Genomic DNA, 512,733 nt, shown 5'->3' with positions numbered 1-512,733 from the left:
CCTTTGAATCCCAGCCTTGTCTCTTCCCCTCCCTGGCTCTTCATTCCCCTACACTCTCTCTCTTTCTCTCCCCTGACTGGGGCTTTCCTGACCCTGCAAACTCTATGTCCTTTCAACCCCAGCTTCTTTCTCCTCCTTCCAATATCTTCTCCTGTCTCTCTCTGCTTGGGGCTTCCAATCCTCTCTAACCCAGATGTGGCCTTGTCTCCATTACGGGGATGATGTCCATAGTTTCCCTCACTCAGTTGAAAAGCATCTTGCATCTCTGCCCAAAGGTGCTTCTGTTGACAGTTGAGAGTGGCAGCAATTGTCCCAATATCCCCCACCACTGAATAGAGTAAGGACAGGGCTAACCTGAACCAATTCAGGTTCAGTAGATGGTGCACTAGAGTGGATGCAGCGCAGTGACATAGCTGGTGCACTGTCACCCTGGACAGTGGTCAGACCTGACAGCTTCCTTGGCTCAGAACATTCTTAGTTCACTAACTGGAAGTCCCTTCTCACTTACTCCCCCACCATGCCACCCCTACACCCCAGCTCTGGTCCCCACCCTCAACATCTTCATCCAGGAGTGCACAGGCCTTGCATTTCTCCTCTGCACAAGGGCAACTTTTGCCTTTAGCTGTTTGTGCCTCTGTGACGGGTTGGACCCCCTCCACCCGGGATGCCACCAGATGTGCTGGGGTCCCACTGGTTCTTCCCATTCCACCAGCCTGGGTTTCCTCACCCTGTTATGCTGTGCCAGGCCCTCAAGCTTTCTCCAGCACACACATACACACACAAGTAGAGAGACACCCAACTGCAAATGGACACAGAGACACAGAGATCAGCTCTGTGTGGGAGGAATCAGCTCAGGGATTCACCCAGCACTCACATGCACACCCCCTTTGGGGAGTAAACCCAAAATAATATTGTGCTTTATAGAAAAATCTGCACAGCGCAAACTCATAGAAATTTGCCCTGTCCCTCAATGTGGGGAGAAATATGCACAGCTTTTTGCCCCCCCCCCCTATGAATTGCATAAACTGGGTTTGAAATAAACAAGAAATAAGTTTATTAACTACAAAAGGCAAATTTTCAGTGATTATAAGGGATAACAAACAGAACAAAGCAGATTACTGAGCAAATAAAACAAAACACGCAAACTAAGCTCAATGCACTCAAGAAACAGATTACAAAATGTAATTTCTCACCCTCAATGTTGTTTTATGCAAGTTGCAGAGTTTCTGTAGCTTACAGTTCCAGTTATTTCTCTTTACAGACTGGACCCCTGTCTCAGCCTGGACTCAACCCTGCCTTTCCCTTCAGGTGTTTTTAGCAGTCTTTCTTCCTTGGCAGGCAATGGAGGAAAGTCCTGACTGCCTTCCTTCCCAGCCTTAAATAGAATGTACATAAGGCGGGAAGCCTTTGTTTCCAGTGGAAAAGTACCAGCAGTGTCCAAGGTGGCATTTTGTACCAGGTGACATTATCACATGACCTTGCAGTGTCAGGGCAGCTAGGAAACAAGGTTTATTTGCAAGATCCACAGGAAGGAACTCCTGGAAAGATGGGGGATCCACATCTCCAAAGACTCGTTGTCTTTTCCTATTGGCCCATTAAGGCTGATTGCTTACTGTCTGGTGGGCATTTCCCAAGCATGTACCCACACAGTTGTAATTGTTACATAAACAATATTCCTAACTTCAGATACAGAAATGATACATGCATACAAACTGGATAAATACATTCAGTAAATCATAACCTTTTCAATGATACCTCACATGACCCATCTTGCATAAAACATATCCCAGTTATGTCATATTCATAACATAATATTTCTATGAAGAATATGGAGTGTAACATCACAGCCTCTTCTTCACGCCCTTATTGTTCAAATATCTTTAGCTTTCTTGAAGAGGACGGACTGAAGAAGGGTCTTGAGCCATCATTAATTTCATCCCCTTCCCTTTATGAAAGGACCTAAATTTCTTTTTAGTACATCAGCCTTGTGATTTTATTGCAAATCTCACAATATCTGATTTCTTACGTGAAATCCCAGCACCTGGAGTCATGTGATGATCTAAGAATCTCAGCTTTTATTTAAAATAGTGGCTATGGGAAAAAGCTTGACACTGTGACATCAGTGTGACTGAAAGGCTCAGAAAGCAGAAGGAAAAGAAAAAGAAACCAACATTTATTATTATTTGTTAAGCCTCATGGTTTTAAGCCAGACTCATGATATGTGGGACCTGACTCAAAATTTTTGAAGATTTGATGTTGCCAGTACTAGCCCATTTCTCTCCCTCCCTCCCTCCCCTTCTGATATATATGCCCTTGTTATTCTCTGTAGCCCCTTTCGCTAGCAGCACATCATTTTGCTTTAGTGTTGCCTGTGCTTGTATTTTCCTGTGAGCCTTACCTGAGTTTTGGGGCCCCCACTACAGAAAGGATGTGGACAAATTGGAGAGAGTCCAGCGGAGGGCAATGAAAATGATTAGGGGGCTGGGGCACATGACTTACGAGTAGAGGCTGAGGGAACTGAAGGAGACCAAAGCCCTGAGGTAAGTGGGGAAATGGGATCCTGGGAGGAAGCACGAGCAGGAGAGCACAAGAGGGGAGGACTCCTGTCTCAGACTGAGAAAGTGGGACAATCAGCGAGTTATCTTAAGTGCCTATACACAAATGCAAGAAGCCTGAGAAACAAGCAGGGAGAACTGGAAGTCCTGGCACAGTCAGGGAACTATGATGCGATTGGAATAACAGAGACTTGGTGGGATAACTCACATGACTGGAGTACTGTCATGGATGGATATAAACTGTTCAGGAAGGACAGGCAGGGCAGAAAAGGTGGGGGAGTTGCGTTGTATGTAAGAGAGGAGTATGACTGCTCAGAGCTCCGGTATGAAACTGCAGAAAAACCTGAGTGTCTCTGGATAAAGTTGAGAAGTGTGAGCAACAAGGGTGATGTCGTGGTCGGAGTCTGCTATAGACCACCAGACCAGGGGGATGAGGTGGACGAGCTTTCTTCTGGCAACTAGCAGAAGTTGCTAGATCACAGGCCCTGGTTCTCATGGGAGACTTTAATCATCCTGATATCTGCTGGGAGAGCAATACAGCGGTGCACAGACAATCCAGGAAGTTTTTGGAAAGTGTAGGGGACAATTTCCTGGTGCAAGTGCTGGAGGAACCAACTAGGGACAGAGCTTTTCTTGACCTGCTGCTCACAAACAGGGAAGAATTAGTAGGGGAAGCAAAAGTGGATGGGAACCTGGGAGGCAGTGACCATGAGATGGTCGAGTTCAGGATCCTGACACAAGGAAGAAAGGAGAGCTGCAGAATATGGACCCTGGACTTCAGAAAAGCAGACTTTGACTCCCTCAGGAAACTGATGGGCAGGATCGCCTGGGAGAATAACATGAGGGGGAAAGGAGTCCAGGAGAGCTGGCTGTATTTTAAAGAATCCTTATTGCGGTTGCAGGAACAAACCATCCCGATATGTAGAAAGAACAGTAAATATGGCAGGCGACCAGCTTGGCTAAACAGTGAAATCCTTGCTGATCTTAAACGCAAAGAAGAAGCTTACAAGAAGTGGAAGATTGGACAAATGACCAGGGAGGAGTATAAAAATATTGCTCAGGCATGCAGGAGTGAAATCAGGAAGGCCAAATCACACTTGGAGTTGCAGCTAGCAAGAGATGTTAAGAGTAACAAGAAGGGTTTCTTCAGGTATGTTAGCAACAAGAAGAAAGTCAAGGAAAGTGTGGGCCCCTTACTGAATGAGGGAGGCAACCTTGTGACCAAGGATGTGGAAAAAGCTAATGTACTCAATGATTTTTTTGCCTCTGTCTTCACGAACAAGGTCAGCTCCCAGACTGCTGCACTGGGCAGCACAGTATGGGGAGAAGGTGACCAGCCCTCTGTGGAGAAAGAAGTGGTTCGGGACTATTTAGAAAAATTGGACGAGCACAAGTCCATGGGGCCGGATGCGCTGCATCCGAGGGTGCTAAAGGAGTTGGCGGATGAGATTGCAGAGCCATTAGCCATTATCTTTGAAAACTCATGGCGATCGGGGGAGGTCCCGGATGATTGGGAAAAGGCTAATGTAGTGCCCATCTTTAAAAAAGGGAAGAAGGAGGATCCGGGGAACTACAGGCCAGTCAGCCTCACCTCAGTCCCTGGAAAAATCATGGAGCAGGTCCTCAAGGAATCAATTATGAAACACTTAGAGGAGAGGAAAGTGATCAGGAACAATCAGCATGGATTCACCAAGGGGAAGTCGTGCCTGACTAACCTAATTGCCTTCTATGATGAGATAACTGGCTCTGTGGATGAGGGGAAAGCAGTGGATGTGTTATTCCTTGACTTTAGCAAAGCTTTTGATACTGTCTCCCACAGTATTCTTGCCAGCAAGTTAAAGAAGTATGGGCTGGATGAATGGACTGTAAGGTGGATAGAAAGCTGGCTAGATCGTCGGGCTCAACGGGTAGTGATCAATGGCTCCATGTCTAGTTGGCAGCCGGTTTCAAGCGGAGTGCCCCAAGGGTCGGTCCTGGGCCCGGTTTTGTTTAATATTTTTTTTAATGATCTGGAGGATGATGTGGACTGCACTCTCAGCAAGTTTGCAGATGACACTAAACTGGGAGGCGTGGTAGATACACTAGAGGGTAGGGATTGGATACAGAGGGACCTAGACAAATTAGAGGATTGGGCCAAAAGAAACCTGATGAGGTTCAACAAGGACAAGTGCAGAGTCCTGCACTTAGGACGGAAGAATCCCATGCACTGCTACAGACTAGGGACCGAATGGCTAGGTAGCAGTTCTGCAGAAAAGGACCTAGGGGTCACAGTGGACGAGAAGCTGGATATGAGTCAACAGTGTGCTCTTGTTGCCAAGAAGGCTAACGGCATTTTGGGCTGTATAAGTAGGGGCATTGCCAGCAGATCGAGGAACGTGATCGTTCCCCTCTATTCGACATTGGTGAGGCCTCATCTGGAGTACTGTGTCCAGTTTTGGGCCCCACACTACAAGAAGGATGTGGAAAAAATTGGAAAGAGTCCAGCGGAGGCCAACAAAAATGATTAGGGGTCTGGAGCACATGACTTATGAGGAGAGGCTGAGAGAACTGGGATTGTTTAGTCTCCAGAAGAGAAGAATGAGGGGGGATTTGATAGCTGCTTTCAACTACCTGAGGTGGGGTTCCAAAGAGGATAGAGTTCGGCTGTTCTCAGTGGTGGCAGATGACAGAACAAGGAGCAATGGTCTCAAGTTGCAGTGGGAGAGGTCTAGGTTGGATATTAGGAAACACTATTTCACTAGGAGGGTGGTGAAGCACTGGAATGCGTTACCTAGGGAGGTGGTGGAGTCTCCTTCCTTGGAGGTTTTTAAGGCCCAGCTTGACAAAGCCCTGGCTGGGATGATTTAGTTGAGAATTGGTCCTGCTTTGAGCAGGGGGTTGGACTAGATGACCTCCTGAGGTCCCTTCCAACCCTGATATTCTATGATTCTATGATTCTATGAACTGGGCTTGTTTAGTCTGCAGAAGAGAAGAGTGAGGGGGGATTTAATAGCAGCCTTCAACTACCTGAAGTGGGGTTCCAAAGAGGATGGATCTAGATTGTTCTCAGTGGTAGCAGATGACAGAACAAGGAGCAATGGTTTCAAGTTGCAGTGGGGAAGGTCTAGGTTGGATATTAGGAAAAACTTTTTCACTAGGAGGGTGGTGAAGCACTGGAATGCATTACCTAGGGAGGTGGTGGAGTCTCCTTCCTTGGAGGTTTTTAAGGCCCAGCTTGACAAAGCCCTGGCTGGGATAATTTAGTTGAGAATTGGTCCTGCTTTGAGCAGGGGGTTGGACTAGATGACCTCCTGAGGTCCCTTCCAACCCTGATATTCTATGATTCTATGAACTGGGCTTGTTTAGTCTGCAGAAGAGAAGAGTGAGGGGGGATTTAATAGCAGCCTTCAACTACCTGAAGTGGGGTTCCAAAGAGGATGGATCTAGATTGTTCTCAGTGGTAGCAGATGACAGAACAAGGAGCAATGGTTTCAAGTTGCAGTGGGGAAGGTCTAGGTTGGATATTAGGAAAAACTTTTTCACTAGGAGGGTGGTGAAGCACTGGAATGCATTACCTAGGGAGGTGGTGGAGTCTCCTTCCTTGGAGGTTTTTAAGGCCCAGCTTGACAAAGCCCTGGCTGGGATGATTTAGTTGGGGTTGGTCCTGCTTTGATCGGGGGGTTGGACTAGATACCTCCTGAGGTCTCTTCCAACCGTAATCGTCTATGATTCTATGAAATGGGGAGGGGGCCATGGAGAGAAGGATAGAGAGTCCCTCCCTGCAGGTAACATGGGGTGTGGAGAGCATTGTGGCCTTGAGCTGGGTGTGGGGGGGTCACTGGGCAGGGGAGATGTGGGATGGTCATGTGTCCTCCCCTTTAGATTGTGCCCCCCCTCCCAGTATGGGGAGGTACCAGTTGTCTAGCCCAGGACTGTTGAGCTGAGGATCCCTGGCCTGGAACCTGGAGTAGAGGGTGGACCTGTGTTCCCCTCCTGGCCACTGAGGGAGTAGCACTGGGGCAGTGAATGGGCAGACTGCCTAGGACTGTTGGCAGAGGGAACACTGACTGTCCTAGCTGGAAGGCAAAGTCACAAAGAGGACGCTGCAGTCCTGGAGTGAACGGGGCTGCAGACTAGAGTCAGAGCACCAGCGTGTGCACTGCAGGCAGGGGTGTTGGCCTCAAGAGCTACTCCCCAGAGTGACCAGGAGGAGGCACCAGCACAGTGGTGAGTCGTGCGCCCTGAGGCAGAGTATTTTTGTTTGATTGCCAAAATTCTGTTCTCTTCAGTCCTTACTCAGGCAGCCTTTCCCCTGAAGTGTGTGTGTGTGTGTGTGTGTGTGTGTAAAGACATCAGCATTTGGTCCCAAAAGAGTATAACTGTGGGCCCAGGAAAAGAATGTTAAAGTCTGGATATCTTCTTGTTTTTATTTTAAAAAAGTAATTATGCCAAGCCATCTGTGACTAATGTAAAAAAAGATGTAAATAGATGATGCATAGTGTACAGTATGTCACATGAGCCCTCCATCTGCCATGGGGAATGTCAACATTCTTTAGCAACAGTGCTGGAGTCTGAGGAGTAATCTATGGTCTAGAGCAGCATGCCCAAGACTCTTGGTAATGTAACCAGTCGTGCCTCCCTTTGGTGCCCCCTCTACCCTCCCTCCCCCACCCTGTGCTGTTAAGGAGCTGCCCCAAATGAGTGGCCACGCAGAATCAGTGGTGTCGATTTCCACATGATGATGCTTCCTCTCTTTTCTGACCTGCTTTGAAGAGCAGGGAAATAGTTAACAGTGTTGATACTTAGCCCCCATTGAGACGCACAGGGGCAATTCGATTCTCAGCTCTTGTTTCAGGCTCTCTTCAAAGTCAGGCAGACATGGCTGAAGTGGTTACACTCAAGTCATGTTTTCAAGCTTTTCTTTGCAAACCTATCAGCTACAAGTTTCCTTTTTTTAATTTGCTGAAAGCTGAGACTCTGGGGAACAATTGAGAGGCCTGTCTGCTTTATCCTCCTTCGTCCTCCATATACCCTGTTTAGAGACACTGGTATAGACTGAAGGACGCACCTGAGTGTGGTATTATAGAGACACCCAAGTGTCCCTCTGGACCCGTCGGAAGCCCATGTCCCAAATCATAAAATACGATGTTCTGCTCCATTTAGGAAATGGCTGGTGGGGAGCCCCAACTCCACATGCCCCTGGAGGTAGCCCTACCCCTGCAAGACCTGATTCATTAGGGTTGGGACAGAAAGGGGAGCGGTCCCCAGAAGCCAGGGAGGATATCCCACCCTGGCTACCCGCTGCCAGCCTGCCTTCCATTGGAGGAAGGGACTGTCACTCCAGAGGACACCAGTTGTTGCTGCTGCTGTGAGAAGCAGATCGAAATGCAGCCCAGACTTGGGGCTCAGGAAGGCCAGGGAGCAGGCTGGGGCATGGGCAGGTTACACCAGGCCCTGGAGATGCAGCAGAGTGGGATTCACCACTCCAAGCTCGCACCCCACCCAGCCACCACTGCTCAATGGAAAGGGGGAGCTTTGGGACTCAGGGCTAGGGGGCTGTATGGGCTCTTGGTCAGGTCACTCTGTACACGTGAGTGGTGGGGACTCGGACAGTTGTACTGTTGCTGGGGATCCAGCCATGACTCTCCATAGGGGCCCCAGAATCATCCCTGACACTATCTGAAGTTTTGTGTCTGTTCATGTGAAATCACTGGTGCTATACCAGAATGTGTTGATTTCTGGGGTTAAGTCTGGCCTCCCCACACGTTGTGGAAGGGAACCAAGGGGTTTGGGCCAGGTGGGAGGCAAGCGGGGCTCTCCACTGCCTGGGCATGAGAATTACAATTTGGGGACTACACCACCAGCTGTGGAGAAGGCAACATAATGTTGGGATGGGTCATGACCGTGCTACTTTAACAAGCCACGGTAGGGTGCCAATCGTAGGCTACTAATGCGCCTCTTCTCTGCGGTGACAGTTGCCCCATAAAGGCCTCAGGAGCCTGTGTTGTCGGCCTGGCCTGGCTCGGTGCCTGCCATTGCCCGGCCTGGCCTGGCGTCTAAATATGGACTTTCACAGTAGAAGGATGAGATGCTACATTGTGGTGAGGTCTATGGCAATCAGCCGGGGTAAGGGGTGACTTACAATGGAGTAAAACCTCAAGCAGACTTTATAAAAGCGAGTGAGAATTGAAAGAAGCCAGCAGGCCACAAACTGCAGCAAATTCATGGGAGACCTCCAAACTGCTGCTCCTCCTCCTTCTCTAGCTGCCTTTTATCCTCTATCTTCCCCTCCCCACCTCCAAGCTACCTCTTTTGATGGCAGCCAGGGTCCTTAAAAGTAATTATCTTAGGAAAGGCTCACAACCAACTGCCAACTCTGCCCAGTTCAGTTAGGATGACTAAATATTGTTCAGGTGCACTGAAGGGGCCTTTTCCTTTGATGCGCTGCCTGGAGTACTGTTCATGTCAGTGCTTGCAAAAGGAAATTGGCGCTTGTCCTTGTAGTCTGGCCTTGGTGCTAAAGACAACCTGGCGGGTTGGAGAGGGAATAAAGCTGAGGTTTCTGTCTTGTGTTGCTCCTTCATTTTGTGTATAAAGAAGGACTGAGAAGGTTAAAGCAGAAAAGTGCGTAGGTTCTGCTTTTTCTTTACATTTGAAATTCGGGATCTGTCAAAATCCTCTCTAGCCTGATTCACACCATAAAAAACCTACCCATTGCTGGCAAAGGGGGGACACAGTTCCTCTGCAAGGGGAGACAAGGACAAACCGTGTTCAGTGCTGTTTAAGGAACCTTAGTTAAAACCTGTTCCAGTTTTAAACCCAGTTTCTGAAACTGCGCCAAACATGATTCATCCTTGCCTACACTATTTGCAGCTAACATGTGTTCAGCTACACCCCATGCTGGCACCTGTTGTCAGCAGTGGGTCATTTTTGTCGTGCAGACAAGTCCTTAAGTGTCTGGAGAACTAGTGAAATGGGGACCTCACAAGAGACTGGAAAAAAACCTGAATAAGTGTGAGGAGAAGGGATATTGAGGAATGATGCTTAAATCTCTGGTTTTTTTGCTAATATTGATTTAACTCCAAGGCTTAACTAACACATTGGATAAGTGAAGCTTTTGTTAAAGCCTTTCCATTAAGATTTCAGAGCTCAATATGTATCTCTGGCCCCTCCCAGAGCTCCTCCAGCAAAACAAAGTGAGACCCGATTTAACATTCCTAATACAGTATTTCTAAGAGCTTGTCTGTATTTGAAAATTAATTTGGATGAAGTGTGTGTGAATTTAAAGCACAGTAGCTATTTCTGAGTAACCCCATATGTAGACAAGCCCTAAAGTAAAAGTTAAGCAGGAAAAAAATGGTTAAAATCATTTCAGGCTTTCGTTACGAAACATAAATCAGAAAAAAGGGACACGTGCCATTCCTTGAATACCTTTGAAAGTCGCCTCACAGAATAGCTGAGAAGGAGCTGGACTGAATTTACCTGAAATATATGGACTAGGGAGCTGGCTTGGTCCTCAGCTCCCAATTCAGCCTCTCGTAACAAATGTGAGTAGTTTAAAGGATCACAACTGGCGGACTAAGGCAGTGGTTCTCAACCAGGGGTATGCAGAGGTCTTCCAGGGATACATCAACTCATCTAGATGTTTGCTTAGTTTTACAACAGGCTATGTAAAAAGCACTAGCGAAGTCAGTACATTACAGTGACTTGTTTATACTGCTCTGTGGACTGTATCAGTGTTTCTCAACCTGAGGGTTGTGATTTATTTTATAAGTATATGGTAAAAATGAGAAAGTCAGCCATTTGTCAGTAACAGTGCGCTGTGACACTTGTATTTTTATGTCTGATTTTGTAAGTAAGTTGTTTTGAAGTGAGGTGAAACTTGGGGGTACCCAAGACAAATCAGACTCCCTCAAGGGGTACCGTAGTCTGGAAAGGTTGAGAGCCACTGAACTGAGGGACTGGGGGGAGCAGGGAGGGTTATGTCTTTGGGGGTGTGTGGAAAGAGGCCACTTCAGTTCAAAGCAACTGGCCAAACTGTGGCTTACCTGGGCTAGTGCTAGGGTTGTCCTGGAGTCTCCAGGTATTAGAGATCTCTCTTTAATTAAAAATTGCCATGTAATGAAACCTCCAGGAATATGTCCAACCATAAGAACATAAGAACATAAGAAAGGCCGTACTGGGTCAGACCAAAGGTCCATCTAGCCCAGTATCTGTCTACCGACAGTGGCCAATGCCAGGTGCCCCAGAGGGAGTGAACCTAACAGGCAATGATCAAGTGATCTCTCTCCTGCCATCCATCTCCATCCTCTGACGAACAGAGGCTAGGGACACCATTCTTACCCATCCTGGCTAATAGCCATTTATGGACTTAGCCACCATGAATTTATCCAGTCCCCTTTTAAACATTGTTATAGTCCTAGCCTTCACAACCTCCTCAGGTAAGGAGTTCCACAAGTTGACTGTGCGCTGCGTGAAGAAGAACTTCCTTTTATTTGTTTTAAACCTGCTGCCTATTAATTTCTTTTGGTGACCCCTAGTTCTTGTATTAACCAAAACTGGCAGCCCTAGCTAGTGCAGGGGACAGGCGGGTGCAAGACACTTCCCGCCTGATATCGGGTAAAGTTTCTGTCCCTAAACTCTCATGGGCACAGAGCTTGTTCCCCCCTAGCACTCCTGGGGATAGACCCCATGCTACGGGGGGAAGCAGAAGAGGGGCCACTTCCTCCCGCTCCAGCGGCCAGCAGAACAGAGAAGGAAGCCCATTGCCGCGTCTCGTGAAATGCAGCCTGTGCACACTGCCTGCTGCAGCGGCATGGGAGCTCCTGGGGCCCAGTCCCTTCGGGAGCTCCCCACTGCCTTGCACAACACTGCACTGAGCTCTGACCCTGCACCAGCTCCTCCAATGCACGCTGGGTGAAGCTTTGTATGGATTTCTGTCCAGCTGTTGTGTCCATGTGTCAGCACAACATAATTCGGGCCTCTGTTTGGGGGGGCTTATTTTAATTTGTGTGGGTTTATGTCTAGGAATTTTTGAGTTGTCCAAAAAGCTGGGGGGTTGGGGGGCTTTCTCGCTGTATATACTGCAGTGAGTAATCTCTAACGTGCCTCAGTGTGGTTTTCCGACATTAGGGGCAGTCAAGGATGGCAGTGTCTCTAAGTATTAAACCTCCAATCCTGCCACTAGTGGCACATGGGCAGACTGCTCCCCCTATTCAGAGTGCTATCGATGTCAGCAGGCCTCGGCTTCGGAACAGCCCTCGGTTGGTCTGCGCACCAGCATGTGCAGGGTTGGCGTCTAAGCACAGTGCTGGCGCTCGATAACCAGCGCGAGTGGTCCAAATTCCACACTGTCCCACCGGCATAACGTTCGAGTCATTCTTTGCTTTTTAAAGGAGACGATCTGGATTTACACGGGTGTGACTGAGAGCAAAACCTGGCCTTGTAGGAGTGTCCTGACCAGAGTGTCTAAAGCAGTCTTGGCGTGGGGGTTAGTGGGGATCCTGGCATGGCAGACAGCTTTGCAATGTCTAATTTGTAAGCTACTTTATCAGAAAGGCCATGTTGTGTGTGAAGCTGCTAGAAGGACCCAAGTACGTTATTTGCAGTTAAATCTCTGTCGGAGGTGGTAATTATTCTATAACAATGAAGTGTCCAGTATAGAGACCATGCTGGAAGCACGCCTCATTCCAAACGGTGGGTTCAGATAGGTGGGCGTCTTCCTTGTGCCCGAGCCATACTATAACGGAGGGCTACCTCACTTGGGCACTAATTCAGGAAAGCATTTAAGCACATGCTTAAGGCCATCCATGTTCAGGACAACATTTAAGCACATGCTTAAGTCCCATTGATTTCCATAGGACTTAGCCATGTGATTAACTATAAGCAGGTGCTTACATGCGATCCTGGACAGGAACCATTGCTGGCTGTATCCTGCATCCACGCTGGCTTATCATTCATACTGAAGAAATCACACCTGTTTCTGAGCACACCAGCCTAGCGATACAGTTTTAGATGCAGTAACCAGACCTATGGAATCCCTCCTAGGCAGAGACTCCAAATCCTTTTACCTGTAAAGGGTTAAGAAGCTCGGGTAACCTGGCTGACACCTGACCCCAAGGACCAATAAGGGGACAAGATACTTTCAAATCTTGGGGGGGAAAAGGTTTTTGTGTGTGTCCTTTGTTTAAGGGGTTGTTCGCTCTTGGGACTGAGAGGGACCAGACATCAATCCAGGTTCTCCCCATCTTTCTAAACAAGTCTCTCTTATTTCAAAATTGTAAGTAAAAGCCAGGCAAGGCGTCTTAGATTTACTTTGTTTTCTCAACTTGTAAATGTACCTTTTACTAGAGTGCTTATCTTTGTTTGCTGTACTTTGAACCTAAGACAGAGGGGGGTCCTCTGAGCTCTTTAAGTTTGATTACCCTGTAAAGTTATTTTCCATACTGATTTTACAGAGATGATTTTTACCTTTTTCTTTAATTAAAAGCCTTCTTTTTAAGAACCTGATTGATCTCTCCTTGTTTTAAGATCCAAAAGGGGTTTGGATCTGTATTCACCAGGAGTTGGTGAAAGGAAGGAGGGGGGAAGGGTCAATTTCTCCTTATTTAAGATCCAAGGAGTTTGGATCTGTATTCACCAGGGAATTGGTGAAGGTCTCTCAAGGCTACCCAGGAAAGGGAATTAGCTTTGGGATGGTGGCAGCGGACCAGAACTAAGCTGGTAGTTAAGCTTAGAAGTCTTCATGCAGGCCCCTACATTTGTACCCTAAAGTTCAAAGTAGGGATACAGCCTTGACAGAGGAATATTGTTCTACTAGTGCCAACCAAGGCCCACCCTTCCATGCCTTTGTTTTAACCTGTGTCCTTTGTTATGGAGGTGACTCCATAGGTAGGCTGAGTCTTGCACTTGAAGCAGGGATTCAACCTTTCAGTGCATTAGGTCTTCCGACATAGAAGAACTCTGTTGAGATGCAGTCAGGGTTTATAGTGCACGTCAGACACGTCAGGATAAAAACATCACAGGGATGCTGTCGTCGTCTCTCAAAACAAGCCAGGCAAGCGCATCTCGGAAGCGAGAGGCTTGGCCCAGGAGAAGATACTGAAAGGGTCCTAGAAGGATAAATATTGTGTTCTTGCACATGGCCCTTGGCTGTTGTGTGTCCCAGTTTTCACTCTGGAAATATGATCGTCCCGCAGATGGGTGTATCTGTGCCAAACTATGTGCTCCATTCTCTAACATGGTTTCCTTCCCTTTGATTTTCACCTTAGCTATGAAATTGCTCCGTTTGTAGAGCTGGTTTTATAGGGCGGGGGGCAGGGGAAAGAGATAATTACAACACCCCTGGAACAGGTGTGATCCTTGCCTTACTGGTATGTGCTCTCAACCTTCTCTCTATGTTAAGAGATTTCTGGGGGAGGGAATAGATACATATAATATCATAAGGAGCTAATGGCTTGTCCATTATTTGGTCATTGACATATAAGCCCCCAGGATGGAACTCTACTAATGACAGCCAGAGTCTGAAGGGTCTGGTGGGGGAGCACTCTTCCTTGGTCTGGCCTCTAGCCTTTTCCAAGCTGCCTCTTGAGTGGAACAAAAGGGGCGAGGGGTGTGACCAGGATTATCTAGCCAGGCCATGTGGCCTCAGCCTTGGGTTAGGGTTTTCCCAGCTGAAAAGTGCAGGGGCTGAGGGAGGAAAAGAGGCAGAGTTTAAGCAATGAGATTTGCATGAAGCCCTGAAGAGAGACAGAGGCACAAGGCAGTTGCTTCTGCAGACAGGGCAGCAGTGCCCAAGCTGAGGTTTCTGTAAGAAGGAGATACGTACATGCTCTTCGTCACCACCCCTGTTCTAGGACACAGCATGTGTGCACCTTTCATAAACGGACAAATTACACTAAGAAAATACCGGAATCCACATCCCAGATTTCTACTGCAAATGGGAACCTGACATACAGGGCCCCAAATTCTGCTACCACTCGGCAAAGGGACAAGAATAGTAAGTTGCCGTCTCACTTTGTCTGTACCCCCCTAAAGTGACGCCATGTCTGACTTGTTCCATCTAATAAAGGGGTTCTCGACTTGCAGGCTGCAACCTGCCTGCCCTTCCCATTCCACTAAATGAGAGAGGTTCCCAGCTAGACAGGATGGGAAAATATGGAGACCTACTGGTCTAACACGGTCACCTTACGCACATGAATCCACGGACATGCTTCATTTCAGCCAATAGGATTGCACTGTGCAAATAGCTGATTTGGGGGATGAGGAGAGAAGGGGGAGTATCTGATGTCACAATCCCCTCACTCGGCAACGTGCTGTTTGTGTAGCAACAGGAGGGGGATAAGGAGAAGCAAGGAAGCTTCCTCTGCTGCCACAATCTCACAATATTCCGAGTCTTCCAAAGTATGTTGATCACAGGCAGATGGCATAAGCACACCTGCTGTGAGAGGGTCACCTGTATTCTTAGGGTGACTTACACACAAGTAGGACATCACGCCTGCAGCTGGGGCTCGGATTATCTAAGTGGGATGGTTCTGAAGGAACTCTGTCTAGCAAAGGACTCTTGCAGTACTGGGTTAATTCTCTCCACTGGGATGAGCAAACAGACTGCGCCTTGTCTCTGGTGGACTCCTTCTCCACCCTCTTTTGGCTGCCTCTCGGTTATCTGCCAGAGTGCGTGGCAGACAAATATCTGTCCTGTGGTCTCAGACGCTACCTCATGCCTGTTTGAACAGGCTCTTAATTTAGTACTTTGAATATTGTGCTTATCCCATTCTCACCCTGAGGTGGAAATAAAGCTACAGACCTCGCCGTCTATATATTTGGTTCATGTTCTTACCTCTAGCAGTGTTTGCAAAGATGGGGGAGTGAGGGGCGGGAAGGGGCAGGCGATGGCTGAGCCATTTGCCCTGGCTAGGTTCTGAGGTACTTCTGTCTAACAGAGTTTTCATATTTTTTTTTTCTAATAAGTGCAGCCTTGTCTGAAAAATGCCAACAACTAAACAGCAGGAAACACAGCACTACGCTGCTTCTGCTGAAGATGGAGACACAGGAACCTGCTTATAGTGAGTCTCTGTGTAGCTACATCACTGAATGGAAACCTTATCTTGCTTCAGTCCAACTTTCCGGGGCTTCATGCTGCTGGTAGCCAATGAAAACTAAGTTTTTCCCTTTTCTCTGGAGAAGGGTCCCCGTTCTCTGTGTGAATTTTCAGAGAATGGCACTTGCCTGCAGAGAAGACCAGAGTCACCAAAAAGCTACGCTCCAGCTACATTGACGCGGCTTTCAGTGAAAAGACTTCACTAGGAACGGGGTTTGCTGCACAATCCCCCCTTTGGGGGAAACCAGCACTGGGGCTGAAAAGAACTCTGGGCCGGGCATCAGCACACAGCGGTAAACATTAGGCAAAAGCCCCTGGGCAGGAGTTTGACATCAGCCTCCATGAAGGCGCAGCTCCAGCTATATTAACAAGGGCTGTGTTTGTGAAGGCGGGCCCTGCATCTCGCAGGGTTGCTGGCAAGGCATGTGGGTGGAGTGCTGCAAGTGGGGGATTAAGCTACATGGTTTAATAAAGCCAGCATGTGTTTAAGTGAAGTGTGTTACTACAACACATCAATCGTCTCTCTTTCTAGCTCATCTCCTTTGGGGCAGTGCAGCGACGAAGGGCTTGGATACACTTGCAGATGTAGAGCGCTGGGAGTGAAACCAGCCTTCGGAGACCGCAGCAGGGAGAGCGCTGCCGCGTGTTCACACTGTCAGCTGCAAGCGCAGTGGCGTGGCCACAGCAGCAGCTCTTGCAACGCCACAGAGAGCAGTGCATTGTGATAGCTATCCCAGTGTGCAAGTGGCTGCAGCGTGCTTTTCAAATGGGAGTGTGACAGGGAGTGTGTTGTGTCTTTGTGGGGGGAGAGACAGTGTGTTTTGGGGGGCAGAGAGTGTCAGCATGCTGTCTTGTAAGTTCAGACAGCTGCAGACCCCCCGCCTCTCTCTCTCTCACACACTCACAGCAGCAGCATTCCACAGTAATGGTTTGCTTTGTCCCGAAGCAGATAAGCAGCTGGCTGTCCGCAACAGAGCTTTGAAAGGGGATATCCACATGCCTGCGGCCGAGTTCAAAACAATGCCAAGAGTGGCCACTTGACTTCAGGGGATTATGGGACATTTCCGGAGACCGATCAGAGCGCAGTAATGCAACACCTCGTCCACACTGACACCCGGGCATTTCAGCCGGGGCGCAGCAAGCGTTATGCTTCTCGTGGAGGTGGATTACCAGGAGCGCTCCAGCTGCAGAGTCCAGGCGCTCTACGTGCCTTGCCAGTGTGGACACCTCAGGAGTTAGGGTGCCCAGGGCTGATATAATGCGCTCTAACTTGCAAGTGTAGCCAAGCCCTAAGACAATCAGAAGGGGTTTCAGCTGTAGAGGGGTATTTATGACAGTGAATTTTAAAAGTAGAGGATAAAGAGCTGTGCAGGGTTTCAGCCAAAGAAAGCTGCATATTTACCCCTTCAGTGCTGCTTAGGGCAGACCCTCACTGGGCTGCATCCTGTAACGAAAACACAAAGGTCAGCAATACATGTCCAGGCAAATTCCTCCATTGCCTTTATTAGTGAGCTACCAGCCAATTCCAAGATTCTTGCAGTACCCAAACCTCATACACATGTCATAAACCAGTACAGACCTAGTTCGAATCCACCCCAGCTATTTCCTCCTTGAGGTCACACCAGTAGGGTACACATGGGGAGGTTTCGTGCACACCTTGTGCTCTTCTGCCACCCCAAAATCTTTGGGTTTGACAGTGGGAGCAGGTCCCGCCACTTACCTTCTCGTTTCTGGAAATGAAAGTGAGTCACATTTGCCTTGTTTACACACTGAATCCTTTCAGCGCCTTTAAGCGTTCGGGAGAAGCTTGGCGTGAGTCACTTGGAGAAGGGACACAAACAAGACATAAGAACCGTTTAAGAAGCAGGTTTATTGTCCATCAGCATCTGCGGAGTTAGATCCCTCTCCTGCAGCGCTACTTGCTGGAGTTGACCTTGCCCTGTTCCCAGCGGGCGCTCTGTCAGACTGGCAAACCTGAGTTCTCCTCTGCAGTACAGCAATAATCTTGGGTGTGTTTGGCAAGGCAAAGATTTCAAAGTAAGGGCTGCCACATACTAGGGACAACCCGCTCCAAAACCTGAGGGCTTGAGAGGATTCCAGGTCTCATGAGAGGAGCCCAGCCAGGCAGTGGCTGGACTTAGAGTCTCCATCTTGTTCCCTGGACTAATGCAATGAAGATAAATGAAGACCTCTCATTTATCGTTTAAAAAAAATAGTTTACTCAAGGACCACAAACACCAAAATGTCTTAATATGGTTATTGTCTGGCACTTCCATAAGGCAGAGTGAAGGTAGTTTAAGTGCCCGAACTGTGAATTTCCATATCTTACACCTGCTTTGCATGACTGGAGTAGTGTAGCTAGCAGAGACTTACTGGTGAACCTGACCAATCTGTAATTGACTTACTGGTTCAGGTATCTAGGGTTCATGGTAATTTTTAAATTACAATTTAAGAAAAGGGGCATAGGCTATGAGGCTGGAAAGCCCCCCCCTCTTCTGCCCCCCATGATTTGGGAGCCTGGACTCAGCAAAGGGGAGAGCAGAGGGATGTGGACAATGGGAGCTAGAGCTGGAGAGTAAAGAAGGGGACCCCCATGCCCGGTAAGGAAGACACACCAGTTGGGGAGGGAACCAGTTGCAGTGGGAGGGAGCAGATGGGGGAGCCATGTTAGGGTCAGGAGAATGGTGAGTTGCAGATCGCAGCAGGAGGGAATGAAAGAAAGAAAAAACAGAAAAAAGGGGGGGGGAGAGAAGGGTGGAGAAACAACCCAAGGGAGACGGCAAGTTAATATTTAAAATTGTGTTACAGTGAAATACACATTGTTGGGTTTGTATCTCTTTATCATGTGTGGCTTAAGTGTAGGGCAAGGTGCTACTAGAGGCCTGGGGGGGAGGCAGAACTGGTGTGTGGAACTAGCTCCTTCCCCCCTCCCCAGCTTTTGGGGTACAATTATACGACTGCTCTCAGCCATCCTCACCCAGCCCAATGGGGTTGCAACAGCCAGTGCTTTGTAGGTTGCAAGTAGCAGGGTTTCATTCTACTGTCAGTTGTATTTGTAACCCTGCTATTTGCTTACGTTTGCGTAAGATACAGTTATGCAGGATGTAAAGTCTTCTACAGATCAAACCAGTGGTCCGTGTAGCCCAATATGCGGTCTCTGCCAGCAGCCAGCTGTGAGGTAATCTACTCTCCACCATGGTTTCATCCTGCTCTCTGATCATTAGAATGGCTGAGCCCTGAAGCTTTTATATCCCTTCCAGAACTGTTGTTAACTGTTATAACTGGATAGTCCCGTTTTCTGTAAATGTTCAGTCCCTCTGATTTTTGACCAGGGGGTGGCATGCTCAGCAGGGTAGGTCTCAAGCACTGAAATGTGATCCTTGTGAACTGGAGTCTGGTACTAATCAGGACTGGCCAGATTTGATATGGGGTAATCCCCACACTTCGTGCTGACACTTCCCTGAATTTAGAGTGGCAATCCATTAACAGAAAAAAGTCTCGTCTTTGCCATGGTCCCTCTGGGACTGAAATTTAAGGTTTGCTAACTTTGAGAAAAAAAATAGGAATTTCAGCAGTTTGTCTCAGGTGGCTCTGATCTCTTGATGAGACTTTTGTGTACTTCCCCACCTGGTGTGTGTGTGGCATGGAGAACACCATTACAGCTTCAGCATTGTATACTGGACACCACCTTGTGGTACAGAGCAGCTTTTTTTTTTTTTTTAAATAAACATTGACATGGCTTGCAGTTTAGTTTCAAGGTATCTTTTCTCTCCCACATAGATACCATTGGGAAGGTAACTAACCCAAGCCAGAACACAGGTACATGCTCCTCAGAACAGGCTTTATACACATCCTCAAGTTGGGAACGAATCTGTTCAGTTTATCTCCTGCTAACTGACCTATTGCCAGACCCGGAGCACCATTCCACAATGGCCATCTCCTCCCCAGCTAACCTGCGAGAAGGCTGTTACCCAACACTCCTGAGCAGAAAACAGATCAGTTCACATACTGGGAATAGTATCAAGCTTCTGTGGGGGGCGGAGGGGCTGGAGAATTCCTTTCACCATCCTCTCTTCCCTACCCACAGTGAAAGCAATAGGTCTATGAAATGTACCTAAGCAAGCTAAGCACTAGCCTCATGTTGCAAGTTAGTGAAATGCTACTCTCAGACAAGAGCTGTCCACCCTGTTTTACAAATGGGTGCTAGCACCCACTACTATTTCTCAAAGTTGTGGCCCAGAACTTGGGAATTAACCAGGAGGGCAGGTAAGGGAGAAGGCTCAGCTTGATATATGTGATTGACTCACGGGGAGGGGAAGAAAGGCATTTTTAAAGAGGCTACAGCTGGGGAAATGTCTGTTCTTTAGGAAAATCTCCAGTTCAGGGCGGGAATGAGAGGTGGACCACCCACCATGATGTGAACTGGTAGGGATTAGGCCAAGAAGAACATGTGGGCTATCACCAGGAAGATATCTGATGCAGAACCTGTGTGACCACTGACATGAGCCTTGGGGGTTGGAAGAGATTCTGAAGGAGCGCAACAAGACCCATTTGACATCTGTTGGGACAGGTAGTCAACCCTCAAAAGTAAACATAAGGCTATTGTTCGTGGGAGTTGGCAGAGAGAATCTGACAGACCTAAAGAGGCATATGTAGATGATAAACCTTTGTTTGCCCAGAAGATGATTACCCTTCTCAACTAAATGCCTTCGAATGACCTTTAATGGTAAGTGTACAGTACACCTATATGTATACTCACCCATTATAGGTGGAACTGGTAGCAACACCTATAGGTAAGGTTGCCCAACATTTTGAATTAGACGCTGCTTTCAGTTGCTTATAACTTTGCAAAACTTCAACCATCTGGGCAGAAATTTCCCATGGCAGGTGCCTCCTTCAGGCTGAATTTCTGGATAAAGTTGTAGCTAAAATGGTTGAGCTGCTTTTAGAAACGAGATTAGGGAAATATTTTGTCCGTTAATTCTTATAACCGCTTAGTTGAGTAGCTCTTGGGCCCCCGTGCTTTAGAGCAGGAACTTCTGGTGTTAGGGATGTGCTTTTTGGCATCCATGTGAAAACTTGCCCAAATTTGATTAAGTTATAAGCTTCCAAAAAAGCCCCTCAATCCGCCCATGTTCAATAGACTTGTTCTGAAGCTAAATTCTCTGGAGACTCCATTGATGCTGGGCGTGCTCCATCACTGGGCTGAGAAAGGCTTTCAATGCAATTATTGCTCCTGGCCACCCAGGGGGTGCTATGGTGCTGGGCACCAAACCTGAGAGCAAGGAGACTGTCTGCTGGTGCCACACGGGAATGCAAAGCAGGGAAGGGTGCGTGTTTGGGAGAAGGAAGGGAAAGAGGGGGACTGCAGCTACCAGAGGGTGAGGGGCAGCAGAAGGGGAAGGGAACAGGAGCTGATGTCAAGGGGGGTACAAACAGGCTAGGGGCAGGGGACTAACCACTTCCCTCCAGAGCCTGGAATTGAAGCTGGGAGTACTGTCTCTACATTCCTCTGCTGCCAACTAATATACTTTGCCAGTGGGTTTTAAAGCTCTCCCACCCCCCCCGCCCACACTCCTGTGGCAGGTTCAAAGAGAAGATAACTGTGTAATTGACAGCAATCTTAAGTGGTAAACGTGCATGCTGACAAAGCCCTGGCTGGGATGATTTTGTTGGGATTGGCCCTGCTTTGAGCAGGGGGTTGGACTGGATGACCTCCTGAGGTCCCTTCCAACCCTGATATGCTATGATTCTCTCTAAAGGTCTGAACCCTGCTCACCACCCACCTTAGAGGATCAACATGGTTCTCTATGATGGAATGTTTGTTCCTTCATTTTGTTTTACACCACCTCTTTCAAATGAACTGAAGGTTGCAAAGTCAAGCACTCAATTTAGGAAATCCCACAATAAAGCTTGCCCAATGGCAATGCAGAGGGTCCTGTAGGGGGGAAAATGTTTGATCATGTAATTAAAGACTATCATATAATACAGATGCACAAGAGGGCTGAATTAAGGCTACACTAAACCTTAATTGTGGCATTTTCTACCTTTAGAGTGCTCGACTTTGCAACTTTGACAGTGAATAGTTCTTAAAGTTCATATATACACATGAGAAATCAGTGTGTGGAGAGTATTTACACTTTCTCTGACAGACCTACTGAAGATCCATGTTCAGTTACATGCATGTGTGAATGTTTGTTGGGAATCCTCCAGGGACCTGAGAGCCTAAAGACCCAATACTTGAAGCATCTATATTTGCCTTAAAGGCATGTTATTTGCTTTCTTAACGGCTTTGAGATTTTATTATTCTCCTACCATCTTAATTCCAGGGGGAGCCTGGCAGTAGGGTGGGGTTGGTTACGAAAAAAGTTCTCCAAGTGGGACTTATGTCTGTCTTCATTGAACAGCTTTCTTCTAGAGAGCATGCACTGGGTTCTCTCCGAGTGCTTACAACTAGTACGCAAACAACTGAAGCAATGGCTGAGTGACGCCGGTCAGTTGTGCCATACTACTATAGCCGGTCACTACCGGGCAGAGCTGGCTGGGAATTTTTCAAAACTGTTTTATCAGAAAATGCAGATTAGCTGAAACGAAACAAACTTTTCATAGGAAGTTTTCTAGTCCAAGGTGGAATTTCTGGTCAAAACCAGAGAGAGAAAAATCCCCCTGAATTAGTCAAGCCTCGTGGGTAGAGCCCATTCTGGGAATGGGAAACTTCCGCTTCGAGGCCCTCTTTCAAATAAGGCAGAGCAGGGACTTGAACAAAGATTCCTACGTCCCAGGCGAGAGCTCTAACCCCCGGGTTATTAGCAAGCCCAGGGTGAGTTGGTTTGTATCTTTCACCTCAATGCACAATGGGAATTTTTCTGAGATTTTTGGAGGGTGGGAAAACGGTTGTGCCCAGCTTGGCAAATGTACTATGCAGTAGGACACTTCTAAATTATTACATACCACCCAGTATTAAAATGTAGTTAATGGTCAGAGTGACTATGGAGGAAAAAAAAACATGCTTTATTCAACAGATCTGCTCCATGGTCATCTTCAGGTCAGACTAGTCTGTGACAAAACACGTTTTTACTAGTTAGCTCTGAGACAATACGAACCTAAATAGTGAGCTAGATTCTAGTCAGCTATTGTCAGCCCTAGTCGGAGACTGATTCACAATACTTGTTCAGATTCCAAGCTAGCGGTAAGAGACAGAACAATCAAGTTAAATAAGGGCTGGAGCTTTTTCAGAAGACTTACATTTTGAGTTGTGAACTGAGTGGTCAGTGGGAAGTTATTCAGAGAGATGGAATTCCACAACGTTTTTACAAGTGACTTTTCCCAATCATCACTAACTTGGAATGCTAAGAGACGAAGAACAAAGGAAGTGGCTAGCACTGGAAGAAGGAACAACTAGCAAGTACCAAGCAGGAGTACAACCTATTTAATCCAAGAGATCAAGCTAGGCTTTTGTGTTAGGAATACAGACTATCTAGGCAATGTCAAATGTGTTTAGCTAAACAATTTAACTTGCTTAAGTTTCTGAATTTTCAAAGTAACATAACACAAAGATGAATATAAAGAAATTTTATTTTTTCAGATATTTATATCAAAGCAATAATACTCATGGCCAAGTCCAGTAGAGACCGTATCTTCCTTATAAACTCTTCTTTTAGTTTAAAATGCATGTACAAAATTGCACATTACAAAAATCAAACACGTAATCTCTTTGCATGTAAACAATTCCAGCACAGGGATGAATGTTATACATTCCAAAATGTCTAACCCTCCATGGAAAAAGACCCAAACAAACTGCAATCTCCATAGAGGTGCTAGTATTGCAAATTGATCAGTGGATTGCTAAATTATATACGACACACAGAGACACAAACCAGAGCACAAGGCAAGTCGCCTTTCTCTCTTAAGCATGTAAAACAAAGACTTAGAATCCAATCTTGCTCCTGTTGAGTCCCTAACAAGGCCCCCAGTGCCATCAGTGGCCGCAGGAGTGAGATCACTATTCCAAGATGGCGGATTGCAGTATGTTTTAACCTCCAGGTTTTGTTAAATTGGCTACCATTAATTGGTAGGAACCAGGAGTATACTTGTAAACATGGATTTTCCACTCAAGTCAATTAAAAAAGATACAGTATCTCCTACACACCACTAAATTAAGATCAACTGTTTTACATTTAATCAAGTGCAAGTTATCAACCAATATTTTCCACTTTGACTAATAATTTTGATTCTAATATTAGTCTGCAATAGCAACGTAAAAAAAATCCAATAGACATAATCCACAGCTGCATTTTTATTAAGCCCTGTAGTCTCCAGTTTAAGTATAGAATGTTACCATGTTTGAAAGCCAATCTGTTGAAAATTATCTTGGAAAGGCTGTTCTGACAAAAATAGAGAATTTGGAGTCAGGATGCAACAGAATTAATCAATCAGTTAGCTCTGTCCGAGTATGATGCACTAGCCAGAACAGAAATTTACACATACGCACACAGAATTCCAAAACTCCACTAGAAACAGAAACCCTGAAGTAATACTGAACCCAAGCAAATTCGTTTTTACAATGTGAGCGGGCTCTGTTTGTAGGAATAAATCCCAAATTTCTCATTCAACCAACTCCAAAAAGTACCTGCTCAAATTTCAAAATCCCTCCTGCCGGGGAGGTTCAGGAAGGGTTGCCTCTTCTCAACCAGTTAACGAGGCAAGTAGGGAGGGACAAAAACACAATTTAGAATAATTGGGAAAAATCTATCACCATTGTTGCAGCAGCAAAGTGGAATCTGGGATGAGTTGCTTAGGTTTACTAGCTACTCTTCTTTACGTTAGGTCTTGAATGCCTGGTCATTCTAGTTACCTGTCTGAAACCCCTGGAGGAATATAATGTGGGATTCTAGTTTCTAAATGACTGATTTTTGTACACAGTTCTGCTTTTGAGCAACATTGCGGTGGTGGGGCTGCTGGTGGCTATATGGGCGGGGGGGGGGGGGGAGGGCGGAGAATGACAGCAGTTACCTCTCCCTTCTGAGAGAGCCCATTTGATCCCCTTTGCTTGCAGGTAAAGCGATACTGCTCCTTGGAATGGAGAATCGGACCCATAGAACTCAAGTGGTGGCTAACAGAGCTCCAAGTTGAAAAGTTTGAGGGTAAGAATAGATTTTTTTCCATACTATAAAGAAAGGTAATAAACTTAATGAGAACTAAGAATGACGACAACTATAGGTGAGAACTTTCAGGGCTCTATCCAGCCTCCCATCACTTCTGTAGCAGCTGGGCCAGTCTACTAGGCGTAGGCAGCCACACACACACAACCCAAAGTACTTCCCCTCCCCCTGAAGAAACTGGCATTATACATCAGTGTTGTTGGTATGTGCCTGCCCAAACCTGTTCCCTTCTGTATAGAGTCACACAGACTCCACCCAGCTCAGCCGCCGTAGGCATGACTCTTGGGATGACAGCAGGACACCACATTCTAACACAGGAAGCTTTGTCAGCCCAGGAAGAAATTTCAGAGAGAGCACAACCACCAACCTTGGATGGACACTTCCAAAAACAGAGCTTGTCCAGGAGAAGCGGCCGGTTCCTTCCTCCCCCTGCTCCCCATCACAGCCCAAAAAACCTGCAGAGCTGGGAGAGTTCCCACTCCAACAAGCTTTCTCACTCCCCTGATGACCCTGTGTGGGGAGTTACTGCAAGCTCCCAGTTGCCGTAATTCAGAAAACTGGAGCAGTGGAAACGCTCAGACCCAACAGAGAGAGTTCCCATGCAGCTATAATTGGGCAAGATGCTCAATCACATAAGCTCTGCATCCCCACACAGCCCTACACCTGCCTGGTATGGATTTCTCCCCTCCCTTTTTGGCTTCAAAGCTGGTGGGCCTGTTTCTCAATTGAGTCATCTGTGCATTCAGAATACAGGGTGTGATGGGAGGCAGAATTCCAGCTGAATAGTCCCTTAAATTTCATCTCTCATGTCACACTATGCAAACTAGCTCACTTTTAAACAGCACATGAAAGTCAATAACTGCACTAACCCTATACTGCACCTTTAAAAAAAAACAAAAAACAAAAAAAAAACTAAGTTATTCTTCCCCCCACCAACGTAGTTCAAAAATGTGAGAGTGGTAAAGCTATTCCAGTGTAAATACAGTACTTAGTACATTGAAACTGGTTGTTCGTATGCCAGAACTACCCTAAACGTGTCTTCATAATACACAGTATTTGCAACTAAGGAGCACTGTTCCCCAGAGCTGATTTTTCAACGGGGGGTATTAATAAGCCAAATACCTCTAATCTTTTAAATACAAGGGAACACCCAAGGGACCAGCAAAAACTTGTTTCCTTCTAGAGCCAATCTTCAACTAGAGCAGGGGTTCTCAACCTTTTTCTTTCTGAGGCCCCCCCAGCATGCTATAAAAACTCCACGGCTCACCTGTGCCACAACTAGTTTTCTGCATATAAAAGCCAGCGCCAGCACTGGGGGGTAGCAAGCAGGGCAACTGTCTCGGGCCCCACGCCACAGGGCCCCCCATGAAGCTACATTGCTCAAGCTTCAGCTTCAGCCCTGGGTGGTGGGGCTCAGGGACCTGGGCTTCAGCTTTCTGCCCTGGGCTCCAGCAAGTCTAATCCTGGCCCTGCTTGGAGACCCCCCGAAACCTGCTCGAGGCCCCCTAGTGGGCCCCGGACCCCTGGTTAAGAACCACTGAACTAGAGATTTGCCTTATTTTTTTTTTAAGTTAGGAAAGTAGCTGCCTTTTGGAGTTTGTCCTTACTGCAGATTTCACTTAACTACAGATCAAAGCTCTGCATCGTCTGGGTCACATTCAAAACTCAGGAACCTTACTTGAGCACATGTGTGTGATGGTTACCATGGCTACAGATAAAAAGATTGTGAAGTTACCAGTCACAAGGCTGGGAGGGGCAGAATTTCCAGAATACAAGTTTGGGAAACATTTAAATGAGTAACACAATCTAGTCTTGACTAAATATTTGTAGAAAGTTTGTATTCAGTATCGAAAACTTTTAATAAATGTATCTGTGGAAAGACTACAAAACTGGTCAAAAAGATTTCAAGGCTATTGTTTTAGACTTTCTTCCCCAAAGTGATTTAAAAAATTGGTTGCATTATATTTTCCCAACCTGCGAGGACAAATGGCACCATATTGCTTACCACAGGCATACAGGCTTCTGTTGCCACCTCAGAAACTGGGCCAGGTCAAGTTTTGGGAGCCCAGAAGTACTCTTGGGTGCTGTAGTAGTAATAATGATTCAGGAACTAGCACAAAATGATCCAAGTTAGTAACAATCTAATGCCCCAGGAGTGTTTGAGGGCACTGTTCAGCTGCAATCTTGCAGAGTGTATGTAAGACAGAGGTCCTGTCTGCTTGTGGTCATGAGATCTCATGACATTGGCTCTAGAACGGTGGGTAGGTAATGACTCTGGTCGTGTTAAACAACCCTACCAGAGTCATTACCTACCCACCATTTTAGAGAGTCTTCCTCTTGTGATGGATATTAAATAGGAAAAGTGGCACAGTGAGAATCTGGAACCTCATTTCTGAGTCTCCTCTGTTTCAGTTCTTTTTGCACAGATTGCCCTATGTGATCAGCACGATTCTGAACTATTACTCCTGTGAATTAAGTAGGCTATCCCAAGTAAGTGCCAGTAAGTATTTACTACATACCACACCATCATATGTTCTATATAGTCTCTGCTACCGAAAAATGGAAGGTTTTTTTAAACCAGGACTTTTATATCCTTTTACCTGTGAAGCCAGGCTCCTTAGACTAACTCTACAGGGCTTAGTAACAGCCATGAAATCTACTTTGTACCTAAAAGTCCCAAGCTTACGCTTCAATATCTCTGGCTTTCACAGGTCAGACAGGAGTGCTGTGTTCCCCATTAGGGAATCGCCTCTTTCCACAGGTAAGCTTCTATTTCTAGCTCTACAGGGCTGCAAGATAAATGGACTTTACAGTCATACCATTTTGATGTATACAAAAATTATCCCTGGTTCCAGACTGGATATTATTGCCCATGCTGGGCCTCAAGGCTAAAAGTGATTGGAGGCGGGGGGCGGGGGGGGCAGGGCAGGAATTCCACATAGTTCTGCAAAGTCTCAACTGCTGGTTGCTGAATATCTGAAAAATTGGGCCACTCCATTTTGGTGCCGACATGAGCTCTATCGAAAAAAATCTGGCTTTTAGCATCTTCCAGCTTTCATTTGAGAGCCAGAACACTTACCACTGCCTACCTCACAGTTGCACTGAGAAGCTTTTATCTATATAAATAAAATCTTCATTAACTTAAATACACTCAAATTAGGGAAGGATGAGCAAGATAATCAAGAACTAGTCTAAAGAGACAAAATCTTAAAATACTACAGTTATGGTTTGCTCAGCTTTAGAGATCTGACAAACAGCCATTCAGCCAGGTATCAGCCAGTGCAAACACTTGGCAATCCACTGTGCACAGGTAGGCTGGCTGTGTACATTTCTCAAGCTTTTACAGACTGTTTTTTTATGAGAGCCACACAGTGAACCACGCCAAAGCATATCTATAGCAACCATTATGATTTCTCCAGAAGTGTATGTACTAATTAGGTTATTTTATTAGCTACTTTAGAGGTGTAACATGCAGTATTAGTACCTGACAGAAATAGCTGTTCAACTGAATTCACAACTATGCATGCTGGGAATATGGATTTTTTTCCATTGTATTTAAAAAAGCAAACACTGGGAGGCAATAATTTCAATGCTAATTCAGAGCAGCTATTACTTACGGTGACCTTCCATTCAGTTTGCAGCCATGACCTGTAATGCTTAAAATGTATCAGTGCTAAATGGTATTATAAAATAACCATGTTCTCTGAATCATCAGTTCTGAACGGCCTCTTGGTAGAAATGCTGTTTGGCAGAACTTCTAAAAGTGACCTTGCAATCACAACAAGATTTAGCATAATTATGCAGGGCTTCCACCCTACTATTAGATTGCTGGAATATGGAATGTACAGTTCTGTTACATACTTCACTGTCACGTTCATTACAGTTGAAGAAACTGCAGTTCCTTTAATTTTGTATCCCTGGATGGGTAGATTAGATAAAAGGGAAGTATTTAGTTCTTGCTTTGAATTCATAGATATTTGCATGCTTTAATCAGATTTGTTCAGCAAAGCTTTGATTTGTTGGCTACTCTGGCATTGATAGAGGATATCTGAGCTGAAGGGATAATACTTAAACGCACATATCTGGCACAAGAAGCGGCCTGACTTTAGAATTAGTTACGGCTGGAACCACAAAGAGACAAAATTCAGTATTTCTGCATTCGTAGTATTTATGCTTTTGTCAACAACTTAGTGCAGTGGTTCTCAACTTTCCCGACTACTGTACCCCTTTCAAGAGTCTGATTTGTCTTGTGTGTCCCCCAAGTTTCACCTCACTTAACTACTTGGTTACAAAATCAGACCTAAAATTACAAAAGTGTCACAGCCACACTGCAACTGAAAAATTGCTTTCTCATTTTTATCATATAATAAAATTGATTGGAATATACATATTGTATTTACATTATAGTGTGATACTTGAACCAGTTTTTCACTTGCAAGCCTTATCTGAAGTCCAAGCCTTGCTGCCTGGGGGTTAAGCATGTATCTTAGCTTCACAGGGCCCCCTGGGGCGTGGGCAATTGCCCTGCTTGCTACCCCCAATGCAGGCCCTGCACTTGCGACCATTCTAACCCCCAGGTTGAGAGACTGATCTAGGTGAGTTATGTACACCCTGAAAGACCTCTATGTACACCGGTTGAGAATCACTGACTTAAGCATACGTACATTTTCAAAGGACATAGCTAGTACCAAAACATAGATGCCAGCTTGGGTTGCTTCCAGTGTACCAATTCTCATTAGCAATATCCCACTGTAAAGCCATTGGGGATGTGGATTTTGATTCCTTGACATGCACGCCCTGTTTGTATGAGTTGTTTCAACATATAAGTGGAGTTCCATCTTAGGCCTCTTTTCTGTCTGCAACGAACTTCAGAAGCAGTTTAGAAAGAGCGTCTAGCCAGTAGCCATAAAGTCAAACAGGGACCAGTGGCTAAACAAGGTCAATCCAAAGTTGTTTTGGAAGACAGTCCAAACTGTAAAATTTCAGTTAAAGCTATTTGGATGTTTGTCCCATTAGTACACACTACACAGGATCTTTTTCATGCTCTTTTTTCCCTCCTGTTTTCTGAAAACTGTATTACCAGCACTTGCCATCGAAGATCCCACAGTGCAAAAGTAAATTATGTTCCTGCTCTGAGCCAACATTGCTCTCTTCTTTATGTCTGATAAGTCTAACAGCATGAACAGGTTGCAAGTCACTTCACAAAAGGGATGCATAGCATGATAGAAAACACTTGAGTGGCACACGATTGCTTAGCAGTTTAACACACTTTGCACTCCACAATAGAATATGGTTTCCATATTAAATGCAACATTTCTCACCCAGAGCATTGAGACTCTCCATAAACTCTGATTTTGTTGACAACCTTCTTCGAAGAGGTAATTGGAACAAAGTTTGCTGAAATACTCTAGTTTCGAGAAGATTTAATTCAACTCGAGAAGTTTCTTCAGTGAATCACAGGAGTAGTTGTCATGTAATTAGTGCCACAGAATTAGGACTTATTGTACCCAAGGTTGCATTGCAGCAAGAGATTGGGGCTTTGCAATCAGCATTTGCAGGTTTATCTTCACACACTGAAAGCTGCCCAGTCAAGACTTCACTTTCCCTTGCTCATCTTCCTTCATGTTTTTATAAGGGAGGCTGCCTGCCAGATTCTGTATATCTGAATAGCCTATAAAGTCACTGTGCTCAACGTTGACGACAAACAAAATCTGATCACCAAGGAGGAGAGTAATAGCCAGGTGATTTTGTTCTTGGTCACATCACTATTTAACCAAATAAAAATACTTGGGAAAACGGCAATGTTAGTGCACAAATCGAGTATTTGTCAAATGTGTACTTCACATCAATGAAAAAGGGATAAGAGGAAGGAAATCAGAAAACCCTGTGAAGGAAACAGTGAAATTGCTAGAGACAGTAGTTGGAGGTGTAAACAGAGATGATGAAAAAAGTATTACAAAAAATAATTATGTAATACTTTTTTCATCATCTTTGTTTACACCTCCAACTACTGTCTCTAGCAATTTCACTGTAATTATTTTATGTAATTATTTTTTGATACTCCCCCCCCCCGCATCCATATATATATATATATATATATATAAGTCTGGAGGCCCTTACAAAATGCACTGAAGAAACGGCAAAGGAAGTTTCAGGAACTCTGAAAATAACCTTCAAGAAAAAGTTAATTTGTCACTTAACTTTAAGAATATGAAGGAAAAACCAAGAAACCATTGGCTTATTAGGCAGGCATCCATACAATACATTCAGGCAGGAATCAATATATAAAATTTAGTTACGTCATGGCAATCCAACTACCATCTGCAGTGTGACTAATGATTAGGACATAAAGGAGATGTAATGTATATTTGAATATCAATGGCCAGAATAATCTTATAGGATAAATGAATAAATACCATTAGTTAAAAATCCCATACCATAGATTAGAAATTGGTTGCCAAATAAGAGAAGTAGCCGTTCATAGCAAGATTGCTATGTTGACAATCACATCATATAGGATAATTCAGGGTTTAATATTGGGACCTAGTCAAACAGCATTTTACGATGAGACAGGATCATTTAATCCAAGATATAAAAGTGATATTTAGAGACTACTCCATCCAAACACTCAAATGCAGCCACCACAGAGGTGAAATGAGAGTTGCTGTAGCATTGCTCTTCTCTAGTCAATGTTGGTATAGGACAGGATAGTCTGTATCATTGAAAATGGAGTAGGAATTTTAGGTATGCAGAATGTAATTGCTCAAGCTGTAATTCGCCACCTGTGCCTTGACAAGACACCCCATACTCTGGGGAAAGTGCCATGAGATCTTCACTGACATAGGCCATAGCTACACAAAAGGGACTACAGTGCAGCATAGCTATGCTGGCATAACCCATAGTGTAGATGGAGCCTACAGCACTGAAAGGGGTTTTTCCTGATGCTCTAGGTCCGAACTCTACCTACCTGAGTGACAGAAGCTAGGCTGACAGAAGGATTCTTCCATTAGCCTAGTTGCGTCTACACCAGAGGTTTAGTTGGCCTAACTAGGAGCACCATATCTATGCCACCTAAATTATAAGTTCCACTCAGGACATTGTCTTTATGCCTCTTCTGGCAGATAGGACCTCCAACAGAACAGCGCATCCCAACAATGCACTGTGACATTAGTTCAGTACTGAACTAAGAGAGAAGAGTGCCATCTACTTATTTACCAACATCACAATTCAGTTAGTCTTTTCACTCTTTTCCTTTTTAACTAAAGAACAGGGGAAACAGAACTAGAACAAAACACATTTATTAGAATACCAATGTTGTTTGGATTCCACATCTGAGCTTGATGCAGTTTATATCCAGAAGCGGAGGGGAAAAACCCTTTACGGGAATCCTGTAACAACCATGCTGATGGGTCAGGCCAGCTGATGAAATTGGGCTAGGTCACTACACATTCTGAGTGAGGAGTGAATTAAACAGCTCTTCTAGGAATGGAACCACAAATTACTAGCAGCGGAACGTTTTCCATACTCCAAGTCAGCATGGGCAGTAGATCAGTTGCCCATAGCTCCCACCCCAGTGCCCGAGGAGAGGAGGATTGAATAGGAATTCCTAACCACAAGTACTCCTCCCACCATCCATGGGATGTTGGGTTTAACACTAAATCAGAAGAATAAATGTCATCTAGTGAACCACCACCACCTTCCTGTAGCACCTAGACACAAAGACATTCCAAACATAAGTACCAATTAAATACCATGGACCAATGCTTTTTAGCGCAGAGTAATATTTTTATATTTTAGATCTAAAGGAAGGTTTCAATTCAACTGCAATCAACTTTGCTGATGAGAAACACAAAATAGTAACACACAGGTAGAGTGACCACAAGAGATTGGACCTGTCTGGAAAACAGTGCAAGACTGACTGGTAGTGATGATAAATTGCAGATATGAGAATCTTTTGCTTGAACAGTCAGCATCAGGAATGAGTGTGAAGAAATCAGATATAAGTCTAGGAGGATGGGTAAAATTTTCAAAGTCCTAAAGTCTCATTAAAAGTCAACTTTTAATGAGAGTTAGGCTTCTAAGTGCCTGTCACTTTTGAAAACAGGATGTAAGCATCCAAGTCACTTAAGTGGTTTTGAAAATTTTACCAGATATCAGGGTCTAAAATGGCCTAATGAGACCATACTTGGTGCATTTGTTGTGTACTTTATTGGTTCTGAAAATTCAGGAACAATGAAGAAAAACTAGGAGAAATACAAAACGCAACAAAAATGATACAAGGATCAGATGACATAAAAGACTGAGGGAAATAAACAGGGTATTATAATATTTTAAAAGATGGTCCGACAAGCAACAATGGACTGAAGTAAAGAAAGCTTAGTCTTAATATTACAAGCTAAAAAAAAATGGTAGAAGAACAGACTTAAGGAGGTAGTCATAAAAACAACACTGCAGACATTCAAGATGAGGTCGGATAAGACTTTGGTGAGAATAACGTGCCATGTAGCTCCACAAATTGTGGAGGTATCACTGGAGAAACCAAGTGATGTTTTGTAGCCCTAATAGTGCTATGCTCCTCACTGGCCCCATATTATAATTCTGCCACCATTTTGGAAGCAAGGTTGTGGTGATTTCTCTTCATGGAGCTCATCCCCTTCTCTAGATATTGGTGAACTATCCCTATCGGAAATGATAGACAGTGCCTTTATTTAAAGCTATATCTTTAAATACTTCTGATGAGCAAAGAGCACCTACAAAATGGACTAGATTGCAGCAAGTGTCAGGTGTTTTTCAACCTTTTCCTCGGGTACTACTAGAAGGTCTTCACCCACCTCCCCCACTTTCATTTGAAATTACAGGAGTTGACCACTGTGCTGTATCATCAAAATACTTAGTATATTTTCTATGAAGTAGGAACATTGCCAGTGCAGAGCACTCAATGCAAATTTGTTTATTAAGTAGGGTTACCTCCTTCCCTCATTATGTAAAGCTTGTGTTTAAGTGTGAAAAATTAATCAATTCTCTACTTCCGCACCATCACCTTTGCAAATACAGTTTTTCCATGTACTAAGCACCGGTTCATTTTTAAACACATTTGCCAGATATGGCACATTATTACTGGTTGAATTCTATTAGTGTGGTGAAACTGACTGAATGCTTAGCAAAAGATCTTTACGTTGTATTTACTTTGTAAGAATTAAGCGGCATTGCATTTGTTCGCTAGTATTTCTAATACACAATTCTTAGGACAGAAGAAGGGAGTTTCAGACTATCACTGAAATCATTCATTTTGGCTCTGGCTATGCTATAACTTTACTCAGTTTTTAAATGATTAACGTGGTTTGCATCTCCACTACTCATTGAAGTCATTTGTGCTAAGTGTGTGTCCCAGGCCTGACATGGGGAAGCCTCACACAGTTTACATTTACAGCTATGCTATTTTAAATTAACCCGCTCACAAGTCTCTCTTTACAAGTAAAAAACATTGTATGCATATCAATTCCCCTTCATGCCTTTGAAAGCATAGCTGAAGTAGCTTTCAGAAGAGGACATGGATGATATAAAACAGTTACGGAATTGGTTTAATTGATCATGCTTATAAAACAAACTATATTAGTTAAGATATTTTCAAGACTATGCTGGCCCCCATCCTGCAACTGGATCTGCTCATGCTGAGCCCCACTGACTTCAGTGGTTTGGAGTATGGGCAGATCCAGGATCAGGGCCTAAGTGAAGACAGGGTTTCTTGTTGAGTGAACCTTCAGAGTTCGTGCTGAAAGTGAACATTTAATTGTACCAAGCCACAAGACTGAATAAACCTTGATTTGCAGAAGTGCTCAGAACATGCACATCAAAGGGTAGTAAAAAAGCAAATCTGCCCATAACATGGTCTTTGCTATTTATCCAGAGAATCCCCAAAAGCAAGGATTAAGTCTAAGCAGAGAAAACCGTTCCTTTTCTATCCCTTATTACTAAATTCTAGGCAAAAATAAATAAATCACACCAGACTCTTCTGCCCAGAAACTCATCTCACATTCTGACTTTTGACTCTTCCCCTCCCTAGGCAACTAGAAAAATGTCTTTAGAATAAAATAGAACAAGAAAATATTATTTACATATTTCTTCTGAAAAAATAAATCTAGTTCTCCATTATGTTTCTATGATTTATTCAAACATAATACAATGGAGTTACCATAATAACTGTTAGAGCTAAAAAAAACAATCTGAGCCCTTTTCTGGGTAGCATTGAATTGCTACTATACCCCATAAAGAGCAAGCAGAACTGGAATGTGCACAGTGAAAGAAAAGGCATAAATGACGCTCTTCTGCCAAATTAATTTCTTCCACTAGTATGCGTTTGCTATAAAAATAAGGTTTAGGTGACATCCAAAAAGTTTCAAGTTTCAATAAATAAATATATATACCAATGCTCCAAGTTTGCACTAGCACAAGAAATAATATGGAGCTTATGATCTATAAGAGTATTTTCTTACAGTTGAATCTGTAATTAAATATGGTTCATTCTAACCGGTTACCTGGCAGAATCTCTATCAGCTAAAGCTAGATTTTAAAACCAGACCCATTCAAGTGCTTTACTTGCATGTCTTAATTGCCATCTGCAAATTAAAAGCTACTCTGCAGCAAAACAATCTTTTTAAAAAAATTCCTTTCAATACCAAGAAATACCATTGCCACATTTTGTTTTATATACACACACACTTTTTTTAAAAAAATGTATAATTTTAGCTTCTTTTCAAGCTCTGAATAAACATATTGAACCATCACTACACACTATATTAAGGTGTATTAGGAATTATGCCTTTTGCAGAAAAAGAAAGTTGACTTTCTGTAAACAGGGGTTATTTTAGTTCTGAACTCTTTTACAGATCTCTCAAGTTCTTCACTGGAACTTTGAAAAACAACCCCCAAACACCCTTCACTTTGAAGTGCAGGAATTTCTCTTGAAGTCAGCTTTAAAAGTTAAATACCCAATATAAAAATCTTTTGTACTCACTGCAACATAAATATACCTTACAAGACATTTAATACCCAACTTCTGTACTGTGCTTCCTTTCCAGGCATCAATAAATAAAGACGGACCTTCAATCTAGGTACTTAAAATTCTCTATTGGTCAATAATCTCTAACCTTTGAATCCCTATTTTTTCCCTGCTATGCTCTAGTGCTACCCTCACAATCAAATCCCCGACCGACTCCGGAATATTTGAAGACGACTCCGGAAACGCGAAGTTCTTTCATTCGCCGCCGCGGCAGCGCGCTGGGGCCGGTGGCCTCTAGCTCCTCCCCGGCAAAGCGCCCGGAGGGGTTGGTGGAAAGGAGGACGCGAGACTCGCACGTGTTTTCGGGGCCGCTCCCGTCCCCGGCCCCGCTTTCAGTCTCCGAGCAGCGAGGATTGCACGTTTCTGAGGCGCGGGGCTGGGCCCGTCTCTGTCCCACTCCGGCCCGCGGCTTCAGCAGGCGCTGGTCTCCGGCGCGGCGGGCTCGGCGGGGCCCTCCGGCGGCGGCGGGGCGGGCGGGCCCGCGGCGCTGATGTGGCAGCCGCTGGAGAGGTGGCTGCGGACGCGGCCCTGCAGCTGGGTGACCTGGGCCCGCAGCAGGCTGGCGGTGGCGGCCAGCTCGGCGTTCTGCCCCTTCAGCGCCTTCACCTTCTCCTCCAGCCGCGCGATCCGCTCCAGCTTCCGCCGCCGGCACTTGGAGGCCGCGATGCGGTTCCGCAGCCGCTTCCGCTCGGCCTTCAGCCGCTCCTGGCTCTCCGCGTCCAGCGGCGACAGCGAAGGCGGCGTCGGGGCGCTGCTGCCGGCCTCGCCCGGCGGAGGCGCCTCGGGCACAGTCTGCGGCTCCTCCAGGGCCCTGGCGGCGCCGGGAGCGGGGAGGCGGCCGCTGCCCAGCCCCGGCGGGGCGGGGGCGGGGAAGGGCAGGCCCGGCGGGGCGGCGGAGTAGGCGCCGCCCGCGGGGCTGAGCGGCCCGGCCGGGTTGAAGGTGCCGAGGGTGGTGTAGACGGCGGGCGGGTCGGTGGCGGGCCGGCAGGGCCCCGGGGAGAGCGGCGCCCCTAGCAGCTGGTTCTGCTTGTGCAGGTCGGCCAGGGCCTTGACGAAGCCGTCGGCGAATCCCTCCTGCTCCTGCGTCACCTGCTGGCGGTAGAGGAAGGGCCCGGCCGCGGGGGGCGGGGCGGCGGCGGGGCAGGGGCTGGCGGGGCCCAGGCCGGCGCTGCCTTGGATCAGCAGCTGCTCCAGGTCCGCCGCGGCCGGCAGCTTCAGCAGCGGCAGCTCCGCAGGGGACCCGGCCGCCAACAGAGCCGCCTCCGGGCCGCCCCTGCCGCCGGCTCCTCCCCCCGCTGCCGAGCCCGGGGGCGCCGCGGCGGGGATGAGCCTCAGCGCCGCGCCGCTCCGGGTGCCGCCGGGCGGCCGCAGTGTGTAGGACCCCGGCAGCGCCGAGGGGGAGGCGGCCGCCCCCGCCGCCATCTCTCGCTTCTTACCGGCCCCGAGCAGCAGCTTGTGCCCCGCCGCCTCCACCCCTGCCCCGGGGCCGCTGCCGAAGCCGGGGAGCGGCACGAAGTCGGGCAGCAGCTCCAGCCCCTCCTCGGGGTAGAACGCGGCCTCCATCTTCACCGCCGCCCGGCCGCTGCGGCCGCCGCTCATCCTGCCCTCCCGGCCGGCCAGGGGGGCCGCCCCGCCTCCGGCCGGAGCGGGAGCAAGGGGACCCCCCCGCGGGGACTGCGGGGACTGGTCGCTCGCCCGGGAGGTCGGGGGGCCCCCGCCCGCCTCAGCCCGGCACCCAGGGGAAGGAGATCCAGAGCCGCATGCACAGCAGGGAGGTGGGCTGCCTGCGCCCGGGGCGCCCAGGCTCTGCTCCGCGCGGTGTCCGCGATGGGGGAGGCGGGGGCCGGGCTCACCCCTGGCAGGCGGGTCGGCTCCCACCGGGGGCAGCTGCAGCCTCCTCCGCCGCCCAGGGCTCCGCGCCTTCGGCTTGTGGCATTTACTGAAACTCCTACAGGGGAACTGATGTCAAACCCCCTCCCAACAGCAGCGCCGCCTTCGCGCCCGCTCTCTCCGCCCCTCCGGCGGCCGCGGCTCTCTCCCTCCCGCCTGGGCATGGGAGCGCACACAGCTCCGCGCTGGCAGCTGCCCACACACCCGCCCACACGCGCTCCCTTGCTGCGGGCTGAACAGCTCTGCCAGCTGGGAAAGGGGCTTTGGCAGAGCGCTGCCCCTTGGTGAGAGCTGTGGGGAGGGAGGGGGTCATTTATTAACGATCGCTCTTCATCTCCTTCATTGCACACAGAAGCCGGGGCTTGTTCTGCTCTTCGCGTTATTCCACTGACTGTAACGCACAGCTTCCCAAACTAGTCTTTAGCCTGACCTGTTTGCATCCCTCTAGACTACAGTACTAGGGAGAGGCACAGGGAACAGACTGACCCAATAACGCAGTGGAGGGGATTGTATACAGTGCAGCGTTTATGGGGGAGGACTACAAGGGATGAAATCATCACCCCGTAATCTGACTTTCTCTTTGCAGACTACTACGCAGAAAGTATGCTAAGGGAATGCGCAGGTTGCATAATTAAGCACTGAAAAATCAGGAAGTACCGAATTGAAAGTTCCACCTGCAACCCTAACTGTGCCTCATTACCCTGCCTTCTGACACAGTCTTTAATTACCTGGTTTATTGTGTCTCAGATAACACAGCAGAACATCCTTACCGTTTTCTAATGACCTTGGAAAGGGCATCTTGGAAAGTGCAGGGAATGAGGCAGTGCTAGTCTACGGTGTACAGTAACATAGGCTAGTGCAGTGGTTCTCAAACTTTTATTTTCAATTGCAGAGGCTCTCGGCAGACCACTTAATGAGCTTTCCAAATGTTGTTTGTACTGTTAGCTAAGTATTGTAAAGCGCTTTGGATAAAAGCACTATATATATGGTATATATATGATAAAAGCACTTTATATATATATATATAAAATTAAAGTTTTTTGTTCTACAAATAAAATCACACACTTCATATTTTAATATCAGTAGTCTTACCTTTCTAATGCGACGGATGTGCATTCTCTCCCTGGCCGCGGCAGCCCCCGAACTGGGGCTGGGAAGGAGGAGGGTACCTCTGGGACTCCCCTGTGATGGCAGCCCCTGAGCTTGGGCTGGGAAGGACGGGGGTCTCTCCCCAGCAGCTGCAGCCCTGGAGCTGGGGAAAGTTGCCTCTTTCTCTGGCCACTGCAGCCCTGCACGTCCCAAATTCCCCCCACTCCCTCTTTTCACCCCACTGCCTCCTCCCACCTGCCCCCTATTCCCCCCCCCCAAGGCCACCACTTCCCCTTACATGTGCATCTCTCTCCAGGGTCCTGCACGGCTCCACTAATTAGGTGGGTGGCCCTTCAGTCTCTCATGTGCGGCCACCCAGGCGCACATCTTAGCGCGGTGGTTTTCAAACCGTGGGTCGCGACCCAGTACTGGGTCGTGGTGGCTCTGGTCAGCACCGCCGACTGGGCCGTTAAAAGTCCCATTGGCGGTGCTGCCCGGCTAAGACAGCCTAGTCTAGTGCCTACCTGTTCTGATACTGCGCTGCGCCCTGGAAGAGGGCAGCAGCAGGTCTGGCTCCTAGGTCGGGGGGCCACGGGGCTCCATGCACTGCCCCCACCCCGAGCACTGGCTCCGCATTCCCATTGGCTGGTTCCTGGCCAATGGGAGCTGGGGGGGGCAGTGCCTGTGGCTGAGTGCCATGCACCCCCAGCCTGAGCCTGCACCCCCAGTCCAGAGCCCTGACCCCCTCCTGCACCCCTGCCCCAGCCCAGAGCCCCCTCCCACACCTTGAACCCCTCATTCCCAGTGCCCCCAGAGCCTGCACCCCCAGCCCAGACCCCCTCCTGCACTCCAATCCCCTGCCCCAGCCCAGAGCCCCCTCCCTGAACCCCTCATTCCTAGCCTCACCCCACAGCCCTCACCCCAACCCTCTGCCCCAGCCCTGAGCCCCTCCCACGCCCCAAGCCCCTCATCCCCAGCTCTGTTGGATTGTGAGCATCAACAATTTTCTTCAACTGGGCCCTAGAAAAAAAGTTTGAAAACCATTGTCTTAGAGGGAACTATCTGTGGACCACTTGAATGGAGCTCGCGGACCCACAGTTTGAAAACCTCTGGGCTAGGGCTTTGCAGAATAGCTTGCTTTAGTCAATGTGTATCTTGTATACAACTGACTCATGAATTCTTTATCTACTATACGCAGGGTACAACTGTGACGTTTCCCTCTGGTGTTGTCTGGACCAGTGATCTGCTAGGCCACTCCAATCCTTGACTCTGGGAGACAGACTTACCCTGCTCTGCTGTGAGAACCCCACTCCTGGGCTGTTCACGCACAGCCTCTGGCATGTAAGCTGCTCCCAGCTACTTGCAAGCGAATGACACTAGCCAATATCGCCGGTCCCAGACACAACCCTAGGAACCTCCGTCTTGCAGTGCCAGTTATGCCTGCTGGACATTGCAAGCTTATATAAGTTTGTCAATTTAACAACGAAATTGATATGTACCAGGCTTGTTATCCCAAGGGGAGCCTCTGACACACTTCAAACCAAACGTACTGCTTCAGGTAGAATAAACAAACAGATGTATTAACTATAAAGGTAGATTTTAAGTGATTATAAGTCAAAGCACAACAAGTCAGATTTGGTCAAATGAAATAAAAGCAAAACACATTCTAAGTTGATCTTAACACTCTCAGTGTCCTTACAAACTTATATGCTTCTCACCACAGGCTGGCTGGTTACTTTTCAGCCAGGCTCTCCTCTTTGATCAGCATTTCAGTCGCTTGGTGGTGGTGTCTGTAGATGTAGGTGGAGGAGAGAGAGCATGGCAGTCTCCTCTCCCTTTTATCATGTTCTTTCTTCCCTCTTGGCTTTGCCCCCCTCCTCAGTGTCAGGTGAGCATTACCTCATCGCAGTCCCAAACTGCCCAAAGGAAGGGGGTGACTCCCTCAAGGGTCTAACAGATTATTTTGTTGGTGCCCAAGGCAGTGTTCATTGTTCCTGTGAGGCTGGGCTGGGTTTGTCCCATCCATGCCCTGATGAGGTGTAAACTGCCTCTCTGTTCTTGGAGAGGATTTGCATGGGCTTGCTTTAAGCCATGAGGACACATTTTCAGTCTCATAACTATATATATGAAATTATAACCTATAACATTACTGTGACAATTACTATAACAACCATGCTCAGTGCATCATGAGCCTTTCGAAGACACCCAACATGACAAACTTTGCATTGGATACCACACAATCATTTTATAAAGATGAAGATGGGGGTGTAGGGTGTTCCCCTTGAGGTACAGAGCATCACAACAAAATAGAAAATACTAAATGTGTTCAAGGTTGTAGGGGGAAAATTATGTATTGTATTTTTGAGCTGTTAGAGAACTGTGTCATCGGTTAACAGGATGGGGGGGATTTACAATTTTTTAAAATCTCTATTTAAAATTCCTTGGGTCAGGGGTATTAATGTGGCCCTGACCAAGCTGATGATAGCTCCTTTTGAGCCACTCAGTGCTTGCCGTCTTGAGCTTGCTGAATGAATGAACCTCAGGCCTTAGTGACCGATCCATTAATATATCAATTCTCCCTCTGCCCCTATTATCCACCAGTTGTCCCCCCAGCCAAGGAATTCCTCTGTCCCTGTTCCCCATCACATTTCATCTACTCAGCCGGCTTCCTGGCACATTTCAGTGCTTCTGTCCCTGCACCTCCAAACCAAGCTCCTTTTCCCCCAGGGCCTCTACAGGACGCTGGCCTGTTCAGCTTCTCCCTATCCACATGGCTTAGGGTATATCTACACTGCCCACATTACAGTGTGGCTGCAGCTGCACTGTGATGTGGGCAGTGTAGACACGCTTTATTGCCAGGAAAGAGCTCTCCCGGTGATAAAAAAAAACCCCACCCCAAATGAGCAGTGATAGCTTTATCAAGCACTGTCTATACTGGTGCTTTTCAGCGCTAACACTTTTGTAGCTCAGGAGTGTGTTTTTTCACACCCCTTAACGACTAAAGTGTTAGCGCTGAAAGTGGCAGTGTAATAGGGTGACCAGATGTCTTGATTTTATAGGGACAGTCCCAATATTTGGGGCTTTTTTTTAATATGGGCTCCTATTACCCCCCATCCCTTGTCCCGATTTTTCACACTTACTATCTGGTCACCCTACAGCAGTGGTTCCCAAACTGGGGTTTGTGAACCCCTGGGGGTTCGCACAATGTTACAGGGGGGTTGCCAGAAAAAATTCCTTAATGGTGGCCAGAGGACCCCAGGCATGGGAGGCAGCAGGTGTGACCCAGTTGCGGAGCAGACAGCCGAGCCCTGTGGAGCGCTGAGTGGGTAGCCGAGCTCCAGTCAGCGTGGGGCCGGGCAGTTGGGGCCGGCAGCCCGAGCCCTGTGGAGTGTGGAGCTAGCAGCCCAGACCCCAGTGTGGGGCCAGCAGCCTGAGCCCCATTGCGGGCAGGGAGGCAGCTGGGACCCCAGGCACGCTGGTGGCAGCTCAGACCCCTTGGCAGACGGGAAGTTGGGTGGCATGAGGGACAGATTGAGCAGGGGCCACGCTGTACATGGGGGGTGGTCCAGGCTAATTTGTCCCTCGCAGGGCACCCTCCTAGGGATGGCCCTGGTGGTGGAAGAAAAGGTGTTTATGCGCCAAACCAGCCGGAACCTGGTAGTAGTCAATGTAGCAGTGTTCAGGTGCCCCAGTAATTTGATACTAAGTCATTTTCTCTAGAGTGCTGTTTTGCTTCAGTGAGAGGTGAATGAATGTTAGCATCACACTGAGGAGATTTAAACTTAAATCCCTGGAAATATTCATTTTTAGGAGGGGGTTCACGAGATTTCACATTTTAGTGAAAGGGGTTCATGGGTTGTTAAAGTTTGGAAACCACTGCCCTACAGTGTAGACACAGCCTTAGTTACACTTCCAGGAACACCGCTCTGGCAGTGGCCTATGCCACTGTTCTGTCCCGAAAAACAGTAGGCAGGAGAGAAGCTAGGAGGCAGGAAGCAGCCCCAGGAGGGAAGGAGCCCTGGCCCGCCTGATGTTTCCCACCTCACCCAGGAGAGCAGCCCTTAGCAGCTAGAGGGGACAGAATTGCTGGCCAAAGGCAGGAGAGCGGGACTCAGCAAATAGGGTGACCAGATGTCCTGGTTTTATAGGGACAGTCCCGATTTTTGGGTCTTTTTCTTATATAGGCTCCTATTATCCCCCACCAGGTCCTGATTTTTCACACTTGCTGTCTGGTCACCCTATCAGCAAATGAATCGGTCTGGTAGCCTCAAGCTGGAAGGAGTGCAGGGAGGTACTGCCCGGCTCCTGTCCAGATGTGTGAACAAAGGGGGCGGAGCAAGGGCAAAGAACAGGGAGGGGCGGGGCGATTAGGGCCCGCGCCGCGTTCAGAGTCTCTGCGCCTATTGGTGGGCTGATCGGAAAGACTCCACCCACGCGTAGGGGACCGGCCAATAGAGGAGAGCGATGCGCTGTTATCGCGAGAGTTGAGCTGAAGCTGGCAGCGCCATCTTGAAGTCGGGAGAGGCCGTGTCCCTTTTCTGCTCCTAGGGGCTAATAGCAAAGGGGATGGGGGCCGGGCAGTGACTGAGTTAGCTGGGTCCCTGCGCGCCTCTTCTCTGGGTGCTGGAGCGGAGCAGGTGGCCGCCGGCGGGGGAGAATGGTGCAGTCCTGCTCCGCCTACCGCTGCCGGAACCGATACGACAAAGAGAAGCCTATCTCCTTCCACAAGTGAGGACGGGGCAGGAGCGCGCCTGCGCGGGGCGGGAGCGCGCCACGGCGGGGGGAGGGGCCATGCTCAGGGGGCGCGCTGGGGGCGCGGGGAGTAACCGTCATTGGCGAGAAGCCCAGAGCGCGTGCGCACCGGCTGTTGGGGAGCGCGCTCGCCCAGGGGGAGTCCTGCGCAAGTGGGCCTGTCCCAGTTGCTCCTCCCGCGCGGGGGGAGGGGTTTCTGAGGTGGGGGCCCGGCTGTGATCGGCGCTGTACAGACAGCCTGCCCCATTCCTCCTGGGGAACGGGACGGATCTGCCCTGGCACCCTGGGCCACGTGACTGTTTGGTGCCTGGAGCAGGCAGCCTTCTTGCCTGGCGTGGGCCGGCCAGCTCAGGGGCACGGCCTAGCCCACAGGGGGATGTAAACACTGGGCAAGTGAGGGGCTGCGCCAGCCCGCCCATCACCGGGTCTGGCTCCAGGCATCTGCACCACTTGGTTTGAGCTTCGTAGGAGAGCTTGCAAAGGAGCCTGAGGCTTCTTCACACTTTGCAGGTGTCCTGTGAACATGCTTGTTTGAGGCCTCGTGCTCTGTATTGAAATCCTCATTGCCACTTGCTCGTTGGGCGGCCTGATGTTGGCCTGGCTTTTTCAGTTCCCCTGAATAAAGCAAAAACCTGCCCCTGGGCTCTTCCCTGTCAGCTGATCCATGAAGGTGACCCCTTGTGCCTCCCCATTGCCCCCCCTATGCCCAGCAAGGAGATGACTGTGTTTATCAGCTTGCAAAATCAGGCCGTAAGCAATGGTGCTGAACGTAGCAGTATGGAGGGGGGGGCTTTTGTTCCTTGTTTATATTGCAGCTAACACTGGGGGTCCTGGTCCATGACTAGTGTTTCTAGATGCTACACCAATACGTTGTCTTAAGTGTCTTATGTATGTCTACAGTGCTATTGCTTCTTTTAGAAAACCTTGAAATGGAGCTGAAGGTCCATTTCATTTGCAGGTTTCCTCTCACGAGACCTGATCTCTGCAAAAAATGGGAAGCTGCTGTTAAAAGAAAAAACTTCAAACCAACAAAGTATAGCAGCATTTGTTCAGAACACTTTACTCCAGATTGCTTTAAAAGAGAGTGCAACAACAAGCTACTGAAAGAAAATGCCGTGCCCACAATATTTTGTTACACTGAACCCAGTGAGAAGGTAAAGGTAAACATGAAAACTCTTTCTTATAATACGTACTTTAATTTATGTATACATAGTCAAATACTGCAGTATAAGTATATATTTTTTTAAAATGCAAAGAAGGGAGAGAAGCAGTGTTAAGGAGATACGGATTTAAGTCTGATCGTCTATTTCTGCACATGTGCAGAGAGCAGGAGAACTTAGAAGGGTCCCGAGACATATAGAAGAGAGGTATGGTAACAACTAGAAATGCTCAGCTGTTTTTGTGAAGCTATATGGAAAGTTTCCATTAAGAGCAAGTGGTCTTGTGGTTCCACACAATCACCACCTGAGAGCTGAGCCAGTTGGCACTCGGGAAAGGGTTATAAATATGTGAATTGGAGTCATCAGCTGATTGATGCAGGGCCAAAGAGATGTTTCTGATATGAAGGCTGTGTTCCAATACTTGTCTCACTTTGGATACAGGTATAGGTTCCCTATCTTGCTAGAAACCAATGAGTCAAGGTGGGTGAGGTAATATCTTTTATTGGACCAACTTCAGTTGGTGAGAGAGCCAAGCTTTCAAGGTGGAACAGGTAGTTTAGCATAAGTAGTTAACCTATATTTCAAGAGACCATTTAAGGTGAAGTAGCCTGTTAACATGTCTCCAGTGCACTAAATGTCCCAATAACAACTATGTGGGTGAAATGAGACAATCACTGCACACTTGAATGAACCCATACAGAAAACTGATAAATGACAAAAACACCGTATCACCTGTAACACTTTTCACAAAGCGATCACTTTATATCTGAACTCTCGGTCCCCATCCTCAATGGTCCCTTGAAAATACACCTCTACCCCGATATAATGCGACCCGATATAACATGAATTCGGATATAATGCGGTAAAGCAGTGCTCCGGGGCGGGCGGGGCTGCGCAGTCCAGCGGATCAAAGCAAGTTCGAAATAACGCGGTTTCACCTATAAGGCAGTAAGATTTTTTGGCTCCTGAGGACAGCGTTATATCAGGGTAGAGGTGTATGTGTTAACTACTTATGCTAAACGATCTGTTCCACCTTGTATTTAGCTGTGACGGAATGAGTACGTTTCCCAGACCTGAAGAAGAGCTCCGTGTAAGCTCAAAACCTAGTCTCTTTCATCAACTGAAGTAGGTCCAATAAAAGATATTACCTCACCCACCTTGTCTCTCTAATATCCTGGGACCAATGTGGCTACAACAACACTACATAGATACCAATTAAGCAGTCAACTATTAGCTCAGGGACTGGAATTAGCTGCTGACTGCAAGAATCTTTTGAACTGCTGTTTTTGCTTAGGAGATTCTCATGTGTTTTGGAGGGTACTGAGAGAGGCTGCCCTTCTCACGCTCTGGAGAATCCAGGTGACACAGGCATATTTTGAAGCCATATTAGAAAGTGAGAAGAGGTGAAGGCAGTGTGTATATGTGTTAAAGTGTACAAGAGTGTATGTTCTGTTGCAGACTTACACTGAAATGTATGTAAAGAAACCAAGGTGTGGGGGAGATAACTCTCGATAGTTATCCTTTTTGGGTGACAGATCTGAAGTACTGTCCCACATTGATGCATCAATAGGATTTTAGAACAAATTGATAAATTAAACAGTAATACGTCACCAGGACCAGATGGTATTCACCCAAAAGTTCTGAAGGAATTAAAATACAAAATTGCAGAACTACTAACTATAGTATGTAACTGATTGCTGAAACAAGCCTCTGTACCAGATGACCGGAGGATAGCTAATGTAATACCAATTTTTAAAACACTCTCCAAAGACAATCCTGGCAATTATAGGCTGGTGAGCCTAACTTCAGTAACAGGCAAATTGGTAGAAAATATAGTAAAGAACAGAATTATCAGGTGCACAGATAAACATGTTTTGTTGGGGAACAGTCAATATGGCTTTTGTAGAGGGAAGTTATGCTTCACCAATCTATTAGAATTGTTTGAGGGTGTCAACAAGCATCTGTATAAGGGTGATCCAGGTGATGTAGAGTACTTGGATTTTCAGAAAGTCTTTGACAAGGTCCCTCACCAAAGGCGCTTAAGGAAACACAATAGTCCTGGAATAACAGGACTCTTATGGATTAATAACTGGTTAAAAGATAAGAAACAAAGGGTCCATTTTCACGGTGGCGAGAGGTTCTGCCAGGAGCTGTCCTGTTCAACATATTCATTAATGATGTGGAAAATGGAGTGAACAGTGAAATGGCAACATTTGCAATTGCTACATATTAATTCAAAATAGCTAAGTCCAAAGCTGACTGCAGTTACAAAGGGATCTCACAAAACTGAACAACAAACAGGCAGATGAAATTCAACACTGATAAGTGCAAAGTAATGCACACTGGAAAAATAATTCCATCTACACATATATAGTGGAATATCTAATTGAGCTGTTAGCACTGGAGAAAGAGACCTTGGAATCACCTTGGATAGTTCTCTGAAAACTTCAGCTCAACGTGCAGCAGCAGTCAAAAAGGGTAACAGAATGTTAGTAACTATTTGGAAGGGGATAGAAAATAAGACAGAAAATATGATGCCACTATATTAAATCCCTGGTTTATCTGCACCTTGAATTCTGTGTCCAGTTTTGGATTCCCCATCTCAAAAAGGATATAGTGGAATGAAAAAGGTTCAGAGAAGGGCAACAAAAATGATCAAGGGTATGGAACAGCTTACATACAAGGAGATACTAAAAAGATTAAGGCTGTTCAGTTTAGAAAAGAGATGACTAAGGGGTGATGTGACAGAGGTCGGTATAATCATGAATGGTATGGAAAAATGAATAGAGAGGTTTTATTTACCCTTTCCCACAATACAAAAACCGGGGGTTACCCGATTAAATTAATAGGTAGCAGGTTTAATACAAACAAGGGGAAGTACTTTTTCACACAACACATAATTAAACTGTGGAACTCATTGCCATGGGATGTTGTGATGGCCAAAAGTATAACTGGGTTCAAAAAGAACTAGCCAAGATGGCTGGGGAAGCAACCCCATGCTTGAGATGACCCTAACCCTCAGATTGCCAGAAGCTGGGAGGGAAAGACAGAGATGGATCCCTCTAACTGTTCTGTACACTCCCCCAGAAGCTCTGGTACTGGCCACTGTTGGAGACAGGATACTGGGGTAGATGGCATTGATCTGACCCAGTGTGGCTGTTCTTATGTTTTTAAGTGAGGAAGTCTATATAAGGATCACCAAAAGGTTTACTGCCTAATAGTTTATTTAATAAGTTCTTCAAAAGTATTCCTAATACTTTTTGCAAATGTCTGTATGCGTATTAATTGTTCACTAAGGAATTGTAGCGCGCTCTCTCTGCTGTTTATTAGGGCTGTCAATTAATCAAGTTAACTCACGTGATTAACTTAAAAAAAATTAATCGCAATTAATCATAGTTTTAATCGCACTGTTAAACAATAGAATACCAATTGAAATGTATTAATTTTTTGGCTGTTTTTCTACATTTTCAAATATATTGATTTCACTTTCAACACAGAATACAAAGTGTATAGTGCTCACTTTATATTATTTTTTATTACAAATATTTGTACTGTAAAAATGATAAAAGAAATACTATTTTTCAGTTCACTTCATACAAGTACTGTAGTTCAATCTCTTTATCGTGAAAGTGCAACTTACAAATGTAGTTTGGTTTTTTTTGGTTGTATAACTGCACTCAGAAACAAAACAATGTAAAACTTTATAGCTTACAAGTCTATTGAGTCCTACTTCTTGTTCCGCTAAGACGAACAAGTTTGTTTACGTTTATGGGAGATAGTGCTGCCCGCTTCTTATTTGCAATGTCACCAGAAAGTGAGAACAGATGTTCGCATGGCACTTTTGTAGCCGGCATTGCAAGGTATTTATGTGTCAGATATAGTAAACATTCCTATGCTTCGGCCACCGTGCCAGAGGACATGCTTCCATGCTGATGGCTCTCATTAAAAAAATAGTGCGTTAACTAAATTTGTGACTGAACTTGGTGGGGGAGAATTGTATGCCTCCTGCTCTATTTTACCCACATTCTGCCATATATTTCATGTCATAGCAGTCTCGGATGATGACCCAGCACATGTTTGTTTTAAGAACACTTTCACTGCAGATTTCACAAAACACAAAGAAGCTACCAATGTGAGATTTCTAAAGCTAGCTACAGCACTCGACCCAAGGTTTAAGAATCCGAAGTGCCATCCAAAATCTGAGAGGAATGAGATGTGGAGTGTTCTTTCAGACGTCTTAAAAGAGCAACACTCCGACTTGTAGGCTCTAAATTTTTACATTGTTTTACTTTTGAACGCAGTAATTTTTTGGACATAATTCTACATTTGTAAGTTCAACTTTCAGGAGAAAGAGATTGCACTACAGTACTTGTATTAGGCAAATTGAAAAATACTATTTCTTTTGTTTTTACGGTGCAAATATTTGTAATAAAAATAAATAAAATGTACAGTGCTTACTTTATATATTGTGTGCTGTAATTGAAATCCATATATTTGAAAATGTAGAAAACAGCCAAAAATATTTAAATAAATGGTATTCTATTGTTCTTTAACAGTGTGATTATTGATAGCTCTACTGTTTATTAATTCCTACATTCAGGGTTTTTGATCCCATAGCTCTGAGGTCGAACTCTTCTATCTTTTCAGAAAAGAGTGTTACACACCCTGGCCTATGCTTTAGCAGAGAGGTAAAATGAAGTGCAAGAAAAAGTGGAGTGTAATAGAAGTATACATAATATTACCTCTGCATTTCCTACTCCCCACCCCTCACACACCTTGTCTGTTACATACGCAGTGTTACTGCCTCCAAACATCAAATGTAGCTCCTCCTGACAGAGCACATGTGTTTTTTCTTCATTGCACCACCGAGTGACATACTCAGGCTCTACCCTTGGGACTAGAGTGGGTTATTCAATTCTTCCCCTTCGGCACACTGAGTGCACGGAACAGGAGTGATTTGGAGGATTCCTAGCTTCTGTAAGGGAGATAAAACATGCACCAATAAATCTCTTTTCTCTTGCCCCTTTGAGAAGGGAACAGAAAGGATGGTGAGAATAGCAGAAGAACAGCAGAAAAAGCTCAAAGAGAGATATGGGGGGGATGACAGAGGGGGAAAAAGATGGGGAGAGAGGCACACAGGAAGAGTGGCACACAGGAGAGTAGGAAAATAAAGAAAATAGCCTGGAAATAAAGAGGGAATGTAAGTGGAAAATGGAAGGCAGCTAGTAAGAAAGAAAGACAGACACAGCGTGTGCAAGAAAAGATGAGCAACTTTCAGGTAAATACTCTTTATTTATACTTTCTTCTTTGATTGTGTTTCCCTGATAGAAAAGATGAGTATGGTGGGAGCCAAATTAGACACAAGAGAAAGGGTGAGATGGAGAATATTCTAACCAAGTTGCTGCCCATGCCACAGGACAAATAGATCAGGATCAGTGGCAGTTCAGGTTCCTGCATCTGGCCACTCTGCCTCAACCCATGTGGATTGACCACTTCTAGGGAGCAGAGTGTAATTCTCTCTCTGCTCATTTGTTCCTTGCCCCCTCTTTTTGTACTGTTAGTAAGGATGCCTGTTAGTGTCAGTTGTGGAGGTGGATTTGGCGATGTGCACAGCTGTTCACTCCGAGCTGTTTTGATATTACCAGCTCATTTGCAGCAATTTTAAAATGACCATAGATAGCGGTAACCGTTACTCTCAGAGCAGGGTTCAGATTGATTATCTTGATGTAAAAAGCTGTGTAATACTGTTTATTTTAATACCTGTTGCCGTTTTTCCTGGTAGGATCTTTGGGACAAAAACTTCATTGGGTATAAGAAATGCTTTGAATTCGCCCATAATATGTCAGTGATGGATTACCAAGGGAGAAGGCCACGTATATACTGAGAGGGAGATCTTTTATGAAAGATGCCATGTGCCATCAGCCAAAAAGGGGAGACTAGAATTGGAGGATACCAATTTCTGCAAGTCTAGTTGGCAATTGTCAGATTGTCCCAAGTGCTCCTAAGGAGGGTGAATTGCTCACTGAGAGACATGCTTTCCCCTTCCTCTTTCCCTTGCAATCTTCCCCACAAAGGGGGCTCTGAGAATTACGGTTGACTAGTACAAGTTTGACCTTGTCAAAATGCTTGACATCTTCATGTGTGAGGCTAAAAGATACATTGTGACAAAAACATAGGTTCATTTGATCTGAGGCACACAACTGGGATTGTCAGATTGAGGTTGTGCTAATGTATACTGATTGATTATACATGGGCACCTACAAGAAACTTTAAATCAACACTGGAAGCAAAACTGACTTTCCAGTTACACTCTGCTTAGTATCATAGTCTATGCAGGAGCAATGTCTAGGCAGTAGATTAAAAACAGATACTAAATTGCTTGGCTAGGATGTCTTGGATAGTGCTGTATTTCCATGGCCTTTTACACCTATATATTAGATCTAGCTCGATCGCTCAGGGCTGTGAAAAATTTTGCACCCTGATAGGTAAATCTGATCCTCACTGTAGACAGAGTTAGGTTGACAGAAGGATTCTTTGTGGCTATTACTTCTCGGAGGGGTGGATTATCTACATCGATGGCAAAACCTCTTCTGTCGATGTAGGAAGCATCTACACTACTTATGTAGTATAAACATACCCCTAGAACCTTGTGCTCTGAGGATTTGGCAATAGGTTACGTAATCTGCAAGTACTTGGGTGAAGAATATAGCATCTCTGTCTCTGACACGGTTAATGCCATTAAATGCATTGAGCCCATCAAAGCAGTTACAAAATTGACTTCTAGGTCAATGCATCTTTCACCGAGAAGTTCTTAGCTGTTTTTGCTAGATACTGGATATGCTTACTGTTGTGTTTCAAGAGCACTGTTTCATGTGAGTCCAAGCAGATGCAATTCTGAATGCTCTCTATAACTTTGGGGCAGAAAGGATTTAAGTCTTCCCTCTGTTCATTACCTGTTTTGGGGGGACTTGGGCTAGGTAAGTACACTAAGTGTATCTAGGTTAAAGTGAGTGAATGAGTTCTTGCAGCTGATAACCCTTCAACCGTGTGGTGGAGTTAAAGACTGGACAGTTTATAATTTTATAAGTGTTTTGACAAAGTCTTCAGAAGTGACTAGAGATTTTGGTTGCCTCAATTTCTAGGTGTCCAACTTGAGACTTTTATGAAGGTGGGTGCTCAGCATTTCTGAAAGCTTTTAGGGTGGCTCAAACGGAGCATTGAAAAGTGAGGTCCCCCAAATCCCAATCACTTTTGAAAATGTAGGCCATCAAACTTCATGAACAGAATTAATGCTAAAAAGGGGGGTGCTTATCACCTTCATTTACTAATTTCAGCCATGCGTAGTGCATTGTCAGCTGGGTGCTGCAACTGTTGCATACAGATATGTGGCAATTAGAATGCTGTTCACAAAACAGATTAAAATGTACTTTCTGTCTTGCTGTTTTAGACTGAAGAATTTACAGAGCAACCCGAAGATCTGTCTGCCGCACCACCACCCCCTCCTCCACCACCCCCTACTCTGCTACCACCTGCCCCACCGCAACCTTCCTTTCCTTTGTCTCAAATAGATGCAAGATTGGTAGATCCAAGTATTGGATTATTAATGCCTCCTCTCCAGACCCCTAATAATCTTGCCGTTTTCTGTGATCACAACTATACTGTAGAGGATACAGTACATCAAAGAAAGAGAATTCAGCAGCTGGAGGAACAAGTTGAAAAACTGCGAAAGAAGCTCAAGACAGCGCAGCAGCGATGCAGACGTCAGGAAAGACAGATTGAAAAACTGCGAGAGATCGTTCAGTTTCAGAAGGAAAAAGACATAGTGGCAGGAAAAGGCTATGTGATTCTACCGAATGACTATTTTGAAATCGTAGAAGTACCTGCATAAAAACATTGACGTTCATTGTAAAGGGACAGTGCCAAATAGCCTCTTCAGACTAACACAGAAGTTCAGTTTAAAAATGAATGCTCTCTAATTGTGTGTAAAACCATTCTAAAAATAATAAAGAAGCTATAAAATACTCAATAGAGCACAGTTTGTTTGTTCATTGTCATTGCAACTTTTAACACTTTTAATTAGGCTTGGCAGAATTAGACTTTTTTTGGTAATATTGATGGAAAATATCAATGTTTGTTTATTTTTAAGTTTTTTTGTTGATAATTTAAATCAGGCCTGCACAACTCGTAAAGCGGCGAGGGCCATATTACTCCAAAGAAAACAGCTGAGGGCCGAAACCCCCGAGCGCTGCCAACCCCCCCCCCAGCGCCACCCAGCCTCCCCGAAACACAACACACACACCCCGCGCCACCCGCCCCACGGAAACAACCCCCCCAGCGCTGCCGAAACACAACACCCTCCCCCCCCAGCGCCACCTTCCCTGCGGAAACAAACCCTCCTTCCCCAGCGCCACCCCACCGAAACAGTATTGAACCTCTGTAATTTGTTATAGCGGGCCCCTAAGGTAAAAGAAAAATGTCTTTTTGCTAGAAGTAGAATAAGATCTTCCCCCCACTTTGTAATCAATTGCCCTGTTGAATGAATGAGGTATGAATGAGGAAGGCGTGGAAGGCAGGCACCTCCAGACAGCTGCAACCCTTGGAGAGGGCAGGGCCAGCTCTAAGATTTTTGCCGCCCCAAGCAAAAAAATTTTTGGCCGCCCCCCCCCTTTTTTTTCATGCCCCTCTGGCCCCGCCCCAACTCCACCCCTTCCGATCCCCTTCCACAAATCCCCAACCCCGCCTCCTCCCCTGGCGTGCCGCATTTCTCCCCCACCATCGCTTCCTGCGGGCCCCCCGCGACCTCCCACCCTAGCTCACCTCGGCTCCGCCTGCTCCCCCGGGCGTGCTGCTGCTCCGCTTCTCCCCCCTCCCTCTCAGACAAGGGAGGGTGGAGCAGAGGCGCGTTCAGGGGAGCAGGCGGAGCGTAGGTGAGCTAGGGTTGGGGGGCACAGGAAGTAATGGGGGGGTAGAGGAACCGCTCTCCGCTCCAGCTCACCTCCGCTCCACCACCGCCGCCTCCCCCGAGTGCCCCGTCGCTCAGCTTGTCCTCCCTCCCAGCCTTGCTGCGTGAAACAGCTGTTTCGCGCACGGCAAGCCTGGGAGGGAGGGGGGAGGGAGAAGCGGAGTGGCGGCGGCGTGCTCAGGGGAGCAGGCGGAGGCGGAGCAGAGGCGAGCTGGGGTGGCGGGGGCACTTTTCCCCCATGCCCCGGAGTCGGCACCTATGATGGCCGGCACCAGAATGCCGCCCCTAGAAATGTGCCGCCCCAAGCACCTGCTTGTTTTGCTGGTGCCTGGAGCCGGCCCTGGGAGAGGGGATGGGAGCAAGACCAGATCAGTAGAACAGGTCAGCCACCGATTCGCCACTCGCCTCCTCAGCCCCCCCCTCCCCCGGCTCGCCTACTAACTCCCCGCCCGCCTACTCAGCCCCCCCGCGGGCCGCACAGTGAGCCCACCTACTCAATCCCCACGGGCCGCACAGTGAGCCCACGTGGGCCGCATGTTGTGCAGGCCTGATTTAAATGTTCACTCCTGTGCAAACGTATGGGGCGGGGTCAGATAATTGTTTAATGACAGTAGATAAAGCTTTAATTTTTTTGAATTGCAGTAGAACTGTTAAAACACAAATTGTCAACATTACATGTCAAAATATACAAAGTAAGTGTCCTTAAATCACAAATAAATTCTCAAGCAGTAATTTTGATTGACGGAAATATTTTTCCGTTCATTTATATGAAATTGTCATTTACTGACATTTACCAATGAAAATCTAATCCTTCCATGTCTAGTTTTAATAAACTGGAAAAATGTTTTACAAATACATCTCACAATTAGAATCTACATTTGGTTTTTAAAATCTGCCATGCTTTTAATAGGGGGAGGATGCAGGTTTAAACAAGTATAAAATGTATAACAGAGTTTTGGCCTGGGAGTTGGGTGGGCAAAGAGTATCTCAGCTGAGAGTGAAGACTATTGGGGGGCAAGATTTTCAAAAACATTTCGTATCTGCCTCACTTTGCTCCCACTTCCATAGTCTTCAGTGGGAACAGAGGCACTTTTGAAAATCCCACCCGTCTTTTATTCTGTGCGTATTGCAGGGTGGGATAACTTTCTAACCTCAAACTAATGATCCTCTGTCTGTTCTATTGTCAGAGCATTGTATAAACACCAATCCAACATCACTCTAGTGAGGTAGAGAAAGTGTATAGTCCGCCCCATGAAATGCACCCCAAGTATGTACATCTCTTCCTTTGGAAAACCTCAGGGGAGGATGGAAATATGTCAAAATATCTGACTCTGAAGCTAGCTATTGGGAGAGGAAGCAGGTGTAGCGCTGCATTGGAAGTTCCATCCAACCCATGTTAGGCTGTGTTTCTGCTAAGAATGGTGTCAGGAAGGGCAGCATGCTGCTGAGAGTGGCTGTTTCTCAGCACTGCCTCTGATAAGCCACAGTCTCTAATGCAGGGAGCCAGGTGCAGAGGGGTGTGAGAGCTTTGTGGAAGGTGGGACTATACCATGCTGTCTCTGTTCCCTCTTGTGGTGGAGGTGTCGGGTGCTTTGCTCCCATATAGTCTAAAACAGAGGGGAGCACAGATCTCGGTATTATCCCCTTTTTACAAACGGGTAATCTGAGACCGGTTTCGACCAAAACTTTCAAACTCAGGTGCCGAACACCAGGCACCAAATAAATGGCTTGATTTTTTTTTCAAGGGTGCTAAGCACTCACAACTTTCATTGCATCCGACTGTGACTTCTGAAATCAGTGCAGAATCAGGATTGGGGTTAGGGGGGCCCTTTAGAATGACACATTTAGTACAACAACTTTGAATTCGTGTTATGTCTAATAAGACTTGGAAATCACATCATTTAGGTTCATCATCTTAGTTTTTAATGAGAAGCAGCTGGTGCTGACCTTGATTTAGTCACTACAAGTGAAATACACACACACCCTCTCCATGGCTCAAATCTATTAGAGAGTAGGAGAGTGATTTTTGTGTGTCCACATTTATGCAGTGTGAATTCTAGCTCCGATTAGCAGTTCTAATTCAAGATGGGTTTTAAAAATACGTGTTTCATTTTCTCCTTAGCGCTGCTCTTTTGAGCATGGCATTTCAAAATGAGAAATAGTATTTAGAAACAGTTTGATATTCTGGCATCGACCATTCTGTATCTGCTTTCATTACTGTTTGGTAGTGTTCCTGTATTTAAGTATCTGAGAGCATTTTTGTTAAGTTGAGACCTTAAAAAATTGAGTTTAATTGTGTACATTCAATATCTGTTCCAGGTGGAAACTTAGCAAACAGTTTGCTAAAGCAAACTTAGCTTTGGGGTACTTCTATTCTCCCCCACCCTCCTTGCCAAATTGTTTGTCATTTTAATAGTTTTATAAAGGATGTTTTTGTGGTTTCAGATGCAGGGAAAAAAGCATCGGAAAATATAAAACAAAAATGTGCAAACCAATACTTGAGGTTTTTTGCTATTACCCTTAAGTACTTAAAATAATCTGGGAAATATTTAGGTTCAAAAAATGGCTAATACAAAAGCATAGTCAGTTATAAAGAATTGTTAATGTTCACCTACTGATACCATGTATGGTGATGGGGGGTACAGTACATCAACTTGTTCTTGTTCCTTTTACAAGAATTTTTCTGTAGATTCCTGCTCTTCAAGTCCCCAACTCAGCAAAGTACTCAAGCACGTGCCTAACTTTAAACATGTAAGTACCTTGCTGAGTCGGGGCCTGTACAAGTCTCGGCCGAGGTTCGGCCCTCAGCTGGGCTGTGGGGTATCCCACCGCCTCGCTCTGGTCCGCTGTCAGTCCTGGTCCAGCGGTAGTGTGGGACAGCAAACACACGGTTAGGAGCTCAGGCCCTTAAGCAGGGCGAAGTCAGTGGGTTTGTAGCAGCCCAGGCCCTAGGTCAGGGCAGGGCGGCAATCAAACAGTCAGGAACCCAGGCCCTTAAGCAGGGGCTGAGTCAAGGGGTTTGTAGCAGCCCAGGCCCTAGGTCAGGGCGGGGCAGCAATCAAATAGTCAGGAACCCAGGCCCTTAAGCAGGGGCTGAGTCAAGGAGCAAGAGGTCCTAGCCTCTCTAGGCCAGGGAAAAGGGGGAGTCTGCCACCCAAGGAGTGGGTGGCAGGGGGGACGCAGGCCCTCCCACTCCACTGCGTCCCAGCCCGGGGCCCTAGCAGCGGCGGAAACTCGCTGCTGTCAGTGGGGATCCTGGCCGCAACACACTGACATAGGCTCTGGCAGTGCTGCAGCCAGACTGGGGTCGGCTGCCCCCGGGCTACTTCCACACTCCCCCCTCGTAGGGTACCTGGGCCATACTAGTGTCCTCGGTGGTCTCCACCAGCATCGGTTCCTCCGGGTAGGTAGCGAAGGGTAGGTTCGGCTCCTCCTCGGGATAGCGGGAAAGGGGCAGGCTCGGCTCCTCGGGGCAGCTGGAAAGGGGCAGGCTCGGCCAGTCCTCCTCGAGGTAACGGGCGAGGGGTAGGCTCGGCTGGCCTGGTGAGTCAGCAGGCCGGTCGCGGTCTGCTGCTGTCTCCCAAGCGGGACCTCAGCCACAGACGTCTGCTCTCTCCGCCGGCTTGTTCTCCACTGAGCTCTGCAGGCGTGCTTTTATACTTCCGGGTCGGCGCCGGACCCGGTGGCTCCGCCCACGTTGGTGTTAGGGGAGGTTCGGCCCTCAGCGGGGCTGTGGGGTATCCCACCGCCTCGCTACAGGGCCCAAATGCGTACTGTGCTTTTTGGATCCAGAACGCAGTGACTGCTATTCTCTGTGTGCTGCCTTATGCAGTCTGACCTCCAGTACAGAGGTAGAGAAGGAACTGTGCCCCCAACTGCTTTCACTTCCTCTCCTACCAAAGTGGGTAATGAGTTTTCTCATTAGAGAGGCAGCCTGTCATGCTCATGAAGCATTTTTATTCCCATTGGAAGCTTCTCTTCACTCCCTGCTTTGATTCCTTCCTTACAGCAGCTAATGCAGTAGATGATGATCTTTGCCAGGCCCCTAGCAGCTGTAACTTTACCATGCAGCACTGATGTCTATGGCAAGGCTTTTAGTAAAACCTAACATTCAAAAACCAGAGCTCATCTTGCTAGAGGTGATTCTTGCCCCACTGGAATTTCCTCCACCACCAAGGTACTTGCATGCTGCAGTCGATGCAGTATGTGAAGAAGAGGTGGAGGCTGCCCACTACTGGACCTTGAAGTAAAACCAGTCAACGTATGGACTAGTTTTCCAAGCATCTCTTCATTTAAAAAAAGAAAACCTGAGTAAAACAAACTGGGAAAGTTCCTTTTAAAGGGGCTTTGAATGGAATGCACATACCGTTCACACGGTCTGCTGTAAATAGCAGCCTGTGTGACTTCCTGTTTTTGCTGGCTGCAGGTCTCCTGTGTGCACGTAGCAGCAGCCTCAAACACCTCCTGAAAAAATGTTTGGGGCTGAAAATAGTGTGGGAATGTAGGCTCTGTGAGAAGGCTTTTAATAGTGTTGTTTATCTGATTGCTAATGAAACAAGTGATTTCTGCTCAAATACATGTAGCTGCAATTCAAAACCTTGACGACGAAGAAGAAAATTCAGGGAAGTTACGAGTTGTTAAAATAGGCAAAAATGAGTGAAAATAAAAAGCTGAGAATCTGGACTCATAGATCACTTCCTAAAGCTTTCTTTTTACAATTGGCTTCACTGCTCTGCTTGTTGTACTGTCACCCTTTTAAACAAAAAATGTCTTCCTGCTGCCCCCAATTTCCCTTTTGCTAGTGTAGGAGGTTCTAGCTCAGTGCAGGATTCCCTGTGTAAATGGCTAATTCTCACTTCATCTTAGAGCTCTGTGAAGTGGTAGGAGTCCATATGTTATTGGGGTATGTAGTGGCTTAATAAAGAGGAATTCCTGCCTCAGTAGCAAATATTCTGTGAAGGTGGGGAATGTTGTATTAACTAGGTGGAATATATGGGCTCAAAGAGTCAAAGGTGTTAACATGACCCTGAAACCATCCAGCATGAAACTGTTTTAAACAAGGTTTGGTATCAGAGACCTTAGTACCATAGCAAACACATCATTAAAAATCCTTTAACCTTTTATTAAAGATACAGAAAAGAAGGGAGAACAGTTAAAGCATTTGAAATGTAAGGTATTAAAGATGGCTTTCATTGTAACAACACCCCTTTTCCCTTTCAGCTGGAGAGAGTTTTAAGAAGAAAGTTCCTACCTCCCACCATTATTTGACAGTCTCTTAGATGGTATTACAGAGGGAAAGAACTGCCTGTCTGGGGGAAGAGAGAATAAGTTAGTTGAGATGGCCTGGACCTGCTGCTGTTAAATCCAATTCTGTTTCTTAGAAGACAGAACAAACACACATACAAAAGAGAAAAGAAAAGAACAGCAAAGATAGAAAATGCAGCTTCTGTCTCGGGTGTTGACTTTCACTTGCAGTCTTGCTGCTGGAAAAACACAGATACAGCACACAGTCTTATCAGCCACTCAGAGACCTGACAAACTTGTACCACCATCAGGCTGTTTAGGACATTGCATTTAGCTGCCTTTCTGGTCACAGCAGTGCTACAAAATATGCAGTTTTGGCCAGCTAGCCAGACTCTTATTAGCTGGAAGGAGAAAGAGAAGAAATAACACTGGGAAGGAAAAGGACCCATGGTGGGTGTGGAAGACCATGTCTCATCCTGTGTGATGTTTGGGATTTAGCTGGAGTCCATGGAGATAGCGGTGTGATCTGGGTCCCTTTTTGTGGCCTGATCTGGTCAGGACATCTCAGGCTTTGGATGAAGAAGGTCTGGGGTCCTAGAAAACAGAGGGGATGTCTGCCATGATGGTGAAGCTCACACCTTCCCCTTCTTTCAGTCAGCCAGTGTCACGGGTGCCTCTGTCCATTTCCTCCACAAAGTCTTTGTTTTTTAAGAACCTCAAAAGTGATGGGTCTTTTTTCCTCTTCAATTAGGCCTAATTTCTGACACATCCATTTTGGTTCATTGATTTCCGGTCTCACACTGTTCTCGTTTAGCAGGCATGATCGTAATAAAGTCCTTGAATTATATCAGTAAGCCTTTTTGTTTGGACCAATTCAGTCTGTCTCTTTTTGCACCTTTTCCCATCAACATTTGTTGTTATAGGTTGTGACATCTTAGGAGCTTTCACTCCTGAGATTTCACAGTTGAGCTTACAATTAGGATAAATTTGTCGGCTCAGTTACCACAACGGAACTTTTTTTAAAAAAAATTAAATGCTGGGTCACTGTCCCTTTGAATGAAGGGAATCCTCTAGCTTTACCCTTCTTTCTGCTTTCCTGCCCAGTCCTCTGTCTGCCGTCCTCTCATGCTGCTCCCACTATCATCGCCCTTTCTGTCATCACAGCAGACTTCATTAAGCCAAGGTCCAGGAAATCATCTTACCTTGCTGGAATTTCATCTGTCTCTGTCCAAGCCCACATAAATAATGGTGCCTCCCCACTCCAGCAGTTTTGGCTTTGAATGAGATTGGTTGTATCTAAGGCTAAGTGAAACTCATTTTTAACTGGTGTGGGAGGAGGAAAGTCAGGAAGTTGTGTGGATCTGAGATTTTAGTTTTGTCCAATTTCTAATTCTTATCCAAAGAATTTCACCATCACACATTTCATTTGCAAGCGAGCTAAAATTTGACATGGTTATTGACATTCTGGTTTGGTTCTTTGCTGAGAACTCTTGTAGGGCTTTTCTGCTTCCCTGATGACTTGAACCCTCATCAGATGGCCTTGGTATTAAGGAAGTGATGACTTCATGTTTTGGATCCATGCATATACCAAATAACAGCTGTCAGGTAATTGACATCAGTATATAAAACGATAATACGTAATAACATTTAATTATTGTCTGTAATTGGTGCTTTTCCCAAGTTATTCCAAATACCTTCTGACAAGCTGGATTCATATACAAAACAAAAATCTCTGCATCCAGTATTCTTATCAGTTCAGAAGAACACTCAGTTTATACTTGCAGCAGATGATGATGTGCTGGTCCTTAGGTCAGAATTCACCAGACAATATTATATTTCTTAGACCATACAGACATAATCAGACCATGACTAAGGAATGTACTCTAGGTGAGAAAGTTGTTTATAATTTCAAAATATTTACTTCTACCATATTGGTCTTGAGTTTGTGTAAGAAAATAGAAATATTTTTACTATTTGTGTAGACTTATAAATGAGAATACCCTCTGCTGTTTTCACGAATGGAAATACCTATTTAGGGAATGCAGGGTTGTTTATCTTGTAACTAAAAATTGTAATATGGGTTTTGGGTCTTTGTATCCTACTTGAATCTTGCTGTTCTTATGTATAAAATAATGGGACAGATTAAGAGCTGGGTCTTGTCAGGTTCTGAGCGCTCTCGCTTCCCACTGGGAATCAAAGGCTTGTTGAGGGCACTCAGGGTGGAATTTTCAACATAGACTTTCATGGAAACAGAGTTCTGTCAATGATTAAAACTCCTGTTGACTTCCCCGGGAGCTGAGTTAAGCCAACACCAAGGGTGAAATCGTGACACCATTGAAGTCAATAACAAAACTCCCATTGACTTCAATGGGGCCAGGATTTCCCCCTGAGGGCTATAGCACCCACCATCAGCAGACCTCCCAGCCCCACTTGTCAGAGTAGTGCAGAATAAGGCCTTAAGAAGGGTAAGATAAAGGTAATAGCATCGCTTGAAATGCATCTAACAATGCTTATTTTCCTGTAACAAGGGCTTGGAACCACATGTGCTTTCCGCTCCGACTGCCTAAATCATAGTAGCGGATGATGTCATAATGGGAGCTCAGTTTTCAGTACACGCATGTCAGTCTCCGGTGACTGAATGGAAATGGAAATGTGTCCATAGCAGATCTATGGTAAACTAAAATCAAGTTATAATTTTAAATGATTATTTAAAGAATCAAATAATGTATAGAATAATATTGATACATAGATGATCATCCCTCCCTAGAATTTAATGCTAAAGGATTTTCTATATTGAATACCCAGTTGTTGTTGTTGTTATGGTTTGATTGATTGATTATTAAACTGTGGGGTGAATTTATCTTGGCCCCTGGTGTAGCCTTCTTCGGGCCTGTTTGAAACACTGATCTTCTTGTTGATTGAAAAATTGTTTCAGATGGGCTGGTTATATTGAAAGTAACCGTAGAGTTACTGTAGTTACGTTCTTCAGCCCAAGTAAACTAGAAAATAAGGGCTGGGTAGAGGCTTTAGAAATGGTTGCCATGTTCATGGAGGGGTGCTGCAGCAGGTTGCCAGAGAGGGTCTGAGGCTATGTCTACACTGCACTTTTGTCAGTAAAACTTCTGTCGGACAGGGGAGCTAGGGCTACTGCCAGTTCTGACACCTTCTTGGCCCCTCTTGTGCTCAGGGAGGACAAGGCACAGGGTTGTCTGGCTCCCTCCACTCTCCTCTTTGAGCTCAAATACATAAGTGGGGCTGTGACACACTTAAGCATGTGCCTTACCTTAATCACATGAGTAGGCCCATTGAAGTCAATGGGATTCCTCCCTTGCTGAATTGGTACCTATGACACTGTCAAATTATGGTAGCTCATGTATGAAAAATACTAATTGTCAAAACATATGAAAGTGTAGTTAGGTTCTGAAGTTTATAGTTAAGCACCTAAATCAGTAGCCTGCATTGATTTCAGTGGAAGCTGCTGAAAGGAGCTGATGGTAGCCAACTCCTCTACTGAGTGCCATGATACACCATGCTCTCCCATGGGCCTGCTGGCATGGCATGTGTACTACAAGCACAAAGGAAGGTGTTTTTTGGTGTTTAAAAACCCAAGGCCACTGGCCAGCAGCTAGAGGCTTAGCAGTCAACACTAACACATGTCTAATCTTAAAGGATTCTCCAGTAGGAATAAATAATATCCGTGTACATGTTAAATGTAATAAGCCAAACTAAAATTTGTCTCCTAGCTTGATACCGTTATCTGACACTTCCAGAAAGAAGGACCGAGTCCTATCCCAAGCCATCTCATTGTCTTTCAAACAGCGATAGACCAGATCGAGCCCTCCTACAGGGAAATGGAGAGGAGAGAGGAACACTTTTGAGGAATCTCTTGTGGAGCTTCCCCCAAGTTGTTCCTGTTGTGAAGATTTATCTAAGACTCTCCCCAACTCAGCAACCCCCATGGCTACAATGAACCCCCAGGGGCTGCTCCAGGACCCTCTTTAAAGATGGTTCCCTGCTTTAGAGAGTCTGTGTTAGAAGGGGTAATAAAGCCCCAAGTTTCTCTATGAGCAGTCTGTGCTGGGGGTAAGATGGGCATCCTCCAGCCCACCTGTCCCATGGTGGGCTTGCGCACTGCCCACTCTTGCCCTCCTAATCCCCAGCTGACGACACAGATCCTGATCTCACAGACAGACTTCTGTAGAGTCATGGGAAGGGGTGTCAGGGCTGAGGGGGCTGTGGACAGCCATGTACAGAAGGCCCTTGTGTCTCTATATCACGCGAGCGGGGGAGAGCTATAACCTGTTCCAGAGTTCACATTGTTGTGCAGAACAAGAAGGAAACTGACAGGAAGAGAGTCCCCAGCTGCCCTTTCAGCAGGGCCGCCCAGAGGATTCAGGAGGCCTGGGGTCTTCGGGAGGGGGTCCTTCCACTCCGGGTCTTCGGGGCACTTTGGCGGCGGGTCCCGGAGTGAGTGAAGGACCCGCCGCAGAATTGCTGCCAAAGATCCGGAGCGGAAGAAGCTCCGGTTCTTCGCTCCAGGTGTGTTTGGCGGCACTGAAGGACCTGCCGCCGAAGACCCACCGAAAATTCTCGTGGGGGCCCCTGAAAACTCTTGTGGGGGCTTCTGCGGGGCCTGGGGCAAATTGCCCCACTTCCCCCCCCCCCCCTCTGGGCGGCCCTGCCTTTCAGGATACTGAGAAGAGTCCCCAGCTAGCCTTGTAGCAATGCTTCTTTGCTCTCTCTAGAGAGCATGAAATCTCGTTTTCTATCATACGAGCCAAACCGGGAGCTGCTTAACACTCCTGGCTCCATTTTGAAATGGAAAGAGGCATTGGGTCATACAGTGCTGCTGAAAGGGTGATGGGAATAGGAGGGGATGGAGAGTCTGGCCAGCACGATGAACCCAAAAACCACAGTAGCAAATAGTCGGAAGAAATAAGAATTGAAACACTTGGCCTCTCAGTTGTGGCTAAGAGGAGTTTTATCACCTTAACTCTTCTTTTTCTGGCACAATCCACTTCATACCACCGATGGAGATGGCACAGAACATCCCTCCAACAGTCTGAAATTTCTGATTGAGGAGCTGGTCTGAAAGCAATGAACTGCAGCAGGATGTGTCTTCCTTGGTCACTAGTGCCCATAATGCTGAATGTACCTGAGGCATGCACTGCTGGTTCGGGTATACTCATTGCTTGCTTAAGTAGAAGATAGTTTGTTGGTGAAGTTATTTTTAAGTAGCAGGAGAAGGAAGCCCACATTGACTGCAACATTAGTAAAAGAAACAGAAGGCGGTAGCGGTCAGAAAGCAGAACTGTTTGGGGTTAGGCTATGCATCTGGATTTGAGCACAGAAATCTTGCTTCTCCAGTCGTGTAGCCACAAGTGCTGGGGTTACTGATACACTCATTGGAGAGCACACTGCACTTGATGGAGAGATTCCTCTGTAGGGGTAAAGCATGTTGCTGAACATGATTCTCTTTCTGTAATCCAAGCAGGTTGCAAGGTGGCATGGAACATGAAAGGAACAGATGTAACAGCAATTGGATTTCTTGTTGCTAAAAGATCATGAAAAAAGTCCTAAATGCCAACAAAACATCCAGTCATGTAAAGAGGGATGAGACACCCGAATATGAGCCTTCAGACGTCTCTAACAAATATGTTACGTTTTCACATTACAGACAAGGTGAGCAATATGTTCCATACACAACAGCAAATGTTCCAAAAGCAGCTGGGATACAAGGAATTAACACAACACTGCCAGGCAGGTGTACTGTGCAAATGCACAGACACCGCTCAGCTATCTTTGAGAAAGTGGATAAAGATGCTGCAAGGCACAGGCTACTGACAATAGGGAGAAGTGAAGATCGTAAAACTAGCCATGCTGGTCATAAGCAAGAGTTTCTAAGTTATGCCAAGTTTTTCCATTCCAACGCTGTGTGCCAAAGTGAGGCGCCATCCCAGCAGCGCAGAATCAGACAAAGAAAAACACAACAGCAACTTCAAAAAGAAAACCAGTCAGCAACAATCATTCAGTCCGCCTGGCGAGGTTATCAGGTCAGAAGGGAGATTGATGGGATGAATAAAGCTGCTGCCAAAATTCAGGCTGTTTTTCGAGGCTACAGGACACGACGGGAATTGCCTCTTGGATTTAACACATATGGCAAGGATGAAGGCCTACAATTAAAAAAAAAAAGGAGAGCAAAAAGCAAGAAAAAGCTATTCCCACTCATTCTAAGGTTTGATCAGCAGTGGGATTGGGACTCCAGGACACCAAGCAACATCACTAAAAGTGACAGTTTAAAAAGCCAGCACAAGACTAACAAAAGAGAAGGCACCTTCTTTATCCCCATAGCAATCTTCCCGGAAGTAGAGTCTTCACTCAAGACCAAGAGGAAAGGTTTTGTGTTGCCTAGTGGCTTACCTACACTAAATGTCTTTGAAAGCAGGACACAGCAGCACAGGATCTGTCATGCTGCAATTCAAATCCAAGCTGCATGGAGGGGGTATCAAGCCAGAAAGCAGATGAGGGAAATAGAAAGGCAAGCTAAGATAAAGGCAGAGGAGAGCCAGCCCTTTTCTAATGGTTGTAAAAACAGTCCTGAGAGCTGTGAGAAACAGCCTGTGTCAGGAGCAGAAATGTCAGGAGCTGTTGCAGAAATTCAGTCTTTGGCTCCTGAGCAAAAAGACCCAGTGCAGGAACCTGAACAGGATTCTTCTGTGAAGGAGGAACCTAGTAAGGAAAGCAAAGGCACTAATACAGAGGGCAGTGTGCCATCTGTTAGAAATATTAACTTATACACTGTTGTGAAGGGTGTGCCAGCTTCCAGAAGACCCCCCATCACCATACGAGTGTCCAGTCCTAATGCAATAGTGCAGGGATATCACCGAGACATGAGCAGAGGGACGCAGGGGCTCTACACTGTCAAAAATCACCGTGATCCAAGGCCTTCTCACATCATTGTTCAAATACACATGGTGGAGAAGGAAGATAATCCTTCTTAATAATGGTAAAGAGGAAATAAAAGCTGGCACGTGACTCACACTGTGAGTTTCTTTGAATGTGAAGGTCTGTTTGTTGAATGACTTCTGGGAAGCTACCATTCCCTTCTGCTAATTTCCTCTACCAGTTGTCCCAACCAGCATCCCAGCTGCTGAACCCTCCTGCTACGTCTCCTGACAAATACCTGCTCACTTCATCATCGAAAAGCATCCCTCTCTAATTCCTCTGCTCCGTCTCAGACACTCCCAGCTTTCACCCCCTACCATTAACCCCAAGACAAATGTCTGCTCCCTCTTCCCAGCTGCTACTGTAACCCCAACTAGTGGCTGGCCCACATCAGAGGCTTATGAATCTATTATTGCTTCTAGCTAATTAGCTATGTGCTTTAGCTTAAGTGAGAGCATCTCATGCTTTTAGCTCCAAGGTCTGTGGGCTCAAGCCCCATTGTTAGCCCAAGTGGAGTCAGTTACACTGCCTTCTAGACAGTTATCTCATTGATGTTATTACAGTAATATCTATAGGTCCCAACTGATACTGGAGCCCTGAAAAGGCACAGAAAGATTAAGTGATTTGATCAATGTCACTCAGTAAGTCTGTAGCAGAGCCGAGGAGTGAATCCAGGTCACCTGAGTCCCAGGCCCACCTTTCTCTTAAGATATGTATTTTAAAATTTAAACCAGATAGATTTGGGGGGTAAAACCCTTTAATAAACAAACATAGAATTGTAGATAAACAAACATAGAATCATAGAATTGTAGGACTGGAAGGGACCTCGAGAGGTCATCTAGTCCAGTGCCCTGCACTAAGAGCAAGACTAAGTATTATCTAGAGCAGTGTTTCTCAAACCGGGGTCTGTGGACACCTGGGGGTCCGTGAGGGTTCTCCAGGGGGTCCACTGGACCCGCTGATCAACTCCTCCTGCTCCCTCCCAGTGCCTCCTGCACGCCAGGGAACAGCTGTTCAGGAGGTGCTGGGAGGGAGTGGGAGGAGTTGATCGGGGGGCCAGCGGACCCCCTGGAGTACCCTTGGTTCCCCAGCATGCAGGAGGTGCTGGGAGGGAGGAGCGGGGATGGGGTGCACTTGGGGGAAGGGCGGAAAGAGGAGGGGCAGGGGTGGAACGGGGGTAAAAAGGGGTGGGGATGAGGCCTTGGGCGAAGGGGTGGAGTAGGGGTGGGGCCTGAGGCTGAGCGGGGGGCTTTGGGGTCTGCAAAAAGTTTTAAATCAAAATGGGGTTTCTCGGGTAGCTAAAGTTTGAGACCCGCTGATCTAGACCATCGCTGACAGGTGTTTGTCTAACCTGCTCTTAAAAATCTCCTTAACATAAGTGATTTTTTGGGTGACCTGCCACTCTCTTACACAAATCTTTGCAGCTTCTTTCCAGATTTCAACCATTTTTGAGGAAAATTGAATTACATTTTAAAAATGTAAACCTTTTCAGAGGGGAAGGGCATACAGGCCTGATCCAAAGTCAGCAGAAGACAATGGAAGGCCTTTGAATCAGACCCTGTAGCTATAATTCAATCAACATGAACTTCAAGTGATTTACTAATGTCATCAGAATTTAAAAAGAGAATATAGGATTTAAGCTAAATTTTCAAACCTGGAGGCCTAAAGTTAAGCACCTGATTTTCAGAGGTGCTAAGCACCCTGGGAACTGTGCATGCTCAGTACTTCTGAAAATCAGGCCACTTTCCTAAATAAGCATTTTGGGGATGGGATTTTCAAAGGAGATTAAGGGAGTAAGACAGCGAAATACCATTGAATTTCATTCGAAATCCCAGCGTAGGTGCCTAGATTTGGTCTCTCATGTTTGAAAATGTTGGTCTGGATTTACATGTAATTTTGGGGTACATTATTTAATAATCCTTGTAAAAATAATGCTACTGCAACCTTACATTTTTGATCACCAAGAAGTCAACTAATTTTGAGTTATTTGTGCTTCTACATGTCTGCCTTACAATGCGGCCTTTCATTTAATAATCATATAATATGGGCTATATCATATACTATATGTGTGGCAAATAATAGAGCAACTTGAAGGAGCATCCCGTTTTAAACGTGCATTAATGATAATTTGACAGTCACTGTAATTTCATCTCAAATCCATTAGGTGTCCCCATTTCCCCTTGCAGATCTTGCTGAGCTAGTCTACGTGTTCACCTCCCTGCAGAGTCAAGTACTTTGCTTTTCTCACCAATATACAAGACATGATGAATCTGTTCATTACAGCTGGAATTGCTGACATAACCAGGGCCAAACATTTGTGCAAAGTTCTCAAGCTTTGACAAAATGGAGGATACCCGCGGAATAAATTTTTAGCAGGTTTTGTGGGATCCATCAGCAACGTGGAAAAGTTGAACAAAATGATCATCCTAGGCCCAGATTTTCAAACCTAGGTGCCTAAAGTTAGATTCCTAAATTACACTTCATGTGAATATTCACGTTGAGTTGATGGGATCTGTCATGTGCAGGAAGTTAAACACATCCAGGTTTGCAGAAGCAGGGCCTTAGTCTCCTAAGCAAAAGTGTCCTGATCTTTTAAGGATCAAGGCCTGGTCTACACTGCAGAGTTAGGTCGATGCAAGGTACTAACTATGTTACTGTCTACACTAAAATTTCACTCCCACTGATGTAACTCACCTGCTACGCTGATATAAATACTCCATCTCCATGAGCGGCATAGAGTTTAGACTGACGTAATTAGGTTGACGCAGTGTCAGTGTAGATACTGCGTTACTTACATTGGCTGTTAGTGGCATCCAGGAGCTGTCCCACAATACCCCACCTTGACTGCTGTGGTCAATGTTTTGAACTCTGCTGCCCAGCGGCCAGGTACATAGGAAGCCACCCCTCCATTTTAAAGCCCCGCGAATTTATGAAATTGCATTTCCTGTTTGCTCGGCTTGGAGAGCTCACCTAGCAACTCTTGAGTACATCTAGCAACTGCCCAGCTGACCATGCCAGCTCCGCGCTGCAGACGCGCTCCTGGCCGGAGAGCACAGGAGGTGTTGGATCTCCTGGGTCTGTGGGGAGAAGAGTCTATGCCGTGCACGCACAGCTCCGATCCAGTCGTAGAAACATTGACATCTACAAGCAGATCGCTCGGGGCACGGGGGAGAAAGGCTACAAGACTAGGGACCAGCTGCAGTGCTGCTTGAAAGCCAAGCAGCTGCAGCACGTGTACCAGAAGACAAGGGAGACTAATAAGCATTCAGGTGCAGAGCTGCAGATCTGCTTCTTTTACAAAGAGCTGCATGCCATCCTACAGGAAGACCTCACCACCACCACATCCAGGGGGCTACTGGATACTTCGGAGGAACCCGAGTCGGAGGCAGTCCAGCCTGAAGAAGCTGTTCCCTTTCAGCCTCCATTGCCCTCAGGAGTGAGATATTGGCTAAAATCACCACCGCCTGTGGAAAACAGTGCCAGTATTTAGTTCAGTTGCCCTATCTGCATAACTCATGCCTGTGAGCTACCCCCTGCCTTATTGTCCCAACTCGCCGCCTCCTCCCCTCTGGGCCATACTCACCATGGCTGGGACTACCGCTGTGCTCTATAAATCCCAAGGAGAAGTGAGAATGTAGTGCTGGTAACTTGTGTGGATCAAAGGGAGTGAGTTAAGTATACCAAATTTCCTTTTATCTTGTGAATACACTCACTATAGTACCTTTGGGCATTGCATTTTTAGCAGCTGGAAATGTGCCCTTGAGGGTCTCTCCATCCACACCAGCGGAGCGGCTCAGCCAGATAAGGAGGAGAAGGAAGAAGATGCGGGATGACATGTTCCAAGAGATCCTGCAAGCCTCTGCTGCTTCGGATACCAAGCACAGGGCTTGAAGGATCACCCTCGCGGACAGCCTGGCCAGGGATAGAGCAGAGAGGAGAAAGGCGCAGGAAAAGGAGAGGGATGTGCTGCAGGAGATGCTAGCGCTTCTCAGGCAGCAAACAGACAGACTCTTGCTGACCCTCAGGTTCAACAGTCCCGTGCTCGCCTCCCTCTGCAGCCCATAGAGAACTGCCTCTGGGACCTCCCTACCTCCCCCCCACACACACATTCCATGTGGCATCCAGGGCCACTGCACTACCCCTACCACGCCTCCCCAAGGGAGAGTACAGGCTATCACAGCTGCTCATACACTGACCTGTGAAAGACACGCTTGGTGTGTTTCTGAAATGGAAACAACTGTTTTTTCCCCTTTAAAAGTTCTTTTCCCTGTATTTATTGCGTTTTATTTAGTTACAAACGTATCTGTTCTTCTTCGAGTGTTTGTTCATGTCGATACCAATCAGGTGCGTGCACATGCACGTGCCCAGTAGCCAGAAGATTTTTCCCATAGACGCATCCGTCGGGTCAGTCTGGGCACCCCCTGGAGTCACGCTTTCATGGCGCCTAATATAGAGCCCGACCGACCCGCCACCCCCTCAGTTCCTTCTTACCACCAGTGACGGTTAGCTGGAACTTCCCGTAGCCCTGGCTTTAGTAAGCATGTTCAACTCCAGTTGTTTGTACCTAGTTAGTTTATCTTAGTAGTTAGTGATTAGAGTTGTTGGGGGTCTCTACCCCCCTTTCGACTCCCCGGAGCCGTGGTATACCATGGTCCCCGGGGTTTAAAAATGGTGTGTCTGCGCGAAGTGCATGTCAAAGAGCGATCCACACTCCTCGTGTTTACGGTGCCTAGGGGAGAGTGACCAAAAGGATCACTGTAAGATCTGCCACGAGTTCCGCCCTAGAACTCTTAAAAAAAGGGAGCAGTTGCTAAAAGTGATCCTCATGGAGGCAGCTCTACACCCCCATTTGGACCCGGGCTCAGGGGACCTGGCTTCTAGCACTTCCTCGTCAATATGGAGCACTCCGGCACTGTCATCGAGTTCGGTGCTGAGAAAGGACTCGTCCTGGGACACTGGGCACTGGCACAGCACCTCCCGAGGCACAGCGGAGAGCAGGCACTGGTCTAACTCGCCGGTGTCTCAGAAGAAAAAGAAGTTGGACAGGTGGTCACCACCTGCTAAATCTAAGGAAGGGAGACCCCAGGTGGGCCACAGCTCGGGATCCCCCATTAGCGCCATGTCGACTCCTGCCCAGCCGAGGCAGTTGAGTCCGGGCCCCCCACGTTCACTGGTCCCTACAGGCCAGCAGCTGCCACTTCCTTTGATGCTGGAAGCTTTTGAAGCTGCTCGGGATCTGCTGCACCTTACAGCGCCGTTCTCGCCCCCTACAAGGGAGGAACCAGGTGAAGTCAGGAAGGAAGCTGGCAATGATGTCCAGGCATTCCCCCTCTCCACATCCTTTGGCACCGGCTCACTTGGACAGAGAGCCTAGTCGCTCCCCAAGCTTTTAATGCTCAAGGCACCGAAGTTCCGCTCCTCTGTGGTCTTCAGTCTTGGAGACCTCGGAGTCAGAGTCTGACTCCTACTGCTCTCGGGGGAGCAGAAGCCGACAATCTAGGTCAAGGCGAGACAGGTGAGAGCTACTGGCATGGCCACCGCAGTGGCAAAATCCACCACAGTGGCCATTCTGGACCCCCTGGGCCTTTCACCAGAGCCAGGGAGGGATCCAAGGGCACCGCTCCACAGCATCTTCAGTGGCCTCAGCCACATTCGTCCCGCCATCAACCACGCAGCCCGCCTTGGCGCCTACCCACATGCCAACTCCATTGGCTGGGGCACCATTGCTGGTACTGGCCTCGGCACCAACAACTCTTTCAACCTCGGCGCTCACTGCGTTCTCGGCACCGACTACTGTGCCGGTACCAACAGCATTTTCGGCACTGCAGCACCGACAGCGGCACAGACAATGGCCCCGCCACCTTTGTTGGCTCAGGCAGCTGGTTTGGCACCAGCTCCACCCTCCCCAAAAACCACGGAGGCTAAGCGACTCGACCTTGTCGGGAGAAAGGTCTACTCTACAGGGGGTCTGCAGCTCCATATTTCGAACCAGCAGGCCATCGTCAGCAGGTACTCTTATAACCCCTGTGCAGTGATGGCCAAATTTTCGGAGCCCCTCCTTTCAGACTCTCGAGCAGAGTTCTCAGCCCTGGTGGAGGAGGGAAAGCTAGTCTCCCGGGCTTCCCTCCAGGCTGCGTCGGATGGTGCTGATGCCGCCACTAGTGTCATGGCTACTGGGGTGACCATGAGAAGGGGCTCCTGGATCCAAGTCTCGGGGCTCCCTTATGAGGTCCAACAGACCATTCAGGGCCTCCCATCTGAGGGTGTGACTCTTTTCTCTGAAAAGACAGACAAGAGGCTGCATAGCCTGAAAGACTTACGAGCCACCCTCAGGTCTTTGGGCCTGCATACTCCTGCCACACAGCAGGAACACTTCAGGCCGCAATCTCCTCTGAGGTTCTATCAGCAGAACCGCCAGGACGGTTCTCGGAGGAGGAACAGGAGCAGCAGGAAAAGACAACCGTCCTCAGACCAGGGCTCTGGCCAACCCAAACCACCTTCCAGCCCCAAACCGGCCTTTTGAAGGTGTAGTCCAGGACAGTGCACCAGAACAAAAACTGGATCTACCCCTCCTTACCTTTTCCTCCCGACTGTCCTCCTCCTACCATGCATGGTCCCGAATCACTTTGGACTGCTGGGTGCTCCGCATGGTAGAGAGGGGGTACTCCATCCAATTCTGTGCCCTCCCACCCTTCCACCCACCTTCCTTCTTCAGGGACACTTCTCACAAGCAGCTCCTTATCCAGGAGGTGCAGTCACTCCTATCTCTAGGGGCAGTGGAGGAGGTTTCTCAGGAGCAAAGGGGTGAGGGCTTTTATTCCCGGTATTTCCTAATACCGAAAGCTAAAGGCAGCCTCAGGCCTATCTTGGACCTGCAAGAACTCAACAAGTTTGTGAAGAAACTCAAGTTCTGCATGGTCTCTTTGGCCTCCATCATCCCTTCCTTGGATCCAGGGGACTGGTATGCCGCCCTTGACTTGAAGGACGCATATTTTCATATCACAATCACTCAGCCCCACAGGAAGTACTTCAGGTTTGTGGTCAACAGTACCCACTACCAATTTACCGTTCTTCCGTTCGGCCTGTCAGCAGCACCTCGAGTCTCCACCAAGTGCATGGCAGTCGTTGCTGAGTTCTTGCGCAGGCACCAAGTACAGGTGTTTCCATACCTCAACGACTGGCTGATCGGGGCCTCTCCAGGACCCAAGTGGAAGCTCAGGTCAGATTAATCAGAGCCACCTTCGACAACCTGGGTCTCCTTCTAAATGAAGCAAAATCGACTCTGTCCCCCGTCCAGAGGATAGAGTTTATAGGGGCAGTACTGTACTCGACCCAAGCCGGGGCATACCTGCTGGAAGCAAGGTTTCAGGCCCCGACTGATATCATTTGGGGCCTCAGATTGTTTCCCACCACCTCAGCGAGGAACTGCTTATCAGACACATGGCTGTCTGATCCTACGTGGTGCAGCATGCCAGACTCAGACTTTGACCTCTTCAGTCGTGGCTCGCGTCAGTGTATCGCCCAGCCCGGGACAGCTTGGACAGGAGCGTGACCCTGCCTCACCCAGTGCTCGACTCCCTCCTGTGGTGGCTCGACCCTCACACACCTGATTGGAGTGGACACGAACAACACATCTCGAAGAACAACAGTTACGAGAAGGTGAGTAACCCGTTTTTTCCCATGGGTATGGAAGAAAAGTCTAGTTATGGAAATGTAATTCATCTTTACTAGTTCACAGTGTATGCTGGCTGGGGCTGACATCATTCACAGATAATAGTTAGGGGTGCATTGTCAATGTTATATTACTACTACACACAGCACTCATTACAAGCTTCATCCTGGGGTGGAAAAGAGCAATGCCAGGTAGAACACGCTGCAGCAACACCCATTATTGTGACTCACTATTGAAATGGTCTTTCAAAGCCTCCCTGAGCTGAATAGCTCTCTACTGAGCTCTTCTTACAGCTCCGGCTGCTCAAAATCAGCAGACGGCCATTCCATCTCCGCTGTCCATCCCAGGAGAAACTTTCTCCCCTTTGCTTCACAGGTACTATACAAGGCACAGCAGGAGCTATAACCATTGGGATATTTTTCTCACTGAGGTCCAATCTCAAGAGCAGACAGCGCCAGCGACCTTTCAAATGACCAAAGGCACATCCAACTGTCATTCAGCATCTGCTGAGCCTTTAGTTGACGTGCTCCTTGGTGGTGCTGAGGTGGAAGCAAGGAGTAGGCTGGGTCTCCCAGGATCACTGTTGGCATTTCAACATCCCCAATGGTAATCCACTGGTCTGGAAAGAAAGTCCCTGCTTGCAGCTTTCTGAACAGGCCTGCGTTCTTAAACGTGCGTGCATCATGCACCTTTCCAGACCACCCCACACTGATGTTGGTAAAGCATCCCCAGTGATCCATCAGCATTACCATAAAAAAGTTGCCCTTTCTGTTGATGTACTCTGTGGCAAGGTGGTCTGGTGCCAAAATGGGGATCTGCTTGCTGTCTATCGCTCCACTGCAGTTTGGGAACCCACGTGCTACAAAATCATCCACAATGTCCTGCACGTTGCCCAGAGTCACAGTCCTTCATAGCAGGACATAAATTAATGGCCCTGCACACTTGTATCACAATAGCCCCCAGTGTTGGCAATTGGGGGTTGCCAGTTTCCACAGAGCAATCGCCACTCTCTTCTCCACTGTCAGTGCAGAGCTCATTTTGGTCTTGCTGCACTGGAGGGCTGGGACGAGCTCTGTACACAGATCCAGGATGTGGCCTTGTGCATCCGAAAGTTCTGCAGCCACTGCTCATCATCCTGAAACTGCATGACAATGAGATTCACCAGTCAGTGCTCATTTCTTGGGCCCAGAACCAGTGCTCCACCATCTGCAGCTGCTCTGTGAATGCCGCCAACAGCTTTGAATTGTTTGTGTCCCACAGCAATCTAGCCTCCAAGGAATCGTCATGTTCCCCAGGGCTCCTCTTGCGGCTCTGCAAATACTCTAGGATCAGGCCCCCCAGGCTTGCAACGCTCATCACAATAGTTGTGAGATGTCCAGGATCCAGGCTTCTGACACAGATTGCGGACATTGAGGGGGGACGTACAGGTTTGCAGGGATTTTGAAAAGAGGCGCAAAACATTGTGGGATGCAGGTGAAATTATGGGATGGAGAACACTGCATGATGGGAAGTTGACTCATTTTGGCCCCATGAGACATTGCAAACCTTCCCAAAACACCCTGCGCTAGATGGTAGCAAGTTGCACAGTGGGATAGCTACTCATGGTGCAGGGCATTCTGCATCGATGCAATCGCTGCTAGTGAGAACGGGCACTGCTGACACAAGCAGCGTAGCGTGGACACACAAAAACGATTGAATTACTGTGCTGGCTGTATGCAGATGTAACTTAGGTTGACATAATTTTGTAGTGTAGACGTGCCCCAAAGCTACTACAGTTGGCCTCCAGGAGCTGCTGCCAGCAGTGTCCCAACCCTGCCATCAAGTGGTGGTGCAGCTGCACCAAAGAAGCAAATAGAAGGGGAGGGAAGGCACAGAAAGGGAAAATAGAAAAGGAGACAGAGAAAATAGCGGAGGAAGAATGGCAGTGTCAGGAGAGAAAGAAAAAAGGAGAGGGATGGTGGTGATCATGGGATGTCTCTGGGAAGGGACAAGGAGACAGAGCTGGGGGCTTGGGTGAGTGCATGTGGAAGAAGGAACAGATAGTGTGTATGGGAAGGAGGGGCAGCGTGTGAGGATAGGGGAGGGGAGAAGCAGAGAGAGAGAGAGAGGGAGGGGTCTGCGGGGGATGCAGGAGTGAGACACTATTGAACAGTAGTCCACAGTGCCTTCACGCTATGGAAGGGAGTTGAGGGAGGAGGAAGGGGCCCCTGCTTTGAAAATACTGTGTGTGCTGTGGGGTGGGAAAGCTACTCTCACCTCATTGTCTCTACAGGAGCTGATGGGGGGCAGTTGGAAATACTGCTGTGGAATTGAGGTAGGTTCCAGGAAGCTGCACTTAGTCCAGAGGTGCCCTACAGTCCTTTGCTGACTGGTAATGGCCCAGAACAGCCCTGATTCTGAGGGGTTACCATGGATGTCTCTGGGGAAGGTGTCGTGATAAAGGGGGAGTCTGTTGAACTGGATTCTTCTCTGGCTCTTCTGGTGATGAGTGGGCATTGGCAGGGGGATCAAACTTCAACCTCCAAACTTCATTACAGGAGCTGCCACTCTCTTACCGGCTCTTCCTCTAAGTGCTCCCTGCATGGTGTGGGAGAGCAGCAAGGCCCAGAGCTCCGTTACATTTACCCATTTCACTATGACCATCCTGAGATTGTTCCCAAAACGACGTCATGATCAAACTGCATCAAAAGCCCTGGGGAGTCAAACACCATCCTGAAATGGCAGCTGAGCCCAAACGCCACTCTGAGGGCCTCTCTCTCTGGCTCTGGGCCTACAGGAAGTCCCTTCCCTACATGAGTGAGGCAGAGAGTCTCCTGCTCTGCGTGTTAGACCTGAATAACTCTGTTCCTTATTAGTTACCTAGACCTGGACCTGCTGTGCTTATCCCCCTTCTGCCAGAGCATCCTGCAGCCAATTGCTCTCTCCCTCTTCCTGTAGCTGTCACCTACTGTCCTCCAGGCTCCTCCCTGTCTAGGTTCTTTTCCAACTGAGTCTCTCATTTCCTGTCCTCAAAACTTCTCAACCTCATCCGTGGTGATTAAGGAACATAGGGATGGACGAGACCTCCAGGGCCATCAAGTCCAATCCTCTGCTATGGCAGGCAACCCCATCATCTAATCCCCTTCATAAATGTACCAAACTCAACTTAAAACTAGTTAGGCTGTTTGCACCCACTTTTCCTATGGGGAGGCTGTTACAGAAACACACTCCTCTGTTGATTAGAAACCTTCTTCTGATATCCAGTCTAAATCTATTCATGACCACTTTATACCAATTTGTTCCTGTGCCAACATCGTCCCTTAGCTTACCCCCATGATTTTTAGAGTGCAACCATATGCCCTCTGAGCCTGCTTTTGCTATGCTACACCAGGGCTGGCCTTACCATGATGCGAACTTAGACGGCCACCTCAGGTGCCAGACGGCACCACTAGGACCCAGAGTTTCAAAGTTTTGGCCCAAGCAAGGGGGCACGGGGGCGTCATTTGAGCTGCCCACCTCAGGTGCCAAAATGTTGTGGGCTGGCCCTGTGCTACACAAGCCAAGCTCGCCCAGTCTCCTCTTGTAAGGTAGGCTCTCCATTCCCCTGATCATCCTAGTAGCCCTTCTTTGAACTTATTCCAGTTTGAATGAATCTTTCTTGAACATGAGTGACCAGAACTGTAAGCAGTATTCCAGATGAGGTCTTTCTTGTGCCTTGTACAATGATATTAATGCTTCCCGATCTCTATTCTACATGGAAGACTGCAGCAGAGAACTGAAGGAGGAAGCTGCAGCACTTGCAAATATTTTTGGACCAGGAACAGAACACAGAAACCAGAGAGGGTAAGATCCTTCACACTACTCTATGTGGCAAGCCCAGGGGCACGCACAGTACAAGTCAGTGACAGCATGAATGGGGCTGCAAACTGCTAGACAAAGGTCATTAAAAATGTCAAGAACACGGAACTACACAGAAATGTTACTTAAGAAAGACACATTTGCTTTAAAGGAAACTAACTGCCAGATAAGATAATTGATCATTATGTTTTAAACCTGTGTAATAAGGCTAAATCATGTGAATCTGAACAATTAACAGAAAGGCTAATGAGAACCCAGATTATTTCTGGTATAACTGATAACCAGTTCAAAGCAAAGTTATTGCAAGAAATTGACTTGAATTTGCAAAGATTTGATACGTGTGAAAACCGAGCTTCCCAACTTCCAGTTAACCAAGAGGGAAAGAGAACCGAAGTGCATCTAATTATAAATGCAGTCCACGGCATAAAGACAGACTGCAAGGGTAAACAAATAACAACGATCAAATATGTTTGCAACACATGTGGAGGCAATTGCAAAACAACTCAAAGATGGCTAGCAAAACGGGTGTGATAAATGTGCAGTGAAAGCAACCATTTTGCAAAAGTGCATCTCTGGCAGCACAAGTTGCAAAGAAATACAAAAGCAGAATGGATGCCTGAATATAAGACTAGAGAATAAAGCTCTGATGATGATGCAGAAGACTGCTGAGTCTTCTAATACCATTACAAAGCCAGGTTCCACAACAGATGGGCTTGTGGCTTTGGCAATAAATCAACAAAAAATGCCTTTCAGAATACATACTGGAGCAGAGTGTAAAATAATCACAGCAGGCGTGTACAAAAGGGTTAGTGACTGCCCAGCGTTAAAGTCCAAATCTAAGGTTCTTTCATAAAGCAGTCACCACGCCGTTCCATGTGTCGAAGCCACACTAGCAAGTCTGTTACAGATACCAGTTTGAAGTAATGGAACAGGGAGTTCCATGAATTCTTGAGTTGAAAAGCAACCTGCAAATGCAGATAATCAAATGGGGGTATAACTTGTCTGTTGAATAGGATACAAAAGATGTTCTTAAAGAACTTGGTGAGCTTTTTAACAGACTGGGGTACATAGAGGATATAACCCATCACACTGATATAGATCTGAGCATGCTGCCAAAAAGACAGACACCATGAAAAGCCCCATTAGCATCAAAAAGTTAAACGATGAGCTTGAACAGATGGTAAATTAAGATGTTATAGGGATACCAGGATAGTCACTGTCATACAACTAAATCAGTCGAGGATCTGAATAGCTCCAAAAGATTCTAATATGGCCATCAAAAACAATCAGTATCCCATGAGAACAGCTGAGAAAGTCATATCTCGATTTCAAACTGGAAATGTATTTTCAAATTTGGATGCAAGCCAAGGGTTTTGGCCAGTCCATCTTGCTATAGCAAGGGCAAAACTCTGCACTTTAAACTCCCTTTTTGTAGATATATGTTTAAGTGACTTCCATTCGGGGTGCCTGAGGGATGAATGGGTTGGGAAAATGAATATTGAGGCTGAATGGGTCTGATCCAAAGCCCATTTGAAGTCATTGATTTCCATATACAGGAAGAATGAGATTTAGAAACTTGTTCAATAATCTCCCCTATGGAACTGCTATAAGCCCCATCAGTTTAGTAATTTAACACTAGACCATGAGGCCAGTGGGGGAAACAATCCTAGACTCACAGAAATGTAGGTCTGGCAGGGCCCTTGAGAGGTCATCTAGTCCAGCCCCCTATGCTGCGGTAGGTCCAAGTAAACCTAGACCAGTGATTTTCAAACTTTTTTTTCTGGTGACCCAGTTGAAGAAAATTATTGATGTCTGCGACCCAATGGAGCTGGGGATGAGGGGTTTGGGGTGTGGGAGGGGCGCTGGGCTGGGACAGAGGGTTTGGGTGTGGGGGTGAGCGCTGCGGAGTGGGGCTGGGAATGAGGGGTTCAATGTGTGGTGGGGGCTTTGGGCTGGGGCGGGGGGGTTGAGTGTGGGAGGGGGTCAGGGCTCTGGGCTGGGGGTGCAGGCTCTGAGGTGGGACCGGGGATGAGGGGCTTGGGGTGCAGGAAGGGGCTCTGAGTTTGAAGGGGGGCTCAGGGCTGGGGCAGGGGATTGGGGGGCAGGGTTGGGGGGCAGGGTTGGGGCACGGGTTTACCTCCAGCGGCTCCCGGTCAGCAGCACAGCTGGGGTGCAGAGGCAGGCTTCCCGCCTGTCCTGGCATCGCGGACCCCGCTGCGCCCTGGAAGCAGCCAGCAGCAGGTCCGGCTCCTAAGCGGAGGCACGCGAGCAGCTCCGCACAGCTCTCGCCTGCAGGCACCTCCCCCCGCTCCCATTGGCCGGTTCCTTGCCAATGGGAGTGCGGAGCTGGTGCTCGGGGTGGGGCAGCGTGTGGAACCCCGTGGCCTCCCCCTCCCCCCCAGGAGTCAGACCTGCTGCTGGCCACTTCCAGGGCTCAGCGCAGTGTCGGAACAGGTAGGGACTAGCCTGCCTTAGCCGGGCAGCACTGCCAATGGGGTTTTTAACGGCCCGGTCGGCGGTGCTGACTAGATCTGCAGCGACCCAGTGCCTTACATTCCGCGACCCAGTACTCGGTCACGACCCACAGTTTGAAAACCATTGACCTAGACCATCCCTGACAGGTGTTTGCCTAACCTGTTTTTACAAACATCCAGTCATGGAGATTTCATAGCCTCCCTTGGAAGCCTGTTAACTACCCTTAGAAAGTTTTTCCTAATATCTAACCTAAATCTCCCTTGCTGCAGATTAAACCCAGTACTACTTGTCCTACCTCCAGTGGACATGGAGAACAATTGAACACTGTCCTCTTTCTAACAACTTATTACGTATTGAAAGACAGTTAGCATGTCCCACCACAGCCTTCTTTTCTCTAGATTAAACATGCCCTTCTTTCAATCTTTCCTGCACTGGGAAAGTGAGACCTTTTCCACCCCTGAGATCTATGATTTAGTGGTAAAAGATATATTTGTATTATGGTCCATCTTGGCTGTCTACCACTTATATTTTTTCTGACTTCATGCTATCTCTGATTTATAACAGGCTAGCACTGGTTATAATATATAAAGAGTAAATGTGTCAGAGTTTAGGACCCAGAGATATTTTTTAGACTTACAGGCTGTGACAGCTGACTGAAAATCAATGAAGTGTACTTTAAAAAGCTTCCCAGTGATGCAAGATTAGGCTTGGCATGCCCGATCCTTCTTTGCAGACACTCCGATCCTTCATGCTTTCTAATTAGTTCCTGTTCACCCGTTTCTAGGCTGGAATTTGTTTGCTTGTGAAATCAAAAGCTGCCATGCTGCTGCTGCTAGATCTTACTCTGGTACCCCTCATTCTTTGTGTTAGCAACTCGGGTAAGTGTGATTTCTTCCTTTTCCACCGGGAACGCCAGAAATGCAGATTTCTTCCTGTAACAGAGTTCGGTGTCTGCTCGCTGAAGTTAGGCATTAGCATTCATTGTTATAATAGTTAGTCTACTTTCTTTTAAAACAACTCTGACTTGTAAACATGGTTATATTTGTGCCTCCATTTAAAAGCCTTTTAAACATGAGGCAATGAAGTTACTGGTAGATATTACTGGAGCAGAGGAGAAATGAAGAGTAACTAAAATACCAGAGCCCCTTTCTACTCTTGGGTTTAGTACCCAATGCCACAAAATATTTGACAGTTGAGAGGAAAAGCCGTGTTTTTATGGGTGTGTGAGGGAGAGAGAGAGAGAGTATGTGTTGCTAAAGAAGAGAAAATCCCCAGCATCGAGATGAACTCCTAGCCGCTCAAGTGAAAAGACAGAAGGCTAAAGGTACTGTTTGTGTATTTCTTCCAGTGCACATCATGTGTAGAAAGCTCCCTCCACCATCCGTGCCAGAGCTTTTTCTATTCATTTATCAACTCTTTTGCCAGTAGGATCAGAAACCACACAACCACTATAAATGAGGAAAAATTAACGAGGGGCGATACTAAGTGGTATGGCAAGTGTGATGAATTCGTCGTACACACAATAAATGTGGTGATGAGCACTGAAACTTACACACACACATGAATCAGTGACATTGGAGATGAGTCTGACCTACAGCATCTGATAATCTTGTTCATCTTTCTTCAAGGGCAACATTGCTTCTTTCAGTGTATTCCCCGCTGCTTCATCTAGTCTTGTTGTAAAAGGTTCTAGCCTAAGGTCTTCTCGCATTTCTTTGGGGAGATGAGATCATGGCAGAATAGACCTCACTGGAAGGACTTTTTTCCAGCTATACAGCCTACATGTTTTCTGTGCTCAGCTTTACCCCATTTCTCTTAGTTCCCTAAACAGCCTTTTTCCTTCTTTAAGGCTTTAGGGATGCCTGTTAGGCACAGCCCGGGGCGGGGGGGGGGGGGGGCGTAATACCTGGAGACAGTGTGTAGAATGTAGCCCTTGCACCAGGTGGTGCATGCCTGCGATTTTATGGGATGCAGCCTGCTCACCCCATGCCTAGGGAGGGGGCAGTGCCATAGCGTTGCCTCTTCCTTGCCCCAGGCTCCTGCATTTGGGGACCAATTTATGCCCAGTGGATAACTGATGTCACCATTTCACCACAGCTGAATTTGGCCCAATCCATCTTTTGTGGCTCTGTTTCTGGGGACCCCACTTCTTCCCTTTCTGCATCTCCTCTATTGATCATGCTCTTCAAGGCTCATTCCAGCTATAAGAATCATCCTGCCAAGTTTCCATTATGCCCCCCAGGTCAGAGTCAGGCCCCATGTGGTCTGTGACATAGGTTCTATGAAAACTGCTTCCTCTTCTCTACTGATTCTGTGGCATGGGGATGTTTCTGAGCCAGGTTCAGGGGAAGGCTGTATTACATTAAATCAGGAAAGGGATAGGGGATGTTGTTCATTATTTTCCAGTTAAATCCAGCACATTTCCCAGGTTTGGGATGTTTTTTGGTTTACAGCCTCCCCCAGGTTGTCCCCCTGCTGCGAAATTTTGCCCGCACTGCACCACTGCAGCACTCATCAGGGGAAAGCTGGAAGGCTGGGCAGCTAGAGACTCTGGTCCCTGGGAACAGCGGGAGGCAGTTTGGGTTTGGGGCACTCCGATTCAATGAGGCTTTTTGCAGTGGGCATGGGAAATGGAGTGAGCAGGCATTTGGAGGAAAGGGTTTGACCTTGTAGAGGCAGAGGCTAGTCCCTGCTCCAGCCTGTGGTGGTGGGGCCAGCCAGCTGGGGATGAGCATGGTGAAATGCCCTGGTAGCATAGAGCCAGCTACACCAGCTAAATACCACTCTCTCCCCTTCAACGGAGAGAGCAGTATGGGGAGGGAGAGACTGGTGTGTTCCAGCACTTCCCAGCTGGTGTAACAGCCCCTAGGGTGCCGTTACAAACTGGCAAAACTCAGAGCAGCCCAGAGGTTGCTCTAAATTGTACTGTGTGTGTGTGTGTGTGTGTGTGTGTGTGTGTGTGCAAACTGGCTCCTTTGCTGTCTCAGTGCAGAGAAGGTGGAAAAGTGGCCAAAAGCCATCTGATGCCCCACCTCCCCACGTCAACTGTGCTCTGTCTCCTCAACCAACTGCTCTGCTCCAGCTCCATATCCAACAATGAAGGACCGGCACAGGAGTGCTCAGAATCAGCAGTGAAACAGTCAACAGCGTTACCTTGTGCAGTGTTATTGTTAGGCTCCAGAGTCAACAACCTACCTGAGATGAATGGGGCATTTCCCATCCTCACCGGCTCCGAGACTGTAGATGTAAGATGAGTGTTACATGGGTATATGTCCAGTTCCAGGCTGAGAGTAACCACAGGGGTTAGAAAATGGGTTTGTTTATGTAAAAGCTCAGATCCGGGAGCATGTTTCTGCTGCAACTGGTTCCTAGGCCTTACTTGCCCTCACCCTAGCATTACTCCCAGCCCACCCTGTCCGTTGGCCTCACACACATATATAAACCCAGACTCCAGTCTACTCATATGTGTTTGCTGCAGGGCGTTACTATCTTCCGCCTCCAGATTGCACTCTGAATGCATTGCCAGGCTCTGGATGAAGGGGAAGCCCCTCCCTCTCCCTTTGTAGATGCTACCTAACGAATGCTGACAGGTCAAACACAGGAGACTGCCACGCCATCTGCTTCCATGGAAGGTGTCGTGTAATCAGCGCCTTTAATCCATTGACCATTGTCTAACCGCCAAGAAAGGACTCGCTTTTCTGTATCAGTTTTGGGGGTGTGGACATTCCCCTGCTTAAATGTCTCTGGTATCTAGTGAGTATTTCCTGACAATCACAGCCCAAATGGGCCTGGCTGCAGCATGAATTCTCAGGTTGGAGCCTCCTCCCAGTCTTGTACACCTTACATGAGGCCAGGCACTATAGCAATGCCTCTACTGCCCCCACCCACTCAGTGTTGTGCTCTGTCCCCCTTAAAGGAGGATGAGCCTGCTACACCCCTGGCTAACAGAGCTAGATCTCTTAGCTCAGGCAGTAGAGGCTCATGTGCTAAGATCTAAAGGTCCCAGGTTCAGTCCTGGGTGCTGCATTATACCTGTACTCAGTTGCCCAGTGACTGCTCCTTCCCAATGCCTTGTGGGCCCCCAAAGCAGGAAGAGAGCAGGTAAAGCAAAGCCCTGCTCCTCGCTGCAGCCCACAGACCAGGGCAGGCATGAGTGGGGAGATCCGGCAACACCAGCCAGAGGGCTGGTGCAACATGAGTTCAGGGTGGGATTTTACCACATGGGTCTTCAAGAGGAAAAGGATACACCAGTCTCTCCTTCAAGTGCTGTCTGCTGTCTGTGTGACTACCAACTTCCCCTGGAGAAACAGGGGGTGGCCTGGGGCTGGAAGGCAGATGGCAGCTCAAGGGGGTGGAGACACAGCTGGCAGAGGGATGCGGAGTAGTGGGGAGCCCAAACTTCCAAGCGGCATGTAGAATGGATGGATGTAACCTTGCAGAGGTCATCCACCCCAGGGCTGAGCATGTATGATGTGAGGAGGAAGACCAAGAGCAGTGGATCAATGGAATGGGGTCTATGACTCATAATGTTCCTGAATACGAACCATAATTATTGCGGGTACTTTCCTGCAAGTTCTCCGCTGACCTGACCCCAGCTGCAGTGGCCACCTGTTCACACACAGCTGCCTGGCTCTTGCTGCAGTTAGCAGTGCGTGAGCTTCCCCTGCATTTTGCTTCCCAGCTGCTCCCAGTTTGCTGCTGCTTCCCCCAGGGCACGGTTACTTCCTGGGTCAGGATCTTTCATAGAGTTTCTGCCCCCTGGCCAGGGAAGTATGTCCACACTGGGGATCAGAACATGGCGGGGAGGGGGTGATGGGAATGGTAGCTTCTTGCCTAGCAGATGCATCACAAAACACAACCATGCAAAACCTCACTCCGTGTACGCGCTCTGTTTCAAAAGGTCCATGGGAACAAAATGAGATTGAGGCTCTGTTAACAGGAAGTCCCACCTATAGCTGATCAAACGCCTCTATGACAGTAGATCAGTCTGCCTGGAGTACAAAGTGACCAGGGTGCCCCCAAGTCAGGTATTACCAAAAAGTGTGATTTCTTCCTGAGGCAACATGTATTAATTTGGATTTTCACTGCTTTACAATGAGAGGCCCACCTGATGTTCTGGCACCCTTGATGATCTTTTAAAAATACACTAATAAACAATAAACACCCAATCAAATCAGATAACCCAATGACAGCATAAATATAACAAAATCCCCATTTGAGCTGACTAATCGTACTTCCCTCCTTCCTTGGCTCTATTGAGAGACTGAATTTAATCCCTATCTGGCAAGTTTTTGCCTGAGGCAGATTTTCCTGTTTTCATTGGTGATGATTGTCTTTCCTCTTACTCTCTTCAACTCAGAGGACACCTCGCGTTGCACTTTCACATACACCCACACACTCTTTGTCTACTTTTAGCTGTTGCTGGGCTCAGTTTGGTTGCTGAAAACGAAGATGCCCTCCTGAGACACTTATTTCATGGGTACCAGAAATGGGTCCGACCTGTTGAAAACTCCAATGATACAATAAAAGTCCTTTTTGGCTTAAAGATATCTCAGCTTGTGGATGTGGTAAGTAAGCTGTAGGACCTTTAACAAAGAGAAAAGCTATACCTGCAAACTCACGTTGTGGTAAACCATTTTTTAATGTTTGTATCATTTTTCATGGCAAATTTTAGGGGACTAGGATCTGGAAGAGCTTAGTTCATTAACTTTTCACCTTATGATACAGGATGCATAATGGAGTTGTCAGACAGTTGCATGTCAATTGTTGGATAGAGATGTGACAACTCACCCCTTGCGATCCAGGTCTACCCAATTTCTGCTCCTAGGATGTTATTGCATCTTGCTACTCTATAACGAGCATAAAGACCCTCCTCCAATATTGTCTCATTGTTTCTTTGTACTCCCCCTTTGGTCTGTCTGTATCTATCTGTTGTCTCTCGTCTTGTGCACAGATTGTAAACTCCTTGGGGCAAGGGAACATTTTTTTATTCTGTGCTTGTATATTACTTAGCGTAATGGGGCTCTGGTCTGTGATTGGGGCTCTTAGAAACTATGGGTTGTACAAATAATAAAGTGTGCTAGGCACTTCACAAGCAGAGAGTAATAGATAGTTCCTGCTCCGATGAGTTTACCATCGAATAGAAAGCCCAAGGGGAGGAGAATGTAATAGAGCTTACAAATAAGGTTGCTCTTCATGTTATGAAGTGAATCTTAGAGCTGGTTGACATTTTTTGAATTTAAATGAAATTTCTAATGTCAAAATTTTGAAATTAAAAAGAAATTAGGAAAAATTTTAGCAAACTTTTCCCAATTTCCTCCTGCCCATTTTCCAACTCTCCTGCTGGCTGATGTTTTTCAGTTTTCAAAATTTAAACATTTTGAAACTCTAAAGAAAAGGGAAAAGTGAATTTAACCCCCCCCCCCTTTTTAACCAGTTCAACCAAATATCACCACCAGCAACCCTCAAATGTTTGTAATATAAATGTTGGGCACAACTCATGTCTGGACACAGCTGGCCACCAAAATAAGAAGCCAGACATGAAGCAGAAACTATTTTTTCACCCTAAACATTATTTTTCTGCCCATCCATAAGACACTGTAATGCCTGAGTGAGTTTGCAGCAACGTGAATGGGAGCATGGTCCCAGAATTACTTTTGCATAGTAGCAGCTGGAAAGTCCAAGAAATGAGCCCACTGGATCACATTTACTCAGACACCCTCATCTCCACCTACATTCCCATGCTCTTAGGTAAGGTGCAGTTGTGCAAGGGAGTTCTCTGATTTATTCCTCTCAGCACGGAGCGCTGCACTAGCACTTAACTCCACTGGCCTAGGCCCAGTCTCTTATATTAGAACCTAAAACAAAGGTAGTTCAGACTGTGGCTAATTTTTTCCCTCTCCTTCTATTTCAAAGTAAGCAGCACAGTCCGCAAAATCCTTTGCTTTCTAAAGCTGGTGTTCATGCACATTTTGCTTTAATTTCTGCAGAAGAAAATTCTTTCCCAGAGTTGCATTCATGTGTTACTAGGAGCCTCCAGGCAGTGCTTCCATTGACTTCAGCGGGAGTTGTGTGGGCTAACAGGCTGCAGGACTGGGCGTTAAGTGCTCGGGCTGTTCAAGGAGTTGGGCATCTGACTCCTTTGAGCCTTTTTGAAAAGCCCAGCTGAGGTTTTTAAAAGCACTCAGAATCCAGGGGCTCTTGATGAGAGCTGGGTGCTGAGCTCTTTGGAAAAATCTGACCCTAATGCTATATGCCGATCCTCAGATTTCTAAAGGAACTGAACTCCATTCAGTCAGACATCAGTATGGGAAGCATTTATTTGGATATTTTTAATTTCAATTCTCTTGTCTCCCTAGGATGAAAAGAATCAGCTGATGACAACAAATGTGTGGCTGAAACAGGTAAAACAGGCCATTCATTACATTACATGTCGAGTTGTTTGGTGGTAGGGGGGGAATACCAGGCAAGCAGATCTCGCTCCCCCCTCTGTGGTTGGAGTCACCATTTGATCAGGAGAGTAATGGGGTTCTTACCCTCCAGGGCTGAATAAGGCCAGTGTGGCCCTTCATGAAGATTTTGTTTCCCTGTTCTGATACAAACATCACTTCGGATAGTAGCCAAAGGGGCTTCTGAGGAATGGAAATTCTAGACCACGTGCCTACCTGTTTTCCAGCATTTGGCTACAAGCCGGCAAACACAATCATGTGATCTTCCTTTTCTGTCCTGCACTTATGCCAGCTATGTGTTAGAACAACCTCTTACTCCACTGCAGAGAACTAAGCCAGGCCTCAGGATTCGGTGCACAGTGCAGCAGCCCCAAGGGACTATTATGTCTCACTCTTAGAGGGCATTAGAATGGTTGGCACTATCCTCTAGCCATGGGGTCCCTTTCTCAGCAAGATCAAACAAAGGAGCAAAAAACAAACAGTCGACATATTTCCAAAGTAATTACAATGCCTGAGATTTAAATTCGTCATCCTTTTATAATGTGCTTGTCCTGGGGGACACTGTTCACTGGAATGACCTATACGTTTAATGAATATTTACCCACCTTCTCCCTAGCTCCCAAAGAACTTAGTGTTTTGTTTAGTCAATTTTATTGGTTCATAGACACCATGACAATTATAATGAGTATCCAATCCATTAAAGCATCCTGTAAATGTAAGTAGCACCTGGCTCCAGTGAGAGTTAAAGCAGCTGTGTGGTTACTGTAATTTAAGCAATTGGCATAGAGTTTCAGATAGAAACTCTATAACTTTCAGTTGTTTGATTTGCTGGTTCAGGACTATTTGATGGCTGAAGAATTTCTAAGTACTAATGTTGAGACTGAAAACAATAAAGATCAAGTAACAGCCTTCAAATAGGATGAGTGGGGGCAAATAACCTAATTAGTTTTAAGACAGAGCTTGATAAAGTTAAGAACAGGATTATATGATAGGGATGCCTGCGAGAGCATTGGTCTGGACTTGATGACCCAGGAAGTCCCTTCCTGGTCTATGTCCTATGTTCCTAAGTGAACAGAAAATAAGCGGGAAACAGAGTCCAGTTTTCACAGGTGGATACTTTGGGCATCTCATTCCAACAGTTGGATGCTCAGATTGGCACATAGGTGCACAAACTGGACATTTAGATGTGAGCATCCAATTTGGGATTTGGATATCCCATTAAGGTTTGAAAGATTGGGATCCACATGTCATATGATTCGGGGCTGATGCTATTATTTTTTAAAAGGGCAAAATTAGATCCCAACTGTAACCCTTCTGCCCATCAGAGTTGGCAGCAACAAGGGCCAGGTTCAGTATCTAGGGGTTCCTTTTCAATAACACAATGCAAAACCAGCTCAAGCCCCCACCCAGTGACCTGGGACAATTACACACCACCCCCCTGGGTGCCTCTAAGAGGCAATACTTCCCCTCTCGCAAGCACGGAGTCTGAGTGTAGCAAAAGCCTTTTAATAAATAAACAAACAATGCAGCATTATGTTGGGGAAACACCACAAACAGGATTCATAACACAAACCATAAGCAAAAGACCCACCCCCAAGTAAGTTTGGCAGTGTCCTTTTCCCCTCAGGGTCTTAAGTCCAGCAACCCAAAAGTCACCCCACCCACAGTTTCTGTCCTTGGTCAGCATAGCCCCAGAGTTCAGAAGTTCATCTGCAGAGTTTACCTCCCAGCCTGGGTGGAAGGGGGGAGATATGGGGGCACCTTACATGCTTTGCTGCTCGGGTCAATGGCCACGCCTCTCCATGGGGTTCTGCTGCAGTCTTCAGCTGTCCTGCTGGCCGCTCCTCTCCGCTAGCCATGCCTCTCCCCCAGCCATCCGGCTGGCCACCCCTCTCCACCAGCCACCCCCCCAGACACACTTAACACAGCTCTCAGTGATTTCAGCTGTTAGTAGGGGAACTTTGGTGCTAGTACACCTGGATAGTCCTCTTGCATCAGAACCAGTAGCCCAAAGTAGGTCTAATGCTTAGACCTAGATATCAATGATTTCAGCTCTACAGCATGTAACAAGACTCCTAATGAAGTCAAAATTAGCTCTGTTATTACATAGTAGAGAAACAATAGGTCAAAGTGGTGTTTGGGTCTGTCACTACCAGGCACAAATACCTATCTCCAGCCTTTCAATTCACTAGGCTTTGGAACCCATGTCCCTTGCCTAGCGAGTGCCGCTCAGTTGAGGGCAAGTCCCTCAGCCGTAAAATGCCAAGTACAGTTCTGCTGTCCTTGATTCACACAACCAGGATAACAACCCTTTATTACTCCTGCCCCAATAACAAAGAGACTGGGGATCCCACAGCAGCCAAAGTGACCATTTGGGCAGGCAGTCCATCATGCTAGGCAGGGTGGGTGTGCCCAGGCAAACGAGATCAGCCCCTGAAGTCCTTTTCTACAGCTCACCACCAGATGTCAGGGGAGAGCTCATTCTGACTCTGCTTACACATTTTAACAGGGAAAATGTTGATAAAATTAAGGTAAATTAAATGATCAGTTGGGATGGTGGAAAGTGAAAAAAAATCAGTCAGATCCTATACTACTGCAGTGACAGGGACTGCAGACATGTGGATAGGTAGTTCTGGCCAACACATTGGTTAAATGTTGCAAGGACATTCTGTGACTTTTAGTTGCCTGCCAGAAAGGTGTCAGATGTCAGAAGAACCAGGATTCAGGAAACAGCGTGAAAGTCAGGCACTTTGTGATAGAATTATAGAAATTAGAGGCCAGCAGATCATCTTGTCTGTAACCTTCATTTGTCTCAGGCCTGGGTCCTGTGGGCAATGACAATAGTATTTATAGCTATTGTGTGCTTGGGCTAACTTTTTGAGTGTGGGGGCTGCTCCGTCAATAGCACACCCAAAGGGTGCTGCCTCCAGAGAATCATAAACGTGATGTAACAAGCAAAATACAACCCCTAGAAGTAGGGGTCAGACACAGCCCTCTGACAGATCAAAGGGAAGACAATGTATCTGGGGTCACAGAGGGGCTTTCAAATGACAGTGGCACAGAGCAATGGGCCTCCTGTATCACATTCATCCTAGGTGTTTGCAGCAGGTGCCAGGAGAGTCCAGACCACTGAAAAATCCCTGTTGTTCATGTGAGCTGTTCACCATGCAAGTCCCCAGGCTGTGTGTATTAGCACTTGTAACATGACGCACAACTGTTCACATGGGCAGCAGGTATTAAAGGGCAGGGGAGGCTGAGCCTCCCCAAACAGCCCTGTGTGGCCCTGCCCAGGCTCTACCCCCAAGCCCTCTCCTGTTTCTCACCGCAGGAGGGGCCCTGGGCGGCCGGAGGGTGAGTCGGGGCAGCTGTGCCGGGGGGAGGAGCCAGTCCGGCTGCAGCAACAATCGCTGCAACTTTGTATCCAGGAGCAAAACTTTCTGCATCCATGTGGGGGCGGAGGGGGGGGGGGGGAGCAGAGGTAACAAGGACGGCTTGGGGAAGGAACCGAGCGGGGGCGTGGGGGAGGCAGAGCTGGACACAGGACCACTGGGGGACAGACTTGAGATCGGACTCAGGATCCAGCCGCCGCTGGTCCAACATCTGCAGCAAAGGTGCTGGCAGTGCTCTGCTGGGCGCTGGGCGGCCTTTGTCTGGGGTCCGCCAGGGAGGAGAAGGGCAGGGTGGGTCTGGGGGGGAAGGGAGGGTGTTTCAGTGACAGCACTGGGCTGGTGGGGGGGGGTGTTTGAGGCTATTTTGAGTTGGGTCTGGTGGCTGTTCTTTGGGATCGTGTGGCTGATCTCATTAGGGGATTGTTGCTGGTATTTGGAGATGGATTGGGGGTGATGGGATGATTTGAGATCAGGGCTGTAGTTGGGGGCTGGGGATGTGTAGCTGTTGGGACTGTTGTACAGGGAACAGTGATGGAGTCTCACCAGAGGATGTATTTGGGTTCACTAATAATAATCCTGGTGGATGCTCCATCACTGACCATTTTTAAATCAAGATCTAAAAGCTCTGCTGTGGGAATTATTTTGAGCAGTTCCGGGGCCTGTGTTATGCAGGAGGTCAGACTCACGCTCACAATGGTCCCTTCTGGCCTTGGAATCTATGAATAAGAATGCAAGGCTCCAAAAAGAGCTTCAACTGGTGCATGAGTAACATGTCAAAGAGGGACATACACGCCTTGGGGGATTATCGTGAGAATTTTCATACATCCACAGCTGTGGGTTTATAAAGCCCAGTAGGTAAATGTAATCATTATTTAGGTCACTGGTTAATGTTGGGACCCTCCCTCTCCCATACATTAGTACTGTTTGTTTCAGCCAGACTTTTAGTTGGGATTTTCCTTCATATTCTAGGTGGGAAATTGGCAGAGGGAAGGGGATTAGCTGGAACACAATATCACAATGAATTTGGCTCAGGGAGATTAAATGACTTGCCTAAGGAAACCCAATGAATCAGTGGCACAGACAGAGATAGAACCCAGTGTGCTGTTCTAACCTTTAGGCAACATTATATGAAGTGTTCCCTGAATTTAGGGAACAAAGGGACATATTTTTAAAGGAACCTCAGTGTGGCCTCCTTTTCAGATTGTTGCATATGCAAATGGTTGTGTGTGCAGAATTGTGTGCCACAAATGTAGAGTGTTGGGGTTCTTTTAGCTGTAGGCTTTAGGAATGGGTCAGACAGCTTGACTGCCTTTCAGTGTATTTATTGTCCTGTCTTGGGAATTCATACTTATTTCTGGGAAGAGTTTTACACTGAGATGAAGGATGGTCTTGGGGGGTACAGCAGTAGGAGCTCTGTGTTCAGTTCTCTGCCCTAGACTTCCTGCCTCCCATGGCTGGAGCGTGCAATGGGGGCAGTGTAGGGTTGCCTATGATGGCACAATGCAGTGCCCATGGCAGGGGAATTCTCTGGCTGCTTGTGGTCTGGTTCTGGTTTGGTGGGGGGGACAGAATGCCACCTTGGGTAAATCACTTAATCTCTCTGGGCCTCAATTTCCTATCTGTAAAATGGTGATAGCAATCCTTCCTTTGTTTGTCTTGTCTGTTTAGATTGTAGTCTCTGTAGGGCAGGGTACTGTCTCCTGATCTCAGTTGGGACCCATAGGTGCTACTGTAATACAAATGCATAAATAATAACAGCTGTAATGGTTCCCCACTGCGACCTGAGTTATGGCATTTGCATGCTCAAGTACCTTTGGATACATTCCTAGTTTTTTGACCAGTTGTCTGGAAAGACCTTTTTTTAAAAAAAAAGCAAAAAGCAAAAAAAAAAAAAGCAGATCTTGGCTGGTTACTAGGGCATCAGGTTACCCCTGGCCTGGGGAAGGAAGGGGAGAGTTAATTCTTCAGTGTTGAGACATTGCACTGCAGGTTCCACACACAGAGCTTTCAGGTAGTGACACAGTTACAGAAACTGCAGTTTATTCTGCCTCATCCTCCCAAAGGCCAATGAGAAGAAACTCCTTTGGTGATATAATGGGGAAGGGGCTGGGTAGTATCTGAAAAACAAATTCTGAAGCAGCTCTGGAGCTTGTACCAGTCCCAGGTGGAAGGGAAAGGCAGCTGGATGGATACCCATGGGGAAGAGCTGAAAGTTAGGATCTCTGTGGTTGGTAAATGTGTATTAGAGAAAATGATCCACAGAAACACAGACAGTAGGAGACTGGCCCATCCTTTCTAGGGGGCCCATTGACTGTTCTGCCCTGGGGCCCGGAATTGCTGTCGGCGGGCCTGGCTCCGGGGCTGGAGGTGCTCAGGCAGCCCGGGGCTGGGGCTGGGGCAGGGGGGAGGAGAGGGGCTGGCGGCTGCAGGAGGGGGGGCTGGAGGGGTGGGGCCTCAGGCAGAAGGGGCAGGTCAGGCTGGGGTTCACCTGCCACCCATGACTGTTCACCTTGCAGACACAAAATGGCACCTTAGCACAGGGAGATAGTGCAGGATGGGTAGTGTGATGTCACAGACCACACGTGCTCAAGCCCAGGGACTGGCCCAGGTTCCCTCCTGCATCAAAGACTGTTGGGGAGCAAGTTACGTCACCTGGATTCTCATGGTACATTGGCACAGGTCCCAACCTACTGGTGTGAATTAGAGCAGGCTAGGGGCTGCTCTAATTTATGCCATCTGGCAGTGTTCTCTGTAGGACTAAATGTCAGTTGAGGATTGGCATCATACAGGCACATGCTATCCAGTCTCCTGCCCAGCATAAGAGGTGGCACATATGTAGTTGCAGGAGCACACAAGACCATAAACTGGGACAACGATCACAATTCCCTGCTTCCCCCTTGCTCTGGGGAGGAGCGAGTTACATCACTGCGTTTTGTGGAGCAGCTCACTCATCCCGTGCACCCGGCCAGCTTCTCTGGCCAACCAGTAGGGAAATAGAGGCAGGTCTCCTGTCATGTCCTGCCCCTTTCCATTCCCTTCTCTGCCCACTTGCTCATAGGGAGGAGTATCGGGTGAGCAGCCCCTCCTGTCCCCTCCCAGCAGATCCCCAAGGGATATGGTGGATTCTCCATCACTTGGAGTCTTTACATCAAGATTGTATGTCCTTCCAAAATAAAGCACTAGGTCATTGGGCTTGGTGCAAGAACCATTGGGGAGGTTATTTGGCTTGTGCTATGCAGGAGGTCAGACTAGATCAGTGGTTCCCAAACTTTAACAACCTGTGAACCCCTTTCACTAAAATGTCAAGTCTCCCGAACCCCCTCCTCAAAATGAATATTTCCAGGGATTTTCTCATTTACCTGAGTATAAATTATAAAAGCAGTGATCTTGGAAATATAAAATTTGTTTTTATGACATGCTTATTACACACGAATTATTATTAAGTGTCCCTGGCCTCTGTTGCCAGAAGCTGGGAATGAGCGATAGGGGATGGATCTCTTGATGATTACCTGTTCTGTTCATTCCCTCTGGGGCACCTGGCACTGGCCACTGTTGGAAGACAGGATACTGGGCTAGATGGACCCTTGGTCTGACCCAGTAGGGCCATTCTTATGTTCTTATTTATCATTACAGTATTTTTATTACATTATGAAAATGGCAACACTCTTCCAAGATCTCACTTTCGTAGCTTGTATCACTTTGAATAAGCCTCTTATAAGACAAGGCTCCTATGTTTCATCAAAGAGTATCAGATGTGATACACATCTGCACAGACAATCCAGGAAGTTTTTGGAAAGTGTAGGGGACAATTTCCTGGTGCAAGTGCTGGAGGAACCAACTAGGGGCAGAGCTTTCCTTGACCTGCTGCTCACAAACAGGGAAGAATTAGTAGGGGAAGCAAAAGTGGATGGGAACCTGGGAGGCAGTGACCATGAGATGGTCGAGTTCAGGATCCTGACACAAGGAAGAAAGGAGAGCAGCAGAATATGGACCCTGGACTTCAGAAAAGCAGACTTTGACTCCCTCAGGGAACAGATGGGCAGGATCCCCAGGGAGAATAACATGAAGGGCAAAGGGGTCCAGGAGAGCTGGCTGTATTTTAAAGAATCCTTATTGCGGTTGCAGGAACAAACCATCCCAATGTGTAGAAAGAATAGTAAATATGGCAGGCGACCAGCTTGGCTAACCAGTGGAATCCTTGCTGATCTTAAACGCAAAAAAGAAGCTTACAAGAAGTGGAAGATTGGACAAATGACCAGGGAGGAGTATAAAAATATTGCTCAGGCATGCAGGAGTGAAATCAGGAAGGCCAAATCACACTTGGAGTTGCAGCTAGCAAGAGATGTTAAGAGTAACAAGAAGGGTTTCTTCAGGTATGTTAGCAACAAGAAGAAAGTCAAGGAAAGTGTGGGCCCCTTACTGAATGAGGGAGGCAACCTAGTGACCGAGGATGTGGAAAAAGCTAATGTACTCAATGATTTTTTTCCCTCTGTCTTCACGAACAAGGTCAGCTCCCAGACTACTGCACTGAGCAGCACAGTATGGGGAGAAGGTGACCAGCCCTCTGTGGAGAAAGAAGTGGTTCAGGACTATTTAGAAAAACTGGATGTGCACAAGTCCATGGGGCCGGATGCGCTGCATCCGAGGGTGCTAAAGGAGTTGGCGGATGAGATTGCAGAGCCATTAGCCATTATTTTTGAAAACTCATGGCGATCGGGGGAGGTCCCGGATGACTGGAAAAAGGCTAATGTAGTGCCCATCTTTAAAAAAGGGAAGAAGGAGGATCCGGGGAGCTACAGGCCAGTCAGCCTCACCTCAGTCCCTGGAAAAATCATGGAGCAGGTCCTCAAGGAATCAATTATGAAACACTTACAGGAGAGGAAAGTGATCAGGAACAGTCAGCATGGATTCACCAAGGGGAAGTCATGCCTGACTAACCTAATTGCCTTCTATGATGAGATAACTGGCTCTGTGGATGAGGGGAAAGCAGTGGATGTGTTATTCCTTGACTTTAGCAAAGCTTTTGATACGGTCTCCCACAGTATTCTTGCCGCCAAGTTAAAGAAGTATGGGCTGGATGAATGGACTGTAAGGTGGATAGAAAGCTGGCTAGATCGTCAGGCTCAACGGGTAGTGATCAATGGCTCCATGTCTAGTTGGCAGCCGGTTTCAAGCGGAGTGCCCCAAGGGTCGGTCCTGGGGCCGGTTTTGTTTAATATCTTTATTAATGATCTAGAGGATGGTGTGGACTGCACTCTCAGCAAGTTTGCAGATGACACTAAACTGGGAGGCGTGGTAGATACACTAGATGGTAGGGATCGGATACAGAGGGACCTAGACAAATTAGAGGATTGGGCCAAAAAAAACCTGATGAGGTTCAACAAGGACAAGTGCAGAGTCCTGCACTTAGGACGGAAGAATCCCATGCACTGCTACAGACCAGGGACCGAATGGCTGGGTAGCAGTTCTGCAGAAAAGGACCTAGGGGTCACAGTGGACGAGAAGCTGGATATGAGTCAACAGTGTGCTCTTGTTGCCAAGAAGGCTAACGGCATTTTGGGCTGTATAAGTAGGGGCATTGCCAGCAGATCGAGGAACGTGATCGTTCCCCTTTATTCGACATTGGTGAAGCCTCATCTGGAATACTGTGTCCAGTTTTGGGCCCCACACTACAAGAAGGATGTGGAAAAATTGGAAAGAGTCCAGCGGAGGGCAACAAAAATGATTAGGGGTCTGGAGCACATGACTTATGAGGAGAGGCTGAGGGAACTGGGATTGTTTAGTCTCCAGAAGAGAAGAATGAGGGGGGATTTGATAGCTGCTTTCAACTACATGAGGGGGGGTTCCAAAGAGGATGGAGCTCAGCTGTTCTCAGTGGTGGCAGATGACAGAACAAGGAGCAATGGTCTCAAGTTGCAGTGGGGGAGGTCTAGGTTGGATATTAGGAAAAACTTTTTCACTAGGAGGGTGGTGAAGCACTGGAATGCGTTACCTAGGGAGGTGGTGGAGTCTCCTTCTTTGGAGGTTTTTAAGGCCCGGCTTGACAAAGCCCTGGCTGGGATGATTTAGTTGGGAATTGGTCCTGCTTTGAGCAGGGGGTTGGACTAGATGACCTCCTGAGGTCCCTTCTAACCCTGATATTCTATGATTCTATGTGAAACAGCATGAAGGAATTTAAGAAGCCAACTCAAAGAGTTCCTCCTACACAAGCATTCAGGTTTTGAGCAGTCCAGACAAACAATGCACATTACAACAAAGCTTAAACTTGTTCCTCATAATAATTTTTAAAACAATACTAGCTGCCTATTTAATTTTAAAAACAGCAAAAAATATCCACCTCCCTTTCCATTTCTTATAAGGAGTCTTGAAGTTTAAATCTTCTCAGTGTGATAGATACGCTTGCTTTAATCCTCTTAGCTCTTGGAAGTCCAGGGGCTCCGGGCTGCTGGCCTCATGCTGCCCGGGGTCCCTAGGGACAGCTCTGTCCGCCATTAGAGATTTTTTTTCCGAGAACCCCCTGTAACATTTCGTGAACCCCCAGGGGTTCTCGAACCCCAGTTTGGGAACCACTGGACTAGGTGATCATCATGGTCCCTTCTGGCCTTAAAACCAGTGAATCGATGTGTTTGTACAGTGCCTAACGCAGCGAGACTGGCTCCAGTGTGGACCCTTCGGTGCTACTGTTACACCATAATACAAATTATTATTAATAGTAATGATGGGCAGCAAAGTATGGACGTGGGTTGGCCATGTAATATGGATGCAAGCAAAACAAAGGCCAGTGTGATCTGGGCTACATCCAATGGCATCCCAGAGCAGGGAAGTAAAGATCCCCCTCTATTACTCTAATAGAGCCACATCTGTAACGCTGCATTCAGCTGTGGGGCCTTATTAGCCCCAAGATAGTGACAAACTGGAGGGAGTTCAGAGAAGAACAAGAAAAATAATCTGAGTCCTGGAGGGACGAATATACGAAGCGTGCTTAGAAGGGGTAAATATGTACAGCTCGGCTAAGCCGGAACGGAAGGAGTACATAACAGACTACAAATCTGTGATGTGTGTAACCAGCAAGGAGAAGGAGGAATTAGTGCAACACCCAGGGCTGTAACTAGAAGTAATGAGATGAAACTAAGAAATGGAGCATTGAGGCCGAATAGCAAGAAGAGCTATCGGTCAGTATTAGGCTGTACGTTATTCTCCCCAGTCTTAAGTGGTGGATACTCAGTCTAGGTGGATTTGGCAGAACATCCGACAATGCCCGTCCATCCACTGGGAGCAGCTATCAGAGGTGAGAATGACAGGGACCAGGGTGAGCTGATATCACTGTAGTGGCTAAGACACTGGAGTAAAAATCAGGAAACCCGGGTTCTAGTCCTGGCTCTTCCACAGACCTGTGGTGAGACCTTGGCAAATCTCTGTGTTTCCCCTCCCCTCCTTGTCCACTTAGGCTGTAAGCTCTTTGGGCTAGAGAATCTCTCTCACGGTGTGTCTGTACAGCGCCTAGCATAATGCGGTGCTGATCTCCATTGGAGCATCTAGGTGCTATGGTAATATAAATGATCGTTCTGATTACAGTGCATGAGAATGGATACAGCCTTAACAAGAAAGCAATAGGAAATTAAATCAATGCATGACCATTGCCCCTTTGAATGTGATGGCTAATTCTTCTTTGCATCAGTAAAACGATCTTGAAGGTATTAAAGCGTGTAGTTTTATTTAAAGCAATATGTTAGGTGTCCTCACTTCAGTGACCAGCATCGATACTCCCAGTAATGCAGAGGCTGCCGACTGTTACCGCTGTGGGTACCAGGTAGCCCATTCTTACTTACTGAAGTACTGCTGCTGTATTATGGCATGGAAAAATTCACTCAAACATCTTGGAAGTATTTCCACGATTTATATATATTCTTGGTGTGATCTTGTTTATTCACAAAGAGTGTCCACAAAGTCCCATTTCCCTGAACACAGGAGAAGCAAGCGGTAGGCAGGTTCCTTGCTCAGAAATCCCCAAGGCTGATACTTCAGGGAGCCCCGTGCTCTGTTTCTGCTTCCTCTCAGGGTCACACTCACGACTCCTGCTGGCTTTCTCCTGCCAGCAAACACAGCCTAGTCCCTGTGCTGGAAACCCTGGTTAATCTACCTGGGTTAGCTCTAGCTTGCCACGAGACCTATTGCTTTAGGCAGAAGCCCTAAGTCGGCAGATGCAGGATTGTGCCTTCTGTTGATCCTGAAGGAGGGTGCTTGGCACCCACTGGCTTTAACAAGGTCAGTGATTGTCTTAGATCCTTGGACCCACCTGATGGCAGCCATTAGCCCCTGTCAGCCATCATTAGTAGTTACGATTCGTATTGTGGTAGCACCCACAGACCCCAGTAGCGGATCAGCACTCCATTGTGCTATGTGTGGTACAGGCACAGAACAAAGAGACCGTCCCTGCCCTGAAGATCTTATCATCTAAGTGTAAGGCCAGGGCTACAGCACAGACCTGTATCAGGATATCGACAGTGCTTAGGGCTGTGAAAATTACACTCCCCCCGAGTGATGTGGTTATACTGAACTAACCCCCATGCAGACAGCACTAGCTCGACAGCAGAGTTTCTCCTGTCAACAGAGCGACCGCCTCTCGGGGAGGTGGATTAATTATGCCGATGAGAGAAGCTCTCAGTCGGCATAGGAGCGCTTTCACTTAGGCGCTACAGTGGCCCAGCACAGTGTGCACCTGCCCTAAGACAAGAGGTGCAGACAGACAAATAGACAGGCGAGCACAAAGACAGTAGTAGAAATGATCTAGTTGTACTTGTAACCTGCCAGGGGCTCGGTATGCGTATAACTCAGGGAGGGACGCTGTCCCTGGGAGGAAGCAGGGCCAAGAGCAGACTCAGAGTCTGCTAGGCAACGCAGAGGGAGAGAGGAGAGGTGCCCGGATGGCTGCCAGCATGCCTGCTCAGAGGAGGGGCACTGTCTGAGAGAAGGGGGCGGGGGTAGAGTCATATGATAGACAGGGAAAAGCCTGGGAAGAAGAGCTAGCCTGGCCAATAGGAAGTGAAATGCCTGCCCCGGGGAGTATTGGAGAGGGGAGAAGCCATTTTGGGGGTAGTGGGGGCTGGTATGTCCCAGGCCTGCATGCAGGGTCCCCCTGAGAACTGGCCTCTGGGGACCTGGAAGCAACATCCCTCAGCTTGACCCTTTCCCTCTTCAAGGTGACTCCCAGTTTGTAGAGTTTTGTTGGGGAACCTCCCTCCCCCAGCCTGGCTGAATAGCCCTCCAGTTCCCCAGGTAAAATCAGCCACCACATGGCCAGCTCTGCTCTGGCTGCTAGCCCTCCCCAGGGCTGCCACCTGCTGGGAGTGTGTCTGAGCGCTGGGGAAGGAGACTAAAGTTAGGGTTTGTAGCAGAGTCATTGTAACCTGCCCCTTGAGCCCTGCACCCCTTGGTGATGAGGGAATCGCAGCCTGTGGAAGAAGGAAGGGTGACACGTTAGGCACTGAAATAAGTTTTAACTTAATTTTAATTTTTGTTCCTCTCTGAGATCCTCTTAGCACTAGAGTCATCCCAGAAAGTACTAGTTATTATTTGTGTTACTGTAGTGCCTCTGAGCCCCACTCATGGATCTGTTGCGCTAGGCTCTTTACAAACCCAGAGCAAACATACAGTCCCTGTCCCAAGGAATTTACAATCTATAAGTCAAGAGACAACAGATGGATGCAGACAGACTGGGGAGTACACGGTGGTATCAGCACCCTAACCGCTTAAGCACTGTCAAGTTTTCTGTAGACAACACAGCAAAGCCGAGTTTGAAAGGGGGTTTGAAGGAGGCTGATAAGTTAGTTTGGGGGATGCTTCTCCCTGGTGTGAGGGGCAGCATGGGAGAAAGCATGCAGGGGCTTGTTTGAAAATTTAACAAGTGAGCGACGGAGGCTGGCATCCCAGGATGATTGGCGATGGGAGTTGAGAACTTGATGGTGAATGAGAGATGATAGGTAGGGTGGGGATTTACTGTGAAGAGCCTTGAGAGCAGCTTATATTTGTGCAGACAAGCAGCTTATATGTGTGCAGGAGAGAAGAGCAAGCCAGTGGAGGGATGCAACTGTAAGCGGGGGAATGGTCCTGCTATTGTGGGGAACTTTCCTGGCTTATACACTACCCCAGTGAAATGGGCTAGCGAAAGGATCTGAGTCCTCGCTCCCACTTCCTTTACCCAGAGGCCTGCCTGACCTTGAGGGCTCCCCTTCCTCTCTCCTGTGTGGCAGAGTCCTCGTAACCCCAACAAGGCTGGGCCCAGGATTCCTGCGGGGCTCAACCCCCAGCCTTGTTTGGTCACTTAGGGCAGGGGCTAGGGTGTCCCCACTTCGGGGGGCTCTCTCCGCTCTGTACGCTTCCTTGACCCACTGATCATTACAAGTTCAAGCAAATACAATTTATTAAGCAGCAACCAATTTAAAAAAATAAGGAAAAAATGGGAACAGTTAAAGGAAAAAACACGTCACCCTGCTCTGTGGCACGGGGACATCACAACCAGCATCTCTGGAATGTCAGGGAAGTTCAGTCTGTTCCTCACATGTCCCAGGCCCCTTCTCAGGCCCTGGCTATGCTGCAGGGATGCTGCGGGTCGGACACTTGCTCTGGCGGTGGCCACAAGCCTTCAGGCTCTAGGTGGCAGGACCCTTCTTCCCAGCATCGCCCCCGCCCCGTCGGGGTTACAATCACCCTCCAAGTCTGTCCTGCAGAGCCTCTTGGCTGGGGGCACCTCCCTGCACTGGGCCCACTGCCCAGGGTCCCCCTTGCTCTCCCCAGCTGCTCACCACACCCAGCTCCAGACTGCTCCAGCCGCAGCCCCAGCACTGCTGCTGCTCTGCCTCCAGCTCCCTGGGCTGCTTCACTGGCCCCTCTGGCTCTGGTTGCTACAGCTCTGCTCCCAGGACAGGTCTGCTCTGCCGGCTGCTTCTGTGGTTCTCTCTGGTTGGCGTAGCTCTGCTCCCCAGCTCACCTTGGGCCCCTGCTCTCTCCTCAGTCCCACTCTGTTCCAGGCAATTTGGGACCCCCCTGACTCCTTCATTAGCCTGCCCGTCCTGTCAATTAGGCTGACCTGGAGCATTGGCCTCTCCCCATTGTTCCTGGGGACTGTCAGTCTCAGGGTCCTGATTTCCCATTGACCCTTCCCCTTCCTTTTGGTACTGGGAGGTAGCCAACCACAACACCCCCACTGAGTTTTAGTAAGGGGCCAACAGTCCCTTACACCAAGAGAGGGGTGACATGGTCAAAGCCACAGGCTAGGAGAATGAGCTTTGTAGCAGCAATCTGAACGGATAGCAATGGGGCATCATCACTAATGGCAGACATTGCAAACTCGGCATATCCATAGTATGTGAAGTGCCAAAGAAGGTTGCATTCTGGGATATCCATAGCCAGTCAGCAAGTACCAGGCAGGATGTTTCTGGGAAAACCGAGGGGCTATTTAGGCCCTGTCTCGTGAGCTTTTACAGAAAGCTGCTGTTATTACTGGTATTGATTTTAGTTTGCATTTTCTCTCTTCGCAATCTCACGGGGCAGCCTAAAAACCCATAAATAATGAATACAGCAGCAAAAAATCTCTTTCACTGTGAGAATTGCTCATATCCCCAGCTCTTCAGACTGGGCATCATGTGATCCAAAGTTAACAAAGCTAACCAAAGAAACAAAGCAAGGAGGTGGAAAATCGTGCCAAAGCTCAGTGCTGAAAGAAAGGCCTGCACCTGACTTACTCCTAAAACATGAACTCACCAGCATCCCCATCAGCCCCCTTGGTCGTCTATCCTGTGCACTGAATGAGGCAGGGGTCTTGTGGATAACACAGTATGTGATAATGTAATTGAAGACTTTATCATAATGTATGTGGGTTGCACAGGCAAGAGAATGAGGGTTGCACAGGCAAGCGTAAATCTGGCATTTCCTAACTTTGGTGTGCTTGGATAAAGAACGTTCTTTTATCGTCATTCTTGTATGTAATGTCTTAATAAAAAAACTAAGGACAAAGGTAAAAAAACATTTCTATTACATGCCTGTAATACCCCACCCCTCCATCATCTACAGGGTTTGAACCCCAAAACTTCAGTTCTGCAACACAGCCTGCTACCACTTGAGTTGCAGCACTAACTACAGTACATGGCAGAAGGAGGAAGTATGGGCCGTTGGCACCATGTGCGGGGCTCATAGGGTGGTCCCAGGCAGTCTGATGTCTCTCTCTCTTTCCCCCCCAGGGAGGTGGGGGCTTCTGCCCTGTGTGGGCCCCCAAGGAGGGGGAGAGTTGTTTGGGACGTGTACTAGGTCGAGGGGTTTATGGGTGGAGCCTGGCTTTGCAGTCTCTTGCCAGCTCTGGAAGTTGAGGGAGCTCCTGCCCCATACAGTTCCCTCAAAGGGGGGCTGGGACGCTGGGTCCCATGTGCCAGGTTGGAGCGGGCAGAGAAGAGGCTCAGGGGATGAGCCTGGCTCTCTCCACCCTGGCAGCTGACTGGTGTTCTCCATGCACGTTACTGCTGCTGTTTTGGTGGTGGTGTGAGCCCAGCCTGGGAATGTTCAGTGATTTTGGCAGGCTACCAAAATTTTTTTCTGAGAAACACAAGGGAGAGAAGGAAAAAATGGTGACCAAAGCTGAACAGAATTTCACAGGATAAAGAAAAGGCACTTCTCTATCCTGAAGGGATTTTCCCTGCCAAATATCACAGGCCTCTTGCAGAAAGTGGAGGCAAATTCTTTTATAATGGAAAGTGTTACAACCTTGTAGCACCTCGCAGGACTCACCCCTGCGGCACCTCCTGCTGGTCATCCTCGGGAATTAGCTCTTCGACCCAGGAGCGCCCTCTGCAGGCCGGTGATCTGCTTGCCATTGATCTGCTTGCCGTTGGCCCCCCGTGTCCCTCCCAGGACCCCGGTGCCCTTATCTCAGGGTTCTGCCTCCTGGAGTACCCCACAGTCTTACTAGGTTCCCCCCAGGGGAACCCCCACATCACCTCAGTCATGGCTACTGCCAGTCTCAGTTTAGCCCCCGCGCCCTGGGGCAGACTGCAGTCTATCAGCCACTCATCACAGGCAAAGGGGTTTGGACTGGCTGCCTTTACCCACCCTCCGGCTGCCCCTCTGCAAGCCCAATACCTAGGAGGCCTAGAACTAGGCCCTGCAGCCTGGGGAGTTGCTGGCCTAGGGCTTCCCAGCTCCTAAGCCCCTTCCCCAGCCCTGCCTTACTCTAGGTCCCCTGGGTGAGTTCCTCAGCAGCCAGGCCTATCTCCCTCTCCTGTCAGAAAGAGACTCTCCCTCTGGCTTCCCTGGCCTTCTTATAAGGCCCAGTTGCTTAGATTGGGGCGTGGCCCCAGCTGCAGCCACTTCCCCCAATCAGCCAGGGTTTTGCTCCTTTTCGCAGCCCCAGCCCTTTGCAGGGCTTTTCCAACCCCTTCCGGGCTGGAGCGGGTGTTCACCCCGCTACAAACCTAAATATAGGGGTGTCATAACTATAAAGGGAAGGGTAACAGCTCTCCTGTGTACAGTACTATAAAATCCCTCCTGGCCAGAGACTCCAAAATCCTTTTACCTGCAAAGGGTTAAGAAGCTCGGGTAACCTGGCTGACACCTGACCCAAAGGACCAATAAGGGGACAAAATACTTTCAAATCTTGGGGGGGGGGAAGGCTTTGGTGTGCCCTTTGTTTAAGGGGTTGTTCGCTCTTGGGACTGAGAGGGACCAGACATCAATCCAGGTTCTCCCCATCTTTCTAAACAAGTCTCTCATATTTCAAACTTGTAAGTAAAAAGCCAGGCAAGGCATCTTCGTTTTACTTTGTTTTCTCAACTTGTAAATGTACCTTTTACTAGAGTGTTTATCTTTGTTTGCTGTACTTTGAACCTAAGACAGAGGGGGGTCCTCTGAGCTCTTTAAGTTTGATTACCCTGTAAAGTTATTTTCCATACTGATTTTACAGAGATGATTTTTACCTTTTTCTTTAATTAAAAGCCTTCTTTTTAAGAACCTGATTGATTTTTCCTTGTGTTTAGATCCAAGGAGTTTGGATCTGTATTCACCAGGAGTTGGTGAAAGGAAGGAGGGGGGAAGGGTCAATTTCTCCTTGTTTTAAGATCCAAGGAGTTTGGATCTGTATTCACCAGGGAATTGGTGAAAAGTTTCTCAAAGCTTCCCAGGGAAGGGAATGGTGACAGCGGACCAGAACTAAGCTGGTAATTAAGCTTAGAAGTCCTCATGCAGGCCCCCACACTTTGTACCCTAAAGTTCAAAGTGGGGATACAGCCTTGACAAGGGGTCACTACCAACTTCAATAATAATAATAATTAATAAATTAATAACAACAACAGCTGTTGTGATACATAGATGCCAATCAGGACTTGAGGTCCCATTGTGCTGGGCTTACATCTGTGTATTACAATTCCTCTGAGATGGACCAATGTCCCATCTGGCGGTGGTGTCTGAATGGAAAGAGGACATTGTTGGCTCGTTGCAGGAATGGACTGACCATAAGTTGTGCTGGAATCCTGAGGACTATGGTGGGATCACGGCGATCCGGGTTCCGTCAGAGTCGCTGTGGCTGCCGGACATTGTTTTGTTTGAAAAGTGAGTATAAGGATCTTCAGGTTTTAAAGCAAGGCTCCTTGCTCATGGTTTCAGATAGTTGTTTAGACTTATTCAGTGAATAACTAACATCGCGTTCCAGCCATGCTGGCTAGCACTGGGCTTAACCATGGATCTCATTAGATAGCGGCTATCCAGAAATGTGTCTGGACTAGAATGCTGGCTGGCTTAGATTGCTCCATATAATGTCATATACTCTGCCTGGGGCTACATGTTGGGACCACTCAGGAACTGAAGCTGGTGCAGAGTGGCGCTGCACATGGGGAGCCCATTAGATCAGTGCTCTGTGATCTGCACTGGCTTCCAGTAAGGTTTGGGGTGGGATTCAAAGGTTGGTTTTAAGAATGGCTTGGGACAGGGTTGCCCGAGAGAGCTCCTCACCTTGTGATCTACTGCCACTGTTGAGATCGGCGGAGGCGCTTGAGCTGGGTGGAGCTCCCCCAGTGTAAGCAAGAGGGAGCTGCTGGCAGGGCGTTGAGGGGTCTGTGAGGGGTCCTCCATTTCAGACCTTGCTCCCCGCATTGGCCAGCCAGAGCCCAGATTTGTTAACTCTCCAGGCACAGCCCATCTTTCCCTTCTCTTCCCTAAGGCTGGTGAACAGGGAGTGTGCTGAGATGGATTTGTCTAGGGACGCAGTCCTTTGTCTATGTCCATATTACGCACTGGGCAGGAGTGCCTAGAATTGTGTTTTACAAATTCAACGAAATAAAATAAAAGAACGAAACTCTGGGGCAGTTTGGATTCAGACCTGCACTTTGTAGTTCCGGCCTGGGCCTGATGTGTCATTGTTAATCCAATCACACCTGACCCTGGGGAGCATTCAGATCCAGATCTGAACTCCGGGAGGTTGACATAGAATCATAGGGTTGGAAGGGACCTCAGGAGGTCATCCAGTCCAACCCCCTGCTCAAAGCAGGACCAATCCCCAACTAAATCATTACTTGCATCTGTGGGGAACACAGTGCACAACTGGATGCCATCAGCCTGTTGCTAGGAGCAGAATCTGTAGCATCTCTTCACTACTCCCAGTTGGCCTCGTGTTGCAGAGGGGAGACAGGATAGATGATCCCTGTGGTACTCTGCCAGAGAGGGTTTTTGGAGAAAAGGAGCAATTGCCCATCCCCACTCTCTGGATCAGCTTCTGTGTGACTCTCCCCTTACTCCCACTTTGCCCATGTCTTGTCTTGCAAGTGCACAGGAACAAAACACCAGGCAGAATTTGGTTCATGTTACTTGAAAGTGCTACAAAACTGTCAGGTGTTTCCCTGGCCGCCTAGGTGCCTTCTGTAGACAGACAGAATGAAACAGTTTGCTCGGCGCATGTTTTTGTTCCTTCTCTGCATTCCAGCTACCATGTTACCTGAAACTTGCACAGAGGAAATCTCCATAGTAGGGAGTGGTTCTGGAGGGAGCAAAATAAGTACACAAAGGAGACAGGTGCAGATGAGATTAGCACATTCTGTTATACCCAATGGGCCATCTCCAGCCTGCAGTAGAGCTGAGTAGTGCATAGTGCACTAGCCTAGCAAAGCACTTAAACCTGGGCTCAACTTTTCTATTAGTATTATTTATTGCACACAAAAAACAACATTACAAAACACTAAGGCTGCAAAGTCAAGCTCCAGTTAGAAATTGCCAGAATTAAGGTTGTCCATGCCACCGTAACAGGGCCCTCTTGTGAGTCTGCTTTTTTGATAGTCATTAATTGCATGATCACAAACAATTTTTTTCCCACGGGACTCCTGCCTCCTTCAGTGACTTTGCAACTTTAACATTTTTTTAACATAGTGTTGTGTGTAATTTCCTGTTTTTAAAAAACAAATTGAAAAAACAGAAAATCCATCATATGGAACCATATTGACACCCACAGGAACATCAGCAGGTTGAAATCTCTAGTTCCACTGCATGGACCTCTGCCACTTGAGATAACAGATGAACTGATAGCAGTAGTAGGTTGTCATCCTCTGTGAGGAGCAGCCACTGGGGAGGCAGGTGTGAGACACACATTTTGCCAGTGGTTTTCACAGCTATTTGTTGACAGTTGAGGAATACTGAGACTCAGGGATAATGAGTTCCATTCAAGTTCTGGAGGAGAGTGTTCTCCAGTGCTCCCAGACCCTTCCGCTTCTGTCTCACCCAGCCACTCCCTAGCCTGTCTCTCCCTCCCCACCCTCGCTTCTTGTCCCAGTTCTAGTCTCCTCACCCAGCCACTCCCTAGCCTGTCTCTCCCTCCCCACCCTCGCTCCTTGTCTCAGTTCTAGTCTCCTCACCCAGCCAGTCCCATATCCCCTCCTCCCCCGACTGCTCAGCTCAGTCCTAGTTTCCTTCCCCAGCCAGTCCCAGTCTTACCCTTTGGGGTCCCTGTCCGAGTCCCAGTCTTCCCCCTCCCTGACTCTGAGTCCCAGTCTCTGATCAGGCACCTCATCCTGGGATCTTTGCCTCATTCTCCTTGCCCAGCAAGTCCCAATGTCTCTCCCACCCCAGCCTCCTCATCCAATCTCAGTCTTTCCCTGCATTTCCAGCTCTTGTTCCTTCTGCGTTGGACTCAGGCTGTTTCATCCTTTGCCCTGCTTGGCCCAGCAGGGAGTGTGGGCATTGCGAGACAATCACCCTATTCTCACTTCTGGTGCCTGGCACCACAATGGTCTGCAGCACCCAGGAGCAGTGACTTCAAGAAAAGTCCTGGTCAGCCCCTGCAGCCTTTGGCTGGAGCATGCTCAGTGCAGACAGAATCTTCAGAGAATTTCTCAGCCAAGCTCTAACAAGTCTGTACTGAGCATGTGCAAACTGATATTTTTCAAAGTCTCATAACCAAATTTGGACAGTTTTTTTTTTAACAGGAATAGCACAAGCACATCCCTGATGCAAAGGCCACACCCCTACCAAATTTCAACTCCCTGCTCCACAGCATGGAGATGCTAGATTCTCAACATGGGCAAAACAACCTATTTGTCCTTAATATAATTCTCAGGAATGGCTGAACCATTTTAGCTGAAATGTTCCCAGAAATGTCAGCTGGCCTGGAAAATTTCAGCCTGAATGGTCAAAGTTCGGCAAAGTTATAAGCAACTGAAAACAGGGTCTTACAATGGGAAGTATCAAGCAACCTTAATAATAGGAAGCCCTACCAGCTATCTATACTATTACCATAGAACTACCTACCTGCCAACATTTCAAGTGGCTGAAATGGGATGAGACCTACCCCGGGAAGTGGGGGGCCTGGCGAGGGGGAGTAGGAGAGTGAGCCCGCCTCACAACATCAGCTCCTGTGGCTCCTGTTCCGTGGGGCTGATTGGCTGGCTACTCACTCTGGGCATTGCAACCTGGTCCCTGTTGCACAAGGGCACAGTGCCACTCAGCTTTGGCCCAGCCCTCCAACGAGGGGTGCGGCTGGGCCAAATTTGTGGGAGTGATGCTGTGATCCTGTGCACCAGGTTGCAACGTCTGGAGTGGGGAGCCAAGCACAGCCATCCTCGGGGGGAGAGAAACTGCTTCAACCGGTACATGGGGCTTTGGGGGATCAAAGTGGGACAGTATAAACAGAAGAGTACTCAGTAGGGAGGTGATTTTACTGCTGCATGCAGCACTGGTGAGACCAGTGTGAGAACACTGCATCCAGTTCTGCTGTCAATGTTTTTAAAAGGATATTGTAAAATGGGAGAGGGTGCAGAGAAGCCACAAAAATGATCTGAAGGCTGGAGAAAATGCCTAACAGATTTAAAGAACGCCATCTGTTTTGCTTATCAGAAAATAATATTGAGGACTTGATTAGAGTATACACAGTATCTGCAAGGGGAGAAAATCCCAGGTACTCAAGGGCTCTTTAATCTAGAAAGAGAGGCATAACAAGAACCAGTAGCTGAAAGCTGAAGCCAGACAAATTCAAATTAGAAACAAGGCACAGTTTTTTACCAGAGATGGTAGTTAATCATAGGAACCTACTACCAAGGGAAGTGGTGGATTCTCCATTGCTTGATGTCATCTAATCAAGACTGGGTGCCTTTCTGGAAGATATGCCTTAGCCAAACACAAGTTACTGGGCTCAGTGTAGGGATAATGGAGTGAAATGTAATGGTCTGTGATATACAGGAGGTCAGATTAGGTGATCTAATTTTTTCTTCTGGCCTTAAACTCTATGAATCTGTGAAGGATCTCAAAGTCCCACGAAACCTGGGCTATTGGAATTACTGATCCCAACTAAGTTCAGAGCCCCATTGTGCTCGGCGTTGTGTGAACACAGTAAGAGACAGTCCTTGCTGTGAAGAGCTTGCAATCTAAAGAGACAAGACAGAAGCAGTGTGGAGGGGAAACGTAGTTACAGACAGCTGATGCAGGTCACCAGAGCTGGCAGTAGAATCAGTGTCTCCTGACTTCCAGTCTCATGCTTTATCCACTAGTTCATGCTGCCTCCCAGCATCAGGCTCCTGAATAGTTCCACTGACCACAGGGCCATAGTTCATGTGGGGACATCACATGGAGAGAGACCTGGGGAGTCTAGAAGTTGAGATCTGCTACACAAGGAAAAGAGTAGCACTTTATAAAGCCCAGGGCCTCCATGACCCTCATCATCTGGGGCATTCCTCCCAAATGTCTAAAGCGGCTGGGATTTTATGGAATTCTTTGCCCAATACTCCTACTGTGTCACTGCTCTCACATTTCAAAGGAATAGAAAACAGAATCAGAATAGAAAACTGGAATCAGAAAATCTAAATGCCTGAGCTGGGTCTGGTGAAAAACTGAAACTGATCCTATTTCTCCTCTCCCCAGTGCCGATGGACGTTTTGAAGGCTCCCTGATGACCAAAGTCATAGTGAAATACAATGGGCTTGTTACCTGGACTCCACCAGCCAGTTATAAGAGTTCCTGCACTATGGATGTGACGTTTTTCCCGTTCGATAGACAGAATTGCTCCATGAAATTTGGATCCTGGACCTATGATGGCAACATGGTTGACTTGATTTTAGTAGATGAAAACGTAGATAGGAAAGACTTCTTTGATAATGGGGAGTGGGAGATCTTAAAGGCCAAAGGCATGAAAGGCAGCAGAAAGGATGGGTTGCATTCCTACCCATTCATTACTTACTCCTTCGTTCTAAGACGCCTCCCACTTTTTTACACTCTTTTCCTAATTGTCCCTTGCCTTGGATTATCTTTTCTAACGGTGCTGGTGTTCTATTTGCCTTCTGATGAAGGGGAAAAACTTTCATTATCTACATCCGTTTTAGTCTCCCTTACCGTTTTTCTTTTAGTAATTGAAGAAATAATACCATCTTCTTCCAAAGTCATTCCTCTGATTGGCGAGTATTTGTTGTTTATTATGATTTTTGTAACCCTCTCAATTATTGTTACTGTTTTCGTTATTAACGTGCACCATCGGTCCTCAGCAACCTACCATCCTATGGCTCCCTGGGTTAAAAGACTCTTCCTTCAAAAGCTTCCTAGGCTATTATGCATGAAGGGCCATGTGGATCGGTATTCCTTCTCAGAGGCTGGAGGAACTATCCCAGTGTTAAAATCAAAGCTCTCAGGCAAGAAGAAACAGAAACAAGTCAAGGATGGAGAAAAAATTGTGATTGCTTTTTTGGAAAAAGCTGCCGATTCTATTAGATACATCTCTGGCCATGTAAAAAAGGAGCATTTCATCAGACAGGTAATGTTAACACGTGAAGAGTACATGGTTGTTCTAATAGAGAAATAGAATGAAGATTTTTTTTTTCATCTACAGCCAGCATAGTTAAATATCTTGTCTCATCTAACACCTACAAATAGGTTCTTTAGCCACCTAAATGCCTTGTATCTGTTTTACATCAGAATAGCTCCATTGATTTCAGTGAAGGTATTCTTGATTTACACCAATGTATGTCATATCAGAATCACACCCTAAATATTAAGTATATTTGGCTCTCCAAACTTTTTTGCCCCAATTATCTAGCTGTCTGTTATGATGTTCATTTTAAAAAATGAACATAGAAGTGGAAATAACATGGAATTTCCAAAAGATATGATTTTGTGGGTGATGTATACAGACAAGTTATGAAAAAGAAATAGAGGTTTTTGTTAGTACCATGCTGAAAGGAGCTGTTTGTTGTAGTTACTTCCAATCAGTGGTAAATAATTCATTTTAATTGTATCCTTTGTTCTGAAGCTTCAGTTCTGAGAGTCTGTTGTTTCCATCCAGCTTTTAGAAGTGGATCAAAGAGGTCTGGCCCCAAGATGTAATTGGTTATTATTCTTTTTAAAATGTCCCTGATAGCTTCAGAAGATCACTGTGATAGTAGAAATGCAGGTTAGGGACAGACTGGATTGAAGTGTTTTGAATGATAAAACCACAAAAGGAAAAACACCAACAATTTTCAGTAAAAAAAAAAAAAAAGTGCGATTTTTTTTGTTTTGTTTTTTTGTTGAGAAAATGAATATTCTTTTAAAAAAACTTCAAAACAAAAATGTTTCCGAGATGTTTATGAATTAGTATTTGTTTGCTCCTTGGCCAGCTCTAGGACGGGCATGGGAAAATGCTCACAGATCCCACACCAGATAGCTACAATAGCTACCCTTAGTTTGGAGAAAGCTATTTTATTCATCTGAAAAGTACTAAGGGGAACTTACTCAGGGAAAGCTCCCCTCTAAGCGAATGTGAGCTCTGCCAGCATGCACATTGCAGGCTCAGGTCATTAGTTATCACACAAATTCTGAAGACTCAGTCATGAGCTTCTTTATGCATTAGGCACCTGCTGCTTCCCTGCATATATGAGCAGGGAGTGGATGGGCAAGGGAGGGAGTGGGTGGAACCAATGCTCTGTTCCCAGAGATGCTTGTTAATGAAAGTGCATGGTAGAGAAAAGTCCATGTATGACTGTTCCTCTAAAGCCACACAAAATTGTCTGGGAATCTTATATATATGCTCGCAGCTTAGCCACTTCATCCTGCCACCTCAATATCTGACAGTCCCTAATGTACAAGAAAAGAGCAGGTTCGGGTAAGTCTCTCTCCCCAGTATCCTTTGTGGTGAAGACTGATGCAAAGAAATCATAGTGGGTATGTCTACACTGCAACTGTGTCCGCTGACTCTGGCTCCCAGGGCTCGAGCTGGACTCTGGCTCATGGGGTTCCAGGCCCCAGCCTGAACGGGAACATATGCACTGACATTTTATAGCCCCACAGCCTGAGCCAGGCAAGCCCAAGTCAGCTGACCTGGGCCAGTCGTGAATTGCAGTGTACCCTTAGTGTCTCAGCAACAACCTTATCTTCCTTAACCGCTCCCTTTAGTCCATGGTGACCCAGTGAACCTACTGATTCTTTTTCACGCATCTTGCTTCTGATATACATAAATAATATCTTGTTTGTTTTCATGCATGTAGCTCTTTGCGCTTCATAATCCCTTTTAGCCTTTCTAATTTCCCTTTCACATATTCCCTGCTCAAGTTTGATTGGTTTCACGAGGGTCAGATTTCCAAATTCAGAAGGATTTCTGTTTGGCTCAAATAGGCCCCCAAACTCTGCCAGTTAGCCACGGCAATCGGCTTCTTTCCTTCCTGGTTCTCTTTTGTTCAGGGCACTCACCCCTTCTAGCACTCTAGTACTGCTTCCATAAGTGGCATCTCTGTGGTACCTAATTGTTTTACTTCCTTTCCTTCTGACTGTGGGCCCCTCTTGGCTAGATGCCTCATTTATAGAAATCACACAGCCAGACCTGCTCCGTCCCCAGAGTCGGGCTAGAACCTCGGCCTTTTAGTGCCAACCTCTACCACTTGAGCGGCCTCTTTTACTGAAATCTCCCTTTGTATAGTGTCGCTGTGTTAGGTGTTGGTACCTCCCCACTCCCCCCCCAAGCTGTAAATGAAATGTACATAGCAATTAAGCTTGTTAAAGGGCTTGCTAGCCCTGGTGATTGAAGTCCTCTCTTTAGCTGCTGGGCAACAGCAGGACAAGCTTCCCACACTCAAACTGCCCTGCTAGCATACCTCATTCAGGGTGGGAGGGGACTTTCTCTGAGGGCATCATCATCACCACATGAACAGGCACCAGTCAGCCCTGTCCTGCACTCCGCTTTCCAGCTCTCTTACATACAGATGTAAAAATGTCACAGCAGCCACTATTTTGCTACCGAGCATGTCTCCAGTTTGGCCTCTCCGTCTCTTGCCTGGGGGTCAGAAAGGCTTGTTTAGGCAGCCTGCTAGCTAGCAGACATTCTGAAAAGATGTCTCTTCTTTTGTACTCATGGTACTGGTGTAAGCCGTCGTGCTCACTTAGGCAATGTCTTTATTGCACATTAAGCCTGGGCTCTGGCTCAGGGTTGAGCCCAAGCCCCCCTTCCATTCACACACCAATCAGTCTGATTCGGGTCAGCCAGCACACAGACCCCGAGTCCTAGGACGCTGCTGCGGCGTGGGTCAGAGCCCGAGTGCTGCTGTGACTTGAGTCCAAGCCCTGTCATTTTGCAGCAGTGGCACAGCTCCAGCCATAGGCCTGTGTCAGCCGGTCTGCGTGGGGCCGTATGGCCCTGTTAGCATGGCTCTGAGATCTGGGTCCAGCAACTGTAAACTCAGGTTTACAATGCAGTGTGGATGTTCAAACACAGGTTTGGAAACACTCAGTCCACAAGCCTGGGTCTCACAGACCTGGGGTTACAACACACCGTAGACACACCTTGAATTACTTATTCTAGCTAAGGGCAGCAGGGTAGGTAATTTTCAGAAAAGGATCGGTTTTGGGTGTGCATGGTTCTTTCTGATGACAGAAGTTTCAGAGTGTCTAGGTTGGCCAAACAAATGATAACTACTGGGCCAGTCACCAGTACCCTTTAGTGCCTCTGTACCATTCCTGAAACACAAAGCAGCCATAAACCTGCTAATTAAGGTGCATTTAGAACGGCTGGAGCCTGGCCAATATCTGCAATGGCCCAATATCTGCAATGATATTTGGCAATGAGTTAAAAGGGGATCTACAGGAAAAACAATATTTTTGTTGTTGTTTTTGTTTCGGCAGCGCGGCGCAGCGCTCGGGGGGGGGGGGTGTTTCGGCGGCACGGCGCTCGGGGGGGTGTTTCAGCGGCGCGGCGTTCGGGGGGGGGTGTCTCAGCGGGGTGGCACGGCGCTCGGGGGGGTGTTTCGGCGGCACGGCGCTCGGGGGGGTGTTTCGGCAGCGCGGCGTTCGGGGGGGTGTCTCAGCGGGGTGGCACGGCACTCGGGGGGGTGTTTCGGCGGGGTGGCGCGGCGCTCGGGGGGGGTGGCGCGGCGGGGTGGCGCGGCGCTCGGGGGGGGTGGCGCGGCGGGGTGGCGCGGCGCTCGGGGGGGTGGCGCGGCGGGGTGGCGCGGCGCTCGGGGGGGGTGGCGCGGCGGGGTGGCGCGGCGCTCGGGGGGGGGGGCGCGGCGGGGTGGCGCGGCGCTCGGGGGGGGGTCTCAGCGGGGTGGCACGGCGCTCGGCGGTGCAGCGCAGTGCTTGGGGTGTTTCGGCAGCGCAGCGCTTGGGGTGTTTCGGCGGCGCTCGGGGGGTGTTTCGGTGGTGCAGCGCTCGGGGGGGGTGTTTCGGCAGCGCGGCGTTCGGGGGGGGTGTCTCGGCGGGGTGGCACGGCGCTCGGGGGGGTGTCTCGGCGGGGTGGCGCGGCACTCGGGGAGGTGTTTCGGCAGGGCGGGGTGGCGCTCGGGAGGGTGTTTCAGCGGGGCGGGGTGGTTCTCGGGGGGGTGTTTCGGCGGCGCGGCACTCTGGCGGGGTGTTTCGGCGGCGCGGCGCTCTGGCGGGGTGTTTCGGCGGTGCGGCGCTCTGGCGGGGGTGTTTCGGCGACGCGGCGCTCGGGGAGGTGTTTCAGCGGGGCGGGGTGGTTCTCGGGGGGGGTGTTTCGGCAGCACGGCGCTCGGGGGGGTGTTTTGGCGGCGCGGCGCTCTGGCGGGGTGTTTCGGCGGCGCGGCGCTCTGGCGGGGGTGTTTCAGCGACGCAGCGCTCGGGGAGGTGTTTCGGCAGGGCGGGGCGGCGCTCGGGAGGGTGTTTCAGCGAGGCGGCGCGGCGCTCTGGGGGGGTGTTTCGGCGGCGCGGCGCTCTGGGGGGGTGTTTCGGCGGCGCGGCGCTCTGGCGGGGTGTTTCGCCGATGCGGTGCTTGGGGGGGGGTGTTTCGGCGGCGCGGTGCTTTTTTTTTTTGCTTTGGGTGGCAAAAAAATTAGAGCCGGCCCTGCACTGAAGTAGACTAATTGGAGTCAATGGGACTACTCAGGGAAGCATGTGCATAAGTGTTTGACGGTTTGGGGCCCAAGGGAAAAATACTTATGGTATCGGCAACATTTGTTCAAAATTATAAATAGCACAGACCATATATTTAATTGCATTTTTTGCAGCTAAAATATATCGAAACTTGTAAAAAAAAGAACCAAGCTAATATTATTGTTATTGTTTCTTCTAGGTAGTTCAAGACTGGAAATTTGTAGCTCAAGTCCTCGATCGGATCTTCCTGTGGTTATTTTTGGTGGTGTCAGTGACAGGTTCCGTTTTAATATTTACCCCTGCTTTACAGGCGTGGTTAAGCAGCAGTTTATAGGAATAAATTCATGTGTTAATGTGGATAATGGCTGAAAGATACAGTTGCCTCTTGAGACTGATTGGTTTTTTAACTTTCAATGAGTGCAGGGTCGGCAAAACCAAATTGAGATGGAAATGAAAATACATTGCCTTCTGGCTGCAGTGAATGATGTTGATAATAATAATAATGCTTCTCACTTGAATAGTGCTTTACATCTGCAAATTGCTGTACAACTCAAGGGCTCAATTGTGTAACCCTTACTTGCCCATTGAAATCAATGAAACTACTTGTGTGTGTAAGTGTTCACTAATGTGAGCAAGGTTTGCACAACTGGACCCTAATGAATTAATCAATCCTATTAAGGCTGATTATATTACAATATGATTTCATGATTGTTTTTAAAAAAGTGACTGTTTCTTTTTGATCCAAATATTCTGTTAACAAATGGGATCCTCATGTATTAAATATGCTACATTTGAAGAAAATTTAAATACTATAGGAATACACAGGGCACTGATGTGCTAAGTTTTTGTCAGTCCACCTTGTTATCTTTAAGTGTAATAAGCACAGCTGTTTTATATACCTATCTAGATGTTTCATAACCAGCTATTACAAGGTGTGTGTTTGTGCATTAGAAAATAGAAACAAGTTACAGGTGGAATTTTCCAAAGTGCTCTGCTTTGGCATAACTCTGCTCCCATTGAAGTCACCGGAATATAAACCCTAGGATTAGCAGGCTTGTGGGGACAGAATATCTTAACTCCTTCTAGAAGAATTGAGGGCATACTCCTACCTCCATCCAGACTATTGGCATACATTGCTTTCTGTCTCCCCCATTGGTAAATGAGGAAAACTGTGGGCCTGTACTGGCTGGCAGGTATAATTTGCATTTATGTCAGGAGGTGTTCCATGAAGTACCCAAAGCTGTGCATTCTGAGTTTGCCCATGTTCCAGACTTACAGACTGTGATACATTTTCGGTGTAATTTCAAGTACATGAAAGCAGGGCTAAGTGTAACAAGACATGGGGGTTATCCAGTGGGGAAAATAGGCCATTCTCATCTGAATCATAGAAATGTGGGGCTGTAAGGGACTGTGGGAGGTTATCTAGTCCAACTCCCTGCTCTGAGACAGGATCAAGTAAACCTAGACCATCCCTTACAGGTGTTTGTCCAGCCTGTTCTTAAAAACCTCCAATGATGGAGATTCCACAACCTCCTTTGGAAGCCTGTTCCAGAGCATAACTGTCCTTATAGTTAGAAAGTTTTTCCTAATATCCAACCTAAATCTCCCTTGCTGCAGATTAAGACCATTACTTATTGTCCTACCTTTATAATTTTTGTTGCTCTCCTTTGGAATCCAATTTATCCACGTCTTTCCTAAAGTATGGTGCCCAGAATTGGACACAGTTCTCCAGCTGAGGCCTCACCAGTGCCGAGTAGAATGGGACAATTAGCTCCTGTGTCTTATACACGACACTCCTATAAATACACCCCAGAATTATATTCACTTATTTTGCAACTGCATCACACTGTAGTCTCATATTCAATTTGTGATCCACTGTAACCCCCAGATCTTTTTCAGCAGTACTGCCACCTAGCTAGTTATTCCCTATTTTGTAGTGGTGCATTTGATTTTTCCTTCCTAAGTGAAGTACTCTGCACTTGTCTTTATTGAATTTCATCTCGTTGATTTCAGACCAATTATCCAATTTATTGAGGCCATTTTGAATTCTAATCCTGTCCTTCAAAGTGCTGGCAACCCCTCCCAGCTTGGTGTCACCTGCACATTTTATAAACATTCTCCACTCCATTATCCAAGTCATTAATGAAAATATTGAATAGTGCTGGACTCGGGACTGACCTTGGCAGGACTCTACTAGCTAGCACTGCTACTTTTTGAGTATGGTGTTTCAATCAGTTGTGCACCACATTTCCCAGGCCTAGTTCACGAGAATGTCATGTGGGACTTTGTCAAAAGCCTTACTAAAATCAAGATATATCACATCTACTGCTTCCCTCCTATCCACTAGCCAGTAACTCGGTCAAAGAAGGAAATTAGGTTGGTTTGGCATGATTTGTTCTTGACATATCCATGCTGGCTAGTCCTTAAAACCCTATAATCCTCTAGGTGCTTACAAATTGATTGTTTAATAATTGTTCCAGTAGTTTACCAGATATTGAAGTTAGGCTGACTGGTCTATAATTCCCCGGATCCTCTTTGTTCCCCTTTTTAAAGATAGGTACTGTGCTTCCCTTCTCCATTCCTCTGGGACCTCACCCATCCTCATATAGTGACCAGACAGCCATAGTATTGTTTAACCCAGGGGTGAAAGTAACTTAAGGGACTTACGCAGGGCTGGAGTCCTAAGCAGGCGGGGAGGGGGTCCTTCGGGTGGAAGGGGTGGGACCTCAGGCAGAAGGGGCGGGACCTTTAAATCCCCAGCCCCTTTAAATCACTGCTGGAGCCCCAGGGTAGCTGTAGCTATGGCGGCGGCCGGGAGCCACAGGTCTCTGGCAGCAATTTAAAGGGCCTGGGGCTCCAGCTGTGGTAGCAGTGGCCGGGAGCCCAGGACCTTTAAATCACCGCCAGAGCCCGGGGCTCCTGGACGCTGCTGCTACCCCGGGGCTCTGGCAGCGGGGCTTTGGCGGCGATTTAAAGGGCCAGGGGCTCCGGCCACTGCCGGGAACCCAGGGCCCTTTTAAATTGACCACCTCGGGAAGCTGCCCCCTGCCGGTGCAGTCAGCTGCGTACCGGCTCTTGCTGGTATGCCGTACTGTACCGTACCGGCTTACTTTCACCTCTGGTTTAGCCCTAACTGTATCCCTGTGTTCACACCTTTTACAGGACTACAACACATTTTGTATCATTTGAAAATTCATAATTTGCTGATCATTAGTGTACTGGTAAAATATGTGTGGCAACATTGTGTAAAGATATAAGATTTCTCTGTAGGGCAATACTAAGACATGTTCCAAGTCTGGGGAGCAGCCATGAACCAGTTCCTTAGAGACAAAAGGCAAGCTGATGCCTCAGCCAGGTGTCAACAAAATCAAATGGACTATCACCTGGTTAAGTGGGCACTCTTCAGCAGGAAAGAGGGCATGGGTGAAAAATCTACATCTTGACAAAGAAACCACTTGGAGTTCCCTTCCACACAGACTTTCTATCTCCTGAATCTCAGCTGGAGATGTTTCTCGAAGAAGAGAAAGACTATAAGACGGCAGAACATAAGAAGGGAGAGCAGACACCACAAATTATTCCTCTTTCTTGCTACTCACGGCATCCACGACACCTGAAGAACAAAGGCAGCAACCAGGGGGAGGGATCCTGACTGGAAGAAATTCAGCTAGTAAGACTGTTGAAACATGTGGTGAGAGAGACCTTTGCTTTGAATTCATACTAGGTTGTTAAGTTAGACATTAGTTGCATTTAATTTTTTTAACCTATTTTGACTTGTATACCCCATTACTTGTATTCACTTATCGTCTATCTTTTGTAGTTAATAAAGTTGTTTTATCCAAACTAGTGTGCTTGGACTGAAGTGTTTGGGAAACTCCATTTGAGATTACAGGATTTGTGCATATCATTTTCTATTAATAAAATGACAGACGTTGGGACTGGGAATTGGCTAGTGTTGTCCTGCAGTATAATTCAAGAGTGGCTGGCCATACCACTCCTACAGTATAGCTGGGAGTTACTTACATACTGGAGGCTGGGTGTGAGCAGACCAGGAGTCGAGAACTGAGGGGACACAACTGTCCATCAGTCCAGATTGTACCTGGGTATGTTACAGTGGGGTAGTCAGCAGGATATATGCACAGCTTGTTATTTTAAATGAAGTTTACATTCTAAGCACTGGCCTAACGATTTTAAGTGAGTCTCAAGTGTGGTGGCTGGAAACAGTCAAAGAGCGGTTCCAGTTTATTGTTTTCTGTTTGCTTATTTTGGGTGGGGGAACTAGAAACAGTAAAGCACAAAAATGAGCACCAGCGAAACAGCTGCAAAGCTACAGTAAGCCAGCTTGGAGGCAGAAGAAAGAGAGAGAGAACGTGAATTCCAGAAATGACAGGTGGAAATAAGACTGAAAGAAGCAACCGCTGCCCGGGAAGCTGGAGAAGCTGCCCATAGAAAAGCCATGGAGACAAGGAAAAGGAGAGGAAATATGAGACCCTGATAGAAAAACATGGAAAGATCCCAGAATCACCAACATCTCCCCCCACTCAAGGGACGCTCAGCTTGGACAAGTTGCGTCCTGCATGCAAAGAGACAGCTTGCATTGAGGAGTACCTCACTGCTTTTGAAAAGTGGTGTGAAGTTGATAAGAGTCCTGAGCACAAGAAAGTCCCCAAACTAATTGCAAAACTGGTAAAGCTTTTAATGTATTTAATGAAACGCCAATTCTGGGAGCTTTAATACATTCTGAATTTCAGAAAGCCATTTTACAAAGGTTTCAAATTACTCCTGAAGTATATGGGTTGAAATTTAGCAATCTTAAAAGGGGTGCTGACATGAGTCCTAGCGAATATGTTTATAACGTGTGTGACCTAATAAGAAAATGGATACAAGGAAAAAGGGATTGTAGATGCTCATTGCTCAAGAACATTTCTTGAGTATATGCACTGATTATGTGAAAACTAGTCTGTGGGATAAATCTTTGAAAACTGTAGTAGAGATGGCTACATTGGCCGATGCTTTTGAGCAAGCCCAGCTGTCCAGTGAGTGCAAGCCACAGAAGGAGGGGTCACAGCTATTCGTCAGTCCAGATTGTACCCTAGGTATGTTACACCTTGCCCTCTGTGGTGGTGACGGGTGATCCCACCAGACCTACCTTATTTGGCTCTCCCCCGCGGAGGTCGGTCTCTGTCAGTCTGTTCTCCTACCAGCTTCTCAACACCTCCCTCCCTCCTCATCCAGTTACTTTGTCACCTCAGCTCCTGGGATTTACTGCCCTGCAGTCCAAAACAGTTGGCTGGGACACCAGGCGGTTGAGCCAGTCTTCTCGGGGCCAAGACCTCTCCCATTGGCCTGTAAGAGTCTTATTTCTGGTCTTATCTATGCCCTCCCACATTTTAACGGCTGTAAGGGCGAGCGACAGGGATGGAGGGGGCAGAGACGAGCAAGCGGGGGACAGAGCCTTGGGGGGAAGGGGTTGTGTGTGGGGGGCAGGGCCATGGTCCGGATACCAGTAGCCCTGCTCCACTTTTAGGGCACTTCTATTGCCCCTGTCTCCAGTCAACAGTTTGCCTTCCTGCTTATTTTTCCAACAGCCCCCATTAAACTAAGCCAACATATTCATACAGTGAACATCCCAACCACCAGGTCACCTCACAATATCTATAAAAGATTACAGAGCTGCTCCATGTCCCTCATAGACGTCTATGGCATGGGGCGTAAGTGCACACTAGATGTACAGTAGGCCGATTTATATTATGGGATTTTCATTTGCCCTCTTCTCCCAGACACAGATTGTGTAGCTATGCCAAACACAGCTAGCGGGGGTAGAGATTCCTGCTGGAGTCGTATTGTCCTGCTGCTGGTACGAGATCTCCCTTGGGGAGCTGATGGGGAGCTAGCAGCATGTGACCTGAGCTGACCGGGACAGCTTGCATAGGAGCAGGAAGCAATTTAGAGCAATTCTGCAGCTGAAGTGACCCCCTTTGGCCTACCTAATGGAGCAGGTCGTTGGACTGAACTTGTGGTGAGGCCGAGGTAGGTTTCTGCTAGAAACCAAAGTCTTAGGGGGCTGCCCCTGGCAAGCTGATCTCCTAGGCCGTTAGTTGGTTTGTATGCCCAAGATAATAAGACTCTACCTGTGTTTGCGAGAGGGGCAGAGACGTGTGGCCAGGTGGTTTAAATGATGGTTCTAACACCTGGGAGGGATACGGTTTTAGGCGAGGACTTGAGCCATTCATTTAATTTATTCTAACGGGAATCCCTAGCTCAGGGGTCGGCAATGTTTGGCACGCGGCTCGCCAGGGTAAGCACCCTGGCGGGCCGGACCAGTTTATTTACCTGCTGATGCGGCAGGTTCAGCCGATCGCGGCCCAGGCAGCAGCGATGAACACAGAGCTGCCGCGTACTAGGCTAGTGCCCTGCCCCTGCCAGCAGCCGCCTCGCGCCCAGCAATGGCTGTCAGCCTTCGCGGCCACAGAACAAAGGGAGCCCCCAGGTTACGGTTTGGGGGTTGCTGGTTGCTCACTCCTGAACATGGGATCCCAGGTACCTAGCTGCCTAATTAGTGAGCTTGGCGCCTTCGAAATAGTCTCAGCTGATTGGTGGGGACACCCAGCGGGTGCGAGAACAGCTCCACGGCAGGGCTGCCGCTGGCCCAGGTCAGCTGACGGACTCGGGCTACGGGGCTGCGAAATCACCGTGTAGCTGCTCATGAGACTCCCACCCCCTGCCCCCGCTGCAAGCCCGAGTCAGCCAACCCTGGTCTCTGAGCCGGTGCTGCCGGGTTTGTTTTTAATCAGTGTAGACAGAGCCAGAGGCACGAGCCCCGGGAAAGTGACAGCACCTACTGCTTCATTACGCAAACGCAGCACCGCGCTTATGTGATCGTTGGCTGAGGAGACACAGCCCTGCTGCTGCTGTGCGTGCAGATCCTTTGGCACACTCCTTCGGCAGGAGGGCCGCCGTGTAACCATAGCCCTTGACGTCTGCGCTGCAATTCCTCCCTTTGCGCAGCGAGAAGGGCCCCCAGACTGAGAGCTGAGTGAAAATGGGACATTTTGGGGGAGGGGAGGGTGTTTTCGATGAAAACAACAAAAACAAAAATCTGTTTTCAGCACCTCCCTTGTGCACAGCCCACCTGTGACAAAGTGAGTTTTTCCTCCTTATTAAGTTGTACGCGAACCTATGTGAATCTCACGGTTTTGCTTGACTACTGTGTGTGCCTCAGTTTCCCTGTGTGCTGCACCAATGCCTAGGCGGTGGGATACAGGTGTGATTGTGGCTGAGACCCTCGGGGGCAGGTGAGGAGGCTCCAGCGGCCTGCACGTAGTCGCTGGCTGATGTCCTTCATAACCTGAGAGGCAGGAGGGGAATGCGCCCAGGAAGCAAGACAAAGACCAGGCGGAGGGGCTGTGGGTGTGTCGGAGGTCTGGTCGCTGGGAGCTGGGCAGTCTTGCGTTTGGACTCAGAGGGGGAAGTCCAGGGTGTCCGGCCTGGGATCCCCACAAGATGGACTTGGCTGAAAGTCACTCATTTCTGTGCTAACAAGCTCTGCTCTACGCTGTGTTCCTGTCGACTAATAAACCGTCTGTTTTACAACGCGGGCTGAGAGCCGTGGCTGACTGCGGAGTGGGGCGCAGGCCCCTCTGGCTTCCCCAGGGTCCCGTCCTGGTGGACCCACTCAGGGGAAGTGTTCGATGTGAACAGGGATGCTGGCTGCGCCGAGGTCGGACCAGGAAGGTCGAAGCCGAGGAGGCTCCTTGCATGGACAGCGTGTCCTGACGGGAGTCGCGCCACCCCAGAGGCCTGGCTGGCTTCAAAGAGCAGTTCCGGAGCATTGGACTGTGACTCCGTCACACCAGCTTAGTACATTACTAACAGTCCCGTCTCCCAGACAGGGCTCCGTGGCTGAAACCTGGTGTCCCGAGCCCCAGGGGGGGCTGAAGTCCCACATCCAGCCACTCCCCGAGGGCAGAAGCCCTGAGCCCATGGGAAGAGCTGAGGGGGTACGGGGATGTTGCCCCCGCAAACTGCAGTGCCTTACCCAGCGTGGGGCAGTCCTAAGGGGGCAGCTCCACCCCCCCACCCCTCCTCTCTCTCAGCCCCCCGCAGGTCCCTCCCTCTGGCCAGGTCCTAGCAGGAAGCCAGAGCCAAGCACTGCGGGGCAGCTGCTCCTCTGGCTGGTGGTGCCATGGAGTGGGCAGCCCTGGCATTCCCCGTCTGCTGCTGGTGCCCGGGGTTGTGGCTGCTCCTCCGCTCCCAGCCCTCCTGGATGGCTCACGCAGCCGGCCGAGCTGCCCGGGCGGGGACACAGCGCCCTCGGGGAGCAGCCACTGCAGGAGAAGCCCTCTTGGCACACCGCTCCTAGCTACCCCCTCCCTGCCCCCTGAGCTACCCCCTGCCTGTGCACAGCCCCCAACTATCCCCTCCCTGCCCCCTGAGATACCCCCTGCCTGTGCACAGCCCCTAGCTACCCCTCCCTGCCCCCTGAGCTATCCCCTGCCCGTACACAGCCCCCAGCTATCCCCTCCCTGCCCCCTGAGATACCCCCTGCCTGTGCACAGCCCCTAGCTACCCGTCCCTGCACCCTGAGCAACCCCCTGCCCGTACACAGCCCCTAGCTACCCCTCCCTGCCCCCTGAGCTACCCCCTGCCTGTACACAGCCCCCAGCTACCCCCTCCCTGCCCCCTGAGATACCCCCTGCCTGTGCACAGCCCCTAGCTACCTCTCTCTGCACCCTGAGCTACCCCCCTGCCTGCACCCTGAGCTACCCCCTGCCTGTGCACAGCCCCTAGCTACCCCTCCCTGCCCCCTGAGCTACCCCCTGCCTGTACACAGCCCCCAGCTACCCCCTCCCTGCTCCCTGAGCTACCCCCTGCCTGCACACAGCCCCTAGCTACCCCTCCCTGCCCCCTGAGCTATCCCCTGCCTGTGCACAGCCCCATAGCTACCTCCTCCCTGCACCCTGAGCTACCCCCTGCCTGTGCACAGCCCCTAGCTACTCCTCCCTGCCCCCTGAGCTACCCCCTGCCTGTGCACAGCCCCTAGCTACCCCTCCCTGCACCCTGAGCTATCCCCTGCCTGTGCACAGCCCCCAGCTACCCCCTGCCCATATACAGCCCTTCGCTATCCCCTCCCTGCTCCCTGAGCTACCCCCTGCCTGCACACAGCCCCTAGCTACCCCTCTCCCTGCCCCCTGAGATACCCCCTGCCTGTGCACAGCCCCCAGCTACCCCCTCCTTGCACCCTGAGCTATTCCTTGCCTGTGCACAGCCCCCAGCTACCCCCTGCCCGTATACAGCTCTTCGCTATCCCCTCCCTGCTCCCTGAGCTACCCCCTGCCTGCACACAGCCCCTAGCTACCCCTCTCCCTGCCCCCTGAGCTACCCCCTGCCTGTGCACAGCCCCCAGCTATCCCCTCCCTGCCCCCTGAGATACCCCCTGCCTGTGCACAGCCCCTAGCTACTCCTCCCTGCACCCTGAGCTATCCCCTGCCTGTGCACAGCCCCCAGCTACCCCGTGCCCGTATACAGCCCTTCGCTATCCCCTCCCTGCTCCCTGAGCTACACCCCTGCCTGTGCACAGCCCCCAGCTACCCCCTCCCTGCCCCCGAGCTACCCCCTGCCTGTGCACAGCCCCCAGCTACCCCCTCCTTACACCCTGAGCTATTCCTTGCCTGCACACAGCCCCTAGCAACCCCCTCCCTGCACCCTGAGCTACCCCTGCCTGTGCACAGCCCCTAGCAACCCCCTCCCTGCCCCTGAGATACCCGCTTCCTGTGCACAGCCCCCAGCTTCCCCCTCCCCACATGCTGAGCTACCCCCTGCCTTCCCCCAGCTCATAGAGACCCCTCGCTGTACCCTGAGCTACACCCCAACTGCACACAACCCCTAGTTAGCCCCTCACTGCATCGAGCTACCCCCTGCCGCACACAGCCCCCAGCTACCCCCTCTCTCCACCCTGAGCTACCCCCTGCCTGTGCACAGCCCCTAGCTACCCCCTCCCAGCACACTGTGCTACCCCCTGCCTGCTCACAGTCCCAGCTACCCCTCCCTGCACTCTGAACTACCCCCTGCCCGTGCAGACCCTAGCTACCCCTTCCCTGCGCCCTATGCTACCCCCTGCCTGTGCACAGCCCCTAGCTACACCTCCCTGCCCCCTGTGCTACCCCCTGCCTGCACTTAACCCCTAGCTCCCTCTCCCTGCACCTTGAGCCAGCCCCTGCCTCCTCACAGGCCCCAGCTACCCCTCCCTGCCTCCTGAGTAACCCCTCTGCCCCCCCCAGACAGACAACCCTAATTGTTGTTATAGGTTGTAATTTCATGTATATAGTTATGAGGCTGAAAATGTGTCCTCGTGGCTTAAAGCAGACCAGGCACAAACTCTCCAGAAGCAGAGGGGCAGTTCATATCTCATCAGGACAAATCCAGCCCAGCCTCACAGGAACAAAGGACACTGGCCTAGGCAACAACAAAGGATCTGTTGGACTCTCGAGTGAGTCACCCCCCTTCCCTTGGTCAGTTTGGGACTGCGATGAGGTAATGCTCACCTGACCCTGAAAGGGGGGGGGGCAAAGCCAAGAGGGAAGAAAGAACATGATAAAAGGGAGAGATGTTTGCCATGCTCTTCCTTTCTCTTCCACCTCTGTCTACAGACATCACCACCAAGCGACTGAAGCGCTGATCAAAGGGGAGAGCCAGGCTGAAGGGCAACCAGCCAGCCTGTGGTGAGAAGCATCTCAGTTTGTAAGGGCTCTGAAAGTGTTAAAATCAGCTTAGAATGTGTTTTGCTTTTATTACATTTGACCAAATCTGACTTGACTTATAATCACTTAAAATCTACCTTTGTAGTTAATAAATCTGTTTGTTTATTCTACCTGAAGCAGTATGTTTGGTTTGAAGTGTGTCAGAGGCTCCCCTTGGGATAACAAGCCTGGTACATATCAATTTCATTGTTAAATTGACAAACTCATATAAGCTTGCAGTGTCCAGCGGGCATTAACTGGCACTGCAAGACAGAGGTTCCTAGGGTTGTGTCTGGGACCGGCGATATTGGCTAGTGTCATTCGCTTGCAAGTAGCTGGGAGCAGCTTACATGCCAGAGGCTGTGCGTGAACAGCCCAGGAGTGGGGGTTCTCACAGCAGAGCAGGGTAAGGCTGGCTCCCAGAGTCGAGGAGTGGAGTGGCCTAGCAGGTCACCGGTCCAGATAACACCAGAGAGGAACGTCACACCACCCTATCTGCACACAGCTCCTAGCTACCCTCTCCCTGCACCCCGAGTTACCCCTGCCTGCACACAGACCTAACTACCCAGTCTGTGAACCCTGGACTACTCCCTGTCTGAACCCAGCCTGTAGCTACCCCCTCCTTGCACCCTGAGCTATCCCCTGCCTGCACACCTCCTCTAGCTGTCCCGTTCCGGCACCCTGAGCTATCCCCCGCCTGCACACAGCCCCTAATTACTCCTTCCGTGCACCCTGAGCTACCCCCTGCCCATACACAGCCTCTAACTACTCCCTCTCTGCACTCTGAGCTACACTCCCTATCTGCACACAGCCTCTAGCTACCACCTCCCTGCACCCTGAGCTAACCACTGCCCACACACAGCCCCTAGCTATCCCTCACTACACCCCGAGCTACCCCCTACCTGCCCACAGTTGCTAGATACTCCCTGCCTGCACCCTGAGCTACTCCCCTGCCCAGACAGAGCCCCTAGCTAGCTCCTCCCTGCATCCTGAGCTACCCCCTGCCCGCACACGGCCCCTAGCTACCCGCTCCCTGTGCCCTGAGCTAACCCCCTGACTGCACACAGCCCCTAGCTACCCCCTCATTAAACCATGAGCTACCCCCCCTGCCCTCACACAGCCCCTAGTTACACCCTGCCTCCACCTTCACTACCCCTGGCCTGCACACATCTCCTAGTTATGCCCTCCTTGCATCCTGGGCTAACCCCTGCATGGACACAGCCTATAGCTACCCCCTCCCAGCACCCTGAACTACCCCCTGCCCACACACAGAACCTAGCTACCCCACCGCGAACGCTCACATACTCCCTGCACCCAGCCCCTAGAGACCACTTCCTGCACCCTGAGCTACACCCTGCTTACACAGAGCCATAAGCTACCCCCTCTCTGCACTCTGAGCTACACCCTGCACACAAACAACCCCCAGCTACCCCCTGCCTGCATTGGGAGGTACCTCCTGCCTGCACACAGCCCCCAGCTATCCCCTCACTAGACCCTGAGCTACCCTCTACCCACCCACAGTTCCTACATACTCCCTGCATGGATCCTAAGCTACCACCATACCCGCACACAGCCCCTAGCTACCCGCTGCCTGCACCCTCAGCTACCCCCCTGCCTACACACAGCCCCTAGCTACACCCTGCCTGCACTGTGAGCTACGCCTTGTCTGTACACAGCCCTCGCTACCCCCTCCCAGCACCCTGAGCTACCACCCTGACTGCACAAAGCCACTAGAAACCCTCTCAGTATATTCTGAGCTATCCCCTCCCTGCACACAGCCCCTAGCTGCCCCCTCCCTGCCCCCTGCCTGTGCACAGCCCCTAGCTACCCCTCCCTGCCCCCTGAGCTATCCCCTAGAGGCACACAGCCCCTAGCTACCCCCTGCCTGCACCCTGAGCTACCCCCGGCCTCCCCACAGCCCCTAGCTACCCCTCCCTGCACCCAAATTATCCCCTGCCTGCACACGGCCTCTAGCAATCCCCTGCCTGCACCCTGAGCTACCCCCTGATTGCACACAGACCCTAACTACCTCCTCATTAAACCCTGAGCTACCCCCTGATTGCACACAGACCCTAGCTACCTCCTCATTAAACCCTGAGCTACCCCCTGTCTGCACACAGCCCCTAGTTACACCCTGCCTCAACCTTGAGCTACCCCAGCCTGCACCCATTTCCTAGCTATCCCCTCCCTGCACCCTTGGCTAACCCCTGCATGGACACAGCCCCTAGCTACCCCCCCCCACACACACACCTTGAGATGTTTTCCAAATGTTTGAGGTGAGCAGCCCACCTCTTTGAGTGATAACTTTTGGTTGCCCCCCCCCCCTTACCCAGCCAGGTGGGGGACCTGCTGAGGTGAGTCGGCGTGGCGGTGGTTCTCCCTCCCTAGCCCCCGCCTGTGAGGAGCTGACCTGAGCCCCACTGGTCCTTTCCTGCCCCAAGATAGAAGTCAAACCAAGCCTATGCCCAAGGGTCTCTCTCTCTCTCTCCCCTCCCCCCGGCTCAGAGTTCCCTGCTGGGCCCTGGCTTTTTTGTAGCAAGTTGGGGGGGGGGCCTCAGAAAGAAAAAGGTTGAACACCCCTGAACTAAAGCACACGCGTAAATGTTTTCCTCCCTCAGGCCCTCAGATGGGGGGGGGGGGAGGGAGGGCTGTATTGCCTTGCCATCAAAAAAAGGTGACCCAGACCATAGCCTCACAGTCTTGGGGCCCTGCCCTCCGCTGGTTAACCCCACAGTGCACCACTGAGACTACAGGCTAGTGGCTGTTCTAGGGTGGAGCAGGCGTCTCTTTGGTTGCAAATTTTTTTGCAAGGGTTTGTCCCAGTGCATGGGAAAAAAGTTTGCAATCTTGGTAATGTTTGTGGGACAGAAAAATTGTTTCCTGCTGAGCTCTATTCACAACAAGGCTGGTCAAAACCGGGGAGGAGACTAAACTGGGCCCCAGCAAGTGATAAATTGACCCAGACCCACTGGGTTTAGCCAAAATGGTAATTGAACCACAACATCTAATCCCTCACAGGGAGAGAAACTGCTGCGGCTGCAGTTGCCAATGCCCAAGATGCAACAGCGAGCGTATATGAGGTGACATTATCGTCATTGGCGGGGACATTTAGAGCACACCAAAGTCAGGGTGTGACCCTACCGGCCACCGTGAGGATCCATGCAAAGAGCAGCTTGCTTCTGAAACTGTAGCTGGAATGGTGCTGCTCAGAAAACTCCATGTGTCAACACGGTCAGCGATTCCAAGGTTGTTGTGCCTGGCCTCCTCTACCACACAGGCCAGAGAACCTCCCCAAAATCATTCCTGAAGTGTGTAGTTCAGACAGCCATCCAGTCTGGATTTAAAAATTGCCAGTGATTGAGAATCCACCATGACCCACAATAAATTGTTCCTCTGGGTAATTATCCTCATTATTAAAAATGTACGCCATATGTCTAGTCTGCATTGGCCTAGCTTCAACTTCCAGCCATTCCAGTATCTTTCTCTGCTAGGTTAAGAGCCCATTAGCAAATATTTGTTCCCCCTGGAGGTACGTATAGCCTGTAACCAAGTCACCCCTTAAGCTTCTCTTTGACTGAAGGATTAGAAAACATGTCCTATAGTTAAAGACTCAAGGAACTCAGTCTATTTAGCGTAACAATCTCCTTGCCCTTCGCTGACCCCTCTCCAATTTGTCAATATCCTTCTTGAATTGTGGACACCAGAACTGGACACAATATTCCAGTAACAACCAAACCAATGCCAAATACAGAGGTAAAATAACTTTTCTAGTCCTCCTTGAGATTCCCGTTTATGCATCCCAGAACCACATTAGCTCTTTTGGCCACCATGTTGCACTGTTCAGCTCACGTTCAGCTGCTTAGCCACCATGATTCATAGATTCATAGACTCTAGGACTGGAAAAGACCTCGAGAGGTCATCGGGTCCAGTCCCCTGCCCTCATGGCAGGACCAAATACTGTCTAGACCATCCGTCTATCAGGGATGGCCTAAACAGTATTTGGTCCTGCCATGAGGGCAGGGGACTGGACCCGATGACCTCTCGAGGTCCCTTCCAGTCCTAGAGTCTATGAATCTATGAATCATGGTGGCTAAGCAGCTGAACGTGAGCTGAACAGTGCAACATGGTGGCCAAAAGAGCTAATGTGGTTCTGGGATGCATAAACGGGAATCTCAAGGAGGACTAGAAAAGTTATTTTACCTCTGTATTTGGCATTGGCATGATCCCCAAATCTTTTTCAAAGACACTGCTTCCTAGGATAGAGCCGCCATCTTATCAGTACAGCCTATGTTCTTTGTTCCTAGATGTAGAATCATAGAAGAACAAAACCGGCCCCAGGACGGACCCTTGGGGCACTCTGCTTGATACCGGCTGCCAACTAGACATCGAGCTGTTGATCACTACCCGTTGAGCCCGACGATCTAGCCAGCTTTCTATCCACTTTATATGTATACCTTTACGTTTAGCTGTATTAAACGCCCATATTATTTGCTTGTGCCAAGGTACCAAGCAATGTAGATGGTTCTGGATCAGTGACCTGTCCTCGTCATTATTTACCACCCACCTCAATTTTTGTGTCATCTGCAAACTTTATCAGTGATTTTTTGTTTTCCTCTAGGTCCTTAATAAAAATACCAAGAACTGTGGGGGCCTGTGGGACCCCATTAGTAACACACCTGCTCAGTGATGATCCCCCCTTTTCAATTACATTTTGAGACCTGTCAGTTAGCCAGCTTTTAAGCCGTTTAATGTGTCCCATGTTAATTTCAACACGTGGCCACCAATTTTGGACAAGTTGCACGTACCGCAACAAAATATCTGCCACCTTTAAACACCAAGCTCACACCTTTCACCTGAGCTCGAATTCAACAAGCTGGATTGCCAGCTGTGTACGGAGGTGTCCCCGAGGCAGGCGGATCTGCAGTGAGGAAGGGTGTTTGATGGAGAAGTGGAGGTGTAAATCAGGTGGGGTGACACTGAGGGCTGATAAGTGGCTGGATGCCTTAACTGTACCGTTCCAGAAATTCTAACCCTATTCCGTTAAATTTGTGTTAAAGAAAGTAGCCGAGTGTAGCTGCGGTGTTAGTTTCGGGGCCCTGGCCTCCCCTGAAACGCACCTTCAACTGCAAGTCTTTCCTTAACTGGCTGCTGTTTGTTTGCAAATAACAGTAAATGGCAGAGAGCAGGCACTGCCCACGCACCAATATCAGAATTCAGGCCCCAACTCTCCTTCCTTCCCATCCACAATCCAGTGAATTCAAAAAAAGAATTCAACTCGACAGTATCCCTTCAAGTCCTCAAAAAACCACAAACATTCCTCAAGAAGGCATGCTTCAGAGGCTTTATTCAGCAATGGGCTAATGAGATAAACCATGCGTGTTCAAACATCTGCATAGCACTCACTGTACATGACTGAGCGGCATTCAACTGTGTCACAGACAGCCCTGCTTGTATTATTATATTGAAAGAAAATAATTTGCCTGCTATACTCTTCAAATACTGTAATAGGAAAATGATATTCTTTCCAGACCTCTGTTGATTTATGGCATAAATCAAACCCCTCTTCTCACTGATCTATACTCATTTGAAATAAACCATCTTTTAAATAACCCTAGTTCTTAAGTACCTGCTAACTGTGTTATATTGTTTAAAAAAAAGTTCTTTTGTTATAAGAAATTGCATCAGTTCAGGAAACTATGACAATCAGAGCTTTGATCTACATATTGCATGGATCTACCACACCTTTTCACGTGAAAGAGGCAGGCTCTTCCATTGCTTGTGTCGCTAAAAACATCCATTGACTTCAATGGACATTTTGTCTCTCAGTAAGGAATGCAGGCTCGAGTCCTTAGGAACATGTCCAGGCAGAGACCTTGTGGTAAACCAGCAAAAGGTGTAAAAACCCCACATAGGCTGCGGTTTAGCAAAGCACTTAGGCTCAATTTACACACGTGTTTAACTTTATCCACTGTGGATGGTCTAATTGAAATCAATGGGCAATTGCAGCGCAAAAAGTTAAGCCCATGTATCTTTGCAGGACTGAAGAGTGTGCTTATGTCCAGTTGACGTCCATGGAACTTATTCATAAACGTAAAATTAAGCCACGTGATTAACAGCTTTGCTGAATCCGGGCCTTAAGTTGGGTATCCACAATGCAGAAGATGGAGAGCTTTTTCCTGAATTGGGTCCACGTTAGCCTGTTTCAGGGGTAGTCAATTATTTTTTGTCACGGTCCAAATTTCTTGGTCAAAATATAGTCAAGGTCCAAACTTCAGAGAAAATAATAAAAAATTAACAATAATGATAAGTAAATAAAAAGATTTCAGGGTCCGTTCAAAAGCATCTAGCGAGTCGGAATTGGCTCATGGTCCGCCTATTGACTACTCCGGTCATATTTTGGTTTTTTTAGTACTTTTATTCACATTGATGGCTTCACTGTAAGAATACAACAAAACATCAACGCATTCAGCAGGATTGTCGTAGATAATCCGAGTGCTGTAGTGAAGTACTAAGTGCATAGAAAGACAGCAAAACAAACACATGCAATGTTTAGGGTGCACTTGGGAGCAGAAGCAAGAGCGCTAGAATACAGTAGGCGGGGGATTTTCCAAGGGCCCAGCGCTGGCCTAACTCTGCCTTCAATGGAGGCAATGGTAAAATTCCCACTAGCTTAGCTCTGCTTCTGTTGGAGTCAGTGGTTACCATTGACGTCAATGGGAGCAAAATTAGGCCGACACTGGGGGCTTTTGAAAATCTCCCCCTAGATAATAAGGAGCAGGAATTGCCACAGAGGTCCCCAAAGGGATCATGGGTGTATGTGCAACGTGCCCAGTCATTGAATGGTGTAATCAGCCAGGTGGAGAGACGGCAGCCCGCCGTTGAAGTCAGTCGGTGGGCACTCGATGATGATATGTGACAGTCTGAAACTGACCTCAGGATGGAATGCCTTCTCTCTCCCTGTGACTGTTGGAAGGGGAAGCCACACCCTGACCGCTTAGCCAGAGGGAACATCACCTTAACAGCAGCCCTTTGCAGACGGACCCTTGGAGGATGGGCCGAGTGTAACAAGAGAAAGTGGAGGGGATGGGTGGAGCTCCAAAAAAGTAGGGAATTGGACAAAACAAAAACCAATCAGCATTCTTGGGATTATGTGTCTGCTATTAGTGGCTGCAGAAATAACCCTCCTGTCCCAAACACACAGAGAACGATGAACACCCAAAGGAACACCCTGTCTATCACCATAGCCACGTATTTCCAGTCATCCTCCACCTGCAATGCAGAAAAGAAAGGATACACCACATTAAACATACTATGCATGTGATGGGTGCATTTGATCCCCTGCTAGAAATAATTGTACTGAGTAAGGGGCTTGTGAGCGTCGGGAAGAAGAATATACATGAGCTATGAAATTTACAAAAGTGACGAATGCTTGCCTCAATATTTGGGTGCTCAAAGGGGCCTGATTTCCCAAGGGTGAATGCTCAGCGCTTCAGTGTGCCCAAAGTTGGGCTCTCAAAAGTCACAAATGACTTTGGAAAAATCTTGGACACAACTGTAAACCCTTGGCCAAGTTTGTAGCGTCTCTTTTAAATAGGCACATCCGCTGCAAACAACAGAACCATGGTAGATGATAGCCGTAGTGTCAGATTCTGTGTCAGGTACACCCATGTAAATCCAGGATAAGTGATGAACTGGAGAGCAGAATTCGACTCTAGGACTTCAAGGCAGGGAAAAAATATGGGCTATAAGAATCAGTCTCATTAGTTCAGGGTTAGGATAAAAACCAAAAAGCTCTAAAACCTCCCACAAAAGGAAAAAGTAAAAAGGTTGCAACAAATAAGAAAATAGAAGCAATTAGTCAAGCCCTGCTCTCAGTTACACTGTTGGAAATCCGGTGAAACAAATGGAGTTCGTCCTCCAGATTTCTACTGGTGTAACAGAAAATTTGGCCCAACAGCTGATTCAAGAGACAGTTCCCATCTGCGGCCTGATTCACCACTGTGATATTCCAGAGTTATCCTGGTCAAACGCCACCAATTTCAGTCCAAAATGGGGAATCAGACCTGTAACGTATAGCAAAGTTCTTAAATGATTGAGCCAAGCATGTGCTCAAGTGCTTTCCTGAATCGGGGCCTAAGTGCTCTCAGGACAATCAATGGAATACACACCAGACAGGAAGCTATTGCCCTTTAAAATCCTGCATTAAACCAGCTCCAGCTATTAGTAGCAAAACCATCACATTCAAATTCAAACAAAGCAGCAGCAGCACTTATGTAGAGCCCAAGACTGACACGGTGCGTTTTTTATCTCTGCCCTGTTCTCATGCTATTTCAGGCCAGCACATCAGCAGGATCTACTGGAACTCACAGGAGAGAGGCTGTTTCTGCAAGATTTCTAGCCCCGTTTTGCTGACAAGTTCAGAAAGTAAATATAAACCATAGAGAAGCTGTATCCAAACCAAACTTACCCACCCAGGCCTTCTGAGGCTCCTTTTCACTAGTACTTAGCCCTGGAATATTAATTTTTGTGTGGCTAACTCTGAGCTGACATTGTCCCTTTCATGTCTCCTTCCCTTTTCAGCAGCCTTCTCCTTTTTATGTGCAGGGTTGTGGTAGCCGTGTTGCAGAGAGACAAGGCGGGTGAGGTAATATCTTTGAGTGGACCAAGATCCGTTGGTGGGAGAGACAAGCTTTCGAGTTACCCAGAGTTCTTCTTCAGGCCTGGCAAACTAACTCTGAATGTCGCTGCTAAATGCAAGGTGGACCAGATGGAACTACTCATGCTAAACAATCTGCTCCACCTGGCATTTAGCTGTGAGGCTGGGAGTTCCTTTCCCAGCCCGGAAGCAGAGCTCAGTATAAGCTCGGAAGCTTGTCTCTCTCACCAACACAAGTTGGCCCGATACACGACATTACCTCACCCACCTCGTTTCTCATTTTTACGACACTTTTGCTCCTTCCAAAGGTTGCTGCTGTGCTCTGTGTGAGTGCAAATACAGCCCCGATTCCTGTAACCCTTTCAAAGTGCTGCTGTCCTTTGGACACCTTCCAGCCTTCTCTCCACGGCGGGCCCGAGCAGCAAGCGGTGTTCTGATGAGTACGAAGGGTTAAGTCAAAGCTTGCCCAAGCATTCCCTCCACCCCCCCCCCCCCCGCTTTGAGCAGAAGCAAAATGCCCCTGTTTTTCACTTGTAATACGTTTTGAAAGGCTGGAGCCTTGCGATTGATGAAGAGCTGCTGATGCTCAGTTTAAACCGAGAATGCGATTTAAAGTAGTGTTAAGCCGTGCTGCAAGTGCACAAAAAGAGCAGAAGCTGTTAGGGAGTTGTTCGAGGTGTCTAATCTAAGGGGCAGGTTCTGGCTGCTTTGTGCAGCTCCCGGGAATCAAAGCTGCTGTCATCTCGGTTTAGCTAAAATGCACCAGTGAACCTGTCTGGGGATTGGTCCTGCTTTGAGCAGGGGGTTGGACTAGATGACCTCCTGAGGTCCCTTCCAACTCTGATATTCTATGATAGCGGACAAGCACTGGTTACATAGGTTGGTAATGCAATGTTACACCGTGCAGGGAAAGACATGCATGCCACACCCTTTCAAAGGGTGGCAGAGCCCCCATCCCAGCATTCACTTCCTCAGGCTCCAGGCAGCACTCTGGCCTAGTGTGCCAGAATTCCTGGCTGCAGAGTGGCAAGCCATGGGCACACCTCACACCATGGCCCTGCCCCTTAGGGCTGGCAGCAGCTTTCAGAGCTGAGCTGTCTGGGACAGTTCACACCTCTTAGAGCTATCATTTCAGGCTGCCTGCAGACTCAGGCAGGCGTCAGTGACACTAGGTCATATTTCCAGGTTTTTCTTGGCATCCACAAGGGCTAGAACATTTTTTTAAAAATGGCAGCTGGGACTCCATGCTCATGTGACTCCAGGAGTCTTAGGTATGGCCCGTCGTGCCTTTGTCTTAATCTGGCCCTGCTCAAAAGCCCCTACCCTTCCGGGGAGCCAGCTCCTTCAGAGCCACAATCTGGCCCTCTGCTCACCTTCTCTGCAAACGTTGGTGGCCAGATGGTCAGCTGGTGTAAACCAATGAAGCCGCATTGAGTTCAGCGGAGCTGCCCTGACTTACACCAGCTGAGGATCCGGCCCTTGAGTTCCTAGAATTCTAAACTGCGCCCTCAGAGCATCACGTCCTAGGACAGCTGTCTCGGTTCGGATGAAAGATTCATTATTCTGCACAAGCAAACCCAGGAGCCGAACACCGAGTCTTGTTTTTAAAAGCCTCTTAATCCCCCCACCCCCAAAACTGCTGGGAATCCCAGGCAGAGGGAGGCACGTACCTGAAGCCCGGGCGCCTATCTCAGAAAGAGGCGGGGCTTAGCACTCACCCCTCAGCTTGGCCTCTGGTGGGGAGCCACCTACCGTGATGGCTTCTGTGAATCCCATTCCAGTCTAAGGCGCCTACTTCTCCCCATTCGTTGCATAGGGAGCTTAGGCACATAACCCAGGCTTTGTGAACCCCAGTGATTTTCTAAGGGCCTAAACGTGACGCTCAGCATCACGACACCTACGTTTCTTTGTGCCTCGAACCCTAAGTGACTTGCCCGAGGGCACACAGGACATCTGTGGCAGAAGTAGGAACTGAATCCAGGTTCTGCACCTTAACTGCACCTTAACCTTCCTCTCAGCACTTTTTAAGACTGAGCCTCTTGTGAGCGAGGGGTGTAGAAGGAAGCGTCACAATCCATTATAATCGCTGCCAGAAAGCAGCATGCAAGGAAGAAAAGCCCCTTGAACTCCCAACGGAGGAGTCCTGAGGCTGCTACACAAGATTACAGTGTCAGTTAAAGCTTGCAAGGAAAGACATGGGGGAGGGGATAGCTCAGTGGTTTGAGCATTGGCCTGCTAAACCCAGGGTTGTGAGTTCAATCCTTGAGGGGGCCACTTAGGGATCTGGGGCAAAATCAGTACTTGGTCCTGCTAGTGAAGGCAAGGGGCTGGACTCAATGACCTTTCAGGGTCCCTTCCAGCTCTATAAGATAGGTATATCTCTCTCTCCCTATATGTATAGGCCACAAAATAGTAGACTGAGGTGATACTGCACTGAGATCCTAGGGAAGAAGGAGGGGTTCTACCTATAAATTGGCAGGAAAAGAGATGCTAATAATGGATGTGGGTGGCAAAGTCTATGATACCTTAAATAAAGAGAACAGGGTTGGACAGCCACAAAGAAACAGAGACTTCTGCAAACACAATTTTCAAACAGCCATTAGTGATTTTGTTTCCTCTGTTTTTGGGAGCCCAACTTGAAACACCTTAAAGGGGCCTCATTTTCAGAAAGTGGCCAGCACCCACCCTCTGAAAATCAGGCCCCTTTTAAGGCATCTCAAGTTGGGCCCCCAAAAATGGAGGCTACCAAAAATCACTAGCCACCGAGGAAAATGTAGGCCTGTGAAACGATATAAAACGCTGGTAAGAGACTACATGGGAAATCTGAACCTATGTACATGGGTGGGCCCATTCTGGGAGTGAAGTCTATAAACAGAGACAACGGCAGAACCCTGAACACTAAGCAGCATGGGGCTTCATAAACAAACCACTCCAAACAAATCTGCTAGCTTTTTGGAGAGTTACAGAACAGCACTATTGACTTCAATGGGACGACTCATGCACGCAACCGCTCCATGCCGGGAGTGGAAGGTTCACCATGCAGCCCAGGCAGTGGGAATAACCCTCTTACCTCTTTAGTTTCGTTTTGGCCCCTCATGTTTTCAGCGATGAACTGAACGTTGCTAATTACCTCGCCCACTTCAGCGGAGTACTTGACGTGCTCCATCCCCCATTTCATGGGCTGAGGGCTCAATCTTCTTTTGCCGGTAACAAGTTCGTTCACCTTGTCACAGTGGCAGCATCTCTGCTCCTTGTATAATTTAACGTCTCCGTATTGCTTCATCTTGCTAGATTTATTGGCCAGCCCTTTCTTACTCTTTTTAGAGCTGGCTTCCTTCTGCGGCTCTAGAGGTCTCGTCATCATCAGGACTTTGGGCAGGAGCTTGAGAAAGACGCTTTTTACCCATTTGGGCATGGTGTGTGTGGTTGGAGTCCTGTAATGGATGTTCAGCACAAACACTGTGATGACAATTGATAGGGTCACAAATATCATGGTGAAGAGCAGGTATTCGCCAACCAGTGGAATGACCAGAGAGGTTGACGGGATTGTCTCTGTGATCACCAACAAAAATACCGTCAGAGAAAGTAGCACTGAGATGCAGAGGGTCACCTTCTCACCACAGTCAGATGGAAGGTAAAAGACTAATAGAGTTAGGAATGAAATGAAGAGACAGGGAATGATCAGATTAATGGTGTAAAACATGGGTAGCCTTCGGATATAAAAGGAGTATGTTATATCTGTATAGATCTCTTCACAACAATTATATTTTATATCGTGTTTATAGCCAGAAGCATCAACTATTTCCCATTCATTGTTTTCCCAAAGGTCATTCATATCCACTTTGGATCCAATAATCAGGAGGTCAATTTTGGCTTTGTCATATGTCCAGGAGCCAAATTTCAGTGAACAATTCTGGTGGTCAAAGGGAAAAAATGTGATGTCCATAGGACAGGAGCTTTTAAAAATAGCAGGTGGAGTCCAAGTGATCATCCCATCATATTTAAGAAGAGCTTTGGTCTTGCTTTCGACTTGAAAATCCCCAACAGCACTAGAAATACAAATGACACAGTGTAAACAATGCGAACAAGGACGTGAAACAGCATCTTATATAAAACGGTGACCTTTGAAAGATGGCAAACGTAAAAAGCACTATACTTGTTATACAAGACGATATCAGGTTTCCAAATTTTATCCGCCGGCACCCGAACAAATTCAATTCCACCATATTCCATTGGATCCCATCGCAATTTATAGTCATTCCAAATCTAAAGGAAGGAAAAATAATTATTTTAAGCCTAGTGTTTTCAACTCGCGCGTACAGATTTGCCTGGAAAAGGTGCGGTGCACCTCTAGAAAGCTACGGCTCAGCACTTGGAGAACTTTGGGACACAATGCAACGTCTTAAGTTAATTAACTTAACAGTCCTGCGTCCAGTCCACAAGAGTACTGCTCATGTTTACTCCATCTTCACTTGCATAGGGCTATGGCTCTAACTACTGGGGATCATTCATGTGGCCTGTCTTCTGGCTTGCTGCTGCTCCATAGCCACCAGCCACGTTGACCTATGTGAGTCTCGTGTGGAGATCCACAGATGCAGGAGATGCAGGCAGGCGACACGGGGCCTGCTGTCATTATGATCACAGTCCTGCCTAGAGGCCCAACCAAGGTCAGGGCTGTACATACACATACAGGACAGTCCTTGTCTTGGAGGATTTACAATCTATATAGACAAGGCAGACAAAGCAAGGGAGGGGAAACAAAGGCACAGAAAGGGGAAGTGATTGATCCAAGGTCACCCAGCAGGTCAATGGCCGAGCCAAGACTAGAACCCAGGTCTCCCGAGTCCCAGCCTAGTGCCCTTTCACTGGAGTGGAGCACACCACCTTCCTGTGGGCCCACAGCCAAGCCTTTATTCCTACTTAGCAGGGTAGAGCACCTTGTCTGGGCCACACAAAGAGTGCCGTTAAACGTAATGGCTGAGCTTTTCAAAGCAGCCTAAAGGAGTTGGGCACCTAAACTTCTCACAGTCCCTCTGTACAGCCAGCCAGCCAGACACACACATACGGGAGAGAGAAAAGCTGTTTTTACCCTGCTAGGAAAGCATACAAGTGAACGTTACCTCCTGACTCTCTCTTTGGTGGCCACGGCTCTTTTTGTTGGAGCGAAGGGCAAAGAGGCTGCAGGAAGCTACTCAAGCAGTGCAAGTGGGGGTTTACACAGGAAGGAACGGGTGTGCTGTTGAGCAACATCTCAGTGTTTCCCTGTCTGCACAATATCTCCCTGAATGTTTGGAAAATCGGAGAAAATTTGGTTGCTCTGTTAAGCACCCAAAATTATTGGCTTCCGGATGAATCAGGCATATAAATTGCTTTTAGGAAATTATTCCTGTCTGTGTGCAGACCTGCATATTTAATTGTCCCTCTTGTGCATAGGCCAAGCCCAATGACATGAAATGTAGCAGATGAAATGCAGAGTAACACAGTTGGTGGAGAAGAATACACAATAGAAATGTGGGAGAACCCTTTGCATAATTTCCATTATGGTACTTAAGTTATAAAACATTTCAAATGTGCCCTTGGTTAGATTGAGTTCTCTTGATCTGTGGTCTACACTACAAAGTTTGTAGTTAAAATTTCATGCTCCATGCAATGTCATTAAGCTGACCCAAGTACACCTTGCTAGGTCGACGAAAGAAGTCTGCCAGCAATGCAGCTGCTGCAATGTTTCTAGTGCAGACAGTGTGTTTCTCTGAAGACACTATTACAAAAGAGATGTTTAGTCTTTAGATCGAATTCATGCCATTCAAAGCCCAGTGCTGATGCAAAACACATACTGATGCGCAGTGCTGACACTTACATGTCGCAGCCACAGGTTGGTTTCCATAATCTGATTGACTTCATCCTAGAGATACATAAATCGATGGACACTTTTCAATCCCACACATCAATTACAGCATCCGGAGACAGTTACCGGCTAGCCCAAGATAGACAGGAACCAAAACACACATAGGTCTTGATCCAGCAAAGTCCTGAAGTACATGCCTAACTTTAAGCACACGAGTCGTCCCATTGTAGTCAGTGGGACTATTCGGACACAAAGTTACACAGGTGTTTAAGTGCTTTGCTGGGTTAATGTGCTGTGTCTACACAACACACACACAATGCAATGCTTTGTCAACGTTAAGGAAAACTGCACCAGTGTAACTACGTCGATGTAGTCATGCCAGTGCAAATCTCTAATGTAAATGCACTCACGCTAGTACTGAATTCAATGGCTGTTGCATTGGGGCCCTAGAGAGAGATTGCAGAGGCTTGGGAACATGCGTTAATTGCAAACAGCAGCCTATCTGTGAGAGCTTAGGCCCTGTCTACACTACAGCTGCTACAGTGGCACAAGTACGGAGCTGCCGCTATGCCCGGTAGGAGCAGAGAATAGATGCTCCCTATATTTTCCCATCAGTGTAGTTAATTCACCTCTCCAAGAGGCAGTTACTAGGATGACAGAAGAATTCCATAGACCTAGCTGTGTCTACACTGCTCGACCTAACTACAGCACTCAGGGTGTCACATTTTTCACAGCCCCAAGAGAGGTAGCTAGATTGACCTACGTTTTAGGTGTAGACCAGGCCTTACTTCGGGTGGGTAATAAAAGTTAAGCATTTGGGGCCAGACTTTAAAGGTCTTTAGGTACCTAAAGATGCAGCTAAGTGCCTAAGAGGATTTTCAAATGCACCTAGGCCCATTGGGAGGCAGGTGCCTAGGTACTTTTGAAAACCCCACTAGGTGCCCATGTATACCTGTAGGCACCCAAATACCTTTGAAAATCTGCCCCTTAGTTGATAAAATCCAAGAGGCTGGCTTATGATTTTTCAATATCCAAAAATATATATAGCTCCACTTATGTGTCAGTGTGAGTGTGTGTGTGAGAGAAAAAGAAAACAGGAAAACTCCTTTAAACCATCCCCAAAAGAGTACAGTTTAATCAGATTCTGCACTTGTACGTCTTGAACCGTTAACTCAAGAAACTTCTAATCATCTGAGCCTTGAAGATTACAGAACTGCGTCTACACAACATGCAAAGAAAATGGCAAGGTCTGTACACACACGAAACTTGTAAATGGCTATTTGCATGTGCACCCACTCTGATTGCACATGCAATTGTGTGTGTAAATTATGTGCATGCAATTGTGCTTGTAAACTTCTAAAATCAGCACCCATGTATCTATTAAGCATTCTGTAATTAATCTTACCACATTTGCAAGCTGTGTAATTGCCACTTCAAAATGTACTGTCACAGGATCAGATACATTTTCCACCGGTCTGATGAAGTGGTTGTAATGGGAGAAAAGTTTTTGAAATAACCGTTCTTCTGGTTCACATGCTGAGCAACCTGCATTGACAAAAATTAACAGAAAGCAGTTGCTGAAGAGGCGGGAAAGAGGCGAGAGAAAATTTCAGGCCTGATTTTCACTGGGTCCTCAACCCAGCCTCCACTTGTTAATGCAGACTTTTGGTGCACTGACATGTGAATGCACAGTTTTGATAGAAGAGGGCTCCTTAAGCTAGCAGATAAAGGCATAGCAAGATCCAGTGGCTAGATGCTGAAGCTAGACAAATTCTGAATAGAAGTAAGCTGCAACTTATTACCAGAGAGTGTAAATAACCATTGGAACAACTTGCCTAGGGAGGATGTGGTGGATTACCCAATTGTGACATACCAGGGTACAGTCTAGACTAATGAGCAGCTGTGTCACTTCTGGCCTGCAACCTTGGGTGCCTTACAATGCCTTGCTGAAGTAGCTTCCACCTGGGTCGCTCACAAACAGCCTTCCAGCATGCAAGCCACATCCCGAGTGTCTGTGTGTAACTACAGCCTGCCAGTCACATTTGGGTTACACTCTGGCTCTCACCAGCCTGGGTTATATTGCAAGGTGACCCCAACACCCCCCCAGCCCTCTCCTGGACAATACAAATTATTTAAGGTCTGTTATTTCTTTAAAAGAATAACATGCACACAACTTGCCATCCCAAAAGGAGTTTCCCAGACACTTCAGTTTAAACACATCGGATTAGATAAACCAATAAAACACGTTTATTAACTACAAAGAAAGTGAGTACAAGTAATGAGGCATAAAAGTCAGAAATGGTTACAAGAAAAATAAAGATAAAACGCTTACTGGTGCCTGACTTAAACTATATTAAATTCAAAGCAAAGTTCTCTCACCGTGCGCTTTCAGCAGTCTTACTGAACAAGCTTCTTAGGTCAGGACTGTTTCTCAAGGGGCCACCACATGAAATTAATAGGTAGCAGGTTTAAAACAAACACAAAAAAGTATTTTTTCATGCAACGCACTGTCAACCTCTGGAACTCCTTGCCAGAGGGTGTTGCGAAGGCCAATACTATAACGGGGTTCAAAAGGGAGCTAGATAGATTCATGGAAGATAGGTCCATCAATGGCTATTAGCCAGGATGGGCAGGAATGGTGTCCCTAACCTCTGTTTGCCAGAAGCTGGGATTGGGTGACAGGGCATGGACCACTTGATGATAACCTGTCTGTTCATTCCCTTTGGGGCACCTGCCATTGGCCCCTGTCGGAAGACAGGATATTGGGCTAGATGGACCTTTGGTCTGACCCAGTATGGCCGTTCTTATGTTCACTCAGAATCCAACAAAGGCTTCCTTTGTCACTTCAGGTGCTGTGAAGAGCAGGAAGAGAGAAAGGGGCCCCTTGGGGTGTTTGTCCCTCCTTTGTATAGTTACAGTCCCTCTCTTGAAAAACATTTCTAGCTGGGCACTAGGAGAGAGAGTCTATGTGGAAGGATGTTCTCTGCTGCTTTTTTCCTCACCTGTTTGAGCTTCCTTTGTTTCCCTTCCTGCCTGGTGACTGTTTACTGCTTAAATGCAGATTAAGCAGAACACACATTCCTTTGTTTAGAACAGACTTGTTTGCCAACCTCAGTTTGGAACATGTGTTAATAACAGCACACAGTGGAATCTTACAACCTCATATATAATGTTGCCACTCATTTTATCAGGATGATACTGATCAGCAAGTTATGAGTTTTAAAATGCTACCTTATCAGGTATACTTGTACAAAAATTATTACAATAGTCTGTAGGGTGTGAATGCAGGGGTGCATTCTGTCACACCATCACTTGAAGTCTTTAAATCAATATTGGATGTTTGGTACTATTAGGATTATTATTAGAGCTGGTCGGAGAATGGAATTTCCATTCATTGAGAAATTCTGAAGTTTTGAATGTTTTTTTTTTCATTCTGAATTGGAACAAAAAGCTGTATTTTCATAATTTCCTGTAGGATGAAATCCCTCCAAAATTTCAGTCCAGAACTATCAAAAATTTTCAATTTGGAACCACTGAAACATTTTGTTTTGATAAGGGCAAAACATTATAGATTACATTTATTTTATATTAAACAACATTAGAATATTTTAATATGAAGTCAAAACAAAAAGGAATTGAAAAGATAGACAAAATGAAATGTTTCAATATGACTGAAATCAAGAAACTCAGAATAAACTGTTGTGACTTTTTTCCCGTTGAAGATTTTGTCAAAATCTTACAGTGAAAAGTGTGCCTATGAAACTTTTTGATTTTGATGAAACTGCTTTTTCCAACAGAAAAACTGTTCCATCTAGAATTGCCAACTTTCTCAAGGATTCTCCGGTGGGATAGAGCCGGTGTAGCGCTCCCTGCAGCAATGCCCTCCTCCTGGCCAATGGTACGCAGGACTGGATGTGGCCAGGTGCAAGGAGGCATAGCTCAGGTATTCCTGCATCCGGCTGATCCCTGTCCACTGTAACAGCTCCTTGGGGTTGCTGACAACTGATGTAGATCAGATCAGCCTTTAGGCATCTCTAGTTTGCACTGGAGACTGGTCCAGCACCTGGCTGGTTTCAGAACTGGAAAACCACAAAGAGGGCTTAAAAGAACCTTTGCTTTCCCAGCCCCCCCAGTTTGCACTGAGTCTGCTCAGCCAGAGAGGGGACTTGCAGCCTCAGTGGTTGTACTGCACATAGTACTGGTGCCTCTGCGCACCACCACAATACCGACAGGAAAGAAAAAGAGTAATGCCAAGGGTTGAATTGCTATGGAAACGAAGGGTGGGGCTGGGGAGCCAGCGCAGGCCTGAGCGCTGACGTTATGTGCTCACAAAGGCCCATCAGGAGGGGGACACTGTGGAAGAAGCCTGCGGGGTGGCCCCACATCGCGTGTATGGCAGCAGCCTAGCCCAGAAGTGCCAAAGGCCCATGTGACGCTGGCAGACCAGGTGCCAGCTCATGCCAAGGCCCCAGGCCTCACTGAACGCTGACAAATGCGTAGCTGGAAACCAGGCTGGCTCACTATGCGGTAGCATTATCAAAATAGGTATTAGATGTTAAGTTGCTAAGAATGTGTCTAGACTTTATAAAGTGCTTGTAGGATGCTGCCTGTATTAATCTCACCTATAACCTCTATAGCCCGGGGTATAAAGTTACACGGAGCGTTTGCATTGCAAACCTCTGTATTTGTGTCACTCACCAAATAGGAAAAGCAGCACTGATTAAGGTAAAGGGCTTGTCCAGCATCCAAGATGGCCCATTGAAGGCAAATGACGTATTGTGTAGCATCAAAGGACAGAGACTTTGTTGACTGCATTGCTAACTCTCTCCAGGAAGAAGACACATATGCCTGAATTTCTCTCATCGGTTTTGTACCCTGGAGTGGAGGGGATAAAAATCCCTGAGAAGGAGAAAATCTCTTTTACGCTGTCTGGATTCTGAGGGCAAGGAATCCTAAACATAAACATAAAGATCCCTATGCCACTTGGCAGGGGTTAACTCTGAAAAGTCATTCAGTGCTGACAAATTACTACAACTCTCTGTCACCTTTTGAAACCATACACTGAAGTCACTTGTGTATCTGTTGCCTGCTTTAAATAACTCATTTCTTTTTCCTAACTAATAAACCTTTAGATAATTTATTGCAGGATTGGCTACAGGCATTGTCTTTGGTGTGAGATTTAAGGAACCAATTGATCTGGGGTAAGTGTCTGGTCTCTTGGGACTGGAAGCAACTTGAATATTTTGTGATTTTGTGACCATTTATCACATAGTCCAGCTGGCCTGGGTGGCAAGATAGACACTCCAGTCTAAGAGTACTGTCTCTGACCCATTATAAGACTATTGTAATATTTTGGGAGTTCACATTTGTTAGTGGGTTGGTGAAATCTAATTTCACACAGTTAGGGGTGTCTGCCCTGAGCCACTCCAGACAGTGGGGTAAACTGATACAAGGAGGAAAGGTCAGAACCACAACAGGCACCAAGAGCTACTGCTGGTGCGTGAGTGTCTAGAAGCCGTGACTAAGTAAAGACCAAGTGCTACAAACCATTTTGGAAACTGGTGAGTGCACCCCACTGGTAGCAGGTGGAGAGACAATCTCCATCCTTTTCGCTAAAGTCTTGTCTACACATGGGATATTTACAAATAGAATTCTCATTACTGTTATCACCGGTTCTTCTATACCAATGTTAGCACCCACTGGAGTCCGAGCCCTGGAGAGAAAGAACGGTCCAGTGGTTAGGGTACTAACTGGGTGCGGGCTGTGCTTCAGACTTCCTGTGTGACCTGGGCCAAGTCGTTTAGCCTCTCCGTGCCTCAGTTTCTCATCTGTGAAATGGATATAATACCACTGCCCTTCCTCACAGGGGTGTTGTGAGGATAAAAATGTTAAAGAGCATGAGACCCCATTACTATGGAAACAGGGAACATACAAGTACCTAAACTGAATAGATTAGCTCAGCTCCTGCAGTTGGACCTAGTTTTATCCCTGATTTGACTGTACTTCCTGCCAGCAGGTTTAAATAACATGGGGTGAAAACAGGTCACTAGAGCCTTGTCTACACTAGGGCTCCCATCAGCACTGAACAAATCCTAAGAATAGTGGGAATTGCTCTTTAAATCATGGTAAATGTTCCACCTTAGGAGTAGGTAACACGTCCCTCTTCAACAGGTGACGCCAAAGCCAGAAATGTAAATGAGGTGAACGAGGACAAATATGATATGCACGTCTATCCTAAAGCAGCCCCTTGCAAGGCATTCCATTGCTCAGATCTTAAGTAGATCTCATACACTTCATTTATTTATTTATTTCACGGGTGCATTTATTATCTACCCAATAGATTACATCCATTAAGGCCAGAATTTCACCCACTAGTCCTGCAGCAAGCCCCCTGACTTACTGTTGAACTGAAGCACATCTAAATGAAAGACACCCACACTTCATTTCAAGACTGCAAGTGATGGAAAATGTACCTCACTCATTGGCAAGCTGTTCCAACTCTTAAATAGCCTCATCTAAACATTTGCGTCTTACTTTCAATGAGATCTTTGCTGACTTCAGGCTCCAGGCATGGCTCAAACTGAGCTATGCAGCCTGTCATTGTCAAAGAAGACGTATCATTTGTAGGCCCACTGTTGCTATGCTTTTAAAATGACATTTCTTCCTCTAGGGTGAAATAAAATCAGCCCAAATTTGATACCAATATTAGAATCTGAAATGTTGGTAAATAGGATTTTTTCTTCCATTTATGGACAGACATTTTTAACATTCTACCTATGACCTTATATTTTGTTATGTCTAATCTGCAAATTCTAGAAAAGATGGTTCAAATAATTATTATATATTCTTTATGTTTGCATATTTATTGCACCTACTACAAATGAAATGCAATCGCTTTTTCAGCTCTCCTGTCTCTTTGGTCACTGTCCCGTGAAACCATGCTGTCTGTAGTTTGTAAGTGGGAGAATGAGCTGCTCCTCAAAGACTCTTGGGACAAAATTCAATGTTTCCCCACACTGTTTCATTTGCCTCTAAGGAAGAGTGAGCAAAAGCGATACCTGCCAGCCAGAGTGACAGAGATTAAAGAGGAGTGAGGTATGAATGAGACCAAGAAGAGCATGTTTGAAATATTCTGGATAAAGTACAATAGGTAATGTCTTTTTAATGGTCCTGGCCCTAGATCTATAAGCTAAAGTAACATTTTGAAACAAGATGTTGTTCGGCAGGTAGGTGTTCCGAGCTTCCCCAGTTCCAGGGATTTCATTTATTTTCACATTTGTCTCAATGTTAAAACCCATTTTATTTGTACCATATAAAGTGATATGGTAATTCACAATAATGGAGTCCTGGTGACTATGAAAGGTGGGATTTTCCAAAGTTTCTAAGTCACTTGGGAAGGACACGTCCCTTTGAAACTCAGTGATGGCGTCTGGTCCAAAGTCATGCAAGTGCTTTTGAAAAATGTATCACACAACTGAAGCTAAATGAATATTTAGTGAGAAACCTCTAACTTTCATAAATATGAATGCAAAACATGCACAGAACCCTACACCTTTAGCCCTTGTTAGTTAAGCAGTGGCTTAACACTAAATCACTTTATCTCCTATTTTCCATGATACTCTAGAGGCATTTTCTCATTGAATCAAACCAGAATGAAATGTTTTAAGAAAACGCATTCTTAAAATTTGGTTTAATAAACAACCACATGTTTAGTATCCTGAACTTTTACACAAGATTATTTTAAGTTAAACAATTGGTTAAAACTTTCAATGAAGCTGAATCCAGGAAAATAGGAGCAGGAAAGGGCTAAATCGATTTCTCAGAGACAAGATAAAAAGAAACCTACCTTTAATCAAGGACATGAACGCATATGCCCACAGCCAGAAGCTGGAATAAAAACATCCTAGACACTTCTCCGAAAGCATTGTCCAAACAGGACTACAACTCCCTTTTGAGAAGAGAGGTTTGGAAAAGCAAAGGAACAGGACACAAGGTGCATGCGACCCTCAGTTCTTGAACGGTCTTGGTGATGTAAAGACGTATTTCAGTTCTGCATTCAAAGCAAAATCTGCAGCCAGAGGATCATTACAAACCGCGCACTGTCGCTCTGACTACTACCAGGAGAAGAGAGCTCATGCTGTGTGCAGAAAAGGGAACAAAACTGATTAGTGTCAGGTGAATCGCCACATTTCCTGTCACCCTCCACCCCTGCCAGGGTCTGTGTGACAAAGCAAGAGCAGAAGGGGAGCTGTGTTTGTGGGAGGGGGGAGATCACCACCAGCCCTTAGGAAAGCCAGACAGCACTCCCACTAAGTCGACAACATTTGCCCACAAGCAGCAGCTCTAACTGTTCTTTGGTGTGGCTTCTCCACAGATCCTGCGTGTACGTCTAGCAGGATATGCAGGTGACCCCCCCCTCACTTTTCTAGATGGGGAGCTTTTCTGCAGCGGGAGAAGTGATATTATCTAGGTTCAATAACACTGCTCTACAGCCAAAATGCTTCTGAAATAAATGTAGTCAAACTTTACTAATTCTGGGTCACTGAGAACGAAAATGATGCTTAAAATTGTTGATTGGCTCTAGTTTTCAAGATATGCTATTGGGTCAGTATATACGACCCTTGACTTGGGAATGGTGGAGGATAAGTGAGTTATAAAGGGAAGGGATCTCAATTTAAACCAGAAATGACTAAAATACATCTTTGACTGGATCTATGAATAAATCTATTACTGGGTTTGGACAGTACTTGCTTTTTAGGCAAAACAATGAATGATGCAATCTGAAGCTGGTATTGCGTCATACATGATATGAATTGCATCATGTTATTCCTAGAAGTCATGGATGATGCAATCATAAAGAAGCTTACATCACTCTGCTGAACAAATTGCCCTATATCAGCTCTAGAAATCATACAGTGTCGTGCTCTCTTATTTGTCAGTGTCTGATTTTGCAAAGGGACACATTTCTGTTTAGCCAAAGTGAGCAGAGATGCCTCGTACTTGTGTGAACAGTGCAGATAACTTCTGCTATGTTTGTGGTGAAGTGACTTTTGCATCACAAAAGCGCAGTATAACCACTATGGTTAAGAAAGCCTATCACCTTTATTTTGGCTGCAAAATTGGAGATCAGGACAAGAGGTGGGCCCCACACATATGCTGCAACACTTGTGCAACAAATCTTGGCCAGTGGTTGAACAGGAAAAGGAAATCTATGCCTTTTGCAGTGCCAATGATTTGGAGAGAACCAACAGATCATACCAGCAATTGTTCCTTCTGCATGGTGCCTCCAGTTGGGAAAGGTGTGTCAAAGAAGAAAAAGTGGACTGTGCATTATCCAAACATTCCATCAGCTATACGCCCAGTACCCCACGGAGAAGGACTGCCGGTTCCTGATGCACCAGAATCATTCTCACTTGAGTCAGACGAGGAAGAGGAAGAGGATGAAACTTCTGGTCCTGAACCATCAATGTCACAGGACCCACATTTTCTCCCATCCTCCTCCTCTGAACCACACCTCATAACACAAGGTGAACTGAATGACCTTGTCAGGGATTTGGAACTACCCAAGAGTAAGGCAGAGCTGTTGGGCTCCAGACTTCAGCAGTGGAATCTCCTGGCAGGTAATGTTAGGGTTTCCATGTTCCGTGACCGTCAAAAGGATCTTGTCCCATTCTTCTTCATGGAAGGTGATCTTGTAGCCTGCAACAACATCGATGGTGTGATGGCAGCCCTCAACATCGTTCACGATCCAGATGAGTGGAGATTGTTCATTGATTCATCGAAGACGAGTCTTAAAGCTGTTTTACTGCATAATGGCAATGTTTTGCCATCAATTCCAGTTGGTCATGCAGTCCATATGAAGGAAACCTATGACAACATGAAACAACTTTTGAGGTGCATAAACTATGACCAACATCAGTGGCAGCTTTGTGGCGATTTGAAGGTTGTTGCTCTCTTGCTTGGTCTGCAGACTGGATACACAAAGTACTGCTGTTTTCTCTGCGAATGGGATAGTCGTGCAAGAGATTCCCACTATGTCAAGAAAGACTGGCCACTCCGACAGTCATTGGAGCCTGGGAGGAAAAGTGTTCAGCATCCACCACTTGTTGAATCAAGGAAGATTTTGTTACCACCCTTACACATCAAGCTGGGTCTGATGAAGAACTTTATCAAGGCCATTGACAAAACACAAGCAGCTTTCAAGTACCTCCGTGGAAAATTTCTAAGGTTAAGTGAAGCTAAGATAAAGGAAGGTGTCTTTGTTGGTCCTCAGATTCATGAACTTCTTCGAGATGATGCATTTGACCATGCACTGCGTGGCAAGGAAAAGACGGCATGGAAAGCCTTCCAGTTAGTGGCAATAAATTTTCTCGGAAACAACAAGACAGACAACTACAGGTTGTTGGTGGAAAACCTCCGCAAGGCATACAAAAGCCTTGGTTGCAACATGTCACTAAAGATACATTTTTTGCACTCTCATCTAGATTTTTTTCCACCGAACTGCGGAGCAGTGAGCGACGAGCACGGCGAGCGATTTCACCAGGACATTGCAACAATGGAGAAACGCTATCTGGGCAAATGGAGCAGACTATTGCTGGACAGTGACAAGAGATGCTCCATTTAATGAATACAAGAGACAAGCCAAGAAGCGCCGAGTAGACACTGAATAGGACTAAACTATGTACATAATAGTTTTTTGCCTTTTGTTTCATAATAAATTTTATTTATATAACCCTTTTGCTGATTTTTAAAGTGTTACATAAACAGGACAGGTGAAATATTATCATGTAAAGCAACCATAAACACATGAAAAGACCTAGGTTTACAATTTATGATTAAAACTCTACTATCTACACAATATACATAGACATAAAATGTAAAAACTTAAATAACTTAGAAACAGTAGCCAATCAGTTGTTTTAATTGTCATATTTGAATTCAGCACATCAAAATACATAATAAATAGCACATTTTATCTCTGAAGCAGACGACTTCTCAAAAATTGTAGATCAGTGTAATCAGAAACCATCTGAACTTTGAGACAGATATTGCATTACATGCTATAACGGTTCATTGTAGCATTGTTATTATTGTACAGTAGAGCCCACAAGGTGTTAGGTGTTTTCCAGACATTCGAGAAAGATGGTCCCTACCCCAGCAGCTCACAGTTCCAATGCCCTGCTATAGTGTTATATATACAGTGTGGCACATGTATCACTAAACCTCTGGTACTGGAGTGGATTCACAGAGTATTGAAAAATCATCATTATTATTAATTTGGCAGGCGTGCCTAGCAGTCCGAACGGAATGCAGGGCTCCATTCCAGCATACATTGTATTTATACAGAGTAAGAGACAGCCCTTTGCCCCAGGCCCCAGCCCTGCAATGACAGACACACATATGACTTTATGCTCAGTGCGTAATGCCATTGATTTCCCCCACCCACAGCATATTAAGCACGTGTGTCTTTGCAGGGTGAAGGTTTATGGAGACAGGCCAGGTAAAAGGCTGGAGAAATAATCACCTTATTTTACAAATGGGGAACAGAAGCCCCAAATGTGGTTAAAGACACCTCTGCATAATAACTTCCTATCTAGATGGTAGCTCTAAAAAAGAATCCCTGTTGTGTGAGATCAATCCAGTATAAACGACTGGCTGAAACAAATACTATTAATTTCCACACGTGACATGCACTGATGACAGAAACAGAAGAAAATGCCTTTGTAGTACAGAAGCAAATGCTATAGTTAAGGGTGAGAAAGTATTTCTGTTCTAACCACCTCTTTTCAGTTGCTAATAAATAGACAGAAACGTAGAGGTTGGGGTGAAAAAATAGGTCTGGGACATTAGCATATAAGGTGATGTTTGAAGTGGGTGGGGCACCCAGGGATCAAGGAAAGAGGGAAGAGAAGACCAAACAGGAATGCTGAAAGAGGGCCCCATCCAAAGCCCACTGAAGTCCAGGAGACTTCAGTGGGCTTTGAATCAGGTCCAGAGAGAGGAGGAGGAGGAACAGCCATCAAAATGGGTGAATTAACAAAATTCCAGAAGGTTAAAAAACCTAAAAAACAAAATGAACTTTTCTTCAACTTTTTGGTTCCAAAAACGTTTTGGTTGACCCAAAACGATTTCTCTTCCAAACTTTTGGTATTGCCAGTGAACTAAAAAATCAAAGTGGGTGAAGGAATATCTTTTAGTGGACCAACTTTTCATATGATGTCACGCCCCTGTTCTCTCAAATATCTTGGGACCAACATGGCTACAACACTGCATGCAGTGAACTGAACAATCAGTTATTCGCACCGCTCTATTGTTGAGTCATTGGTACTGGACTCGATGACCTCTCGAGGTCCCTTCCAGTCCTAGAATCTATGAATCTATGAATCTATGAATCTATAACAGAGAGCAGATGAAGCCGTGGGTAAGCGAAGTAAATCGATCACTTGCCAGTGGCATGTCTGATGTACCCACCATTGTAGTATCAAGTTGCCAGATACAAGCTTTAAGAATACGTGGCTTGTCCTAGGTTTAGTCACCTCTCATTCCCCACTTTCTTAATTGCTGCAGAGGGAACATTGACTCAAAAGCTTCTATGTGCTTTCATCCAATGTTAATGAGCTGACTCAGTGTTGTGCATTGAACTCATTTCAGAAGAAAAGATGGCTCATGCAAGAGATAACGTGCACTTTGACAATGCAAGAAAGACTTACAGCTGGGCAGAGCACCACAGCTGCTTCCTAATACTAAGGAGGGTTTTTTTTAGCACCCTCTCTATAGGACATCTTTGCCAGGGAGATAGCTACTGCAGCAGGGATATGGTTTTGGCTGTTAGAAAGCCACAAGATCTCTATTTTATGAGGATCACGATAAACTCGCTATGTACTCTGTAACTTTCAATGTTAGGACAGAATGATGGTGCTTTACACAAAACTTGTACCAAGCGCTGAAGTTTGGATTCAGGTCTAGATTTGAGTCATGGCTTTTCCAAAGCACACAGAAGATCAGGGCTGGAGGTCCAATTTTGGATCATTCTAATTCATGTTCCCTCTTATAAGGAGGTGTGATCTGCATTTTCATTTTTAAATATCTGACACAGATACACTCAGCTTTCCAACCAGTTCTCTCTATTACTACAAGGCAAAGCAGTGTAGCCCAGTGGATTGGGCACAAGACTGGAGCACAGACATGCTGCGTTCTCTTCTCGGTTCTGCAAATGATCTGCTGTTTGACTTTGGGCAAGTCACTTCCCTTCCGTGCGCCTCTGTTTCCCCTCCCACTCTTGGTCTGTCTTGTCTATTTGGATTGTAAACTCTTTGGGTTAGGGACTTTCTCTTATTACATACCCATGCAGCACCTAACACAATTTCAGGTGGGGCCTCTAGGCATTACCATAATACTACTAATGAACTGGAAACCAAAACATAAGAGGTTTATGTACATGCTCTGAGAAACACTCCTATACTAGAAATTGTATTGGACAACAAATGATTGATTCCATAGTTGGGCACTGAAAGCTTGAATGGCATCCAAAGCGAGGATAGAAGTGAACTTACCATGATCTATAAGTACCTGCCTGGGAAGAAGATTTGATTCTTTGTCACTTGAAGTTTTTAAATCAAAACTGGATGTCTCTAAAAGAGATGGCCTAGCTCAACCAGAACTTATGGGCCAGAAGCAGGAATCACTGGGTAAAATTTGCTGGTTTGTGTTACACTGGCAATCAGACTGGAGGATTAGAGTGATTCCTTCTGGTCTTAATAATCTATGGCTTTATTATTTCATCATCTGACTTAGCCTTATCGATGAGCATGCATCTGTTACTAAGATCATTGCATGAATTGCTACACACTGCTAGCCGGAGACTTTTGCCTGGTAAGAACACATGAAGGTAGTTATGTCAAGGCTGGTTTATTGCAATTCTCCAGTCTCTGGTTCTGAGCGGTTATGGCCTGGGTGCTGCTGACTCCCACAGCCTAGCTGCCTATTGTAAAGTCTTTGCAAGGGAACTTTTACAGTGGCTGTAGAGCTGTTTGTGACGTTGTGCAGTCTATATGGTTTTATAAAAACATGATAATAAGTGAATATGATGTAACTGGGATAGTTTTATAAAGATTTGATAATAAGTGACTATAATGCAAATGGGATATGCTTCGTGCAAAAGGTCTCTTGTAAGGTATTATTATGAGCTTTGTAATCTACTGAGTGTGATCATCCTATTTGTAGAAATGTACCACTCTTGTATCTAAAACTAGAAATATAAAATGTAACTCTGAGGGCCTATTGTAATTATGTAAAGTGTGGGCCATTAAGGATGGTTTGGAATCTTGATGACTCCCATTGTCTGCAGATGGCTGTATTTACCTGTGAGTCTTCCTGTATATGTGTGTGCTGGCAAGTGGGTAATGAAGTCTTGCAGTGACATGTGATCATGTCACCTGAACTGGAATCCATCTCTAACCTGGTGCTTTTCCAGTGAGGGGGGGGTGGAAACCCAGAGGGACAAAGGGTTCCCGCCTTATGCAAAAGATATATAAAGGGGTGGAAGAGAACAAAGGGAGAGAGGAGCCATCATGGAGAATCCCCTAGCTAACACCTAAGCTGGAATAAGAGCTGTACCAGGGGAAAGAATTGTGCCCAGGCCTGGAAGGTGTCCAGTCTGAGAAAAACTTACTAAAGCATCTCTGAGGGTGAGATTATCTGTATTTAGTTTGATTAGGCATAGATTTGCGCATTTTATTTTATTTTGCTTGTGACTTACTTTGTTCTGTCTGTTACTACTTTAAACCACTTAAATCCTACTGTCTGTATTTAATAAAATCACTTTTTATTTAGTAATTTACTCAAAGTATGTATTAATACCTGGGGGAGCAAACAACTGTGCATATCTCTCTATCAGTGTTATAGAGGGCGAACAATTTATGAGTTTGCCCTGCATAAGCTTTATGCAGGGTAAAACGGATTTATCTGGGTTTAGACCCCATTGGGAGTTGGGCATGTGAGTGCTAAAGACAAGCACACTCCTGTGAGCTGCTTTTGGGTAAACTTGCAGCTTTAGGACAAGTGATTCAGACCCTAAGTCTTTGTTAGAGCAGACTGGAGTGTCTGGCTCAGCAAGACAGGGTGCTGGAGTCCTGAGCTGGCAGGGAAAACAGAAGCAGGGGTAGTCTTTGCACATTAGGTGGCAGCTCCCAAGGGGGTTTCTGTGATCTAACCCGTCACAGTGGCGTAGTCGAGCAGGATCTGTGCACAGCTGATTGCTTTGAGATACTGGTAGTGATTTTAAGTGAGTTTTAAGTGTGGTGGCTGGAGAACAGACAAAGTGGTTGCTGGTTTGTTATTTTCTGTTTGCTTATTTCGGGAAAGGGAAGTAGGGACAGAAAAGGAAGCAAAATAAATAAGAATGAAGATCAAAAGAAGCGAAAACTACACAAGTTGCAAATTGCCCAAAAAGACTGAACACTGGGCGCTAGGAAAGTCTCTGTTAACTAAGAAGCCCCTGAGCTGAGTGCATCTCAGTTTCAGTGAACTGCAGATGGGTGTGGCCCAACCTCTGTCTGTGCTGAAGCTGACTGGAGTGTCTAACCTAGCAAGACAGGAGGGGAGGGGTGCCTGTTCTGGCAGGAGGGTGTTCTCTGTGGTATCCCAGCTCATCGAGTGATGGTCTCAGGGGAAGACAAATGGAAATTGATGTACAATTTGCCTGGGAAAAGGCTGACCTGGAAAAAGAAAAGGCTGCCCACCAGCCTGGACTTAAGAGACAAAGCAATTAAGACCCAGAAGCATGACCTGGCTGTAATGGAGTGGAAGAGGTGCACAGAGACATGTATCCTGGAGCTGGAAGTTGGGGTCCTGGTGACTGCTGCGGTGGGAACAAACCCCAAGGACTCTAGCTGGAAGCAAACCCAACCTGAGTGAAAGGGGGGGGATTTTGCTGGCCAGCGAAAGGTCTCTCATAGCTTGGAGCTGTGAGCCTACAGCTGGATCAGGGTCTCTTTCCCTTTTGGGGGACACAGGAGTGTCTGCCCCATAGGGGAGCCCAAAAACGAATTTTAGGTATACTGCCTCCGCCATGGTCAGTGTCCAAGTCTCTGGCAGTAAGTTCAGGAGGAGGGTGTGACGTTGTGCAGTCTATATGGTTTTATAAAAACATGATAATAAGTGAATATGATGTAACTGGGATAGTTTTATAAAGATTTGATAATAAGTGACTATAATGCAAATGGGATATGCTTCGTGCAAAAGGTCTCTTGTAAGGTATCATTATGAGCTTTGTAATCTACTGAGTGTGATCATCCTATTTGTAGAAATGTACCACTCTTGTATCTAAAACTAGAAATATAAAATGTAACTCTGAGGGCCTATTGTAATTATGTAAAGTGTGGGCCATTAAGGATGGTTTGGAATCTTGATGACACCCATTGTCTGCAGATGGCTGTATTTACCTGTGAGTCTTCCTGTATATGTGTGTGCTAGCAAGTGAGTAGTGAAGTCTTGCAGTGACATGTGATCATGTCACCTGAACTGGAATCCATCTCTAACCTGGTGCTTTTCCAGTGAGGTGGGGTGGAAACCCAGAGGGACAAAGGGTTCCCGCCTTATGCAAAAGATATATAAAGGGGTGGAAGAGAACAAAGGGAGAGAGGAGCCATCATGGAGAATCCCCTAGCTAACACCTAAGCTGGAATAAGAGCTGTACCAGGGGAAAGAATTGTGCCCAGGCCTGGAAGGTGTCCAGTCTGAGAAAAAGCTTACTGAAGCATCTCTGAGGGTGAGATTATCTGTATTTAGTTTGATTAGGCATAGATTTGCGCATTTTATTTTATTTTGCTTGTGACTTACTTTGTTCTGTCTGTTACTACTTTAAACCACTTAAATCCTACTGTCTGTATTTAATAAAATCACTTTTTATTTAATAATTTACTCAGAGTATGTATTAATACCTGGGGGAGCAAACAACTGTGCATATCTCTCTATCAGTGTTATAGAGGGCGAACAATTTATGAGTTTACTCTGCATAAGCTTTATACAGGGTAAAACGGATTTATCTGGGTTTAGACCCCATTGGGAGTTGGGCATCTGAGTGCTAAAGACAAGCACACTCCTGTGGAGCTGCTTTTGGGTAAACTTGCAGCTTTAGGACAAGTGATTCAGACCCTGAGGCTAGGTCTACACTACAGCGGGGGTCCGACCTAAGATATGCAACTTCAGCTACGTGAATACCGTAGCTGAAGTTGCGTATTTTAGGTCGGCTTACCTGGCTGTGAGGACGGGGGAAAGTCGACCGCTGCCGCCGACTCCGCTGCCGCCTCTTGCCGTGGTGGATTTCCGGAGTCGACGGCAGAGCGATCAGGGATCGATTTTATCGCGTCTTCACTAGACGCGGTAAGTCGATCCCCGATAGACCGATTACTACCCGCCGGATCGGCGGGTAGTGAAGACGTAGCCTGAGTCTTTGTTAGAGCAGACTGGAGTGTCTGGCTCAGCAAGACAGGGTGCTGGAGTCCTGAGCTGGCAGGGAAAACAGAAGCAGGGGTAGTCTTGGCACATTGGGTGGCAGCTCCCAAGGGGGTTTCTGTGATCCAACCCGTCACACTGTTCCCTTAGAAACTTCTGACCATTTTTCCATCAGAAAATGTTGATTCTACATGGGAATGTCTCAGTTTCATCAACATTTTCAGTGGAAACCAGGCAGGTTTCTGATAAAAACCTGTCTGGTTCCCTGCCAGTTTCCCCACCTGCCTCCTTGGGCTGTCCGGCTCCTTGGCAGCCCACCTGGTGAGTGGGTAGTTTCCCAGGCTAGCTGGGTTCCTGGCTCACCAGACTGCCAGGCTGCTACCTGGTGAGAGTTCGGCTGGCTGGGGATCCAGAGTTGGGTAGCCGTGAAGCTAGCCTGGAAAATGTTTGAAAAACTTCCATTTTGGGTTTTGGGAAATAATTCTTTTTGAAAATCTCTGTTCTGAGGGAAGTTCCACCTTTTAATTCTGAATCAGAATGAAAAAAAGATTCAGAAAGGCAAAACATCTCGCCCAGGACAGAAACTCCTGCCGAGTTTTTCTGCTTGCTTTAAAAGTTCTGACGGCAGGGCTGGCTGGCTGGGAAGGGCTGGGACGCTGCACCAAACATTTTTTTCTCTTGCCTCCCTGCTGCTTTGTTCTGGGTGTGGCTGAAGCTGACAGAGATCACTTTCCCAGCTCCCCTCACCCGTAGGAGGTGGCGGAAGGCATAGCAGGGTGAGGAGGATGAGGAGCACACGGGGGAAGCTGCAATACCCTAAGTCTCTTTCAAAACCAAAAACACTCTGGTGGCCGCTCTAGGGACCACAGGAGAGAAAAATGCAACAGGTGCCTCCTCCAAAATGGTGTCTGCCTGATTCCCATCACCTCAGCCCAGCAATCTCCAGCCCCTCAGACACACCTTATCCTTCCCTGCTCCACCTCCTTTGCCCAGCCTCCCTCGATCCAGCCTCCCCCGCCTCCCTTCCTCCTCAGGCGCTGCCCGTCCTAGCCTTGGCCCTGTCCCCATCATCACACCAAGTGAGGGAGTGAATTAAAGTCAACTCCCACTCCGGGAATTCTTGCTGCTTAAGGACAACAGCTCTGGGAATGCTGCACGCAGACCTGGCTCTCTCTTTAAACGGTGCCACACAGAGAGCGTACGGGCAACATGCGCAAGGACAATTAACAATACAAATATTGGGTCAACAGCAACACGCCCACTGGCTTCCAGGGGTTCTGGAACATTAACAATGACCCTTCTGTTCGTTTTATGGACAATCTGATCCATTACATGTAACTACAAATAAATCGTATCTTAACACCTTTAGTTTTGTATGAGAAAAAAATGACTAAAAAGGCTTTTCGGTTTTATAAAATCTATGGGTTGGCCTGCCGTGATATGAGTCTTTATTTGGTGTGATCACACTTTCTTGGTAGGCAGTCTATGTTTCTTCTGCATGAACAAACATTTTGTTGACTGTCTTTCCATAAACATCAGCTCTCCTTAATCTCAAAAGTGAAACCAAAGCTTTAAAAAACAAATACACATCCCAGGAGGAATGTAATGGAAATAAACCGCCAACTATGCACAGCATAAAGTGATGCATTATTTATACACCTGGCTATGATAACATCAATAATTTAAAGACCATCTATACCGGAATATGTTTTTTTAAAGTGAATACTCACTTTTACATTGGCATTGTGCAATATCCCCAGGAATTTTAATATGACTATCATTGAACTTCAGAGATATCTAATATTTCCTAAACAGAAAACAATCAAAAGTATATAACCAAAGTAGCTGAGAGAGAAGTACTCTATTTAGACAAAGCATCTGAGGTTTATAGCAATGAGTACAATGAGCAATTGTATTTCTTTCAGAGGAAAAGCAGAGGGACGTCTATAGGGAGACGATGCAAGAGAATTATGGGAATGTGACTTTACCAGCCACTCCCAGTTCTGAAAGCGAGAGGTTCTCCTGATGGGAAGGAGGCTTTGAGGAAAAGAAAACCTTGATACAAGCCTGCACAGCAGAGGAGATCATCACGGGTGAAGTGGGAAGGAGAAACGCAGTAAGACAGTCCTGAAAGTGGATATGCAAATGACATGAGGACAAAGATATCAAAAGCTGCTCTTGCTGATGAGACTTTAAACTAGGGCTGGAAGAAAATGTTCCCTTCAAACCATTTTTCAATGGAATATTGGGTTTTCAACTCAACTAAAAGTTTTAACAAAAAATGTCTGCTTTCCAGGGAAAATTTTGAATTGTCATTGAAAAATCTTTTGGCCCAAACCTGAAAACTTCCATTTTCAGTTATGACAAAAAAAAAATTGTTGTTTTCATCAAAATTATCAGTAGAAACCCCCCCTATTTTTGACCAACTCTACTTCAAACAATAGACATTGAGTAGTGAAATAGATAAGATACTGTTTATCTGGGGTATATTATCTAATCTGACTGTCTCCCAAGGTCCAGCGTGGGAAGACCACAAGGAGGTTGGAAATGCAGCAAAGACATGGAATTAATCTTTCTACCATATGAGTTTCCAGGGAACTTAGAGAGACACTACACGCACAGGGGAGAGCCCAACCTACGTCCAGATGGTGAGAGACGTTTCACTCAGCTGAAGTCTCACTGAACATCAGATTCCACATAGAACAGCAATGTCCTGAATGTGGGCAAAGCATCAGTCACTGCTCAGCATTTATCTGACACAAGAGCTGCACAGAGAAGAGGAACTGAATACACTCACCGATTGCAGGAAATGCTTTGGATGGAGCTCGCTCATTATCAACATCAAAGAACTCCCAGTGCAGCAAATCTCTGTGAATGGCCTGAATGTGCTAAAACCTTCACTCAGAGCTCACATCTGATGCAGCATCAGAAACAGCACACTTGAGAGGAACTCTGTAAATGGACAAGGTGAAATCACTGATTTTGCCTTTGACCTCAACAAGGCCAGGATTTCACTCACTGACTTTGCAGCTCTTTACTTAGTAAAGTACAGAGAATCCATGGCAGTGGCTCCATATTCAAGGATGAAAAAGCTTCGATTCCAGGTCTCAGTTTGAGTGCCAATACCCCACAGGGCTCCAGATGCACGGTCTCTCTGGTGCCAGCTGTGGAGCTTCGGTAGGGTTGCCGCGCCAGGTCGAAAAGGGACCCTGGTGACTCTGGTCAGCACCGCCAGTTAAAAGTCCGGTCAGAGGTGCTGCAGGGCTAAGGCAGGCTAGTCCCTACCTGTCCTGGCACCGCGCTGTGCCCCAGAAGTGGCCAGCAGGTCCGGCTCCTAGGCGGGGGGGCCACAGGACTGCATGCGCTGCCCCCGCCCTGAGCACCAGCTCCGCACTCCCATTGGCCGGGAACTGCAGCCAATGGGAGCTGGGGGTGGTGGTGCCTGTGGGTGGGGGCAGCGCACGGAGCCCCGTGGCCCCCCGCCTAGGAGCCGGACCTGCTGCTGGCTGCTTCTGGGGTGCAGCGTGGAGCCAGGACAGGCAGGGAGCCTGCCTTAGCTCCACTACACCGCTGACCATGAGCCGCCCGAAGTAAGCCCGCGCCCCAACCCCGAGCCCCAACCCTGAGCCCCTCCAAACCCGGAGCCCTCTCCTGCACCCCAAACCCCTCATCCCCAGCCAGAGTCCTCACCCCCTGCACCCCAATCCCCTGCCCCAGCACAGAGCCCCTTCCCACACCCTAAACCCCTCATCCCTGGCCAGAGCTTTGCAGTGTAGATACAGTGTAGACACAGCTTCGCTTAACTCAGGTCCCTGAAGTCAGCCAGAAGTATCCCACAATTCCATGGAACAACCTCCTTAGTCCTCTGTTCCAACAATCTGCAATCCATTCTAGTGAAAATGGAAGCCACCCCACCTTTGTAAATGGCAGCAGCTCAGGTCCACATTAACCCACTCTGCTCTGATCACCGGTCGGCCAGCACACTGGCACAGAGCCTCGTGGGTTTGCAATGCAGAGTGAACTGATCAAGCCTTTTGCAAAGCGAGCTGCAGCTGCTTCAAATTTCCTGTAATGTTCAGGGCAAGTTCCAAACTTTTCCTACAGTGTACCGTGGTCCTAGGGCTAGAATGGCCCCACTGCGGGATGGGGGGGGGCACTAGGGACTCTGGGATATGGGTACTTTGACTTAGATCTGCGCACTGCAGTGTGGATGCCAGTGCCCTGGGTTTGAGTACAGGTTAAAAAAGTCTTAATATAAAGTTAAAATACTATGTAGATGCTGTGACAAAGTGTTTTTTTTTTACCTTGTTATGTTGCATGTGAGTCTTACTGCCCTATACTAATACTGTGTGTACCTCAGTTTCCCTCCGTACTGCACCAATGCTTAGGTGGTGGGAATTGGGTGTGAGATTTTTGCTGAGGCCATCGGGGCAGGGGAGGCTGCTCCCGCTGCCTGCACGTAAGTGATGGCCAATGCCCTTCGTAACCAGAGAACCAGGAGCGGGAGGCGACCAGGTGACACTGTGCCCGGGAAGCAGGACAAAGACTGGAGGAGGAGCAACGGGCAGGCTGGAGACCAGGCAGTGGGGTCCAGGGCAGTCTGCTCTGTGGAACTGGAAGAGGAGGAGTCCAAGGCATCTGGCCTGGGGTCCCCCAAGATGGGCTTGGCTGAAAGTCACTGATTTCCGGGCTAACAAGCTCTGCTCTACGCTGGGTTCCTGTCGACTAATATACCTTCTGTTTTATGCTGGCTGAGTCACTGCTGACTGCGGAGTTGGGGTGCAGGACCTCTGGCTTTCCCAGCAGCCCCGTCCAGGCGGACTCACTGCGGGAAGCACACAGTGCGCAAGGGGATGCTGAATGCTCTGGGGGCAAACCCAGGAAGGGTGAAGCTGTGGAAGCTTCTTGCCCTGGCGACAGTGTGCTCAGAGAGAGGAGGCTCCCCCAGAGTCCTGACTGGCTTCATACAGAGCAGTTCCAGAGCATCGCCCCGGGGACTCCGTGACAGATGCTGAAGCCCAGGGTTCCCTGACACAGGTCAGCTGACTTGAGTCCCACTAACCCTGGGCTTATATTGCAGTGAGGACATACCCTAAGTCTCCTCTCACAAGTAGGTTCTTTATTCCTCTGATCATCCTAGTTGCCCAATTCTGCACCTGTTCCAGTTTTAATTCACCTTTTTTCCACATGGCAGACCAGAATTGCACACAGTATTCCAGATGAGCTCTCACTAATGCCTTGTATACTGGTACTAACACTTCCTTATCTCTGCTGGAAATACCTTGCCTGATGCATCCTAGGACTATATTAGCCTTTTTCACAGCTGCATCGCATTGGCAGCTCAGTCATCCTGTGATCAATCAATTCAGCCAGGTCTTTCTCCTCCTCTGTCGCTTCCAACTGATACATGCCCAGTTTACAGCAAAAGTTCTTGTTGTTAGTCCCTAAGTGCATGACCTTGCACTATTAAATGTCACCCCTTTTCTATTACCCCAGTTTTCAAGGTTGTCCAGATCTTCTTGCACGATATTCTGGTCCTCCTCTGTCTTGGCAATACCTCCCAACTTTGGGTCATCCACACATTTTATTAGCCCACGCCCACTTTTTGTGCCAAGGGCATTCATGAAAATGTTAAATGGGATTGGTCCCAAGACCAGTCCCTGAGCAACTCCACTATTAACTTCCCTCCAACTTGAGAGTTCACTTGTTAGTGATCCATTGCAGTCTCCCCATTCACCAGTTCCCTACCCGCCTCCCTAGGCGTCAGAGCCCAGACTCCAGCCTGACCCGCAACTTCAAAGTGTTATCTATACAAGCCGTGCTATCTCAAGACTGTCGATCCAGGTTCGGAGACTTGCTCCAAAATGCTGTGTAGACATACCCTGGCACAGGAATTTGCCTGCATGCATCATATTGTGGAATTGGGGCCTTCATAATATAAATTAGGTTACATAAACGACAAGAGGCATGTCTAATGGTATTTCCCATTGTAACAGTGCCAATTTGCAGGCTGAACAACCTCCATGCTCAGGCTTCTCTGCTGAAGAAACTCCTGAATCATTCTGGCCACGGCTAACTCCTGAGCAGAGAAGAAGATAAAATCATTGAATAAATTCTCAGTTGGGAATTATTCCCTCCTCTATATCTTGATGATGGCTTTATCTTTGGAAGGAAAAGCTATTTCCTCTTGTTTGGCTGATTTATAATGTCTTGCCATTAGAACACATCTTAGTATTTCAAAGAAGAAATTTAAATATTTTTTTTAAAAATAGGGGAATCGGTGCAGAAACCCAGCTGTCCTCTCTCTCAATCACAGGAGATGTTTGGAGTTCAGAGGCCAAAAATACCAGGGACATCTCATCACAAAATGTGCAATACTTTTCTTGGCAGAGATGTGGTTAAGTCTTTCTTCATTGATCCAGAAGAGGCCATAAACTTTGCTGAAAGCCACAGCAGCTGCTCCTGCTTCTGTAATTGGAAGATTTAGTAATATTGCTCTTAATATTCTGCAGGCTTTGACTTATCCTTAATAAAGAATCTCTAATGCAATGGCTGGTTGTATGTCTGCACAGCAAAGAAAAACCCATTGCTGGCCCCTGCCAGCTGACTCGGGGTCACGGGGCTGGGGCTAACGGGCTGTTTCATTGCTGCGTAGACCTCTGGGGCCAGGCTGGAGTCTGAGCTCTGGGTCCCTTCCACCCCTCAGGGTCTTAGGGCTTCGGTTCTCCTCTGGCAGTTCGGAGTGGTGAACGCCCTATTCCCCCTATTTTTGTCCTATGACTACAGGGATGTTAACAGGCCTTGACTGGTCCCTTAGAAGAGTGGCTCAACCTTTCCTGACTACTGTACCCCTTTCAGGAGTCTGATTTCTCTTGGATACCCCCCAAATTTCACCTCACTTAAAAACTACTTGCTTACAAAATCAGACACAAACATATAAAAGTGTCACAGCACGCTGTTACTGACAAATTGCTTACATTCTCATTTTTACCATATGATTATAAGATAAATCAACTGGAATATAAATATTGTACTTACACTTCAGGGTATAGTATCTAGAGCAGTATAAACAAGTTGTATGAAATTTTAGTTTGTATTGAGTTCACTGGTGCTTTTTATGTAGCCTGTTGTAAAACTAGGCAAATATCTAGATGAGTTGATGTACCCCCTGGAAGATCTTGCATGCATACCACTGGTTGAGAGCCACTGCCATAGAATGTGGTGACTACTTATGACTACTCACTACAAAAGTTTTTTTTCTCCTGCTGATAATAGCTCACCTAAATAGCTCACCTTAATTAATTACTCTCATTACAGTTGGAATGGCAACACCCATTTTTTCATGTTCTCTGTGTATATATATCTACCTACTGTATTTTCCACTCCATGCATCCGATGAAGTGGGTTTTAGCCCATGAAAGCTTATGCTCAAATAAATTTGTTAGTCTCTAAGGTGCCACAAGTATTCCTCATTCTTTTTGCTGATACAGACTAACACGGCTACCACTCTGAAAGCTAAAATATCTGTTCAACCTTGTATTTAGCTGTGACACTGAGTAGCTTTCCCAGACCTGAAGAGCTCTGTGTAGCTCAAAAGCTTGTCTCTCTTAGGTCTAATACAAGGTGGCTGAGGTATCATCTTTTCTCTCTAACAGCCTGGGACCAAAACAGCTAAAACACTGCATACCAGGCGTTGAAGCAATTTTTTGTTGTTGTTTTTTTAAAACAGAGCTGGGCAGAAAATGGTTTTTACTTCCATAGAAAACCTGGACTTTCTGGCAATCAAAAAAGTGAAAACGTTTTGGCTGAAAATAGAAATATTTGGATTTGGAAGTGCTGCCACAGTGCCTCATGGGAATTCTAATTCAGGTGCCTCATGCTCCCATTCTCCTCTATGAGCTGGGCTCCCTAGTCTGACTACATCTCCCTTGATACATCATGGGCTCTCCTCTTGGTAAGGAGAGACAGTGCATCATGGGAGTGCCATGACTGGTGATTCATGGGAGATGAAGTCCAGCTGTGATGCTCAGCCCATAGAAAAGAACATTAAGATAAAGCAACTGAATTACAACTCCCATGAGGCACCAAGGCAGCATATCCAATTTGAATGTTTTGGTTTTCAGACCTTCGTTTTTTTGAAAGAAAATTTTAGATTTTCTGCAGAAAGACACTTTTTGAAAAAAATTGTTTAGTTGAAACCCCAATTTCCTGTCAAAAGACCATGTTGATGGAAGCAGCCCTACTCGTTACTGAAATGTTGAATCTCTCAAATGTAGTTTTAGTGTAACCCACACACCTCCTGGGTGTGGTGTCTGTCCCATCTAGAGGCACCGAGACCACTTAGAGATTAATGAGTCTGCTCTACAGCCTTAGCTAAAAACCATATGGCTTTTAGTTCATGCAGTAGAGGCTCATGCATTCCACTCCAGAGGTCCCAGGTTAGCAAGGGATGTTATTGGCATTCCTTTTCCCCATCCCTAATGGCCAAACACCGCTTTGTGCCTTGGTCAGCTCTTCCCTCCATTTCTGTGATCTACTTCAGTCTCCCCTCGGCCACTCCTGTTTCAGACCTTTCCAGTCCATGCAAAATGCTGTTGTGAAGATCTTCCTCCCCCATCCCTCCAACCACGTCACCCTCTTCGAGTTTCCCAAATCCAACTCTCATGTATGTCACGGAAAGTGCTTCTATTGACTTAGTTGGAGCCACATATAAGGGCCTTATTTGGCTCAACTATTTCCTACCTTCTGCATTAGTTTCAAACTATGCATTTTCCTCACCTTCCAACCTCTGCATCACCTATGTTCATCAACTCCTACATCCCTTCAGGCCCTAGCCTTTCACCTAACCAGCTGCCTCAGACCAGCTGTCTCAGGCCCTGGGGAAGTTTCCTGGGAGGTCGTAGGGCTAGAAAGTCAAAGGCCTCTCTGTACTTGGGACGGGGGCAGAACCACTCCCTGGCTCAGGTGACCTGTGCCTCAGAGCAGGGCCAGCCGTAGCATGTGTTGCCAAGCCTGTAAAACATTTTGCCCCCAACCCTGTCTACCTCCTCCCCTCCCCTCTGAAAAAAACCAAAACAGTTTGCTGGGCTCACAGGGCAAGGTGGGGAAGTTTGTACTGCCTGTTGTGTGGATAAACCAAGGACCCCTGTCAATATGCCCCCCACCCCTTTGCAAGAACTACAGCCAGAGGTGAAAGTAAGCCGGTATGGTCCGGTACGGCGTACTGGACCGGACCGGCTTCCCCAGGCTGGCGATTTAAAGGGACGCGCTGCCGGAGCCCCTGGGTGGCGGAGGCTGCTCAGGCGGTGATTTAAAGGGCCTGGGACTCCGGCTGCTGCTACCGCAGCGGAGCCCCGGGCCCTTTAAATCTTCGCCAGAACCCCGAGCCCGGGGTAGCGGTGGCAGCCTCTGGCGATTTAAAGGGGTGGGGGCTCAGCTGCGGTTGCGGTGGCCGGGAGCCCCATGCCCTTTAAATCGCCGCCGGACCCCTGCGCCACCGCCGTTACCCCCGGCAGTGGGGCTCGGGCAGCAATTTAAAGGACCCGGGCTCTGGCCACTGTGGGGAGCCCCGGACCCTTTAAATCGTCGCCCGAGCCCCACTGCCGGAGCCCTGGGGTAGCGGCAGTGGGGCTCCAGCGGTGATTTAAAGGGCCCGGGGTTCCCGGCCACTGCTACCGCAGCTGAGCCCCCAGCCCTTTAAATCTTCGCCAGAGCTCCGAGTCCAGGGTAGCGGTGGCAGCCAGGAGCCCCTGGGGCTCCGTTGGCAATTTAAAGGGCCCGGGGCTCCCAGCTGCCACTACCGCAGCCGGAGCCCCAGGCCCTTTAAATCTTGATTTAAAGGGCCTGGGGATTTAAAGGCCCCACCTAGTGCAGATGACACTAAACTGGGAGGAGTGGTAGATACGATGGAGGGTAGGGATCGGATACAGAGGGACCTAGACAAATGAGAGGATTGGGCCAAAAGAAACCTGATGAGGTTCAATAAGGACAAGTGCAGAGTCCTGCACTTAGGACGGAAGAATCCCATGCACTGCTACAGACTAGGGACCGAGTGGCTAGGCAACAGATCTGCAGAAAAGGACCTAGGGGTTACAGTGGACGAGAAGCTGGATATGAGTCAGCAGTGTGCCCTTGTTGCCAAGAAGGCTAATGGCATTTTGGTCTATATAAGTAGGGGCATTGCCAGCAGATCGAGGGATGTGATCATTCCCCTCTATTTGACATTGGTGAGGCCTCATCTGGAGTAGTGTATCCAGTTTTGGGCCCCACACTACAAGAACGATGTGGAAAAATTGGAAAGAGTCCAGCAGAGGGCAACAAAAATGATTAGGGGGCTGGAGCACATGACTTACGAGGAGAGGCTGAGGGAACTGGGATTGTTTAGTCTGCAGAAGAGAAGAACGAGGGGGGATTTGATAGCTACTTTCAACTACCTGAAAGGGGGATCCAAAGGGGATGGATCTAGACTGTTCTCAGTGGTACCAGATGACAGAACAAGGAGTAATGGTCTCAAGTTGCAGTGGGGGAGGTCTAGGTTGGATATTAGGAAAAACTTCTTCACTAGGAAGGTGGTGAAGCACTGGAATGGGTTACCTAGGGAGGTGGTGGAATCTCCTTCCTTAGAGGTTTTTAAGGTCAGGCTTGACAAAGCCCTGGCTGGGATGATTTAATTGGGGATTGGTCCTGCTTTGAGCAGGGGGTTGGACTAGATGACCTCCTGATGTACCTTCCAACCCTGATATTCTATGATTCTATGATTCTTCCAGTTGAGGCCCCCCCTGCTCAGGACGCCGGTGTGCCGGTAAGTCCTTTAAGTTACTTTCACCCCTGACTACAGCCTACATCTTCAAGAATGACTAATGATTTGGGGTGCCTCAAATTTGGGTTTCCCAACCTGGCACACCTCAAGCAGGCCTGATTTGCAGGAAGAGCTGAAGACCTCCCTCCCCCACCCACCAAGTCAGGACCCTTTAAGGCATTTCAACCTGGGACTCAAATTCACGTACACCCCGACCAACAGTTCCAAAGCTGCCTAAGGATTGCAGAATCTGAACTGCCATTCAAGTGGATGGTAAATGGTGATTAAAACTCCGCTCCCTAAATGGCTCTGAAGAAAAAAAAATCTCATCTGTATTTTCTAAAAACATTCCTAATGGAAAAGCAATAACGCTGCAATTTAAAAACAAACTGCTGGCGAGCTCCCAACTGTAAGCAGAGGAAATAGAGAAATATGGCAGGACCTCACCTATGCAGAGAGCCCGGCCTGTGGGAATTTTAGACATTGCTGGTGGGCACTTCTTTCTATTTAAGGGACAGCTGAGAAGCTATGAAAGTAGCCAGTAGATTTTTGTATTTACCAGGCAGTGCTGGAGCGTGAAGCCTGACTGTGTGATGGTTAGAGAGATCTGCAGGAGGAATTATGCACACTTCATTTAATGTATGGCTCGGTGAGCATCATCGGGTTAGACGTTTCTGGGACAGACAGAGCCATCAATACCTCCTATGGCCTCCAGGCAAAAATATAAGGAGAAATTCTGAGGTCATTATGGCCAGAAGACAATCTCTTTGCCTTTGTTTTGCTTTGAAAGAGCATATGGAAGGAAGAAGATATAAACTGAAACCTCAGAATCTGCATTGTGACAAAATGGGGGGCAGGGGGGAGATCAGTAAATAATGGACATTATAGAACCATGACTAATGTCTCCACTGACTGTTAAATGAGCAATTAACTCAGGGGGAGTCACCTTTAACAGCACAGACTTAACATGTGACAGCTAGACCGAGCCCAGTTTTTCCTGTATGCTATGGACTGGACCCATGTCACTGCCTCTTCCAATAGGAAGGCTGCTCTTGCAGTTAAGGTACTGGCTTAGCACCCAGGAGATGCACACTCTGGTCCCATCTCTGCTGCAGAACTTCCTGTGTGACCTTGGGCAAGTCCCGTAACTGCTCTGTGCCTCAGTTCCCCATCTGTAACACAGGGTAGTAGAGCTTCCTGTTTGTCTTGTCTGGTTAGATGGTGAGCTCGTCAGGACAGAGACTGCCTCTTTGTTATGTGTTTGTACAGCGCCTAGCACAATGGGGGGAGGGGCAAATTTGTAATGCAAATAAGCACAAATATTTGCATATCGTTACACAAATAGCTGAAGTATTTACCAGCCCTTCCACGAGATGATGCCAGATGGCAGTGCTGAGGTGATGAGAAGTGTTGTAATTTCTCTGCAGGCCTCTAGAGCAGATCCCCAAACTTTTCAGGGTCACCCTCCCACCCTTCCCCCAACCGTGCCTCTCCCCCCCACCCCCCGCCAGAAGCGGGACTGCAACTCGGGGGTGGGGTGGGGGACACAAGACAGGGGTAAGGGGGCCGAGGCTGGGGGTGGGGCTGGGGCTGGAAGTGGAACTGCAGTCAGGGACTGAAGCCGGGGGGCCAGAGCAGAGCTGGTGGCAGAGCCGGGTTGGAGGGGCGCTCCCTCCCCACCCCTGGGAGAGCAGGCCTGTGCCCCCTGAATATTCCTCCACACCCCCTTAGGGGACCACTGCTCTAGAGAGAGTCTCCAGAGCCCTTTAGTAGCTTCCCATGCCATGGAGCTTTTGGTATTGGTGCTACAATCTGGTGTATGAGATGCAGTGCAGTCATTCCTTTCACATGTAGGCCTTGCCGCATAGTTAACTCATGTTTCTGCCATCTTAAGAGTACACTACTGCAGCAGGCGGCTACACACAGACCATTTAGAAACAAACTAGTACAGAATGTCGTAAATTGTCGTTAACTCTGTACTCCTGTTTATTTTGTCCTGCGGTGCATAAATTTCCCCCATCTAGTTACTCTCCAGTGTGAATGATGAATCATTACATAGAATCATAGGACTGGAAGGGACCTCGAGAGGTCATCTAGTCCAGTCCCGGCACTCATGGCAGGACTAAGTATTATCTAGACCATCCCTGACAGGTGTTTGTCTAACCTGCTCTTAAAAATCTCCAGTGATGGAGATTCCACAACCTCCCATGGCAATTTATTCCAGTGCTTAACTACCCTGACAGTTAGGAAGCTTTTCCTAATATCCAGCCTAAACCTCCCTTGCTGCAATTTAAGCCCATTGCTTTTTGTCCTATCCTCAGAGGTTAAGAACAACAATTTTCTCCCTCCTCCTTGTAACAACCTTTTATGTACTTGAAAACTGTTATCATGTCCCCTCTCAGTCTTCTCTTTTCCAGACTAACAAACCCAATTTTTTCACTCTTCCCTCATAGGTCATGTTTTCTAGACCTTCAATCATTTTTGTTGCTCTTCTCTGGACTTTCTCCAATTTTTCCACATCTTTCCTGAAATGTGGCGCCCAGAACTGGACACAATACTCCAGCTGAGGCCTAATCAGCGTGAAGTAGAGCAGAAGAATTACTTCTCATGTCTTGCTTACAACACTTCTGTTAATACATCCCAGAATGATGTTCGCTTTTTTTTGCAAGTGTTACACTGTTGACTCATATTTAGCTTGTGGTCCACTATGACCCCCAGAACCCTTTCTGCAGTACTCCTTCCTAGGCAGTCATTTCCCATTTTGTATGTGTGCAACTGACTGTCCCTTCCTAAGTGGAGCACTTTGCATTTGTCCTTATAGAATTGCCTCCTATTTACTTCAGACCATTTCTCCAGTTTGTCCAGATCATTTTGAATTATAATCCTGTCCTCCAAAGCACTTGCAACCCCTCCCAGCTTGGTATTGTCCGCAAACTTTATAAGTGCACTCTCTATGCCATTATCTAAATCACTGATGAAGATATTGAACAGAACCGAACCCAGAAGTGATCCCTCCGGGACCCCACTCGATATGTCCTTCCAGCTTCACCGTGAACCACTGATAACTACTCTCTGGGAACGTTTTTCCAACCAGTTTTGAACCCACCTTATAGTAGCTCCATTTAGGTTGCATTTCCCTAGTTTGTTTATGAGAAGGTCATGCGAAACCGTATCAAAAGCTTTACTAAAGTCAAGATATACCACATCTACTGCTTCCCCCCTATCCACAAGGCTTGTTACCCTGTCAAAGAAAGCTATCAGGTTGCTTTGACACGATTTGTTCTTGACAAATCCATGCTGACTGTTACTTATCACCTTATCTTCTAGATCAGGGGTAGGCAACCTATGGCACGTGTGCCGAAAGCGGCACACAAGCTGATTTTCAGTGGCACTCACACTGCCTGAGTCCTGGCCACTGGTCTGGGGGGCTCTGCATTTTAATTTAATTTTAAATGAAGCTTCTTAAACATTTTAAAAACCTTATTTACTTTACATACAACAATAGTTTAGTTATATATTATAGACTTATAGAAAGAGACCTTCTAAAAACGTTAAAATGTATTACTGGCATGCGAAACCTTAAATTAGAGTGACTAAATGAAGACTCGGCACACCACTTCTGAAAGGTTGCCGACCCCTGTTCTAGATGTTTGCAAATTGATTGCTTAATTATTTGCTCCATTATCTTTCTGGGTACAGAAGTTAAGCTGACTGGTCTATAATTCCCCGGGTTGTCCTTATTTCCCTTTTTATAGATTGGCACTCTATTTGTCCTTTTCCAGTCTTCTGGAATCTCTCCCATCTTCCATGACTTTTCAAAGATAATCACTAATGGCTCAGATATCTCCTCAGTCAGCTCGTTGAGTATTCTAGGATGCATTTCATCCGTCACTGGTGACTTGAAGACATCTAACTTGTCTAAGTAATTTTTAACTTGGTCTTTCCCTATTTTAGCCTCTGATCCTACCACATTTTCATGGGCATTCACTATGTTAGATGTCCAGTCGCCACCAACCTTCATGGTGAAAACCGAAACAAAGTTGTCATTAAGCACCTCTGCCATTTCCACATTTTCTGTTATTGTTTTCCCCTCTCACTGAGTAATGGGCCTACCCTGTCCTTGGTCTTCCTCTTGCTTCTAATGTATTTATAGAAAGTGTTCTTGTTACCCTTTATGTCTCTAACTAGTTTGAGCTCATTTTGTGCCTTGACCTTTCTAATTTTGTCCCTACATACTTGTGTTATTTGTTTATATTCATCCATTGTAATTTGACCTAGTTTCCACTTTTTGTAGGACTCTTTTTTTGAGTTTCAGATCATTGAAGATCTCCTGGGTAAGCCAGGGTGGTCTCTTGCCATACTTTCAATCTTTCCTATGCAGTGGGATAGTTTGCTCTTGTGCCCTAAATAATGTCTCTTTGAAAAACTGCCAACTGTCTTCAATAGTTTTTCCCCTTAGACTTGCTTCCCATGGGATCTTACCTACCAACTCCCTGAGTTTGCTAAAGTCTGCTTTCTTGAAATCCACTGTCTTTATTTTGCTGTTCTCCCTCCTTCCATTCCTTAAAATCATGAACTCTTCCATTTCATGATCACTTTCACCCAAGCTGCCTTCCACTTTCAAAATATCAACCAGGTCCTCCCTATTTGCTTTCCTACAAGACGGAGTGGCTAGATGTGCCTCATATACACAATTTAACGTGTTTTAAATCCCCCTGCATTACAATTACTGAGATATGTGTGTCTCAGGTAAGTAGACCAACTTTCATTTAACTCAGAATCTGGAGCCCAACTACAGTCTAATGGACACCCTATAGAACCCCAGTGGCATCAGCAGAGCTGCATAGAGTATGCCCTGTCAGAGTTTAGCTGAGGATCTGGCCCACCCTGTTCAGGCATGCACAGCTGGTTAACTGTGTCCAGGCCACTCCCAGGAGCTTAAATTCCTGCTACTTTTAGCAGCAGAGTTCCTAAACTCTGGAAGGCCACATCTACACTACAGCTGGGATCGATGCTCGGAGATCGATCCACCGGCGGTCGATTTAGCGGGTCTAGTGAAGACCCACCAAATCGACAGCAGATCACTCTGCAGTTGACCCCCGTACTCTACCCCTGACAAGAGGAGTAAGGTAAGTCAACAGGAGAGTTTCTCCCCCCGTGGCAACTGAACCTAAGGTACGTCGACTCCTGCTCTGTTATTCACATAGCTGGAGTTGTGTAGCATAGGTTGACTTACCGCAGCAGTGTAACCACAGCCTAAGGCTCTAACTTCTCTTCCACAGAGCTCCAGTCTCTGCAAGGCAGCAAATCCTGCTCTTGAACAGCTCCTGGCTTTGGAGGAATGCAATTGCACTCCAGTTCGAGGAATTTACATCTCTTTGGGAAAGTGGCAGAGTTTGTGAGCTCTGCAAGCTAATTAGACTGAGAGTAATGAGTGATTAAACTCTACTTGAGAAGCTGGCACAGTTTGTAAACTTCACAGGTTGGATAGCTTTGGGTTTTTTTATTAATTTTATTTTTTCCCTCTAACGACATAGGACATTAATTGCAAAATATTACTGTGATGCTAGGGGCTGGGTAAAACATCAGTGAAGCTGGTGGGTATACCAGTTGCCCTTCGTTCAGGACAAATGTCAGAAGCAATTGAGCAATTTTCTGGGATAGATAGGAGACTCCACCCAAAACACAGGCCACATGCAAGACTGGACTAAGAGTTGAGCCATGCAGCCCAAAGGGCTGGTGATTGATCAGATTGCAGCTGGGAGTCTGTGTGAGAGAGATAAAGAAACAGCCCAGAAACAGAGAAAGCAGCAGAAATCCAAGGACAGCGGGAGAAGACTTGTAGCACAACGCTGAGCAAAAGCTGAGAGACTTTTGGGGTAGAGTGCTAGTTGGAAAGAGGCCTGGAACTGCAAGCAAGGAAGTGGTCTCCTATTGTCTCATTTCTATTGTGTTCAGGAAAAGAGTTTTCTATACACTCTTTGTAAATAGACAGGATTACACCGAAGAAATACCTAACTCCATCATCACTCTCCTCCTCCTAATGGAAACAACCTGCAAGAACTCAAATCCTGACTCACCGCTGATGTCAAAAGGGGTAACATTGCCTGTGTAAAATGACCAATCATCAGAAAATTCAACAATGAAGCTTCCAACCACAGCCGGAGTGTGTCCCGAGTACTACTGCACATACACACCCTTTTGAATCCCGGTTCTCTGGTTAAGGACCAGATTGTGTGCGTCACTCCTGCTGAGTTGTTGCAAGGCCAGAGGGGACCCATGGAGCAGTATAAAACTCACAATAGCAATCCCTGTCTTCTGTGGTGGGTATGGAACTCTCCTTCCTGCTCCCCCTGCCCACCCCAGGGAGGAGACACGCAACTGGGGGAGGAGGCAAGGCCTTGGCCCCACCCCTCTCCACATCACCCTGCACCTTTGAGGAGGTTTGGCTCCATCCTAACAAGCAAGGGCAGCACTGGCACTGCCTGAGGTGCCATCTCCCTCTTGCTGCTCCCGGGGCAATGTAGCCCCATGCTAGGAGCAGTGCTGTGGCCGAGAACTACAGTTTAGCCCTACATGTGAAGTAAGTTTTCAAAAGTACCCAAGTGACTCAGGAGACATTGCTTTTCAACGTAGACTCCCAAGTCAGTTGGGTGACTAAAAATTTAACACAAAATCTTGTGTTACCTTTATAATCGGACGTACTCAATAGAAGACAATGTGGGTGCAGCTCTGACAGAGTTGCTGCTAGAACCTGAGCGTGTGCACTTTCTGACTTTGGTTCGTTTCAGCCACGTACCCATAACGCTGCATTCCTGGGGTGAAATCCTGCTCCACTGAAGTCAGCGGGAGCTTTGCTAGTCACTGAATGGACCCAGGATTTCACCCTTGAGTTCCCCCATTTAACGTAGGTTAGTGAGCTGTTCACTCCTATACCCCCATGTATCGAGAATGTACAGCTCTGCTCTGCGAGGGTCTATGCTTTCCTTTCAGTGTTCCAGATCAAAACTGTCTCTGTTAGCAAGTAAAAGATGCTTTATCTAGCTGCCAATACTTCAAATTCAACCTGGGCTCCAAGAGTCAGGTTGGATACTTTTCTTCTCATGCATCATCAGCTCCAACCATGAGCTTCTGTAGACAAAATTAGGCCCACAGTTACACGTGTAACCCCCATGGTCTTCCATGGGTTCATACAGATGTGACTGATTGGGACTTCGTAAACACATCTGTTGAGGTGTCCCGTTCAGCAAACCTTACTCACATTGATTCTGATGGTGCTACTTGCTTGAGAAAGTACCGTCAATGAGAAGATCTGTGGAGTATGATGAAAAAGGGTTGCAAAATCTGGCCCCATGGAATTTAGTAACACATGATATCCATGAAGGACCAGAATACAGCCCATACTCTGCCTTCATTGTGCTGGCCCTGCAAGAGAGCAAAACTATGGCACTGCATGCACACGGAGTGCAGAGGAGAGAATTGATACTGTGTTACATAGCCACATTTGAGAGGAGCACAATTCTTTAAGGACATTTCTTCCCAGAATGATTTCACAGTGCAGCCTTGGAAACATGGTATTTCAGGAATGCCAGCTGATAGCAAGTACCTCGATTCTGGAAAAAGCCCAGTTTAAATTGATGGTGCAAGCTAGCAAGTGATTCCGAGAGCTGTAGGCCTAGCGAGTTCATGCTCTTGTCCTTTGACTGATAGCCTGGCTTTCGGCTGAATCACAGTGCAAGTCCTGTAGGAAACACTCTGGGTTAATACCCCGTGCTTTATTTTATCCTATTCGTATTAAGATGAATGTCAAAAGGAATGGTAATGAAATGGAGAGGTTACTTTAAACGACTGCTGTTAAATTACTGCCTCGTTTGGCAATGGTGGCTGTACATCAGTAATATGACAGTAACTAAAACAGTTAAAATAACACAGGGCACAGTGAGGGCTGTTAGGAGCCACAACCAGGCTGTGCAGGGAAGGACACTGCCTGAATGCTGGGGCCTGAAGGTATTATGCAGGTGACAATCCTTCTCTAGGACTTTAGGGAGGAGTGCCCCTTGCTACACGTCTTTAACAGGTAGGCAGTGACCCTTCTAGCACATGTAGGAGTGGAGGGCACGTCCCCATTTCTACCTTGCATGGAAATGCCCTCTCTGGGTGGCTAGAGCGCTGCTAGCTGCCTTTTTCCATTTCTAGACTATGCCCAGCCTCGGAGTGGGACTGCTGAGGGTGCAAGAGGGTTCCCCGTACCTCTGCTGCATTGGAACGTAACACACTGTGGGCCTGTCTTCCGCTAGTGGCTACCCCCCCATAAAGAAGATAAATATCTACTATCGCTAGCAGAGCGACTCCTTGTGCTTAAGGAAGAGTGGCTTATGCTTGTAGTTCTGCAGGGCCAAAGTTCAAACCCCACGTCCGGTTAGTTATAAACCTGCACACACAGAGGCATAATTTACCCCAAAGTGTACTAATGTCAGGCCCCACAAGAAACCAAACTCACCCTAACAAACTATTATAGCAAACACAGCATACTTCAGAGGAACTTCATCCTTTTAAGCTGAAAGTATCACTTAAGGGACCGTTACCCTGCTCTGTTCCCCAGCGCGGGATTAAAATAGAAAAGCTACAAAAGTTGCTAGGAGGAGAGTGATGGACAGCTCTGGAAATTGTTCCAAGTGAACCATAAAACTGTCAAATAAATGAGACATGTTAGTTTTGACGGCCCCAAGCCTTCCAGAAATAAAGCCGAGCCATAATGGAAGACTGCGGGAAGGTATTAAGAATTAATTAGGGCGTACAGAATAGGAATATAAAAACATGAGCAACACATTGTAGGTTTGCTGTGGGGGAGATCAAGCGAAAAGACACTGCTATCAGTTTCTGACTTTGGCTTCTTATCTGATTATATGCAATACAAAAGTGCATGTTGGACGATAAATTGAGAAGAAAACATCGCTGTCCCTTCTTAAGTGAAGAACGCCAATGCCCCCTCCATTCCCTTCACAAACAATAATGCGGGGAAAGCACTTCATCTCAATTATTAACAAGGCCTCTGGCTGGAAGAGCTTCTGCTGTGCGGCATTGAGAGGTCATGTGACGGTCACAGAGGCTTTAATAAGGAATTAATGTTGTACTTGGCACTGAAGTGATGTAAGCTGCTTTGTAACAATGATACATTTCTAATTAATTGATTAGGGGTGGGCAGACTGGTTCAGATGCAACGAGAACAAACCTAAGCTTTTGCTGAGCACTCAAAAGCCAAACCAAAATTTTTGGAGAATTTTCATTGTGATGCATTGTTTACATGATTTACGCTTGTTCCTGGGTATCCTAAACAAAACATCAATTACAGTACATGTAAATTGGGGTGGACGGGTGGGGATTTGGACCCTCAATTCCCATTAATTTTGAAAAAATAACAGGAGTACTTGTGGCACCTTAGAGACTAACAAATTTATTAGAGCATAAGCTTTCGTGGGCTACAACCCACTTCTTCGGATGCATATAGCGTGAACCATATATTGAGGAGATATATATACACACACATACAGAGAGCATGAACAGGTGGGAGTTGTCTTACCAACTCTGAGAGGCCAATTAAGTAAGAGGAAAAAAACTTTTGAAGTGATAATCAAGATGGCTCAGTACAGACAGTTTGATAAGAAGCAAGTGTGAAAATACTTACAAGGGGAGATAGATTCAATGTTTGTAATGGCTCAGCCATTCCCAATCCCTATTTAGCCCTGAGTTGATTGTGTCTAGTTTGCATATCAATTCCAGCTCAGCAGTCTCTCGTTGGAGTCTGTTTTTGAAGTTTTTCTGTTTTAAGATAGCCACCCGCAGGTCTGTCATAGAATGGCCAGACAGGTTAAAGTGTTCTCCCACTGGTTTTTGAGTATTATGATTCCTGATGTCAGATTTGTGTCCATTAATTCTTTTGCGTAGAGACTGTCCGGTTTGGCCAATGTACATGGCAGAGGGGCATTGCTGGCACATGATGGCATATATCATTAATTTTGAGTGGAAATTGGACAGTCAAGTCCATTAGTCATCTTTGAAAATGTGCTTTTACTGGATTATTTAGTGTTATCCAGCCCAGACTAGAATTCTGGACCAGTTCAGCCATCCCTACATCTAATCTAACCATTGTTACAAGTTTGAGATTAAAACTATTAATTGAGATTGACAGTATTTTCCCCTCGATCACTCCAAATGACAATATCTGTGTATTTCTGTTTAATAGGCACCATGATCAGGGAGCGGTGAATTGGATCACAGCCACTCTCTCCACATGCCTTTCTGGAATCTTTACCCATCTTCCAAAACTGAACCCAAACCAGGCCTTGTTAGGTATGTAGAGAAGAGAAGTGGTGAATTCATCACTTGCAGTGTTCTAGGGGAAATCCGACATCTTCCCAAAAGATAAGCTCTTGTCCAACCACAAATTATTGGACTCAAGAGTGTTCACTTACATAGCAGTGAAGGATAATTCTCTCTACCACAGGGATCACGTGTACAGCATTTTGAAAACGTGAGCAGCCATATCAGTGTTATAGAACTGAGCAGTTTGCAAGGGAGCTTCCGTTATAAGCCAAATTTCTACCCCCTCCCCCTTAAAAATCATAGAGATGCCAGACTAGCTTCAGAAATGCTAAGTCAGAAGGTAGAAAAGTTCTACCAAGTTTGAAGGAAGCAGAGATGGAGAGGTGATTAGTAGACTCCCAAAGCCATATATATTTGTGGGTATTTTGGCCACTTTGTAGCCAAGCCAAAGTCAAGAAATACACAAAGAAGGGCAGAGATAAAACTTCATTTACTAGATACTCTTTGCCGAGATCCAGAGGAGCCCTATAGAAGAGCCAATATAAAGCCTATGAACTTTTGAAATAGGGTCACACTAGCCTGGCAGCTCCAGGTGGTTATATTTAGTTCATACGGAGCTCCAATGACTACAAGCCAGCAGGTAGCTGGGTATAAGGGCTCTTTACTCTGAGTCTCTTGCGTGGAACCTACAGATGCTTCCCATAATCTCTCTGTTCTTACCCAGGCCCCACTGCCTGCACACCTCTCGAGACTGACAGGCAGGGGCCTGTCCTGCTGACCTGAGATATGCAAAGCTAAGGCCAGGGGCATTCACATTAATTCTGAAGTGAACCTAGCCAGCCCCTGGTGAGGCAAGTCTGGTTCGAAGCGCAAATCTAAATGGTGGGAATAAAAATTAAAGCCATCAGTCTTAGTTAAGGAGTCTTGACAAAATATAGGCACGGCTAAGAGTCTTTGAGGAAAACCACAGACAAGTCTCAGGAAAATTGGAAGTGGAACTGCAAAAGCAGAGCCACACTCCATAAAAAGGCAACTGCAAAAACTTACAGCCACCCTTCACAAAAGGGGTGATAAATCAGTAGATTACAGGCAAGAACTGTGTGTTATAGATGGTTTGGAGCACAGCAGCAAGCAATATAGATGGTTATAAGCAACTTATTGGACTCTCTAACAAACAATCCCTTTGTTAATCATGGGAAACAGCTGCCATTTTAGGACTATAGGTATTGCCAGACTGGATCAGACCTGAGCTCTATCTAGTCTACACCAGTGACCTGGACCAGATGCTTCAGAGGAAGGGGTAAGAACCCCACAGTAGGCAGAGGTGGGGTAATCTTGACCCCCTCCCTCCCCACACGACATTAGGTCTCATTCTGATCTAACCGTTAGAGACTGGGTTACACCTTGCAGCACGAGGTGTAATATCTCTTAACCATTTATGAAGACATCTAGCCATCATTTATGAACTCTCTCTGCACTACAGTACTTATAAATCCACCCACAATACGAAGTGCAAACAACTTTGTTTTAAGTCACACTTTCTCAGAGATCTGGGAACAGAATTTTTGAGTAGTGACTCTGAGGCCTGGTCTACATTGGGGTGGGGTGGGGGGGAAGAAATGATCTAAGTTACGCAACTTCAGCTACATGAATAACGTAGCTGAAGTCGATGTACTTAGACCTACTCACCGCGGTGTCTTCACTGCGGTGAGTCAACTGCTGCCACTCCCCCATCGACTCTGCCTGCGCCTCTCGCGGCGCTGGAGTACAGGAGTCGACGGGAGGGTGCTCGGGGGTCGATTTATCGTGTCTAGACTAGACGCGATAAATCGACCCCGGCTGGATCGATCGCTGCCCACCGATCCGACAGGTAGTGTAGACATACCCTGAGTCCTGGTCTTCCCAAAGCACCTCCTTTGCCATTGGAATAGAGAAGACTGCTATTTATAGTTAAGTGGAAAAGACTGAAAAAGCAACCAAAGTATTTCCAGTTTACAAATGGTTTGCTTTTTTAAAATAAAGTTCTAATTAAACTAAAGATTTAAGGAAGAAGTTTTAGACTGAATCCTCAAAACCAACATTAATATGCAACTTGAATCAGCCCTGGTGTCTAGATGCCATCTACTGGAGAAAGAAAACACACCAATCACATTTTATTACCTCAATCTACCTATACTCATAATAGAGAGACAAGGTGGGTGAGGTAATCTCTTCTGTTGGTGAGAGAGAGACAAGCTTTCAAGCCACACAGAGCTCTTCTTCATGGCTGGGAAAGGTACTCCCAGCATCACTGCTAAATGCAAGGTGGAACAGATTGTTTAGCATGAGTAGCTAGTTAGCATATTGTAAGGGACCATTCATGGTAGTGTGGCCCATTAACAGCTCTGCAGTCATAGGACAAAAAGAGGAGGTTAGGAGGTTACAGACAGCTGCAATAACCACAAATCAGAGAGTGCTGAGATTAGGGGACACTGATTTGCCTCTTTTTATATAAAGGAGGCATTTTGTGGCTGAATGATCAAGACATGGGGCTCTCTTTCTAGTGTGTTGACACCTGGGATAGGGCAGGAGGGATTTTGGCACTGGGCTGGCAGCAGGACTCCCATGATGCTCTGCTATATAGCAGAAGATGGCTTTGAATTTTGCTGGGTAGTGGCCTTTGGCATGTTTTCAGGGCTGCTGCTGTGGGGAGTTTGGCAGTGTTGGCCACAGGGTGTGAGAACTGCTGTTGCACACATTTTGGCAGTGCTGACTGCAGGGTGTGTGGCAGGAAGACCGGAGAAGAGATAAGGTGGGGAAAAGGCTGCTGAGGGTTATAGTGATGGACAGGGGGGCAACAAAGGGTGTAGTTTCCCTGGGACATCGTGGGGAGGTGAGGCCATCTACAGACTGGATGCAGGCTGTCAGATAGATACAGGGGAGATCTTCCACAGCTGTTGGAAACTGATGCCTCTCTGTATATGGGCTGTCTTTACTGTTAATCACTAAATCCAATCAAAGCTGATTTATCTAAGGTTTGTTTATTTATCTAAGATCTGGAAATAATCCGGACTTGAGAGCCCCTGGAACTAAACATAAGATCACAGTTAAAGTTATCAACTACTGGTCATCACCGAGTTATTACTTATTGATGATTAATCAACAATAAGCGTGAGAGAGATCATTTGAGTTTGAGCCCCAATTCTGGTAGCTGTTCCATTCTAGGTACCTTTCCCTATTGCCTCCTGCAAGACCATGCAACCTTAATCATGGGAAAGTTTAAAGACAGAGGGCCAACTTTTCAGAGGGCTATGCCTGTTTACACCAGCTGAGAATAATCTGGCCCAGAACCTCTGCTCAGATGTGTTCTTCTGAAGGGAAATGATTAAGACTGTAATAGGTCCTGCTAATAGTCAAATGCAAGTCATAACTCCTAGCTTGCAAGGTCAGTCTTATTACCCCCTGAACTCCAGAGCCCTCCAGCAAATGAGAAAGCCAAACATCTGTAGATTAAGCACACCACCCTTGTTCTATAATAGCTTCATCTGGCGTCAGTCCACTGTTCTGCATATGCTGCAGGTCCCTTACACTGATCTACTGCTGTGTGTAACTTGCTCAGCAGTAGATCAGTGTAAGTGTCCTCTCATTTCTGGCCCTGGTGGAACAGTCAGCACTAAGCTGCCAGTCCCCTCCTCCGCCGCAACTGTTCTTTGAAACTCCTGACCTCTGTTTACCCACCCGACTGGCCCTTGAGAAGGATGTACCCTGGTCATTCTCTTGTTTAACCGTTGGAGCAGTTTCCCAAGGGATGTGGTAAATGGTCTATCATCACTCCCTGGATTCTTTCAGTCAAGCTTGGATATCTTCCTGAAAGAGACGCTCTGGCTCAGCACCAAGAGTTTGCTTATGTGAGAGGACTAAAAAAACTCTCTGGCCCATGCCGTACAGGAGGTCAGGCCATGATTATAATGGTCCCATCTGGCCTTGGAAGGCTGTGGGCTCAGCTGTCCTGCACTGTGAAGGAGTTTGCCCGTGGCTAGAGCACCTGCTCTCGCTGTCCCCATCTGGCCCCCACACTCCCGCTGACCATCTCCCTGGCAATTTCTCATCCTGTAACTCAGCCCTTCAGGTCACAATTTAATCCACCCCATCTGTGGGTAACAGAAAGTCCAACATAAATCAGTCTAACGTGCTACCAGAGGGTCTTTGCCCCTCACATGCTTGCCTCAGGGCTTTCCAGTGTCCTTATCCCTCACACAGGTGTGTGTGTGGGGGGGGTTTCCTGCTACCTTCTCCAGTGGCTTATAGGGGAAGCCAGCCCCAGGGCTGGTGCAAGGATATTTTGCGCCCTAGGCCTAACTTCCATCTTGTGCCCCCCTCCCCCTTCTCTCCCCCAGAGCATTGCTTATTATAAACTTTCAAAAATGAATACTGCATAATGTGGCATTGTTCATTAGAATTAATACAGAGAGGGAGGATTTGGCCCATGAAACAATAACTGTATTAAGATGCGGCCTGTGAAAAAGTTTGAGAAACCTTGACTTAAATTTCTTTGGTGACATGATGTAATATTCAGTATTGCCAACCTCAAACATTCAGAACTCATGAGTTGGGCCCCCACAAAATCACTCGATATCTCACCTATCAGTCCTCATCCTCAAAGGAAACCTGCAAAATACTTTTCAAAAGATGAGCCTGGGAGCTTGAATTCAAAACGTTGCTAGACATTAAAAATCATGATCTTCATAAAGATACTGGATTTATGGTTAATTACAACAATTTGCAACCCACTAATCTCCCCTTTTGTCCTGGGATTACAAGGGAGTTAATGGGCTACTTCACCTTGAATGGTCCCCTTGAATATGTGCTAACTGCTTCTGCTTAACTATCTGTTAGATCTAGTGTTTAGCTGTGACACTGTTAGTACCTTTTCAGACCTGAAGAACAACTCTGTGTAGCTGGAAAACTTGTCCCTCTCAGGGTACGTCTACACTTACCGGAGGGTCCGGCGGCAGGCAATCGATGTTCTGGGATCGATCCCGGAAGTGCTCGCCGTCGACGCCGGTACTCCAGCTCGGCGAGAGGAGTACGCGGCATCGACGGGGGAGCCTGCCTGCCGCGTCTGGACCCGCGGTAAGTTCGGACTAAGGTACTTCGAATTCAGCTACGTTATTAACGTAGCTGAATTTGCGTACCTTAGTCCGAAGTGGGGGCTTAGTGGGGACCAGGCCTCACTAACAGAAGTTGGTCCAATAAAAGATCTCACCTCATCCACTTTGTCTCTTTTAAATAATGTGACAGCACAAGGGATTGTATAAAATCATGTGTCGCTGTAGCTAAACCCCATCACCCTGGTCCTTTTCAAGTGTTCATAGTAATAAGTTCAATAACAGATTTGCAGACCTTTGATATCTCTACTTAAAAATCACCTGACAACTTTCCAACAACTGATGAAAAGTGCTTTTTTGAAATGTTCTTTATAAAATAGGCCCCTCCCATATGATTTCATATTGTAAAGTTTGTCTTTAAGTTTAAACTAATATTTACTGAAACTTCTGTTTCTATTTGACATTTGACTCCGCTTATGCATAATATGTGTTTCTTACTTTACTGATCACTTCCTTATCTGGGCAGTGTGAAACCAACTGTCTTGGCATGATTTTCCTAGTTTTGTGGCTGTGTTTTATAATCAGTTGAATTACTTTTTAAAATGTTATCTACATTAATTTCTTTGTATGCTGTGGCTTTCTGAACAGTTTAAAGAGCAGGATACATCATTGCAACTGGAATTGTTTTCTTGATTTAAACACTGCAAATAAAAAAAGTTGGGGCCTATTTTTGAAAGTTAGGTTAATGCAAATATCAAGTATTTAATCATGTAACTTTTTTAATAGGTTGATTTCTCATAGAAATCCCAGATTAATCCATACAGGGAAATACAACTAGAAAGTCCAGGGTTTTTTTTTTAACTGTGGAGGCTTGGCCTGTGCAACATGTGGGGAAGGGGACCCGGAGTGGCTGAAACTTACAACTCCCAGGTTCAGGTCGGCGCCGCGAAGGTTTCCTGCCAAGCCAGCCAGGCGGCGATGGTCAGGAACATTTCCTGGGAACCCCACTCTGCCTGGTGGCCACGGTCCACAGCAGCATCCCTCCTAGTCCTGTGCCGCCTGCCGCTGCCGCTCCCAGGGCAGGAGCCAACGCCGGGCTCTGGCGATCTGCGGGGACAAAGGCGGCAGGCGGCATCCGAGCGCGCAGCCACCTCCTCCCCGGGCTCCAACTTTTCCGGCTCCCTGAACCGCGAGGCCCGAAGCAACTTCCTGCCCCCCCAGCTCTGGCTGCTGCTGCGCTGGGGAAGCACCTGGATGGCTAGGTCTACACTACAGCGGGGGTCCGACCTAAGATATGCAACTTCAGCTACGTGAATACCGTAGCTGAAGTTGCGTATTTTAGGTCGACTTACCTGGCTGTGAGGACGGGGGAAAGTCGACCGCTGCCGCGCTGCCGCCGACTCCGCTGCCGCCTCTTGCCGTGGTGGATTTCCGGAGTCGACGGCAGAGCGATCAGGGATCGATTTTATCGCGTCTTCACTAGACGCGGTAAGTCGATCCCCGATAGACCGATTGCTACCCGCCGGATCGGCGGGTAGTGAAGACAAGCCCTGGGAGCGCACGGGCTGGAGAGCGGCGGGAGTCAGGAAAGTTGGAGCCCGGGGAGGAGGCGGCTGCGCGCTCGGATGCTGCCTGCCGCCTCTGTCCCCCGCAGATCGCCGGAGCCCTCCAGCAGGGGCAGTGGCAGTGGTGGCAGCTCACACGCCGGGGAGCCGCAGAACCTGAGCAATGTGAGGGGGGCACCGGGGGCTGCGCCTGCCCGGGCTGCAGCCCGGCGCCCCCCCCCGGGGGGGCTTGTGCAGTGGATGCATGCAGGCGGCAGCCCCCGTGCACCCCCCCAGCTCCTCCCTTGCTGCGCTTGGGCTCTGCAGCTCCCGGGAGCAGGCTCAGGGCTCCGCACCCAGGCGGCGGCAGTGGCTCACATGCCTGGGAGCCGCAGAGCCGGAGCGCGGCGAGGGGAGAACCGGGGGGTGCACGGGGGCTGCCGCCCACATGCATCTGCTGCAGCCTGCAGGAGGGGGGGGCGCGCCGGGCCGCAGCCTGGGCAGGAGGTGCGGGGGGCGCGGCTGCTCCCTGCTAGTGGCGCTGCCGCCTTTGCAGGGCTGCTGCCCCCCCTGTGCCGCACCGCGCCGGCTCCTCCATGGCTGGGGCTTGCCACTTTTTGGCGCCCCCAACCACTTGGCGCCCTAGGCGACCGCCTAGTTTGCCTAGTGGTAGCACCGGCCCTGGCCAGCCCTACCCCCTATACTACAACTAGTAGCCAAGGTCTGCTCTGTGCAGCTCCTTGCTCCTATCTAGCCTGTCTCAGGGTTCATCCTTCTTTCAGGGGCAGGACTCCCAGGGCCCTTCCCTGGAATCCCCCAAGCAAGATTCCAGCATAAAAATATAAACTGAGACCAGCTTCTGCCCTCCTCAGGCTTGTCCTTTTCCGCCTCCTAAGGTCCCCTTACTCTGTTCCTCCATGAGCCCCTCCCAGAGCTCCCCACCTGGCAGTCCGCAGCCCACCCGTCTTTCAGGGTGCACCACCAGAGCCTGCTGCTCAGGGGCGGCTCCAGGCACCAGCGCCGCAAGCACGTGCCTGGGGCGGCAAGCCGTGGGGGGCGGCCTGCCGGTTGCCACGAGGGCGGCAGTCAGGCTGTCTTCGGTGGCGTGCCTGCGGGAGGTCCGCCGGTCCCGTGGCTTCGGCGGCAATTCGGCGGCGGGTACGCTGAAGGCACGGGACCGGTGGACCTCCCGCAAGCATGCCACCGAATCCGCATGACCAGCGGACCTCCCGCAGGCGCGCCGCCGAAGGCTGCCTGACTGCCGTGCTTGGGGCGGCAAAATACATAGAGCCGCCCCTGCTGCTGCTCTACCCATCTGCTGCTTTATGCCTTGCCAGCCTTCTCTACTCAGGCTTAATCTTCCTCTCTTGGGCTTCATCCTCACCACCTCTACTCCCAGAACAACTGCAGACTCACCTCTCCCTGCAGCCCCCTTCTGCTCCAGACTTCCTGCCTTTGTAGTCACTACACAGTTCCTCCCGCTTCAGTTGCAGCCAGATAACATAAGTGGTCTTTCAAGCCCTTATTAACCCATTCAGGGCCTGTGTGCACTCCACTCCACCACATGCCAGTTTTTTCAAATTTTGTGTGTGTGTCATCGCTCAAGAGTGTCTGGCCTCAGAAACTCTGGGTTAGGTTTATTCTATTGCCTTCATCCAGGTGTTTTTGGGAAGGCTGGGTGGTTAATTAGGTCATTTGCAGCAGTCCATTTTTATCCTGCCTGCCTTGCTATCCTGAATTCTCTTTTATTTTAAAGAAAGTTGTGACCTTTGGTATTTTGCAGCTAGGCCTGAAGTTGCAAACCGACCACAAGGGCTGGAAGTTTGTCCTGGTGACTTTTTCCCTTGCAGTTGCTGACACTGACAGCCAGAGTTCGGACCTTTGGCTCCTGCCGGCATGCCAGGAGAGAGCGCATCCCCTCAGCTTGCCTACTCCCCCAGCAACCCCATGAAGAGAAGTTGCCAAGTCCCCACTCCTTTGAGCCCCCGCTGCTTTCGCCATAGCTCCTGAGGGAGATGGAGGGGATGTTGCTGTGATTTCACCAGCAGATTCTTCACATGCAGTCTTCCTTTTCAGAGGGGAGGGGGTCAGGTAGGAGCACAATCCGCCCTTCCCTTCAGGGCTGAGCCATGAGGCTCCAATTAAAAACACAAGAATCTGTGAGTTTCACAAGCCCTGTGACAAACGTGTTTCCCAGCCAGCTGTAACGCACTGGCTGAGTGAGTCTGTTTCTGTCCGCGGACTGGACCAAGAGGTTTATGAGGCGGCTGCTGCTGCTGCCGCCTAGTTCCCAGCCCTAGTCCTACAGCTCAAACAATCCAGACTTTTCCCCCTTTAAATCTAGAGGCCCGTTTTCAATCTCTGCAGGCAACCCAATGAGGGCGTTGTTATCCAAACATGCAAAGCAAGGAGGGCACATACTAGTCTGAGCGCCAACTCCTATGAACTTCACCGCAGCCACAAACCCTGCTCCAGGTCACCCATCCCTGCACAGCATAAGACACGGGCACGTTGCCTCTAACCCACACACAACACAGAAAGGATACCCTCCTCCATCTGCCATCCCTGTGAACCAGAGATCCCAATCGAGGACAGACTCGGTCTATAGGCTAGAAACTAGTCCTCTCTCATTCGTTCTCCGTATACGGTTGTAGGAACTTGCATCAGGTCGGATATAATAATACTAGGTAATACTATCCAATAATAACCAATACTATGTTGGATATGATAATATTTTGAGGCTGATCAGAACGGTTATCGCCACTTTACGGACAGGGAGGATGAGCTACAGAGATGTGAAATGACCAATCTAAGGTCACGCAGGAAATGTGTGGCAAAACCAGGAATAACTCCAGACTCCTTCATCCTGTGGATTGGTGGTAATCTCCACACAATCCTTCTAGCCAGGCTGCCATTTTGTAAGGGGAAAAACCCAACCCTTTGGGGCAGGGACTGTCTGTGTTCTCTGTGTTTGTGTAGCACCCAGGACAATGGGGTCCAGGACCATGATTAGGCTCCTAGGTACCATGACAATAATAATTAATTAGTACTGACTTCCTGAGCAAGAACAATGAGCAGAAATGAGGAAGCGCTCACCCCAAACCAGCATTCCAATGAGGGTATTTTTCTTTAGCTGTCCCACTTGTAGTGAGTTGGGTCGAAGGCGGAAAGCTTAGTGCTGGAGGATCTGAGACTTTTGTAAAGCTAGTTGTTGCTGTTAGTGGAGTCAGTGGGAGTTTTTCCATTGACTTCAGTGGAAATAGTCTTGGGCTGGCTCTGTTATTTTACACATGTGTCTCTCTTTCTACAATACAAAACTCCCACTACAGACACTGACTAGACACTAAAGGGAGCTGATCGAGCTAAGTAGAGCTGGTCCAAAATTTTCCAATGGAAACAGTTTTCTGCTGGAAATTGCAGTTTGGTCAAAATCAAAGTGTTTCATGAGAACATGTCAGTTTTGAGGAAATTTGACAGAAGATTTTTGAAACAATTCAAAATCAAAATGGAGTATTTTTGATTCAACTTTCTGATTTAGTTTCATTCTGACATTTAGTTTAATTTCAACTGAAGTTTATAAAGATTTATAACTTGTGATGCTGGTAGACCAGGTGCCAGCTCATGCCAGAGCCCCAGGCCACTTCACTTGTATATTAGTATAGATCAAAATGATTGTTAAATGTATGAGTGTATTTGGTGTTTACACTTCAGGAAAACTAGTGGGATATTACTTGCATTGTTTTCACTTATCTGTATCCCGTTATAATGCAGTTGCAAACATTTACATTGTGTATACCCTGGTAACGAAATAACCTGCCAAAGGAGAAAGAAGCCTCGTAGAATGCAAATGAAGAACTAACAGAACAGTGCTAATTTCAAAGCAAACCATCGTTGTGTGCAATGATTGGAGGTCAAAGACTCAAAATGCATGCCTCAAGCTCTGTCATCAAAGGAAAAGCCCACGTGGGTAGTGACCCTGTCAGCTTGTTTTCTGTGAGAAGAAGCTATAAGTCTGGGTTCAAGGAAAGAGCCTTCATCTCTGGACTCTTACAGGGAAGTGTGCCAGATGCAAAGCAGAGATCCCTAGAGACAATTTGGATACCCTGAAAAAATTTCTGGGAAACTGGTAGTTTGTTACATCACTGCCACTATTTGGAATTACAAACTGTGATTCACCGGTGCATATATTTTACCTGCTTTAACCTCTCAATAACTCTCATGTCCTTTTCTTAGCTAATAAACCTTAAGTTAGTTTACTATAGAATTGGCTGCCAGCGTTGTCTTTGGTGTAAGATCTAGGGTACCAATTGATCTGGAGTAAGTGACTGGTCTCTTAGGACTGGAAGCAACCTAAATGTGGTGTGATTTTTGGGATATGTGACCTTTTATCACTAAGTCTAGTCTGTCTGGATGGCAAGATAGACTGGAGAATATAAGGGGACTGTCCGTGACTCCATGGCCAGACTGTTATAGTGATCCAGGAGTTCACATTTGTTACTGACTTGGGGAAATCTAATTATAGACCACGCCGCCAGCTGGGGGTGTCTGCCTGTTTTCTGACAGTCTGCCCTGAGGTGGGCACTCATGGTCCTGAGCCACTCTAGACAACGTGACTACTTATATAATGTTTATATATTTGATAGCTAATGTGGTACTATAATATTTTGACATTATGAAACATTGTTTCTATAAGATCATTTCAATGTTTCTGAATTAAAATATTTTCTAATTTTCATTCTGCAAGATTTTGACTTTTTGCCCCAAGTTTATTAACAGTGCCACCTACTTCTCACCTGCTCTGAAAATGAGCAAGTAGTTATACCCATTTTACAGATAGGAAACTGAGGCAGAGAGAGAGAATAAGTGACATGCCTAGGGGTTCCAGAACAAGGCAGAGGCATAGATGGGAACAGAACCGGGAAAATCTGATGGCCACTCCCTGGCTCTAACCACTAGATGAATCTTAAGATTCATCACCATTTGGAATTTCTCATCTAGACTTGAGAATCATGGACTGTTTTGGAAGAATGAGGTTATGAATAGGCTTCTCTGTGTCTTCTCTGTGTCCCATTCTGCAGCATCTCCTTTGTTACTGTCCAGAACTATACAACAGTAATTTTGATTTCTTGTATATAATATCTGTGTGTGAGTAAGGAAGAGATTTACAGACATGATCTTTCTGCACATGACTGTTTGACCAGAAGATGGCAGCAGAATTCTGCTATATTTGACTTTCTAAACATTGTCATGAAAACCGTGATGATGGATCATTTGTTTGCAGCAGTTGTAGATCACCTCTCTGATTACCATAGACAATTTACAAATATGATGCCAAGAACAGGAAGTAACGTTAGAATCCCAAAGATAAAGCCGCCTAAAATCCTGACCTGGTTGGTTATGAAACACTGCAGTAACTCTGTAGGCAAGTTTCTATTCATTGCCAAGCTCTGATCACCTGCTCCCCAACTTCCTTAAAAAGCAAAGCAGGATTTGAACTGTAGGTGAGATGATTGGAGAAGAATTTGTCCAAAAAAGACCCAGAAGTGAATCCAGCAACCCGTTTTAGACCTATGTGTCTGCTTACTCAGAATAAGCGTGTGTGATTGTAACCCATGTAGACACACCTGAGCTAGTTTTAATTTAACTAGCAAAACCAGCAACAGCACTTAGGCTGTGGCAGCACAGGCTTCAGTACGGGCTATACAAGCCTGCCCCAGGGTACGTACTCAGGTGGTTAGCCCGTGCTCCAGTCTGTCCAGTTTCTTCACTGCTATTGGTACATGAGCTACTTAGATTAAGGCTTGCTCAGCTATGTCTACACCTGCTGCAATCACTCGCCATAGCTGCAGTTCAGCACAGCTTTTGTGTGACAAACAAACCCCCCCCCCCCCGAGGGTCTTCTTGACTGAACCAAAACTCAATAAAACACACACAAAAGACCTTCACTCTGGCTTCTTAGCAGGGAGGCAGCCTCCATCTACGTTCACCCATCCCACATCTAGGCCCTTCACAGGAAAGGTGCAACCTTGATCCCTTACCTAGAATCAGGGCCTTCCTGCCAACTGTAGCTCAGTTCCAGGCAGGGCACAGCTCCTTGCAGCCTAGGCAGTCCCTCCCTGCGCTCCTTGCCTGGGGAGACCCCCTGCTCTGTTTCTTTAGGAGCTCTTCTCTCTAGGGGCAGCCTCCTCAAAGGGAGCTCTGGTAGCCTTTTATCAGGTCCAGCTGTTCTATTGCCGATTAGCTGCCAACCAGCCAGCTAGGTAGTTAATTACTTAAGGAGAATGAGCCCATCTGCAGAAACAACGAGGAGTCCTTGTGGCACTTTCGAGACTAACAAATGTATTTGGGCATAAGCTTTCGTGGGCTAAAACCCCCTTCATCAGATGCACGGAGTGGAAAATACAGTAGCAGGTGTATATACACAGTACATGAAAAGATGGGAGTTGCCTCACCAAGTGGGGGATCAGTGCTAACGAGACAATTCAAATCCCACTGGGCCCTGACTCCCCTTAAAGGGGGCAGCCGCCCTGTGATGTGCCACTTAATCTAAAATTTCATTAATAAAAATAAAAGGACTGTTTGGCTCAGCTCCAATGGCTCTGGCATCAGAAGGACCTGGTGGGGCCCATTCCCACAGTGCATAAGCTAGCTTGGCTTCCCCAGTCCTTCCCTGGGGATGGCGAAGAATTAGTGCAGGGAGGGTGCAGCTTGGAACGCGCTCGTGAAGAACGAGAATGCAGGCACATGCCATCTGGAGAGCAGAGGTGGGGAAAAGGGTCACTCTGTTTGTGAGACACCTATTTTGGTGCGTCAATAAGGATTTGGGAGCCTAACTTTATAAGCCCGTTACTGAACATCTTCTCTGTAACCTCTGCAGTCTGTAAGAATAATATGGTGGCATAATCTTCAGTCCCTTGCATGGGGAGAGGAAGACACAAAAGACTTCAACCACAACACACATAGTATGAGGGGGAGAGGCATCCAAATCTCCATCCACTGCACATCTTTTGGTAACACGGATGCAGAATTGCTTTGGGCAAAGTGCCCCCCTCAGGTGCCTTTGGCCCACCAGTCTGTCTCTCACCAAAGGTCAGAAATTTGTTTTCCTTATGTCTGAGAATGGACTGTATTGGATTCTCCCAGACCCAGTCTAAGGACGGGAGGTCCTCAGCTGATGTAACTTAGCATAGCTCCACTGAAGTCAATGGGGCTCCACAGATTTCTACCAGCTATGGATCTAGCCCTGAGATCTAAAAATCTCTTAGTTAAAACTAAGCTGATTAGAAAATCCAGATATGTTCCCAGTGAAATCAGCAAGCCTGGATAACTTGCATCCAAGAGTCCTAAAAGAGTTGGCCGAGGAGATTTCTGGCCCATTAATGTTAATTTTTAATAAACCTGGGAATATCAGGGAAATTCCAGAAGACTGGAAGAATGCTCATGTTGTGCCATTGTTCAAAAAGGGCAAGCAGGCTGACCCACGTAATCATAGGTTAGTTAGCCTGACATCAGTCCTGGGCAAAAAAATGGAAATGCTGGCACAGGATTCAATTAATAAAGAATGAAAGAAATATATTTAATACCAGTCCACATGGTTTTAAGGAAAATAGTTCTTGTCAAACAAACCTGATTTCATTCTTTGATGAGATTACAAGTTTGGTGGATAAAGGTAACTGTGTAAATGTAACAGAATTCTGTAAGCCTAAGGCATTTGACAACATACTGCACAACATTCTGGTTAAAAAATGAGCACTATACAATATCAATAAAGCACACATTAAAGGGATTAAGAACTAGCTCACTGACAGATCTCAAAGAGAAGTTGTCAATGGGGAATCATCACTGAACGGAGGTGTTTCAAGTGGGGTTCTGCTGAGATTGGTACTAGGCCTGACACTATCAACATTTTCATCAAAGATCTAGGAGTAAATACAAAATCACAGCTAATAAAATTTATGGATGACACATAAATTGGCAGAGTGGTAACTAATTATGAGGACAGGGCAGTGATATAGAGCAATCCATAACACATCGGAAACTGGGGCCCATTCAAACAAACTATGTTTTGATGCAGCTAACTGCAAGGTCATGCATCTAGGAACAAGGAATGCAGGCCATAGCTACAGAATGGGGGACTGTATCCTGGACAGCAGTGACCCTGAAAAGAATTTAGAGGGCAGAGTGGACAAACAACTGAACATGAGCTCCCAGTGAGAAGCTGGGGTGAAAAGGGCTAATGCAACCCGTGGATGTATAATCTCAGTAGTAGTGATACAAAACTACTCAAGATAGTTAAGTCCCAGGCAGACTGCGAAGAGCTACAAAAGGATCTCACAAAACTGGGTGACTGGGCAACAAAATGGCAGATGAAATTCAATGTTGATAAATGCACAGTAATGCACATTAGAAAACATAATCCCAACTATACATATAAAATGATGGAGTTTAAATTAGCTGTTGCCACTCAAGAAAGAGATCTTGGAGTCATTGTGGATAGTTCTCTGAAAACATACACTCAATATGCAGCGGCAGTCAAAAAAGCGAACAGAATGTTGGGAATCATTAAGAAAGGGACAGATAATAAGACAGAAAATATCATATTGCCTTTTTATAAATCCTTGGTACGCCCACATCTTGAATTCTGTGTGCAGATGTGGTCGCCCCATCTCAAAAAAGATATATTGGAATTGGAAAAGGTTCAGAAAAGGGCAACAAAAATGATTAGGGGTATGGAACAGTTGCCATATGAGGAGAGATTAATAATACTGGGCCTTTTCAGCTTGGAAAAGAGATGACTAAGGGGGGACATAAGAGAGGTCTATAAAAGCATGACTGGTGTGGAGAAAGTAAATAAGGACGTGTTATTTACTCCTTCTCATAACACAAGAACTAGGGGTCACCAAATGAAATTAATAGGCGGCAGGTTTAAAACAAAAAAAAGGAAGTATTTCTTCACACAACGCACAGTCAACCTGTGGAACTCTTTGCCAGAGGATGTTGTGAAGGCAAAGACTATAACAGGGTTCAAAAAAGAACTAGATAAATTCATGGAGGATAGGTCCATCAATGGCTATTAGCCAGGATGGGCAGGGATGGTGTCCCTAGGCTCTGTTTGCCAGAAGCTGGGAATGAGTGACAGGGAATGGATCACTTGATGATCACTTATTCTGTTCATTCCCTCTGGGGCACCTGGCACTGGCCACTGTCGGAAGACAGGATACTGGGCTAGATGGGCCTTTGGTCTGACCCAACATGGCCGTTCTTATGAGTGAAGAGGAGTAGAGAGGTGATGTTTAGCTGAGAACCTGGCCTCTGAAAATCAGCCCCCTTTAAGGTGCTTCAAGTTGGGCACCCAAAAATAACTGGTCCATTTTGAAAATCGTGGCCATGCTGACCACATTTACCCTCAACTTCCATGTGCTCTGAGCTGTGTTTTCTGGACAGATGGCATCCAATCTGCTGCTCTTGTCCTCCTCTGAACAATCAGATTGGAAAATTCATGCCCTCTGGCATCTTTGGGAAATATCTTTACATCCCTGAGTGACCTGCTGTTCGGCAGTTATTTCCTTCCACACTGGATGGTCACGCTCGCTCTGTTCCTGCCACTTCCTCTCCCAGCCTAGCATCCTAGGTCTTACCTGTGTGGATGAGCCCCCGGTTATGGGCACTTCAGGGCATGTCTCCCTCCATGTGAAATCAATGGGCGTTAGGTGTCTACATGCCTGGGAGGATCTGTAAGGCTTGCAATAGCTTGGCACTCCCCCAGTGAGCTGGATATGTGCAGGCTGTCAAGGGATTCAAAGACCCATACTTTGTCACCGTTCATCCTATTTGCATCTGGGAGTTGTTTCAGTAGGTGACCTCATGACTCATAGACTCATAGACTTTAAGGTCAGAAGGGACCAATATAGTCATCTAGTCTGACCTCCCGCATGATGCAGGCCACAAAAGCTGACCCACCCACAACAGAATCCTCCAGCCTGCGACCCCTGCCCTATGCTGCGGAGGAAGGCGAAAAACCTCCAGGGCCTCTGCCAATCTACCCTGGAGGAAAATTCCTTCCCGACCCCAAATATGGCGATCAGTAGAACCCCGAGCATACAGGCAAGATTCTACAGCCGGACCCTCATTTTACCAGCGATGGCACGTTAATGTCTAATTGACTAAAATCACGTTATCCCATCAAACCATTCCCTCCATAAATTTATCAAGCCTAATCTTGAAGCCAGAGAGGTCTTTCGCCCCCACCGTTTCCCTCGGAAGGCTGTTCCAAAATTTCACCCCTCTGACGGTTAGAAACCTTCGTCTAATTTCAAGCCTAAACTTCCCCACGGACCTTCCTCCTCCACCCACTGTTTGTGTTATTCCAGCTACTTCCTCCTTGCAGTGAGGGCTGTGAATTCCTCCCAGCTTCCTGTGAGAGCACGGATTGGGGTGTTTTCCTTTGTATTAACCAGCTGGCCTTATTTTAAGCATTGGGGCATCCTTCGTCCTTTACGCAGTAGCTAGAGAAGTGGCCCCAGTAGACCCCCCCATCCCCTTCTCATTTCTGCCCTGTGGATTTCTTATGAGTTATGTCCCTTCTCTTGGTGAGGTGTAGCGAGCTCTCATCTCCGCTGCGGCTGACAACCCGATTCTGTGAAATTTCTTCCCACCTCTCGCTTTGCTGGCTGCTCCCAGATGAAAGGCTTGAAGGAGATTGGGCTATTTTACTCCTCCCTCCTCCCCCCAGCTGCATTTATATTGTTATTTCCCACAGAAGAGCTTGCTAGTGGGAAATTCAGGTTAGACTCTTTTTGACTCATCCGTGTCCTTGCCCAGTAAAATATGAAGAGCTAAATCAAGCAAGGCCCCCATCTCCAAATTCCCTGTGTTGACTTCCGCTCCTAAGAAGAGTCTCACTATGGGAACAGTGAAAGGTTTTAACCTGAGAACACACACATGTCGGGACCACTCAGCATCTGGTCAGGATATATGTGGACCAGAGCTACGGCAGACCCTGAGGCACGCCAGGGTGCAAAACCTCTCCCAATGAGGAAGGTTCTGCAGTGCTTCCTAAAGGTGGTCAGACTCTGGCTAGATTTAATCTCATCTGGAATTTCATTCCACGGCTTAGTCCCCAAGACTGAAATCCTTTCCCTGGCTTTACTGTGCTTTGCCCTGGGCTTTGTGATCCACCAAGAGGAGCAAAACTCTCTTGGTGGCTTGCAGATGGACATGCATTCTTGAATGTACCTGGGACCTGCTCTAGGATTGGGAGTGAGTGAAGGGACTGGGTGTGCTCAATGAGGAGGTCATATTCTAGTGCCACTAGTGCTGTCTGCATGCCAGGCTTTACTGTGAAACCTGATTGCTAGAGCAGAGGTTTTGGTTGTGTTGTTACTTCAGTTAGATGAGTGACAATTAACTAAGGCCTGGTCTACACTACGAGTTTAGGTCGACTTTAGCCGCGTTAAATCGAATTAAGCCTGGACACGTTTACACGACGAAGCCCTTTCTTTCGACTTAAAGGGCCCTTTAAACCGGTTTCTTTACACCACCTCGACGAGGGGATTAGCGATAAAATCGGCCTTAGGGGGTCGGAATTGGGTTAGTGTGGACGGAATTCGACATTATTGGCCTCCGGGAGCTATCCCACAGTGCTTCATTGTGACCGCTCTGGACACCACTCTCATCTCAGATGCACTGGCCAGGTAGACAGGAAAAGCCCCGCGAACGTTTGAATTTCATTTCCTGTTTGCTCAGCGTGGAGAGCACAGGTGACCATGCAGAGCTCATCAGCACAGGTAACCGTGATGGAGTCCCAGTCCCAGTCCCAGGATCGCAAAAGAGCTCCAGCCTGGACCGAACGGGAGGTACGGGATCTGCTCGCCATCTGGGGAGATGAATCAGTGCTGGCCGAACTCTGAAGAAGTAAAAGAAATGGCAAAATATTAGAAAAGGTCTCCAAGGCCATGAAGGACAGAGGCCATAACAGGGACGCACAGCAGTGCCGCGTGAAAATTAAGGAGCTAAGGCAAGCCTACCACAAATCCAGAGAAGCAAACGGAAGGTCCGGGGCTGAGCCGCAAACATGCCGCTTCTACGCAGAGCTGCATGCCATTCTAGGGGGTGCAGCCACCACTACCCCAAGCGTGTGCTATGAGTCCCTCACTGGAGAAAGACACAGGGAAGCGGGTTCGGCGGACGAGGAAGATGAGGATGGAGAGAACATAGATAGCTCACAGCAGCAAGGAAGCGGAGAAACCGGTTTCCCCAACAGCCAGGATATGTTTATCACCCTGGACCTGGAACCAGTAACCCCCGACCTCACCCAAGACCCTGTGGGCACACAGGGGACCTCTGGTGAGTGTACCTTTGTAAATATTACACATGGTTTAAAAACAAGCGTGTTTAATGATTAATGATTAATTTGCCCTGGCAATCGCGGCCAGTACAGCTACTAGAAAAGTCTGTTAACGTGTATGGGGATGGAGCGGAAGTCCTCCAGGGACATCTCCAGAAAGCTCTCCTTCATGTACTCCCAAAGCCTTTGCAAAAGGTTTCTGGGGAGGGCTGCCTTATCCCGTCCGCCATGGTAGGACACTTTACCACGCCAGGCAAGTAGCACGTAGTCTGGAATCATTGCATAACAAAGCATGGCAGCGTATGGTCCCGGTGTTTGCTGGCATGCAGACAACATCCATTCCTTATCGCTCTTTGTTATCCTCAGGAGAGTGATATCATTCACGGTCACCTGGTTGAAATGGGGCAATTTTATTAAGGGGACATTCAGAGGTGCCCCTTCCTGCTCTGCTGAACAGAAATATTCCCCGCTGTTAACCACGCGGTGGGGGGGAGGGGTGAAGTGACCATCCCAGAGAATTGGGTGTGTGGGGGAGGGGAGTTAGTTGGGTTTGTGCTGCATGTTAAACCTGAAACCGCAGCCCCTCCTTTTACATTGCAAACCCATTTTAAATGGCCAACCCAACGGGTGCTTGGTATGGTTAATGAGAGCAGAACTGTTTTAAACCATCCCCACTTGTTAACAAGGTTAAAAAAGCCCAAAGACTGTGTCTTACCATGGCTGCCTGCAAGCTGAAATCTGTGGTCTGGGACTGCGTGAGTGATCTCTCACACCAAACCGGCAGGCCCTCAATATAAGAGGAAAAATGCGACCTTGTAACGAAAGCACATGTGCTGTGTGATGTGAACAGCAAAATCTAACGTGAAAGAGTGTACCCATTGTTCTCTAAAATGTATCTTTTTTAAACAACTCTCCCTTCTCCTCCACCAGCTGCAAATGTTTCACCTTCACAGAGGCTAGTGAATATTCGAAAAAGGAAGCGAAGGACGCGTGACGAAATGTTCACTGAACTACAGACTGCCTCCCATGCTGACAGAGCACAGCAGAATGCGTGGAGGCAGTCAATGACTGATTTTAAAAAAGCCCAATATGAGCGAGAGGAGAGGTGGCGTGCTGAATCGCGGGCTGAAGAGGAGAAGTTGCGTGCTGAAACGCGGGCTGAAGAGGAGAAGTGGCGTCAACTTGTACTCAGAAAGCAAGAGTCGATGCTCCGGCTGCTGGAGCATCAAAGTGATATGCTCCTGCGTATGGTTGAGCTGCAGGAAAGGCAGCAGGAGCAGAGACCGCCGCTACAGCCCCTCTGTAACCAACAGCCCTCCTCCCCAAGTCCCATTGCCTCCTCACCCAGACGCCCAAGAACACGGTGGGGGGGCCTCCGGCCACCCAATCACTCCAGCCTAGATGATTTCCAGTGCAATAAGTTTTAAAGTTTTAAAGTGCAGTGTGTCCTTTTCCTTCCCTCCTCCCCCACCCATCCCGGGCTACCTTTGCAATTATCCCCCTAGTTGTGTGCTGAATTAATAAAGAATGCATGAATGTGAAGTAACAATGACTTTATTGCCTCTGCAAGTGGTGCTTGAAGAGGGGAGGGTGGGGTGCTTGGTTTACAGGGTAGTAGAGTTAACCGGGTAGGTGGGGGGGCGGCGATTTCATCAAGGAGAAACAAACAGAAGTTTCACACCGTAGCCTGGCCAGTCACAAAACTAGTTTTCAAAGCCTCTCTGATGCGCACCGCGCCCTGCTGTGCTGCTCTAACCGACCTGGTGTCTGGCTGCGCGTAATCAGCGGCCAGGCGATTTGCCTCTACCTCCCACCCCGCCGTAAATGTCTCCCCCTTACTCTCACAGATATTGTGGAGCGCACAGCAAGCAGCAATAACAATGGGGATATTCTTTTCGCTAAGGTCTGAGCGAGTCAGTAAGCTGCGCCAGCGCGCTTTTAAACGCCCAAATGCACATTCCACCACCATTCGGCACTTGCTCAGCCTGTAGTTGAACAGGTCCTGACTCCTGTCCAGGCTGCCTGTGTATGGCTTCATGAGCCATGGCATTAAGGGGTAGGCTGGGTCCCCAAGGATAACGATAGGCATTTCAACATCCCCAATGGTTATTTTCTGGTCCGGGAAGAAAGTCCCTTCCTCCAGCTTTCGAAACAGAACAGAGTGCCTGAAGACGCGAGCATCATGTACCCTTCCCGGCCAGCCCACGTTGATGTCGGTGAAACGTCCCTTGTGATCCACCAGGGCTTGCAGCAGCATTGAAAAGTACCCCTTGCGGTTTATGTACTCGGTGGCTTGGTGCGCCGGTGCCAAGATAGGGATATGGGTTCCGTCTATCGCCCCACCACAGTTTGGGAATCCCATTGCAGCAAAGCCATCCACTATGTCCTGCACGTTTCCCAGAGTCACTACCCTTGATATCACCAGGTCTCTCATTGCCCTGGCAACTTGGATCACAGCAGCCCCCACAGTAGATTTGCCCACTCCAAATTGATTCCCAACTGACCGGTAGCTGTCTGGCGTTGCAAGCTTCCACAGGGCTATCGCCACTCGCTTCTCAACTGTGAGGGCTGCTCTCATCCTGGTATTCTGGCGCTTCAGGGCAGGGGAAAGCAAGTCACAAAGTTCCATGAAAGTGCCCTTATGCATGCGAAAGTTTCGCAGCCACTGGGAATCGTCCCACACCTGCAGCACGATGCGGTCCCACCAGTCTGTGCTTGTTTCCCGGGCCCAGAATCGGCGTTCCACGGCATGAACCTGCCCCAGTAACACCATGATTTCCACATTGCTGGGGCCTGTGCCTTGTGAGAGGTCCATGTCAATTTCCTCATCACTATCGTCGCCGCGCTGCAATCGCCTCCTCCTCAGCTGGTCCTGGTTTTGCTTTGGCATGTCCAGGCTCTGCATATACTCCAGGACAATGCGCGTGGTGTTCATAGTGCTCATAATTGCCGCAGTGATCTGAGCGGGATCCATGATCCCAGTGATAGCTATGGCGTCTGGTCTGAAAAAAGGCGCGAAACTAGTATCTAAAGACCAGGGGAAGAAGGGAGGGAGGGAGGGGCGAGTGACGACATGGCGTACAGGTACAGGGAACTAAAATCAAGAAAGGTGGCTGTGCATCAGGGAGAAATACAAACAACTGTCACACAGAATGCCCCCCCCCAGAGATTGAACTCCTAAGCCAGGGTTTAGCAGGCCGTTGATTTGACGGAGGGAGGGGGGAAGGAAATGAATACAGAACAAATCTATTTTTTACATCTTAAGACGACAGTGCAGCATGACTGATAGCCCTCGGCATTTTCTGGGTGCTTGGCAGCAAATACTGGGCGAGTACCAGTATGACGATGATGGATACCAATCATAATATACTATTTATTGCCAAAAGGCAAGGGGTTGCTGCTGTGTAGCAATGTAACCCTACGTGTGCCAGCCACATCTCTGCCAGCACCCAGATCGCCCTCGGCCTTTTCTGGGTGGTTAGCAGACAATACTTGGCAGAAAATAGTATACTACGACTGGTAGCCATCATTGTCCAACGAGGACGGTTAAAGGCAAGGGGTTGCTGCTGTGTAGCAATGTAGCCCCACAAGTAATATCTGCTGTACAGTAGCCAGAAGGATCGGTAAAGGTGCTCAGGCTACAATAATCTATGAGCATTTCAGGCAACCTGTAAATTTACTTGCTTTCAGACCTGAGGAAAGCTCTTCTTGCAGATCTGCTGAGCACCCAGATCGCCCTCGGCCTCTTCTGGGTGCTCAGCAGACAATACTTGGCAGAAAATAATATACTATGACTGATATCCATGATTGTCCGACGAGGACGGTTACCAGTCGTAATAAACCATCTACTGCCAAAAGGCAAGGGGCTGGTGCAATGCAGCCCTACGGCTGCCAGCCCCACAGCTACCAGCATCCCGATCGCCGATGAAGGCTACCACTCATGCTGCACCGTCTACCGCCAAAAGGCAGTAAGCTGCTGCTGCTGTGTAGCAATGCAGTCCCACGTTTGCCGGCACCCGGAAGACATATGGTGACGGTGAGCTGAGCTGAGCGGGCTCCATGCTTGGCGTGGTATGTTGTCTGCACAGGTAACCCAGGTAAAAAGGCGCGAATCTATTGTCTGCCGTTGCTGTGACGGCGGGGGAGGGGCCTGACGCAATGTACCCAGAACCCCCCGCGGCACTGTTTTGCATCATTCGGGCATTGCGATCTCAATCCATAATTCCAATGGGCGCCGGAGACTGCCGGAGACTGCGGGAACTGTGGGATAGGTACCCATAGTGCAATGCGCTGGAAGTCGACGCTAGCCTCGGTACTGTGGACGCGGTCCGCCGACTTCATGCACTTAGAGCATTTTATGTGGGGACACACACAATCGGCTGCATACAACCGGTTTCTATAAAACCGGCTTCTATAAATCCGACCTAATTTTGTAGTGTAGACATAGCCTCAATTGCCAATGCTAGTGTAAGCAGAATCTGAATGAGCTCTCCCCTGACATCTAGTGGTAACCTGTGGAAAAAGACTTCAGGAGCTGATCTCATTTGCATGAACACACCCACCCTGTCTAGGTGCACAGCATGATGGGATTGCTTGCCCAAATGATCACGTGTAGCTGGTGTTGGATCCCCAGTCTCCTTGTTATTGGGACAGGAGTAATAAAGGGTTGTTATCCTTGTTGTGTGAACCGAGGGCAGCAGAACTGTACCTGGTACATCCCAATGGAGGGACTCACCCTCAACTGAATGGCACTCACTAGGCAGGGGACATGGGTTCCAAAGCCCAATGAGTGGAGAGAGGGTAGGGTCAGTGTTTGACTTCTCCATGGTATAATACGAGAGCTAACTTAAACTTACTTAAACAGGGCCAGCTCCAGGCACCAGCTTACCAAGCAGGTGCTTGGGGCGGCCACTTCGGAGAGGGGCGGCACGTCCAGCTGTTTGGCGGCAATTCGGTGGACGGTTCCTCACTCCTGCTCGGAGCGAAGGACCTCCCGCCGAAGTGCCGCCGCAGATCGCGATCGCGGGGTTTTTTTTTGTTTTTGTTTGGCTGCTTGGGGCGGCCAAAACCCTGGAGCCGGCCCTGTACTTAAGGGTCTTTTACATGCTGCGGAGGTGAAATCACTGATGTCTAAGACCTAATTTGGGACAGTGTCTCTATTGTGAGAGACTGTCTGCTGTGTACCAGCAGTGAAGCTCCCCCACTAACAGCTGAAATCACTGAGAACTGTGTTAAATGGGGGGCCCTGAAGACATCTTGGTGTGGCCAGCAGGAAGGCTGGCAGAGAGGTGTGGCCAGCAGGGCAGCTGGCGGAGAGGGCTAGAGAAGAGCTCTGCAGAGAGGGGTCGGAGCTGGGAAGGAGCCGGGAAGGGGGGGGCGTGGGGTGAAAGCTCGGTGGGGTAGGAGCCAGGAGGGGGGGTGCGCGGTGAAGGCTCGGCGGGATTAGAGCTGGGGGGGGGCACAGGGTGAAGGCTCTGCGGCGTCGGAGCCGGGAAGGGGGACGCGGGGTAAAGGCTCTGCGGCGTCGGAGCCGGGAAGGGGGATGCGGGGTAAAGGCTATGGTGTCGGAGCCGGGAAGGGAACAGACTCTATCGGCGTATAGAGATAAGCACGACTGGTGTGAAGGGCTTTGGAATATGCTTGCTTGAAAACTAACCCCAATAAACATTGCATTGTTTGCACTTTGGACTTCTGGTCTTCTGCTTTCTGTCTTTGACAAGAACCAGGGGAGAGGGTGAAGGGAAAGCTCTCCAACACTGGCTCCACCTGGCAGAAGGGTTACACTAGCATAGCTACTCCACAAATGTTTGCTCCAAGTTTGAAAACTGGGCCCTCTCTCTATCATTAAGTATTTCCAGTTGGAGAAGAACGTGTCAACTATGTGATGTCTCCTGTGTAATTTCTCTTCTGTTGAACTTTTTCTATGTCCTTGTTTTGTCTGTGATTCCTCTGTCATAAACAAGCACCACATGTGGGCTTCTTGTCACGGTTTTATTATCTGTTTCACTGGGCGCGCTGCTATCTGAATGCCTTCACTTGCTTTTGTATCCATCCAGTCTACCTATTTGTCTAGGTTCTTACATGCCTGCCTCACTGTGGTTTCTGATTGCCTTTGTAGCAATCACTGTACTTCCATGAAGACTTTTGGCAACAGTTTTTGTTTCCCTTTTCATATTTCATATTTTTTTGGGTGCATTTTCCAAATGTTGACATTTGTATTTTCTCTTTCCAGCATGCTTTTCACATCACATTGTCATCTACTGTAGAAGTAGCACTAGATATATTACAAGAACTGACACTTCACACTGCCTCTTCCATAACAGTAATTTTTATGTCTCTTTTGATTTTGAGTATTTCTCCTTTCAGTAACAGCTCCTTTTGCACGTGTGCCCTTAACTATCCCAGTGACTGAAATAATGAATTTGGGGAGAACACCTCCTTCTATATACTGATGTGCAACCATCATTCCCCTTGGTTTTACATGGGAAATGGTTTCCCACTGGAATGTGTTTGTGTAATTATTTAAGTACTAATTAGAACAGCCTCCATGCCTTCCCCTTGTTTTTACAAAAGTCAATGTTTGATCTGTTATTTTTGATCAGATCCTGAGTTATTTGAGCTCTTCCCCCCACATATTGTTATTCTGTGATAAATATGCCCTGACCCTTGTTTCAGAGCAACTTCTTAGCAAATCCCTGGTGAGGGAATCAGATTACTTATTTTTATCTGTTCCTCTCTATTTGTATTTGATCTACTTATCAGAGGATGATGCCCGAACTATGACTATTTGTCTGTCATTAGAAATGGCTTTTCTCGGCGTTAATCTGACCAGCTTCTTTGTCTCTTCATTTCAAACAGACAGATTATTTTCAGTCTTAACAGGCTGCTCAGCAGATTTTGGCTGGTTTTTCAGGGTAGGACCCTGTGATGGAGTCAACAAACCTCACGCAAAACACAGGCAGAAGAGTTAAGAACCCTTCCTGCCAGCAGACAGCAAGTCCAGCCCTCATCCCAGCTCAGCTGTGAAAAATGTCACTTCTGGAGAGACACCCCCCACCAGCTGCGGCAGCTAATGAAGTCAAGCCATGCCCAAAGAGGGAGAAAGAGGAAGGGAGGCAACAGAAGAGTTTGGGACTTCAAATGGGGTGATAGCTCTCTGCCAGGTCGCTAGCTAGCACCTTAGAACTTCCTGCCTTACAAAGGAGGGAGATGTAGATGAAAGCCCTGAGGGCCGATGTTTTTTTGATTCATTTATGTTTATAGTCTCTGGGTTTTTTTTTTTTTTTAAGATGTGATTTAAGACACTGTTGCCCCAGTCAAGGACAAACCCAGGTGGCTTGAACTAGGACTTTGCACAAGGCAGTGTCCGGCACTGCTGACATGGCCTGTCATAGAAATGTAAGCTGGAAGGGACCTCGAGAGGTCACGTAGTCTAGCTCCCTGTGCTGAGACTCGGCCAAGTAAACCTAGACCATCCCTGCCAGATGTTTGTTCAACCTGTTCTTAAAATCCTCCAACTGCCCCAAAATTTTCTCTAACCTAAATCTCTCTTGCTGCAGCCTAAGCTGATTACTTCTTGTCCTACCCTCTGTGGACATGGAGAACAATTGATCACCACCCTTTTTATCACAACCTCTTACCTATTTGAAGACTGTTGTGTCCCTCCTCAGTCTTCTCTAGAGGAAACATGCCCAGTTCTTTCATCCTTTCCTCACAGGCCATGTTTTCCAAACCTCACTAATGTTAGCGATGTCTGAAAACCAGTGGTTGTTGCCTTTATCTGAGTCCATCTGAACCTTCATTGGTGAACTGGATCCAATTCTAAGATATTGCTCACCTGAATTTTCAGCTTTATTCTAAGACAGGACTGAAGGTCCCATTCAGAAGTCTCATTGAAGTCAATGGGATTTAAGCATCTGCAGAAGTACTTGCTGAATCAAGGCCTGAAACACAAATCTGGCAGCCAGTGACTCTGGGATTTCAGCACTAGCTGAGGCTGCAATATTGTGACCTCCAGAAGAAGAAAGAGGAGCGTCCATGTACCAGCAATGGAGATACAACTGAGCAACCGTTTTCATGTTCTCTCCACAGGTACTAATGCGGAGAGTGGACTAGATGATACATCTGAGGGAAGGGAGCAGAGGATGACTCCACCGATTGGAAGGCATGAGATGCACTGTCCTAGGGATGGCGGTTCCACGACCACCGCTCCCAAGAGAAGGAGGAGGGTGGTGGTGGTTGGGGACTCCCTCCTCAGGGGGACTGAGTCATCTATCTGCCGCCCCGACCAAGAAAACCGAGAGGTCTGCTGCTTGCCAGGAGCTAGGATTCACGATGTGACGGAGAGACTGCCGAGACTCATCAAGCCCTCGGATCGCTACCCCTTCCTGCTTCTCCACGTGGGCACCAATGATATTGCCAAGAATGACCTTGAGCGGATCACTGTAGACTACGTGGCTCTGGGAAGAAGGATAAAGGAGTTTGAGGCGCAAGTGGTGTTCTCGTCCATCCTCCCTGTGCAGGGAAAAGGCCTGGGTAGAGACCGTCGAATTGTGGAAGTCAACGAATGGCTACGTAGGTGGTGTCGGAGAGAAGGCTTTGGATTCTTCGACCATGGGATGGTGTTCCAAGAAGGAGGAGTGCTAGGCAGAGACGGGCTCCACCTAACGAAGAGAGGGAAGAGCATCTTCGCAAGCAGGCTGGCTAACCTAGTGAGGAGGGCTTTAAACTAGGTTCACCGGGGGAAGGAGACCAAAGCCCTGAGGTAAGTGGGGAAATGGGATACCGGGAGGAAGCACGAGCAGGAGAGTGCAAGAGGGGAGAACTCCTGTCTCAGACTGAGAAAGTGGGACAATCAGCGAGTTATCTTAAGTGCCTATACACAAATGCAAGAAGCCTGGGAAACAAGCAGGGAGAACTGGAAGTCCTGGCACAGTCAAGGAACTATGATGTCATTGGAATAACAGAGACTTGGTGGGATAACTCACATGACTGGAGTACTGTCATGGATGGATATAAACTGTTCAGGAAGGACAGGCAGGGCAGAAAAGGTGGGGGAGTTGCATTGTATGTAAGAGAGGAGTATGACTGCTCAGAGCTCCGGTATGAAACTGCAGAAAAACCTGAGAGTCTCTGGATTAAGTTTAGAAGTGTGAGCAACAAGGGTGATGTCATGGTCGGAGTCTGCTATAGACCACCAGACCAGGGGGATGAGGTGGACGAGGCTTTCTTCTGGCAACTAGCAGAAGTTACTAGATCGCAGGCCCTGGTTCTCATGGGAGACTTTAATCACCCTGATATCTGCTGGGAGAGCAATACAGCAGTGCACAGACAATCCAGGAAGTTTTTGGAAAGTGTAGGGGACAATTTCCTGGTGCAAGTGCTGGAGGAACCAACTAGGGGCAGAGCTCTTCTAGACCTGCTGCTCACAAACCGGGAAGAATTAGTAGGGGAAGCAAAAGTGGATGGGAACCTGGGAGGCAGTGACCATGAATGATGGTCGAGTGCAGGATCCTGACACAAGGAAGAAAGGAGAGCAGCAGAATACGGACCCTGGACTTCAGGAAAGCGGACTTTGACTCCGTCAGGGAACTGATGGGCAGGATCCCCTGGGAGAATAACATGACGGGGAAAGGAGTCCAGGAGAGCTGGCTGTATTTTAAAGAATCCTTATTGAGGTTGCAGGAAAAAACCATCCCAATGTGTAGAAAGAACAGTAAATATGGCAGGCGACCAGCTTGGCTTAACAGTGAAATCCTTGCTGACCTTAAACGCAAAAAAGAAGCTTACAAGAAGTGGAAGATTGGACAAATGACCAGGGAGGAGTATAAAAATATTGCTCAGGCATGCAGGAGTGAAATCAGGAAGGCCAAATCACACTTGGAGTTGCAGCTAGCAAGAAATGTTAAGAGTAACAAGAAGGGTTTCTTCAGGTATATTAGCAACAAGAAGAAAGTCAAGGAAAGTGTGGGCCCCTTACTGAATGAGGGAGGCAACCTAGTAACAGAGGATGTGGGAAAAGCTAATGTACTCAATGATTTTTTTGCCTCTGTCTTCACGAACAAGGTCAGCTCCCAGACTGCTGCACTGGGCAGCACAGTATGGGGAGAAGGTGACCAGCCCTCTGTGGAGAAAGAAGTGGTTCGGGACTATTTAGAAAAACTGGACGAGCACAAGTCCATGGAGCCGGATGCGCTGCATCCGAGGGTGCTAAAGGAGTTGGCGGATGTGATTGCAGAGCCATTGGGCATTATCTTTGAAAACTCATGGCGATCGGGGGAGGTCCCGGATGACTGGAAAAAGGCTAATGTAGTGCCCATCTTTTAAAAAGGGAAGGAGGAGGATCCGGGGAAACTACAGGCCAGTCAGCCTCACCTCAGTCCCTGGAAAAATCATGGAGCAGGTCCTCAAGGAATCAATTCTGAAGCACTTAGAGGAGAGGAAAGTGATCAGGAACAGTCAGCATGGATTCACCAAGGGCAAGTCATGCCTGACTAACCTAATTGCCTTCTATGAGGAGATAACTGACTCTGTGAATGAGGGGAAAGCAGTGGATGTGTTATTTCTTGACTTTAGCAAAGCTTTTGATACGGTCTCTCACAGTATTCTTGCCAGCAAGTTAAAGAAGTATGGGCTGGATGAATGGACTATAAGGTGGATAGAAAGCTGGCTAGATCGTCGGGCTCAACGGGTAGTGATCAACGGCTCCATGTCTAGTTGGCAGCCGGTTTCAAGTGGAGTGCCCCAGGGTCGGTCCTGGGGCCAATTTTGTTCAATATCTTAATTAATGATCTGGAGGATGGCGTTGATTGCACCCTCAGCAAGTTTGCAGATGACACTAAACTGGGAAGAGTGGTATATACGCTGGAGAGTAGGGATAGGATACAGAGGGACCTAGACAAATTAGAGGATTGGGCCAAAAGAAACCTGATGAGGTTCAACTAGGACAAGTGCTGAGTCCTGCACTTAGGACGGAAGAATCCCATGCACTGCTACAGACTAGGGACCGAATGGCTAGGAAGCAGTTCTGCAGAAAAGGACCTAGGGGTTACAGTGGACGAGAAGCTGGATATGAGTTGACAGTGTGCTCTTGTTGCCAAGAAGGCTAACAGCATTTTGGGCTGTATAAGTAGGGGCATTGCCAGCAGATCGAGGGACGTGATCATTCCCCTCTATTCGACATTGGTGAGGCCTCATCTGGAGTACTGTGTCCAGTTTGGGGCCCCACACTACAAGAAGGATATGGAAAAATTGGAAAGAGTCCAGCGGAGGACAACAAAAATGATTAGGGGGCTGGAGCACATGAGTTATGAGGAGAGGCTTAGGGAACTGGGATTGTTTAGTCTGCAGAAGAGAAGAATGAGGGGGGATCTGATAGCTGCTTTCAACTACCTGAAAGGGGGTTCCAAAGAGGATGGATCTAGACTGTTGTCAGTGGTAGCAGATGACAGAACAAGGAGTAATGGTCTCAAGTTGCAGTGGGGGAGGTTTAGGTTGGATATTAGGAAAAACTTTTTCACTAGGAGGGTGGTGAAGCACTGGAATGGGTTACCTAGGGAGGTGGTGGAATCTCCTTCCTTAGAAGTTTTTAAGGTCAGGCTTGACAAAGCCCTGGCTGGCATGATTTAGTTGGGAATTGATCCTGCTTTGAGCAGGGGGTTGGACTAGATGACCTCCTGAGGCCCCTTCCAACCCTGATATTCTATGATTCTATGATTACCTGGATCCTAGCAACCAGATTGCTCATCAGAAGTTTTCATAAATGAAGAATCTAACTGGCTACATTTTTCCTATAAAGAGGAAAACCCAGCATATTTGGCATGATGACCACATGCCTTAACGTGATAGGGAGACTGTGAAATTCTCTTGGCTCTAGAATTTGTTCTCTAGTTCATAAAACTATGTAAAAATATGCAATCAGACAAAGGCCTGGCTCTGCAGATCATACTGAGACATTATGAATTATGTTCTTCTGCCTATTATTAACCATGGTCGCATCATTACTCCTTCTATCTCTTATGTCAAGCGTGGACCATGGGTGTAATCTATGAATACAGTCAAGCTCTTCAGGGAAATCCCTGCTGTTGTGCCTACCCTTTGGAAGATGCTCTAAATGGAGACAAGGCTCTTCTGAAGTTAGGTTGACATTTTCAAAGCCATCCAAGGGGGTTAGGTATCAAATCCCCATTCATCTTAACGGGAACTCGGCATCCAGATCCACGAGGTGGCTTTCAAAACCTCAGGTCTTAAACATTTGCCCTTCAACTTGTCCCAGACCTGACATGACTGCCTGCCTCCTCCAAGGCTCCTTGAGTAGCCTGCTCCCGGCTAAGCTCAGCTCTTGTTTTCTTCAGCCAACCGGAGGGTTCCCAGTGCCACCTTTGGCAATAGGAATAGCTGGGTCCATTGGAAAAGCAAATCTCTCCCTTTCCCTGGCCAGGGATTTGCTGCAGAACCTTATATTTTTTAGCGCCGTTGGGTTACAGTGCTGCTGGAGGCACCGTACTGAGGTGAGAACAGCGTCTCCTGCAGATCACATTCAGCAGTGGCATTGGCTACGCAGAGGGACTCTGGTGGCCGGTGGTCACTCCATCGCTTTCACTCCACCCCGCTCCTTATGGAGCTGCTAGCCACGCAGCATGTGCCAGAGACTTTGTGTGCTAAGAGAGCAAACAACTGAGAGAAGGCCCGTGTGACCTGACTTTCTGTGACTTCTGCAGCGGCCAGGGTGGCTGACCCCAGGGCCACCCAAGCAGCTGGCTCTGGGGCCAGCTGCTCACGTGGCCCTGAGGACAGCCACACCGGCTGTTGCTGGAGCGGCTCTGCAGCCAGTTGTTGGGGTGATCTGGCAGCCAGCTGCACCAGCCCTGGGGCCAAACGCACCAGCCGCTGCTCAGGTGGTCCTTGGGGCCAGCCGCATCGGCTGCTGCTCAGGCTGTCCCATGGCAGCTGGCCCTGAGTGGCTGGAGCAGCCGCTGCTTGTGGCCCCCATCACTGGTGCCACGGGCCCCTGGCAGTGGCTCCCCTGGGCCTCTCCCAGGAGTGGAGCCTGCCCCCCCCATCAGCAGCCCCCCAAGATTTATTTATAAATTTATCTATAAATAAAGGGGTATTTATAATATAAGTCATGGACAGGTCACGGGCTGTGAATTTTTGTTTATTGCCCATGACCTGTCCATGACTTTTACTAAAAATATCCGGGACGAAATCTTAGCCTTAATTCTCATCAGCAGAAGTGCAGACTAAAACAATGGCGAGTTCGCACACCGCCAGAGCATTAGTGACTGAAATCCCAGAAGATTCACACAACCCAAGAGGTAAAAGGGGCCTACTTTTAAAGTGAGTTCGTAGCAGCAGAATTAAATCAGTACAGGGCTGTTTCACTCAGGTAAATTCAGCTCCACAAATAGTCTAGCTCCTTGTTTACCAAAACACGCCCTTTGTCTGAATGTTAGGCTCTGGGCTGTTCGGGAACCTAAATCAAGAAAAAAAATCCGTGCACAAGCCATATTTAAGTAATAAATCCCCGTGGCTGTAGTGAGCGAAGTAGTGCACACATCCTGGTTCCTGCAGCAGCACAGACGGGTACGTCGGGTTTATTGACACACACAAGACTGATTTCCTTTCCCTTCCCTTCCTCGTTACTCCATCCTTCCATTGATTTCTCGGGGCACGTCGACACTGCGAGCCTCCCAGCCTGGGTCCCCAGTCTTGTTGCAGTGAGGCTGGGCCTGGGTGCTCTAACAAGAGCTGTGTGGACGGAGCGGCTCTGTCTGGAGCGCGGGCTCCCCAGCCCAACCCTGCCCAGGTTTCAGAGCCCTGCCTCCAGCCTGAGACACAACGTCTACACAGCTCTTTTTAAAGCGCCAGCACGAGCCACTCTCCCACAAGTCTGTCGACCCGGGCTGGGAGGTTAGCACCCTAGGCAGTGTAGACATGCCGTCAGGTACCGCCTCCCCCGAGTTAGGGTGGGTGGGTTAGTGGATACAGCACTAGACCAGAATTCAGGAGATCTGTGTTCAGTTCCTAGCTCAGCTACAGACTTCCTGTGCAGCCAGGGGCAAGTCATCTACATTCTCCCATGCCTCAGTTCCCTGTAAAATGGAGATAGCCTGATGCTGAGGGCCTGCAAGTACCTAGCTAGCTATTCTAAGTAACTTGTGCTTCACAACCTCCCCTCCTCTCATTGCTCCGCTTTTCCCAGGCTCTAGTCTTCTTTTGGGCCTCTCTGCTCTGTAGTGATCGTCCCTGTGTTGTGCAGCTGGGTACGGAAGGATGCTTCACTGTATGACTAAGAGCAAGTTCTCAGGGCCAGAAGCGGTTACAGCTTCACCAGTCAGGAGTAAGATCAAGTCTCCACTTTACACTTTCCAGCTTCGTTCCGATTGTCCCCTGAAGGGGCTCTGTTAAGTTTAGAAAGGGTGAATGAACAGAAAGCCTAGAGCGACTTTCAAGGAAGTGGCTGCTTCAAACGGTGCTGGCATGACGCTCGGCTGGAGGGAACAAATTTAGGGGGGAGTTAAAAATCAATCTAAAAGGAACCTACACTGGGTAACGTATACCCCTTTTATGCCCCTCAAAGCACATATGTTACACCAAGCTAGACTCCCTCGAGACTCAGACAGACTTAAAATACAGGTGTAGGCCCCTCCATGCTCTAGGCTGACCAGATAGCAAGTGTGAAAAATCGGGACAGGGTGGAGCCTCAAGACTCTCGCTATAAAATCGGGACATCTGGTCACCCTACCACAGCTCTGAGTTTGGCTCAGAAAGTCTGAGAGTCAGATCCACACAGGGACTTAAGTTCCTACAGCCCAGATTTAGGTGCCTAAGTCCCATTGGTGGGCACCACCGCGATTCATATAAATCTGGCTTGGCTGCTGCCTAACCAACCCCCCCCCCCCACCACTCTACCCACCCTCCGCTAGCAGCGACAGGTGAGGGGCCAGGGCAGAGAACACATCCTTCTCATCAACATCTCCCATCGGCTACCTAAGGGGGCTACCTGCCTAGCGTGCCGGCTTTGGTGGTTCCTATTCATAAGCGCCAACTCCGTGGGTGTTCCGGGGCTGGAGCACCCATGGGTAAAAACGGTGGGTGCTGCGCACCCTCCGGCAGCTCCCCTTTCAGATCCCCCCCCACCCCGCTCAGCACCTCCCACCTGCCAGTGGGCCCCGCAGATCAGTGCCTCCCCCACCCTCCCAGCGCCTACCGCCCACAGTGATCAGCTGTTTTGCAGCGTGCAGGAGGCTGGGGGGGAGGAGTGAGGACATGACATGCTCCAGGGAGGGGGTGGAACTGGGTGGGAAGAGGCGGGGTGGGGGTGGGGCCGTGGGGGTGGGGCCTGAGGCAGAGCCGGAGGTTGAGCACCCCCCGGCACTTTGGAAAGTCGGCGCCTGTGATTCCTATTTGTAGGCAACTCTCTCCCCCTGTGCAGGAATTCAGGCTTTCAAGATGCCTAAAAGTTGGGCATTGTAATGCTGAGTGTGGCAGTGCCTAAATCCCTCTGCAGATCTTGAGTAGTTTCGTATCATCTGCAAATTTTACCACCTCACTGTTTACCCCTTTTTCCAGATCGTTTATGAATATGTTCAATAGGACTGGTCCCAGTACAGACTCCTGGAGACTATCTCCTCTCTCCATTCTGAAAACCGATCATTTATTCCTACCCTTTGTTTCCTATCTTTTAACCAGTTACCAATCCATAAAAGGACTTTCCCTCTTATCCCATGACAGCTTACTTTGCTTAAGAGTCTTTGTGAGGGACCTTGTCAAAGGATTTCTGAAAATCTAAGTACACTATATCCACTGGATCCCCCTTGTCCACATGCTTGTTGACCCCCTCAAAGAATTCTAGTAGATTGGTGAGGCATGATTTCCCTTTACAAAAACCATGTTGACTCTTCCCCAACAAATTATGTTCATCTATGTGTCTGACAATTTTGTTTCAACCAGTTTGCCCAGTACAGAAGTCAGGCGTATCGGCCTGTAATTGCTGGGATCACCTCTGGAGCCCTTTTTAAAAATTGGCATCACATTAGCTATCCTCCATCTTGTTCTTCTGCTGGTCTTCTTCTTGGACCCCAGTTTATATAGTGAAACTTGGGTCCTGCTTAGCTGTACCGTAACCAAACATTTTACTAAAATTTTACTAACCAATCCTAACATATTGTAACAAAATTCTCTAACCAATCATACCCCACCACCTTAATTGATTTACACCTAGCAAAATAAAATTATGAAACAGACAGAAACAATAGTATCAGACAGAGATCATACAGACAAAGAATAGAGAAGTGAGGACCATAAAGACAAAACAATAAAGAAATGAGGATTTCACAACCACAACTATTGATAAATGATTGTTTGCCAGACAGAATGCTATCAAACTAAGTTTTCTTTAACCACCTTAGGATCGGTTTCTTTATCTGGTGATGGTGGGTACTATTAGGACAGGATCAATTTCTTAATAGTCTGATATTACATTGTTTTAATGTAATTTAGATGAAATGTGAGGATGTGGCTTTTTGCTTCTTGGCTAATGGCTGCTCTCCTCCTAATATGGCTGCAGATAAAGGCCATAGGTCTTACAATATGGCTACAGGAAAAGTTCATATCCTTACAGCAGCACCAAAGCATGTTAATCTCAGATCTTCCCAGGGGGGCTGGAACAATTTCTGAAGTGGGGGTGCTGACAGCCACTGAGCCAAACTGTAAACTCTGTATACAAAGGAAACCACTTCAAACCAGGCGGTGCGGCAGCACCCCCTGCATCCCTAGCTCCAGCACCAATGGACCTCCCCTCCATGGTGACCCTTCTCCTTAACCCCTTCACTGTCATTCCCTGGGCTCCAGAATCTTGGAAGCTCAGAGACGTGCCCATATTTATGTAGGAGACTGGTTTTCCATATTTTCTGGCTATCGTTTTGATACTATCAACAAACTTTGATCAAAAGAGGCAGAGAGATGGAGATTGGTTACTACAAACCTGTGGGTCAATGGTATGAGCAAAGGAGCACTTCAACTAGAGGCGTTAGCTGTCTGAAGTGCTTTAGTCCACTTCGTATTTTAGAAACAACAAGAAAAAAACAACCTGTGTTATAAAAGAAAAAAAAAGGAATTATTCTCCAAGTCGATTTAATTGCCAGAACGTCTCTACAGGAAAAGACAATAACAATCTTTAATTATGATGACTGTACGGGTGGACTGAAGTCCCAGCACAGCATCAAAAGCAGCTGCTGTCTCTGCAACGCTTCTTTCCTAATGTGCTCCGGTGACGATAGTAAGCTATTAAAAAATAAATAAATGGGGAAGGCAATGTCTGATGTGTCTGATTTTACAAGGTTATGGGGGTGAGTAATTCCATTAGCAACATCTCCCTGCAATAAACAATCACATCTAATATGTGCCACTGTATCCCTTGGTGTGCGACCCACAGTGTGGATGGGCTTTGGAAAGAGGGTAGTCCCCATTATGCGGTGTTTAGCTGAATAAACAGTAAGAGGAGGTGTTGAGCTCCCCCTGGGGGCTCAATGTTCTGCTGTGCCCAGCAGGGCCAGGGAGCCACAGAGGTGCCAATTGTGGCTGGTCAGAGAACTTGCCCCCCACGGTAGCTTAGAGATGCTTTGGCGTTGCTCTAAATTATGCCCTGGTTGCAATAGCCCCCAAGGGGCAATTGATCAGGAAGGGATGGCTGGAGCACAGGGCACTCTGGACTGGCCACCTATTCTCATGCTTGCCCAGGCCTCTCCTAGGTATGGCCCCTATGTGTGGGCACTGGAACTGGACACAACACTTCAGGGTCTCACCAATGCCACATCCAGAGGTAATGCCACCTCCTGCTCTTGCTCAATCTCCCCCTGGATGACATTAGCCATTTTAGTCACAGCGTCACACTGGGAGCTCACTGTCAGTTGGTTAGCACCAGGACCTCTAAGTCCTTTTCCGAGTCCAGCCAGAGCTACCGTCCATCTTGCTGGACTTAGCATGAGCTGGGCAGTGCCAGTGAAGAGTCTTGGCGCCCAGCTGGGCCTCTTGACTCTCGATCCCCTGAGCAGGAGAAACCTTTGAGGCTTTCCCCACTGCCCTGGAGCTGGATTGATGGGAATCGCTGGAGGAAGCCCTGGAACGCTTTGAGGTGCTCCAGCTTGGTCGTGACTGAGCCAATGCCATGCTGGAGCTAGCCAGGATCCTCTCGGAAGCACAGGACAAAGCAGCGGGGGAGGGACAACATGCGATTGCAGCCAGAGTTTTTTGTGAAGTCAGAAGAAGGGGTGAAGGAAAGAGGAAAAACACTAACTATGAAAATGCCCGAATTCTTCCCACCCTAGCAATGAGCTCCACAGGAAATGGAACCCCTCCTTCCACACCCCCCAAATGTGAGACAAGCCATGGGGCACAGAGCCCTGATGTGCCGAACGCTGACCGTGGTTTGAGACACTTCACTAAGCACACTACAGTTTCACTGAGGATATCCCATGGCGCGGCATAAGCCCAAGAGGCACTGAAAGAGAGCTGGGTAATATGCAACTAAACTGATTCCACCAACCCGGGGAGAGGCCTCACCCACCCTGGCCAGCCAGGGAATAGAAGTTGGAGTGTGACTAGGCAGTATGTAGGGCTGTCATGAGATTATTATTTATACCAGTAGCTGAAAGCCCATGCTGTCATACATGTGTAAAAAAGATGAAAATGGCTGACAGCTTAAAAACTGGACAGTAAGAGACTAAAAATCCCAGTGATGCTTGAACCTGGAGCTTGTCAAAGCGAAAACAAGCTCTCAACCATGCTGCACGAGAAGATGGTTGATTTAGTTGGGGGTTGGACTAGATGACCTCCTGAGGTCCCTTCCAACCCTGATATACTATGATTCTATGGTAGCTGTCTCTACCACTTCACAGTGGCTCAACAGACATTTGAGACTTCAGAGCGATGCTTGGAGTTATTGTGTGCTGGTTGTGTTGTGCTTAGACAGTTGTGGGTGGCAAATAAGGGGTGGGTGCTGCAGGGAGGGGGCTATGTGCATTGGGGTTATTGTGTTTGCTGGTTGTGTTGTAGTGGGGGGGTGGTTTTGAAGATCTGTGGCAGCAGGGCCAAGTCTCCCCTCATACAACCAATGAAATTGTTATATTCAAATTAGTTGTAGAGTAAGGGTGGTAATTGGTTGAGTTACCTCTGATGTCACAGTGGTCTAGGACTCTTGGCATGGCATAGATACATGCCGTACTGTCACAGTGGTGTAATTCGTAAAGAAAATGGCTGAGAGCTTAAAAAGAGGACGGTAACAGACTGCAAATCCCAGTGCTGATTTAACCTGGAGATATTCTGAACAAAAAGAGCCCTCAGCCCTGCCTGTAGCTGTTTCCATAGCTTCACCCTGACTCAACAGACATTTTAGGCTCCGAGTGACACACAGAGTGACAATCCTGGAATTTTATTACATAGATGACGGTAGCCCCTAGGGGTCCCCACTAAGCTCAGGGCCCTATTGTGCTAAGTGCTGTACTAACACAGTGAGAGACAGTTTCTGCCCCCCGAGAACATACAGAGGAGATAGAAAAAAATGTGGGAAGGGAAACAGGCACAGAGAGCGGAAGGGCCTTGCCCAAGGTCACACAGCAGGTCAGTGGCAGAGCAGGTCTCTTGAATCCAAATCCAAAACCCTACTCACTAGACCAGGCTGCCTCCCCACGTCTTCTGTTTTAGTGACAGTCAGAGCACTAGGTCTGAGAGAGGGCATTCCCTGGAGATGGACGAGCCCAACAGGTGCTGAAAGAGAGCTGGGCAGCAAAGCACCTGAAGAGCGGATTGCTCCAACCCAGGGGACATCCCTCACCAACCCTGGTCAGAAAGAGAACAGCTGTGGGATGGTGCTTGGGGGGTCTGGAGGATCCTTGAGGGGCTGGCCTGAGGTGCCCCCTTCTGGAATCACAGCGCAGAGTCTGACTGTGCGAAGTTGCCTTGTGGGTGGCAATGCAGGAGTGTGCCAATCCGTCCTGACTGCATCTTTGAGAAAGTGGAAGTTGGAGGCTGGGGGAAGAATCGAGAAAATGCCAGGTTTGAAGTACACGTTATTCACGTCTAACGTTTTATTGCTGGTGCTTGGCCATTAAAAAAGTGGAGCTGAGAAAAAGGGAATGGACCAGAGTGTGTGCAAAAATCTCCTGGCTGAGAGGAAGCCTGAGGGGGAGGGGACAGCTATTTGTTTCTGGCTGGAGCCATGACTGAAGGGCTGTACTGCCATGCACACAGGCAAAGGGGCAGAGTGGAGACAGTCTGAGACCCCCGGGGCTCCGCTTTCTGACTTCTGTGCTGCTAAAATCTGAACGTCCACACAGTGGAGGCTTTCTCTGCATTTAATTCCACACAGGGGCAGGCGCCAGTTCCCTGCTAGAAATCACATTGGCAGGTAAAGGGAACAGGGGGCTGCAGCTCGCCTTGCCTGAGACGTAGCTCTAGAGGCACTCTAGTACTAGCATTGGAACGTGCTGCCTCGGAGTTACTTACAGACAGTGGGGACGTGGAAAATCTCTCCCAGGCAGCACTGGCCCTTTGCTCCCCCTCCCCTTTATGCACACCCCTCTTGTGCTGTCTCGCTGGCATTTGTTTCTGCACTAGAAAAGGTGCAGAGCGCCAGGAAAAAAAACCTAGCAAGCCTTGGCATGCAGTTGGATTTACTTAAGCAGCACTGAACTTGGCTTCCTTAGACTGAAGGGACAGCTGGGCACATGTACTTTCCTCTCATGGTAGGAAATTGGTTGAAGGGCTTATTAGCACTGTTAACCATTGACTCTATCAAGCATTTGGTGCTGTCACAAAGACAGCATTCTGCTTTGCCGCCTGCTTAGAAGTGGCACTCCGATTCTGTTTGGACAATGCTCACTGAGAAGTGTTTGGGATTTGTTTACTCTGGATTGTATCTATGGGCATCTTTGTTTCTGTCCTTCTTTAAAGGTAAGTTCTGTTTCACCTGCTTTGTTTTCACAGGATTTCCCCCAAGAAATTCAGCTGTGTCTTTCTTTGGATTCAACTTTCTCAGGGCCAAATCTTAGTCCCATAGAGGTCAATGGGAGATTTGCAATTGATTTCATTAGGGAAAGCAGGTAAACAATTTTTATGAAGAAAACAATATCATCAGCCTAGGAAATGCTATAGTGCTCTGTCGTGTTTCAAAATATAGTATTTTGCGGTCTTATAAACAACTATGCTATCCATACTTCACAGGACTGAGACATTTTAACTCGTGGCTAGATAGCATGATGAAGGGAGTCTTATCTCTGTCTTCTGGACGTTTATAATTGCATTTTCATAGTACAAAATAAGATTAGAAGAGATTCCAGAACTATTTACTTCTTATGCATAATTTTATAAGGCTTAATACTTATATAGACAGTAGATTAAATGATTTCTGGTTCAATATTTTTCCTCTATTGTATCTTTTCCCTTTTAAAGTATCAATGTTTTAAGTCAGTGAGGGGTACAAAGTTGCAAGAATCTATAAATTTAATGCAAATTCCCACTAGTCTTGCTAGAATGGGAGAATTTTAATCTAAGATGAATTCAGTGCTTTAACAGACTTTGTAAAATAACTACCCTGTGCTATCAAATTACCTAGGAGTTGTATGCTTCTTCCAGCAATGTAATGAGATTGTAAGACTCGTGAGAAAAGCTAAAAGGAGGGAAGTTGAAATTGCATCTGCCCTAAAAAATATCCAGTATTCCACAGTTGAAGTTTTCTCATCAATTTCTAAATGAACATGTTTCATGTAAAAACCTCTATGTGTTTGTCCGAATTATTTTTTGACCATTGCTCTTGCTCTGAACGTGTTGCAAAATTTAGCATTTCCCCATGGAAGATTGCTTTGGCGATTCAGGGCCATTTCTAGGCAGAAAGCCTAGAGATTGTTGCTTTAAAACTACCAGTCTGATGTGGACCATTGATTTTAGAATGAGGCATATAGTGAACTAATTTCTCAACTACATAGCACTATTTAGCCATGCTCTTTACACCTGAATAATTTCTCATCAGTTTATCTATTTAGCCATACACAACATACATTGGTTTCATTGGAGAGCTGAGAAGTGGGGTTAGGGTAACATGGCAGTAAAGTATCCCAGGTAAATGCTCTATCACCCAGCTAAAGAGAGAGTCCTGCTAGTTTTGTTTGCAAGATACCTACATGGTACTTAAAGCACTGAAGTGATAGCCAGATGCTGGAGCTGTTAGTACCTGTGAATTTTGTTTGCCAGACACCTGTATGGTACTTAATTACATTTATTTTTGCATTGAAACACTGTATTTTAAATGCTGAGATAATTACTAATTCATGAAGGAGCTGTCCGGTTTTAATGAGGAATTTGCAAATAGAGTGCTTCTATTCCCAGTAATGTATGATCTTCCTTTTACTAAATGTTGTTATAAAGTCACAACTGGCCACATTTATAGCCCACTCCTGAGCTCAGTGGCGTGAACACACGACCGACCTTCAAACTAGAGGATCCCGAGTTGTCCCAAACTGTATAGACAAAGAAATATTATTTATTAGCCCTATGAATTCTCTCTTTAGATTTGAGAAAAATGAAACATGTGTCTTCTAGCTCTTTACCAATGCTGGAGCCTTTTTGACATTACACTTCAACTGAGTTCCTCAAGGGTTACACTCTGCACCCACATGAAAGTCAAACAAGTTAATCATAATTAACATCACTATAGCAACAGTGTACGAACACACCAAAAAGGAATTCATGTAATTTCTCACTTATTGCAAATCATTTCACAGGCTATTTATGGTAGGGCATGGAATGACCTCCAATCCCCTCAGGGCACCTACTCCTTCAAAAGTTTTATGCCATCTACACAAAAACCTTGTGTGACAGCACCTCTGTGAACTCCCTCAGGCAGACCCTTCTGATGTGTAATTGCTTTGACTGTTAAGGCATTTATTGAACATCTAGCCTCATTTTCCCTGTTTTTAGATATGAGGTGTAGCTCTTTGCTATCATTGCAAACAATCTCCGGCGTCTGCTTCCTAGAAGTAATGGGGAGCCCTTTCATAAACTTGATAGGTAGGTGATGGGTAGCCTGGGGTAAATTACATACCAGTCAAGCGGAAGGTGACATTGAAGTCACTTACATACGAAGGAGCATGCAGAAGAAGGTACTGCAGGAAAAGCAGCTAAGTTAAAACATGCCACCCTGTAATTCACTAATACATTATTCTGGCCTCTTGTCATGCAAGTTACTTTCCCTTACAGTTCCATGCACTCAGACTAACCTATACCACTTGCCAACATCCACCTTCCACCACCTCCTGCCTCACTCCGCAATTAGAGGCAGCGTGGTCCAGTGGGTCGGGTACTGGAGTGGGAATCAGGAAACCTGGCTTCCCGTCCCAGCTCTGCCGCTGTGTATCCTTGGACGAGTCACTTCCTGCCTCTGTTTTCCTCCCACCCTTCGTCTGTCTCGCTTTAGTTCGATTGTAAACTCTTTGAGGCTTGTAAGCCTCTTACCTTGTTTTTGTACAGTGACTAGCACAGCAGGGACCTGAACTGGGCTATGACTTCTAGGTGCTACTGTAATACCACTACCAATTCAGCTCTGGAAAACATTTCCTGCTTAGGAAGATGTCATTTACTTGCACCTTAGATCTGGAGTGCAACTTACAGAAAACTCCATCATTGTGGGAAATGATCCGTGCCTACCGATATTCAGCAGTTAAATAGGGGGAGAAATTGTTTACAGTGGTTAACAAAAGCAGAACAAACACCAGACCTTGAAACTAAACAAATGGGACAATGGATTCAATTTTTGAAAGCATCTATTTTCCGAAGTGACTTAGGCGCCACTGAAATCAATAGAAGTTAGGAGCCTAAATACTTTAAGAATCTGGGCCTTAGACAATTAAACACTGGTGGCTGTCCTGTGCCAGTTGGCTCGGGCTAAGGGGCTGTTTAATTGTGGTGTAGACATTGGGCTGAAGCTAGAGCTCTGGGACCCTCCCACCTTGAAGGCTCCAGCCCCAGGCTCCAGCCCCAGTCTGAACATCCACAACACAATTAAACAGCCCCTTAGCCCGAGCCCCACGAGCCTGAATCAGTGGGCACAAGCCGGCTCTGGGTTTTTAATTGCAGTGTAGACATAGCTTGAGGGAGAAATCTTGGCTCCACTGAAATCAATGGAAGTTTTGTCATTGATTACCACGGAGCAAGGATTTCACCCTTAGGAGCGTAAGTTCCACTGACTTTCAATGAGACTTTGGCTCCGAGGGAGTTCGGCACCTCAGTACCTTCGAGGATCTGGGCCTAGGAGCCTAAATCCCTTGTGAAAATGGAACTTCGGCACCTTTGACTATTTTATCCAGGGAAGTTAGATATTATACAACAAAGGCTGAACAGTGAAGCAGTTAGCCAGCAGACCGATCTGCCTTAGGGAGCTCACTCAGGCACTTTCACAAGAGGTGTTTCAGTGTAGGATGAATTAAACATCTGATGGACTAGTGGAGAGGAAAATCCTGCTCCACGCAGGGTTTGGAAGTAAGGACCCAGGAGGCCATTTCCAGCCCTATCATACATCCCATCCCATGAGTTATGCCAGAGTTTGTGACAAATCAATATTATTTGATCATTTGTCCCATATCTTTAATTTTATCCTTCTGTTTATATTGAAAAATCAATGAATTTTGGAGAAGACTCCTCTAATGTGACCCTTGCACACAGACTGTCAAAGGTCTGAGAGAGAGATTTGGCTAGGGGCTGTGTTTGCAAACAGTGATGTAGTCCTGAGAATGGATTTTAAAACCTGTTCTTGGCCCGAATTTGGCAAAGCACTTAAGCACATGCTTAAGACTGGCCTTTAAGTCCCATTGATTTTAAAGTCAAGCATACGCTTAGTGCTTTATTTTATCTGGGCCTTAATGAAGTTGTGCCTTGGCCTCACCTGACCAGAACAACTGTGTTAGCGGAAAAGACATTTTAAACCTGTGCCTTAAAATAGTTTCCTTTCACAAGAAAAACTGACTTGAGACAAAGCCTTATAGGACTAGGGAGGCAAGTTCAGTTTGACCCTGTAAAACCATTGTAAAGGGAGTATTAGGCATCTGTTCATCAATCTGTGGAGCTCCTTGCTAGAGGATGTTGTGAAGGCCAAGACTATAACTGGGTTCAAAAAAGAACTAGATACATTCATGGAGGGTAGGTCCAGCAATGGCTGATGGGCAGGGATGGCATTCCTAGTCCCTGTTTGCCAGAAGCTGGGAATGGATCACTTGATGATGACCTGTTCTGTTCATTCCATCTGGGGCACCTGGCATTGGCCACTGTCAGAAGACAGGATACGGGGTTAGATAGACCTTTGGTCTGACCAGTATGGCCGTTCTTATGTTCTTCTGAAAGACAAGTCTAATGCCACCATGGAGAGAATCAGCAATTGCACCCTTGGTATCTCGCTCTGTGATGTAGTGCTGTAAATGATTGGATGGATCCATGTTTAGAAAGCACTGTAACAATCACGGCAGATGGGAGATTTTCACCTGGTCATTATGGCTGAGATTTTCAAATCAGCTGAAGGGAGTCAAGTGCCCAAATCCCATTTCATTTCACTGGATATTCTGAATCTATACCCTGAATGAGCTGTTATAGTGAACAAAAAAATTATATTGCAGGATTTGAGGTAATGTCTTACCATCTCCAGTAAGTGGTCACATTGCACCTAACATGGTTGTCACATGGTGTTCAATACCCAGAAATCCTGCATGATCAAATTAAAATAAATGGGCAAAGCCGTGGACAAGAGGGGCCCCAGAATTGCTGGATTGTCACTAGCTTGTGTGCTGCAATAACGCAGCCCTACGTTAGGCCCTATGCCATACGTTGACAAGACTTTGCTGCTCATTTTGAGTGTTCTCACTGGTATGTGTTATGTCCAGGGAATACGGTATTTGGTCAGCATCTTCTGCACTGCGCGATGCTGCAGATACCAGACTCGGATGCTATGCTGGAAATAACGCTCTCTGCCTACCCCAGGCTCACAGCTAAGCCAGTATGTCAGGAAGAGATATAATCAGTTGTTTGCGCGGCCACTTGTCCACACATCAGTGGTCAGATGTATGCGTGGCTAAGACCTTGCCTCTCTCTGGTGGGCAAGCTGTCCAATACACAGCACAGCAATATATCCTGCTTGGCAGGGCTTATTGGGACCTTTATAACTTTCTAAGAGCCTTTAAAAGTCAATACAGTTATGAGAGGTCAGTTAATGCACTGAGGGAAAAGGGATTTACAGCACCCACTTCAATCCCCACGATTAAAAACCCTTAGATCATTCTGGGTTCAAACCGAAACAGAGTCTAGGGCCAGGTTTTCAAAACAGTTCAATACACACGAGCTCCCATCGAGAAAGGAGACCCCCTCCCCATTCTATCCCCCCCCCAATCGAGAACCAGGGCAGCTGCTGGGTCCGGGCCATGGGTATGTCAGCGGCTCACAGTCGGTTTACTGCAGCTCCCATTACATTAATGGAATCTGATAAGGACTGTATCAGTGAACGCCCTCTAAAGTTCGGCTCCCCAGCCATTACCCTTGAGGTTTGCCGTGTTTCCAAGCTTCAGGCTGTGAGACCTCTCGCTGCCTAAGCCAAGGTCTTAACCCAGGGCTTGTCAGGTCCCATGCACAGCATCCCACACCTCTTTCCACAGAGCCTAACCCTAGCTGCGCTAAGAAGGGAAGCCCGCAGCCCCCCAGGAACGGAGTTCTGCATTGGTGGGGCCTAATGTTACACGCAGCAGGTGGTGCAATCAGAGTCCATGGTCACTTGTTAGGCAGCTAAGGGGGGAAAACCGTCTTTCATCCCCAGGAAGAGGTTCTTGAGGAGGTAGTTGCTTAAAGGCCCCATAGCCTAGTTCATCGCTGACCACCCCCGTGTCACAGTAAAGGAGTTTCTCCTCAGAATCAGTTTCAGATGTTCCTGTCCCCAGACTGGCCTTGAAGGTGTAAACTCCTGCTCAAACCCAGGCCCTGCTATGCTCTCAGAGAACAGCACTGTTATGATAGCAGAACCGACAGGACTGCCTGAACGTGGGCACTCCGTTGCCCAGGCCCACCGACGGGGGGGGGGGAGGGGGGCGCACAAAGGGGACAATTTCCAGTGACCCAGGTGATTAAAAGGCCCTGTGTCCCCTGGCCACCGTCACCGGTGGCCGCGCAGCGGGGCTAAGGCAGGCTTCCTGCCCGCCCTCACCCTGTGCTGCTCCCGGAAGTGACCGGAACCCCTGGGGGGGAGGAGGAGGATAGGAAGTTTCCGCGTGCTGCTCGCGTCCCAGCGCCGACTCTGCAGCTCTCATTGGCTGCCTAGAAGCTGCTGCCAGAGGGTGTGCCGGTTGCTTTCGGGAGCCGCCCGAGGTAAGCACCGCACCCCCCCAACCCCCTCCTGCACCCAAACTGCCTCTCAGAACCCGCACCCCTCCTGCACCAATCTCCCTCTGTGACATTCCCCTCTGGTGTTATCTGGACCAGTGATCTGCTAGGTCTCTCCAATCCTTGACTCTGGGAGCCAGACTTACCCTGCTCTGCTGTGAGAACCCCACTCTTGGGCTGTTCACGCACAGCCTCTGGCATGTAAGCTGCTCCCAGCTACTTGCAAGCGAATGACACTAGCCAATATCGCCGGTCCCAGACACAACCCTAGGAACCTCCGTCTTGCAGTGCCAGTTAATGCCCACTGGACACTGCAAGCTTATATAAGTTTGTCAATTTAACAATGAAATTGATATGTACCAGGCTTGTTATCCCAAGAGGAGCCTCTGACACACTTCAAACCAAACGTACTGCTTCAGGTAGAATAAACAAACAGATGTATTAACTATAAAGGTAGATTTTAAGTGATTATAAGTCAAAGCACAACAAGTCAGATTTGGTCAAATGAAATAAAAGCAAAACGCCTTCTAAGCTGATCTTAGCACTCTCAATGTCCTTACAAACTTAGATGCTTCTCACCACAGGCTGGCTGGTTACTTTTCAGCCACGCTCTCCCCTTTGATCAGCGTTTCAGTCGCTTGGTGGGGGTGTCTGTAGATGTAGGTGGAGGAGAGAGAGCATGGCAGATGTCTCTCCCTTTTATCATGTCCTTTCTTTCCTCTTGGCTTTCCCCTCCTCCCCTTCAGAGTCAGGTGAGCATTACTGAGTCTCTGGGTCATTACTGTGCCCGCAGCTTAGATCAGGATCGGGCCTTACAGTTCTTTGGAGAGGAGTCAGAGAGCATGACTGTAGCTGCCTGGGGTCCAGTTCTATTCTTGTTTACAGTGGTGCAAATCAGGAGTGACTCCATTTAAATACGTGGAATTACAATGGCATAAAATCTGTTTAAGCAAAATCAGAATCAGGCCCCTGCATCCACACTGCCCAAGAGCACCTCTTATTGCTCCGATTCCTGCTCTTGGATAGAATTATTCAAATAGGTCAAAGCTGACATGATCCTCAGTGTACCCCGGTAGCCACGAAGGCCCTAGTTTTCACACTGTTTGCCTTCCCCATCAGGTCTTACAAAAAGATGGGAGTCAGGGTCCAATCCTGCACTCACAGCAAAGACAACGATGTCTGGCAGCTTGGAAGCAGAGAGACACACGGTAACAAAAAAACGATGCTCCAAAGGAGTCATTGACATTCAGAAAGGACTTGTACGATAGGCCATACTTCAAGACATGGCTAATGTTCAGACACTTGATGTGCAGATAAGCAAATCAGACCAAAGCCAGCCAAAATCAAATACTTCGACCAAGGGCTCTAGATCTTGATTAGTTGCCAGCATAATTTGATCAGACAGCCAGGGTCGTAGCGCTCCTCATCAAGAGATTCTCAAAAGCAGCATCCAACTTCAGTCTGGAATCTTAACTTGGCTTTCAGAGTCCCCCTCACCCACTCCTCCTTCAACCCCCTGAGTTCCGCTGCCTCATTTCCCTTTCCATTGCAGTAGCCCTTTTTTGACAGTAATCACTTCCATTAGCAGGATTTCAGAACGAGGGGCTCGATCCATGGTCCCAGTCCTGCTTCCTCTGGACAGACACATCTAACCCTGGCTTAAAATCAGAAACTCAGTTGCACCTGCTTACACCAGGGCTGAACTGGGTCCAAAGGGATTTACACAGTCTTTGATTCCTCAGTGTCTAAAAGCAAAGGCTGAGCACATGGTTGAGTTCAAGACCCAACCAAAACTTCTATCAGAAAGTACACAATCCCCCTAGACATCCTCTGTCCACTTCAACCCACCAGTGACAGGGAAGAAAGTATTAATGGCTACACGACTTAAAGCAGGCATTGTCCAAAAAGTAGTGCCTGTAAATCCACAGACGTATATTCAACTAGGCCAATGGCTGTGTCACAGGCTACACTTCATAGGAGGAAACTTGTGTAGCTTTTCATTCATTAAATTAGCAGTTGCAGCTGTCTAAATCTCATTGGCAGACGGGGATAAGAAGGAGAAATAAATGATTGTGGCTTAGCTGATCAGTAGGGTGAGTTTTTTTTAAAAGCACTCAGCGTTGGCTTGACTCCGAAATTAAAGGTAAAACGCCTGCTCTTACTGGCTCTTCCAGGTGACTCACAATTTCTCGGGACACAGTACGTAGTTTGCGCAGACCGCACAGCTGTCAGGAAGAGTTTCACCGTGCTCTGTTCTGTATAAAATTAGGCTACCGAGTCATTGGATATTTACAAGTATGGCTGCCACTTTGGGGGTGTCCGCTTGGCAGGGATTCAAGGAGGTGGCTCTGAAATGTGATTGGTGAAAATTAAAAGGTGCTTTCACTATAGGAAGGGTGATTTTGTGAGTAGGGTAAATCTACACTGCAATGAAAAGCCCTGTGCCAGCTGACTTGGGCTCGTGGGGCTTCGCCTAAGGGGCTGTTTAATTGCAGTAGATGTTCAGGCTTGGGCTGGAGCCTGGGCTCTAGGACTCTGCCAGGCGGGCCAGCTATGAGTGTCTAATCGCAGTGTAGACACATACCCGTCACCACTGGCCTGGGACTCAGGAAATCTGGTTTCAAGTCCCGGCTCAGCATCCTGTGCAACTTCGGACAAATAACGTCAGTTTTCCCTCTGTAAAAGGAGGATAATACTTCGCTTCTTTCACCCATGTCTGTCTTGTCTATTTCCTTGTCAGGGAACGTCTCTCAATATGTGTTTGTACGGCGCCTAGCACAATGGGGCCCTGATCGGAGTTGGGGTCCCTAGGCCCTACTGTAATAGAAACACTGTTTGTATTCCCATAGTGTGTAGGAGCCCCAGGCATGGACCAGGACCACATTGTGCGAGGCGCTGCACAAAAAGAAAATAATAATGAAAGAAACATTAGTCAGATCTGTGCCTGGATATCTTCCTATCCTCATCTCTGCAATTCTGCAATTCACGTCTACACTGCCCCAGCTGCTCCTGTGTTGAAATCCGTATCCTGACTCTATGCTGACTTAATTCTTGATGGCCTTCCCAAATCTCCAGCATGTTCACAATCAACCTGGTGCTAAGTAGGCTTTTCACACCTACAATACCTCACTCCTACTCTCAGACAACCCCGCTAGCTTCCTGCAGCCAGCTCAAAACTAAAAATAAAACAATACCTAGCTCTTATATAGCATTTTTCAGCGGTGGATCTCAGATTGCTTTACGAAAGCATCATGATTTCCATTTTATAGATGGGGAAACTGAGGCACAGTGTGGTGAAGTATCTTGCCCAAGGCCACATCAAGAAGAGAACTAGGGTCTTCTAATTCCCAGGCCAATGCTCTGTACTAGTGGTTCTCAACCAGGGGTACGTGGGGGTATGCAGAGGACTTCCAGGGGGTACATCAACTCATCTAGACATTTGCCTAGTTTTACAACAGGCTACATAAAAAGCACTAGCGAAGTCAGTAAAACTAAAATTTTATAGACAATGACTTGTTTATACTGCTCTATATACTATACACTGAAATGTGAACCCAATATTTATATGCCAATTGATTTATTTTATAATTATATGGTAAAAATGAGAAAGTCAGCCATGTTTCAGTAACAGTGTGCTGTGACAATTCTGTATTTTTATGTCTGATTCTGTAAGTTTTGGAGTGAGGTGAAACTTGGGTGTAGACAAGACAAATCAAATTCTTGAAAGGGGTACAGCAGTCTGGAAAGGTTCAGAACCACTGCTCAATATGCCAGTCAACACTGCCTCCCTCGGGGACTTCCCCCTTTCTTATCACACAGATTTCATCTTACCACTCCCCTCCAGGTCTTCTCCACCCTCTAGTCACGTTATTTCTGTCCCTTGACACAATCTGGCCATTGCTGGTGAAAGAGTATTCTCCTCTGCCACTCCTAATATCTGTAACGGCCTTCGTACCCCCTTGCTGTCTCAGCAGCATTCTGTATCAAATCTCAGCAAGACGTTTTCTCCCTTGTTTGTGCCTCTTCATTTTTCTCTCCCTTTGCTGTTCTTTGTGTGTTGTTATAATATTCAATGCTCTGTTGTTTGGGGCTAAAGTAAAAAAAACAACCACCCTTATTTTAATCAAATAGTCATTTTTACTTTAGGGAATTACATGAGCTTTAAATACTAGTTATTTCTATCTGAGGGGAATGCTGGGTTTTTTCAATTTGTGATCAACCCTTAAATTTAAAGCAGTGATACTCAGACCTCAGGGGTTCAGGAGCCAAATTAGCGATCAACATTCCCCAAAAGAGCCACAGGAGTGTGAATTCATTGTTTCGTTTACTATTGTGCTATGTATTCATATTTAAACAGTATGACGGGGAAATATTTAGTATATATAATTCTCACCGCAAAATGGCTGACCAAGTATTATTATTTTATCAACTACAATTGGTTAATTACATTGTAAACGCCTCCTGATTGGTTAATAATTAAATCACACAGTGAAAGAGCCTCTTGCAGCTCAGAAGCTTCTGTTGGAATATCACCGATTTAAATTAAATAGCGTTTCAGAACAACACACTCGTCTACAGAACAACGGCATAGTTTGTAGGGATGCAACAATCAGTGCTGTTGCGATGCACATTTTGTATTTGCATCACAAACACACCTTGGCATTTAAAAACATCTGCACCACTCCAGCAGGGCCACTTTTATTTTAATTTTGTTTCAGTCTTTTTATTATGTAATGACCTGCATTATCTTGTCAGTTTGCTATTTTGCTTTTGCGCCACATCAAATCTATGAGAGGTTTCAGAGTGGTAGCCGTGGGTCATTACAAAAACTAATTTCTCCAAACTAATTCCCCCCTTCTGTTACTCATATCTTCTTAAAAAGAACAGGAGTACTTGTGGCACCTTAGACACTAACAAATTTATTTGAGCATAAGCTTTCGTGGGCTACAGCCCACTTCTTCGGATGCATAGAATGGAACATATATTGAGGAGATATATATACACATACAGAGAGCATGAAAAGGTGCCTTACCAATTAATTGGCCTCTCAGAGTTGGTAAGACAGCTCCCACCTTTTCATGCTCTCTGTATGTGTATATATATCTCCTCAATATATGTTCCATTCTATGCATCCAAAGAAGTGGGCTGTAGCCCACGAAAGCTTATGCTGAAATAAATTTGTTAGTGTCTAAGGTGCCACAAGTACTCCTGTTCTTTTTTGCGGATACAGACTAACACGGCTGCTACTCTGAAACCTGTCATATCTTCTTGTCAACTGTTTGAAATGGGCCACCCTGATTACATTGACCTCATTACCACTACAAAGTATTCTACTGTTGAGAATAGCCCACTTCCACCTTAATTAAATTGTCTCGTTAGCACTGACCCCCCACTTGGTGAGGCAACTCACATCTTTTCATGTACGGTCTATTTATACCTGCCTTCTGTATTTTCCACTCCATGCATCCGATGAAGTGGGTTTTAGCCCACGCAGGCTTATGCCCAAATAAATTTGTTAGTCTCTAAGGTGCCACAAGTACTCCTCGTTGTTTTTATCAAATCTATGCTAAACCGAAGCCTTTCATCTCATCTTCAAGCAACCTTTAACAACCAGTCACTACAGTGCGGTCTGGGGCCAACTTCTGCTCTCATTTACTCCAGTATAAATGCCAGCAAAGCCGGACTGCTTGTGTCCAGAACACATGGAATATTTTTTCACATTCTTCATCTAATGAGATCTGAAGGTTAGAATCAAAGACTATACAAAAGGGAACGAGATGAAAGATATTTTAACCAAAGACAAGAAATACTCAAGTACAATGCATACACATTATGAGGCAGTTGATGTGAGAGAGTTACCATTTTCATTTCTAAACAAGGATACAATCTGAAGAGCACTTTGTCTTAAATATAATATGGACTAAAATCCAAAGGAAAAAGGACCTAAAAAAAGAAAGGACTTGCAATTGTGGGGAAATGCCATGCCACTGACTACACATAAGAACAAAAGCAGATGGGAATATTGGTATTTTGGGAGATTAAATGACATATGGCAATGACATGCTTTACATTCCCAGAAATCTGCAGAATACACTAAGTAAACGGTAGGCATGCACATGTCTGACAAAGTGGATTGAATGTGCGGCATTTCTTCAAAGCGGGTTAGATTCCTAGTGAATATTCTAAAACAGACACACCTGAAAACATATTTTATGCTCCACACTTTCCCATTTTGCCTGGATCATCCCCATTATTTGTTTCACTATTCTTTATTTCACATCCTAGAAAAAAAAATCCTTACATTTGTTTATTCCATATGAAAACATCATAGTGGAAACTAGAAACCCTATAAGAATCTAAGGAGAAACCACCTGAAAGATAAATATGTAAGTGCAAATATCCCATAGGATTCTAGAAGGGCTTTTATGATATTTCCATAATGCCAAACAGATTCTTCTTTAGTTTTCTTAATACTGTCTTGCTGTATAAGCTTTCCTATCATACTGAGTGATGAATGAATTCACTATACAAATAAATCATACATGCTGGTATAATGAGACTGATGTTCAAGAAAGGAAAATTTGGGGAATTAAGAATATCTGATTGTTAAAAAAAATATGGGGAAGAGAGAAGGGATCCAACAGGAATATACAGATTCAGTTAAAGCATCTACAGAAAACATAAGGGCAGCAAATAAGTAGAATGAGTTAATGATAGTCTAAGGGGTTAAGGGCTTTTATAAATATATCAGGAGACAAAATACTAGAGAAGCAGCAGTGTGATGGGAAGAGGAATGAAGTTAATGATGATTCCAGAACGCTCAGCTACGCAACTGCTTTAAGAGTTAAATGTCGCTCAAACAAAAGCAATGTAATAAAGATGCCTGGAGAATTGGGAATTGGTGGAGACCTGGTAAGAGCTGTGTATATAACGAAGGAAAAGGAATATTTTGGGGATAGTCAGGGAGGACTGGACAATATCCAATAATATGAATCAAGTAATAACGGTCTGTGTAAAGTTCCTCTGCCAAAGCAAAAGGAAGGAAGTTGACACAATTAAAATCATTCAGATAAAATCACCCTCTAAAAGCTTAAACTCATAAAGCCTGCCAAAAGAATCTTTAAAAAAAAGAAGAAGAAGTGGGGAAGAAAGGGCAGAAGTAATACATGTGGCCAGCAGAGCTCAGATTAAAACTCCCTAACTTTTTTTTTTTAAATCCAAAAGCTGTTATTTAGAAGCAGGAAGGGATGTGCCGAGACAGATTTCAAGGAGGAGCAATTTCCAGACCCACCAGGACCCAACAGAACAAAAGCCGGATCACCTCCAAATTCAGATGGAATTCATATTACAGTAGCACCTCGAGAGCCTACCCAAGATCAGGGGCCCATTGTGCTGGGTGCAGCACAAACACAGGCTGTGTCTACACTACACACCATTGGTGGTGGCACATAGTGTATGTGTAGCTACACACTGGGTCCACACCGCGGTGTGTAGCTATATGTGTCAGTGAAAGGTTCTGGCAGAGGGGAGGCAGTGAGACACTACATGGCTAAAAATAGCGGCCTGGAGGGGGAGGCACAGCTTGGGTGAGCAGAGTGTACTCGCGTACACACCCACACCCTTCAGGCGTGGCTTTACTCCCCTAAGCCGCACCTTACCAGCTCCCTGGCTATTTACACCTCTACCCCGATATAACGCTGTCCTCGGGAGCCAAAAAATCTTACCGCGTTATAGGTGAAACCGCGTTATATCGAACTTGCTTTGATCCGCCGGAGTGCGCAGCCCCCCCCCCCCCCCCGGAGCACTGCTTTACCGTGTTATATCCGAATTCGTGTTATATCGGGTCGCGTTATATCGGGGTAGAGGTGTATATCCACGCTGTATGTATTCTACATGCAGTGCAGCAGTACCCATAGAGGGGGAGATTGCCTTCCCCAAAGAGCTTATTTCTACATAGACAAGACAACGGGTGGGAGGGGAGATAGAGGCACAAGAGGGGAAGTGACTTACCTGAAGGTAAGAGCCAGAAGTAGGACCCAGCTCTCCTGGATCCCAGCCCAGCGCCCTATTCAATGGGCTGCACAACAGACAAGGGGGATGGACGGATGGGAGAGGAATGCTCAGTGGTACAGTCCATAAATAGGGCTGTCTGTCTGAGCACAAGGCTCCAGCAAGAGGTTCTCAGATACAGCCAGGTCCTGCATCTCTAAGGGCTTTAAAAATCAAAGTTACCCTTTGAATAACTTTACAATCAAAGCAGCTAACCAATGGGTACAGAGAACCGGATGCCTAAGGAGACTATGCAACACGCAGTACCACAAAAGGGCAGTTCTTCCCAGGATGCATGCTGCTGCCAACTCATACTAGACTAAACGTCACCTAAGCCAGTAACCACTGAGCGTTTCTCCCCCAGCCCTTCAAAGCACTTTGCAAACGCCAATGAATTAAGCCTCACAGCCACCATTTGAGAGTAGGACAGTAAGTATTATCTGTACAACCCTCCCTAGGACAGTGTGGCTCTGTTTCCCTCTAGTGGCTAGACACTTATAGAGGTTTGAGGCCACAACCTTTGAGCTTACGAGGCCAGTTAATTAATTAAAGCTAGTCCTGTTCCTCCTCTCTCTCTTTTTGCACTTCTTTCCTGTGCCTCTTATCAGCCCTGGACTGATGGGCCAATTGAGTTCATGATTCCCAATCAGCTTCTTCTGGGGCACTAATTGGCCTCTAAGGGATCAGAGTGTAGGCTCACCTATTCAGTCCCTGCACTCTGTCACACTTGCTTACTGACTTCATAGAGTTTAAGGCCAGAGGGGACCATTAGCTGATCAAATCTGATCTCCAGTATATCACAGACCTTTACATTTTACCTAGTTACCCCAGTAACTTGTGTTTGGTTTTTAGCATTTCTTCCCAGGCTTGATTTGAAGACATTAAGAGATGGAGAATCCACCACTCCCCTTGGGAGTTTGTTCCCACGGTTAATCACCTTCACTGTTAAACATTTGTGCCTTAGTTCTAATTTGAATTTGTCCAGCGACAGCTTCCAGCCATTAGATTAAAGAGCCCATTAGCACCCAGTATTTTCTCCCCATGGAGCCCTTTAGGATCGTCTATTTTATCTACAGCACTGCCTATAGTTATAAGACTCTTTTCAGTTGTTTATAACTGTGCCAGACTTCTCCCCCGCCCAAGCTTTTTCTCTGCTTGAGGCTGAATTAAAAAAAAAAAAAATCACAAAAATGGGTCAGCCATTTCCATGAAGAAAGTTAAGGGAAAATACATTGTGCTGCCAGCATTTAACTTTTTTCCAATCCATTTCTTTGAAGAGCTCCAGTGCCTCTCTGCTTTGGAGCAAAAACTAGAAATGTGGCAGGGGGATGGTCCTGGGGTCAGAGGGGTGCCTTGTGCTCCTCCCAGAAAATCTACCCGGATCTGGCAAAGTTAGAAGCCTTTGCACATGCTCAGATTTGGTTCGTCTTGCTGCTAAAATCTCAGAATGTTCCAACCGCACTGGGCACACTCCAGTGCCACTGCCTTCATATGCACCGAGGGGACTTCCCAGCTCCCACCACCTTTCATCTGCTCTGAGCCTGCTCATAGGCTCCCCAGTGCTTGGCTCCACATGGGGAACAACAGCAGCAGCTGCCTCTGTCGCCTAGAGGAAGGTGTGTTTGGTTGGAAATCAGCAACAGCCCAAAGTGTCTCAGCATTTCTACTGACTAGTGGTAATATTTCAGTGTAGTCAGGCCTTTTTCTTGAGCCAGGCCTAATGCCTCCACCATAGGAGAGAGAAACTATCATCCCCACAATGCGGTAACGGCAAGGTCTGGCAGAGCTGGAATACATGCACATCTAATATGGCAGACTATAGTCCCACCCGCTCAACCTTTTAGAATGAATAGGGCAAACCGATGTGCTTGGTAACCACACCGCACAGAAAAAGCCAAGATTAGGATCCAGAAATTCTGATTCAGGCTGTTCTACTGCTGGCTGGGAAATGGTTAAGTAAAGCACTAGTAAAACGTGTACTGTATTCCCCACCCCACAAAGGCTAGTCCACATATGATAACAACCTACTACTGCTACCAGTTACTCCTTTGTCTCAAATGTTAGCAGTCTGTGTTGTAAATCTAAAGGTCCTGCATTTAGATCCTGATAATAACTCAGGCAGGTGTCAATGTGGTTCTAGCTCAGAGGTAGGCAACCTATGGCACCTGTGCCAAAGGCGGCACGCGAGCTGATTTTCAGTGGCACTCACACTGCCCGGATCCTGGCCACCGGTCCGGGGGGCTCTGCATTTTAATTTAATTTTAAATGAAGCTTCTTAAACATTTTAAAAACCTTATTTACTTTACATACAACAATAGTTTAGTTATATATTATAGACTTATAGAAAGAGACCTTCTAAAAACGTTAAAATGTTAAATCAGAGTGAATAAATGAAGACTCGGCACACCACTTCTGAAAGGTTGCCGACCCCTGTTCTAGATAATGGTATTACTGTTTTACAGCTTTCTTTATTAAAAAAAAAAAAAAAAAAGGTAGAAAATTGTATTAAAAAAACCCCTATGTTAAAGGCCATTAAGGTTGCAAAGTCAAACATTCTAATGCCAGGAGATGCCAGATTTAAGGTTGACTATACAACTTGAAATCAGCCCCCTGGTGAGTATGCATTACGATACAGTCTTTAATTACATAATCACATTTTCCATAGCACCCCGGCCTGATTAGTGCATACAATGGACAGTGAAAGAGGCCATTTTCTTGTGCTTAAAGACCCTTGACCAAGACCTAACAGCTCTGGGTTCTATTCCTGGTTCTGCTACACACTTCCTGTGTCATGTGAGGCAAGACTGTACCACAATGTATCTGCACAAGGGAACTGAACGATGGTTTCACCTCATGTCTGGTGTCACTTTTGAGCAATTGACTTTTCAACTTTACCATTCTTCGAATAGTTATTTTGGATGCAATTTCATACTGGCCACCGGAAAAAAGATTCAGTCCCGAAGACCGGGGGCCAGATTTGTGTTTGAGAGAGGAATCTCTCTGTATCTCACTACCAGTCCCCAGAACCAGAAATTACAACCTCCTGTTACAGAAAAATGCCACAATTTAGCTCATTCCGACTTCACACCATGGAGTTTTCAGGGCTTTAGAGGGAGAGAAAACCAATCATCTCCCTGGTGACCGAAGCACTGAGTATTTTCTAAAAAAATATAGTGTAATCTGTCCCCTATCTCACCTCTCTTCCTGCTCGGAGGCTACGGCAACAAAAAGAGATGACAGTCTGATTAGACAGGCCAACCATTTGTGACACCAACAGCTGCCTTGGCAATTTGCCAGGAGCCCGCAGGCTCCAAATTGCACGGAGATTTACATAATTTCATAGATAAAAAAATGAAATGCGCACAAACATATGGCTACAAATCCCAACACAATGGGCTGTATAATAGCTGGGATATGTTGCTGGTCTCCAAGTTGAGTGGGCGCCAGCAATGGCGCAACATTGAGAGAGGACACAACATCAGATAATAATGGAGGACTTCAGCTGCCAAAATATTAACAGGCACAGTTTGAGAAGAAATTTCTCAATCCCATAAAGAATTGCTTCTTGGAACAGCTAGGTCTGGAGGACACAGGAGGAGAGGATATGTTTGACTCTGTCCTAAGTAATACACAGGAGAACTTGGTTTAATGAAGCTACAGGACTACAATGGTAGTACAGTCTACATTGTTGTGGATAGAGGGATTTTCAAACACTAACATAGGGCGGGGGGGAGGGAAGAAACACAAGCCAGTTTAAACGAAGCTAAGGAGACAAAAAAAATGGAGGAGCTTCCACTCTGATTGTAAGCACTTATGCAATCATAACCAGAGTCATGCTTACCCCTAAACAATGGGAACAAGATAGAACGGGACAGGCACACGGTAAGGCCCAAGAGTTTATTGAAACCTTAGAGGTTACCTTAAAAAAAATGAAAATACAGTTTAGGTGAAGCTAATAGAAGGGAACTTAAGTAATGGTGGGTAAAATGTAAGCTAGGCAGTTAAGAGTGAATTTGAGAAGAAAATAGACAAAGACATGTGAACCAAATAAGATCTTTTTCAAGCATATCAGAAGACGGCAACTTGCAAGAAAGTCCGTGGGTTTGCTGAGCTATGAGTAAGAGAATCAGAGTATTCCAGACATGACACAGAAGCTAAACAAACAATCTCTTTGCACAGCTGTTCACCACAGAAGGCATTGGTGAAGATGTCTAACTCTGAGCTAGTCTTTTCAGGCAATGAAGCTGTGGGACTGTCCAAGACTGAGGTGGCAACCATGAGAGATATAGATGCAATCTGACAATTTAAATTACAATAGCTCACCAGGCCCAGTGTTCCTTGTGTTCCTTCAGAACTCTTGAATGAAGCGGCTATACACTCTCTCAATCAGCTACTACAGAGGAGTGCAGCAGGTGTACCTCTCTTAAAAAAACAACAACAACACAACACCTTAGGGGTGATCCTGGGAAATACAGAGCAGAGACTCTGTTATGATCCCTTACCTCAGCATCAGAGAAATTAATTGGAACACTAAATTAAAGATAGATATAAGAGTACATGATATTGCTGGCTTAAACAGGCCTGGTATTTGTAAATAAAGCTGTGATTCCAGTCTACTAGGATTCTTTGAGCATGTTAACAAAAAATTGGATAAAGGATCACAGGCTGACATAATTTATTTGGATTGCCAAAAAAAGACATTAGCTGTAATCACTCAGGAACAAGCCCTAGTCTCGTTGCGGACAGCTCAATGAAAAGATCTGCTCAATGTGCAGTGAGCATCAAAAAAGCAGCCAAGGAGTTACACTGCACGAAGGCTAGAGAATTATCATGATAGTTATTTATTAATTTGTACTGCAATAGAGCCCAGAGGCCACAGTCTGTGATTGAGCCCCTATTGTGCTAGGCACTGAACCCTCGTAGAATGAAAATTCAGTCCCTGTCCTGAAGAGCTTGCATTCTAAGACATCAGCCCTGCAAAGATTCATCTATCTTAGGGTACGTCTACCCTACCCGCCGGATTGGCGGGCAGTGATCGATCCAGCGGGGGTCGATTTATCGTGTCTAGTCTAGACGCGATAAATTGATCCCCGAGCACTCTCCCGTTGACTCCTGTACTTCACCACCATGAGAGACGCAGGTGGAGTCGATGGGAGAGCGACAGCAGTCGACTCACCGCGGTTAAGACACCACGGTAAGTCGATCCAAGTACGTCAACTTCAGCTATGTTATTCACATAGCAGAAGTTGTGTAACTTAGATCGATCCCCCCCCCAGTGTAGACCAGGACTTAGATACTTATGTGGCCGCCATTATCTTAGTGTCCAAAGGCCTCATAATCTTTAATGTATTGATGTACCCTTATGCCTATGAATAGTCCCAGTGAAACTAATTTACACACATGTCTCAGTCTTTGCAGGATCAGGGTGCAAGGACAATACTGAAATTATGGTAATGCCATTGTACAAATCAATGGAGCACCCTCCCCTTGAATGCTGAGCTTCATTCTGGTCATACTAACTCAAAAAAAAAAAAAAAAAAAAAAAAAAAAAAAAAAAAAAAGATTTGCACTGCTAGCAGAAAGAGAAAAGATCCAGAGTGAAAAACGGCAAAAGAAATTAGCGGTCTGGAAAGACTTCACAGATTAGAAACAAATGAAATTGGGAGAAGGGATATGGTGGAGGTATACAAAACTATGAATGACCCTCAGACAGTAGATTGGTGCTTCCATTTACGCTGTCTCATAACATACGAATGAGGAGCACCCAAGGAAAGCAGAAGTTAAAAAACCAGTACAAGGACTTTAAACCCCCCACTTCATTCCATAATATGGCAGTTGAGGCGACGCAGATTATCGAAGCAAAGAGCTGTAGGATTTTCAGAAGGATTAGCCATTTCTATAGGGCTAGACTGTGCTTGTTTGGCACAGGCCTGTGTTGAGGGGCAGCAGGGAAGGCATTGACAGAAATAACACCTCCCACAGCTCTACTCTTTAGCTGCTATACCCCTGGTGTGAAATTCTGGCCCCAATGAAAATCAGTGGGAATTTGGGCATTGACTTCAGGGAAGCCAGGTGTGCTAGTTAGCACATGGGGAAGGGAAGTCATAACTCTATTTCCCACCCCCTGCAGCACCCCTATAGGAACATCTTGATAGCAAGTTTGTCGTGTGGGCTTTCCTGCCTTAGAGAGATGTCAAGAGCTTCAGCTGCGTATTTTGTCATGTGGCACTAAAGATTCCTAGCCAGCTTATATACCTCTAGCTCTTTGGCTGCTCTGTGATAGAAACGCATGCAGTGCACAATGTTTTATGAAACCATAGAATGGAAGATGTGTTAGATATGGGCAAACTTGAGGAGGTCTTTACTTTCTGGGAATCTGCTTCTCGGTTTTAGAAGATCAAAATAAACTATGGAGGATTCAAAAATAAAATGACTTTCTGATCGGGCCAGATGATTTATGTCACCATCTTTTTTCCCCCCTCCAAAAGTTTCCCAACAGGGTGAAAACCAAAGGCGTCTGTATAGAGAACTGTTGAGGAACTACAATCGCCTTGAACGCCCCGTAGTGAATGATTCCCAACCTCTTATTGTTGAGCTACAACTTTCTTTGCTGCAGATAATCGATGTGGTAAGTCAGCAGCAATTCTGCTTCGTGAGCATAACCTCGTCAAGGTAATGAATTCAGCTGCTGTTGTAAATGGTGTAGGGACTGCATGTGGCCTCTTAACCAGACTGCTATAGAATGGAAATTGAGAACAGAATGGTTTGGATTAGGGATTTTGCAGAACGCCAACACATGGGTTTGTCACTTCGGAATACTAATACCACTCTAAATGCACAGCTGTCCCTGACAACATGAGGAACGTGTTGATTAATTATGTAGCTTTTTAATGATTTTACATAAAAACACTGATTATGAACCATGTGTTACTACAAATTAATAAGCATGTGTTATTCCCCGAGCCAGCCTCGAAGCTGTAGTTATGGACCCTGTGCTATTTCTGGAGCTACTCTGGAATGGCTATATGAGGCAATATGCAACGGGGCATTGGAACAATTTGTATAGTGGGGGTGTGGAACGCCATTAAACCAAACTGTAAACCCCATATATGAGGAAAACCACTCCAAGCTGCTGCATCCCCAGCACCTCTAACTCCAGCACCCCGATACGCAAGAGCACCAGTGTGCAGAGACGGCCGTGCCTGTCTGTCTACAAGAACTGGTATGGCTGGTACTCCAACCCCTCTGCCAAACAGCCAGGTGGCAGCAGCAGCTGCTTCTTGCTGGCTTCTGAACATGCAAACGAGGGTGGGGGAGAGCAGAGCGCCGTAGTCGGTGCGTAGAAGATGCAGAGAGAGTGAGCGGGGTAAGGGACCGGCTGCAGCAGAGTGGGTGTAGATGTAACATGAAGCCCCCCTGTGGCTCACTGGCAGCAGGGGTCAAACCTGGGACCTAGGGAATCTTAAAGCATGAGCTGCTGCTGCAGGCGCTAGCGGAGCTTTCTGTGTTAGCCAAGGCCCGGCAGAGTTTGCGGGAGTGGGGAGAGAGATGCCCCACGGTGAACTTTAGCATGCAAAATAATCCAAGTCAAAATCTCCTCTCCACGGTGAGGAGGGTTTCATCGTATAGAACAGCAGCTAAACCCCCCAGAAATAGTCTGTATATAAATACAATATATTCCCTAGACAACTGACTGCAGAAGTAGTGTCTACCCACTAGATTCCAGCCCCTGGAACTATGGTGTGCGTCTTAGTCTTGTCCTCTGCATCTACCGACACAACACCCTCTTTTTATTGTTATTGGCTGGCCTTTTTTTTTACAATAACGAGAGAGTTTCTTGGTTTTCTACCAACCTGAGGAATGACACTCTACTATTTTCAAAAATCATCCATCGTGTCCTCTAGCCCACGTATAACTTGGGGAGAGGGGGAGTTACAGAAACAGGTTTTGGGGGCATGTCAGAAAATAAGGTTCCTTTTGGGGAAAGGTTTTTAAAATACCTAGATGAAAACTTCCTTTGAGAGCATTTCTTTAAGCACTTTATCTCCCGGATGTCATCCTGTCTGTTGCAGTGAATTTAAATTTCTATATCCCCTGCGCATGAGCCAAAGCAGGAAAGATTTATTTTATAAAAGGAGGTCAACTAAACAGTTATATGCTTTAGAAACAAAGCTTTTGCTCTTTGTCTAATGCCCCAGATGTTGTGGGGGCATTCGCTCTTATCAGGAATGACCTCTTCCCAGACAAGCATGCTGTAAGTCCCCTTTGCAGTTCCGGCAACACTGATCATTAGACAAGAGTCCCAGATCCAAACAAACCCAAACTTGGGGGACGTTCAGACCCTACAACACCCATACGGCGTCCATTCAATTAAAATAGAAACAACTCTAGACTGGCACGATGGCCGCAAGAGACCTGGGTCTGGAGAATATTGGAATCCCTGCTTCTGCACGTGACATGAGGGTTATGTCATGAGGTCCAAAAAAGGTTACCAATTGCACCACGTTTTCAGCCTCAGTTCTGGTTGACTGTCAGACTAGCATTGCATGAAACCATTTATCTTCTCTTCCTAAGTGTCCATTCCCAGGGATGCAACCTTGCCAGCTGTGTAAATTAGAGAAATTATTTTGTATAGGGGGTGCCATTAAAGTTGCTTGTGTCACCTTATCTGCGTCATAGGAGGAGAAGCCACCCATCCACATTGCTTAGGATCTGATTTAGCAAAGCACTTAAAGCATGTGTCTAAGGCTATGTCTACACTCGAGAGCTTACAGCGGCACAGCTGTACTGATGCAGCTCTGCTTCTGTAAGATGTGTTTTTTCACACCCCTGAGCAACATAAGTTTTGCCAACATAAGTGGTAGTGTAGGCATGGCCTAAGTGCTTTGCTGAATCAGGCTATTTTCTGCCTAGACAGCAGCTGCTTTCAAGTTGAAGGGCATGAGTGGCTCACCACTGTTCTCAAATGTCTTTTCTAAACCATCTCTTGTTGCCAGACTCTCATGTTATTAAAGATACAAGGTGGGCGAGGGAATATCTTTTATGGAACCAACTTCTTTTGGCGAGACACACAAGCTGCGGAGCTTACACAGAGCTCTTCTTCTGGTCTGGGAAAGGTACTCACAGCTAAATACAAGGTGGAACGGATTGTTTAGCATAAGTAGTTAGCACATATTGTAAAGGGACCATTCAAGGTAGAGTGGCTTGTTAGTACCTCTGCAGTCATAGGACTGAGGGGGTTAGTGGGTTACAGATTGCTGTAATAAGCCATAAATCCAGGGTCTCTATTCAGTCCCTGATTTTTGGTGCCTAGCAGAGTTATGAATTTAAGCTTCCAGACTTGTCTTTGGAAAGGGTTGTGCAGGTTTCCTTTGAGGATGAAGATGGAGAGGTCAGACAGTGATCGCTTTGGGGAAAGAGTTCACCCACAGATGATAGGTGTTTTTTTGTCTTATTTTCCTGTGTGAGATCATTCGAGAGCATAGTGATTCATAGAAGAGTCATAGAAGATTAGGGTTGGAAGAGCCCTCAGAAGGTCATGTAGTCCACCCCCTGCTCCAAGCAGGACCAACACCAATTAAATCATCCCAGCCAGGGCTTTGTCAAGCTGGGCCTTAAAAACCTCTAAGGATGGAGATTCCACCACCTCCCTAGGGAACCCATTCCAGTGCTTCACCACCCTCCTAGTGAAATAGTTTTTCCTAATATCCAACCTAGATCTCCCACACTGCAATTTGAGACCATTGCTCCTTGTTCTGTCATCTGCCAACACTGAGAACAGTCTAGATCCATCCTCTTTGGAATCCCCCTTCAGGTAGTTGAAAGCAGCTATCAAATCCCCCCTCATTCTTCTCTTCTGCAGCCTAAATAAGCCCAGTTCCCTCAGCCTCTCCTCATAAGTCATGTGCCCCAGCCCCCTAATCATTTTCGTTGCCCTCCGCTGGACTCTCTCCAATTTGTCCACATCCTTCTTGTAGTGAGGAGCCCAAAACTGGATGCAACACTCCAGATGTGGCCTCACCAGTGCCAAATAGAGGGGAATAATCACTTCCCTCGATCTGCTGGCAATGCTCCTACTAATGCAGCCCCATATACCCTTAGCCTTCTTAGCAACAAGGGCACACTGCTGACTCATATCCAGCTTCTCATCTACTGTAATGCCCAGGTCCTTTTCTGCAGATTGTCTGATTTCACACACATAGCTGTTGTTGGAGCATTTAGTGCACTGGAGGAGATACAGCACATGTTGTGATAGGCATGTGTAGTACCCAAGGATCCTGAAAGGTGTGTTGTGGATGCCTAGAGGTGGGCATCTCCTCAGGTCCATAGATGCACAAAGGGTCCTCTTACTCCTCTGTGTTTCCAGGTAGCCACTTCACAGGCCAGAAGGGATCATTGTGATCATGTGGGCTGATCTCCCAAATACCCCCAGGATATAATTTTACCCAGCCATTCCCTTTTAGAGAGCCATCAGGCTTCATTTAAAGACTTCACATAATGAAGAATTTATTACATGCCTGAGTAAGTGGTTCCAAAGGTTAATAACCCTCCCTGTTTAACATTTGGGCCATATTTCTAGTCTGAATTTATCTAGCTTCAGCTTCCAACAATTGGATGTTACGCCTTTGGCCAGGAGATTAAAAAGCTTTCTACCTCAGAAATCTTCTCCCCTATTTATAGACTACCACCTCTTGGATAAACTATGTAGATAGAGCTGCAGTGAAGGGTGCAGTATTTGCAGCCAGGGACCAGCGCTCCATGGTGCTGGGGGGGGGGGGGTGTACAAACACAGAATAAGAGGCAGCCTGTGCCACAGAGTGCTGACAACCTAAGCATAAGATGAGAGTCAACAGGTGGAAGCACCAGGTAACAATGAGACAATACAGGTCAGCATGACAAGCGACCGCCCCACTGCACCAGTAGCCTAGGCACGGAGTTTTTTGTAGGGATCACAGCAGACAGTTGTAAGGAGCGAAATGAAGCAGGGCAACGTGGTGACCGCGCAGATGCTTATGGGGAGCTCCTCCAGACATAGGGGGTGGCTTGAGGACAGAGTGCAGAAGTGCTCATTTGACAATTGAATCATTGGGTGTTGAAGGCTGGGATCATTACCGGCGGTGAGTCCGGAACTGGCATCTCAGCAGCCTGAGGGATGACAGGAAGGGCAGGGATTGGCTGTGAAGGACCTTAAAAGTGAAGCCAGGTACTTTGATGCAGCAAAGAAGGGGGAGCCAGGCGAGGAACTAAAAGAAGAGTGACGTACTCAAAGCAATGAGCTAGGGAAGTTATCTTTGCAGTATCATGAATGGATACGAAAGCGGTACAACAGAATAGGTTCAGGTCACAGAGCAAGCAAGCAGTTGAGACGCAAGAGGAGAGCCTGGGTAAGCGTTTTAGCCACGTGGATGGAGAAGAAAGGCTGGATCTTAGAGGTGTTTGGCAGGAAGAATTGGCAGATGTTTTAGGAATTAAAGTGCGGATGCCAGAAGTTGACACAGTATTTCAGGAAGAGTGTCACTGATGCCATATCCGGAGGTATTATCATTGCTCTGCCCCGACTTGATATCCTCCTGCTTACATAACCCTGTTAGCTCTTTTAGCTACAGCCGTGCATCAGGAGCTCGTGTTCAGTTGGTTCGGCCCCTGACCCTGGCAGCTGGGCTCAGGCGGGGAGCAGAGGGGGCCGCTGCCCCAGCCAGGCTCTCTCAGGCAGCTGCCGCGCTGCACAGTCAGTGACCCGGCGCGGCCAGCTTCAGTCACATGAGAAGCAGCTCCGTCCTGCTCCCCACCCGGGCCCGGCTGCCAGGGAGAGCAGCCAAACGCACCGGGGAGGTGCAGTGGGAGAAGGACACAGCCAGCCCTCCCCCTCAGGTGACGCTGGTGGGAGAGCCCGGTGGACCCAAGCTGGGCACAGGAGACATGTGGGGCGGTCACGTGCCCCCCCAGCATCAGGAGGCACAAGTCGTCTGTGCCTGTCCCCATCATTGTTTATCACTCCATCAATTTGTGTCTCATCTGGGCATTTTGCCAGCCATGATTTTATATGTTCTTCCAAGTCATTGATAAAGATACTGATTAGTGGCAGGCCAAGAACAGACCCCTGCAGGACCCTCACTAAAAACCACTTTCAATGGCCTGCTACTGCCTCTCCCATACAGGTGTGTGTGGCCAGCGGGCTGGGGAAGGAATCGGTGCCAGGCGTAGGGGTGGTGCAGATCACTTCCTCCACCAGAGCATGGGGAGAACCAAGGAGTCGGAGTCACAATCTCAGGCTCAGCAGATAGGTTCGGGTTGAACTGTGTTATCTGTAGCAGGAGTCACAGAACTAGAGCACGTTGCATCACCTCACTGTACTGGTACGTGCCCAGATTGCTAGACAAAGCCCCAACCCTCACGCACTCCCCCCGCTGAACTCCCAGGGAAGGTCACCAGAGCTCCTCACACAGTGAAGTTACCAGACTGGGCTATCAGTAAGTAGAAGATGCCCAGAAATCATAGAAATCCCACACGTCCTGGATGTCTTAGGTACCTGTGCAGCCTGTTGGATAGTGTGCCTACTTACTCACAGGGCTACTTACACCATTGTGCAAATCTTACTCGCTTCAGGGATCGCTCACTCGCACAAGTCACCATATTGGGCCTAATGGAACCACGCACAGGAGTTCACCAACATGGTTAAGCCTTGCACAACTGTCTGGAATTGTGTACTGCTTTCCCTGTCCAGGAAGGGAACATGAAAAGAAAAAAAAGAAACCAGAACTTACCAGCCTGTTTTAAAATTGCACGACAGGAATAGGGGATTATCCCATTGGTTACCCAGTTCACCTCTCTCCTTCTCCTAGACGAGGACATGGCTTGACATCACATCTATAAAACACGAGCACAGCACACACATTATACAGTGGCTGGAGGAATCTGCTTCCACACAGGCTCTCTTGAACCAAGTCAAGTCTAAACTCAACCAGCATGGAGAAAAACAGGTTCTAAGGGATACAGACTCCCTCCTGCATCATGGAAAGGCAAGACGCCTCTCAGGTCTCCATAATTTGCCCTCCACAATGATGAATACCACGTCACATGGAGAAATCCACCTCCCCCAGTCACAAATGCAATGCTGATAGATCCCAGTAGGCGGGATCGAACCTGGGACCTTTGGAGCTTAGTGCATGAACCTCTACTGCATGATCTAAAAGCCAACTGGCTGTTAGCTAAGGCTGTAGAGCAGACTCATTAATCTCTCTCTAAGTGGTCTCGGTGCCACTAGATGGGACAGAACATCACACCCAGGAGGTGCGTGGGTTACACACACAAAATGTCAAAGCATGACTTGCTTTGATTAGACGTGGTGCTGCTGGCACCAGCAGTTTGTCTCTGTGGGGTTTATTTAGAAGCCAGTTGTAGCAAACCAAAGCCCTTGAGAATGTATTTTCCGTATAGTAGAGATATGGCACATGGATGCCAGTGCACGGCACTATCACGAGAGCTAAGGTTTCCAGACAGTCTAAATCACAGCTAAAGCTGACGCAGCCCATGTTTGCATGGGAGTCAGTGCACTGCAGAAATGATTAGCCCTTCCAGTCCTACCCAGAAAACCGATACATTCGAGGCACTTTCCTGCACTGTCAGCCACAGAGATGCGTATTTGTTGTGCACAATGATACGCTATTATTTCTTTTGGAGTCACACCTACTGGCCACAACAGAGATTGAGGCCCCATCTGTGCTAGATGCTGCACATACACAGTGAGAGACCGCCCCTGCCCCAAAGAGCTGGCTGTCTACCTTGACATAAAGGGGGAGAGGGGAAATAGAGGCACAGAGAGGGGAAATGACTTCCTAGGGTCACACAGCAGGTCACTGGCAGAGCTGAGGAACAGAACATAGGTCTTCTAAGTCCCAGTTCACTATGTGCCCTCTCCAATGAATTACACTGCATATGCGCCATTAAAATATACCTCATTTGTATGCAAGGTCTCCTTCACAGCGCTGTTACTCTCCAGCTCTGTAGCAGAACTTAGTGGATCCCAGCTGATGAGGGAGGGGGCTTGGATGGATGGAGGGCCAGTTACCAGGAACAGTCCCAAGTTGCCCAAAGCCCCACTAATATAAGGGGGAGCGAAATGTGGTCCAAAAAGAATGAGAATCCTGACAAATTAGTATTTTGGCAATTGCCATGTACCCAATACTGTGAGCTCTGTGCTCTTTTGTTATGCACTTTTTTACTGTAGCATAGTCAGTATAAATAAAGTGTTTATTCATAGACTCTGAAGACAGGGAAAAAGCCGAGTGTTAGATTATGGCTCCTGAAAACTTGCAAATTCTCAGCTTTGTCTAAACATTCCCCATCATATCTGGCCACGACATTCTTACAGAAGGACTATTGGGACTCACAGAAACCATCTTCAAAACACTCGCCAGACAAAGGGAAGGTTCCTCCTGGACAATCAACTTGCTCCAGAAACTCTGCATCAACAACCTCTCTCAGAACGCCATACTTGCTATCAGGAAGTCACCTCCCTATACACCAACATTCCTCACGATGGCATTGCTGCTTGCCTCAAATATCTACAAGACAATGAACAATTGTCAGATGACCACCTCAAACACATCACCAAACTCATCCATTTCATCCTTACCCAAAACATTTTACATTCAAACACTTTGTCCAAACTGTGGGAACAGCGATGGATACTAGGAAGGTTCTCCAATATGCAAACCTCTTCATGGGCCACCTTATGGAAGAATTTCTGGAAAAATGCAACTAGAAACTGATGATGTATCTGAGATACATTAATGATATTTTCATCCTCTGGACAGATGACCCAAACTTGCTCAGATTTCCACTACAACTTCAACAACCACCATTCACTCCTGCACCAGCATCAACATCCTGGACACCACAATCAGCTTCAACAATGGCCCTACAGACAACTTATATACAAGAAACCCACAGATCACCACACCTACCTTCATAGATCCAGCAACCACGCCAACACCAAGAAACCTATTATCTACAGCCATGGCCTCAGATAACACAGAATAAGCTTTCAGGAGAAGGTCTGGGATATACACCTTAAGAGATTTAAAACAGCCTTCACCAAACAAGGACATGTACCAGAGAAGTAGATCACATCATGTAATGGACCACACTAATTCCGCAAGAGAACCTGTTTTAATACAGGAAAAAACCCACTAAATATACACCATTAGTTGTTGCCTACAACCCCACACTGGAACCCCTACAGGATATAAAACATTTCAACCCATACTTGGTGGGGACCCATCCTGAAAGATATTCCCAACCTCCCTCTCTTCTGGCCTTCAAATAATCCACCAACCTCACCCAGATCACCATCAGAAACAAGTTCCCCACAGACCACGACACACCAACTCAAAGTGGCAACAGACCCTGCCATAACAGATGCAAAATCTGCAGCCCTACCTTCATTGCTATCATGATCAATATTCCTCACAACACACCTTTCAAGATGCATGGACCTGACATATGCTTATCACAACATGTGGTGTAACTCGTCCAGTGCATCAAATGCCCCAACAACTATTATGTGGGTGAAACTAGAGAATCACCATATTCTCAAATGATTTCACACAGAAAAATGATGAGACAAAAGCCCCCTATCACCTGTGGGTGAACACGTCTCACCAAGTGATCACTGCAAAAGATGAGCCTGGCAGCTTAAATCAGTGGTTCTCAAACTTTTGTACTGGTGACCGCTTTCACATAGCAACCCTCTGAGTGTGCCCCCCTCACCGCTCCATAAATTAAAAACACTTTTTTATGTATTTAACACCATTATAAATGCTGGAGGCAAAGCGGGGTTTGGGGTGGAGGCTGACAGCTTGTGACCCCCCCATGTAATAACCTTGTGACCCCCTGTGGGGTCCCGACCCCCAGTTTGAGAACCCCTGGCTTAAATTCATAACTCTGCTAGACACCAAAGATTGTGGACTGAATAGAGACACTGTGTCTCATTACAACAATCTGTAGCCCACTAACTCTCCTTTGTCCTAGGACTGCAGAGGTGTTAATTGCCCACTGCTTGCATGGTTTCTTGCAACATGCGTTAACTGCTTATGCTTAACAATCTGTTCCACCTTGTATTTAGCTGTGACACTCGGAATGCCTATCCCAGACCCGAAGAGCTCTGTGGGGGAATGGCTGTGTAAGTGACAGTCAGCTTGGGAATCCTGGTGCCTGGGTTAACCTGCTATTGTAGGGGGAATGGGATACTTGGAGTCTGGAATAAGAGGTCTTATGTGGTAGCAGAGATTTTTCTGCCGCTCTACGGGGATGTAAGTGGGTGCATTGTGTGTGTGTGTGAAGAGAATCCGGGTCCCATTCAACATGCAGTGTGGATGAAAGAGTTCTGTGCATAAACAACATACAAGAAAGTTTACTTGACTGAAAGAAAAGAAAAATAATCCTGGAATTTGCTCCTATTAAGTTCAATGGCAACCAACCCATAAAAGTCATTTTCTATTCAGAAGTTGGTCCCATCAGAGATATTACCTCACCCACCTTGTCTGTCACACAACAAAAAACACAGTCACTGCCCCAAATAACATACAGTCCTAACTATAATGCTGGCCAATTGGCAGATGTGTGGCACTATTTTCCTTTCCATTTCCTAACAGAGAAAGGAGCAATGGACACTCCATGAGGGTTACTGTTGGAAGGTTTAAAAACCCCCAGAAAAGTAGCCCCTCTCCCAGTACAATGCCCCCTTTCGGGTGTGTGTCTGTTGTGTGGATAGGGAGCAGGCAAATGGACATTTCCTTTGCTCTTTGGCCTCTTAACCCTTGTTGCTGAGTAGCTCCTTCTCCCATTGCTTTCTCCTCCCACTGTTGGTTTGTTTATTTTTCTGGAGTAGCTGGGAGGGGGGGAGGGCATCATATATGTATTTATTTTCATTTTCCTAATAGGCGGGCTGCATGGTCCAGTGGATCAGGCCCCAGACTGGGTCTCAGAAACCTGGGGTCTATTACCTGTTCTGCCACTGAGCTGCTGTGTTCTCTTGTTTTTCAGTTCCCCCCGCACACACACACACACACACACACACTTACACACTTGTGTTCCTTACATTGGCCCCCTTCAACATCTTGATTTTCCCCTCTGATTTTATTTGTTTGTATTCTGGCCATTTTCAATTTAAAAAAAAAAAAAAAAAGAGAGGAAATTTTCAGCCAAACCTTTACTTCCTACCCAGGTGTTTTGCGGCATTTTGCAGGAGTAAATAAAACCCAAACCTGGATAGTGTGGGAGGAACACCCCATGGACAGCCCGGTCTTCCCTGTTCTTACTAAAAGAAACCTACATCTTTATTTATTTAGGCAAAGATTTTCAAAAGTGATCAGTACTTTTCAGTGCTCAACTTGATACCTTAAAAGGGCATGATTTTCAGAAGGTGGGTACTCAGCAGTTTCTGGGAACAAATAAATAAATAAACCAGGCTGCTTTAAAGGTGTCTCAGGTTGGCCACTCAGCATCCCTCGTCCCTTTTGAAAATCCTGGCACTAGATTTCCAAGTAATCCACGTATCTTTGTTTCGTAGGTGCCAGAGTGAGAGCTGCCATCTTGGCGGACCCACCAGGGAATTGAAACCGGGACCTCCAGAGCTAAAAGCAGGAGCAGCTACAGCTTGAACTAAAGCTCGCTAGCTGGGGTTGTAAAGAGACTTACACCCTCTGTGGGGCGGGCATAGAGGGGGACCTGTAATATGCACTCACCGTGATGTACTCATTGTGATAAAGTTCCTCCTCTACCTTGGTGGGTCCCGCGCTTATTGGCGGATTTTGCTCGCCTCAGAGATTCACAGTAGCCCTCAGTTTGGCCACTTTCGTGGCTCAAATCTGCTGTTCACTCAGATAACCTCATCACTGGCTAGTATGGGGAAAAAGAGTAAGAACAATCCCCGCAGTTTCTGCTGATCCACCATGTGGGTCGGGGAACAGCCCAGAGACCTTCCCCTCTGGTGGAACCTCCTGTGTTGGATCAGGAGTTAGCAGGTTTGGGGGGAACCCGGGCCTGCCCTCTACCCCGGGTACCAGCCCAGGGCCCTGTGGATCGCAGATGTCTAGAGTGCCTTCTGGAACAGCTGCGTGACAGCTACAATTCCCTGGGCTACTTCCCCATGGCCTCCTCCCGACACCTTCTTTGTCCTCACCACAGGACCTTCTTCCTGATATCTGTTAACGCTTGTACCCCTCAGTCCTCCAGCAGCACGTCCTCTCACTCCCAGCTCCTTACGCACACCTCACTAACTGGAGTGAGAGCCTTTTTAAACCAGGTGTCCTGATTAGCCTTAATTAATTCTAGCAGCTTCCCAATTGGCTACAGGTGTCCTAATTAGCCTGCCTGCCTTAATTAGTTCCAGAAAGTTCCTGAGTGTTCTGGAATAGTCCCTGTTATCTTACCCAGGGAAAAGGGACCTGCTTAACCTGGAACTAATGTATCTACCTTCGACCACTCTCTTGTAGCCATCTGGCCTGACCCCGTCACAACATGTACATTAGAATCACAGAAGTGTAGGACAGGAAGGGACCTTGAGAGGTCAACTGGTCCAGTCCTGGCACTCAAGGCAGGACTACGTAATAGCTAGACCATCCCTGACAGGTGTTTGTCTGACTTGTTCTTAAAAACCTCCAATGATGGAGATTCTACAACCTCCCTAGACAATTTATTCCAGTGCTTACCACGTGGACAGTAAGGAAGTTTTTCCTAATGTCCAACCTAAACCTCCCTAGCTGCAATTTAAGTCCATTGCTTCTTGTCTTATCCTCGGAGGTTAACAAGAACAATTTTTCCAACCTCCTCCTTGTAACAACCTTTTATGTCCCCCCCTCAGTCTTCTCTTCTCCAGAAGAAACAAACCCTTTTTTCCCCCCAACATTCCCTCATAGGTCATGTTTTCTAGAACTTTAATCATTTTTGTTGCTCTTCTCTGGATTTTCTCCAATTTGTCCACCTCTTTCCTGAAACATGACACCCAGAACTGGGCACTATGCTCCAGCTGAGGCCTTATCGACGCAGAGTAAAGCAGAAGAATTACTTCTCCGGCCTTGCTTACAATATTCCTGCTAATACATCCCAGAAGGATGTTTGCTTTTCTTTTTTCGCAACAGTGTTATGCTGTTGACTCATATTTAGCTTGTGATCCAATATAACCCCCAGACCCCTTTCTGCAATACTTCTTCCTAGGCAGTTATTTCCCATTTTGTATGTGTGCAACTGATTGTTCCTTCCTAAGTGGAGTACTGTGCATTTGTCCTTATTGAATTTCATCCTTTTTACTTCTGACCATTTCTCCAGTTTGTCCAGATCATTTTAAATTTTAATCCTATCCGCCAAAGCACTTGCAACCCCTCCCAGCTTGGTATTGTCCACAACTTTATAAGTGTACTCTCTATTCCATTATAAAATCAGTGAAGACGTTTAACAGAACCAGACCCATGACCAATCCCAACAGGACCCCACTTGTTATGCCCTTCCAGTTTGACTGTGAACCACTGATAACTACTCTCTGGGAATGGTTTTCCAACCAGTTATGCACCCACTTTATAGTAGCTCCATCTAGGCTGTATTTCCCTAGTTTGTTTATGAGAAGGTCATATGAAACAGTATCAAAAGCCTTACTAAAGTCAAGATATACCACATCTACCACTTCCCCTCTATCTACAAGGCTTGTTACCCTGTCAAAGAAAGCTGTCAGGTTGGTTTGACATGATTTGATCTTGACAAATCCATGCTGACTGTTATTTATCTTCTAGGTGTCTACAAATTGATGGCTTAATTATTTGCTCCATTATCTTTCCAGGTACTGAGGTTAAGCTGACTGGTCTGCAATTCCCCAAGTTGTCCTTATTTCCCTTTTTATAGAGTAGCACTGTATTTGCCCTCTTCCAGTCCTCTTCCATCTCCCATGAGTTTTTGACGATAATTGCTAATGGTTCGGATATCTCCTTGAGTATTCTAGGATGGATTTCATCAGGCCCTGGCAACTTGAAGACATCTAACTTTGTTCAAGCGCAAATCTCAGCAACGGATTATGTGCTCTGCTCTCAATTCTGCCTATTAAGAATAAAACGTACCACTCCCCTTTAATGCAACTCCCAGTAACCTACCCTTTTCCTGATGGCCTGGGAAAACAGATGGGCCTTGCACATGTGCTGAACATCAACTGACTCCAGCTTTGTTGCACCAATGATGGGAAAAGCAATTCCACACATGGGTTCCTGTCACTAAGAATACCATGCCAGCAGCTGCCGCCTGCACTTTCTGGGTCAAACTGCATTACAGTTTTACTGCACTAGGCTTTACACCTCTCAAATTCTAGGCCTTGCCAGGAGCCTCCCAAAGGCCCCAGTGCAATTTGGAGCTGGGTTGCTCTAGGTTACTGTGGCTTTCCATGGGCCACTGTGCTGCTGAGAATAGCCAGACACCCCTCCCAGCCCGGCACAACCCTATATTGGGAGCTGTGAGGTAGGCAGCCTGGGATCCCCTAGAGCAGGGGGCAATCTGGTCAGTTTGCTCCCTTGTATGCCAGGCTGCAATGGAATGGACAATCTGACTGTTTTTGGTTGGAAGCACCAAAATTCTGTAAGGGCAGCTAGGGGCCTGACCCTGCTATTCTCAACATCCCAATCCTGACTGTTCACTCAGGCTTGGTCTACACTACAGACTTACGGCAGTATAGCTAAGCCACTCAGGGGTGTGGAAAATCCATCCCCCTGAGCGATACAGTTATACAGACCTCACCCCCGGTGTGCACAGCACTATGTCGACCGGAGGGCTTCTCGCGTTGACATAGCTACAACTGGAGTACCTACTCTGATGGGAAAAGCTCTCATTGGAGTAGGTAGCGTCCTCACGAAGCGCTACAGCACTGCAGATGCCCGGGTACCGCTGCACGTGTAGCCGAGCCCTCGCTTAGTCAGCCTTTCATTAGACCCACTTCCAGTGGCGCTACACCAAGTAGTAAGAACTACTCACGTGAGGATGTGCTGGAGGCCTGTGCCCTGTTCTCAGGGGGAGCTGTGACATGACTGGAAGCAGGCAGTATGGCAAGTTTCATGAGAACGTTTCTGCGGTAAGGTTGTTATGCCAAGCTGTGAACTTTCTGAAGTTCACCCGTCCTGGAGAAAAAATAGCTGATTCCGTTGTCTGACAGGAACTTTAACAGATAAAGATGCCCAGGTCTGGGCTATGTCTGAATGTTTAAGATAAAAAGGATTTGTTAAAACTCCCACCCCAAGATGCCCTTGCTGCACCACGGAGTTAATAACTTCATTTGAAACTCTTCCTAGACAAGAGACATCTCCGCAGCTCCCTGTAATTACTACGCTCCATTCCACATTGCCGAGTGCGAGCTTGGAAAACTTCATTAGTCTCTGGGCCCCAGCTCCTGCCTAGTTCCAAAATAAGGGCCTGGCTATCTCTTAGCCTCATCAGCCCCTGCAGTCTCATCTCTTCTCAAGAAAGCGGAGATTGCCACGACTTGTCCAAGTGCCTGGACTGCTGCCAAAACACTTTGTGCCCCATCCTGCAGTCCTTGCTCACGCGGAGTAGCTATGCGCGCCCTGCTGGCGTCCATGGAACTACTTACGTGGGAGGGTGCTACTCAGCCTGAAGAAAGCTTGGTCTCCACACACAAACGTGCTTCTGTTATGTCACTAGTGGAGAGGTCTGGTTGCACTGCTCTGAGGGAGGTGACCCAGGCTGGGGGAGTGTGGGTCTTTGGCCCCCTCGAATAGCCAGCCAAGGTAAAGAAGTTTATGAGTCTGTTCCTGGCGAGGTAGCTGCTCCTTTGCTCAAGCAGTAGCTTTTCCATCTAGAGGTCTCAGGTTCAGTCTCTGCTGCCAACCCACCCAGGGGCACCTTTGCATGAGTCTTCAGTGAATCTCTGCCCACTCCAGCGCCGTCTGAAGTGTTTCAGTACTAGAGCCCAGACGCTGGAGCTACATTGGTAGAGCCTCCCGGCTCTACCCTAGAATACTGTTCCCCCTCGGTGCTCTCTCCTTTCACCCATTTGTCTACAGAGCAATCCCAGGATTAGCAAACCAGAAGCTTGTGTGGAAGAAAGTGGCAGTTTAGGTGGCCAAAATGATGATTTTTGTGGGGGATTCCTCTGCCTGCATCAAACATTTTTCAGAAAGGGTGTGTATGCCCAGGGGGGCCCTGCATACCCAGGGGGGAGCAGAGAGCAAAGGGGTGGGGATAGGGTGGTACAAGGCACAGTTGCTCACACTGCACTTTCAAAAGCCCCAAAAGGGGCTGTTCCTGTGTAAAATACATATTCCGTCAACACACAAAGACATTAACTCTGACCCAGATGAATGCTGGTCTTATAGAGCTAAGCTTGTTGTGTTTTGATAAGCCATGAATTGCTTGATCAAAATAATTTGTGCATGATGGGGGCATTATAATATTTTAAAGCCCTGAGCTGTTAATTTGAAGTACATGGGCTTCACAAACAAAATGTTTAATTAATTTTTCTAGGAAGTGTTTTTGTTATTAGAAAAGTGAATGATGTATGTTAATATGCAGATTTTTTTTACTGTATGAACTGTTGCTGAAAACAAGACAACAGTATTATTCTACTGTCAACTATTCATCTGCTTGTATGCTCTTGGTCTGGATGGAGGCATTCAGGGAATTCTGGGAAAATGCTTTGACATAGGTGCTGCTACAGCTAGAGGGGGTCTTCTATGTACAACTGATCGGAAGAAACCAGATTGCTGAGTGCAGACACATTAATTGCTTGAGGATCAAGCTGTATGAACTGTAACCTTTAGCCTTGAAATGATCCAGTTCTCTAGGACAGATGCATTTTAGGGGCCATGTACTGTTTTGAATGTGGTAGGAGAGACTGCAGGGTGGAAGGGGTTAAATTACTGTACTTCCCTACTTTGCATTTCAGCAGGCGTGACTCAGCCTAGCTGTACCGGTTACACCTATTTACCCCAGTGGAGATGCTGGCCCCGGTCTCCACTGATCTATGGATTTTGCAACATGTGATAAATGAAAATAAAAATGTGAGGGATATGGACAAATATAAATATGCCAGTAATATGCACCCATTGACATTATTCCTAGTATAGCATCTGGATTCACTAGATTAAACCATAATCCTTATAGTACATCCTGTACCAATCTTTTCCAACCAGATAGCTTCCACTGTGTAAGCTTGATCAGTCAAGACTGAAACAGACAGAACATGAAACAAAGCCATAATAATGAAAGGATTATTCAGGAGGTATTTCTAATTTATAAAGTATTAATGAAAAAATGACTTTCAGCCCTTACAGACTAAGAGAATCATTTTTCATTAATATCTGCATTTCCTTGTGATTTTACTGAGTAACCTGTGTGATATTTACTCTTTATTTGTAGAAAAATCCCCAGCAAACTGTGCATCTCTTCTCATTTCCGCCGTTTATTACCAGGGGCCCAATTTCTCTTCTGACACTATTGTAAATCAAGAGTAACTTCACTGAAGTAGGTGTAATTACATGGATATAAAACTGGTGTGAGTGAGATGAGAATCAGGCCCCGTATCACTATAAATGCTGAAAAATTTGTAATTAATAATCATGAAGAGTAGTCATTAAAATGCCAAGGCAGAATAAATAGTGCATATGGCTGCCAGACCAGTATATTCACTAAAATTAAACCCAATATGCTCTCTCATGAAGCCAGTCTACTCTGACCAATTTTGAACTCTGGAAAAAACAAACAATTGGTTCCTACATCAATGTGGAAATTGCTTGAGAACTGGTGATGCTAGTGTCAAACAATCACGAATTATTGTTTCAACTAAATTCTGAGTGTCGGGCATTATCAAAATGCCTGTTTTACATAAGCCAACTAACTGCATCATGATTTAAATGTGAACTCCAAAGTTAGGAAATGCCAGAAATAGGGTTGCCTGTACAACTTTAATTCGCCCCCCTGGTCCATATACATTATACTCCCTCTTTAATTACATTATCACATACTATTTTTTTCTTCAGGACCGGGGCCGGCTCCAGCGATTTTGCCACCCCAAGCAGCGGGAAAAAAAAAAAAAAAAAAAAAAAAGCCGCGATCGGCGGCACTTCGGCGGCAGCTCTACCACCACCGCTTCATTCTTCGGCGGCAATTCAGTGGCAGGTCCTTCCCTCCGAGAGGGCCCGAGGGACCCGTCGCCGAATTGCTGCCGAAGAGCCAGACATGCCACCCCTTTCCGTTGGCCGCCCCAAGCACCCGCTTGCTGCGCGGGTGCCCGGAGCCGGCCCTGCTCAGGACCCTGCCTCAGTCAGTGCACAGGATGGATGGTGCTCACTTAACGAGCAGCTATTCAGTGTTGTTTTCTACTCATTGTTCAATGTGTGGCTCCAGGACTTGTTTACTGAACACTAGTCACACCCTGCTCTGAAGACAGAATTATTAATTTCCTCAGGGGCTTTTCCACGGCGCTCATCACTGTAGTATTTGAATGCTTCACAAACAGGACTGAATGTATTTGCAGGACTCCCCTGTGAGCCAAGAGAATATTATTATCCCCCTTTTACAAATGGGGAGCTGAAGCACAGAGAGATTAAGATCAAGAGTATCCACTAATTTTGGGTGCTCAATTTGAGACCTGATTTTTCAGAGTGCTTAGCAACATAGAACATTCAATACGTTCACAGCACAGCTTCCAGAGAGTGCAGGGATAGCTGAGAGTGCTCAGCATTTCTGCACATCAGACCCCAGCGTCTCGAGTCAGGCCCCCAGAAAATGAGGAACACCCAGTTAGTGACCACTGGGAAGAGTCTGGTGTGAGTGACTTGCCCAACGGCGCTCAGGAAATTAGTGGCAGGGCAGGGATCGAATCCAGTTCCTCAGAGCAGCATGCAACTGCCATCACCATGAGACCCCGCCTATTTCTTCCTTTAGAGTCCTGCCTCTTCTGAGACACACTTTCCACCATCTGTGTTCCCCCCTTCTGGGGTTTGTACTGCAGTCCAGCCACCTCCTCACTGGTGGCCGGGGGTGGGGAGACCCGGGCCCACCCACTACTCCGGGTCCTCACCCAGGGACCCTGTAGATGCCAGCCACATGCTGCATCCCCTCCAACTTCTCAGTACATTTCCCTGGGCCACTTCCCCATGGCCCCAGCACCTTCTTCGCCCTTACCTCAGGGCCTCAGCATATTAGTCCTACAGCCAGCCAGGAGCTGCCTCATTCCCATGGTCTCTTCCAGCACTGCTCTGTCCAGGGTGCTAGCTTCTACCTACCTGCTAGGCACCCAGTCCTCTCTCCTTGAGCTCCAGGCAGTGACTAACCCTGCTCTGCCCTGCGGCTCTTATATGGGCCTGGATTGGCTATTCCTTGCAGCTTCTCTCTTATTGGCTGCATCTCCTGCACAGCCTCTGTAGGGCTCTATTAACCCTCATATGCCAGTGTGGTGATGGGGTGTCCACCCAAGGGTCCTACTGACAACAGCCTCTTTCACTACACAACTCAGATTCATTCCCAAAGCACTTCCAGTCTCATTTTCCCTCCTCTTCTAGCCTCCACCCTCTCAGGCTCCTTGTCCCACCTTTCCCCACCCCAAGGCCGAGCTCTTGGCCTCTCTGCATTTGAATCAGGCAGTTTCCTTCTCCACTCTTAGATCAGCAATGGGGGTTTTGAGAGCTCAGGAGAGACAGGCTCCTTGCTCTCAGCTCGGTGTCCAGGCCCAGCACTGTTACTACAATTGCAGCCAAAGCCCTGCTCAGCCCTCTGCAGCCTCAGCCCGTAGCATGCTCAGTGGGGACAGAATCTTCAGGGAATGAAGTGGAGAAGCCCTAGCAAGTCTCTACTGAGCATGTGCCAACTGCCCTTTTGCAAAGGCTTATCACGCAGCCAAATTGATGTGGATTTTCATGGGGACATAAAAAGGCACATTGCTCATAAAAGACTACCCCCCTGTCAAATTTCAAGTGCCTGCTCCCAAGCATGGGCGCATTAAACCTTCTCAAAGAAAAAAAAAGTCACCAGAATTATTTTTTTTTTAAAACATGGGCAAAACCTATTTCCTAGCCTTGTTCTCGGTAATGGCGCATCTGTTTGGGCTGAAATTTTCCAAGAAATTTCAGCCTGAGGCAAACACCTGGCATGGAAAGTTTCAGCCCAAACTGTTAAAGTTTGGCAAAGTTAGAAGCAACTGAAAACTGGGTTTTATAATTAAACATGTTGAGCAACCTTAACAGGCAGTGCTTCGAGCCCTACGTATAATCTCTCTATCGTCATATATACCCCTCTGTCTATTGAGACATTGGTACATCCCTCACCACTGTAGTATCTGAATGCCTCCCATGGATTAACAAAAAACAAATGGTCATGCTCTCCTTTTCTCCTTTCCCAGCCACCCAGAAACAGGCTTCGGAGCTCTTTCATGGGTTTTCTTAATGATTGTGAGAATGAGGGTACTATTATGGGAAAGCCATGGCAGAGATGTGGGCTCTGCGTTCACCTCGGAATGCAGCCAGGTGAGCTGTTGTTCTGGCAGTGGGGTCCGTGTTCTTGGCCAGCTCCCATGACGGTATTGTCTCTGGCACACCAGCCTCCTCCTTGTTGGTTGGCAGTACCATTGTTCCAGTGGAACAAAGTGATCACAGCTCCTAGTTTGTAGCACATAGCCAAGTATTCCCAGGGATGCGAGGAGGAGTTCTGGATGCCCCAAGAAAGTAGGATCAAGCCCATGCTAGTAGAATAGATTAAAAAAAAATCCAGCATTGGTATCAGTTCAGGTAAACACAGGCAAAGAACTATTACATGAAAAGGGCTCAGAAGTGTTGGATGGGGAGCCCAGAAAGAGACTTTGCAAGAACATTATATCCACTGCCTGTCTGGAATCTAGGCTATTCTACATCGCACATGCTTAATTCCATTGACCACAGCCCTTAAAACATGCTTATCTTTAAGCACGTGTGTAAGTGCTTTGCTGAATTGATGCTGTAATGCCCAAAACCAGGAAAAAGGAATGAGGACATCCCTTGCAACTGGGCATGCGAGATGAATCTTTGATACATATTGAATGTAGATGTGAATTTTTTATTTATATTTGGCTAGCATTTGCCGGAGGTTTAGCAGAATGCTGAGAAAAAGTGATGAATAATGCATAGCTAGGAACAATGATTCATGTCTAGTCCTGTTTATTGCAGTGTCTGCTAACTATATGTAAAATATACAACAGGCTATTTAAGTATGACAATCTCAGGCTAGAGAATATATAAAACAGCCAGACACCATGTATAAAATGCAATGGGATTTTAGTCCACCCTGCCCAAACCTGGAGTACAAGAGACCAGAATCTGGCCCTTTCACTTTACTAAACCCCTGGTGGCAACAAGGAAACCATGCTTAGTAAACTGTTATGTGATTTTATTCCGCTAAGAAAGTGTCTTCGCTTGATGTCAGTTTAGAAACTCTAGACACTACCCAGGTGAAAGGAAGAACAGTTAGAAGAGCAATGTGTGTAAGCTGCAATGCAAGATACTTCGATCAGTCTGTGTGACAAGTGTGCTTTTGGCAAGCTCTCTGGCTAGTGCGTCTCCTTTTGAAAGCCATGTGCACGGGATGCAAAACTGCACATGCCTTCCTACATTGCAGACCGGCCTCCTGGGCCCATAGAGGAGTCCACTCCCAGCAAACAAGCCATTGCATCAGAGTGGTCAGGTAGAAGGAGGAGTCTGAAATGGATAGAGGTCAGTGTTTGGGACTGGATGCTGAAATGGTTTAAGAGCTGCATATTTAAGACATTTCAAAGTTTGGCCGGATGCGAGTGTGGACATTGCACAAACCACGTGAAAACACGGGGCCGTTGGTGATCAAAAAAGCCAGTAAACATACTGATCTCACTCAAAGACACTAACAAGTCAATGGACCAGACCCTCAGCTGGGGTCAATTGGCATAGCACCAGGGAAGACGATGGGGCTTCGATGATTTATGCCAGCGGAGGATCTGGCACATCATACCTACCAGAGGCAGTGCCAGGGGATGGACTATTTTTGCTAGAGCTCCACATTCCCAAGAACTCAGATGGTGACTTCTGGTAGGGAACGGTCTGATCGATTCCCCGGCTCAGCCCCAGGCACCCCCTTGTGGCTGGGCACCCTAATGCCAGGGTTACCAGACCACATTCCCTTTCAGGCCCCTAAGGGCTCCACAGCAGACTTCCTTGCCTCAATAATCTCTCTCCCGGAGGCCAGTTTATTACAAAACCATAGTGACAATAATCCATAATAAATTCCCCAAAATATAGTTCATTTATCACCCCAGGGCATACAACCCTTAGCATCCCATGACATCTAGTCCATTGGCATAGCAGGAACTCCCAATGCTGGGAGTTCACCCTCACCAAGGGAGCCTCCGTCACCTCCCCATTCCTCTTCCAGCTTTCCAGCATGGAAGTATCAGCGGGTAAGCCCGACCACTGCTGCTTGGCCCACAGCCCTTACTTCTGGCTTGGAAGTCTGAAGGCGACCTCCTCTGCTGCCTTCAGTGCCCTCTGGCCCTGGCTCTGTGGCTTGGGGCAGGGGGCAGCCAGCAAACCCCTCTGCTGCTCTTCAGCGGTCCTCCAGAAACCTCCTACAGCTTCCTTCAGGGGGTCTCCTCCCTCTCTGAGTCTCCCTGATCTCTTACAGCTCCAGCTGCTGCGACCCTCTTGACTCACCACCAGGAGCACTGGTTCTAGCACAGGGGAGCTGGACCTGCTTCATTTAAAGGGGCCAGCCACCCAGTGACAGACTGATTGGGTTTACCTCTGCAGCACCCCTTTGTGGTCCATCAGGGCATAACTCACCCAGCACAGGTCTCCACTGCTAGGTGCGCCATCTCCTGCAAGGTCCGTGTAATGGTGTGGCACCCACCTCTCATGAGCAGCCCCTTCTGGTCACATGTGTCTGCAGGCTTTAAATAGCCCTGGCCCTGGTATCAGGCCATACCTCCAGGGCTTAATCCCTAGAGGCAACAATTTCACCGTCTCTGGGCTCTTCTGGCCCCAGCTCTCCAGCTGGGCCACTAAGTAGTTCAGATCCCCTTCCCAGAGTTTATCACTGTCCAATTGTAGGCCACTTTGCTAGTGGCCTGTGGGGGAGGACCCAGGCCTGCCTCCTACCCCCGGTCCCAGCCCAGGAACCCTAAAAATAGCAGCCACATGCTACCATGTCCCTTTAATGAAACTGCCTTCAATTCCCTGGGCCACTTCCCCATGGCCCCAGCCCTCACTATGCTTCACCCTTACCTTAGGGCTCTTCTACATTCAGTCCCAGCAGACAGCCAGGAGTTTGTTTTCACTCACCTAGTCCCTGCCAGCATTGAGCTGTCCATGGTGCTGCTGTTCCCTTTGGCCAGACAGGAACATCATCTGCACTCCTCTAGCTCCAGTAAAGAACTACCACTGGTCTGCCCTGCAGCTCCTTTTTATGTGGCCTTCCTGGGCCGTGATTGGCTGCCTCTGCTGCAGCCACTCTAGGCTGCTTGGAGGACTCCTCTACTGCTTCTTTCCTGGGACAGGTGTGGCAGGACCCTGAGGCCTCCAGCAGAAGGCCTCTGGGCCTAGTCCACCCCGTTTCAGTCCGCCATAGCAGCAGTTTAGCCCTCCTGCCAAGGTACACTTCAGTCCTACCTCTTCCAGGGTGTTAAAGACCAAAAGAAATCAGGAGGAAAAAAAACTCAACACCATGGTTGTCCCATGAACTCTCGGCAGGACCCCACCCGTCTATTCAGGGCTTGTCTTCACACAGTCAGTACTTTGGCTGGTCTCCCAGGAGATGATCATCCCTTCCTCCAGGGTCATGTCTACACAGCCCATGGCAGCAAGCTTCCCAGCCTAGGCTGACAGACTTGGGGTTAGCGAGGCTCGCGCTAGCGCTCTAAAAATCGCTGCAGAGAGAGAGCTTTGAAGTTGTGTCTGGGGCTCTGAGCTCCAGCCCAAACCACATCTTCAAAGCGCTGTCTGCACAGCTATGTTTAGAGCACTAGCACGAGCCCCGTTGGCACAAGTCTGTCGACCCAGGTCAGGAGGCTGTGTAGATGCACCCAAGAGGCTCGGCCAGCAAGCTTCCTGGTCAGCCCTGAACTGGGCCAGGTCTCCTGTTATCTCCCATCTCCATGCCTGGCTTCTGCTCCAGGTGTAGCAGGGCACAGCCACCTTGGTCCACAAGCTCTCATTAACCCTCTCCTTGCCAGCGTGGGGCTTGTCTGCCCCATTACAGGACATACTGTAATCCATACAGCTAGTGAGCATGCAGCACTGTTTCAGGTAATACCGAAATGCAAATGGGTGAAGATCACAATGGAAACAGATCCTGCGGAATGAAAAACAGTGCAAGAGTAAAGGTGGGATTTTCAAAAAGCACTTACCAGTTCTCCCATGGACATCAGTAGGCTCTGAGCTAAACCAATATTAATTAATTATTTGTACTACCATGGCACCTAGGAGCCAGTGTGCTAGGTGATGTCCAAACACAGAACAAAAGGCCAGACCCTGCCCCTAGGAGCTTCTAATCTAAGTATAAAACGAGAGACAATAGCTAGATACAGACAGTCCAATCAGGGAGTATAAGGAGGCAATACTGGTCACTGAACACTTTTGAAAATCCTATTCATATTTTTAAATCTCTGACACAATAAATATGGAAATTTTCATGACTAAAATCCAGTACATGGAACTGATGACCTTGGCTGATCTTAATTTCCTAACTGGAAGCTTCATACTCTGCCTGATTGTCTTACAGAAGAAACTAATATAATACACCTCATACACATGTAAGGACACGTGTATGGCCGAAATCCGATAAAAATAACAGATAGCCCTTTGCTAGCCTCTGATGATCACCTTTCAAATCTGGGACTTCCCCCACTACTCAGCATCTTATAATGAGAGAGTGCATCAGCTTTCAAGAGTACAGCTAGGTGGGACAGGGAATGTTAATTATGACAGTCAGTTACCTGTTCCAAGCGTCTGTATGATAAAGATGACGAGTTAACATGTGACAGTGACCAACAGCATTTTTGACATATTATGACCTAGATAATTCTAGAGCTAAAGGAGTCGGATATTATCTGGATAGTATCCTCACTATGGTAGAAACCACAGAAGTGCACTGGTATAACACAGATTGCAAGGTGTTGGGCTGACAGTAAAGGAAACTAAACATTCATATTTTCAAACTCATGGGCCAGACTCTTAGCTGGAGTAAATCGACATAGCTCTGTTGACTTCATAGAATCATAGAAGATTAGGGTTGGAAGAGACCTCAGGAGGTCATCTAGTCCAACTCCCTGCTCAAAGCAGGACCTAATCCCAATTAAATCATCCCAGCAAGGGCTTTGTCAAGCCAGGCCTTAAAAACCTCTAAGGATGGAGATTCTAAGGATGGAGATGGACTTCAATAGGACTATGCTGATTTATACAAATGGAGGGTCTGGCCCAGGGTGTTTAGGACACAGAACTGTTGTTGCAGGAATTCACTTGAAAAAGGACCCAAGCCAGAACCTTGCATCTGAACTTTGGGTATGTTCCGAACTGGATCCAGATCTGAACATTGCAACTTGGGCCTGTTCAGCCAGTTAAGCAAACGCAGGAGTACAGAGAACTAGCATCAATACCCTCATTCATGGATCCACAGGATCGATGCTATGTCCCAGCTTTTAAACAGTCTCTTGGAGGACCCCTTTCAGTGTGCCAGACCCCCAAGAGGTCTCACTCTTCCTACAGAGTAGGCCTTGTAGCCTCACCGCCTCCACAACTGAGCCTCTGGGCTTCAGCACTCGTGTTTCACACCGTGAGCTCTGCTCAGCATGTCCAACTGAAGTAGACTCCTGGTCAGAGACTTGTACACTCTTCAGGGACTAATGCACCTCAGCCAGCATTCCCAGTGACACCAGGCAGCATTTTCCAAACACATGGAGTAGGATTGATGAAGGGTGAACATAGTCCTTTTGGCCAGGCCAGAGCCATCCGCCAGCCAAGCTGTTAGCAGATTCCAGCTCAGGCTCTGTCTCTCTCTGAGCCCTGCAGCAGTCCCAGGAGAGAGCAGCCAGCCTCTTCCAGACACCCACTCTTTACCTGCTGCTGGTCACTTCCCAGTCCATTATCTCCAGGCAGGGCCATGCTGAGTTGACCACCTCACCTGTTGGTCTGGGTCAGTTTCAACCAGTTCCTTGAGACCCCCATTCATTGTGGCCCAGAGAGCAATATCAAGACACCTATCACCACAAGAGCAGACTTCACACATTTTTTTCTCACTGGGTAGCAATGCAAAGTTCAGAGGGAAACCGAGGCACACTCAGGATTAATAAAAATATGACAGAAAATTCCCACTTCACTGCACCCGGTAATGGTACCCGGTAATCGTACCACGCTGGGTTTTCCTGGCATTAGTAAACTATGGTGGTGAACTGATTTCTTGTTTGCCTGAGCTGGTAAAGAAAACCCCTACCTGACTCAAAACTTACCACTTGGTAACAACTGGCCACAGGAATGCCAAAAAACAGCAGCATGATCACGGTCATCGGCACACTCCTGCTTCAGCTGGGATCTTGGCAGGCAGGAGCTGTGACAACTGCTCTGCTGGAATGGGAGCTGCGAGCTCACGTAGTTTGCCAAAAGGCAATGAGCAGCTCATTGCAGATTCACCCCACTCCCTGACAACTACAGAATGAGGAAGAGGTCTGACACACGGATAAAGGAGATCATATGAGTATTGAGGTAGGAGAAAAGAAACCCTGATAACTGACTATTAATCCTTTCTTATGATCCAGGGACCCACACTAGGGAAGCTTCTATAGCAGAAAGCAAATCTTTTCCTAAGCAGCTCAGTACCAAAGCCTCTTTGGAACAGAGTAGTGCAGATGCTCTTTCATGATTGCCTGTAGGCGTTCAGGCATCCTGGGATAGTTCAAGATGCTAAAGCTCCAGTTTTCAGAGGTGCTGAGACCCTACATCTCCCGCTGCAGCCAATGGGCACTGCAAATTACTCAGCAGCTCCGAAAGCTCAGGCTTCGCGTGTTCTCACTTCTAGATCAAACTCTACTTCTTAAAGGTAACAAGGTATACGGAGATAAAGGAACTTGGCCGTGTGTCTGAAAAGACCACCACCTTTCCCACCCACATTCTGAGCCCCCAAATCCCATCCACCAACAGGCTGGATTCCCATTTGACCGGGGGTTGTCTCCTGAGGTGGCAGTAGGAAGTCCTACCTCCCTCTGTTTTCTTCAGTTAGCCCGAATTCCCCTCCACACCCTTTTTTTTTTTTGGATTGCTGGCCATGCCCCCAAACCCTCCCCTGCTGGCATTGCTTTAAGGGCAGATGGTCTGCCCCCTTATCTTGCTACAAAAAGAATGGAAAGATTACTTTGTGATTGAGAAGCTGAATTATTCCCTTTGCATCAGTCTCATAAAACCTTCCTGTAGCAATGCGACAGCTACCCTGCTGGAAAAGGGAGATGCCTTCATCTCCAGACAATTCAGAGGTTTGGCCTTTTCCCCAGCCTGCTGTCTCAGGGTCCTTCTCCAGAAGGAACTTGGCAAGAGAGCTAGATATATACTGGGGTGTATCGAAAACTGTATTAAAATGAGCACCTCTCTCTTGCATTTGTAAGGGGTTTCCTGGTCCTGCTTGCAAACTAGGAGGCTCTGTAGGGAAGCATGTGACCTGGGTTAAGCAGCAGTCAGTCTGCAGCCACCCTATCCCAAGTTGGGGGGAGTTGTGCCTCTCCCTTTTAGCAGCCCGTTTTCTCTCTTTCTGGTTTTCAGTGTCTTGGGAATGATCATTCTGAATCCTAAGAAATGTGTTACTTTGCAACCTTCCAGCAAGAGTATTCATGTTGTTATCTAACGTCTCTGTCTGAGTGCTGTGAACATAGATTTAAGCATGGGCCTGGTTTTCAACAAATGCAGGTGTACAACTGCAGTCCTAACTTGCAGCTGAAATTATTCCATTTACAGTTGCAAACGGGGCAGTTTGGACAAATCAGAAAAAGTTTCAAAGACTTTGGAAAAATCACATCCGGCCAGTCTGGGAAACCCTCACATCCCCATTTGACAACTGGAAGGGGCTACTGTGTTGCTTCCCGGCGTTATTCCCAGCAGTGAATGGTTATAAATCTCACAAACAGCCCTTTCCCTGTCTTGCTCTCCACAAAGCAGAACTCACTCTGCAAGCTCAAACAGGCCCTGAGGCAAGGTTGAGAATAGACTGTGGATGGCCACCAGGGGGGCCTACAGGGAAATAGAACAGGAGTACTTGTGGCACCTTAGAGACTAACAAATTTATTAGAGCATAAGCTTTCGTGGGCTACAACCCACTTCTTCTATATGCATCCGAAGAAGTGGGTTGTAGCCCACGAAAGCTTATGCTCTAATAAATTTGTTAGTCTCTAAGGTGCCACAAGTACTCCTGTTCTTTTTGCGGATACAGACTAACACGGCTGCTACTCTGAAACCTACAGGGAAATGTTTTTCTACGGCTGCCAGAGACTCAAGCAGCCGGGTGTTGGTCAAAATTCTTGCTGAGAGAAAGAACACTCAGTTCACGGGACTCCCCTACCAGAGACCTAGAGTCCAGGACCAAACCGGAGTTGTTTAAAGCCTAATTCAGAGGTCATTGTGATGGGGACTTCAGACCCAGGGGGCCATGACTGAAAGTAAAGCTTACAGCCCTAAGGAAGAGGATGCTAAATTCCCTGGACTTGAGAGGAGAGTTTACAGGCCTGGGATGGCACCTGTCTACAGTCATTAACGTTCCAAACTTGTAGGCCTGCCATGGAAAGTCTGTGCTGATGCGTTCCCTATAGCTTCCTTTCATATGACTGCTATGATTGTTTCATTAAATACTAAAGTAAGTGCTGAAGCCCACGGTATAAACCAATCACTTGGAAGACTCTTCAGTGGGAAAAACATTTCCTGCCAAAAACGTTGCTGAGGGGCAATGCCCCAGCCTGCGCTGCCTAAGAGCTTGTCTCCATGGGGAAGTATTGCACAGCAAGTAGGGTGTGAATTTACAGCACACGAGCTCCCTGGGCAGACACTCCTACTGCACTCGGAAATGCCTTGTCTTGCACTAGGTGCTCGTGAGCCAGCTAAATCTCTCCAGGATTCTCTGCTCTTGCAGACCTCAAGAGGCTCACAGGAAGGGACAGATGCCGCCGGATCTCCTCCCCCAAAGCTCCCTGCCCTCACCCTGCCCCAAGGGCTTGCTGATGCCAACAAACTCGGTGCAGGGGGAGGTGGCGAACTTTCCCTCCTATACACCTCAGGAGGCCCGCAGGAAGGGGGAAGACGCTCAAGCCCCTGGCCCAAATCCCCAAACTGTAAAATGTTTGTTCTGAACTATGTGACTCACCAAACAGGGCAAAACTTCACCTAATGCAAAATGCTGACTTCTTACCAAAGGTGTTATCTCCTGCCTGGGGCAGGGCAGGGGTAAAACCCCCTTTAAAGCCCTGCCAAGGTGCTGGCTGCAGTCTGCTCGCTGGCCAGGAGGCCAGGGGAGAGACGCGGGTATTCAGCAGGGAGCCCAGCTGCAAGCCCAAATCAGGGCTGGCTCAGAGGAACCTGCTGAGCTGAGTGCTGACAGCTGGGCTGAGGCACATGAGGGCTAGAAAAACCCTGAACAAACCTCAGTGAGGAGGCTAGCCTGGGAGGAGACAGGAGGGTAGTATCGCTGTCTCCTTACCAAGGAGGGAAGCCTCCAAGGCAGGAGACCCTGGGGAGGGTCTGTGGGGCACTAGCTGTTGGGAGAGCGGGGAACTGCATGGACGCTGTAAATAAAGACACTTGGGTGATCCAGCAAAAGAAGGCGTGAAAGACTCTTTATTATAACAGCCTAAACACAGGGTGCAGGTGGAAAAGTGGGAGAGTCTGCACCGACCCTGTGACCCTGCCCATCAGAAAGGACTACTGACTCCACCTGGGCTATTGTGGGATCACAACACAAAGGCTTTGTCAGTTGCCCCATCACACCCATAAAGAGCCTATGTGCAAAAGGCTCCTCCCATCCGCTTGAATTCCGGAAGAAGGAAATAAAACTAGAGGACAAGAATATTTTTCCTCTCTCTCTCTCTCTCTCTGCTGTTTGGACTCTCACGGGGCTGGAGCTGGTAAACAGAAGATGAGCTCCCGAGGGTCAGGCTGGGTTAGCCCTACAAGCCATTCAGTGCTGACAGATTACTACAACTCTGTCACCTTTTGGAACCATAGACTGTCACTCATGTGTGTCTGTATGTTGCCTGCTTTAACCTGTAATAACATTCTCATTTATTTTTCCTAGTTAATAAATCCTCAGTTAGTTTATTATAGGATTGGTTGTAAGCGTTGACTTTGGTGTGAGATCCAAGGTACAAATTGACTTGGGGGAGGTGACTGATCTCTTGATACTGGCAGCAACCTGCATATTTTGTGATCTTTGGTGTAAGTGACCATTTATCACTTAGTCCAGCTTGCCTGGGTGGCAAGATAAAGTGGCATGCCCAAGGGGACTGTCTGTGACTCCATGGTAAGACTGGTACAGGGATCCAGGAGGTCACATTTGATACTGACTTGGTGCAATCTAATTATAGAACACACCGCCAGTTTGGGGTGTCTGCCCTGACGTCGGCACTCATGGCCGTGAGCCACTCCAGGCAGCACGACGGATGCACATGGCTTAAGCTGCTCATATTTTCGCTGACTGTTCGTGGGTAGCAAATTTGCATGTCTACTGTGAAGGTGACTGTGCAGAGAGCCTGCAGTTTGGGGTAGCGCAACTGGTCATTTCCCAGAGCTAATATCTGCATTGCAGGAATGCGACTACAGCTGCGGCCTCGTTCTCTTTGTGAGCCACAAAACGTTGCAACATGCCCATGCCACTTCCAGTTCGCTTGTGCCTTCAGTGCCTGTGGGTTTTGGACATAGTGGAACTACGGGCAGGAAAAGACGGTGGATTCATTTTCATGCGGGGGAGCAGGAGAGCTGGGGATGTGACAAGTCGCTTGGCTTTGAGGACGCTGGCAGACACATTCTTTTTATCCTCAGCTCCTTCAGGGACTTGGATTCAGAGGCTCTCCTGTTATCTGCACACAGCTGCGTCATTGGCAGCGATGTTAGGCACAGTCATGGACGGGAAAGGACTGCTCCGATTCACTCTCAGTGGAAGACCCAGAGAAAGCATTAGTAGCAAAAAAGACATTGGTGGCAGTGAAACGAGAACAGGCTGGGGTAGTGCATGCAGATGGCATTAGCAACACAGGGGCTCAGACTGCAGTGCTGCCCATCACGGCAGACGGGTATTCACAAGCTTGGTGGGGCCCAGCTGCCCATTATAACCTCAGCTTCCAAAGCTGCTTCCAAGTTGGCCAAACATAAATCAATGGACCAGGAATTTCTCATGTGCAGTCTGCCTGCGGGGGAGAACGGTTGGAGGTGTGATTCTTTGCCTGAAGATCTGTGGACAAGGTGTCTGTCACTTAGGCCTGATCCACACTACGAGGTTAGGTCAATGCAAGGCAGCTTACATTGACTTAATGATGTCAGCATCTATGCTCGAATGGTGCTTCCGTCGGGTGAGTCTCCCTGTACACCGACACGATAACTCCACCCCCACAAGAGGCGCAGGGCTTATGTTGGTGTTGTTAGGGGCGATGCAGCATCCACATAGACACTGCATTACTTATGTCGCCTGTTGGCTGTCAGCTCCCAGTGGGGCTGACAGCTGGAGTCCTGCCCCCCACGCCCTGGTGCTGGCAACCCGAGCTGTCAGCAGGGTTCACAGCTGCCCCCAGCCCGCCCTGGTGCTGACAGCCCAAGCGGTCAGCCATGAGCAGGGCTCACCCAGCGCCCCGCTGACAGCTCGGGCTGTCAGCTCTGGGGTGTGGGGACTGCCGGCTGTGAGCCCGTGCCCGGCTGACAACTTAGGCTGCTGGGCTCCAGCTGTCAGTGCCCCACAATGCCCCACACAGTTCAGTGAAAGCTCTCCTCGTGAGGATGTGCACCACAGACAGAAGGGGTGTCGTGTGGATGCGAACCACTGCTTTAGTTACTGCACTGGCTGTAGGTCAATTGAATTTTGTAGTGTAGACAAGCCCTTACACTGGGACAGTTTGAATCAAACCAGAGGTTTGGGCTTTTGCAAAAGTTTCTGAACTTGTTGGGGAACAAATAGCTTGGACTAGAAACTCCACAGCTGACTAGTTCCTTTGGCCCCTGGGAGGGCTGAGGCTTTCAACTAGTTTGGGAAAAACCGGAGAGTTCATAGGGGGTTGGTTCACTAAGTATTTGGAAGCCCTGGGGACTTTGTATAAAAGACTGCAGGCTACAGACCGCACGGCTTTTTATGCTTCCTGGCTTGTATTCATGGGAGGAAGTTACACGAGGAGAGAGATCCACCGGGATCAGTTATCCTACAGAGCTTTCAACCTACACACGACCAGAAAGAGCCACCAGGGCTAACAATCTCTTCGGTTTGCTCCACAGACTCCCAGACCCAATGGGCTTGTGGCTCCTCAACTTGATGGCCGCCCCTGGCTGAGACCACAGAGTTTTTATAGCTCCACACGAGCAGAGGGCAGCTGAAGCATCTGCCTAGCTGGGAGCTGCTGGGAGCTGAGAATCTTTAAAAATTGGACATTTCATTGAGGCGCCTAAGTGGGAGCTGAATTCTTTTGAAAATCTGGCATCGTATCTCAGTCATTAATGTCTGCAAAGGAACTTAATTGACTTAGAGTGAAATCCTGGCCCCATCGAATTCAATGGAGCCAAAATGTCACCCTTTGTCTTAATGAAGTTGCGTCTGGGAATTATTCATATATTTCCATTCAAAGCGTTTGCTATTATGGCCTGTTCGTCCCCAGCTCTTACCAGCCTGATGGATTTTGTGCGGGGTCCTGTGTCTCTTTGATCATTGCAGTCCAAGTCCAATGTGCTATAGCTCACAAGATTTACCATGACATTCCACAGTAGCTTTGTTCAACGCCACTTACTGAAACGCAGGCATCTCAGGCCCATTACTTTCTCTCTCTCCATTGCATTGTAGCTAATCCGTCTGTTCTCTCAGCTAGCTTTGTGCTTACTGCTTCTCCTTTGCTACAAGGAACGCGAGCAAAGGGAGAGCAACACAACAAAAACGATTCATTCCTAGTACAAAAGAAGGGGAGGTTTTAGGTCAAAATGATCATTGGCCCAGCCCATCAGCACAGGAGACTAGAAAGCATGCTGCCCACCTGGCCAGTCCCTGTGTAGGTGGCAGGGGGAAAAGCAGGTTCTGCAGGCTGTTGGTCTCCATCCTGTGCTGGTTGGCTGAGAATGATGAGAAATGGGAGGGGCCTTGGATCTGCTACACCCTCCCCCGACGCATGGCCACTCCTCGATCTTGCAAACTCTGTGCAGTTCACAGCGGAGTTTGAAAAGATGTTGCATGCCTGCACAAGTGCCAGCAGAGGCTTAAGCACTGGGAGTATTATGTCTGAAACCAATGGTGCCCTTGCCTCCTACATGCAAATGGGGGAAAGTATGGGTGTGTCGGAGGGGGTATGGGCTTGTGTGTCCCGCCCAGGCGAATGAGGTGCGTCGCTGTATGCTCCTCTCTATGATATGAGCCCACAAATTGGTAGTTGTGCAGCCATGTTCTTGGCCTGCTGGGTGAGCTTGAGCAATCCACTTGACCTCTCTGTGCCTTAGTCTCACCCTCTGTAAAATGGGGTCGTGGCACTTATCTCTTTTGCAAAGCACTTTGAGATCTGTAGCTGAAAAGCACTAGGTATTGTTATTATGGATAGAGAATTGGATTCCAGGGTGATCTGTAGCCTGCTTAGAGTTGTGTTTAGACACACAGAGCTCCACATCTGTTCTGCATTATAAACATCTTAATAAACATCATTTTCACAGTTTGCCGACGTGCCCTAACGTCTGCTCAAGACCAGTATTTTCTATATAAATTTCAATGATGTAACTTTAAGATGCATCTCGGGAATCTATTCACGATTCATCTGTAGCAACAATAATGACAGCATTAATCCTCTCCAGTTACTGCATGTCACAGAGTCTGTAGTTTATTTTACCACTGCCATCTAATTAAAATGAAAATCTCTGATAGCTTTTGTAGAGAATAAATGTCTTCAAATAAATAATGGCCATGGTAAATTATTTTCATTGCTGATGTTGATGAATTATAATGAGTGCTGAATTTTCATAGATTTGTTTTTAAGGCCAGAAGGAACTATTATAATAATTTAGTCTGATCTTCTGCATCACACGGGTCAGAGATTTCACCCAATGACGCCAACATCAAGTCCATAATTTGTGACTGCAATATTTGCATTCATTTATCCTGCGAGTTGGGTTTGGGTTTGATTTTGTGGGGAAAGAACCCACAATATTTTCTTGGGCTCATTAGGTTTTCTTCTCTCTTTTTTGAAGGATGAGAAGAACCAGGTGCTGATAACGAACGCTTGGCTACAGATGGTGAGTAACTTTGCATCAGCACTGAACAGAAATTGTTGTAAAAGGAAGTTATTGAATATGATCCTTTGGCAGAAGAACTGTCTGTCATCTTCTATACTGGGACACAAGCAAATTGAGCTCTTGGAAATATTGCTGAAGATGGACTGGGGCAGGATTTCCAAAGCAGCATACAGGAGGAAGGTGCCCGCCCCTGACTGGCTTTCAATGGGAGTTGGGTCCTCTGAAAATCCCACTTATCACTTCCTTTCAGATCTGAAAATGAAGTGATTGGCCATATTAAGTCCTGTTGTAACTCTGATGATCTCAGTGGAGTTGGTCCAATGAGCCTTAAGGCACAGATGTTAATAAATGAGGCTCTAAACATGTTTAGGGCATTGAAATTAGAGGAGCTGGTTTTCAAAGGCTGCAGTTTCCACTGAAGTCAATGATTAGGATTTCCAAAGGTACCTCAAATGCTAATGAAGCTGCACCTCTTGCTTTCTTAAACTCCTTTGAGAATCCCAGATAGTGTCTAAATATGGACTTAAAGGCCTGACTGTAGGACCCAGGGGAAATTTCCAAGAGTGCCCAAGGAACTTAGAAGCATAAGTCCCATTGCAAATCAATGGGACAGACTCCTAAACCACTTAGGCACTTTAGGAACTCTCCTTCCCTCCCATTTTTTAAAAAAATTTCCCTTAATTATTATCTGCCCTATATAACAAGCTATGGCACCCAGGTTGTGGTCTTCACAGATCGCATAGGATAAATAAGTCTGCAATTAAATGCGTACAAGGAAAGCTCAGATAGTTGTCATCCCTGTGCAGTATTAGTCCTGAATCAATGTTCCAGTGTAGGATTAAGCATTGCTGTATGGTAGGGGGTATCATTTATTCTTATGCAACATAAACCTGAGTTTCTGATTTATTTGTGGTCATTGGAGCTGCCTCTTCAAAGCTAAAAGCTCACAGAAGAGATGAATGATTCAACTAACTCTAATGTTACATTAGAAACCAAATATATTTTCTGAATGGAGCAAATGATCCTTCTGCTTGTCCACTACATTGTAGTTTATGGTATGAGTGATCTTGGTTATAAAAAAAGAATTACCTAATTTATTCCAACCTATACTGCTGTCATGTTATCATTGTCATATCCTCTTGTGTGCATATACTTTGGAGAGGAGAACCTTGATACTCTGTAGTCTTCAGACAAGAATCTGTATTGATCAGCAAAAATTCAAATCTGGCATTTTTGTGGGGGAGGGGAAAATATCATAAACAATCATTTTGGAATACGGAGTGCAATTGTATGCTTTCCAGGCCAGGCCCTCAGCTGGTATAAGTCAGCATCCACCGATGTAACACAGGAAATAAATATTTCCGTATAGATTTTTCTAAACAACAAACATGTAAAATATAATAGTCCAAATGTTAAGTCATTACACTGCGAGCTCCTCAGTGCATACACCAGTCTTTTTCATTGTCGTCACTTGTTATTAACCCTAGAACAGTAATTATTATGTTATCATTGCTATTGCTAATATTCATTATCTTTCTATGGCACCCAAATGTGCCAGGCACTTTCCAAACATACAGGGAAACATTCCTTTCCCCTATGATCCTATATTGTAGAAATGATAAATAACATTTGTGTCTATATTTCCCTATAGTACTGGATTGACGTTTACTTGTCTTGGGATCAGTATGCATACCCAGGAGTCCAGAACTTACGATTTCCCGCTGACCAGATATGGGTGCCAGACATTCTTCTGTATAACAGGTACGGAAGGTTTATAAGTACTGAGACAAACACTGAGTCAGTTCATCCCCTGGTGTAAATCAGCGTAGCTCCATTGACTTCAAACGGAGATTACACCAGCTGAGGATCAGGTTTGTGGCCTCCAAAGAATGGAAACAAACCCAGACAAGTGCTGCAGTACAGTGAAAAGTCTAGATGGAAGCACAGAGTTATCTTAACGATGCTCGTAAAATAGAAACGGCTTGAGGCCTTTGGCCATGGTCTATATAATGAAAGATTAAGTTATGATTACCTATCTTGTGCTAATGTAAATAATTATGCGGGTTTCATTTGACGTTTGTGCTTTTGTAGTCTCCTGGTACAGCCTTATGGAAAATTAGATGATGTTAGCACTTAAAAATATCACAATTACATATAGCTAAAAGACTACACATAGGGACCGACAAAGCCCAGGAAACTCGATAGAAATAGTTCTACTAGCTTCACTGGGAGTTGAATCAGGCCCTAAGATTGTAAAATAATTATGAAGTGCCCTTCAGTTCAGAGGGAGTGCAGGACAATGCCAGCACGGGAAAGTCTGCAATGATATTTTAGACAACTTGTCTCAAAATGGCTAAGATCTGAAGGGTTGGATTGTTTGATTCAGTTTGGATAAGTATCCAGCAGTCTGGAAGCTTCCCCAAACCTCAACTAACTCCTGAAATTATAGACATCCAACCCACAAGGTCTGCACACAACATTATTACTATTGGTATCTCTGTAGCACCTCCGAGCCCCAGCCATTGACCAGGACCCCACTGCGCTAGGTGCTGTACAAACACAGAACAAAACGCCCCTAAGAGCTTACAATCCAGATCCCTGAGCACCCACAAAGACCTGCCATGCCATCTGAGCCCCCGACAGTTCCCTTTCTTCTCCGGCCACTTCACCGCTGGCCTGTGACTAGTTGCTCTCTTTGAAGAGGAGCTGCAGTTCCAAGCTACTGCTAAGCTAGCACCTAGTACCTGCACCTTGAGTAAGGTGCCACTTGGCCAGAGGTTCCAAAGGGCCCAGGGCCCCATCATCGTCTCCCATTGTCACAGCCTTGGCATCAAAGGCGCTGAGCTCGTCTGAAAATCAGGCCATTTCAGTTAGTTGCCTAAATGGGAGCGGAGCTCCTTGCAGCAGCTCTCCCTCAGTGACTGGGGCCGTCTGGGGGTCCAGCCAGCTGGCTGAGAGCTGGACCCTTTATCCAACTGATCTAAATCTTGAAAGAAGATCCAAACTCAGTTTGGAGTGAGCTAGAGATTCCAACTAATGCTATTTTACAAAGTTTACCCACCGGTCCCTAATCCACACACCCGCTATTCAGAAATTAATGATCGTTACTTTATTGTTCACCACATTTTGAATTCAAGGGCCTGTGGGGTTTTTTATGTTGTGTTTTAGTGCGGATGAAAGATTCGATGCCACGTTTCACACGAATGTGTTGGTGAATTATTCTGGATCTTGTCAGTACATTCCTCCAGGTAGGAGACGGATTTTGTTTGTTGGTTTAAATCAATTTACTTTAATGGCGTCAATCAATTTTCCTATTTAGAGAATTAATTGTATCAGTTTAAAAGCAGATCTGGATTAGAAGCGTTGTGCGCTTTATGCTGTGGGACAGACTTCCGAAAGAATTCAGCTTCTATTTTAGACCCCTAAATACAGGCCAGCTATTGAAATGTGTTCAGCATCCAGTGGTTCCCACTGTGACAAAAAGGTTTAGCACCATACAATGCTGAACCTTTTGATGATCTGGCAGAAACACAGGCACCTAAGGAACTTTTACTGCAAAAACTTAGGTGGCAACAAGTTTACGGGACTATCAGGATCTGCAGCAGCTTAGCAGGGGTTGTATGAATCTCACCAAGGTCCAATTCTGGGATTTAGGTGCTTAAAGTGGCCGTCAAGCATCTAAGTCTCTTCGTGAATCTCAGCCTATCTGCTTATGTCACTTCTACGGCACCATTCCTGTGGTATCTGAGCACCTCACAGCCTTTAGTGGGCTTATCCTCCTAGCCCCCGTGAGACAGGGCAGTGCTGTTATCCCTGTTTTAGGGACGAGGAACCGGAGCACAAAGAGACTAAGCGACTTGTCCAACGTCATACAGGAAGTCTGTGGTAGAGCAAAGACCTGAACCCTGATCGGTGGAGTCCCAGGCTGGTGCCCTGACCACTGGGAAGAGGAACTTCACTGCAGACAACTGAAATTTAATGGTTCTCAGTCCCAGAGCAGGGATACGTGGGATTCTGTTAGCTTAACTGCAAGGCCATTGTGTAGACAGGCACAGATTGGTATAGTGGGGTAGGATTGCCCAGCAAGCTTCCCAGGGCATCTCCACGCTGCGTCTGGAAGTGAGTCCCCCAGCCTGAGTTCACAAACTAGTGTACATGGGGCTCACACGAGTGCACTAAAAATAGCGGTGCAGACAATGCTTTGACATTGCAACGTGGGCTGTCAGTCCGACCCCCACATCCAACCCTACCCCAGGCTTGAGAGCCCCAGCCTCAGCCCCAGCTATTTTTAAGTGCACTCGGATGACCTAGGGTGGGAGGCTTGCACCAGACACAGTGAAGACAGACCCCTAGAGAACATACATGAGGGAAGACCTGGCGATATGGCCCAAGGAGAATAAGCATGGCAAAGAAAACAAAGCGGCAAAAGGTCAGGAATTTGTAGGTTTGTTGATATCTCCTGAGCTGGTTTCTCTGCTGGTGTATGTCGGTGTAGCGCGACTGAACTCAACACGGCGTGCACCCATTTACACCTGGAGAGAATTTGGCCCCTATCTCTTTAGAAACACTGCATCAGCTGGGTCTCTCACGAATGTAACTGCAAAAGGAAAGTCATTTGGCTCAGGAAATCGTAAGTGCTGTTAGTGGAACAGTTCGATTAGAAATTCTAATCGGCGTCTGCTCAGCTGGATTGAGTCTAATTGTAGAGAGAGGCCTGAGAGTTCCACAGGATCTCAGCCCAATGTCATTGCATTTTGCATTTGCCCTTCAGACCTCAGATGTCTGTTTCCCCCTCTAACGTCTATTCTCAGGCATTTTGAAGAGCACGTGTTACATTGACGTCCGCTGGTTCCCTTTCGATGTGCAAAAATGCGATTTGAAATTTGGTTCATGGACCCACAATGGCTGGCTGCTTGATCTGCAGATGCTTGAAGCTGATATTTCCAATTACATATCAAATGGAGAATGGGATTTAGTGGGTAAGTTGGCTCGCTTAGAAATCTAAATGAGTTGAAACTTTAAGGCAAATTGAATACATGGGAATGATGGCTCTTATCTGGACATTTGAAGTACAGGTATTAAAAGCTCCTATTTGAAAAGCAGTAGAAATCTCACAATTGGACTGCAGACAATGTTTCAAGTGTTTTCTTTCTTGTCCTGCCGAGTTAACTAAAGCTACATTAGGGAGCCTGTGGGCATATTGCTGTGGGGTCTGATAACCTATGAAATTCTACTGACGTCAGTAAATGCAGGGGGTCAGCACAGAACTTGGATCTCTGTGTCTTCTACGTGCATAGTGAACATCAAATCACGTTTCTGCAACTTATTTAGCCTAAAGGGCATTAGGTTTGAAAGTCTGATCACAGCAGGAACTCTTGCAAAACCCCAAACCAAACAAACCCCCAAACCATATACCCAGAGCCTGGTCTACACTTCAAACTGGGTCGACATCCCTACAGCACTCATGGGTCTGAAAATTCCACCCCCTGCGAGCCCTGGCTACACCAACCTAACCCCCAGTGTAGACCCAGCTATGTCGACAGAAGTCTGTTTCTGTTGACCTAGCTACCCTCGCTTGGGGAGGTGGAGTTCCTATATCAACAGAAAAAACCCTTCCGTCATTGTAGTCTGCGTCTACACTATGGGGTTAGAGACGCACAGCTGTGGTGCTGTAATAGCTATACTGGTATAGCGCCATCAGTGTAGACATGTCCCAGGACAGCAAAGTCTCTATTCAGTAAAGTCAGTAGCCTCCCCTCCGCTACATCAGGTCAATGCATTCCAAACATTCGTTCTACTGTTCCAGAAGAAAACTGTACTTTTAAAAAGCTGATGCTTCTCACAGACTCCGTTCTTAGACCCGGCCTCTTCAGACCTGATTCGATCTCACTTCTACAGGTGTAAGTGAGGAGCAAAGCCACGGAGGTCAGAGTAATGCCAGTATAAAAGCAGGCTAAGTGAGATCAGAATCAAGCTCTTGCATCTCCAAGGTGTATTAGCTTTATGCCCAGTAGAGATGTCAAGTGCAACCCCAGGGGAGGAAAGCTCTGAGCTACTTTACAGAGTTTCTACCAGCCATTTCAGGGAGCAGCACAGAAAACATCTGCATATAACCCACACCCATTCTGTGTTGCTCTGTCTGCATCTAGGGGTGAGGTGGGCCACATGTAGACCTTGATTAGCTTGCTACAGCGTGAGCTTGGTTACAGGTGGCCCTTCCCATAGCTGGAGAATGGCAGCTGCAATGTGAAGTCTTAAGGCAGGGGATCTCAGAGGTGAGAAACTAATGGGAACCATCAGGATTCTGTTTTCAGGAAGGGTAAAGGACTCCACTAGGAGGGGAAAACCCCGAGGGTCCATCCCACTCAGCGCTGCACTGGTTTTCAAATACTCCTCTACAAGTTTAGGAGCTCAGGAGAGGGCCCCGTTTGGTTATTTCTGGCTTGAAATCCTGCCTTCAACAAGCATTGCTGAGGAACACATTTGGTGTTCGAGTTGCCTGCGCTTGTTCCCAGAGGCCTGGATGGAATTGTGTCAGCTCTCACATCACTCCGACAGTGGCCAATGCAATAATGGGGTTAGACAAGCAGCCTGCCTAACACAACCAGGGCCTTCTCTTCTAAAGAAAGCCCCTTCTCTGTGTCAACCTGACACACTGGTGCTACACATTGCACACATTATGGTGGATCAGACCTGTTGACCCTTAAGCGCCAAAGCAAAACAGTGAACAGTGAAGGAAGAGAAGATCCAGACGATACAACCAGAGGAGAAAAAGGTGATGGGTGCTGAGTCTGTGCTGCCACTGTGGACATTGTCAACTGCAGGATCAGGCTGTCAACAGTCTACTGCACACTGGGTGTGATGGACAACTATCGAAAGCCAGCCTGCCGCAGTGTCTCCAGACATCAGTCACTAAGGGTGGGGAAAGCAAACTGTAGATACCCATTTCTGTTCCCTACCCCCCGAGCACTCCCTTGGAGGTAGGGTTGTCTCTGTGGCTGTCACACCTGTTTCTCCTTCATCCAGGCCCCTTTAAGAACTCCCCTCTTTAACTCTCCCTTGCAGGCTTTCCCTGGCTAAGGTGCTACAGGAGCCAAACGTGCTCCTCAGAGCTGCCCCTTCTACCAGCCCCAGCTCCACAGTCTCCTCTTCCCCCCGTTTCCTGTCTCTAATAGTCTCAGCTACTGTCTCCAAAACACTCCTCACCTGCAGCTTCCTGCTGCCTTTCAGACTGGAAATCACCTAATTCCTCTCAGGTAGGGCTCAGAATTGGCGTAGCCCCAGGCTCTCCAGCCCGTGGGCAAGCCACCATGTTCAAGCTGGCATCTTTCCGGTTCAGTCAAAAGTCTGACCTGATGAGCAAACCAGACCAACACAAAACAGGGGAAAGAGCGAAAGAACAGCAAATGCTAGGACATGACAGCATCTGTCACATTTGCAGTTCAGCTGCTAGAAAATTAGAGGCACAGTCTACAGCCCATGACGCTAATCGTCCTGCAGCCAGTCTGAGGGTAAATCTCCTCTTACCACGGCTGGGATGCCCAGGACTGCTTGTAGCTTGTCACAGCAAATTGTTGCAAGGTTAGATTTCCCTGGCCGGCTAAGCAGGCTTCTTATTAAATAGAAGGTGAGGAGAGAGAGAGGGGGAGAGAGAGAGAAGGCTACTGTGGGGTTGGGAGTAGCAGGAACTTTACGTTCTCATCTCCAAGGTACTGAAAACACAGCCATGGAGGTGATGCCGATGTGGCCTGGGTTACCTGAACTCTGCATTTTTGTCCTTTGACTTTTCCAGTTTTCCTTAATTAAAAACAAACCCTTTGAATTTCCTGACTTTCTGAGTCTGTTTTCTAAAAACAAAACACAGAAACATCAACTAAGGCTCTCTCCATCTTCCCTTCAGCTTACCTGTCTTTACGTCCTTAGCTGCGGTGTCACAGAATGGGTGCGTCTGAGAATCACCTTGGAATTTTCAGTTCTCTCTTACAAAAGTCACGGTGACATTTCAATGCATATTATAGGTCCCGTTTTCAAAAGGGGGACAATGGAGAATCCCCGCACACCCTTCTGAAGTTCTGGCCCTTATCATTCTAAGAAGTGAGCTGAATGGCCCTCCGCAAACCGCACGGAGAGCGCTTGTGGGGGTGTATTAGCATGCGAATATGTGGAACAGACTTCATAGATGGTACAGGGTGTGCGTGAAATCTCATGGTGCTCTCCGTTTCACACAAACCAGATCATTAACCATGCCACCTTTCCAAAAAACAAAGGCACTAATTCTCATGGGGTTCCTAAGCCAAGCTGTTTTCCAGATGAATTTTCAGAAAATGTGCAGACAGTTTTCCAGCTCTGATCGTCCACACCGCCATAGCTGAATGCCCGACCGAGGGCTACCAAACCTTCCTAAAATATCTCCCCCCCCCCCCCCATCTGTCAGGGTGGCACAGAAGAAATTTCAGCTGGATCACTTGAGTTTTGCCAACGCTGGGGGAAAGGAACTTATAAAAGACAGTGAGTTACAACCTTAACTGCAAAAACTACCATCTGTCTAACGTTCGTTTTTTCCTGCTGAAGAGAACTCAGCTGTGAAAAACTGGCTGAATGTACGAAGGATGAGTCTGCTGTAATTCAACTGCAATATGTCTCTCCATTAATGAGTTCTTGTGACAGGGTGCTGGGCAGGGACTGCTAAGCCAGCCCTCTGTCACTCCAGCTCCAATTAAGGGAGGTAAATTGGAGCTGGCTAGAGCCACCTGTACCTGATTGACAAAGGGGACACAGCAGCCTGCCTAATTAGCCTGGGGCTGCACAAAAGCCTCAGAGGAAGGAAGCCGGGGGGCAGATGGAAAGGGGGAAGCCAGAGCGTGGAAGCGCGTCTCTCCTGGCTGTAGACGCTGGGAAGTCCTTCAGAGTGAAGCCCCCGTGCTGTATATGGTGGGAAGGTGGTGGGATTGCACCCTGTAAATAAACTACACCAGTGACGTCTGAGCCAGAAGGTCTCGGAGTGATTTTTGGAGCAGAGCAGAGGCCGGACCAAGCGGGGCCCTGCTATGCCCTGTTCCAGTTATATTGTTTCCAAAAATAAAAATTGAAAACCAATATGCCAGCTCGGAATAATTATTATTATATTTGCAAATCCTGTAGTCGCTACATGTATACAGTGAGCAAAGTGACAGGGAAACAATCTTTTTATATTTCTATAGCTCCTTTAATCTCAAAGCGGTTTAGGACATAAGACTCATTTCTCTACTGCATACAGTAGGAGTGGAGTGAGCCAGCCAGCAGAAGTCATACTGCACAGTAGTGGAAGAAGGGAAGTTTTGACCAAGAATCTTAGAGCAAACCAAAGAGTCGTGGGATCTTTAATAGCTACACAGCACAGAACATACTTATGTCTTTAATGTCTCATACACACACAGAGTGCAAACTTCATTCTAATAACTTCCTTTACCTTAAAAAAATAAAGATGCCTGTTGGGATTTGAACCTACAGTTTGAGGGTTTTGGCAGCTAGCGGCTTACACCACTGAACTAGTTCTATTGATGGGAAAGTGGCTCTTTGAGAGGCAGTGTGACCTAGTGATGGGAATCGGGAGCCCACCTCTGCCACTGACCTTTTGTGTGACCCTGGGCAAGTCACTTCACCTCTCTTTCCCCATCCCACCCTTTGTCTATTTAGACTGTAAGCTCTTTGGGGGCAGGTGCTGTCTCTTACCATATGTACAGCTTCTAGCACCATAGGGCCCATCTCTCTGAGGCCACTAGGTGCTACAGTAATACATGTACTAACAATGATCTAAACAGAATGCCTTTGAACATTGGGTCCGATGCTCAGAGGCATGGAGTGTTGACTCGGAGTTGAGTGCTACACAGCTCCAGATATCAGGCCAACCGCCGCTTTCTCCACCTCTGGTTTCCTCCTGCGCAGGTGTCCCAGGGAAGAGGAATGAGCTGTACTATGAGTGCTGTAAAGAACCGTATCCAGATGTGACATACACGGTAACCATGCGCCGGCGCACCCTCTACTACGGCTTGAACTTACTGATTCCCTGTGTCCTTATATCTGGCTTGGCACTGCTTGTTTTCCTGTTGCCTGCTGACTCAGGAGAGAAGATCTCTTTAGGTAAGGAAAATTAATTCCTCAGCTCTTCCTAAAGATTTGGCATAAAAGGGAGCGTCAAATGCCTGCTATGGACGTTGGCTAGTAGGGACTTCCCATGGGGGGAGCCCACTCAAAGCTGCAGACACTGTAGCAAGACGGCTTTCTTTGGGTCAGCTTGAGGAACCACCCCTCACATTAGTGAGCACCGACAGCAGATAGCCCTATTGATTCGGCACTATGTAAGCTCAGCCATTTGTATTGATCTGAGCAATGTGGTGATACAGCTTCCTGCTGATATTAGGTATTGATAAGTGGCTGGCCTTGATTTGGATTATTCTCTTGGTCCGTGCTTTGAAAAATGAATGCGATTTACCAGTTCTGCAGGATAGAGTTAGACATCTCCATTGGACTAGGTGGAACAGTGGGTTAGGGCAACCGTCTCTTTCTTCTGAAGCCTGGTATTCATGCCAAGTCACAAGGCCAGAGAAAGCAGGTCTCGGGGGTAGGCCTGGGCACATGCATGGAGAGGTTGAAAGCAGCAAAGGCTTCCTGAGATGAACAGTGATTACACAAAGCTAAAAGGGACTGAACCACCAAGCTAGGAAACAAAGGTTGTGACATCTGGGTCTGTCTAGGGGATGTTAAAAGAGTATTTGAACAAAGTTCCAGAGCTCTAAGGACCCGACTGTGATACTTTGCTCATGCAGAGTAGTGCCTCACTCTACAAGGAGACCCACTGGTCCTGGGGGGTTACTCATGGAGGGACATATGACAATATGAGTAAGGGGTCAGAATCCAGATTAGAGTAGGAGTTTCAAAAGTGCTCAGCATTCTCCGCCACCATTGACATCCATGGTCAAAACCCATTGACATTAATGAGAGCAGAGATGGGCCACCGCGGAGTGCTGTTCAGAATCCCACCTGTAGTTAGTAGATGGACCTTCTCTGGCCTGCAGGAGCTCACACTAGGTGCTCCTAATGGATTCTTCTGGCCTTAAAATCCAGTCTCGTCTATGAAACACGATAAATCCTGGGGCAATGACAGACCGGGTGGAACTCTGAGACCACTTTGAGACCTGCGGTTTGTTGGAGGAGGGAGTCTGAATTTGTCTCCCTTGGGTGTACCAGTGAGAAGCTAGGAAGCATGGTTACCTGCACAGTGGAGAGCTGGGATTAGTAAAGAGAGCTAGAGTAGGCAGGGCAAGAGGAAATGGTGGAGTTCAGAGTGGAAGAGTCAAGGCCACAAGGTACATGGGCAAGGTGGCAGTGATTGTGTTTGCAGTGCCGGAGGGACAGAGCTCTGGGTCGAGAGTTATTGACAGCCAAGGCAAATAGGGAAACTGGCGAGACGGGGGACAGAGAGGAGATGAAGATGCACTGGAGGATGCATCTTGCCCAGCAGAGACTCTTCTCTTGGAGAGGCGGAAGTGGAGATGAGCTGGAGACGGGCCTGCTTAGCTAGTGACCAGGCCGGGGTTTTATTTCATAGCCAAGATGTTAGTGGAATGGCCACACCAGTTCAGCAAAGGTCATACTCTTCCTTTCTTTTCCATCCCAGGCATCACTGTCCTGCTGTCCCTGACCGTGTTCATGCTGCTTGTGGCGGAGATCATGCCTGCCACCTCGGATTCCGTCCCTCTAATAGGTACGTGCGTTTTCCATGCTACCTGCACGCAGGGCTGTGCGCTTGCTTCCCAGGCTGTTTTGGAATGGCTCCATGTCGTGGCTGGAGGCTCCCTGGTCAGTAGTGCAGGGGGCAAGGCACTTGTTCAGGCCGTATAAGCAATGCACACGTGGAAAACCGGCTTCACGTGTAAAGGTTTGTGTGAGAGGAGCAGAAGGGCCTGGAAAATACTGACTCAGCAGGTAACTGAAATGGGGGTTAACACTCAATCTGGGGTTTGGGGAGGTGAAGCACAAGGGCTTTATGATGTTCCCAGAACCCCAGGATACAGGTATAGGGTGGGATTTTCAGATGCATTCAGCCTAGGCCTAACTCAGCGCTAGTGAACCCAGGGGGAAAATCCTCATTGCCTTCAATGGGAACAGAGTTGGCCAGCGCTGAGCACTTCTGAAAATCCCATCCCTAGCCACCTACCTCAAAATGTCACTGTCTGAGCGACAATTCCCTGTCCTCCTCCCCGTGAGCGGCCCTCCAGCCTTCACTCAGTGCCCCTCCCTACCCACCTTCCCCCTCTGCTCTTCTTTGCCCTTCTCCTAAAGATGCCAATCACAATTAAAAGAAATACTGGGAAAACCCAACTGCATTACTGATGCATTTTCAACACGCCGAGTGAATGGGCCAAATTAGCTCCTTGGTTGCCCCCACTGCAACTTGTTGCTCTCCTCTGGACTTTCTCCAATTTATCCACATCTTTCCTGAAACATAGTGCCCAGAACTGGGCACAATACTCCAGCTGAGGCCTTATCAGCACGGAGCAGAGTAGAAGAATTACTTCTCGTGTCTTGCGTACAACACTCCTGCTAATACATCCCAGAATGATGGTCGTTTTGCAACAGTGTTACATTGTTAACTCTTATTTAATCTGTGATCCACTATAACCCCCAGATCCTTTTCTGCAGTACTCCTTCCTAGGCAGTCATTTCTCATTTTGTATTTGGGCAATTGATTATTCCTTCCTAAGTGCAATACTTGGCATTTCTCCTCAGTCATGCACAACACAAGGTACTGTATCTAAGTGTACTGCTACGCTGGGGGGGGAACGGTGTGTTCTTACCTCGGGTTAAGATGGTAGTGAACGCACTGCAGCTCCGCTTTTAACTTGGGTTAGCAGGTCAAGTTCCGCTTCGGGCAGCCCTATAGGCATTACCTTGAGCGGCTAACCTGAGCTGATGTCTTCCCTGCTATTTTAACCCAAGAGAACTGAGGCACAGGAGGGCTAAGTGATTTGCCCAAGGCCACACAGGAAGGCTGCAGCAGAGCCGAGAACTGAACCCAGAACACCTAAATCTCAACCCAGCGCAGTCATCACCTTCCTTTCTAATATATTCTTTTAGGAGAGTCAAATGACACAGAAAGTGAGGGAGTCATTCTTATTCCTCTAGAGAAATGGAGTTGTCCGGAGAGATTGCTTGCTTGCTCTTGGGCACATTGGTAGTAATACCAATAAGCTTGCAGGTTAGGATGCCGGTTGAATTTCTTCAACATCACCCAGGCCCAGTGATAGGGAAAAGCTCGACTTGTAGGGTACGTCTTTACTGCAGTTAAAAACCTGAGCCTGGCCCGTGCCAGCTGACTCAGGCTCCCGGGGCTCAGGCTAAGGGGCTGTTTAATTGCAGTGTAGGTGTTCAGGCTCGAGTCTGGGCCCTAGGACCCTGCAAACATCTACACCGCAATTAACCCCTTAGCCCAAGCCAGCGGGCACGGGCCAGCCGCGGGTGACTAATTGCAGTGTCGACAGACCCAAAGTTACTTTTGGAAGTCAGATGCACAGCAGGCTACAGAAAAGTTAAGTAGCCATTGTGAATTATGTATTAATTATATTTCACACTCCAATTAAGATTGTGGCCCCATTGAGCTAGGCATGTAGATGACGCCCAGGTTCATCCCGAGGGAGAGAGAGCAGGCAACCACAAACATGCCAGACACTTGCTCCATGTCACATGTACCAGTGGACAACTAAGGCCTTGCAAAGACTCCATAGTATGCAAATACAGCTGCACTCATTCCAGGTGGCTTGATGCAGCACACATGACGAACACTTCTGTTGCAAATACTCCTGAAGCATTACAGACAGGGCCGGCTCTAGGCACCAGCAAAACAAGCTGGTGCTTGGGGCGGCATGGCCGGCGCCAGAATGCCGCCCCTAAAAATGTGTCCCGGCCGCCCTAGCTCACCTCCGCTGCCGCTCGCGCGCCGCTACTCGCCCTCCCTCCCAGGCTTGAGCCTGGGAGGGAGGGGGAGCAGCGGCGCGCGAATCAGCTGTTTCGCGCGCCGCAGCCGCTCGGGGTCTCCCCCTCCCTCCCAGGCTCTCAAACCTGGGAGGGAGGGGGAGATCCCGAGCGGCCGCGGCGCGCAAAACAGCCGTTTCGCGCGCCGCGGCCACTCGGAGTCTCCCCCTCTCTCCCAGGCTCTCAAACCTGGGAGGGAGAGGGAGACTCTGAGTGGCCACGGCCGCTCGGGATCTCCCCCTCCCTCCCAGGTTTCAGAGCCTGGGGGGAGGAGGCAGGGAAGGGGCGGAGTTGAGGTAATTAAAAAACGGGGGGGGGGGGGGCGGCCAAAATTGTTTTTGCCTTGGGCGGCAAAAATCCTAGAGCCGGCCCTGATTACAGAGTATGCTCCCTGAAGAGTTTGTTTCAGGTTGCGGCCCTCCATTTGTTTCAGAGGAATTTAAAATAGTCTTCAGGAGAAACTCAGGGATGAACACGAGATCAGCTGCTGATCAGAATGCATTGTGTAAAGACAAGAGGCGTCAGGGTATCATAGGTCCCACTGAGAGACAGCTGTTTCATAAACCTCAGCTATGAGGTATGTGTGATTTATGCAGCCCAGAGTTAACAAAAGAATTAATGACAATCTTAAGGACTCTCAGCATGTGCTTCCCAACAACTGTGCAGTTGAGGAGGCTGTTGTCTATAGGACCCCCGCCTTGTTTGTTGCAGAAGTTGGAAGGTGTGTAGTGAATGAGGCAGGGGACAGCAGGAAGAGAAACGAAGATCTCATAGTTAGGGCAGTTTAATGCCACTCTGGTGAACTGGATTCTATCCCTGCCTCTGCCACAAGGTTACTGTGTGATACTGGGCATGTCACTTAAACCAAAACTATCCTCATTTTCTGGGTTGCCCAGGGGTCTGAATGGCAGAAGAGCTGAGTGCTCACATCTGCAACCGAAGTTAAAGGGAGCCGTGCTTTGAATATGTGACCTGCTATAAAACAGAATGCTACATACGCAGAACAATCAGATCCCAGGTGTCTCAAACGAGGCACCCAAAATTGACCTATATCTCTGTGCCATTGTTCCCTGTCTATACAAGGGGGAATACCACCATCCCTGGACCTCACAGGGGTGTTGTGAAGATAACTTCAGTCCTGTTTGTGAAGCACTCAGGTACTGTAGTGATGAGTACCACACAGAAGCCCCTGAGACAATTAATCACTCTGTCTTTGGAGAAGGGTTTGAATAGCGCACAGAGAACAAGGCCTGGGGCCATACATTGAACCACCAGGAGAAAACAAAATATTGTCCAGCCTGTACACTGACTTCTCGAAAACGTAGTATTTGATTGTGTAATTAAAGACAGTATCATAATTCATACACACAAAGGGGCAGAATCAAGCCTGCACAGGCAACCTTCAAATCTGGCATTTTGGAGCGCTTGGCTTTGCAACCTTAACGTTCGTTTCAGGTAGTTTTTTGTGTGTAACAGCACTATCCAAGGTTACAGCTCAAAATGCAAAGGAGGCACCAGAGGGGGAGCAAGTGTGAAATGCTCTTCCGGCCAGCTCCCTGCAACCGCAACTCAAATTCAGAGCTCCCCTAACATCTCATTGCTAATCACGGAGGAGGGACGTGGCGTATGGCGCTAGGTAACCACTCAATTCATATGCTGCAGGTGGGATTTTCAAAGCTGCTAAATCATTGAGGCATCCTATTGAAAGGCTCCTGAATAATTAGGTTCTAGAAGCCCAATGCTGCCCGTTTAAATGAAAAAAAAAAAACAAAAAAACCCCCACCCTCCTCGCCAGCAAAAGACGAGTGCTGTCCGCACAGCTAACATTGTTCGGGGAAGAGGTGTTTCTACACTGGCAGAAAAACTCCTCCTGGCTACGGACGCTCTGTCTATACTAGGGGCCGCACCGGCCTAAGGCTCTGTAGCGTACGCAAAGCCTAAAGGTGCTTCATGCCAATGCAGCTATTCCCAGATGAAAAGGGGAATAAGGTATCCCAGTATCAATCACTTGTAAACAGATAGAACTGTGCCTACACTCGTGGGAGTTGTACTGACTTCACTGTTTCAGTAGAGAAGTCACACCCTGACCCTACATAGTTATACCATTACAAAACCAGCGTGTAGACTGTATGGGAAAGAAAACAGAATAACCACAGGGGTTCCAGCTCCTTCTCTCCACCTCAGTACTGGCCAGAGGAATAGATTCTCCCCATCCTTTCATCTCTTGCAAAGCACGAAGTCAAGGAGCTGATGTGACCCATTGAGACTGTCGTCTCAAGACTAAAATATGCTGTGTTAGCACCTCACATTTTGCAGTATTTTTCCCAATGCCTAACCAATTAGAGCATGTCCAATGTATTTAGAAAAGCACCTTTCAAAGCTGCCATGTAGGTCAAACACGCTTTGTTCCTTTCATCTGTTCATTAGAGTCATTTCTCCTGTGAAATGCTGTAAAAGGATAAAGCTCCATGCCCCAGAACTGTAAGCCCCTGCAGGCTGACTTCAGCTATCTGGAAAATGAATGTTTAAAACATTCCCCTGGCTCCTCAGTTACTGTCACCTGCTGTTCACCTGTCACACTGTGATGGTAAATCAAGTCTGTCCATGCTGGGCCATCTCTAGGTGTAGACTGTCTGCATGCCGTGGATAGATAGAATGACCAGAAGAATATAATATTGTGCCTATAGGTCAAACTCCAACACAAACTCAACAGGCAGGCCATTAGAGAGAGATTATTCAGGGACCTGCTAGGTCTGTGAAATCCTTGCTCAGGGAGCCCCCATGGAAATGGGCTTTGTAGCATAGAGAGGGGGTGAGGTCTGAATATTTATTCCTGCTCCCACGGCAAGAAGCCCCCTCCCCACCCAGTGGCTATTCAGGAAGGACTAGGATTTCCCTATGATGCACATTGTCCCATTGGGGAATATACCAGCTTGGTGTTTGTTAGAATTGGAACCATTCTGCCAGTGGTGTCAGCAACAATAAGGCAGATTCAGTATTTAGGGGCTCGAGCTCCCAGCCAGTAATGTGGGAAAATTAACTGCCTCCCCTCTGACCCTGGGCACCTCTGAGAGGCAACACTTCCCCTCTCACAAGCACTGAGGCTGTGTATAGCAAAGAAAACCTTTAATAAAAAGGGAAAAGCAACCTAGCATTAACATGGGAAAACACCACAACTGTGATTCGAAAGCATCTGACCATAGGCAAACATGCCCCCCCAGAGTACGCTGGGCAGTGTCCTTGGCCTCAGTTTCTCACCTTACGGTGTGAAAGTCCAACAACCAAATATTCCCTTAACACGCCTCTCCCTCAACTTCACCCCAGTCACTGTTGCTCTCCTAGATCAGTGAAGATCCAGTGTTCAGAGATGTGTTCATGTGACTTCACTTCCCACCCCTAGGGGGGAAGGCGTCAAGCAACACTGGCAACTGCTGTTGGCTGCCATTCACTCTGTTACTCCCTTGCTCAGTGCTTAAGCCACTTCCCTAGTAGCTAGTGGGGCGTGGACCTGGGACCACCCACTGCTCTGGGTCCCAACCCAGGGACCCTATAAGGATCAGCCACCTGCTGCTTCCCTTTAACTACTTGCTGCTGTGCCTTCCTGGGCCACTTCCCTTTTTAGCCCCAGTACCTTCCTTGCTTGCCTGGCTACAGTCAGCACTGATCTGTCAAGCCCTGAAGCTCCTGCAGCCAGCCAGGAACACCATCCTTGCACCTCTGGCTCCAACCAGCAAACTGATCTGTTCTCTCTAGCAGCTCCTTTTATGAGCCCGCTATGCACTGATTGGCTGCTCCCTGCAGCCTCTCCAGGCAGCCTGGAGGACTCACCTCTTCTGCTCTTTTGCTGGGGTGGGATGTGGTAGGACCACAGGGCCTCCAGCAGGGGGCCTCTGGGCCAAAGTACACCCTGTCATAGGCCCTCATTAAATGCCTACATGGAAGCAGAGCTCTTCTGAAAATTGGGGCCCAGGTGTGGCTACTGAACACTTCTGAAAATCTGGCCCAAATTCTTTTGCTTTTAAGAATGCTGGTTCTTCCTTTTTTTAAAAAAAGACTTTCAGCCGTGCAGTGAAATAACTGGTGCGTAGAATTGTGTTATTGCTCTTGGTACAGGAACAAACAAAAGCTGCTCAGATATTAGACCCAGAAGTGGACCTGGTTTCTCACACGTGATTCATTTGCAAAGAAATCGGAAATCTCTGAATCTTGGTCTAACTTTATATTTACATGACGAAGTTAGTGGGCCAGTTTCTAGAGTAGATAATTGTAGGCTGGTAGTCTAGGCCAGTGGGTCAGGCACTGGCTGGTAACTCAGGAGGCCTAGTTTCTATTCCCAGCTCTGCCATGTACCTGTTCTGTGACCTTTGGCAAGTCACTTCCCCGCTCTGTGCCTGTTTCCCCTCCTAGCCTGTGTCTGTCTTGTCTATTTAGACTGTAAGCTCTGCAGGGCTGGGCAGGCTGTCTCTTACTCCAGGTCTGTACATTACCTAGCACAATGGGGCCCTGGTCCCAGTCCAGGCTTCTAGGTGCTACAGTAATATAAGTCACAAGATGCACAATTTTCTTATTTTAAAGGGCCAAATCCTTCATAGCAAGGAGAGACAGAGACACTGCTCAATGCATCTTCTGCAGCAGGGATCCTACTGCCTGTCATGAAATGCTGAACTGTATTACATTATTCAACCACTAGCGAGCACTGTGTGTCAAAGACCTTAGTTAAACCAACCTCATCCACACCTGGCAGAGCACTAAAGGATCTTTTGTTGAACACAGCCAAGTTGTATAAGCAAGCCCTGTAGCCAGTCCATATCTGGTAGAGGAACATGACACGGTGTCAGGAGGAAACTAAGAACAGAAACAGAAGTAAAACAACAACAAAGGTTGCAAACAGAGGGAACAAAGCAAAAAAAGGTTGCAGGATCTCATCAACACGCCACTCTTCAATGCTCAGAGAATTTCAGCTTTGACAAACTTTCACAATGGACAAACTGGACGCAGTATTTTGCACAAGTATGCATTGCAAACAAACTCCACAAAGAAACTGGAGATATCCAGGTTTCTTCTTTAATTTATGCTATGGAGAAGCAGACAGAGCATATCTTTAAATCCTTTGACTTGACTGAAGTCAGTCACAAAGATAACTACGGGTTCTGGCTATGTTTGATGCATACTTTGTAACTCAGAGAAATGTGGCATCTTTCCAACAGAGAATTCAAGAACCAGGGGGAAATGTTGAATATTTTATAAGAGTTTTGCAATACATTGCCTGAAAACTGTGATTTTGGGAATGTAAAACATGAAGCTATCAGAGACAGGCTGGTTATTGGGTTAATAGATAAAAACTGTTCACAGCAGCTACCACTGAAGAGAGAGAGAACCCTAGCCACAGCTATACAGATAGTAAAGCAATCAGAATTACTCAAACAGAAAAAAAGGCAGGAGCAACTTGAAAAACCTGAAACTAGCATAGAAGCTATAAACAGATACTTGAGTATTTAAAAATCATCATCATAAAACCCCTGAGACAAGGAGAGAGAAATCCCAAGCTGGGAGGGACAAATTCAAGCCTACATGCACAAGCTGTAGAAAAAGTCATATCCCAGGAGATGATGCATGTTCAGACAGAGGTACAAGGTGTAATAAATGCATGAAATGTGGATATTTTGCAGCTGCTTGCCGCACCATAGCAGTCAGGGAGTTGACTCATATTACAGACAATCAAGAGCTACTGTTTCTGGGATCTATGACTTGTGATGACAGAGCCTGACTGGAGAGCAAAACTGAATATTCATGGCAAGAATACTGACTTTAAAATTGACTCAGGAGCTGATGTCACAGTCATCTCAGAAGGGGCTTACAATCACCTTCAACTCCTTTCAGAGCTGAAGTCAAGTGACACAGCTGTGACTAGCTCTGAAGTTATTCTGAACTGCATGGGCCAATTCACCATGGAAACACCTTATAAAGACAAAAGCTATGCAATCAAAGGACCACAGACCAACAGCCTTCTCAGCAGCAGCGTTGTAGCCTAATGAGAAAGGTGGACGAACTCGATGGAATATTTGGTGATTTTGGACTTTTGAAAGGAGATCCACTACAACTAACCTTAAGAGACAATGCTGAATCATGTACTGTACATACAGTTCACAGAGCTAAAAAGAATGGAGCAGGTTGGTACCAGTTATACAGAAAAATGGAAAAATATGAATCTGTGTAATCTTGAAATAATGAAGCAGTTGGGAGGGAAAAAATATGCCCTCCCAACACTGGATGACTTCCTCCCCAAAATGAAAGGAGCTACAGTATTCACTAAGCTAGGTGCCACAAGCAGCCGAGGGGAGGGATAGCTCAATGGTTTGAGCATTGGCCTAATAAACCCAGGGTTATGAGTTCAATCCTTGAAGAGGCCATTTAGGGAACTGGGGTAAAAATCTGTCTGGGGATTGGTCCTGCTTTGAGCAGGGGGTTGGATTAGATGATCTCCTGAGGTTCCTTCCAACTCTGATATTCTATGATTCTGGCAAATTCAAAAGTTAACTTTGCACCTGAAATTTTTCAAAGAAAGATGGCAGAACTGTTAATGAACACAAATGGAGTTGTAATTTTAATGGACAATATTCTGATGTATGGATCTTCAGTGGAAGAACATAACAGAACCCTCAGCCAAGTCCTAAGGCTAATCAGTCAGTCTGGACTGAGGCTAAATAAGAAAAAATGTATTTTCTGCCTACCCCAATCAAGTTTTGGGACAGACAACAAACAGACATGGAATCAGTCCTAGCCCTGAGGAAGTAAAGGCAATTCGAGAATTGAGTGCACCAACTAATGTACCAGAACTGAGATGTGTACTGGGGATGGCAAATAACCTTGGTTGATACCAACAAGATCTTTCTACAGTGACAAAACTACTGAATGAAAGTCCAACCCATCTTGAGTATGGGGGCCAAATCAAGAAATAGCTTTCAAAAAGGTAAAAGAAATTAATTCAACAGCTCTAGTTCTCTAGTACTACGATGTGAACAAACCCACAAAAGGTCAGTGTGGATAGAAGCACCTATGGCTTGGGTGGTGCACTGTTGCAACAAAATGGCTTAGAATGGAAGCCAATTGCATTTTGCTCTTGCACCCTTACAGAAGCTGAAAAACGCTCTGCACAGATTGAAAAGGCGTGCCTGGCAAACGTATGGGCACGTGAGAACTTTTATAGATATCCCTGTGGACTGAATTAATTTACACTGATGACAGACCATAAACCTCCTGTAACCCTCATCAATGGGCAAAGACCTGGATCAAGCACCGCTGAGATGCCAATGTCTATGGCTAACGTTGATGTGATTTAACCCAATTGCTAAATACGTTCCTGGGAAAAATCTGGTAGCAGCAAACACTCTGTCACAGAGCCCAGCATCACACTCACTACTCTTGACCTTGAAGATGACATAAGGTGGATGTGGATGCTGTGGACACATACAGACCAGTGCCAGAAAAGAGACTACTAACGCTACAAAAAGCAATCTTGAGGGACACCCAACTTCTGGAAGTTCTAAATTACATTTGGGGTGGCTGGCCCAAGTATCTAAAGGACACTAAGGAAGTGACGAGAGACTACTTTGCCATGCCTGGACAATTAAGTGAGTCAAATGGACTTATGATTAAAGGCAACTGCATTGTAATTCCAAATGAAATGAGATGAGGAATCCTAAACCTCATCCATGATGGGCATCAAGGACTAACTAAATGCTGTGCATGGGCTAACCAGTCAGTGTGGTGGCTGGGCATCAGCAAAGATGTATAAAGAATAAAAATATCTCTGTGTGAACATTGCAGAATTAACAGACCAACATAACACAAAGAACCTTTAACAACAACATCCCTATCAGAGAGATAAGGTGGGTGAGGTAATATCGTTTATTGGACCAACTTCTGTTGATGGGAGAGACAAGCTTTCAAGCCACACAGAGCTCTTCTTCAGGGCTGGGAAAGATACTCAGAGTGTCACAGCTAAAGACAAGTGGAACAGATTGTTTAGCATAAGTAGTTAGCACATATTTCAAGGGGCCATTCAAGGTAGAGCGGTCCATTAATACCTCGGTAGTCACAGGACAAAAAGAGGGGATTAGTGGGTTACAGATTGTTATAATAAGCCATAAATCCACTGTCTCTGTTCAGTCCTTGATATTTAGATTTAGCAGAGTAATGAATTTAAGCTCCCAGGCTCATCTTTTGAAAGGGTTGTGCAGGTTTCCTTTGAGGATGAGGACTGAGAGATCAGATATAGAGTGATCACTTTGTGAAAAGTGTTCACCTACAGCTGATGTGGTGTTTTTGTCTTTTATCATTTTCCTGTGTGAGTTCATTCGAGAGCCTAGTGATTGTCTGGTTTCACCCACATAGTTGTTATTGGGGGCATTTAGAGCACTGGATGAGGTACGCCACATGTTGTGATAGGCATGTGTAGGATCCATGGATCCTGAAAGGTGTGGGTGGAGTGTTGATCATGGTACCAATGGAGATATGTCTGCAAGTTTGCATCTGTTTTTTGGCAGGGTCTGGTGCTGCTTTGAGCTGGTGATGATGAGGTTGGGGGGTGTTCTGCAGGCCAGAAAATGGGGTTCAGGAAAGATTTCATTCAGGATGGGGTCCCCATTGAGAATGAGTTGCAGTTGTTTGATGATACCCCATATGGTTTCTGGTGTGGGGTGGTAGGTAACAACTAGGGGTATGGTCGATACGCTGGAGGGTAGGGATAGGATACAGAGGGACCTGGACAAATTAGAGGATTGGGCCAAAAGAAACCTGATGAGGTTCAACAAGGACAAGTGCAGAGTCCTGCACTTAGGATGGAAGAATCTTATTCACTGTTACAGACTAGGGACCGAATGGCTAGGAAGCAGTTCTGCAGAAAAGGACCTACGGGTTACAGTGGATGAGAAGCTGGATATGAGTCAACAGTGTGCCCTTGTTTCCAAGAAGGCTAACGGCATTTTGGGCTGTATAAGTAGGGGGCATTGCCAGCAGATCGAGGGACGTGATCATTCCCCTCTATTTGACATTGGTGAGGCCTCATCTGGAGTACTGTGTCTAGTTTTGGGCCCCACACTACAAGAAGGATGTGGAAAAACTGGAAAGAGTCCAGCGGAGGACAACAAAAATGATTAGGGGGCTGGAGCACATGACTTATGAGGAGAGGCTGAGGGAACTGGGATTGTTTAGTCTGCAGAAGAGAAGAATGAGGGGGGATTTGATAGCTGCTTTCAACTACCTGAAAGGGGGTTCCAAAGAGGATGGATCTTGACTGTTCTCAGTGGTACCAGATGACAGAACAAGGAGTAATGGTCTCAAGTTGCAGTGGGGGAGGCTTAGGTTGGATATTAGGAAAAACTTTTTCACTAGGAGGGTGATGAAGCACTGGAATGGGTTACCTAGGGAGGTGGTGGAATCTCCTTCCTTAGAGGTTTTTAAGGTCAGGCTTGACAAAGCCCTGGATGGGATGATTTAGTTGGGAATTGGTCCTGCTTTGAGCAGGGGGTTGGACTAGATGACCTCCCGAGGTCCCTTCCAACCCTGATATTCTCTGATTCTATGAGGTCAGAGGGGATTTTATTTCTATATTGAAGCAGGTTTGCTTGGGGTATTTGGGTTCCCATTTGATAATGAGGTCTACTTCTCTGGTGGAGTGTCCTTGTTTGGTGAAGGTGGTTTTAAGGTGTATATCCCAGACCTTCTCCTCGGAGCATATTCTGTGGTATCTGAGTGCCTGGCTGTAGATAACAGATTTCTTGGTGTGTTTGGGGTGGTTACTGGATCTAGGCAGGTAGGTGTGGAGATCTGTGGGTGGGATATTACCTCATGTGGCAGAGACGACCCGTAACTCTTGATGGTGTGCGGGGGGGGGGGGGGGTTCGGGAGGCCATGTGACCACCCCATTCCCCCTGTACCTCCCACACCCGCTCAAAGCTGGCACCATCTTGCCCCCACTCTCCTCATAACTCCTTCCCCACTTACTTCTTCCATCGCCTCCCCACTGCAAGTGCAGCATGGGCCGGAGCGGGCTCCAGACACCTACTGCTGAGCATTTAACTGTGGCTGCAGGCAAGGAAGGGACTGGACTCAGAGGGCTTCCCTGCGCCACCTCTGGTGGAACTGCACTGCCAGCCCCATCTCTCTTCCCTGCTCCAGCCGCCTCCTAGCTGGGCTCAGCGGGTGTGCGAGGTGTCGGTGCCTTTCCCAGGCATGTTTCCCTCAGCTGGGCTGAGCCCGACTCCCTCCATGGTAGAAATCTGGGAGGGGGGAGACATGACCTCGTGTGCCCCCCCCACGTACCTTATTTCTCTAATAACTTGAGACTGCCATTGCTACAACTACACTGCATACAACAGCTCGACCCAATGGACCTTGGAAGAAAGGAGCTGCAGATTTATGCAAATTCAGAGCACATCATTACCTGGTCGTCATTGATTATTTTTCCAGGTATATAGAAATAATGTACTTGAAAGACATAGCATGTTGCAGTGTTATCAAGAAACTGAAGTGCCCTTTTGCTCATTTCGGTATTCCAGAACAACGAGTGATGGACAACGGACCAAAATTCACTGAAGCAGAATTTAAGTCATTCCAAGTGAAATATGATTTTGATCATATTCCTAGCAGCCCCCATAACCCACAAGCAAATGAAGAGGCTGAGAGAGCTGTACAGACAGCCAAGAAAATCCTACAACAGGAAGATCCATTCTTTGCTCTTCTGAGTTACAGATCAACACCAATAGCAGCTATTTTGAAGCAGCTATTGGAGGAGAGGACAGTGACCAGGAACAGTCAACATGGATTCACCAAGGGCAGGTCATGCCTGACCAACCGGATTGCCTTCTATGATGAGATAACTGGCTCTGTGGATATGGGGAAAGTGGTGGACATGATATATCTTGACTTTAGCAAAGCTTTTTATACGGTCTCCCACAGTATTCTTGCCAGCAAGTAAAAAAGTATGGATTGGATGAACGGACTATAAGATGGATAGAAAGCTGGTTAGATCGTCGGGCTCAACGGGTAGTGATCAATGGCTCAATGTCTAGTTGGCAGCTGGTATCAAGCAGAGTGCCCCCGGGGTCAGTCCTGGGGCCCTTTTTGTTGAACATCTTCATTAATGATCTGGATGATGCGGTGGATTGCACCCTCAGCAACTTCACGGATGACACTAAGCTAGGGGGAGAGGTAGATATGCTGGAGGGTAGGGATAGGGTCCAGAGTGACCTAGACAAATTGGACGATTGGGCCAAAAGAAATCTGATGAGGTTCAATAAGGACAAGTGCAGAGTCCTGCACTTAGGATGGAAGAATCCCATGCACTGCTACTGGCTAAGCGGCAGTTCTGCAGGAAAGGACCTGGAGATTACAGTGAATGAGAAGCTGGATATGAGTCAGCAGTGTGCCCTTGTTGCCAAGAAAGCTAATGGCATATTGGGCTGCATTAGTAGAAGCATTGCCAGTAGATCGAGGGAAGTGATTATTCCCCTCTATTCGGCACTGGTGAGGCCACATCCGGAGTATTGCGTCCAGTTTTGGGCCCCCACTACAGAAAGGATGTGGACAAATTGGAGAGAGTCCAGCAGAGGGCAACGAAAATGATCAGGGGGCCGGGGCACATGACTTATGAGGAGAGGCTGAGGGAACTGGGGTTATTTAGTCTGTAGAAGAGAAGAGTGAGGGAGGATTTGATAGCAGCCTTCAACTACCTGAAGGGGGTTCCAAAGAGGATGGATATAGGCCAGGGGTCGGCAACCTACGGCACGCGTGCCAAACACGGCACGCGAGCCGATTCTGAGTGGCACGCTGCCTGCGGTGAGAGGAGGAGGAGGAGGGGCCGGAATGCACCAAGCTGGGGGAAGAAGGGGGGGAGGAGGGAAGCTTGGCTGCCACAGGACCAAGCTTCTACCTCCTGCCCCTGCAGGGGAGAGCGGTGCGGGGGGGTCCCGGCCCCCCGCCCCACTCAGCCCCCGCGCCCACCGCTCTCCCCTGCGGGGGCAGGAGATAGAAGCTTGGTCCTGCGGCAGCCAAGCTCCCCCCCCCCGTTTCTTCCCACAACGTGGTGCATTCCGGCCCCTCCTCCTCCCCCCTCTCCCTGCCGGGACGGCCCTTGCGAGGGGGGGGGGGAGCTGAGCAGAGCCGAGCGCAGCGTGCTCGCTGCTCCGTAGAGCAGGCAGAGAGAGGTAGGGACGGAGCCTGGGGGAAGGGGGTGGAACAGGGCATATCCCTCCCAGCCCCCTGCGTTGAGCCGCTCAGGGCAGGGGGCTGGGAGCACCCCCACGAGCCGAGCACCCCAGCCTTCTGCCCTGCACCCCCCCACACCCTCCCCGCCCTCTACCCTGCACCTCCCCCCAACACCCAGCCTTCTGCCCTGCACCCCCACAGCCCCATCCCTCTGCCCTGCACCCCCCACCCCCCCCAGCCCTCTGCCCTGACCTCGAGTTGCCCCCAACACCCAGCCTTCTGCCCTGCACCCCCCCACACACCCCAGTCCTCTGCCCTGACCTTGAGTCCCCCCAACACCCAGCCCTCTGCCCTGAACCCCCCACACACCCAGCCTTGTGCCCTGCACCTCCACACACACCCCAGCCCTCTGCCCTGACCTCGAGTCCCCCCCCAACACCCAGCCTTCTGCCCTGAACCCCCCACACCCAGCCTTCTGCCCTGCACCTCCACACACCCAGCCTTCTGCCCTGACCTTGAGTCCCCCCCCAACACCCAGCCCTCTGCCCTGAACCCCGCCCCCACACACCCAGCGGGCTGAGCAGGCTGGCGGCGTAAGATCAGCATTTTAATTTAATTTTAAATGAAGCTTCTTAAACATTTTGAAAACCTTGTTTACTTTACATACAACAATAGTTTAGTTATATAATATAGACTTATAGAGAGAGACACCTTCTAAAAAAACGTTAAAATGTATTACCGGCACGCGAAACCTTAAATTAAAGTGAATAAATGAAGACTCGGCACACCACTTCTGAAAGATTGCCTACCCCTGATCTAGGCTGTTCTCAGTGGTGGCAGATGACAGAACAAGGAGTAATGGTCTCAAGTTGCAGTGGGGGAGGTCTAGGTTGGATATTAGGAAAAACTGTTTTACTAGGAGGGTGGTGAAGCACTGGAATGGGTTACCGAGGGAGGTGGTGGAATCTCCATCCTTAGAGGTTTTTAAGGCCTGGCTTGACAAAGCCGTGGCTGGGATGATTTAGTTAGTATTGGTCCTTCTTTGAGCAGGGGGTTGGACTAGATGACCTCCTGACGTCTCTTCCAACCCTAATCTTCTATGATTCTATTGGATTTAGTCCAGCACAACTCAGAACTACTGTTCCAATTTTGGAAGAGAACCTGTTTCCAAGGTGGCCAGAGATGAAGAGAGTGGCAAAATTGGATAAAAAGGCTAAAGGAGCTTTTACACTTTTACAACAGACACTCAGTTAGAGAACTGCTGGGTCTAAAATCTGGTGACTGTGTTCATGTCAGATTGGATGGAGAAGGATGGACAACTCCAACTGTCATGAAGAAAAACTATTCAGTGCCCAAATCATATGTGATTGAGACTGACAGTACAGAGTTCAACAGAAACCGTAAACATCTACAGTTTATTCCTTAGAAAGAGTGATCAACAGAGCAAACCCTACAGATGGCAGATGCAGAACAAGATGATGACTCAAGGATTCCAAATCGACCACAGTCAGATGTTGCAACTGGGGGACAGCCCAATGAGCAAGTCGTTATGTGTTCCTGTCGTGTAATTAGAAAACCAGTACAATTTAGAGACAGGCTGATATGTTCAGAGCTTCAAAGACAGTATGATAATGTAAATACTGAAAATGGCAGGAATGAAGAACGTAACGGAGGAGCTGTGACGGAATGCTAAACTGCATTATAGTGTTCAGCCACTAGCTGGCTCTGTGTGTCAAATACCTTATTTAAACGAACTTCAGCCATACATGGCAGAGAATTAAAGGATCTTATGATGAACACAACTGGTGTGTATAAGCAAGCTCTGTAGCCAGTCCATATCTGGTACAGAGAAACATGACACTGTCCGCCATGCACTTCTGAGGTGCTGCACTTCAGTTTTTTCTCCGAGCAGAAGCAATGACCACACCTTCCCTCTGCTGGTGAGTGTACTGCTTGGTACCACAGATGACTGCCCTTGCCTGCACCCAACCGGGGAAAGAGCATACAGGTCAGCGTGCTAGCTGTTCCCTGTGTGCCTTGCAGCACGCTTCTGCATGCTATGGAGGAGTCCTGCCCTGCTGTTAGCACAAGAGACCCCCACAGTCCTTGGAGGGTCTGAGTTTCAGGAGTGTGGTGTATTCAAAGCCTGCCCTGAAGCTCACTGACAAAAATGACAGGTGACTTTCTGAGGACTCACATGGGGCACTGAGCTAAGGAACAGAGAAGTCAGGGAACCACTGAGACTAATTGCATTGATTTATATTTAAAATCTTAACAGATCCAACAAACCCAGTGACGTGGATGAAAAGCATTTGAACGCTGTGGTGTATAAAAGACAATGGCTGAGCTAGAACCAAACTCAGTCAACTATAACAGCAAGGCTGTATTGCTGAGCCCTGGGAGTCCCAATCTTTGTCAAGACCTTTGGAGCACGATTATACAGCAACCACCGAGGCCTGAACGTATCCATCCCTAGAACAGCTGATTCCTCCCTAGGGCAGCCTGCCTGGCTGCACTTGTGACTTGGCCTATTTTTAATTTCCTTTTTTTTTATGGTGCCATCTATACAGATGGATAGAACAGTGCATGGAAGTAGGGGGCATGTATAAAGCCAGGAAACTCCAAACTCCCTACACAAATCGTTGGGTTTGATGGATAATCATTGGGTGACATCCTATGGCCCGTGCTCTGCAAGAGACCAGACTAGATGAGTATGAATTTTTGTACACAATAAATCTTCCTCACTAGAGAATGCAAAAACTTAATGGTGACGTCATACTTTCCCCCACAAACACATCACACACGGTACACCTAACCCGTGCACAGAGATCAGTCCTGAATATTTGCTGAGGATGTAACTGAGGTTTTGCATTGTATTAGAAAGGCACTTAATGTGTTGTGCAACAGATCTTTCAGAAGGAGAAGGAAGGCTTTTTTTGTGACGATGCGGAATCTATCACCATCAGTCGAACTGTTCTACGTGAGCTTTATACAGTTCAGAGGTGTCCTCTAACTTGCTATTTCCTTGTTTATAAGAGTTTGCACTGCGGCCAGGGGTATGTCAGACTCTTTTAAACAAAGATTTTGCTTATGGAATACGAACACACACACACAATGCATAAAGAAAAAACAAATACCTTTAAATCATGAGGTTGTACTTCCATCCAAGCTCTTGTGTCATCAAACAGCTAATCAAAGAACAAGGTATATTATTCCTTTAAAAATAGGTTCAGAACTGAAAATGTTCCTATATTGTGTATATAGTGAAGCACAAATGATTTAAATGAATAACTACTGCATGATTAAAACATGGTAAGCAAACAAAGCCCTACATAATTATACACATGGCTTATCATTTGGATTACAGTAGTACCTAGAAGCACATTGATGTCAGTGGGATTTTCTCCATAGGATTCAGCCTCCCAAATGGACATAGAATAACAATTATAATAGAATACAAACTGCAATTTCATAAACATTGCATATTACTTACAGACACAAACCACACACAGATTTTAAAAAGCGAATGCCTTAAAAGTCAGGCTCCTATATCTGTATTTAGGCAATCAATATATGGCTTTATTTTCAGAACTGCGAATCACCCAGCAACTCCTGTTGAAGTCATGAATGCTGAGTGCCAGCACTTTTGAAAATCAGGGCAATAATTTAGTTTCCTAAATATGGACATGACACTGGCTAATTTTAGGCCCTTAGTTTTTAAACTATTGGTCACAGACTGGACTGTATGTACCATTCTGCACTGTAGGGTAATGCAGACCCTGGGTTTGATCTTCCACCTCACTGCACCAGTATTATGCTGGTCAGTGATGGAGCTACACCAGGAAGGGTGATGGGTCATTGGTGGTGGGCTGGAGAGTGAACCTACCCTACACTCACCCGGCAGTGGCAGCTTCTGTCCCATAGGGCTGGACCTGGCTACCTACTCCAAGTTTGTTCTGCTTTTACCCACTCCAAGCGTGTTCAGGTTTTAGTTTTTCTTACACTGCCCTAAATACACATGATGGGGCAGGTCCTCAGCTGCTGTACACTGGCATAGTTGCACTGAAGCTGAGGACATGCCCTGACATCTCCAAACAAACCTTGACATTTCGCTGTAGTCCTGCAACAAACCCGTTCAGTGATGCAGGATGTCATACTATACTACCATCCCTATCCCACATCAGCAATTCTAATTTGCAAACTATTTCCATCTCTTTTATAGAATTTCCCATACAATCTAGGAGGACCATCACCTTACCTTAGACTTTAGTTTCTCCTGGGCCGCTGGCACATCCTCTATTGATTGTGGTCATTCGCTAGTTGTGGGACCTCTTCCCAGGTGATGCCAGCGCATTCAATCCTCTGTTACTGTCTTCTGCCTGTTCTTCCTTGGCCTTCCATACTTTCTCTTTCCTCTCTTGAGTACCCCATTCACTGCTTGCTTAGCATGTCACCCATCTTCCAAACAGGGCATACATCCCAATCACCTGAGCCTTCTCTCTTTGATGGCCTTTTCTAAACTCCTGTTCTGTCAGCTTCCTGGCTCTCGCTTTAGTTATTTTGTCTTTCTATGAAATGTGTAGTATCTTCCTCAGCCACCTGTGATGGGCAGCCTCCAATCTCTTTTGGTTAGCCACTGTCATTGGCCAAGTCTCTTCTCTGTACAGTAGTGTGCTCAGTACAATCGCATGGTATAATGTGACCTGTAGTTTGGCATGGTGACCTCTGTGTGACCACAGGTTGTTCATCCTTCCAAAAGCAGTGTTTGCTTTTCCTAATGTCGTATGAATCTCTCTCTCACAGCCACCTTCAAATGTCATCACTCTCCCCAAGTGGCAGAACTCTACCAGTTTGATTTCTTTTCCATCCACATGCACCTTTGTATCTGTTGTCCACATTCCTCCCTTCATAATATTGGTCTTCTCTGCATTTGCTTTCAATCCAATTTTTGCTGCTTTCTGTTCTCTCTGTGATGTAAGGGCAATCATTCCATTCCACATCATCCTCGGGAAAGCAATGTCATCGGCAAAGTTAAGCACCACTGCAAGAATGAATAGCTGTTATTACTGATTATTTACAACCCCCCATTGGATAGCATCAGCCACTATATTTGCTAGGTGTCTGCTGGTAATTCAGTATGTGATGCATTTCTAAAGGCCCAGGGACTCATGCCTACAACCCCCAGATGCTGAAGCAGCTGCCTAGGTACTACGCTACACATTATGCCTCTTCTAGCAATAAAAAGACAAAAAAATAAATCAGCCCTAGAAAGCTAGTATCTCACTCTGGAAAGAGATTGCCTGCACTTCTGTGCCTTGGAAGCAGCTACTGGAGTGTTACGAAGATGCTAAGGAAACAGCATGTGTTTTGAGATTATAATAAGACTGGCTAATAGTCACCAATATCCCATCGATCTTTCATGTTTTAGAGAGATTTCAAAGCATTTCCCCCATCCACATCTAGGTGCAAAATGAGTCACAGGGCAGTCAAAAGGCCAGAGAGCAAGTCAGCAATAGAAGCGGGGGTTGAAGCAAGGTCTCCTGACATCGTTCCCTTTCCTGTCCCATGGCAGCCACGCAGGGGAGGGCAGTGAAAAGAATGTAATTTCTTTCACGAATCAAGCTCACTTCATGTTTCATTAAGCACGTGTGCCACTGAGGCTGCCTGAAGGGAGCTCCATCTGCTACTGGTCAGTGCGGCGCTCAGCCCCATGGCCTGGAGACGTTAGCACCACCCCGGCTTGCTGGGCCCCTGGGACAGAGAAACGGTCACCGCCACTGCAAACAACATTGCCTTCGGCATCACTCATGCCCTGAACGTCTCCAGGCCAATGAGAACGCAGGCTGCATGTGGAGTTACAGAGGCAAACCCCTGTGCCTCTTGCTAATGTGTGCCGCCCCATTACCCATGCCTGGTCATGCAAGCTTTGTTCAGTGACACAGATCACTGGGTTCCTTAGCCTGAGCCTACTACCAATGGTGTCCATGGGCGCAGGATTGGGCCCCAGGAAAGGTCAAAGCAGCATGTCCTAGAGGTCAGATGCAAAGGGTATGTCATTCCGTTCAGCTCCATTTGCCAGTGGGATGTGCCATGTTGACGAGGGGGCGTAGTAGGCAGGTCCCGTGGTGCTGGGGGTCTCCATTTGCAGTAAATGGAAGAGGGAGTGGCTTTAATTCCTGTATTGGTATCCACTGTCGGCATGTTCTTCTTTTCTTTCAGTGAGCTTACCTGTCCTAGGGCCTGTCTGCCCTGCCACCACAGGTGGGACTGCAGCACACCCAGAGCTAGCTTTGAGCGCGCTTTGCTTTAATAGCAAGGGCAGTGAAGCTGTGGCAGCCTGGGCTAGCAGACCGCGGGTGGGGCTTTGCAGCCAGCTAGACTGGGTATGTCTACAAGTGCTGCAGACACACCCTGGATTTCAGTGTAGTGCTGGTGTTATGCAGGAGGTCAGACAGATGATCACTGGGGTCCCTGCTGGCCTATGCATCCCAATGACTTCTTCCCCTCACGCCATGTCAGCCCAAACCAGAACCTAACCCCGAACATTCAGATTGTTAGGTGCCTGAAATCCCACTGAAATTTGACGGGTACCTAATTCCTTAGGGTTCCTTTGCATCCCAGGCTAAAACCATTTTAAAGTCATTTCCTGTGAGGCTTAGTAACCTTACAGTGCCCCTTTAAATGTGCAGTATTCACCAAAGTGCATAGTATTTCAGGGCAGTGATTGTTCTTGTGACGTGTCTATTGTGTTTCTAATTCACTGGGCATGCTGGGGCCAGCTCTGCCTACAGTGTACGCAGGGTTGGTGCCCAGGGTACTGCAGCCGGACCTGTCCTGAGAGTGGGGACGTGGTGGGATTCCATCCCCAGATCAGTGAAGGCACAAGGCCTGCGATCAGAGCGGTGCATTGCAGCTATCCCTGTCCTCCCAGCAACCAGTCTTGATGTGAACACACGGAGAGCTGGAAAATCCACTACTTCGCTGGGTAGTTCCTTCCAGTGGTTAATCCTGTCTGTTCCCCTCACACTGAGTAAAATCTCCCCTAGCTCTTTGCTCTGGAATAGAGAGGTTTTTCTGTTCCCCTCCCTGTCAAGATTATTCTGTTAGCCTATCTGCATGATTCATTTTGTCCTGGGACGCTGGGACTGCCTCACAGAACTATACCATCGTTTTAACGCAGACCGTAGAGGCTCCTTATCCGCGTCGTGCTCTTCTCTGCGGCGACGGGAAGCTGCGTTAGGCGAGTATGTGACATAACGCCTCTGGGACGTTATTAAAATCTTGACTATTGCTCCAAGCTCCTGCTTGGGAGAGGGGCCGGGTGCATGTGTGTGCGATGGAGGAAACAGGATTTCTGGCTTCAGCACATGCTTTCCCATTTCTCTTTGGGATCTTTGGCTATAATGCTCCTTGGCATTTTCACACCACTGGACACAGGCCTAGACTCCCACATTCCTTGTCTTTTTTACACTGCTAGGCCTGCTTTATCTGCCCTTTAGCAAGGGCTTAAGTACCAGAGATTGCTGGTGTGGAGGCTAGTCTTTGTTACAGTTAACAGTCCATGGCATGATCCTGTTGTGCCTTCTACCCTCTCTGCTCAGTCCGTATACGACAGCACACAGAGGCAGGGCTGACTCAAGAGCTTACACTCCACAGACAGGATGTGTTTTGATCCCCGTTTTACACATGAGGGACTGAGGCCCAAAGAGTTGAAGACTGGTGTTTGAGGGAGTTGGGCATCTTTCTTGCCCTTAAACTTCATAGAAGTTGAATGATTCTCTTCATTGGGTACCTTGTCCAGGGTCCAGCCTGTGGCAAATCAAGAACTGAATCAGGTGCACATGAATTCCTGCCTAGTGCTTTGACCCAAAGACTTCCTGTAGTTGTAGATCCTAGATGCACCTTTCCATTGAAGGAAGCGTTCCCATCGCTGAGAAATCTCAGTCCCTTCATTCTGCTTCACCTTTCCAGCCAGATACTGGCACACCAATTAGTTAATCCCTGATGTCCTCCAAGGAAGAGGTTTAGCTATCGCCACTCATTTCATTTGGAATGTTGATGCAACTGCCTTTAATCATGAGTCCATTAGACTTGCTTAACTGCACATGCAAAGTTGTCTCTTGTCACTTCTTTAGTGTCCTTAGATAGGTGGACCATCCACTCCTAATGTCACTTAGAACTTCCTGAAGTTAGGTATCTGTCAAGATTGTTTCTGTAGCTGGAGTAGTCTCTTTTCTGACACTTATCTGTATGTGTCCACAGCATCCGCATGCCCCTTTACGTCATTTTCGAGTTCATGGGTACATGACTGCAATGCTGCCACAAGGACAGAGTGTTTGCTACTACCAGATTTTTCTCAGGAACATATTTAGCAATTGGATTAAATCACATTAACCTTAGCAATAGATATTGGCATCTTAGTGGTACTTGGTCCAGGTCTTCTTGAATTGCTTTGGCTTTCTCAGGGCTAGGACCGATTCCATCTCTGTTTATTGTCTGCCCTAAAACTTGATTTGGGGTAGGCAGAAAATGCATTTTTCCTTGGTTAGCCTCAGTGTTGTCTCTTAAGCTTAGTTGTACTGGATCTCCTTTCAAAGTCCAATATCACCAAATATTCCATTGAGTTCTTCCACCTTTAATAAGGCCTCCATTACGGTTGTATCTGAATGCCACACAACCTTTAATCTATTTATCCTAACAACATACCTGTCAGGTGGGACAGTGCTATTATCCCCATTTTACAGATGGGGAACTCAGGCCCAATTTTGCACAGGGGTCTGTGGTGGAGCAGAGTCTCTAGTCCTGCTCTGATGCCATAACTACTGGATCCTCCTTCCTCTCTTGTCATGTTGCTTCTTTAAGAACATAAGAACATAAGAACGGCCGTACCGGGTCAGACCAAAGGTCCATCTAGCCCAGTATCCTGTCTACTAACAGTGGCCAATGCCAGGTGCCCCAGAGGGAGTGAACCTAACAGGCAATGATCAAGTGATCTCTCTCCTGCCATCCATCTCCACCCTCTGACAGACAGAGGCTAGGGACACCATTCCTTACCCGTCCTGGCTAATAGCCATTAATGGACTTAACCACCATGAATTTATCCAGTTCTCTTTTAAATGCTGTTATAGTCCTAGCCTTCACAACCTCCTCAGGTAAGGAGTTCTTTGTTATAGGTTTCCTATTTGGCTAGTGTTGTTCGTTATGGAGAGACACCAGAGACCCCCTTTAATCAGTGGGCGTGGGGGCTGGATTTTGAGGTGAAAGCTGCACACAAATGATCATGGTGTGCAGCAGCGTTGGCCTGCAGTTTCTGCTTTCAGCACTATGCTCAACATGACAGACTCAGTCATACTTCATCCACTACTGAAGGCTGTCAAATCAGGCATCCCTATTGGGTGGGATCGTGCATTGGCAATGACCACACTGCTGAGAAGGCTGTTGGTCTGTGTTCCTTTGATCCTATACAAAGACAAAAGCTATGCATTCGAGTGCACGTCTCCTTTAATCAGCCAACTAAACTGCTTTATGCACAAGCGTATTGCTCACTTTCCAGCCCAGTGTATGAAACATTAACTCTCTGAAGTCCCTGACTGGGGCAAGTTTCACTCATCCATAAACTCCCCAGCTCCCGTCTATCATGGGATAGCAAAGCATTCATACATCGCTGAGCTGGTTTGCAATACCCGGACACACACAGCAGTGGACAGAGAGCCTCGAAGCTGAAATGCCTCCTGTGAGTTGTCAGGTACTTCGCTTATTTTAGGGCTTGACTGTGACCTGCTTAGTGACCAGTGTAGAGGAATGAGTGGGCACGAGGTGCCTCTGTTATTCCCCTGCATGGACTTCCAGTACCACGGGGCTGCCACCCCCCTGCTGCACAGCCGGGCAGAACCTTGGCTCCTCCCCCAAAGCTCTGGGCAATGCACATGCAGGGGCGGCGAGTTATATGGGCCCGTGGTGCTTGGGCTCCAGCAATATTCAGGGCCCGGGGCCCGGCTCCACCAATGTTCAGGGCTGGGTCTCTCCCCAGGCCCTGCCTGCTGCCCCCCCACGCCTCCCTCGAGTGTCCCCCGGCCCCACCTGCTGCCCCCCCACGCCTCCCTCGAGTGTTCCCCGGCCCCACATGCCTCCCCCGGGCCCCGGAGCATCCCTGCCTCAAGCGGGAGGCTTCCCCCTGCAGCCCCATGCCGCAGGGTCCTAGCACCCCCCATCCACTAGTGCCCGCGCAGGCTGACCCGGACCCTGCCCTTCCGCCTCGGACCCTTCCCTTTTCCGGCGGGACCCTCCACCAGCACAGGGGGACCCTCACCCACAGTCACCGCTCCTGCCCCACGCTGGACAAGGGACAGCCCCACCCCCAGTGAGGCTACAGTGAGGGGCAGCAGTGGGGGAGGAGGTGTACATGTGATGGAAGTCCCCCCCCAGCACCCACCACGGGGGACGAGGGGGCTTCCTGGACCTGAGAGGAGAACTCGCTGCTGCCAGCGGGGAGAGGGCTGGGGGGAGTCCTCCTCTCTGGCCCCAGCCCTGCCCCACCCTGCCTGCACCCCAAACTCCTCATCCCCAGCCCTTCCCCACCCCAGAGCCCACACACCCAGCCAGAGCTCTCACCCCGCACCCCAACCCTCTGCCCCAGCCCTGAGCCCCCTCCTGCACCCTGAATCCCTCATCCCTGGCCCCACCCCACAGCCCTCACCCCAACCCTCTGCCCCAGCCCTGAGCCCCCTCCTGCACCCTGAATCCCTCATCCCTGGCCCCACCCCACAGCCCTCACCCCAACCCTCTGCCCCAACCCTGAGCCCCCCCCACCCCTCAGCCCCAGCCAGAGCCCTCACCTCCCGCACCCCCCCTGCCCCAGCCCTGAGGCCCTCCCACACTCCAACCCCTCATCCCTAGACCCAGCCAGAGCTCTAACCCTCTCCCCCAGCCCGGATTCCCCTCCTGCACCGTGAACCTCTCATCCCCAGCCCCACCCCACAGCCCTCACCCCCACACTCCAACCCTCTGCGTGAGCCCCTCCCACACCCCAAACCCCTCATCACCATCCCCATCCCACAGCCCTCACCCCCGCACTCCAACCCTCTGCGTGAGCCCCTCCCACACCCCAAACCCCACATCACCAGTCCCACGCCAGAGCCCTCACATTTTTACATTATTTTAAAAAATATATATCGGTTTACAAGGCAGGTGTGGTGGGGCGGGACTTGGACCCGTTCTGGGCACCACCAAACATTATACAAACCTGCCGCCCCTGCGCACATGTGCTGGCATGGCAGGGACAGTGAGGTGGAGAGTTGGCCCAGATTACCTCCTCCACGGACCAAGATGGGGAACTAAGGACCAGATGGCATCTCAGTCACAACCTGGCCCCTGCTCCTGGAACAGTGCAACTACCTGCTGCCTCTTGTCAGGGCTTGTTGCAAATCTAGCCCTTAATATAGTTTTCTTATACAAACAATTATACTGAATTTGATAGAATTCTAGAAATGTACACCCCTTGTCCTTTGCGTACGTGCCATTACAATTGAATTGGATGGGGGGATGGGGGAACGCCTGCATTCAGAGGGCCCCTTTTTCTGATGATCAGTCACTAATGGAGCCCATGCCTGGAATTCTTTGCAGGGGCTCGGCCGTGTTTTCAGTCTGGAGGGGAAGCTCACTCTCTCACAGGGGGGTGGCACAGGACAACAATCAGGACTGCAGATTTCACCCTGTCATTTCTAATCAAACCCACCTTGTCTTTGTTATTTTTTAATTGCAGCTCAATATTTCGCTAGTATCATGGTCATTGTTGGTCTCTCGGTGGTGGTAACGGTCCTGGTTCTTCAGTTTCATCATCACGATCCACAAGCGGGAAAAATGCCCCACTGGGTAAGTGGCTTCAACATGGACATATTCAGTAACAGGAAATAAATGACTTCTTGATATTGAACTGATGGGGCCACAACTTGTTGTAATCAGCTGAACGATTGTGATGGAACAAAACAGGTGTGATATCGCCATGCTGGGAAAAAAGCCCAACCCCCCAGAATCTGGGTGACCATTAAAAAGGCACCCTGGTTATTCGGCTTCCCACTGGAGTTTGCAGCATTTACTGTTCAGATACCGTGGGAAAGTCAAGCATGGCAAACCAACGTTGCTCTTCTTAATGGTGCCCACTTTGCTCTTGCCAACCCCCAGGGCATCACAGGACCCATACTGCTCTCTTACCCACTGGCACATAAAAGCTTTACATTTTTCAAAGCACAAAACGCAAATATTTCTTAGCCATCACGGATCCTTTTTTCGAGGTGTTTACTCTCCAGGAGCCCCATTTCAGTCAGCACAGAGCACACAGCAAGTGGCAGTGCAGAGGTTCAGAATCCGAACCTGGATCTGCCCCCCAATTTTCCCAGTGGCTCCTGGCACTGTATGAACTGGGCCAACTTACCAGCTGGAACCCCCATTACTCTCTTATTCGGACACGGCCGTTGGGGTGAGCCCGGTTGGACCATGATCACATCTCTCTCTCTCAGCCCACCCCCACTCACCCAATAGGGTGAGTGAGCAGTGGAGACCTACAGCCAGGACAGCCACTTCCATTGACACCATCTAAGTACATTCAGGCCACTCCTAGACTCACCTGCTGGGAGATCTGGTGCTTTGCTGAACCCACATCCCTGATCCAGATCCAAATTTCACAACTGGTCCCTTAATCTGTCCTGGGCCAACCCAATGTCTCGGTTCAACTCAGCCAGTCTTCACGGGGAGTGCTTCTGATTCTACAGCTGGAGCCCAGCTTTAGAAGCTGGGAGGCTAAATCCCAGTCTGAGCAGTGGAGGCAGGCCCCATGTTGTGCGGACCGTGAGAGCTGCCCTGGTGCGGCTCTCCCTGCCCCAGCTTGGGACTGAGGGTAGTCCTGACACAATGCGCCGGAGAGTTGAGCTCATCAGCATTGTGACATCTCTGGTGATGCCTCTCTGCACTGAATGAGCTACTGCTTTCCCCCCCACACTGCTAGAGCGGGTCAGGGCTTGGTGATTGTACGGCTGGTGCCCTGGGCTTGTTCTGTGGCTATATGAAGGATTTCAGCCTGCAGGCGTGTCACAGTCTCAAGACCAACCCCTTGCAACCTCCTCCTGGCATTGGCCAAAGTGGCCACCCATCAGTCTAGGAGGGGGAGCTTGACGGGTGGAGGAAAGTCTGTGACTGCAGGTGGTCATTTCCTTTTACTGCTACACTCACGCATATGGGCAGAGTTCCTCTGGGCGGTGGCCACTGACTCCTCTGCAGAGCAGGGGGCGTTGTCCTCAATGGTCTCCTCTCGATCCCTCATTTTGAACCTGTGACCTGCACCCCAATTCCTGATTGTACATCCCTGGTAGTAGTTTAAGTCCTGGTGCTATGGCCCCTCCGTCTTCTGAGGGGGCCGTGTTCCCTCACTTCACTGGGCTCTGCCCACCACTTCCAGCTGGGGCCTTTCAGGAGCAATATACGCTCTTCAGATGTTCAAGAAAAAACCCAAAACCAAACCAAAACACTGCTTTTCTCTCACTGTTTCTCATGGGGAGACTTTACAGAGTGCATTTTGCCTGATTAAAAAGGAAACGAGGAAAGCAGAAGTGAAAACAAATATCCATAATTATCTATCCAGACCGATTTTCCAAGAAGCCCATTTCTACAGCAGCCTCTGACACTTAGTTCATTGTCTCTGTCACGGTGAGAAATTACTCTGACAAAATGGAAAAATGTCACACAATCCACCGATGTCACCTTGTGTGAGAGACGAAATACACAACAGATTTCGGTGGGGGGAGGGGGACACTGCCCTGTATCCCATTTCATCTGCTCTAAAATACTCCAGGGTGTCGACGCAAGTTTAAAACAAACAATGAAAAATCCCGTAGCTGGGCATGCTAGTAATGATTTCTTTGTGCAACTGTCATGACATTTAAAATCATTGTCTTACCTTCCAGACAGCACAGCCAATGAATTCTGAATGATCTTCATCATCCAGTTACAATGCTCTAAGGGTATGTCTACACTACCCGCCGGATCGGCGGGCAGCAATTGATCCAGCGGGGGTCGATTTATCACGTCTAGTCTAGACACGATGAATCAATCCCCCCCTCCCCGGTGTAGACCAGGGCTAAGAGAGCTTTAAAGAGAACCATCCCACTCATGAATCCATGTGCCGAGAGCAGTTGCACCACGGCCCTAGCGGCCAAGTTGTGACTCATGCCTATTCTGTCTTAATAAGAACTTTGGCTGGCTGCCTTGTGGAACGTGCTCACCAGTCTCCGGACCCTCCTGACCCTCCAGGGGTTCTAATCACTCATCGTCCCATCAAGACACCCTCTGATCGTTCTGCTAAGTGTGAGATGAAGCTACCCAGCGAAGCTACAGCAGTTTCAGCCACTGAGGAGCCAGAGTGGAGACCCTATTTTGGTCAGCTAAATTTCCTGTGTTGGCGTGGTTGGCACACTGTGAAGCTTTAGTAACTTAGCAGGCCTTTTTATAAGCCTCAACTAGTGGTGCGTGAAACCAGCCTCTCAACTGAGGCATTATGTTTGTGGGGACCAGGCAACTCATGGAGAACTCTTCCCTCAATGGAAGTGATCAGCCGTGGCTTCTGGTCACTCAGCTCTGGGAGTCCCGCCCCCAGAGTGCGGAGAGGGAATATTTGGAGGCTGCAGGACATCCTAGAAGGAGGTTCTCCTTCCGGCAGATTGCTGTGTTGGAATCGCCTATCCCTGCATCGGCCTTGGGGCAATGAAGCCCAGCCAGAGCAGATCAGAACACTCGGCATCGTGAAAGTTCGGGTACATCAGCGCTGGACCCACGCCCTCTGCTGCCGAGCTGCCAGTAGACACAGGGCTGAGCTTGCACCAGTATCTCAGGGCCACCTGCATTTATGCTTGTTCTCGCAGCACTGACACGTCCATCACCCATTGACACAGCAGTGCTGGTTGTGATGAGGGCTCTACCTCCTTATAGGAAAGTCAATTACTTACAAGGATATGGAAAAAACAAACAAACCAACCATCTGAACCTCCTCCCGTCCCCCTGAGATGACCGACCTTTTCCCAGTTTATTAGAAGTGTGTTAAAAGACCCCTTTTGAATTTAAGACTGCCTGGGAATATGCCAAGGGCTGAGCTTTCAGGATACCTGCAGCAAGCCCCTCCGCCCACATCTAGGGAGGCAGTGCTCCTGCACCCACTGCCGGAGCAGTAAAGGAAGGATCTGTGTTTCCTTCCAGCCGTGCACTAGGAAGGTGTTGGTGACTGAGGTTCCTGGGTCGGCTATTCATAAAGTGAGAGACTGGCTTGTGGATTGGGCACTAGCTGGGGTGCTGCACCCAGCCCTGCCACTGCTCTGCTGTATGCCCTTGAGTAAATCACTTCACCTCTCTGTTTTATCTATTTAGACTGTAAGTTCTTTAGGGCAGGCACTGTCTCTGCCTATGTACAGCACCTAGCAAACTGAGGCCCGGAATGATTATTTGCATTGCAGTAGAGCCTACGTGAATATTGCAGAAAACATCATTTGAATGGTTAAGTGCCAGGCCAGGAAAGAGAGAGAACCACGTAAAAAGAGATGGGGTGGGAGGGACAGGGCTAGACCTAGAGTGAAAAGGTGGGAGTGCTGCAGTTGTACTGAGGAGGACACCACCAGGAGAATGAGAAGGAGTTTAACTCTCTGCATACAAATACAAAAGTTTTGGCCATTGTGATTCCTGGCACATCGGCCCTGTTTTCCCTCCATGCCCGTTGCAGTCTTTGTTACATTTTTCTTCCAGAGATAGCCCTGCAGCTTTTTTGCTCGGTAAGAATGTGAATCTATTAAGATGGTTATCTGCAGAGAAAAGGAAATTGCTTCTCTGAAACTGTTGTTCTCTGCAAGGCGAATCTCATTGGATTCCCTACTGCTCATGCATCTTCCTCCCCACAGCACAGAGGGTTCTGCACATTTTAATTCCTCTCTATTCCTCATGGTACAAAAGATGCATGGCTTAATTAGCTGCAGTAGTGTCACTAGCTCCCTGCTTTCCTGAGCCAGTAACTAACTTTCACAATTGTGCAAGTTCCTTTCCCTTCCTGAAAGTGATCACTCCATAGTACTCCTGTCTGTTTCCTTAGGAGACAGAAGAGGAGAGGGCCTGAGGGTTAGTACTGAACCTAGCCATATAAGGTTGTTTATATATATGGAGATATACCTATCTCCTAGAACTGGAAAGGACCTTGAAAGGTCATCGAGTCCAGCCCCCTGCCTTCACTAGCAGGACCAAATACCCCAGATCCCTAAGTGGTCCCCTCAAGGATTGAACTCACAACCCTGGGTTTAGCAGGCCAATGCTCAAACCACTGAGCTATCCCTCCCCCCAAGCATGCATAAGCACCAAGCATGCATTAGAGCCCTAGAACAACTGGTGCCCTCTCTCTGTTCCCCTGGCCATCGCCTTTCCACTGAACCGAGGGGGTTTGCCAAGGCCAAGATTTTCAAACGTGGGAGCCTAAAGTCAGGCTCCTCAGCTGGTATTTAGATGACTAAAAAGCAGGGGCTGTTGGGTGCTTCACATCTCTGAAAGCTGTCACTGATCTGACACGCAAGAGCCCTAAAGGTGAGTGCTTGCGTAACTCCTGCTACAAGGGTTAATCACCTGGGACAGGGTTCCCAGCTACCCAGAGGTGACAGGCAAGCCCTGCACTACTGACTGGGCAGCAGGAGGGCTAGGGATGGGAGTGCACGGATGAGGGGAGGCTGGGTTTGTAGGACTCAGGAGCATTCCTGCTCTTGGTGGGAAGCCGCCAAAGACTAAAGCCACAAAGGGAATGTACAAAACGGAGCCTAGCACCTAACTTTAGTGCTCCACTGCCCAGGGCAATCCACAGCCCTAAGTTCAGCAGCATCCGGGCTCCCTACACAATGTACGGGGAGAGTTGGACACCTAAGAATGGGATTCAGAGAAGCCAATAAGAAATGCCGAGGAGAAGGGTGGCGCCTATAGTCCATCCCTCAATGAGAGCTGGGCTAGAGGGAGGTGCCTGGTGTCACTCGGGAGTCACAGCTGTGGCCCTGCTCCTGGAGCTCGGCACCTAAGCTGGGTCAGCACTTCCTTGCAAAGAACCGAGGAGCAGGTAGTGGTGATGCCAGGCATGCTCTAAGGCAGCTTCTGAGAACCTGCCGGTGAGACAGGTGGGGGAACACCGAGCCTGAGAATTCCAGCAGGGCATAGGCATGAGCTAGGCACCAGGCATCAAAACTTAAGTGGCTTTGTACACGCCCGCTGGCAGAAATGTAGGTGTCTAAGTGACATGACCGGTGGGAATTTAGGGGCCTACAGGGTTAGGTGGCAGCTGAGCATGGGTTTTGAGGATTTAAAGTGCCAGTTAAGGTGGCTAAATCCCTTTGTGGATCTAGCCCCTGGTGGTTCGTGTGGGACCCTGACTGAGAGCAGCAGCCTACTGTGTGGACGGGCTGTTACACTGCTGGGAGAGTCTGTTGCCTGGAGTGGACGGCTGTGCCTGCAGATTGCCCTCGGGCAATCCAGCGATGTTAAAAAAGCACACAAATGGGTGCACAAGAACCTAGAACTGTCATGCCGAGACTGCTTCCTGGCTGCCACACTGTCACAGCTGTCATCCCAATTAACAGTGATGGGAGAATGGGTTAATTACTGAATTTCAATGTGTTTTTTGGGGCTAATGGCATTAGACTGAATAAAACAAGAGCCACCCCCCTATTTCTGGTGCATTTATTCATGCACTAGAAATGCCCCAAAATAGGCGTCCCTGTCTCAGAAGTTACAGATGCAGATTCTCCACGCAGTCAGCTCTTTGGCTTGAAGGAAAAGCTTCGTTTTCACGGACAACGGTATTGACCTGATGTCTCTTGGCATATCCAAGATCCATTAATATCTTCAAATTAGAAGCCCAATATAATATGTGATCATTTCCCATTGCTCAAGAGTGACTCTCTCTCTCTCTCTCAATGACCTTGTTGAAATATTTTTAGCAATTGAAGGCCTTCATTTGGTCTTGTGGCTCTTTAAAGTCACCGTGTCAATAACTAGTCAGAGGAGAGTTCAGTGAAACGAAGGAGGGATTGTTCTTTTCGCTAGGTCGTTGTTGAAGGAAGTAACTGGCTATTTAAAACTGTACATGAAAGCAGCACAGTTTGAACCCTAAGGAAGTTTCCAGTCGGAGGAATAAAATATCCTTTCGAAGAAGTGGGCTGGAAGGGCCCCGTGGAGGGGGCACTGGGCTGTGAGTGAGGAGACTCTGATTGCAAGACACAAAATGGCTTCAGTGGTCTAACCATTTTCTTCTTGTCACTTGAGGATTAGTCCCCGTTGGAGGTAGCGGCCTTAAAGTTATCGTTAGTAGTAGTAGCATTAAAGTAGCATCAAGAGGCCCCAGCTAAGATCATCCAGCTCTTAGCACAATGGGGTCCCAAACACATTGTAAAAAACTTGCCATCTAAACAGACAAATGGCGGGAGAAAGGAAGGGTTGGTGTCCCCATTGTACAGAGGGAGAACTGAGGCACAGAGAGATTACGTGATCTGCCAAAGGTCACACCGGGAGTTTGTGGCAGAACCAGGAACTGAACCCAGCTCTCCTGCGTCCCACTCCAGTGCCTTACCTATAAGAGCATCCTCCCTCTCTTACTAGTAGGTTGATGGACATCCAGGTCAATAAAAGTCTGAAGCTGTCGTCATTCAGAAATGAGGCTTATGTAACCACAGACTGTGTCCTTTCTATTTTAATGCCATTTTCAATGTCACTTGCACCTTTTCATATATAAAATGCTTCTCTTTTTAAAAAACGATTTGGTGCTTCATGAAGTTCCATGCTCAGTGCAGATGGCATCATACGGATTCCCCTTTCTGCAGTTTTCAGCAGCACAGCACAAGTGTTCTTTAGATAGCCAGCTCTTGTTCTGATAGTTTTGCAAATCATAGGTGCCTTTAACTTGTTAATTGCACGGATATCCCTTGGAAGAATATAAATCAGGCCACTGGAAGCATATTGCACTGTTATCTAAGCTGTTTGCTTGCTCCAGTTGTTTATAAAGTTCATATATTCATTATATTTGGCATGCATCAGATGGGGCACAAGAATGTGGCTTGGGAACGCATATTGGTGCAGAGCTGATATCTGGGGTATTAGGCATGATTTTACAAGGAGCTTTGAACAGAAGTCATCCTCATGTCCTCTCAGTAGGATTCAGCTACTGCATGTCACTATGCCAGGCCCATAGGGGAATCACTTAGACTCTTCTTCTGCTGGTAGGGTTCGTTACAAAGTCACCGATTGTGTTTGCTGTTTGAGGAAAGGACATTTCTCCTAAACCACTGGAACCATGCCTTGTCCGGCATCCCCCATGTGCACAGTAGCCTTCAGTAGCCCTTCGCTGGCACTGTGTGGGAAGGGAGATCACAATCTACACTATGCCCCTGACCAGTAGTTCTCAGATGGTGGGGTGTGACCAGAAGTGGGTTGGGAGGGGACGCCAGGCGGGCTACACCCCGCCCCCCAACAAGTCCTCGAGTCTTTACAACCCAGCAGAAGACCAAGGTAGAGGACAGAAGAAGCAGCTTACTCCCATCTTCTGCTGCTGCGATCCATCCATGCCCTGTCCCCTCCTACCCACTAGCTAATCACAGAGCAGCTTTTCAGACGCACCCGAACCTGCTCTGCGCAGTGCTCCACGCTTGGGCAGGGGAAGGCGTGCTTGAGGAAGCAGTGGAGTTAGACTAACTCAACCTGCTAGCTAATGTGAAAACTACAAACTGTTTTCTCCTCACTAGGATGTTAACTCAGGTTAACTAACTCGAGTTAAGAACCCAGCTGTTTTTTCAGGGAAGACATGGCTTGGAGTGGCACTGCCACAGAACTGAGCATTGTGCAAGCAAGGCCAGTCAGTCTCCAAATCCACCCACACCGAAGTCTGGCAAGAAAGATTGAATAGCCACAGCCCTTTAGTGCCTCCCTAGAGGACAGCAAACATCCTTACAAAGGTGGGACAAGATTTTCACAAATGGGGACCTAAAGTTCATCTCCTAACTCCATATTTAGGCAGCTAAATAAGTGCCTGAATTTCAAACATGCTGATCACTCAGCAGTTCCTAGTAAAATCAGTGTCAATGTAAATACTGGCAAGTGTAAAGCCTCCAATTATTAGCTGGAAGGCTAACGACTGATGCAGTCCAAAAGTCCTTTCACTGGGCAAGCGACTCGCCAACACTTTGAAAGTGACAGCAGTGGAGAAGATCTCCTTATTCCCATTTTACAGATGGGCAAACAAAGACACGGAGAGGTTACATGGCAGAGCCTGAAACAGAAGACGAGTTCATTTGCCTGTTTCTGTTTTTCACTAAAGAGAGCCGTGTAAAGGTGTGGTTACTCACCTCCCGCGAGCGCCTCCTGCTGGCTGGGTATGGGCCTGCACTCTCTGCTTTTGCGGTGCTTTCTGCCGGTAGCTTCTCTTTTCAGATGGGTTTTCAGTGACTCAGCCCTGAAGCCAAGTCACGCACAGTCTGTATGTGAAATGGATGGAAAACAAACCCCTACTGGGGTAACACAGTCAAACGAACAGTTGGCCCCTCCCTGAGGTTCTCAGTCCCGTCTCTGGGCTTGTTTAAGCACCTGCCCCCTTCTTGGGTTCCAAACAAAACTTTTAGCCTCCTCGGCCCTTGGCCACTCTGTCTGTGACTAGTGGGGGGACCCAGGCCTGCCCACGACTCCAGGTCACAACCCAGGGACCCTACGACTAGCAGCCAACTGCCGCTTCCATCACTAGCGTCTATTGTTGCATTCCCTGGGCTGCTTCCCACTCTGTCCAATGAGCTTCTGGGGTCCTCGGCCTGTTCCCTGTATAAGCAGGGTCTCTCCCAGGCCTCCTTGCCTGGAGAGTCTGTAACAGTCTCTGCCCTGTTCTCTCAGGGTTCTTTCTCACAGGCCCCTTCACCTGGAGAGCTTATAACAGTCTCTGGCCATTCTTGTCAAAGCTCTCTCTCTCCCAGGCCTCTGTGCCTGGGGAGCTTCACAGTCCTACCCCTGCTTAGGCAGGGTTTCTCCCTAGTCCCTGTACCGTTCTCCCAGCCTTCCACTCCGTCTGGTCGCAACCAGCAACTGCTCTGCCCAGCTTCCTCAGCCAGCCAGGAACAGCACCCTTCTTCCTCTGGCTCCAACCAACAACTGGGCTGTCCAGGCCCTGCAGCTCCTTTTATATGAGCCTGTTAGGCTCTGATTGGCTGCCTCCCTCTGCAGCCTCTCTAGGCAGCTTGGAAGACCCAGCTCTACTGCCTTTTTTTCTGGGGTAGGGTGTGGTAGGACTGCAGAGCGTTCCGGAGGTCCTCAAAGGGCCTGGTACACCCCATCACAAGCCAATATATATTAGTGATAATGAAACAGTTTTCCCTTACAATAGTTTATAGCTTTCCAAATGGAGATTTATATAGATGGCAAAATCCCTTTGTGAAATACGGATCCTGCAAAGATTTCTAGATGCATCGTTCAGTCAGTGAAAATAAGATAAAGGTCTCTAAAATATTTTGATCACTTCCTCCTGTTTTTCAGGTCCGTGTTATCCTGCTGAATTGGTGTGCTTGGTTTTTAAGGATGAAAAAGCCTGGAGAGAACATAAGGCCCCTCTCTTGCAAATACAACTATCCCAAGCACCGTTCAAGCATCAGTAGCGTTGAGATGAACGTGTTACCCGGATACCAATCTAGCAACGGGAACGTGATCTATAGCTACCATGCCATGGAAAACCCATGCTGCCCACAAAACAGTGACTCAGGTAGTAAGGGTGGGAAGGTCGCTTGCTCCTCTACAGAAGATATCGAGTTAGTTCAAAAGAAAGCTTTAATGGATACTATCCCAGTGATTGTCAAAATCCTGGAAGAAGTTCAGTTCATTGCAATGCGCTTCAGAAAACAAGATGAGGGTGAAGAAGTTTGTAGTGAGTGGAAGTTTGCAGCAGCTGTCATAGACAGATTATGTCTGGTTGCATTTTCACTCTTTGCAATCATCTGTACGTTTACAATACTGATGTCTGCTCCAAATTTTATAGAAGCTGTTTCAAAGGATTTTGCATAAGGCTCTCAAAGAGGCGCACGCAGTCCAAAACATGTCATTTCAAAATAAAAAACGTCGCCATTAACTTTGCTAAATAACGTAATTTAAATCTTACATAGAACGAAGGAGCTGAAATTAGTTTTGAGAGCTGATTATCTCCAATGTTAGTGATTGTAATGACTGAATAATATAAATACTGGACCCTGTAGTTTATTTCTTAGATTGTGTCTGCCTGTAATGATGTTATGATCTGTGACAAGTGGTAGGCAAGAATTCAAATCTTTGTTACAAGTAAGCACTAGTGTATGTATACTGCTAAGAAAGCACTAGTGAACATTTAGCTATTGTTTAATAAGTAAAAGCTATATTGATAAGTCATTCTAACATGTTCTTTAGTATATTGTCATTTTCAATATCTTTATGTTTCAGTATCTTCGATTAGTATGGCTGTGACATGCATTTCTCATGTTTGACAATGTATCCCTCTGCACTGTTTATACTGCATTTAGCTAAACAAACTACTGGTGTTCACTTGTACTATTGCTGTGATTATCTGAAACATTTTTCCAGTTAAGATGTTGACAGAATGTATTTTTGCTAAAACTTTACAGAAATATTTTTTTTAAATGGAGGAAATGTTGGTAGTTGAGAGGGAACAGAAATCTCAGTCGGCATTCAGAGAACTGTACAGATGCTCAGTGACACTGTTGTGTTGCTACCGTCGTCCGTGTGCTTAATTTGAATACAACTTGAATCACAACTGCCAATCTAATACCTGCTAATCCTAAATTTTTAGGGAGGATTCCTGGCCCCATCAAGGTTAATGGGAGTTTTGCCAGTGACTTCAGTGGGGACAGGATTTCGACGTTAGATGTCACGGTCTAGTCTTCTTTGCTGGGCTCTGTTGGTGTGGTCCACTTTCAAACTTGGCCAATGCGGTCTTGTTAAAGGAATTATGTTGATTAAAGACAACTTATTTTTGTTTAGCTAAAGTTTAACATGGAAGACTTTTGTCTTTACTTGTAACCATGTTGCTGCTGTTAACTACTGTAATGCTTAAATATTAATAAACAATAACTCTTATGTCACTCAGTTGGAAGATGATGGTAAAAAGGCCACCTTATCATAGGCATCTTCTGCCCACTGTAAAATGAACCCCTCATCAGAATAATTGCCCATCTCTTCTGGTGTGATTTTAATCTGCCAGCAGATTACAACTAGCCATCTGGGCTGACAGGGGGCCCCTAGCCCCAAAGTGTTTACCAGAAGATGTGGTCTTCACACCATGAGTAAAATTTCTACCCTCTGGTGTTACAAACTCTTTGTACGTCTGCGAGGAACCTAGCACATTCTTGGGTATTTGATCAATGATAACACATTGCCTTCTCTGGCTGATTTCTGTCCTGTTTTTCTCCAAAGAGGTCTTAGAGGAGTTGACAAGAGTTGTTTCCCACAATGGTGAGCCAGACCTTTCCCATCATTGCTGCTGGAGAGCAATAGGGAGATCTTGGGCCCATTACTGGAGAAGAACTTCAATAATTCCATTCAAACAGGTAGTGGTGAGGCTGCTTGCCAAAGGAACTATCTTTTGTCCTTAAAGCTTTACTTATTCCCCTTCAGTATATAACCAGTTGTTTTTGGAGAAGATAATTGGTAAAGTAAAGCTGAAGCAGTTCCTGTGGTTTCTGGATATTTCAGCGTCCTTGACCTCTAGCAGGCTGCTTTTGGGCGTGGTTTTAGTAGAGAAAGGTATTACTATCTGTCACGGGTTGCCCCCCTTTAAGATGCCACCTGATGTTCTGGGATACCACTGAGCCTGCCTGTTCTACCAGCCTGGACATCCTTTTTACCTGTCCTGCTGAGCCAGGCTATTAAGCCTCCTCTGGGACACACACAGGCAGGGCCACACCCAACTGCAGAATGACATGGACACTGAGATCAGCTCTGGGAAGACTCATCTTAAGGGACTTGCCCCAGCACTCAGGTGCCCACCTCCCTTGGAACGCAGACCCAAAGGTATATTATGAAATCCGCCTCCTCCCTCAATGTGGAGGAAGGTATGTACAGCCTCTTCCCCACCCCCAATTATGAATTGTACAAACAGGGTTATATTATAAACAAGAAATAAGTTTATTAACTACAAAAGGTGAATTTTAAGTGGTTAAAGAGATAGCAAACAGAACAAAGCAGATTACTAAGCAAATAAAACAAAATACGCATGCTAAGCTAGTTTCACTAAAGAAATTGGTTAGAAATAGTAATTTCTCACCCTAGACATTGTTGCAGGCAGATTACAGAAAGTCTTGAAAGGCAGCTGCACTGGTCTGCAGCTTGAGACCTCAGGTATTATTAGAATCATAGAATCATAGAATATCAGGGTTGGAAGGGACCTCAGGAGGTCATCTAGTCCAACCCCCTGCTCAAAGCAGGACCAATTCCCAACTAAATCATCCCAGCCAGGGCTTTGTCAAGCCGGGCCTTAAAAACCTCCAAGGAAGGAGACTCCACCACTTCCCTAGGTAACGCATTCCAGTGCTTCACCACCCTCCTAGTGAAATAGTGTTTCCTAATATCCAACCTAGACCTCCCCCACTGCAACTTGAGACCATTGCTCCTTGTTCTGTCATCTGCCACCATTGAGAACAGCCGAGTTCCATCCTCTTTGGAACCCCCCTTCAGGTAGTTGTAGGCTGCTATCAAATCCCCCCTCATTCTTCTCTTCTGGAGACTAAACAATCCCAGTTCCCTCAGCCTCTCCTCATAAGTCATGCACTCCAGACCCCTAATCATTTTTGTTGCCCTCCGCTGGACTCTTCCCAATTTTTCCACATCCTTCTTGTAGTGTGGGCCCAAAACTGGACGCAGTACTCCAGATGAGGCCTCACCAATGTCGAATAAAGGGGAATGATCACGTCCCTCGATCTGCTGGCAATGCCCCTACTTATACAGCCCAAAATGCCGTTAGCCTTCTTGGCAACAAGAGCACACTGTTGACTCATATCCAGCTTCTCGTCCACTGTGACCCCTAGGTCCTTTTCTGCAGAACTGCTACCTAGCCATTCGGTCCCTAGTCTGTAGCTGTGCATGGGATTCTTCCGTCCTAAGTGCAGGACTCTGCACTTGTCCTTGTTGAACCTCATCAGGTTTCTTTTGTCCCAATCCTCTAATTTGTCTAGGTCCCTCTGTATCCGATCCCTACCCTCTAGTGTATCTACCATGCCTCCTAGTTTAGTGTCATCGGCAAACTTGCTGAGAGTGCAGTCCACTCCATCCTCCAGATCATTAATAAAGATATTAAACAAAACCGGCCCCAGGACCGACCCTTGGGGCACTCCGCTTGAAACTGGCTGCCAACTAGACATGGAGCCATTGATCACTACCCGTTGAGCCCGACGATCTAGCCAGCTTTCTATCCACCTTACAGTCCATTCATCCAGCCCATACTTCTTTAACTTGGCGGCAAGAATACTGTGGGAGACCGTATCAAAAGCTTTGCTAAAGTCAAGGAATAACACATCCACTGCTTTCCCCTCATCCACAGAGCCAGTTATCTCATCATAGAAGGCAATTAGGTTAGTCAGGCACGACTTCCCCTTGGTGAATCCATGCTGACTGTTCCTGATCACTTTCCTCTCCTGTAAGTGTTTCATAATTGATTCCTTGAGGACCTGCTCCATGATTTTTCCAGGGACTGAGGTGAGGCTGACTGGCCTGTAGTTCCCCGGATCCTCCTTCTTCCCTTTTTTAAAGATGGGCACTACATTAGCCTTTTCCCAGTCATCCGGGACCTCCCCCGATCGCCATGAGTTTTGAAAAATAATGGCTAATGGCTCTGCAATCTCATCCGCCAACTCCTTTAGCACCCTCGGATGCAGCGCATCCGGCCCCATGGACTTGTGCATGTCCAGTTTTTCTAAATAGTCCCGAACGACTTCTTTCTCCACAGAGGGCTGGTCACCTTCTCCCCATATTGTGCTGCCCAGTGCAGTAGTCTGGGAGCTGACCTTGTTTGTGAAGACAGAGGCAAAAAAATCATTGAGTACATTAGCTTTTTCCACATCCTCAGTCACTAGGTTGCCTCCCTCATTCAGTAAGGGTCCCACACTTTCCTTGACTTTCTTCTTGTTGCTAACATACCTGAAGAAACCCTTCTTGTTACTCTTAACATCTCTTGCTAGCTGCAACTCCAAGTGTGATTTGGCCTTCCTGATTTCACTCCTGCATGCCTGAGCAATATTTTTATACTCCTCCCTGGTCATTTGTCCAATCTTCCACTTCTTGTAAGCTTCTTTTTTGCGTTTAAGATCAGCAAGGATTTCACTGTTTAGCCAAGCTGGTTGCCTGCCATATTTACTATTCTTTCTACACATCGGGATGGTTTGTTCCTGCAACCGCAATAAGGATTCTTTAAAATACAGCCAGCTCTCCTGGACCCCTTTGCCCTTCATGTTATTCTCCCAGGGGATCCTGCCCATCTGTTCCCTGAGGGAGTCAAAGTCTGCTTTTCTGAAGTCCAGGGTCCGTATTCTGCTGCTCTCCTTTCTTCCTTGTGTCAAGATCCTGAACTCGACCATCTCATGGTCACTGCCTCCCAGGTTCCCATCCACTTTTGCTTCCCCTACTAATTCTTCCCTGTTTGTGAGCAGCAGGTCAAGAAAAGCTCTGCCCCTAGTTGGTTCCTCCAGCACTTGCACCAGGAAATTGTCCCCTACACTTTCCAAAAACGTCCTGGATTGTCTGTGCACCGCTGTATTGCTCTCCCAGCAGATATCAGGGTGATTAAAGTCTCCCATGAGAACCAGGGCCTGCGATCTAGCAACTTCTGCTAGTTGCCAGAAGAAAGCCTCGTCCACCTCATCCCCCTGGTCTGGTGGTCTATAGCAGACTCCGACCACGACATCACCCTTGTTGCTCACACTTCTCAACTTTATCCAGAGACACTCAGGTTTTTCTGCAGTTTCATACCGGAGCTCTGAGCAGTCATACTCCTCTCTTACATACAACGCAACTCCCCCACCTTTTCTGCCCTGCCTGTCCTTCCTGAACAGTTTATATCCATCCATGACAGTACTCCAGTCATGTGAGTTATCCCACCAAGTCTCTGTTATTCCAATCGCATCATAGTTCCCTGACTGTGCCAGGACTTCCAGTTCTCCCTGCTTGTTTCCCAGGCTTCTTGCATTTGTGTATAGGCACTTATGATAACTCATTGATCGTCCCTCTTTCTCAGTATGAGACTGGAGTCCTCCCCTCTTGCGCTCTCCTGCTTGTGCTTCCTCCCAGGATCCCATTTCCCCACTTACCTCAGGGCTTTGGTCTCCTTCCCCCTTACACAAGCTACACACAAGCTAGACGCCCTTCCAGGTTGGGCTCAACACTTCTTCTCCCCAGTTCAGTTCTTGCTTCCAGGTGTTTTTCAGTGTCTCTTTGGGTGGGGAGGCAGAGGAGAACCACGATGATGTCACTCCCCTGCCTTATATAGCTCTTGTGTAAGGCGGGAACCCTTTGTCTGGCATTCCAAAAGGGGAAGAGGGGTATCCAGTACCAGGTGACTCGGACCCATGTCTCTGCATGGCTGTGGCAGCCATTGCTTGTAAGCTGTCTCGAGCGTCCACAGGAAGATTAAGCTCTTTTACAGACCATTGTCTCTGCTAATGGCCCATTAGCCCTGTCTGGCTTTTCCATTGTTGTACCTGAAGGGCTAGTTGGGGGTGACACCCAAAGTAACCCATTTGAAATACAGCTACATAGTCAATATTCCTAACTTCAGATATAGAAATGATACATGCAGACAAATTGGATAATCACATTCAGTAAATCATAATCTTTCCAATGATATCTTACATGAGCCATCTGGCATAAAGTACATCTCAGTCATGTCATATCCATATCATAAGCACATTTTCATAAAGAATATGGAGTGTAATGTCACACTAGCTATTGCTGATGGTTTGCTTTTGAGAATGGACATGGGTAAAGAGTCCATGCTGATTTGACCATGAACCTTTGTTGAGTACCTTTTAAATCTTGCAGGAATTGACAGGAAGGTCTTTTGTGGGTTCTCCCATTCTTTGAGAGGTCCCAAATGGTGGTGAGAGCATTCACTCGTCCTCTGTGCAGGCCTTTATATGTGAGGTCTGACAAAGTTGTCACCTTTCCTCTTGTGTGTATATATAGCGCTGCTAGAGCAACAAGAAGTTTTTCCCTGCAGTACCATAAATGTGAGGATGACAATCAGATCTATATTGTATCACTGTTATCCCGTATATTATGGTGTCTGATCTCCTAGTATTGAAAGAGGCAGGCAAGCGGATGGGACTAAACTGGCTTAAGTTCCTCCTAGATAGATGGACATAAAGCTGAAATATCTAAAAGAACAGCTTGGAGTTATTAGTCCACCTTTTGCTGCAGGTATATGTCCAACCTCGCCAATAGTTTTTTGATCATAGGGATCCTTTGCTCCCCTGGATTTGCATGTGACTATAGTATGTAGTGCCTTTTAACATCTATGATTGGCTAGGAAGGTTACCTCTCCCCTAGGATACACACTGTTCCATACCCTTTATACCCTGAAAGCTAGATCATTACAGCAATGTGCTCTACCTGGGACTGTGCTGGAGAAGCATCCAGAAGTTGCCACTAGTGCTGATGACAGTGGTTTGACTTGTATAAGAAGATCTTCTATCTGCTATAACAGCAGTGCTCCATGACTGGACTAGTTGCCCTTTTAGGTGTAGTTCAAGGTGTTGACCATGACCTATACCGTATAAAGCTCTAAGTAATCTCTGAGTCAGTTTTCTGAGCGATCCTACTGTTCCATCGTATGCTCCAGAGCTGAATTTTCTGAACGTTCCCAAGCCAGCACCATGAAGTTCTCAGTGCCTTTCGCTACTGCTCCTTTGGAGCTTGAGCGTGGTGAGCTGCAGGACACAGTGCTAGAGCTGTTTGTCTTGTATAAGCCTTTGGCTAATTTGCAGAAATAACGTGGAACGGGGCTTGGTGTTAGTGACCAGTGGGCCCTGCTACTGAGACTAAGGGCACGTCTTCACTACCCACCGGATCGGCGGGTAGCAATCGATCTATTGGGGATCGACTTATCGCGTCTAGTGAAGACGCGGTAAAATCGATCCCTGATCACTCTGCCGTCGACTCCAGAAATCCACCGCGGCAAGAGGCAGAAGCGGAGTCGACGGGGGAGCGGCAGCGGTCGACTTGCCGCCGTCCTCACAGCCAGGTAAGTCGACCTAAAATACGCAACTTCAGCTACGCTATTCACGTAGCTGAAGTTGCGTATCTTAGGTCGACCCCCCCCGTAGTGTAGACCTAGCCTAAGTTGAAAGGCGTATAGTTATAATTGTAATGGACTCTTAATTCTTGTGAGGTACCCAGTTGCTTCAGTGATGGAGACGGAGTATTTCTAAAATGGTTAGATACCCATTTCTTTCTGCAGCTTTTATGGCTAAAATATAGCAGGCAGGACAGTGAATGACCTTTAGAATCAGTCACTCAAGGACTCTTAATATTTTTGCTTAAAGCCTTTTGTCATCATAAGCAATCTCCAGAGACAGAAAACAAGGCATAAAAGCTGAAAGTAAAGCGCAGCAGTCATAGTAACTTAGCATCCCAATGCAAAGCATGTTTCTTTACATGAAACATGCAGCTACTGTGGAAGAGTATTTTTAACTGGAGCAGTGGTGCATAAATCTTAGAAGCAGTAAGAGGATAAGAACTAGCCTAAAAATAACAATGGAACATGAATATCAGGCAACATTTTATTTTATAAAATCTAATACAAATGAAAAACTAAATTATAGATTAGTAGTCAGTATTATTATACTGTCAGGAGTCTAGGATTGTGATAATGGTAAAACCATTCTGCTGGTATACATCGTGAATGTGATTTACACATACTCCTGCTGGATTGTAACGGCACCCTGCTTACTCATTCAGCTGGCAGAGCAAGGCCGATCCTTTCGATATCCAGTAGTCACTTGGTCTTTTGGAGGGTAATAAGACTGTTACCACAAAATTGGTAGAATGACCTAGTTAAAAAAGCAAAGAGAAAAACTGTTACCATTTACCTAAGCAATGCAAATCAGTATGTCAACGCCACATTATGGCGGAGAATTTAACCCCCACAACCAGCACATTCAGAACCAAGGTTGCTACAACATCCCATGCCTACTGCATTACAATACATCTCTCATCAGATATCAGTGGGCAGTGTCACATACTATCAGGCAAAGTATTATATAATTTCACAAGCAAACTGATTACTTTCAAAATTGCTAAATGCCAACAGGGTACTTACCTATAAGATCATTTACAAAACCTAAGCACTTAAAAACAAATAAATGAATAGTCAAGGTGTAGCAGGGTGCTGGTGCAGAGGCACCTAATTAGCCCCTGCTCAGCCAGCCCCAATCAGGGGAAATAGATTGGGGCTGGGGAGAAGTCTGATGCCTGGCCTTTAGAACTGGCTGCACCTGTGGGCCTGAGGGCTATAAAGGCCGGCTGGCAGCCCGAAGGAAGGGGGGTGGGGGGATGGCCAGGGGAAGGTCAGTCTCTGGGCTGAGAGCAGGTTCTGGGTAGAAGTGGAGATTGGAAGGCCTGCAAACTGTATATAGTATATCACTGGTGGTGGGAGAGGTCTGTAAATAAAGCCACGGGTGCTGAAGAAGGAAAAGCCTCTCTGTGCTTTATTGGGGCAGCCAGTAGGCCCCAGGAAGAAGGCCGGGCAGAGGACTTGTTACACAAGGGCATCAGAAATCTCACTCTATCCATGTAATAAGCAAGTACACTGGGCCAGATTCTGATATCCTCACTCACGCTGAGTAGCACCTACTCCACAAGTGGTCCCAGTGATTTCAGGTAAGGTGCTATTCAATGTAAGCATATCAGAATCTGTCCCATTTGTTTTCTCAAATATAAAGAAATGTCGATTTCATCAAAACACAACAACCTCAACATGGCCCCATGGATTGCTGTGGTTTTTAAGTATTATTTTTGTTATCTTAATTGCAATATCTACATACAGTTGGAGGAATTTACTCCATTAATTTTATCAGGACTTCAGTAGTCTCCATTCAAAATGTGAGAGTTTTGCCTTTCACAAACAGATATGGTTATGAGGAGTACTTGTGGCACCTTAGGCCTGGTCTACACTAACCCCCAAATTCGAACTAAGGTACGCAACTTCAGCTACGTGAATAACGTAGCTGAAGTCGACATACCTTAGTTCGAACTTACCGCGGTTCAGATGCGGTCCACACGCAGCAGGCAGGCTCCCCGTCGACTCCGCGGTACTCCTCTCGCCGAGCTGGAGTACCGCAGTCGACGGCGAGTGCTTCCGGGATCGATATATCGCGTCCAGACCAGACGCGATAAATCGAACCCGGAAGTTCGATTGCCAGCTGTCGAACTACCGCGGTAGTGTAGACCTGGCCTTAGAGACTAACGAATTTATTTGGGCATATTTACAGAAATCACTATATTTGCTATTGCGAATACCTAGGGATTTTTTTGAAAATACGAAGGCAATTTTATCTAGGAAACTCAGTTTTTTAAGAGTGACCATTGTAATAAAATCAGACTGTACATGGAAGACACAAACAATAAGAAGGAAAATCAGGCAATGTTCTAAGGGGAAACTGTGAAAGAGCTGCACGTGCACATCAGTGGTTGTGGTTTCCAGAAGGCACACTTATTTCACGTGACCTCTGTAACTCCTGATATTACTAAATTCTTTTAGCTGACTAGTCAGCTTCTGAATCTCGCATCTGAAGCTGAAACCTAGCAGTGTGGAGCTAATAAAATCTACTTGTATTTGGAGAAAGTTTTTTTTTGCGGAGTTATACTATTGCATTAATAACTCCAGATTGCAACGGCTTTATCAAAAAGCTAAGTATTATTTATTTAGAACAAAAGCATTTCAGAGAAAACAGAGATGAAAACAATAAACAGACCACATGCTTGCTTGTCTTTCTCTAAGGCTTAACCTGAGAGCATTCCCTTGGAGCCAGGAAAGCCTCAATTGCTCTCAGCCATTCCCGCAGGACCCGTGTCTCTCTTCCTTCTCAGTCTTCTTAGATTATTACACAGCAAGTAAATAACATACAGAAAGGTGGAATTGTTTTGACAAAGAGGCCACAGGCCAAATTTGAGCTCTTATTGCAAACTTAGGAAAATTCCTTTTTAAATGACTTATGGGCATGACTTTCATTTAAAAGTTCAGACAAAGTTAATGTCTGAGTACTCCCCATTCAGAATCTCCACATTATACACTTCTGATTTGGATAAGAACTATGATTTTAAAGAAACGGTTACCTGTGGTGGAGAGTGTCCCAGCTCTGGCTCCAGTTTTATAAAGTGGTGATTGATACAAAGATGGATTTGGTTCATAATTTCGATGGGGCTCAAAATGCACCACTGGCAACATTGGATTCATTTGCCTAGGTAAGGCATCTTCTATAACCATCTCTTCATCATCCCAACGACTGGCATCCATGAACATACCATGTACCAATACACCATCTTCTGGAGAGGGTAACTAAAATAAACAGCAGGTGACAAGAAAGCAAAATCTCCCAAATTTATGAACAAACAAAAATGAACTGAATGATCAAAGTTGAATGACACGTTCACATCACCATAAGAAGTTCTAGCTTCCTGGGGGAAGAGGGCAGGACATGTACTTAGAAAACTCTACCACTACAGCTGCCTGAAAATTATCTAATTTTCAAATTTTGGATGACATTTTTTTTAGACAAATTTTCAACATTTTTCAACCCACTCTAAGGAAAACACAACATAAAATCCTGACGTTCAAAGTTTTGTGTGTTATTGAACAGTAGTATTAATCTCAGTTTATGCAGAGTCAATGTCAATTTTTGCTCAAAAGAGATGATATGAAGGATTTTTATTTTTACTTCAGTATTGATAATAAACTCCAAAATACCTGCATATCCATAGGTAATTCTTGTCCAAATTGGCACACTTTTAATGTTTCTGTAACTTGTGCTTGATCTCGATAAACAGGGATGACATTATAGCTGAAACTAAGCTCATCTATTGGTAAGTTATATTTCCGAGCATGATTTTGAAGAGTGCCTGGCAGATTGAAAAAAAGTATTTTTTAAATAAAATTGGGAGAGGGGTCAGTTGGAGTGTGCAGTCAAGAAAGCTCAATTGACCAACTGTAAATGGGAACAAGACATTTCACCCACGCAACAGAGCTGCCTGCATGTTTATCACTGAGAATAAAAATGCTAAAAGCTACCATCTTGCTATCCATTAGAGATGATTGGGAATTTTCCATCCAAATCACTATTCGGTGGAAAATGCAGTTTCTGCAAAACTGAAATTTTCTATAGGAATATTTTCATTTTGCTGAAACTTTTCAAATTTCCATTTGGAAAATCTAAACAAATGATGTCATTTTGGGTCAATTCAGCCTGAATCTAAATATTTTTGGTTTGTTGAATTGACCTGAAACGTTTTGAGTCAGTTCAAGCTTAAACTGTATTTCCCTATCATGCCACATCAGCTCATGAGGTTGTAGCTTTGGGTGCCTGATGCCCCACCGTTCTCTCTGATGGGCCAGGTTCCTTAGCCAGACTCCATCTCCCATGAGGTAACGTGAACTCTCCTCCAACCAAACTGTGTGGTACAGCATGGGAATCACATGACTGTGGTGCATCACGGAAGCTGTAGTCTGGCCAGGAAGTCCAGCCTACAGGGGGAAAAGAGGATACTAAGCACTATAGGGAAATGTGACAGCATAAGGAGATGTAGTTTAATGTTGAACTGACCCAAGGCCAAATGTTCTGAGCATGCAAGAAATCCAAATGATTTGCATTTGGGAATACTGGAATGTTTTGCCATAGCTGCATAGACATTTTTTGGAACATCTCGTTCTGTGACAATGATATTTTAACTTTTCATCCTGGTTTGTGATGAAAACAAATGTTGAAACATCTGAATTTCCCATGGGATGGAAATTCCAATTTTCACTCGGCCTTACTCTGCACCCGAACTGGAAAACTGCAAGCTAACAGAACACTCCTTTAGCTATGACTAGTGCATGAAAAATGTTGGAAACATACAAACTGGCACACAGACACATGGAACCCTATATCTTAGTGACAGACACGTGGGAGTTTTATAATCCAAGTATTGCAACTATTAACTCTACTCTGCAATCAAGGAAGCAGAGCTCTCAGTAATAACTATTTATAGTGTCTAACAACGATCTGGATGCTTTCTTTGCCTACTTGAAAACAGTCTGTCTAAAACAAATCAAACTGTGTTCATTTACATGTACTTTCTTTCTTTACTTGTATTCCAATGAAATACTATACTAGTCTTTCAGCTTTCTGGGATTCGGCTGGAGACAGGGCTATGAGACCTCTCTCTTTCAGGGGAGGAAAAGAATCAGGTTGAGTGATGCTGTCTCCAATCTTTGGTTTCTGCTTCAGTGAGGGGAGAATTAGCAAAGGCTTTCCTCCTATACGTACTGTTCTTGCAGGGCTAAGGCTTGGAAAGACCATCCCCTCCAGCTTCTCTGTATAGGTGTAAAAGCGAAAGGACAGAGCCAGAAAGGGCTGCACACTCTTCTGCTTCTATTTCTCATACAAAGGTTCCACTTGCTTTTAGTGAGAATTATTGGGCTGTAGGAAATTCTCTCTATTTCTCTTCTTCTTTGGTGGGGTGGGGCACAGGACACTCTGCATGTCTCACTAGGGAGGGTGTACCACAAGGACTGGCAATCCTGATTAGAGCTCAGCAGATGGCAGCCCAAAAGAGCTATTGTTTACTCAAAACCCAGGCCATTTTCAGCTATGTGCAAAGAAGAAAGCCCCGAAAGTCCTGGAAAACATATGCAGGGCTTCGGAGCACCACGGACTTGGCAACTTTGTGTCCTGGCACATTTTGTTTTGTAGAGCAGGCAACAGGAAAGACAAGCTTTTACACATGTACATTACTTTTATTGACTTTTTTTTTTACCTGTCAGGAATCCTTGTGGAAAAAAGAAACCAGAGATCCAGAACGACTTCGGTTGACCCCTTCTGAGCCAGGACTAAAACCAGAACATTTTAGTGGATGTTATTTATGAAGCTTCACATTTCCTATTTTACTGCACATTCTCATTACATTAAGGGCCAAATTTCAACTTGCTGTAAGTTGGCACAACCTCACTGACTTCAACTGCACCCACATACAGCACAGTTGAGTTTGGTCCCAAGATCAGAACCCCACTCCACAAGATTCAAACCATGTATGGTTAATTTTATACTTCATTATGGTACAGGAAAAAAGATCTTATGTAACAGACATGTCCATTTTACTTTACACTTATAAAGTATGCATGCTACAGCTGGCTCCTACAGTGGTTATCATTAAAATCTTGTCAAACTGCCTTAAGAAATAAATAATGTATCATAGTATTTGTACTGTTTCTTAGATATTCCCTGTGGCAAACACGGAGAAATACAGGGAACACTGCAAACACTGACTTAACCACATCTGCTTATCTAGGGTAAAATGGCAAGGTTTTAACAGTGACCAATGTATCTCCATAACAGGTTGCCCCAAGTCCCCTGAGCCTAACACCCCTTGACTTTGCAGTCGAATCAGAGATAAGCCTAAGCCACAAAATTTGGATCCAGATCTCAAAGCTCCCAAAGTGGTAATTACAGAATGCCAGGCTGCCATACAGAACACGGCCAATAGGCATGTTACATCCTACTTGGCATGGGCACGCTACAAGGAGCATGGTGAAAACTGAAGTGGAAAAAGTGATATTTCTACATTAAGGGCAGGGAGGAGCACATCTCAAAAGGAAAAACTCCAGAGGTTAGGTCTGCGAAGCAACCACAATCTCAACTGCTTGTCCAATTCCTAGCCAAACCTTTTGAAGATCCATCATGTAATCCTCCCACGGCCCACTGCTCACCTCTGAAGAGACTTTGAAAATGGGACTTTGAAGGTGGAAGGAGTTGTGGGAAGGGAAAGCTAAGGGCTGTGAGGGAGCCTACAGGCAATGGCAGTGCCTGCAGTACCAGTGAGTCCATGCCGGTACTAGTAACAGCAACAAGCTCATGGTGGAGATCGGGAAACCGTTAATAAATATCAGTACATGTCTTACTGAAGGGGAAGGAGAAAGGAAAACCTACCACGACTGGCATGGCTACCAGTCCCAGATGGGGCATGATCTCACCCACCCTGGCACACAGGAAAATGCTGAGATAGCTGAGTTGTGGGGAGTGCAAGTAGCTCCTTTTTAAGAGAGCAGCAAGAGCAGCTCCCCAGTGCGCCCCTCCCAGTGCCCCGATGGCATTATGCCTTTCCTATGAAGCACAATGGCATTTGTGACTGAAGGCAGATTGAAACCATGTCTCCAGAAATGGATAAGGCCACTATTTGGATCTGGGTTACCTCTTGCCCCTTTATCCAGGATTTCTGAGAGCGCTATAGGTTGTACAGGTTTGATTTTAAAATTCTGGGGAGAGGATTAGGTGGGAAGTTTGGGTACGGTGGTTTTGGGCCAAGCTTCTCTTTCAAGCTTCTGGAATGACCAAATTCAGTCCTTGAGCAAGGACCTAGCACACCACCTCATCATAAGGCAATTTACTTACATCTACAAAGGTTGTCCTTAGTACAAGGTCTTTTACCCATCCTCCTAATGGCTTCAGAGAAGGGTATGCTGAATTGGCCCAGAGTGTGGGAACTTGGTTGTTAAGAAAACTGTTGTATACTTTCTCCATCTCTTCCGACATCACCACAAAACCAGCAATAGCTTTGTTGAGGGTTTCTAAAGAGCTCTGAAAAATAAAAATGTAATAATGTACCAAACCATAAATATCTTTACTGAAGCTGCATTTTTGCAATGGCTGTTATGGGAATTGTGGATCCCATGAACTTCATCTAAAATAACATTCATGGCTTTTAAATGCAGATGTGTGGACATGCTAATAAACATTTGAACCAATTTCACAGAACACTGAGAACTGCCAAGTTAAAATCTGGGAAGCTAAGTGCCTGATCATGACCACCTCCTGCAGAGCCATGACCATTCTCACGTCCCAGTCAGAGTTGGCCAATGAGAGAACAAGAAGTCTCCTCAGTGGATATAGTAGCCTGTCACAAGGCCCCTGTAGGTGGGTCTCAGATTCTGTGTTTTCTCTGGGATTAGGGAAAAAGTCACTGAGTTTACAGAACTGTCAGAGGCAGGAAAGCAGTGCAGAAGAAGATACAGTATCTCTCTCCTCTACCCACCTTCCTTGACTCTGGCTGCCGAGGAATAGAAGCAACAGGTACTAGAGATGGTTATTTTAACTGGCTGGAATGTGTTTAAATAATTTTAGATAGGTTTTACTGCAAAAATAAAGGATATTTTGATCAAATTAATGTATACAGTGACTTTTGGCACTACGCCTCTCTCCCCACATAATCGGATTGTGGATTTTCATATGATTTACGGTCACAAACCACTAGCCTGAACCTTTTATTTTCCTTGTACTCTGGTCAAACGTTTTTCCACCCAACATTAGTACTGTTTAAAGAATACTCTCTTCTACAACGTTTTGACAGCAAGAGTAAGCATAATCCCTTGCACCCATAACAATCTGTGCGGCCCTTCTTAGGTAAGGAGTTTAAATAATTTCTCTAGATGCTAATGATGAAATCCACCTAGCAAAACTACCAAGTGGACAAGTATGCAATGGCTGCAAAAATTTAAACAGGTGATCCCACACCATAACGGAACCAGCTATTTAGGGCTAGATTATTTGTTATATACACCTTGGTCCCTCCTCTTTGCTGCCTGTGGCACATAACAGCCTAGTCTCCTGTGGGCTGACATACTTTGGTCTCATTTCAGTTGTTGGTGGCCTCTGATATGCAGGAGGTCAGCCGTGGTTCCTTCTGGCCTTAAACACTATGACTCTATACACAGCCACGTCTAGTCACTTTCACTAGGGAGGATGGGAGTAATTTACTACTCCCCTTTAAGGGGTGTAGCATACTCGTCCCCTTGCAGCCAGCCAGCTCTGCCTGCTCCCTCACCTGCCGTGGGAGGAACATCTCAGTAAGAGCCCCTGCAGGAGTTGTGATTGTGGGTAACCGTTAGCTGCACTGCACAACGAAGGGGAGCCCTTACACCCCCACAGAGCACAGGGCAGGGGTACAATCTAGCTATAGCGCTTCCGGTAACACTGCCACCCAATGTAAAATGATTCAATTGAGTGTCATACTCTTAACAAGTCGAGCAGATTGTTGAACCGATCCACTTCTTGTCCAAGTACAGTAGTTAAAGAGTCCACACGTCCTTTGTCATCCTTGACAAAAAGGCTTTCTGAAGCAGTGTCTATATCCAGTTTTCCTGCAATAGAAGCCCTTGTTTATCACTCAGAAAGTTCTGGTGTCTCTACTGCGAGGGAAGGAGGAGAGAAACAATGTTATCCCTCGATCGGAAAACTGCCAGTTTCCTTCCTGATGAGCTGTCTCCAAGCTCACCTCTGCTGGGGAGCTCCTCAGGGACTGGCAGGAAATAACCCCCCTGCTTGCTCCCATCCAAGTTTTTGGAGTAGCTTTGCTACAGCAGCCTCGGGTCTGGAGTCGCCTCCCCCATGCCCACCTTCCCTCACACAGGGAGAATGAGCGATGGATAAGGCTACGGTTATGGCACGGAGGTCGCGGAAGACACAGAATCTGTGACTTCAGCCCTGGCGGCTGGGAGCAGCAGGGAGGTGCAGGGTACCTCCACTGCCAATGGCAGGGGGACCCCGGCAGCTCCCCGCCCACCGCCGCGGGGCAGGGGGACCCCGGCAGCTCCCTGCCCTCCGCAGCAGTGCAGAGGGACCCCGGCAGCTCCCTGCTACTGACGTGGAAGGGCAGGGGGAACCCCGCAGCTCCCCAGTCACCACGGTGGGACAGGAGGACCCCCGCTGCTCCCTGCCACCACAGAAGGGCAGGGGGAACCCCGCAGCAGCCGGCTGCCATGAGGGGCAGAGGGACCTCCGTAGCTCCCCACTGCGGTGGTGGCAGGGGGATTCCCACAGCGCTCCCTGCAGCTGGCGAGGGGGAAGGGGGACCCTGGAGCTCTGAGCCTCCACAGGTGGTGGGGGCCCCAGAGCTCCCAGCTACCCCGCAGCTGCCCAGTCCCATCCATTTTATCATAGATATTTTTAGTAGAAGTCAGGCACAGGTCACAGGCTTCCGTTAATTTTTCTTTATTGCCCGTGACCTGTCCATGACTTTTACTGAAAAAAATTATCCATGACAAAATCTTAGCCTTAGCGATGGATCATTGAGTGGTGCACCACCAGTCCCACTCCCCTTCTGAACCCCTGCTGGGTAGCGATGTGCAGGGAAGCCTGGGTAGAGTGAAGGTCTGTGCCCCACCGGCATCCAAAATCTTCCCTGGGGCAGAGAGGCAGCAGGACCACTCGTGAGCTAGTGCCCTCACAGGAGGGGCAGGGTTTGTCCCTAGCAATATACATGTTTGGACAAGAAAGCCCAGAGACTCAGCTGGTACAAATCAGCTGAACTGAAGTCAACGGAGCAGTGCCAATTTACCCCAGTTGAAGATCTGGCCTCTTGTTATTAGATTAAATTTGATTCTTCTCATGGTGCTGCTGTTTAACATGCAGCACTGCGAGCATGAAAACAGTTCACCAAATACAGAGTCTACAAACAACATTTTCCCTTGAAAATAAAATGTACATATTACTGAGAAAGATTTCCAAAATACATGTTCGAAAATCAAGACGTTCCACCTCTCTCCAAAGAGAAACCATTAAACCATTTGACATTAAAAACATATTGAAACACGCTCTTCTTAAAATGGGAACAAATTAAACATCTTCACAATGATTACGGAGCAGAGAATTTCAGTGATATTTCGCTAGCTGGGGCAAGAGTTTAGGAAAAAACCACCACATGTAGATAATTGCACCTGACGTGTTTGCGTATTAATGGCACAATGGTGCATAATTTTAAAAAAATGTAATTATTGTACACGGATTTAACAGTTACAACTGTTTAGAAAATCTTATGTTCTGACAAACTAATTGGTATGACAGGATATCATAGCAACAAGCTTCATCCTTTGTTCCCCAAGGGAATCTTCATTGTTTTCTGGTGAACAGCTTTAACGACACATTCCCCTAGCTCTTAGGCGCATTATTTTATGGAAGGATCTCTTAACACTGCATTTATATGCAATAGCTAAATCTCACAACATAATTTATGCCCTAACACTGCAATCAGAACCACATGGATGGACCCTCCTGCCTGCCTGGAACCCCACTGAAGTCAATGGGGTTCTGTGTATGCATAAGGGCCTGCCAGCATGGAATCCCACTGACTTGCACAGGAGTTTCTGTGAGGGTAAATGATGACTCCCTATGCAGGTTTGATTGCAGGACTGAGGCCTTTAGTTGCACATCTTAAAACTTCCTGTCCCAATGTGCAGAGGCTCCCCTTTGTTCGCAGGGAGTTAGCGCCAGTTAAGCTTGTCCCTCTTCTTGAATAGGTACTGGAGGGAAGATATTTAAGAGTGGCTGCTTAGAAGATGGAAAAGGGAGAATGCCTTTGGGAAGGCAGGTCTCCACAGCCAGGCCATACAGCACTGGGTTTAGCCCCAAGCTGAGAATATTTTCTATTTCTGTTCTCGTTTTATAGGCCGCCCTGTCACACTCATGAATAAACATTAAGGAAGAGATTTTTTTGACTAAGAAAAATCAGGAAAACACATACGCGTGTGCTTTACTTTAAAGCACATACTTAAATTCCATTGACTTTTACAGGATTTAAGCACCTGAATCACCACCCTTTTCTGGGGATGTCTTCCCCACTGTGTCTATATGCCACACACAACTAGTAGGATATGCCATACAGGATCAGACCACTGGTCTATCTAGTCAAATATCCTGTCTCCAATAATGGCCGGTATCAGATGCTTTAAAGGAAAGCAGAAACCATTACCATTGTGCAATAACATCATAGTTATGACGACAGTGTAGTCTTAACCCCACACAGCTGTTGATTGTTTTACATTCTGAAGCATAAAAGTTATCATATCTATAAATGTATAGTCTAGCCAGTGTAAATCTGGATATTTTGATTATCCACGCAAAATGTTTTGAATTCTAGTATGTTTTCTGTCTCAGTAACACTTTGGGGCACAATTTTCAAAGGCACAAATGATTGTTAGGTGCCTAACCGTGCCTTGTCCCTATGAAAATCTCCCCCTGTATGAAGCAATTGCTATAGGTTAATTATGAATTGTTGGTTTTTTTCCCCTTTTATCATTTAAAGTACAGTATATTTTTGATCCATTTTAACAAGTTCTATTTACATGTAGTTACGTGTATGTTTATTGTGTCAGTGTGGAGATACATTCACATCTGATACCACCATATACCTCCTGTCATAAACATACAGCTAAGGGTAGCATAAAATCCCTCTTTACCCTGTAAAGGGTTAATCCCTCTTTTACCTGTAAAGGGTTAAGAAGCTCAGATAACCTGGTTGGCACCTGACCAAAAGGACCAATAAGGGGAGAAGATACTTTCAAATCTATGGGGGAAGGTTTTTGTTTGTGTCTTTGTTTTGTTCTCTCAGAGTCAGCAAAAGAACCAGGGCAGGGTAAATACATCTCCCTATACTAAGCATCTAGTATTGCAGAAATAGTAAGTAATAGCAAAGAAATGCATTAGATTATCTTTTGTTTTAGCTTGTGAATTTTCCCTGTGTTAAGAGGGAGGTTTGTCCCTGTTTTTGTAATTTTAAAGTTTTGTCTAGAGGGGAAATCCTCTGTGTTTGGAATCTTTTTGTTACCCTGTAAAGTTATCTTCCATCCTGATTTTACAGAGGTGATTCTTTTATCTTTTTTTAAAATAAACTTCTTTTAAGAACCTGATTGTTTTTCAGTATCCTAAAGACCCAGGGGGTTTGATCTGTGCTCACTTTGTAACCAATTGGTTAGGATATTATTCTCAAGCCTCCCCAGGAAAGGAGGTGAAGGGGTTTGGGGGGATATTTTGGGGGAGGTAGAGCTCCAAGTGGCCCTCCCTGAATGTTTGTTTAAATTACTTGGTGGTGGCAGCGATCAAGGACAAGGTGGAACTTGTGCCTTGGGAAAGTTTTAACTTAAGCTGGTAAAAATAAGCTTAGGGGGTCTTTCATGTGGGCCCCCACATCTGTACCCCAGAGTTCAGAGTGGGGAAGGAACCCTGACAGCTCCAGTGATAACAGTTTTCCTATATATGCAAAAGGTTCTTCATCAACAAACAAACAAACATATTTTCCCCAAATACCATTATATATATGCAGTAATATTGGCAAAAACCCATTAACAACACTATCCTACCAGACAGTTTTGTCAAGATAGTGCTAGCAAGCTCTTGAACAATTTCATCATTGCTTTTTCCTGATCCTTGTGCAGTTGATCTTGGCTGAACCTCAAGTATTGTCGTGATTAAAGTGCTAGTCTCTTTACGCTGCAAAGAGAAAAACAGAAAAGCAGTGAACCTTTAAAAATTTGCCATCACATGTTATTACTTAAATATTTTAATCTCTCTCTCTTTTTTTTAGGTGTTTATATTCAGAACCAATTTCTTCCAAGGAAAATTTTATAATTTGTTCACGATATTTTCATTCTTGAATTTACTTGAAAATGTAATTGAAATCTGTAAATAGGACTTTGCTCTGTTTTTAGGTGGCTTTTTTGACCAGCTATTGTTACCATAAGAAATAAGTCCCCATGATCACTGAGTGTGTTATTTTGAGTCATATATATATATATATATGAAAAAAAACTGGAAAACATGGGAATAATTTTTTCTCAACCTCCATCTCTTATAAAATGCATCCATTCCACTGCACTGAATTCCAGACCTTTGATGCTGCTTGAATTCAGTATAAACATTTAAAATTAGATAAAAAAGATTTGTTTTTATTTTCCCCATTGACCTATCTAAAAGTAACAATTTTTACTGCTTTCTACAGAAAGAAGTGTGAAATGGGCATTTTTTCTCAGTACGTTTCTAACTTAGTTCATTAAACTTACTGCAGTATATACTGAATGAGACTATGAAATTAAGGGAGTTGAGTTAAAATTTTAATGTTTTTCATTATCTTACTATTGGAAGTTATAAAATCCCTGCTTCAAACCCCTAGGACCAAAGTTTATTCAATAATGTGTCGTTTATCTTCTGTTTTTTTAGGTGGTATGACAGTCTTTTGCTTTTATAGTGCTATGCCGCAAGCTTATTGCGACATTAGTCTAGTTTTTAGAATTAATATTATACTACAAGCAAAAGTGGATGTTTTTCTAATTCAGTGCTTATGACAGACAAAAGATATTGCTTTTCAATGGTGTATTGTGTGTGGAAGAGAGAGTGTGTAGTTGAGATTTTCAAAGCAGTCTAGGCCAGTGGTTCTCAAAGCTGGTCCGCCACTTGTTCAGGGAAAGCCCCTGGCAGGCCGGGCCCTTTTGTTTACCTGGCGCGTCAGCAGGTGCGGCCGATCGCGGCTCCCACTGGCCGCGGTTCGCCGTTCCAGGCTAATGGGGGCTGCGGGAAGCGGCGCGGGTTGAGGGACGTGCTGGCCGCCCTTCCCGCAGCCCCCATTGGCCTGGAGCGGCAAACCGCGGCCAGTGGGAGCCGCGATCGGCCCAACCTGCGGACGTGGCAGATAAACAAACCGGCCCGGCCCACCAGGGTCTTTCCCTGAACAAGCGGCAGACTGGCTTTGAGAACTGCTGGTCTAGGGGACTTAGACACTTAACTTCCACTAAATTAATGAAAGATCATTATGTTATAGTAGCACCTTGGAGTTACCCATCAAGATCAAAGCCCTATTGTGCTAGGTGCTGTACATGCACATCACAAGAGACAGTCTCTCTCCTGGAGAGCTCTCAAATTAAATAGATAATTCTAAGGGTGGGAGAAAGGAAGTATCACTATCCCCATTTTACAGATAGAGAACAAAGACACACGGAGATTAAGTGACTTGCCTAAGGCCACCAATTCTTTGGTGAAGCCAGAAACTGAACCCAGATCACTTGAGTCCCACCCAGCTCAGGGGAGAGATAGCTCAGTGGTTTGAGCATTGGCCTGCTAAACCCAGGGTTGTGGGTTCAATCCTTGAGGGGGGCCATTTAAGGATCTGGGGCAAAAATCTGTTTGGGGATTGATCCTGCTTTGAGCAGGTGGTTGGACTAGATGATCTCCTGAGGTCCCTTCCAACCCAGGTATTCTATGATCTGTGTCTAAATCCCCTAGTCTGTTTTCAAAATCTCAACCACATTATCTAACTATTTTTAATGAGTGTTTGTATGTGTGTAATGCTGTTTTTCCTAGACTACTATGAGGGTGGATTTAAGGATTCTGGAAGATTGTTTGGGTCCCTCCAGGGAAAATGCATATGTTTTAATAAATATTAATGTATGTGTTCTGAACAGGTTGTCAGTATTCCTTCACATCTCTCATCAGTCTAATCCAGAATTATAATGTCCCATAAGAAGAGGCTGATTTGTGTAAATCTAAGGATAGAATCAATGTCAATAAACAACTGTCCAGCATAAATCATAGTGCACCTCATAAAAACGCAGCTTGACCGGAAACAGGTTAAAGAACATATTCGGGAGTTACATATGGGAAAAAATAAATCTAATGAGTAGAGGTGGATTCCCTAGCAATTCTTGCTTGTTATTTCTGCTTAGCAAACTATAATTATTAAATCAAATTCTCCCTTTAAACTACAAAGTATAATTCGTTTAATATAATTAATTTACAACATGTATTTAAGAAAAGCCTACAAACCTGGAAAGCCAAATTGGCGTTCTCATGCATTCCAAATATTTCTGGGTCGTCGATCAAAGGAAAATTTTCAATATAGTCTTTATAATCTTGCAAACTATCAGCCATAGGGGCAAAATATATACCTGTTACACAAATGCACATACAGACTCCATATTAAAATGTTTTATTGTGAAATAAATGAGCAAAAATGTATGGAAATGTCAAAATGTATATATTGTATATTATTAGGGAAAAACTTAAATTATTGAAAGCACATCCAAAGAAGTAAAGGAATTCACCACATAAACAACAAAACATCAATACGAATATGCTTTAAAATACATTTGGATGGTAACATTTTTCATTATGAGTGACAGGCATATACCAGATTCTGACACTCTAAAATTGTTAGAAGCAGAATTTTACAAAGGTAGGGCCAAAAGTCTCACATTTTCATGTTTTGCATTAGTGTGTCTTAGCATTTCAGAGGAACTAGAACTTTTGAAGCAAATGGGTTATATTCTGGAACAGAAAAACAACTGGATATTTGTTGCCTGAGGAAACAATGTAAAAACTTGAGCAGGATATGGGATGTTGCTTGTTATATCGCATAGACAGAACAAACTTTATTTAAAATAAAAAGAATCAAATGGCTTTCACAGGCTTGACTGCTGAGCTAAAAACCTGACAAGTGGCAACTCACACAGGTATAGTGAGCCCCAGGTTAGTTCCTGACTGGCCTTCCAACTCTCTGGTGGGTCATTACAGTTCTTTTCCCCTTTGGAGGCTTCTAGCTACTCAGGAACTTACACAACTAGGGTTAACTACTCATAATTAATTGCCATCTGTTAACAGCATAACTACCAGGCCTGGAAAAGGAAAGACTGGTGTGGCTGAGATGATAAGTGCTGGACTGAAGTAAGTGCAATCTGTCACTGGCCTGTGATGGATATTCAGCAAACTGAAATTAAATTCTCTCCTCCGCTCCCCCTGTTCTTCCAGGGAAATACATATAAAGGGACATGAATAAATGACATTAAAGGCATTGAAGTTGTGTATGTAGGATAGAGCAGAAGGAGGGTCCAGTGGTCAGGGCACTAGCCTTAGACTTTGGAGATTTGGGTCCAAGTCCTTGCTCCACCACAGAGTTGCTATGTGACCTTGGGCAAGTCACTTACCCTCTGGGTACCTCTGTTCCCTATCTGTACAATGGGAATCATAGCATTGCCCTACCTCCCAGGGATTCTGGGAAGATAGGTACATTAATGATTGCCAGGCACTCAGAGGCTACAATGATGGGTGACATACAAGTACCAAAAATAGATCGATTTGTAATGGGTGGCAGCACGTCTGAAAAACTGCTCCCAGTTGTTCCTGCAGAAAAATGGTGATGTGGGTTCTGGTGAGTCACTGAGACAGGTGGGTCACTGCCTCACACTGATAACAAGGGAGGTAGAAAAGCCTTTCTGGGGAGGGGGTGAGTGGAGCAGTCCTGAAAAAAGGAATCTTAGGAGTAGCCCAGCTCAAGAAGGAGAGATTCAAACTCCATGGGCTTGATGCTCCATTGCACTGGGCCTCGTGTAGTCATTTGCAACAGCGCAAAGGGGGTATAAAATGCTCCCAAATTAGTGAGAAATGTCCCTCTGGTCAACTCTTCGTTTGACGCTCTGGCCACATTTCAGGCCGAGAATGCTGACAATGTGCAGTGCTTGTAGCAGTGGGATCCACCTCAAACACCTGTTGAGCATGGTGCTATGCAGCTTTTCAAGATTCAATGGGAAGCAAGAGAGCTTCTCTTCTCCCTGAAGATGGCCAGGGTAAAAAGATTTAGCACCCTCAGCGGGATACAAGGACTCATTGGGAGTTATAAACCCTGCAGCAATACTAGAATCTTCCTGGTTGTGCTAAACTTTTAGCCCTGGGCCAGTTCTGGTAAGGACTTTAAAGTACAGCTCTAATCAGAGAAGTGGCTCTGTAAAAATAGCAGTGGGGTTCTAGGCTTGTCATCTCTCTGGCATTTCCAGATCAGATATGCTCAGTTCACAAGTAAAAAAATGTTTTTTTTCTAATCTGCCATTCCTGCCATTCACCCTGGAATATGCAAGTCAAGATAGATTCTCATGCACCATTACCTAGGATAAAGGTTCTGCAGGCCAAATTCTGCCCTCAATTACACATGCACGAACCCTTTGTCTTTAGATTATGCCCTTGATGACACCTGGGAAACCCTATTGTCTTCAATGGGTTTGCTCAACTGTAATTTATTGGATTTTAGCAAACAAGTCTGTTGATGTGCAAGAAGGATTAGATACAATCCAGTTCTCTCTTTCTTACGGGAGGGTAGCATCATCCACTAAATATGCACTAGACAGGAAAGTCAGTAGACTTGGGTTCTATTTCCAATGCTACCATTGGCTCACTATGTGACCATGAGCCACTTATGAGTTCCCATTTGGGGTGCCAGATTAGTTTTAGATTAAGTGTTTAGATTAAGATGAGCCCTTTTGAAAACCAGGGGAACTGAGTGGACTGAGCACTTTTGAAAATCTCACCCTTGACCTCTCTGTGCTTTGGTTTCCCCATCTGTAAAATGGAGATAATGTTTATTCATCTTTGCAATGTGTTCTAAGATCTAGAAGTTAGAAGCACAGACAATTATTACCATTAATTGTGTTGGCTCAGCAGTGCTAACGGAAGTATAAAACACAAGCAAAAATAGTTTTGTCACTAAATTCGGCAGATATAACTCTTTATACATATTGTGGGACTAATTTTCCTTTCATTTACGCTGGAGTAAATCATGAGTAACTCCATGGAAGTCAGGGACTACTCTAGTGTAAAAATAGTATGAGAAGAGACTCAGGTGTAAGAAGGTAATATTTTACATAGTGACTTTTCAGAGAAGAACCACATTCTACGGAGTCCCTGAAAATCTTAGAAAGTCCACAACAGAGCTCAAGGTTCTTCTCAAATACTGCAAAATTTGGGCCAAAAGCTTCTTTTTGGAAACTGCACTTCTGAGTCAGAGACTTCTGTCTGTGGGAATGGAAGGAGATACACTACCAATAATGTCCTCTGTGGGGCAAGAGACCTTTTTCTCAATAAAAAACTAGGAAGACATTAACTAAGCTTGTTATCCAGTTCTTAGACACACAGAGTGAACCAGACCCCATTGACTGATGCAAGATTCATCACAGAAAGACCAGAATTTTTCTAAAACACAAATACAGAATTAAACACACAAAATCATAAAAAAATGGGACAAACATAGTTTGCATTAACCTAAATGGAAATCCTCTATAATTCTAATTGTATTTACCTGACTCGGAATATTTGTAATCATATTCTAATGTTTCAGGAGCAAAAAACCTCTTTAAGACTGTACGCAGGCATCTCTGATCCCAGGTGTCTGTAACTCGCCCTCCGTAAGTAATTTCACCTGCAACAGTGTTTGAGTTTTACAGATTACAATTTCATATATCAATTCAAATATAAAAAAGCTTTTACTTTTTAAAATTTTAACTTTCATCTTCTCTAGAATCCAGGACAGCATGATTTTTGTGCGTCACTTTCATGGAAATAAGAGTGTTTAACTGTCAGAAAGATTTTTTTTAAATCATTAAAGTGATAACTAATAAAATCTGACACTGCAATACATCTAAGTCGACTAATAAAAAAATAGATTGTCAAACAAGTTGCGCACACAATTATGTGCTTAATTTGAGCATGTAATTACTGCAGCTGTATATGTAAACTAGCTAGAGACATAAAGGGTAACAAGAAAAGATTCTACAAATACATTAGAAGCAAGAGGAACACCAAGGACAGGGTAGGCCTGTTACTCAACGGAGGGGAGGGAAATAATAACAGAAAATGTGGAAATCAAAGAGGTGCTTAATGACTTCTTTGTTTTGGTTTTCACCAAGAAGGTTGGTGGTGATTGGATGTCTAACATAGTGAATGCCAGTGAAAATGAGGTAGGATCAGAAAAGGCTAAAACAGGGAAAGAACAAGTTAAAAATTACTTGGACAAATTAGATATCTTCAAGTCACCAGGGCCTGATAAAATGCATCCTAGAATACTCAAGGAGCTGACTGAGGAGATATCTGAGCCATTAGCGATTATCTTTGAAAATTCATGGAAGACAAGAGAGATTCCAGAAGACTGGAAAAGGGCAAATATAGTGCCCATCTATAAAAAGGGAAATAAGGACAACCCAAGGAATTAAAAACCAGTCAGTTTAACTTCTGTACCTGGAAAGATAATGGAGCAAATAATTAAGCAATCAATTTGCAAACATCTAGAAGATAATAAGGTGATAAGTAACAGTCAGCATGGATTTGTCAAAAACAAATTGTGTCAAACCAACCTGATAGCTTTCTTTGATAGGGTAACAAGCCTTGTGGATAGGGGGGAAGCGGTAGACGTGGTATATTTTGACTTTAGTAAAGCTTTTAATACTGTCTCGCGTGACCTTCTCATAAACAACTAGGAAAATTCAACCTAGATTGAGCTTGTCATAACTATAAAAGGAAGGGTAACAGCTCTCTGTGTACAGTACTAAAATCCCTCCTGGTCAGAGACTCCAAAATCCTTTTACCTGTAAAGGGTTAAGAAGCTCGGGTAACCTGGCTGACACCTGACCCAGAGGACCAATGAGGGGACAAGATACTTTCAAATCTTGGGGGGGGAAAGGCTTTGGTGTGTGTCCTTTGTTTAAGGGGTTGTTCGCTCTTGGGACTGAGAGGGACCAGACCGTCTTAGGTTCAAAGTATAGCAAACAAGATAAGCACTCTGGTAAAAGGTACATTTACAAGTTGAGAAAAACAAAGTAAATCTAAGACGCCTTGCCTGGCTTTTACTTACAATTTTGAAATAAGAGAGACTTGTTTAGAAAGATGGGGAGAACCTGGATTGATGTCTGGTCCCTCTCAGTCCCAAGAGCGAACAACCCCTTAAACAAAGGACACACACCAAAGCCTTTCCCCCCCCAAGATTTGAAAGTATCTTGTCCCCTCATTGGTCCTCTGGGTCAGGTGTCAGCCAGGTTACCCGAGCTTCTTAACCCTTTACAGGTAAAAGGATTTTGGAGGCTCTGACCAGGAGGGATTTTAGTACTGTACACAGAGAGCTGTTACCCTTCCTTTTATAGTTATGACACGCCCCCCAAATCACAGATAGTGTTGGACGTTTGGTTCCACACTGGCTGTGATTTCTTTCCTGGAGCTCTAGGAGAAAACAGAGTTAATAAGACACACGTACCTTTAGACATACTACTGATTATATAAAAACTAACAATATGTTTCATTTTAAAAACAATTGTTAACCAGTTAACTCTGGGAAACTTTCCCGGGAGAGTGCATCAGCCACTTTGTTAGAAGCTCCCGAAATGTGTTGTATTTTAAAATCAAAATCTTGGAGAGCTAAACTCCACCGAAGAAGTTTTTTGTTATTTCCCTTGGCGGTATGAAGCCACTGTAGCGCAGCATGGTCTGTTTGTAGTTGGAAACGCCGTCCCCAAACATATGGGCGTAGCTTTTCTAGCGCGTACACAATGGCGTAGCATTCCTTTTCGCTGATTGACCAGTGGCTTTCCCTCTCAGACAGTTTCTTGCTGAGAAACACGACAGGATGGAATTTTTGATCCGGTCCTTCCTGCATTAAAACTGCTCCCACGCCTCGCTCGGAAGCATCTGTGGTTACTAGGAACGGTTTGTCAAAGTCTGGGGCCCTTAGCACAGGGTCAGACATGAGTGTTGCCTTAAGCTGGTTAAAGGCCTTTTGACACTTATCAGTCCACTGAACTGTATTTGGCTGTTTTTTTCTGGTTAGGTCTGTTAGCGGGGCGGCGATTTGGCTGTAGTGTGGTACAAATCGCCTATAATATCCGGCCAAGCCTAAGAAGGATTGGACCTGTTTTTTTGACTTTGGAACCGGCCACTTTTGGATAGCATCCACTTTGGCCTGTAGGGGATTTATAGTTCCTTGACCCACCTGGTGCCCCAGGTACGTCACTCTGTTTTGGCCTATTTGACACTTTTTAGCCTTAACAGTTAGTCCTGCCTGCCGGATGCGCTCGAAGACTTTTTTCAGGTGCTCCAGGTGTTCTGTCCATGAATCAGAAAAAATGGCCACATCATCGAGGTAGGCAACTGCAGATTCTCCCAATCCTGCTAGGAGACCATCTACAAGTCTTTGGAAGGTGGCGGGTGCATTTCGCAACCCGAAAGGGAGTACATTGAATTCATACACCCCTGCCTGGGTGACGAAGGCTGACCTTTCCTTAGCGGGTTCATCTAGTGGTACTTGCCAGTACCCTTTGGTTAAGTCTAAAGTAGAGATGAATTGGGCATGTCCCAATTTTTCCAATAGCTCATCTGTGCGTGGCATTGGATAGTTGTCAGGACGAGTTACAGCATTTAGCTTACGGTAGTCCACGCAAAAGCGTATTTCCCCATCTGGTTTGGGAACTAGAACCACTGGAGATGCCCATGCACTGGTAGAGGGGCGGATTATACCCATCTGTAGCATGTCCTGGATCTCCCTTTGTATAGCCGCTTGGGCATGAGGTGACTCCCGGTAGGGTGGGGTTCTAATTGGGTGAGCATTACCTGTGTCAATGGAGTGGTATGCCCGTTCGGTCCGTCCTGGAGTGGCTGAGAAAATCGGTGCAAAGCTTGTGCACAGCTCCTTTATCTGCTGTCGCTGCAGACGTCCCAGAGTCGTGGAGAGGTTCACCTCTTCCACGCCACCATTCCTTTTTCCTTCATAGTAGACACCTGCAGGCCACTCCGCGTCATCAGTTTCCTGGGCTGTAAACTGGCAAACGTTTAATTCTCTAGAATAAAAGGGCTTAAGAGAATTAACATGGTATACCTTAGGCTTTATGTTGGAGGTGGGGGAGGCTATGAGATAGTTAACAGCTCCTAGGCGCTCCTGGACCGTGAATGGTCCTTCCCACGACGCTTCCATTTTATGGGCCTGGAGCGCCTTTAAGACCATGACTTGGTCTCCTACTTTGAAGGACCGTTCTCTGGAATGTTTATCATACCAGGCCTTTTGCTCTTCCTGAGCATCCTTTAGGTTTTCTTTAGCAAGGGCTAAAGAGTGTCGGAGGGTGTTTTGTAGGTTGCTTACAAAGTCTAGAATGTTAGTTCCTGGAGAAGGCGTAAACCCCTCCCATTGCTGCTTCACCAACTGTAATGGCCCCTTAACCTCGCGGCCATACACAAGTTCAAATGGTGAAAACCCTAAACTGGGATGTGGTACAGCCCTGTAGGCAAAAAGCAACTGCTGCAACACTAGGTCCCAATCATTGGAGTGTTCATTTACGAATTTACGTATCATGGCCCCCAAAGTTCCATTAAACCTCTCCACCAGACCATTGGTTTGATGGTGATGAGGGGTGGCAACCAAGTGATTCACCCCATGAGCTTTCCACAGGTTTTTTATGTTCCCTGCCAGGAAATTAGTTCCCGAATCTGTAAGTATGTCGGAGGGCCACCCTACCCTGGCAAAAATGTCTGCTAATGCCTGGCACACACTTTTAGTCTTGGTGTTGCTTAAGGGTACAGCTTCCGGCCATCGGGTAGCAAAATCCATGAAAGTCAGTACGTACTGCTTTCCTCTGGGTGTCTTCTTTGGGAAAGGACCCAGAATATCCACAGCTACTCGCTGAAATGGGACCTCAATTATGGGTAGTGGCTGGAGAGGGGCTTTAACCTGGTCTTGGGGCTTTCCCACTCGTTGGCACACCTCACAAGACCGGACATAATTAGCAACGTCCTTGCCCATTCCCTCCCAGTGGAAGGACTTCCCCAACCGGTCTTTGGTTCTGTTCACCCCAGAATGGCCACTGGGATGATCATGGGCTAAGCTCAAGAGTTTTACCTGATACTTAGTGGGAACTACCAGCTGTCTTTGAGGATGACAGTCTTCCTGGTGCCCACCAGAAAGAGTCTCCTTGTATAAAAGTCCTTTTTCTACAACAAACCGGGATCGGTTAGAAGAGCTGAGAGGCGGTGGGGTGCTCCGTGCCGCTGCCCAAGCTTTTTGAAGGCTGTCATCTGCTTCCTGCTCGGCCTGGAACTGTTCCCTTGATGCTGGAGACATCAGTTCCTCCTTGGACTGTGGACTGGGGCTTGGTCCCTCTGGAAGCGATGCAGGTGCTGGGGCTTTTTCCATTGACTGTGAACCGCTGTCCGCTGGTGCACTATGTGGTATTTCAGGCTCTGGCTGAGCCTCTTGGGTAGGGTTATTTGCTGCTTCCACCAGTTCAGACTCGCTGGTGCCCCCTGGCATTGGAGTTGTAGACGGGTTTGCAAGCGCTGGACTCAGTGCTGACAATGGTTCTGGTGTTGGTTGCGTTGCCAGTTCCAGTTCTGGGACTGGTTTTGGCTGGGTCTTTGGGATTGGATCCACTACGGCTGTTGCAGTCGTTGGCAGGGGATCCGGTTCCACCACCTGTGTTTGGGTCTCCGGTAACACAGACGGGGCCCTGGTGGACGGCTCAGGAACAGGGATGGGGGTGAAAGCTTGCTTAGCCTGGCTGCGGGTGACTATTCCCACCCTCTTGGCTAGCTTCACATGGTTGGCCAGATCTTCCCCCAGTAGCATGGGAATGGGATAATTGTCATAGACTGCAAAAGTCCACATTCCTGACCAGCCCTTGTACTGGACATGCAACTTGGCTGTAGGCAAGGTTACAGACTGTGACACGAAGGGTTGAATTGTCACTGTAGCCTCCGGGTTGATGAGTTTGGGGTCCACTAGGGATTGGTGAATAGTTGACACTTGTGCCCCAGTGTCCCTCCAAGCGATAACCTTCTTTCCGCCCACTCTCAAGGTTTCCCTTCGCTCCGAGGGTATGAGAGAGGCATCTGGGTCTGGGGTTCTTTGGTGTGATTGGGGTGTAATGAACTGTAATCGGTTGGGGTTCTTGGGGCAGTGAGCCTTTATATGCCCCAGTTCATTACATTTAAAACATCGCCCTGCTAAGGTATCACCGGGGCGATGTTGGTTGCTGGAGACTGGTGTGGTGGGGTGAGAAGGCGTCTGGGGTTTTCCTTGGGATGTGGGTGGGGCCTTGGGTTGTCCCCGGTGATAAGGTTTTGTTTCAGCTTGCCCCTTCTGATATTCGCTCCAACTGCTACTAGCTTTTTTCTTTTCTGTCACCTCCACCCATTTGGCTCCAATCTCCCCCGCCTCGGTTACAGTTTTGGGCTTCCCATCTAGGATGTACCTTTCTATTTCCTCAGGAACACCCTCTAAAAACTGCTCCATTTTTACTAGGGAAAGCAGATCTTCCAGAGATTTAACATTTGCTCCTGATACCCAGGCATCACAATTTTTGTCAATGTGGTAGGCATGCCGGGTAAATGACACATCTGGTTTCCACCTTAGGGCTCTGAACCGCCGACGGGCATGCTTGGGTGTTAGCCCCATTCTGAGTCTGGCCTTGTTTTTAAAAAGTTCATAACTGTTCATGTGTTCCTTAGGCATTTCAGCCGCCACTTCTGCTAAGGGTCCACTGAGCTGCGGCCTCAGCTCTACCATGTACTGGGTTGGAGGGATGTCGTATCCAAGGCACGCCCTTTCAAAATTTTCTAAGAAGGCCTCAGTATCATCGCCTGCCTTGTAGGTGGGGAATTTCCTGGGATGGGAAGTGGTACTTGGAGAGGAATTGTTAGGATGGTCTGATGCATCCTGCTTTGCACTTGCTGCTTCCAGTTCATGCTTCCTTTCTTTTTCTCTCGCCTCCTCTTTGGCTTTTTCCAGCTCCATCTCTCTCTTGTGGGCCTCCTCTTTGGCTTTCTCCTCTCTTTCATGGGCCTCCTGTTTGGCTTTTTCCAGCTCCATCTCTCTCTTGTGTGCCTCCTGTTTGGCTTTTTCTTCTCTGTCTCTCAGCTCCATCTCTCTCTTGTGGGCCCCCTCTTTGGCTTTCTCCAGCTCCATCTCTCTCTTGTGGGCCCCCTCTTTGGCTTTCTCTTCTCTGTCTCTCAGCTCTATCTCTTTTTCTTTCAGCTCCATAGCTCTCTTGTGGGCCTCCTCTTTAGCTTTTTCTTCTTTGGTAGTCATTTTCCTGGTTTTCTTGTGCTGGGTCTCACCCTCTGCAGTTGACTGAAACTGGGATGTATTTAGCTCAGGCTCCTGCTGAGTGCTGCTGAGTTAACAGAGAGTTTCTAACTAGCTACTTCCGAGGATGTAAAAAAGAAAAAAAAAACACAATTCAGCTTGTAAATTATCTTTACCAGTTGTTTGCTCATTAATTGAACCCTTCTCTTAACAAAGGACCTTGTTAAAAAAACTTAACACCTCTGCCTTCAGGCAAGGAGAGATAAGATATGCATCTACCTTCAGCTCTGCTCTCCAAGCAGCTAGAAGGAAAAAAAAATCTCTTACTGGCTTTTGGGTTTAAAACGATCCCACCGCTGTGCCACCATGTCAAGGCTGTATCCCTACTTTGAACTTTAGGGTACAAATGTAGGGGCCTGCATGAAAACTTCTAAGCTTATCTACCAGCTTAGCTCTGGTCCGCTGCCACCATCTTAAGAATTCCCTCCCTGGGAAGCCTTGAGAAACCTTTCACCAATTCCCTGGTGAATACAGATCCAAACTGCTTGGATCTTAAACAAGGAGAAATTGACCCTTCCCCCCTCCTTCCTTTCACCAACTCCTGGTGAATACAGATCCAAACCCCCTTTGGATCTTAAAACAAGGAGAAATCAATCAGGTTCTTAAAAAGAAGGCTTTTAATTAAAGCAAAAGGTAAAAATCATCTCTGCAAAATTAGTATGGAAAATAACTTTACAGGGTAATCAAACTTAAAGAGCTTAGAGGAATCCCCTCTGTCTTAGGTTCAAAGTATAGCAAACAAGATAAGCACTCTGGTAAAAGGTACATTTACAAGTTGAGAAAAACAAAGTAAATCTAAAACGCCTTGCCTGGCTTTTACTTACAATTTTGAAATAAGAGAGACTTGTTTAGAAAGATGGGGAGAACCTGGATTGATGTCTGGTCCCTCTCAGTCCCAAGAGCGAACAACCCCTTAAACAAAGGACACACACCAAAGCCTTTCCCCCCCCAAGATTTGAAAGTATCTTGTCCCCTCATTGGTCCTCTGGGTCAGGTGTCAGCCAGGTTACCCGAGCTTCTTAACCCTTTACAGGTAAAAGGATTTTGGAGTCTCTGACCAGGAGGGATTTTAGTACTGTACACAGAGAGCTGTTACCCTTCCTTTTATAGTTATGACAGAGCTACTATAAGGTGGGTGCAAAACTGGTTGGAAAAACATTCCCAGAGAGTAGTTATCAGTGGTTCACAGTCATGCTGGAAGGACATAATGAGTGGGGTCCCGCAGGGATTGGTTCTGGGTCCATTTCTATTCAATATCTTCATCAATGATTTAGATAATGGCATACAGAGTACACTTACAAAGTTTGTGGACAATACCAACCTGGGAGGGGTTGCAAGTGCTTTGGAGGACAGGATTAAAATTCAAAATGATCTGGACAAACTGGAGAAATGGTCTGAAGTAAATAGGATGAAATTCAATAAGGACAAATGCAAACTACTCCACTTAGGAAGGAACAATCAGTTCCGCACATACAAAACGGGAGGGATCTGAAAAGCAGCCATCATAGGGAGATCCAAAGAACTTTCATGTCGTGGGGCAAATTAGGGGAGGAGTCATCAGGCAGAGCTGGCGCTAGGCACAAGCAGATTAAGGGGGAGGGATAGCTCAGTGGTTTGAGCCTTGGCCTGCTAAACCCGGGGTTGTGAGTTCAATCCTTGAGGGGGCCACTTAGGGATCTGGGGCAAAATTAGTACTTGGTCCTGCTAGTGAAGGCAGGGGGCTGGACTTGATGACCTTTCAAGGTCCCTTGCAGTTCTAGGAGATAGGATATCTCCATTAATTTATTTATTTAAGCAATTGCTTAGGGCCCCGAGCAGCTCAAAGGGGTCTCCTATTATTAGTATGTGTTGTGTGTGGGTGAGGGGCCCACCAAAATATTCCTGCTTATGGCCCCGTATGGGCTTGCATCGTCACTGTAATCAGGTAACCAATATTCCATCCTGCAACCTGGCCTTTACCTTAAATTGAGACACTGGATACACAGCAAGAAATAAGGAGAATTATTAGGGAGGAAGAGATAAGGAAGACAAAAAGAAGGTTCCCTTTTCCGAAATTTGATAGAATTAATCTATTTTAGGGCCCGTGCTTGGAGCAGCTTCCTGCTGAAGGACTGTGCTGCAAAGGAATGAAGACCAAGCCCTTTATAAGGGTGTTGATGAATGAGCAGGAGGCAGCTTTACAGACTTCATTTTCAGTGGCCTAGGCCTTTTCCGCTCAGAATACCTTCTGCAGTCAGTTTTCCGCAGCTGTATATGCACTGGCAATTCATTGATTCCCCTAGCAATAGTTGAGTTTGAGGCTTTCAGAACCAGACATTTATGGTGAAGGGAGATAAATAGGGATGTTGTGTTTCTGAATTGATCAGTTCTCCTAAGACAAATCTGAACAGCTCTATAGACATTTAACAACAGGTACCATGTTTTTTCTTCAGGTGTTTTAGGAGACAGGCTTTAAAAAAACAACAACACAGAAGTGCTAGGAAACCTGGCCATTTAAAATTAAGTTATGCTTGATCAAAAAAGAAAAAGGAAGGGGCAGAGTAAGGGGGAGGAGAAATGGAGCAGGAGAGACTTTGCTCATAGGTCTGAAACTTGAACTCCGGCAGCATTTCATTCTGCATGCAGGAAAAACAAAAACAAAACAGAAGAACTAGTGTTCAAATATCCATCCACCTTAAACAGAAGTTGGTCCAATAAAAGATATTACGTCACCCACCTTATCCCTCTAATATCCTGGGACTGACACAGCTACAACTACACTGCATACATCCTCCTTAAAAACATATGAAATAAATGTTCACGAAGTGAACCAAAGGTAATTTTAAGATAATGGGAATTTGGTCCAATACAACTTTGAAGTAACGTCCATGAGGCTGATACTGAAGTAAAATCAATTAGCTGTAAACAAGCATTTAATATACATGGGTGAATGAACAAATCATTACAACTCAAACTGACAGAATACTTTCAGATGCAATTTGTGCCACAGAAAGGGCTTCACTTAGTAGGCAAGCTTGAAAGCACTTGTATTCATCTCAGAGAATTTACAGTAGTTTTAATCTTCAGCTTGACAAAACACAGAACAGAATAATGGGGCCTATTTTTCATTTACATTGGGAAAGGATTTTTTGCTGTATAGTACAGGTAACTAATGGGAAAAATGTAAAACCTAGGCAAGGAGAGACCCTTAACTGTTATGTTCACATATCTATCTTGTGAAGTAACTACTATGAAAGCAATTCTAAAACTGTGGAATACTACAACCAAATTACAGGGTTTGTGATAAAGGCCATATTAAGTAAAAAATTATAAACCACCATGAAATAGATAGGTGAAATGCATTTTCACATTTCAGGGGTAATCTAGAAGGACATGTTAGAATAAGGGATCAGATATGTTTTGCCTAAACCACTGTGAATGTGTTTCTATTTCTTTTACTTTACTCCTTGGAAGATCGTCTTTATTCCTTCATAAGTCACTTTAATTATTTTTTTCATAAAACTACCATTTTTGTTTCCTGTCTAACTAATTGTACAAACTAAAATCTACTTAGCACAGGTAAGCAGCAAAGCAAACAGGAACATTACTGAAATTGTGAAGAAAAATTACCTTAAATTCTTGCTGTCAAAAACCAGAAATTATAATCTAATCTCTCTAATAATCAGTGCTGACTGCATGGTACCAGTACAGAATGCAATGAGCTCGGAGTTCCAAGTTGTTTTACTTTCAGGAGGAAGTGCCTACCCACTACTATTTTACTCCAGTTTTACATTGTTGTTACTGCACTGAAATCAATGTAGTTACACTCATGAGAAGCTGCAGTAACACTGTGATGAATCAGGCCCCTTTGTGTTCCTGAAAAGATTTACTGAAGTATAAAAAACTGCTTTTGAACAGAGGCTTTGGTTTGCTATCCTATACAATGGTGATTACTAATGGTTAGATTAGATTTATCAGGCTCTCCACAGTTGCTGAAGAATTTTTAAATCATTTGTATTTGACTCTGTAAAGTGAGAGTTGGCAATTTTCTTTTCTTCTTGCCCAAGGAGTAAACGAGATATAATCTGCAGGATGATTATCTTGTTGCTATGGGTAATTAAGCAGCTGTTTGGATATTGCTACTTTGATAGCAGGTTTCCATTGGAGGGGTCATAGCATGATGCTCCTACGTGTCCACAATAGCTCTGAATGCTGGGACTTCTCTGTTCAAGGTGACTGGCGTCATCAAGTTAGAAGTCTGCTAATTTTCTCCAATCGGGAGATCCTTCCCAACAGAAACTCTGCAGGATGGACATAGCTTAGGACCTTTCAAAACCACACAGGTTTTTGCTGTTTGGCCTATGCCCTTGATGCCAGTCTGGTAGATAGCATTTGAATGGGTATGTCTAACCTGGAGCTGAAGGTGTTTCCACCTCAGGGAAACATACCCATGCTAGCTCTGATCGAGCAGGTATGCTAAAAATAGAAGTGTAGTTGTGGCAGCACAAGCAGCGGGATGGGTGAGGGTACCTAGGGTTGCAGACTGGACCATAAGCAGGACAGCTAGCCCATCCCGCCACTCACACTGTTGTTCCTACACTTCTATTTTTAGTGCACTAACTCAATCAGAGCTGGCGTGGCTATGACTACCCAAGCCAGAAATTACACCGCTAGTTCCAGTGTAGACATACACTTAGCTAGTGCCTTACCCAGACTCCAACTTTAAAATGCCATAAAAGTTGAAGATTGATAATTGTATTGACTTCAGTAGGGTTCCACAGTTATAAGTAAAAGCATAATATGGCCCTATACAAATAATCAACGTAGACCTGCTACGTTGTTGCACGTAGCTATATAGCTTAGTAATATCTTGTGTTTATTGAGGAATGCTAGAAGTAGATAACTGCTAATACCGGAACTGTTAAAATAAAATATCTAAGCACTGTACCTGTTATGTAAGTTAGGGCATCCCAGGGTATCTTTCCTTCTTGACAGTAAAGATTTAGGTTCAGTAAGGCACATTCTCTATCGCTGTCATTAAATTCATAGCAGATATTCCACCCAAGAGGTCCAAACTTTTTCCTCTCCTTGAATATTAAATTAAAAGCAAAACTGAGTAAGATTACTTTGTTCAGGATGCTCAGAGCTATTGTACTGTTAATGTGGGGTTGTCTTCAGACAGCAATTTCAAATTTTAGATTAGCACAGACCTTGGCAAGGGGCGATGTGTAAGCTTTATTGCCCCATGACTAAGGCTAAGATTTTGTCAAGGATATTTTTAATAAAAGTCAGGGACAGGTCATGGGCTTTTGTGAATTTTTCATTGTTGCCGGTGACCTGTCCCTGACTTTTATTAAAAATATCCATGACAACATGGGGAGCCTGGATAGCTGCTGGTGGGCTGGGAACTCCAGGGGCCCCCACAACCTGTGAGGGCTCGGAGCTCTAGGGTCTCCTTCTGCTGACAGCTCTGAGCTGCAGGGGTCCTCCCTGCCTCCCGTGGCAGCCGGGGACCCTGCACTCCCAGCTGGCGCTGGCTGAAGTCGCGGAGGTCTTTGGAAGTCACAGATTCCGTGACTTCTGTGACCTACATAACTAAATCGCAGCCTTACCCATGTGTAGCATCTGAAGGCACTGGTCCTCAGGGACACTCCCCCCCAAGTCATATTTTTCTCCTGGCTCTCGGGGCAGGAGAGGGTAGTAATTTCCAGTTGTCTTATGCCATGAGCACATTGCAACCCCCCGCCAGCAATGGGTCAGCTGAGCTTCTGTTCTATCCATTCCCCACCCCTTACAGTACCATTAAAAGTAAAGGATTAGCTCCTGGTCACTTAGGAGATAAATCTCCCTATTACAGATGGGAAAGGTTGTCTCAGAATTCTAATCTTACACGTCTAATCTTACAGCTCTCCATCTGCCCAGTTCATGTAATTCCAAATACTGCATTATTTTTCAAAATAAATCATTCCGTGATTTTTTCTCTAAGTGAGATGAATGCAAATGACACAACATTCATGAATAATCTGACAGCAGCAACCTCGTATGCTAAGCAAGGGTAACATTGGTATGTAAACAGATTTCACTTCATGCTTCCAAGAGGTTTTAGTAGAGAGTGAGTAAAAACAAACTGAAAGGTTTAGGAAGAGAAACAAAATTTAAGCTGATTGGATTAAACTAATAACTGAAACATTAGCTTACTTTATCGTTAATGCACTAGCTAATTGCAATAGAATTGGAGGTGGGAAGTCAGAAAATGGAAATTCACAAAATTTAAGCTGTATCTAAATTTTGTGAATTTCCATTTTCTGTCTTCCCACCTCCAATTCTATTGCAATTAGCTAGTGCATTAACGATAAAGTAATCTAATGTTTCAGTTATTAGTTTAATCCAATCAGAAATTCCTATCATTATAGGACAAACCCTGAAGTCCTTTCTCAAGAAAAAGTCTATTGACTTTAATGGAAATTTGCTCAAGTAGTGACTGATTGAAAACTGAGTGAGGACTGGTTCTCTGCCTATTTAAATAAAGTATTGTGTAGTCGTTCAACAACCAGGATGAAAACAGAATAATTAAAGCAGCACATTTCCTTCCTCTTACCGCCATGTGTCCCCCTGTAGTCTATGAGTTCATTTAATTTAAAACATGCAGAATTCTTCTGATGAATTGTTTGCTAACACAGTAAAGAGGAACTACAGTTTCACTTAAATGAAATGTTTGATCATATTTATCCATAAGAAATCTCAGGAGACACACTTACATTTGATATAATTAATATGGCACAGACATTTTAATGTAATCTTTTAGGAGAAAAGAAGTCTTGTGCTTTGTATGGACCTTTCCTTTTAAATTATAATTAGCTTAGCTGATAAGAGATGCTTTGCATTAGTAATAGGGCTGTCAAGCGATTAAAAAAATTAATCGCAATTAATCGCGCGATTAATCATGCTGTTAAACAACAATAGAATACCATTTATTTTAAATATTTTTGGATGTTTGCTACATTTTCAAATATATTAATTTCAATTACAACACAGAATACAAAGTTGTACAGTGCTCACTTTGTATTTATTTTTTATTACAAATATTTGCACTGTAAAAAACAAAACAAAAAATTATTTTTCAATTCACTTCATACAAGTACTGTAGTATAAACTCTTTATCATAAAAGCTGAACTTACAAATGTAGAATTATGTAAAAAAAAAATACCTGCCTTCAAAAATAAAACAGTGTAAAACTTTAGAACCTACAAGTCCAAGCAGTCCTACTTCTTGGTCAGCCAATCACTCAGACAAACAAGGTTGGTTACAATTTGCAGGAGATAATGCTGCCTGCTTCTTGTTTGCAATGTCACCTGAAAGTAAGAACAGGCGTTCACATGGCACTGTTGTAGCTGGCGTTGCAATATATTTACGTGCCAGATGCGCTAAAGATTCATATGTCCCTTCATGCTTCAACCACCATTCCAGAGGACATGCATCCATGCTGATGACGGGTTATGCTCGATAACAATCCAAAACAGTGCGGACTGGTGCATGTTCATTTTCATCATCTGAGTCAGATGCCACCAGCAGAAGGTTTATTTTCTTTTTTGGTGGTTTGGGTTCTGTAGTTTCCGCATCAGAGTGTTGCTCTTTTAAGATTTCTAAAAGCATGCTCCACACCTCGTCCCTCTCAGATTTTGGATGGCTCTTCAGATTCTTAAACCTTGGGTCAAGTGCTGTAGCTATTTTTAGAAATCTCACATCGGTACCTTCTTTGCGTTTTGTCAAATCTGCTGTGAAAATGTTCTTAAAACTAACGTGCTGGGTCATCATCTGAGACTGCTATAACATGAAATATATGGCAGAATGCGGGTAAAACAGAGCAGGAGACATACAATTCTCCCCCAAGGAGGACAGTCACAAATTTAATTGATGCATTATTTTTTTAACGAGTATCATCAGCATGGAAGCATGCCCTCTGGAATGGTGGCCGAAGAATGAAGGGGCATACACATGTTTAGCATATCTGGCATGTAAATACCTTGCAAGACCAGCTACAAAATGCCGTGCGAATGCCTGTTCTCACTTTCAGGTGACATTGTAAATAAGAAGCAGGCAGCAATATCTCCCGTCAATGTAAACAAACTTGTTTGTCTTAGCGACTAGCAGAATAAGAAGTAGGACTGAGTGGACTTGTAGGCTCTAAAGTTTTATACTGTTTTGTTTTTGAGTGCCATTATGTAATGAAAAATAATCTGCATTTGTAAGTTACAATTTCACGATAAAGAGATTGCACTACAGTACTTGTATGAGGTGAACTGAAAAATACTATTTCTTTTATCATTTCTACAGTGCATATATTTGTAATCAAAAATAATAATATAAAGTGAGCACTGTGCACTTTGAATTCTGTGTTGTAATTGAAATTCATATTGAAAATGTAGAAAAACATCCAAAATATTTAATAAATTTTGATTGGTATTCTATTGTTATAAGTGCGATTAATCACGATTAATTTTTTTAATCATGATTAATTTTTTTTTGAGTTAATCGTGTGAGTTAACTGTGATTAATTGACAGCCCTAATTAGTAATATAACTTACCAGTTCTAGTTTCTGGAAATTAATGGCTAAATAAGGTTTGCACAAAATACTGCTATTACAGTTATGATTACATCAGACATATTCTGAATATAACAGACTTCTTGAACTAATTTTGTAATGGCATCTCAGTACCTCTGCTATCTGAACTAATATCATCAGGTATACCTGAATGATAGCATGGAAGAAGCAAATGCCAAAAATCATTTTCCTCCAATTTATGCCAAGGATATTGTCTTCAAAAAACGTAGTCGTCATCTCTGTGAATGCTCGCCTGATGTTTGCACGAAGTCCTTTTGGAGGCTCATTGGTTACCTGAATTGGGAAAAATAACCAGTTCTTGTTCTATACAGAAGTCTGCTCTCCATTTTTTTATGCAGAGCTGTCAAGTTATCACTTGAATGGCTATCTGTATGTAAATTGTATTTTCTACATTAAGCTTTAGGTTTTAACCAAATGAACACATTGATTATTTACCCTAGAAAATATATGGAAATGAAAAGATATGTTATGAAAATAAGGAAATTTGGAGCAGAAAGAAATTGGAAAAAATTTGCAGGCACAAATTAGAATAAATAAACATAGCAAGAAGGGTGATTAAAGTAAGCGCTCTCACTATGCGGAGTACACACTGCAATTTAACTGCTTTATTTGGACAACAGCTTCCAGCTTCCAGATCTTAGTTTAGCAGATGGCTGTCTTATTGGGCAGAAAGACTGTCCAGCCAGCAGTAGTCAGTATCTTGATTTAAATGGATTAGGGTTACAAAGATCAGGAGGGACATCAGAGTTCATGCTAGGTTATTCCATTTGCTCTTGTCCCAGGCTACATTTGTAAGGAGCTAGTGTCAGTCTTGAGTGTCTGGATTAGATGAAGGTTACTTACGGAACTACTGGAAAGTGCTCACATATTATGGTGATGAATATAATATAAGAACCTATATAGAACAGAATCAAATGGACCAGACTATGATAGAATCAATGTGTTGGCTTCAACGAAGAAGGTGCGAGTGGGGGACCTTTCTGATTTTTTCTGTTTTTTCTTAATGTATGTTCCACTGGGGAAGGGAGAACATTCCTAAAGTTTTATTAAAGGGAAGGAGTTCTTGCCAGAACTCCAACAGTGGGGAAGGAGGGCGGGTCATGGAATGGACATGAGCAACACATCTCGAAGTACACCAGTTATGGAAAAGGGTAACTGTCTTTTCTTCTTCGAGTGCTTGCTCATGTCCATTCCATGTTAGGTGACCCCAAGCAGTACCAATGGAAGCGGGTAGGAGTTCATGGACGTGTAGCTTGTAACATAGCTGTGCTGAACCTCGCGTCATCTCTGGCCTGCTGTGTGATGGCATAGTGTGCTGTGAACGTGTGAACCGAAGACCACGTCGCAGCTCTGCAAATGTCCCGCCGAGGACACTTGTGCTCTCGTCAAGTGGTCCTTCACCAGAGGCGGCGGTTGGACCTGCGCCAGCTCATAACAGGTTCAGATGCAGGAAGTGATCCAGTTGGAGATCCTCTGAGAGGACCCCAGAAGGCCCTTCATCCTGTTTGCTGTTGCGATGAAAAGCTGTGTTGACCTGCAAAAGGGCTTGGTATGCTCCAGGTAAAACGCCAAGGCATGTCGGACGTCCAGGGAGTGCCGCTGCCTCTCATTGGTCTTGTGCAGCTTAAGACAAAACACGGGGAGGAAGATGTCCTGGTTGATATGGAAGGAAGACACCACCTCTGTCAGGACGACCAGATGGGTTGCAACTGTACCTTATCTTTGTAGAAGACCGTATATGGTGGTTCCAAGGTTAGGGCTTTAATCTCCCACACTCGCCTAGCCTACGTCACTGCCACAAGGAAGGCGACCTTCCACGATAGGTGGGAAAGGGAACAAGAGCCCAAGGGTTCAAAGAGCAGACCCGTGAGTCTGGAGAGAACCAGATTGCGGTCCCATTGTGGGACAGGATCTCTAACGGGAGGGAAGAGCCTTTTGAGGCCTTTCAGGAACCTGATGGACATCTCGTGCGAGAACACCGATCTACCCTGGATCAGCGGATGAAAAGCCGAGATGGCAGCTAGATGAACCTTGATAGAAGAGAGGGCCAGACCCTGATTCTTCAGGAAGAGCAGGTATTCCAAGATTGACTGCAGAGAAGAGCACGTCGGGGAGAACCAGTGGGACAACCTTGTCCACTTCGCCAGGCAAGTTGCTCTAGTGGTGGGTTTTCTACTTCCCCAAAAGACCTGCTGCACCTCCCTGGAGAAGGCTTACTCCTCCAGGTTCAACCATGCAGCATTCACGTGAGGTGGAGGGAGGTGAGGTTGGGGTGCAGGAGGCGACCGTGGTCTTGCGAGAGAAGATCCTTGATGCCTGAGGTGAGCCGCCACCACCGACATACACTTTGTGAACACCCTCGGTGCCATTGCCAGGCCGAAGGGGAGCACTGCGAACTGGTAGTATGCGGATCCCACCATGAAGCGGAGGAAGCGACTGTGTCCTTGAAAGATCGCTATATGAAAGTACGCGTTCCTCAAGTCGAGGGCGGCGTACCAGTCTCCTGGATCCAGGGAGGGGATAGAGGGCAGGGAGACCATGCGGAACTTCAACCTCTTGAGAAACTTGTTGAGGAGTCGCAGGTCCAGGATGGGCCTTAGGCCCCCTTTGGACTTTGGGATCAGAAAGTAACGGGAGTAGAACCCCTTGCCCCTGAGGTCTAGGGGGACTTCTTCCACAGCCCCTGCCTGCAGCAGGCCCTGTACCTCCTGGTACAGTAGACTCTCATGAGAGGGGTCCCTGGAGCGGGGTGGTGAGGGAGGGTGGGATGGGGGGTTTGAAACAAATTGGAGGGCATAGCCCTGCGCCACAGTTTTGAGGACCCAACGGTCCGAAGTTATAGATGCCCAGGCTGGGAGGAAAAAAGAAAGGCAGCTGGAAAAATGGAGGGGAGCAGGATCCAGGACAGTGGCTGGAATGTCGCCCTTGGGCACACCCTCAAAATGCCCGCTTTGACCCCTGCTGGGAGCGGGAAGCACCAGCCTGTGTCGAGGTAGATGGCTGCTGGCCCTGACAGCACTTGTGACCCTTGCCCTTCTTATGGTAAGGCTCCTGACTAGGCTGGCTGCGCTACTGATGGGGAGGCCGTGGCTTAAGTCGCTTTCTTTGCTGCCCCGGAGGGTACAGGCCCAGGGTCTTGAGTGTGGTGCGCGAGTCCTTTAGCCTGTGCAGCTTATCGTCTGTTTTCTCTGCAAACAGGGCCTGGCCATCGAATGGGAGGTCCTGGAGGGACTGTTGGACCTCAGCCGACAAGCCCGAGGAGTGGACTGCAGCCATGCCACCCTCCTCATTACTATGGCCGAGACCATGGTCCGTGCTGCAGAATCAGCCGCGTCTGAAGCTGCCTGCAGGGCCGCCCTCACCACTCCCTACCCCTCTTCCAGGATGGCCTGTAACTCTTTCCAGGGGTCCTCTGGGAAACATTAAAATCATAACAGCCCAAGAGGGCCTGATGGTTCGCTACCCTCAACTGTAGGCTTGATGACAAATAAACCTTTCTCACCAAAGAGTCCAGCTTCTTCACCCTGGTTGTCCCTGCCTTTCCCGCTCATTGACTGCAGGCACTACTAACGAGTTTGGGGCAGGGTGGGTATAGAAGTACTCATACCCTCTTGTGGGCACATAGTACTTGCGCTCCGCCCGCTTGGAAATTGGGGGTAGCAATGAGGGGGTCTGCCAGAGGGCTTTGGTAATTTTGGCCACCCCCTCATGAATTGGCAGCGCGACTCTAGTGGGGGCTGCTGAGCTGAGGACGTTAAAGGTGTCAGAGAGCTCCTCCAGCTCCTCAGTTTCTAGCCCCAAGTTCGAGGCTACTCTCCTCAAAAGCTCCTGATGAGCTTTGGCATCATCCAGGGGACCACAGGTGGGGGCCTCATGATGGCCTCATCAGGGGATGAGGAAGAGGATGTGGCTGCAGCAGGTGCCACCACCTCTGTGACCTGCTCGGCAGGACCTTCTTCCCCCAAGCACCAGGGCCTCCATCTCAGATGGGTGGGAGACCATGGCAGAGGGCTTTTTGGAGACTCCTAACACCGACTGATGCCCTTGGGACGGCTGCGGGAACCCCCACAGGTTCCAAGGGTGCCATGGCATGGGCCATTGACCCCGAGGCTACGATAGTCCTGTGGGTGCCACCGGAAGGACCGGTGCCGCCAATGGAGGACCTTGACCTGCCTGCAGGGGCTCTTAGTCCGACTCCAAGCCCTGGGATGAAGGGCCCTGCTCCGGATACCGGGACTGTACCGAGGCTGACCAGGTGTCTTGGTCCCAGCAGTGTCCACCGCCATGCTCTGAGTGGGATCTGTACGCGGGCGACCACGCACCGCACCGAGATCCCGGTGACCAGTGTCCAACGGATCTGCAATGGTACCCCGGCGGTCTATGCCGAACGCTTCCTGACAGGTACTGATCCATGGAGCGGGAGCAAGAGCGTGATCGATGTTGCGATGTTGAGCGTCGACGCTGGTATGACAACCTATGTCAGTCGGCCCGTGACAGGTACCGAGAGTCCCGACGGAGGCTTTTGCTGGAGTGGCATCTAACTGAAGGGGAGTGGCTACGACGCTCCCAGTACCGGGGTCGTGGGGTTGAGCGTGCCTCAATAGGTCTATGCCATACTACCGAAAACCCCGCAGAGCGAGGACCAGAATCTGGAGACTGGCACCGACGGCTCCAACTGGTAGGCAGCCCTATGTCCACGGCGCAGTGGCTCTGTGTGGGCGAGCACTGGCAGGACACTCCCTGAGGTGGCAAGTGGAGCCGCACTGACAGGGACCAAAGGAATGGTCCAAAGACAGGCTGACCCCTTGATTTGGGAGCTGCCGTCACCGGTGTGGGAGGCACCAGGAGGGACAAGATGTGGAAGTGAAATTTCGCCTGTCTGATGGCGGCACCAGCAGGGCGCTCTGCACCAAAGCCATGCAGTCCGATCTTGCCTGCTCCAGCGCCGACTCCATAAGGAGTGCTTTAAGTCGGAAGTCCCACTCTTTCTTAGGCTAGGTCTACACTACCCGCCTGAATCGGCGGGTAGAAATCGACCTCTCGGGAATCGATTTATCGCGTCCCGATGGGACGCGACAATCGATCCCCGAATCGACGCTCTTACTCCACCAGCGAAGGTGGGAGTAAGCGCCGTCGACGGGAAGCCGCAGAGGTCGATTTTGCCGCCGTCCCTACAGCAGGGTAAGTCGGCTGCGATACGTCAAATTCAGCTACGCTATTCGCGTAGCTGAATTTGCGTATCTTAAATCGACCCCCCCCTTGAGTGAAGACGTACCCTTAGTGCAAGGCTTAAAGTTCCTGCAGATACGAGACCTGTCGCTGACGTGAGATTCCCCCATACACCTTAAACAACTGGTGTGGAGGTCACTGACCGGCTTAGGCTTCCTACAGCGGTCGCAGTTCTTAAAGCCCGGGGACCGGAGCATGCCCCGTCCCGAGCCTAAGTCCCTTCTGGGATAACTATAAACTAAGTAAAACACACTAAGGGAACTAACACTAATTGTTATAACTATTTACAAAAGAAAGTTCGCAACGAACAGTTCTAGAGAAGAAAAAGTTTGCCGAAGCAAAGGTATGTTCCAGCACCGTCATTGGCAGTGAGAAGGAACGGGGGGGGGAGGAATAAGGGGGGGCAGCGGTGCACCTTATACCGCGGCATATGCGTGCCACTCCAGAGGGTGCCAGAGCCGGTCCCCTACAGATACCACTGAGGGAAAAACTTCGGCACCGGTGCATGTGGCGAGCACACACGCCTAACATGGAATGGACATGAGCAAGCACTTGAAGAAGAATAGATCGATCCCCTCCCTTGGCAGATTAGCCAGCAGCAGTAATTGTTTAGAAGGTGGTCAGAGGAGGTAAAAGTTATCACCAAATTTGTTCTAGAGATCGAGTTGAGGGAGTAATGCTGTGCAAAGTACATTTAGAACTCCAAGGAGAAGCCTTGTATATTTTGATGGTGAAGACAGTGCAAAAAGATGCTTTAGAAGTTGTTCTGGACCTAGTTGAGTATGCTCTGATATCCCCAGGTGTCTGAACACCTGTCAGGTCATAAAATCATGTATACATACTCTGATCCATTTGGACAGCCTGTAAGCTGCAATGGACTGAACCCAGGCCTTATTCCCCATACGCCACAAAAAGTTTGAAGGACTTGGAGATATATATGGCCCTATATAGATAATAACTTCAGGCCCTCTGGATGTCTAAGGCATGGAGCATGACTTCCCTGGATGCCAATGAAGCTGAATAATATACTGGCGGGTTAATGGACAGATTGAGATGGAAACCAGAGACCAATTGAACCACAAAATTGGGGTGAGGACACAGGACTTAGTTTCAAGAGCTGATAAAGTTGCAGCCACTTGGCAACAGAATTGGTGCATGCAGGATCAAAATTGTCTATAAAGAGCTCTGCAGGGCAGAGGTGGGTCCTTTCCTGTTTCATTCTGCATTCTCTTGAAATATCACACTCCCTCTGATGGCGTGGTTTTGGTGGTGGTTGCTGAATATGTTGTATTTACAGGTGCCACAGTGGAGAAGAGACTATGGATTTTGGACTCAGTTTGGCTCATCAGAACTTTGGACACCTTAAATAATAAAAACCTTGAGTTTACACTGGTTGGATTGCTGATTGTCAGCTGATCCCATTTAGTGTTTTTAAAGAAAATGACGTGTATGACCATCCTAAATATAAGAGCAAAAGATACAAACATTCCAACTTGTATAATATGCTTTTTGGATTTTGATTAATTAGAAACTACAGATTAGACATTTGATTTGAGATACTCCGTAAACAATTTATTTCGTCCTTGCATTGTTCATTTTGCTTAGGGGTATTTCCAGATATATTACCTTGACAGAGTTCTGAAGGACAGTGACAGGAAAGGTTTCACTAGGCATGGAACTTAAATAGAGTCGAAAGCTCTCCTGAATAGAAACATCTGAAAACCAAAAGAATGAGTACATTCACTACACTCCTGTGAAAGAATTTACTTGTTAACATTCATACACAAATCTTAAGCAATTTGCCATGAGATCTAGCTTTCCAATGACTGGAGTACTGGAACTACATATATTACCTAATGTTCATTTATGATCTGGAAGAGGGAGTAAACAGCATTATATTTAAATTACAGGGGATAATTTGGGAAGTGTTTCAAACACCAGTGAACATAAACAGATAGTAAAAAGGAACATGGAAAGCTTGGACAGTAGGGACTACAGGGGAGTTAGGAGATAAAGCGAGACGAAAATGCATATGGAGAAAAATAATAAGAAATACAGATATTACTTCAGAAAGAAAAACCTGAAAAGCAATAATGCTGAAAGAGATTGAGGGATGATAGCAGACAGCTAGATATGAGATTGCAATGGGATATGGCAGCAGGAAATGCTAATGTAATTTTGAGCTATATATGCAGAAGTATCATGTCATAAATAACACTTCCTTGGTACGTGTCTATATTGCTGCCAAAGCTGGAATGCTGTGTTCTGTTCTAGGCACCTAAGTAATAGAAAGCTACAGAAAAACTGAATGGGATACAGAGAAAAGCAACACAATAATTAAGGGGATGGAAGTGCTGACATATAAAGAAATCGGAAAAGAACTAAATGGCTGGAATTGTCAAAGGAGTCTAAAGAAATCAGGTGGCCAACTTCCACTGACCTTCAATGGGAGTTGAATTTCTAAATGGTCTTTATGCCGTCAAAATCAACCCCAATATGCACAGCTTGGCTAAGCATTAACTTATAAGGACAGTGAAGGAGTATAAACAAACTGTGCATTATGACGGTAGAGAAAGGATTAATAGGGAGCCAAGGAGAGGGAAAAAGCAGACCAGCTGGGCTCAATTGCAGCTGCTGCTATAGAAGGATTGGTTTTCAGAGGACTTGAGGAGGCTGGGGAGAAGGAAGCTCTCAAAGAGAGAAGAGTTCAGCTCCCTGTGAGTCTGTGAATGTAGTTGGAGAAGGCCTAGCAAGGAAAAAGGGACTCTGGTTAGTGGCTGGAGTTTTCCCATGGGAGTTGGCTGAAGCAACCCGGACCTTAATTTTTATAATGTACAAAAAACTTCACTGTGAAGCAGTTAAAGTTGCGGCCGACATTACATACATGGAACAAAACCACTAAAAGCAAGGAAATGAAAGTGTAAGCCAACTAATAATATACTAATATACTAATATATGGAGATATAGCTATCTCATAGAGCTGGAAGGGACCCTGAAAGGTCATCGAGTCCAGCCCCCTGCCTTCACTAGCAGGACCAAGTAACAGACAGGTAGTCACCTACAAGCACACACCTGGTCACTACAACAGACCACAACTTCAACTCTGCCCCGCCACAGCCTTCCTGTCTGCACGTATCCTTTTACCAAACTACCCACTTCCAAACACCATTAGTAGTGGACATTTGGCAAAGTAGTTTGGTGTGTTGGGTGGAGTAGATTGCTGAGGATTGTGATGAATCATATGTAAATATCTCTGTGCTTCCGTTCCCAATCTGTGGATAGGGATAATATTTCCCTGTTTTAGGGCTGGTCCACACTAAGCCCCCAGTTCGAACTAAGATACGCAACTTCAGCTACGTGAATAACGTAGCTGAAGTCGAAGTATCTTAGTTCGAACTTAAAGGTACTTACCGCGGTCCACACGTGGCAGGCAGGCTCCCCCGTCGACTCCGCCTAATCCTCTCGCGGAGCAGGATTACCGGCGTCGACGGCGAGCACTTCCGGGATCGATTTATCGCGTCTAGACAAGACGCGATAAATCGATCCCAGAAGATCGATTGCTTGCCGCCGAACCAGCGGGTAAGTATAGACGTACCCTTACAGGCTGTTGGCATTGTGAGGATAAATTCATTAATGTGAATATATTCTTTAATATACGTGAGGTGAACAGATACAATAGTGAAAGCCTATAAACAAGCAAATGAAATTAATAAACAAATGAGCACTACAGCGCATAGAATAAGGGTAATACTCTCTAACAGGATGAGCAATTTCTTAATCCTGCAGACGACCTTTTCTTTGGCTCTTTCCCTTCTCATCGGCAAGACAAGCAAAAAGTGGAAAAGCACACTTCTGATTTGGCACTACCTTCAGGGAAGCATATTGTATTGTAGAAGGAAAATTACATACTTGGCTCGGTAAAGCTTTTTATAAGCTCCTCCATAGCTAACATCCATGAAACTGCTAGATGACAGTTTTGCAGAAAAACCCAATTTCCTGTTTTCATTGCATCCTTTATCAGCTTTTCTGCAATAGGTCCTTGCCCTTGCCCTAGTGAAATTGACCGTACTCTGAAACAGAGAGAAAATTTTGTCAACGTTCATGATGCAAATATTTGAACATATAGTGACTTTTGAAATGGTAGGTTTTTTTAGGTTTTGTAGCTTTTAAAGATAATGGCCAAAATTTCCTAACTTGGGTGCTGAAATTTAGGCTCCTCAATACATATTTAGACCCCAAATAAAAGTGGCCTAATTTTCAGAGGTGCTGGGCACCTACAAATCCACTGAAGTCTGTGGGAGCTGAAAGTGCTCATAATCTCTGAAAACTGTACCAATGTAATTTAGGTGCCCAATATGGTTTTAGGAGTCTGATTTGACAGCTTTGGCTATTATTACAAATATAGAGATCTCTGAAGCATTGCTATAGTATATAGTTTGGAGGAGAACTAAAATAATATATTTTAACATACATTAATGTATAGAGAGGGTGAAATCCTGACCCCACTAAAGTCAATGGTAAAAGTCAGTGGGGCCAGCATTTCACCCACAGACAGTACATGTTACAGTATAACTCAATGGAATAAATGTACAAGCATAAGAGGGTGGAATTTTCAAAGAAGACTAGAGGAATTAGGTACCCAGGTTCCCTTAAAATCCTTAGGGTTCTTTGATACCCGATACCCAGTTTCCTTAAACTCCTTGGGGTCCTTTAAACATCCCAGCTGAATACCATGTCTAATAAAACTATGTTCTTTGTACCGTTCTGAATATCCTCGCTCTTTTGCGAACCTCTGGAAAGCTCCCATGGGGTCAGAGCCTGTGCTTAGGATAAACACCAGAGGCGTTGAAGAGGACATGTCTTGATAAAGAGTTCCCAAGTCAACTGGGGGATTCTCTATGAATTGTTTTCCAAGGTTCTCTATTACAAACTCAGTAAGTGCAGAGACCACCTGAAGATATGAAAATATACCAATTTACAAACAGAAAGAGGCCCAGAGAACAGTATTAACATTCGAATGTATAACCCTTCCAGGCCAGGACTGTATCTTTGTATGTCTTTGTACAGTACCATCAGGCCCAGTCCTCACTGGGGCAAATACAAATAACAAAGACTAATTAATCAGTGGTGAAAATCATCAATCCTCCAAGTTCAAAATCATTACGATACCTTCAAGCAACCACCTCCCGAAACCCATAAACAGAAAACATTCACTGCATTCTGTTAACTCAAACACGCCTCAGTTAGTACTAGGGGCATTTCAAAAAGTTTGATTCAACATCCAAGAAGTTTGGATAAGATCATAAGAATTGGCAAACTAGAACTGGCCATGGTCCACAGAGGCATGTGAGTAGCCCCTATGAAGTCAAACTTCCCACTGCACTCTTAAATTCACAGACTTTGCAGCAGACCCATAGTAAATATAAATTAATTACAAAAGGAGAGATTGTGACTGGTACAAGGACCCTCTCCATCCTGCCACCCATGGGCCAGTCACAAATCTTAGTCCCTCTACTTGGAAGAGTACAGACATCGCTCTTGCAGCAGATTCACACAGTGCCAAAGAAGCTAGGGAAGGGGTAGACCAGTCTAGCCCTCTTCTCCATACAGATCCAAGCTTCCATTGGGAAGGTCCATATCTGCATCATCCCCTCTTCAAGCCAACATCCAAATGACACAATTTAGCAAATGCTTGTAGCTTTGGTGTGGATGTAAATTTCTGTACAACTGGATTTTACCTTTTCTTCCATAAAACTTTTCACAATAATTAATTTCTGAAACATGCTCAGTCTTGTGTCCCAGGAAGCTTTCATTGTGCCTTCCTTTTTTTCTTCTTCAGTTTGCTCTGCAGAAGGGGCGGGTTCAGAATCATATGTTTCCGACGTTTCTGGGTTGACACGAATTTCAAGGCACCCTACAAATGACGTTGTCATTAGCAGTGTCTTAAATTTAGAATTTGCCAAGCACAAACCATTCACAATGGTACGATGATATGTAAGAGCACATTTTCAAAAAGGCAAAGGCTCTCTTTTGTACATGAGTTAAAGGTCTAACTGGCTCTTTGCATGCAATCACGGTGACTGTGTGACCAGCTGTAGGATTCTATTTTGGGGACAGACAATGTTGGATTAAGGCATAGGCATGATAGGCTCCTGCTGTCACATAATTATGGCAGAATCTGAGCTTCAATTTTTTGTAAGTGGCTTTCTATCTCTCATGGTTTCAAAGAAAAGCTTGAAAAGGTGACCCAAGCGTAACTGAGATGTCTGCCAGAGCTTGCAGAGAGCCTAAAACAATAGCACTGAGAGGGGTAAGCTGCCCCATTCATCTTAATCAGGTTTTTCCTGCAGTATCACGGATTTGGGGGGCTGGGTCAACATCACTGCTGCAGAAGCTTGTGTGTGTGGCAGGAGAGTAGTGCAGCAGGCCCAGCCCACTCTTCCAATAAAGCAGATACATTTCGGCTATTGGGGTAGACTACTGGGGGGCCTCCTGGCTATTACCTCTGCATAACTGGGAGAAAGAGGGGGGCACTGTTGGTTCTGAGAGAAGGGATCATACTGTTGCCCTGCTTCTCCCAAGTAGTCAGGAGGACCCCTACTGCCCCTTGTGGGGCAGAGATAGGGGGCCTCCCCTGCTGCTGTCCCCACTCTTCCAATGTGGGGAGCTCCAGCCTGTTGAAAGAAGATCGCTGCCAAGTCCCCCAGCAGAGAGTGTAAATGAGAGTAACGGGAAAAGGAGTCGTCATGTCAAAGGGAAAATGGAAAAGTGCATCGTACACATAAACGTCTTAAGGCTTTGAATAAACTGCTTGCTGCAGTGGCTGAGTTACTGTTTCTGAAGCTGTTCAAAAATAGGTTTGATAAAATATAAGTAGAATCAGTGTAGAAAACCCTCCTTGAAGCACAGGTTTGATAGAAGCAAAATGGCTTTTCCAATCCACTTCTTATTTATCATGTTACCTAATTTAATGAAAATGTGTGTGGACAGTATGTCATTCTGAATTCCTTGAAAACACGGGAGTGTTTCCTCTAAGTCACAACACATAAACCATGTGGTGTCTTCGAGCCATGGAACATCGGGCTTAGCAGGGCGTTGCTGTTGGAAAGATGAAAGGATCAGTGAAAATATGAAAGAAGAAGGTGGTAAATAAAAGCTCAACAAATATATGACTATTTTTAATAGTCAAAATGTGAAAGTTGCACAAGAAACAAGTTTATTAATAGTGGCCCCAATTCAGAAAAGCATTTAAGCATGATCTTAAATTCATTCTTATTCAGAACGTCACTTAAGCACATGCTCAGCTTTAAGTATGTGTTTAAGTCCCATTGACATGCTTAAAATTAAGTATATGTTTAAATGCTGTCCTGAATAATGATGCTTTCTTTGACTGGAACCAATAAGTAACAAATATCTAAAATAACTGTTCAAATGTTTCATGCCTCAAAATGTATCATATCATATGATGGAAAATCATAATTAGAAGTCACCATTGTAAAGACAAATGTAGACACCAACCTCTTTTCACTATCTACAAATCGCTTTGCAAAACCAAAAATATATAATCATTTACTATTTTGTTTATCATCAATCTACTCCAAGTGCACCTTATCTAAGCCAGCAGAACCCCGGAGGAAAAAATTCCATTCTGTATCGGTAAGTTCTTCTCTCTGCCGCATGATCTCAATGCACAGCATAAAGCTGTAGATGAGTTTGTGTTGTTCAAAAAGGCCACGGGAAACATTGGTATAAGTTGCATAGAGAGTCTGGCTAAGCAGTATTGCCAGGCGCTGCTGCAGATTATTATTCTTTTCAGAAGTCTCAATAGTTGTATTAAATAACTACAAGAAAAAAAAAAAACAGTTTTGATGAGCTTATTTCTAATTGTTAACAGCACACTTCTAGATTAATTCACTGGACTAGAACAATGATTCTCAAACTATGTCATATTGTACAATACTTCTTAAGTGAGAGATCCTCTCATACGCGGACCATGTCTCCTCCCAACCTCTCAGTAATGATTCCCATTTTTTTCTGCAACCACTATAGTGCATGGAATTTTCAAGAAGTAATATTAAGAGAACAGTAAGAAGATAAGATGAGAAAATAAACTCGCTTTAATATGATGGTTGTGGCTTACATCCTCTCGTTTTGTCTGATAGAGATTATTCACCATTGTGACATAGAAAGCTCTGTGGTCTACAGGGAAATGCTCTAACAAGCACCACCATTCCATGGACCAAAATTTCAGAACCATTGAACTAGAAAAATAAGCTAACTTTGAAGAGTCAGGTACTCTTCAGGGTGCAGACTTCTTGTGAGACGCTGGAAAAATCGCTTACATTAAATATTATAAAACTCGGTTATTTAAATTCAGGCACCTAAACAACAGTGATTTTAAGAGGTGTCGACCATCATGTTAAATTTCTTGACTTTAGTAGAGTCTCTGGGTGTTCTGCAATTTTGAAAATCAGACAACTTATCTCTAGACACCTAAATGTATGTCTAAATTTGGAAACAGTACTTAGAAGCATATTTGGAAGTTTTATAACATTACTAATTTTCCAAATGTATCATAAAATTAGAAACAGAATGAATTCTTTTTTGGTGTAATGAAAAAACACTTCTTAAAGGCTTAAATTTTGCTGCCTGTTATATATAACTATTTCTATTCATATACTAAATGCTATTTACTTCAAAGAAAAATGAAACTAACCTGCTTAAAATATTTTAAGGAAAACTGATACATGGGATCAATCTCTGACAGACTTGCAATTACAAAGTACATGACAGACCCTCGAGTAGCAACAGGGCGGTATTTTTCACGAGCAGTGTTTATCTTTTCTTCAGTAGATTCTGCTTCTTTTAGCCTTGTTTTAATGGCACCAGATGTAACCTAAAAGAAACAAGTTTTAATAGCATTTTAGAAAACATTTCATGAGAGAGAAAGCTCGGAGCACAAGGAGCAAGCTCCTCATTTGATGTTGGTGGCACTGGTGTAATTTTATGCATCACTCGCCAAAGACATGTAAGCGCCATCTCATGCTGAGGGAGGCATTCTTCTATTCCAAGAGCTACAGAGAACTTTTGTCTGTCACAAACCAGAAATTCAAGATCCAGGTTTGGTTATGTCTTAGCTATTGGATACTTTTAGAAGAGAATATTAGTTCCTTTGATAATTTAAAATGAAATGTTAAGCATTTATGCAAATCAATGTATTACGCTGCATTTTGTAACTTATATTGACAGTGTCATTAGTCAACAACACCAGTTTACACCCCCAAGAATAACTGGTAGGTTTTTAGCAGAGGCAGTATCCCAGAAGATCATGAAAAATTCTGACAAGGGAAAAAAAGAAAGAGGAAAATATATTTAGAATGTTTACCAAATAATTAATTGAAGAATATAACCATACACAAAGCAAGCAACTTATCAGCCTCGGTGCTGGAGAGCTGGAGAGAATGGGAAAAAGAGGTTTGCTTAACATCATGCTAGAATGATGGCCTACACTCTGCTGGAAATTATGGGCCGGCTCCTAAGCCTCAATGAAGCTATGCCAATTTACTCCATCTGAAGCGCTGCCCCTAAATGTAGATGACTATTCCAAAACTCTACATGCAAATAAATGTATAACAGATGGGTCTGATTTTCTGGCTTTTAGTTTAATTTATTACACTTTTGAGAATGTGAATGTTATGGGCCAAAATCAGCCAGAAAGAGTTTAGAATGATAGGTTACATTTTTCCTAACCCAAATTATGCACTGTACTGATACTACAAGGGTAACAGTAGTGCGAGCTTCCCCACACTACCCATCTGGTGTGTCTCAGGCCTGACTCGAAAGGACCATCTTTCGGAGTGAAATGGTAGTTCATTCTTCGTGGCGTGTTCAATATGTGGCTGAGACCACCAACTAGAGGGCCAGCTTTGACCAACTGGGACTGTGGTTTTTGTAAAGCAGACTTTTGTCCATTAAGAACGAGGCCAACCTAAGGAATTCTACAATTCACAGCTAGATCTTTACTGCGGCTTTCACACTGAGTAGAATCTTACTTTGCAAACAGTCCCATTTGGTAAGACTGCATAGTCCTTATTCACATTGGGGAGCAATTAGGCAGAGACCCATTTACTTCAGTGGGATTACTTGTGGAGTAAGATACAATTCAATATGAACAAGTGTAGCTGAACCTAGCCTTGATAAGCAAAGTGAAACTGCTACATAATTATCGCACATGAATTCTTTAAAGAAGAAAACTATTTTTTCATAAAGAAAAAATCTCGAGCCAAATATACTTAGAGTGACAACCAATAAAGTTAGCATTTGCCAACAGATTCCACACAGTTAACAGCTATTCCCTATTGTAAGTGTAAGGGGAGATTGTGAGGTATTACTACTATTGTGGTATCTCATACACAGTGTGGTAACTATTACCAAATTCTGACTTTTTAATCACAGACTATCAGGGGTGGAAGGGACCTCAGGAGGTCATCTAGTCCAACCCCCTGCTCAAAGCAGGACCAATCCCCAGACAGATTTTTGCCTCAGAGCCCTAAATGGCCCCCTCAAGGATTGAACCCACAACCCTGGGTTTAGCAGGCCAATGCTCAAACCACTGAGCTATCCCTTCCCCCCCCCAAAAAAAATATGGAACGCTTTACGAATTTGCATGTCATCCTCGCGCAGGGGCCATGCTAATCTTCTCTGTATCGTTCCAATTCTAGTATATGTGCTGCCGAAGCACAATGGCAACCACATTAGCAGAATATTTTTATGATAGTAACAAACAAGCAAGAATTTTGTAGAGTTAAATATTGCCTAGCTAACCTACAATATTAAAATGCTAATCTACAATATTAAAATATTAACGAAAACAACAGATAGGAAACTACTGGATATAATTCATTTAGATTTTTTAAATGGTTTTATATTGGGACACATGACCCCTAAGTCAGACTAACTGCATTACATGGGTCTGGGTTTTGAAAGCTTGGCCTATTATTTTAGAACTGTGGATGTGTAAAAGTCAATGTATAAAGGAGAAACATAAATCTGAGAATTCTCTCCCTGTGTAACATTTCATACAGCCCTAGATATATCACTTATTTTTAATTAAAACAAGGTATTGTAAAAGTGAGTCTCCTGCCTTTGATTCCTGGAGTGTGTTGATGAGTTCTTCTTTGTCTAGGATGTTTCCCTCAGAAGTAAACAACATTTTTAGAATTTTGTCTTCAATAGCTTTCAATTGATTTTTATCAGCATTGATTCTCACAATGAGCTGGGTTCTTTGTTCCTCAAGCTCAGGTTTCTCCAGTCGCACAACATCACTAGAAAAGAAGTTTGAAGTTCTGGTTAATAGCTTTATCACCTGTTCTCTCTTGCCCTCACTGCCTTTTTGTTTAGTGATCCAGTTCATTCCAACAAATTTTCCCAAACACTCCTCACTCCATCCCTTCTATGCTTCTCCAGTGGCATAATGGGAATGCAGAGCAATTATGGATTCCCCTAACATAGGGAGAATCCCCATGTGGCACAGGGGATGTTACTAAGCAGTCTAGGAGTGAAACCAGAGTGTAATATCCTCTGGCAGTCCAAGTCAAAGGAGCCAACGTAACTTACAGCAGTTCTTAGGCTACTCTAAATTACATCAGGGCCATTCAGCTCCCGGCCAAGCTGAGGATCAGGGAGGGAGCAGAAGCTTCCCTCCCACCCTAAGTCCAGCAGTGGAAGTTAGGGGATTTGGCCCTCTGGCGTGGAACATGCAGCTCCATGAGGTTCCCAGGGGAACACAAAGTTATTGCCTAGCTGAGGTGTAAGATCAATAACCTTCTTTAACTGACTATATAGGAAAATACTGCAGAAGAGATTAAAAAGTCACTATTTGCTAAGTGTGACCGCAGGGTCACCACAGGTACTTCCTACTTTAAGAACATGGTAAACTGTTGTAATCTTGGCTAGCTCTGTAAGGTAATTATTGGTACAAGGTGATAGGCACTGTTTAAGGATCTGAACAGAACAGAAATTGAGGCCCAGAACCAGCAAAGCACTTAAACACGTGCTTAAATCTAAGTGCACAAGTAACTCCATAGTCTTTAAAGGAATTACTGTACTCACATGCTTACAGTTAAGCACAGGCTTAAGATATGTGATGAAATGGGGCTTTATAGATACACCCGCAAGATAAATATTTATGTAAATCACTCTTTATAATTTAAAAATGCATTTACTTACAGCTATATGTAAAGAAACTAGATATAACTGATAGAATATCTAATAGTAATAGTTATTTGAAACATAATTGTTAGTCAGTTATTCAGAACAGAAAAATACATCTGACCCCATCCACCCAAACAAGACGGTTACTTACCTGTATTGTTATTGTTGTTCTTCGAGATGTGCGTGCAGATATGTATTCCACTCAGGTGTGTGCCTGCCCAGCGCACTGAAGCCAGAGAACTTTGCTTAGCAGTACCTGTATGGGCAGTACCTGTACTGGCACCTTCTGACCCAAGTAGCCCCTGCCCAGGCTATCTAACAGCAGCACCACCCCGACTGGGCTCAGTTCCTTCACACTCAAAGCCAAGGCTGGAGACTCCGATGCAGTGGGAATGGAGGGTACGTGGTGCAATATACGTCTTCACCCACATCTCAAAGAACGACAGGTACAATGCAGGTCAGAAACCATCTTTTCTTCTTCAAGTGGTTACAGACGTGTATTCCACTCAGGTGACTCTCAAGCAGTACTTGTAAGACATGGGACTCAGTGTCTACTTAAACAGTGACTGCAGAACTGCCATCCCAAAGCTTGCATCTGACCTAGATGCCATGGTAATAGCACAATATTTGATAAAAATATTCATGGAAGACCATGTAGCAGCCCTGCAAACGTACAATACTGAAACATCGCTGAGAAATGAGATAGATGTCTGTTGGGCTCTCATTGAGTGAGCCCGTAAGTTACCCACCTGGACATCCTCTGTGTGGAGACCAGCTGACCTTTCATTTGACAAAAAGTCAAGGTGTTGAATTAAATAGTTTAGTTCTTTCCAAATAGAACGTCAAGCACAGCCTCACATCTAACATCTGGATATGCTGCTCATTTGCATTTGAGTGTGGCTTCGGAAAGAATATAGGCAAGTAAATCACTTGGTTAAGGTAAAACTGAAACCACCATGGACAAACTCTTTGGCTATGGTCTTAAGGAAACTTTGTCGCTGAAGAATTGATTATATGGAGGTACTTCCATTAAGGCTTGTAATTCGCCGACTCTTATTATGGATGTTATAGCCACAAGAGGACAGACAACAAGCAGGTTGCTATCGGCTCAAACAGAGGATCCATGAGGGCAGCCAGCATAGTATTAATGTCCCATTTCCTTCACAAGTGGACAATATCTTTCAGCAATCTCACTACCATGGAGTTTGAGAAAATTGACTTTCCTTGGATCAGAGGATGGAATGTTGAGATTGCCACCAAATGAACCCTCAGTGAGCTAAGACCTAGACCCAAGGACTTCAAATATAACAGGCTGTCCAAAATGTCCTGAACACAAGCTGACATGGATTGAATTCCCTTAGATCTTGACCAAACCAAATAAGTAGATGGTTTTCTACTATTAAGCAGGATCCTCTGAACTGCTTCCAAGCATTGCCCTACCTACGCATCTAGCCATGTACCATCTATGCCGTGAGGTGTAGACTGCTCAGCACTGGATGAACAACCTGACCATGGTGCTGAGTCAGCAGCTCAGGAAGCAGATGAAGAGATGTGGGAGATCCACAACTTGTATGCTGCTCTTGATCACAAAATCAAACAGGCTGCCTCCCTGAAGATGGAGGAGGATAGGCTGGTTGGCTAAAACTAGATTCAGAAGATCTTCTCCTCTATGATGTCCTTTTCTGGGGAAGTCTTGCAGCCTAGCAGAGTAGGATGACTGGTGAATGTATCACTCAGCGCGACATTGCTAATGTTATTGCTGACCTACAAAATGACATCCCTTTGTGGTGTAGATAGAAACCCCCAGAAGACTGTAAAGTAGCTCAAGAGTCCTTAAAAGAATGTAAAGTCTCATCAGTTCTCTCAGAAAACAAAAACTGACCATCAAATGGTAAGTCCTTTATGGTCTGTGGAGCTTCAGGAGCTAGGCCAGAGATCTGTAGCCATGAGGCCATCCTCATCATCATAGCTGAAGCCACATATCTGCATGGAATATCTGCTACATCCAGTGCTGACTGTGAAGACGTCTTGGCCACCAAACAGCCCTCTGCAATAAATGCCTTAAACTCTTCCATGAAGAATTCTGGTAACTTGGCATCCCAATTTGCAAAGTCATATTTAGACAATCACGCTTGCTGGTTGGCAATTCACATTTGCAATAAGGAGGTTGAAAACACTTTTCTCCCCATCAAATCTAACCTTTTAGACTCTTTGTCTTTAGGTGTAAATTTATATCTCCACTCCCGTACCCTCTCATTTGCCTCAGTCACAACCAGGGAATTAGAGGGTGGATGAGAGAAAAAATACTTGAAACCTTGAAACACAATATCTCTTATTAGTATGCTTAGCCATGGGTGTTATAGATGCTGAGGTACTACACAGAGATACGGCAAGCTCCAATATCACTTCATTCATAGGAAGAGTGACTCTCTCAGGAGCTGAGGATTGAAGAATATCCACTAACTTATGAAAACAACAAGGAGTCTGGTGGCACCTTAAAGACTAACAGATTTATTTGGGCATAAGCTTTCGTGAGTAAAAACCTCACTTCTTCGGATGCATCCGAAGAAGTGAGGTTTTTACTCACGAAAGCTTATGCCCAAATAAATCTGTTAGTCTTTAAGGTGCCACCAGACTCCTTGTTGTTTTTGTAGATACAGACTAACACGGCTACCCCCTGATTCTTGACACTAACTTATGGGCGTTCTCCTGAACAAACTCAGCCTGAATACCCAATGACGATGCCGTTAATCTCAGGAGCGCTTGATAAGATTTAAAATCCTCCAGTACAGCGGATTTAGGCACTGTAGCATCATCTGGTGAAGATGTAGAAGAGGGAAGTGGAACTACTGGAATCTCTTGTGGTAATACATTTGACTGAATCAACGGATCAGGTTGCACCAGGTCAGAGGAAGCCCCCTTAGTCTGTGGCTGTAGCACAGGTGGCTCACCTGGAGAGACCATCTGAGGAACAAGTGATCTAGTCCTGGACTGAGCCGACGATCAGGACCTCGCTGAACGAAGAACCACCCACGGATTCCTAGGAGGCTACAGTGGATAGGGATACAACACTAGTGACGAGTAGGAGATAGGCCTGGAAGCTTTGTCCCTACTGCAGGAGTGGAACCAATCCCAGTACCAATGGTGATCCCAGGAGGTCTTGAAAGTCTCTGAGTGGTACTGCAAAGGCAAAGGAGAGGAAGGCATTTCTGCACTCGATCCTGAAGTTCCTTCCAAGCTGTCTGTCAGTAATGGAGGAGCTACTCTAGAGGGAGCCAATAAACAGCCTGAATCATCTGCAGTCCAACACACCGGCCTAACTGGCACCGATGATGGTACAGTCAAAGGCACTTTGAGTAGAGGTGATCTAGAGTAGAGGTATCACACACACGCGCGGTACTGAAGCGGGTATCAGTACCAAACACAAAGTGATGAAGAACATGAAGTGAGACACCACTCTGACTCAAGCCACAGGCGGAGAGAAGGAACTGACAGGGGTCGGGGCAGCATCACCCTTATATAGCTTGGGAAGGGGCTACAAGGGACAGAGGGCATGAGTGCTGCTCCAATGGGTACTGCTAAGCAAAGTTCTCTGGCTTCAGTGCACTGGACACGAACACATGAATGTAATACATGTCTTCACCCACTCAAAGAAGAACCCCATGTTCTGGGTATATTTCTCACTTTAAAATCAATGCAGGTTTGATCTTGTCCTATAACCCAGAGTAAATTTAGGATATTGTCATTTGGTATTAATACAAACAATATCACATATGTCACATCTGCATGTTCAATGCTCATTATATGGGCTTGATTCAGCTCCCCCTAAAGTCAAATAGTGGGTCATGACTTTTAAATCTAGCCTATTAGACACAGTATTAACAAAATGTAAGTAATTATGTATCCTGAGTTACAAATAGCTGATTCCTATTACAATACTTTACAAATAGATGATTCCTACTACAATACTTAAAGAATTAGATATACCCTATCCCAGCATAAGACGCTTTAGAAAACATGCATACTAAGGCAAGAAATAGGTTGTCCTTAAGTTATTGGTGATTGTGACTTGGTACTTTATATAAATATGTGGAAAAACATTTTCTTTATTGTTTTCCTTGTTCATTTTATCCGGGTGTCACCTTAAACATTTAAAAGCAACTGCTGTGAAATAAATAATGGGAATAAAAGTTATAAACCTTAGCAGCTGATCCTCCAGGCCAGATCTGGTTACAGTGAAATTGATTATAGTAACTTTAATACACACCTGTAGAATAAACACAACAAATGACAAAAATTATTTCTATGTAGGTTAATACAATAAAATAAGGGGTTTAGTTAAGAATAATAATGGCATCCACAGTGAAGATATAGTTATGGCTGAGAAGGCTTTTCCAATCTAAACTTCAATTTACAGCTGTTCACAACTTACTCAAAAATTTCCATTTGAGCTGAAATTTCACATGGTTGGTTTATGTCCAAAAGTGATTTTTTGGGAGTTTGATCAAACTTTTGGAGGGATGAGAGGATGAAATAAAAGTATGTTTTTCACTTTGCACAATAACTGTTCTTGTAATCATTTCCAGTGGCATACCTCAAAAAAGGCTGAAACTATAAATAGGGCCCTACCAAATTCACAGCCATGAAAAATAGCTGAAATCGTGAAATTTATGATTTTTTAAATCCTATCACCATGAAATTGACCAAAATGGACCATGAATTTAGTAGGGCCTTGTGGCAGGGTGCTACTGCAAACACACCTAATCAGCCCCTGCCATGCCAGCCCCAATCAAGGGGGATCAATTGGGGCTGGATGAAAAGCCTTATGTCTGCCTGGCAATTGACAACACCTGCCAGCCTGATAGGCCAGGAGCTACAAAGGCTGGGAAGGAGTCAGAAGGAGCGGGACATCCAGAGAGAGAGGTCAGTCAGAAAGGGAAGTGGAAGTCCTCTAGCTGGTTACTGACCCAGCCTGCAATAGACAAGAAACCTGTAAAGATTGTATATAGTTGGTCACTGGTGGTGGGAAAATGCTTAAAGAATAAAGGACATGGGTGTTGCAAAAAGCTGATGTCTCCCTAGACTTATTTGGGAAGGCAACTGGGCCTTCAGAAGAGGGGCCGGCTGTACACACCGTGACAGGCCCTAGCTATAAACTTGGAATTTCACATGAAACCAGTCTGCAATGACTAGTATAAGGGATGGCAAGTTTGAGAAAATATAGCTATAAAGTACAAAAGACTAGAATATTTGAAAAGTAGCCTGGGGCATGCACAGTAAGAAACAGTGATCACTTTTAAGCCGTGATCTTAAAGAAGGATGTGGCATGCAGGTGTGCGTGGCTGTTTAAATACAGACAAGAGTTAAGTGCCTAATCACACAAGCTGGTCTAAACATGCAGGGCTGGATTTGGAGAAGTGCTGAGCACCAACATTTCCGATTGACTTCAATTGACGTTGTGGTGCTCAGATATTCTGAAAGTCAGCCTACTGCAATGACTTAAAAGCTAGAGGTGTAAGAAAAGGAATTCAGTTGTCTGTCTCCTGGGGGGCTGTGAACATAAATAAAACATGCCTTTAAAGTGCTACAGAAGAACAAAGAATGATTATGACCAGTTGCCTGCACTTTGGAATAGAACGAACTCCTAAATTCCTGGCTTCCACCCCAGTTCTTAGTCCTTTAGACCATGAGGCCTATTGGGGCATCTTTAATTTGCTGTGACTGTCAAATTAACTGAGACACAGAGGGCTTAGGTGACTTGGCTACTGTCACACTCCAAGTCAACATCAGAACCAGGATCCGAATGGAGGTCTCCTTTTACCCTGGCCCATGTAGCTGACAGTGCATCTTTTCAAACCTGAGTTTCTACTGTTAGGCACTTCAACAGATTGCTTGATTTTCAAAATGCTTTCAAAATAAAGTAACAGCCGATATTATGTGTGGAAACTGGATGATACAGCATATAAATACAAAATACAGGACCATATGAACCTCAAAATAAAGTAACAGAATTATGAAATAAAATGTGTATCAGTTGCCTGCAAGTACCTCCTTAATCAAAGCAATTACATCACAGTTACCTAGTCCTACACCATCCAGCATCTGGCTAAATCCCATAGCTGTCTAGAAAGGGATAGACATCTGTAAATTTTCTAGGAAATCCTACTAGCTGTGCTACCCTTTTTGCAGTGGGGTTTTTGGGTGGGAGTTGATTGTGGAGGATCTCACTAGTTGCGGATTTTCAGAGGAACCACTAATGAAACAATCCCTTTTCAGACAGTAGGATCTCCTAAGAAAGCCCATTAGGAGTACCCTCCACCGGTCCTTCAAATAGGCCATACAGCTTGTCCATTAGTGAATGAGGGTCTTCACTGGAAGTCATGCTGTCATGTTGTTAATATTTGAGAAGCATGTGACAGAGCTCTCCCCTCCAGGTGGCAGGATCTTCTGGAAGATCCCACATACAGGATTCCAACAATTCCAGTGGCCCTGTATTCTGAACCTCCAATATGGGACACAACAAAATGGTTGAGCCCTGAGGCATGACTCAACCCTGGTGATGCTGAGCAGCAGGAGCAAACCTCTCTTCGTCAGAACGGTCGATAAGTCCATGAACGTTTTCACATACACTAGCATGGCCATGCTGGACTCTACTGTGCTACAGTCACTCATGGAACGAAAGGACACGGGTTTTTTTCTGTTCACCTGTTTTAAAACTTTAATTATAAAAGATACCATGGGAAGGTCTGTAATAATGTGGGCCAACAGAAGTTGATAATGTCCTTCTAGTAATATTGATTATGATTTGTATGCCATTAATTTAGAATGCTGCATCATACCTCTGGAAGGTAGTGTGGATTTGGTAGTTTAGTTGTCATGTAGAACCTAAAGTTTCTGTCATAATCAATGTCAGAATCTCCAAGGCGAATAAGCATTCTTCCACCAGAAACAAAGGTCTGCTTCAAAAGAACAGGCTCCAGTGCAGGGTCCAAGATTTCCTTCAGCTTTAGAAAAAGAAACCAGATTAAGGTATTTTCTACATGTAACTGGTAACTGAAATACTTCATTACTAAAATGCAAAATTAAATTAAACACTCTCCACTTTATGCAAGGAGAAGAATAATTATTATTATTTATGATTTGTATTACTGTATTGGCTAAATAAATTTGTTGGTCTCTAAGGTGCCACAAGGACGCCTCGTTGTTTTTGTAGTGGCTAGGAGCATAGTCATGAACCAGGACTCCATTGTGATAGGTGTTGAACAAACACAGAACAAAAAGATGGTCCCAATGATATTCTTCTGTTCACTTATTATTCTCTGCTTTTCTAATTTTTGTTATAGGATGTGGCTGGATTTTCAAAGGAGCCTAACAGAGTTATGTGCCCAAATCCCACGGATATTAAACACACTCCAAATTATGCATTGTTTTTTAAACAGGAGCAAGCCTACATGTTTTACTGCAGAACTCTCTCAGAGCACAAATCAGTGATGTAACAGAATTTAGACAGTGTTAAAGCAAACACATAGAAGGAGAAGAAAATATTCTTTACTTACATGAGAACTGAAAGTACAAAACTAGGCCCTGATCCTACAACGATTTAAACACATGCATAACTTCATGCACATGAATAGTCACACTGAAGTCAATGGGCTACTCGGGTACATAAAGTTATGTACATGCGAAGGTCTTTGCTGGATTTGGGCCTAACTTTTTTTCTGGTCATAAAAATCCAAACTCACTGTACATAATTTCCATATGTTCAACCACGTTTCATTATGGTACATTAGCAAAAAAAAAAAAAAAAAAAAAGGCATGAGACATTTAAAAAATAGTCATGTCCCTTTAGAAACAGAATGGTAATGAAAACGTTATTTCCAAAACTTGATCAAAATATGGGAAGGACCCATACACCCCCCGCGTCCTAAGACTCAATGGGCTCAATCCTGGAGAATGCTGAGCACTCTAGCCCAATCCTGTATTACACTTAAGTTTAACTTTAAGCATGTGCTTTAAGTGTTTTGCTGGAGAGTGCTCAGCACCTGACAGTGTTGTGTCCAATAACGGGATTCTCTTGCCCACTCTCACTGCTCTTTATTATCTGTGTTATGGGCCCAGGTGCCCCATTCTTCCTGTATCTCTGACTGGTTACAGTCAAGACAGAAAATCATCATACTATGGGAACCAGAAACAGTAAACTGGGCAGAATTATGGTCCTAATTCAACAGAAGACTTCAACGTGTGCTTACATCAATTCTATTTAGCAAAGTAGTTAAGCACACTTAATCAAATTCTTTGCTGAGGACTATACATATAGCATTCAGGCACAGGAAAATGCAAGGATAACATCTGTCCCTTAGTTTAGAGGATATGACTATTTTTTTCTCAGTTGACATGAAGATATGGGGGTTCCATTGGATCCGTGTTTGTTTCTGGATGATCAGATAGCAGGGATGGGCAAGAGTGCTTTTTTCATGTATGCTCATTGAGAAGAATGAGACCTTTTTTTTGGACATGGCTCTCAGTACATTTATTCATGCCTTTGTCACTTCCAGATCTGCTGACTTTCAGGGCAAGGTGCAGGGCATATGTGTTCACCTTGCACTTTTCTGAAAGGAATGATTGTGTCTTGGGAATTCTTGGATTGGGTATGGGACTTTTTGTTTACATTTGTTAATATGCAAACAAAGCCATGTTTTCTATTATCCATTAGCTACAGGACATATTATGGTGTTGCTGATTCTTTTTTTTTTTAAAATGAGCATACAGATTTTTAAGAGGCACATTTATAAAAAGTAAGAAAATAAATCAAAATAAAGAAATATATTTGAATTTCAAGGGAGTTGTGAATCATCAGATCCCAGTGCCATATTATATCATGCCAATGAATACAGCATTGAATTTTTACCTCTGGTATTGAAAACTGACAAACATACGACACATTGGTGGAAATTCACTTATGCATATCTTTTTCTTTCCTGCAGTTACTGATCCTGACGGCTACTCAAATCAGAACCTTGGTCTCGAGTCAATGTGTACTGACTGCTTAAAGTCACAGCTTGGGGCCAGAGGAACTAGGAATAGCTTCTCTGACATGCCTATGGGATTCAAGAAATATCTGTCTGTGGGCCAAATGAAAATATTATAACTGAGGCTTAATATATCCGTGAACAATTAACTATATGTGCTGCTTTCACTTTAAAAGAAATTGTTGGGTAACTCACAAATTAGACAGTTATTCCTGCTGAATAAACTACAGTTCTGTGACACCACTGTCATGATACATGGGCTATAGCCACAGACACTTTGTCATGGGTGATTTCAGTGCTTGTGAAAGGGGGGAAAAGGGTGTTTGAGTCAGGCCTAGTAGCAAGTCTGAAGTTTAAAAATTAACTCAGGATTGAATTATTCAAGCACAATAAAATCTTACGCTCAAGGGAGGGATATTTTACTCAAAAAGTTCTGAGTTTAAACTCACTGAGTTCCTACCTAGGGCATAATCAACTCTGGGTAGGCAGAATGGAAAATATATTCTATGATCATTTCCTTTCTGTTATTAATATCTCCACTAGTCCTTTATTCAGTACTAACCCCTCTGCAGTGGCACCTTAGGCAGCTGAGCTCATTGCCTAGCAACCTATTCACTTGGCCGGGCCCCTCGTCATGTACTCCCAAATCCATATAAATAATTTCTCAAACAAGGTTAATGTCAGTAAAATTCTAACTTCCACTTCACTTAGGTCTGAATGAATTTTGAAACACGCACCCAGAGCAAACATGCCATTCAGTTATGTATGTATTTGTTTGGTGAGTGACAGACTAGTGAAGATGTTAATCAAGGAAAATAATTTTAAAAAGGTAAAGGCAAGTAGTAAGATTCTCAGAGGGAGGGAAAGAAAAAGATGAGTTTAAAGATAAATAATCCATGCTCGGGTGCTAGGAAATGGAGGCTTTTTGGGGGGTGGGGAGAAATGCATCAAACACCTGAAGAGCTATCTTACAGTGCTTTATGAAAGACAAAGGAGTTATACCCACGTTGTGGCTTTGCAAGTTTCTTCGGAGTTTACTATTGACCTTTGCCCAAAACCTGGCTGCTAGATATTCAATGATTTTAAGACCAGAAGGGATCCCTGATCATCTAGTCTGACTATGCCTAACACAGGCCATAGAATTTCACCCAATAATGCCTGCATCTAACCCAATAACTTCTGGTTGAACCAGAGCATAACATGGAATAGGAAAAAATATCTGGTTTAACAGAAGCTGTATATGCCTTCCTGACAAACCTTTTAACTATCTATCCAGAGACTATTTTGAGACCCTGGCTCATACACATCGTGAATGAAAGAAAACAGGTGATTTTCTGAGTGCTTTATCATACTTTGTGTGTATGAGCTTCTAAACACACATCCCGACTGGGCTAAAGCTTTTGTTTTGTGCTTTGGCCATGAACAGACAGAAGGTATGATGCTGATGGACTTCTTTCTACAGAATGACACAGGATATAAATTAAAATCTTCTCTTAGAAAATAGGGTGTTGCACTGAAAGTGTTGCCAGTTCAGAAATTCATCACGCAGATGTTATGGGAAGAAATGGTTACTTATTTGTATAGTAAATGGTGTTCTTCGAGAGGTGTACACTGTATACACATTCCACTGTTGGTGTGCGCACATCCACTGCACATCCTCACACCAACAACTGAGGGCTTAAAGGGAGGGGCTGCCTCAACCACAAACCAGTTCTTTTGCCACCTACAGAGCCCAATGTCAAAGACTGAGTAGCGGGGGTGGGGGTTGGGTCATAGAATATGTATACAGACAACACATCTGGAAGAACATCAGTTACTGTGCAGGCAAGTAACCATCTCTACTTCTAATGATGAGCTGTATACATATATTTTATTGCTGATGACCTCTCCCCCACCCCCCTCAACAAGCAGTGACCCTTGTTGGAGGTGGGTACCAGGAGTTGTTGAACAGTGATTGCAGCACAATTCTGCCAAATTTTGCATTGTCTCTGAAAGCCTGTACAATTGCGTACTGCTGAGTAAATGTGTGGATGGAGGACCAGGCTGCTGCCTTACAAATGTCCTGAGAGCGGCCATCACAGTGGACCAAGCTCTCATCAAATGAACCATTATTTTGACAGATAGAGTCTTTCCAGTCACCTGATAACAAAGTTTGATACATGTGGAAATCCAATTAAAGATCGTTTGCTCTGAGACAGCTTCACCTTTGGTCCTTTCCTCTATGTGCTACAAACAGTTTAGGAGACTTTCTGAAGTGTGCAGTTCTGTCAAGATAGAATGAAAGAACTCTGCTTACATCCAACGAATGCAGCTTTTGCTCTGCTTTACATGCTCTGCATGTGGCTTAGGGAAAACAACAGCAATGTGAATAGATTTAATTGAAGTTCTGGAACCACCTTTGGTAAAAAACTTAGGGTGAGATTTCAGAGAAACGTTATCCTTATGAAAGACGGTATAATAAGGTGGTTTGGCTAATAATGCTTGTAATTCAACAGCTCTCCTGGCTGATGTTATTGCCACTGTGAAGGCCACTTTCACAGAAGGATGAAATAGAGATCAAGTGGCCAGTGCCCTTCAGATATCCAGAGAATGCAGTCTCCTTTATTCATCTGAGAGGCATGTGGTTTTGGAAAAAATACCAGTAAGTGGATGGTTTGACTCTTATGAAACTCGGGTCCACCATGCATGCTTTCAGCTAGTTGACTTGTCTAACTAATGTTACAATGATTAGAAAGGCCACTTTCATAGTCAGATGGGCTCGAGGTTCAAAGGGAGGTCTGCTGAGAGATGAAAAAACAAAACTGAGGTCCCACTGGGGTGCGAACTTCACCAGTGGTGGAAAGGGTCAAAGAAGCCCCTTCAAAAATCTAGTTTGACAGGGTGAATGAAGATCATATGGTTATCAACAGGAGGATGAAAAGCACTGATTGCTGCTAAATGAACCTGAAGAGAACTAAATGAGATATCCAAAGACTTACGGGTAAATATTCCAGGATAGCAGGGAACCCAGCAGATTCTGGAGATAATGTATTGTTGAGTACAAGAGGAGAAACACCTTCTTTTAGCTGAATAAGAACATATCCTAGTAGAGTCTTTTCTACTTTGATTAAGGATGGATTGCATCACTCTGGAACACAAGTGCTCTTACATCCAGTGACCATCCAAATACCAGGCTACAGTGGTTCCTGATTGGGGTGCTTGAAAGTGCCCTGGTGTTGTGTTAGAAGGTCCAGAAATGGGCAGACGTTTATGGGCAGCTGAGCTGAGAGCTTCAGTAGATCTGTAAACCATAACGGTCTTGGCCAGTCAGGCACAATGAGTATGACTTGAGCTCTGTCTTAATGGATTTTCCATGGGGCCTGTAGTATTAATGGAATGGGAGGGAAGGCATAACTCAGGTGATCCTTCTGTGATAGCTGGAGTGTATCTCTCTTTGAGCCCTTGCCTAGGCAGGATAGAGGAAGTTTCTTGTTCACATGTGAGGCAAAAAGGTCCCAGGACAGCATTGCCCATTGGGTGAAGACCTTGTTGAGAACTGAATTGTGAATCTCCCATTTGTGGTCCATGGAAAAATCTCTGCTGAGACTGTCCGCTAGGAAGTTCTGAAGCCCTAGTAAACATGCTGCTGAAAGGGTTATGTGATGGTGGTTGCACCAATTCCAGATGTTAACTGACACTATACAAAAAGGAAGGGATCTCATTCCCCACTACTTGTTTATATATAAGACAGTTGTTATGTTGTCCTTATTATGTTGACATTATTTGAACATGTCGGGATTGGATGAGTGGAAGGAATGCATTACAGACTTGATGGACTATCCTGAGATCTAGTAAATTGATATGCATTCTGGACTCTCGAAGGGTCCAGGTGCCTTGTGCCATATGACCACCTGTATGAACTCCGACTCAGACCATGCGGTGATAAGAAAGAATTGGAGAGGTGTTGGTCCGCACCATCCCTTACACACTCTGTTCGGAGCATGAGGACAGTTAAGGCACACGTGTGGACCAACGGACACTACTTACTAAAAAATTACAAACTCAGGTGCATGGGGCACACACGTATCCATGCACATAGGGACCATCACTCGAAGAAGTATGTTTCTGACATCTCATGGATGTCTAACCATCAGGTCAAGCTCAACATGGCTAAAACAGAGTTCTGAATCTTTCTCCACATGCTCACTGCACTATCTCCTTTTTTGTTAACTGTGGGCAACACCATCCTGCCTGTCACTCAGGCCCATAACGTGGCTGCCATCTTCAAATTGGTCCTGTCTCCAGGTCTGCACATACAGGTTATATCTCAATCTTTCAGATTCTTTCTGCATAACATCTCTAAGATATGGCCTTTCCTATCCATCCATACAACTAAGACCCTCATCCAGGCTCTCATCATCTCACATCTTGATTACTGCAACATCCTTTTCTTTGGCCTTGACAAATGCAATCTTGTCCTGCTCATATCTATTCAGAAGGATGCTGCAAAGATCATTTTTCTAGCATGTCACTTTGATTATGTCACCCCACTCTTTGTATTCCTCCACTGGCTTCTCTTTCTCTATCGCATCATACACAAGCTGCTTGTCTTCACTTTCGAGGGCCTTTACAGCCTATCCCCCCAACTTATCACTCATTCTCTATCAAGATGTCGACTCTCACCTCCAATCGCCTCATGTTACCAGCCTCCATTGCCCACTTGTTAAATTCTAAAAAAAGCACCTTCACGCTTTCTCTCATGATGCCTTGGGAGGAGCTCCCCTTAAATATCCATAGAGCTACCTCATTTATCCTCCTTCAAATTTCTCCTTAAAACCCTCAAAGATTCGAATTTCCATAGGAAATGACTTAAAAATTTTGCATTTAGCCTAATAAATAACAGACTTGTACTACATCCATAATCCTCAAGCCTAGCTCAGCTACACCAACCACAGGACCCTAGAGGAGGGAGTTGTGAGAAACAGTAACTTTACATCACCTCTGGGAGTCCCATGATCCCAGGAACTACCATGCTCACCCCCAACATATATTAAAGCGACCTCAGGAATTCCCCTCTGCCAGGGGAATCCCCATTTGGCCACTTAGAATGATAGAATCATAGGACTGGAAGGGACCTTGAGAGGTCATCTAGTCCAGTCCCCTGCCTCCTGGCTAAGTATTATCTAGACCATCCCTGACAGGGGTTTGTCCAACCTGCTCTTAAAAATCCCCAATGATGGAAATTCCACAACCTCCCTAGGCAATTTATTCCAGTGCTTAACCATCCTGACAGTTAGGAAGTTTTTCCTAATGTACAAACTAAACCTCCCTTGCTGCAATTTAAGCCCATTGCTTCTTGTCCTATCACCAGAGGTTAAGAAAAATAATTTTTCTCCCTCCTCCTTGTAACAACCTTTTATGTATTTGAAAACTGTTATGTCCCCTCTCAGTCTTCTCTTCTCCAGACTAAACAAACCCATTTTTTTCAATCTTCTCTCATAGCTCATGTTTTCTAGACCTTTAATCATTTTCGTTGCTCTTCTCTGGACTTTCTCCAATTTCTCCACATCCTTCCTGAAATGTGGCGCCCAGAACTGCACACAATACTCCAGTTGAGGCCTAATCAGCACAGAGTAGAGCGGAAGAATTACTTCTCGTGTCTTGCTTAGAACACTCCTGTTAATACATCCCAGAATGATGTTTGCTTTTTTTTGCAACAGCGTTACACTGTTGACTCATATTTAGCTTGTGGTCCACTATGACCCCCAGATTCCTTTCCGCGGTACTCCTTCCTAGGTAGTCATTTCCCATTTTGAATGTGTGCAACTGATTGTTCCTTCCTAAGTGGAGTACTTTGCATTTGTTCTTATTGAATTTCATCCTATTTACTTCAGACCATTTCTCTTAGGCCAAATTTAAGACTGCTTTGCACTGCAAGAGCACAATAGGACAGAGAATCTGGCCCTCTCTCTCTTCCAGGACTAACAAATAACATTGATGTGATGTTTGTACACCAAGCCATTTAGAGATATGAAATTACAAAAAGCGTTAGTAGATTTGTACACCAAGCCATTTAGAGATACGAAATTACAAAAAGCGTTAGTAGATTTGTACACCAAGCCATTTAGAGATACGAAATTACAAAAAGCGTTAGTAGATTTTTCAGAAAGTAAGAACACTTTTTTCAATGTTTCAAAAACATATTGTCTGATTAAAAAAATCTCCTCTGGCAAAATACCACCCAAATGAGAGGCAGGTTTCTCAAGAAAAAAACAAAGCAAAAACCTGTGACTCTATAATGTATATTTTAGATTATTGTCTCATATGATGAATTTCTCCTGGAGTTTTTTTGTGAATTACAGAGAGCTTTTGGTTTGCTTTTTGAATAGCCATATTTACTGAACAGTTATTTTTAGCTAACATTTCTCTGGAAAAAATAATATAGCTAAAATGTAGAAAATGTTATGCAGTGGTTCTGGGATTTTGTGGCCAGAAAAAACTGAAGTTCATAGACGAAAATTTTGATTACGATGTTCCTACTAATTCCAACATATTAAAAGAGATAAATATACAATGATAATAATTTAAGTTTATGGATAAAAGATACATACCTCTTCTAGAAGAACAGGTAAACCCAATCTAATAGCATTCTCAAGAGTACGCAGGAAACCAGCATCTGTAAGCTTAATTATCTTTAAACCAGATTTCATTTCTTTGTTTCTTATCCACCGATTTGCCTATGTAGGAAACAAGAGAGTAATCACTAAGGTTGGCTAAGTGTCACATTTGACCAGAAGGTTAATTAGCACGTTTGCCTCAATATTCAGAAGTGCAATTCTTAAGACCACTGCTTTGATCAGGAAAAGTAAATTAAATGCACTAACTCTTTACTCCTGAGACGCATCACCAGAAAATAAGGTTTTTGCTTGTATTTGTAATATCTAAGGCTTTTACACTGCACGGTGTGATATTCAACTGTGCTGGTACTGCTTGTATTTTATTGGCCTTTATAGGTCCAGATTGTGCCATTCAAGGCATAGAATCATTTTGGGGAGTAGTGTGAGGCAGCACCACACCAAGAGAAGCTCTATGAGGGACTATATCTCAGAGGGCAGCTTCCAGTGAGATTACACACACTGTGTGGGGTAGATTACTCTTCCTGCTGCACCCAAGGCTGGTGTGGAGAGGCGGGATTGGCCTCCCATTCATCCCCTTTAGGACGAGCTGTTCACTAGGAAGGAGCAATCCCTGTGCTCACCTGACCCACCCATATGACCTGGCCCATTCAGTCGGCAGCCCCGCTCCTCCAACAAGGACACCAGGCCATGAAGAGAGACCTGTATGATGTCTAGGGAAGAGGAAAGGGTGGTGCTGCAGGGTTGAGTGAAGAAGGAAGGAATATCCACACCGACACGATTGGACCCTAAAATAGATTTATACTTGTAATGTTTTAAATGTAAAAATTAAATTGAAAAAGGTTTTTCATTCTAAATTCTTTCATTGTGCTCACCTACCGCTTCCAATAATCACAAGTTAGGGAAAAGGAGTGAACAATGCAGGGAATTGTCCTAACAAAATTGGCTGTGGTTCAATGGTTGTTTAGCACTAGGTCAATTAAGGGGATTCAGAAAACCACAAAAATATGTAGTGAAAAAGTTATAGCACAAAATAAACACGAGTTGTGAGGCAGGTATATGCAGTTTTTTCTTTCCTCCTTTTTAGGTTAAATAATAATAATAGTCTTCACAGTCTTTCATTTTATGAAACTCCTTTCATAGCTTTGACCATCTTTGAGACTCATCCCTGGGCCTTTAATGAAAACTGGACACAATCCTGTTTTTCCTCTGTTGGCAATACAGTTTATAGTTTTCGTATTGTGGAGGGGTTTTAATAGCACACATTTTGCACAATCATTTCCATGTTATTTATAGTTAGAAACCTCTTGGTAAAGATTCATAGTGCTCTATTAATTATTTTAAACCTATTCCAATTTTGATTGGAATGAGAATGTTAAATTAGAGTCCATGCAATACCTGAAACACTATCGTGTTTTTTATTTTTAATCACAGATCTCATATTGAAAACGTATGGACCAGATGCTCAGCTGGTGTTAGTCACTATAGCTCTACTGAAGTATGTTGATTTGCATGAGCTGAGGATCTGGCCCCAAGCCAACAAAGAAAAAGGTGTCAAGTGTTAGAACTGTCTGGTACAAAAACTTACGGAGGAGTTGAATTTTTGGAAAGGGAGCTGCATCAGTACAGTTTACAATCAGTGCTCACCTGATCCTGGGGGTCAATCATCAGTGGCCAGCGTCGCCCTCGAGTCACAAGAATCCCATTCTCGGTAGACACATAGTCACGTGGTAACCCATCTGTGTTCCACTGGCGAATTTCATAGGGATCTCCCAAAATGTTTATAAGACTGAAGTCTGGACTGATAGGAATCTCTAGATTCTGACATTTCTTGATCCAGCAATCTATCAGCTGAGACAGAGAGATATTAATTGTAAAAAGAGATTCATAGGAGATTATATTACTTCATGGGAATAGGACAGTTACCTGTTCCGTAACTGGCGTTCTTCGAGATGTGTTGCTCAGGTGTATTCCACTATAGGTGTGCGTGCTCGCCACGTGCATCGGTACCAGAAGTTTTTCCCTTAGCAGTATCCGTAGTGGGGGAGCACCGCTGCGACCCCTGGAGTGGCGCCGACATATCGCGCCATAAAGGGGACTGCGTGCTCCCCCCACCCTCAGTTCCTTCTTGCCAGACAACTCCGACACAGGGGAAGGAGGGTGGGACGTGGAATACACCTAAGCAACACATCTCGAAGAACGCCAGTTACGGAACAGGTCACTGTCCTTTCTTCTTCGAGTGATTGCTCATGTGTATTCCACTATAGGTGACTCCAAGCTATCCCTGATGGAGGCGGGTACGAGTGTAATTATGAAATGTCAAGGGTTTCCCGGGCGGAGCACTGCTCTACCAAACCCAGCGTCATCCCGTGATTGGGAGACGATCGCATAGTGCGATGAGAAAGTGTGGACAGAAGACCATGTAACAGCCCTACAGATGTCCTGGATAGGGACATGAGCCACATAAGCCGCAGACGAGGCCTGGGCTCTCGTCGAATGAGCCTTCACTATAGGAGGCGGGGGAATCCCTGCCAGGTCATAGCAGGTGCGAATGCACGAAGCGATCCAGTGGGAGATCTTTGAGATCTGGGTGGAGACCGGTCGTCCCCTCATGCGCTCGGCCGAAGCAATAAAAAGCTGGGGTGACCTTCTAAAGGGCCTGGTTCTGTCCAGGTAAAAGGCCAGCGCTCTGCACACATCTAACATGTGCAGGCGGCGTTCCTCATTGGAGGAATGGGGCTTAGGACACAGGATCGGGAGGAAAATATCCTGATCCACGTGGAAAGCCGAGACTACCTTCGGCAAAAAGGCAGGGTGAGGGCGTAGCTGAACCTTGTCCTTATGAAACACCGTATACGGCGGTTCAGAGGTCAGGGCCCTGAGCTCGGAGACCCGGCAGGCTGAGGTGATAGCCACTAAGAACGCCACCTTCCACGACAGGTGGGACCACGAACACGTGGCTAACGGCTCAAAAGGAGGCCCTGTGAGGCGGGAGAGTACCAGGTTTAGATCCCAGAGCGGGACTGGGGGTCTGGCGTAAGGGAATGCCCGGTCTTACCCTTTCAGAAACCGGGCCGTCATGTGATGTGAGAACACAGACAGGCCCTGCACCGGGGGATGGAAGGCTGAGATGGCCACCAGGTGCACCCTGATAGAGGAGGGCGCGAGATCTTGAGTCCTAAGGGACAGGAGGTAATCGAGGACCTGTTGGATAGGTGCAGAGGAGGGAGAGGAACCTCTATGCCTCGCCCACACAGAGAACCTATACCACTTAGCCAGGTAGGTGCGCCACGTGGAGGGTTTCCTACTTTCCAGCAGGACCCTCCTGACGTTCTCAGAACACCTGCCCTCCTCCGCATTCAAACCATGAAGCAGCCACGCTGTCAGATGGAGCGCAGCTAGGTTGGGATGGAGGAGACGTCCTGCCTCCTGGGAGAGGAGGTCCGGGCATAGCGGCAGCCTGCAAGGGGGGGCCGCTAAGAGTTGCAGGAGGGACCCGTACCAATGCTGACGGGCCCAATCCGGGGCTATGAGGATCATCCTCGCTCCGTCTGACTTCAGCTTCTGCAACACCTTGTCTATTAAGGGGAAGGGCGGGAAGGCGTACAACAGGGGCCCCGACCATGAGAGCAGGAACGCATCCGATATCGCCCCGTCGCCCTGCCCCGCCCTGGAGCAGAATCGAGGACACTGTCGATTCTGGGCAGTGGCGAACAGGTCTCCGTGGGGAGTGCCCCACTGTAGGAAGATCCACCTGGCCACGTCCCTGCGAAGGGACCACTTGTGCTGCTGGGAGAATACCCTGCTCAGGCGGTCTGCAAGAGAGTTGCTCTTGCCCGGCAGGTAAAAAGCCCACAGGAGTACATTGTGGGCTATACAAAACTCCCACAGGAGCTAGGCTTCCTGGCATAAGGCCCTGGAATGCGTACCGCCCTGCTTGTTGACATAGTACATGGCGGTCGTGTTGTCCGTAAGGACTCCGAGTACCCTCCCTTGGATGTGGTGGCGGAACGCCATGCAGGCGAGGCGTATGGCCCTGAGCTCCCTGACATTTATGTGGAGGGCTAAGTCTCCTGGGGACTACAACCCCTGGGTCCTGAAGGGCCCCACGTGCGCTCCCCAGCCCAGGTCCGAGGCGTCCGACACTTGGTCTTGTGAGGGAGGAGGGTCCCGGAAGGGGATACCCCGGAGCATGTTGCCCGGGAGGGACCACCATTGGAGACCTGCCACCACCCTGGGCGGCACTGTGACCACCATGTCCAGGCTGTCTCCACAGCTGGAGGGGCTTCATTCGAAGCCTGGCATGTCGCACTACATAGGTGCATGCTGCCATGTGGCCTAGGACCTGAAGGCACATCTGTGCCGTGGTTACCGGAAAGGCTGTGATCCAGGCGATGAGAGCTTTGAGCGCCTCGAACCTGTCCCTTGGGAGGAAGGCCGAGGCTACCCGGGAATCTAGCAGCGCGCCTATAAGGTTATGCGCTGAACTGGGATTAACGTGGATTTCTCCTCGTTTACCAGCAGGCCTAGGACACCGCAGGTGCCTAGCAGGTAGCTCGTCTGCTGCTGCACCAGGGATCGAGACCGGCCCTTGAGCAGCCAGTCGTCTAAGTAGGGGAAGATCTGCAGCCCTTTCCTCCTGAAGTGGGCTGCAACTACTGCCATACATTTCGTAAACACCCTGGGGGCCGTAGAGAGGCCAAAAGGGAGGACCGTAAACTGGAAGTGGTCCTGTCCCACCAGGAAACGGAAGTAGCGCCTGTGATCCTGGAAAATGTGGATGTGAAAATACACATCCTGGAGGTCCAGTGACGTAAACCAATCCCCCTGGTCTAGGGATGGAATAATGGAGGCCAGGGACACCATGCGGAATTTGTAACGCACCAGGAACTGGTTGAGATTCCGCAGGTCGAGGATGGGCCGAAGCCCACCTTTCGCCTTGGGAACGAGGAAATACCTGGAGTAAAACCCCTTGCCCTGGTATTCTCAAGGCACCCTTTCCACCGCTCCCAAGGAAAGGAGGCATTGTACCTCCTGACGGAGGAGGAGGGCATGTTCCGGAACCGCGGTGTGGCACCGTGACAGGCGGCAGTTGGGAGGGGTTGCCACAAACTGGAGCCTGTACCCCTGGGAGATGGTGCTGAGGACCCATTGATCCGTTGTTATAGTGGACCATTGGAGTCAGAAAGCTGATAAACGGTTGAAAAAAGGCAACTTTATTAACTGGGTGGGGGGAGCACTGGCAACAGGCCCGGTGACCCCCCTCAACAAGTCAAAAACGCCGTTTCCCGGGGCGTTTGCCCTTCGAGGCACCAGGTCGCTGGGCCGAATGGGATTGGCGCTGTGACCGACGCCTCTGATCCCTCTGCCGCTTAGGCGGGGGTTCATATCTACCCCTAGCTTGTGGAGCAGGCGGTTGAGCCCTGGGCTTGTCCTTTGCAGGTGGAACGTACAGGCCCACATCTGAAGGGTTGTACGGGAATCCTTCATCCCATGCAGACGGGTATCAGTCTGATCAGCACACAGGGCCTTGCCATCAAACGGCAGGTCCTGCATTATCGACTGCGATTCAGAGGAGAGTCCCGAGAGGGAAAGCCACGATGCTCGCCTCATGGAGACAGCTGTAGCCAAGGAGCGAGCGGCCGTGTCCGCCGCGTCCGAAGCAGCCTGGAGAGCCGCCTTGGCCGCGGTCGCCCCTTCTTGGACGAGCGCCCGAAACTCCTTCGCCTCGGTATCAGGGAGAAAGCGCTCAAACTTGGGGAAAGATCCCCAAAGGTTGAACTCGTAGCGGCCCAGAAGCGCCTGATGGTTGGCCACGTGGAGTTGGAAACTTGTCGACGAGTCAGACTTTCATCTGAAAGAGTCAAGTCTACGAGCGTCCCTGTCCTTGGGTGTGGGCGCAGGCTGACCATTACTCTCGCGGTGGTGGACCGACTCTACCACCAGGGAGTTAGGGGCTGGGTGAGTGTAGAAGTACTCAAGACCTTTGGCAGGGACGAAGTATTTCCTCTCAGCCTTTTTGGAAATAGGGGCAAGGGAGGCCGGCGTTTGCCAAAGGCCAGCGGTGATATTGGCAACTCCTTGATGAAACGGGAGCGCCACACGCCCCGGGACCGAGGAGGCCAGGACATTAAAAAGTGTGTCGGAGGGCTCCTCCATCTCCTCGGCCCGGAGCTCGAGGTTGGCTGCCACCCTCTGAAGCAGCTCTTGATGGGCCTTAAAGTCCTCTTGCGAAGAGGGAGGCGGTACCGCAACCGAATCACCCTGCGCCATCAAGGTGGAAGGTACAGCACCGTCAACGGCAAGCGGCACCGTGGGCTCTACTTCGGGGTCCGGTGCCGATGACGGCGTCGGGGGATCGGCACCCACAGCTTGATCCCGGTACCGCGGCGACGCGGGGTGGCCCTGGGAAGCTCCTGCCACTGAGCGAGGACCGAGGTGCGCCGGAGCCTGAGGCCACGGCGCTAGCTGACACCACTGACCCTGCCATGGCACAGCCTGGAGTAGAGGCATGTCGGGCGCCGGAGGTGCAGGTTGGTCCGGCGGCACAGGTCGGCCCCAGGATAGACGACTGCGCGTTGAGGCCCTTCGCCGCGTACCGACGACGCGGATCCCGGCGTGGTGCCGGCTCGATGCGCCGGTGCCGGGGCCAATGCCAACTCTATTAAGAGCGCTCGGAGTCGGATCTCACGCTCCTTCTTCGTTCACGGCTTGAAGGAGCGGCAGATCTTACACTTCTCACTAATGTGAGACTCGCCCAGACAGCAAAGACACTGAGAGTGTGGATCGCTTCTGGGCATAGAATTGCGACAAGAGTCACACGACTTGAAGCCTGGGCCACGGGGCATGCCCCGAGCCAGGCACTAACAGAAGAAAAGTTCAGCAAAGAAACAGTTCAGTGAACTAGATACCACTAAGGCTATAACGCTGCAGCCAAGGCTGGAGCAAGTCCCGACTACCTTCACTGGCGGCAAGAAGGAACTGACGGTGGGGGGAGCACACAGTCCCCTTTATGGTGCGATATGTCGGCGCCACTCCAGGGGTCGCAGCGGTGCTCCCCCACAACGGATACTGCTAAGGGAAAAGCTTCCGGCACCGGTGCACGTGGCGAGCACGCACACCTATAGTGGAATACACATGAGCAATCACTCGAAGAAGAATGTAACAAATAGCCTGTTGGACACTAGTTGGTAGTAATTAAAAGTTATCATAGGATGGCTGTTTGATTGCTTAGGAGGCGACAAGTAAGTGTCTTTAATTCATTTCAGAAAACACAGGAGTCTTTGTCTTGTACTAATAATAATCCTACACCCTTCACAATTGTCACTAATGGCTGAATATGTATTTAAACTGAACTCTGGACAGCAAGGCTGAGGATCATTAATGCAGTTGTGGGGGAATGCTTAGACTGACACTGTCCATATTGTACCTGTTCAGAAGCTAGAGCAATTCTACAGTGATGCCAGTTTGGTACCTTTCACAAGCACCACATTATGCAGGAAAAAAAGAAAAGGGAGATTATTTTTACTCACCAGTTGCCTATAAAGTGCTGTAAAAGCCCCATAATAGGCAACACAAGCAGCTGCTATGAACACATTCCCTATGATGTTTGAAATCTCATCTTCAAAATTCCTGATGCTCTCTTCCCACCGAACTTGTTCATCTCCTAATGCAGCTGTAAGCTTTCCAGCTCTAGTGAGGCGAGCTTGGGTAAGTGCCATGGTCCTTGCTAAACAGTTATAAAACGATTGGACTGTGATTAGTATTAAAAAGTCAATTTTTCCTAATAATCTTTTCCCTTGCTTTCTATTTTAGCCTCCCTCTTCCCATACCCTTTCCTCTAGCCTTAACTTCTACAGTGGCTTCCTGGCAAACTTCTTTTTGGCCTATTGATTGGGTACTTCAGGACAGACTATGGTCCATGAACCCATATCTTGACCTCGCCAAACTCCCAGCACACCCTCTTCCAATCATCCTGCTGTGATATTATCATCGCCTGCTACTGGAATCAGGTTGCTCCAGTTGAAGCTGCCTGAAGGAACAGTCACAAGCCTACCTGTTGGCAGCAGATGTAGTGTCTCCTTACCACAGTACTGTGTGACCAGAGAAGCACTGGGGAGACAGAGTGCTAGTAAATCATGTGTCTGACCCTTTCAATGGAGTCCTACTGATGTGCATATTAATTTCCATACCACTGTGTTGTGTATAGTATGAGACTGTCTGGGTCGGGGCTAGCTAGTTTCCCCTGGTCCAGCTAGCTGTATAGTGAAGGCATGAAAGTGAAAGACTAACTTAACTGTTTAACGACTTCAAGAGAAATCACTTACCAAGGCTCTCTTTTTCTTCAAGGCTTCTTTCATACTGGTCTTGTAATGCCTGGATCTGATCCTCCACCTGCTTTAGTTTCTTTTGCTTGTCGCGAAGGGTAGCCACAGTAGCATCGAGCTCCGCCTAAGAACGTAAGGAAATATTTCGGTGAAGGCTTTCAAACCTGGTGGCCTGATTTTTAGAAGAGCTGAAGTCAATGCAAGTGACAGATACAGGGGACTTGTGAAAAGCAGGTCACTTATTCAGGTGCCTACATATGAATAAGGAGTCTTTTTGAAAGATGTGGCTTTAAACCAGAACATTTTTGTCCTATTAATAAAATGGCATTTTCATAACGAGTGCCTCCACCATTTTTCTAGGGAGTGGGATATGAAACTGTCACACCCTCTAGTCTCTGCTGTAACCAGGTTGGCTGAACATTGACACAGGACCAATGGCTGGGGAAAGTCTCCCTTGGGCCACAGCTCTTGGAAAATTCATCCCCCGATGACTTGTGTTTAGTCAGTCTTGGAAGAACTCAGCGATAATGTCATGTACAATACCTGATTGCCCCATGTGCCCCATGAATGGAGTGCCCATCTGATGCTTAATTCAGCACTTACAGACAGTAGGGAGAGGATACGTCATCCTTGGAACTGGAAGTAGCTTCTGTAGCAAGGCAGGACAGCAGCCCAAGAGGCTACTTTCTGCTGGATTTGGCCCAAAGAGTTAAAAGAACAATTATGGATGAAAAAAATTCTATTACTTAGATCAGAAGCTCCTTGGAGCAGGAACTGATTTTTGGTCGGTGTACAAGGCCCAGCACAGTGGATCCTGATCCATGACTGGGATTTCTAGGCGTTACCGCAGTAAAAAAAAAAATTAACAACATCATCAAAGTTATCATTCTAACAAATAAAAGACATTAGAGACATAAACACGCACCTGTGCAGCATTTAACTTTTGCCTCTTTGGCTCAACTTCTTTGACGACTCTAGAGTATAAATCCATGGCTCTCACCCACATGCACATTGACCTACAGGCCCTGGACACCTTCTCTACTTTTTCAGGCACAAAATCTGGGTTATTTATATATTTCTGAAGCTTTAACAATATTTGAGGCTTTATATTTTCTTTATCGTATTCTAAAAGTTTTTTGAGGAAATTGGAATCTCCAAGGAGCTGTTTTGCTGCTGCCCAGTCAGGCCTGAAAGAAAATAACAGTAACAGAATTCGAGAGAGACATGCCCTGAGAACATGATCTTAAATAACAAATTTGCACTTTTCAGACCATTTCCTCTTGCTTGGTACAGTGTTTTGAAAAGCTTGACCACAACCAGTGCTTGATAAAAACATAGCAACAGAATTTACATTTCGATATCACATGTAATTAACATAAAAGTGCTATAAACGAGATCTCCTCTGTAGGACACATGTAAGCAAAGGGCTGGGCCTCCGAATGAAGGCTAAGAAGCGCTATTACAAGAAGACTGTAGCTCTGCTGCTCCAAATTGGCACTTAGACTTGAGAGACTAATGCTTTGTGAAAGTGTGAATTGAACTACAGGTAGCACCTCTGTGGATTTCAAATAATCTATAGACAAAGGCAGGCTGCCAAACCTGCTACTTTTCTAGTAGAATGGGCCCTATGGGCTTTCTGACTCTGAAATTCCAGCCAAGTCACAACAGGTATGAATCTGTACTTTAATCTCCTGAGACAATCTTTTAACCAAAGAGTTGGGCCTTTGTTTCTCTCTCCAACAACCGTGTGAATTTCCTATATGGTTTAGTTCTGTCAAGGTAATAAACTCTTTTCACAATGAAACCATGGAATCTAGTCTTCCCTGGTACACAAGCTTGTAAAAAACTGGATTGGCTCACATGAAAATCCAAAGCCACCTTAGTCAAAAATTTTGGATGTGTTCCTTATGGAGAATCCACCACCAACTTGGAGTTCAGCGAATCAGATCCTCAGCTGGTGAGAATCAATGTAGCTTCTTTGAGGTCACTGGAGCTATGCCAATTTACACCAACTGAAGATCTGGCCAAGAGACTTTTGTACTGACATGATATCTGTTAGGAAACACTCATCAGCAAAAGATGATAAGAAGACCAGTCTCTTAACGGTTAAAAAAAGCAGCTTCCAAGAGCTCAGTGAAAAATTCTCAAAGTAGAAGTGAGAGGAGGCTTACTAAAAAGTAACTTAATCTCAAATTAAATAATACATTTGGTTTATTTAAAGAAAAACTACTTTATTTATAGTCAAGATTTAAAAATCCATATAGTTGGAAGTAAATAACTCAGTGATACTTATGCTTTAAGTAAAAAATACTCCAATATTCTGTAAAAAGGGAGAATTTGACCTGTGGAATGTTCAGTTTTTGAAATGTGGATTGTTTACCATGCCAGATATTTTAGCATCATTATCTAAAATATGGCTTTTCATTGTTTTGTTTTGTTATGATATCTTATTGATGTAATAAATCTCTACATCCTCTTTGGACATTAATTGCTCCATTGCTTGAGGCATACCACAACTTTATGCTTCAAGAAACTAGAATTTGACCCAAGCACATCAAAGCTGACAAGTTTTATCATTAGGGATTTTGGAAACTCTTATAAAATAATTGCTTGTATCAAAGACACAAAGTACGTCATGCAAAATTAAATGTAACCCTATAATTTAGTCTTCCTTCTCCTCATTCAGAACTGGTTTCAAAGAATGTATGTGGTCTGTTACTATAAATTAGCGATAGACCCAAGACACATAATTTGGAACTGGTTCTGAAACTTTGAAAAAGTTCAAGAAGTTTGACATGCGGTTTTAGTCCAGCCCACTACAGAGAATGAGACCAGTTATGAACTGTAGATGCCAATCTAGATCTGTAAAAAGCAACAGGGGGTCCTGTGGCACCTTTAAGACTAACAGAAGTATTGGGAGCATAAGCTTTCGTGCCACAGGACTCCCTGTTGCTTTTTACAGATTCAGACTAACACGGCTACCCCTCTGAATCTAGATCTGAACTTCCCCAAAGTTCAGGGGTGTTTTGACTCGGGGTTTTGGTTCAGGCTAATCTTTTTCATAAATATAATCACCACATCACGGTGGATGATGATACCATTTTTCTGAGAAACGTGTAGAAGGTGTTTTGCGTGAGAGACCCACAAAGCAAAGCTAAGCAGTTGTGACTACAGCTGTCAAAGAGACAATGCTCTGATTCAACCAAAGATATTCTCCACATTAGTGTACTCTTCCTATTAAAATGTGAATTTACTGTAGAAGTAGGTACCATTATACAAAACATTTCACTAAGGAAGAGCTGGGAGGAGAGGGGGTGGGGAGAAAAATCAAAGAAAAAACAAAGAAAAATATTAACAAATAATGAGTTAAAATAAATTAAAACAAAATACTATATAGCTCTGAATGGCTTACTTTGCATTTAAAAGAATGGAGATAGCTTCCATTACAGTCATGACAAGATCCGGAGGCTTGGTAAAAACTCTAATTTCCGATATATCTGCTTTATCCAAAGAGTCAAGAGCTTTGTTTGCAGCCTCTAAAGCTGGGAGAGCTTCATCCAGATCCCGTTGAGCATCGTCAGCAATTGCCTGAGTCTCTTCCGCTTTCACTTTTGCAATAGCTTCATCTTCTTGAACAACACGGCGAACCTCAACATTAAATGGGCAGTGAAATATTTTCAAAACACAACAAAGATTTAAATGGCTTAACTTGTTCTGTCTTATTTCTTTAACGGGTTTGCTTAACACTCACTTCTGCATTTTTGGTTTTATACATGAAGTATGCAAAACAGAATTATAGAGGAGCGTCACCGGTCCTGACACGCACAGAAAGTTATTAATTGGTGAAAGATACTAAAATCCCATTATTTTTGAGGAGCAAAGGCCAAGGATCTGCAAGGACAGACCAAATCCTGTAGGCCTCAGGCTCCGGCCTACCACTGGCAGCATAGCTGGCTGCACTGCTATTGACCTTTCCTCAGCAGCCGTAACCCCTGAGATGTGTGTCACAGAGAGCACAAGCGATGTTAATGCTTCTTGGAGCAGCATTAACTAACATGGGAAATGTCTGCCTAAACTCTGCGGCATCCACAGAAGAAACATTTCTACTGGTAGAAGCTACACTATAGAAAAGCAGGACACAGTCTAACTGCCTTTCCCTTTCTGCAATCCCTGTCAAGGCTCAGTTCTGCGCTTTTAGGCCCTTGTGCTCCTCAGTATGCAGGGGCGGCTCTAGGCACCAGCAAAGCAAGCAGGTGCTTGGGGCAGCCCATTTGCAGGGGCAGCAGGGATCCAGCATGGGAGCTAAGAACCAACAGGGGGCCCTGGGAGCTGTAGTTCCTTGGTTAGCTCCCTGCCTATAGAGCCAGCCCTGGAGCAGGGAAAGAACTACATTTCCCAGCATTCCCTTGGCCACTACCAACAGGAAAGAGGGGGAGGGAGTGAGGAAGCTGAGACCTCATGCTGCAGCCTGCTGTGAATGGAGAGCTGCACTGTGAGTAGGGATACCATATTTTAACATTCAAAAAATAGGACACTTCACGGGGAGGGAGGGTAGCCCCACCCTGCCACCATCCACTCCCTCCGATTACCCCCCACAGAAACCCCAACCCATCCAACCCCCCCGCTCCCTGATCACCCCCTCCCAGGACCCCTGCCCCAACTGCCCCCCAGGACCCCACCCCCTATCTAAGCCCCACTGATCCTTGTCCCCTGATTGCCCCCTCCTGGGACCCCACCCCCTATCTAAGCCCCACTGATCCTTGTCCCCTGATTGCCCCCTCCTGGGACCCCACCCCCTATCTAAGCCTCCCTTCTCCTTGTCCCCAACTGCCCCATCCTGAGACCCCCCCAACTTCTCCCCTAGGACTCCACCCCCTACCTGTCCCCTGACAAACCCCTGGGACTCCAATGCCTATCCAACTGCTGCCTGTCCCCTGACTGCCCCCCCCGAACTCCTGACCCATCTAACCCCCGACCCATCTAACCTCCCTTTCTCCCTGCCCCTGACTGCCCCCCAGAACCTCCGCCCCATCCAACTCCCCCTGCTCCCTGTCCCTTGACTGCCCCCCTGGAACCCCCTACCCCTTCTCCAACCCCCCAGCCCCCTTACCGTGCCACTCAGACCAGCGTGTCTGGCTTCGCGCAGCACCAGACATGCTGCTGCATACATGCTGCCATGCTCCCCTGCAGAGCCACAGGTGCCCCCCCCCCCCAGCACCTGCCTTCCAGATTTGAACACCTCAAAATTCAGGAGTGCTCAAGCTGAGTTTGGGCAGCTGTTACTTCATTTCTCCCAAATCAAATATAATGATCCACTGTAACTTGCTGTAGAAAAAGTAGGATAAAATTGAGCAAGAAATGCTTCCCAGTTGTTGGGGGACCACTAGGCATAGCTACCAGGTAACTCGGGAGAGTGGAAGACCAAAGTGTCGATGAAGCTCTTTTGCTCTGGGCCTATCTGCACCCCCAGACCCCATCTTGTGAACTCTCACCTACTTCTGTGCTCACTGCTTACAGGCTTTGTAGCAAGCTGAAGCAGAAATGTAAGGGTCAGCTTTTCTAGTAGGCAGACTGCTGTAAACAGGCCTTGCAAGGCCACAAGATAAGCAGGGGTATGGGAACTATTCTAATTGTAACGGCTAGAGAAGGGAGGGGTGAGAGTAGTAGTAAGAGGGAGTAACAGACAAAGGCTTACACAGAAACTGTTTGGGGTATAAAAAGTAAAAGTTATTTGTATTTGTTGCACTGGATTTGAGACATGCTGGTCTCCTAGTGCCATTTCAGAGCTCTGAAATAAACTTGGCTTGCTTTCTCCCCTCGGTGTCTTTATTGGTGCCAAGCACACCGGGCAACGGACCATTTGAAGTCCGCCTCGAGCACTTGCGCGGTAACACAGTGGTTATTAGGACTGGAATTACTATTTTCAACAGCCATTGCCTTTTTTTTGTTTGTTTGTTTAAAAGGAAGACAGTGATATTGCATTGGCAAATTCCCCATAGAAAGAAAGAGTGGAACAAAAGAATAATAAAGGCACCTCAACTTTTCCTCATTTATGTAGGACAGTCTTATAATATGCATCCAGATATCCTCCAATCACACAAGCTGAAAACTGTTCCACTTTACTGCAGTTCTGTAACCATATGGGAACCAATCCTGTCTGTGTTCTGTGCACATCCAAAATTCCTGCTGAATGACCTGCCCTGGGAGCGAGTTACCGGTGACCCAGGGCTGCGGAGGAAGGAGGGTGCAGGTGGGGGGGGGGAGCCCAGGGCTGGGGCGGCAGGAGGTGTGTGGGGGGGCAATGGTGGGAGGGTAGGGGGGAGCCCAGAGCTGGGGCGGCAGGGGGTGTGTGTGTGGGGGGGAGAGCCCAGGGCTGGGGCGGCAGGGGGGGTGTGGATGGGGGGGGAGAGCCCAGGGCTGGGGCAGCAGTGGGGTGCGGGTAGTGGGGGAGAGCCCAGGGCTGGGGCAGCAGGGGGGTGTGGAGAGGAGCCCAGGGCTGTGACCGGGGGGCAGCCAAAAAATTTTTTTGCTTGGGGTGGCAAAAAACCTAGAGCCGGCCCTGCCAGTATGTGACATAAAAGAGGATAGCATAGAGCCCATAATTATTAATCTTTAAACCCATTACTGTATCTATGAATTATTGAGCAGTAACACGTGCTATCTCAGAAATATTACAAGATAATTCTTTGTACCTGATCAGCATTTTCTTGATCCACTGCTAATTTTTCCATCAAAGCCTCAACATCCACTGATTTCTCTACAAGGACTGGCTCTAAAGCTGAGAGATCTAATTTCATTTTATCTACAAGCACGTTCGTCTCTAATAGTTTGGATAAGCCATTCTTCACTCGATCCCGAGCCTGCAGCCCAATAAAAACATTTCATATATCTAAATACTTTTCCCAAACACTGTACTTCCAAAAAGTTCTAACACGATAAAAATATAAACTTATGCGCAAATATATTTTAACACCATGTAATGTAAGTTTTATATCAGTTGTAAATTATGTTATAAATAATTTGTATAATAAATTTATTTTAAGGGTGGCTGTAATAAAAATGTTATGTTAGTATGGCTGTAACAATATTTATACAGATATAAAAGAAAAAACATCTAAATTGGCAAACCTGATCATGCTTATCAAACAAAAGCTGTCAGACGTTTAGGCTCAACGTTGATTTTTGTTAAATAAAACATTTTAAAAACATGAATATTATTGCAATCTGTTAATGCAATGTTTAAAAATCAATAAAAATGTTTGTTTGTTTTTCTTTGGTTTTGATTTAATCATTGTGCTGCAATGTTTGTATCCCAAGTGTCTTGTCCTAGGACAAGAGATGGGGGAAGTGAAATGACTCCTATTTTTTCATTTTCCATGTGAATGAAGTGCAAAACGGTAACAAAAATCACCAATAGTAGAAAGTAAATTAGACTAAAAATTCCTTGTTTTAATACTCAGTACTTGGAAAAGGAAAATTGGGCTGGTTTACCACAAAAGAATTACAAGCCATTTTACTTATGGTAAACCCTGAAGCTGCTGCACTATGAAAGAAAAGTAATACAAAAATCTGAGGGGAAGTAAGACACATTTCTCAGACGCAATAAGCAGAGATTTTTGCTTAATAAAATTAAACCTACTGAAACCAACTGCTTCCTTTTTTCCCCCAGCATGGTCAAGTAGAGATTGATTAATTCTAAATACGAAGTGGGTGTTGTGTAATATCGTCGCCGCAGCTCAGCATAATATCGATCTGCCATTTCAGTCACACTCATATGAATATCTACACACATGACTGAAACTTTCTCTTTCAACTCGTCACTTCCAAGATCAACATTCAGGAAAAATGTCCTTGATACAGAAAGAAGTGCTTCTCTGGGCCACTGCAAAAGGGAAAAGATTATCTGAATAACAGCCATTCACTTCATCACGGTCAAAGTCAACATTTGTGGTGAAATATGGTAAATTCTCAATACAAACTAGATGTTTTCTCTGGACCATTGCAGAAAGAGAACATTATATTAAAAAAACTTTATCAAATGGCCCTATGAATATTGAAACTGGCCAGCCTTTGATGAGATGTTTCTGGATAAGACTTGGTCGGCTGGGGTGGATTTAGTGGTTCCTACAAGCCATGTAGACATTGAACCCCATCCCATGACAAAGCAAAGGTCTGCAAGCTGACAGAAATCATGGCAGTGATCTTCTTGTGTGTCTCCTCAGAAGGTCATCTAGACCTTCAGCTTGCTCTGTTTGTCCTGCTTCACCAGGACTGAGGACAGGGGACCAAACCAAGATCAGCATCTTGTCTCGTTTAGAGAGCAAAGCCCTGGAAATCTGAGTCCCCTACAGGACAGTAAAGAGAGAGAGAGAGAGAGAGAGAGAGTGTGTGTGTGTGTGTGTGTGTGTGGGGAAGATTGTTGGCTTCTGCTCCCATAACAGCTTTTAAAGCGAGGACTGCAATGGATAAAGCAGGATTGCTGAACTGCTTTGTCTGCATCACTGGAGGCAGAGAATCTGGTCAACGAATGAAAGGATGTCAATCCTTGGAGCCCCGTGGACAAGTCTGAGCTGCCTGTGGTTTTGTCAAATGTCTCAGACTGAAGGAGAGGCCAGGATCCAATATGTTATCATCAGCTGAGTAGAAACCACAATCAGTTTTTCGAGATATTCTAGTTAATGAGAATCTTGGAATTAACTGTCATTGAAAATTAACACATAGGCCACATAATCCTAGATGACATTCAGGAGGCTAGATTTTTACTTGATTTTTTATAAAATAGCATATATAATAGCAATGTTTATTACTGAGACATCTCAAAGTTATTACTCTGTGGATCTTAGTTAGTACGAACCTGCACAAACCAATCAATAGTACAGCAATTCACAAGGGATGGAAACATCCGACATCGCGATCGGAAAGCTTCACCTACAGGACTCATACAGAGAACGATATGCAGCTTCTGACGAACTCGGTTAATGAAGTATTGAAATACCTGTTTTAAAAGAACACAGCATGCAGGAAAAATAAAGGAGATGACAATGAGGTTGTTTGCTCAAAGGAAATCTAGTACAGTCACGTACTGCAGGGAACAACCCTGCTTTGGCTGAATGATCTAACAGGCCATTTCCATCTCTAACCTCTATAGCTAGTCTCAGAAATTGTCTATGAACAACTGAACTCTTCTCTCCAAGGGTGGAATATGAATATTTTGTCCACACATGACAGAACAGAAGTACTTATTAAAAGTCCTGGAAGTTGATCTTCCTGAGTGTAAACAAAATGTAATGTTCTCCTCTTTTCACATTAGATACATTAGATAAATAAGAGACAGATAAAAGGCATGTGATAGAATGTCTATACTTAATTCTTTGAAAATAAGAATTTTAGTAACATCTATTTACAATGTTATTGGATACAATAAACTAATATTTGCAATACTTCTCCTACCTCATCTCTGCTCCCCTCTGGTATTCCTGCCTCTTTAGCTTTTGGTCTCGTAGGTGCCAGAACCTGTTCCAATTCATCTTTTTCAAATAAATTAGGTACTTCCCCAGAATTGAGAATATTGTTTATGTCTTCCAAGAACTCCTCTACAACAATCTATAGATAAGATTTTATAAATATTAGATGTCAAATGAATTAATGTGTGTGTCCTCTGTAAGTGTAAATATGGAGAAAACAATCAGGAAAATAAAAATAACAGTGCTGAATTCATAAGCTATAAAAATTGTAAGAAAAATCTTTGTTTTTAACTGAAAAATGTATTTGAAAATCCTTATCTGTTAAATATTTGAAACAGATACCATCAAAATATTACCTACGAAAACAAAACAGGTCTTCCCCATTCGTTTTCTCCCCTATATCCAGAAGTTTTAACAAATGTGTGGCCTCTGATCTGATTCACACACGCTGTTCAGTGTGATCACTGATTGCAGTCTTTCAAAGTTACTGATATTATCTGTAGGATCTTGTCATTTGCTCAGGTTTATTGTGCTCATGGTCACTTTACTACTTTGATATTAGTCAGTTTTGCGTTAACTCTTCAAACTGAGGGCCAATACTTTTATCCGCCAACCAACCATCAGAAGACGCTGCTTCTGAACAGGTGAACAGCCTTTTTCTCCCTCTGTACCTCACAACACGGCCCGTCCTGTTTTGCAGATAATCAGTGCTCCCACTTCTATGATCTTTCTTCTCACCCGCAACCTGCTCTCCTGACGTGGCCCACCTCCTAAGGGACAGCCCACACACAAGTGGAAGCTGCTTGGTCCCTTCTCCGTTCTCTGTCCCTTGTTCCCAGGACCCCCTTGCCTGCCCTCAGGCTGCACGTGCAGGGGCATCCGGGCTCCGTGCACTGTGAGGCCAGCGAGTGGGAGTCAGCCCCCAAACTTCTCTGCAATGAGAAGCAGCCGGAGCCACAGCCACTGCTGCAGGAGGAATTAACTGAAGTAACAGCATGCAGACTGGGTGCTTCTGCACTCGCAGCCCCAGGGAGGGTGGGGGTAGGGCCTGGGAGCAAGAGCCAGAGATCAGAGTGGGGGACAAGCAGCTGCCCTGCAGAGAGGAGTAATGGCAGGGCTCCCGGCTCAGCGCAGCTGGGGGAGGAATGACCCCTGGCATCCCGGTGGCCAAGAGCCACCTCCCATCTGGCAAATTTACTCCCTGCTCTGGGCAAGCTCCACACAGCCCTGAGGAGGAGGAGCTGGAGTAGCTGTGGGACGACCAGGAAGGGGGAACATGCTCGGCCAGGCATTAATGGTGCTTCCGGCTGCTGTGCTGGTTGCCTGCAGTGCTGCTTGTCTGGGAGCAAGAACTCTGGGATACATCCAGAGGACTTCTGTGAACCAAATCAAGCTGGGGCCACATACACACAGGAAAGCAATAGAGCTCGGACCCTAGGTCCCAGCTTAACATGGGCTCAGAACCTCCAGCCTGCAGGGTCCTGGGACCCTAGGTCCAAGCCCTAGGTTAGCACAGTTGGTGTATGGACACAAGGCGCGTTAGGCTTGAGCCTGGTCTCAAGCCCGTGCTTGATGTACCCATAAGGACCTCAGTCTATTTAGCTTAGAGAAGAGAAGGTTAAATCGTAACTTGATCATGGGCTAGGAGTGCTGACACAGGAAGAAAACAGTTGATGGTTCAGGGCTCTATAATCTAGCAGCCAATGACATCATAACTTTAAATGTCTAGAAGAAGAAGAAGCTAACAAAGTTCAAATTGGAAATAAGGTACAATTTTTTAACACTGAGCGTGATTAAACACTGGAGTAACCAGCACAAAGGCTGAATATTGCTGTGTCAGTGTATCATGTTATGGCAATGGGATGTTGTTAAACTGCCACTTTTCAGATTAACCAAAAGAGATTTTTAATAATTATTGCAAAATGTTCAGGTAATTACCAGAAACCCAGCAATCCTGTGCAAACTCTACCTCTTAATCAGTTTTCTAGTTTTTATCTGATGCACATATCAGGAACCTAACAGGTTCAGGTCTCTCTGATTGCTACTATTGCTGGTTTTGTGTATACTCTGACCTCTCATGCAGACCGCATAATAGCAGGTAGATGAAATTTCATATCTCTAGAGTGTGGAATGAGTCAGTTTGCAACATATCCCTAAAATTTTCTGTCATTTTTCTAATTTTCATCCAGCCATTGAGACTTTATTGCTATTACTTAGCAATAAACTATCAATAATGCCAACAGGTTATAATGCCAGTAGAATCTCTGTTCAGAAGCTAAACTCCTGTGAAATGTGTAAAGAGCAACAGAGGTTGCAAAGTCTTTTTTTCACAGAAACAAAATCTCTCTTTGCAGTAGATTCAAGGTTTTCACATTGTATTCCTTCATTTTCACTGAATTCTATTGCATTTTGAGAATAATACAGAATCTTGGTTCTTCATTTAGTTTGGCTTTCCCTACACTAGTAGTAATCCTGTGCAGTTCATTTAATCGTACGCCACCCACTTCTTCAAATGCTGTCTGACTTTGTGGTAGTTTCTTTTGCGTTTCTTTATGTGCAACCTATTTTCTCCCCTTGTCAAACAGAGCTATTGATTATGCTAAGGACTTGTGAGAGACTTCATTCACACAAATATAACAAGCTTTCGTGCAGCGTACATGTTAATATTAATATACTTGTGAAAACTATGAGCCTTAAAAGTAAATGAATATATTAAAATTACTTTCTGTTATTCATCTTAAGACTCAAGAAAATCATACAGTCAAATAAATTCTATGCAGCTTCTGAATGCAAGGTTTAATAGACAGGAAATGAAATGTTTCAAGCAAGAAATAAGCTGCCGGATGTAGTTCAGGGAATTGTTCATTCAGATAAGGGCTAGGCTCTGCCTTCAGCGGGCAGAAGCACCCAGGAGCATGTTCAGCGAGCTCTGCTGCAGCTGGTGTCCCTGTTAGGCAGAACTCCTCCAGGGGGTTCCTGGGAATCACACACCAAAGCAGTAGGCTCTGCCACCGTTGGAGAGGGTACAATATATGTACCACGCTATGCATAGCCAACATTGGTCGCAGGTGTGAGTTGGGTACAACCCTGCCCTCTCCCCAACCCCATTCCAACAGCTTGTGGAGATGCTAGCTAGGAACAGGGCCGGTGCTGCTCAGCCCACCTTGTGGGTACTGAATGGGAGCACAACAGTAAATTGAACTCTTCCCTCTCCTTTGTGCAGAGACTAGTCCCAACCTGGCCCTAAGTCATTGATTTGTGGTTGTTACAGCACTAATCAAAGAACAGTTTCTCAGGGCCAGAACCCCTTGCTCTCATTGGTGAACAGTTACTCACTCCCGGCGTCCCACTACCATTACTGGGAATACTTATCATTACTGGCTCCTCATTGGAAGTGAAAGGTTCACAATCTGGCCTTCAGCTCCCAAAGAAAGATCAAAAGCGGTTTACTGTACAATAGCTGAACTCATCACAACTTCAAAGGATGCTACTTCTAAGCTTTATAGCACAAAGTTGAAGCAATTCCTATTAACAAATATGAGCCAAGCAAAATAATCTTCTGAAGGCAAAATGTGAAAAACTCCTTTTGCACTTATGGCTTTGAAAGTATACACAGAAGAACTTAGCGTATCCAAAAGAACGAGAGCCATTTTGCTTGTTTCATAGCAGAGCTCACACAAAAGCATGCCTGTAAATTAGCTGTGATGTGGAAAAGCATATTCAATTCTCAGAAGTTAACGAACACACAGCAGGGATACCTGGATTCAGATACATTCTAGGATACAGAAACTGTGAAGGTAGGGATATTTGCCATGCTTATTTTGTGAGTCACTACCTAGCCCGCTCTTCCAGATCACAGCTTATTCATAGAAATGATATTGTCTGAGCTCAGGGAATAAATCATAAGATTCAGATGTATTTTTTAGATGCCCTGATCTATTTCCAGTAGGAAAAATCTAACACTTTTCTATGGTAAGTAAACAGATACAACAACTTACGTACATTATTAATGTTGTATCTTTTTTCAGTACTGAGAATACCTTCCTTTGCATAGTTAATTATTTACTTCTGGCTTCTGATCATGACCTGTCCTTTTTTCATCCTACTTGATCACATCGTTGGTTTTCACTAATATCAATTACTTTATACTTCTTGAGAGCCTTGAACAAGAAGTCAATGGGGCAGATCCTCAACTGGTGTAAATCAGAACAGTTCCACTGACCTCATTTTTCACTTCTGGGGGAAGATTTATACCTTCCGTTCATCCTTTCCACTGCACAAGATTGAAACTCTGTCCTTGGTCCTGTCATGATCTTGGCCCACTCTTCCTATCAGACGCCATATTCACCTGCAGTCTCAAGTCTGTTCTAGCTTTGGAGAATTATGGGAAAGGGGCACAGGAAGAAGGAAGAGGTAGCTCTTTCATTTACGCTACCTCAGTTACCAAGAACTCTCCTCTTCCTTCCTCTGAGTCACTTCCTCCTTTTATATATTACTATAAGATTGTATTGATTGATTTAAGCTTATGATCCTCACTCTAAAGCATTTTCTTACTTCATATAAACAACACCATATAAAAATAAATAGCTTGTTATTGTGTAAGCCACAACATTTTAATGATAAAGCCAACTGCATTTCTGGTCGACCCATTTAAACATACCTGTGTGTCTGTGAAGAGGAAAACCATATCTTTGTCTTCTACTCCTGCCATCTTATACAGCTTCCTCAGATCGTCATGAAAACTGTCGTAATTATAACCACGGCTAAGTTCTATCTGAAAGCATTTGTACCCACATATATGAGAGGCAAGTCGAGTGAGAGACTGTTTGCCAGTACCTCCTACTCCAACAAGCAGGGCATTTCCTCTTTCCTGACGGATCATCCGAGCAATTCTATAGGAAAATCAAGCATAGAATGTAAGGTAGTAAAAATGACAGAATTTTCCAACTATGTACTTTTCTCATTATGGCATCACAGGAGCATCACACAGGCGTGATACCATAGCGAAAGTCCTATAATTCTGCAATCCAAACAATGGAAGCCTCTCTTGCACAATGCCAGGGGCCCAATGGAAAACAACATTCCCTGCTCTGCCCAGTGGCTTAGGCAGGGAACACATGCAGACGCACACAAGCCAAGCTCAGAGGGACATTTCAGACACTGACCTAGCTGCATTAATTCAGGATAAGTTCACCCCAACCAAAACTCAATCTCCTTCTGGGATCCCCACACTGCTGTCAAAACCCACCCAGTGTACCCTGGATCTCCCATCCCAGCCGGGCTATTGAACAGAGGGAATCTTTAACTCAAAATCGCTTTTGACATACTCTGATTTCAACAAGTTGGTTATTATGGATAATTTCCAAGAAAACACTAGTGGAGAATCCTATTTGTCTTTTTGCAGGAGGATCTTACAGGGCAGGCAGCTGGGAAAATACTCTTTTTTAAACTGCTCTGGAAGCATAAAGGGGACAGAAAATGGGCATAAATTATATTTACTCTCACTTCAAGTTGCTCTACACTGTAGAGGGGTGCAAGTGAATCACTGTAAATATGTGCCATATATCTATTAAATATTTATGAATTATATTAATACATAGATATATAATTGTGTACTTGGGTAGAGAAAATAAACAGCACAGGTCGAGTTTGGACTGAACAGGGACTTCAAGGTACATTCCATTGTCTTTAAGAACATGCCACTTAACCAAGTGTAATACTAATGGACCCCACTGTTGATTTCCATTTTCGACTGATTCTGGAAGGACTTCAGCTTTCTAGAAGCTTTATCTCATGAACATCAAACCTCCCTTTCAGATTGAATCCTTTACCAATTGTGCCACATCATTACAAATTAATTGTTGGCCAAATTTTCAAAGAAGCCTCTTCAATCTGGCCTCTATTTGTGCATGTTCACACTATGAGCACACACAATTTTTGTGTACTTTTAAAATGACAGAATTTATACATGCCAAAAGATGTGCACTTAATTTGGTTCGGTTTGAGTGCATAAGTGGTTTCTGTAAATTCTATATTTTGTGTGCACAAGTGACAAGTATACAGATTTGTTCCAGAAACACATATCATTGTAGTATCTGTCTAGCCACGGATTGCATCTGCCAAGTTCATACACACAAATGGAGACCATGTTTGTGATCAAAACTTCTGTGTCTGGGTGCCTTAAATTAGACTCCTAAATCTGTATGTAAAAATCTAGATGCCAATGGAGTTGCAGAGGCTGACAGTGCCTAGTGACTTCAATGTCCATGTTGATGACAAGTCTTCTGAAGCAGCATAGCAGGGGTGGCCAACCTGAGCCTGAGAAGGAGCCAGAATTTACCAATGTACATTGCCAAAGAGCCACAGTAATACGTCAGCAGCCTCCCATCAGCTCCTTCCGCTCCCAGCGCCTCCCGCTCACCGGCAGCCCCGCTGATCAGCACCTCCCCCTCCCTCCCTGCACCTCCTGATCAGCTGTTTCGTGGCGTGCAGGAAGATGGGGGGGGGAGAGGGCACAGCAAGGGCATGGCAGGCTCGGGGAGGGGGTGGGAAGGGGTGGAGTGGGGGCAGGGCCTGTGGCAGAGCCAGGGGTTGAGCAGTGAGCACCCCCCGGCACATTGGAAATTTGGTGCCTGTAGCTCCAGCCCCGGAGTCGGTGCCTATACAAGGAGCCGCATATTAACTTCTGAAGAGCCGCACGTGGCTCCAGAGCCACAGGTCGGCCACCCCTGTGGCATAGGATTTCCTGGGTATCATGATGATCAGAGGGCTAGGGCGGGTGGTTGTTCACTCCACTTATGCAGCTGGGCACACTCTTGATTCAGGGTTCAGCATGGGATTATACCATTTTAATGGATTGACAAATACCTCCTTCCATCTCAGCTTGACCACCAGTTTATATTTGAGGGCGGGATGAATTTAATATGTTTGCTTATTAGGGACTCCATGGTTAATTCTGTATGTATTTTAATGCATCCTTTCAGTGTATAAACCTGTGATTAGTCACACAATTTAAATGCTTCTCAAAATGACTTAAATTCACTTGTTTACACTGGTCTGATTATTACCTTAAAACAATGATACCGCCAAGGTATTAACTAAACAGTCCTGTACCTTGAAACATGCTCGATGGCATCCTGGAAGAACACCAGCTTTGTCTCCTTAGAGTTTGTTATATTGTAGTCATCCAGGTAGTCTTGTAAAACTGATATAATCTTCTCCGTATCAGTCAGATCCTCATATATTCGATCAGCTTTATCTGCGCCCATCTGAAAGGAAATTATTTGTGGAAAATAAGAGAAATGAGATCAAAATGAATGGACAGAAATTATAGTGCTTAAAATCTCCACAAATTATTAGTCAAGATTTTCAATACTTGGGTCCTAGAGGTAGGTTCCTAAATTCATAGTTAGGCATTTGAATGGCACCCTAAGTGCTGAATACCCAGCAGTTCCCATTGACTTCAACGTGTTCATTGGGGAAATTAAAAAAAAAAATTCCGGGATTAAATCCATTTTCATTTTAGTTTTGCACTCTGTTAAGAGCAGTCTCACTTCTCCACTTCTTTCATGCCTGTGGCTAAAGTTTGCAACTGACCTCTAACCACACTTTTAGCTGTATTTCAGACCTCATTTTTTCCCAAACCACCCCTAGCATTTAGTTCCAAGAATTCAGCTGTTGTGTTTTTCTCTCACTTACTAGCCTCTTTTACTCGGTTGTAACCTGCATTCCATATGAATCCTTCCCTACCCAGTAAACGTCATCATGAGATCTCAGCTGGGGCTAATTGCAAAAGATTTCCTCACAAGGCAGCAGTTACTGCTTGCAGAAGTGAGTCAAAGTAATGTAAAAGCTGTCCTTGTGTACAGAGAAAAAGAATGAAAATTGAACATGTAAACTCTGAGAGAAATAATTTCTCTCCACAGGTTCCTGAAACCTCTATCCTGGATATGTTTGCCAATATGCACACTTGTCCCTTAAACTGCCCCCAATTTGCTATCTGATCTATCTAGTTGAGTGCTTATGGTGCAACTTAAATCCTTTCCTAGTATAAACTTTGTTAAATGCCACTAGTTTTTTAAAAATATCCTTTAAAGATTTAGCTTGCCCTTGGCATGAGTCATAAATTGTACCACTGATGGCTTCCTTTCCTATCCATTCCCATCAGGATCCAAAGATCAAATATCTACCTGGAATCTACTTCTGCCCCTCGAATACCATATTGCTTCAAAATAATATTTGCTATCCCTTATCACCATTTCTTAGTGCATTCTGTAATGGAAAGCACCTGGTGAAATCACTTCCTCTTGTCCCCAGGTATCTTGGGGGGAAGCAACTTTATGAAGGAGAACCAGACTTATTTCAGCCAACTATTTTATAATTAGGATCACTTAAATTTTGCCAATCCTCAGTCTGAATGATTCTCTTTGGTCACTAGTAACAGAGGCTGTGAAAACATTAACAACTTCCTCCAGTGAAAGTACATTAGCTACAATATCTGACTTTTAGGCAGAAGGCTATTCACTTCTTCCTAATATAGGGGGACCAGTTCTAGGTCGATCTGTATGCAGCTTAGTCTTTTCACAATAGTACGCTAGTTCCCTGAAAGGTGGTTGAAATCCCATTTTTGCTAATGCAGACATTTTATCAAGATGCAGAAGGACTACTTCTCTTCTAAATATAACATAAAGGGCCACAGTCACTTTTGGTATAACAGGCACAACGCTATTCACTTCCCTGGAGATGTTCCTGCTTATTGCGTCAGTGAATCAAGCCCATTGAATTTAGGATTCGTTTATGCTGAAATTATAGTGTTTATATTTTGCCTCTACACTTTACAAACCCTGAAATTCCATTAAACAAACTAAGCAAACGGAAAGTAAACAGTATTCTATGAAAACTTAGGCTTATGATAGACTCACTTTAAGGAAGTCTCCAAAGATGATTGGTTTTCTTACAAAGTAATCTGGGTCAACTGGGACTGCAAAATGTTTGCCTACAAATTAAAATTCTAGATTAGATAGGTTTGTGTGACATATATTTACATGTCTAATGTAATATAAATGGAGTACGTTGATTTTCTTACTGGCCATTTCAGATAACATAGAATGAAAATACTGTTTATCTTCACTGTTGATGAGGCGGTCATGGAAGACTCTCTGACACTCATGGCAAAAGAGTCTGAAGATCTGCGTTTGGTCTCTGACTGCTCCAGGATCACATTGGAGAATGCCTGTGTGTACAGTACACAAATAACACTTTCACTAACATAACAAATTCTGATCATCACTTTCTAAACAATGTTGAAATAAACATTTTAAAAACACTGGAAAGATAATTTACGATTGTGAAGAGAATTTCCTGGATCAGTTGCAAAGGCCTTAGCGGCAGCTGAAGGTTCTGAGTGCCTCAACAGGATGAGATGCTAATTAGAAAGAAACATATTGAAGAAAAGGGGCGTATTACACTGAAAATTGAAGTACACATGAACAGCTGGAGAGAATGTTTACACAAGATGAGGTGGTTGTAGCAGGAAGGAAAGAAGGAGGTAATTAAATTGCAAGACGTCTCTATGTAAATACAGCAAAAGTACAAGAACAGGAATGAAGCAATCAAGCTCCTATTATTATGTATACAGAAACAGAGCTAAGAGCTGACTAGCTTTACAGAGATGGTGGCCAAAAAAATCACCACTGGGATGTTAATAAAGGATATGGCCTATATAGGAGAGATCAGCAGAGTAAAAGTGGAGGGCATATTGAATTTATTATTATTGTTATTAATTCTAACAATATTGTATGTATACACCATCCACCAACATCATCTATCTCACACAAAACACCATAAAACTATTTATAATGTTCTTATCATATTTATAAAAATATATACTGCACACAAGCACTGAGGTGAAACAGAAGCAGAGATTAAAATACTAGGAACATAAAATTGGTTTTATGGATCAGACATCTAATCAAGTATTTTGCCTCCAATATTGACAAGTGTCAGATGCTTCAGAGGAAGACTAAGACTTCCCCTCCAAAAAAATACACCAAGCCCATTGCGTAGTATCATACGTTGAAGGAAAAAATTCCTTCTCGACTCCAGCAATCAATCATTTTATGCCCTGAAGCATAAGATTTGATTATCGTATTAGGTTAGCTTAGATAACCTAATAAACAATAAAACTGTCCTGCCATAGCAGTCTACCTTAAGTGAAGAATTCCTACAACTATGAACTCCATAGGTTGTCCATATGCTGAATTAAGTATTACTAGTTTTATTATCCTTCAATTTCCTTAGGGACTTTAGATGTCCACTCATTCTTTTATTATGGGGCAGGTAATAAAGGAAGAACAACTCCTCTTTTATTATGTCTTTCATAATTGTGAAGAGTCTATTAAACTTCCTCTAACTTTTCTCATTTAGAATCTGAATAACCCTAGTCCTCACAATCTCTTGTGCAGTGCGTAAATCCAATCATACTTCTTACAGTCGTTGGTGCCTTTCTCTGAGCTGTTTCGCTTTCTTCTGTTTATCTTTAGAAACAGCACAATCAATTATGGGGGAAACAAAACACAGAAACACAACTACATGAAAAAGCAAAGGGAGGGCAGAAACAAATAGGGAAACTAGAACACCATTTATCCTCTCTAAGCAGCTACCAGAGGCACACACCATCATCCAAAGTCTGCACATGAAGGGGTAAATGTTTGAAGACTTGAGAAGTGCAAGTAGAGATGGGCATGTAAACAAGAAAGTGAACAAACAGGATGCGGTGGTGCACATAACGTGAGAAACGTGTTTAGGGACAAACAAAGCATGTGCATGCCTAAAGCCGGACGGAGCATGCTCAACTGAGGCAGGTTGGGGGCATGGCTCAGAAGACAAGCACGCGTCATTTAATTTTAAAGTTGTGCAGATGTCATTAGGCATATGCAGCTTAAGCCTGATAGCAAGAGGTATCATGAGGCTTATTGTCATTTCCGTGTAGACTGTCTGGTTAAAACACTGCCATGCAAAAGAGGTAGCAGCTGAGTTAGGAATCACATGCACAGCATTTGTGTTTGAGAGAGAGAGAGAAACGTAGTTTGGAAGGAAGAAGAGGAGAAGAAAGATAGCAGGCAGAGATACTAGCAAAACTACTGCACCTGTCTGCACTAAGCCAGAGGAAGCCAATGAAAGAGAGAGAGAGAGAGAGAGAGAGAGAGAGAGAGATGCTCATACCCTAAGAACAAGGTATGCAGACTACATGGCAGAGAACCAGGTGATCCAGAGGAACAGAATGAATACACACATGCTCCACCATCTCTGTAAGAAGACTGAAGAGGGGAGAAGAGCCAGATCCGGTGGTGCTATGTCCTGTTTGTAGTAATCAAAGTCAACCTGGCTCTGGAATACACAGCCACAAGGAAATTTCAGAAGACCATCAAAGACACTAGGGGTCTCGGACAGACAAGGTGGATGAGGTAACATATTTCATTGGACCAACTTCTGTTGGTGAAAGAGACACGCCTTTGAGTTATACAGAGCTCTTCCTCAGTCAGCCAGCCACTTCCACAAGCACTGACCAATGCCGAGGCACACTGCTCAATAGAACTAATCACTGTACTATGGTAGCCTTCCTGGGGGGAGACAGAACCGAGACTGAGTTCCCCAAACAGTCTCCTCTCTCAAAGGAAAATAAGGTAAAGTGGATGTCTGTGCCTTCATCACTGGAGTCAGGCGTCTTATGATGATCTCTCCTGTATCCAGCACCACCCTTCCCACTCTGTTTCCCGCCATACCATTGTAGCACCAACAGCAGGAGTTTTTATCTAATACACTGGACTTTCCATTGGCTGTTATGTATCTTAGGGCATGAGGAGGAACTACTCTAATTTACAATGACTCAGGGACCATTTCTCCCACTTTCACCAACAGCAGATGAGCATATTTTGCTTAGGGCTATTGGATGCAAAATATGCAGTCTGAACTTACACAGTTCATACATCAGAGGGGTAGCCGTGTTAGTCTGGATCTGTAAAAAGCAACAATGTCCATACACCCATTCAGCCACCTTCCTTAGAATCAATCAATTAGGCTTTGTGAGCAATTACACAACTCCTGACTAATTTCTCCTACCTTTTGAACAGGGCAAGGTTTGCCTCTTTCTGTATAATGTGGAAATTGGAGGAAATCATGATCTGCTCTTAGATATACTGCAAGCAGAAAAAATGGCTGAACAAAGAAATTATTCATTGCAAGTTATATCCTTTGCTCTAGTAAATAACAAATTTTAGATGATATAATACTGAAATAGAGAATGTGAACTGTTTAGAGAGTCCTCGCTGGACAGAAACACCACAGACACCTGAAAATACACTAGAGGAACTAGAAAAAATACCATGTCAAAACCAAACACGTTTTACCTTGCACACACTTTGACAAATCACGTAAATTAAATACATAATGGGATTTTGCAGGCGTTGGGAGAAGATCAATGCTCATTCTTTGATATATTTCAACAGCAGCATCCACTATGCTCGTTGCAGTCTGCTTTACTGCTGGAGAGAATTCAGCCAAAAAACCCTTTAAGATTGCCTATACCCAGAACAACAACACAAAAAATAAGAGACACTTTAGAACAAAACATAAGGGACGTTTTCATTTTCTTTGCAGTCATAAAATGCTGAAAAGTTTGGTTTTTATTCAAATGAGCTGTGATTCCAATCTAATAATTTCAAGGAATTTAATTTGAAAAGTTTATCATAAAGAAAAATGTAGCCAGAGCGGCACACACAAAAGAGGTAAAGATACTATATTAATTTGACCAAGACTTTAAACAATGGGTACCCTAGAGTTAGACTCCTAAATCCATGTTTAGATACCCCAATAAGTGGCTGGATTTTCCAAAGTGCAGAGCACCCAGCAGCCCTCAATCAAGTATTGTGGGCTTAGCTGGGGTGGGAAGGGGAGAAGCTAGAGTGCTTTGCACTATGGCTCTTCCGGGCTGCAGGGTAGCATACTGGGAGCCACACAAGGGTGCGGTAAATTGGAGCAGTCCCAGGGACAATGCTAATTTATGCTGATGTCCATGCCAAACCCAAGAACAGGCCAGAATTAGGGAGAAGCAAGGGCAGCTGAAAGCTACCTTTACCGCACTTGCAGAGTCCTCTTATGAGGCACAGCTTAGAAGCTTGCCCAAGGATCTCCTTGGCCAGAGGGTAGAGATGCAAACTAGGGTATTGAGTGATGGGTTAAAATGAGTGTGGAGGATAAAAAAGAAGTCCACTGGGGGAAAACTAAATCAACCACCCCAAACAAATGTGACTTTTAAGAAAATATTTTGGTGAATCAAAAAAAAAAAAAAAAACACCACAAAACCGTCAAGTACATGAAAAAACATATAAAGAACAACATCTGAGCTATCAAAATAAACAGAGTAGTGATACTTGTTTGTCAACAAGGTGTTGACTGAGTTACTGGAAACCAGTGACTACATAGAGACCCACTGTCCTTGGGCATTAAGGTGGCAGGATCAGACCCATAAAAAGGAAAACTCCTAGAAAAAATATTAAGTTATGAGAGTGTTCCCAGTAACCTAGAAGCAGAGCACTATAATAAATATCAATATTTATCCATCCTTATGTTTGTTTAATTATGCATGGCAGCTATTGAATAATGCACACATGTTAGACAATTTTTAGCCAATTCAAGTAATATGTTTACAGAAACTGAAGAGAAGAAGGAAATATTTAAGGTTATATTTAAATAAAGAAAAAGACACTGAACACAACTGAAATAAAAACACCTTAAAAGGTTAATGACTAATAATTTTAAATATATGCGTCTGCCTGGCTCTATGGGCTTGATCCAAAGTCCACTGAGGTCAGTGGAAAGACGCCTCTTGACTTCAAAGGGCTTTGGATCAAGCTCTTTGTGCATCTGGCCTCAGTCTACAAAAACAAATTTCAATTCACCTTAAGAATTTGCCAAAGTTCCAACGTGACACATATTCTTGTCTAACGATAGGACCACATTGCGGTATGACCGAATACACAGATGAATATATTTTCGATCCCTTAGGGCCAAGCAGAAGTTGCTACTGACCTGAAAAATTTGTTTAAGGCTGTGCTCCGAGGGTGTTGGAAGGCACAGCATGGCAAAGTGTCTTATGAAACGCGGAGTTACTGGATTGCGACCACCACCTGGGGGTGCACAAGCTGATGCAATCGTTACATCCTACAGAGGGGAAATTCAGGCACAATTTGCGTCAAACAGAATATTCAGTAATTTGTTTAATCATGCAGACACTGTTGCTTATACATTTAGTGCCCATATCTTTAGCAAGCTACTGGCAAAGCAAATGTGATTTCCCCCCCATCCCCACTTTTTTTTTAATACTGGTATTCAAAATAATTCATTTATGAAAGTCCTTCAAGCACAATAGCATGTCCCAGAATAGACATGGTCAGTGCTGACCAGCTCATTACTCCTCTTTCCCTACTCTCCCCAGTGCCCATATTTTGTCTCACACAGTCACACATAAGAGTGAAATTAACTAGAGTAGTTGAGTCCCCCATCCTATAGCGTTCTCACTGTGGGCTAAATTTTGATTGCCCCCAACTGACCACACAGTCGCAGGGCAGGGGAAAATAAGGAACCTCCCTTCCTATAGCATGGCCCATATGAGGCCCATGCAAAATTGCAGCTCCTGCACTCAGGAGAGCACGGGGTTGCTACTGTGTTGCTCTCTCCTGGGAGCGATGGACCGAAAAAGGGGTGGAGAAGGCTGGAGAGTAGGCAGAGCCATGGCTGGCAGCAAAGTGAGGGATGCTGTAGCCACTTAAAGGCTAGAGTAGACCATGCTCCCCACAGCATACCCAGGGAGCTCTGGGAGGCATTCTGTGGCAGGATATTTCCTGATGCTCCCTCAGGGTGTCACAGATCCACACTCAGTCAACTAGGGTTGTCAACTTCCTACTCGCACAAAACCAAACACCCTTGCCCCACCCCCTGTTCCGTCCCTCCTCCAAGGTCCTGCCCCTTCCCAAGGCCCCACCCCACACTCACTCAATCCCCCTCTCCCTCTGTCGCTCGCTCTCCCACCCTCACTCACTTGCTCATTTGCACCAGGCTGGCTCAGAGAGTTGGGCGGGGTGAGGGCTCCGGCCAGGGGTGTGGGAGGGGGCTCCGGGCTGAAGCAGTGGGTTGGGATGTGGGAGGGGGTGAGGGCTCCGGCTGGGGGTGCGGGCTCTGGGTTGAGGCGGGGATGAGGGGTTTGCAGTGCAGGAGTGGGCTCCAGGCTGGGAGTTGGAGCCGAGGGGTTTGGAGTCTGGGAGGGGGTTCCAGGCTGAGGCAGGGGGTTGGGATGTGGGACGGGATACGGGCTCTGGGCTGGGGATGTGGGTTCCAGGGTGGAGCCAGAAATGAGGGGTTCAGGGTGCAGGAGGGGGGCTCCGGGCTGGGGCAGGGGGTTGAGGGCTCTGGCTGCGGTGCAGGCTCTGGTGTGGGGCTGGGGATGATGGATTTGGAGTGCAGGAGCGGGCTCCGGGCTGGGACCGAGGGGTTTGGAAGGCGGGAAGGGGATCAGGGCTGGGGAAAGGGGTTGGGGCATGGGGGGGGTGAGGGCTCCAGCTGGAGGTGCGGGCTCTGGGGTGGGGTTGGGGATAAGGGGTTTGGGATGTGGGAGGGGGCTCCGGGCTGGGACCGAGGGGGTATCAGGGCTAGAGCAGGTGGATGGGGCGCGGGAGGGGGTCAGGGGTGCAGGCTCCTGGCAGTGCCTACCTCAGGCAGCTCCCGGAAGCAGCAGCATGTCCCCCCTCCGGGTCCTACGTGGAGGCACAGCCAGGTGGCTCTGTGCGCTGCCCCGTGCGCAGGCGCCGCCCCCACAGCTCCCATTGGCCACGGTTCCCGACCAATGGGAGCTGCGGCGCTGGCGCTTGGGTAGCACACAGAGACCCCTGGCTGCCCCTATGCCTGGGAGCTGGAGGGGGGGACATGTCACTGCTTCCAAGAGCCGCAGGGAGCCTGCCTTAGCCCTGTTGCACCACCGACTGGACTTTTAACGGCCCGGTCAGCAGTGCTGACTGGAGTCACCAGGGTCCCTTTTTGACCGGGCGTTCTGGTTGAAAACCGGACACCTAGGAACCCTACTCAACATGGGGAGGGGGCTCGTGGCTAAATTCCATACTTTCCCCCTATATAGTATGTAGGTCTACCACATTACTACAGCTTAAACTTGAAATCCTGTGGCAGAAGCTATACATTGTGAGAAGAAAGGAAATTTCTTTCTGAATGACAGTAAAAGGTTGCCCAGTTTCAAAATCACTCTGTGCAACCTAACCTTCTGCTGCTATCCTATGAACAGTACATATGTTGGGTGGTGGGACTGTGACATCAGAAGGAATTCAGTCAATCATCAAACTGTACACTTGACTTCAGTCTATATACTGGTCAAAAATGGCATAAAAGTCTTGGCTGATTTTTCTTAACAGTCCAATCTGCTCTGAAATGCTTTGATAATCTGCACAAACACTGGGTTTCAAATGATGACTCAGTTACTAAACTAAGAGTAGAACTTCTGCAGAAAAGGACCTGGGGATTACAGTGGATGAGAAGCTGGATATGAGTCAGCAGTGTGCCCTTGTTGCCAAGAAGGCCAATGGCATTCTGGGCTGTATTAGGCTTTGTCTTCACTACCCGCCGATCCGGCGGGTAGCAATCGGTCTATCGGGGATCGACTTACCGCGTCTAGTGAAGACGCGATAAAATCGATCCCTGATCGCTCTGCTGTCGACTCCGGAAATCCACCACGGCAAGAGGCGGCAGCGGAGTCGGCGGCAGCGGTCGACTTTCCCCCGTCCTCACAGCCAGGTAAGCCGACCTAAAATACGCAACTTCAGCTACGGTATTCACGTAGCTGAAGTTGCGTATCTTAGGTCGGACCCCCGCTGTAGTGTAGACCTAGCCTTAGTAGGAGCATTGCCAGTAGATCGAAGGAAGTGATTATTCCCCTGTATTCAGCACTGATTAGGCCACACCTGGAGTATTGCGTCCAGTTTTGTTCCCCCCACCACAGAAGGGATGTGGATAAATTGGAGAGAGTCCAGCGGAGGGCAAGGAAAATGATTAGGGGGCTGGGGCACATGACTTATGAGGAGAGGCTGAGGGAACTGGGGTTATTTAGTCTGCAGAAGAGAAGAGTGAGGGGGGATTTGATAGCAGCCTTCAACTACCTGAAGGGGGTTCCAAAGAGGATGGAGCTCGGCTGTTCTCAGTGGTGGCAGATGACAAAATAAGAAGCAATGGTCTCAAGTTGCAGTGCGGGAGGTCTAGGTTGGATATTAGGAAAAACTATTTCACTAGTAGGGTGGTGAAGCACTGGAATGGGTTACCTAGGGAGGTGGTGGAATCTCCATCCTTAGAGGTTTTAAGGCCCGGCTTGACAAAGCCCTGACTGGGATGATTTAGTTGGTGTTGGTCCTGCTTTGAGCAGGGGTTGGACTAGATGATCTCCTGAGGTCTCTTCCAACCCTAATATTCTATGATTCTATGAACTCTAGAAGTGGGTAGCTGCACAGGCAGAGACAAACTGAATAGTATATTTTACGAAAAGCAAGAGATGGGGAGGGGAGAACAACAGAGATACCTGATTAGCCACTTGAAGAATTATAAGGTTCTCTTTATATCTCAAAATGAATTTCAAACTTCACTCCTTCATTAGACATGGAACATAACTTTATGCTTAAGGGGAAAAGCTGGAAATCAGGACTTCTACATTCTAGTTCCAGCCTTGCCCTTAACTCACTGTGGAGCAAGAGGGAAATCACTTAACCTTTGAGTTCCTCTGTTTTCCCTTATCTAAAGTGGCAATAACAATATTTATCAACAGACGTATTGTGAGGCTTAATTAATTCATTTCACTTGTAAAATGCTACGAGATCTTTGAATAAAATACTCTGCAGAAGAGTATAGTATATTGTATTCCAAACAGAAAAATAAAACATCATTAAACTTGCAAAGTGAAAGCACTCAAGCGGCAGAAAAGCCATAGGTAAGGTCGCTCATGCAACTTAACACAGGACAGCATACAACATCGGAAGAAAATCCTTGCAAACTACATTTGCTGATAAGATTTGCCAAACACTGTGCAAATCAAAGCAGTTGCGCTTTGCACAGCTCTACTTATAACATGTTACTAGAGCCTGTGATATGGACCCTTTGCACAGCTGAAGCCTCAGTAAGGTGCTAAATACCTGCCCTGACAGCCGAGGAGGTGTAGAGCCAGTCTAGCCAATTCTAGACCACACCATGCAGGGACATGCCAGGTGTAGGAGGGTAGGGCCATAGAGCACTTCTATGGTGGACAGTCTCTTGAGGCAAAAGCCAATCAGAATAGAGTACAGCAGCCCTGAGACTACTCCACTCTACACCGGAACCAGGGCCATTGTAGACAAGGCCCCAGAATCAGGACGCTGCAGACACCTTTGTAGCTTCTCAGCTCAGCAATCTGCCTCTTCATCTTTTGAAAACAGTGTTTGACACAAAAAGTTAAAATAACATCTGTTTTAACAGTTCTTTTTGACAGTCCCTTCTTCAGTCTATTTGGAGTTTAGGCATATCAAAAGACAATTGCAAAAACAACCCTAGGTCCAACCATCAACTTCTGGCTGCTGAGGAATGGAATTCTCTCTCATCAAATTCTTGGCTTGTGGCTGAAGGCAGAGGAATGTACACTATATTGCGAGGAAGGAAAGAAGAAAGACTTAGGGTACGTCTATACTACCCGCCGGATCTGCGGGTAGTGTTCGATGTATCGGGGATCGATTTATCGCATCTTGTCTGGACGCGATAAATCGATCCGCTAATCGACGCTCTTACTCCACCTCGGCAGGAGGAGTAAGCGGAGTCGACGGGGGAGCTGCGCCAGTCAACTCGCCGCCGTGAGGACGGCCGGGTAAGTCGAACTAAGATACTTCGACTTCAGCTACGCGAATAGCATAGCTGAAGTTGCGTATCTTAGTTCGAACCCCCCTCTCACCTCCGCTAGTGTAGCCCAGGCCTTACTGGCTAATATCAGAGTCATTATTCGGATAGAGGGGCTAAATCCAGAAACTGACACCTAAGCAAACACCTTCAAGGGTTGTTAGAAGAAAATCTCAGACCCTCATTCCCTGGACTGATAGAAGCTTGAAAGCTACAGGGGCAGCACGTACTTCACACTGTTCTCATGTTATTGCCTCAAGGAGCAGTGATAACAGGCTTCAGAGGGAAATGTGTCCTCCTTGGACAGACGTGGTGTTAATGCTAAACGGGGCTAAATGGTAGGCAATGCAGAGGGATGAAAATGGAAGTGTTCTGGAGGATTACACACACACACACACACACACACACACACACACACACACACACACACACACCTCAAAACTTTGGAGTCTGAATACAAAGGTACTTTAAAAAATCTAAGTGATGTTTAGAAGCAATGCAGAGTTAGAGCATATTAACCATACACAAAGAATACAATTAACTTTATCAAATTCACAGCATAGTTAGATAATCTAAAAGCTGGGATGACCTGTATTTCTTTCCAAAATAGTTTCTCTCTGTCATAGAATCCTCCAAAATCTTGGTACTGCCGAAGTAGCTCAATCGGAGGCTGAGAACCATACCGATCCAATTTAGGCATGTTTAGATCATCCACAAAAATAACAACTCTTTTGTTTCCTGGTGCTCCTAAGAAATAAAAATATAAAAGGCAGACAAATCAGTGCTGGTCATTTCCACTTATGAAATAAAAATTCCAGGTACAAAAATAAAGCCTTAGGCTATTTACACTGAGCCGCGGTCTACACTACAAATTTGCGGCAGTATAACTGTGTCGCTCACACCCCTGACTTAGTTATACTGAGCGATGCGTGGTGTAGACAGCGCTATGTTGCCAGGAGGGCTTCTCCCCTCGACACAGCTACTGCCTCGCAGGGAGGTGGAATACCTACGCCAACGAGAGAAGCTCTCCCATTGGCATAGGTAGCGTCTTCAGTAAGTGCGACAGCAGCACAGCTGTACCAGGCACAACTTAAAAGTGCCGACTCTACAGCCACTTTTAGAGCACTAGCGTGAGCCCCACCAGCCCAAGTCTGTTGACCCGGGCTGGGAGACTTGCTCCAAAATGCTGAGAAGACATTATGGATGTGCCTTAGCAGCTCCACAGTTAAGGCTGCATTGAGTTTCCCACTTAAATTGTTTTGTGAATTCCTAAACTGCTCATAGAAATCATTCTTAAACATGGTCTATTTCAAGAAGGAGAACACACTTTCATTTTTCTAGGTACTTGTCACACTCTTTAGAGCCTTCTTTGTAGAACTTTGCAAGACATTAAATCACTCCTGTTGGAAATTTTTCCTTAACCGTTTTTTGGGGTCCCTAGAATGTAGCAATATCAAAAATACCAAATTTCAAACAGGACGTGAGCCTAAAAAAATGCCCAACACAGGGTAATTTATTGGGAAAACTCAAAATACAGTTATTGGGCTTCTTCATCACAAACCTGTTTAATATTTTGCCATGAAGACCAATGAAGCATTGCATCTTCATGGAGGATTTATTTCCCCACACATTGCCTCCACAGCTCACTGCCATGTTTCCCCCGGTTCCAAGGCTTCATCCCTTGGTAGCTCCTCACCCTAGATGCCACTGTGCCGTCCTTGCCCCGCAGACTGTCTTGAACATGAAAACATTCCACACTGGAAGTCCCAGGCTGACATACCAAACCAGATCCATTAGACCGGGTCTGCAGTCTGGTGATCCACAGGATACGGGCCAGATAGAGAATCTGTCCTTGTAGTGGAGCCACAAGCTCTGCTTCTGAGGCAGCATTGGCTACATGACTCCCATCCTCCCTGTCTACTGCCACCATGTCTTGACCCATATTACACATCATGGACATGATGGGGGTAGGGAAAGGGAGAGAGCTGCCGAGAAAGTTGCTTGAGAAGTAGAACCTGCAGTTCCACTAGGGAGCCAGCTCATCTCTCTGAAAAACCTTTTGCAGTTTGCCGGGGTGAATCTATCAGACTGACATTCCAACAGCCAAGGATTATCATGACAATTTAGTCACGGAGGTCACAGCAGTCACGGATTCTGTGACTTTACCGGACCTCCCTGACTTCTTCGGCTGTCAGGGGCTGAAGCCAGGGCTGGAGGCGGCACTGTGCACCCCTGCCCTGCAACTGGGGCTGGAACCAGGACCCTGCAGCCCCTGCCCTGCGGCAGGGGTTGTAGCCAGGCCCTGCGGCCCTGCCTCATGGCCTGGGCTGCAACAGGGGCCATGCACCCCCCTTGTGCCGTCCCAGGGCCGTGCACAGTCCCCTTCCCACCCCCCACCCTCCATCGGCTGTGGCCAGCTCCAGAGCCATGGCTGTGGCCCCCACTTCAAGCCTGAGTCCCGCGGCTTCCACCGGGGGCTGCAGCAGAGGCTGTGTGCCCCCCTCGCAGCTTCCCAGGGCCGTACACCCTCCTCCCCCCTGCTGCTGGGGCCGCGCACCCCTGTCCTGCAGCTGTGGTCATCTCCAGAGCGAGGGATGTGTGCCCCCCATGGCTCTACCCCCTGCCATGGCTGGGGGATCGGCCTGTCAGTCCGTCCCCCATCCACCCCATGGGACTCCATTCCTCCCCTCTACCTAGCCCTGTCCCCTGGTTATTTTAGTAAAGTCATGGACAGGTCATGGGCTCCATGAATTTTTGTTTATTTTGTTTATTGCCCGTGACCTGTCCATGACTTTACTAAAAATAACCGTGCCAAAATTGTAGCCTTAATTATCATAATTGTAGCCTTAATTATCATATTGCAGGGAAATTGGTGTGTGGGGCAAGGGGGTTCAGGATCAGGCCTGGGCACTCCCTAGCCTCTTCTGCACACTCATCCCAACTTCTCTATCTAGACCAGTTCCATGTCTCTCAATGCATGCCCAGCTCCCTAGTTCCATGGTCTCCTTCCTCCCCCTACTCCTCTAACTCTATTCTACACTGAAATAATTTTAATATTCATGTATTTTATTTACATTTAAGAATCCACAATGTACACATCATATTCCCCATAATCACACTCAAACACATAACCCGATCTCTGACCGCATACTTTTTCATGTTCATGTACAAATAATACATTGTAGATTTGGCAGTAAACATATGTATCTTAATCTATCCGAAGTTCAGATTTTGCATGTGAGTATAATTACAAAGAAGGGGATGTTTGCACTGTGGGTGGTTACATCTTAAAACTGAAAGGAAATTTGCTGCAGAGTGAAAGAGTCTATAATTGTGTTTAGTGAAAGAGTTTATAACTGTGAGGTTGGAAAAGGTGTGAACTGAGGTTGGTGTGGATGTTGTTGAAATACACTTGAGCAAACTTAACTCTGATAAAGGATGTTTTTAGTGTGGAAAATGTAAATATGGGGAGGTTTAGGTTGGATATTAGGAAAAACTTTTTCACTAGGAGGGTGGTGAAGCACTGGAATGGGTTACCTAGGGAGGTGGTAGAATCTCCTTCCTTAGAGGTTTTTAAGGTCAGGCTTGACAAAGCCCTGGCTGGGATGATTTAGTTGGGAATTGGTCCTGCTTTGAGCAGGGGTTTGGACTAGATGACCTCCTGAGGTCCCTTCCAACCCTGATATTCTATGATCATTCAAGAATCCCCTCATAAATCATTATATATGACAACTTTTCACACTACTTAATATTATAATAGCTGTTAACAGATTTTAAAGCTTTTGTACTTCAATACTGCCCTCGAGACTGCAAGAACTACATCGTTTAATGATAGAACTGAAGCTTTACTTGTATTCCAATATAACAATAAGTTTTCCTTGAAGTTAGCCCTCAGAAACATCATACTTTGAACTAAAATACCATACACACATTTTTACATTACTGCAATTAAGATAAGCAAATAGATAATTAAAAATCATTACCTAAAATATTTTTTCTTTTCTTTTCTAATTTGGACTCGATAATCTCTTGTGTTCTAGCAGATGACGTCTGAGCAGAGAAGTTTAGGTAAACAGGAACATAGCCTGCTTCTTCTTGTATTCGGTTTAGCAATCCCCTTGCAACTACAGACTTTAATTACAAAAAATAAGTAATAGTAACTTCATTATACACAAAGTTGCATACACACACACTCTTTATGGTTCTATTATGCAATCACTTTGGTAAATTGCACAGTCCTACAACAAATAATATAATGAAATTAATCAAATGAGTAGAACAGTGGGCCAGATCCTATGTCCACTCTCAGCCTCCCCTTTAGCTCCATAGTGAGTACTCCTGAAATCCTTGAGCTATGGGAGTACAGGAGCCATTGCTCTGTCCTACACTGTTTATATATACACACACACACACACACACAGATACCTATCTCATACAACTGGAAGAGAGCCTGAAAGGTCATTGAGTCCAGCCCCCTGCCTTCACTAGCAGGACTGAGTACTGATTTTGCCCCAGATCCCTAAGTGATCCCCCTCAAGGATTGAACTCACAACCTTGGGTTTAGCAGGCCAATGCTCAAACCACTGAGCTATCCCTCCCCCCTGCCTGGCTGTTGCTTAGGCACAAAGGAATCACCATACTAGATTGGACCAGGCTCCATCATCCCTCTACTTTAGTATCCCATCTCTGACGGTGGTCAGTACTAGCTGCTTCAGGGAAAGTATGTGCTGCAGTATGCAGTTATATGATAACTTGCCTGCAGGTAAAGTTTCCCTCTAACTCTCAATAGTTAGAGTTTAGCTTTTATTTTTATTAGTTTCCATTTCCCCTTCTTGTGGATCCTAACATCGTGTTTGCTTTTCTGACTGCTACTGCACACTGAGCAGAGCTCTTCATTGAGCTGTATGCAATGATGCCAAGGCCCCAACCTAAACTGTTTGTTAATTTAGAAGCCAGCAAGGTGTAGAGGTAGTTCAAATTATTCCCTCCACTGAGCATTATTTTGCATTTGTCAACACTGAATTTCATCTGCCATCATGTCGCCTATTCACTGAGCTGGGTCAGGTCCCATGAAGTTCCTTAGTCTTCTCTAGTTCTGACTAATCTAAATAATTCTGCATCACCTGCAAAGCTGGACACCTAACTTTTCACCAGGTATTAAACACCACAGGACCTAATATGGAACCTTGAAGCACCCTGATGTTAACCCTTTGCTATGACAAAAATTGCCCATTTATTTCCACTCTTTGGTCTCTGTCTCGTAGCAAGTTTCTGATCCATGACAATACTTCGACTCTCAAACCCTGACTGCTTATTTTCTTTAGCAACTTCTTCTGTGGGACTTAGTCAAAGACCAAATAAATTATGCCAACTAGTTCTCCTTTATCCACTGTTTTTTGGCACTTTCGGAGAATTCTAGCAGATAAGTGAGACTCAATTTTCCTTTGCAGAAACCTTGCTGATTAGACACTATCATATTATGATTTCCTAAATATGTCATAATTCTGTTTGTAATTACTGTTTTAAACAATGTACCAGATATAAAAGTAAAGGTTAGTGGTCTGCGGTTCCCTGGATCATCCCAAGCACCTTTTAAAAAATATAGATACAACAGTTGCTACCCTCCAATCATCCAGCACGGCAGCAGATTTTAATGGGACATTTCATATTTTAGCTAGCTGCTCAGCCAGTTTTTTCTTAAATTTCTTCAGAACTCTTGTGTAAAAACCACCTGGACCAGGTGACTTTTTGCTTTTTAATGTATCTGTTTGTTCCAGCCCCTTTTCTTTAGATTTCTGAATCTTTAATAGTGCATTATCAGTGTTACCGGAAAAGAGTAGTTCTGGGATCGGTATCTCCCCAACATCTTCTGTGGTGAAGACTGATAGTAAAGCAATCACTTAGCTTCTGCATCTTAGGAATCCACCCACCAACCAGCTGCCCAACCACCTCTCCCCCTAACCTCAGGAATCCCCAAACCCGTATCCCAGTTGTCCCTTTCCCTCAGAAGTGCCCCTGCCCACATCCCCAAATGCAATCCCCTAACAGCTCTGTCTTAATTAATACTAAATGTAATTCCTTTGATTGGCTGAGTGAAGGTAGGCCCTACACTCAACTCGGTGCTCTTTCTCTGTCTGTCTGTAATGCCACAACTTTTGAAAACCACTTCAGATCAATTCTAGAACTTCAGGGAAGATTCTAGGCATCAACAGGCAGGGCCCTACTGATTTTGGTGAAATGCCTGATTTCCACTAAAATCACCATTTGGCCCATCAGGCAGAGACCTCAGAGAGGCCTGGATACAGGGGTGCAGATAGTGATCTTACAGAGGCCTGTGGGAAGGGAGCAGTGGATACAGGGGTAAGGCAGCCACCTCAAGGTTAGGGTGAGAGTGAGGGCAGATTCCTCTCCCCACTCTGGTCACCCCACCCTGACCACCCAGCCGGACCTCTTGCTCCTGCTCCTGGCAGGCTCTCCCCAACTGGGCCTCTTGCACCCCACCCCCACTCTGGTCAGACCCCTACTGATTTGGGGGATAACCGGACAATCTGAAAACTGGAAAAGTTTGATTTTAGTGGACACCAGAATTTTCCAATTTTCACCCAACTCAGTGGGCTCGGACCAGGGTTGGGGGTGAGGGGAGAGAGTTGAGGGATCCTGCTGGAGTGGGGGTGGGGGTCTGGCAGGGTGTACAGGTTGGATTTTAGGTTGGATATTAGGAAAAACTTTTTCACTAGGAGGGTGGTGAAGCACTGGAATGGGTTACCTAGGGAGGTGGTGGAATCTCCTTCCTTAGAGGTTTTTAAGGTCAGGCTTGACAAAGCCCTGGCTGGGATGATTTAGTTGGGATTAGGTCCTGCTTTGAGCAGGGGGTTGGACTAGATGACCTCCTGAGGTCCCTTCCAACCCTGATATTCTATGATTCTACAGCTCATAAGCAACCAAGTGTGTGACTCTCCAGTGTTAATCAAGTGACCCTACTGCTATCCAAAGGATTCTTACCTTGCCGACCCCAGTAATTCCTGTGAGCAATACAGAATGTCTGACGGCTAACAATTTTTCCATCAGGTAGCCATAACGCACAGTGTCCGTGGTTGGAACAAGCATTTCAAAAAATGGCACTTCTCTGCTGTACTTGAATGTAGGTATAATCCTCTCCCAGAGATCCAGTCGCCTACTATCAAAATCCATGTAAACACTCCACAGATCTCCAGAAGTTGGAAGCTAGAAGGACAAAATAATCCTAAACAGTACTTCATAATACTAATAATAAAAAGATTATATCTTAAAATTCAAATGTCTTTACATCTCTGCATTCTGCAGTGACATGTAGTAAACCGGTAAATGAATTTCCATCTTTTCCATGCTGTTCTCTATTCGGCTATTGCCCAAACTGAATGCAGAATCTTATATTTAAATATTTTAGTAATTCTTTATAATGAATAGCATGCAGGCACCATGCCCATCTGATTCCATACAAAAATGGCACCAAACTGAAGAGTATTTGATTGATTGAATGACTAAGTATTAAAGGCAGCCTTACTTGCTGGATCACTGGCATTGAGGACTGCCCCACCTTTGTGAAGATATCTGTGGAGGAGTGTCAGCTGATGGGGGTGCTGCAGAGAGGCCAACAAACCACCCACACTCTGAACCCCTTCCTTCAGCAGAGCAAAGTTCCATGAACTGGCATCAATCTGGCAGAGCTCCTCTTCTGTGGCTCCTGAGAAGATCTCCTTACAGCTGAAGCACCATCTCACCATCTGCTTCCCCAGCTCCACCATTTTGGGTAGTGTTGAAATGTAGGCAAGGAGCTAGCCCCAGTGGGCCCATTCCCAGAAAAATCCTGTGTTTTGTTTGTTTTCAAATCTCCTCCAATGACGGAATGAGAAGGGAACTGCTCAACAATGACCCCAAAGTGGCTTTGAAATCATTTGGAAAGGGATTGCTTGGGGGATGACCAAACCCTGGAGACTTCATGGAGAAGTCTAAGGGCATGTCAACATAGGGACATTCAGAAAAGTTAAGGTGAATCAACTAAAGCTGTGGAGTCAATGCATATAAGTTAAAGCATGTTAACCCCTCTCCCTGTATGGTTGCTCTCATTCAGAAGCAAAATGGCCTTAGTTGGGAGAATTAAGTTAGAGTGAACTAAACCACTTTACTCCTGAACGAGAGCCTCCACGTGGAGGTTAACACACTTGAATTTATGAACATTCACTTCACATCTTTAGTTGATTCGCCTTAACTTTCCTTAATATCCCCAGACAGACAAGCCCTAAATTGCTTCCTGCATATCCTGGAGAAGAGGTAAACCCCAAGTGTCTTGGACTAGGGGAGAGATCAGGATCCAGAAAAATACACTGTATCTCATGGATGTCACCACTTCTAGAGTGGAAGGGGCAGCTGTCTAACAAAACAGAAACAAGAAAAATGAAGCTGCCGGAGGAATTTAGGACATTATGATTAATGATTCTCCATTGCCATGCACCTTGGGCTCCATTCACAAAAGAACTTAGGCACTTAGGTGCCACCTTAAGTGCCTAACTGCCAGGATCAGGCCCCAGTGGGATTCACAAAGCCCCTGCTCAGCTGTCCCTGAACCCTCCAGAACCTAAATTTTTGAAGTAAAAGTTCCCTAGGCACCTATGTTTCTGTGGTCGCCCCATCTCAAAAAAGATATATTGGAATTGGAAAAGGTTCAGAAAAGGGCAACAAAAATGATTAGGGGTATGGAACAGCTTCTGTATGAGGAGATATTAATAAGATTGGGACTTTTCAGCTTGGAAAATAGACGACTAAGGGGGGATACGATAGAGGTCTATAAAATCATGACTGGTGTGGAGAAAGTAAATAAGGAGTGTTATTTACTCCTTCTCATAACACAAGAACTAGGGGTCACCAAATGAAATTAATAGGCATCAGGTTTAAAACAAACAAAAGGAAGTATTTCTTCACTCAACGCACAGTCAACCTGTGGAACTCTCTGCCAGAGTATGTTGTGAAGGCAAAGACTATAAGAGGGTTCAAAAAATAACTAGATAAGTTCAGGGAAGATAGCCATTGATGGACCTATTAGCCAGGATGGGCAAGGATGGTGTCCCTAGCCTCTGTTTGCCAGAAACTGGGAATGGGCGACAGGGGATGGATCACTTGATGATCACCTGTTCTGTTCATTCCCTCTGGGGTACCTGGCATTAGCCACTGTTGGAAGACATGATACTGGGCTAGATGAACCATTGGTCTGACCCAGTATGGCCGTTCTTATGTTCTTATGAGCATACGCACTGCAGCCCCATGCCAGGTGTCCAGACACGTAAGTCCCCAGAGCAAGAAACAGGGGAAGATAGGTGTTCCTCCATCTAATTTGCCTGCATGGCCCAATCCAGTAAGTGTGCTCAGACCTTGCCTACCAGATCGGGCTCCTATCAGGAAGCATACACAAGGCAGGAGGGGTGGGAGTGGGGAGGAGGATGACCTCCCACATAACCTTTAGTCCAGTGGTTAGGGTACTCACCTGGGATGTGGGAGACCCCCATTCTGCCTGAAGGGAGAAGGGATTTGAACGGGGCTCTGCCAACTCTCAGGTGAGTGCCCTAGCCACTGAGCTAGGGGGTATTCTGAGGTGAGGCTCCCTCAGTCTCTTTTGTTCAAGCTGCCCCACTGTGAAAACCAATGAAAGAATCCTTCCCCCCCCCCCTTTTCTCCCCCACCACCGGCCTCTTGCTAAAACCACGTAGGCCCCTAACGCCAAGAGAGGGTTGTCAGCCGAGAAGCCCCAACAAAGTGAGGCACCTCCCTGCAGCATGGACATAGGCATCTATCGCAGAGAAAGTGGCAGGGCTTAGCACACACCTCTCAGCTTGGCCTCTTCCACTGGCTGGTTTAGGCAAGGAGCCGCCTAGCTCGCTGGCTTTAGTGAATCCCACGGAGAGGCGCCTCTCTCTTCCCATTCATTGCATAGGGAGCCTAGGTGCCGAACTCAGGCTTTGTGAATCCCAGTTACCAGGGTGACACTCAACATCACCACGCCGACGTTTCTTTGCCAATCTAGCCCTCCTGTCATGATTTACACCTGTATAGTGTGAGTGCAAAGCAGGTGTGAAATGCTACCTTTGTCCTCACTTTGCATCAGTGTAAATGACTACACAAAGTACAAAGCAATGAAGAATCAGGCCCTGGGTCTTTAAAAAAAGTACCACAGCATCTTTAATGACCACAAATGGTTAGGACTTAGGGCTGGTCCACACTAACCCCCCAGTTCGAACTAAGATACGCAACTTCAGCTACGTGAATAACGTAGCTGAAGTCGAAGTACCTTAGTTCGAACTACAAGGTACTTACCGCGGGTCCACACGCGGCAGGCAGGCTCCCCCGTCGACTCCGCGTACTCCTCTCGCGGAGCAGGAGTACCGGTGTCGACGGCGAGCACTTCCGGGATCGATTTATCGCGTCTAGACAAGACGTGATAAATCGATCCCCGAAGATCGATTGCTTGCCGCCGAACCCGGAGGTAAGTATAGACGTACCCTTAGGTTTAAGAAGGAAAGATCCTTTCTGCTACCTCCGCTTGTTACATTATCCCCCTGCCTCCTTATGTATAGAAGCTACTGTAAATGCCGTGAGTCAACTTGTTTCTTTACCTTGGCTTCAGGATTGTCCTCGAACTGTTGTCTCACAAACGTATCAAAAATATCCCAGTAGTTTTCCGTTAAATTTCCACCCAGTGACCATAAATAGCAGAAAACAAAAGTCTGGCAGACTATGGTGTTTAATTTTGATTGGTCCTATAAAGAAGAAAGATAGTTAATCCATATATTTTGTACATTACTTTTCATTACATCAGTGTCTTAAAAAAAGTCCTGCTGTCATGAAAGCTGAATTAGTATTCAATAACAACAATACTCGTGGAGAGTAAGCTCTGCATGTTCTCAATCCAAGGGCCAATAGAGTTTTACAATGTTCAATTTATGAGCCCGCCTGGTCATTCCGAATAACACACTTCACAAGTCTACAAACTGAGCTCTGTGCAGCTGAGGTAGGAGACCAGCAGGCACGGGGAAGGGGTGCAGGGGCCTAGGGCCACAGGGGGCACAAGGAGAGGGTACAGGGGACTAGGGCCACAGGGAGAGAGGTATTTTGATAGTATTTTATTTTAAAATGTATTTTTAAATGCAAATTCCAATTTACTCAAGTTAAAACTACTTTTCAACATGGTCTAAAACAGGGGTCTCAAACTCAATTTACTTTAGGCCAGTGCCAGTCCTCAAATGCTCCCAGTGGGCCAATAATGTCACTCATGCCACCCAGAACCCATCCCCCAAAACTCTGCCCCCCACCTGCCTGAGGCTCTGGGAGGGAGTTTGAGTGGGAGAGGAGGTCTGGGGTAGGAGATTGGGGTGCAGGCTCTGGGATGGAGTTTGGGTGCTGAGTGCAGGCTCTGGGTGGGAGGAGGGAGGAGGGGTGCCAGCTCTGGGAGGGAGTTTGGGGGCAGGAAGGGGTGTGTGGGAAGGGGGAGGGGGGACAGGCTCTGGGAGGGAGTTTGGGGGCTGGGGTGTGGGTGTGTGTGGGTGCAGGCTCTGGGAGGGAGTTTGGGGGCAGGGTGTGTGTGGGGGGAGGGGGTGCAGGCTCTGGGAGGGAGTTTGGGGGCAGGACGGGGGTGTGGGAAGGGGGTGGGGATGTAGGCTCTGGGAGGGGGTCGGGGGGTGCGGTGCTTACCTGGGGCTCCAAGGCGGGGTGGGCTGCGGGGCCTCCGCGCGCTGCTGCCCCCAGGCACCACCCCCATAGCTTCCTATTGGCCGCAGGGGCGCTCGGGGTGGGGGCAGCACGCGGAGGCACAGCCCTGCCCCGCCCTGGGGCCGCAGGGAGAGGCCAGCAGACACGTGGAGCGAACAGGCAGACACTGCTCAGCTCCGCTGCGCTGCCGGGGCCCCGAGCCATTGTAAGTCGCCTGGGGGTGGGGAGCGCCCGAGGGCGGCAGGTGGGGCCAAGGGAGAGACCAGGCCCCAAAACTGCTGACGACCTGTGGGCCACGTTGGGAAGGTTCGCGGGCCGCAGATGGCCCGCAGGCCAGGAGTTTGAGACCCCTGGTCTAAAAGCTAACATCCCACTGAACAGAAAGGTACCAGTGCTCTTCTAAACAAAGAAACTATCATTTCTGAATATCAGTCAGTTCAGATCATTAATAGATTTCATGATTTCAAATCAAACAACATAAGCTACAAAACAAAAAAGTTATTTAACATAAAATGTGATTATTCCACATTTAAATTTTATATAAGAATTGTAAGTAAGTGTTTCCTACATATCTTGAGTGTATTATATATTAGTATGTTAAATACTTATACCATTTTAAGATCAGGGCCTCCTTTTCCAAACAGCAAAGACTCCAGTAAACAACAAAGCGTAGTAACTTTACTGATGTCCACTTGTGGAATAGCTTGTGAGCACTTTTTATTGACAAACTTTAGACCATCATCAACATAGCGACAAAACAGATCAAACAAATGCTGTTTTGCTTCCTCATTTAACTAAAATGAAAACAATATTTTTATGAATAAATGTTTAAAAAATTGTTTTGAACAAAGCACACATCATAACAACAAACTGTACAGCATCCTTGACATCCAGAATATACTGATAAATTTTGTGCACATGCACACACAACACATTTTTATATATTATAGATACACAAATGAAGGATTATGCTGACAGGCCTGTTCCTGCAATCCTGACTCATGTGAGTAATCCTTATTCGCATGACTTATTCCACTGAAGACAAATAATAATCTGGACTGTTTCATGAAGTGGAAAAACACTTAGATGCATGTTCTGCATATTTTTATATATATTGTACATTTAGATTCCTACTTTATTACAGCTAATTATAATTACTGGTTTACTAAAATGTTACTATTAATAATAATTGTGTTTAATTAATTAAAATAAATAAATAAAAATATAAATCCTTAATATTTATTAAATATCTGTTGCTAACAAATTCTTTCAGGGGGAGATTTGAAAGTGTGACATCAGTACGAAAACTAACTTTTCTGACACCTACTTTATTTGGAAGACCTGCCATCCAAGTCTGTACATATGGGACCCACTTCAGTTCATCGGGGTCAATGTATACCATTCCACATCGGCTAACTGTTGCAGGTGAGGCAACCTTCAGATCTTGTACCTGAAGTGTATGGATATTGCATGTAAAACATTATACCATATATTTCAAATGCACATAACAGAGAAGGTATATTTCCAATTCCCTTCACCCTGAGTTAACTTGTGGACAGGCATTCAAGTATGAACCGTAATCTACCACCTTATTCTGTGGTCATTTTTATTCCCCATTAGCTTCTTGATCTCCACCTTCCGTCTGCAATTTCCTCCTTCCGATCAGAAGACAAAAATACATAACTGGTAAAGGAATTTCTCTTTTTTTTTTGGCATACTGATTCATCACTATCCACCAGTGTGTAAATTATTATCATATTCACACAGGGAACACCTTTACTTACCAGTTACACCAAAAAACAAATTAGTTAAGCATCAATAAATAGGTCTGCTAGTGAAATGTTTTGGAAACCATGGAAAAATTGTGTCAACAATTTAATATAGCAACTAAATCAAGTTTTTGATATGATAAATCATGAGAGCACTCATAACTACATTTTAATTTATTCTTTACACAAGAGAGCTTTTCTAGAACAGTTAGAAACGTGAACACCTCACAAATCCTTGGCCACGCTGGAGAGAAAGCTAATGCACAATTTCTTGAATACTTACAGGTCACTCTTGGCTTGGAGAATTCACTGTTTCCAGAACTTTAGCGGATGTTATTTCTATTTAATCATAGCTATAAGAGTCCTTGAACACTTTGAGCATGGCTAGGCTCCCAATGCAATACTCATCATTAATAATTAGTATTTTCCCAGTTACATCAGCCAGATCACCATGTCAGTGATCATATTCAACCACCAAAATGCATGCATTTTCAACAGTAATGAGGCTTTTCCAGTTTGATTAACTTTGGTTAGTCGTTTTCATGGCTGTCTGAATAGCTGCAGCAGCATACGTATCATCCAACTAAATACTGTTTCCAATGGAGTACAGTAGGAATGAATCTGGCCTAAAATATCTAGACCGGCTAAATGATACCTAAGTGGAATGTAAGAACCAGACAGTTTAAACATAAAGGAGGGAAAAGAATTGCTTAGAGTGGCACAATGTTGAGGGTAATCAGGGAATGAGGTGAAACTTAATCCTGACAGGGTATCAGAAAAAAAAATTCCAAACAGTGAAATCTGCTAGGAATCTTTCTAGCTCTCTTTTTATGATCTATGAATGATATTATTATCTCAGAAAGGCAACTTAGTTTCTGAGTAAAAATAAGATTGTGTGAGCAGGTGACCAGGAGAGATAAAATGAGATAACAGGAGTTACTCAGATCTAGTATTAGCTTCTAGGTAACTACTTGATGTCAAAGACTGCTCGGCTTTGACCCTGAATTGCTAACATGTGAAAGGGAAGTCATTCTGGAGAAATCCCCATTCTCATCTTCCATAGAGAGAAAAATAGAGACTGACCAGGACAAAAATTACAAACAAACAGATATGGCTAGATTGTCGGACTCAATGGATAGTGATCAATGGCTCAATGTCTAGTTGGCAGCCGGTATCAAGCAGAATGCCCCAGGGTCGGTCCTGGGGCTGGTTTTGTTCAACATCTTCATTAATGGAGGATGGGCTGGATTACACCCTCAGCAAGTTCGCAGATGACACTAAGCTGGTGGGAGCGGTAGATACACTGGAGGGTAGGGATAGGGGCCAGAGTGACCTAGACAAATCGGAGGACTGGGCCAAAAGAAATCTGATGAGGTTCAATAAGGACAAGTGCAGAGTCCTTGTCCTTATTGGAAGATGGAAGAATCCCATGCACTGCTACTGGCTAAGCGGCAGTTCTGCAGAAAAGGACCTGGAGATTACAGTGAATGAGAAGCTGGATATGAGTCAACAGCATGCCCTTGTTGCCAAGAAAGCTAATGGCATATTGGGCTGCATTAGTAGGAGCATTGCCAGCAGATCAAGGGAAGTGATTATTCCCCTCTATTCAGCACTGATGAGGCCACATCTGGAGTATTGCATCCAATTTTGGCCGCCCCCACTACAGAAAGGATGTGGACAAATTGGAGAGAGTCCAGTGGAGGGCAACGAAAATGATCAGGGGACTGGGGCACATGACTTACGAGAAGAGGTTGAGGGAACTGGGCTTGTTTAGTCTGAAGAAGAGAAGCGTGAGGGTGGGATTTGATAGCAGCCTTCAACTACCTGAAGGAGGGTTCCAAAGAGGACAGAGCTAGGCTGTTCTCAGTGTTGGCAGATGACAGAACAAGGAGCAATGGTTTCAAGTTGCAGTAGGGGAGGTCTAGGTTGGATATTAGGAAAAACTATTTCACTAGGAGGGTGGTGAAGCATTGGAATGGGTTACCTAGGGAGGTGGTGGAATCTCCATCCTTAGAGGTTTTTAAGACCTGGTTTGACAAAGCCCTGGCTGGGATGATTTAGTTAGGGCTGGTCCTGCTTTGAGCAGGCGGTTGGACTAGATGACCTCCTGAGGTCTCTTCCAACCTAATCGTCTATGATTCTATGATAAATTCAGCTGCAGATCAATATCTTATCAATATAACAATATAGTCCGTAAATTAAGCAAAGCAAACCAGAAATATCATAATGAATATTAAAATCCAAGAAATTACAGTACCTCAAACACCATATGGATGGAGGGTGTGAGTTTGATTCTTTCACTGTTTGCCAAGCAAAGCATCTTATTATCATCCAAAACAGTGTTCAAGTTTTCAATCCACAGTGCATCCACTGGCCCGTCACTGATGATCCACTTGTGATCTTCAGTGGTGTCATTAACAGCTGCTCGAACACTAAGACCCATCAAGCCATCTTTCCACTCGAGAGTTAAATTATTAACTTCACCATACAATTCACCCATTGTAATTGATTTGGGGTTCAGAATATAGGTTTTGACAGGCTGGTAAAAAGGGTTTTCCTCACCAGCCTCATGTAAAACTCCTAACGTCTGTGCCAGAATTTGGTAAACTGTAGTTTTTCCACCTCCTGTTGGCCCAACAAGCATAACACCATGCCTTACTAACATGGTTTCATAGAGCTGTATGACTTTATGAACCATGCTTGCTTCAGGCTGCAATCCTTTTGAAAGCATGACATCTATAATTGTTGATTGTAGTATCCCATAGTCATGTTCTGGGATTATGACTCCTGGGAAAAGATCAGAAATAATCCCACTGTCGGAGACAAAAAGAAAAAAAACAACCGTTTCGTTTTGTTAATTACATTAAACTAATTCAAAATTACATGGATTATAAATTTTAAAACATCCATTTCATACTGAAGCATTCCATATCCATTCTAGTTTGTTGCTGTTTTCACTTGGACAGCTCTTGTATATAGCTATCACCTAATGTGCTAGAATGACTGCTCCAGGGCCTAAACCAACATTTGCAAATGTGGCTGCCTACAGTTAAGAACTTAAACCCATATTTAGGTACCTGAACTAGTGACCTAATTTTCAGAGTTGCTGAGAACCTGCAGCCCCCACTGGTATCAATGCAAATCTGCAGCCCCCACAGGTATCAATGCAAATCTGCAGCCCCCACTGGTATCAATGCAAATCTGCAGCCCCCACTGATATCAATGCAAACCTGCAGCCCCCACTGGTATCAATGCAAACCTGCAGCCCCCACGGGTATCAATGGAAGCTCCAGGTACTCAGCACATGTAAAAAAACAAACAAACCAGGCCTCTCTTACGCAAAGCGCTTAGGCACATGCTTAAGTGCTTTCCTGAATCGGGGCTTTATTGAGGTGCCAATATATGGATTTAGGTGCCTAACTTTAAACACCCAGCGGGCGTGTGTGTGTGAAAAAATGGGGTAGCACAGGATCGGGTCCAGCATCAGCCCCCACCCTCACCTTGCAGGATCATGGGTCCAGTGACCGCACCTGGAGTAGGCTGCCAGCACTAGGACTGCAGTGGCAGGCGGGCAGGTGGACTGCACACCTGAGCTCCATGCAGCTGAAGTAGGAGACCAGCAGGCACGGGGAAGGGGGTGCAGGGGCCTAGGCTGCAGGGGGCATGGGGAGGCGTGCAGGGGGCTAGGGAAGGAGGTGCATCCAGTGCATGGGGGACAGATTTTAAGTGAGGGGACTGGTAGCTGTGGGCATTCCCTGGATGTGGGGTTAGATCCTGGGGCACAGTCCCTGAATGGGGAGGTTGATGTTGTGGGGCAGTCCTTGGGAGGGCTGGGTACATGGAGAGGGACTGGATGCTGAAGGGGGAAATCCCTGGGGGGAGGGCATTCTGTCCTGGACAGGGCACCTTGTCTCTGCAGGGCAGGAACATGTGCCAGCCCAGTGTTGGGGGGGCAGGGGTCTGGATGCTGGGGTGGACAGTCCCACAGGGGTTCAGTGATGGGGGGCATTCTGGGAGGGGCTGGAGGGCAGTCCCTAGGGAGTGGGGGGGGCTGGGTGCATGGGGAACAGTCCCTGGCTGGGGACTGGGTGTATGGCAGGCAGTCCCTGGCTGGGAGGGGCGCCCTGCACCGGGCAGGGCTCCCCATCTTTGCAGGCAGGCTCTGCAGCTGTGCTCTCCAGGTGCTCAGCCACGCTGCCAGCAGCGTTGTGGAAGTCAGGGTGGCAATACACCATCCCATGCCACCCCTACAATCAATTAATTCATTTTAACAGTTAATGTTTTGACTTATTTTGCTAATTAAAAATGCTCTTGGTAGACGTTTGCCAGTGTTGAAATGAAAGGTACTGTATTGATTTGAATCATATTGCTGTCCTATAACAAATAATAAGCCTTTTTTTTTGGTAGATGTAGATGTATCTTGTGTGGATGTGGCCCACATAACATAATAGTAACTAGGTTGAGAACCACTGTGTTAGACATTAAGTGCAACAGTCTCTCCACCTAAAATACAAATTAAACTACACTTAGAAAGTTGGGTCTTCTCCTTCACTAAGGCAACATAAATGTGATATGACTAGATGAAGAAAACAAACTAGTATTATAGAAAATTACCTGAACAGAAGAGCATCATCTGCAAGAAATTTCGGTAGGTTAGAATCTCGTAAAGCCCTTATTAATACCACTTCCTCATTCAGATCTGGGTTCTCTCTTTTTAGTGACCTGAATTTTAATAAAAAGCAAACACGATGTCTCAGTTTCACTCAATCTATTTTTATACCGATTATTATTCAAGGGTACTGTAGGTGAACTTGTGTAAATAACCTCTCATAAAATGACTCCCTAAGAATTCTAGTACATTTCACTTACACTGTCGAGATAAAATTTTGTGTTAACTCAAAAATCCACTTATTATATCTGAACTCCAACTTTTGACTACTCACCATGTTTCTATTATTTATTCCTCAGAATTCAGTAATACTGGAGTCTGGAAACAATGTTAGCCAATCACATCACCAACAGAAATAAGTGTATCCAGAAAGACTACAGCAAGTTCCATGCAAGCTCGCTACTTATCTTCAGGAGGTAACTAATAGGGTTTGGTTTGGGGTTTGGGTTTTTTTGGACCTCTAAATGTGTCTTCCTTTTAGAATGTAGAAAAAGTGTAGAGCTTTTGAAATTCATATGTTTAATAAGCCATTTTCAGATATTTCTGACGAAGATAGTCAGAATGTATGCAATAATACATATACTGTCTTATGCTCCCAGGCTACATTGTCCCTATAACCAGGTAATTTTTCTATTTTAATGTATTACACTACTGTATAAATGTATTATGTAAAAATCATGCAGTGATCATCCACATTTCATTTACAATAGTTGTAATTACAGAAGGAATATTTCTTAAAACATAAAACTGTTAATATTTCTAAGTATATAAAATTATATTCATACTAATGTTATAGCTCATACAGTACGAGGATACTTACCCAGCCATGACTAATACAGATTTGACTGCTCTCATTCCAAAGTCATAATGATCTTGTTGAGAAAGCTGCTCGCTACAAAGTTTGTACATTTGAGTCATCTTCCTTGCAAGAATTTTACTAGATTCAAATCCTTCAGAATACAGAATCACCTAACGTAAACAAGAGATGGCTACAGTTTTTATTAAAGACTGGAAATTTTTATTTCTAGGGACTCAGTGCTGCTCTCACATTGTCTTCAACTGGCACTGAATGTATGCATATTAATATATGTATCAGAGATAATATAATTTTGCGTTAATTTATTTTAACTATAGTTTTTTACAAACACTCTCAGGTATGCAATCTTCTTCTGTCTACAGGAAATAAAGCATTAAATCAATTTACTTTGGGAAAATATTAAGGGCTAGATCTACAAGCCTTGCATTGGTGAGAATTTACTAATAGAGCCATTTACTTTAATGGGATTACTTGTGTGAGTAAATACTCACCAGTGCGGGGAAGGGTTGCACAGTCTAGCCCTAAAGGATCAAAAGTATGTAATAAAGTATAGCAAATATTTTAAATTATGGACTTATACATCTCTATCCCGATATAACGCGACCCGTTATCATACGAATTCGGATGTAACGCGGTAAAGCAGCACTCCAGGGGGGCGGGGCTGCGCACTCCGGCGGATCAAAGCAAGTTCGATATAACGCGGTTTCACCTATAACACGGTAAGATTTTTTGGCTCCCGAGGACAGCGTTATATCCGGGTAGAGGTGTATTTCTGAGTGACATCAGACATAATATATTTCATGTCCAAACAGAGTAATGCTGTGCGGGATTAACTAAGTGTATTTATGAAAAAACTCCAATTTTCCAGGAAATAGTTTACAAAGAGATCTATGCACAAGCATAACTTCATTAATGGCATATTTGAGAAGACTCCAGGGAGATAGAGAATAGACACTCATGATAATATTGTGGTTCATTACTATTAAATGGTAATATTGCCCTCAAATAAACACTTGCAACATGTTTATTGTATATATTATAGATTAATAGATTAAGGACAAAAGGGATCATTGGTTTGCAGAATGTCAGACTAGATAATCACACAGGCCATAGGACATTCCTTATATTTACAGGTACCTCAGCAATCAAGGCATAATTTGGAACCATCATTGCAAAGGGTCTGAAGAGAGCTTTTAGATTGTCAGGTAGCTCTGTTCGTCCAGCATAGCCAGGATTCATTGTGATGAATGCCACACAGGTCATAACCAACTTTATTTCACGTCCCTCAAACATAAATCGAGAGAGCTGTTTAAAAGAAAGTGAAATGTCAATATACTTTATACTAAATTTCTACAAAAAATAAAATCACACATTCTTTTTTAAAAAGTAGGGCTTTTTTTAAAAGACAGATTACAGATAGTGAATTGTGGTTTGCATTTATATCTGAGTATGAATTCACTTGGATAATGCATTTTTCTTTCTGAGCTTTTGAAAAACCAAATGAAACTACTGGCTTCACACCTGGTTTTAAATGTGAAACAAACAGAAATAAATATGACATCCTGATGAGCACAGCAGACAGCTTTGTGGCATTTCTGGTTATAAAGCAGGGCTTTTCCACAACAGTTGGCTCTGCTAACAGAGGAAGACACCTCTGAGGTTCCACCATGTCTAGAATTAGGATTTGCTGGTTTAGGATCCTTCAATATTGGAGGCTTTGTTTTCAGTTCAGACGCAGAGGACGGTACCTTCAGAGGGATCTGAGGCTGCTTTTTATTTCCTGAGCGGCTAATGACCAATGCAGGCCTCTCAGTTCTCACCAAACCAGCAGTTATGGAACCAGAGGGTTTGGCCCCAGAGCCGCCTGAACTAGAAAAGCTTGAAGCTGGCTCTGATGCTCCTTGAGAGCTCCTGGGGTGAAGTTGCTGCTGATCATGTACCATGAAGGAGCACGTTCTTCCCCCAGCTAAGCCAGATACCTCCTATGGGCATCTGAAGTGGGGGATTCAGCAGAGCAAGAGGCACATCTCTTAAATCCTCACCTCTTCCCCTCTGGATCCATTGTAGGATCCATGAGCCCACACTGAGGTGTTGGAACTAATACAAATGAATAAAAGAAACAGCTTCCATACATAAAATAAACAAAGCTAAAATTTCTAACACTAATCTAACCAACTGAAAACGCTGACAGAGGCACTGAGTTTTTTAAGAGGTTGGATCAGTCTGGTGAGATTCCTGGTCCTCTGCTGCTAGGTAAGTGGTGAGCAGGAACATTTTGTGAGATGGAGCCCCCCTCCTTCTCCACTAAGAATTCCAAGACATAGGGGGCATCGTGCCTATGCCTCACTGCTTGTTGCTTTAGAATATGGGGACCTGATTGTCCATCTGAATCAGGACCACCTGTTGCGAAATCAGGTTTCTGAAAGTCTTCAGTGCATAGCAAACCTGACCCTAGGAACTGAAGATCTGCACTCTGTGGAGGAAGGCTGAATAAGAATAAAAGATAAAAGCCATCCCTCAAAAAGGAGATCTGAGATGAGGCAGAGGTGGATCATTTTTAATCTTCCTGCTTCCTGGAAAGTGGAGTTATAATGCCATTGGATGTTTTCTGTGTAGGACAGGATCTATGGAGATGTACAGGAAAGTGCTTTGTGATCTCTCTAAATGAAAAGCCCGATGGGCCAAACCTACAGCCCATTTACCTGGCCTTTGCCTTAACTCTAAGTAGGGAAGTTAAACAGTGAGGACAGCCACAAAGACCCCTCACATCCATGATTTCAGCTTCAGGGCTGCAATACCATCCATGGTCTGCTATGCAGCCCCTACACAGTGGGGTCACAACAATGGATTCAGGTAGATGAAAACCAACAGCCCTCCCCATGCCTCTTCCCCATACTCTCTCCTCTGCAGGCCTGCTGTGGGGGCCACTGTGAAGCTGTGGTCTCTATGCTCTGCCCCACCCCACACATAAAATCATGCTGGGTTCACAGCTCTCGTTTGAGCCAGAAGATTTAGCCCTGTAGATACGTAAGATATGTTACTAGCAATTATATCTTTCAACAACAGTTGTGACTAAGTTTCCAAATGTGTAGGCAGACTCCTAGTTTTGGAATCCATCACCAGTGTGAACAATTTCTCTCTCCCAATTTTATTAATTTCTTCTGGAATTTCGAAATCTCCATTTACGGAAGGTCACCTCAAGATCTACTCTTTTCTACTGTGAATAAATCCAACTCCCCTAATACTTTTACATAATTCAGAATGGAACCGGGCATTATCTGAGTTGCTGTGTACATACATATCCTTCATTTGGTATGATGACACACAGAGGGACCACAGACTGGAATGTTCAGGAATGGAATTAAAAGTAAGTAATAATTTATCAGACTCTTTAGAGAGGAGCTTAAAAATGGCAGAAGGCAAGGATGTTTAATATTCTGTGACTAAGAAAGTGTGCATGAAAGAAAAGTACTGACAAACGCTAAATTAGGCAAGAAATTAGATGGATTTGTTTTACAGAATTCAACTGAAATTAATTTGATGGTCTCTAGTGGGCACTGAAATTAAGTGAAAATAGCATAAGTGTTACAGGTCAGAATTAATTAACATCCACAGAGTTGTGCTGGGAAAAGCTTTTGAACAATAATCCACTTTATTAAACACTAAAAAATAAAGATTTAACTACATTTTCCTGAAAAATAAGAATCTGAAGAATCTAAAAGTTTAATATCTGAACATTAAATAAAATTAATAATGGAGGACCAGTCCTCTTGTCATATGACTTGGTGATTTTAATTCAACATCATGAAACATGCCATCACAGACCCAATTCTACAAACAGTGACTATTGAGTACCTTTTCTCCAGCATGTAATCCCACTGACTTCAATGGGACTACGTGCAAGAATAAAGATATGCACTGTGACGTTGCACTCTATATGATTTTATGAAAATATGTTAATGAGTGCGAATATAATGTAACTGGAATATGCTTCATGCAAAAGGTCTCTTGTAAGGTATCATTACAAAGCTTATAATCTACTGAGTATGGTCATCCTATTTGTATGTATGTATCATTCTTGTATCTGAAACTAGAAATATGAACTATAACTCTGAGGGCCTATTGTAATTATGCAAAGTGTGGGCCATTAATGGTCGTTTGGAATCTTGATGGCTCCCATCAACCAGGACAATTGACTGTAGATGGCTCTGTTTTACTTGTAAGTCTTCCTGTATACCTTTGTGCTGGCAAGTGTGTAATGAAGTCTTACAGTGACATGTGATCATGTCACCTGAACTGGAATCCATCTTTAACCTGGTGCTTTTCCATTTAGAAGGAGGAGTGGGAACCCAGAGAGGGAAAAAGGATTCCCGCCTTGTGCAAAGCTATATAAGGGAGTGGAACAGAGCAAAAGGGGCTGCAATCATGAGAAATCCCGTAGCTACCACCTGTGCTGGAACAAGGGCTGTACCAGGGGAAAGGATTGTGCCCAGACTAGAAAGGAGTCTAGTGTGTGAAAGAAGCTTATTGGAACATCTGAGGGTGAGATTTTATCTGTATTCAGTTTTCTTACTCTATTAGGTTTAGACTTGCATGTTTTATTTTATTTTGCTTGGTAATTCACTTTGTTCTGTCTGTTATTACTTGGAACCACTTAAATCCTACTTTTTGTATTTAATAAAATCACTTTTTACTTATTAATTAACCCAGAGTATGCAGTAATACCTGGGGGGGGGGGAGCAAACAGCTGTGCATATCTCTCTATCAGTGTTATAGAGGGTGAACAATTTATGAGTTTACCCTGTATAAGCTTTATACAGGGTAAAACGGATTTATTTGGGGTTTGGACCCCATTGGGAGCTGGGCATCTGGGTGTTGGAGACAGTAACACTTCTTAAGCTGTTTTCAGTTAAGCCTGCAGCTGTTGGGGGACGTGGTTCAGACCTGGGTCTGGGTTTGTAGCAGGCAAGTGTGTCTGGCTCAATCTAGGCAGGGCACTGAAGTCCTAAGCTGGCAGAGAAAACAGACTCAGAGGTAGTCAAAGCACATCAGGTGGCAGTCCCAAAGGGGGTTTCTGTGATCCAACCCGTCACATGCACAGTAGCAAGTCTTTGCTGGATCAGGCCCATCCATAGTTGTCATTGTTTAGCACCCTTGCTGGAAATCTCATAATAAAGGATAAGGACTGAATGGATGTGGAGAATAGAGACTCAACTACCCTCGGACCCTTACAAGTGACCTCGCTAGGTCAGGGTTATGGCACATTTTTGGAGAAGCTTGCATTGCTGCAGTCCGTGCTGTACCTCTACTGTGCTTAAATAAAGGATTTAAGATCTCAGTGATGTCAGTCTAGATCTCTTCACAAGCATGACATTCATTAAAAATGTACATAAAACACTACATGTGTTTTAATATCTAATAAAAAAGATATTACCTTTGCAGCTTTAGCATTCCTAATAGTAATCAGCTGCTGAGCAATCACAGACAGAACTTCAATATCAATTCGGTTAAATTCATCAAAGCAGCACCATGCTCCAGACTGGGCCAAACCACTGAAGAATCGTCCCATCATCTGAAATCACAGCACCGTCATAGCTTAACACTGCACTGACATGTCTCAAGTTCTTCAAAAGCTATGAAGCTAGTGAGTCCAGTTTGAGAGAAATGGAGAGGAAGAAGAAATGTCACTTTGTGGAAGAAAGAAAAACTGGCTTATTTATACAGCACGGTAGGGCCCCCCATTCTGACTGGAACATGCATCCAGACCACTGAATGAGGCAGGGGTCCTGGGAATAAACAGCATGTTATTCTGTAATTAAAGCTGCATACGCACAAGGCGCAGAATAGAATGTTTATAGTAAAAAGCCCAGAATGATTCCAATCAACTTGTAAGCCATATTTTTATGCATACTTGCTTCTGATCAGCTTTATGTTGTAAAGCACTTCAAGATACTTTCATCTTGTGGGCTAATTTCGAACTAAAAAAAAATAAAGACAATTAAGGAGCAGAGCGAGAGAGAGAAAAGAGGCCCTAAAACAGAGGTTCTCAATCCTTTAAATAGAAGAGAAAAAGAAAAATGGGCCTTGGAAGTAGAAATAAATGTCAAGGGAAAACTGACATCAGAGAGTATCTGCACCGGATCTGACCACAGGAGAATTATACACCCATGGGGAAAAAACCAGAATCTCTTAAAAAATTATTTTATTGCCACATGCTGTATATTAAAACGCTTTCTTAGAAAAATATCTTTATTACAATTAATAGTATGAAAAAAGTCCATGTTCTCTAAAAAGATGTCACATGATTTGTGAAATCCAAAACTTTCCCTGAACTCTATTCTACACTGTTTTCTTATAAAATTAGTACAATCCAATCAGCTCAGAATTGAGACGTTAAATGCTGACATACAAAATTCTCAGTAAAAGTGCCCAAATTTCCCTTTACACTGCTCAGCTGGTGCAAGGGAACATGGTCTGGCCACTGCTGAGCATTTCCCAGGCAGAAAGGCATTCCAAAGTGGTGTCAAGCTGGTGGAGACAGCTCCTACACCAGCCTAGTCAACCTGGCACAGGGGGCTGGTGAAGGGAGGCAGTGGGTGTGATAAGGCAGACGGGTCGGGAGGGGATGGAGTGGACACCCTATGGCAAGTGTCAGCTAGTGAATGGTCCCTTAGGGAACCATAGGCAGCTGTCATATTAGAACAGGTTTATGTCAGGCCCAGGGCTGATACCACCAGCCCCTACAAACTGAACGCATCTTGGCAAAACAGAGAATCTAGCCCAAGATAAGATTTTTAAAAATGCAGTTCAAAAGGATAGGGAAACTTGTTATTATGGACACATCTTCCCCAAACCTGCCTTTTTAAACATCCAAAATGCTTGCGGCCAATGCTTTTCTTCCTGATGGAGAAGGGGAACCTATTTTATATTTATCTATATCGCTCTAATTTCTTAAAAACTTCCCGGACTGCCTCACTCTTTCCTAATGATAATTAAGATTTTTTTTGTTAATTTTAACGTGTCTGCAATTTCTTTTTTTTTTCTTTTCATCACCCTCCCCTCTCCTTTGTCATAGTGCAAAGAGCTAATTCTGTGGTAGGGCAAAATTACAGCGCCATTTCTATGGAGAGATTCTATAAAGGCTGGGCACATTGATCCTATTTATACTGTAGTAGACCTAAACAAAAGGAAGACTGGCTTTGTGGTTAAGATACATGACTACAAACCCAAGAGCCCTGGATTCTACTCTCAGCTCTACCGTTCATTTCCTATGTGACTGTAGACAAGTAACTTCACAGGGACAAATGGAGCATTGAGTTTTGTCTGTGCAATCCCACTGACTGCATTGAGATTGCTCATATTAATACATTTACTTCTCATACCTTGTAATCCAAACCATCAGAGCAGTTAAACACAACACACTGGATGGCAAGTGCTTTGGCAAGGTCTTTAGTAGTCTCTGTTTTACCAGTTCCAGCAGGTCCAGCAGGAGCTCCACCTAAGTCAAGCTGCAAAGCTCCCATAAGGCAAAGATAGCAGCGATCCTGTTGAGATTCATACGGTATTGTTACATGTGGAAGAGTAGGTATTTGCCAAAGCTTCTGCTACTTTTCACTTTTTCTGATTTGTTTTAAACACTTCATAAGCCTGCTGACATATTTACAAATACTCTATGTATAAGGTGATAGCAAATAGTATGGAGCAGATCCTTACTTGGAGCTCCCCATGGAGCTGTGACAATTTACGCCAGCTGAAGCTCTGCTCTAATGTATTTAAATCAGCACAAACTGTCCAAAATACACCATTAAAAAGTGTAGCTCAGTATATTAGCATACAGTGGGCTAAATTCTGAAGTCCTCATTCTGGTAAAACTCCCATTGCCCAATGTTATTACATTCCTTATTGCACACGAGCCTGATTTTCCAATATGCCAATTTGGATGGTTCACTGCAGCCAAAAACTCAGTACAAAGCCTGTCCACAAATATTCCTGAATTTTCCATGTAATAGAAAATGCCCAGATGTGTTGAATATTGGCTGAATTAGACATCTCTGCATAGGTATAGATGAACATCTTGAGTCCTTTCACCAAAGGTGTAACTGGTAATAGTAACAGGCTGTTATCTTCCAGGGCACTTTAGTTTTATTTTGCTGCAAAAAGGTAACACTAAGAAGGAGTATAAGCCCCTCTTTTGTACAGTGCTACACGTCAATCCCATACTAAAAGATTTCTAAATACCAACTACCTATCTACGGGTTATTCACTACTAATACTTCTAACGCAACAAACCTCTATCTAAATAATGATAAAGAGTATAAGTAAATACATACAGTCAGTGGGGTTATCACCAATCTTGGACATGCTCCTAGGTATTCATAGCCATAAGTATACTGGGATAAAGCCATCCTAGCAACACAGTTATCCAGATCAAGATCCCAATAATAACGTAGTTGTCTTTGCCATTCAAAATTGTCAACAGTGTCCACCTACAGAGATAATACACAATGCATTTTTGAATAATGTGATTCAAAGCAGTTAGCATTTTGTACAAAAATATCCGTTATTTTGGCATAAACAGTTGCTTTACCTTTTCTGCCACAAGTTCACTGACGATATCTCTTGCATGTACATCAATAGTTATCAACGCTGTTATAATATTTCTGTGTAATTTTGGAAGAATACCACGGACTAATCCAGCCAGTGCATTTAACCTCTATAAATGAATAAATAAAGTGTTAAAGTATTTTCTCACTGCACTGAAAATATCAGAACTTTAAAATAGGTGGTCAGGTCTTCAGCAGGTACAAATTAGCACAGCTCCAGGATACATCTCTAACTAAGCTGTGAAAGTTTAAGAAATAAAATTGCACATTTCTGGAGATATTGTGGTTATTTAGAATATAGTTGTTTTACATCTGAGGGTCATTAAAATAAAGCTTGCATTCATTTCTTCCCATTTTTGACTGCTTTCAAACGGTTCTCAACACAGATAAGAAAATATATATATATAAACTTAGCAGCTCTAAACCAACTGAAGTATATAAAATCATTTAAGAGATTACAGAAAATCAAACAGCCTGGTGACATGGAAGCTGACTACTGTATTTCCCAAATATCAGCTCCATTGGGGAGCCAAATATTATCAAACACCATCTTGAAAGTATTGGCACTTAGCATTTGACCACTACACACTGAAACCCCTACCCACTCTGGCTAACCCTCACAGAAAAAGCCCTATGCATAGCTCACCAGAATCAGACTCTGAGCCCCAGTCACATGGCCAAAAGACCATTTTGAGCAACGTTGGCAGAGATGAGCACTCACAATTCCCTCAAAGCCATCATTCCATAGAAGCAGGGTATAAATACCCAGCCCCTCAAGCCATCCCTCAGTTCTTCTGCCTCCAGAAGCCTTGTTTGGAGATGGGCTCCAAAGCAGAGTTAAGGATGAAGGGTCAGTGAGGCTTGATGGAGGCAATGCAGTTGGAGAACAAGTTACTGTTTGCAAGATTCTCCTTCATGATCTTGCTTCTGTGAAGCTCTATTGCAGGACGCTAGTTAGTACTGACCTCCCCGAGATAGTGGCCTGAGGAACCTGGCAAGTTTAACAGTGACTGCAGCACAGCATTTCTAAAACCAGCATCTGCTCTTGATGTCACATCGAGCAAACAGTGACTTGTGAACATATGAACAAAATTCCATGCAGCAAGCCCTACCGCTTTCAGCTGAAGCCACAATCTCTATACTTGTCCTTAAGACGACTATTCCCCTGATGGAGTACGCCCTAAGGTGGCTCAGGCACGTGAACATCAGCTGGTTCACAACGGGACTGGATACACAGACTTAGCCACTTAGCAGAATTTTACTTTCTTTTTAAAAATTAATTAAAAACTAATTTTCAAGCATGGCAAACAAAACGTTAAATTCATTTGATGCCAAACCACACATACAAACTCACATCAACATTTATTTTTTCAAAGTCACTTAAAGCTTTTAAGTGATCATGATCTTCTCCTTCTAAGCACTGAGTCAGATCACGGCACCACATGAGCTGGGAAACAGTCAGGACAACCTGTAGAAAGGAAACATAAAAATACCATCGATACGTCTTAGAGAAGTTGGCAGAGTAGGAACTCAGATACAATAATGATGGGGTCACATAAATAAGCAAGGCCGTGATCCTGCAAGCATGCATGGGCTTAAATTGGACAACTCATGGGCTTAAAACTAAGCATATGTTTAGATGTTTGCAGGATCAAGGCCAAAGTAAGTGGATAGGTGTGACATACCAGGGTGCTATGCAAACCAATGGAGGGCTGTGCCATCCCTGCCCTGCAACCTTGGGTGCCTTACAATGCCTTGCTGAAGTAGCTCCCACAAACAACCGTCCAGCATGTAAGCCACACTCTGAGTGTCTGTGTGTAACTAGGGTTATGCTCTGGCTTTTATACTGCAGGGTGACTCCAACATGCTCCCAGTCCTGGATTTTCCCCAAGGACACTCCAAATATATTAAGTCCATTATTCCTTTAAGGGAAGAAATACACAGCTGCTTCTTACTTTAGAGTTGCCCAGACACTTTAACTTAAACACACTGGATTAGACAAAATAATAAAACAAGTTTATTAACTACAAAGAGATTTTAAGTAAGTAGAAATAAAGAGGCATAAAAATAAAAAATGATTACAAGAAAATAAAGATAAAACACTTTCTAGTGCCTAATTTAACGAACTATATTAGATTCAAACAAAGTTTCTCACCACATGCTTCTAGTAGCAATACTGACAAAACTCATGGAGTCAGGATCCCTCCCACAGAGTCCAATGGCTGTTTTCTTTGTCTTCTCAGGTGCAGAGAACGAGGTGGGCAGGGAGACAGAAAAGGGTGTCTTGGGGGTGTTTGCCTCTCCTTTTTATAGTTTTTTAGTCCCTCTTTGAAAATCATTTCCAGTGAGAACCAAGAGACAGGCAGTCTGCTAGAGGAAGGATGTTCCCTGCATGGCTTTTTCACCTATGCGCGCTTTCCTTATTTTCTCCCTTGATGACTCTGTTTATTGCTTAAACCCAAATGAAGACAAGCATATTCTCCTTTTTCCAAGACAGGTATGTTTGATGAGTTTGGTGCTACGTGACTCTGAACATGGGTTTTTAATGTCATACAGGGAAACTTATAACTTTAGGCATAAAGCTGCCAGACACATTTTACCATGCTATTACTGATCAGCAAGTTATATGTCTTCAAGTGTGAACACAGGGGTGTATTCTATCACAGTAGGCAAGAAAGATCACACAAAAATTAGTGTGGCTTACCTGAGATGGGTGTCCAGCAACAACCCATTCCATTCTCACTCTGGTTTGATAATCAGCAATAGCAGCTTTAGTCAGGCGTCTAAGAGAAGAGAACATGGCTTCTTCTACTTTACTAAGCCAGTCTTCTACATTTCCTCTGGCCTTAAGTCCTTTCCCTAAGCCAACCTACAATCAAAAGCTGTGTTAACCATGGAGGTACTATTTCCTCTGAGTTTATACGTTCATACCTTGATACTGTAGGTGTTTTCTAGGATCATTGATGGCACAGCAAAAAAATACTAAGCCTGATTCACCAGTGTACTACTCCATAGGACAAGAAGCAATGGGCTTAAATTGCAGCAAGGGAGGTTTAGGTTGGACATTAGGAAAATGTCCTAATGTCAGGATGGTTAAGCACTGGAATGAGTTGCCTAGGGAGGTTGTGAAATCTCCATCACTGGAGATTTTTAAGAGCAGGTTAGACAAACCCCTGTCAGGGATGGTCTAGATAATACTTAGTCCTGCCATGAGTGCAGGGGACGGGACTAGATGAGCTCTCGAGGTCCCTTCCAGTCCTGTGATTCTATCATTTTTATGCCAGTGTAATGCCACTGAAATCTAAGGAGCTCTAGCCTTATAAACCTGGAGTAATGCAGTGATGGATCTGGCCTATTCTGTATTTTATTCATATATAACAGTTGTGTTTCTAACTTTTTCCTTTCAAGTACTGTATATATGGAAAATATATATTTACTGGAAACAGATTAAAAGAGTAATCAAAATATTTACTTACCCTCTCTCCCTCGGGTGACAACATTGCTAAAATATCATTAGTAAAAACCTTTTCTTCTCCCTCAGATGGAGTCATCATGGCAAACTCTAGTTTAGAAATTGAATCAAAGCATTTTCTTAAATGAGGCTGAACTGCTTGAGGATTGCGAGTCTGGGCCAAGATTTCCAGGAGTTCATCGTTTGATAAAAAGTAAAACCTGTTTGATAAACAAAAGAACTTTAGATGCAAAATATTTGACACAAAAATTAAAAAAAAAAAAAAAAATCTCATGTTAGCTAAAAATAGTACAATTTGGAAGAATTTTATAGTATAACTAAAGATTCTTGCCATTTGTATTAGTAGCAGACAGTATAACATTAAATCAAATATATGCCTTCTATTGATGTCAATCATCAGATTGCACGGATTGTTTGCCATGACTTTTACTAACCTGGGGAAGATAACTCGCTTGGACTCCAAATAAGCCTCTAGGCATTTTTGAATTTGATCAAGTAGCCCATTGTTATTCTGAAAAGTCTCTAAGAGGCCTATGAAGAGAAAAAAGATTACTTGAGAAAACAGTGTAGTGAGAATAAAAAAACAAAAGAGAAATACTGTGATTAAAAGTGCAAGGAAAAACTCCGCTTTTTATAAGCTATGGCTGAAACCCTCTCACCAGATAAAACTAAATATTGTTACGTGTTAATAATTTCAATGCACATTTTAGGGCTTGCAAAGAATTCACCTATGAAACCGGGGCACATATTCAATTACTGCTTCACCCACTGAACTCATTTCAATTTAATGCTACATGGGCAAAACTCCTATCCCTCACATGAAGCCTGAGTAAACAAACAGAGGATCCTGCCCCAGGGTTATAGGTGAAAGAACTCATCCTTCACAACACAGTCAGGGCACTTGACAGCCCCCAGCTGCTCCTTGGCCGCTACTCCAACCACTGGGCTGTAATAGTGGCTATGAGCTACCCAGGCACAGGGATGTGCGCCATTTTATGGCTCCAGTGCGCCTTGCCCCCCCTATCCTTCTGTGCCACCCTGGAAAAAGCCAAGATTGAGCAGTACTCAGTGGTGAATACGAGAGATCCCCTGCCTGTGGCTTGGATGCCTTGTGCAGGAAAATATTTCATAAAATCCAGCAAGTGTCCATTTTGTTTCTTAAAATATTGTACATTCTGTAGACTATGAAAAATGTCAATGGACAGAAAGTGATTCAAACAACCAAAGAAGTCTAAAAACCAGTAAAAAGGTCCTAATATTCTACAAACAAAAGTGGATTCTGCAGGAATGCAGCAGCAGAAAGCTGAATGTTTTGGCTGCTGCAAATTTTACTGTAATCCAAAATGAACTCTCCTACCCTGGCAAATGAAAGAGTTAGTGTCCGGTGCCACTTAGTACCTGGATCTTAATGCTTAACATGGAAAACCTTGAGTCTGATTTTCCATTGCCCTGCACCTTCTGAAGTCATTGACACCATTCAAAGTGAGTTTTAAATAGTTCATAATCAGAATAGTAATGATTTCTCCCACTGTGCACTTCACTCCTGTGTGCATTTGCAGGATCAAGCCCTTAAGGAAGACTTTACAAGTCAGGTTAGTGAAGTAGGGGAGAGATGGAAAGATGAGTGTAACGGGGTGGCTTGCGACAAGGATCGCCTGGTTCCGCTATAAAGCACAACAGGAAGCTGAGTGGAGGATGCTCAGGGAGATCAGAGGCAGCTGGGAGTTACTGGGCTCCAACAGAAAGACTTGGGACTCACAGTGTGTTTACACTTAAAATGCTACAGTGGCACAGCTGGACCGCTGCAGCTGCGCTGATGTAATGCTTCAGTGTAGACACTACCTATGCCAATGGGTGTAGGCAATCCACCTCCCTGAGAGGCAGTAGCTAGATTGACAGAGGACAGTGCTATCTACACCGGGGGTTAGGTCGGCTTAACTACACCGCTCATGGGTGTGGATTTTTCACACCCCTGAGCAACGTAGTTAAGCCAACTTAATTGTCTAGTGTTGATCATGCCTGAGACTACAGGCACGAAAGGCCTGGGAGGACCCTGATAATTGGTTAAATGCATGGAATTGAACTGTTTTGTGGATAAAACAAGGAGGGTAGTACTGGATGGAAAGAGAGACTCTACAAGAGTAAGAAAAGACTCCAGCCAGGTACGATTGAAAGTGGATTGCCAAAGCAGAGAAGAAGCTGCAAAGAAAAGACTTGGGAGAGGAGAGAAACCTCCAGACTGATTTTTTGCTTTCTGCTTTATATCAATAAACTAGACATGGGGCATGGCTACACTTGCGAGTTAGAGAGCATTAAAGCAGCCCTGTGCGCTCTAACTCACGACGCGTCCACACTGGCAAGGCACGTAGAGTGCTCTGACTCCGCGGCTACAGCGCTCCTGGTAATCCACCTCGGCGAGAAGCATAACGTTTGATGCGCCCCCGCTGGAGCACCGTGGCGCCAGTGTGGACGCCCTGCTCTGTTAATGCGCTCTGATCGGCCGCCAGAAGTGTCCCACAATACCTGTTCTAGCCACTCTGGTCATCACTTTGAACTCTACTGCCCTGCCCTCGGGTGACCAACTGTCAGACCTGCCCTTTAAATTCTCTGGGAATTTTGAAAATCCCCTTCCTGTTTGCTCAGCCAGGCGTGGAGTGCTCTCAGCGCATCTTTCCAGGTGACCATGCCTCCACCCGCCAGGCGATCCCCAGTATGGAGCAATGGCGAGGTGCTGGACCTCATCAGTGTTTGGGGGGAGGAAGCTGTCCAGTCCCAGCTGCGCTCCAGCCGTAGGCATTATGATACCTTCAGGCAGATATCAAGGGACATGATGGAAAGGAGCGCACTGCAGTGCAGGGTTAAAGTGAAGGAGCTGCGGAATGCCTACCGCAAAGCCTGTGAGGCAAACAGCCACTCCAGTGCTGCCCCCACGACCTGCCGTTTCTAAAAAGAGCTGGACGCAATACTGGGGGGCGACCCCACCTCCACCCCGAGTACCACCATGGACACTTCAGAGCCCAGTTCAACAAGGCAGGAGGAGGAAAGCGGGAGCGAGGGTGCTGAGGAGGAAGACACCCCGGCATCCCTAGATGCATGCAGCCAGGAGCTGTTCTCAAGCCAGGAGGAAGGTAGCCAGTCGCAGCGGCCAGTGCTTGGGGAAGGACAAACACCAGAGGACGTGCCCAGTAAGCGGCTTTTATTTTGGGAAGGAAGTTATTCGGTGCGGGCTCTTGGGGCGAGGAGGGTTAGGTCTGCATGCATGGACAATTTTCGCTCTCCGAAGGCTGGTTTAACTCAAAGTGCTCTACATCTGCAAGTGTAGCCATGCCCTTGGATGCAGGAGCATTATTGGACAAAAAAGCCTGTATGGAGTTTATTTAAGGAGCCCTCTGAAAGGGGAAACTGAGGCAATGGGCTGTGTGCAGAGCTTTCTTGAAGCCATCAGGGTGTGGTTGGGAGGTGGAAAGGCCACTTGATGACAGTGAGGGAAACTGATTGATAGAAAGACACAAAATATAGGGGAATAGGTAGAGAACATAATGTAGAGAACGGTTGCAAGGAGAGAAAGTAAAAAGGAGACAGGATACTGAAAACAATAATGGAAGATATATATTATGAGTGGGAAGAGAAGAGATAGCAGAGTGAAAGTAGGGAGAGAATGCATAAAGAGAGCAAATGAGCTATAGCAAGTTACATTTTGAATATATATTAAACAGAAAGTTGATTGACAACATATTGCAATTAAATGCAGTACATAGTAAACAGGACACAATTGTCTTATTCCTTTACGCTGCAGGGGGAGTGGCCTTGGGGTGGAGCAGTACAGGTATTTTTCATCCTACTAACAGACATAAGTGTTAGGCTAGCAAGTGCTGAATAAGGATTAACATCACCTACAATGGCTTATACATTGATTGGGATAATACACCATTATTTTATACCAGGCTGAGTAGCAGCACGAAGAGCATTTGGCAGACGATTAACTTTTCTCATTATTTCCTTCCAGGACTTATCCACCTGTAAGAACATCTTTGCCTCTCCAGGTAGCTGCCTCTGTATATCAGGAGCACTAAAAATACTTTCTAAGTAAAGCCAGTTTCTCTGACATGTCAACCACTCTTCCTAGAAAAAAAAGGAAAACTTGAGCAATTAGTCCCCATCCTTACAAAGGAGAATTATTGAAATACAGTCTGAATTTTCAAATTAGGAAGCAGAAGAAAATCCACAAATATTAAACATGAATCCTCCATAAGATTTCAGATATCCACCCTTAGGCCTGGTCCACACTAACCCCCCACTTCGAACTAAGATACGCAACTTCAGCTACGTGAATAACGTAGCTGAAGTCGAAGTACCTTAGTTCGAACTTACCGCGGGTCCAGACGCGGCAGGCAGGCTCCCCCGTCGACGCCGCGTACTCCTCTCGACGAGCAGAAGTACCGGCGTCGACGGCGAGCACTTCCGGGATCGATCCCAGAAGATCGATTGATCGTGTCTAGACAAGACGCGATAAATCGATCCCAGAAGATCGATTGCTTACCGCCGGACCTGGAGGTAAGTATAGACCTACCCTCAGACTGTCAAAACTTCAATATTCATGACACAATTTTAGCCCTTTGGCTCAACTATCAGACATTTGATGAGACAGTGTGCACTTTGCCCCCCACCCTCCAAAGATCTCCTAAGATAATTTTCTATATGGCAAATTGTATGGTCACGAAGAACGTACATTTCCAATACACTCACCAAGTAAACTCTATTTGATAACATGCTAGGCTGCTTTGAAAAATCTGGCAAATCTTCTTGGACATTTGTCAGATTCTCTCTTAAATTGCGATTTATTAATTTTTTTAAAAAGGGGGAAAACAAAGGATATAATATATGCTGCTTGAGAAGAACCTTTATTTTATGACATGTGACAGGCTGCAAGAGACTGACTTGGCCACCAGCAAACAAAGGGTTAACTGCAGGTCTGCTGCCTTCTTCCCTTGCATGAAGATTAGCAGGATGGTGCTGGATATTGCAGGCCAATCGGGTTCTCCAGCCGCACAAAGATGTCATACTATGAGGTGGTATCTCCACAAGGCTTTTTTGCCCCAAACTTCCTACTGTGGCTACTACTCTGGCAGCTCCACTGGAGGTAGCAACATTAGAAGCGTTGGTGTAAGCAGAGCTCCAGACTGCCAGCATTTTCAGCACCATGTCCCCTAACCCTGCTCAGAGTAGGTCTACAGAGCACCGGCAGCTATTGGTGCGATCAGTGGAGTTGCAATGGTGGTAGCAACAGTGAGAAATTATAGAGAAATAAGCCTCAGGCTCTGTTCATTGTTACCCTACAGCCTCTCTGCACCAGCTAGGCCGGCACAAAGGGGACACAGGATAGGTACAATCCCGCTCCAGGTGATACTGGCCCCCGGGGATATATCTGCGCTGCAATTAGACCCCGGGGCTGGCCCGTGCAAGCTGACTTGGGATCGCAGGGCCCGGGCTAAGGGGCTGTTGAATTGCAGTGTAGACATTCAGGCTCAGGCTGCAGCCCGAGCACTGGGACCCTGCTACCTCTTCCCTACCTGAGCATGCTTAGGACCTCTTGTTTTCTCCTGTTTCTGACCAGTGCTGTGTGAGCCCCTCCCAGTGCTACGTCTGCAGAGGAAGAGAGCTGGCCAGTGTTGCTTCTCTTTCTAATATTAATGTTTTACTGTTGCTAATTTTAAAATCACACATTCACATTTTCCTTTAGTTTCAATATTTTGAATAATTTTCCAATCATTTATACTACGGGCATTTCAATTTAGGTCCATATGCTTCAAGTATTATTTAGGCCAACGGGGCCTTGTATATTGATCCTCAATTGATCATCTGCAGTATTTCAGTGCAGAACCCTTCCTCTACCCATGACATTAGCCCTGTCCACCCCACAGCTGATGAACTGGCCACTATTTTCGCTCAATTACATGTACCCAACCCAGAATCGCTCCCAGCTATCACACTTTCTGGCAAGAAGTGCCTCATGTCAAGAACTCAAAGCTGACCTTGTCATCCCCACTCCAGCAGCAAGGCACCAGCTACCCCACTTTGCAAGGGGCTTGGACCTTGCCTCCCATAGGCTGCTGGACCCACCCACCACCCACACCAAGACCTGGAGAGATCTGATACCACTACTACTGAACGCTCTTACTATGCACCCTAGCTTCTCTCTGCTTGCGGCCAACACACACTTCCAATTTGCAGAAGCCATTCACTTGCCAGTTAGATAGCATTCCCAGGGTGAAAGTTAAACAAATACAGTATAAGCTCATTATTTGGACTGTGTAAGTCACTGACACATTCTGAATGATGGGTTTCCCAACAAATATAAGATCAATGGGGACTTTGTGACATCACCTTGTAAAATGAGGTTAAAAAAAAAAGATCTCCTTTCAAGTAATTTCAACATATACAGTATTTTAAAATAAACTAGAACTCCACCACTTTGTCCTTTATTTGAGACTCAAGCTAAGTCCTAAGAAGCTGTTTTGTTGTTTGCTACTCACCAACGTTTGACTAAATAAGGAGAGCTGCTTTTGCCATTCATCAACACGTGCTTTCAGAGGGCCCACATATCGTGAGGAGGCTATAGTTGCTACATTAATAGTGCTGTCGTCAAGAAGAACCTTAAATAAGAAGTACACAGTCTGTCAGTTACTGTCTGGGGACCTGATTCTCCACTAGCAATGATCAAAATAAAATGGATGAAGGTATGTTATTTCAATACAAATGGTTTGTTGCCTAAAGTTTTAGTTGAATCAAATTTTGGCTGAAGTGTATGCTATAATTTCATAACATATTTTCCAAATCACAGAAATTAGGCCCTGATCCTGCAAATGGCTCTGCACAGATCATAGAATCATAGAATATCAGGGTTGGAAGGGACCTCAGGAGGTCATCTAGTCCAACCCCCAACAGACCCAAGCGCCTGCAAAAAGGGTACACCGTTGCAGGAGAGGGGTTCTAGATAGGTTTTATGCAGTCATCCAGCTGATATTAGTTCTTCTAGTTCTAATGTTTGATATTAACCAAAGTATCTATAATTTATTAAGATAATTACATATGTAATAGATACTGCAATTGTTAACTTTGGAGAAAAAACGGTTACTCACCTTTGTAACGGTTGTTCTTCGAGATGTGTTGCTCATATCCATTCCAATTAGGTGCGCGCGCGCCGCGTGCACGATCGTCGGAGAATTTTCTACCCTAGCAACACCCGGTGGGTCGGCTGGGGAGCCCCCTGGAGTGGCGCCTTCATGGCGCTGGATATATACCCCAGCCGACCCAGCGCCCCCTCAGTTCCTTCTTGCCGGCTACTCCGACAGTGGGGAAGGGGGGTGGGTTTGGAATGGATATGAGCAACACATCTCGAAGAACAACAGTTACAAAGGTGAGTAACCGTTTTTTCTTCTTCGAATGCTTGCTCATATCGATTCCAATTAGGTGACTACCAAGCCTTATCTAGGCGGTGGGGTCGGAGTGAGACATCGCTGAGTGCAGAACCGCTGATCCAAATGCAGCATCATCTCTAGACTGCTGTACAAGCGCATAGTGAGCGGCAAAGGTGTGAACCGATGACAAAACTGCCGCTCTACAAATGTCATGGATCGGGACGTGAGCCAGGAAGGCAGTCGAGGAGGCTTGGGCCCTCGTGGAGTGGGCGGTGAGGCGCGGCGTCGGGGCATCGGCCAAGTCGTAGCAAGCACGAATACAGGACGTGATCCAAGAGGAGATACGTTGCGAGGAGACCGGTAGGCCTTTCATCCGGTCAGCCACTGCAACGAAGAGTTGAGTCGTCTTCCTAAACAGCTTCGTACGCTCGATATAGAAAGCAAGGGCCCTGCATACATCCAAGGAGTGCATACGCTGGTCTTGTCGCGTAGCGTGCGGCTTAGGATGGAAGACCGGGAGAAATATATCCTGGTTCACATGAAAAGCTGATACCGCCTTGGGAAGAAAGGCAGGGTGGGGGCGAAGCTGCACCTTGTCTTTATGGAAGACTGTATACGGAGGTTCGGACGTGAGCGCTCTGATTTCAGAAACACGCCTTGCTGAAGTGATGGCTACAAGGAAGGCTGTCTTCCAAGATAGGTAAAGGAGTGACCAGGTAGCCAATGGCTCGAACGGGGGCCCCGTGAGCTTGGAGAGAACCAGGTTAAGATCCCACGCCGGAACCGGTTGACGCAGCTGTGGGTATAGGCGGTCTAAGCCCTTGAGGAATCTGAAGACCATCGGGTTAGAGAAGATCGAGGAAGCGTGTTCTCCTGGGTGGAACGCCGATATAGCAGCCAGGTGCACCCTGACCGAAGATATCGCCAGGCCCTGCTGTTTTAGGGATAGGAGATATTCAAGTATAAGTGGGATCGACACCTGCAAGGGGGGCGTGGCCCGCTGCTCGCACCAACAGGAGAAGCGCTTCCATTTGGCCAAGTAAGTGGCCCGTGTAGAGGGTTTCCTGCTGCCCAACAGAACCTGCTGCACGGAATGTGAGCATCGCAGCTCCGCCCGAGTTAGCCATGCAGCATCCACGCTGTAAGGTGCAGCGATTGCAGGTCGGGGTGACAGAGTCGGCCGTGGTCCTGAGAGATCAAGTCTGGGCGCAGTGGAAGCGTGATCGGAGTCTGTACCGACAGCTCCAGGAGCGTGGTGTACCAGTGCTGTCTTGGAAAAGCCGGCGCGACTAGAATCATACGTGTCTTGTCTCTGCATAGCTTGAGCAGGACCTTGTGGACCAGCGGAAATGGAGGGAAAGCGTAGAACAGCTGGTCCTTCCACGGTAGCAGGAAAGCGTCTGACAGGGAGCCCGGAGATCGCCCCTGGAGGGAGCAGAACACGTGGCACTTCCTGTTGGGGCGTGAGGCGAATAGGTCGATCTGGGGAAATCCCCACCTCCAGAAGGTGGAATGGATGATATCTGGGCGAATCGACCACTCGTGCGTTTGGAAGGATCTGCTGAGACGGTCCGCTAGAGTGTTCTGGACTCCAGGGAGGAACGATGCCATGAGATGTATCGAGTGGGCAATGCAGAACTCCCACAGGCGAATGGCCTCTTGGCATAGGAGAGACGACCGGGCTCCCCCTTGCTTGTTGATGTAGAACATGGCCATGGTGTTGTCTGTGAGGACTGCCACGCAACGGCCATGTAGGAGACCGTGCAACGCCTGACAGGCTAGGCGCACTGCCATCAGCTCTCGAACATCGATGTGCAGAGCTAGTTCGGATGCGGTCCACAAGCCCTGCGTTTGGTGCCCCCCGAGGTGAGCGCCCCAGCCGAGAGATGATGCGTCCGTGACCAGGTACAGGGAGGGTTGTGGGGTGTGAAACAGCACTCCTTCACACACCGACTTGTGGTTCAGCCACCAGTTGAGATAGATCAAGACCGAATTCGGAACCGTGACCACCATGTTCAGGCTGTCCCGACAAGGACAGTACACCGATGACACCCAGGCCTGAAGCGGGCGGAGCCGAAGTCTGGCATGCCTGGTTACATAAGTGCAAGAAGCCATGTGTCCGAACAGGCCGAGGCACTTCCTTATCGTGGAAGTCGGGAAGCCCTGGAGGCTGCGGATGATGTTTGCGATGGTCTGAAACTGAGTGTCTGGCAGAAGAGCGCGGGCGAGTCTGGAGTCTAAGACTGCCCCGATAAACTCTATTCTCTGGGTTGGCTCCAGAGTAGACTTTTCTTTGTTGAGTAAGATGCCCAACTTGTGGAATGTTTGTAGTGTGATTTGGACGTGGGATTGAAGCTGCTCCCTGGTGTGGCCGCGCACCAGCCAGTCGTCTAGATACGGGAACACCCGTATCCTTTGTCGACGAAGGTAGGCTGCCACGATGGCCATACATTTGGTGAACACTCTCGGAGCCGTGGACAAGCCGAAGGGAAGGACAGCAAATTGGTAGTGTACATTGTTTACTACAAATCGAAGGAAGCGCCTGTGCGGAGGGTAGATTGCTATATGAAAATATGCGTCCTTCATGTCGAGGGCGGCGTACCAGTCTCCAGGATCCAGGGAAGTGATAATGGTCCCCGGCGAGACCATGCGGAACTTCAACTTTACCATGAATTTGTTGAGTCCGCATAAATCTAAAATGGGTCGAAGACCCCCTTTTGTCTTGGGGATCAGGAAGTAGCGGGAGTAAAACCCCCTGCCCCTTAACTCTGATGGAACCTCCTCTATCACCCCCATAGAAAGGAGCATAAAAACCTCCTGTGTAAGGAGTTGCTCGTGAGAAGGGTCCCTGAAGAGGGATGGGGAGGGAGGGTAGAAGGGGGGGGACGAAGAAAACTGAAGAGCGTATCCCCCTTCCACTGTGCGAAGAACCCAACGGTCCGAGGTTATAAGGGACCAAGCACGGTGGAAATGGGAGTGGCGATCCCGAAATAAAGGGAATGGATCCTGAGTGGTGGCTAGTACGCCGTCCTCGAGCGCACCTTCAAAAATTTTGTCTAGGCCCTGAAGGTGGTCTAGGAGGGCCTTGGTTCTGACCGGGTTGGGGGCCGGTCGACCTCCTTCTGCCACTTCGTCCACGCCTTCTGGGGAAGTCCTGTCTTGGACGAGGAGGAGGAGGGTAGAAGCTCTGGGGCTGGGGCCTAAAGGGCCTGCGCTGGGGTCCTGGGACATGCATCCCCAGGGAGCGCATGATGGTTCTAGAGTCGTTTAGGCTCTGCAACCGGGAGTCCATCTTGCCCGAGAACAGTCCCTGACCATCAAATGGCAGATCCTGTAGGGTCTGTTGCAGTTCTGGCGGCAAACCAGACACCTGGAGCCAGGAAATGCGTCTCATGGTTATACCTGACACCAGTGTTCTAGCGGCAGAGTCCGCTATGTCTAGTGAGGCCTGTAAGGAGGTCCTAGTCACCTTTTTACCTTCGTCTACTAGGGCCCCAAACTCCTCTCTCGAGTCCTGGGGGACCAACTCCTTAAATTTACCCATGGAGTTCCCTGAGTTGTAATCGTAGCGGCTCAAGAGCGCCTGTTGGTTTGCGGCTCTGAGCTGCAGACCCCCCGCTGAGTAGATCTTGCGTCTGAACAAATTGAACCGCTTGGCGTCCTTCGATTTGGGCATTTTGCCTGTTGACCATGGCGCTCTCTTGCGTTCACTGAGGAGACCACTAGTGAACATAGCTGAGGGTGGGTGTAGAGAGACTCATGGTCTTTAGAGGGGACAAAGTATTTCCTCTCTGCCCCTCTGGCAGTGGGTGGGATGGAGGCAGGGGTTTGCCATATGGTGTTGGCGTTAGCCTGGATCGTGCAGATGATGGGCAACGCCACCCGGGATGGGGCATCAGCTGAGAAGATGCTCACCACCGGGTCCTCCACTTCCACTATCTCCTCTGCCTGTAGATCCATGTTCCGTGCCACCCTACGTAACAGGTCTTGGTGGGCACGGAGGTCTATCGGGGGTGGGCCTGAGGTTGTCGTGCCCGCCACCGCCTCATCTGGGCAAGATGAGGAAGATGCCTCAGGAGGTAAAGGATCCAGAGGTAGGTCTGTGTCCGAGGATCCCTGATGTCCAGGATCCCCTGTACCGGGGTCTGGGGCCTGCATGGGCGTTGGCACAGGATCCTCAATACCCCCTGGGGGAGGACGGGTAATGGTGGCCTCCGGTACCCTGGGCTCTGAGTGTGCCGAGCGAGAGGCCGCTGGTGGAGCCCCTTGTGCCTGGTGATATGCCCATGGGGTCCAGAAAGACCAATGTGCAGGGTCCTGTCTAGGGTCCTCTGCCCCATCCTGCCAATGGCAAAGGTCGTCCGCTGCCTGACCCTGAGCAGGATAGGCTGAGCGGGAGGCACCTTCAGAAGAGCGAGACGCAGATCTTGAGGGCCAGGGCGGTGCCGAGCGTGATTGCGCTGGCTCCTCCTGGAACGGTGCCGAGCGGTGCCGGTCCACGGGAGAGCGGTCTCTGCGCGGTGCCGGGGAGCGGAACCGGGAGCGAGAACGGTGCTGATGGCCATGCCGGTACCAGGATCCAGATCTGGATCGCGAACAGGATCGGCGCTCATACCGGTGCTGGGAACTGCGTCGGGACTCTGAGCGGTATCGATGCTCGGGTCGGTGCTGAGAGGTGGACCAGTGCCGGGAGGAAGAGCTGGGCCGCGAGTACGACCGGCACCGTGATGAAGACCGGTGCCGGGACTGCGAGCGGCGTCGGGACCTGCTCCGAGACCGGTGCCGAGAATCCACGCTCGGAGATAGAGGGAGTAGCAGGGCAGGCTTGCCCCTGGATTGCACCGTGCGGAGCAGATGCGGTGCCGCGGTCTCTCGCCATCGCAAACGTCTCCGGCGTAGACGGGAGACACGGCTCAACCACGGAACGGGGCGGGGAGCCAGTCCGCACCGGACTCAGCGGCCCTACTACCGGTGCCGGAGTCAACGGTGTCTATGACGGCGCCTGTAACCTCAGACATTCCGATGCCGGACGCGACTCCACAGCCAGTGCGGGGGGCGCCGGTGCCTGCTGTTGCGTGGCAGTCTCCTGTGTTTTACGGGGTCTCTTGTGACCCGGAGACAGGGAACGGCGCCGAGGGGCTTGTGGCGAACGCAGTGCCGATGGAGGACAGTGCCGTGGGGTCTTATCCGCGTCTCCTCGCGGTGCAGTACCCGAGGCCGCCGCCGGGGCGCTGCGCACCGAGGCGTTCGATGCCGGAGCTTGGCGTGCCGAAGGAGGGTCAGGGCTAAGTGCCACCTCCATAAGGAGCTGTTTAAGACGAAAGTCCCGCTCCTTTCTGGTCCTGGGCCGAAAAGCCTTGCAGATCCTGCACTTATCAGTCTGGTGAGACTCCCCTAAACACTTTAGACAAGAGTCGTGGGGGTCTTCCGTTGGCATAGGCTTAGCGCAGGTCGCGCATGGTTTAAAGCCAGGAGCCTTGGGCATGAGCCCGGCTGCACGCCAGGGGGAAAGAGGGAGATGAGAACCCCCTTACCCCCGCTAACTACTTATAACTACTCTGTAACAGCTATTAAACTACTAAACTATACTAAATCTATAACTATACAACAAACAACTAACTACAACAATAACTAACAAGGAAAGCTAGGGAGAGTGGAGGACAGCTATGCCGCGCTCCACAGTTCCAACGACCATCACGGGCGGTAAGAAGGAACTGAGGGGGCGCTGGGTCGGCTGGGGTATATATCCAGCGCCATGAAGGCGACACTCCAGGGGGCTCCCCAGCCAACCCACAGGGTGTTGCTAGGGTAGAAAATTCTCCGACGATCGTGCACGCGGCGCACGCACACCTAATTGGAATCAATATGAGCAAGCACTCGAAGAACTGAATGTTTATGAAAAATTACAAACTCTCTTGAGAAAAGATTTTGTTATTAAATGGATAAGCAAAAAGAATGTGAATTTATATTTTGTTTATACATTGTTTAAAATAATATAAAATGTTCCATCAACATAGACCATTACCAGGTCATTGCCAGAATTTTATAAATGTAACCTGCCACTGCTAGTTTCATCTGAATTTTTGCTAGTTTCACTTGAACTTTTCTCAGCTGTCTATTAAGTACAAGCAGTGACTTACCTGAATGTCGTCTGTACCACCAAGGATAAAAACATCTTTAGAATCACGATGAGGAAGAACAATGAATTCAGTTGTTTTCCAAGAATCCTCCACCTGGTTGAGAAAATTATAAACCTTGTAAATCTACTTACAATACTAAAACATTTAGGTTTTACAAAGTAAATAAAGTGTAGAAAGTCTAATTCCAACTAATGAAAAATCTGCCCTTTCACCTAAAAAACCCCCAACAACAACGAGTAGTCCAGTGGCACCTTAAAGACAAACAGATTTATTTGGGCATAAGCTTTCATGGGTAAAAAACCCAATTTTTCAGATGCATGGGGCTAAACAGACACTGTCAAATGATTGTTTTACTTTGTGGTGTTTGTTCTCTCTTCTCAGAAGAAAAAGGGAAAAAATCTCTGCTGACTTTGTCCTTTTCCATTTAACAAGCATTAACCTTTTTCTTACTTTGCATAAAACTATAATAAACAAAGGATGGTTTTTGTCTGTTTACAATAATGTCAACTTGCATCGAGACTCTTCAAGCCAAAACATGACTTCAGCACAGACTTGCTGACACCAGGGGGTATGTGCTACTGGAGAGGCAGCCGAGAAGGCCCAGAACGTTCTGTGGGCCCAACATTCTCTGCCAAGGACAGTTCTGTGGGCAGTGCACCTGCTGCATCAGTCTCTGCCTTTGTAAGCCCCCTTGAACATGCTCCTTGGAAGGGCAGAGGTCTATTATGACATAAACTGTATTTCTGCTTTATATTTCGCTCAAATATAAAAATTCTACTTACCATTAATGTGGTACTTATATACTGTGTATATACTTACATACATATATATTGAGAGACACATTCTTTCTTAGTCGTCCATAAAAAGGTCAAGGTTTTCAGCACATTATCAAAAACAAAGACAAATGTTTGTTTGTAAAAGTTACCTTTTTGAGAATGGTCTCTAAGGAAGCTTCTCCAGAAGCTTGTCCAGAAACATCCTGAATTTCTTGAGAAAATTCAAAAGCACTGAGCTCAACCAGTCGAGCCAAAGATAATGGGTATTCCACATCCACCAGTGGTGCATTAACTATTTGCTCCAAAACTGCCCAGTGCCTGGGTTTCAAAAAGGGGTTTCTTAGGTCTGTGATAACTGGAAGCTGGAAAAGTAAAACAAACACTATATTTATTTTTCATTCATGTATTTTACAACCCTAGAGCTCTCTCAAAGCACCATCTTTTACATAGAGCTTGTAAGTAGAACTTGTAAAAGACTTTTGATCAAAATTTTTATTTAATTATTTTTAGAAACAAATGATCCTTTTCCCCCCAGTTTCTTTTTGTTTGAAATTTTTGGCAAAAAGCAAAATCGTTTAGTTTTCAAAAACTGAAGTTTTCAATTTTTTGTTTTTTCACTCCTTTTCCATTTTGCCTCTGGACGAGTTATATAAAATGAGGGAATCTTTGAAGTTTATTGAAAAATAAATAGTATAGTTTAACTTCATGTTTTTCTAAAAAGCTTTTTGGAAAGTGAATTTCAAGTTGCTATTTTACCTTTTCTCTCATCTTCTCCACATTCCCCTTGAGCCGGGGCACTATATTATTGGGTGGCAAACCCTTTTCCAACTGATTCACAAATTTGGCGTACTTGGAAACCTGAGAATTCAGGTATTCTGGATCCAAGGTATCAAATTTACACTGTGAAAAACAAACAGAGAAAATATATTAATTAATGGTCACATTCACTTTGAATAGTACCTTACTCCACAAAGAAATCACTGCAATCAATGGCACTACTCATACAGTAAGGCACTACTCAACATAAGTAAGGATAGCAAAATCTGACACACAGTGCGTCCAACAGTTACAGTAGATGGTCAGATCCTGCAATCCTTGGGCACTCAAAGGCTTCAAAAGGCAGTATATTCTAAAGCAAAGCACTATTATATACACGTAATCCATTAAACACAGGTAAAAGAAAGGTACTACAATAGAACACTAATGATAGGGAGACTCAGCGAATTTTGCAAAATTAAAAAGAAAAGGCTCTACTGTGGTTTGATAATAGGCAAAGCTGGCACTTTTGATGCCTGCAGTCTGCCACTGCCACAATTAGGGTGATCAGATAGGGACAGTCCCGAATTTTGGGGCTTTTTCTTATATAGGTACCTATTACTTTCCACCTCCTGTCCTGATTTTTCACACTTGCTATCTGGTCATCCTAGCCACAATATATGGAATGACCACAGTCTTTCTTAAACAACTGCACAACAACAAAGTACAAACACAAACAGGTTTCCACACAACTCAAGTCCCAGCATTGTCTGCCTTGTTTTCACCAGGGACCAAGTCTTGTCTAAATCTCTATACAGCACACACAGACATCTAGTACGTAATTAATATACAGCAAGTAAATACACCATGACACCAACTACCATACCATGACAAGAGGTAGGGTGAGATGTACCATATACCTTTCAGATGCGGAATCCCTCTATGCTCTGGTGGAAGAAGGCTCCCACTTAGGGTGTATGGCAGCCTGATATACAATAGGAAACACACCTCAATATTTTATAGGAGGGCACAAATGGAGCCAAATTTGATCTAAACAAGCAGAAAAGACTAAAAGTAGTGGGGGAGGTAGAAATTACAAAACACTAGTATTGAGAAGTATGAGACACCTCGCACAGCACAAAAATCAACCTTTCTTCTCCATTTATTTTGTTAGTTTTCACTGACAGAATCTAAGATAGCTGCATACATTACTATATACCTTGAGGAAACACTCATAAAAATCAGCGCAAAGCAGATAAAATGTTGATTTTTCTGACTAATGCAGCTGCAGCAGCAGTGATAGGGAGCCCCTCTTCCAGTCAGCAGTGAAACAGGAACTGACAGCTAGAGGCCCTAAGGGCTAGTTCATCTCCTCAACAGGAAGAGAACATCCCATCTGTTGGAGGGGAGGTGCTGGCCGCCCTAAACCTCTGAAGTCATGGCAGTTCCCACCAGTACAGCACTGGGAACCCACACACAAGAATGGGGCATTACTATAATGACTGAGACTTTATATGCTGTCTCATAATAATATTATTTATTGATTTATATGTACTGCAGGAGCACCTAGAGCCATTGTGCGGGACCCCAGTGTGCCAGGCTCTGTACATCATCTAATGAAAAGATGGCCCTGGCCATAAACAATTTCCAATCTATGGATATTATTATAGAGACAATCGGTGGTTAGAACACAGAAGGTATCAGTGAGATGTTTAAATTATTGGCAGGTAAATATAAAACAAAAATTTCTTCACAAATCATGCAGTCATCTTGTGGAAATTACTACTGCAGGCAATCAGAATGTCCAAAACTATAGCTGGATGTGAAGAGGAGGTGAAAGAATTTTACAACCCAGAAGAATATTAGCTGTTTTGTTGGCCAAGACATGAGTAACCAAAACTCATGCTTTGCGGTGTCATCTGACCACTGCAAGGTCCAATTCATTACTCCTGGGGGCATTCTGCACCAAAAAATTAAAAATTCTGCGTACTATATTTTAAAATTCTGTCAAGTTCTGCAAATTGTATTTGTCAAATAAATGTGGAGGCTCCAGCATGGCATTGGGGAGCACAGGCCACTGGCTGCACAGAGGTGGGAGATCACTGTGCAGCTCCCCCCCCCCCCCCCCGCCCCGGGACACGGACTCAGCGGAGAGGCTGCACCCAACCCTGACACAGCGCAAGGACTGGGCCTGCCCCTCCTTGCCAGATGTGCCAGGTGTGGGCAGGCAGGCTCAGCAAGGCAGGGGCTTAGCATGGGGAGATCCAGGTGTGGGTTGAGAGGGTTCTGTGTGGAGCAATCTAGGTGCGGGCAGCTCAGTGGGGGATCCAGGTGCAGGGGGGATCTGGATGCACATGGGCTTGTTGGAGGGTTCTGGGTGCAATGGTAATGGGACTCTGCAGGGGGTGTCCAGGTGAAGGTGGTTGGGGAGCAGCATGGGGGGCGTGGGGGGATAGCACTCGGAAGGGGTGTGGGGGTGGGGGGCTCAGTGGAGGGGGCAGTTGCTGGGGGAGTGGGGCTCAGTGAGGTGGGGATCCAGGTGCAGGTGGCTCGTTGGGGTGGTCCAGGTGCAGGGGGAGTGAGGCTCATTGGGGGGGGGGTTTCTGGGTGCAGGGGCCTGAGGCTTGGTGGGAGGGTCTGGGTATGAGGGATATGGAGGCCCGGGGGTTGGGTGGATGGGGGAGCAGCTCCCTGTACAGGGATCCCTCCCCCTGCAGCTGAGGAGCGATGGGTGCAGGAAGTGTGTGTGTGGCGGGGGGGGAGGGTTGCGGCGCATCCTACAGCTTGGGGAGAAATCTGGGGATGGGTCTGACACGGCCCCGGATGCCATGCAGGGGAAGAGGAAGTCCCGTCCTCCCCAGCCCAGCTGGGACTAGCAGCTGAGCCTGGTGCAGGGTAGGAGACACCAGCCAGTTTTTCCCCAGTCCTGTCTCCTGCCCCACAATCATTTACCTCTCTGCTGTCTGCCCTGGACACCTGAAACATACTGCTGGGGAGGGACGCACGAGAAAGTCATTTTTCTGTGGGGAAGCAAAGAAATCTGCGAGGGACATTAATTCTGCGCACGTGCAGTGGCAAAGAATTCCCCTGGGAGTAACTCATGTATATTTTGAAGAGAAGCCTGAAGAAAGCCAAATGAAGGAAAGTGAAACTTTATCTAAGGGCAGACTATTTTTATCCTGTTTTGTTTTGTTTTTCTTTTTCTACTTTAGTAGCCTTAGTAACTGCAGGTATCCATAGTGACACAGAAAGATTAAGTAGCCTTCAAAACCCAAATGTTTGTTCTAAATGGTTAGAATAAAACTTACTTATCTACAAAATTCCTGCCATGTTATTCAAACTTTACAATTTGCTTCACAATACTCACAAGATAATATATAGAGCAATTCAAGAAGCAGAACCTCTGGAATAACTTACAAAAATATTAGCTGCATAGTAATCTTTTAAAGCTCTGTGATGCAAAAATCTATAATGCTATTTTGGAAAAATAAAAGAAACAGTATTTTTTCTACATATTATAAACTAGAATTTTATATTATAAACTGTATTATACATCATTTTTATACTTGGTCATTTAGGAATCAGAGCATTTAATTTACCTCCATCCATTCTGTTTGGAGTATTTCCCATTCAGAACAAGAATCCCAAAGCAGCTGTTTGAGTTTCAGTTCTGCACTAACTTCCTCCAAAGCATCAAATTTTGAAATTTCCACCTTAAAAGAGAAATTTAAAAAATCATTTTAAAAACTTCTTATAAAACAATCTACTGTATATTTTTAAAAATACCCACTTCACATTTGCCAAATTCTACAGTTAACATTGGGAGGGGAGTGGGGATACCAATTTATCATATTGCTTTAGGAGCAAATAATCTGTTCTAAACCACATTTCTTCTTAAATACTTTTGTGCAAAAGATATGAAATTATTGTGAACTCCATGCAGTTGTCTTGACTCATTTTATCTACTGCAGTCAGTAAACACTGCAGTCTATTGAATAATTTTTAGTCAGTTCTGTGAAAAACTGCCAAGGCACATACATTGCATTAAAACAGCTCTCTCCATCTGTGCGGAATATTCAACACTAAACAAAGATATGCTTTAGGCAGCTGGAAAAGCTCTGTTTGATTTCCACAGTATACCCAGTCCTGAGAAGGATCAGTGACATTCCCTTTAATTACAGGTAGAAGAGCTCTCTCACTATAACAGATTGCAATAATTCTATTTATCACCCATAACCAAAGCAAATTTATGATAACTCAACTGCCCATGTTTTCAGATGGTATTGTGGCCACCTAAATATTATGAGGATCCAGGTGCTACCCAAAGATGGCATTAGGTTAGTAACTAGCAAATGGACATCTTCCAAAAAAGTCTGTTCTTTCCAACAGCACGCTAGTGCTACTTACCCCTCTAAACCTACTGATACAGCTGTACATATGTATCCACTTAAAGCACATTTCCAACCCCATGGAAATTAAAGCCTCCTTCAATATAGTTCTCAGGAGTTATGACATACAGTTGTGTAACCCACAGTGCTTTCAACTACTAGAAGTGGAACCTTTGAAAGAAGTCTCAGCTGTTGTATTGTCAGATATTGTACCGACCGAAGTTACAAGCTCTAGTGGCCATTCCAGCAATGTAGGTACCTTCTGAGCAGCAAATAAGTTGTAAGGTGAATGCTTACAAAGCTTACAAACTACCTGTCATCAGCAGTCCTCATCAGCATTACATTTATAGCCACACAAACATCCAGGCTTGGTGGCAAAGCTCTCATCTAACGCTCATGAGGCCCTCATAAAACAGATGGTTCATAGATAGTACAAATGAAGTCATTGTTTGTCACTTTTGTTTCTTTAATGTAGCTCTTACAAGGGTTATGCTCCAGAAGAACTCTGGTTTCCAAGCCTATAAGGAATCCCAAAGCCCAACGGATTCACAGAGTCTAAAGAGGAAAAAGATCTATTAAAAGACGTAGCCCAACTCCCTGCCAATGGAGGATTGCTCCCTACTGCACATTTCTTGTGCATTTTTTCCTAGCTGAACAGGCCAAGGGGGAGTCCAGGTGGCTGCCACAGGCTGTTCCATGGTATTATCTGAAAATTCGAATCAATCAAGGTACTTCCTCAGTGGATTAGCTCCTTCAATGCAGACACATCAAAGAAGGTACAGTGTGTGGACATGTGGACTCCCTCATGAGCCTGTTTGATTAGGAAACAATATACCAGTAAACGTGAAATAGGACATGGGTCTAGCTGAGCCTTATCGGAAGTGAGCCACAAACAATCCCCAGACTTCTAGCTGGGTCTTTGTTAGTCCCTTGAACTCCCACTCCCCCAGTAGCTGATGGAGATTGTGATTTTCATAAATTCTCTTTAAAATGCTTACAAAGATTACAAAATCCATTGGTTTAATTAGGACATCACACACAATTTTTCAAAGGAGCCTCAATCCAGCCTTCACTGCATGAGCAGGTTTGGGCAAGAAATACCTATTTCCAAAAAGACACTAGCCAGGGCATTGGCTTTACAAAGTTCTGCTATTCAGAAACATTTGTTTGTTTAACACTGCAAAAAATACAGTTCAATTCAGGTTTCATAAAAGTCCAGCAAAGAGCTGGGAAAAAATTACCTTAAAATTCTTCTGGTAGGATTTATACTGGAATGCCCGTTTCTGTAGCTCATCTAGAATGGTTTGCAAGTCTGTTAGAGTTTGTTTTACTTTGGCTTGGTCAGCTGCAATATCCAAAATCTGTGGGTCCTGTTTAGCAAAAACAACTTTTTGTTGGTTTGTTAAATTTAGCTTTTAGTCCAGGTTGAGATAAACATCCTATATTCCAAGCTAATGGAAATAAGTTTTAAACTCAGTAACATATACAACCAATATTTCAATATTCAAATGTATAGCATAACGTATGTGTGATGAGATTTAATCTATTTTAAATGACCAATGTAAATAGGTATGGAAAAGTTATCCAGTATCAAAGATTCCAGATCAAATCTCTTCTCTTTATAAATGAAAAATATATTCTCTCCCCGCCATCTTCAATTTGCCATCAGTTGGTGAAGGTTAGCTCCCTAACCGAATAGATCATGGAACCTCACTATGCCATGGCTAGAGCTACACATTAAGGGCATCTTTCCAGGACCTGATTGCTTATGGCAACATCTGTGAGGAAAACCTGCAGTCAGGCAAGTCATGGTCCCTTTTATACCCATAATCATGGAATCATAGAATCACAGGACTGGAAGGGACCTTGAGAGCTCATCTAGTCCAGTCCCCTGCCTCATGGCAGGACTAAGTATTATCTAGACCATCCCTGACAGGTGTTTGTCCAACCTGCTCTTAAAAATCTCCAATGCTGGAGATTCCACAACCTCCCTAGGCAATTTATTCCAGTGCTTAACCACCCTGACAGTTAGGAACTTTTTCCTAATGTCCAGCCTAAACCTCCCTTGCTGCAATTTAAGCCCATTGTTTCTTGTCCTATCCTCAGAGGTTAAGAAGAACAATTTTTCTCCCTCCTCCTTGTAACAACCTTTTATGTATTTGAAAACTGTTATCATGTCCCCTCTCAGTCTTCTCTTCTCCAGACTAAACAAACCCAATTTTTTCAATCTTCCCTGATAGATCATGTTTTCATTTTTGTTGCTCTTCTCTGGACTTTCTCCAATTTGTCCACATCTTTCCTGAAATGTGGCACCCAGAACTGGACACAATACTCCAGTTGAGGCCTAATTAGTGCAGAGTAGAGCAAAAGAATTACTTCTCGCTTTTAAAAACATGTACATTTCAAAATATGTCTAAGCATTACAGATCAAATCCTGCCCCTCTATCCACAGCACCCTGGTTACAATGGAACTGGTGTGGTTCCCTTGCCAGTGGTAGGAAGATGAGGATTTTGGGACTCCAAGTGGGGTCCGAGGGCAGAAAGGTGAAGGAGCAAGTGCCAAGCTGATGAACCCCATCACATGTAGAGGCAGTACGTATGGGGGACATTGCTGAAGCTCTGAGACAGGTTGGGGAGAAGGATTTCATCCCTCCAGTCCCTGAGAGACCCACTGTGATAAGATCTGCTCTGTTTGGGTGCAGAAGATACAATTTGGTCCTATATGTTTAGATCCATAAGGCCAAATCCTGCCCTCAGAAATACTGTGCAACCCTTCAACTCATACAGCACAATTTAAAATATGAGCATTGGCATCGGATTACAGATCACACCTTACTTCACATTGTTGAATAGACTGTTGATAACTTTATAGTCCTTACTACTGCTCGGTTGTCTTGTTTTAATAAAACACAATTGCAGAAATTCTATACAGTATAAAAATAATGTAAACTGCTCTTTGCAAACCTGGGCTTGCTGTTTCACTTCTTTCACTTCCTCATTTAGCTCTACAACATCTTGGTCTAAATGTTGACAAAATTTGGTAATGCTGGAATCTCTTTCACCCACTGATTTGTCAATTGCATTGCGAACCGCAACAATGGATGGTTTCAGAGTTGCAAAAAGAGCAAAATCTTCAGGAGGTGTCGGTACTTGGTACTGTTCAATAAGCTGATACATCTGAGTTACCACATTTCCTTCTTCTTCAAGGCTTTCAATCTGAAAAAATAGTCATACTTCAACTATTGTGAATCAACCATGTTTTCGTAAGTAATCCTTACCATTATTTAATCTTAGTTACATTGCTGACAGTATCAAAATATGGTTATTACAGTAAAATAATTTTAATAAGGGGAAGAAAACAAGTCCTAGCCAAAGATTATCTTTTTATGTGATTAAAATTAACAGGTTAATCATGTCCCTGAATTTTTTCATTTCTTATATCACTACTGTTTGAAAATAGAGTATGTCCAGGCTGCTGGAGAAGACAGAAATGTTTGGTTGGACTTGTGGCATCTTCTTCAATGTACCCTCCCTTAGCATACAGTATGTTATGTTACCATTTTATTCCATTATAGAGAGTTTTGATACCAAAATATTAGGCAGTGGCACATATAGTTACTCTCTCAGTTTGCTTTATTTTGCTGGTTGCAAGTCAGTCTATTTCTGGATGTTCTGGAGAAGATGGATTTTGCTGCTACTAAAAGTGTGAAATTTCAGTCTAAAAGGAATTTGAGAAAGTTATTAGCAGCTGAGAAAGGGAGATTAAAAATTGAAAATGTAGTTCAATCTTTTATACAGCAGTCTCCACCTGTGAATGCAATAAGTACACATTTTTCAGCTGGCAGTAATTAGAAACATTTTTAAAATGAAAACAGGCAGCTTTGTCCTTACCTGTGAAGTTGTCTCCTCATAAAAGGAAATCCTCTAGTCTGGAATGGACTATTGGTTTGGCCACACCACCCATGAGCATGCAGTGGCAGCTCACTGCCAAGGATTTCTAATATCACAGCTTCCCCCTACATATGCTTGGTAAACTGCATCACAAGCCCAGCAGACAACTTCCAATGCTTCTGACCCTGAAACAACTAATAACATGTCCAGAAGCTGCCATCTTATCTCAGTGAGGTAAGAAAGATTTGTACAAAAAGGATGAAAAAGAAATCTCTTGGTGCAGTTGATAAGGGACAACTTTAGAAAGGAATTCCAAGATTGTCTGTAGGACCACGTTGCCATGACTAATCAGACATTAAAATACTGTTCCTTCTCACAGAGGTGACTGGTATAAGAAAAGCTACTTTAAATGAAGAGGAAAAAAAACACTGAGGTTGTATTCCACAGTTCAAATGACTGTTGCATCAGCTAATCCAAGAACAACTTCTGACTGCCAATGGGTGTTTGGATAGAAGGACAGATTTTTGTCACAGCATACGTAAATCTGAGCACAGGAGGATGAGAAATTAGCGTCTCTCTTCTGAAGGAATCATGAGAGCTCCTAATACAGCCACTTGGATTCTTAATGTATTGATTGAACAAAAACCAAATATAGGTCTTGGCTGAAACTGATTTAGCACTGAGGCCATGTTAATAAGAACATAAGAACATAAGAACATAAGAAAGGCCGTACTGGGTCAGACCAAAGGTCCATCTAGCCCAGCATCTGTCTACCGACAGTGGCCAATGCCAGGTGCCCCAGAGGGAGTGAACCTAACAGGCAATGATCAAGTGATCTCTCTCCTGCCATCCATCTCCATCCTCTGACGAACAGAGGCTAGGGACACCATTCTTACCCATCCTGGCTAATAGCCATTTATGGACTTAGCCACCATGAATTTATCCAGTCCCCTTTTAAACATTGTTATAGTCCTAGCCTTCACAACCTCCTCAGGTAAGGAGTTCCACAAGTTGACTGTGCGCTGCGTGAAGAAGAACTTCCTTTTATTTGTTTTAAACCTGCTGCCTATTAATTTCTTTTGGTGACCCCTAGTTCTTGTATTATGGGAATAAGTAAATAACTTTTCCTTATCCACTTTCTCAACATCACTCATGATTTTATATACCTCTATCATGTCCCCCCTTAGTCTTCTCTTTTCCAAACTGAAGAGTCCTAGCCTCTTTAATCTTTCCTCATATGGGACCCTCTCTAAACCCTTAATCATTTTAGTTGCTCTTTTCTGAACCTTTTCTAGTGCTAGAATATCTTTTTTGAGGTGAGGAGACCACATCTGTACACAGTATTCGAGATGTGGGCGAACCATGGATTTATATAAGGGCAATAATATCTTCTCAGTCTTATTCTCTATCCCCTTTTTAATGATTCCTAACATCCTGTTTGCTTTTTTGACCGCCTCTGCACACTGCGTGGACATCTTTAGAGAACTATCCACGATGACGCCAAGATCTTTTTCCTGACTCGTTGTAGCTAAATTAGCCCCCATCATGTTGCATACAATACATCAGGTTCTGAAGATATGGTAACAAATCTTGGATGTAGAGTCTCCCATAGTCTGAAGGAGAACATTCTTCAGCTTGTTGGGATGACCAAATTCACAATTCATTCTTCCAAGTTTTAGGCTGTCAATTAAACTATGCCTTGGTCATGGCAGCACATGTGTTCCTGGCACCAGGAGGTCTTTGATGACCATAAACACTAACAAGGACAGACTAAAGGAGAAGGCATCTATCTTCCATGCCTTGCTTTCCCATTCCCTGGAGCAGAAGAGACACCACTTTTGTTGTCATTTGTGTCAATCTGTGGATTCCCCCACTCCAGGAAGACCAACTGAAGCATTTGCTGTTCAACACCCTCACTGTCTAGGGGAGAGTGTCTGATGACTAAGCCAATTGGCCTGGCCGTTGATCATACCCTGCACAGAAGCAGCAGATATCATTAGGTTCCTCTTCCTGTACTGTGTACGAATACTTCCGATGGCTCAAGTGAAATTCTATTTGTGCACCCAAGCCTAAGAGGGAGGCATATCAACTTGATCCTGCTAACTAGGACCTCTGTTAGAGACCTTTCCTGTGTCAGATTTCTGATCTTGCACCACCTTTTTAAAGGCTAAAGGACTGAACCTGGGAAGGTGAACTAGTTGTCCAAGGACCTTGGCCATTGACAAGAGGAGCATCTGAAAAGGCTCTACATGTAAGAGTTACCACTATGCAGTGTCAGCACAGAAAATCATCAGTCTCAGAAGCTGGAGGGGCTGCCAGATAGTACCCCACTGCTAGAGGAGAAGGATACTCATAGATAGTGGCCCTGCTATGCTTGTTTTCTCTAGTCACATCCTCCACTAAGCTCTGTGCATCATGAGCCTGCCAGGAGAGGAGTGAGGAGGAGGGAAAAGAACTCCAGACATAGCCAGTGACCAAAGCCATTCAACAGCAAACTGAGCAGAGAGAGCTCTTCTCTTCTTGAGCTGCTTCTACCATAACACTGGGCTTGAGACACAGTTCCCAATTTTATAAAGAGGGAAATGTGGCACCCAAACTCCTCACCACTGTGCTGTCTCTGTGATGTGATATGAGACATCTCTGTGATGGGAGTGGTCAGCTCAGTAGTCCATTCCTGACTAATGAACTGACTGCGTATAAGCAAAAAAATATAACACGAGTTTGATATTAACTCTGATCCAGTCTTATAATTTCTAGTGATGCTCCATTGAGAAATGATAATGTACAAACTTTATTTTTTACTTTTGTGGGGGTCTGCAGCATGTGAACACATGGTCTTCCTTACCCACCTTTTCCAATAAACTACATATATAAAATATACTCTCAGATTCCTAAGGCAGTGGCCCCTCCCCCCCATCTCCTGAAAGACAGAATGTACTTACTCGTTCCTGAATTTCATCAAGGAATATCAGGCTATTCACATATTCTGTAGTTGTGGATGGGAGAAACTCAAGTTTAAATTTGGCATCTTGTGCCTCAGCTATAATGTCAGTCACTTTTTTCTTCCCAATAACTGGAAGCATATCATTAATGACCTAGAAAGCAAAGGGAAATACTAGATTGTGTAAAATATTCTTAAAGCTAGAGGTGAAAGGTCAATAAATTCATGCTACTTTGGCCTGGATGGCAGTGAGTTCTAAAGATGAAGAGCCCTCATGGAGAACGCTCCTTTCTTTTTAACCAACGGAGCTCCAGCTCGAGAGCCTCCACTGATCTCAACTGTGGCAGTAGGTCATAGGGAGAGGTGAACTCTCTCAGTTAGGGAGGTGCCAGGCCAATCAGGCCTTTTTCAGAGCAGATCATTTTAAACTTGATCCTATAACAAACAAGCAGCCAGTACAGATCCCAAAGCACTGGCACTGTGTGCTCATGGCAAGATACTCCACTTTACAACCAAGATACCACATTGGAATATTTCGCAGTACATCTTAAAGGATGTTGCAAAGTACCTGTGAAATTAGTGTATGAACTGAGTTTAAAAACAGGATGAACCCATGATATTGTTGGAGATGTCATAACATTTTTTATACTAGAATATAAACAACAGTAGAACTTTAAACAAAAGGAACTGGCCAGCTTGTCCAGTTGCATCACTGGGCAGCCACTGACCTTAGCAAAACTGAAATGGGATAAATTCTTGCTATATTGCCTGTAGACTTACCTCCAAGCAGCGCTTTGGTGATGGTATTAATTTTTCTTTCAGTTTTCTAGCATCTATAAGCAACAAGCCTAAATTTCTTTTCTGCTTTATAGCCAAAGCATCTTTGTGTTCTCTGTGATATTTCTCCAGTTGTTCCGCAAAGAAATCGACCCCTGTGTATTATAATGACAGTGTCAAACTAAAAATAATAACTGACACTTTGTCTGAAAAATGCTTTATCAAAAGTGTATGCACAATTGTATTACAGAGTTGTAAACAGAACAAAACGTATCTAGAACTCTGATCATCTAAACAGAAACCAATGCAAACATCTGCTATTCAATAGAACAATGTACTGAAACTACAGACAGAGCTATGTGTCAGTGTTTCAACTCTAAGGTTCAGTTTTAAGAGATAGACACAGACCATTCAATTTGGATAAAACAACCTTCGCCCAAAGCTAAAACCAAGCCTTTTGAAATTTAAGTTCTATAAAGTTTGATTAACTTTTTCTTTTTAAAGGCATGACACTTGTCCTCACTGAGTAAATAAACATAAAGGGAATGGGGACCTACTCTGGTTTATGAAAGGGCAGTGGGTAGGGAGAGGCTGTGCCAGGGCCGAGGGAAGAAACCATCTACTGGAGGGACAAAGGTGCGCTGTTGCTGGAGGCAGTGGCCCTTGCATGGTGCAGGTAAACATCAGTACCTGCCTAGCACTCCGGAGAAACACTGAAATACTCAAAATGCCAAAGCACTATCTGACTGTACACCAGGGCCACCGCTCTATGAGACAGTACTGTATCAGAGCTCCTTTTGGCATCAACACTTCTGAAACCACAAATGTCAGCTTGAAACATCAGAAGAGCATGCATCCTGGGTAGATGGATCCTTTTGAGGTCTGGATGTTGGAAGGATTTTAAGGCATTAGATCAGTGGCTCTCAACCTTTCCAGACTACTGTACCCCTTTCAGGAGTCTGATTTGTTGTGCATACCCCCAAGTTTTACCTCACTTAAAAACTACTTGCTTATAAAATCAGATATAAAAATACAGAAGTGTCACAGAACACTGTTACTGACAAGTGGCTGACTTTCTCATTTTTACTATATAGTTATAAAATAAATCAATTGGAATATAAATATTGTACTTACATTTCAGTGTATAGTATATAGAGCAGTATAAACAAGTCATTGTCTGTATGAAATTTTAGTTTGTACGGACTTCGTTAGTTCTTTTTATGTAGCCTGTTGTAAAACTAGGCAAATCTCTAGATGGGTTGATATCCCCCCTGGAAGATCTCTGAGTACCCCCAAGGGTACATGTATCCCTGGGTGAGAACCACTGCATTAGACCACTGAGTGTCTCTCAAGGATAGATGTGAAACTTCCATTTCTTTCTTTGCCTTAACTGTCTTATTATTTATTATTATTCTCAGACAAAGAACCACACTAACTTGGAGTTAAAGTTGAGATCACATAGAAGTATTTTAGGGTAACACACATTATAGGGATGTTATAATTATCACAAAAAAACCCAAACATTACAAAAACTAGGAAATTCGGAGTTAAGGTTAAACTTCAAAGAAATTGGCACATTGAGGAATGGAAAGGCACAGTTCAGGCACCTTTAACCTAAGGACACAACCTTAACTCTTGGCTGTAGTGACACCATGTAATAATAGGCTTAATCCTAATTGTATGGCTATTAGTGCTTGTGGTCCCAGAGAAGGCTAAAGTAATTTTTAAAGACACGGTAGTTTTCTCATACTTTCCCCTCTCGTGACATCGCTGTTGAACAGTGAAGATTTTTTTAAATCCAGCAGAAGGCAGCAAGGCACTCTCACAGTTGTTGGGTGGGCAAGTGTCCAGCAGATTCTCTCTCCAGCCTCTGTCTAGTGTGTGTCCAGACTGTGCAGCAGCGGATGGCTCAGGGCTGTCATCACTGGAACCTCTTCTTCTTTCTCAGTGGCTCTGAGGGCTTCTGGGCTTGGTAATGATACTGGGCAGAGGGATGCTGCCTGAAATAAGTTTGTTGTCTTTTTGCTTCCTCTCTTGGGACAGGAACACACAGATCCAACCATACAGAGTCACCCTGGCTCCTTTTATGAATGGAGGACTTTGTCCATTTTAGAATTAAAACGTTCATTACACTCAAAAAGAAGGGCTTTGATTATAGTTTTGACATCCCTGGACAGGGACAGGAGCTAGGAAGACCTTCTTATTGCCACTTATGTGACCATAATACATGTTGCAGCATCAGATACATCCACTGCAGCTTGCAGGAAAGTGTGAGCCATCAGCTGTCCCTCAATCGTGATGGGTTTTGTTCTCCTCAGTAGTCCTGTGGTCGCTTGTCCACAAACTGAGACAGCTTATCCCAGTTCATGTAATCATACTCGGAACTGAGGGAATACTTGGTAATAAGCCAGGGAGGATGACAGACGAATTTGCAATTGAAGAGGCTGAGTTTCTTCCGGCCCTTCTTTCTAGGTGTGAATTTGGGAGGTCCCTGGTTTTTTGACATTTTCTGTAGTGCAACTACTACAACTGATCCCAGTGCAGCTGGGAATAAAGGTATTTAAAAATCCTATGGAAGAGACTTGGTACCTTCTGTCTTCTCACTTGGATGTGGTCAGTATTGATGCTGGTGTATGCTATAGGTCCTTTGCAGGCTTTAACGGTCCTTCGTTTATTGGCATGGAAGGCTGCAAGATTTCCAGGAGCTTGTGAGATTTCTCCTGCACCACTTTTAGTGGTATATCCAGTGTCTCTGTAATGCATTTGATGAGGTCCTGAGACACCTTAAAATTATCCACTATGGCAAGCGCAGATGAATTTACTGTCTCATCAGTGAAGAATGAGCAGATTGCCATGGGGACCAGTTGTGCTTCCCCTTGCATTCAATACTCTTCTTTGCTTTCCTCCTCCTGCCTTTCCAGGATCTGAGATTGCACTAGTTGACCTACCTGGGATAGTCTATATTGCTTCTTTGGGGAGAGGAACTGTGGAAGGGGCAGATGATGCACACTTGTGTGAACACACTGCACACTACAGGGCATGCAGTAGGGCTAGGATTGGGATACGAGTACTGGAATAGGGAACGTATAGGAGGGTACAAGGAGGGATATGCACTGTGAGTCCAGGTCAATTCCTATTGTCCCTTATAGAACCCTCCCTAGAGTCCCCTCCTGACCTCAATTCTGCTACAAAGCGGGGTAAGGAGGGTGAATAGGAATTGACTCTCTATTATGTCCAGACAGGGATGAGGAGGAGGGCTGTACAATCATGATTACCCCTGAAGGGATGAAATTGGTACTGGAGATACTTCCTTTACTGGCTCTACCAACAGCTCAGAAGATGGTTGCTTAGATATCATCACCCTCAACCTCTGGTACAAGGCCCACAGTTAAATCTCTCATTACTGTATAAGCTCTGGGAACCAAGACAGCAGGTACTGATGCACTGGGTAATATGGAACATGGTTCCAAGGCGACCAGTATGGAAGTGCTCTCGGTACCGAGATGCGGGGTATTGAGGTTGGGGCTGAAGAACAGGTACTGAGAGAAACGCGATCTGTAGGCTTAGTGTATACTGCTGTAACTCTCTTAGTATCCAGTACTTAGTGCCAGAGGGGCCCTTTTCACGTTTAAAAAAAAAAAAAAAAAATTAATGGAGATATCCTATCTCCTAGAACTGGAAGGGACCTTGAAGGTCATTGAGTCCAGCCCCTGCCTTCACTAGCAGGACCAAGTACTGATTTTGCCCCAGATCCCTAAGTGGCCCCCCTCAAGGATTGAACTCACAACCCTGGGTTTAGCAGGCCAATGCTCAAACCACTGAGCTCTCCCTCCCCCTTGAATGGTTGCCCTTGAATGGTTGAGCCTGAGATGAGTCAGAAGTCTGGTGCACCAGAGAAGGGGCCCTGTACCCTGGCCTGTCTTTGGAACAGTGCTCCTTTCTGCGTTTGTCAGAGGACGTCAGCACCAGAATGGAGGCAGGTGACTGGGGTCTCCTTAGTTGATGTAGGCCAAGAACTCAGGGTGGAATTTCAGCTCAACAGTTACTCCCAGAGAGGGTCCGAGGAGCTAACCAGAGGACTGTGGTCTAGCTACATCCTTGTTCTCAGTGTCCAAGGAGGCTTGCCTTGAGCACTGGGAGAGAAACAAGTTTTCTGAGTATACTTGGAGGAGTGAAATGTGGAATGTCTTCCTGTAGGCAAAATAGGCACCACCAAGTGTTCCCATCATTAAGTGGCACTGAAGCTCTGCACAAGGGGAAGGTTTTGAACCCATAGATTTCACTTCTGCCATTTTGCTAGAGCCCCTGAACAGGGCTGGGGGTTGTCTAGTTTAAAGACTAAGGGCTTGTCTACATGGGGAAATTAGTGTGCAGTAAGCTAGGGTGCCAATTAAAAGCACACTAGCTACTCTGCACTAACACCCCATACAAACATTCCTAATGTGCATTAAGAGTGCTCTTGGGCAGTTTAGTTTAACACACGCCCAAAGTGCATCAAGCCACTGTGCACAAAGACACTTTTCATGTGAAGTACAAGCGTCCATGCAGGCAGCTGGTGCAAGTAGCCAGTGTGCACGAGCTACTGCTGGTTTTCCCCCTCCCCCCCATGTAGACCTGCCCTTTAAACTAACTAAGACATATTTATTTTTTCTATATACAAAGTTTTATAGCTAACAGGCAAAGAACTAACTGTATGAAGTAACAACTAACTAAGGAATAAGATTACCTACTAAGGGCACGTCTTCACTACCAGCCGGATCGGCGGGTAGTGATCGATCTATCGGGGATCGATTTATCGCGTCTAGTGTAGACGCGATAAAATCGATCCCTGATCGCTCTGCCGTCGACTCTGGAACTCCACCGCAGCGAGAGGCGGACCGGAGTCGACGGGGGAGCGGCAGCGGTCGACTCGCCGCCATCCTCACAGCCAGGTAAGTCGACCTAAAATACGCAACTTCCGCTACGCTATTCGCGTAGCTGAAGTTGCGTATCTTAGGTCGACACCCCCCTCCCGCCCTTAGTGTAGGCCTAGCCTAACAAATGCTAGTGAGGAGCAGAGAAGCAGGAGGACACTGCAGGTGTTCATCTGACTGCCAAAGGTGGTAACAAGGAACTGAAGGATGGTTTGGCCCACTTAGCACTTTATGCCTTGTTGTGCGTGATGGGGTATACACACAACACACTCGGATGGGAGGCGTTAAAGGACAGTACTGGGCCCATCTAGCCCTGCCCCTCCAATCCTGCAGCGCATGCTCCAACTGGAGGCAGGGTTGAAAAGGGAGCAACTGTCTCACAAGGTGGGAGGTTGGGGAGGAGTACAGACCTACCCTGCAGCTTCCTGCCAAAAGGGGCTAGAGATGCCTCCCTGAAGCACCAGGACTGTATGCTGAGCCCAGTTGGGGCTGATGGTTTGGTTTCCTTTTGATTTTTCTTTATTTGGGACCAGAAGCAGAAGGAGCAGTGGTAGGAAGTGACCCAGGGAGGGTAACTCAGAAGCTCCACTCCCCGCTCCAGGGGTCAATGCTGCTGACACTCCTAGGGCCCTGGGTCAGAGTCAGGTGGTGTGGATGGGCCCACGCTCGCCTACCACTATCCCATGACTGAGTGGACCCTAACCCTAGGCCACCCAGCCCACCAAGGACCCTACTACAGGAGGCACAAAGATGGCAAGGGGCCCACTGTTGGCCAAAAGAAGCTGATCTCACAATGCATGGGGTGCATGCTCACTATCAGTGGAATGCATGTAGACAATCACTTGAGAAAGAATTCAAAATTCAGAGGGGCTCATATGTGCCTATCCCTGACAACCCCTTTCACTGCTGGCACAGAAGAGCAGAGAAGAAAATGGGAGCGGAGTAAAAACAGCTTTGTGCCTATCGATATTCAGAGTAGTCCTGGCAGAACAGATAAGAAGTCAAAAGGTGCAAACTAAGGGTCAGATCCCACAATCAGATGCACACAGACCCCTGCATGGAACAGCACTGACTTAAAAAGGATTCCACAGAGGCCACCTGTGCAGATCCAGTTGCAGGATCGGGGCTCAAGTACAGCTTTTTCCACTGTTGCAGATACAAATGGAGTTCATTCCATTGTTATCTTGTGTGCACACATAGTCACGGATTATTTTGTGTGAGAGTAAATAAATATTTGAACCCATGACTAATGCACTACTCCGCTGGAAATTGGTTTAGAGAACATTTCTAACCAAATCAAGAGTAAATACCACAGATATTTGCTGCAATAACACAGAAAACAAACAATGAAATGTTACTATCTGCAAGAATCTTCATTAAAAATTAGAGAAAAAGACAACTCACCATGTTCCTGCTGCTTCAGAGCTTCCAAATCAAGACTTTCATTTTCTTTGAAAAATAACCGAAACTGTTCAAAAGTGTCTGCATATAAGTTGGCTGCTTCAAATGCTGAATACACAGTTTCCTAAATGTTACACAAAAAAGTCATTGTACATAAGAATTTGCTTGGAGCAAACTAATAGAAGAAATGAAAACAATTCTACATGATACATTGACTCTTCTTTTTTGGTACTTTAAAAGAAAATTTCTGGAGGAACTGTAAGGTTCAGTGGATTGGTAATGGAATAGTGGTCTTTTATCTCTAGGTCGCCAGTCTGCATCTAACTCAGATCAATGGTGAATCAAATTCATTGCCATCTAAGGTCAGTTTGGTGACCTGGTTGAAAATATTTGGTAGTGTCAGTCCATTTCCTTGTGGACAGGTGCCCATGAACATAACTGGTGTCTATTAGCCCAGTTTCAGCAAAGATTGGATAGGCATGCAAACGGTCCTGTTGTATCAGCCTTAGCCATCCCTAGGGGCAGTACCTTCAGAAGAGACTTGGCACACAGTGGTATTGATTAATTAATGTTTAACAAAAAAAATCAAATCTGAAATTGAAACTGTTTGATACCTTTATTTGCTGGATGATAGCTTGCAAATGCTTATCATCTTTAAACATGGTTGATAAACTTGGTCCTTCACCACAAGTCTTTTCTTCAATTTTGTTATTAATAACAGGACGAGTAAAGGCATCAAAGTATTGATCAGGTACAAGATTAGCAACAGACAACACAGTTGCCTGAAACTGATTAATAATATCTGCAATACCTTCCTGTTAGACAACAGAAAACATCATTAACACCCTTTGAATCCTTCTGAATTGTGAAACAAATTAGGTGTGAAACATTTCCAAAATATAGTGCATTCATATGTATGCAAAGGTCTACGGAAGACTATCAATATGTCTCACTTCCAGACCAGCAGGAATGGGGAGTAGTGGAGAGGCAACCTGCTAAACACTGCTCTTGCCAGATAAGATACTAGATGGAGCCTCATAGGAAGAGCAAACAGGGAGAACCCAGAGGAAACCATCATTCCCCACTACAAAAGATACAGTAGGAGCCAGAAGACACTCTGCTTGTAGAGAAGAGCTTGTTCCCACCGACAGCTGATGCAGAATATCACTGTTGCACCATTGGATGTGGAGGAAGAGCTGACGAAAGCTATGCGGACTCAGTTAGCCCAGTAGACAGTTTAATGCAGTAGCCGGCTTGTGCTACTGCATTAAAAATAGCTATGTGCAGGTTGAGGCACTTGCAGAGACCTGGGCTAGCCACCCAAGTTCAAGCCCATCCTACCCACGGGATCCAAGCCTCTGCCAGTGCTGCAGTGTTCACACAGCTCTTTTTTAGTGCACTATTGTGAGCTCCACAAGCCCACGTTTGTCTACCTGGGCTGGGAGGCTCACTCCCAGCTGCAGTGTAGACATACCCTGAGTGGCTACTGTATTAGGCAGCGGTCTGTATTCCAAAGGGCAGCAGGGGGAGACAATCAGGTAGAGAGTATGTACAAATGTGAGATGTCACCTGTGAGTGTGGGATGAATCCCTAATGCATACAGGTATCTTTGAGATCCAAAGCACATAATCAGTTCCATTTTCATAGCGAGAGAGCTGTGGATCCCAAACATACAGGGATGGATTCACTAGGATGCTATAGCTATTTTGCACCACTCTAGTGACCAGGCAGCAAAACAAGATTTGCAGCTGCTTTGTGTCTCTGGACTCCATAAAAACAAGCAGGGCATACCAGTGAATCTGGCCCACAATCCTGACATTTCTGTTCAGTGAAACTGATTAAAACATGCAAAGAAAAGATAAATTGATACTTTCTTACAACAGACCTGGAAGTCATCCAAAGATGGTGCAAACAACAATGCATGGATCTCCAAAATTAACTCTGTAAGAAACATGGGCAGAAATGATTCTTCTTCATCCTGCCCTGCAGTCCCTGACACAGCCTGAAACAATGAAACCAAAACAATACAAATTTCAAAAGATCAGGAAATTTTTAAAAATCTTGGTTGAAAAATAAACATAACTTTTTCTCTATGACCCTGCACATTTCTTTTAAGCAAACAAAAGAAGAATGAAAAAGTCTGATAAAACAAATAAATGTCAGGGGCCAATCCTGGATTCACTGAAATCAAAGGCAAAATTTCCATTACTTCAACGGGAGCCAAACCAGGCCTTAAACTCTTTGTGAACAAACTTGCAAAGACAGATTCTTCTGATCTCAATTAAATTGGGTATAAATAAAGATTAACTCTGTCAAAGTCAATAGAATTACATCAATGTAAAACTGTGGTAAGCAAGATCAGAATCAAGCCCTTGTCAGATAGCAGCAATTTTTGCACCCCTTGCTACAGATCAGAAATTTGCCTCCATATATACATGTAAGTGCATGCTTTTGCCCCTTGGTACCATATCAAAGGCCGAGAATTTGTGAATATATTAAAGGGTAAACGGGGCACTAAAGAAAAAGTCTGGAAGAAGAGAAATCCCATTTAAAGTCTGAGATCTCAATTCAGATATACAGGAATTTTTCCAGTTCTAGGAATTTAAATATAAGTTTCTTTGCAAAGGCCAATTTGGCACATATTGCTTGCAAATGGGATGGGGAGGGAAAGTAGGATTACAAACGTGTAATTTTTGTTTCTTTACTGCACAGTAAATACTATAGCAGCCATAGATTACACGTAACAGTGCACTACTTTACTAACAGTAACTTTTGCAGGACAATGGAAGTTGAAGCTCTTTCTAAGAAAATGATAATCAGCATAGATTCACCTATTAATGAGAATAATGCAAGAATTTAAACTTTCCTAACAAAAATTTCCTCTAAGCTTCATTTTTAAACCAACCTATAAACAGAAAACTATGCTACATGTAGGCTAAGATTGCAGTCATTGGTCTTGCTGAGTACTCAGCACTTTTGAAATCACGCCATTTATTTATATGCCTCATTATGGACTAAAGGGATCTTATGCACTCATTTTTAAAAAACTTGGCCTCAGTTTTCATTGAAACACAATTACCTTTTTTTCAGAGACTTCAATTTTTTCCTCTGTATTCCACTTCTGTATGACATCTGCAGCAGGTGTCCTTTTCAATTTATCAGAAAGGTAGTTCAAAAGAGTAGTGACTGATTTTACTGCCAGGACATGCATAGTGTTCACTATTAGGTAGTCAGCAAGACGGATAAAGCTTGAGGGACAGAAGAAGGAAGCGCAATACTTTGTCACTTTCTGTGAATACCACAAGTCTCTGTGATAAGAGCGTTTGATTTTTATGGAAAAGTGTACTGTATATTATACTTTCAAAGAGCTGATTCCTAAAATCCTCACTCATTCCTTACTCAGGCAAAATTCCTATTAACCTTACTGGAACTTTTTTGCCTGTGTAAAGACAGAGTAAAAAATGAGTAAGGATTTCAGGATTTGGGCCAACAATTCTCCAACAGAAAGCAGAAAAATCTTTACTCTAATATGCACAGCATGCATAAATATACAGAAGAAAAGAACTTTGAGAGATGGTTTTGTGATAGACTTTCAGAACAAATAATAGACCAAACTCTGAATTACTTCACATTTCATATCAAACTCGAAACAGCTTATGACAAAGACGAGTGAGCCAGATTCACCAGTGCATTGGAGCTGTTTTGTGCTGCTCTGGGTTTAGGTTTTGTATCGCCACACTAGCGGAAAGCTGATGGAATGTACTGGCAAATCTGGTCCAGCAGTATTTACATAAGTGATAACTTGGTTTCATCTAGAAAAATGGAATGTTACTTCAAGAAACAAATTTTATTATGTGAATTCAGCAACAGAGCCTCAACTGCAGGGATGTTCTGCCATACCAAAAAATAGGAATCTCTCAAAGTCAGGCAGTATAACTGGGCTTTTTATTAACTTCTTAAGACATCTTAACTTTTTCTCAAGGATCACCCCTTATTAGCTGAGTCACCGAACAGCACTGACATAAATGCTAAAAGTGGCATTTACAAAAACTGATAGTTTTGTCAGGCAACTCTAGAATTTGATTGTAAAAGTGAAACCTAAGATGATTGCCTGTAGGAATCAGGACAGATTTTCACTCCCCATCCTATTTACAGCACTGCAATACTGGCTGGGTGCCTTGTGAGGTTTTTTGCCTTTTTTTTAAATCTGGCTCTTATGATTATATTATTTGAGATGTTATTTATTAAGCACCAACAACATGCACTGAAGCATTTGATACTTGGTCCTTCCATAGAAGAACTGATAGACTTGATCTGGTATGCAGTTATTATTTGCTTATGATCAGTCCAACATATACTAATGCATTGTTTGTAAGGAACACTGCATTGTATAATTTTAACTATTATGAGATTATGTGAGAAGAAAGCATAAGAACAACTTTTGCTACAAACACCAGACACTAACCATGTTAACCTTCTACAATGAGACCTTTTGTTGGCCTGTTCTGTGTAGGTCATTTTCTCAGCTGTTTCTCCATAAAATTCTCTTTCATAATGAGGAATAACAAGGAGACTTGAAGCAGCTAATCCAGTTACCATAGTTACCTGTTCTGTATGGAAGTTAATGGAAACAAGTTAATGGAAATATTGCAAGTACAACAACATGTGTAACTGAAAATTCTACAGTTACATAAAACTATCACTAAAACAATTCAGTCTGAGTTGAGTCAAAAGCAAAGGGCATTTTGGGGGGCGGGGGAAGGAAAAATACAGCACAGTACCCAAGAAACTCCACCAGGGAAACTGCGCAGAAATTCTCTGATGGAAGGGTTCATAGGAAATCCCCACTTCATCCCAACCCCTGCAGAGAAAGCAGAGAGCTCAATTCCCAAATCCTGTAGATCAGTGGTTCTCAACCATGGGTCCGGGGCCCTCTGGGGGACTGCGAGCAGGTTTCAGGGGGGCTGCCAAGCAGGACCAGCGTTAGACTCGCTGGGGCCCAGGACAGATAGCTGAAGCCGCACCGCACGGAGTTGAAGCCCAGATTCCTGAGCCCTTCAACCTCGGACTGAAGCAGAAGCCTGAGCAATTTAGCTTTGTGGTGCCCCCTGTGGTGTGGGGCCCCGGACAATTGCCCTGCTTGCTACCCCTTAACAAGGGCCCTGGCTTTTATATGCAGAAAACCAGTTGTTGTGCCACAGGTGGGCTGTGGAGTTTTTATAGCATGTGAGGGGGGAGAGAGGGGGGAGACTCAGAAAGAAAAAGATTGAGAACCCCTGCTGTAGATCCTCAAATATCCACATGGATCTCAAATGACTCTTTAGAGGCCAAAGACATCTACACTGGCTTCTGGAAACCTGTATTTCTCCCCCAGTTCCGTCAGTTTAGGTAACACAAACAAGGTATAGCGAACATAAATATTTAAATGTACACTGCAGATTTCTGGGTAGCTCTATGACAACTGGGCCCAAGCAACTCCAGAAGTAATGAGGAGCAGAAGATAGCAAGTAGATCCAATCAGCTGCCATACCCCACCACTAAATTTAAAATCTTACAGTAACAAGCCAAAGAACATCCCTTAAACATCCTGAAGTAGCAATGTCAGCAGCAGCAAATGGAGAGCATTTCAACAAGTACTTCAGACTTCTTATTCTTTTCTAATTAAATAATTTAAAATATATACATTATAGACAAGTAAACAAAATTTTTTTACAAAAAATATTTTACAGTATGGGCAAGATCCTTAACTGGTGTAAACCAGTATAATGCTGTGGAAGCCAATGGAGCTACACTGATTTGCATCAGCTGAGGTTTTGGCAATATGCATAGCATTTAAACAAGTAGTCCTTTTAAAATAGTTTTTGCTTTTTAAAAAATTACTCACACATTTGGGTTTAAAACTTATGAGCCTATTAATAAAATCCTGAGTGCAACTTTATCAGTTTACATACTGGGATCTAATGGAGGTCAAATTGGAAAATATGTATATGACTGATTGTTACGGTTCTCTTCTTGATTTAGGCCCCAATCCAGTAAAGTATTTAAGCATGTCCGTAGCCCTATTGACTTCAATGGGACTACTCATATGCTACAATTAAGCACATATTTTAGTGGTACAGCGCACTCAGGGTATATTTACACTGGAACAAAAGACCCGTGGCATGGCCGTGGCTGGCCAAAGTCAGCCGACTCGGGCTCACGGGTTAAGGTTCAGCTATAGAACTTCCTGCCACTGGAGATCAGAATGAGCCCGTGTTCCTCCTCATTTTGAGCAGAACGCAAGTTCTGGAAAAGAGAAGACTGAGAGGGGACATGATAGCAGTTTTCAGGTATCTAAAAGGGTGTCATATGGAGGAGGGAGAAAACTTGTTCACCTTAGCCTCTAAGGATAGAACAAGAAACAATGGGCTTAAACTGCAGCAAGGGAGGTTTAGGTTGGACATTAGGAAAAAGTTCCTAACTGTCAGGGTGGTTAAACACTGGAATAAATTGCCTAGGGAGGTTGTGGAATCTCCATCTCTAGAGATATTTAAGAGTAGGTTAGATAAATGTCTGTCAGGGATGGTCTAGACAGTATTTGGTCCTACCATGAGGGCAGTGGACTGGACTCGATGACCTCTCGAGGTCCCTTCCAGTCCTAGAATCTATGAATCATAAGAATCTATGAATCAATTGTTTATGGAGGTCTAACCCAAACAGTCAAAGCTGGATGCTAACATTATAGTTTTTGAGGTGGCCTCTTATGGGAATTGTTAGACATTATTTATTATCAAATGGACTATAAATAGACATGGAAGAAGAGAATCCTAAAAGATGCACCTTTTCCACAATAGAATACATATTCAAAATTGTAACACCATGCCTACCAGATTAAGGGGAAAATACTAGACTAATTCAAGAAACAGTTCAGTGGCCTGGCATATAGGACAAAATGCACTGTAAAGATCCACATGTCCTGCAGTCATTTCCTAAATGTTTAGTTTCTTTTCATACCTGCACTGCCTGGTCCATAAAAATAATCATCAGGAGTGAATCCAGATTCAAGCAAGGCAGTTCGACAAGCACTTCTAACAACTTCTTTCGCTAGCTCCCTGAACTCTGCTAGACGGCTTGCCACCTGAAAATGATAGTATGCATAAAGAACCATGTAAACCTAATCTCTAAAAGAACATGTCAGAAACTTGGAACCAATGAAAACAGCTCACCTCATCCAGTTGTTTGAACTGAGTGCTTCTAAATTCCTCCAGGGTGTACGTGTAACCTTTCTCAATACGACAAAGCCCCATGTCACTGATTCGGTAACACATTTCTTGAACATTAAGCACTGCAGGCCGCAAGGACTGCCAAATAATAAGAATAGTTTATCAAGAGATATTTACAAATTAAAATCCAAACAAAGGCTTAGATTTACGACTTTTTGGAAATCACATTAGAATCTGATTTTATGTTTGGTAACACAGTACGGGATTCCTACTAGTTGAAAATACATTAGGCCAGAACTCCATTTGAGAGGACGCATCCCTATTTTAGCAATGACATTAGCTTTCTGCTTCCTTCAGAAATATCATCATTAGCAAATACGTACAGCATTAACGATGAACAAGTTCTCCTGCAAAGCTTTACGGCACGCACTGATTTTCTTGGCACGGACATTTTTCCTCCACTCTGTAAATGACTTCAGTTTGCAAAAGATAGCAAATATGGGAATCTTAGTAAATGTTTTGTGATACAGATATTCCTGCTCCCAGCGATCTAGCTGCATGAATTCAACTTCTCCATCACATGTGTGGATAACTGCTTTCTGGCTAATGGTGTAGTAGTCATTTTTGTTGATGCAGTCATAGTTTACAATTCTAAAAATAAATGCAAAGTTGATTTTAATAGGATACAAATGAATTCACTGATCTCCAGTAAAATCTATAAAAAAACCATAAGGCTGCAGCACTTATGACATCACTAATCAGCATGGGAGCTTAACTTTGATCAACTGCATAGTCCCTTTTACTTTAATGGGGCTATGCACATGCTTAAAATAAGTACATAAGAAAGTGCTTTTCTGGATTGGAAAAGCATGCTCAACACCTTGCAGGACCGAGTCCTGGAAAAGTAGCCATAAATCGTCTAGTCTTCAGTCTTGTACCCTGCCTTCAGACTGACAAGGGAGGTCGATTTCATCCTCCACAATCCCACTTCTGTAGTGGGAGATGAATTATGCCCTAGAGGTTTGGCTGGATAGCAAGCTCTGTAGTCTCTGGCTTTAACTCTAGTCTTTTCCCAAGCCCAATGATCATTTAGCCACTAACAGTGCAACATCATTCACTCATTACTCAAGAGACGTTCATTTCCTCACAGAAAGGCCTCTACAACATTGTGAATGCCACAGTAACATCACATTTTCAACGCACACTCACGATGCATTTATTTATGGGATGGATGGTCCAAGACCTAGGTCAGCAGTGAGTATGGCATCTAAATAGTTACACAAATGTTGCCAATTGGTCTGGACATGTTTTGATATGGCCCCAAGATGATTTTGTCACATGGACATTGTGTTCAGTACATTCTTACATGCTCAGAATTCTGTGGATTCAGTGATCTGAAACTGGAATTAGAACGTTTGCTTAATTTAGCATCAATTCTCTAGGCAGCACACAGGTTAGTGAGTTCTTTGTTTTTTTTAATTCCCAACTTCTGGTGAGAGGTTAGGGATGTTGCAGCATCATTTAGTTTCAGACCAGAGTATGAAAGGGCAATCCATCAATGTTTCAGTTCAGATTCAGCATCACAGCCACCATCCTACTGAGAAGAACTGCACATGACTCCTTTTCCAAGTTTTTCAATAGCATTCTTTAAAATCAGCCAAAAGGATTTCTGCAGAGTAATATAAAGCTCTCCCATCACACCTGAGGTACAGTGGCCTGCCTCCATAGTAGGGTGACCAGACAGCAAGTGTGGAAAATCGGGATGGGGGTAATAGGCTTCTATATAAGAAAAAGCCTCAAACATCGGGACTGTCCCTATAAAATCGGGACATCTGGTCACCCTACTCCATAGTAACGTTAGCACAAGGAGCCAAAGAATCCAGAAATTAAAATATTACCATTAGCACAGTGGTTTGACCCAACTTTCTCCTCTATTGTTTTATCTGTCTCCTTCTGACTCTGTTTTTGCTTGTTTGTCTCAATCTTTCTGCCTTTAGTCAGATGATCTGGCACCTCTTGAAATTTCTTCCAACTCATGGTGTCTTTATTAGCTTTACTGGAGGAAGTACCCTCTCTGTGATTAACAGGAGATACTATTTGTGGCAAGATGGCTGTTCTCGTCCTTAATGGTTTCCTTGTATCTACCATATTACTGGTACCAGATAAAGGACTAGATCCTCAGCAGGTATATACCAATTTACCCCAGCTGAGGATCTGGACCAATACATCACTCATATTCTGCAGCCAGATTGTCATTAAGATATGCACTTCTTGGCCTTGTGCTTGACAAAACTCCTGAAACAGGTGCTCATCTCTTTATCTAGCACACTTCATACTATATTGATAACCTCTAAAGAATATAGTCCTACTTTCTTTTTATATCCAATTATAGTTATATTAAAAATATTAAGCAATTTTCTTAAAAAGTAACAGTTCCAATATCAACTATTTTTAAATAATTAAATGGTAAAATATAAAGGGGAAAATTAAACACAAGACAATTAGCCAACATTAAAAAGTAGATGTATAATACATCAACACTGCTCGTTATAAACTTTAACAATAAGTTTTGATGCATAATCTGAATAAACAGCTTGAAAAAAATAACTCACTTCAAATTAAAAGTATCGTATTTAATGGATGACTTAGGAACTGCTGGAGTCATGTACAGGAATCCAAGATTTTTGTTTTCACATATTATTTTAATGATTTTCAGAGGATCTGTAATGTTAGCTTTAATTACATCTTCTGTTTCATTAAAAACATAAGAAGGTGGAGAGGCGGAAGGTTTACAAGCACTTGGCTTTAGAGCAGTACGGAGCTGTTTGGGAGGAGTAGGAGTTAGTACCTTACTGGGGCTTTGCTGCTGTACCTTAAAATAAAAGCAAAATTAGATATCAGTTTACAGAAAAAATACATCAGACATGGCAAAATATCCTTATGCCCTTTTATAACTTTCTTAATTCAAGGATATTAGCAATTACAAAATTAATATTTAAATATAAAATCAGAGCCCAGGGAAAGGAATTTGGGGGGAAAAGAAAAGAAGGAAGCAATCCATTAAGAAAAGGAATATCCAGGCTATTGTCGGATATAGCTCTCAATAAAGATGCTTGTAAGGGCAAAGCCATGAACAGAAGAAATACAAGTATTTTTTCTCATTCTTAAAGCCTGCGTCAGAGTTTGCTGCCTCTACCTTACTAGCACTGTTCTATATACCGGTTCTTTTCATCCTGATGAAGACTGGCCAAAAGTGATCACCCTTTCTTGAGTTTTCAAGTAATCTCAAAAGTACAATGAAGGGCTGTGGAGTCATAACATGGGACTGGCCAAGCTCCATGACACTGCTCCTTGTGGGTCAGACAGATTTCCACGGCTAAAGGCAGGCAGCTCCTATCTTTGTAGGTTCTGGAAGGGAATGGGGGAGGGAAGAGCAGAGGTGTCGTCCCTGGAGACCTGTGGGGTTGGGAGCCTTCACCTTTTCAAACTCCATAGGGTCTCAGGCCTTGGCTACACTCGCGGATTCACAGCGCTGCCGCGGCAGCGCTGTGAAGCGCGAGTGTAGTTGCGCCGCCAGCGCTGCGAGAACTCTCTCGCAGCGCTGCAAGTACTCCACCTCTCCGAGGGGAATAGCTTGCAGCGCTGCGAGGGAGCGTGCAGCGCTGCAGGCGCTGATTACACTGGCGCTTTACAGTGCTGCACTCGCTGCGCTCAGGGGGGGTGTTTTTTCACTCCCCTGAGCGCAGCAAGTGCAGCGCTGTGAATTGCCAGTGTAGCCAAGGCCTTAGTCCCTTCAAAGGAAAACTTGTCTCACTCTCCCTGAGGCTATCTCCCACAGATTTCTCTGAAAGGATCAACCTGGGCCAATGTAATTATCTCATGTTAAAAGGCTGCACTCCTTCCTTACACAGAAACTCCACTGATTTCAACAGAATGAGAAGTACAGGAGTGGGCGTCCATAACAGTTAATGATTAGGGTCACTATTCAATATCTGCTTTTCTCTTACATGCTCTGGAAGCTCAGCTAAAGGAGCATAGGATGCCATCGGTTCCATGGAAGCAGACCATTTTCTTTTATCTGCTGAGGGAGAAGGCTGTAGTAATCCACAAGCTAATAAATGCTCTCTGTTCTTTTGATATATGTATTCAGGCTGTTTATGATGCTGATATACCTTTAGCACAGGCTTGGGGGAGGAAAAACAATACAAAAAATAGAGGAAGTTAATGATTAATTTGAAGGAAAGGAATACAAAAGTAAAATTGCATAGTCTTATATCAGAGAGTTGCATGCTTCGCTGCTGAGCTGGCAGGTGGCAGGAATGGCAGGAACGTAGTTTCTATCCCTGAATGTGCAATGTTACAGGATACTGACACTAAAGCTAAAATGTATTGTTAATTCGCCTAACCCACTCCTCCTCTTCATTGTTTTATCAATTTCATATCAATAACAACTTCCCCTTGACAGTATCAATTTGGTGCTGTAGGCAGAGGAGCCTGAGTAGTACCACTGTGACATGAGAAGTAACTTAGCCAGTCAGCATTCATATTCTCCAGTATCCCTAACCATACCTTTAAACCCTAACCCTAAAACTGCTGCCTGTCTTGGTCATCTCTCCCCTTGACTGCCCGTTTCCTGCTGTAGGCAGAAGAGTTTCACTGCAGCCCCAAATGGGCACCGTTTAGATGAACTAGAACTGATGACTGGGCAAACGTCAATGATCTTGCCTGAGCCAGGTATAGTGTGGAGGGAGCCATGAAACAAATCTGCAGCTTCATGCCTATTCAACTTATAGAGCTCCTGACCGGAAGCAGACCTGCTATTTCAATCCTGAGCCCCCTGTGCCCACCAACTCAGTCAAAGCACCTCAGTCCTGACCTGCAGTTTCATTTGCTGACTCAAACAATGGGGTTAAAGTATGCAATTGAACTGGAGTGAGTGAGTGATGACTGGCAGAGTTACCTATGATGTCACAATGTTCCTCTGCCTGCAACACCAAATGGGGACTGTGTGGAAATCAGGTTTTTCTGGTGTTCTGGTTCTTCCTCTCAGCATATAAACTTGGACTGAAAATACCTTTGCTAATCAGCATTTTAATTAGTTGAAGATGTTCTTTAAAAAAAAAAAACTTAATACATGAAGCACAACAGCTTTCTTTCTTAATATTACATATATGAAAAACTGCAGGCCAGATCCTTAGCTGGTGTAAATCACTATAGTGCCAGTGACTTCAGTTAAGCTACAAGTTTGCATCAGCTGAGGATCTGGCCCTGCATTTCTAGTTTTTTAGAAGAATTGGCATATACATCTTACTACAGTTAATGACTATGGGACAAAATTTTATTATACTGTAAATATAATAGCTCCCATTTACAGATCAGTTTAAAAATCATATTTCTCTTAAACATACCAAAGGTTCCAGTTTTATGGCTTGCTGTCTCTTTCTTGTTCTTTCTTGCGATTTTGTGCTATGTATGAATTTAAGACCTTGAGGATTTCCTGCTATCTGTTTTGGAGCCATACAAACTAGTCTTTCCCTCAGCTTACTAGTATTAGTGATCGAAGCAGGAAGTTCTGCACTTGTACATTCATTGTTTCTGCCATTTACAGTGGATGATGATGTAGTTAAAGAAGGCAACGACAGCTTCTTAGACATAGTTACCTAAAAATGAAACATACATCATTTTAAAAGTAAAACAAAGGAGGGTATTACAAATCTACATCCATTTTGTTGTAGAATTTAAAATGCCCAGATATTAACCAACTATCTCAAAAAAAAAAAAAGAAAAATGATTGCAACAAACTATATTAAAATAATAGGGCAGATACTAACCTGGTTGTTACATTACATACAACAGCGGTGAGTGAGCGTCAAAGCATTTTGAGAATGTGTTTAGCTGAAAGACATATCCAATAGTTTCAGGAGGAAAAGGGAGAGTTGTTAGAAAGTGGAGGGGCTACGTGTACCTCTAATTTTACAATTTTCTTCCTCTCCAAATCTTTCCTCTTCTTTATCAGTCAGATACATTTGTATAGGACTCTTGGAATTATTCTAATTAAATTATGTAACTATTAAGAGCCTCCCCTTTCCTCCTCAAGAAGATCAAGGGCAGGGGGGTTGAGGGGCAGACCGCCACTCCTACATTATTTATCTCCTGGCCCACCAGAAGACCACCCTTGGCAGGTCCACAGATATTAGGATGTGATGGTGGGGAGGTGTTGGACAAGAGGAGGAACAAGACCGAGGCCATGGCAACATGATATTTCTCTCCTACCCAAACCTCAGCAGGGATTACATAAATAAATTAATGAGTCATCACCGGTAGCTAATTGATATTAACTCACTCAAACTCCCTTGCAGCAGGAGCTGTGGCTGCCAAGAGCCCGGAGGGAACTGAATAGAGCTGGAATGCATTCATAGAGCCCTGTGCAGATACAAAATTTGTATCCGCATCTGATCTGCGATCTACAAACATGGTCCACAGATATAAAGCGGATAGCCGCAGATTTGCAGGGCTCTATGCATTCAGGGGCACTATGTTTTTTGGTGTAACCTCCTCCCCACCCATCAGATCTGTGGAGGTGTGAGGAGGACCGCATAAAGCAAACAGCATTCTTTTCACTCCCTCAGACCACAGCCTTTGTCCCACTTCCAGCACTCCACCTAGCCAGCTTCAAGACATCTGAAATATGGACACAAAAGAAATGAGGTGGAAAGAGAAAAGTGTCTATAGTTTTGGTACTGCAAATATAACACAGTTAAGAACCCCAGTCCTATGCAAATTCAAATTGTTCTGTTTTCCATGGATTTTACCAGAGTGGAGACAGCACAAGAACTGGCAACCCTACAAATTTATTTTAAAAGTTAAAACTAAGGGAGAAGAAGAGTCGGATTTCAATTCTGCACTATTACCCTTCAGGAGAAATACATAGCAATTTATAAATCAGTTTCACTATAACAAGAGATGTCCTATCTTGGAAAAAATTCAAATTCTTCACCTCTAGTAGTGGTGGGAAAGTTTTCTTTACCACTCCCTCCCTCCCCCCCCAATACATTAGCTTTCATTAAAGAAAACTGTATTAACATTGGCAGGTGTTCATTTCCTGCTGGGAATACACCGCTACCCCGATATAACGCAACCTGATATAACACGAATTCGGATATA

At 46.1% G+C, this 512,733-nt stretch overlaps 6 protein-coding genes and 1 non-coding gene across 8 annotated transcripts; 3 read left to right on the top strand and 4 right to left on the bottom strand.

The window, feature by feature from the left end:
• Positions 1-36,264: 36,264 nt before the first annotated feature.
• On the bottom strand, positions 36,265-37,452 carry LOC135880657 (transcription factor JunD-like). The gene has a single exon (XM_065407009.1). The coding sequence runs from the start codon at positions 37,450-37,452 to the stop codon at positions 36,265-36,267; it is 1,188 nt and encodes a 395-aa protein (XP_065263081.1).
• A 5,865-nt stretch (positions 37,453-43,317) lies between these two features.
• On the top strand, positions 43,318-52,770 carry THAP1 (THAP domain containing 1). 2 transcript variants are annotated; one of them, XM_065406695.1, is made up of 3 exons: positions 43,318-43,560; positions 44,543-44,738; positions 52,192-52,770. In XM_065406695.1, the coding sequence occupies exons 1-3, from the start codon at positions 43,490-43,492 to the stop codon at positions 52,630-52,632; spliced, it is 708 nt and encodes a 235-aa protein (XP_065262767.1). In that variant the 5' UTR covers positions 43,318-43,489; the 3' UTR covers positions 52,633-52,770. The 2 variants fall into 2 exon arrangements, with proteins under 2 accessions (XP_065262767.1, XP_065262766.1); XM_065406694.1 differs by having other exon boundaries at positions 44,543-44,744.
• Positions 52,771-80,699: 27,929 nt separating this feature from the next.
• Positions 80,700-115,851, top strand: CHRNB3 (cholinergic receptor nicotinic beta 3 subunit). Its single transcript, XM_065406931.1, has 6 exons — positions 80,700-80,757; positions 85,295-85,446; positions 87,238-87,282; positions 105,199-105,308; positions 110,094-110,976; positions 115,717-115,851. Exons 1-6 carry the CDS (start codon positions 80,700-80,702, stop codon positions 115,849-115,851), a joined length of 1,383 nt encoding a protein of 460 aa, XP_065263003.1.
• A 17,548-nt stretch (positions 115,852-133,399) lies between these two features.
• On the bottom strand, positions 133,400-148,616 carry CHRNA6 (cholinergic receptor nicotinic alpha 6 subunit). Its single transcript, XM_065406930.1, has 6 exons — positions 148,601-148,616; positions 142,160-142,299; positions 140,767-140,811; positions 139,066-139,175; positions 137,980-138,958; positions 133,400-133,522 (listed from the first exon to the last, which is right to left on the bottom strand). Exons 1-6 carry the CDS (start codon positions 148,614-148,616, stop codon positions 133,400-133,402), a joined length of 1,413 nt encoding a protein of 470 aa, XP_065263002.1.
• Positions 148,617-219,179: 70,563 nt separating this feature from the next.
• Positions 219,180-322,532, top strand: LOC135880586 (neuronal acetylcholine receptor subunit alpha-7-like). The gene is made up of 10 exons (XM_065406928.1): positions 219,180-219,258; positions 240,249-240,388; positions 274,185-274,229; positions 275,881-275,990; positions 277,398-277,477; positions 279,041-279,208; positions 284,154-284,348; positions 285,886-285,972; positions 312,208-312,317; positions 322,011-322,532. Exons 1-10 carry the CDS (start codon positions 219,180-219,182, stop codon positions 322,530-322,532), a joined length of 1,536 nt encoding a protein of 511 aa, XP_065263000.1.
• A 7,917-nt stretch (positions 322,533-330,449) lies between these two features.
• DNAH6 (dynein axonemal heavy chain 6) lies at positions 330,450-511,034 on the bottom strand. Its single transcript, XM_065405933.1, has 76 exons — positions 510,978-511,034; positions 509,577-509,753; positions 508,182-508,432; positions 505,953-506,220; positions 505,573-505,707; positions 505,367-505,484; positions 502,833-502,977; positions 501,447-501,615; positions 500,253-500,369; positions 498,982-499,182; positions 498,371-498,491; positions 492,057-492,208; positions 491,278-491,430; positions 487,409-487,660; positions 485,686-485,814; positions 483,656-483,769; positions 480,057-480,200; positions 479,450-479,662; positions 478,525-478,617; positions 471,500-471,619; positions 468,908-469,088; positions 465,401-465,497; positions 464,971-465,166; positions 464,199-464,363; positions 462,849-462,962; positions 461,479-461,604; positions 461,222-461,377; positions 460,274-460,435; positions 458,326-458,463; positions 454,029-454,196; positions 452,895-453,043; positions 452,020-452,127; positions 449,663-450,218; positions 446,964-447,086; positions 446,248-446,430; positions 444,544-444,687; positions 440,903-441,124; positions 437,884-438,031; positions 434,490-434,647; positions 429,023-429,154; positions 427,342-427,513; positions 424,020-424,166; positions 423,856-423,929; positions 422,048-422,202; positions 419,595-419,826; positions 414,921-415,073; positions 414,325-414,465; positions 413,110-413,352; positions 412,163-412,330; positions 408,883-409,118; positions 406,396-406,657; positions 405,471-405,594; positions 404,676-404,872; positions 398,791-398,994; positions 397,120-397,245; positions 388,340-388,504; positions 385,700-385,767; positions 380,431-380,611; positions 378,004-378,183; positions 376,895-377,128; positions 376,250-376,385; positions 375,026-375,132; positions 374,048-374,238; positions 373,197-373,357; positions 370,914-371,002; positions 364,185-364,331; positions 360,382-360,520; positions 348,639-348,758; positions 345,341-345,462; positions 342,886-343,015; positions 338,765-338,892; positions 337,148-337,333; positions 335,517-335,589; positions 333,469-333,620; positions 332,838-333,060; positions 330,450-330,553 (listed from the first exon to the last, which is right to left on the bottom strand). Exons 2-76 carry the CDS (start codon positions 509,622-509,624, stop codon positions 330,450-330,452), a joined length of 12,039 nt encoding a protein of 4,012 aa, XP_065262005.1. The 5' UTR covers positions 509,625-509,753; positions 510,978-511,034.
• On the bottom strand, positions 379,926-380,028 carry LOC135880723 (U6 spliceosomal RNA). The gene has a single exon (XR_010561501.1). It is a non-coding gene; the product is annotated as a U6 spliceosomal RNA (small nuclear RNA).
• Positions 511,035-512,733: the final 1,699 nt, after the last annotated feature.

Source organism: Emys orbicularis, chromosome 6, assembly GCF_028017835.1.
Source record: "Emys orbicularis isolate rEmyOrb1 chromosome 6, rEmyOrb1.hap1, whole genome shotgun sequence".
Taxonomy (NCBI): domain Eukaryota; kingdom Metazoa; phylum Chordata; order Testudines; family Emydidae; genus Emys; species Emys orbicularis.
This window is presented reverse-complemented; position numbering and strand designations above follow the sequence as displayed.

Bases quoted from the DNA above. Each gene is read 5' to 3' on its own strand.
- LOC135880657 (XM_065407009.1), bottom strand. From the start codon at position 37,452: ATGAGCGGCGGCCGCAGCGGCCGGGCGGCGGTGAAGATGGAGGCCGCG.
- THAP1 (XM_065406694.1), top strand. From the start codon at position 43,490: ATGGTGCAGTCCTGCTCCGCCTACCGCTGCCGGAACCGATACGACAAA. The intron at 43,561-44,542 runs GTGAGGACGGGG...TTTCATTTGCAG, and splicing joins AAGCCTATCTCCTTCCACAA to GTTTCCTCTCACGAGACCTG. The intron at 44,745-52,191 runs GTAAACATGAAA...TTGCTGTTTTAG, and splicing joins AACCCAGTGAGAAGGTAAAG to ACTGAAGAATTTACAGAGCA.
- CHRNB3 (XM_065406931.1), top strand. From the start codon at position 80,700: ATGCTGCTGCTGCTAGATCTTACTCTGGTACCCCTCATTCTTTGTGTT. The intron at 85,447-87,237 runs GTAAGTAAGCTG...TTGTCTCCCTAG, and splicing joins TATCTCAGCTTGTGGATGTG to GATGAAAAGAATCAGCTGAT. The intron at 87,283-105,198 runs GTAAAACAGGCC...GGCTCGTTGCAG, and splicing joins CAAATGTGTGGCTGAAACAG to GAATGGACTGACCATAAGTT.
- CHRNA6 (XM_065406930.1), bottom strand. The intron at 140,812-142,159 runs GTAAGATTAATT...ATGTATCTCTAG, and splicing joins TTACACAGCTTGCAAATGTG to GATGAAGTCAATCAGATTAT. The intron at 133,523-137,979 runs GTAAGAGGGTTA...TCTGCATTGCAG, and splicing joins GCCAAAACGAAACTAAAGAG to GTGGAGGATGACTGGAAATA.
- LOC135880586 (XM_065406928.1), top strand. From the start codon at position 219,180: ATGCTCACTGAGAAGTGTTTGGGATTTGTTTACTCTGGATTGTATCTA. The intron at 275,991-277,397 runs GTACGGAAGGTT...GTTGTGTTTTAG, and splicing joins GACATTCTTCTGTATAACAG to TGCGGATGAAAGATTCGATG. The intron at 277,478-279,040 runs GTAGGAGACGGA...GTCTATTCTCAG, and splicing joins TTGTCAGTACATTCCTCCAG to GCATTTTGAAGAGCACGTGT.
- DNAH6 (XM_065405933.1), bottom strand. From the start codon at position 509,624: ATGGAACCGATGGCATCCTATGCTCCTTTAGCTGAGCTTCCAGAGCAT. The intron at 422,203-423,855 runs GTGAGTCTATCA...ATTTCCTTTCAG, and splicing joins TCTTTGGAGACTTCCTTAAA to ATGGGCGCAGATAAAGCTGA. The intron at 405,595-406,395 runs GTGCGTGTTTAT...TTACGTTCTTAG, and splicing joins AAAAGTTAAATGCTGCACAG to GCGGAGCTCGATGCTACTGT.